Source organism: Callorhinchus milii, unplaced genomic scaffold, assembly GCF_018977255.1.
Source record: "Callorhinchus milii isolate IMCB2004 unplaced genomic scaffold, IMCB_Cmil_1.0 Scaffold1, whole genome shotgun sequence".
Classification (NCBI taxonomy): Eukaryota; Metazoa; Chordata; class Chondrichthyes; order Chimaeriformes; family Callorhinchidae; genus Callorhinchus; species Callorhinchus milii.
This window is the reverse complement of record NW_024704742.1, coordinates 35,666,375-36,243,090: the sequence shown is the minus strand read 5'-3', so window position 1 is coordinate 36,243,090 and position 576,716 is coordinate 35,666,375. Positions and strand designations below refer to the sequence as shown.

Below are 576,716 nucleotides of genomic sequence, written 5' to 3'. Positions count from 1 at the left end.
TTTGCATGGTATCTTCTCTACCTTAAATTTCCTCTGGAAGTGCTCTGGATCACTGCCCGGCCCAAGTTGTTGTTGTTGTAGCTACCGGGGACTTGGGATGTGCGGGAATGGCTCGGGGTGAAGCTCCTACTAATATTCTTCTCCCCTCTCCTTCTGCATAAGGAAATCGACTCTGCTCTAATGCTCTTCACATATTATTCTGCTACACCCTGCTGCCCTCACCTCAAGCTTTATTGGTCAGCACTGAACTTTTCTCCGCCTCCTCAGCTGGACACACAGCTCCATGGGCAGAGAACGTAAAATTGTGTCAATCTGTTTCAGTACACCATCTGTGCAAAATTATTTTAACAAGCTTTGTCAATAAGAGATTAAGCAAAGGACCAGATGTCTGACTAGTTGTATGAAATTGAACAAAAATCCTGAGCAGTGACTGTTTTTTAGCCTGCCTAGCTGCAGCATTATTTCAGATGCAGGTGCACTTTTATTGTGCTGATGTGTAACATCTGGCAAAATACTCCTGTGCTTCTTCCACTCTGCCAGATTGGATTTTTCTTTCCCGGAATCATTCCTACTGCACTCCCTTTAGTGGTGCCCTCAGCAAAACCAAATCTCTTTGTTCTTAATACCTTGACCTGTGGTGCAAACCACTTTTCCTTTTAAGGAAAGGTGTTAAAAGGCCCAGTGTACACAATTATCATATAATAGAAATAAACAAAAAACTTAACCAAACGTCAGACACTAGCTAACTCGCTATAGATTTGCAGCAATTCATTTTTTTCTTTGAGTATCTCAGCATGCCGGCCTTTTGTTTGAACTAATGTTTATTATATCTGAAAGGCAAAATACTGCAGATGCTGGAAATCTGAAATAAAAACAGAAGTCACTGGGAACACGCAGTAGGTCAGGCAGCATCTATGGAGAGAGAGGAAAGTGAGTTAACGTTTCACGTCGATGACCCTTCGGCAGAACTTTATTATTTCTGAGCAGAGACTATGTAGCACTCAGTGCAGCAACATATGTACAGTAGAAGGTTTGGAAGACTGAATCATTGAGCACATTCAAAGGTGAAAAATCTTTTGACCTTAAGCTGCCCTTGCTCATATATCACACACGTCCCAGCAGCTAGGTGCTTGTTAATATAAAAAGGGATGATTTTACAAAGGTTAGCAGACTTGTGGACTTCGATGGATGGGAAGAATTTATTCCCTACTTGTGTGAGTTTATAAATTCACACCACTGTGGTCTATAAATTTACCGGCCCTCGGAGAATCACACTTCACCAGAATCTTAAGTCAAAAGAATTTTTTTTATTTTCGGTCCGTGTTTTGCATCCTTTTTGTATTCCTGGGAAATCCTAGTTGTCATTTATCAAGACATTTTGTTTTGATCTGGTGTTTATTTCTTTTAGAAGCTGAATTTCAGTGCATGCTTCCATTCAGATTTTATTCGCTGAAATGCCTGTGGGTCTGTTTCGGATTTATTTAACCTCTCCCAGAGTCTCATATTACTGTTTTTTTTTAAAAAGTCAACGCAGGGGAATTTTTGATCTTTAAGAACATGCCTGGCCGACATGCTATTTTGCAACTTTAAGACAATTTTACATGAGTTGAGGAGAGCCATTTCACAGTGAGGGACTGTCACTCGGAACTCTGGAGTGTACTGATGCACAACAAAGAGACAATCTGGTGATTCCTTGTCTCTTTCCTGGTTATTCCTGTAGAGTCCTCTCAGCTGGAATACAGGTAGATGGTTTTAGACTAGACATTGGGAAATTGATGTTATTCTGGATCCCTCTTCATATGAGCAGGGGGGTGGGGGGAGGGGGGGAATGTAGCACATAATAGTATTACCAGTGATAAATAGAACGTAGACCTAAAATGAGTCAAAACTTTTCAGAGGTGTACAGCCCCTCTTCCCTGAGATCAGTGAAAATAATTGACAGCTTTTTACTGAATCTTTCGTTGATATAATTAACACTGGTGATAATGTCACAATTCATATTGCTCCTTCCAAAAGATTAAAAGGAAAGCAAAGTGCAGCATAAGCATTTCTTGTTCAAAGTTCTCCCCTTGGACATAGAGGAACAAAATATATTTATTATCTATATTTAACTTAAGGAGGCAATGGAGATAAATTCAATACTTTGAATAAATAAGCTTCCATAAAAACTTTTCCGACTTCTGAAGATTTTTACATAACATAACAGTAGGAGCAGGAGTAGACCATTCGGCCCTTCGAGCCTGCCCCGTCATTCAATCATGGCTGATCTTCTAATCTAACTCCAGCTAATACCATAAACCTGCCTTATCCCCATATCCCTTAATCCCTTTTGCAATAAGAAATCTATCTATCTCAGTCTTGAATATGTTCAAGGACTGAGCGTCAACAGCCATTTGTGGTAGCGAGTTCCATACATTCACTACCCTTTGAGTGAAGAAGTTCTTCCTCAACTCAGTGCGAAAGGGCTGGCCTCTGATTTTAAGGTTGTGACCCCTGGTTTCAGTTTCTCCAACCAGGGGAAACAATCTCCCACTATCTACTCTATCATGCCCTTTGATGATCTTATAGGTTTCTATAAGATCCCCTCTAATTCTTCTATATTCTAGAAAATATAGGCCCAAACTGGTCAGCCTATCCTCGTAACTCATTCCCTTCATCCCTGGTACTAACCTCGTAAATTAGTCCTGAGCTCAGTGGTTAGAGCACTCGCTTTGCAAGCGAGAGACATGAGTTCAATTCCAGGCAGGGCGAAACCTTGGGCAAGTTACCTTATTCCACACGCCTGCTAATAATCCCTCCAACACCAAAAAAGCAATAATAAAATTGGTGATTTTCAATCTACGACTGTTTGTGGGACATTGCTTTGCGTAATTGGCTGCCGCGTCCGCCCACAAATATACAGTCAATTCACTTAACAGTGTGTTCCGCGAAGCGCTTTGGGACGTCTTCCCGACGTGAAAAGCGCTATATCAAATGCAAGGATTATTATTATTATATAAATCTACGCTGCACCCCCTCCAAGGCAAGTATATCCTTCCTTAAATAAGGAGACCAAAACTGCACACAGTGTGGTCTCACCAGGGCCCTATACAGTTCCAGCAAGACTTCCCTACTCTTATACTCTAATCCTTTCATAATGAATGCTAACATACCGTTCGCCTTCCTAATTGCTGCTGCACCTGCAGACCTTCTGTGATTGGTGTACAAGGACACCCAAGTCCCTCTGGACGCTAACACATTCCAGTCTCCCCTTCTAAAAAATAACCCGCTCTACTGTTTTTGCTAACTAGGTGGATGACTTCGCACTTCCCTACATTATACATCATCTGCCATCTACCAATCACCTAACCTATCTATGTCGTGCTGCATTTTTTTAATGTCATCCTCTGTGGTGACACTTCCTCCTAGTTTTGTATCATCCGTGAATTTAGATATATTAACTTCAATGTCCTCATCTAGATCGTTGATGTAGATGGTAAATAGCTGAGGTCCAAAGACTGATCCTTATGGCACTCCACTAGTCATATCCCCCAATCTGAAAGGACCCGTTTATCCCTACTCTTTGTTTCCTACCCGTTAACCATTCCCCAATCCACGTTAATATGCTCCCCCCAATTCCATGGGCCCCTATCTTTTGGACTAACTTTTTATGCGGCACCTTATCGAATGCCTTCTGGAAGTCCAAATAGACCGCATCCACTGATTCACCCTTATCTAATTTACTCGAAATATCGTCAAAAAGTTCTATGAGATTTGTCAAACGTGACTTTCCTTTTGTAAAACCATGTTGACTTGGCCTAATTATATTGTGCTCCCCTAAATACTGCACTATCACATCCTTAATCAACGATTCTAAAATTTTTCCTCTCACTGATGTTAGACTGTTCCAGAATCCAAGGAATTTTGGAAGATCATCTCATAAGCTACCTCTTTTAAAACCCTGGGATGCAAGCCATCCGGACCAGGGGATTTATCACTTTTTAGTGCTAACAGTTTCCCTAGCACCAATTCTCTACTAATTAAAATCTCCCTAAGTTGCTCCCTGTCCTTAGCCCCTTGGAGCATCTCTATTGTTGGCAGACTTCTAGGGTGAAGACAGATGCAAATTACCCATTTAGGGACTCTGCCATGTCCTTATCCCCCATTACAAGTTCTCTCTTCTCTGACTGAAGTGGACCTACATTTACCCTCACTAGCCTATTCCTCTTAATGTATTTATAAAAACTTTTACAATCTGACTTAATGTTCCTAGCTAGCTTACCCTCATAATCCTTTTTCTCGCTCTTAATGAGTTCTTTTAGTTTTTTTTTGCTGGTTTCTAAAACTCTCCCAATCTTCAGATTTGCTGTTTTTATTGATAGTTTTATAAGCTTTTTCTTTTAATTTGATGCTTTCCCTAACTGCTCTAGTTAGCCATGGATGACTTGCTTTCCCTGTGGTACTCTTATTCCGCAAGGGAATATGCGACCGCTGAGAATTATGCACTACATCCTTAAACATTTGCCACTGTTGGTCTACATTTTTACCTCTTAATCCTATTCTCCAGTCTATTTTACCTAAATCTTTTCTCATACCTACAAAATTAGCCTTATTTAAATTCAGAATACTTGCCTCGGATTTAACTATATCCCTGTCTAGCTTAATGCAGAATTCAATCATATTGTGATCACTCTGCCCGAGAGGAGTCTTAACACCTACACTGCCGACTAGCCCTGTTTTGTTACACAAAACAAGGTCTAGGATGGCCTGTCCCCTAGTTGGTTCCCCGGCATGCTGCTCCAGAAAGTTATCTCTCATACACTCGATGAACTCTTCTTCTGACTTACTTTTGCTGATTTGGTTTTCCCAATCACTATTATCGCTTTACCTTTCCTACATGCTCCACTGATTTCCTGATTAATACCTTGTGCTATACTGTGATCACTGTTTGGGGGTCTATAAACCACTCCCATTAATATTTTCTACCCCTTATTATTTTTTATTTCCACCCATATTGTCTCTACCTCCTGGTCATCAGATTTCAGATCCTTCTTCTCCACTGCTTTTATTTCATCCCTAATTAACAGGACTACCCCCCCCCCACCTCGTTTCCCACAGTGCCTATCTTTCCTGTAAACTGAGAACCCTGGAATATTTAACTCCCACCCTAGATGTCCTTTTAACCATGTTTCAGTGATGGCTACTAGATCATACCCATATGTGTCTATCTGTGCTTTTAATTCATCAGTTTTATTCCGAATGCTTCGTACATTCAGATATAACATTTTTAATTTCCTACCATTTCCTCTGCTCTCTGATTCCTTATCTGATTGTCAAGCTTCTTGACATATTCCTATTATCTGGCATGCTATTCTGCACTGTCATCTTTACTTTTTCTTTATTTTTGTTTCTGGAAAATCAGAAAAGTGCAAGAATAATAATCTCAAAAATAAAACTTCAATAGCAAGAAACAGATTGTACCAACTTATGTCTCTCCAAGATTTTTGAAGCAAATGTTTATTTGATATCAGTATTTACAATTTTACATGTTTTATTTCTGTCCAAATTGGATAAAGCCAAGAATCTTTTTTTGTTTGGTCAGCCATATGTCTGACACATGCAGGAATCAATCTCCATGTTTAAGAGTATCCAAACCAGACTGAGAGTTCCACATATTTATGCCACATACACGTGGAAATTTCCCTGAATCTGGAATGCAAAGTGCACTCCCCCTTGAAGGAATGCATCCTGTTTACCTAATTCCAGAGAGTATTAGGTACAGGTTGACAAGAACCAAGGCTTGGGTACTCTAAAGTTGAGAAACCCCAGAGTGTGTTGGGTGACATTACTGGAATTCAACCAGCTAAAACTGCATAGCCTACCACTGAGAACACAGTCTGGCAAGCTTCCTGCTGCTTGTCAAGTGAGCACCACCCTTTTTATTAGAGTTTTGGCTTGCAAGGTTAACAGGAGCTGAGTGGGAAGAATCTATGTGCCCAGGAACTGCTTTGCCCCTCCAAGTTCTGCCGATGAGCCAGGCTGACTACCCTGTCATCAGCAGTGCCTTGAAATACTGTGGAACTGACTGGCTCAGGAACCTCCCCAGAGGGTTGACTCGATTTTGATATCGAGTTCCAAGCACATCACCTTGGAGCCAGCTTAACTCCAAGAAGATCTTGCTTAGCTCTCTCCACCACCATCCCCCTTTCCCCAGGATGATAACCACTGGTTTGTCATTTGAGCCAAGAATAATAAGCTTGAAATGAGAGTCAAAGAGTTTAAGGCAGTGTGAAGGCATGTTGTGGACATAGCACTTGCACTCTTTTAAGAACATAAGAAATAGGAGCAGGAGTAGGCCATTTGGCCCCTCGAGCCTGCCCCGCCATTTAATAAGATCATGGCTGATCTTCTAACCTATTTCCATTTACCTGCTCTATCCCCATATCCCTTTATCCCTCTATCCTTTAGAAAACTATCAACCTCAGTATTGAATATGTTCAATGACTGAGCGTCCACAGCCTTCTGGGGTAGAGAATTCCATAAATTCACTACCCTCTGAGTGAAGAAATGTTTTCTCAACTCAGTTCTAAAGGGCTGACCTTTAATCCTGAGACGATGACCCCTAGTTTTAGATTCTCCAACCAGGGGAAACAGTCTCACACTATCTACCCTGTCAAGACCCTTAAGAGTCTTATAGGTTTCTATAAGATCACCTCTAATTCTTCTATATTCTAGAGAATATAGGCCTAGTCTACTCAACCTCTCCTCGTAGGTCAACCCCCTCATCCCAGGAACCAACCTAGTGAACTTACGTTGCAACCCCTCTAAGGCGAGTAAATCCTTTCTTAGATAAGGAGACCAAAACTGCACACAATATTCCAGGTGCGGTCTCACCAAGGCCCTCTACAATTGCAGTAAGGCTTCCCTACTCTTGTACTCTAACCCCTTTGCAATAAACGCTAACATGCTATTAGCCTTCCTAATTGCTTGCTGTACCTGCATATTAACTTTCTGTGATTGGTGTACAAGTACACCTGAATCCCTCTGAATACTAACACTATCTAGGCTCTCCCCCTCTAGAAAATAATCTGCTTTTTTAATTTTGTTACCTTGGTGAATAACTTCACACTTCCCCACATTATACTCCATCTGCCACCTTCTTGCCTACTCACTTAACCTGTCTATATCCCTTTGCATCCTCCTTGTGTCCTCCTCACAGCTTACTTTCCCATCTAGCTTTGTGTCATCCGTGAATTTAGATACATTAAGCTCTATTTCCTCATCTAAGTCATTGATATAGACCTTAAACAGTTGAGGCCATGATCCTTGTGACACTCCACTGGTCACAACCTGCCAAACTGAGAAGGTCCCGTTTATCCCTACCTCTGTTTTCTGCCTACTAACCACTCTTTGATCCATGCTAATATAATACCCTTAATTCCATGAACCCAAATCTTATGTAACACCCTTTTATGTGGCACCTTGTTGAATGCCTTCTGAAAATCTAAGTACACTATATCCACTGGATTCCCCCTAACCTGCTAGTTACATTTTCAAAAAACTCTTAAAAGTTTTGTTAAACACGATTTCTCTTTCATAAAACTGTGCTGACTGCCTAATCATATTATGATTTTCTAAGTTCCCCACGACGATGTCCCTAATTAAGGACTCTAGAATTTTCCCTACCACCGATGACAGGCTAATTGGTCTATAGTTCAGCATTTTTTCTCACCCACCCTTCTTAAATAGCAGTGTTACGCTTGCGATCTTCCAATCAACGGGAACTGTTCCAGAATCCAGGGAATTCTGGAAGATCAAAAACAATGCATCCACTATTTCTACAGCCACCTCTTTTAAAACCCTAGGATGCAGGCCATCAGGTCCAGGGGATTTATCAGCTTTTAGTCCCATCAATTTCTCTAGTACTATTACTTTATTGATATTAATTTTCTGTAAGTTCCTCACTAACGTTAGTCTCTTAGTTCCCCACTATTTCTGGTAAGTTTTTAGTTCTTCCAACATGAAGACAGAAGCAAAGTATTTGTTTAGTGACTCTGCCATTTCTTTATTCTGCATTATAATTTCTACATTTACTTTTGTTAATCTCTTCCTCTTTATATACTTGTGAAAGCCCTTACAATCTGTCTTTATATCTCTAGCTAGTTTACTCTCATATTCCATTTTCTCCTTCTTAATCAGTTTCTTGGTTATCCTTTGCTGATCACTAAAGCCCTCCCAATACTCAGGTTTAAAGCTCTTTTGGGCAATATTATAGGCCGCGCCTTTTAATTTTCTACTTTCCTTAACTTCTCTATTTAGCCATGGTTGAACCACTTTTCCCGTGGAATTTTTATTTCTCAAGGGTTCATGCGTTTGCTGGGAATTATCTAATATATCTTTGAATGTTTGCCATTGCGGGTTTACCATCATATCATTTAATCTACTTTCTCAGTCTATTTTATCCAAATTGTCCCTCACCTGCAAAGTTGGCTTTATTTAAGTTTAAGACCCTTGTTTCAGACTTAACTACAACACTCTCACACTTAATATTAAATTCCATCATATTATGGTCACTCTGCCCTAGAGGAGCCTTAACTTCAAGATTACTGATTAGCCCTGCTTTGTTACACAATACAAGATCTAGGATAGCCTGTTCCCTGGTTGGTTCCTCAGCATACTGTTCTAGAAAACTATCTCTAATGCATTCCATAAACTCATCTGCTAATTTACTTTTGCCAATTTGGTTTTCCCAGTCTATATGAAGATTAAAATTACTCACTATTATTGCATTACCCTTGTTACATGCTCCTCAAATTTCCTGATTAGTACTTTGCCCAATACTGTAATTGCTGTTCGGGAGTTTATAAACTACTCCCACCAGTGTTTTCTGCCCCTTGTTGTATCTTAGCTCCACCCATACCAATTCTACCTCCTGATTTTTCGGACTTTCGGACTTTTAAAACAATTCCCATGACATTGCCTACCTGTTAAAAGAGTTTCTTGTTTTTATAGTATGCTTCTTGCTAAGCGATACTTTACACTTTGTATCAAAGTGACTCTCGGCTCCCCATCTGCACCAATCCAGTGTTGAAGGCATTAAGGATGACCATATGGGTCCTGGAACAGCTCTACTGAGTTTCTGGGAGCTCGTGCTTTGGATCCTTTGGGATGTTCCAAAGGCATCTGAACAGTGGAAATACCATAACATCTAAGTAGTGTTTAATATCTTTGAGAAGTGATGTTTTTCCTTCACACTTTTGAAGGGTTTCCTGCTGTTGGCCTGTCCCTTTGTGTGTGCTTTTTAATTTGCCGTTTTTATCACCACCAGTACAGCACATTTCCTTTTCATTCCTCCCAATTGAAGATGTGCCGTTGTCTGTTCAGCTCCAGGAAAAGACTGACCTAAGTTGGAGGCTGGAAAGTGATGTTCTGTACATGTACTGGCTTCCTTCATTTCAATCATTGTGAGTCAGTGTGAGTGGCCAGTGTAACCATAGCTCCGCCTTCACATTCCTGCTGAAATGTTATCATCACTCAGTGAATCAATAATTACAGATTACAGCACTTCGTGTGACATTTCTGTGCACATACTGACTACCACGTTCGCCCACAGAACACACAGTCACTGCCTTTACAGTATATCCTGTGAAGCACTTTGGATTGTCCCCCCGATGTGAAAGGTGCTACAGTATCCCAAATGTAAGGATTATTATTATTTATTATTCAGAGAGTAAAAATCTGGTTAATGGTCAGAGGTATTAGCAGCGAGCCAGTGCATTGTACTCCCAAATTGTTTGAAGTGAATACTAAACTTTTAATTTCAGAAATTGTGCGGAAGCTGGAGGGGTGTTTGGAACACCCATAAGTGCTCTTGATCACAGAGAACAATAGTTTTGAGGATCTGAAACAAAGATACTGGCTTTGTGCATCCGATATCTTGAAAAGCAGCACCTGACTTTTTGTCTGTTACAGCGGCTGAACAAATATTTATTATATTGAAACTGTTATGAAATGTCAAGTTTTTCTATTCTTAGATAAATACCAGCATCATTGGGAGTGAGTCTAAATCCAGCTTCCTACTCCCAATCACTCCCACCATTGAAAGATGTTACATTATTTCTAGTAGTAACAACAATAAACAATAAAAAATAATAAAAATCCTCGCATTTTTATAGCGCCTTAACACATTGCATTAGGGTTAGGATTGGATTAGACTAACATAAAGTATGAGACAATGGAGAAAATAAAGTTAAATATATCTTAGGTTTGTATGTGTTTGTTCAATATCTCAGTTATGCATCGGGGATAGTATATGGATCCTGCTGCTGAAGCTGGAATTACCGTGGACAGGCCAGTTACATTGGCCACACATGATAGGACCTGCAAATTTATCCACCACAGCAGGCATACGAACAAGCACTTGCATATGCCCGGAATAAAATACACTGATAGTTCAGGAAAACTGCTTTGCCTAATTGGTAAAACTTTCCATTAATTCTCTTAAATAATTCATACCAGAAATCTTTTAGTTGCAACAGTCACAACATATAATACTCATTGCAACTAGTCGCTAATAATTGCCCATGGTTATGTGATGAAAGATGATCTAATGCTTGCATTATATATCAGTGATTAGAGGATCCACTGACTGATTTACATTTTGTTCTTGTCTGCAGTTCAGTGCACTCAGCAACTGCTCTTTCAAAATCTAGGATGAATATAAAATGAACCTTTTTTTATTTTACTGGTTGTGCAAGAGGCTAAAAGAGAGTATTTAAGTAATGGACATTATCTGCCATCATAATTTTTTTTAGGTAAACAAGCAAAATAAAACAGATGGGACCCAAAAATGAATGGAGCTGCGAATAGAGTTGGAGACTGAGTGGAGTTGGGAATGGGGCTGGAGACTAAACAGATCTGGAACTGAAGACTGGTCAATATAACTCAATATATTAATGCGTGTGGGTTACACTGATTTTATTTACCTGAAAACATTGCTTGGATGGGCTCTGCATGAGATTATTGTCTTCACATAAAAGTCCTGCATTGAAGTTACTGGGGTGAGGGAATGTGTTCATTAAAATGATGCTGTTATTTGGTTTGAATCAGTGTTCAAACACTGTTCCTCAGTAGAAAATTTTAGTGGTGTCCACTCCTTGCTCACTAAGACAGAACATAATGTCAATATTGAATCTTCAGCACTTCTCAGCAAAACCATTCTCCCAAAGTCTTGTGATGGAGGGAGGAATTTTCAGTCCCAAATCTGACAAAGAGATGTCTTAACAATCATATTACACACTTTCCCACACATTTTTATCCTAAAATTGCTCATTGTTGCATTTGAAAAAGTACAACTTGCTGAGACGTGGGCTTGCAGTTATACTATAACTTGCACAAGTAGAGACCAGGATGGAATTAGCCATTTGTGCTGGATTCATTTGCACCAAAGACAAGGAATTCAGAGCCAGAGTCAGCCCTGAATGTATGGCCTGAAGGGGAGATTCTTGACAGGTTATTTCAGAGTACAAAGCACCAAACTTAGATCTGTTCACTGAGCTTTGGTCAGTCTTTAGTTTGGGGATCAGGAGAGGTTCTGGATGCTCCCTCTCATGGGAGATGGCAACCTGAAGTTGTGCTACCAAGAAAACATTCCTCTTGTCATTCATTGATGGATTCATTTCGATCTGCACTAGTTCTACAGCATAAAATATGTTTTAAAAAAATGTTTATTGTTCGAATACAGTTGTCATGGATTAATATCAGGACATGATCCAGATCTATGATTTTTATTCAGTCTATTTATTTGCCCAGTATTTCACTCCTGTATGTCTTACTGTAGCTTATTGTGAAGAGCATTCCATGCTTAAGTAACTTCATGGCTGATGAATTGTCTGGTGTAGTGTGAATATATAAGTGCAGTCTTTGCCTCATTGCCAGGAGAGCAGCACAAATAATGGTTGTAGCCCTTTGGTGTTTGTGTGTGGGGATGTACTGCACTCACCTAGGCAGAAACTACATGGAACCTGAATTAATCTCTGGAATGGGCCACATAAACAGCATAGCTCTAGACTCTGAGTCGAGGCAATCAAAACACCTAGAGAAGCAGACTGTAATAATAATAATAATCCTTGCATTTGATACAATTCTTTAAAGGTCGTTTAGACGTCTCAAAAAGCTTCAAAGAATATATTGTAAAGTGGATTGATTGCATATTTTGTGGGCGAAACGTGGCAGCCAATTGCGTACAGCAATGTCCCACAAACAGTCGTGGATTGAGTGACCAAATTACTTATTGATTTATTGGAGGAATTATTAACCCTGAAGTGATCCACCAATTGACTAACAACCAGATTTCTACTTACTGCTAGATAAACCGAAGCATGTGGAGTAAGGAAACTTGCCTAAGCCCTGTCTGGGAATCAAACCCGGGTCCTCTCGTGTGCGAGTCGAGTGCTCTAACTAATACGCAACAGAACTCCTCTCTGGGAAACTCAGAGTGACCTATTATTGTCCTGCACATTGTAATAAAACTCAAAGAGAACCAATTACAGCAGTAACTTTGTTGCTTTAGCCTGTCGAGGCAGCACTGCTGCGTCTGAGGTTTCCACAGGGAAAGGAAATGTGTCTGAATTTATTTCTGCAGTTAGTATGATTACTATAGGACTAGACTGCATGTGCTCATGTGGGACACCATGCATTAGGAAAGCAGCCATGAAAGAATAATTAGCTCATCATTAGAGTGCACTAATGATAAACGTTTTGATGCTGACTTGTAATGCCTTTACACCACTTGTGTAATAAAATATAAATAACAGGTTTAATTGTTTACTGGTAGATGTTGTGGGTGACTGAAAGCTGCAGCGTACAAAATAAGCCATAATGTTCTATTATATTTTACTGTATTACACGACATTTGAAGGCAGAAATTCTTCCAATGTCTTCAAAGTTGTCAATTGTGCAGAATTTTAAAAATTCCTTAAATTCAGACTTAATTCAGAAACTTATTTTCTGCAGTTCTTTTTAAGATCTGCATAATCTTCAATTTCATCACACTTAAATGCAGTATTTGAGGAGCACTACATTGTTGAGGGTGCTGTCCTTAAGATGAGTCATTAAACCGAGGTACTGTCTGCCTGTTCAAGTGGACGTTAATCCCATGCACAACCCAAAAGGAGAAGAGAGTTTCTTCCGACATCAACAGACCCCAGATAAAATTGGACGTTCAGTGACACATACACCAACATAATGCAGTTAATCCTCTGAAGCTCTTTGAGATGTCTCGACAACATGATAAAGCACTATAATAATTGCAAGGATTATTACTTATTATTAATTTAATAGAATGGGATCAAAGTTGTGGTATTCCTAAATAATACACAAATTATGGTTAAAGCACAAGCTCTTTTTGTCATTGAAAATCAGTTTGACTTTGGGAGATTGTTTTCTCCTTCAAGCTTCTCACTTTCAACTTTTCCTCCGTTTCTAATTTTTTCATAGCAAGAGCTGATTTTTGGATTCTCAGTCACAAAAACAGCTTGTTAAATTTAAAATGATTTTTAGGCCAGGATCTGGCAAAGGAGAGCGAAAATGCATTGCTCTGTGGCCCAATTAAAGACTTCCTGATCTGCTTCTGGAGAATAGAGTGGAGGAGACCAGCGAAGAGAGCTTTGGAAAAGTCTATCCTTGTGATGTTTTTGGCTGTTCAATTTATTTAAAATCACAGTGATTGAGCTGGCACTGGGGTTATAATAGTATTAGATTATTTTATTCAGGGAGTCAGATGTGTAGGTACAAAATGCTGTTTGTAAGAAAATAAATTACTGCAGGTTTCACACATTATGATCTGCAATGATGTCAGCTGTTGGTTGCTGAAATTCAGACACTTCAGCAGAGGGAAACAAAGCAAGGGAACAATTTATGAAGCAGAAATGTCATGTCATCCCCTGTGTGTTTGAAAAAATCCTGTTTGCCTTGTTGCAATCGTCGTTATTTGGTTGAGCATAATGGGAATGAAGTTCAGGCACAGAGGGACAGGATAGAACCTGACATACAACCTTTGATTATCAATGGGAATTGTGCACAAGTGGACTTGATCATGTCCAGTGGTACAACTGGAGTTTGTGCAAAACGGAGCAGGTTTGTGCTGGTGAAAGGGTTAAAATGAAACTCTTTTGTAGTGTGGTACAAGCTACATAAGACTTTATATGAGAATTTACTACTGATGTTATTTTACTATTGAGCAGCCTCAGAAGAACTAAAGACAAGTGAGGGACGCAAATTGTTTTGTCTACACATCAGTAGCATCAGTAGTAAATAGTATTACATCTGTGGCACAAATGAGTAATAATAATCCTTAAATTTGATATAAAGTACCATGTATGTCAGGAGAACAATTCAAAATGTTTCACGGGTAATACTGTGATATAAGATGTATTTTGTAGGTGACCTCCCAGCCAATTTGCACACAACAAAGTCCCACAAACAGCCATGAAATAAATAACATAACATAATAACATAACAACCAATATTATTTGGGAATAGTTGATCAAGACACCAGAAGAAACTCTCTTCATTTATCATTTACTGAACAGCGAGCTGGGACCTCAGTTAATGTCTGATCCAAAGAACTACACCTCCAACAATGTAGCACACCTCTGCACTACATTGGAGTGTCAACCTAGACTGAGTTCAAAGTGCCGACTGAAAGAAAATGCAGTCACTACACAACAGTATACCCTGTGAAACACTTTGAAACATCCTCCTGACATGAAAGGCACTATATTAAATGCAAGGATTATTACTAATTTGAATTTGGAGGTAAATTTAAATGAGGAGGGAAGAGCATAGAAACCACTGTATCTCAAGCTGCATGTCTCAATACTGAAATATCCAGTTTTGCTTCAAGCTAATATTTAATCCTATCTGAAGTAGTTAATCAACACATCATCAGCTGCTTTTGGTGGGAATCTGTTCACCGCAGTCACTATTCTACGGGAAAAATATCTTCTAATCATCAGTCTTGCTTGATACCTATTTAACTTTAAATCTACACCCTGAGGTTCTGCTCTGACTGTTGAAGTCAAATAAATGTGCTTGGTCTGCACAAGTAATTTGCCTATAGCTACAATTCCTGTGAGCCAGCAGTTCAAGCCCGTTTTTTTTTCTGTTGTAATAGGAAATATGAGGTCAAGTTGCAGGCGACAAATGTGCTGTTTTACGGTTCATCTCTTAGTGGCGAGGCACCTTGAGAAAAATTGGCATGGAGAAATTCAGCAGTGAGGCAAATACAGTGAACTGCTGATAATTTGTCGCTCCAAGGGAAAAGGGCTTAGTGACCAGTTAATGGTGACATAGTTAGGCATATGTCTAAATACATAAATAAATACAACTGGGGTATTGACGGAATGATGAATTAAGTTAAGCCAGGCTCAAGTTATCAGGAGTTTACTGTATACTTCTTAAGTGTCCAGGTGGAAATTCTATATTGTGCTCCCCGTTAAGCTTTACCAGTGAAAATCTAACTTCCTTTTGGCGGCCCACAGGCTTTGGCCTAATGCTGCTGACAAAGTTACTTTGAAGCCACGCAGTGAATCTGATACACTGCCAATCCAATTAGTTATGGAATAAAATGAAACTTGGAACTCATTCACTCTTAATCAGGCCTAAGTGTTTTTAATAGTGTTTGTACAGGGAAACCTTGTTATGGAGCACTCAGCTGGATCCAATGTCTCACCATCTGCGTTATTAGCAAGACACACAAAAAAAGTTCTTTAGGTTGCTGCTGTAACTTCCTGTGCATTACTCGCATATGAGCTGTGTGCAAAAAGCATTGCGACATCAGTTCCTTCAAGAAGTGACATTAGCAGCGTTTCCTTTACAGAGCGCTTATGGTGTAACATGCAGAAAGTGATGTCAGTGGAGACTTAATGATCCAGAAGTCAGCCATTTTTAGTGCAGGAAACCATCTCTTTGGATGTTAGATCTCTGCTATAAACAAGGCACCGCTGTACTGAAAGATGCTATAAATCCTGTAGTAACACTTGCTTTTGTCTTGATTGTGGGATGATGTTTTAGCACCTTGGGTCGTCCTCCTGATGTGAAAGGTGCTATATAAGTGCAATTTGTTGTTGAAGTAAGAGCTTCTGAATATTTTTGTTATATTTTTATCTCTGATAGCTGTGGTGTAAATGCGGAGTCACCAAATCAAAACACCTTTTGATTCTGTGATCTCTATTGAGAACCACCTGAGGTAATTGGTTGATTGGACCAGTAACCTGGAAAATATTAGGAAGGATGGGGACAGGACAGTGGAGTCATTTAATGAGCAGTTTGATAATATATTGAAATGAACAACAGTTATTGTTGTGAAAATTTTAGATCAAAGGGAACAAAAGGTCATCTTCATCGAAGCTCTTGTGAGCTCATGGAATACTGTGTCTGAAGCCAATATACTACCTCACAAGCCATTGTGTAACACCCACATCATAGGCGCTTTTCTATCTGCTGAATGGTTTAAGTGGATCCTGTATCAGTTAGTATTCGATCTGTACAACACAAGATTCTTCACATGTTGATGGTATGAAAGAGCCTGAGGGCCCATTTGTGCTTGACCAGTATAAGTTGGCCACTGCTACTGAGACATCATTGTTCAATCTGTCTCATACTTCTGTGCGTTAAATATAATGAAGGCATATGTTTTATGCACCACATGAAGTCGTTCTTCTTTGTATTACATTCTGATGTTTAGTGGGCAGCTTTAAACTGTGCGTAGTGCCACTGAATAAATGGATTTGTGGTATTATACTGTTCAAATTGCCCTTTGCATCACTGTCAGTACTGATTCAAACTGTGAATAGCATTTGGTAATTTGGCAATGTAATTGGGCATTCTGTGTGGTTAAAATATCATGCAGCAATAGCTCTCTTGTTAGTTTTGTCATTATTGTTTTGTGTAATGGTTGCTTTAAATTCCTAAATATCCTGCCTTGAGGACACTTCATAGAGAATGTGAAAATCTGACAAATAAAAATAATTTTCAGGACATAAGCTTTTTTTTAACTCGAGTTTACAGATGTACTTCAAGTTTCGCAGATTTGGAAGGAAATATCAGTCAGACAAGTTTTCCTGTTCCTGAGGCCCAAACACCTCATGGGCTTAACCATATCTTAATATTTAAGATTGTACAGGATTCTTAAATTCAAAAACCTGTTTCTGCAGTTGTTAAAATAAACTCTGTAAAACCAAATTCTAAACAAAGGTTGAATTTTACTGTTTTCCAAAATTCTGCATGATTGTTAAATTTTAAGATAATGATGCCAAGGCTAAAACCATGAGAAATTTCAGGCCTCACAGTCTGATTCAATGACCTTTGCTGGAAATGAATCACAGCTTATTTCAGAGCCGCTCAGGTCTGCATATGTTTTCGCTGACTGGGAAAGTGCTACATCTGCAATATGGAGAACAAGCTGAGTGTTGTGTGTTGGGGAATAGCTACTTGTGGAGACCGCCTATCTCAGAAAAATGAATTATTTAAAATATTCATTATATAGTCCGAGTAGTTAAAACAATAGTGACTTTAAGAAAAATCCTATATCAAAATTATAATTCCAGAATGAGGGCATTCAGTAGTTTATGGAATAGTTTAGGAAATCAATAGTTTATCTGCCTCACCCATTGATTTTATTCTCTGAACTACTCAGAATAACGCAGTTTAGTTGTTATAACAATACAATACAATTTCCATTTATATAATGGCTTTCATGTCGGGAAGATTTTTAAAATGCCTTGCACTGTTAGCTGGGCACCTGGCCAGGACTATAACTAGTATAATTATTCACTTGCCTAAACATTTACCTTAAATGCCGACAAATGAATGACGTTCATCACGACAACAACAACTAAACTTGAATTTATATTGCGCCATCAAAAAGAGTAATGTCTCAACGCACTTGACAGAAATGGTGTCAGACACAAAACAGGGAGGGTGGAGGAGAGAGTTCACTGTAGACATAGTTGAAGAGATAGGTTTTCAAGAGGCTTTTAAAGATAGAGAAGGGGAAAGGGTAAGGCCATAATGGTTGAAGGTTCAGCAACTGATGATAGGGCATAGGGGTCTGGGAGGAGAATAAGGTTGGAGAAAGCAGAGGGGTCTGGGAGGAGAATAAGGTTGGAGAAAGTGACAAGAGCACAAGATCGGTTCAGATGAAGAAGGCCCTTCAGCCCATTTGATTTAATCCTCCAGAATACACACCCTACCGTCCTCCCATCACAGCATCAAGTTGCGTTTTGAATGAGTACAGCATCTTGACCTCAACCATCCTTCTTAGAAACCTGTTCCAATTGTTGATTATCTGCGGGGTAAAAGCACATTTCTAGTATCTGTCCTTAGTTTACCCTTGGCAACCTTAAAAATGTGTGCTCTTGTTTTGCAGTCTTGGAACATCAAAAAGTATTGTTCTGGATTACCTTCTCAATCTCATCTAAAATCTTGTATGCCTCGAAAGGCCTGCCTCACATACCTCCTTTGAAAACTCACAGTAGTAGAAAGTGTTGAGGGTGTGAAGAAATTTGTACTTGAGGCTGAAGTTGATCCCTGGGTGACAGGAACCAGTGAAGTCTGGCCTATATGGTGATGATGGACATTTAAAGTCTAGTGCAGGTAAGAATGTGAGATATTGAATGTTGGATTAGTTGGAGCTTCTGGGTGATAGGGGTGGGAGACCTTAAGGAAGGCATTGGAGGACAAATCTGGAGGTCAATGAGTAGGTAAGGGTTTGGGCTAGCTAACATCATTTAGCTCTAAAGTGGTTTGTGATGTTTGAAGTTTACATATGAAATGCAAAGATTATTATTGTTATAATGAGTTGAAGCCAGTAATGATAGCATGGTGATAAAAATATCACGTTTGGAAAAAATATTTTATTTTAACTGTAACTTTAAGATCCTTTAGCCAGAGATTTCCTGGCCAGTCATGCAATGCGGTATTTTGATGGTTGAGTGAGCTGATATTAACATGGGTTTGATATATAGCATGTTGACAGAAGTCATCAAGGATTCTGTGTAAATGTAACACATGCTTAATATGGTGATGTATGGCCATTGAACTGTCAATCAAATGCGACATATGGCTGAATGATTTAATGGGCCAAACGTTTCCCAAACACCATTGGAAGGCAGTCATTGCCTTATAAATGCACTTCTCATCTATTTGCAATACAATCTTCTCGGCTAACTGAAGTAAGTAGATGAGCTTGCAAAGAGTTGCAATAAAGCCATATTTTATAATAGAACAAATGAAACCACCACATTTTGACAGAGACCTTTCATGCCAGCGCTTACAATATATAACCTCATTGGTTACATTTCATTGGTCACACATAATCAGGCTATTTGCATGCAATCATTATACAATCCTGTACCCCAGCGTTCATCGTACTTGACAAAGCAACCCTGCAGTATAATTTGAGAGGTGTGTGGATAATTCACCAACTCAGTGCCGTTCTTTGACACATTCAATGACTCTTTCAATTTATACCCTGACAGTTGACAAAGGAGCATTTTGACATTTTCTTTCTGTCAAAGTCTCCACAGGGGGCGCTGTCTGAAATTGCTTAATATGCACAGCGAATTCTTCGATACACTTGAGCAGACCTTGTCAGCATCGTAATGAGGCTTTTCACATCAGAATGTGTTTACTGATGAGGACAATGCTGTGATATCTAGCTGCTTATGACATTGTCAAAAAAAGCTGGTGTGTGGAAGCTGACCTTACAGCAGAACAGTGGTGGAACACAAATTATAAATAATTGAATCGCAGAATATTATTCCACTGTAGCAATCATGAAATAATAATAATCTCGTGCTTCGGATGAGATGTTCAACCAATGTCTCGTCTGCCTGTTCAGGTAGATGTCAAAGATCCCACGGCAATATTTCGAAAAGAGAAGATTGTTTCTCCCGGTGTCCTGGCCAACAATCGCCCAAATAATATTTATGCGACACTGCTCTGCGCATATTGGCAAACATGTTAATCTATAAATTACAAAGTCACTACACTTTACAGTAAATTCTGTGAAGTGCTTTGAGATATCGTCCTGACATGAAAAGTGCTATATCAAATGTATTATTATTATAATCCTTGCATTTAATATAATGCCTTTCACATCAGGAGGACATTTCAAAATGCTTCACAAGACTTACTTCAAAGTGTAGTTACTGTGTATTTTGTTACCTGTGAACACTTGTTATCAAAGATGAGTGTCATCAAAAACTCACTCAGATGTACAATGATCCAAGCTAGAGTGAATTCACTTGCAATTGTGTCTAATGAGCACAATTTGACATATGCATTGAGTTTTGATCATGCAGTTGAATGTTTGTGACTATGAAGTCACGCACACAAGTATTTTAAAAAGGTATTGTTGCGTATTTTGCGTGCATTGTTCAAAAGCATCCAAATGTGATCTGGTTTAGGGTCCCCCGATTCCTTAATCTGATCCTGCTCAACAATAACGGAATTCAATAACTGCTTTGTTTTATGACACTAAGTCTGGCAATGCAGCAATGTAGTTATCACAAGCAAAGGTAATTTATTACTATAATCATATTCAGGCAGACAATTCACCGCAGGAGTAAAGATGGTCATAACAATAATTGAACTATATCTAGGCAGCTCAAAATAGACAATGTTATTTCAGTTTACTTTTCCTGAGGAAGCTTATTTGCAGAGAGATATTAAAGTGTGATAATGATATCAATCAAGAAAATAGTCTTTCTATAATTTATTCTATCAGAATCATTCATAATTTTGAAACCCACTATTAAATCTTTCCCTAATCTTCTCCGTTCCATTGAAAAAGCTCCAACGTTAAAATCACTCCACATAATGATAACTTCTGTGCATGTGTTGTTCTTTCTAAAATAAGCTCCCCGAAGCATAAGAACTTAACAAATACTCCTGGACACTGCAGAACATGAGGACAGCAAAGGGCAACAATTTAAAGAGCCTAAATAATCAGTGCTATCTATTTGAGAACAGTATGGGATAACACTGTGTAGGGTTAGGGGAAAGTGTATGTGGAGGGAAGGAATAGCAGGTTTGACCAGTAGAGATGCGGGCTGCATAAATATTGTGGAGTTTGTGCTTGGTTGCACTTGGATTTTAAGGAGTGTCAAAGTGGGACTTTCCACAGAAGCTGCAATGGGTGGGATGAAGCCAATGATAGGGCTGGTTTTGCAGTCTAGTGGAAAAAGTAGGCTTGATGAGCCAAATTACTTTTCATCATTCTGTGATTCTTGTAATCTAAAGAAATTGTAGAATAAATACCATGGGAGATCTCAGACTAATATCTGAACTGATATGTCTCCATTGTCGGTCATCCTGCCACACAATGGAGGAAATTCTATCTCTAACCATGTTATCAATGGGAAGAACAAAGAAGATTTGGAGGAGGATGGGATTGACAGGAAGAAATTTTGTTATCTCCTCTGATAAATTGTTTCCAGTCACCACCAGTTACACAGAGAAATAAAAAATCTACGGTACAAAGGAGGCCATTCGGCCCATTTAGTCTGTGTTGGTTTACAAAGTAAGCAGATCAATTTAATCCCACTGTCCTGCCTTATGCCCATTCCCCCTTCAAGACACTCTTTTCCATATGCCTGTCTACTTCCCTCTTGAAAGCTACAATGGATTCTACATCCACCTCCCTACTCAGCAGGGCATTTCACATCCCAACTAGTTTCTGACTGAAAAAATCCTCCTAAGTTCTCCTTTCATTGTTCTTGTGCTTATTTTGCAACTATGTCCCCTCCTTCCTGGCTCTCCTATCAATGGAAATAACTTTTTCCGCTCCAATAAGACCCAGTTTTTCCAATCTCTCCTCATAACTGTAGCCTTACATCCTTGGAATAATTCTTCTAAAAATCCTCCGCATCTCTTCTGAGGATTGGGAAATAATCCTTATCATTTATTAATCTATTCGATTACGTGTATGTTTTGCTGCATATTCTTAACTTTCTGTAATTGTTGATAACATACAACAAATATCACTATTGTATAGAGAAACTAAGTTCACTTGCAAATAATCCTTATCAGTATGTCCTTTATTATCCACTTCCTTGGCTGAATACATTATACAAATCAATTCTGATCATTGTTTACTGACCTGACAATCATTTTGTGGAAAAAGTAAATCTGCCTCTCCTGCTTATGCAGCTATTTCTGGACTACGTTGCTGTTTTCTGAGTTTGAATGCTTCACGTTTTGGGATTTGAATACTGATGCATCACCAAAGCAAACATTCTGTCAGACAGCTTTGGTTTCCCCACTAAAATGTCCAGGCTTTGTAAAATCAAAAATATGACCAGCTTAACAATTGCAGTTTGATTAGAGAAATGTGTATAAGCACAGATCAACTCCCAGAAAATTGTTTTTTCATCAGGTCATCTGGGTCAAATTTTTATCCACTAACAGGCTTCTCAGATAGGAAGTGTTCTGTACCTACCAGTGACAGCTCAGGTTGATGCAGATAATATCATCCAGTTGGCTGAGCCACTCCAGTAGCTCACCATTCAGGCACTTGATGTGGGGTGAGGGATGTCTGTTCCACACATGTCTGACTTTTTCCTTTAACTTACAAGAGAACGTTGGGCAAGTTTACTTACTCCAAACACCTTTGTTTACCTAGCAGTAAGTAGGAACCCGATTGTTAGTCGATTGGCAGATCCCTTTTCAGGGGTTAATAATTCCTTAAAAAAATAATGAATTGGTTACTCAATCCACGGCTGTTTGTGGAACACTGCTGTGCACAATTGGCTAATGCGTTTCGCTCACAAAATATACAGTGAATTCACTTCATAGTATATTCTGTAAAGCACTTTGACACGTCTTGAGGACGTGATAAGGATCTATATCAAATGCAAGGATAATTATTAATAGAATAATAATAAAAGTATAATAATAATGATCCTTGCATTTTATATAACGCTTTTCACGTTTTCTAGATGTCTCAAAGCGCTTCACAGAATATACTGTCAAGTGAATTGACTGTATATTTGTGGGCAAAACACGGCAGCCAATTGTGCACAGCAGTGTCTCGCAAACAGTCGTGGTTTGAATTGACCAATGTATAATTGTGTTTTTTTCTTGAGGGATTATTATCAGGCGTGTGGAGTAAGGAAACCTGCCCAAGGTTTTGCCCTGCCGGGAATCAAACCCAGGTTTCTCGCTTGTGAGTCGAGTGCTCTAACCAGTGAGCTGCAGGACTCCACCCTACAAATGGAAATTGTTAGACACTGGGAGATTCCTATTTGGTAACCAAGTTGGTGCCACATTAAAAGGCTTCATAAAGCAGTAACAAGACTTAAAAGAAACATGTGCTAAAGATGACTCCCAAACTGTAGAGTGCTTATCCCTGCATTTTAAGGCAGAATAGAACTAGTACTACTCTTCTCTACTCCTGGATTCAAGATATTTTACATCCACTCGGTGACTTGTTACTCCCCACAGGCACTAGCTGAATTATTAGTTGGCTGATAGTTTTTGTGATATAAGAAGCTTGTCTCCTCAGATTAGCTGAGTCTGGGAGACTGTCAGAAAGAGAGCGACACTTTTCACTTTACAAGTCCTTTCATTTCAGAGCAGTTATTTATTCAGCACAGTCAGAGAGAGTGCTGAATCCAAAGAACTGCTGGTCCTACAGGTATATAAGCTCCTCATTTTCTGAGCCACAGAGAAGATGTTCTTAGGCCAGGAAATTGGAGTTTTACTCTCACTGCTTTGTATCAGGACGGAGTGAACATTTACAAAGGATATCAACTCCAGGGGTATGGAACCCACCACACACCTGGCACATGAAGAGGATTGACTTACAATTTGTCTATCAGTAACTAATCTTGAAAGAACTGCCTACAGCAAAAATCTAGGAAAAGCTGGCAATCTTTTCTGCCCAACACCTTGCAAGTGTGCAGGATGTCTCAAAAACTGCCCTCAGTGGGAGCAGTAACCAGGTCCATAAGAGAATCTCTGTCTCTAAATAACTCAAGAGAATAGTGTATGGATTTTATAACATCTTTAATTAGTTTAACTGTGAAGATCTCTGTCGTCCATCAGTTGTTTAATTTTGTGCAAGATTAATTATTTGGACATCACTTTGGGCTCACAGGAACTATGGTTAGAATTTTTAACATTTAGATCACTTAATCCTCTGAGATAATGCCATATAATTAATTGTCTTCTCTTAAACAATACCTTAGAAAAAAATTAGCTCAAGACCACAGATACCATTAATTTGTACATGGTTGTAAGTTTAATCACTGTTATCTCACTCTTTCACAATATCTGACAGTATTCATTACTACTACTACTAATAATAATAATCCTTGCATTTGATATAGCGCTTTTCACGTCGGGAGGATGTCCCAAAGCACTTCACAGAATACACTGTAAAGTGAATTGACTGTATATTTGTGGGTGAATGCGGCAGCCAATTGTGCACAGCAGTGTCCCACAAACAGTCGTAGATTGAAAATGATCAATTTATTATTGTTTTGGTTTGGGAGGGATTATTATTAGGTGTGTGGAGTAAGGAAACTTACCCAAGGTTTCTCTCTGCCTGGAATTGAACTCAGGTCTCTCGCTTGCAAAGCGAGTGCTGTAACCACTGAGCTACAGGACTCCATAAAATATTGCCCGGTCCACACCAACACTGACCATGACAGAAAAGCAGTTAGTACAATTTTACGTGTAAAATGACCACTGACAATTAATAGAGTAAATCGAGATACAATGGACTTTCTATCTTCCCATGTGCTAAGTATGGCTTTGTAGTGTCTTGCCCCTATTAATCGACTTTGGCACAATGAATAGGTCCTTAAATACCATCTTGCTTGTTGGTAGTTGCCTTTGATTTGGACTCAGGAGTCAGAATTTGACTGCTGTTTCACAAAGTGCAGATGAAATGAATATCCTACTTTTAGCTGTGATCAATTGTTGGCTGTGTGATCGGGAATAAGGGAAAGTCTGGATGCAACCATTATGTTAAAGCTGTGTGTGTGTGCCAGACTCCGCCACTGCCTCACCCCTCAGGCTGCCTTAAACCTTCTCCCACCAATTCGTCACATCAAGGCTCGATTATGGAAATTCCCTCCTCGTCGGCCTTCCCAACTCTTCCCTTCACAAGCTGCAGATCATCCAAAACTCTGCAGCTCGTGTACTCTCGTGCACCAGGCTATGTGACCCCATCACTTCCACCCTCGCCCGATTCCACTGGCTCTCCATTCCCCAGAGGATCAAATTCAAGATCCTCGTCCTCACTTTCAAGGCCATCCATGGCCTTGCCTCCTCCTATCTCTCTGACCTGCTGACTCCCTACCAACCTGCCTGCTCCCTCCGTTCAGCGGGCTCCGGCCTCCTCCATATCTCCCGCCCGACCCGCCTACCATCGGTGGCCGGGCTTTCAGCCGCTCTGCCCCCACACTCTGGAACTCCATCCCACAGTCCCTTCGCCTCGCTTCCTCTCTTGACTCCTTCAAGACCGGGCTCAAGACCCTCATCTACGGTCGTGCCTTCGGTCGCTCTCCCACCTCCCTGCCTTCCCTCACACCTCCCCCACCCCTCCCCCATGCTTGGGTCCTGACCTCTGACTGTCCAGCGCCTTAGGATGTCCTCCCGCTGTGAAAGATGCTCTATATATGTAATTTTGTTGCTCTTGTTGTGTATGGGGAGGGGGGGAAATCATGCAAGATTTCAGGCACCCAGGTCTGAAAGTTAAACAGTCAAACAAGATCCTCCCATTTCCACATGATATTTAAATTTTGTGCTCTGTATCATTGCAGCAACAAGATGAAAAAGCCAATAAGGTTTAAATATTTTCGTGTATTTTGAAATGAATGCGGAATAAGTAACACGTCCACAAAGTACCCCATACAGTTTAGTATCTTCCATGGGCCAAAGGTGGGTCATGGAATTGTAATGCCCGACTCACAATTATAAAATATTAATTCATGAACAGAACACTCCTTATACCACGACTTATAAAAATATATCAGAATGCATGAATAGCGTTGAAATAGCGTTTGAGAAACTGTACCATTTAACACAGTTATTTATTGATACAAATAAAATGGCTATTACATGTTGTATTCAATTGGATTGGATACCTTGGTGTGATTTTATTTGTGTTACGTGTGTTAAGTATGGCAGAGTTTATTGTACAATACATTGAATTTGAGGATAATGGGCCATAGTTTAGTGGGTCTAATCAGCAGATAACTGTTCGTAATCTGCCAGAAAAATTATTCCGACATTGATAAAGTCAGAATCCTGTTGAATGCTAATACTGGACTATGATAATTCTTTATTTCTATGACAAACCTCTGATTCCAGGGCAGAGAGAGAAAAGATCAATTATATGTTGAGACCATGTAAATACCCTAAACCAGACTACAAGTTATACTTTTGCCCATATTTTTATGTCCTCTATAGAAAAGGAAATCAATTGCTGGTGTAAGTATGGTTATTATAGAATGATTTGTATATAACTGAATTACACTCTGGATTTTCTTTTGGTAATGTTGACGATTAACTAAACTAGGCCTCAAAGGGTTAAAAGGCAATGCTTGCCCTGTTGCTTTGAAATCCTTTAAAGGGAGATTATCTTTGACCTATTTCTATTGAATTGTATTGGCAATCATGAAATACTGAAAATGTCAATATATGCCCTCACTATGAATAGGATGACTGATGGATGATCTGTCTTTGATATTCAATGCTAGTATGCATCATTGTCAGAATGAAGTAGACAGATGCAAGACATACATGTGTGCTTTGCCTATTTACAGAAGGATCAACATTTAAAGTAGTTTGTTGCGCAAGAGAAAGCAGTCCCTAAAGGAAGATAGCTATCCCATAATAAATTTTTTATAATTCCGTGTTAAATCCTCAAAAATGTAATTACTTATTTATTTCTTCCTCCAATTTTCTCCCCCTACTTTCCTGAGGTACTGTCATCCTCTGGGTCTATTTGCAGTGGATCCAGGCCAGTCTTCAGTACAGGACAACAAGGTCCAGTATCTCAGAGGCCAGCCATGTTATAATGTTATAATGAAGCACACAAAAATACACAACTTCTAGGTTATCCATCATCATTGATGTTAATTCCTGTGGTGTACGCATGCTATCCAGGAAGTATCATTGATGTGAGTTCCTGTGCACTTCCTTTGCAAAATGATGTCAGGACTTACCAAAACGCTCGACAATCAAGGATGTGCGCCCAAGCTGGTGGTTGGTATCAGGAGGGTGGAGGACATGGAGGGTAGGGATAAGAGTGTGACCGAAGGCATAGTCGAAAAGGAAGGGCTTGAAATGGGCCTTGAAAGAGGCAAGGAAGGGGGTAAGGCAAATAAGCTGGGATTGAGTTCCAATGGGTAGGGGCAGAAAGGCTGAAGGCCCAACCGTCAATGGTGGGGTGGGGGGGCAAGGCGGGGGAGGCTGGAGCCCACTGTGGAGGGAGCGGGCAGGATGGTAGGGGGTTAGGAGGTCACAGAGGTAGGGGGGAAACAAAACCATGGGAAGCCAGTGGAGTCGGGCAAGGATGGGGGTGATAGGGTCATGGAGCCTGGTGCGGGAGAGGACACGGGCTGCAGAGTTCTGGATGATCTGCAGCCTATGGAGGGAGGAGTTGGGGAGGCCGACAAGCAGTGAGTTTGCATAGTCAAGCCTCGATGTTACGAATGCATGTTATAAGGGTTTTGGTGGCCTGCGGTGTGAGGCAGTGGTGGAGCCGGGCAACGTTGCAGAGGTGGGGGAAGGCAGAACGGGTGATGGGTTAAATGTGGGGTGGAAAGGATGGTTGAGGGTCAAACAAGATGCCAAAGTTCCAGACTGGCTTAGTAAGGTGGAGTGTGATCCATGGATGGTGATGCTCTCAGCGCCTGAGGTGTGGAAGCGCTGATGGGAGCCATCAGGAGGGCGTCAATCTTGTTGACGTTCAACTGAAGAAAGTTCGCTCTTATCCAGGACTTGATGTCTGACAGACATTCTGTCAGCACAGCAGTGGTCCTGGAGTTGAGGGTGGAGGCAGAGAGGTGGAGTTGGGTGTCATCCGCATACATTGGAATTTGACCCCATGTCTGCGGAAGATGCCACCAAGAGGGAGCATATAGATATTGAAGCGGAGGGGACCAAGAACAGAGCCCTGAGGAATGCAGCACAAGATGATGTGGGGGCTAGAGGAGAAACCGTTTGTGGAGATGAAGTGAAGGAAGTGTGAGCAAGGCCATGAAAGCAAAGACAAGGATTTTGAACTCGATCCTCTGGAGATGGGAAGCCATTGGAGCCGGGTGAGGATGAGGGTGATGGGTTCACAGAGCCTGATGCGGGAGAGAACACGAGCCGGAAAGTTCTGAATAATCTGCAGCTTGAGGAGGGAAAAGTTGGGAAGACCGACAAGCAGAAGTTACCGTAATCGAGCCTGGATGTGATGAATGCCTTATCATGTCTTCGAGACATCTCAAAGCATTTTGCAGACTATACTGTAAAGTGAATTGACTGTATATGTTGTGGGTGAAACGCGGCAGCCAATTGCGCACAGCAGTGTCCTACAAACAGTCATGATTTGAAGTGACCAATTTATTATTTTTTTTGAAGGAATTATTATTATTATCCCTGGAAAAGTGATCCACCAATCGACTAACAACCGGGTTCCCACTTACTGCTAAGTAAGCAGAGATATGTGGAATAAAGAAACTTGCCCAACATTTCGCCCTGCCAGGAATCAAACCCAGGTCTCCCGCTTGGGAGGCGAGTGCTCTAACCACTGTCTACAGGACTCCTAAATGTAGATTAGCAGCAAAATTCATCTCAATAGCACCAACCAGCCCCCCGCAATTTCCCCGCAAAATTCAGAGAAGCCTCCGCAATTTCCTGCAAGATTTTTAAAGCGTGCCACAATTTTTTGCAAATATTTCCACAGTTTTCTACCAGCTCAGATTATGGCCCACGTCTTAATAATAATAATCCTTGCATTTGATATAGCGCTTTTCACGTCGGGAGGACGTCCCAAAGCGCTTCACAGAATATACTGTAAAGTGAATTGACTGTATATTTGTGGGAGAACGCGGCAGCCAATTGCGCACAGCAATGTCCCACAAACAGTCGTGGATTGAAAATGACCAATTTATTATTGTTTTTGGTTTTGGAGGGATTATTATTAGGCGTGTGGAGTAAGGAAACTTGCCCAAGGTTTCGCCCTGCCTGGAAATGAACTCAGGTCTCTCGCTTGCAAAGCGAGTGCTCTAACCACTGAGCTACAGGACTCCACATGCAATGTATTGTATAATAAATTCCACCAAACACTCCCTGAACAGAACAACGTTTTTAACATCTTTAACACATGTAACACAAATGACACCTAAGGAGGATATCCAATCTATTGAATATAACATTTAATACCCGTTTTGCTTTGTATCAAACATGAGTGTTTACCTGAGTGTGTACTGTGCTTACAGTATAGCAAAGATCCACAATAAACCTGTACTCTAAACGAAGCTAAACCTAACCAGGAAGCATTCTAAAGCCCTACATTTAATTGTGGTTAATCTTTTTATATTGTAGATTGTGTGACTAATGAAGTATTATTTCTGGGCCCAATCTGTTCTTCGCCTGACGTCCACGTGTTCACACAATCTATCAGGTGTAGCCACGCTGACTGCTATTCTCTTGCCTTTGTTTCTTTTAGCGGTATAAGTTGATGGTTTGGATCTTTGGATTGCAACATTTCAATGCCACTTTCCTAAATCCAAACCCTATAAATCAGATTTGAAAGACTGCTGGCCTCGAAAACAGATGCCTTGCTAAGCGTAAATCAAAGGAGTTAGCTGGTAACCGTTTTCAGTCGGCTTTCGTGTTAAGGTTCTTCCGAAGCATGTGTCCGGGGGGGGGGGGGGGGGGTTGGGGGAAGATTGTAAAACACATTTTAATCTTGTTCCTTAATTGTGGAATGGGACGTGATTAGAATTTTAACCCCTGTGCTATTATTGATCACTCTGTGGATATTTTGTGATTGACGTATCACCAGCCAAATTCAAAGAATTTTCACAGAAAATAGTGTTTCACCCACAAATATACAGTCAATTCACTTTACAGTATATTCTGTGAAGCGCTTTGAGAACGTCTAGAAGACGTGAAAAGCGCTATATCAAATGCAAGGACTATTATTATTATTATGCGGTAAAAATAATAATGTTTATCAAACCAACTAGCACTGATTGAATATACATGGACTTCCAGGTTAAACACATTCAAGGTTTGTGAGTTGGTGTGTGTCTGTGTCCATCTTGAACGACAGGACGGATAGGGTCAGGATTGCATGCAATGATCCCTCACAGTCGAATAGCCAACTAGGCAAGCTTGTATGGCTGCTTGGTCAATATACTGGAACTCTGCACAACACACTGAACTGTACAGAGAAAGGAAAGAAAATTGGAGGGAAAAAACGGATGGGGGAAAAAATACGAATCTCTCTAAATCGTTTTTAAAAGAAACCCTTTTCCCTGTCTTGGGGACTGAACGTATTATTGATACTATTTGGGGCTTATTCTCTAGCTTTCATGCTGATTTTATTGTGTAGTCAATTAGATTCTTAAAAAGGTTTAGAATGACTTGTCAGATAATTACTGTAGCAAAAAAAATCAGAGGAGTTGAAAGCTGGAAAGATGTTACTGCTAACACTTAGTCCAATTTACTATTTATAAAGGGGTATGTTTAGGGGGGTTTGTGACTCGCAGTTATTCTGCTTCTCGTTGCAGTCAAGTCACAGCTGATCAGCACAGGGTCTCTGAACAGGCTCACACTTTGCAAGGCTTCTCAAACATTTAACAATTAACTTCTCAGGTCTTATTAGATTCTAAAGTAAGAAGAAATATTGTAAAAGAGTCCAACTGTGTCTCATCGAAACATGCAGATAGAGTTTATTCAGGAGGTCCTGAACGCTAAAGGAGTTTTGAATAGGAATCCTAAGTTTGAGTTCTGCTATTTTTGGGGCTGGCAAACCCATAATGAAAAGAATGAGGTTTTCCCTGTGTCAAAATAGCAAAATAACTTGGGCTCTTTTCAGCGAGTTGTGCTTGTGCGAGTTGCCGCCATTGAATCAATGAAAATGCAAGCCACTAAATACAAGAGAATATAGTGACGTGTTTTGCCAACATGATCATTTGATTAGCAAGCTTTAAGCCCGTGCCAGTTTTTAATTGACAGAACTGCAGGGAGGAGTGCAGAAGATACTGTCCTCAGCATTTTTAAATGGAGGCTGAATCATGCATGGACAACAAAGAAAAAATGAAATCAACACCAAACAGAATGTTAGAATCCGGAAGTCAAAGTGAGTGTGACATACTCTGGGGCAACGCAAGCGTATTGTGCCCAGGGTCAAAGCAAGCGTAATGTACCCAGGGTCAAAATGAACTTAATATACCCAAGGTCAAAGTGCAAGAAAGATGTACTGGTATCCATTCTTCTGTGCTCCCTACATATTGAATAATATGCAAAGAAAAAAGCCATACACAACGGTCAGCACTTGTGTGGGGGGGGGGGGGGGGGCTATAATAAACAATCATCAGGAAAACAGCAATGGAAATGGTGCAATGGGATGTAAAGGGATGGACGTCACAATGATTCATGTGAACACAGCTCCAACCTGAGATCGTAGAGCTACGTTTTCAGAGCTACATGAGTTTACCTGGAGAAGATGCACGTAATGTCTCAAAAGGCACTTTTTTTGGTACAACGCACTATTTACACTGCTGTTTTCCTGATGTTTGTTTTTCAACAGCCATATGTTACTGGGAAGTGTACTACGAACACAGAAGTGGCTCCTCCGAGGTTCATTCGTTCAAAGTTTGGATGAATTAAATAATAATAATAATCCTTGCATTTGATGTAGCGCCTTCTCACATCGTTGAGACATCTCAAAGTGCTCACAGAATATATTGTAAAGTGGATTGACTGTATTTTGTAGACGAAACACAAACCTGCATTGTGGGGATGAACAATACATTCAGAGAAATCATTGATGAAATGTATTTCTAATTTTTTTGGGGGGTAGATTTTGTCTACAAATGTCAAACATGAAATTGAAAACCTCTTCATGCTTATTGATTTACTAGGAATTTTAGTTTTCACCTGGGATCTTGAACAAATGATCTATATGCCTTGGCCGATTAGTTACCTTTATATTGTAAAACTGTCTACACCAATATTTATGAGTCTGTCATTGCAATGTATATTCAAAGAGTAGACAATTTTGATAGTTTTATGTGTGATTCCATCTATGCGTTGTATAAATGTATTATGACAGTGAGGAATTGCCATGGTAAAGATTAAGACTTTCAGTGCGTTCAAAGCCTTTTATGGTCAATTCACAAGTACTGTGAAAAAGAATTATTGTGGTTAGTTGCTTCAGTGGAGGTGGAGTAGTGTCTGGCACAGTATAGTGACTGTCCTGTGTGTGGCAGCACAAGTACTCTTCTGGCCTTAAAGTTAAAACATAATAATAATCCTTGATTTAGTATAGCCAGCCTGGCTCTCAAAATCAAGCTAAGCAGTTCTAGTTGGTTAAACTTCAACTATCCCCAAACTCCCATTTTGGGGTCCCCAAGCTTTGGCTCTTGACAACCTGGAATTAGGTAAAGCAGGACGTATGCCTCCAGGGAGAGAGTGCACATTCTATTCTAGACTCAGGGAAATTTCTATGTGGAAGGGGCATACGTATATGGAATTCTCAGTCTGCTTTGGATACTCATAACCATAGTGTAATTTCTACATGTGTCAGACAACCGGTTGATCGAAGACAGGAAGTAAAGGGAAAAATACAAGAAAAATCTATCCAAATCAAAGAAAGGTTGAAGTCCCTTTTTGTGTAGGTTATGGTGACTGTTCCTTGTTATAATATTTGCAGCAGTTTGGAATGACGTCGCTTCTCTATGCAAGTAGTACAAATGTGTGTGTGTGTGTGTTGGGAAGCAGGTGGGGGGTGGGGGATTAGGTACCGTTGATAAATTGATAGTTAGCCACTGATTCATGTCAGCAAAATTGTGGAGTAATTTATCAGGATAACCTCAATTACCTCTGCTGATCTGTCAGCCTCTCACTCTCAGTTACTTGCTGCTACCTACTATGCTGGTGTTAATGAATTATGTTTGCTGCAATGTGTCTTCTTGATTGAATAAGAGATACTATAAATTAAATGAGGGAACCCTTACTTATTGAATTAACTATGAACACATGGTATTGATTTTCATGATTTGGATAAAAATACAGAACAATAATGAACATAATTGTCATAATTTACTCCACGAACACTGCTGCTCTGACAGAATGCGTATCATGCATCATGTCCTGGATGAGCATTAACATTTCCAACTCAACGTTGACAGTACTGAGGTGATCCTGCTTGGCTCCTGTCAGCTATTCTCAGATCCTGAATGTATCATATCAGTCTCCACTCCAACACGTGAAGCCTGTGCTGAACATTGGTATTTGTTCAATCTTCTGTTCTCCTTTGAGCTTTCCATCCAGTTTTTGACCAAGTCCACTTTCTTTGATCTCTGCAACATCACCTGCCACTGCCACTCCTTCACCTCCAATGCAACCAAAAACCCTCATCCACCTCCAGACTTGATTTTTTCAATACCTTGTTCACTGGCCTCCCAACTCCACTCTCCGCAAGCTCCAGGCCATCCAGAACTCTGTAGCCCATATCATTAGTCTCCCCAAGCCCATCACCCCCACTTTCACTCTGCTCCACTGGCTCCCTATCACTTAGCAAATCAACGTTAAGAAACTCGTCTTTACTTCTAAATATCACTACGGCTTTACCCGACCCTACTTTTAAGCTCTCCTGTGACCCCACATGCTGGCCACTTCTTCAGTTCTGCCACTTCTGGCTCGCTTAAAGCTCCTGCCCGCTCCGCCCCACAATTTGGCTGGGGAGCTTTCAGCCACATTGCCATCATCCACTGGAATACTCTTTCAAAAATCCCTTTGCCTCCTCCCCCTTCTTTCAAAACCCTAAAAAACCCTTTGACTGCACCTTCAGTCGCTTTCCCCCCCCCCTCACCCCCAACCCCTCCAACCCTTTTTCCCTCCCGCCATCAGTCTTTGTAAAGTGCTTTGAGTTGGTGTCTCTTTTTGAAAGATGCTAGGCAAGTGCAAATTGTTGTCGGTATTGTTTGCTTTCTGAAGTAGGAAATAATAATAATAATAATGAATAGGAAAGAGCATTGATGAACAGAAATGAAACGCTGCGAATGGCATTTCCCTTTTAACACATTCTGAACCGTAAAGGAATTAAAACGCTTCTGAAGCCAACAACCCCTGCAAGTAGAGACGTTGAATGCTAAAGGTGCCGTCCGTCATACACCCCCTTTGGAGGGTTCTTCACTTTACTATAGAAAGAGTGACATTCAGCAGGAAAGGCTGCAAGCAGACATCAAAGCAAGGGGACCGTGCTGGTGATTTATTCCATTTTACTAGATATCCAGCCAGTGCTTTAGCTGTTCAGAACATGAGCAATTCAATTGTATTTTTTTAACAGGCATGTAGACCGGATTACAAAGAACAAGGAATTATTATAGAGAATTCCAATAAGGAAAGAGCCCAGTGTGTGTTAGCAGTGTGAGGTTCATAGACTAGCATTCACTCTCAATAAGGAAGCAATACCACTGTTTGTATATGGCAAAGTTTCTTGCAGAGCTGCTGGGCTGCACGTTGCCAGAAAAGGCCACCTCTCCTATGTTTGAGGTAGGTGCATTTTGGGGTTTTGAGGACGTTGGGATGGGTAATGTGGAAACTAAATGGTGTGCATTTTACCTTCAGTGGGTTTTGTAAAAATGCTGCAGTTTTGATTACCGACAGCTCATCTTTCTTTGAAATGTGTCAGGCAAGGTTTGAAGTGAATTGCGGATTGTTAATCTCTCTATCCTTACAGTGACAGACTCAGCGGTTCTTCAATGCTACGAAGGCATCCTAGCTAAAGGCAAATGCTAGCCGGTTGCGTGGATCCACTACTAAATTGATGTGTTTACCTAATCCGTTCATACACACACATCTCTGGTAGCCTTTGTCTGAGGCGCAGAGGGGAACTGTTGAGTTCAACCAGTGCTTCATGTGGGAAGTGAGGATACGTAGACGTCCAAGTGTTTTGAATTCATGTATTATGATCAATTTCTCAATGTCAAGCAATTTAATTCCTCTTCTCTCAAAAAAACTTTTTACCTCACATTTCCTAACATACTAATGTCATGTATGACACCTTTTCTCAATGTTTTTTATTCACATGTTGAGCATAATTCAGTTTTGGGATATGTTTTGCCAGCCTGCCATAATAATAATAATCCTTGCATTTGATATAGTGACTTACTCATGTCATTGAGACGTTTCAACGCGCTTCACAGAATATATTTAGCCCGCAAAATATACAATCAATTCACTTTACGGTATATTCTGTGAGACATCTCAAAGATGTGATAAGGCGCTATATCAAATGCAAGGATTATTATTATTAGATTGTAAAGTGTGTATTGACTGTTTAGATGCGGCAGCCAATTGTACACAGCAGTTTCCCACAAACAGTTGTGGATTGAGTGGCCCAATTTATTTTTGAGGGATTATTATCCCCAGAAAGTGATCCGCCAATCGACTAACAACCGGGTTCCTACTTACTGCTAGGTAAACAGAGGTGTGTGGAGTAAGGAAACTTGCTTAAGGTTTCACCCTGCCTGGGAATCGAACCCAGGTCTTCTCGCTTGCGAGGCGAGTGCTTTTACAACTATGCTACGGGACTCCAAATCCATGAGACCCCCGCCTTGCATGACACATAAAACTAATGGCAGTAAAATAAAGAAAAAAAAGTACTGTACCACACTGATATTTTGGGTCAATTGAATATTAATAAAATATTTGTTTGTTAGAAAGAAGATTGTGTAGAGATATTGGGGTGTAAATTCGGCAATTTCAGATGGGATCCATGTGGGAACTCCTTCTGGTAACTGGAAGCGCTCTGGGATGCTACCTTGCATGAGAGGTGCTATATAAATGCAAGTTGTTGTTGTTGTTGGAAGTACGTCATGTCAACTCGCGGAAGCTCGGGCCCAAAGATAGGTCACAGTAGAGGGCATCGCCATCAGCCAGTGTGGTTTGTACTTCCAGGTTCCTTAACTAAACAATCCTGTTTGAAGTTGACGTGAAAATGGCAGATTGTCCTCCGTGTCAGCAATAAGTAGTCCTATTAGGGTTTGGAATTGCTTTGGAACTGTGTGCCACTAAAGTAGGGCAGCAGATCATTGTAGGTTCACGTGTACTTTTGAACCTAGTTTGGTGGCAGTTCTGCAAAGCCTGACAGCAGAGGAAGTAACGCTGTCACTTGCATCAGGGTGTACCTGCACAACAATTGGCACGTTTTTAAGTTTGAATTTCAGGGCTGCTGCTGCCCTCCTGTCGGAGCAAGATAGATAGAAACACAAATTGAGCCCCAGTTAACAGTTGGAGTGTTGTGTGTGGGCCCCGACACCTGATTGTTCAGCACTTTGGGACGTCCTCCGGACGTGAAAGGCGCTCTATAAATGTAATTTTGTTGTTGTTGTTGCTTATGGGTCTGAATCCAGGGAAGGGCATCATTCCAGCTGTGCAGTTATTAGATGAGGTAAGTTCTGCCAGTTCTTACTCAATGTCTAGTGACTGTGATCATATTACCTTGTTTTGGTTGTGAGAACGATGAAGAAACCCAGAGACACAGCATGTTTAGTTTACCTGCTCTCTATGCTGTACCATTACAATAAAGTACAAGACCGAGAGAATGAGAAAAACAACTAAGCTAAAACAGAAGGAAACTCTGGAATGAAAATTAAGCACTTGTGTTTTGATATGTCCCATATGTCAGACTTTCATAATGGATAACAATATTTTCAGGCTTTTGACAATCTTTCGCTTTTAACGTCCCTGCTGTGTTTTTGCACGATCAACTTTAAATACATAGACAGGTTCCACAGAGGAACCTCCAAAATATGATTAATATGGTCAGCCTTTTTGCTAAACAAAATGCATCCAGAGTTTTTTTTGGTTAGCTGGGTGTCTGACACATGGAGAAGCCTATCACCATGCTAGGAGTATCCAAACCAAGCTGAGATTTCTATGCAACCCATCTACACATGGAAATCCCAAAGATAGATTGTTGGAATGGGATGCGCAATCACTCCCTGGAGGGACGCATCCTGCTTACCCAATTCTGGAAAGTATTAGGCGCAGGTTGGCAAAACCCGAGGTGTGGAGAACCCCAGAGTGTGCGTTGGGGTAACTGCTGGTGTCTAACCAGCTAAAACTGCACAGCTTGCCATTGATATTGCTGTCGGACAAGCTTTCCCGCTGCTTGTTCAACTAGGACCACCCTACCCATTAGGTCTTTGGCTTGTAGAGTTAACAAGAGTTGAGTGGGATGACTCCCTGCCGCCAGTGACTGGTCTGCCCATACGGGTCCTGCCAATGAGCCAGGCTGGCGGTGCCATCATCAGCAGTGCCCTGGAATACTGAGGACCAGCCTGGCTCAGGAACCAGACTACCGAGACCACCACAGGGGGCTGGCTCAATTCTGACATTCCATTGCCAGGCATGTCACCTTGGAGCCAGTTCAGCTCCAAGGAGACCCTTCTTACCTCCCCCTCAAGGAGGATACCATCCAGAGATAAGGATTTAACATTCACTGTATTTGTTGATAGCCTTTCTATCTCTGATAAAGGAAACCAGACAGTTGGTTGAATGAAATCTGCAAAGACTGTCATTGAATCTGGCCATGTTGCTTTTGTAGATATGGGTAAGTGTGGAGATCTTAAAAGTACTGAGGCTGAATATATAGCACACCATTGTTAATACTGTATTATTGTGGCCCCACAGACAAATCACCTTCACATTTCACAGTCTGATGTGCATGTTGAAATCTCTTATACAAGCTGCTAACAGAAGACGATTTGTCACAACACACCTTAAGACCAAAATTCCATCTAATCTTATCTTTTAAGACTATTCCATCTTAAATTTAAAAACATGCAGAATTATGAAAAATCATAAATTCACTCTTAAAATGGAAGCTGGTTGTGTTTAAGAACTGTGGAAAAACAGAGTTCAAATTTAGACTGAATTTAAGAATTTTCCTTTATTTCGTGCAATTTTAAGTTCAAATGGTCTGAAAGGCTGAGACAAGGTGGATTTTCAAGCCTTTTGTTTGATTTTAGTTCAGTCAAAACTCATTCTTCAAAAAACACTTGGGATTATGGCAGTCTGACAATCGAGCCACTCTCTTGGCATGTGCTAGTGTCTTCTGGTAAGGATCATCCTCACATCCCGACTGAAATGGAGACTGTGGATATGAAGCAAGGAAGCAAAATAGGAAATTAATATAAATTGTGGTGTTAGTCCAGCTCAATTGATGGTGCTCCTGAATCAGGGTCATTAAATCAGGGTCTCGTCTGCCTTTTCAGGTGGTTGTTAAAGATCCCGAGTTTCTCTTGATGTCCAGGCCAACAATCCCTCAGATGAAATTAGTCATCAACTTCATAGCTGTTTGTGGAACTTTGTGCAAAATTGGCTGCTGCATTTATCTAAAAATATACAATCGTTAGACTTTTCAGTGAAACTCCTATGAAACGCTTTGATAAGTTTTGCTGACGGAAGCTGTATGAGACTTAAGCAGGGAGTTGAGGGAAAAGGGGATTGAAGTTGAGTGGCAACAATGATATTGAATAGGATGAATAGGTTACAGATGAGACAGTAATTGTAGATTTTGGAAGGTTTGATGGTATGCTGTTTGGAAAAAAGATGATGACAGCAGTTTTGAAGGGAGGCAGACAGTGCAGGAAGAGAGGGATAGGTTGACTATATCCACCTGGGTGGTGTAGGGGTGGTAAGCAGCTGGATGGGGAGGAAGCAAATAGAAGGTTCTGTGTGGATGGAGAGGATGGAGAGGGACAAGGGAGAAATGGGGTGTAATGTGTGCCCAGTAGGGGCATTGGAAGAAGGCATCGGGGAGAGGGAGAGTAGAGTGGAGGGAAGGGATAAGAAGGAAGATACAGTTGGGTGGCTTTTATTGCTTTTGCTTGCAAAGAAGTCCATGATCTCCTCGCATGCGGTATCAGAAGTAAGACTGGAGGGGGGTTGGGAGGGGATTTGATTAGATTGAGACAGAGGAGGTGATTAGAGATGGAGAACAAAGGAACAGGAGTTGGCCCTTCAGCCCTTCAAGGAGGTTGAATAAGAGGTTGGTGTTTTCTTTGGCCTTCAGGCTTTGGAGAGGGAGAGTTGGTAATTTCAAAGGTGGTTGAGCCAGATTTGGTGGTAGACACTGAGGTCAGATTGCCTGTTAAATGCTGCAAAATCTTAAAAATGTTAAGAGGTTGGATCAGGATTCTTTGTGAAATGCAGATAAAAATAAACAATTTGCAACTCTCTTCACAGACCATTTGGTTAACCATTCAATACTTGTATCTAAACAAAGACAAACAAACATACAGCATTGATTAGACTTCTAATAGGTGCTGTCTCCACAGGGCTTCTTCAAAGCTATTTGCAGACATCAGTGTATGTGCTTTTTATAGCAAGGAATATACATTTCAGGATCTGAGGCAGATAATTCACTATTATGTTGACATATCTTGATGTTTCCTTAATATATACTTTTACATGTTGACTGTGAAATCTGTCCTAGTGCAAAAAGACTGCCCATATTGGGAAAAAAAATCAATGGCAATATATAAACACTAATAATAATTTCCAAACCAATATTTTTTACTGAAACACCTTTCTAATTGTATGTGTGGAGTGGAAAGCAGAATGAGAAATTGAATTTAACCCAATAGCCCCCAAACTTGCCTTTTCTCCTGGAGATTATGGATGATCTTATTCTTGCTTGCTCTTTGAATGCAGACGTACACATCAGAGAATGAGCTAGTTGTATCTATGCACATATTACACACATTACATGATGTGACCTTGCCAATCTGGAGACATTGGTAATTAGTTGAATCAGAGGGCATTTTTTAACAAGTCAATTGACATTTTTTTCCATAAGGCTTTTCTCCTACAGAAGCAGAAAAATAAAGGTCAAACAAAGTACAAATGGTATTTCAACAAGCTTCTGCAATATAGACCCAGCAAACAAGCCATAGGTTTTCAGAAATGTCACTGGAGAATTATGGCACCTGTTGTGCTCACATTGGTTGCACCATTTGCCAACAAGTTCACAGTCACTACGCGTGATAGCAATTACTTGTCAGGCACTTTGAGATGTTATAGATGCTATACATTGATGGTATCTTAGAGTATGTTAGCAGTGCTCGGCACTCTTTCAAGACAGCTGTTATGCTGTACCTTATACATGAATGAGATTGCTAATACACTGTTAATGCTCTGCTGTATTTAATTATATATTTGATCATTCATAAAGACGTGTACTACCACCAATGTAGTTCACTGCATTCACTGCTCACGATGTGGTCTCCTCTACACTGGGGATACCGAACACAGATTGGGTGACCGATTTACCAGATATCTCCGTTCTGTCCGCAAGCACAATCTTGAGCTTCCGTTGTTTTGCCACTTCAACTCTCCCTCCCACTCCCACTCTGACCTCTCCAAACATGATCTCCTACGCTGTTCCAATGAGGACAGCGCAAACTCGAGGAACAGCACCTCATTTATCTGCTAGGGACCTTACAGCCCTCTGGCCTCAATATTGATTTCAACAATTTCAGACCTTAACAACTCATCTTCTCCTTCCTCCTCTTCTGTGACCATTATCACATCATCTGAGTCCCAGACACATCTTTTCTCTCTCTGGTCTGCCTGTTTTGTTCAATTTCCTCCCTTTTGTTTTGCATTATTAACACCTCTTTAACCCATCATCCCCTGTTCTCTACCCAATTTTCTCCTTTGTCTTCCTTGCCCTGCCGCCCAGCTCTCTGACAGTCCTTGAAAACCTCTCACTTCCAACATGCCCCAGTTCTGAGGAAGGGTTGTGGACCCGAAACGTTCATAAAACAACACTTAGAGATCAGCACCTTGGGAGGTCCTCCCGATGTGAAAGACGCTCTATAAATGTAATTTTATATATGTTGTTGTTGACTCACTTTCCTTTCTCCATAGATGCTGCCTGATCTGCTGACTGTTCCCAGCGACTTCTGTTTTTGTTTAGGATCTCTCATGCCTTGGTTTCTCTCAAACCACATTTGTATTCTTTAGGTATAGGCAAGTAAATGTGTGCACATGTGTGGTGTATGTGTGTGGTCTCTTCGGAAGAGATTGCACAGTCCTGAACTAGGAAAAGGAACTGCTTCTGGAAGTTCTCAAGGATTTGGGGTCGGAGACTCTTAATCCGAGCCAGGGGTCTCCCTGCATGTCAGGCTCCTGAATGATCAAAGAACTAGTTTACTCTGTCACAGTCTCAATTTTTTCCAGGTCATCTTGGTGTCTGGTCTTGTCGCAGTATATAATTCAGCTAAAATCAACCAGATACACAATGCCAATGAGCTGCTTCTGCCTGACCTGCAAGAAAAGGAATAGGATTAGATGCATAACTACATTTCCTATGCAGTGAGCCATAGGACAGTACAGTGAGAGAATCATAAAACAACACTTAGAGATCAGCGTTGGGGCAGAGAGCAGCACTGTGAAAGAGGCACTAAGCAATGCAGTTAGAGAGCTGTGGAGCAACACTGTTAGACAGCTTCGCTGGGAAAGAGAGTCATGGAATAGCACAACTGCAAAAATGTAATTTTGCAAAACCAGGCAAAAATCACCAGCTCACCTGTTCCTGTGTGTCTGCTAATTGGTGAAGATGAGTGATAGAAAATGTGGTACATAGCAAATGAGAATGACAATTAAAGTGCAAGCATGTGAAATCACAGACATCTTTTTCTAGTCGGATTTCAGTAAGCTGCAATGGTGTGTTTGTGTGTGTGAAGTGACTAGTGTATTGGCTTGAGAAATACAATTGTTAGTTGTGTTTTTACAATCTTGTGTCTACTTTGAGGTGTAAAACACTGGAGTCAAACATAAAACACTGGAGTCTTTTATGTTTGATAGTTTAGGTGACAGGGTGGAGCAATTTATGGTGATGAATTAACATCCCAGCTTAAGTGAGTTTGTTTCTGTAGCATATCAGTGCAAAGACACTAAATAAACCCAGTGACCTTACTGAAAATAAAAAACTAGAAAAAAATCACAAAATACCGCAGATGCTGGAAATCTGAAAACATGAACAGAAGTCACTGGGAACACTCAGCAGGTCAGGCAGCATCTATGGAGAAAGGAAAGTGAGTCAACATTTCAGGTCCACGACCCTTCGTCAGGACTTCTGTTTTTGTTACCTAGAAAAAAATGTTTGTTTCTGATTTTCTTCAAACTTTACAGTAGGATAGTAACCAGTAGACCATCAATCCATCCAGAAATTACAATTTCTATTTGTTTTAAATGTGTAACAGTGCTTTAAAATATACCTTAATACTGGGTACACTACAGTATTGTAAATTGGAAAAGGCTTCACCGCACACAGGAATTTCATTTTTGGTGTGATTCGCTTGAAATAAAATCTATTAATTGCATTAAACAAGTGCTGTTGTCGCCCTCCAACAGTTAGATAGACAATTTCAGGCTGATTTCCCGGTGGAGAGAGAGGGGCAGAGAGACAGTGAAGCAAAAAGAAATACATATCGCTATAGTAGGAATGTTACACTGCAATGATCTCCACTTTTCCTGGGGATTACACACAGTTTGGGAGGATTGCTTCCTGGTGAGGTTAAGCTGCAATTTAGTTCCTGTGATACTCTACAGAAAGGTGGAGGGCAGGAGAGATGTTTCTCCTTTTTCATAGCCTGACATAGACCTGAGGTCTTTGTGATATTAAGAAGACTTGTTTCCACCGTCGAAGCCACATTATCTCAGTGACACTGTCCTTTATTCAAATAGAATGTGAAAGTAAATGGCTTTTACAAAGCAAAACTTGCTTATCTCTTTAGCCTTTCTTGTGTGTGTGTGCAGATTTTCCTGCCGTATCAGTCTGCACTGCATTTTTTTCCCCCCGGGATGATTCACAATATTAAACACTCGTGAACACAGAAGCATCTCTTAGACTTGTGCTTCTCTTTAGTAGCTACCGGCTGAAGATATACCTTATTGAAGGGGTTCTAGCACATCTTCCAGCTGCTAGTTTGTCAAACAGTCCTTCCTTATCAAGACAAGGAATCTTAACACTTTCATCGATTATCCATAACTTATTATGCATTCACAATGATCATAGAATGTAGCATCACATTTGGCCCATCAAATCTCTGCTGATATTTTTCTCCATGTGAGCCACCCAATTCTTACCTCAATTGGTCCCTATAGCCTTCAATATTCTTTTTTAAGTACCTATCCAATTCCCTTTTAAAATAATTATGGACTCTGCCTTAACTACAACAACAACAAGATTGCATTTATAGAGCGCCTTTCATGTCGGGAGGACGTCCCAAGGCGCTGGACAGTTGGGTCAGGACCCGAGCAGGGGAGAATGGTCAGGGTGAGGGGAGGGAAGGGAGGGAGCGAGGAGGGGGTAGAGAGTCGAGAGGGGAGGTGAAGGCACGGTTGAAGAGAAGTTCAGATAAACATTAAGCAGTATGTTTGCATCCAGCCAGGTTTTTCTTGGACAGTTCTATTATGAGCAGTCCAACATACTACAAATTTACAAATTATTGGTTTGGGACTGAGGATGTATTGTAGATGTAAAGATGAATGCTTCATTTGCAATTTAAGCTTGTGTTCTTATAATCAGTGGGCGTTATGTTGGAATATTGCAGTGTTGCGGAGAAGTGGTACAAAAACAACAACTTGCATTTATATATGGCCCTCCACGCAGGGTAGTGTCTCAGAATGCTTGACAGTGGCAGAGCATAACTCCGAGCCGGGTGGCAGAAGGATTGAGGGAGAGTGTTTCACAGTTTTGAGGCATGGTAGCTGAAAGCACGACCTCTGATGGTGGGGCGGAGGGGGTGAGGGACGAGCAGGAGGCCAGTGCTAGTCAAGCGGAAGTGCCGGATAGTGGATTGGGGAATGAGGAGGTTGGAGAGGTAGGGAGGTACCAGGGAGTGAATGGATTTGAACATGAGCGTGAGGATCTTGAAGTCGATCCATTCAGTGATGGGGAGCCAGTGGAGCCTGGCCAGAACTGGTGAGGTGTGGGTACAGAGTTTGGTCTGGGTCAGCATGCGGGTAGCAGAGTTCTGAATGAGGTGGATTTTTTGAATAGTGGAGCTGGGGATTTTTTGAGGTGGGGAGAGAAGGGGTGTTGAGTGACCAGCAGCTGCGTGGGGAGAGTTCAAGGCAGCCAGTGGTGAACTTTACCCGGGTGATTGTGGTTGAGAGGAGGAGGGAGAAATGGGGGCAAAGGAGTGTAAGGAAGGGGGAGTGGCAGGAGCCGTGGCGGAGGGAGAAGGCGGTGTGGATGGTCTGGGTGGGGTGGAAGGGGACATGGGGGAGAGAACGATGCAGCCAAGCAGATGTTTTCAATTTGAGGCAAAGAAGTCTAGGACCTCTTTGCACTTGGCGTTTGATGTGAGGATAGTGGGGGTTAGAGGGGGTGCATGGAGGAAGTGATGGACAGTGGAAAACAGAGTCTTTGGGTTGTTTTTGGCCTGCAGGATGACTTTGGAGTAAAATGCCAGTTTTGGTCTGTGAAAGGGGGAGGGAGGCTTGAATCGTGAGACCGGCTTCTGGGTACAAGCTCCACTTTGGGACTTGGAGTCACATAGTCTAAGCTGGCACTCCAATGTGGTGTTGGGGGTGTGTTTCATTGTCTGGCCATCAATCCCCCAAATTAAAATGTAGTCACTGATTCTGTTTATTTGTAGGGCATTGATGTGTGCAAACTGGCTGCTACTTTTTGCCCACAAAATAGACATTCCAATCCACTTCACAGTATATCCTGTGAAGCCCTTTGAGACGTTTCAACGATGTGATAAGGCGCTATATCAAATGCAAGGATTATTAATATTATTATAGATCTTTAGCTATGTTTTGAGAATGGCAAATCTTATTGGTTAGATTAGGTTATGGAGAAGGCTTTCATTGATGCTTTCCTTCACTTAATGCTTCCTTTCTTCCTCACCTCAACTGTTCCTTTTTGCCTGTTAATATGACGGCCAGCTCATTTGGTAGCACTCTCGCTTTGAGTTGTGTGTTCCAGTTCCGAATCCAGACATGAGTTCATAGACTAGGCTGACACTACTTAAGAAACTGGATTGATGGAGTGGAGTTACTGCTGTTTCAAACTGTTACATCTGACCTCAGAAGTGGGGAAAATACAATGCTGTTTTTTCTCTCGCAATGTGAACCTCTCCTACAAAATTCTGCCTGATGTTTAATTGTGGAAGTTCAAATACTATATTGTGGCTGGCAGAGTTCATTCCCACATCTGCTGTTTTTTTACTTCAATCTGGGAGCTAGGAAAAGCAGTAAAAAGAGAACAAAAACAATGGGTATTCACTGATAACAACAATAATAAAATTACATTCGTATAGCACCTAAGGCATGTTTTTTCAAATATTAGGGACTCAATCTAGTTTGATAGTATCCAGTCTGTTAAAAATCAATAGTAATGGAATAAAGCCAAGATATCACAGTAACAGAAGTGCAGAAAAGAACAGAAACTACTTAAACAAGATCACGGTATTGCATATCTCTTTGTGCTTTGTTTAAGGAATTATCTTATGTTTATAACACTGTGATTCTAAAAACAATGTTCAATGTGCCTGAGAATCCCAGATGTTGTGTTTTATTGATCCTGGTGCAATACTTTGGCCCAGGACTGACAGGAGGGCACAGATCTTCAATTGGAAAATAACTGTGAAAACACATTGAATGTGGTGGAAAATGTGATCTTTGTGGTAAAGATGTAGTCAACATCCAACATTGTTATATGAGCCATTGGCAAGATGACTTTCCTAACAGAACAGCGTTATATGCCAAGTCTTGGCTGACCTCATTCTGGATGAGCTATCAACCAGAATCAATTGAAATTGGGGCGACCTGGATTAATTCGGACAAAAAATCTCATTGTCAGGCAGTTCCGATGGTTCTGATTTAGCTGGCATGACTCGTGTACAATGGGAAACATTTGTTTTTCTGTTCATTTGATGGGAAATGCCAAACAGGCAACAGTAGGGATCTAATACGAGTGCTTTGAGTGATTGTATTGTTGGAAGTGATGTAAAATCATTTCAGCATTAAAAGAGCCAAAACTTCTCAATCATTGGCTGGTTTTGCAGCTGCATTGTAAGATGGAGCACCCCCTTCTGGTGGAAGAAAGATCTACGTGTTGACAAAAGTGCCTCTTGCTGCTCACAAGGCTCTGGAGAGGCCACTGGTCTTATCTCTCAGGAAGAGGGAAATAGTGTGGAGGCTGCAGCAGCTCAAAGTGGACCAAAAAAAACTGAGACAAAATAAAGCACAGGAACATCGCCTTTATAAAAACAAATATTTCCTTTTTTGAAATATTTTTGAAATCCAAAAGGAAACATTTTCCATTTGGATCAGCGAGGGAGAAAAGTTAGAAGACTAGAATGCCATTTTCATCATAATGGCATTGCATGCAAGCGACAGAATATTTCACACAAATGCTAAAAAAGTTTGATAACTATTTTCAATGAAAACAATAAAAAGTCAAATAAATTCTTTCCTTTTGTACTCCATAACGCCAACAACAACAAAATTATATTTGTAAAGCGCCTTTCACGTTGGGAGGACGTCCCAAGGCCCTGAACAGTCAGGGATCAGGACCCGAGTGTGGGGGGATAGGGTTGGGATGAGGGAGGGCAGAGGGGTAGGAGGGTGGCTGAAGGCACGGTCAAAAAGGAGAGTCTTGAGTCGTGCCTTGAAGGAGGCAAGTGAGGGTGCAAGGTGAAGGGATTGTGGGATGGAGTTCCAAAGAGTGGGGTCAGAGAGGCTGAAAGCCCGACCACCGATGGTAGAGTGGGTCGGGCGGGAGACCTGGAGCAGGCCAGAGCCTGCTGAGTGGAGGGAGCGGACAAATTGATAGGGAGTCAGCAGGTCGGAGATGTAGGAGGAGGTAAGGCCGTGGAAGGGCCTTGAAAGTGGGGATGATGATTTTGAACTCTATGAGGGATCGGGAGCCAATAGCGCTGGGCGAGGGTGGGGTGATGGTGTCACAGAGCCTGGTGCAGGAGAGGACAGGAGCTGCAGTGTTCTGGATGATCTGCAGGTTGTGGAGGGAAGAGTTGGGGAGGCCGACAAGGAGGGAGGTTCTGTAGTGGAGCCTTGAGGTGATGAGTGCCTGTATGAGTGTTTTGGCAGCCTGAGGGCTGAGGCAGTGGCAGAGTCGGGCAATGTCGCAAAGGTGGAGGAAGGCAGAGCAAGTCATGGCACGGATATGGGGGAGAAAGGACAGTTGAGGGTCAAACAAGATTCCCAAGTTCCTAACTGGCTGGAGTCCTGTAGCTCAGTAGTTAGAGCACTCGCTTTGCAAGCGAGAGACCTGAGTTCAATTCCAGGCAGGGCGAAACCTTGGGCAAGTTTCCTTACTCCACACGCCTAATAATAATCCCTCCAAAACAAAAACAATAATAAATTGGTCATTTTCAATCCCTGACTGTTTGTGGGACATTGCTGTGCGCAATTGGCTGCCGCGTTCGCCCACAAATATACAGTCAATTCACTTTACAGTCTATTCTGTGAAGCGCTTTGGGACGTCCTCCCGACGTGAAAAGCGCTATATCAAATGCAAGGATTATTATTATTATTATTATTGGTAAGGTGGAGGTGGATAAAGATAATTATTGAACTTGCAGCTTGATGTTCATAATCTGTGGCTTGTTGATCATGAAGTTGAATATTTTCAGCATGTTGCAGGTGAGAACTGGAATATCTTACATTTATAATGCAGTAATAATAATAATAATAATAATAATTATCCTTGCATTTGATATAGCGCTTTTCACGTCGGGAGGACGTCCCAAAGCGCTTCACAGAACACATTGTAAAGTGAATTGACTGTATATTTGTGGGCGAACGCGGCAGCCAATTGCGCACAGCAATGTCCCACAAACAGTAATAGATTGAAAATGACCAATTTATTATTGTTTTGGGGGGATTTTTGGAGGGATTATTATTAGGCGTGTGGAGTAAGGAAACTTGCCCAAGGTTTCGCCCTGCCTGGAATTGAACTCAGGTCTCTCGCTTGCAAAGTGTCAGGCAGTTGTGCTTCTTACAGCACAGTAAAATGGGAGCTGAACAGATGTCCCAGCTTTTCAACTGATAGCAATTGCGTTTACTATTTCTGCCAAAACTAATTGGAAAAAAATCCCTTTTTGTTTGTAGATGAATATAATTGGAATTATTCATAAAGGTGTAATTGTTTTTTCCTCCCCTAACATCTAATGAAAAATGGAAAGGAGGGAAACATTTCCTTGCTATGAAATTGTCGTGGCTTACAGGATTAGGAGGAGTCTAACGAGCTTGCTTTGTGGTGGTAGAGATTACTGTGTTGGCGGGAGGGGGGACTTGGCTCAGAGTTGGAATGGAGCCAACGAAAGACCTTGCTGCAGGTACAGAATCAGCAAGTGACATTAATTAGGTTTTACTGATGCTGCCTAGGTTTATGATGCTCGAAATGAAAATCTTACAATTTGATTCTGCCGAGGAGAAGAACTCCGATTTTTTTCTTCTGAGGTTCCATGAATCTCTCTATCTGAACAGTAACATTGTGAAATTGCAATGACTTATGGCCTTGTCAGCTGGCCAATAAGGGATAAGATCTTGAATGCTATCTGACTGTCCCCGACCTTCATATAGAATGCATTCAAGATTGCATTCAAGTTGTACGAGGAGCAGTGTTTACACTGTCCTCTGCCCTCAATTCACTTCACATCCTGGGCGCTATAAATTACTAGGCTGAGCACATGTGCTGTGCTCTTCCTTGGGGACAGAAATGAGAGGAGATTTGCTGCTAACACAATCCTGATATGAATACCCAGAGGTGCAGTAGACTTTAAATCTGGTATTCGAAGGATAATAATTTTATTCCAAGTCAAGGGTCCTTTTTAAAAAAAATCCTTTTTAATATGAATACTTTTTTTCAGTATTTGAAATTGTGCGATGCCAGGAGAAATCTAAGATTTTGCTGTTTTAACACATGGACCGAGATAAGTTCTCTGCACATTTGTAGGATGTAATTGTGTGCTTTTCTATGGAAAACTGCAACAGAATTCAAAATTGCCTGATTCAGCTAAAAATTGATGATTTGTGAGCAATTCAAAAAAATTCTATTTGAGTCAATTTAGGTTTGATTTGTCCATCATTCCTCTGGGAGACCTGCTTGAAACAACAGGAAGCAAAGTGCTGCATTTTCATTGCATTTGCATTTTTGAAGTCCCCCTGGCACCAGGGAATCAGAGTACAAAATTTACACTGCAGTGGATGAAGAAATCTTGTGGGTAAAGTAAATATAATAAACAGCACTGAAGCTTAATCACATTCAGAACTATCCCCCAATGGATGAAAAGATAATCTCCTGTTTGGGATGTGCTCTTGAATTCATGTTATACAAGAGTTTTGATCCATTTTAAAAATAGTAGCTCGACAGAAACATGTGCAGGGGACAATGTTACAGCTGCTTTGTTTGAGTGAAAGCATTTAAGCTTTATTTTTTTCTGCAATTTTCTTCACCTTTTCAATGTTAAAATTTAACACAACTCTGGAGATCCCACACACACCATTTCCATAGTAGTTTTATGAGTGGAGAAAAGCAAAGTATAAAAAGAACCGGACAGTTCCTTTGACCGCTCCAAGACATCTGGTGGTAGCTCAGTTGGTTGAGCACTGAAATTGGTACCATCAGTTTCTGGATAAATCCAAGTCGATCCATCATCAGCTTTTACCCCTTTAAACATTGTTAAAATGAGTACCTTGTCTTTGGGTGGAACTAGCTGTGAAGACACGTTTTGCATTTATATATTGTCCTTTACGTAGGATAATGTTTAATGGTACTTCACAAAGATGAGGTCAGACATTGAGCAAGGGAGAGAGGGAAGAAGGTGACTATGGGCACAGTCAAAGGGGTAGGTTTTTAGTTGGGATTTTAAAGAAGAGAGAGGGTGAGTTGAAGGAGTAGAGAGAGGGAGTTCCAGAGATGAGGGGAGTAGTTGCTGAAGGCTTGGCCCCGATGGTGGCACAGAGTGGGTGGGGAACACGCAGCAGGCTGCACGGTGGGGGTGGGGGGGTGGGGGGTGGTGGCAGCAGAAGAGTGAGGTAGGAGCAGATCACAGAAATATGGAGGTGCTATGGCTTGAAGGGGTTTATAGGTGAGGGTGAGGACCTTGAAGTAGATCTGTTGGGATATATACATCAATGAAATATAGGGGTATACACATTATGCAGGATCACAAAACCTTATTGTGAGGAGATGCTAGCTGGACAAAAGTTATAAAGTGTATCAGTTGTGTGCTACCATTATTCCTGGCACATCATATATCAAACTAATCAACTTACTGAAACTTGGAAGACAGAGCAATTGTGGAATCCCATAGCGCAGTGGTTTGAGCGCTCGCCTCGTAAGTGAGGACCCGGGTTCGATTCCTGGGCACGTACACCTCTGTTTACCTAGCAGGAAGTAGGTGGTAGTGTAGGTTAGGGTTAACAACCCAGATCGCTTTCCAGGAGTAATAATCCCTCCAAAAACAATAATCTTTTCAAAACAAAAGGTCATAATGAATTGAGATGGGTGAATGATTGTCAAACCACCCACCACAGAAATCTGATACTCGACAAAATCGTGGGAACATCTCTCGGATGTAGAAATAAATTGCTAATCTGTGAGTGGAAATTGCCATGTTGAGTAGAGCAGGGAACTGTGAACAATAATTAATCCTGTCACTGAATATCACAGATACGTTGACTTGTTTATTCAGTTACTATAGCAGCAATGGCACTGTGCAAGAGAAGAATTGCAAGTATCTTAACATTTACACACCACCTTCCAATGTTAACATGGGTGATTAAACCAATGAATATGGTAACTGATATTTGAAAAGACTACCATGTTCTGCTTATGATTGTTTATCGTTAACTTTAGACACTTGTTTAATAAAAATAGGGATAACATCAGAAATTGAAAAGAGCATTCAACAATTCCATGTCAATTTTTGCTCTAAAGTGATTGTTGAAATGGGGAGTGGGGGCTGGGGGGAAGGAATCATTGGCTACTTTTAAAAATGTGCGTAGAATTTAGATTGACATACTGTGGGGTAACAGGCAGTCTGGTGTGAGTGTGAGCGGAAGTGTCCCAAGTACTTTTAAAAGGCTCCCAACCTTTAAGAAAATGTGTTTTGACAAATATTTCCTTCCTTTGGTGTGATGAGAAATTTCTTTGAACTGTGTTGCTTAACTTCAATGTGAAGTTGTCATGACAAAAATAGCACGTAAGTTTTTTTCATAACATCGAAAAGATTTCCCCAAGTGCGTCGTCTTCATGAGAGTGCTCTTTTAATACCGCTAGTTTTAAAATAAATATTTTTTCTTCATTTACTCAAACATATTCAACAACAACAGCAAATTATATTTGTATAGTGCCTTTCATGTCGGGAGACTGTCCCAAGGCAGTGTAATACCTTGCATTTGATATTGCGCCTTATCACGTCATTGAGACATCTCAAAGCGCTTTTTACAGAATATATTGTAAAGTTGATTGACTGTGGATTTTGTGGGTAAAACGGAGCAGCCAATTGCACACAGCAGTATCCCACAAACGATTGTGAACTGAGTGACCAAATTATTATCATTTTGAAGGGATAATTACCCCTGGAAAGTTATCTGCTAATTGTCTAACAGTCAGGTTCCTATTTACTGCTAGCTAAACAGAAGTATGTAGAGTAAGGAAATACGCCTAAGGTTTTGCTCTACCCGGGAATACTCACACTTGTTTAAAATATTCTATCACTGAAGAAATAGCTAATTTCGAATTATTCATACAATCCATAGAGATTAAAATACGTAAGGGGTAAAATTCCACTTGGGTCTAGATTAAGGCTACTTAAATAGCATTTATGTAGTCTACGTATGTAGTATTTACTCTATTTATGTAACATTTTAGAGCATGCAGAATTTGGCAAATTCTTAAATGCAACTTTAATTTTGAAGTCAGGTTTCTGTTAATTCTTTTAGGAATTACAAAAAACTGTCTTTAAAGTTAAGACTGAATTACCAAATTCTGGGCTCTCTGGAATTGTGTCTGACACATGCTGAAATCCATGCTTATGAGTATCCAAGCTAAACTCAGAATTCCATATATCCCACCTACACATGGAAATCCCAGAGATGGATCGTTGGAATGGAATGCACACTCTCTTTGGAGGGACACATCCTGCTTAACTAGTTCCAGAAAGTATTAGGCGCAGGTTGGCAAGAGTGTGTGTTGGGGTACTGCTGGAGTCTAACCAGCTAAAACCGCATAGAAAACTCCATTGATATTACTGTCTGGCAAGTTTTCCCGCTGCTTATCCAGCTAGGACCACCCTACCTGTTAGGGCTTTGTCTTACAGGATTAACAGAGTAAATCTAGACCCACATGAAACTTCAGACTCATCAGACTCTCATTAGGCTATCTGAAACCCTGAAAAATAGGCAGACTGACCTAGATGCCAAGTCACACCAGTTTCCTCTGGTCACAGGCAAAGTCTGGTCCCCTTTACGATGGGTTTTATAATTCAGAATTACAGAAATTCTGTTTTGGGAAGTCCCTCAACAGCTGGAACTGGAGATCTGAAAGCAAATTACCATTTTAGATCATTATTTGGTCAATCTCTCCAAGCTCCGTTGATAATCCGGTCAGGCTGGTCAATCATCAACAGTGGAGTCATGTCCTCGCCTATGATTACACTATTGTGTTTCTCTACTTTTCAACGAATGAAGAATTCATACAAATTCCATACAACCTCAGAAATGCTGCGAACTAAACTGCGAGAGACTTATTGTGGATCGCCGAAGAATGCAAAACACATGGATATAAAATGTCACAATGTCATAAATGTGGTTAACCACCTCATAGAAAACCCCACTGTAGGTCAAAGGTCAGATGTAATCACGGGCAGCCGAGTGTTAAAATGCGGGTCAGGGTCTGTGATTGATTTGCCGTCCTCAGTGTTTAAATGGAAATCCTGGCTGTAGATTGTCCAAATGGCTTATAAACCAAATAATTCTCAGCATACTTTGTTATTTTTGGTACATACAACAAGCGCAAGTGTGCTCTACTTTACTTGCTTCATATCAGTTTCACGTCCAGATAAGAAGAGTCCTTGAACTGGTCAGGTCCTGTAAGGCTTCTGGATGCGTCTGTTACTGAAATTGACAACGGCTATAAATTCTCACCTAAGTGGGTTAAGTTCGGAACTTGTATGAATTCTCCATTCTTTGAAAAGTAGGCAAACACATCAGTGTAACCAGTCACATTGACACGACTCCAGGATAGTCGCTGTTGACGATTGACTGACCTGCCTGGCTTATCACTGGAGCTTGTAGAGATTGTCAAAATATTGATTTAAAATGAGAATTTGCCTTGCTTGCAAATCTCTAGTTCCAGCTGCTGAGAACTGCCACAAACAGGAGTTCAGGAGTCCACAAGCTAGAGAGACCCCACTTTGCCTGTAGCCAGAGAAAACTGCTGCTAGGACAGCCTCCCTATTCTGATGTTGACTTTCAAGGTATCAGGAGCTGAGTGGGAAGAATTGCATTCCCCTCTACCAGTGACCTGCCAGTGCCAGTTTCATTGGTAAATCAAAAAGGCTGATCAATCATCAACAACGGTCCGGAGTACTCAAGGCCTACCTGGACCAGATATTGGGACATCAAGTCCATCAAAGCTTTGATTCAGCTCCATTGTCCAGTCCCTGTGGAATGAGTCTGCTCATCCCCAAATATACCTTCCTTATTTCCTCCCCAAAAGGATAGCCATAAATTGGCCGTCAGACAGTTGCGTTCTCACTAGATGGATACCTGTTACCAGAAATTTGTCCCAAGCAATCTGAACACACTTCACGCACGGTGTCTTTGCCATTAACCTCCAGGACACACACTGCATGAAAGACTTGAAAGAAAACAGTACCTTGAATTTTTATGGGAGTTTATCACGTGGAATCGTGAATATTTATCTGAAGAACAGTCAGGAGGGAGCTTGGTTTAATATTTTATCTGAAGAACAGCACCTCTGACAAACCAAACCTCTTCCAGTAGCGCAAGTCCGTGGTAAGTACAAGTAGGGCTTGAACCCGAAGGCAGAGTGCTCCCAACTGAGCTAAACAGGACACATGTGCTGACCAGCCTGAGTGAAAATGTTAAAGGTATTTGCTAAAGAGGTTATCTTACTCAAAAATCATTCTTCTAGCTATCTTAGCCTATAGTTTTCAATGCATTCAATTCTGATACATCTATACTTTCGGGTAAAAGGCCAATATTCTTGTTTCAGATCAAGCAGATAGGAGCTGCTTTAGTGAAGTTGAGGTTAGAAATGGAAATTTACTCTGTGTGTTCTTCGCAGTCTTGAGAGCTGTGCTGACAGAACAATCAAGGAGAAGAAAGCTTCACGTGGGGCTGCTCAGTAGACATGGATGATGATCAGAGATGATGCTTTTCTTTCGTTTGCACTAACAGCAGCTGTTTTCTGCAGTGAAATTCAGTCAGTCATGTCGCACTGTGACTGTCCTAATTGAGACATCCATCCGCAAATGTAGGTCACGCTCATATTTACGTCATCTCCCCCCTTCTCAGCTTGAAATAATGGTATGTTATCTTGTGTGTCTGAATCGTGCTGTTTCACATAGCTTCTGTGATGTGGGAGTTCACACGAACATTGCAGAGTTAACTGTAAAGCAACTATGGTAATGAGATTGTTTGAACTTAGCATTTGCTGGATTCATAATACTGGAAGCAAAGCGACTGTTTTACCAGTAATAGTGTTGTGGAATGGAAATCTTCACTTATATTTCCTGCCTCGTTTATTGTTTTGCATTGGTTGGTGTCAAAGTGACTGTGCTTCCAGCAGTAGAGTGATAAGGAGCGGGAAGCCTGAATTAAACTTTCTGCTGCTTATATCACACTGGTGGCTTGTAAACAGGAAGGCTGGATTTTGGATCTCTGCTCATGTACAGCCAAGCCAATCTGTAGCTCTGAAATAATTAATAAATAAATTAGCTTCCACTGTTGCCTACTGCACTTTGTAGTAAAATCCTGTGAAGTACTTTGAGACATCTTGCAATGTGATAAAATTCTATATAAATTCCAAGGATTATTATTATTTTATTATCAATACAGGAGTAAAAAATTAATTGGCTCACTCATCCTTACTTGGCAGCCTACAAATAATTTTAAAATTCTTAAAAACAACCAGCAAGAAAAAGAAAAACAACCTTAATTTAAGTGAAGCCAAGTGTCATTCCAGGCTAACCATAGGTTGCACTTATGTGAAATTTTGGAAAACAGACTTGTTTTATCCTGGAATTGGAAGCTGATTTTCTGGAGTTTCTTCAAAATTTCATGTTACAATACAAATACTGTATAAATTTACATTTATATTGCACGTTTCCTTTTGCGAGGATGTCCCAAGGTGCTTAAAAGTCCTGTCTTGGCAACTGAGCTGGGGGTGGGAGCCAAGGAGTTGGGGAGAGGGGAAAGATGGCTAAAGGCATTTTAAGACAATAGTATTATGACTAACACCATGAGTAATTTCAGATCCCACAGGATGGTTTACGTGCCCTCGTATTGGCCATTAGGAAAGTTTGTAACTAATGCAAGAACCATTACAGCACAAACATTGCAGATTTGTGAATTGTTACCTGAATGCTTCAAAAAAGAGTCTTGCTAAATGACACAGAGCCATGGTGGATAATGTAATTGGAAGAGAGAGGGGTCACTGCGCATTGTTGCTTATCATTGGCCCTTTAAATATGTAACATGTATAAATTGATGATTGCTGTGGCTTTACTTCTAAATTCACTCGTTACAACAACAGCATATTACAGTTGTATAGCGCCTTTCATGTCAGGAGGACATACCAAGGCGCCACCCGGCGTGGAGGGCGCTATATAAATGCAAGTTGTTGTTATTGAGAAAAGAGGTTACCTCTTGCAAATGCAAGTGGCACAAGTCTTTTTTTTAAATTGCTTGTTTGCCTTAGATTTTTGTTTTTGAATAACTTCAGTTAGTATTCCCTCCAGATTACATATGAATTTATTGCAAATATATATGGAACGTGAAAATCAAAGAAAACTAGACAAATGGTGTATCACCCAACAGCTTGCTTGCTGATCTACTTCCTATAGTATGCAACTTTGATCCAGACTGCAATGATAATCCACGGGAATAATGATCCTTAATCCTATATCTATTCTCTGGATGTAAAAAAATTCCTTTCAGAAAATAGGTCAGAAGAAATTGCTGTGGAATCCTTCATTCAGAACCCTGTTATTCTTCACTTTGGATAAGAAAAATCCTGTTTTAATCCACTTGTCCCTTCCCAAAATTGAATGACATTTAACAGGATTTGGCTGGATTTTAATTCTGTGCACTGATTCCTTGAAAGCAAAAGAGAATAAAAATCTGTGGTGAAAAGATTTATTATGTAAATATTTTCAAATGAGTCCACTGAAGGAAATTGATTTTGATTGAATTTTTCTCAAGAAAAGTCCAGTAAAATCTTTTAAGGGGATAAAATTCCTCTTATTCTGGTTTAGTATTGGGCTTTGCACTAAAACTAACAGTTTTGTTGTTATAATAATAATATAATAATCTTGCATTTGATATAGCGTTTTTCATGTCCCAAAGCGCTTCACAGAATATACTGTAAAGTGAATTGACTGTATATTTGTGGGCGAACGCGGCAGCCAATTGCGCACAGCAATGTCCCACAAACAGTCGTGGATCGAAAATGACCAATTTATTATTGTTGTTTTTTTTTGGAGGGATTATTATTAGTGGAGTAAGGAAACTTGCCCAAGGTTTCGCCCTGCCTGGAATTGAACTCAGGTCTCTCACTTGCAAAGCGAGTGCTCTAACCACTGAGCTACAGGACTCCACCCTTGTTCATACAAGGATTTACTATTTTAGACAATTGACACAAATATCCCTGTTTTTTAGCAATATGTGCATGAATAGACTCAAATGCGTTCTTTATAATGAGAAAAGAAACAAATATCGCAAAGTCACTACAGTTAGCAACAAGAAATGTTTCCCACGCTTTCATTTCTCGAAGGGAATGGACTATCTTTCTCTTTGTTTGTAAATTTACGCAACCTTAGTGGATTTTTCCATTAAAAGGACTGGCAAAGCATGTAATTAAGGGGTATTAGTTACAAGGTATTTTTCTTCCTTATTATTTTAGAATTGTAGGAGCCCCCCCCCCCCCCATTTTCTGGTAGACAACATTTGTGAAAAGATGACAAATGCCATTATTAAACTAGAGTTTGCACAGTAGTAACTTTGAGTCAATTTTCTGATGATTTTGTCCCTGTCCTTCCCTGTGGAGGAGCATCTGAAATATAGAAAATGTCACCTTCTCTATAAAATATAACACAGCTTGTTTTCTACATGCAAATCTTTTCCTAAGAAACAAATATGAAATTCTACATCTCTGAAAATAAGGCGTGATTATTTAATATGATTTCTAACCAGTTACACCTAGAGGAGACATTTCACAATGTATTGCAATTATCATAATGAATATATTATGAAATCTCACTCATTTCACCCATTGTCCTTGATGCTTCTCTCTGCAGTGTGGTTATACTGTACTTGCAGTCTATTACACTGGAGTCTATATTTAGGAAATCATTTCACAGAGCACAGAAAGCATATTACATTCAGCTTTTTATTTCGAAACATTTTTTTGGAGATACGTGAATCCATTTCATGGCAACAGTCAGAGTTACCCTTGAGGTAGTCTGAGTTCCAATATGAAGCTGGAGACGGAGGGAATTGAATGATGCACAGTTGCATGCCTGATAAATACAGGGTGATTGATGTAGCTGAAAGGGCAAGACTGAAGCCAAACCCTCTCTCCATTACAGACTCCATGTTCATTTATGTCATTTAAGCATTAGCTATTAATCAGAAAAGGTAACAAAGGGCTTTTGTAAAGCTCCAAAACAAAACTACTGGGTTTCAGTGCATCATTGTATATTTGTCCAAATGGAGGTCATTCTTACCAAGAGCTTTGTTTGTATATTAAATGCAAATTCTAAGGGTCTCAGGGCTGCCACTCATCTGGATTTAGACTGAATGGGGCAGCACATTATGAGTGGGTTGCCTCAATATTTTTAAAATGAACACCAGGTATCAAGAAGTCTGCTTTTTAAAAAAAAGTCAAATGTTTTCTTTACTGTGAGTCTTATGATGTGGTGGCATTAATAATTAAGGTTATTGAAGTTTTCAATGAATTGTAATCATCGGGAAAGCAAACCTCAGAACTCTAGCCATTATCCCACATACTGCTTTACCTGCCTCGTTCTTGGAATTGGCAAAAGGAAGGCAACCCTACTGGGGAAGTAGAAATCAACACTTTCAGCGACAATTTCACATAACCTTGAGGCTGTTTCCAATGGAGCAAAGCTCATGCCAATAGAATTATTCTTGCTTCAAAGCTAAGCACTCACCATAATATCTGGCATGTAGGTTGCATGTGGAGAGTATTGGAACAAAAAGACACATCTGCATCAAATGGCTACTAAAATGCCTGGATAAGCATTCTCTTTGAAATGAATGAATTGCCCAAAGCGAGCAGGACACAGAGCACTAGAGGACTCAGAGCACTAAAGGAGAACAGAGAGGACATTGTCAAACCATCTCAAAGCACTTCACAGTATTTTTATTGTATAGTATCTGAGTATGTACTTTGTAGGCACATTTGGCAGGCAATTTGCTCACAGCAATGTCCCACAAACAGCCATGAAATCAGTGAACAATTTTATTTCTGGGGTTGGCACCTACGCTTCCATTTTTGTTTCAAATAGTGCTGTGGGATCTTTAACGACCACCTGAACAGGTAGATAAAGCCTTGGTTTAATGTCTCATCTGAAGAATGACATCTATCCCCCAGCACTGTGTCTCAAAGTCCTTACTTGGGGAATGAAGCCATAAGCTTCTAACAAACAACAACAAAATTAAATTTGTTTTGCCTTTCACGTCGGGAGGAAGTCCCAAGGTGCTGAACAGTCAGGGATTAGGACCCAAACGGAGGGTGGGTGGGGGGGGTTGGGATCAGGGAGGCTGAAGGGCAGGGAGGGTGGGGATAGGAGATGAGAGTGCTACCAACCAAGCCAGGCTGAACTGACACCTGTACATTAGCAATACTCTGTGAGTAAAACTTATATCAAAGCTGTTTCCTCTTATTTGTGAGTCCAGGTCTTCTTGCTTAACACCAGAAAGCTGGTTTATAATTTAGGGAAACTGCAACGTGTATGTGTGCCCTGTATTCTGAAAAAATGCATCATGCCTTTATCTGATCCCCATTTCCTTCAGATATTAGTCATACCAGATATTTCACCCAAATAGGATATAAATTGATTCCCATCAATGTCATATTTGTTACCATTTTTTGGAAAACTACATAATGTTGTAATCTTTGTAGCGGGGGTTTATAAAATTCATATTTTGCTTAAAATTCCTATTATTTCTCTGTGATTGCACCATAATCAATCAGTTCTATTGTTACTATAAATAACATCACTAATGTTTAGTGGAAGAAGTACAGCAGATTTGTGACTAAATATGTTTACAAGAGAAGGGAGGTATTAAACTCCACTTCAGATCTTACTTGATTGCACATGTGTTTAGCACTCAATAAAGCAAATTTGCAAAATTGGTGCCGAATTTAATTTCTTCTGCCCTTTCATTATTGGTTTAATTGGTGATTTTCTACTTGGGCAGTAATGCTTCATGTCTCCAATTAGTTTAGTGCAATATTCTGCTCAGCCTTCATAATGGAAAAGTAGTTTTAATGTACACAGCCTTATTTCTGTTGACTATTAATGATGTGAAGACCCTGCTGGAGACAGCTTAATTCCTACCCTTGGTTATTTAGTTATTTTATGTAACTAAATAACCTGATTATTTGTCAATAATTGATGGGCATGGGATCATCATACACTATATGGATATTATGACCCAATTGTTGACACTGGGGTGAAGCTTGTGATGTGTATTAATTCTCACATCATTTATAAAACCAGACAGTTGCCAACCAAAGATTGGGTGTGGGTGTGAATCCCCTCTGACTGTCACAGTGGTTGAGTTCAAGGTTGACCGGGTCCATGGATCACAATATTGGGGTTGCTGTGGTTTGTGGGACATGTGTTTAACTCAACACAAATTATGAGTTAAAGCCCAGTATTCTGTAGGCTCAAAGTGCAATAGCCGCGCGGGTGGTTTCGTTGTGATGAGTCAGTCGGGAAGGGGGGGAAGGTTCACAAATGTGGCTAATCTTTAGTTATCGACTGTCTCAACCACATTCATCAACAATGTGATAATTATCACCAACACCTCATCTGTTTCAATTTTCACTCCATCATCACAGATAAAGGACACAGAAGGGCCCGCTCATGGTGTTCAGGCTTTGTTTTGATTAAGAGGACCCCAAACGTAATTAAAACACCTCTACAGGATATACTTTTCAAATAGATGATAATCTGCAGTGATTTCAAGACTAATCCCATTTTATGAGATTCAGATGATGATTATAAACCGCTTTTGGCTTTGCTGTCCTGATTTATGATGTTTTCCAAGCTCTCTCTGAGGAGATTACTGCCTTCTAATCAATCCTAGATATCTCGTATCTTTATTTTACCTATTTCTCCAAAATGTTGCAAATTTTGATTGGTGGACTATTTAGAGCCACAGAGCATGAAATCATTCCTTGTCAATTGCAACACAGCTGATTTCATTACTGGCTGTTATTCCCCACCTCCCACTATTCTAAGATAAAGGATGAGCATAACCCTCTGATGCTGGGTTTAGGTACAGAATAGTGTAGGGGTGAAGTTGCTATGTTTCCTAGCAGCAAAACAGTCTGATGTGACAAATCTGATTGTACCTCCCTTTCTAAGTCATTTTAAATTCAGATTAAAAAAACATATCCGCTTTAAGGGTTCCTTGTGCCTGTGTTCAGCACCTGGGAAGTCTTCCCGACTTGAAAGGCGCTATACAAATGTAATCTTGTTGCTGTTGTTGTAGAACACGGAAATTAGATGTTTTTTTCTAGCTTCAAAAAAGGCTCTTTAATGATGTTAAAAACAGTTCGTTGAATGTACCCACAAGAGGATGTGAGTTTCATAGTATCACTGGCTCCAGGTAGTGTCGTGAGCACCAATTTACACTGCATGTTTGGTGCCTAATCACTGTCAAAATTGTGCCAATTCACCACCAAATGTGCTGCATAATGGAATCGGTGGGGGAACAAACCACAAAGTATTCTCATGAGTTTCCTCCCATTCAATTAATTATTTGGTTATTGGAGAAATATTATATTTTGTTTTCCACACAAAGAAATATCATTGCTGAGTAGCCCACCATCAGTGGATGAGCATTGAGCCATTCTGTCCACATTCTCTGAAATTCCATCCCAGAGTCCCTCCACCCTAAGCCCTCCCTTTTTATTTAGATCACATTTTGGTCACCTTTCCCCACTCCACTACACCCTCCCTCCCCCACCGAAGCACTTTGAGATGACTTCTCAACATGAAAGTCGCTATATAAACATGTACAAAACAAATTGCATTTATATAGCACCTTTCACATCACTTCAACAAAATGTTACATCAGAAACATCATATTACTGTACATACTTTGCAATGTACAAAGCCAAGTAGTATAGTAATCCACAACAACAACAACTTACATAGAGCGCTTCATACAGGATTTTTTTTAGTGCTCTTCAGGCAGAGTAGTGGTTTGGAGAGTTGAAGGAGTTGTAGTTTTCCAATTTCTCCCTCCTATCCTGAGAACAATGATCCACACTGGAGTATGTTTGGATTGGGTACACTGCATGTATCAGACTGGACAGTTTGTATCAGTAGGTTATTCCACTGGCCTCACCCAATGTCCACATAGGTGCAGCAGAGGGATATAGGACGCTGATCAGGAATTTGATTTTTATCAACAAGAAATGGTATTTCTTTTTTTACCACTTCATGGCCCAGGGTTATTAACACTTACTGATGTCTCAACTGAGATGGTATCTCAACACACTAGGGATTGTAATCTTATTTAAGAAACAGCTTGATGCTTCATTGTGAAGAATATAGGGTGGGTTTTCTGAAAAGTTGGTATCAAATGGCCCAAACCGCTCGTGTGATCTGTGAGCATCCTGGTCTGTACAGCTCAGTACGATGGTGTGCAAGGAATTTTGTTACTGAGTCAAAGGGAATAGGAATTGGGTTCTTGCATTTTGGAGATGAAGCATTCAAAGTTCAAAGTTGTATATTAGGCTCTTCTGACTGAATGAGAACAAAGAGCCAAAGGAAACAAGACAGAGAAGGAAAAAAGATAGTGTGGAAAAAATGGCTTGTCTTTCTTAGCTATGTTGTAGTTGTTATGTTTTAAGCTTTTACATATGGAGCTGTCAATCAGCTGCAACAGTTACAACAAGGTTTACAATACTTTTTGATGTATTGACACTGAATCCTGGTGCCAAGAGATTGATAGGCAAGGAAGTTTTTTGTTATTAATAATAACTTGCATTTACATAGAGCCCTACACACAGGATAATGCTCCGAAGCGCTGGAGACATTATCAGAGTTGGTAGATTCTGTTGTGAAGAAGTCAGGTTTGAAGCCCTTGAATTTAAATGCCAACAAACAAGAGGCACAAGTGAAATTGGTGTAATAGGAAAAAAGAAAGCTACAGTTCTTTCAGTATGCCAGAATAATTTAGACAGAATAAATGTAGCAAAAGTTAAATAGCAAGTCAGATAGGTTCAGAAAATGTGAGATTTCAAAAGATTAGTACAAATGAAAGCAGAGATGGTATTTATTGGGTGTAATATGAGTGAAAGGAAGTAAGGAAGTCTCTGTATTCATAATACCGTGCAAATGAAATCGCTGTAGAAAAAAGCATGGTTGATAGCATTTAGACTAGTTGAAGTCAAGTTCTTACATGTGATTTAATGCTGTAAACTGTAATACGTGCATTTCTAAATCATAGCAGCTATACAAAGATGGGCTTTTGAGAGCGGTTTATTCATAGTTCTCAGATTTTTGAAATAGTAACAATTTCATTGAGGCCTTGTAGCAAAAAATTGAGCTGATATTAAACTGGGGAAGATTTTGTTTACAATATTTCAGGCTCCTCACAAAGCTTTACTTTTTTTTAGCTTTACTGTAAAGTGTTAATAAGAAGGCTTTCTCTGCTCATACCCCACTTCTTTGCTCATCCCTTTCGTTCATCTAACACAGGGCCACTGTGCATCCCTGACCCCTCCTCCCACCATCGATGGCTGGGGAGTTGACCACTATGCCTCAAACCTCTGGAACTTCCGGCCTTAATCGCTCCACCTCACCCCCTCTATCTATCTTTAAATCCCACCTGAAGATCTAACTCTTCGATCACGTCTATGGTCACTTCCCCCTTCTTCCATGCTCAGCTCCAACCCTACCACTTTCCAATGCTCCAAGATACTATCCTGAGTGAAGGGCACTATATGATTGCAAATTGTTGTATATTTTTTCTCTGTTGCCTATCTTTTGCATCATTGTTTCCTAGATCACTGGCACATCGGTGGGATCAGGTGGCCAAGACACAAGATGTGATTATCACTCTCCCAATATTCGGTCTGCTTATACCAGACAGCACTGAGGAAATAGGCAAAGTATTCTGATCTGCATACAACGGGGCATGGAAATCCATTTTGTCAAAACAAAGATGGATTTTTAAAATATGTGGGCCCAATTCTTATATCTATAGCCTACTCATTGTTTCTGAAAGAAAAACAAGTGGCTCTAAGGCTCTCAGTTAAACAGAGCATCACAACGACAGACGGACGCATGACTTACATCTTTCTTATCAAGAATTTCATGTTTCTTCATTTCCCTTGTCAATAGTTAGGGCTACAGAGTTACTTCTGACTGTTTACCTAATTGTTGTATTCTGTATTTTTTATTTGGTCTGCCAAACGTTTGACACGTGCAGAAACTATCACCATGCTTAAGAGTATCTAAATCAGACAGAGAGTTCCATGTAAATGTCTATGTCTGGAATGGAATGTACACTCTCCCCAGGGGGATGCACCCTGCTTACTTAATTCCGTAGAATATTAGGCTTTGTGTGTGTTGGCATACTGCTGGAGTTTAACCAGCTAAAACTGCATAACTTGCCATTGAGCTTCTTGCTGTTTGTCCAGCTAGGACAATCTATCCTGTACATAATTGTATTTTGGTTCAATTGCAAAATGTCTGAGACAGTCCCATCTACTGTAAGGCACTGGGAGTGTAGCAAGGGCCTAGACACAACTTATTATATATAAAGGAGTGTTTGCTAAGTCGAGGAGGCACCCTATTGAAGAAGTGAGAAAGTGTATTTCTAGGTCACAGAATGTCACTTTATGTGAATTCAACACATTCCTTAATATGAGGCAAGTTCTGAGACCTTTTGATTTGTGCTAATACATATTCTCTCAGTGGTACAATCTAAAAGGCTTAAATACATTTTAGAATCGACTGCTGATTCCAGTATTGCCTGCTAATTAAATATTGCACCTAACTTTGCAGTCAGCAGTATCAGGCAAACTGATGAATATTGTGCCGACAAGCAATACTTCAAATGCATTTAGATACATTATGCTGGAACGGTTTGATTAGTGTGCTTATCATTTTTATTCAGTAATAAGTGCACTGTTCACAACTATTTAGCACCAATGATTCCCATACAAAACTATTAATCTTATTCGAGCAAAAGTAAAATTGGAATTTTAATCTACCAATCTATTAAATTGCACAATATGTTTTGACAGCAAAAAAAAAGCAGCAGAATGTGCATGCCTGTGCATGCTGATTACGAAAGCAAAAATAGCAGTAAGTTATCACTAGGATATTCATGTCTTGTTTCACTGTGCATAAAAGTGGGGCTGAGAAATGTGACTCAGGAGCAAATTGCATTGGAGTCCAGCTGCTGAGCCACTTAAAGAAGTAACCCTTTGATGTTTCACATATAAACAGAGTGGTTACAACTGGATTCTGACCTTGCCCCCAAATAATCCCTTGAAAGTCATTGTGTGGTCTAAATAAGTTGAGGATCCTATTTCGATAGTGATCTTGCTTAAGTAGTTCATAGACATTGGAAGGAAATGGTGGTTGGATGTACAGATGCTTTGGGGAGAAAAAAAATCATTCCTTTCAACACGATATTCTACGTTTGATCAATTTTAATAGAGCTAAACTCATAACTATAAAGCATCCAACTTAGCTTGTAATACAGCCCAGCCTTAGAAACACTGTAATTTATTTATTTTAAAAATGGGTTTCAGTGCATCAAAGTAATTTTTCTGCCACTTTAAATAAAATGCCACTTTACATTTCTCAGCTGCAACTAGGGTTTTGACGGGAAAAAGGAATGGTTTATTTAAGAGGGCAAATAGTAGATTATGTTCACTAAATTGCCACCAAGAGAGCATTAATTCAAAATAGTTACTGGAAACCTAAGGGAGGAGGTTATGAGAATCCAAATTTAGACAAAGGTATATTATAATTGCAACATGATAATTCATTGTCTGTTGAAAATGAGTTCAATAAATAAGAAATAATCTTTACACTTGCTATAATGCCTTTTACATTGGGAGGATGTCTTAAAGAGTGTGACAGGATTTACTGTAGTGTGTAATTTCTGTGTTTTGTAGATCCTGTTAACCCCGTGAGCCAAAGCTAACGGGTAGGATTTTCCTAGTTGGACAAGCAGTGGGAAAGCTTGGCAGACAGCGATATCAATGACAAGCTGTGCGGAATTAGCTGGTTAGACTCCAGAGGTACCCAAACGAACACTTTGGGGAACCCAAGCCTTGGCTCTTGCCAACCTAAGCCTAATACTTTCCAGAATTAGGTAATCAGGATGCGTTCCTCCAGGGAGAGAGTGCGGATTCTATTCCAACAATCTATCTCTGGATTTTCCATGTGTAGGTGGGATGCATGGAATTCTCAGTTTGATTTGGATACTCTTAAATATGGCAATTGGTTTCCGCATGTATCAAATACCTGGCTGACAAAAAAAAATTGGGATGCGAAAGTGTAAGACAATTTGTGCACAGCAATACCTCACAAACAGCCAAAACTTGAATAATAATAATAATAAGTATCCTTGCATTTGATATAACGCTTTTGCTTTCACACCATTCTTTCAGTGAATGTAGTATACTCTATGATGCCAGGGTCCTTAGAGTGCAAGTGCAGTAAATGTACTACATGTTTCCAGACTGCTAGGACCATGCTAAATTTGGAGATGACAACAGTTAAGGAGCAGTAATGTGGAATCAAACGAGGCAACCTCATGGACCCTTGCAACATCCCATTCAATCCTTCTTAATAATAATAATAATAATAATCCTTGCATTTGATAGAGCACCTTATCATGTCTTTGAGACTGTGCATTTGCAATCTTTTCTGTGTTTATAACATCTTAATTATAATTCTCCATCTTCTGTAATCCATTTACAGTGAATTCAGTGCTCCGAGATATAATAATAATTCTTGCATTTGATATAGTGCCTTATCACATTGTTGAGAGGTCGCAAAGCACTTCACAGAATATATTGTAAAGTGAATTGACTGTATATTTTGTGGGCGAGACCCAGCAGCCAATTGAGCACAGCAGTGTCTCACAAACAGTCATGGATTGAGTGACCAAATTATTATTGTTTTTTTTCAGGGATTATTATCCCCGGAAAAGAGATCCGCTAATCGACTAACAACCAACTTCCTACTTACTGCTAGGTAAACAGAAGCGTGTGGAGTAAGGAAACTTGCCCAACATTTCGCCCTGCCCAGGAATCAAAGCCAAATCTCTTGCTTGTGAGGCGAGTGCTCTAACCATTGAGCTACAGGACTCCACAATGACCAATTGAATGGATTGACCAATGAGTTAATGTGACACTTAAAAGAGAATTGGATGAACAAATAAAAGATTTATAATATAAAGTGGCAAAGCAGCCAGAAACTGGAATTAAAGTTTCTAGCTCAAGTGAGGAGCTGGCATGGGACAGTCACAATGGCCTAACTGCTCCCATATGTGTGCTGAAATTTCTCTGCTATCTATCTACCTGTCTGTCTGTAACCACTAAGCTACAGGACTCCAAGCCATGTTTTCTTTCATGCATTAGAAAGCAGAGATTTATGAGCATACTCAAACTCATGACATTAACTCATTGGTCATTCACCTCATGGCTTTTTGTGGGACATTGCTTTGCGCAAATTGGCTGCCACACTTGCCTAATATTACACATTATAATAAGAGGCTGTAAGAATGTCTAATTCCAATAAAATAGTAAAGGCGTAACAGGATAATTATATCATCACAAATTGCAATTCAGTGAAATGATGATTATGCCCTTTCTCCTTAGCATGATGAAACTACCATTGGGGTTGCCAGCCAGTGGTGCCAACAATTCAAACCATCTCAACTCAAATAGTTTGTGGCTTAAGCCAGTATCCAAAGACCAACGTTAATATTAGTCGTTCTGACGAATGGTTGTGGACCCGAAACTTTCATCCCCTGTCCTCTACCCCACTTTCTCCTTTGTTTTCCTTGCTCTGCCTCCCCCCTCTCTGTTAGTCCTTAAAAGCCTCTGCCTCCCAACATGACCTAGTTCTGACGAAGGGTCATGGACCCGAAACGTTGACTCACTTTCCTTTCTCCATAGATGTTGCCTGACCTGCTGAGTGTTCCCAGCGATTTCTGGTTTTGTTTCAGATTTCCAGCATCTGCAGTATTTTGCATTTTGTTTTCCAGTGTCAATATTGGTGGTTTCAGGCCTCACCATTATCTTATTGGTAAGACTTTTAAAAGAGGATTAGATAAACGTATGAAGGTTAAAGATAAAGGTGTGTAAATTAGGATTAAATGTTCTAGTTCAAGTGAGGAACAGGCATGGGACAACCACAATGGGTAGCCTGGTGGAGGCCATGAAGGAGGGTTGAAGGAAGAAGGTCCAATGCAATTTCAACAATATAGCAGCACATCACACCTTGCACTTTACAGCCCCAAACGGCTGGAGACATTGATGAAATCCAAGCGAGCATCAGCTGAAATGTCCAACAGAAAGGAAGAAGGTGTCTGATAGAGAGTTAGGATGAGGATTGTGAGAGCACTGTGTAAATGTCTCCCTCCCAGCACGCTCACTTCAGGAGCAGATGGTGTGTGGTACAGCAGGACAACAAACACCATGTTTCTTTTTGCTGATGCTAAGTTTCCTCTTGAAGTTTGCACTTGCTTATAATTTGGCAGAATGGTATTCTTAATTATAGTAATTCCATTGAAAGCTTAATTTCTCCGCGTCTGTTTTGAATGCTCTTTATTTTCATGGACTGCCACACGGAGGAGAAGGTTTGTTGATCGCATTGCTGTTTGCCTTCCTTGTGCAAACTTAAACATTATAGCCAAATTTGGGTATTTTGTTGCAGGTTTTATACCGGAGAAGGGGAAATTTTTGAAAAAAATCTTTTCTCTGAACTGATGGACACTCTTGTGGTTCAAGTAAAAAAAATGAACTGATCTCCTGCCTGTTGAAGGGAGCTACAAAGTAAATTGGAACCAGAGTTGTAGATAATGTGCATTTTTTTGTGATGAGACTTGACTGAATTTCTAGTCTTACATGTCCTGAGCACTCGGTGGACAAGAAGACAAAATGTCAAAAACCTTCTCACTCCATGCCTGAGATTTTAAAATATTCTGTGTCAACATCCATCATTATTTTGAAAGTATAAACATATAGTTTGAAAGAATCAGTTATTCCAGTGCCGGGGAAAGAGGGAATGTTTGTTATTTATCTACAAACGTTGGTCATATGCTCATAGCACAGCAGGACTACCAGGCACAATGAGAAGAGAGAGAGCCTGTTTGAGTTAGAAGGTTGTCAAGTTCCAAGTCAGGACTTTGAACTCACAGTCTGGAATTAATAGTCCAATGAAGTCCCGAGGGAGCAATGTATTTTCAGTGGTGCCTCTCTTCCGATGAGGTGTTATAATAGCAGTGTCCCACAAACAATTGTGGATTGAGTGACCAAATTATTATTATTAATAACCACGAGCGCTCTAACCACAAAGCTTCAGAGGGCTCCTTGAGACCATTTAAATGAAAATTGTGTGGAATTTCAAAAAACTGGAAAACTGGCTTAAAAACTGTTAAACTGAGGTCCGTTCTGCCTGCTCAGATGGATGTTAAAGGTCTTATGGCATGATCTGAAAAGAGAAGGGAGTTTTTCCCGGTGTTCTGGCCAACAATCCCCCAAATAAAATAAAATAAAATAAAGATAAACTTCATGGTTGTTTGTGGGATATTGCTGTATGCAAATTGGCTGCCGCAATTGCCCACAAATATACAGTCACTGCACTTCACAGTAACATTCTTTATGGTTTTAACCTTTGAGACCATTATGTTAAAATTTAAGATTATGAGGCATTTTGGAAAATTCTTCAATTAAGTCTTAATTGGGAAACCAGTTTTCCAGTTTTTTTAAGTGTTCTTTTCAATTACTGTAGGAAATGGGCTGCCAAATTAAGACTGAATTGATGAATTTTTAAAAATTCCACACAATATTAAATTTTAATGGTCTCAAGGCTAAGACCAAGAGAAGTTTCGGAGCCCTGGAACAACCTGCAGTCACTATGGTTAACAAACCAACAATCCACAAACAAACAGAAGGAAATGAAAACGCCACTCTGGGATTCTCAGCATTATGCTGCTATATGATCTTTCATTCATACGTATAACCTAATGGGTCAGTGCAGAGTTTAGTGTGGATTCCTAGTCACGTTGTTTGGAATATCCCAGATTTGGTGATGCAATGAAATTTGTCTCAGTAAACAACAACAAAATTATGTTTGTATAGTGCCTTTCACGTCGGGAGGAAGTCCACTGATACATAAAATACAAAGACAATAAGAGATGTGACACTAGTGATTCGTCTTTCTGTTCCTCCATTTTTTGGTGGGATATTGTACAGAACAAAATCTGCTGGCATCATTTATCTCCAATCAACATATCACGGCAATGCTTTTGAGGTGACGGCCCATTAAACCCTGTTGCTGAGACATCTTCTAACTTCACGTATTCCTTCATACTCATTTGCCATCATTTGGGATCCCCAGTGTGTCAGAAATCTCTGGTACTAGTGTAGTGAAGTAATGACTGCATTCCCCTCAGCTTGTCTGGAAGCTGACCTCTAACCTCCCTCTGTGTCAGTGATGGTTTAAAATAAATTAGGAAGTGTTTGCTGTCAAATTATTGTCAGCAATTCCAAGTCACTGAAAAACACATCTGAGTAGATTGTTTATTTGCTTTCAACTCCGTGAAAGAGCCTATACCAGGCAATACAGTAGAGTCCATTTATTGCAAATAAATACTGTACATTAATTTTAGTAATTGATAGATCTGATAATCATCGTGTGAAGTGCTTTGAAGCACATGAATGTCAAAACACCATGTGTAAGTTTGAGATGTTGTACAGTAGAACGATAATTAACTGCTCACTGCCGATCTGCATGTTCGCTTGTCAGCATTGGGGCTCAGATACAATCGTGAAGTTGGTCATTCGATGTCAGCGCAAATCTTTAGTTGAACAGATGTGTGCATGGTTACCAGGTAGTGGATTTTTCCCCAAAGGAGGTATCTGATACAGGTAAGTGCAGGAATAGACAGGGAGAGAAAGACACAGAGATAATGTAAAGGCAGAGGGACAGAGAGAGAGAGGGAAACAGACATACACATGCACACAGATTTGATGTCACCACTGATTTCATACCCACAATAGTGCAGTCCCGAATATTGTGGATATCGGGCTCTTACCGATATCTATGCCTATTGCACCTAAATACCTACCTTCATAAGGTGCTGATATCCACATTTCTGGGGTACTTTCTTTAAATGGAAGCTATCAATGTTTGGGAATTTTTGCTGTTGTTTTTCCTCCTCTAAGTCCCTCTTTCTCACTTCTCCCATAGATGCTGATGCATACTAGGTTATGGTTTCACAGGCAACTGTTGGCTTCTGGTATCTCACACAAAGGTGTGTGCTTTAAGTATGAGCCTAAGCAATGAGTGTGATCCAGTTATTTGACTGTGAATTATCACAGCTTATTCCTTTTCCACATCAAAGCCTGTAGATTCTGTCCTCAGTGGTCACGCACAGGACACTTTCCAGCAAGGTCACTGGTAAATATCAGGAGCGGGTTGGTCTGGTTCTTTGCCCCTCCTCCCTAGTCCAAAGGCAGGGAGGCTAATTGAAGAGCCTGACTGCTGCCTTGGCTAAGATATTCGGCTGCAGCACCGTTTTATCTTAAAGTTTAAGATTGCAAGGATTTGAACGTACATCTTAAATTCAATCTATTTGGATGTCGGGTGTTTTTAAGAAACTGTGGAAAAATGACTTGCAATTCCCGGGACCTTTGTGGTTCTGTATGCCTCACAGTGCTTTTACTTAATATCTTCCTTCAAATGTGTGAATGTTTAATACAATAATATGACACACTTGTGCCCTCCAGCAGGAACCAGCAGCACAATCACAGCAGCACAAACATGAGTTACCGAGGACAACACTACAAAAACAAAGTTCTGCAGCCTAAGATTCAAACACTCGCACAAAGCCCCCGAGTTTAAAATAATAACGTTAAATTGGTACCACTGTATAAAATGTTAATTCCACCCAATACTATTTACATAACACATAGTTCCCTGGGGATTCATATAAATGGTGCCCTAGAGGCAGAGGCTGATGTGTTTTGTGGCTGCTTTGGGATTGAACTGCTCAGTGACTTGCCTCCCTCCCCCCACCCCCACCCCTCCATCTAAAACCCACTCATATATACGCATATGCAAATAATAATAATCCTTGTCTTTGGTATAGCACCTTATCCTGTCGGACTGTGTAATTGTAGGCAAATGCGGCAGCACAATTGTGCACAGGAATGTTACACAAATAGCCATGAAATGAATGACTAATTTTATTTGGGGGATTGTTGGATCTTGGTTTAATGTCTCTTCTGAAGGACGGCACCTCCAACAACACGCTCCCAGCACTGCACTGTGAGTTCAAGGCCCGAAATTGTAGACTTTTACTTTCTGGCTTGTCTGCACATAGTGGGCGTGAACAGCAATAACAAAACTACATTTGTATAGCGCCTTTCACGTCAGGAGGACCAAGATGCTAATATTTAACTCCCCTAATATTTAGTGGTGCCCTCAGCTTGTATTAATCCTATTACATTTCATTGGATACTTTAATACAGGCCCAAGGAGCAACCATAACCATTGTGTATGGAATACAATGAAGTTGAGTCCATCCGTCTGCCCAGGAATGAAAGCAGCTTTTGACTGGCTACTCAATATGCATGGGATCAGTAAGACTACCCTTTGCTCTATCTGGTGGGTCCTATCTTAGATCCCAAAATGTCACCTATTCATAGCCTATTCACAGTATTTTAAAAATGTTTAAAAATGAAAAAGTCTTAAAATTTAAAGTTCACGCAGAAATGTAGAAAATTCTCAAACGCAGTCTTAATTTGGAAGCCATTTCCTGCAATTTCTTAAAAAGTCCCAGTTTCCAAATTAAGTCTGAATTTAAGAATTGGGTTCAAATCCTCGCGGTCTTAAACTGCTATAGGCTAACACTAGATAAAATTTGGGGTCTTTCCTGCTCCACTTTGTGCCTGAGCCAGAAGCGAGAGGAACAGCAGAATTGGGAGAGCAAAGACAGCCTGGCTACATTTTCCCTTTTAAATTATTCATAGAATATTGCAGCGTTAATGTCCTAAGATTCTCTACTTTATTGGGTGCCTCACTGTGCCCTAAAAATAATGTCTGCGCCTGCACACGCCAAAAAAATGCATGTATTTTGAAAGCTGTAAAGCAGATTTATCACTTGAAGGTTTTTTTTTCGCAGCCTAATGGCCTCATTTAGATTCAGTTTAATGCTCTCGCACCTCTTTGCTGTCCCCACCCCCACCCCAGAAGTTAAGTGGAGAGAATATATTTGAATCAATCTGAGTTAAATCAATGTCCACTGTCTCAGCAGCACTTCCCTGCCACACACTTACTGTGCTCCAGACATTAGGCCATACCCTGCTGTTTGCCAGTCTATTGCAAGACTGATTTGCTGAAGGTTGGCACATTTAGAAACATCTTATTTTCCTCTGGTCTGCAAATTTGAGAAACTGATGCGAAAATCCCTTTAATTTTACAATTATTGAAGAAGTAGCTTCATGACATGGCTGAGGTTTTGATTTTTTTGCCCTCCACCCAGTAATATTTTGCCATTCTTTCGTTCCCCCTTCCCCCCCTGATGCTGGCCTTACCCCATGACCACACACTTTGCAGTATTTTTGTTCGAACTTTTCCTGGCAAGTTTGTGAAAACAAATCTTTAGTGGGAGGTAAAAGACTCAAATTAAAAATCTTCCATTTTGTGGACGTTAGAGATCCCATGACACTATTCAAAATGGGAGGGAGTTTTCCTCAATCATAAATTATTAAAGATACTGTATATCCCCCAGTAAATTGGTGTTTTTTTTAACCTCATGATTGTTTGTAAGACCTTGAAGTACACAGTCACTACACTTGATAGCAATTCCCCGTGAAGCGTTTTGAGGCATTTTGATGTTTTATCGCCCACTCTGGAAGGCCTGCCTCCCCCACCTACGAAAGCTAACGGCCCTCTCCCTCATCCACATCGTTCCTAGCTCTCCCTCATCATATTCGATAGTCATTACCCCCCATAATCTACAACCTCCAAACCCCTTCCATTGCGCCCTCCCTATTCGCATATAAAGCATTCTAAGATGCTACCTCACATGAAGGGCGATGTTGCAAGTTGTTGTTCTTTATAGGCACTATATCAGATGCAAGGATTATTATTAAATGTATTATTAATAGCCTGCTGACAATCACTGCCTAAGCTCACATGTGCAGGATGACAACAGTCAGTCAAAGGAGGGAAATAAATTGCTAAATGTTCCAGAATTGACACAGTATCACCATTTCTATTAAATGGACAACGTTTGGGAAGCAAAACTATCTATGGCCTGAGGGGTGAATAATTCCACTTGCCCACGTGGTGCTGAGTATTAGAGCAGGTGCTAAAATTAGAATTAGACAGGCATTGTAGTGGAAAAGACGGAAGTGCTGAGATCAAAGATAAAGAAAGTGAGTAGGAATACAAGGTGGAGATAAACAAGGAGGAAAAGACAGCAGGAGAGATTCATGGACAGAATGAGAAGAAGGGAAATGGAAGGAGACATTCAAGGGCAGAGACTTAAGGAGGAATCGAGAGATCGATAGTGATGGAATTCATCAGGCAGAGGTAGGCAAGGTCAGTTAAAGAGATAGTGGGGAGGAGAAAAACAAAGGAAGCTCCGATCTGAATGAAAGTACTAGAGAGAAATCTAGGCAGAGTGTAAAGAGCTCAATTTAACCAGCTACTGTCAGACTTTCTCAAGTATTTTGGGAACTGGGAAGAAGGAAGAAGGCTATTCTTGGTCTGTTCCTGATCATGTTGACAATTCTAAGGTTCTAAAACGCGGTTTGGGCTAACAGCGTGTGGGCTAACTGAGTTCAAACACGCACACATACCCTCAATTATGCAATTAACAAGCACCCACCGAAAAGTCCAACCCGCAATTTAGGCAATATAGAAAGCTTGTAATTGGGGGAAAAGAGGACATGGAAATTCAGAAACAAGATTATGACATGGAGATACATGGGTCTAAAACAATGATTTCAAGTTTCACAGGACTCAAGTCACAAATGTGTATTCCTTCTGGTAACTGGGATAACGTCAGTGGGAGCAGTGGGAACACAGATCCAATGCAATTTACTTCAGGGGGGACTTTCCATAGTTAACAACAACAACTTGCATTTATATAGCACCCTTCACGTCGGACGGTGTCTCGGAGCGCTAGGTTAATGGGAGGTACATCCAGTCACCAGAAGATATCACCGTTTGTAACTCAAGAGTTGACTCAACTGGGACTAAGAAATCCTTTTTAAATTGCTGGGTGGTGAGATTACTGTGTTTTAGACCCCGACTCTTGTGACATTTTATTTCTCTCACGTGAGACTCCTTGATGTTTTTACCTTTAACTAAAATACAAAAACAACAACATGCAGTGGTTGTTGCTGTTGAAGGGAACACCCACAGAGTTGTCCACTGATGGTAGAATAGGTGCCTGAAGTTGCCGGCCTCCCTCTCAGCTGGACGTTTGTGACAACAGGGCAAAATAAAGAGTTTTCAGCAGAGAAGGAGCCCATCATCGGTGAAATGCCAAGAGTTAAAACGAAACAAAGAAAGTAGGGTTGGAAACCTCAATTAAGCATAATTTTTACTCCACAGCTCAATGTATAGGGGCTGTTGCTTCAAGTAGTGGGAGTAGCTGTTAACAACAGTGCCTGGGGCCTAGTGTGTTTAATTAGCTGACAGTGCGATGCCGGCGAGGATGTGGTTATCAGCGGAAGGGAAAGGCAACCTGCTGCCTCAGCACAGGTCAGGCAGGAGCATTGATAGCCAAGCCGCTGAGTACCTCAATCATCTGTTCCTCACAGCCGAGCAAGAACCCTCTAGCGATGCAGCTCTGGAAAGGGGAAGGACAAAGATGGGAGAAACACGATCGTAGAATCATTAAAATGATCCTGTTCATTAAAAANTCATGCTCTTGCTCTTTCTAGGAATTTGGAATTTGATTGACATTTAATAACAACAGCATTGCTCCTATTGCTACAAGACGGCGTGTGTTTTTCCCCAGGCTTTAACCTTCTCCCCTCACCTCCCGAAAGTGCTAGCATATGAGAAAGAAAGAATTATTACAGCACCTTAATGTTGAACTATCTGAAAGCACCTTTTTAACCATAATAACTATCACAGACACTAACTTTTTTTTGTAGGCTAACACGGCAGCTATTTTGTGCACATCTCACAGTCCTACAAATATCCATCCAATTGTTGCCAAGACACCAGGAAGAACTCCCTTCTCTTCTCAAAATGTGTCCTGTGATCATAAACACCCATCTGAAGACAGGACCTTGGTTTAACATCTCATCCAAAAAAAGGCACCTCCAACAATGCAGCACTGGGGTATCAGCCTAGGCTGTGAGCTCAATAGTCTGCCGCTGGGCTTGATCCCACAACCTTCTGACCTAGAGGCCAGAGTGTTACCAAATGAGCTAATCTAGCTAATTTTTCCCTAAATTTCACGGTGGGGTAATTTAGAGACACATTAATGTATGTTTTATCAAGTGTACTTGATTTGTGTGTATTGAGAACACCCAGTGTTTTTTAACAGTGAACCATTTGACTGCCAGTTGAAGGAATACCGACTCTTAGCTTCACGATGTTTCAGTCAGTCGTTTTAGCGTCAATAGATACTTCTAAGAATATAATTCATGTTTCAAAAATCTTTACTCTGAAAAATATATCTTCTTACTTAACTCCCAAGTGGAAATCCTAAACTTATACCCTATTGTTTTGGATTTACCAACTAGCAGGAATGATCTTTCACTATTTCTCCTTTCATAACCATTTTCATCCTCTCAAACCTTTCAGAATTTTAATGGCCTTCATTGGATTCCCTCTTAACGTTTGTTTCAGTGAAAACGGAACCAAATTTTCAAGCATGTCTTCTTAACTATAATGCCCGTTTTCTTTCAAGAAGGAAAATGCTGAAAGGTCCCTAATGTTGATCCCTAATGCCTCTCAAATGGATTGCAATCCAAACTCATGCTTTGCTAACTAACATAGGAATGAACTTGCATCAGAAGTTTAAGAGAACACAAAATGTCTCAGTTGTGTTGAGCATTTTTTTGCCTATTTATTCATAACAGATTTGAAACTGAGTGCAAGAGGTGTGAAATCTATCACAATAGTAGACCCATAACTGCTGGGGGATTATCACACAATATGGGAAGAGCAATGTAACTGTGTCCATCCCTGAGCTAATCTGAGATTTCTAAAATGGATGATGTGGAAGAATATTTAATAATAATAATTCCTACATTTGATATAGCTCCTTATCACAGCTCAAAGTGCTTCACTGAATATATTGTAAAGTGGAGTGACTGTATTATGTGGGCGAAACGTGGCAGCCGATCTCGCACAGCAATGTCCCACCAAGAGTCATGGGTTGAGTAACCACATTTTTTTTAAGGGATTATTACCCAGAGGATGGAGAGGATGTGGTTGGGAGGATGGGAAGGTGCAGAAAACAACAACAACTTGCAATTTTTTAGCACCTTTTGTGTCGGGGGAATGTCCCAGGGTACTGGACGGTCGGGGATTTGGACCTGAGCAGGGATGGAGAGCAAAGATCAAGTTGCAAGGCTATGAGGAAAAAGTGGAAGAATGGGATTGGATAGCTTTTTCAAAGGACTGGCACAGGCGCGATGGGCCGAATAGCCTCCTGTGCTGTACGATTCAATGATTCTATGATTCAATGTTTTAGTACTTTATAACATTAAAATGTCTCAAAGCGCTTCACAAGTAATTACTGTCAAATGCAGTGATTGTTTGCTGCAGGCAAGTAATAAAATAATCATAATCCTTAAATTAGATATGAAGCCTTCTGTATCAGGAGGAGTCTTAAAGCACTTAACAGGATTTATTGTAAAACATAGTGCCCGTGAATTTATTACACAAACAAAAGGTACAGCTCCGCATTAAAAAAAAATCTGTATGGCATTTGAATACTTTCAATAAGTTTCAATGAATAAATGAAAATAAATGTTGCCTGAAGCTCCCGAGTCTGGCTGATGGTCTCCTGTCACTTTTAAATGGTAAAACATTCAGGCACTATCGAGTGTGTTTGTGGGACATTGCAACTTCCGAGCCTAAAGTGCTAAATGTTCTTGCCAAAACAAGATCACCACGAAGGCTGCAAGTGCCAGAAGTGAAATGTTTCTGTTGTGCTTGATAATATGTTTTCCTGAAGCTGACAGCCTTCTGGGCTGATGCTACTGGGCTGCTCTCTGGGGGTCAGACTGTTAGTGCAGCTGGTGCCAAACTATTGCTTTCTTTCTGTTTGAGGACTCCTGAAGATGATGGGATTGTCACAGCACGGGATGCTCGTGGCAACAAGGAGGCAGCGCTTGTCACACATCTGCAAGGTGTTATATGCCCCCATGTGAAGACTAGCACGAAAAGGGTTATTCATAGGTTAAAGAGCAAGGGTGACGAAAGCTCCCTCTATGTAGCCTTGTTTCAGATTTCCGCTTGCACAGTGTGAAAATGATCCTTACAGTTGATATAGTGCCTTTCACGTCAGGAAAACGTCTCAAAGTGCTTCTCAGGACAGACCATAAAGAGCAGTGATTTATTAAATCTTAATAATCTTTGGATTTGATATAGCACCTTATATTTTCAAGACATTTCAAAGCGATTCACAGAATTTTGCTGTAAAGTGTAGTGACTTCATATTTGTAGGCAAATGCAGCAGCCAATTTACACAGCAATGTCCTACAAACAGCCTTGAAGGGAATAACCAATTATTCATGTGGGAATGAAGCTGCAATATCATCAAATATCATAGTAATGATGATTCTCACAAATTAGGACTAGTTTTATTACTAAAGTTCTACTAGTAAAATTTGAGTCTTAATCTAAACTATTTTATCTTAAAATGGAAAATTGTGAATTGTGGAGATTTGGAGTCTTAATTTGGAAAGAATTTGAAAAAAATAGTTTAAGAGTTTAAGAATGTTCCACTTTACCTGCACACTGCTACTCATGTGAAGAGCAAATCATTGTAATTAAAAACTCAACTGGTTTCAAATAAAAAAATTGAAATAAAAAAAGGGTCATTCATACCTTTTTCCTAAAATTATATTATTAATTGTTGTGCCTTACATGGGAGTAGGTTAGCAGTAGAGTGAACTAGCACCAAATAGAGTGAACCAGTTCAACTCTGTGGATTAGGTTAGTTACTGAGCTACTAGGACTTTATAAATGCCATAGCATGCAAGCAGGCTGACGAGTATAGGATGTATGCGGTGGGATGGAAGACTACATAGGAATATAGAAAAGTAGGAACATTCAGAACTAGGATAAAGACCATTGTAGTTCATCCAGTCACAATGGTAAAACATTATTTAAAAAATAAATAAAATAATTATGTTCAATTGGTGACTTGGAGGTTTACTTGGTTTATCTTTTGGAGTGTCAATTCTAAAGTGTTTCCTGGTAGACTAAGTGGTGTGATGGAGACCACAACAGGCTAGGTTTTGCAGGGAAGGAACAGGCTTGATGGCCTTTTCCTCATGCCATATTTGTCTAGATAGTGACTTTCTAATCTCTTCATTGGCATCATGGAAAAATGCAGAGTAAAAGCTAGACACTTCCTCACAAGAAGGAAGAGATATTGGTAGGAAAGCCTTGTGTTACGAGGCCTATCTCAGCAACTTCCTGTTCTTTGTCTACAAAGCAGTATTACAACTTGACTTTATAAATCACATTTTATGTGAAGTGTCTTAAGTGGTTTAACAAAAGGAACGGCAAATTGCTCACTGGTCCACTCAGTGATGTGCGTGGGGAGCCTCGTAAGGAAAACCGGGGAATACAAGCAATGACCTGGGGGGCAGAGAATGAATATCAACTTACATTTATTCCAGACAGAGCATCCTTCATGTTAGATAATATCTTGGATGGATGGGGTTGGAGCTGAGCCGGGGAGGGAGGGGGAGAGGGGAGATGACCATTGGCACAGTTAATGAGATAATTTTTTAGGTGAGATTTAAAGACTGATAGGGAGGAGGCGAGATGGATGGGTAGAGGGAGGGAGCACCAGCGGTTAGAAATATAGTAGCTAAAGGTTTGCCCTTTGCCAGTAACACTTCTGTGAAGTAAAGTGTCTGGATGTGCAGTTTGTTAGCACAAACAAATGATACAATACCATGAAATTTACATTTGCAGCATACTACCACTTTTCACATTGGGTGGATGTCTCAAAGGCAATAACAATGCTGAATGGGCACCTGATTCTGGGGTGGGAGCTGAGGGAGGTGGGGGAAGATATGACGGAAAATGCAGTCAAAGAGGTACGTTTTTAGATGTGACTTGAATGGGGAGAGGGAGGGAGGGATTTGGAGGGACTCTCGGATGGAGTTCTAGAAGGGGGGGGGGTACTGCCATAAAATTGAGCCCTTTTTGGACCCCCCTCTGCTATTCCAGATGTTCCTGATTTCAGACATTGGTATATGCTTATGAAAGTATCAACTGTTCCTTGACAAATCAGTGAATCATTCACTTTTTAATATGAAAAATATAATTGCTACATTGCAAACTACTCTCAGATGCTGTGATGAACAGAAAGAAAGCTTGGCTGAGACATGCTATAATAACATATAGTGAGTTATTGTACCACCTAGGAAGAAACACTAGCATTTCTATAAATAATGAAAACTGGAATGAGAAGGCATTCACATTTGTAGAGCAGTAAAATCTTTTCCAGATTCAGTTGTACTTGAAAAATTCTTTTGTGTTTTGACATTTGAGTGGCTCGTTCAGTTCCTATGAGAGAAAACCTACAGTTGGACCACAATAGAATGCAACGGTTGAGAGGAGGGGATGCATAAAATCAGACCACACATTATAATGGGTTGCACGATACAAATGTCCAGCAGTCAGTGCTTCCAGATGACTGCTGACACCACTGAACCGTGCTGCATATGTGAATAGTGCACAGGAAGCTGGCAACCACTCTCGTGTTTCCATCAGTTCCTGGGACACTGCCAGATGCCAGGAGGCTTTCTACACCTGCACATTATGTGCAGGAAGCTGGCCAGTCAGTGACAGAAGCCGGAAGTGTACTCCAATTCCGATCCATATTATGGCCGTGCTATAAATAGACTTGCGCTGTAAAGGGTCCAAGTTTATCTTTACCAGAAGGCAATCATGTTTGTGGTAGGATGTACCTGTAGTGCTGAGGGAAAGATCTTTGCAATGTATGTTGAGGGGTTATTTATGGTAAATAGGAGTATATCACATCAAGCTATTGAAAATTCACTCTGATATGAATTGATAAGAGAACAATGTTTCCACAGGGAGATGGGAATTTGAACCTTATTATTTCATTTTAAAACTATTGTGAAATAGACCCCATTTAAAACTATAATGAAGTAGATCATTGGAATCTCTGAATTTCCAAAATTAGCTGACTGCTGAATATTTATTAGGCTTCATCTTTTTGTTACACGGTATAGAGTGCAGATAAATCAGCAGTGTTTACTAATCAGGAAAAATCATCTATCTCTTGGGACAGCACCACTTAGAGGGAATCTAATGTTAATAAAGCTGTTGATGGGTCTGGTGATTGAAAACAATACAATATCTTTAAATACACACAAACATACAGCCATTCCCTATGCAACACCAGCACATTTTGTAATTTTAAGTCATTTCTTTGGTTTCTTCGGCTGTAGTTTGATTAAATTAGTAGCACTTTAGTCACTTGAATGCTCATACCTCTTACTGCCTTAACACTTGTGAATAAGTAACTGCATGATTTTGTTGCAAAATGCATTGACCCACCAAAGTATTGTTTATCTGCTTCCTTTGCTGTCAGGATCTGTTTCTAATCTTATGCTGCCTAAATGTCTCATCCCCATCTCCCTGGTGGCTCAGTTTGGAGCCACTGTCTAATGGGAAACTGAGTCTTACGGACCGGAAGAGATCCAAAGCTCACACTCTTGTCTGTCTTGAGTAAGAGTACTACTGCTTCTGAGCTGGGGAGGTAAATAGTCCAGGGTTCCGGCTTTCATCAGTATGCAGTGACTTGTCTGGGAAGGGTATGTGTGTGGAAAAGAACCCGGGTTCAATTCCAGGGTGGGAGAAACCTTAGGCAAGTTTCCTTACTCCACACGCCTTTGTTGACCCAGCAGTAAGTAGGAGCCTGGTTGTTAGCTGATTGTCGGATTGCTGTTCTGGGTGTAATAATCCCTTAAAAAATCTATTAATTTGGTTACTCAATCGACGACTGTTTGTGGCACCCTGCTGTGCGCAATTGGCTGCCTCGTTTCACCCACAAAATATAGTCATTTCACTTTACTCTGTAAATCACTTTGAGACGTCTCACCGACCTGATAAAGTGCTATGTCAAATGTAAGGGTTATTATCCTTGCATTTGATATAGCATATCCAGTTCTGATGAAGGTCGTGGACCCAAAACATTGACTCACTTTCCTTTCTCCATAGATGCTGCCTGACCTGCTGAGTGTTCCCAGCGACTTCTGTTTTTGTTTCAGATTTCCAGCTTCTGCAGTATTTTGCGTTTTGCAAGGATTATTATTATTATTGCAATACAACACAAAATTTGTATAGCGCCTTTCATGTCGGGAGGACCTCCCAAGGCGCTGAATAGATTAGACGTCAGGAATAAATTGTAGTTGGACTAGCCTGCTGACATACACTGTCAGTCTCATGAATCAAGAATGGTCACTTCAGGGAGATGGAGCAAGCACCAATGGAGCCACAGAGTAAACAGCTTGAAACTGGACAAGGCCTGTGCCAATTGAAAAGATGCAAGGTTATTAGATTTAGACATAGATACATATAAGGAATTGTGGGGAATTGGCAGTGTAAGTTAGATAGACTGATGTCCTACTCCTAATTGAAACGTTTACCGTGAAGGCTTGTGGCTGATCTAAGGTCCATTGGTCAGTGAGTGGAGCTGTTGTTGCTTGCTGCACTGGAGTAAATAATCTGTCTAAATTCCACTAAAAGACACAGCTGGTTGAATGCAGAATGAATGCCTTGTAATGATTTGATCCGAGTCATTTCACAGTGCATAGTACTACACTTACTAACAATGGATTGACATAAGTGACAGATGATGCTGGTGAGTTGGAGTCTATCCAGCGTCTCTTGTGTTGGTTCCAGTTACTGGTATCAGGTTAAATTTCCTCGACAAGGCGGGTAACTGAGTGTAAGTAGAGAGCTTTCAAAGGTGAGCTGAGAGAAGCAGGGGATGGAGTCATAACAGGTTTTCTGTACAAAGTATTTCTCTTGATGTCATGGCGTGAACGCTGTTCATGTTGGAGTGGATCCTGATGCGATGATAAGTGGAAGCTTGGTCACTTTAATAATGAGAGCTAATCTCAGCATGCACATTTGGTAGCCAAAATTTGCTATGGAAAGGTGTCTGGCGGTCTTACAGGATTCCAGTGTGATCATCAAAAATCCCGAGCGGTCTTAATAGGAATCCAGAATCATCTCTGTTGCATTTAGTGTATAAACCGTGCACATATATCCAGATGCTATTTTGTTTTGGTCTACAGATGTTCTGCTGGCACTTACACCAACACAGATATTGGAACGAAGAAAATTATCTTTCTTTGTATACACACACGGTAGAAATAACGCTCAACTCAGCAGCCATATCTACCACTAATCATGGTGTGCTGGTATACATGTGTCCACTTGTATGCCTTTTGTGGCAGATAGCCCTCAGTTGAATAGTGGAGATGCAGAGATGGGTGGATGGATATTTTGGAGTCAACTTTATTACCTTTGTGAATCAGAGAATAGCTATACAGAATATGTTCCCAGGAGATGGAGTGGGTGGATAAAGTGCACGATAGGAGTAGCTTTGCCCCTGTTTTGTGTCCTGGCTGAGAATAGGAGCTAGATCCTAAGTAGAAATTCCATTTTGGTCTAGACTTACATTATTTTCTCAGCAAATCCGCACAAAGTGGCAAATTCTTAAATGAAATCTTACAATGAAACTGTTTTTCTATAGTTCTGAAAAAATCCTGCAGAAAGCCAGCTTTAAATATTTGCAAGATTCTGGCCCTCTGAAATAATAACATAGCATAATTCTAGACCAAGCTGGAAATTCTCCCAAAGTTTCTCTCAGGCTTTTACCAGTGATGCTCCATTGAAGTACTGAGAAGTGCACGAATATAGTCAGGGGTAACTGGCTCAACTCTCTTTCCTTTGCTTTGGAGAAATTCACGATGTCCTTTTTGTGCTTCACATTATAAACTGATTGAGGTCTGTTAATTTACTGACTTGAAAGAATCAGTTTCACTGTTTCAGAAACAATTCGGACTTTCAGCTCAACAGCCAGATGGGACCCCAGTTCACCATCACATATGAAGGACAGCAGCATCTCTGACAATGCAGAGCTCTTGAGCATTAGCCTTGGCTATAAGTTTAAAGGGCAAATCATGGGTTTTAATCTGGTCAAACTCCAGCCACACCTCCACCACACACTTAGGGATCCCCAAGCCCTGGCTCTTTCCAAACAGCACCCATTGCTCTCCAGAATTAGGTAAGTGAGATGTGTTCTTCCAGGGAAAGAATGTGAATTCCATTCCAGACGCAGAGAAAATTTAATGTGTAGGAGAAATACGCATATGGTTTGGATACACTGAAAGCATGATGATTGGTTTCCGTATGTGTCGCTTACCAGCTAACCATCCCCCCAAAACATGGGGCTTAAACCCATTATCTGCTGACTCAAGCGTTGAGAGTGCTACCAACAGAGCTGAGTTAACTCTGCGGCTCCATGGGTGCACCGACAGGCTGAAACACGATTGCAGTTTTAACCACCAAGATACTAAAAGGTGTAGTCTGGATAAAAAAAGTATTCACTGACCAAGAGTAAGAAGCAAAATGATTTAGATAATAGGATCAAATACAGTGCCATTTCTGCTGGAAAATGTTTTTGTATCTTCAATTTCTGTAGAAGAATGTCGGCAAGATGGAAGCCATACTCTTTGGCTCCTATCAACGTCTTCACTCCTCTGGGTCTGAATCCTTCAACCTCCCCGGGCTCTCCCTCAGACTCACCGTGTACAACTTAGGCGTCAAGTTCGATCCCTAGCTTTCGTTTCTACCCCACATCCGTTTCCTGAGCAGGAATGCTTTTTTCCGTCACATTACTCATCTCCATCCGTATCTCACAACCAAAGCAGCGGAAAACCCTCGTCACGCCTTTGTCACTTCCTGGTTGGACTATTCTAATGCCCTCCTCGCTGGTCTCCCCAGCTCCACCATACACAAAATTCAACTTATTCAAAACTCTGTTGTCCGGATACTCCAATGCACCAAACTGCCTACTCCCATCACACCACTTTCAAATCCTGCCTAAAGTCCTTTTTGATCGTGCTTATAATCACCTCCCCCTCCTGGCTCAGGGTAAGACTCCATGTGAAAGCGCTATATAAATCCAAGTTGTTGTTATTGTTGGTGTATTTAACACTAAGACGTTTGCTGGATATTGAAATCATCAGGACAATATTTTGTACTTTGAAGGTGTTCGCTTCAGGAATGTTGGTTATGCTAATTTCTAATCCTTTTCTCAAAAAATGTAAAATGTATCTTCCATTACTGTTGAAATATTTGTTGTAATATGATATAATAATAATCCTTGGCTCTCTAAGAAGGCTTTGAGAAGACAGTGGTTCTTTGAGACTGTGTTGTCCAGCACCAAGCCCCATTAATGCTCCACCCACAGGACCTCTATGTACAGGGCCATTACACTGTCTTGCCCCTTAGAACCATTCACCCTGCATTATTTGGGAAGCCACACAAACCAAGAGTCTAAAAAACTCACCTGTTGACATGTAACGCTTCTGCGTTTAGAAATAAGGTTATCAGTCAATACTGTACACCCTGAAGCTTCAAGAACATAAGGGAGAAGAAACAGAAAGGTATGGGAAGGAGGGTAAAGAGAAGAAAATTAAAGTGGTAAATATTGCAGAAATTTTTCAGGAATACTGTTCCTCAGATACAGGCAGTAAAGCTCTTGTATCTGAACATGCACTTGTTCCAATCATGAAGATTAAGGTTCCTGCTGTTAGTTGCAAGTAATACAGTCAGAGGGATGTTCAAAAAGAGATAATCTATATGCCACATTCTCGATTTATGAAATCTTTTTCATTGTCATTGCCTCTTAAGCACCACAAGAATGTTGCATCAAGGTTGAATTGAGGCTGAAAATATGGCATTTGTGAACCAGAGACTGCTGAGAAACGGCACGAGAAAATCAGACATCAAAACGCTGGCCCTAAACTGGCTTTGTCCAGCCTTTGAAATTTTTTTAAAGTCAGTGTAATATCAAATCCGGTTGTGAATTATGCAATTTCATCCACAAACTGAAATTAGTGCACCGATATCCACATTTGCAAATGCTGCATTTTCAAGCTCAATGTGGATATCATTAATGTTTCCATTGTAAAGTGACTGCATAAAACCACTTACAGTTTGACCAGTTAGAAGTGGTTTATTCAAACACTTTACAATGGGTTCAAGCAGTCTGCGACCAGTATTTTTAGCTGATCGTGAGTATTGTATTCAATATTGTATTGCTTAAAAGGGATGGGCATGGCTTGTTTTCCTTTTAATTAGGAATGGTTGAGCTGAATATGTGACTGAAACAGTAATATAGTGATTTCATTAATAACCAAATAAGCCACAGTGATATGTGGCCTGTAAAAATTTGATGTGAGGAAAACAAGTGTCATTTGTAGGGCACAGTAATGCAAATGTTAGATTCATATGCAAAATCTGAATAATATGATGCCCATTTTGAGTATTCACTGCGACACAAGCTCATCCTTCAGTTCTCTCAATCTTGATCCTAACTTGGCGAGACACATTAGATACATGCATCCATTATTGTTTAATTTCAAGAGTAGCTCTGAATTTAATGCACATTTTAAGCTGAACTTGAGAGAAAAGCATATTGATTAAAGTGGTTGACAACAGTAAAACTGCAATAATTCCATCAGGAACACCTCATCTAATTTAATAAAATGTTGGTGATTAACCATTTTGTTTGGTTAATATATTAAAAAATGATAACACAGGTTTTGTTTCAATCCTGTGGTAATTTTCTTCCGGGCTCTACTGAAGGTTTAACCCCTCCAGATGTTACTTTCCACACCTGGATCTGGGAGGCAGGTGAGCTCAACCAGGAGGATGTCTTCAAAACGCTTTACAGGGTATACTGTAAAATGTAGTCATTGTGTATTTTGTAGGCGAGCATGCCAGACAAATTGTGCACAGCGATGTCCTACAAACAGCCATGAAATGAATGATCAATGATATTTGGTCAGGACACCAGGAGAAACTTCCACCTGAACAGGCAGACAGGACCTCGGTTTAGTGTCTGTTTTGAAGGACGCACTCCAACAATGCAACTTACCCCCTAGTAGTGCATTGGAGTGTCAGCCTAGATTATACGATTTCAAACTCCCAACGTGGGGCCTGAACCCACAACCTTCTGACTCGGAGCATAAGTGCTAGCAGAAGCCAGACTAACACATAAATTGAGCTTCTGCCAAGATATCGAAAAACTCAAATGGTAGAATAGAGTAATTGGGACAATTGATAGAACCCCCCCCCCTCTGTTATGTTACTTTTCATTTTGAATATGGATTGAAAAATCTGTATTCCCACTAGTGAACAACCCACGACCATCTTACAGCATTTGGAAATAAAATGAACCAATGAAAGCAGCTCTTATCTGTACATCTGCATTTAATATGTGATGTTTCATTTCATTGTAATGCCAACTTTTGATTTTGTGTTATCTTAAACCTGCCAAATCCACTCGCAAAAACAAAGACCCACTGTCAGTCAAAATCACGTTGTGGGAATAATTATGGACAGGTCAGTGATGGACCAGACTTTCTCACTGCTCGTACAATCAGAAGGCATTAAGGAAAGAAGATAAAGATTTGGACCAAGTCAGGGAGCAGTCTGGAATAAGAATTCTGATCTGTATTTAGAAATAGGCTGTAGATAAGCATATGGATAGTAAGATTACTGTGACCAGGTTGTTCATTGTATGATGCACTTGTGCGTGAAACAGGATTTTGTCACAAATATTCTCTGGATGTGCAACAGAGATGTAAATGAGGCTTGAGATTCCACCAGTGTGGATTTGTTTTTCAAACCTCCAGAACTACAATTTAAAAGCAACATTAGAGAACCGTATTGAAAGGTTTACAGCGTTACTTACTGAGGAAGTCAGCAAAGTTATTCCTGTACAGTTATATCAATCAAGTAGTTTACCCAACTTGCATTGAACACTCTGGTGATTCTTGCTAGGAAGTGTATGGTGGGTTTGGACAAAACTGCACTCATCTTTTTGGTTTGTTCTGATTTTTTGCCTTGTCAGGAAACCAGAACTAATAGGGATATGTAGGTGAGAATTGTGGGGAAAGGTGCAGTGGGAGATTCTCCTGACAGTGGACTTGATGATTATCTGGACCTTGTTTTGTTCTCTTGTGTCTATCTATCCAGGTGTCTATGTGATGATCTCATGGTAGAGTAGCCAGCTAACATTCACTGTAAAAGCTGAAGATTGGTCATTTGTGTTAGTTGCCAGAGGCCTGCTGACCCTGGCATTGAGCCCAAGTTTCAGTCATTGTTGCAGAGGAGGAGGGTTAAGGGAAGAGAAATCCACTGGAAAATTTCCATTTAAATATTGTGATTGAAAGAGCTGGGATACACTTTAATCCAGCACAAATGCAAAATGATTCATATGTGCCTGATTCCAGGGAATCTAGGTCAATTTGAATTTCTCTCATTCAGGTTTTGGATTCATTTGTGAAAAAAAAGATACTGATCATATTAATGAATGGAAAAATTAATGTTTCCGAACAGATTCAACAAAATAATTCATCCATTTTATATAACTCTTATTCACAAGGTATTACTGTCAAATCTAGTGTGGATATTTAGCCAAATGCAGTAGTTATGAAGTGAATGGTCAATTTATCTGGAGGATTGTTGAACAGGTCACCAGGAGAAATGCTTCCCTTTCTAAGTAGTGTCATGGGATCTTTTACATCAACCGAATAGGCATGCGGACCTCAGTTTAACATCTCATTTGAAATGATGGCCCTCTGACAATGCTCCTCCTTATTTCCCTATAGTGTCAGCTTAGAACTCAACTTCCAATATGGGCTTGGCACCTATAACCATCGGACTCAGAGGCAAAACTGAGTCACACTGCCGCATATGATAATTATCATATCAATTTGTTATAAAACATCATACCTTTCAACCCAATATGTGCATTTTGTTGCAAACCTAAACACTATGCATTCAAAACTAAAGTTCCTGAATGAAAGAAAAAAAATATTTGGGTTATCTGATTTGGAAATGAATCACTCATCCCCACACATCTCTCGAGCTATAATTCATGGCTGACCATTTTGCTGTTTAGGAGAATTCATTGCCGTGTTTTTTTTCTAAGTTGTTTGATTTTACTTCTTTGGTAAGTGTAAAAAGTGTGTGTTGCATTCAGCTGGTTCACAAAGGTTAAAGTCTGAATCATCTGTATCAAATGATAAAGGCTGTATATAGTCGCAGTCTGAGAACTTGTAAATCCTTTTTTCCCCATCATCTGTAATCAAAGGTGACCATAATAGTCTTGTTAATGGCCTTTAGGCTTTGTCTAGCTTAGACTTTGCCTAAATGGATCCTACATTAATCACAGAAACACAGGAGCTCATTTAGAATTCCTCTTGCACGCAACTATCATTTTGCTCTGTGCACTATCCAATTAAATTGAAGAGATGACAGCTTTACCATTGCAAGCATTTCATTAGTGCGGAGGCAAAGCTAGGAACTATGCGATATGTTCATAAAGCTGCTTTATTTATAGTCAACACAGAGCGACACTGAGTCCTGGATAGTTTTATTTTTAATTACAGAGTTTTGTTAACCCTGCCTGTCCTTTTTGCAGCAAGTTTTTTTCGTAGCTTGGTCAAGCTGTCGTTGCGGGAATGCTTGCTGCTTATTCGCAGTGACAGGTCTTGCTGGAATATTGTGTCCGCTTTTTTCTTCAGCCTGTGCCAGGATTGGCTAACTCTTACACTTTCTATCCCACAGTCCAGAAGTCAGCCCCACATTGGCCTGAGGCAAACGTCCAAGCAGCGGGTAGGTCCCAGCTTCAATTTCTTCACTTTGTGTCTTCTCTCTATCATTCGAAGTTTCAGCTGTCGTGAGAATGAAGAATCGCAGACATTTCCTTTTGCAGGTTTATCGAGTGAAAGCAGCTGTTTTACTGCTTAGAGAGGCAAACCCAGAGGGTCAGTGAGTGCAGGCTGCTCTCTCACAAGTTTTAGCATCCAGTGCCAGGATCACTGAAATAACAACACAGGAGAAGGCCATTTGTTTAATTGAGCCTATGCTAGAGCCAACTCCTCTGCTGGAGCTACAGTATGAGCCCATTGTAGCAGCTTCAGTATAACAGGGTTCAAGTGTAACGTAACAAGGTGGTCCAATAGTACACTCATTGTCTATTTTTGGTGACCCTGGAAATATTGGCCTACTGGAATTGCCCCCACTGGTCGGCTTGCAATGCACAGCAGGCAGGTGGAGCTGGGCTTGGTGATGTCACTGGAAGTGATCTCGAATGGCTGTACTATAATGGAGTCCCTGTTGTAACACAGATTCTTTTTAAGGACATCCCCCTCCCCCATTATAGTAGGGCATCTCTGTACAATTCCCTGCTCTTTCCAATTTTAGATAATTTAGCATATTTGCAAACCAGTTCTGATGCGTTAATTGCACTTTCCATTTTGTTCAAATGTTCAAATGTTATTTCCAAAAACTAGTGTATGAGCAACAAGATAAAAAAACACAATTTTTTGCTCCCTGACCTTTTATCCCCATTTTGCTGATTTAACCAATTTGCAATTAAACAACTTTTGATATTCGCAAACCTCAATTTGCAGATAGCGTATGAAATCTGAATGTCACAACTTACCCCACGCTGGTAACAATGGGGGACAAAGTGGATGACCAATTTTTTTTAGGGGGTGGGGTGGAGCTTGACCAGGACACAGGGAGAAACTCCCTTCTCTTTTGAAGTATGGTATCTTTAACATCCACCTAAACAGGCAGACAGAATCTCAGTTTAACAGTTCATCTGAAGAATGGCATATTCAACAATTCAGTATGTTCACAGCATTGCATTGGAGTGTTAAAGTCCTGAAATGCTGAGCATGGAGAATTGTTCTTTATCAACAGGGGCAGATTGATGGGTTTTAGCCCAAGTTGTCAATATTGTCACTTTAGAGACATGGGACTTTTCTTTGCCAGTCACTGGCCCGAGGTTATCCACCCACCTACAATTGCTTGTTTGGTCAAGACATCAGTGAGAGAGAAGAAAACGTAAATTCAGTTAGGAGAAAGGATAATTCTATAAAATGTTAAAAAAACATAGTGGAGGAAATAAACATTACTGTTTGTTATGATTAACTACCCCTCTTAAGTGGTTTGCTAAATTGAAATATTAATGCTGTAGTCATTTTGTTCTAAATTTGCATAGTGCCATGGGCTTTATCATGCTTGTAGAATATTGGCAATGGCAATAAATGCTGGAGTTACAACCAGAGGCAAAAATCTGATTCAGCACACATTAATCCTGCCTGTAAATTCTTCATGGTTTGAGCTCTAATCCACCTTCCATTCCTTAGACACATCACCGTAAAATAAGCAGCATGTTTTGTCAGCATGCTCTGCCCCAGAGAGCTCTAAATACAGAATCTATAGGGACGTTTAAAAGGGAAATGGGTACTTGGGAAAGGAAGGTTGTTAAGGGATATGGAGAAAAGGAAGGGAATGGGATTTAAATGCAGATTCTGTCATGGTCTATTCAAATGGCAGCACATGCTCAATGGGCTGAATGACCTCATTCTGTTCCTGAGAAAAAAAACTACGAATGTTATCGTACTTGACTCATCATCACCAATTTGTACTGCATGTCTCTCGCTCTATCCTAGGATCCCTCCTTTTCCTCACCTACATGTTTTCTCTTGGTGACAACATGGATTTTATTTCTACATGATAATAATAATAATAATCCTTGCATTTGATATAGCATCTTATTACATCGTTGAGACGTCTCACAGAATATACTGTAAAGTGAATTGACTGTATATTTTGTGGGCGAAACACGGCAGCCAATTACGCACAGCAGTGTCCCACAAACAGTTGTGGATTGGCTTAGTGACCAATTTATTATTATTGGTTTTTTTAAGGAATTATTACCCCCAGAAAAGCGATCCACCAATCGACTAACAACCCAATGCATGTATTTTATTACATGTAATACATGTATTCTAATAACTCCCTGCTTCTAAGCCTGTCAGGACTTTAACCTCACATAGTCTTGGCTGATATTGCATGGCAGTGCTGGTGGTGCACCTCATTGTTGGGAGGTGTTGTCCTTCGGATAACATTAATCCGAGGTCTCGTCTATTAATCCGAGGTCTCTGTTCAGGTAGAAGTTAAAGATCCCATGGCACTACTTGCAAAGGGAAGGGAGTTTCTCCCAGTGGCCTGGCTAACAATCCCTCAAATAAAATTGGTTCATTTACTTCATGGCTGTTTGTGGGTTATTGGTGTGTGGAAAATTGGCTGCTGTGTTTGCCTCCAAATTGCACCTCCCCAACTTTGTGATCTTGTTGAGGCTCACTTTTCTGTCCACCCCTTCCATCAGTGAACTTGGGTCTACTGCACGTCTCCCACCGCCCTCTGCCTCACCATCAGAGGCTGAGGTTTTAACCACTATGTCCCATCCCCAGAACTCTTTCACTTACTCTCTTCATCACACCTCCTCTCTATCTGTCTACAAAAGGTACCTACAAATTGTCCATGCCTAAGATCACCTCCCTCCTTCTGTGAAAGCTGGCAGCTTATTTCACAATGAGAAGATAATCATAGCTGATCCATGTTTGTCCTCATCCAACGTCCACATGTACTCATCTTTCAACAAGGGGTATAGTATCAGCAAGATAGTCAAACTCTCCTCACCTTGTGTCAGTGTACATATTGTCCATCAGGAGTCAGTAGATAGTGATCAAGAGCAGAATTTTCCCCTCCATAGCTCAATCACATTATTAGTACTCCCATTACGTCACTGCTTTAGGAACGCATAGTTTATAAAAGAGGGTTTGAAAACCAAGAGAGAGTGACATCAAATACACAGTGGAACAAATAAATATTACTGATTGTGGTAATTACATTTTCCTCATAAGTGGTTTGCTAAATTGAAACATTAATACTGGACCATATGTTAAATCCTGTAGGGCTATTTTGAAATGACATAATGCCGCAGATCTAATGGTGTGGTTCACTCAGAACTACACCACAGAGTGGCTTCAGCCACTTTAAACCATTCAAAGAGCGGGGCATCCCTGATGGTGCAGTGGATAGAGCTGCTGTCTGCGAACGAGGCACTCATTGGTTTGAATCCTGCTTTATGCTGAGATTGCTGGGGCTGCAAGGATAGGCTCACATTGGCTTTCCTAGGGTTAGTGAGGGAAAAATCAGACAGTTTCTACTCCTGGTCTTTCCACAGCACTTTGTACTGGTTGTGCATGTGTGGCAACTGGGTGAAGAGAGATCAGGCTTGGTCTGAGATGCCCTCGACAGTCACATAGCCTGCTGGTCCTCACTGCCATGGCTCATTCATGGCCAGTGTCCTGGAACCACATTCCAGGAAGAGCAGGCCAGACCAGTGTACGCCAATGGGAGAAAATTAGAAAAATATTTGGACGGGAAAATTTTTCCCTTGGTGGGCCAAGGAATGGTCTGTAGCGGGCTGGGCTCAATATATCAAATGGCCTTTTCCTGTTCCTGTGTTCCTATCTACTGAGTTTTTTTTTACAGCTCTTGGGATACTGATTGCAGATGGAGCGTTGCATTGGTCCTGCAGTTTTGTAGTTTGTCATCCAGCAGGGATTACTTTTCTTTCCAAATAGCTCTTGGAAGACAACAACCACAAACCACGAACCTCCAACCAGATACCAAACTTGCATATTTCTCAAACTACTTAACGTTTTTTAGATATTTAGGATTATTTTGGTGACCTTTCATTCCAAGCTTCATTTAGTACTTGCCAATTTTGGCAGACAATAATATCTTTTGAGTTGTTGTGCCTGTAAGTGATGTTTAAAGTAATGGTAGCTGCATAAAATTTTGTGTGTATGGACCACCAATGTTAGTTACCTTGATAAACAATAGCATTTATTTTGGGTCAGTATACTTATGAAATGGACCACAATATCCTATGGCTTTTTGAAAAGAATAACTGGGTAAAAGTCTAGTGTTCTGTTGTTACATGATATTTGGGAAGTAAGATTTTTGAAAGTTGGCAAAATATGAAAGCCTGATTCAGTACAGGAACTCTCTTACCTCTGATTCAGTAGCACTCGTGGCTCTGCTATATCCTTCTTATCGTGTGGCGATCAGAATTGTGGAGTCCTGTAGTTCAGTGGTTAGAGCACTCGCTTTGCAAGCGAGAGACCTGAGTTCAATTCCAGGCAGGGCGAAACCTTGGGCAAGTTTCCTTACTCCACACGCCTAATAATAATCCCTCCAAAACCAAAAACAATAATAAATTGGTCATTTTCAATCTATGACTGTTTGTGGGACATTGCTGTGCGCAATTGGCTGCCGTGTTCGCCCACAAATACACAGTCAATTCACTTTACAGTGTGTTCTGTGAAGCACTTTGGGACGTCCGCCCGACGTGAAAAGCACTATATCAAATGCAAGGATTATTATTACTATATATTATTAATTGGACTCAGGTCTCCAAATGTGGTCTAACCGAGGTTTTGTACAAATTCAACAACACCTCCTCACTTTTATATTCTATCCCTCTGGATATAAAGCCTCAAACACTATTTTTATTATAGCCCTATAGCCGTATCTACTTATGTAGCTACTTCTGGAGTCTAGTGGATCTGAATCCACAGATCTCTGCTTCCTCTTGTGTTCCTACCACCTGTGGACATCTTCTTTATTTTTCCTGCCAAAGTGAATTGCTTTATATTTTCCTATATTAAACTTGATTTGCCATCTGAAACAAAAACAAAGAGAGCTGGGAAAACTCAGCAGGTCAGGCAGCATCTATAGAGAAAGGAAAGTGAGTCAACGTTTCGGGTCCACAACCCTTCATCTGATGGTCATGGGCCTGAAACGTTGACTCACTTTCCTTTCTCCATAGATGCTGCCTGACTTGCTGAATGTTTCCAGCTCTCTCTGTTTTTGTTTCAGGTTCCAGCATCTGCAGTATTTTGTGTTTTGATTTGCCATCTGTCTGCCATTCTGCTAGTCTGTTTATGTCTTCCTGTATTCATCTGTAATTCATCATCACTGTTTACCATGCCCCCACCTCAGTTGGGTGTCATCTGCAAATTTTGACACCGTAGCTCCTTAACTCCAAACTTTATTTTCAGTTTCCTAACCATTCTTTAATCCATTCATTAATGCTGAAAATCAATACTGAAGTTTTCCAAGTTAAATAGCAAACCTTTTTGCTAGCATTTGCGCACACTTTTCTTGAATGATTTGATTTAATTTCTGCTTTTGCCTTTTAGCTAATGTGACATGCTTTATTCTTTCTTTTTGCTGTTGTGCTCTGCTGGGCTTCTCATCGATTAGTGATTGTCGCAGGGTTGGCTGGTGCGCTTTGTCAGGTGCCAATAACATTTCTGGAGGTTAATTGAAAAATCCACTCCCATTAAGTGATAAACGTTAACAGCGTGGAGGAACGCTTAGATTTTGCCGACCAGCTGCGATTTCTGATCATTATCAGATTAAAAGGACTATAACTTTGGTTGATTGCCAGAGAGAGATGCAAAATCTTCCCACCCCATCTTATGGACATTCTAGTGGCACTCACTGCACTGACCCCTACACCCACATACACTAATTGTGATCTGAATTACAGGAGCTATATAAGAATGTATAACTAATAAATCCAGGACATACTGTGGCCAGCATTTTGGAACTCTACGCAGATACCAAGTCTAGTTAAATAAAGAAGTGATGATAATCAAGTGCTTTGGAACGCTATCCTGTTGTTGTAATAATAATCATCTTTGTATTTGTTAAAGCACTTTTCATGTCATGATGTTAAGTGTAGAAACCATGTATTTTGTAGGTGAATGTACAGTCAATTTATGCATAGCAACATCCCTCAAACAGCCATGAAGTGAATGACGAATTGCTATCTGGAAAATTGTTGGCCGCAACATCAGGAGAAACTCCCTTCTCTTTTTGAATAGTGCCATGGGATCATTTATGTTCTGCCTGAATGGGACCTTGATTTAAATGTCTTATCCAAAGGACAATGCACTGTGAGCTCAAAGGTCTGAGGTGGATAATCCAGATCCACAACCATTCCCCTCCAGTATGTATTGGAAGCATGTTTACTGGTGTGGGTGGATTTCATAACATAACATAACATAGCATAACATAACATAACATGTAGGAGCAGGAATAGGCCATTCGGCCCTTCGAGCCATTCAATCATGACTGATCTTCTAATCTAACTCCAGCTAATACCATAACCCTGCCTTATCCCCATATCCCTTAATCCCTTTTGCAATAAGAAATATATCTATCTCAGTCTTGAATATGTTCAAGGACTGAGCGTCAACAGCCCTTTGGGGTAGTGAGTTCCATACATTCACCACCCTTTGAGTGAAGAAGTTCTTCCTCAACTCAGTGCGAAAGGGCTGTCCTCTGATTTTAAGGTTGTGACCACTGGTTTTAGTTTCTCCAACCAAGGGAAACAATCTCCCACTATCTACTCTATCATGCCCTTTGATGATCTTATAGGTTTCTATAAGATCCCCTCTAATTCTTCTATATTCTAGAAAATATAGGCCCAAACTGGTCAGCCTATCCTCGTAACTCATCCCCTTCATCCCTGGTACTAATCTAGTAAATCTACGCTGCACCCCCTCCAAGGCAAGTACATCCTTCCTTAAATAAGGAGACCAAAACTGCACACAGTATTCCAGGTGTGGTCTCACCAGGGCCCTATACAGTTGCAGAAGACTTCCCTACTCTTATACTCTAATCCTTTCATAATGAATGTTAACATACCGTTCGCCTTCCTAATTGCTGCTGCACCTGCAGACCTTCTGTGATTGGTGTACAAGGACACCCAAGTCCCTCTGGACGCGAACACATTCCAGTCTCTCCCCTTCTAAAAAATAACCCGCTCTACTGTTTTTGCTATCTTGGTGGATGGCTTCGCACTTCCCTACATTATACTTCATCTGCCATCTACCTGTCCAATCACCTAACCTATCTATGTTGCGCTGCATTTTTTTAATGTCATCCTCTGTGTTGACACTTCCTCCTAGTTTTGTGTCATTTCCTTCCATCCTCGACCTCTAGAGATTCAACACCTCGGATCTCCAGGGACATAGCCCACAAATCCAGACTGTCAAGGTTGGAGAGAAACACAGGAGTAGCCCACGAAGGGCATCCGAATAGTTCTCGGGGCAGTACTGTGCCATAAGTAAGAATAAGAACCTAAGTGCAGTGTTAACTATCTTCTGGAGGGACAGAGCGTTTTCCTATCTGCATTGCCCACTCACAGATTGAATAAATTGTGCTCAACTCTGAAACAATGCCCAAAGGTTAATGCTGCCTTATTTTACCACAACAATGTTACATTATGCAGCACCTTTCATATAAGGAGAATGTCTCAAAATGTATCATAGAGCCAATTGGGAGCCTGAGCTGTGGTGGTGGTGGTGATCAATTTTTTTTAAGTCAGGCTTTAAACGGAGGGCAAGGTGGAGAGACTCTAGGATGGAGTTCCAGAGATTAGGGGCAAAATGTCTGAAAGCTTATCCACCAAAGGTGGATTGAGTGGGGGCATGAAGTAGAGTGGAAAGTGCGGCTGGGGTAGTAGGGTTGCAGGAGATCCCAGATATAGGGTGTGGTGAGGTCATGGAAGGATTTGAGTGCACCTAGCCTGGAAGGAATAAATTGGAGGAAAATTTTTTTTCACTGCACCATAAAATGTTTCCATGCATTCAGTGAACCAGCCAATTAGTTTTGTATTTCTGCACTGATCACAGCAGTGAATAAACACAGAACTTTAAATGTTTGGGTGAATTAACATTAATGCGTTGACCCTTACAAAGCAAGGAGAGTTTTAAAATGAAATTTGGGTACTGTTTTATTGGCGTATGCTTCAAGATTTAGTCCTGGAAGAATGCTTCCAGTGAAGCCAAGGATAAACAGATAGAGATGAAAATAGTGCCTGAGCTGCTAAGTTTTGAGAGGAATCGACCGGCTATGGGAAGCAGTTCAATTTGTGCTAGGAACTTGTGGCTTAATCTTTGTTTTCTAAACTATTCATTAGCTCTGTGGTTTGAAAATCAATAAAGGAAGGGACCTGTGTACAGATCAATTGGAGAAGCATCATCTGTCCATTTTCTAAATGAGAAGCCCATTCTTTTTTAGGGAACCTGCAGGAAGCAATTTATGGTTTAGTGAGAAGCTGGAGAAATGCCTGAAAGTCTTTATTAACCTCCCTAAAATCAGTTCGTACATTGCCAACTAAATCCACAGTCTGCCATTACCTCTGTAACTTGAATGTGTTGTACTGGGAAAGGATACGTGAAAGTTGAAATCCATGTGTTTCTAATCAATAAAATACGTACAACCATTAGCAAAGGAACATAGGGCTGAATTTTATTTCTTGTTTTTAATGGCCAGCTCCCAAAATGGTTTTCTTTATGTTGAACCATCAATTTCCCAATATTATTCCCCACATTGTTGCCACTAAATAACAATTTAGACCATTTTACGATCATTTTAATGTGTTTTATCCAGTTTGCCGGAATTCTTTTGAGATGTTAGTATGAAAAAAGGCTCACATGGCGCATTAAATAATCCTTCGAATACGATATTAAACTGGGGCCCCCGTCTGCCTGTAAAAGACATTAACAATCCTCTGACACTATTTGAAAAGAGAAGGGAGTTTCTCCCAGTGTCCTGGCCAGTAATCCCCAAAATTAAATTTGTGATTCACTTTATGCCTGTTTGTGGGATATTGCTGTGCTTAAATTGAATGTAGAATTTTAGGTGGGATTATAAAGTGGGGAGGGAGGGGGCAAGGCGAAGGAAACCCCTTAAGGAAAGAACTTGATGAGTACCTAGATTGGGAATAGCATCAGAGATTATTACCACTTCTGTCCTGAGAGAATGTCTGTCAGACCTCAAGTCCTGGATGAGAGCTAACTTTCTTCGGTTGAATGTCAATAAAACCAAGGCTCTCCTGATTGGCTCCCGTCAGTGCCTCGACACCTAAGGCGCTGACAGCATCACCATCCATGGATGCACACTCCTTACTAAGCCAGTCCGGAACCTTGGTGTCTTGTTTGACCCTCAGTTATCCTTTCTACCCCACATTCGAGCCATGACCCGCTCTGCCTTCCCCCACCTCTACAACATCGCCCGGTTCTGTCACTGTCTCACACCGCAGACCCCCAAAACCCTCATACATGCATTCATAACATCCAGGCTTGACTATGCGAAATCCTTGCTTGTCGGCCTCCCCAACGCCTCCCTCCATAGGCTGCAGATCATCTAGAAATCTGCAGCCTATATCAACTCCTGCACCAGGCTCTGTGACCCTATCACCCCCATCGTCGCCCGACTCCACTGGCTTCCCATCACACAGAGGACACAGTTCAAGATCCTGGTCCTCACCTTCAAAGCCCTCCATGGTCTTGCTCCCCCCTACCTCTGCGACCTCCTAACCCCCTACCATCCTGCTCGCTCCCTCCGCTCAGTAGCCTGCGGCCTGCTTCACGTCACCCGACTCGCCCGCCCCACCATTAAGGGTGGGCCTTCTACTACTCTGTCCCCACCTCTGAAACTCCATCCCGCAGTCCCTCCGCCTCGCCCCCTCCCTTGCCTCCTTCTAGGCCCTCTTCAACTGTGCTTTCGATCACTCTGCTTCCCCCCCCGTCCTCCACCCTCCTCAATCCCGACCCCCAGCTCGGGTCTGAAACACTGATTGTCCAGCGCCTTGGGAAGTCCTTCCAATGTGAAAGGCGCTATGCAAATGTAATTTTGTTGTTGTAGTACGATGGGTGCAGGCTGAGATTATGATGATTATAATGACTTGCATTCGATATGCGCCTTATCATCAAAATGTCTCAAAGCCCTTTGCAGGATTTGTTTAAGTGCTCTGAGACACAAGCCCTGAATGAAGGGTGCTACATAAATATAATTGTTGTTGTTGTAGAGTGTAGTGACTATGTATTTTGTAGGTGAACACAGCAGCCAATTGGCACACAACAATATCCCACAAACAGCCTTGTATTGAATGCTCAACTTTTATCTATAGAATTGCTGGTCAGGACACCCAAACTTCACTTATGTTATTATAGGCAAATCTGGAAACAGGTTGTGAACAAAGACCTATTTTATCAGGGGTTTTGTTGACCAGGACATAAGAAGAAATACCATTCGCTCTATGAATGGGGCCATGGGATCTTTAACATCTATCTGAACAGGCAGACAGGACCTCTGTCTCATCTGGAAGATGGCACCTCCAACATTGCAGTGCATTGTGACTATGTGAGTTCAGAATACCAATGTCGGACTTGAATCCACAACTTCTGACTCAGAGCCAAAAGTGCTACCAATTGAGCCAGGCTTCACTTAACCAAATACTCCAAGGGATATCTTGACTTCTGTGGAAATGTGGGGATGTAGCCTTTTCTTAGATTATATTTGGCAATTGGAAAGCATTTATTTAGAACTTTGCTTCAGGAGATGGGTTGGATGGAGTTCAAGGTAGAGTAGCCTTGTTTGCACGTGGTAGGGGCAGGCTCCAATGACCTTCTCTCTTTCTGGCTTTCTTTCTTTCATTAAAAGGATGATTTTTAGAGAGAAAGTGTTTGACCAACTGATTGTATTTGTTTGTAAAGGGAGAAAAGCTAGAAGAGTCGCATGCCACATTATGCAAAAAAAAGCAATTTGTGTTATGATATTGACATGTGACACAATATTAAGATTTGAAAACAACAACAAAAACAAATTGCCTTTGTATAGTGCCTTTCAGGTAGGCAGATGTCCCAAGACGCTGGATTTGGACCCAAGCTTGAGGTTTCGATCAGGAAGGGTGGAGGGCAGGGAGGGTAGGGGTAGGAGGATCTCTGCCGAGCTCTCACTCGTCAATATGATATTACAGCCAATTCATTGCTTTTCCTGGCTCATACATAGGAACAAAGGAACAGAAGGAGGCCATTTAGCCCTTCGAGCCTGTTCCGCCATTTAATTAGATCATGGCTGATCTCTACCTCAACTAATCCTTTCAATTCCAATTTCTCGCTTTCTCCCCATATCCCTTAATACCCTGACCTACCAAAAATCTATCAACCTCACTCTTCAAGGTCTTTCAACATAATGTATCTTCATCCATCTTGTGTATATCAGCAAACGAAAGAAGGTTTGGCAGTTCAACAAACAGCACTTTTTGATGACAGTTACCTCTTTTACAAATGAAATTGATGATTTATAAGAAGCATGGGAATGTTTTCCACGGAATGAGGCTGGTTAATATTGAATAAGGAGGTTTCAATGTTCGGCTGATATCTTGGTGTGTTCATCAGTTTATAATGTGCCAAATCCAGGCTATTTCCTGCACAGGTCAAGGGCCATGCTAACAGCACAACATGACCTTGTGCTAGTTGTCATCTGCATTTGGCTGCTGCAATAACATTTATGCAGTGCCATTTATTTATTTTTATGAAGCAATGACTCCTATAACGATATGCTTTGTTCATTACAACAGCAATAACATTTATATAGTATCCTTCATGTAAGACATCATCTTGGAGTACTTTACAATAATAATAATCCTTGCATTTATCACATCATTGAGGCGACTCAAAGAGTTTCATAAGAGTTTCACCTGCTCCCTAGACCCCATCCCCATCCCTCTCCTTAATTCCCAGCTCCACCTCCTTGCCCCACTACTCGCCGACATCATCAACCTCTCCCTGTCATCTGGCACTGTTCCTTCCCCCCTCAAAACAGCCACTATCACCCCCACCTTGAAGAAACCTTCCCTTGACCCAACACAGCTATCTAGCTACCGGCCCATCTCCAACCTCCCTTTTCTGTCCAAGGTCCTTGAGAGAGCCATTGCCTCCCAGCTTCGCTCTTTCCTCTCCTCCCACTCCCTCCATGATCCCCTCCAATTGGGTTTCCGTGCTGCCAGGTCAAGGTCACAAATGACATCCTGACCATGTGTGACCAGGGGTCCCTCTGCCTCCTCTTGCTTCTCAACCTCTCTGCCGCTTTTGACACGGTGGACCATTCAATCCTCCTCCACCGCCTCTCCTGCCACCTCAACCTCCAAGGTTCTGTCCTTGACTGGTTCAGGTCCTACCTTTCACAGCGCCTCCACTTCATCTCAGCAAACGGCTTCTCCTCCAGCCCCCGCACCGTCTTGTGCGGTGTTCCTCAGGGCTCTGTCCTTGATCCCCTCCTCTTCACCCTCTACATGCTCCCCCTTGGTGACATCATCCGCAGACATCAGTAAATTTCCACATGTATGCGGTTGATACCGAACTCTATCTCTCTGCCTCCACCCTCAACTCCAGGATTACTGGTGTCCTGACCGACTGCCTGTCCAACATCAAGTCCTGGATGAGTGACAACTTTCTCCAGCTGAAAGTCAGCAAGACCGAGGCCCTCCTGATTGGCTCGTGCCAGTGCCTCCGCATCTCGAGCGCTGGCAGCATCAGTCTCCACGGCTGCACACTCAACCTCACTAAGCCAGTCAGGAACCTGGGTATCTTGTTTGACGCTGAACTTTTCTTTCTCCCCCACATCTGCCCCATGACCGGCACTGCCTACCACCACCTCTGCAACATTGCCAGACTCCGCATTGCCTCACCCCTCAGGCTGCTGAAAACCTTACCCACGCATTCGTCGCATCAAGGCTCGATTATGGAAACTCCCTCCTCATTGGCCTTCCCAACTCTTCCCTTCACAAGTTGCAGATCATCCAAAACTCTGCACCCTCGCTCGACTCCACTGACTCCCCATCCCTCAGAGGATTGAATTCAAGATCCTCATCCTCACTTTCAAGGCCATCCATGGCCTTGCCCCCTCCCACCTCTCTGCCTTCCTCACCTCTACCCCACCCCTCCCCCATGCTCGTGTTCTGACCCCTGACTGTCCAGTGCCTTGGGACGTCCTCCCGACGTGAAAGGCACTCTATAAATGTAATTTTGTTGTTGTTGTTACTTTGAAGTGTAGTGACTATCTATAGGTGAACAAATCAGCCAGTTTGTGCACCGCAGTGTCCCACAGACAACCTTGAAGTGAATGTCTAATTTCTTATCTGGAGGAGTGTTGGCCAGGACACCGGGAGAAACTCCCTTCTCTTTTTGGATAATGCCTTGGTTATCTTTAATGTCCACCAGAACGTGTAGATAGGATTTTAGTTTAAAATCTCATCTGAAAGACGCCACCTACAGGAATGTAGGTCTCCCCCCAGCACTGTGCTGGAGTTTCAGCCTTGACTATATGAGCTTGAAGTTCCGAAGTCATGCTTGCATCCAAAATCTTCTGACTCAGAGGCTAGATTGCTGCTAGTTGAACCAGGTTAACACCTATTAGACTGAAATTTTTGTTATTCCACCAAATCATATTGTCGGACATCTTTTGTTTGCAAACCTGCTAAAAAAAATTGATAGATACGCGAGGGAGAAGGGAATAGAAGATTACAGGTTAGGGGACTATGAGGGGTGGGGACTTGTGTGGAATATTATAATTCTAATGTTATTAAGTTCTTATTTTCTCATGTTCTTTTCAGCGCCTTGGGACGTCCTCCTGACATGAAAGGTGCTATACAAATGTAACCTTGTTGTTGTTGTTGTTTCAATATAACCACTGGCTCAGACTATTTCAGCCAAATGGTCTGTTTCCATGCTGCATCACTCTGTAATTCTATGTAAAATGCAACACCATTCCTTCTGCCAGGATTCTTCTTTAATATCATGGCATAAACCTGAAGTCCATAGAATAAGACCTACTTATTTTATAGGCTTGGTAATACGATTTTGATCTTGACATTAGCTTTAGCGTTATGCTGTCAACATTTTTGACCTCTATGCTCTGTTGAGTCCAAATACATTTGTACCTGATCCATCAGAGAAATCCATTGCTTGTTTGTTCCTGTTTTCTGCCTATGTAAAACTGCTGATCTATGCTTCCTCCTCATCTAAGTGAAACACTCCTTGGCAAACGGTAGGTACCTATAAAGATTCTACCATATTGTGTCTGCTAATTGCAATTGATTTTGAAATGAATGTGAGTCACTTTGTCAGAGAGAAAACATTCTTTGAACAAGTGTTTCAGGTGTCCAGGAGAAGGGGTGAGTGATTTGCTTTGCTTTCCAGGAAGCTCGCTGCACTCACAGCAACAACGTATGCTTTTATAGTTCATTTTGCTTAGCAAAATGTCTGAAAATACTTCTCAAAGGTGGAGTGGGATCCCGAACCTGAAGATTAGGATGAGGTGGTCATAGGTGCATTAAGGAGGTGGTTTTTAGAAGGATTTTGAAAACAGAGAAAGAAGGTGCAAGTTGGAGGGATTTATTAAGAGATTTCCAGAGAACAGAAGCAAAGAGCCATTATCTGAAAGCTTGCCCACTGATAGCGGGGCAGGTGTGTGGAGCAGGCTTCAGTTAGCAAAGTGGAAGAAATGGGTGGGTAAAGAATGTTTGTGAAATGGAATTCGGAAGGAAAAGATGCAATTTCAAAGCACCTGTAGTGAATGTAATTATAATAATATAATAATCCTTGCAATTGATACAGCCCCTTATCACGCCATTGAGACGCCTCAAAGCGCCGCACAGAATATATTGTAAAGTGAATTGACTGTGTATTTTGTGAGCGAAACCCGGCAGCCAATTGCGCACATCAGTGTCCCACAAACAGTCGTGGATTGAATAATCACACTTTTTTTTAAAAGTACTCATTGAAAGGGAACAAAAAACTAGGAAGGCTTCCAGACAAAGATGTCCAAATAAATAAATTTTCTATTAGATTTGTTCTGTTTTAAATATACATACTCTTAGTGGATAGTTTCCAAACTGCATACAGTATGTAAGTAGTCCCTTTTCAACTTTATACTGACACATATGCTTAGATTTTGTACTGAGATAACTTAGCTGATTGAAATCACAGGAAAACAGCTGTGCCGTGTCCCTGTGACCTTGTATCTCTCGTCTTCAGTAATAGGCTCTGATCTCATCTCAATGGGACAAGGGGAATTGAGACCTTGAGGATCTCTGCAGTTCCACGGTGAGCTGTTAGTCAAAGCTTAGTTTCTGAGTCACAGCACATAAAGTGGAGGTGCACGATTACAAGATTGGGCCGGATGAAGAAGGCCCTTTAGCCCATCTGATTTAATTACATAGAATAGGATTACATAGAACGTTGCAGGGCAGAAACAGGCTACTTGGCCCAACTAGTGTGGACTGGTGTTTATCTTCTTCTTCTTCTATCTATCTTCGATATATATATCTTCTATACTAATAAAACGACAATATCTGTCTTTGCTTCATGAAGAATCTCAATATCTGATTGATGTAGAGACATGATTTATACCTCATCGGCAAGTTCTTGTGTCTGGGAGTGACACGGGCATATTTGTTTTTGGGTATCTCCTATCTTTATTTTCAGTTTTCCTTTTTTTGCTGCAGTTACACCGGTGGTCGCCAAGTCGAAGTGGCGCTGTGGCATCGTGCGTCACAGAGCACCTATGTACGTTTGCACACAAGCAGTTACACCTGGTGGTCGTGCCAGCTGACTGTGGTGCTGTGGCATTGTGTATCACAGAGCACGTACGTAGGCAAGCAGCGGGAACAAAATGAAGAACACAGACGAAGCTAAGCCCCGGCACCATCAACAAAATTACATTTTTAAAGTGTTGAATCCTCCCACTGAGTCCTCCCACAGGAGTCCTCCCAGATGTGTATAGGTAAAGATTAAATGTCTGTCTGTGTGTCAATCTACATTCCATAGTGGATTCTTTGGTTGCAAATGTGGTTACAATGGGTACAGCTAGTACTCCATAAATCCACCAAACTACCTAAACCCCTTTCCTAAAGCCTCTATTCCCTTCTGCCTCATGATTACTACAAGGAACAAGGGGGAATTTTTCGCCCTGAGGGTACTCTCATTGTCTGTGTGAGGAACACTCGTCATTTCATAATTTCTGTATCAGTAGTGTAAACATATTCAGACTCTGTCTAGAAATGCTCTATAAAACCCCTAAATAAGTATGATCTTCAGAAACTAGATTCTCAGATGCAGATAGACTGTTATTTAATTACAATTGTAGGGATGTGTCTTGATGTGATAATCCACGACTGTTTGTGGGACACTTCTGTGCACAATTGGCTGCCGCGTGTCGCCCACAAATATACGGTCAATTCACTTTACAGTATATTCTGTGAGGCGCTTTGAGATGTCGAGAAGACGTGAAAAGCGCTATATCAAATGCAAGGATTATCATTATTATTATAATCATCACCAGTGATAATTATCATAACGCGTGTCATACATTTCAACCCATGGATTCCAATTTATTTAATTTCTATGTTAAGTTGGTTGCTACATCCTATCACCCCCATCCTTGCCCAACTCCACTGGCTTCCTGTTACACAAAGAATACAGTTCAAGATCCTGGTCCTCACCTCCAAAGCCCTCCATGGCCTCTCTCCACCCTAACTCTGCAACCTCCTAACCCCCTACCAACCTACCCGCTCCCTCCGCTCAGCAGGCTCCAGCCTGTTTCATGTCCCTCGCCTCGCTCACCCCACCATTGACGAGGGGGCCTTCAGCCACTCTACCCCTACCCTCTGGAACTCCATCCTGCAGTCCTTCCACCTCGCCCCCTCCCTTGCCTCCTTCAAGACCCATCTCAAGACCCTCCTCTTCAACCGGGCTTTCTATCACGCTGCTTCCTCCCCTGCCCTCCACCCTCCCCGATCCCGACCCCCAGCTTGGGTCCAAAACACTAACTGTCCAGCACCTTGGGACGTCCTCCCGACGTGAAAGGCCTATACAAATGTAATTTTGTTGTTGTTGTACGTTGCTTGTATTTGTATTTCATAACTTTTTTATATTACAAAAAAGATTCTTCTGTTTAATTTTTGGATGAGCAAATGGTCAGTGTTCTGTGCTCGAACAACACAGATGCAATAATTCTACCGACTTACCCCGCTGGCAAGTATGTCCCCAGTGGTTTGGTCATTGTTCATAACCTGATTCAAGCCTGTCCGCCCTGTCTACAAATCCTCCAGATACAAATTGGTCATTCATTTCATATCTGTTTGTGGGCATTGCTATGCGCAAATTGGCTGCCACATTCACCTACAAATACATAGGCACTACATTTCACAGAAGCCCCTGTGAGGTGCTTGAACTTCTCGATGGTGTGCTATATCAAAACCAAGGTTTATTATATTATTGTATCACAGGAAGCAGTTATCGATGGTTTCTGTGCCAACTTGTGAAAAGAGGTGCAGAAGGATGGTTGCACAATGCTTAGAGTCTTCCTTACACAGGATTGACATTGTGTCTACCAAATTTCGGAACCATTTTTTGGGTAGACTTGGGTCCTGGAACAGGCTGGACTGTAGAGCCCACGAACTTTGCTGAGGAAAGGTTCGCGTTGCAGCAGATAAGTCTGCAAATATGGAACCACTCTGTCTGCTGTAGTGCAAACTTTTCCACAGCCCTTTTCACCGAATCTTGCACAGCTGGGGATTGGTGGATGTGAAGTGGATGTACGGGAAGGCATCTCTCACATGATCAAAGATGTCTATCTTTGATGGGTTGTCTATCTTTATGTTTTACCCCAAGGCTTATAATATGTCATGTTTTACAACATATTTGCTTTTGAACATCTTTCATGCATTCCTTAGTTGATCAATGTTAAAGACGGCTTTTTAAAATTATATTTTTACTTCATTTTAAAACCCTTTTCCCCTTCCCCTCAATTCATACACTGTACTGAGGCAGAGAGAGCAGCAATCTATCAGGGTTAATGATTTGGATGATGGTATGATTAGCAAAACCTCGTGGATGATGCTAAAATAAATGGTAAAGTAAATAATGAGGAGCCATACAGTCAGAATCAGTGGAATTAGATCTTTAGATGGATGCAACAGTCAATGGCAGATACGGACAATGTAGATAAATGCAAATTAATCACATAAGAAAAATAAACCAAATTAGGGAACATGTGTTAAAAGGAATAGTTGTATTGTGATCAGGAAAGAAGACTATTTTAGATGAATATGAAGTGCTTGGCAGTAGTAAGCTGAATACTGCTTGGAACTACCTCTTGACAAGCTGAGTAAAGTACTGGGTTAACATGGGAGTGGGATAGAGCTTAGACCTGGAAGAGGTTAATTTGTTACTATATAAGGTGCAAGTCAGAACTTATCTGAAAATCCATGTACGGTTCTGGACATCTAAGCAGAGGAAAGACAATAATGCCCTTGAACATTTACCATATCCAGCAACAGAAATAATTTTGGGTCCTGGATCATGAATTTAATAATTATAATAATAATAATCCTTGCATTTGATATAGCACCTTATTACGTCGTTGAGACGTCTCAAAGGGCTTAACAGGATATATTGTAAAGTGGAGTGACTGTGTATTTTGTGGGTGAAACATGACAGCCAATTGCACACAGCAGTGTCCCACAAACAGTCGTGGATTTAAGCTGTGAGGAAAGATTTAGAGTGGCTTGTTTTCTGTAGAGAAGAGGAGACTTCAAGGTGACCTCGTTGAAGCTTTCGAGAGTTTAAAGGGTAGTGACAAAGTTTATCCAGGGTAATTGTGATCTATGGTAAAACATCCAAATATCAAGGACAAACTGAAACTGAGCAAGTTAGGAGTAAGAAGGGAAATTAGGCAAGCTTTTTTACCTGTAGAATAATTGACCTGTGGCGTAAGTTACTAGGGAGGACCAATGAAGCAGAGAGAATAAATTGGTTCAAGAGGGAATTAGTAGATACATTCTTAGAGAGAGAGATGGTTTGTGGTGTGAAGGCAATAGGTGGGATTGTTGGATTAAAAGGATTGAGCCCAATGACCTTTTCCTGCTCCGAACAATTCTTATATTCCCTGAGTAGAAATTGGGTTTTGGGTTATGTAATATATTCAGGCTTGGATACTATTTGGACTTACTAATATCCATTATTTAGTATTATTTCCATAAAGATGCTGATTAGACACTGCAAGATCTCTATGAAAGAACTTTTGTTGATGTGAAGGGAAAAGGCGTGTATTACTGAAAAATAACAGCAGTTCTCCAATTCAGTCTCCCAGCTGTGGATAATCTACAGCTGAGAAATAGGCAGGATGTGCTGCATAACAAGTTACTCAGAACCAGGAGAACTGGGGCCAGTGGGAGTTCCAGGTTTGATGCTTCAAGAGTATAAGCGAGGGGGAGGGGAATGCAACTTGAGATACCAAACTTATGTCTTGGTTCTAAGCTGTGACTCAGGAAGCAATACTGAAGTGCTGCACTATGCAGCATTTCAATGGTGGCGCATTCCAGGTTTGCTAATCATAAAGATTGTCGCATTTAATATAGCATCTTTTCACGTCTTTGAGTCGTCTCAAAGCGCTTCACAGAATATACTGTAAAGTGAATTGACTGAATATTTTGTGGGCGAAATGCGGCAGCCAATTGCACACAGCAGTGTCCCACAAACAGTCGTGGATTGAGTGACTAAATTAGTATTATTACTTTTGTTTGATTGTTTGAAATAGTAAAGACGATAGAGGCTGAAATCTTTGTTCTGCACTAGGCTTAGCCATTGGGCATAGTTGGAGGTGGGGGTTGGAGGAAGAGAGCAGTCACAGCAGTTGATAACTCTAGGCTGCTTTTGATCACATTTTTGGTTTATATGATAATTATCACAAGTCACACTTCCTTGTATGTAATTGAGGATGTAGAGAAGGCCATTTGACCAAAACAAATTTCCGCTGCATTCCATTTGAATGCACATTTACTACAAACTCCCCAAACTTATTTCCCTGCCTTTTTGTCATATCCCTCAGTATTTCTACTTCTCATCTCTTTCTTGAATTTCTCAGGGCTCTGGGTGGTTCTCAGATATTTAACGTTTGTCCTCAGTTTCCCTAGACTAGGGAGGTATCAGTCAACGAAAGTCCCTACTCCTGAGTACTGTCCAGTGAACCAACCCCCAACAGGATTCCTCCTTATCACTATCCCACTATCCAGAGACACTGTTGGACGGTGAGGATGTGGATGTGGATTGAGCTTGGCTATGATGACCCTCTGTCTTCTAATACTCACGGGCAAGGCTCAAATATGAATGATAGCCATTTGGGTGATATGGTGGCAGGTAACAGGTTGGCCACTACCCTAGCTAAACAAAAAAGGAGCAAATACCTTCAAGAGGAGAAAATTAGAGGAAAAGGAAAGAAATATTCAGTATCATAAAGTTTATATGAAAGTCTTTTATTTTATTGAATTAAATGAGCTATAGCTTTCTCTTGCTGTTATTCTCTCGTCTGCATTAGTAATCCAATGATGTCAATGATGTACGGAATGTAAATGCAAGCTGTTTAATCGCTCTTTTCATAAATGCATCAGTAAAATGGGTTTACTCCAAAATTATCATTTTCATTTCAAGATGATCCATTTTTGGATAAAGTCACCACAAGATGGAGACTTCCTTGTTCATTAAAGAGCCTTTTGTCTGAGTGTTCCTTGCAGGCCTCAAATTCCTCTGCAAAAGGTATTGCTGTGTGTGCTCTGAAATGCTATCCAGTGAGAAGGACGCTCTATAAATGCAAACTGTTCTTGTTTCAGTGGAAAATAAAAAGAGATACATGGCAAACCTGTTATAACTCCAAACAATTAGCCACTGCTTCATAATGGGTCTATGGAAAAAAATGAGCATCAGTTCAGCTTCTGAGTTGTCAGGTGGCCGTTGACATCATAGACATTGGGGCTGGCATCACTTCCTTAATGAAGTGACGTCAGCGGCTTTTAATGTGGGAAGCTGGCCAGTCGGCATGTGAAGCTGTCTTTACATCTCTTCTGGTATAATGTGGTATAATAGTTCACTAATAAACAAAGCTGCTTTCAACCAGGTTTTATTTCATGGGGCTGCAGTTGACATAAAGTGTGTGAATGTTTTTTTTTACTGTTTGTTTCTTCTTCATGAGAAATTAACCACCCAGTCTTCAGCGCTCATTCCTCCCACAATGGCTTTAGTGAAAACATGTCAATTGACTTGGGCCAGTGAGCACAAGCATTTGTGTTACCACCCAAATATTACTAATAATTACCGACTAATGGTTATCAAAATTCTCTAGTTTACGGTACATTCGGACTCGATTTTACCATTAACTGTGTAGCTCACTACTTGGTTGTGTGGTAAAGCACAGTTCATTCCTTTCATAGCTTCATCTTTTGGTTTAATTAGATTCAAAATGCCCAAACTCTTTATCACCTGAACTGGAGACAAGTGACATCCATTAGCCTGAAGTGCAGAGTTTTTGTGGCAACGTAATTACTTTTCTTGACTAATTTCCTTTACATGGGTATCACTCGTATGTTCGGAAACACAGAATGTTAAATGGTCCTATCTTGCGCTCTCTCTATGCAGTACACAGTTACAGTATTTAACTGTTGTGTGTAGACATGCCCTTTTTAGAAAGATGAAGAATTGGCATTGTGAACATCCAGGCTTCAGGTTTTATAATAGTTAACCCAAGATCATGTGGTGCGGTGCTTTGAGGAGCACTTTTTTTACTTCTACATTTAGAAGGATGGTATCTGATAGCCCTGATGCAAGTATATAATGTTAGGATTGATTGATTCTATTTGCCTGTTGCTTCTCAAGGAACTGAAAGTTCTCATAGACTTATGATCTTTCTCTTAAAATTTAATGTAGAAACTGATTTTTCACAATGTCAAAAAAGAACAGCAGAAAATCGGCTTCCAAATTAATTTAATACTGTAATCTAACGTTATACATAATGTTCAATTTAAAACAATGGCTTTAAGACTAAGAATAAGAGAACAAATTTAATCCTTTGCACAAGGCAGTTTTAAAATCTAATTATAGTTATGATTTTGTGTAAGAAGAGGGATATTAATGGCCAACCTTCTGACAGACCAACCACAACTTCCAAAGCTACCCACTGAAAGCTGTACACGACTGTGACTGCCCTCCTCACACTTAGCAAGTCTTTGTGCAGCATCACAGTTTTCCTCTGTTTACTTGGTGGTGAACTATTTATATTTAAATGATATGGTAATAGGCTGTGGGTCACATATGGCCATTTTCAGTCATGCCTACAGGAGAAAGGGAAATTAATAAACATAGCTCATTATGGTAATGTTATGGTCAAAAGACCTGGTTTTATTTGAAACTAATTTGAAAAATGTGTTAACTCTCATGCTAAACTCTTAAGAAATCATGGAATGAGACAAGGCCATCTTGCTCTCACACTCCACAGAACATGAAAAACCTATATTAGAACCCTATCAAGTATTCCAGCCCATCTCTCAATCTCCTGGGGAAAATTCTGTTCTGATATTCCCTGAAGCCCAGAGGTGAGGAAGATAAAAGTCCAGAATATTTTTCCATTTTCAAACTCCGCTGTTCAGCGCTGGCTGCTTCTCTTCACTCACACTTCTCCTAGTACAGCAGATATTTTGTGTCTCTTGGAGTATTCGTTCAATCTGCACTTTTCCCTCCAGTATTGTTTTCAAGCAGATAGTTATCAAGTTGTTTTTCAAAGAAGCTAATCAACACTGTATCTAAAACTGTATCTAGCTATTGTTAGCTGTCTGTCCGTTCCACTACTCCATGAAGGAAATAAATTCCATTAAATCTTTGGTCTTGTTTGAGGCTTGTTAATGTGAAACCAATATCCTTGAGTTATGCAGTCATGGCTTAAGTTAAAGAGTACATCTATTTCAACTAACAATCTCAATGATTCAAAGACCTAGACCCATGTTTTCCCCTTAACTTCTAAAGAGGCATTTGTCTGTGCAGATAAACTCAATTCAAGTTATGTTTGGATTGCACTTGTATCCATCCATGTCCTTGCTTTGAAACCAGTAAATTATTGGAATGAATTGCGTAGACAGTGTCCAGGAAGGTTCTCATTGCTTTCTGATAAGGCAAACAAAGCTTCCTCGTATCTAGCTTAAAAGGGGAAGACTAATACGACTCAGAACCATATGACTAGCAAGAGAAAAGAGATTTTCTTCCATTGTCCTACATGACAGGGATAAGAGTGGTGGCTCCTGTCATTGTTCCATGGTAATTTGCAGCCATGCTTTTCTGGCTTGTCTACATGGCTATTTGTAAATTATCAATATCTTGAAAGTCTTAGAGTGTTCCCTGAGAGACATGCTAATCATGCTATTTATTGTAGCTTGTCAGTAAAGTTGCTAATCTTGGTAGTGCCTTGGGACGTCCTCCCGATGTGAAAAGCACTATACAAATGTAATCTTGTTATTGTTGTTGTTGTGGGCACTTACAATAGTCAAAACTTCTAAATCCTTCTGGCATAACTTAATGTACTTGTTTTTCCCTCCAGTGTCAGTAATAGGAACAAACCATGATATTGTTGCTTCCAGCACTAATGAAAATCTGTTGTTTTTTTGGTTTCAGCCCACAATCTTTGGCACATTGACCAATGAAAAACCTTTGTCGGACTACAAAAGGGTAAGTCACATCTTAATGTTTGGAGTTTAGATCTCATAGTAGCTAGTTATCTATGTTATATTCACTTTACTGTGAGAAAGCTCATTTCTAAATCTTGCAGTTCCATTCAATGAAGCCCTGGAATAGCTGGCTATAAAAATTGCAGTGTGTGAGAATAATTATAGTTTATTCGTGGGCCATACATTGCTTTGGTGAAAATGAGTTCCTAGCGAGGTAAAATCAAGAAACTAGTTTTTATTCTTTATTGTTTCTGGCATTGCGTGTGGACTTGAGAAGCTATAGCTCATTAATCAATGTCATCAATTATAATTGGAATATTTGCATGGGTATATTATTATCCATTGTGCCCGTAATTCCTTTTTGAAACGGGATTATCAATCTTTTTTTAGAATAAGGTTTAATGTGTTGCCACAAGGAGGGTATAGACCTTCTATAGAGTATTTTTGTTTAGACAAGGTTCCACTGCCAATAAATTTGCACAAGGAAATAATAAGGTTGCACACCTTTTTTAAAAGTATTGAAGTTGTTAAGTTTTGGGAAAATATCTTTGTTTGCAATGTTTTTCACTTGAATTCTTTACTAAGAACTCTTTCAGTTTGGAATCAAATAACCTGATTATTTTTTCTCTATATCCCCCCGGTCTGGTTAATGACATGTGCGAAGCATGTTTTTTCCCTTTGAAAACAGTCACTACATTTGCTTGTAATCACTTGTGAAGTACTTTGCAATATTTCAATGTGAGGGTTACCAAACAAATTGAAGTTCTTTCTTTCTTAGTTTTAAAATTTCAGAAATAGCATTCCTAATTTAAAGAAATAGCATTCATTTAAATTTCAGAAATAGCTTTCTTAATTTAGTTTTACCTTTATAATTAATACCTTTCCACTTCAATAATAATAATATCCTTGCAATTAGTATCATGCCATGTCAGGAGGATGTTTCAAAGTGCTTTACAGGATTTACTGTGAAGTGTAGTGACTAGTTGTGTCACCAAATATGGCAGCCAATTTGTGCACAGCAATATTCCACAAACAGCATGAAGTGAATGGCCAATTTTATGTAGGCCGTATTGACCTGAACATTGGAAGAAACTGTTTTCTCTTTTTGAATAGTGCCATGAAATATTTAACGTCCACCCGAACAGACAGAATGGACTTTGGTTTAACATCTCAAACGAAGAACAGCATCTCCAATAATGCAGTGCTCTCCCAGCACTGTGTTAGAGTATCAGCCTAGAATAAATGGGTTTGACGTTCCGATGTGGAAACCCACAAGTCCTACTAACTGAGCCAGGCATTTCTTAGTTATCTACTGCCCTTGTTATATTTAGTGTCCAATACGAGATAACTTCTTCCAGCTGTTAAGTTTCCTTTTAGTAAAAGCAGCAGTTTGGGCTGGCATTTGAGTGCAATTTTAGGGAAAAACAGGTACAATCCTTCTGATGAGATGATAACCTGAGGTCTCATCTATCTGTTCAGTTAGACATTAAAGAATTATGACATTATATGTAAAGAGAATTTGTCTCAGTGTCCTGACCAACAAAACAAAATAAATTGGTTATTCACCCCCTGTTTGCTTGTGGGGCATTGCTGTGCACAAATTGTCTGTGGTGTATCTGTGTATGGGAGAGGGAGGGGGAAAGGGTTATATGTGTGTGCTATGTGTATGGGATATATAAGTGTATGAGGGTGTATATATTTGGGAGGGTCTAAATGTGTGGTGTGTGAGTGAGGTGTATTTGGCTAGTATGTGTATGCGGTGAATATGGAGTAAATCTTGTGAAGTGCTTTGAGGCATTTCAACAAAGTAACAAGCTGTGTCAAATGCAAGGATTGTTATTCAATGGCATCTTCTCAGACTGCTCATTTTTATGTTTGAAACTTCCTGAACATTCAATGTTCTGTAGAGTGACGTGACGCCCATTATCTTATTCACATGGATGTGGAAACACTGAAACATTCTTCTACCCAGAATCTGTTGCTGTAACGCTGGTTTCTTGTTTTTTTATTATTATAGCCACACTAACTACCCACGTAAAGTAATAAAGGAGCTATTTTGTGGCCTTGTTTGTAACAGGACACAGGGACGTTACTGAGCTTTCTGCATAAAAACTTACTGTACGTAAAATGCAACACACACAACAATTACACAGCTTGAATGAAAAGGCATTTAGCTGTGGTCTGGCAAGGAGCTGAGTAACCTCAATTGCTGGCAGTGCTGAAGCTTGCTCTGCACAATGAAAAGCCATTCTAAGAACATGTATGGATTCTTTGGGGCCAGTTTTTAAAACGATTGCAGCTCATTGTTGCAGTTCACATGCTTATTATTCTCACTGGTATTGGCGCTGGCCCAATCAACAACAACAAATGACTTTGGATAGCGTCTTTAACATCAGGAGGACATCCCAAGGCGCTGGGTAGTTAAGAATTTGGACCCAAGCTGGGGGGTCAGATCAGGAGGGGTGGAGGACAAGGAGGGTAAGGGTAGGAGGGTGACCGAAGGAGCGGTCAAAGAGGAGTCTGGGGATGGGCTTGAAGGAGGCAAGGGAGGGAGCGAGGTAAAGGGACTGTGGAATGCAATTCCAAAGATTGGGGGCACATTAATCGTGTGCCACGTTAATATTTAATATGCGACAATGCACATGGCGTCATTCCCACAACCACAGAAGAATTTCAAACTAAGGTTCAAAAGTTTCAGAATCTAGCCAAACAAATGTGGAAGCTGCAATCCTCTGATACAGGTCCTGAGGCTATTGATGTGCTGGGTGATGGGATGTTAGCTTGGGCACAAATCCTGATGTAGAGATTTCAATAGCAACTCAGATGAAAACATTTTGTGTACAAAATACAGTCATTATACTTTACACTGAATCCTGTGAAGTGCTTGGAAACATACTGCGGAGATGAAAGGGACTATATCAAATGCAATGATTATTAAGATTATTTAAAATTTCAGCAGGTAGTGAAGACACAAGCAGCTTCTACCTTTCATTTTCTTGTGTCTGTTATGAAAAGAGTATAAAGCTGAGTGAAGGTGCAGTAAACAGTATTGTCATCCACTATGTGCCTTGCTGGTACCTCTTCTTGTCACTGGGGAAAAGTCGATAGGGTTATTGCCAAGACAGACGCTTTCCCAGTTGCTCCTGAATGCACCGGAACATTTTCTTTCCGCTAATCACAGGCCATTTAGCAGCCGTCAGGCTATGTGTATAGCCCGAGCCTCTCTGACTGCACGAGTCCACAGTGATTCAGATCCAGCAGTACCAGACGCTGAACACACAATGTGGCTCCACACAATAATGACCGTTCCTTCTGCTTCTGTAACAGCGCTGTTGTTTTCTCGATTCCAAAGATAATTAGGGATCCGAGTCCAGTTTAAATGTCGGCAGGTGAAAAAAACGGAATCCTAGCAGAATCCTCACAGTGTGTCCAATACTTCTTCCCTCCGACACGTGGTGCACTGCACTGATGTTCACCTGAGACCCATTTAACCTTTGGGATTCAAGTCCCTACCAGAGATCACCACAGTGCAGTGAACATCGAATAGTTCTCTTCCCAGAGGAGACGTTAATCTTTCACTTGATTTCCTTGACAAATTTGAAAGCACTTTGAAAATGGATGTTCAGAGCTAGATTATTTTGGGCACATTCTCCCAACTCCCCCTTTTTCGTCCATTGGTCCATAGGGTTGAAACTGGCCTGGGAAAACGTTTTGCTGGTGAGTGGTTCTCACACTATATCTGTCTCCAACCTATAATTCTTCAGTATGGTCTGTAACTAGTGCTCTTCCTTTTATAAATAGCTACAGAGTAATCAGGCTTTCTTAGACCTGGTACTTTTTTTATATAACAGTGAATTACTTTTAAAATTTGCCCTTCTGTTTACAGTGAAAATAATCACTGTCAAATCACAGGTACTTTACTTGACATTTTCTTTCAAATTTTTCGTTAACAAAAATCCACCTTAAAAACAATGATGTGGAACAAGTTATGTACAATTCAGAGAGCTGCACATGTGTAGAACTATGTCTGGTGTGTAGCGAGAACCTGGATTATTTGTCTAGAAGGTGAAGAGTGAGGCAGCAGAGATGTAGGTATGATGTGGCGTCAGTTGAGACAAGGTTAAGAGCATTATTTGTTTATATTTACTTTCAAGACACATTTTGTCTATTTTTGGAGAGAAGGATGTTAGTGCAGGATTTTCATGTTTAGTTACCTGGGTGTCTTGACACATGCAAAAACTCATCACCATGCTTAAGAGTATCCAAACCAAACTGCGAGTTCCACATGTACAAACCAACTTCGCCTGGAAATTTCCCAGATTAAACTAGTCATTCAGTTTATTGCAAATTTATGGAAATTTTCTGTTCGTGAAAGTACAAGTACCCTGTCACTGCACTTTACAGGAAATCCTATGAAGCACTTTGAGATGCCTCGATGAAGTGTTAATGTACTATATCAAATACAAGGATTATTGTTATTAATAAGGTAAATGATAGTGGACCAGCTTATCCAGCGCTCTGAGGAATTATCCTACATGAAGGTCACTATATAAAGGTAAGTTTTTGTTGTCTTATTCCCTTTTGAGAGGAATCAACCTTTATACTGATTTGGGAGTTGTAACTTACATCCTAAAAATGGATCAGTTTGGAAATGAATTACCCACTGTCCGTATCAAATACTTCTGGGCCAGTTATAGCATAGGTTAGATGCAGAATAAATCTCTGAAGGAATTTCCCATTCAAAGCACACACTGCTAAGGTTAGTACGGGTAGTAACAAGCAGAGAATATCCTCCAGTGTGTACATTGTGTTATTTTGATCATACAAGGAGTCACCAAATATGGGAATGTAAGATTGTGTTGAGTGTCGTGAAGGAAGTTAGAAAGGTTGGAGGGATAGAGAGTTGTAGTGGCTAAAGGAGCAAGTTGTTGTGTCTGTTTTGTGTGTTTGGTGACCTGGTTTATGATTTGGAACAACTACTGCAATGTAATTCCAGATTAAAGAGGTATTTGATAGCCTCTCATTGAAAATGTTTATGTTCATACATACCAGTGTTTATATATTAGTTGCAATAAGATGATGCTTTTTTCAGTGCAGTGTTTTCTGTTTTTCACTTGGTGGTTCGTCCCGATTGTCTATTTCACAAACAGACATAGCAGAAAATAATAGGAACAATTGGCAGATCCAACCTACAGCAACCCTCACAGCAACAGCCTGGACAAAACAGATGGCTTGCAGCAGCACAAGAAAATGTGAAATGTTTGGCCTTTAATTCAGAGTCTAATTAGTTGCAGACAGCGGAATTATTTCATATGCATTTTCAGCCTCATGCATCTATTCTATGTTTTACTGGAGCTGTAAGAGCCAAAATTATTTTTAAATGATGGTATGATCTCACTGCAGTTTAGCTGAGGTGATGGACTTAAGGTCCATCGTATCACTTTCATCACAGTCCTGTGGACAGCCTTTCAGGTATGGTGGGGGGCAACGTACAAGATGGTGGGAGCTGATTGTCGCTGTCTTCTCAGTCCAACTTCACATAAGATGCTGTCCCTCGTATAGCAGGAAGAAGAGCACTGCTCTGCCTGGATTTTAATTTCAACCCTACATATTTCATTGGCAGATGGTTAAGAGCAGAATTACTTTATTAGTGATTCACACACCACAGAAAGCATTTAACAACATCGATCAAGGAATAATCAAGGAAACCGTGCCTTCTGTCACCTCCCTTCTCTTTCCAGCTCGGCATCAAACCATACTGCTGTTAAGTTCTCTGACACTACCAGTGTGTAGGGCGTTTTAAGTTGTAAGTTGTTGTTGAATACTTCTTCTTTCAGTGATGATTAAGTGTTGTAACTTGGGGTTGCTGGTCAATGTAGCAAATCTAAAACATTTTGGAATAGAGTTTCTCGCAGTGTCCTGACCTACAATTCCCCAAATAAAATTGGTCATTCACTTCATGGCTGTTTGTGGGAAATTGCTATGTGCAGATGGGCTGTTGCATTAATAATAATAATAAATAATAATAATCCTTACATTTGGTAGAGCTTTTCACATCAGGAGGACATTCCAAAGCATTTCATCTACAAACACACTCACTACATTTTACAGTATATCCTGTGAAGTGCTTTGAGACATCCTCCTGACATGAAATAATCTATACCAAATGCAAGTGTTATTATTTATCATTTTATTATACATGCCTCTAGTTCACAAGAAAGGCTTAAAACATTAACATAGACAAATAGAGCTGTTTTGAGTCTAAATACTTTATGAAGTATGAAATACAGTGTTTTAAAAAATAACAAAAATTAAAATTTAGAAACGAACTAATTTTAAACACAAGTGATTCATTTATTATATCAATAAAATTATTAAATTAATAACATGTTTTATTACAATTAAAACGTAAGTGCCACCCTGCCTCTGTAACCTCCTGGAACACTACCGACCTGGCTGATCCCTCCGCTCAGTGAATGATTCATGTCCCATGCCCAAACTACTCCACCATCTGTGGTTGAGCTTTCAAACATTCTTCCTGCTGCCCTCTGGAACCCCATCTTTCTGCCTCAACCCTCCTTCCCCACTTAAAATGTATCTCTTCCACCCCTACCACCCTCCTCAGTGCCCCCACCCCCTCCCAGTTTGGCAAATATAAATGTAAGCTGTATTGTTATTATATGGCAAGTACAGAAGATTTTTTTTTACAAGAAAGCAACAAAGTGACTTGGAATTTGAAATTGTGATTCATCTCTTGTTAGTTGCTGAAGCCCATCAAACTTTAGCCAAGTAACAGAGAAAAAGGGTTTAACCTGTGAATCGTTGAATCCCGGCCTGAATACGTGCTATTTTGTGCATTTTACACGAAACGTTTGTTCGTATGCTACACACTGATCAAAAAAAATAACCAATGGGCCCATCATATTAATTACCCCCATTGGGAAAAGCAGCTGTTACCAGACAGTGGAGTCTGGTGACCTCTTGGTGGCTCTTTCAATTACTCAGCTTCAGCCGACAGTGAACTGTAACAATTGTTATTCAGTGGATAATAAGTTGTTCATTTATCAACAAGCAATAATTGAAGGTTCCTCATCCCTCCATTGTCCCGTACAAAGTATTTCCATCACTGTTGTGATTCATTGACATGGTGCTTCAATTGTAATAAGCTATCTGATAATTTGGATGTTGCTTGCCAATACTTGCACTTATTAGTGGGAATAACAAAGCTGGACAAAAGCCAACAGTTAATGTTACCAAAATTAGTTCATTTGGGGAAACAAAAGCAGCTTGCCCATCTGTCAGTCACTTAAGCCAGGTAAAGTCACTTAAGCCAGGTAAAAAGAAGATTGATTTCTTTACTGAGAGATTCAGTATTTTGCTTTTCTTTACTATTATGTCACAGTCCTCTACTGACCATCCCTTGGAGAATAAGAATGAATATAAACCATGGCAACCAGGCATTCTAATGCACACCGACTTGTGAAATGACGATTAATTAACATATTCACTGCAAGGATAAATGCCTTGGTTTTGTACTCAGCTTTTGTTACTGGACAGAATGGCCAGTAGGTTTTCTTTTTAACCAAATCTATCAATATCTCGGACTATACACTTGTGCATCACCGATATAGCTGCACAATAGAACACAATCGTAAATAGATGGACAATAGAGTGTGGGCGGATTGAGAGTAAGAGAATTCTTGTGGGTTATTCAATAAACTGTCAGGGGTCAACTGGAATAATGAAGATAGCCATTCTTATAGTATTTGTTACATTTTGTCTGGGGTTTATCTGTGTAGCTTGTGCAATGCTGGACCCAAAGTGATAAGAGTAATAATAATCCTTGCATTTGGCATAGTGTCTTTCATGTTGGGAAGTCGACCTAAAGCACTTCACAGGATTTACCGGGAAGTGGAGTGACTGTGTATTTGTAGGCAAATGGGACAGCCCAATTGCGTACAGCAGTATCCTACAAACAGCCATGAAACAAATGACTAATTTTATTTAGGGGATTGTTGGCCACTTTGCTTCGCCTGTTCATAGCTAGGATGTGTGGGTAAATCTTCTTCCTAATTACCTTGCGGACATGCGCTCAACTAGATATTTTTTCAGGCATCAAACTCAAAACTCAACTTCATTTCCACATTGGAACATAATGCAGATGAATGGACCCGTGGATAGTTGGTGTTTGCATATCCAGAGTTCGATAGTGTGTGACCACAGTCGTCATATCAGCCAACACTGATCCAGGCTTTGCCCTAATACCACACACAAGTGCTTTGCAGGAAGTGTAGATTGGAAACAGAAACCCAGACTGATAATTTTTCTTTTTCCTATACCAAAGGCTGATTTGTAGTTCTTTCCGGTTACTCTGGCTGAAATCAGCCAACTCAGCATGGCTTGGGTTCAAACCTGAGAACCTGAATAAAGGAAATCTGACTGTGGTTATTCCTCCCAATAACGGTAAATGCATTATGTAGACCTGAAGTAACTCGATTCCCTCATTGAGGGTACTGTTGAACATCACCGAATGTTCTTGAGTAGTTCATGTATTTAAGTTGATTTTATTAAGGCCAACACACAATGCTTTGTACCAATTTTACTATAAGAAAACAATTGATGTTCTGCCTGTGAAGTGTACCAGCACTGCCACAACTGTGCTGGGATTGCTACGTTTGTCTTTCTCCAATCTTCCAGTTCATCCTCTTCGAAAACAAAATTCTATTTAAATGCAGAGCTTGATTTAATAATGATTTAGCTACTAAATTAGACAGAGCTCGTGGAGATCCCAAGTTTGTTTGCTTCAGAATTTTTTAAATTGTTGCATAAATGTATGAAATTTCCAAATCCAAATGATTTGCATAAAATCACCATGACATAATCCCTTATTATATCCCTGGATGGGGCACAAAATAATGATGGAAATAGGATCACGGGATACTCTAGAGAATTTCACGTTGATTGGCCACTAATCAAAGACCATTTGGACTTGTTTTAAAATCTGTTCCTTGCCCCAGTCTCAGGCTGTCATAATTGTCCTCCTGAGAAATGTTTCCTTATTATGTGGAAAGCTACAGCATCAAATTAGGGAAATCATAGACTGCTGCTGCCCTAGGCTCCCAGATGGACCAATTCTAAGGTTTTCAACTCATGACCCCGTGGTGATAAAACTTCTTTAATATCAGCAGTAACTTCATGATTAGCTATTGGATAGAATTATACAGCACAGAAGGAGGCCTTTCGGCCCATTATGTCTGTGCTGATTCTTTGAAAAGAGCTATCCAATTCAATCCCACTCCCCCTCTCTCTCCCCATAGCCCTGCAAACTTGTCCTCCCCAAATAATTATCTATTTCTCTTTTAAAAGTTGTTATCGAATCGGCTTCCACCAGCCTTTCAGGCAATGCATTCCAGATCCAACCAACTTGTTGTGTGAAAAAAATTCTCCTCACCTCCCCTCTTTTTCTTTTAACAACTATTTTAAATCGGTGTCCTCGGGTTACCGACCCACCCGCCAGTGGAAATAGTTTCTCCTTATTCATCCTATCGAATCCCCTCCTAATTTTGAAAACTTCTATTAAGTTTCCTCTTAACCTTCTCTGCTCCAAGGAGAATAATCCTAGCTTCTCCCGATAACTGAAGTCCCTCATTTCTGGTACCATCCTGGTAAATCTCCTTTGCACCCTCTCCAATGCCTTGACATCCTTCCTAAAGTGTGGTGCCCAGAACTGAACACAGTACTCTCGCTGAGGCTTAACCAGTGTTTTATAAAGGTTCATCATAACTTCCTGACTTTTGTATTCTATGCCCCTATTTATAAAGCCTAGTATCCCGTATGCTTTTTTAACAGCTTTATCTACCTGTCCTACCTTCAAAGATTTACTTATATGAACCCACAGATCTCTCTGTTCCTTCATCCCCTTTAAGATTGTGCCATCAGCTTATATTGCCTCTCCTCATTCTTCCTCACAAAATGCATCACTTCACATTTCTCCACATTAAACTTCATCTACCACATGTCTCCCGTTTTCCCAGTCTGTCTATGTCAAAAACAGATAGGTCTTACAATGTGATATACTAATTAACACCTGCTCATCAATTTAGCAATATTTAACACACTGACTGATTGACTGGGTGTGCAGGAGGAAGACCTTCCCCTGACAACCTTCTCAATAGTACGTCCAGTAATCCTGCCATATCGCACATTGGACTTATGTCTTATGTCTGCTGGTAAATGGGATGTGTAGGCTATAGTCTGTCCCCACTCTTTGGAATTCCTTATTGCAGTTCCTGCCTCACATGTCGCCTCACCTTGTTCGAATCCCGTCTCAAACAGTAGTTCTTTGCCTGTGCTTTTCCCTACTCCACCCCACTTCAGGTGCCCATCCAACAATTTTAAGCACTTCAACAGTCCTCCCAATGTAAAAGGTGCTATGTAAATGTAAATTGCATTGTATGAAAACAACATGCAATTTTGGTTCAGGACAGTATAAGATGAGATCCAGATATGATTTATTCACTGAAAAACTCACTGATGTGAAGAAACATTGTTTTTGAGCTTAGGACTATTTTGGAACCTACAAATTATCAAATAAGACATTTTTAACCTCACCTCCCCCCAAGGAACCCTATTCAGTCAGAGATATTGTTTAGCTTTCCCTTTATTGGATCCATTTACCATTCAGTTGATTTTATTCTCTTATACTGGCTCCTGTGTCATTTTTGCCTGTGTTAGTGTAACTGTCACTCTTCATTAATTTTATTGTGCAAAAGGAAACTGCAGTAAAACTTGATGGAAGTGCATTGGACATGGATTGGGTTCATAGTTGTAGATATGTATAAATACTTTATTCAGCATTAAAGGAGGACGTTTGGCTCATTGTGCACATCCTGCACCATGCTACCTTTCTTACTCATGCTATCTGCATGAATCTGCATTTCCTTTCAATAAAAAATATAGAAGACAATGTTATGTCTATGTCTGTTTATCTTGGCAGTAAAGGTACAAATGGCAGGTTGTCTGTCAAATTTGCCAACTTACTCCTTTCTTGAGGGTGTTTCACTTGATTTCCTTCTATTGGGCATAGTCATCATCCAGTACCTCGCCCAAATGGGCATTATTCATGTGTTAGCCTGGACAGTGAGTCTGGTCAGGTTATTGAACTATGGGAGTCAATATCACAAAATACAATTGATCTTTCAGATAAAATATGATTTAATCCAACCAGAAATATAAGCAGGAGCATGAATCAGAAGTTATTTTACCCAGTCACCAAATTGATGGTTTTTTTTTATTTATACTGACATTGTCTTCATTAAGGCAGAAACAATGGTCATTGATGCAAATCTTGACTATATTTGTCAATAGAAGAAAGGGGGAGGGAAATGGTGAGAGGTATGCCAGACAACAGAATCTTGGAATCGAGTAACTTCTGTGACAGTCTTGGTAGTCCGATTCCTGAGCCAAGCAGGTCCCAATACTCCAGGGCATTGCTGATGACAGTCCAGCTAGCTTGGCTTGTCTGTAGGACTTGGAAGGGAAGACCAATCACAGGAATGTTTCCCTCTCAGCTGCTGTTAGCCCCGTAAGCCAAAGCCCTAATGGGTATGGAAGTCCTAGCTGGGCAAACAGCAGGAAGCTTGCCAGACAGCGCTTTCATTGGTTTGGGCTATTTAAACTCCAGCAGTACCCCAGTGCACATTCTTTGGTGCCCAAATGTTAGCTCTTGCCATCTTAAGCTTAACATTTTTTGGTAGGTAGGTAGGTAGGGTGTGGCCCTCCACAGAGAGTGTGTATTCCATTCCAAACTCAATTTTTCGTGAGTAGATCGCATACATTTGTGGAACTCTCACTCTGTCTTATACACACTTCAACATGGTGATGGTTTTCCACATGTGTCAAGACACCTGGCTGACCAAAATAGAAATGAAAATATTAGTATAGTAAACATGATTAAGGATATTGAGGACTGTATATTGTGATGACTGATATAATATCCCACAAACATGCATGGAGTGAGTGACCAATTTTATTTGGGGGATTGTTGGGCAGGACAACAGGAGAAACTCCTTTCTCTTTCCAAATAGTGTCATGGGAATTTTAACATTGTCCTGAACTGTCGGATGGGGCCTTGGTTTGACGTCTCAGCTGAAGGATGACACCTCCAACAATGCTTGGTGGATGCACAGTGCAAATGTCATTTCTTTGAAATGAAATGTACTGAGACCTTGGTTGTGACTGAAAAGGACCATGATATGCATTCCCTTTATCTCTACTTCATCTCTACTGATAAATTATAATCAATCATATTTCTGAAAATAATCCCTGGCATTCTGTGCACGTGTATCACCAGACCACAGATATACTCACTACAACATCAATGGAATACACATTTTGCTGAATAACTAGATCAATTGGCCATTGTCCTTCACTGAATCTGCATTGTATATTGTCATGAATATTCAATGCAGGATTTGATTCAGGAAGGAGACCTGCATGAAATTTTTGGTGCGCAGTGGATTTATTGATTATATATCCCGACTGTCCTATTTTCCTGAAATCAACTAAATAAAATTCATTATTCACTTCATGGCTGTCTGTGGGACATTGCTGTGTCCAAATTGGCTCCCCCATTTGGTTACAAAATACAGTCACTACACTTTACAGTATATTCTGTGAAACGCTTTGATACTTCCTCCTCAAGTGAAAAACACTATATCAAATGCAAGGATTGTTATTGTTATAATAACTACACTCCATTGCTCTGATGAACTAGCGGACATTTAAAAGCAATCATTACTTCTTCAGAGTTGGTGCTATATTGCATCAATAGATTGAAGTACTTGAGACATCAGAATGCACACTGAGTGAACGTGGATTTACAAAGTGGATGACAGAAATACCCAACAAACAGTCATGAGGTAAATGACCAGTTCGTTTTATTTGGGGATTGTCCCAAATAATGCCATTTGATCTTGAATATCCCCCTGAACAGACAGACAGGACCTCAGTTTAATGTGTCATCCAAAGGACAGCACCTCTGAAACCACATTGTATAACCTATGTTCATAGCTATTGCTGTTGACTAAAATGCAGACAATTGAACCTGGTCAATTTTTGAAGCAACAATATTATCAAAGATTGGAACACACACAGTATATTTGAGTAGGTATATTTGCTTCCCTTTTATTGAAGGAAAAAAATGAATTATGTTTGCTGTGGGTTTAACAATATTTGAGCTACAAGGCTGGCCCAGTGGGCTGTGAGGATGTTTATCTTCTGGCACACGTGGATTTCAGCTTGGATTTATTACTGAACAAATAAGTAGTGTGCATCTGTCTCTTTCACACGGCCAATTGGCAAAGGTACCTCTGCGCTCAGCAACTTGGGAAATCAATCTAGCTGATTGAAGAAATTTGCCAACTAATCCAGGGAAATTGCAACCTGGAAGAGAAGGTTTGACACCGACGGTCATTTGCTAACCATGGTTTAATGAGAACATGTACCTACAGCAGGGATCTTGTTAACGCTTAGCTATGGAGGCATAGTGAACCAGAAAGACAAGGGAGGAGGATTGGCAGGGCCACAGGGAGTTCAGTCATGGGGCAGTGGGAATGGGGGGGAAATATAACATCCAAGCTGTCAGCAGCAAGGCTTTCACTTATTAGGAAACATTATTAACATCTAACTATTTTGACGTGCACAGCTCTGGTGCAGTGAAGTGAGAAGGAGGTTAGTGCACTTGAATTCCCATTCCCCCAAATATTCAATAGCTTTAATAAAAGCATACTAAGGGTTGGATCTGAAAGTGTATACACTTGGAGAATTAATTCTAATTTGTTGCAATATTGCTTACGAAGCTACACAGTCACTACACTTTACAGAAAATCCTGGGAAGTGTTTTGAGACACACTGCCAACATGAAAAGTCCTATGCAATTATTATTATTACTGGAATGTAATAATAATAGCGTTGCAATAACCCAATGGTCTGCAAACATTCTCCTCCTGCTTTTGGCACCTCAGAGACAGTAGAGATTAGGAGAGAACCTGGAGAAGTACAGTTGAGCTTGGGGGCTGAGGATAAGTGACATAAGGGAAAAACAATACTTTACATGTTTGATAGTGGAATCACTCTGGAGTTAAAGTATTGAATTGCACAGATTGGACTAGGATCTGGAAATATTGGTCTGTGTTGAGGTGCAGTTTTAGTGCATTATACAATCCTGGATGATTCACTGTGGCACAATGACATGCCAAGTCAATGTTTTCAAGTTATATACAGTGCTTAGACAGGAGGTTGTGTTTGCTTGCAGCTGTGAAGCTTGTAATACTCTAGTGAACCAGCACTAACTGCCAGTTACAATGCGCTATTTATTCCCACTTTCTATTTTCAAAATGTTACTGGAAAAGAAAACACAGTTTGGAGAAATCAATGACTGGGGAACAATAAAGAGACTGTGGTAGCAATCTCTTTGTCATATAAAAATAATTTTTTGTATCTGACACGAGTTTAACCGCCATGCAAACAAAATTCAAAGGCTGCATTGGTAAAAAAAAACTCAGCCTGGTTAGTGTCTTGGTCTGGGCATTATTTCTCTGACAACAATTTTTCCTAGTAATGTTGTTCAAAACAGGGCCAGAAGGCAAAAGTATCACATTTTCATCAGCGCAGAACCTATTTAGCCTAGTTTAACGGAACATGTTGAGTTTTGATTATAATCCTGTTAGATCACATGCAAAAATTCCAGGCTGGAATGATGTACTTTTGTTCCCCCAAAAGAGTTCCCCATTCGTGGGACTCTGATTCTTTATTCCAAAATCCTGCTAGTAAATCTGACAAATTAGACTCCCATTTTAAAAAAAAATAAACTTCCACTGTTGTTTTGCTCCAGATAACTCCCTTAAGTATGATTTTTATTGAATTGTTTCTTCACTGTAAAGAGCAGGTGAGGAGCGAGTTAAAGATTATTTTAAAAAAAGTTCAAAGACGAGATGGGTGAGAGGAAAAGAGCGAGAGAGCAAGGTCAGAGAGAAGTACAAGCCAAGGTTCCATTCAATGATCCAAGCTACACACAAAGATTCCACTTCAATATAATCTGTTCAAAAAACACTGAAAAATGAAATGATATGAAAAACAATGGAACAGAAAATTGATTTTCCTTCTCACAATTGTTTGCAAAACACTTGGAGTAAGGTGCACAGACGTGTTTCATTAATACATCTCCTCAACGTTCTCTGGTGTGGTTGTATTTTAATTAGTTTTCCAGCAGATCTCAGCAGCCAGCAGGAACCTGAAGTCGTCTTAATGGAAAGTCATGTTTTAATTAAGATTCACTTTATTGAGAATGGCAGCACTTGTGATAGGGTTTTTTCCTCCTTTTTTAAAACAAATAATTAAAGTAAGAACCACAATTCACCATCTCTTCCATTCGCTGATGAGGAGATTCTTGTTGTTGTCATACCTTCGGTGTCCACCACTAATGCACTCAGCTAGAAACTGAGCAGCAACTAAAGATTGTCAGTAATGAAAGCAGAAAGTGCAGGAAAGGCACAGTAGGTCAATTGGCACGTGAAGAGGAAAAATAGGTGGATGGTTCAGAGGTGACCCTTCATTACAACTGATGTTTCTCAGTAAAGACTCTCAACTGGATTCATCACACTCTGAAACAAAAACAGACTCCTGACGAAGGGTCGTGGACCCGTAACGTTGACTCACTTTCCTTTCTCCATTGATGCTGCTTAAGCTGCTGAGTGTTCCCAGTGACTTCTGTTTTTGTTTCAGATTTCCAGCATCTGCAGTATTTTGTGTTTCATCACACCCTCACTATGGCTGACTTAATAGCCTCACCCCACACCTTCCAGTTACTGACATGTATTCAGTGTGGGTAGGACACCTGCTTTATATCCTCTGGAAGTATGTTAGAGTTGTGTAATCACTTACACAATTCATTAAAGTATTCAAAAACATTTGAGTCTAAAACATAGTGATTTCAAAACTTTATCCTTCATTAATTCTTAATGGAGAAATCTAAGTGGGATCTCATCAAAGTAACAGAAGTACATCATGCGAATTGCAAGAAGACCAATCGGAAAACAGATTGTGTTGGAGGGAGTTACCGCGAGTCGATGTGACATGCTTCCAGTTTTACTAATTAATAAATATTAGTTTCACCCAAGTGTAGTGTGTAAGACTATTTAGGAAGACTGTTGTATCTTAAATGTTATGGTGACGCAGAATTGTGGAAAATTCGGTCTTAATTTGGAAGCTGCCCTTCTGCTTTTCTCAAAAAGAACTGGCTTCCTAATGTTTCACAACCTTATGTGATCTTAAATAATAAGACAAAATGGTCCCGAAAGCTGAGACTTGGTGAAATTTCTGGCTTCCATTTGAAATTGTATACCAGCTGATTATAGGGCACTTGTCAGATAGATCTTTGGAGGGACGGTCTCTACATTTCTGTTTAAAGAAATGTATTTCTTCTTTACTGAGGTCTGTTTTCATGTTATACCATTTTACTCATTGCCTAACCAAAGTGGTGTTTAGTGCTTTGCTTGTGGTTGTCCTGCCTCTGAAGAGGCATTTGGAGCAAGTTGAGCCAGAACAACAAGAATCCAATTAAGTAGATCAGTACAATGCATTGGATTGACTCAAGATGCTTTTATTGGCAATTTGGGAGCTGGCAGCTCAAACAGACATGTGATGCTGTTACTCATTTAGCCATGTGGCACACTTAGATGCTTTGTGAAGCCTCTGTTGCACACTGAGTAACAGAAGACTATTATTTGAATTTACCCTCGGGTTGACCTATTGGGAAATTCCTGCAATATTCTCAGAATAACCAGTAACAAAAAAAACATTTGTGTCTAAAATACAAGTGGTTCAGTTTTAGTTGCACAGAAAAGAACTCTATAACAACCACATTATATTGAGAAATAAAATACTACAGATGCTGGAAATCTGAAACAAAAACAGAAGTTGCTGGGAACACTCAGCAGGTCAGGCAGCATCTATGGAGAAAGGAAAGTGAGTCAACGTTTCAGGTCCACGACCCTTCGTCAGAACTAGGTCATGTTGGGAGGGAGAGGCTTTTAAGGACTAACAAAGAGGGGGGAGGCAGGACAAGGAAGACAAAGGAAAAAGTGGGGTAGAGGACAGGGGATGATGGGCTAAAGAGGTGTTAAGGCTGCAAAACAAAGGGCGGAATTGCAACAAAACAGGCAGCCCAGGGAAAGAAAAGGTGTGTCTGGGACCCAGATGATGTAGTGATAGTCACAGAAGAGGGGGAGGGGGTAGGTGAGTTGTATGGTTTGAAGTTATTGAAGTAAATCATACATCATATTGAGAATGGATGTTTTACATATTTTATGGATTAGACCAGGGATGACCAATTTGCATCCCACGGGCCACATGCATTACTTGCACACTTAAAATAGTCATGTGGCCTGCAAGATGGCCATCCCTGGATTACATGATGAAACTGAAAACTTTTTATCAGAATTTATATTACAAAAATGTATTTGACATAGCGCCTTATCACATCTTCACAACGGCTCAAAGCGCTTCACAGAATGTACTATAAAGTGAATTGACTGTATATTTTGTGAGTGAAATTTTAAGAATTACACAGGATTTGTGCAGTCAACCTCAAGAAAGAGACAAAAAATGCATGTGAACTCCAGAAAGAACAACAAGAACTTGCATTTACAACTTGCACTTCTTCCCTATGAATCATTTCACTTTTGCCTAGCTGATGAATGCAGGTCATGCATGGCAATAACATACTGCAGTACAGCTCTGCTCCATGCAGAAGAATTCAAGAGTGAAATTTGCAACATTTTGTTAATTTGGGATAATCGTCACTTACAAAATTTCACTCCTGTTTTTTTTAACTCGAGATTTCAGGAGAAGGAATCTTCATTTCTCCTGAGGAAGTTTATCGACTATTTTTAAACCTTCTACTGTGGGTACCTCCACGGGCAATAGCCAGGCTTTTAATTCTCTACTGAGCAGGCCGCAAATATTGTTGATATAAGAATTAGCGCTGGTGACAATTGCATTGTATAATGTGCCATGTGATGTAATAACTATTGTTTAGTTATTACATCATATGGCGCATTTTGAAATGCTAGATGTTTTATATTTTTTAAAATTGTTAAATAGGAGGATGTGCACCCAGGTTATTGGGTCTATTCAGTCTCCTTTTCACCATTACAAGACATTAGGTTTAATTTTTTTAAGTTATGGTATTGAAGATTTATGCTGCATGGAGACAAGAGTGGTGGACATCTAGAACCAGAGGAGCCTTGGTCTATGGTGGATTGGAAGTTGCAGCAGGAGAGGATGACAAGAACTATTTAAGAAATGAATCCCAGGCCATTAGAGTACATTCCTTTCCTAGATTTCTGGCTTAATATCCCTAGGACTGAGCCTCTTACTTGGTTATGCTGTGGTGGTGGTCTGAGTTGATGTATTGTGCCTGTTTCCCTGAATCTCCGTGATGTAGAATGTCTCCGGGTAAAGTATATAAACATGTGGGACATAAACTCAAGTGTCGTAACTAATGGGTTCAGTCACTGGGCACAGGAGAGATTTCTTATGTCTGGTGTTGAATGTTGTCATCACATGTTAGTCATGCTGGTGACCCAGTTCATAGTTCTGACTTCTCTTTTGTTTGAAGTCAGGCTACCCTGAGAGATTTAGGCAGCCTCAAGGTTGAAGACTTGCAAACTGAGTGCCGGAACTGTGTGTCAGGGGTTGAATTTCCCATCCATCATCAGACTTTTGATGCACATGATGAAATGATGTGTCAGCAGTGTTCAGGAAGACCTACGCAATGCATCAATGAGAGCAGTGATCCTTAGAAATCTATAAGCATGTGCCTTAAGGCTTGAGACACTACACTGCATCTACTGTCAAAACCTAATATGATTATTTTAAATTTGCCAGCATAAGACTCTGTCACAAGCACAGATTAACCTTGTGTTACTACTGTTTTCCTGCTGAGCTTGTATGAGCCATAAGAGTGGGTGGATGAGCAGGAGGAACAAGAGGGTCAATTTTTAAATATCACATTGAATCTATTGTGAAATGTGGAAATAAAATGTGTTTTAGTGGAGGGCTTTCATTAAAGGGAACTTTAAAAGTTTAACTGTTCAGTCATCTCTTTGAAATCCCACATCTTTTTAATAACATGAACCCAGTTCAGTAATATTTCACAATCTATTTAACCCAAACTTGTAAATAAATAAGACATTTTTTGGAAGAAGTCATCTACAACAACAACAACAAGATTCCATTTATAAAGCGCCTTTCACGTCAGGAGGACGTCCCACTGGGTGGTGTACCAGGGGGAGGAGCGGGAGTAGGAGACAGTGCGGGAAGTGATGGGGGCAAGAGTATCGAGTGTGGAGGAGAGGGTATTGTGGAGGAGGGAGAGAGGAGAAGAGGGGTCGGTGAGGGTTGAAGGCCAGAGGGAAAGGAGTTCAGAGGACTCCAAGGCATCGTTAGGGATTGTGGGGGTAACTTCTTCCAAGGGAGGTAGAAGATGGTGGTGGGTCTGGTGGAGGTGGGGAGGGGGGTGGAGGTGGTGAAGGAGATGAAGTGGTGGTCAGAGATGGCCTTGTCGGTAATAGTGACATCCGAGACACTGAGGCCCCGGGTGATCACCAAATCGAGTGGGTGGCCGTGACTGTGAGTGGGGGAGTTTATGTGTAAGGAGAGGTTGAGTGAGGAGAGCAGGGAAGAGAAGTCTGAGGAGATGGAGCAGGAGGGGGTGAAGTGCAGGTTAAAGTCGCCCAGGATGATGAGGCGATCAGAGCAGAGGCAAAGAGATGTGAGGAGTGTTGAAATATCAGAGATGAAGGTGGGAGAGGTTTTAGGGGGCCGGTAGAGGAGGAGGATTTTAAGGGAGAGGAATGAGGGGTGGGAGAGGGTGAGGTGCTCAAAGGAGGGGAAAGAGCCAGTGGAGTAAGGGGATAGGGCAAGTGGTGTCCTTGAGATAAGGGCAACACCACCGCCACGGCGGTTGGGGCGGGGGATGTGGTGGGAGGTGTAGCCGGGTGGCGTGGCCTCCGTGAGGGGGAAGGTGTCGCCTGGGGTGAGCCAGGTTTCTGTTAAGGCCATGATGTCAACGTTCTCATCAAGGATGAGATCGTTGATGACCAGGGCCTTGTTGCAGAGGGAGCGGACATTTTGCAGTCCGATGTGGAGGGAGCGGTTGACAGAAGGGTGTGTGGGAGGGGGGTCCAGGTTGTGAGGCAGGGGTGGGGGGAATGGGGATAAGGGAGGAGAGGTTGGCTCCCCGGGTCTGTGTCCGGGGTGGCTGGCGAGAGTGGTGGGGAATGGGGCAGTCGGTGTGGCTGCTGCTGGACAGCCAACGCCGAGTGCCACGGTGAGCCCGGCGGAGGATTCCCAGGCTGGAACAGAGGGAGGTTGTGGGAGGGTCAAGTGGGGATAGAAGACGAGAGGGACGGAGAGAGAGGAGGACAGAGCGGGAGAGATGCAGAGGGGGGAGGGTTTGGGGGGAGAGAGGAGGGGGGGGAGGGAGGGGGTGAGGGGGCTCGGGTCAAAGCGGCAGCCATAGTGCGCACGCGGGGACCGGGAGCGAGCGGTCAGGTGGATGGCATTATCCCGTAGATTGGGGCAGCCAACCCAACAGGACCATAGTGGGCTCTGATGTGAGCCCTGGGGGTGGGGGGGGGCGCAGAGTTTTTTTTTTATTATTGCGCGCGCACCTGAAAACTAATCTATGACGTCAGCGGTTCCCCCGCTCCGCCCCCACACCGCCCCGCCCGACACTTCCCCCCCCTCCCCCCCGAGCTGATCTCGCTCCGGCGTCGAGTTTAAATACCTGGGTAGGTAGGCCCAGGCTCCTCCCCTGCCCTGTCCTACTATAATTAGGTAATTAGATTTACGTTCTGGTGATCTAAAGGCAGCTTTCGGGCCTCTAACAGGTAAACTTAATGTTACAATCTATCCCGAAAGAAACCCTAACGTTTAATTTGACAGGTCCATTGAACATCCAACCCACAAATCAACCAGGAATGTTTCTAAACCGCACATGTATGCTACCGCAGCAGTGCTTTTGATTGTTTCTACAACACATTGATTTATATTAGAGAAATACATAGCCTACATCTTGTTGTTTGATGGAACCTTTACCCATTGACTAAACTTAACTGAGGTTTGAGAAGCTGTCGAGGTTGCACCTACAAGTCATTGAATGCGTGCAAAGCATTGACTAATGTCAACAGAGGTGATGAGGATTAATTGCTTCCTCCTAAGTATGCATAAATGGTGTTGTGGATTGTCAGAAACTGATTAATTTTATCCAGAGGCACTCTCATTCCCAGATTAGAAATTGCACATTTTAAAGAACATCAAGAGAAATTGAGAAAACAATATTTGCTTCACCAAGGTATTTCAAATCCCTTAGCTTTTGGAGCAAGCCCTCCGTGCCCTTCAAAACAAAACTTAAATCTTGTCACTGTTTTTCCACCTCAGATCCCACATGACAATTTCAACATACTGTTGAGTGTTTGTAACTGAGAAAGCCGCAAGACAGCAGCTCTGTCAAATCGCTTTGTTTTTCTGCACCTTTGAATTTTCCACAATATTGTTGTGGTTGTCACTTCTACTTGTTATTTCTTTTCTTCTAAATCCCATGTTATCCAGAGGAATCAGGGCGCTTTTAGCAGCAAGCTGCTTGGAAAGTCCCTTGGCTGCTTGCTTTGTTATTTCCGAAGAGTTGTTTGTGACACTAAAACCAAGTTGCTTGCTGAAGCATTAAATAACAATTTTATTTCCAATTCCTGCTGGATTTCAAGGTTAATGTGCATGAAACTCTCCCAGTCTTGCTGTCATTTTCACGCCGATGACTATAATATGGATATCGACTGTGGCACCAGAAGATGTGATAGTTTGATTTTTGACTGCAGAACCTGATTTTGTTTTTTCTGCTCTGACATGATCGCTTTATGCACAGAGGTGATAAAGCCCATTTTCTATTGATGGAAGCGTGTATAATTTAACAGTGCTTTTTCACATGGAGGTTTTCAGATGTTTGAATGGTTCCATAAGGGAAAATGAAGAAAGACCATTTTCAAGAATATAAGCAACCGAGCATACAATCAGCATTATTACAAGAAAAAGAGAGGTTAGAATTTTTCATTAATCTCTAGGGTTAACAGCGTATGCAATTCCTTATCACAATGGCTTTTAAATCTGAGCAAATAATATCATTTAAAAAAAATTGGATTCATTTAAGAAATTGGATAAATACTTGAGGAAAACCAGCATTCAGAACTGTAGGGAAAAAATGAATGGGATTAGAGTAGACAGCTACAAAGCTAGGACTAGCACAGACATGACGTGCTGAACAGCTTCCTGGGCAATAAACATTCAATGATTCTATAGAACAATGTGTTTTTCCTCAGTCAGTTTGGAAAGAGTATATTTGAAAAGATTTGGGAGAGATTTCTAGTCAACACTAAATATTTTATAGATGTGTATAGCCACTGCAAATATGTCTTTGTGGTGCCATAAGGTTATAATCAGTTACGGAATGACAGACAAATTTCAACAAAAGACATTTCAGGGCCAAAAAGTAATTCTTGCAGCCAGTTTTCTATAAATCCTGGAAGTGAGAGAGAGGGAGATTCTGGAGAAATCAAACCATTTCTTCCAGGGGCTTCTGATAATGAGGACAGGACTGGCTGGGATCAGGCTAGGACAGTCAATAACTTGGCAACACTCAAAACCTATGTTCGCAAATAAAGAATGAGCACTTGGGTGAAGGCAGCTGAGTGTGGGTAATGGCTGTGCCTATGTTCGGCATCAGTTTAGGTCTCCTTCCCTTCACCCCCCACCCCACCCACCCACCCAACATTGATTGTGTGGGGGGAGGCTGGCGAGGAAGTTGGGAGCCTGAAATGATTCCAAGTCAAGGGTTCGACCCAGTTTCACCAATTACGGTTTTAAAATTAAGATTAAAAGGTAAAATGAAAAACATTGCATAGTTATAACACAACACAATTTACATTTATACAGCACCTTTCACGTCAGGGGGATGTTTCAAACATTTAACCTGGCTGTTGCCTGAATCTCTGCCTAAGTTGCAAACCTCGCCAACTAAAAACAAACATTGAGGTATTTTGAGGGGGAGGGAGTTCTGTTCCCAACCTAAAGTTAGGTTTAAAAGACACATTTTATCTTATTTTCTGAACTTGTGCTAACTATCACCAGTAAAGTTATCACTTCACATACTTCCTCCCACCCCTCCCAAAGTACCATTTCCCTTTGTTGACCTTCACTCAAAGGTACTGGAAAAAAAACAAAATAATAATTATACTTGTTCAATTAGGTTTCTTTGCTCCTTTCACACATAATGGAGGTGATGCCAGGAATATTGGTACTTTATCACAACATGTGCGTTTAACCATTCATACCATTAAAGTGTACTAAAGTGTGTCTCCCCACTGGAACTACACCGATGCCTGTCACCTCCACTTTTATCTTGCCAGCACAACCACGTTACAGTGAGGTTGCTAAATTAAGAAACCTAAATTAAGATATCTTAATTAAAGCTTCAAAACAAGTCATTTGTGCTTTCAATCCTTTGTATATTTGGTAGGCGAGCTCAGTCAGACTTTATTTAAAAAAAATCTTAAATGGGTGAAATGAAGTCTAGAGTGAGTATTCTTTTCAAAGTTCAATACTATCACTGGAAACAGACAAAAGCACATTGTTTTCCACCCACGATTTTCTCTATAGTGAGGCAGTCTTGCCTTAACACAAAGCATGGGACACATTTCCTTTCACTCTGCTGATGCATCCTGAGGTAATGAACCAGAACTGTTCCATTAGGTCCAATAGACGATTTGGACCACCTTGGAGCTCATCTCAACCCCAGGAACGTTCAGCATTGTCTGTGCATTCCAGTGCCTTGGGATTTCCTCCCGATGTGAAAGGTGCTATACAAATGTAATTTTGTTGTTGTTGTATAATCCAATGCTAAATGTCCTGGGATAAGGGGATCCAGATCTTAATAATAATAATAATAATAATCCTTATTTGATATAGCGCTTTTCACATCTTCCAGGCGTCTCAAAGCGCTTCACAGAATAGACTGTAAAGTGAATTGACTGTATATCTGTGGGTGAAATGCGGCAGCCAATTGCACACAGCAGTATCCCACAAACAGTCGTGGATCGAAGTGACCAATTTATTATTGCTTTTTTTGAGGGATAATTATCAGGCTTGTGGCGTAAGGAAACTTGCCCAAGGTTTCATCCTACTGGGAATCGAACCCAGGTCTCTCGCTTGCAAAGCAAGTGCTCTAACCACTGATCTACAGGACTGCTTGCCAGCCTGTCTCCTTCTTCTTGCCAGCCTGTCCAAAGAGCCTTTTAAATTTAAATCAACATTGAAGCTAAGACTGAAATATGATTCAAAAGGAAACTGGATAAATATTTTAGGAGAAATAATACAGTAATCTAAAAGGATATGGGAAAAGAGCCGGGAATTGGGATTAGATGAGACCAGTGGATGGATTGGTTCGATGGGCCAAATGGCCTTCTAATGTCCTGTGCATTTCTATAAACAGAGCCACTTTGGTTTGTGGCTGTCTCCTCCTCATAACATATGTGATTAAGAGCAGCCTGGTGCTTACAAGAAGGGCAGTCTTTCACGCTGATGGACCATCAAAACGCACAAAGAGAAGCAACGTTGGTGCAGAGATTCTAGTCACTGTTTTACTCTGTCTACTGCAAAATAGGAAGGTTTTTTTCGTGATGAAGGGAATGAACTACTGAAAGGGATTTGTTGTTTGTGCCACCTGATGACAGATAGGACTCTATTTTAAATTTTGACAGATGTGCCATCATAACCTCGGAGCTGGTTGCTTTGAGATTGCACCCGTGCCAGCTATCTGTATTATATCAGTTTTTGCACAGTGCCTGCAGTATTTATCAATCATCTTCCAATATGGCTTGTGTTGGAAACAGATGGTGAAGTCATCAGTTTGTCAGGTTTACTGGAGTCCATCGTGCATAGATTGAGCAAAACAAGTTATTTATGGAAATGGGAAGAGGCTAAAAAAGTAAATGAAAATGAAGCGTTTCAGAAAACACCTTGAATGGCCTGTAGGTTAATGGTGTGTTAGGTCTCGAGGTAGTTCAGCAGCCATTGATGGACGAGCAGTAATATGACCCCTAAATAATCTATAAATGAACGACTGATAATTTGACACTACGAATAAGTGAATCCCCATGAGGAGTACTTAATTGCTCGAGGAAAAGCTGATTTTAGCAACAAAGCCATAATGGCTTTAATTAGTGTGGTTACAGACAGCTACCAAAGTCTTCATGGATGGCAGTGGGAGCCTGCAAAGTGAAAAGATCTGGCAAGAAGTGACAGATTTAGTTAACGTAGAGGAGCCAATATGTCATACCTGGTAAGAGGGCAGGAAGAGGCTGCACGAGTACTTTGGTTTGTGTACTCCGTTGTGTTTCATGATACTAAAGTGAAATGACAAGCTACATTCAGTGTTTTTATATTAAAGAAGATCTGTCTAATTCATTCAAGATGAATAAAATCTATTGAAAGTAATTTATGATGAAGCTTTGAAATAGAGGAAAACTGTTATGTGGTGAGTTCAAGGCCCATGAAGCAGCTTCCAACATGCGGCACCCAGCTTTGGGTCAAACTATTGTGCTGAAGTCAAAGATGGGGGAGGAAGGGTTCACACCTGAAACCAGTTGGAAATTGAAGATTGGTTTGGATCACAATAATCCACAATGTGAGAATTATCAGTACAATACAATTTACATCTATGCAGTGCCTTTCATGTTGGAAGGACATTCTAAAAGCACTTTCTACAGCTGGCTCAGCCCACGAGCCAGGTGGGTGGGGGCTGGGGAGAAGATGACCGAAAGAACAGTCAAAGAACTAAGTTTTAAGGTGAGCGGTGTTTGCTGAGTAGAGGGAGCGATTGTTCATTAGGGTTGCAGGAGATTGCAGTGGTGGAACAATGGAGAAAGACAGGTTGGGAGGAGGGGAACTTTCTGAATTGATGGTCGCTAGCTCACTGTGAGAAACTCATGATTAAATTTATGGATTGCAGTGAGTTACTCCAATTTACAGTTCACTGTAAAACCTGTGAAGCACTTTGAGACGTCCTCCCAATGTGAAAGGTGCTATATCAAATGCAAGGGTTATTATAGCATTATTGATCTTTGCTACGATCACAGTGATTTTCCTCTCTCTCCCAGTGGCAAATAAGAGAAAAAAATAACAGCTGACTATAAGGAGCTTTGCTAAAACAGAAGATAGAAATCTCTCCACTATCAGAACATTAAAAATGGCATGTAACCAAGGGCAGATGTTTTGTATTTACTATGTTGAATGATTTCCATATGATTTGTCACCAGAGCCAACCACCACAGGAGTGGCTCCAGAGCCTTTGGGGAGCTGAGCTGAAGGAGGGAGAGTTAGCAACAACAAAAAATTACACTGCAAAGCGTCCATCATGTCGGAAAGAGGTCCCAGGGCGCTAGTCAATCAGGTGTTTTGGACCCACAGCAGGAACTTAAGGACTACAATGAAGGCCCAGGTAGCAAGTTACAGCGTAACAAGCAGCTATAAGCACCAAGGATAGTGAGTGTGGAGGTGGGGAAGGAGATGAATGGATTTGGATGGGGCGGGTGGTGAGAGGAATAGGATACAGTTCCCTTTGCTGTCCCAGATTCCATTGAGATACCCAGATGGCTGACTGATTCCTTGGCCTGACAATTCAAGAGGAATTTTTTGATCAGGCTCAGCGAATCAGAGCAATTAATAATAATAATAATCCTTGATATAGCGCCTTATTACTCTTCGAGATGTCTCAAAGCACTTCGCAGAATATACTGTAAAGTGAATTGACTGTATATTTGTGGACGAAACTCGGCAGCCAATTGCACACAGCAGTGTCCCGCAAGCAGTCGTGGACAAGTTTCCTTACTCCACGTGCCTCTGTTTACCTAGCAGTATACCTGGTTGTTGGTTGATAGTAGATTGGCGGATCGCTTTTCCGGAGGTAATAATTCCTTTAAAAAGTAAAAAATTATAATATTTTAGTCACTCAATCCACGACTGCTTGTGGGACACTGCTGTGTGCAATTGAGTTTCACCCACAAAATATAGTCAATTCACTTTACAGTATATTCTGTGAAGAGCTTTGAGCGTCTTGAAGACGTGATAAGGCGCTATATCAAATGCAAGGATTGTTATCCCGCTGTAATAAAACTCCTCATTCCAAATATCATGTTGTGGAGAATATAATTTATACAGCTTTCATTGGAGTAAACAATATTATGTGCTACATTTTGGAGTACAGAATCGAAAACTAAATCTGGCTTCAAGCAATGCCACAATTAGGAGCTGCTCAATATTAGTAGCTTGTAATACTTTAACTGCACATTGGGGACTGGATTTCAGAACCACTCCCATGGCACACTCACATATCCTGGACATAAGATTAGTTAATTAAGTACACATCTCTCTCAGTAGTGTGGTTTCACAAGTGAAATAAATTTTATCCAAAAATTTGTGAAGTTGAATAGAAAGCAATTAAATAGGAACTTTTCACTCAAAACATATTATATATTATATATAGACTAACATTATAGGTCTCTTTCAGCCCTATTCTCCTGCTTGTACCTCTGCTCCTCCAATTCTGATCTACTACTCATTCCTCACTCCTTCTGCTCCACATGAGTGGCTAAGCTGTCAGCCACCATGCCCTTGTCCACTGGAATTCTCCACCTTCAAAATCATATATCTTCAAATATGCTTTGATCAACTTCCCTAAATTTGTCTTTTTGCTACTTGGTGCTCTCTGTTATTATAATTATTTATATTATATCTGTTACATGCATCAAGATATCAGTCTTATTTAGGGGCAGGGGTTCTTCCCCTTCAGCTCCTGTTAACTCTGCAAACCAAAGCCCAAAACGGTGTGATTGTCCTAGTTGAGCAAGCAGTAAGAAGTACTCTCAATGGCAAGCTATGCAGTTTTAGCTGGTTAAACTTCAGGAATATCCCAAAATATACTCTGGGATCCCCAACCCTCGACCCTTCCCAACCTGCTAATATTGATCCTCACCGGAATGAGTTCACCAGGAGGTGTCCCTCCAGGGACAGTTCGCGTTCCATTCCAGACACAGGGAAGTTTCTGTGTATAGATGGTAATACACATGTGGAACCTTTAGTCTGGTTTGGATATTCTTTTTGGTCAGTTGGGTGTCTTAACAAATGTGGAAACCCATCACCGTGCTTGAGAGTATCCAAACCATATTGAGCGGCTTAAGCATCCTGGCTGACCAAAACAGTTGAAAGGTGCTTTGCAAATGTGAGTTGTTGTTTTTATTGTATCCAGTTCCAAGCATTTGCCAACTGTCCCTGGTGAAGTAGAAATGTTTACCTTAAATGTCTCCAGTGCTTGCCAGTACTATGAATATAATTTTAAAAATTATAACATGAACACTCTGCAAGTTCCTCCAAATAAAAATGAGTCTGAGAAGCTGTTGGCAACAAAATCTTTTCGGTTACTCAATCCACCACTGTTTGTGGGACATTGCTGTGCGCAATTGGGTGCCATGTTTCGCCCATAAAATATACAGTCAATTCACTTTACAGTGTATTCTATGAAGCGCTTCGAGACATCTCAAAGATTTGATAAGGCACTGTATCCAATGCAAGAATTATTACTATTACTCTTATTATTTTAGTAAGTTCAGGTTCTGCACTTCCCCCCTCTTCTATCCCTTACTCTTTAAGCTGCAGTTGACACATGAATGGGCAAAAAAATCACAGGTGGTGAAAATTGCAACGTGAGATGTGTTATTTAACACTATTGAAAAGTCGATCCTCTTGATAGCTAAAGATAATGACTGGCGTGTGGGTTTGACTGACTTTCCCCCATCCCAGCCCATCCCCAACTGTGTCACAGTGATTGGCCTGAAGCAATGCATTGGAATCCAGTCCACCGAGTGCTAGTTAGCGAGATACCAGTTTTACTCTGATTTTTTTTGAGTTGAGAATCCAATGTGTGTTGCAGTCGGCTTCAGGCCCAGCCATTGTAACATTGTGTGTGTGTGTGTGGGGGGGGGGAGCTTCACCCCCGTGGACCAGTTGATACGTTAAGGCATCGACTGGCTCCCTTTTTTCAACGGTATGTTAATTAACCCCAGTGTTAATTAACACATCACAGGTTGCATTTTTTTACCCCAGGGAATTTATCCTAGCATTTATAAAATAAAGGTGGTCCATCTTTAATAGTCTGCCACAGTCCTGCTGTAACCTGGACACGAGCAATTCATTAGTTTGTGGCATGTTAATGGAAAACGTAATTAGCTTTTCTATTTTGGGATTAATGAGAGTGAGCCTTGTTGCCTTGCACAGTCAGAACTCCAAGAGCTCGACTCATTTGATTATTTTAAAATCAATACCCTCTATTTTATTCAGTGACTCACTCGTGTCAACACATCTTCAAGTTAAAACATCTATTACAGAGAGTGGAGTGTGTGCATCAGTCAAGTAGGAGTTTGGGATCTTAGTTGTTTCTGTGTTAAAATTCATTTTGAATAACAGTATCCAGAAATGTAATTGGCCACGTCGTATCACATACTGTGTACACACCCCTGTAGCTCAGAATCATTTCTCCCAGTATTTGCTACAACTCGGAGCTTCTTTGAGTGTTTTCATTAATATTATCCATTAGTAAGCAGTCTTCGTATAAGGAGTTTATACCTTCTGGTCTTCATTATACACTCAGCCACAGGAGTACTAACTATTGTCCCACGTGTCTGAGAGCGAATATGAAATAGAAAAAACTCTGTCATAAATAATACACTTCTTCTGAGCTTAGTGAGGGTTTTACAGCTTGAATATTAAGTACAATGATGAAAGTACTCATGCACCCTTCAGGTTCTTGTTCTGCTGTCTCAGGGCAGTGTTGCTTAATTTATATTATCGAGGCTGCAATCCCAACCAATGCCTTGCTCCACAGAGGGTGACTCCCTGCATTGAGTTCTTGTTCCTATCATGTCAAATTGTGGATAACAATAATAATAATCCTTGCATCCAATATAATATTTGTAAACAGGAAGCGACCCAGAGTGCTTCACAATGAATAGCTGTCAAGTGTAGTAACTGTACCTATAGGCAGACGAAGCAGCCAATTTGCACACAGAAATGTTCTACAAACTTGAAGTGACTCACCAATAATATCTGGATATGGTTGAATGCTGCTTCACAGGATGCCAGTTCAGTCATGGCAATTTCATAAATTCAGTTGCAGAAATTTTCAGTTCACCACAATTGGGAGCACGGAAATTTTCCCCTATATCATTGTGCCAAAGAGTAGTTGTAGCCGTCCACTGACGGTTAGAGGGGTCACAGCTTTTTAATAAATAAAATACCAACTGATAGCAGATGTGTGTGATCAACCAGCAGGAAGACTAATGCTGTGAGCCCCGCTTCACCTTGGAAAACAGTTTTGTGATGGATTGGGGAAGGCTTTGTGTCACGCATTCTTTGTGCTGTAAATCGAATGGGCCACAAAATTGACTCCAATAGATTCTCCCATAGATCATATGCTTTTGATGGAAGCACAGAAAAAAATCTTGAAGAATTGTACTCGGATACCATCAGTCTGGGGTGATGGTTAACTCTGTGTTTGAATTTATGTACGTGGAAGGCAGAGGTTCACCCAGTTGTAGTTGTGCTGCTGGGGAAAGAATTCTAAGCAGGAAAGTGTGTGAGTCCTCACTGCTCACATTCTGTGTAGGCCAGTTTTTGAACAACTACTGATGTTTTTCTGCCTTGATTTTATAGCATAAAAACATTCGTAATTTTAAAAACCCCTTCGGCCCATCAAAGCTCAACAACAACAAAATACCACAACAACAAAGTTACATTTATAGAGCGCCTTTCACATCGGGAGGACATCCCAAAGCTCGTTCCTTTAGTGCATTGCATTTCCCATCGTAGCATCCAATGGGATGAATGTTATGGGATTTGTTTCGTAAAAAAATCCAGAACGCCATTGTTGTTAACTCTTGGGAACACCACTGCAACTCAGACTGATTTTCAGAACAGTGTTCTCTCAAGCACATGTGCAATCTACTTCTGATAACTATAGCACATCCCAATTTATATTTTTTCATCACGTCTGCAGAATAAATGGGGATTGGGCATGTCCCCCATCCTGTTCAGCCCTGGATCAGTGGTCAAGCTTCCAAGCACTCTGCCCTGCTATCAATCCTGGAGTCCCTCTGACTCGCTCGCTCCCTCCCTCCCCTCATTCAAGATCTATCTCAAGACGTACCTTTCAGACCATACTTTCGGTCATCCCACCCCTCCACTATCCCCTGTCTTCTTGACTCCTATCCCAACTCGGGAGCCCAGTAGTATGTCAAGTACTTTAAGACGGCATGAAAGACGCTATATAACTGTAAATTGTACAATTTAAAGATGAAGAATCGAGGTATGGGGTTCTTCCTTGCAATAAATATCCTTGTGACTTTTCATTTATTGGTAAATGTACACCTTTCATAACAACCCCAACGGCAGCCCACATCCCAACAGCTTGTGTCTGGATTCATTTGGAGTAACTGTGACATTGGGACATGTCTGGGATTTGCTTTTTAGGATAGCTTTGGCAAAACTTACAAATGAGTCCCCTCTCATCTGTGTTTCTTAATTAAGAAATTAGATTAAGAAGTACCACAAAATTGACGATGATGTACAGTGGAACCTTGTTATAATGTGCTGATTTTAATGTGCTGTGCTGTTATGTGCTTCTTATTTTGTGCTGGCATTCATAAAATCCCAACCCTCGCTCTAGTGAGGTCGAATAGCCGATTTCACTGGACCGTAGCTGAGTCATCAAGTCAAGTTTATGTCACTTCTTGACAAAAAGCAGAATACTGCAGATGCTGGAAATCTGAAATAAAAACAGAAGTTGTTGTCAATATTCAGCAGGTCAGGCAGCATCTATGGTGAGAGGAAAGTGAGTTAATATTAGGATTTCAGGTCGATGACCTTTCGTCACGTCATCGATGAAAGATGATCGCCCTGAAACATTAACTCACTTTCCTCTCTTCATGGATGCTGCCTGACCTGCTGAGTGTTCCCAGAGACTTCTGTTTTTATTTTATATCGCTTCCTGTTTGCTGTCCGTACACAGGCAATGACATCAATGGCAACCTGCTGATCCCTAAGTTGGCCATTTTAGTTTGAAAGCCAGCTGGCTAGCTGTGCACATGCATAGTGTTTGGGGCCACAATGCAACCATGTAACAACCAAATTTGTGCTTAAAGAAGCACATTATAACAGGTCTGCTCTGTATTTCCCATAAATCCTTTTGGTTCTATTAGCTTGTTTGGTAGGTTAGTGCAAAATATTTATCATTCTTTGAGGTGAAAACATTTTTCCTGACAAGTGCGGCAGTACAGCCTCATAACAGCTCCTGTTGCCTTCACTCCACCGGGTCTGGCCTCCTCCTTGACCCCTGAATCCCCCAAATCCTCCGCTCCACCATCGTCGGTCGTGCCTTCAGCCACTATGCCCCGAGGCTCTGGAACTCCCTTCCTCACTCCCTTTGCCTCATCCCCTCTCTTCCTATTTTCATGTCTCAGCTGAAGACCTTTCTTTTCGACTGCACCTTTGGTCAGCTTCCTCCCCCTCCCCCTGGCTCGGCCCCGGGATCCGTTACTGTGAAGCGCTCTGAGATGCCGTCCGGTGTGGAGGGCGCTATATAAATCCAAGTTGTTGTTGTTACAGCTGGAGTCATCTTCTAAAAGTGAATTGCAACCCGATACAAGGAAACAAACCAAATGCTTTTAGGAGGGAAATAGCGCACATAATTCCCACTGCCTCCCCAATTTGAATGTTAACTGAGTGATATCTTCAAAAAGCCCCATATGCAGGAAAATGGTCAAGGGGCTTACTTAATTTTGTAATTGCTTCATAGCCTTTTGTTTTGTTGCTGTCTGACATGATTCCCTTCAGTTCATTGCTCAGTGGAATTCAGCTGCACATTCTGTGTTGTCACCTTCAAGACGGTATAGCCAAAGGTCATAATTTTAAGACTTAAACTCGGTTTGTGGTTAGATTGAACGCCTATGTGAAAGGAAGCCAGCAGGTGATGTTACATTATCCTGAGTATCTATACAAATTGGCTTGGTGTGATATCACTTTTTACTGAAGCAAACCGACTCAGCAAAAACACTTTATGAGACTAGCACTGCAACAGTAATCTTTGTGCTAGTTAGACATGACTCAACCCCAGGAACCTCTGCAGATTTTGCAATCACAGGTGGATCACAATTTAATGGATTAATTCAGAGTGAAGTAAAACAAGAAATGAGTTTCAGCTCGGAAATACGATATTAAAAGGTTGTAGTAAAAGGCAGAGCAGGTTTAATGCTAGGATGAAAGATGGAAAACTGTTCAAAACATGAGGTGAGACATGAATGCAGTGATTAACTCACGGTCCATTATTCCAGGTGGACTTAAAGGGCTTAGAATGTATTTTTAAATTTTTAATTTTTATTCCGATTTCATATATTAACTTTAAAAGAATCGCAAATCAATTCAAAGAGCCATTACTAGGAATTAAAGGCTATTGATTGATGGAGAAAGTGTGCATTCCATTCCATGTGTCGGTGGGATACATGGAATGCTCAGTTTGGTTTGGATACTCTTAAGCATGGTGATGGTTTTCCGCATGTGTCAGACACCTGGTTGCCCACTAAAAAAATGGCCAGTCAAACATGCCACTTTTACAGTGCGACTTCAGAAGCTCCAAGCACAGTGAGAAATTGAAGGCACTGCTACACTTCAACAACAATATAACGTCCCTCATGCAAGGTAGCATCCCAGAGAGCTTGAAGCCTCTACTGCTTTACAAAACCCACACTTGACCCCACCAAACTCTTCATTTGCCACCCCATCTCCAACCCACCTGTCCTCTCCAAGATTTGGAATGGGACAGTTTCCCAGCTTTGCTCCTTCCTCTCCCATCACTACCTGTATCAGTCCCTTCAGTCTGGCTTTGAAACCACAGTACTGGTATAGATCATTAACAATGTCTTCTGTGTGTGACCATGACTCCATGACTCCTTGCTTCCTTGATCTCTCTGCTGCTTTTGAGATTGTTAGCTGTTCCATCCTCCTCTATCATCTCTCCTCTCTGGTGCATCTGTGTGTCAACCTGGTTGAGTTGGAATCACTCTCACTCTGATTCAGAAAGTTGTGAGTTCCAGGTTGAACTCATGGCCTAAATTGAGCTCATTGCTTAACAACGACAACAACAACTTACATTTATATAGCGCCCTTCATGCCGGATGGTGTCTCGGAATGCTTTAAGATTCCAGATTAAGTTGAGACCAGAGTGTTGCATTGTTGGAGACGTTGTCCTTCAGATTAATTCAGAGCCCTTCCAAAATGCCTTTTCAAAACACCTTTCTAGACATCTGTATTTGCATAAAGAATTTTAAGATAAAACCTAATGAAAAATGTTTGAAGGTAAACCACCTTAGTTAATCTATAAGATAATTAAGACATCATTGAATCATAGTCATTGGTGTTGGCAAGAAAAGTTAAATAACAATAATTAGTTTAAGAGTGCATATCTGTTGTATGTATTCATTCATCCTTTATTCCTATCTGGCCTATTGTTTACCATCACTCAGAGTATAGTCCTGACAATCATATCTTCCGCTTGAGGAAGGGAAAAGTTACACAAACAGCGATTCTTAGCTTCAGGAATGGAAGGAGGCCTGGAATTTCATCATAGGTTCACTAATTTTCTGATGGAAGCAGACTCATGATGTTGTCATATTTACTGACCACTCAGAAACAAAGATCTTAAAGTCTCATTACTCCAAACTGATCGGAATCTTTCAACCACAAGTTCATGAGGTCCAGCAAATGAGTTCCTCTTATTACTGCTTCATCTTAACATGGTTTCAGATCTCAACCAAATAGGATCAGGGAGAAAATATTGTTACAATGAAAGGTTTGTGTTAACAGCTTGTTCTTATGAGGTTTTTGGCTGTAACTGTTTTCTTGGTTTCAAGGTTTGAACTCACTTTTCTCGGTTAATGAGGCTTTAGATGTGACAAAGTGAAAGTTTCCATTTTTAGCCTCGCTCCATTCCTGAACCTATGGATTGCTGTTTGAGTATCTTGACTGTGTCTCATGCGGAACACGTACTCTGAATGATGGTTAGGTTAGTGCCTTTAACATGTTGGTTTATAATGGGAAATTCCATTTTCTTTGTCCATTGCTGTCAAACTTCACAAAACGTACCGCCACAAGGAACAACTCCTCCCAAGATTTTCAGTTGTGAAGACGTCAAAGCTGAGCCTAACCTTGCCCTCACATAACATGAATACATATTTCCCAGCAGGGATCATAAATGGTAATACTGATTAATTTTCCTAGCCTGTGTATACTCAGGCCAGTCACAGTGACCCACTCCCAGATGCAAATACTCAGCACAGACCAGAGACTTGAAATTCGTACAGTCTTAGCCTTAAGACCGTTGCCTTAAAATTTAAGATTGTGCAGAATTTTGGAATATTCTTTAATCTAATATTTGTTTGAATTCTTTTTTACAGTTCTTTTTAAGAGCTTTAGAAGCTTTAGACCAGTGGTGTAGCCCCCACCCCTCAATATTAGTATTCATCTAGGTAAGTGGGCAGTGGGTTTTCAGTTTTTTCTTGATTGAATAATAAATTAATCTTGTCAGCCAACCGTGAAGGTTGTCTGTAACGTGAGGTTGGCCACTTCTGGTTAGGACAATGAGGAGTACTGAGCCCTTTAGGTTTAATACTCCTCATTGTTCAATCCTGGATCTTTCCTGGCTCGTGCAATCTGCTCAGCAGCACACTGTGATTCATTTACCCACTGAGCCATCCGCAGAACCTGGTGAAGGTTCACTGTAATAAGGTGGTTAGCATTCCAGGCTTTGTAAGCCTAATAAGTGTAATTTATGAATCAATTGCAGCAGCACATAGTGAAGGCACTACCGTGTCCAAGTGCTGTTGTGATTTTATTAAATAGCCTTTTGTGATGAAGATGTCCTTATTTATCACTGAACTCTACTATTTAACATATCCACACATTATTTTGCACAAGCTTTGTCCAGTTGTAATTCACTCTCACTGTCTAATTGCGGAAGTGTGAAGGAACAGAAAAGCTTGACCAGGGGAGCATGAGCTATGCCTGCACACAAAGCACATTGTTGTATTGAATAGGATATGAAAGTTGAAACCAAAGGCTAAAATGGCCGCCACTTCAACTTACAAACCAAATTCCGTTCATCATAATGGAGTTTGATATAGATGGCACATAAGAAATAAACAGGATACTTTGTAAAAATGGTAGCCATGTCTATACCCTGTAGCAGAATTAAGGAGTGTCTTGCTTAGTTCCTCATCAGTCCCCAGAGTTTCATTATGCCTCACACCCCTATAATTTGTTTGCACCTCACAATGACACAGAACCATGAATAATATGATGAAACAATAGTAGATATCTGGGAGCAATTATGAGACAGTAATTGATTTATGGGTATTAGATTATGTCCGTGAGAAAATGCAGGTTGTTTATAACTGTTATCTGAACCCTGAGATAAATTAATGCTTTGAAACTCCTCCCAAGGAGCAGTGGATTGTAATGCAGGCAATGGTGTTATAATGTGGTTGTTTGTGTCCAATATCTCAGAGGCCATAAAATGAAGAGCAAGAAAATGGATGACTTCTGGTTCATCAAGTTGTCGCTGACATCACTTTCCTAGCTGAATGGAATGGGGAGGGGAAAGATGCCCGAAGCTGTGGTTAAAGAGGATTGTCTTGAGATGCACCTTGAAAGAGGTGAGGGCAGGAGTGAGTGAGAGGGACTTTGGGATGGAGTTCCAGAGAGTGGGGGCAGATGGGCTGAAAGCTTGATCGTCAAAGGTAGCGTGAGAGACATGAAGCAGACTGGTACTCACTGAGTGAAGCAGGGAGTGGTCGGGTTGGAAGGGAGTGGCCGGGTCAGTTCATAAGCAAGTGTTTCTTTAACAGGATTCGTTAAAAAGGAAACTGTGTGGGAACTTATTCTATAAATAAGTCGTACACAGTATCGTGACTCTGGAAGCTCCATCCAGACAGACAGCATCAGAGAAGACTTCTAGTGAGTCAGCGTGATATACTTCCAGATTCCTTATTATCCTTATGGACAACACTGCATTTCAGACATGACAAAAACAATAATAAAATTGGTCATTTTCAATCTACGACTGTTTGTGGGACATTGCTCTGCGCTATTGGCTGCTCTGCGTTCGCCCACAAATATACAGTCAAATTCACTTTACAGTATATTCTGTGAAGTGCTTTGGGACGTCTAGAAGACGTGAAAAGCGCTAAATCAAATTCAAGGATTATTAATATGCATATCTGATTTTACAGGACATTTTGGGCTGTGTTGCTGTGCTGAAAGTGGATGTCATTGCAATCGTCTAAAGTTGATCTGCTCATATTATTGTGGGCTGATGATGTCATATCACTTTTAAAGCTCTCCACAGTATTGTTCCTCACTACTTCTGTGATCTCCTAAATGGTTACCAACCTGCCCGCTTCCTCCGGTCATCAGATACTGGCCTGCCCCATATCCCCCGACCTGCCTGCTTCACCATTGATGGTCTGGCATTTAGCCTTTCTGCTCCAGCCTCTGGAACTCCATCCTGGAGCCCATCTGCCTGACCACCCCCTTGCCTCCTTCAAGGTCATCCTTCCACCTCCACCTCACTTGCCCTCCACCCTATTGATTCTAACCCCCAGCTCGGGGGGAAACCCTTCATGATCCAGAGCCTTGGGATGTCCGCCCGATGTGAAAGGTGCTATATGAATGCAGTTTGTTGTTGTATATTTGTGGCTGCAAGTTTATCAAGAAATCATGCTCGTTCAGTGGTTCATTGGGAAAGTGCACAACATTGTGAGGTACTGAGATATACAGACCAGGAAGGTCCCAGGTTCAATCCGTGGTTTTCTCTGAGTAAACCAATCTCAACTGGAGCATTGGTTTGAGTGTGACAGTTGGTCTCAGTGTTCCTGGGATGGTGAAGAGAAAAATCACAGTGTTCCTGCTCCTGATCACCAGCCAGTATCTGGTGCATTAGATGAAGGGTGAGGAGACAGCCAGGCTCTGTTGTGATTCACTCTAGTGTTGAATAGCCTGCCAAGTTTCACTGTCCAAGTTCAAGTATGAAGAATAACCACTTGGAAGAGATACCAGATGGTGTTGAATGCTGGAGTGTGTCTATGGATCTGCACTGATGTGAGTAGGTGCCGAATGGGAGACAGGAGTAAAGAAATTCAGTCTAAATCAAGGTGCTTGTGCAGAATGGCCTCATTGTAGGTTTTATTTGCCTTTCAGAAGAGTCCTCTAGCTCAGAGGTTAAAGCACATGCCTCAGATTTAGCACAGGTAAATACAGACTTAGCACAGACTTCAAGGGCTGGTCATTATAATAATAACTACCATATGAATGCCTTAGATGCGTGTGCTACTGTAGTGGTTTCAGTGCCTTGAGACATCTTCCCCACGTGAAAGGTGCTATATCCAATGCAAGGATTATTATTATATTATATATAGGTGTGGAGTCCTGCAGCTCAGTGGTCAGAGCACTCGCCTCGCAAGCAAGAGACCAGGGTTTGATTCCTGGCAGGGGAAACGTTGGGAAAGTTTCCACGTCTCTGTTTACCTAGCAGTAAGTAGGAACTCGGTTGTTAGTTGATTGGAGGATCGCTTTTCGGGGGTAATAATTCCTTCAAAAAAAAATAATAATAATTGGTCACTTCAATCCACGACTGTTTGTGGGACACTGCTGTCCCAATCCACTCGCTGTGCATACACTTCTCCACAGCAACCTCTCCACCACACTCGACGCCCTTGACCCCCTCACTTTCTGAACTGTCTCCTATTCCTGATCCTCACCCTGGTTCACCAGCCACCTCCGCTCGCTTAAGGGCCAGGTGTGGGCTGCCGAACGCACTTGGCTCAAATCCAGCCTAATGGTCCACCGCCACATCTGGCTGGACCTCATCAAAACCTACCGCTCCACTCTCGCCTCGACCAAATCGTCCTTCTATTTCAGGTTAATCCTGGAGGCGAAGGGCAACCCCAGGCTCCTGTTCTCCACCACCAACCGGCTCCTCTGCCCTCCCCGCCACGTCTCGCAGATTCTTTCTTCTGATTCCCACTGTGAGAAAATACTGGACTTCCTTGAGTCCAAAATCGAAGGAATCCATTCAGCTGCCACTGCCCTCCCAACTTCCACCCCCTCGCTACCCCCACCCCACACTCCGACAATTACCCATCCCTCCTTCCACACCTTTGAACCTGTCACCCCCTTCTCTATTTTCACCACCATATTCTTTATGAAGCCCATCACCTGCTCCCTGGATCCCATCCCTACACCTATCCTTAAATCCCAGCTCCACCTCCTTGCCCCACTACTCGCCACCATCATCAACCTCTCCCTATCATCTGGTACTGTTCTTTTCCCTCTCAAAACAGCCACTATCACCCCCACCTTGAAGAAACCTTCCCTTGACCCATTACAGCTATCCAGCTACCGGCCCATCTCCAACCTCCCTTTCCTATCCAAGGTCCTTGAGAGAGCCGTTGCCTCCCAGCTTCGCTCTTTCCTCTCCTCCCACTCCCTCCATGAACCTCTCCAAGCAGGTTTCCGTGCTGCTCACAGCACGGAAACTTCCCTGGTCAAGGTCACAAACGACATCCTGACCATGTGCGACTAGGGTTCCCTCTGCCTCCTCATCCTCCTCAACCTCTCTGCTGCCTTTGACACTGTGGACCATTCAATCCTCCTCCACTGCCTCACCTCCCCACCACAACCTTCAAGGTTCTGTCCTACCTTTCACAGCGCCTCCACTTCGTCGCAGGAAACGGTTTCTCCTCCAGCCCCCGCACTGTCTCATGCAGTGTTCCTCGGGGCTCTGTCCTCGGTCCCCTCCCCCTCATCCTCTACATGCTCCCCCTTGGTGACATCATTTGCAGACATGGGATAACTTTCCACATAAATGCGGATAAGAGCCAACTCTATCTCTCTGCCTCCACCCTCAACTCCAGGACTACTGCTGTCCTGACCGATTGCCTGTCCGACATCAAGTCCTGGACGAGTAATAACTTTCTCCAACACAACATCAGCAAGACCGAGGCCCTCCTACCTTTCTGACTTGCTGACTCCCAACCAACCTGCCCGCTCCCTCCGTTCAGCGGGCTCCGGCCTGCTCCATGTCTCTTGCCCGACCCACCCTACCATGGGTGGCCGGGCTTTCAGTCTCTCTGCCCCCACACTCAGGAACTCCATCCCACGATCCCTTCGGTCTCAAGACCCTTCTTTTCATCGTGCCTTTGGTCGTCCTCCCACCTCTCTGCTTTCCCTCACCCCTACACCACCCCTCCCCCATGCTCAGGTCCCGACACCTGACTGTTCAGAGCTTTGGGACGTGAAAGGCGCTCTATAAATGTAATTTTGTTGTTGTTGCTGTGCGCAATTGGCTGCCGTGTTTCATGCAAAAAATATAGTCAATTCACTTTGCAGTATATTCTGTGAAGTGCTTTGAGACGTCTCGAAGGTGCTATATCAAACGCAAGGATTATTATTATAAGAGGTAAACAAAAATAAGTGGAAAGTATTCATTCATCTGAGCATTAGGATATTCTACTGAAACGTGAAATAATTGTAAAGAAATAATTGTAATGTATTCCTTAAAAGACATGCCTTGTGGAGCAGTGCCCTGTGTACACTAACTTTCTGTTGCCTACTGGTGCGAGAAGCCTTCTTTACCAAAGCTGCAATTACAGAGATGGGAGTTATGAAATTCAGCCTCAATCAAGGTGATTGACAACACTGCAACCTACACATGGGTTGTGTGTAAAAACATTCTATGAACAGCAGTTCTTCATTGATACACAACAAACAAATAGTGTAGAATAATATTATTAGATTATTATTATTATTAGTATAGAACCTCGATTTTTTTTCTCCAGTCACGTCTGCCAAGGAAAAAAAATACTTACTGTAAATAGAACATTCTGCTGACAGCAGCACATCCCGAACCCTTGCATGATCAAAGCTCAGCATATAAATAAATGAGGAGACGGTAAACAGCAAGTGATAACAAAAATAATTCAAGAGATGGGAGTAATGAAATTCAGCCTATATCAAGGTGATTGACAACACTGCAACCTATGCATGGGTCGTGTGTAGAAACATTCTATAAACAGCAGTTCTTTGTGTGAGTTTATTGACTTGGCAAGTGCACATTTGCCTGAAGGTACACACATATCCAAAAAGCATGAATCCCGGCTGTCAATCACAGCAAATATTGCTGGGGATCTTCTGCTGACATTTATCTGAGTGCTCTTCTGTTCACTTACTTTCAACATAAGATTGCAAGAGGCTGGTATCATCACCCACAGTAGAAATATTGAGTTACACCTCATTGGTTGCAAATTTGTGTGAGTTTTATGCATTTATAGTCATTAAGAACACTTCTCTGGAATTGTACCTGAATGATCTAATAGTGTCTTGTATAATTTCTAGTACCAGTGGTAATACATCGGGTTTTATCACCCAGAAACACATCATAGCATCTGACAGAAACTCTCCAGCATAATCTACTGTACTTTCAGAGCGGAGTTCCAGGGAACCCGTTTGCTGTGCAAGAGATACTGCTGGTTATCAGAAGGAATTTCCACTCAGATTCCTCACTTAAAGGCTTTTCATTCCTGTTTCCTTCAACAGGATTAAGGTTCCTGGTGTTTTATTTCATTTGAAATCTCACAGTTAGTCGCAGTGTCTGGTACTTTCCTTCAAATAAGACACTAAACTGGTGTCCAGGTGCTCTTTAAAAACCCTGTAGCTTATTGGCAAAAAATATGAGGCAAAATTCTAGCACTTTACAACATAATCAGGAAAACAAATATAGAAATAATTTGCATGCAAATGTTCTTCATTACAAAAGAAATTTAAAGCATTTAAAAGCTACAGAGAACAGTAGTAGTCCAAGCTGTGTTTAAATGGCCCTAATTGTCTGGAACAATATCCAGAATTTCTGTTGTTTGCAAATAATTATTTCTTGTTAATTGGGTGGAACAAGCAAAACCAGATGAATGAAAGATGTAAAAACAGATGTATCTGGCTATTGGATGGAAGGAGAAAATAAAGTTATTAGTGCCTAACATGCAGTAGATCTTAATAGAACTCTTCAATAAAGAAATTGAGTCACACAAAAGGCAACTTCTTCCATGAACCGGAAGCTGAAGAATGGCAACTGGGTTCTGTGGCAGCTGGAGTTCCCATGGGTCAACACATATTCTAACTTATTTATTAGCAAATCCCCTTAAAAATTATGGCAAATCAGGACCATCTCTTTTCCTTGATGTGTTTGAGATGAGAAGTTAGACCAACATCCTGTACAGGTGGATGTTAAAGATCCAATGGCTCTATTCGAAAAGAGAAAGAAGTTGCTCCCTGTGCCCAACTCATCTTCTCAAATGCCTTCTTCTCTGGTCGTCCCAGCTCCACCATGCACAGGATCCAGCTGATCCAAAACTCCACCGCCCGCACAGTCACCCGCACTAAACTCTGTACCCCCATCACAACAACAACAACAACAACAACAACAAGATTCCATTTATAGAGCGCCTTTCACGTCAGGAGGACGTCCCAAGGCGCTGCACAGTTGGGTCATGACCCGAGCAGGGGGGAAATGGTCAGGGTGAGGGGAGGGAAGGGAGGGAGAGAGGAGGGGGAAATGGTCAGGGTGAGGGGAGGGAAGGGAGGGAGCGAGGAGGAGGAAGAGAGTCGAGAGGGGAGCTGAAGGCACGGTCAAAGAGAAAGGTTTTGAGACCGGCCTTGAAGGAGGAAAGGGAGGAAGCAAGGCGAAGGCACTGGGGGATGGAGTTCCAGAGCCTCGGGGCTGAGAGGCTGAAGGCCCGACCACCGATAGTAGGGCGGTTGGGGCGGGGGACGTGGAGCAGACCGGAGCCAGAGGAACGGAGGGTACGGGCAGGTAGGTAGGGGGATAGTAGGTTGGAGAGGTAGGAGGGAGCAAGGCCGTGAATGGCCTTGTAGGTGAGGATGAGGATCTTGAAATCAATCCTCTGGGGGATGGGGAGCCAGTGGAGGCGAGCGAGGGTGGGAGTGATGTGGTCCCGAAGCCTGGTGCGGGACAGTACACGAGCTGCAGAGTTCTGAATGACCTGCAGCTTGTGGAGGGAGGTGGCGGGAAGGCCGGCGAGGAGAGAGTTCCCATAGTCCAGCCTTGAGGTGACAAAGGCGTGAACCAGGGTTTCAGCAGCGTGAGGGGTGAGGTAGTGCCGTAATCTGGCGATATTCCGGAGGTGATGGAAGGCGGTGCCAGTTGTGGTGCGGATGTGAGGGAGAAAGGACAGCTCAGGGTCGAACAAAACGCCGAGGTTCCTGACTGGCTTTGAGAGGTGGAGAGTGCAGCCTTGGATGCTGATGGTGTCAGCGCCTGAGGTGCGGAGGCGCTGACGTGAGCCAATCAGGAGGGCCTCGGTTTTTTGCACGTTGAGCTGAAGAAAGTTGTCTCTCGTCCAGGACTCGATGTCGGACAGGCAGGCTGTCAGGACATCGGTGGTCGTGGAGTTGAGAGTAGAGGAGGAAAGGTAGAGTTGGGTGTCATCCGCATACATGTGGAAGTTAACCCCATGTTTGCGGATGATGTCACCAAGGGGGAGCATATAGAGGGTGAAGAGGAGGGGACCGAGGACAGAGCCCTGAGGGACACCACATGAGACAGTACGGGGGGTGGAGGAGAAGCCATTCGTTGAGACGAAGTGAAGACGGTGAGAAAGGTACGACCTAAACCATTCAAGGACAGTGCCTTGAAGGTTGAGGTGGGAGGACAAGCGGTGGAGTAGGATAGCGTGGTCGACCGTATCGAATGCTGCCGATAGGTCGAGGAGGACGAGGAGACAGAGGGAGCCCTGGTCACAGATGGTCAGGATATCATTGGTGACCTTGACCAGGGCAGTTTCTGTGCTATGAGCAGCACGGAAACCTGACTGAAGGGGTTCAAAAAGAGAATGGGTGGAGAGGAAAGAGCGCAGTTGGGAGGCGACAACTCTTTCCAAGACCTTGGAGAGAAAGGGGAGGTTGGAGATGGGCCGGTAGCTTGATAGCTGCGACGCATCAAGGGAGGGTTTTTTCAGGGTGGGCGTGATGATGGCAGTTTTTAATGGAATGGGGACAGAGCCAGAGGAGAGGGACAGGTTTATGATGTCAGTGATGTGTGGGGCAAGAAAATGGAGCTGGGAGATAAGGAGTGGAGTGGGGATGGGGTCAAGGGAGCAGGTGGTTGGTTTTAGGGATAGGATGAGTTCAGTGACAGAGGGTGGGGAAACGGGTACGAAGGTGTGTAGGGGAGGATGGGTAGGAGTCGGAGTGTGGGAGGGAAGGGGTGGGTGGTGGGTGGAAGTTGGAGGGGAAGTGACCGCGGAGCGGATTCCCTTGATCTTGGATTCAAGGAAATCCAGCATCTCCTCGCAGTGAAGGTTGGAGGAGATGACCTGCGCGGGGTGGCGGGGGGGACGGAGGAGTCGGGATGTGGTGGAAAACAGTAGCCTGGGGTTGTTCTTCGCCTCCAGGATTATCCTGGAGTAGAAGGACGACTTGGCCGAGGCTAGAGTGGAGCGGTAAATTTTGAGGAGGTCCAGCCAGATTTGTCGGTGGACCGTTAAGCCGGATTTGACAAAGGTGCGCTCAGCAGCCCGCACCTGGCATTTCAGTGAGCGGAGGTGGGTGGTGTACCAGGGGGAGGAGCGGGAGTAGGAGACAGTGCGGGAAGTGATGGGGGCAAGAGTATCGAGTGTGGAGGAGAGGATATTGTGGAGGAGGGAGAGAGGAGAAGAGGGGTCGGTGAGGGTTGAAGGCCAGAGGGAGAGGAGTTCAGAGGACTCCAAGGCATCGGTTAGGGATTGTGGGGGTAACTTCTTCCAAGGGCGGTAGAAGATGGTGGTGGGTCTGGTGGAGGTGGGGAGGGGGGTGGAGGTGGTGAAGGAGATGAAGTAGTGGTCGGAGATGGCCTTGTCGGTAATAGTGACATCCGAGACACTGAGGCCCCGGGTGATCACCAAATCGAGTGGGTGGCCGTGACTGTGAGTGGGGGAGTTTATGTGTAGGGAAAGGTTGAGTGAGGAGAGCAGGGAAGAGAAGTCTGTGGAGATGGAGCAGGAGGGGGTGAAGTGTAGGTTAAAGTCGCCCAGGATGATGAGGCGATCGGAGCAGAGGCAAAGAGATGTGAGGAGTGTTGAAATGTCAGAGATGAAGGTGGGAGAGGTTTTAGGGGGCCGGTAGAGGAGGAGGATTTTAAGGGAGAGGAATGAGGGGTGGGAGAGGGTGAGGTGCTCGAAGGAGGGGAAAGAGCCAGTGGAGTAGGGGGATAGGGCAAGTGGTGTCCTTGAGATAAGGGCAACACCACCGCCACGGCGGTTGGGGCGGGGGATGTGGTGGGAGGTGTAGCCGGGTGGCGTGGCCTCCGTGAGGGGGAAGGTGTCGCCTGGGGTGAGCCACGTTTCTGTCAAGGCCATGATATCAACGTTCTCATCAAGGATGAGATCGTTGATGACCAGGGCCTTGTTGCAGAGGGAGCGGACATTTTGCAGTCCGATGTGGAGGGAGCGGTTGACAGAAGGGTGTGTGGGAGGGGAGGGGGGTCCAGGTTGTGAGGCAGGGGTGGGGGAGATGGGGATGAGGGAGGAGAGGTTGACTCCCCGGGTCTGTGTCCGGGGTGGCTGGCGAGAGTGGTGGGGAATGGGGCAGTCGGTGTGGCTGCTGCTGGACAGCCAACGCCGAGTGCCACGGTGAGCCCGGCGGAGGATTCCCAGACTGGAACAGAGGGAGGTTGTGGGAGGGTCAAGTGGGGATAGAAGACGAGAGGGACGGAGAGAGAGGAGGAGAGAGCGGGAGAGATGCAGAGGGGGGAGGGTTTGGGGGGAGAGAGGAGGGGGGAGGGAGGGAGGGGGTGAGGGGGCTCGGGTCAAAGCGGCAGCCATAGTGCGCACGCGGGGACCGGGAGCGAGCGGTCAGGTGGATGGCATTATCCCGCAGATTGGGGCATCGAACCCAACAGGACCATAGTGGGCTCTGATGTGAGCCCGGGGGGGGGGGGGGGGGGGGGGTTTTTTTTTTTTTTTTTTTTTTTTTGTGCGCGCGCACTCACCTGAAAACTAATCTATGACGTCGCAGTTCCCCCGCTCCGCCCCCACACCTCCCTCCCCTCCCCTGCCTAGCTGAACTCGCTCCGGCGTCGAGTTTAAGTACCTGGGTCAGTAGGCCCAGGCTCCTCCCCGCGCTGTCCTGCTGCCGCTCCCCGACTGGCTGAACTCGCTCCGGCGTCGAGTTTAAGTACCTGGGTCAGTAGGCCCAGGCTCCTCCCCGCGCTGTCCTGCTGCCGCTCCCCGACTGCTGCCGCTCCCCGCTCCCCTGGCTAGAACACCAGTTCTAGCCAGGCTCCACTGGCTCCCTATCACCGAATGGATCAATTTCAAGATCCTCACACTCGTTTTCAAATCCCTTCATGCCCTGGCACCTCCCTATCTCTCTGACCTGCTTACACCCCAAACCACCGCTCGACAGGTCGAACCGGGTTCTGGCCTTCTGCGTGTCTCTCATGCCCTCTGTTCAACCATCGGCTTTCAGCCACTACACTGGAACTCTGGAACACTCTTAAACTATCCCTCCACCTTGCCCCTTCTTTCCCAATCTTTAGGTCGTGCCTGAAGACCTTCCTGTTTGACCGTACCTACGGTCACCTCCCCCCGGCGTCATGCTCTGCCACTGTTGAGCCCTCCAGGACTCTACGCTGTGTGAGTGGCACTGTATAAATGCATGATGTTGTGGTGGTGGTTGTTGTTCTCCTGGCCAAAAATCTCCCAAATAAAATTGGTCACTCACTTCATGGCTGTTTTGTGACATTGCTGTGAGCAAATTGACCGGCCCAAAGTACACAGTCACTACACCTAAATTCTAAGATGCATTTTGAGATGTCCTCCTGCACAAAAGGTGTTATGTCAAATAGAAGGATTATTATTACGTGCTCTTTCTCTTCTTTCTCACTTGCTGCTGGATTTTGTCTCCCCTTTCTCTTGTTCACTTTTCTGTTTTGTCTTTCTCATTTGTTTCCTCTTTCCGCTCTACTGCATTTCTCTCCTCTCCCTCACCCTGTCTAACAGGCATTAATCATTCAGTGACTGACACAACTGTGACTTGACATAATTGTGCTACCAGTCATATTGTACATTTTTGTTGATACTCATAACCAAATGGCACGTCATCCACTTAACCAAGACCACAATGTCCCTTCAACTGAGTGATAATTACATCACCATAGAAACTAGCTTGTAGAGAGTCAAATATACTAAAGCTACAGTACATTTCATTTCAGCTGTCTGCCCCTGTTAGCCTCAGAAATCCTTCCATCCCAATTTCTCAAAGATTTCATCAACTGTATTTACACTGAAAAAGGATATTAAATGTATTCATAATTCACGTTTAAAGGCTTTGATTTCAAAAAAGGACTACTGATGGTGAAACTCTGACGGCGATTCATTGAGAATCCAGACTGAGGTTAATATAAGAACAACTCCTGACAATTGCAAGATAATCATTGAAGAATCTATTTTTAAACAGTGACTATAGTAGAATCCCACATTAAGGTGATAGCTGAGGTCCATAAAATTCCAACGCATCTTATAATGAAGTGGGATTAAGAGCAGCCAACAGGCAGAAAACCACCCCACTTTCTGTGCACGTGTGCAGAGGGTACAGGAAGTGATATCGGCGATGAACTGATGATGAGAGGCTATTTTTAGCGTACAGGAAGCTGGACGGTACCATGGAATCTGGCTAATTTGTGTAGCTAAGTCAACAGTGGAGCACCACCTTATATGCAAACCAAATCCAAGGATTATTATTATTATTATAATGCGATGCCTTACAAAAAGAATCTACTGTAAATATTGGAGTCTAATTTATTTCAACAACAACAATAATAATACTCCTTGCATTTGATATAGCGCCTTATCACGTTTGCGATGCGTCTCAAAACGCTTCACAGAATATACTGTAAGATTAATTGACGATATATTTTGTGGGCGAAACCCGGCAGCCAATTGCGCTTAGCAGTTTCCCATAAACAGTTGTGGATTGAAGTGACAAATTTATTATTTTTATTTTGAAGGAATTATTACCCCCGGAAAAGCGATCCGCCAATCGACTAATAACCGGGTTCCTACTTACTGCTAAGTAAACAGAGGTGTGTGGAGTAAGAAAACTTGCCCAACATTTTGTCCTGTTAGGTCTCTTGCTTGCGAGATGAGCGCTCTAACCACTGAGCTACAGGACTCCACTCCAACAATGACAACTTGTACTTACTGTGCCTGTCAAGGAATTTCGTAATGGAATCACTCAATGCAAATCTTGTTGGGAACTCCAGTCCAATACAATCTATTTCCATGATTTGGTGTGCTGCACTGGTTACTGAAGGAGTCTTCATTTGCCTTTATTCCCTATTAAGGAAACCCATTAAGCAACACCTCAAATTAGACCCTAGTGTGTACTTAGATTTCCATCAGTAAGATTGCACCGTGAGCATAAATAAAAAGTCTCTGAAACAAGGCCAATAAAATTCTGAATTCAGTGTTACTTCACATCTGCCAAATCATTGTGCAGCAGAGGAGTTAGATGGTACCAATTAGTCTTGCAAATGTAACACATGTTTTCTTGTTTTCTACAGAAGGTTTTACACATGTGGGCAGATTTCATTTTCTTGTTCTTCTGACTGGTTCTTTTTTTGTGTGTGTTGTTCTGAAGCCAGTACACCTACACGATATATATGTGCACAAAATAACATCTGCCGCAGCCCTGGCAGCTAAAGACTAACCCAGGAAGGATTTACGAGCCATGAAAATTGTCTTTCAAAGCAACTGAGCTTTCTTTTTCTGTAGGAAACATGTAAGAAATATCCAATACAATTGGCTTTTGTGGCAAACCTATTTTGCTGAATACTCGTTTTGTTCCAAGATTTTTTTTTGTAATCAGGGTTAACGCTGTGATGCAAATCATCAAACACCAAATGTTACAAGAAAGCAGTTCTGGAGGACTGAAATGATCCAGTTGCAGACGTGTTCTTACCATTGATGTTAGCTGATACTAAAAGCATTGCTTTGTCTAAGAGTTGATTCTTTATGTACACCAGTGCTGCAGCTCCAACAACAACATCAGCCATTTGCACTTATAAAGTGCCTTTCACCATAGAGAGAACATCTCAAAGCACATTATAAAGATGAAGTGGGAGCCTGAGCCGGCAGAAAAGGGGGAGAGAGTAGGGGGAGATGTCCAAAGGTGCAGTCAAAGAGATAGATCTTTAGATGAGAGCAAGGGGACAATGTGGAGGGATGTTGGGAGAGAGTTCCAGAGGGCAGGTCACCTGGAGTGGCTCCCATTTTTGCTTTTTCTGAAACATCTCTACCAAAGAAAATTGGGGTGTTCATCATTAGGTACCCATAGTTAGTTGAATTGTATATGGTAAGGTACACTTTCTAATATTGAACTATAAATAAAGATAATGTGAAAACTGCACTTCAAACATATTCATTAGCACTGTTGCTTATTATCAGATTGTCCCCTCTGCTCCACCATTGATGCTTTACTTTCAGCCACTCTGCCCCAAGATTCTGGAAGTCTCTGCCTCAATCCCTCTGCTTTGCCCTCTATTTGCACGTTTTCAGATCACACCTGAAGACCTTTCTCTTTGACCTTGCCTACAGCCACCTCACCTCTCTCCTTGGCTTGGCATCAACAGCAAAAGAGTTCAGGTGACTGTTGAGGGCTCTAATTCGCGAGCCCACATGAAGGGCAAGATGTAAATGCAAGTTGTTATTGTCCTGTTGTTAACTAAAGACATCAACTGGCCCATGAGTAAACTGTTCTCCCCACCCCAGACTCCATCGCAATGGATAGGCACAAAGTCGCATGCAAAGTGCATTGGATTGTCAGTTAATGGGACGCTGGATTTAGTCAGATTTTATATTTGAGTTAAACTGATATCCTTGGGTCAAAATGTCCCAATATGCATGGCAGGGTGCTTTGGACCTGACCATCATTACAAAGTTGTGGGTGGGGGGAGGTGAATCACACTCATGCAACATACAATATCTTTAGTTATTGACAGGGTAGAATTTCCAAAATGGTATAACACATTACATGTTGCAATTTTCACCTTGAATTTCAGCCATATTTGTCTTTTGCTAAGAGCGTATGTATACAAGTAATAATCCTTGCATTTAATAAAGCGCCTGTCATGTCAGGAGGATGTCTCAAAGCGACTCACAGGATTTACTGTAAAGTGTAGTGCCTGTACAGGTGAATGCGGCAGCCGATTTTTACACAGTAATGTCCCATAAACAGCCATGAAGTGAATGACTAGTTTTATCTGGGGCATTGTTGTCCAGGAGATGAGGAGAAACTCCCTTCTCACCTTCAAATTAGTACCACAGGATTTTAAACATGCAGCTGAACAGGCAGTTGAGACCTTGGCTTCAAGTCTCATCTGAAGGACGGCACCTACAATGCAACACTCCCCCCAGCACTGCAGTGGTTTTCAGCCTCAAATGGGAGCTCAAAGTCTTAATGTGGGGCTTGATCCCACAAACCTTTTGACTCAGAGGGAAGAGTGCCACCAACTGGGCGAGGCTGACACCCAATAAAACATTTACAGTGTAAAACAGTATTTTGAGTGGTGTGTCAAGCCAATCAATCATTTATTGGAGTGTGAGACTTTGAACTAAGAAGATCACAAGCTGGGAGGTGCCTGTTACCTGCTTCAGTTTTATGTAAGTTTTTTAAGTTGTTTGCTGGACACCAGGGAGCTTTGCACAGATCTGTTACATGTCAGCCCAGGGATGGGAAGTAATATTTCACGACTTAACCATTCCATTTCAAATTGTCCCACAGAAGTCAGGAAAGGTGAGCATCCTTACATTGTGACTGAAGGGATTGCAAGGGGAAAGCAAAAAAAATCAGACAACATTCTCGAAATATCATGGCAGCTACATGTTGAGCTATTTTTCCATGTTGGTGCAGCACTATCAAAGTTTTTAAAATAATGTGTTTTTACCTGACATGATTTATAGGACTGGACCTACTTTTCTTGCACGGTTGTTTTCACAAAACAGCTTGTCTTACAGGATTTATTTTTACAACCCAGCTGTTATAAGTAACTTGGTGGATTACAGCAATGTAAAAGGATTTAGCCATTCTATGGAGAACTGATCTGTGAGGTTGATGAATGGGGAGGGGGGAGGTGGTCTCCTGAGAAATCCCTTCTTTTCATCCACATGTCTTACTTTGGAGTATTGCCTTTGTATTTGTACTTTTGAACCTTTACCCCTGCACTCTGCACTTTAATAATCTATGAGATACATATTAGTCAAGCACAATTTGTGCAAATCATTCCAATGCACAGGACTGAAGGCAGGTTTTAGGATATTCTTAACATGCCACTTACTCCATTTTTGCTTGAACTAATAATTTTTTCTACATAGCTGATTCCTAGGCATTGGGACATTCTTTTAACCTTTAGATAAAGAGATAATGTGATACTAGAGCTAGTTGCAGGGCTATGGGGAGTGAGCGAGGGAGTGAGATTGATTTGGATAGCTCTTTACAAAGAGCCGGCACAAACACGATGGACTGAATGGCCTCCTTCTGTGCTCTATAATTCTATGATAGTATTCACCACATATGATGCGGATTAAGAAATTCAATTTTTGACTTCCTGGAGGCCAAATAAGTAAATCTGGGCCAATACAATATACATACAACACTGTTTATCTGTATTACGACAAACATTTGATCCTGAGTCCATCTTATAATTTGTCTTCATGTGTAGGTACATATCTATGAATTTGGCACTAAGGATACCATGTTGCCGTTGTTGAACTGAGGTGCATTAGTCCACCTTTTTGTTGTCATTCTGGTAAGAAATAGAACAGGTGAAGGGGTTTGGACACTGAATAAGATTTAATTTTGCATTTAAGCAGGGCTCATGAACTCCAACACAAATTAGTTTCCAATGCGAGGGGTAAGCGGGCACTCAACATTAATCAGTGATTAATAATTATGTCAGGATTGGATTGGTGATGTGTGTACCAGATATGTATGTTTATGCTCTGTGATTCATGGGTCCTGTCTATTGGCAGTATCCTGCCACTTGACAGCACATGGACCAATTAACTTATCCCCTGTATTTGAAAGCCATGCATTGTGTGACTCATGATCTTTGTGTGCCTTGCTCACTTTAAACATGGATTCTGTAGCTCACATTTACACCTATGCACGTGCATTGAATACACGCACATGAACATTTGTACACAGTCTTACTCAACAAACCTCAAAAAGAATTTTCACTCAAATATTCACCATCTTCTCTTCAAAGATTTGTTACACCTCTGCCACTATTTCAGAATACATTGCTATTGTGGTATTATGACACACAATATGAACCCTTCTCCAGGTATAATTCTACTTAGAAAGACAAAGCCTATGCCTGTGTCAAGCGTGGGAAAACATTTATTGGGTCATAGTTGCGGTAGCATATTACCAAATTTATTTTGCTTCTTACATATCATCATAAATGTCCTGAGTCAATTTAGCGATCTGTTCACTATTCAGCTCATGAATAAATAATACTTGCATTTCGACCTGGATGTATCCTCCAAACCAACCCTGGAAGGCTGCAATCTGTGAGCTGGAAGTCCAATGCATGGGGAAAGTGGGAAGAGTACAAAATACTTAGTTCATTCAGTGCACTCAATAATAAATAAGCCCCTAACTTAAACCTGTTGGTTATTATATCTGTGTTACCTTAACTAAACTCATATTGCATAGGGTTAACGTGGAGAAGCATACTTTGGGTTAAGGCAAACTATTTTGGGGGTAAGAAGAGGGATTTAGGTACTTTTCCTATTATTCTATAAAGTAAGTTAAGTTACAAGTCAAGTTGCAAGGTCAAAAACATGTTTACTACGAATAGCAGGACAAACACTACAGCTGATTGTGTGCTGGATTCCTAGGGATAATAAATAGGAAAGTAAAAAATTATGAATGACTAAAATGAAAGTTAGTATGCCAAATGTGGTGATTGTCAAGAGATAAAGAAAACAGCTGAGCTTGTAGAGATGTTTTATTTCCTGTCTGAATACAGCTGCCATACACAAAGAAGGAAATATGCAGGGAGTTCTGTGGCCACTTTAAATGGTGATTGGTGAAAATCCATTGTCCGGTTTTTTTCACAGGAAGAATCAATCTAGAGGTGTCTGGAAATGCTGGTATTAACAGGGAAGCAAATCTTCATTATGTAAATAGTAACAGTCATTGATTTCTTGTGGATTTCAGTTATGTCAATATTTTCTATTTGCTTAAAATACTCCTTGAAACAGTGCCATTTGGAAATTAACCAGAAAACTGAGAGTACTGATATAGTATAGTACAGTACTCAATACAAACCTCTGAAAATTCTAAGCTGCAATGCTGAACACATGATCCCTAATGACAACTTCTCCAATGTACTTAAAAGCTGAAAAAGCCTAACCTCTAAAAGCATTTTGTGCTAATCTGCTGCCAAGATATTTAAATTCTACAGTCAAGATTGAATTAAATAATATATTGTTTTCATGCACATGTGATTGAACCTTTCTCTTGCTCCTAGCTTCTGGGCTCTGCATAGTAGAGGCCAGTGACACGAAGGCCCAATTTGTAGTACGGTATTTCATAATGAGATTGCTTAATAAGGAATCCGAGTTGTGCAAATTGGGGACTCCTTTCGGTAAGTAGAAGACCCACGGCAGCTCCACTTTGATGCGGTTTACTTCTGGAGTAGAATTCCTGCAGGCAGACAGGAATTCTAGAGGGATTCCTTGACTGCATTATGTTAAGAAATACAGTCTGAGCTCATTACAACATGACTCGGTCTAACCTAAGTCTGTTTATAGCACAGCTATTTTGTGGGCCCACATTTCCTGCTTCTGATGCTGACTGGTTGGTTTGCTGCACATGCGCACAGCAGACAGGAAGCAGCCAGCTAACCGCGACTCTTCTCGCAAACATTTCCAGTGCTAAAAACACTTGCAAGTGTCTTGTGCTGTGTCCATGCGTCGGAAGTTAGTCAGTTAGTGCCAGAAGCTGGAAGTGAAGTTGCAGCGATCTGACGTAATGAACTTAAACAAAGTAACAAATCAATAATGCTCTTTTGGGCTAATTATTTTGGTTTTCCATCTACCTTTTTAAACCCTATCTCCAAGCCCATCTGCCTTGCATCCTCCTTCTCCATTTTCTAAACCTACAACTTTAACTGTGCCTTCGGCCATGTCTCGACTACCCTGCCCTATCTCCTACTGTGCTCAGGTTCCCATTCCACCCCTGTAAACGCTTTGAAGCATTTAACTGCATGGAAGGTGTTATATAAGTGTAAGTTGTTGACATCCAAACACCTAGATGTGACTTACAATGGTGACATGCCTCAGCATCACACTGATATGCCTCTTCTTAATACCTGGATTACTATCAACCCATTAACGCTTGATCCGGTAACTCTCTGCGGTCCGAGAGGATTAATTTTAATTAATTTCGATTAAGCAAAGCCATCCTGAGATCAAAGGGCCTCACATCCATATTGGCAAATGATTAGTTCACAGATCTAGTCTTTCTTACTCTACAGCCTACAGATTTAAAAAATTCATTACTGATAATCCATAGCGCTAAATTTTAAAATAAATTATATTTATAATGTTGTTGTTATCTCTGGTGCCAAAGCCTTAAACCTGATTTGATATCATAAGACCATTGGAATCCTAGTTTCCTTTTTTACCATGTGATCCCCGAAGAACGCTTTGAGACTTGACCACTGGTGTTTTGCTCTTAACATATTGGTCCATGTGGCCTTGACCTGGACAAGCAGAGAGAATTTAACTTGCTGTCTGCTGCAATCAGGGTTGGCTGGTTTGAAATATGAACTTTAGTGAGATTAAAGGGCACAGTGAACCGTAAACCAACCTGACCTCTGTGAGTTTAAGAGTTAAGATCCCCTGTACTATTTTCTAAACCAGTGGTAACCAACGCATGGCCCGTGTGTCAGAACAACAACCATAGCTTGCATTTATATAGTGCCCTTCACACAGGATGGCGTCTCGGAGTGCAGAAGTGACCTATGGGGACGTCAAGAAGTGTCCCGCCAAACATTCATACTCGTCTGGGAAGTCTCTTTTAAATCGATCTTTTGTTTCCAGCTTTTTCTTGGATGAATATTTCTTGATTAATGGCATAAAGCGAGAAATATTCAGTCAAGAAAATTTATTTTGTTGGCCGATTAAAAAGGTTGACCACCACTGTTCTAAACAATACCTCCTTTATTGTCCTATAACATGACTCATATACATTGTGTTGTAACAGTGTCTCCTGTACACTGTGCTGTCATATTAACTCAGAAACTTGTGGCTTCAAGTGATTGTAGCACACTGCTGTAGACTTCTGTTCAAATGGGATGCAGTTGACATCATTGGCAGCCCAGATGAATGTCTGCTACAATAAAATGCAGCATAACATGTATTAATCAGCAAATAGAGCACTTGGAGAAGTAGGTCATTGAGGAATGTGGTGCTGACCAAGCAGTGACCTAATTCAGCTAAAAGGGTGATGGAATATATTCAACACCCAAAGGAATAACATAGCAGATTCACTGAGGTCATTGCACTGACTGCTGCTTCGAACCATCTTACTCTGTCCAGGGCTATGATGAATAAATAAATATTAGTAGACAAATAGGAAATGGTTATTTTTGAGTTCTCAGACCTGTTTGTTTCCTCCATATTTTAACACTCGCTGCTAAAACCACACATTGGAACTAATGCTGATCTTACAGTCACTCTGGTGCCATGCACTGAGAGTCCAGAGCTGCTTTTCTGTGCTCACCCCTTTTACAATCTTGAATTTTGCCTCCGTAATTCTGAAAGAGCTGGGTAGTTGCAGCATGTTGTAAGGTTATAATAATCCTTGCATTTGATATAGCGTTTTCATGTCTTCTAGACGTCTCAAAGCGCTTCACAGAATATGCTGTAAAGTGAATTGACTGTATATTTGTGGGCGAAACGCTGCAGCAAATTGCGCACAGCAGTGTCCCACAAACAGTCGTGGATTGAAAATCACCAATTTATTATTGTTTGTTTTTTGGAGGGATTATTATTAGGTATTGGAGTAAGGAAACTTGCCCAAGGTTTCGCCCTGCCTGGAATTCAACCCAGGTGTCTCGCTTGCAAGGTGAGTGCTCTAACCACTGAGATACAGGACTCCACCCTAAGGTTAGGGTTAAATTGGACTAGGTTAGGCTTAATAATAATAATATTTCTCACATTTGATACAGTGCCTTTCACATCCAGAAGATGTCTCAAAGCGCTTCACAGGATATTTTGCAAAGTGGAGTGATTGTGTCCATTGTGGGCAAACACAGCAGATGTTTTGTCCCACAAGTAGCCATAAAGTGATGTGACTGGTTAAGGTTAGATTAGGACTAGGTTAGGTAGGTTAGGGAGAAGAACATGTGACATCATTACTTCAGTGATTTGACGACATCAAATGGACAGCGCACAGGCAAAAACTGTGGAAATCTATTTTGGGGATTGATAAAATGGAAATAATGGCAGTGAGATGGCCTGAAAATCAGACCACTTTGCTCTTGAAAGTCCCTTTTCTCATTACCCTTATTTGGGAAACGAATATTGGAAAACGTAGGCAATTGGCATCATGTGTTTGTTTGTGTCCTTGTGTAGAACGGCACTGAAACTTCTCGATCCAGGACTGGGACTTTTCATCCAAGAGATACAGGGAGCCTCAGTACAGAGGCATGTAACTCCTCAATTGATGTGGGATAATGCAGTGTTGGGAAATCAGTTGCTTTACATTACAGGTTGCAAAGTAACCTCTACAGGCAAAGTAACAATGTGGAAAATGTGACGTATGAATCAGCATTATTGCGATTTAAATCACATAGTAACTGTTTTCATTCGCTTAACAGATTTGCCGGATCACTGTACCCAATTTTATTTTGCTATCTCCATTATCACTGGGTACATACTGCACTTTTTCTCGTCCTTCCGATTTCTCCTCTCCTCCGCTCCCGAAGGCTAATCTTTGCTGACTTAGGGTTTTGCGACTAACCATCACATTACAGGACTTTATCCGTGTGGCTATTCTTCATACAGGAAGACCCCAGAAAAACTATCTACAATATAAATGGCGTTTCTCTATTAAAACCCTCTGACCTCCTCAGATAAGATTGATCATTCACTTCCTTCATGGCTTTTTGTGAGACGTGGCTGTGCGCAAACTGGATGCCATGTTTGACTACAAATACACACTCACTACACTTAACAGTAACATCCTGTGAACCACTTTGATAAAATCTCAATGATGTGTTAAAACGCTTTAAGTGATTTTTACTGTTGACCGTTTAGATCACAGGGGTTTTTGCTGATGATCACGCAGCATTGATGCATGTGGAGGGCTCTTGTCGACATAGGGTCATAAAGGGAAACATAGTTACATCTAAAAGCAAACAATTCAAAAATGATAGCCATATTTCTATGGTTTGAAATGACATCCACAATATGTTGCAAATTGGTTGAGTGAGGGAACCCTTGACGTAAGCACAGCAAGTAACTACTGTAAATATTCAAGTGTGTTACTGTTTCTTTGGCAAGTCTTGCAAGAGCCTGTACTCTTGGCTGGTGTTGAACAGGGTTTATATCTTTGCTGTGGATGAGCGTAGGTGATTAAATTCGGTGGCATCGTCCTGTTTTGCAACAGGCTGAAACTAATGGAAGAGACAAGTGAATTACACAATGAAGTGGCTGCTGATTTCCCTGCAGGCTTTGGAATCTCTTTGAATGTCCTGCCTGTGGCCTTCTGTGAAAGTTTCAAGTTACCGAAGCTTACATTGAAATGCTTGCATAAATCAGTGATGAATCCAGTCCGTCTGAAGTGCTTGGCATTGTACCTATGTTGAAGGAGATCAGCAAGGTGCAAGGGCAACCTCCGACCTCTCGGCCTGTAACATAAGAAAGGACGTCCTTCAAGTCCAGCTTGGGACCTCACGGGGTTGGTGAGAGAAGGATGGGGGGAAGGGTGTGTTTGGGTAATGGGATACAGACAACTGAGATACTGAAACATGAAAGAAAATTGAAGCAACGCCATCATAAATTACATTGAAGCTGACCTAAATTAAATACTTAGTAAACTGAAATCAGGGCTCTTAGGGGATTATGTTGCAGTAATATGTCTTCCCTGAAAACTCATAGTCATTCTGTTGCTTTATGCTGCATTTTACACGATATATCCAGGACACATTTCAAAGGATTTTACAAGGTTTCTTTACTTCCTTAGAATCCTAATGGATGAATGGCACACAATTATTATTAGGGAAAGGCCATTTTTAAATTGGTGGCTGATGAGGGCATTTAGGAGCTTGCAACATGCAAAAAGCCATCTGCTTAAAACTGTCCCTTCTCCCCCACTGCACACACACACACACACACGTTTTCCTTAAAACTTTGAAACCCTCACAACTTTCTCTAAAACCCTTCAGACCACCCTCCTCCCTTTTCTGCCCTCCAACATCAAAATTGTAACCTCCAGCCGCCAAGTTAATAGTGATCGGCTGGTTCCTTATGTCTCAAATAGGACAATACAAAAAAATCCCAAATCCTATGCAATTTATTTGTGAGAGAACAGTGCTTTAAAATCCCGTATTTGCATTTCTTTTGTTAAAACCGTGCTACGACCCCGCGTTCCCAGCTGTTTATCTGAAAGGGGATTATTTATGGCTTGGAATAGTTTTCAGTCTCGTTACAGTCAGTAAAATTAATTTCCGGAGACTTCAGAAATGATTGGTTTTAGGAGGGGAAAATACATTAGTCCGGTCTACTAGTGGAGTATAATTTATGAACTGAATGTTTTAGAGGTTTATCAAGAGAAGTTACTATTGAACTTTGGAACGAGCATGTGTATGTGGCGGCTTAATGTCTTAATGCTTATTTAAGTGTTGTGAAGCACTGGCAGATGCCAGAATAAATGGGAGTCTGTCAATAGCCAAATTATTCCTTTTCACAGGGTGATTTTCAGTCTGTCAGGTGGCATTTGTACGCATGTCACGCAGATTGCCTAACAAAAGAGGGAACTGAGACAAATAGAAACTCTGGCACACAAAAAACTTTGTAGTAACAGCGCATTTCTAGTGCCTGGATATAGTGACCACTTGGGGAGTTTCACTTAAAATGTGCTGTTAATTGCAGCATTTCAAATTCATGTCTGGCACATTGGCAAAGTTTACTCACTCACAAGTGAAGTATCACTGTCATAGTATGGAATCTGAGCTGTGGGGGTCATGTTACATGTGCAAATGCTGGGATAGTTCTGGTTACAGAGAATTTTTTCAGCCTCCTCTTCTCAATCCACACTCAATTACAGATATCGGCCATTACAATAGGTACTGGACGTCTGGTCTGAAATGGATGTTTGTTTACAGCTCTATAAGTGTTCTGCGCAAGTTTTCAAAATGCTGGGAATGTTGTATTTCTGCAACCCATTGTATAAGGTGTCAGGCTGGGCTCAGTTGGTAGCACTCTCACCTCTGACTGAGGGGTTGTGGGCTCAATCCCTACGACAAGAATTGCATCCTGCAGTTATGTAGCACCCTTCACCCGGGCAGCGTCACAGAGCTCTGAAAAGTGGCGGAACTGGGGGAAAGGGATGAGTTGGCCGTAAACACAGTCGAAAGGGAAGGTCCTCAGTCTTGATCTAAAAGAAGAATACTTTGAACTTATAGTCTAGGTTAACACTTCAGTGCAGTGCTGTGGGTGTGCTGCATTGTAGAAGATGCCTTCCTTCGACGAGACGTTAACCAAGGTCCCGTCCTCTTGTTCAGGTGGACATTAAAGAATCCCATGGCACTATTCAAAAAGAGAAGGGAATTTCTACTGGTGTCCTGACCATTAATCCCCCCAAATAAAATTGAACATGGCTGTTTTGCCAGACATTCCTGTGGACAAATTTGCTGCTGCATTTGCTTACAAAATAGTCACTACACTTCACAGTACAATCCTTTGATATGCTTGGAGATGAGAGCTCAAGCAGGATGGGAAATGGTGGAGGGGGGAAGAGGGTTGATTACCGAATATAGTTTTGAACTCTTGGTGTTTTCCCTGTTATCCATGTGCTACAGAGCAATATAATACAAAATACAATACAAAATTATGTTGGTATAGTGCCTTTCACGTCGGGAGGACGTCCTAAGGTGCTCAACAGTCAGGGATTTGGACCAGAGCCGTGGGGGATTTGGGATCAGGGAAGGTGGAGGGCAGGGAGGGTGGCCAAAGGCACGGTCGAAGAGAAGGGGCTTGAGACGTGCCGTGAAGGAGGCAAGGGAGGGAGCAAGGTGAAGGGAATGTGGGGTGGAGTTCCAAAGAGTGGGGGCAGCGAGGCTGAAGGAGAATGTGGAGTGGGCCGGAGCATGCTAAGCGGAGGGAGCAGTTGAAGGTTTTGGCGGCCTGAGGGGTGAGGCAGTGGCAGAGCCTGCCGTTGTTGCAGAAGTGGGGGAACCCAGAGCAGGTCACGGTACAGATGTGGATTAGAAAGGACAGTTGAGGATCAAATAAGATGCCAAGGTTCTGGATGGGCTCATTGAGCAGCATTGTTCACCTTCCCGCTTCTGAGTTTGACTTGTGTGTGTCCTTCCGCTTTGAAGTGGAATTGCGAACCTGAAGGGAATCTAATTTTACGCAATAAATCAAAGTTAGATTTTTTTTCATCATACGCATCTCACATTAGTTTTTGTCATTTCAGCAATGGGGTGACATTTCTGGCATTTGGGGTGCTGATTTTCACACTGAATGCATTACAAAATACTTTTCTCAGCCATGCTTTTGGTCACCTTTTGCCCTCCCAACCTCCTCAGCTTCCCCCCTTCTTCCCCTCAGTTCAGGGTCCCAGTCAGCTTTGTGAAGCATTTTGAGACGTCACGTTTAAGTTCTAACTTAATGTAAATTGTTGTTGTTGTAACATCTTAAATGTCACCCCCAAATTATTTCTGGTTAGAATTGAGCCTAGCTGGCTAGCAGCACGGGAGATAGCTCTAGTACACAAAACCTTGCCCAAAGTGTGCCAGGACTAAGCCTGGACATCTTGCTGAGGTTATGATGAAAATTCCTGATTTAAATTGCTGTTCTAGCTCTTCCCAAGCACAGAGCTGGCAGCATCAGCGTGGCAATGCTAGAAGAGAATTTAGCTTAAAAAATTCAGAGATAATTTTAGGCGCTCTGAGACCTTACCCCACATGAAATGCGCTATATGACTGCGACTTGTTGTTGTTGTTCTTGTTGTTGTATCTGTGGTGTACGAAGTAGCGAAACCGACAAATCGCAACATGTGATAAAAACGACACGCGGTGACCGTGAACATATTTTACTGGTTAAATTCACTTTTAACGAAACCCAAGAGGAATGCACAGCACTGCTTTGTTGTTGTTGTTGTTGTTGTTGTTGTACGTTTTAAAAAAAAGTTTATTTGGGGGAGGGATTGGGCCACTGCAGTCCTCAAAGGATTACAGCTGTGTAAAATATAATTGCTTTGTGCGTCTGGGTGTGTGGGGGGTGGGTCACTGGCAGCTAGAGCTGTTGTGCTCCTTCTTTGCATAAACACTTTGGAGGCTGGTCTCAGCATCCTCCAGGATCACCCACTCACTCACTCACTCACTCAATCGCTCGCTCACTGGAATGCTTGTGTTCCATTGAAGTGGGTGGAAGCCAGGAGCAAGCACATGTGCACTGAGCCAAAAAAAGAGAGAAACACACACAACAGGAGCCGCAGTCTGCTGTGCTCAGTGGAGGGAGGCTTGTTTTTGTGGACCTTAATAGAGAAAGCTGCGCTGTGTGAGCTGCTGCTCAAGATTCACTGGGAGGCAGTGAGGAAGGAAATGGTGGGAGGCATTCGGTAGTGGATGAGGCTCAGACTGAAGCTGCCTTGACAGGGCTTCACTTGCAGCATTGGAATCCGCTCAGTGTGACAACTGTGGCTTTGGGGGTCGGAAGCTGTACATTTGCACCGAGGTAATGTAATGCCTGCTCTCTCTTTCTGCTAGCTCCCTTTCCTCTCCCTCTCCCACTCTCTGGTGTCAGGCGTGTGCGTGGAGCCAGTGAGACGGGGTGGGCACAAGCCTTGCTCTTTGCTCTGCAGATGCCCATCTGCAGGTATGTGTGTGACAGTCAAGAGGGTGAACTGGAGGTTGGTGAGGAGGGCAAAGAGGCTTGTGATTCGCAGTCTCATTTTAGTGGGGATTGAGGAAGGGTAACTAACTGAGAGCAGGAAAGTGTGTGAGACTGACCAGCAGCTTGGCTTAGCTTCTTATTCAATGTAGTCAGGATGCCCCTGCATTATAATTGTGGTAGATCTGATACAACGACTTCTCCAGCAACAGTTGTAGATGTTTATACACAGGCTAAAGAGATGCAGTTGCACATTTTCTGTTTTGCTTTTCTGTCGGAGTGAAATAGCTGTTTTGGCTTTTGAGACCAAAGTTTCAGCACTTTCAGAGTGAATGTTTGGGGACCTCATCCCGACGTGAAAGGCTCTATAGATACATGCAGTAAAATGCAATTTGTTGTTGTTTCGTGCGAACTCATTTATTATTAGGATTTGAATTAAAGTGCAGAGTAATAATAATAATAATCCTTGCATTTGATATAGCACCTTATCACGTCTTCGAGACGTCTCAAAGCGCTTGACTGAATATACTGTAAAGTGAATTGACGATATATTTTGCGGACGAAACGTAAGTGGAAAAAGACCTAATCTTATCTGTTAAAAGCAGATTGCTGTGTTTTTAAAAAAAACTTGCCTGAATTGATTTTGCCGCTATGACAAATGCTATAACTCGCTTTAATTGCAGAAAAAATGTGTGGCTTGTTGGATACTGTAAGTGTATTTAACTGTTCACCTGAATGAATGAGATGTTTATTCTGTTGAAGTGGAACAATTACCAAAACAAGCATTTTAAGGGGAAATACAATAATATGTATTGAAAGGAGAATGCAGACATTGATAAAATATTGTGAAAGAAAATCTTCCACTATTGTTTATACAGTAGGACAACTGAGAGCAATGTTATGCTTTGTGTACAGTATTATTTTTCAGTTAAACCCACCCCTTCGTATCACATGATGAACAAAGACAATGTAAGGTACAGTGATAGAAAGAAAGAACTTGCACTTATAGACATGTTGAAATGTCTCGAGGCACTTCACAGTAAGTGTTGTCAAGTGTGGTGACTGTTTTGTAGGCATACATGGCAGCAGTTTCCACCAGTAAGGTTCCATAAACAGCAATGAGGTTAATGACCAATTAATTAATCTGGGGGATTATTGGGCAGGACCCTTCTCTTTTTGAATAGTGTAAAGGGATCTTTAACATCCACTTGAACAGTCAGATGGAACCCCAGTTTAATGGCTCATTGGAAAGACAGTACTTCTGACAGCGTAGCATAGGAATAAACCTGGAGTACATTAAATCATAACGCATAGTGCAGAATAGTGGAAAAAATATTCCGGAACTTTCTGACTGCAATGGACTGATGATCTGAAACATTGACGTGAGATACAAACTAGAACAACCAAATTGTCAGCGGTGATGAAAAATGTAACTCAAACTGCAAATGTGGATTTCCAGGATCATGAGTGAAAGAAAAAAGGAACTCTGTGTATAACATCTACAATAAAAGGTAGGAGTGTGTCAGGGCTGCAGCTCACTCATCTTTTGTCTCACAAACGATGCACAAGCTTTGTGTCTGCACTTTATGGCATCATCAGAAGACCTCAAATGGAGTTGTAGCCTTATTAAACACATCCACTCAGCTTTCACTCTGTTTTATCACCATCATTGGGAACTATCATATTTAGGGATTGAGCAGTAGCAGTATTTAGACAATGCAATACAATACAAATTAACATTTATAATAATAATAATCATAATCCTTGCATTTGATATAGCGCCTTATCACATCTTCAAAATGTCCCAAAGCGCTTCACAGAATATACTGTAAACTGAATGAACTTTATATTTTGTGGGCGAAATGCGGCAGCCAATTGCGCACAACAGTGTCCCACAAACAGTCGTGGATTGAATGATCAATTTATTATTTTTTTTGAAGGAATTATTACCCCCATAAAAGTAATCCTCCAATCGACTAACAAACCAAGTTCCTACTTACTGCAGGTAAACAGAGGCGTGTGGTGTATGGAAACTTTCCCAACTTTTCGCCCTGCCAGGAATTGAACCCTGATCTCTTGCTTGTGAGGCGAGCGCTCTAACCACTGGGCTGCAGGACTCCACGCCTATATAGAGCCTTTCACGTGGAGAAGATATCTCAAGGCACTGAAACCATTACAATACAGTAGCACACGCATCTAAGACATTCAGGTGACAGTTACTATTGCAATCACCAGCCCTTGAAGTCTAGGTAGGTTATCTGTGCTAAATCTCCACTCAGCTAATTTATCACAATTTTCTATACTGTGTACTTTCTAGATCAATATAAATGTGTTTGGTATTTGTGAAAGTTTGAAAATGTTTCCTGATTTAATGGTCTCAGACTCCCAAGTTAATAAATTGCTATTTGTGCCTTCTGCGCTATGTGCTGTCAGTGAACATACTACTAGTAATAATCCTTACTTTTGATTGAGTGCCTTTCACATCGGGAGGACGTCTCATAGCACTTCACAGAATTTACTGTCGAGTACAATGACTGTGTATTTTACAGGTAAATGAACCAGCCAATTTGCGCTAGCCAATGACTTTGTATTTGATTATATTATATGTAACATAAGAAAAGGCATCCTACTCAATCACATAACCGGTAAATGAGTATCAAAAGACGTTTTTTGAGGGTTACAAAGGTTATGATATCTCGATACACTTTTGTCCCTTTTCTTGATTGAATTAGGGGTACTTCCCAATTTTTATAGTGTATTTTTTCTTTGTTTAATGCACCATTCCTTAAATGAGACTGAAGGCAGACAAGAGTGGAAAAGTGAGTTAAAAGTCTAAGGAGCTGCTACGGTCTAATGAAATGGAAGAGTCAGCTTCATGGACTAGATGGCCTCCTCCTATTTCAATGACACCTTCTTAAACCATTGTCACTGATGTGGAGTTGGTGCTTAGGCTGCGGTTTTGATCATCTGTATGAGTGGAAGCAAACATATCTTCTGGTGATAGCATGCCCACCCACAACAGGTGCTGCCTTACAGTACAGTGGTATCAACTTTCTTGCACAGCTGTTGGTTTGAGCCTGCCAGATTTGGGGAGGTTACCTGATCTGTTGCATTTTACCTGCTATTTGTACTCTCTGGCATTATCAATGCTGTGGTGCAGTCTTTAGCCGTGAAGTATGCTGATGCAGATATGAGTGCCAGAAAACGACAAGTCAGCCTTAAAATCAAATCAAGAAAGTGCCTGTACCTAGAGAGAGAGAGAGAGAGAGAACATTTTTCAATCAGCTTATTATGTGGAAAGGTCCCAAAGATTCACAAGTAATTAGTGTCAAGTATTTTGACTTTTAATAGGAAAACATGGCAAGCATTTGTGCCAGCAAGAGCCCACAACCATCCATGAGGTGAATGACCAGTTAATGTGAAGGATTTTTGTCAAGGACATGGAGGAAAAACTCCTTTCTCTTTTCAAATGATATCATTGGATCTATAACATGCACTTGAGGACAGTTTAAAAAAAAATGTCTCATTGTACTACACTGAACTACTTGACCTTAGTTGGGGCTTGAACTCGCCCCTATCTGACCTTAGGTGAGAGTTAGAGGCCATGTGGTAAGAAAACTGAACACTGAAGACATCAAGAGTTTTTAACATTGTTCAGACATCAGTGTCTGCCTCACAGCTTAAACACTGTGCAAACAGTGAGAGAGAGGCTTTTTTTTCATGACTATTTCTAGGTTCAGGATAAACCCAAACAAAATTAAAAATCCAGCCTGATTTAATAGAAACTGAAGAATTTTTTGACAAAGAAATTCTTTGAGAGGTTTATTAGAAAAAAATATTTTTTTCATTCCAATTTCCCGAATCTCTCTACTTTGCCTCCTCTCTCTGCCTTCAAAACCCATTGAAAAACAACATTTTGTTTACTGATCATTTTGAGAATATCCTTAAATTTTCCTACACCATGCTCCCTTTCATATCACTATGACTTTGAGAATTTAATGTGTGTTAAAGTTGCTATATAAGTGCAAGTTGGTATTCCAGAATACCATTTTCTGGAAACGGCCACATTTTGTTTGAAATGAAGCAATATTATTTGATATCTTTGTTACTGACCATTGAGCCACTGAGAAGTTTTTTTTCTTTCTTGTAGCCTATCATAATGTATAAGCACATATGTTTGCCACACACTTGGTCAGGATGAATATTCAGTGAAGTGAGACATATAGAAATACCCAGGTAACATTACACCCTAGTAACAGGTTCAGCAGATAACCACTTTTAGAGACATAAGTTAGTTATTTACCTGCACTCAAGCAATAAGTATAGCATAGCACCAAAGTGAAATGGCTTAAATGGCTTAAATAAGAAGAACACCTATTATCAAAATAAAGTATTACTCCAACTCCATCAGTATTTCATAAAATCATATTCTTGGCCTTTGCATCTCTGATACTTTTTAAAGCCTTCTAATGATGTGTCCGTGCGTTTATATGTGTGTGTTTATAGGTGTTTGTAAGTGTGTGCTTGTTTGAGTCTTTGGTTTGCTGCTCCCTAATGGCATCTGTAAGGTTGGCATGAATGATTGTGTTCAAATTGATCATGTCCATGAATACAGATGTGAAAGTTAATTCTCTATTGGATTTCTTTTGTTTTCCAAGAAGAGTGTTAATTAGCTATATGCAGTGATGTACCACTCCAAATAGATTAGACATTGTTAATTAAATAAGACTTGCTTGTCTGTTCACGAATCCTGGAATACAATTGGAGACAATTGGGAAGTACCGCTTAAGGTAGTGAATATTCTTCACAGATTTGGCTGAACAGATTAGTGCTGCACAGTCTCATTTATTCTTGAGATTTCCAATCTGGGGTAAACCTGCGATTTTAAAGTATATAGCAGTGATGCTGCCTGTTTACAAAACAGACACAATAATCGTCCCTGGTAGTTGTGTATTCAGAAACCGTTTTACTGCTGACAGTGCACTGGCACACTATATCATCATTATTATAATTTCCTCCAGCTCTCAATATTCCTGTGGAAGGTAATCATAGCATTTGAGTTTGTCTATTGATGTCTGCCCAAAATATGTGCTTGCATATTGATCCTTTCATTCTTTTCTTGAGCAGACATTCTTTGTAAATGATACGGATCCCATTGTACAAAGCTTATTTCCAGAGTAAGTTGCACAACAATACTAGTTCCTCCAGCTTCCAGAGTAAATCAGCTTGAAATAGTTGGAGCAACACATTCACATTCTTGTCTCGTATCTGTCGAGTGTGTTTTTTCCGAGGTTTTTATTTATGGTGTGGAAATCCTTATCAGCAACGGAACTGTTGGGTTTAGGGAGGCTAGGTCACCTCTTATTTCCTTGCCTGTATTTCCCTGTTCATTCCTCACATTCTTTGTCCCACTATTGGTGGCTGAGCCTTCAGTCGCTATCTCCGAACTGTTTGGAACTCTTCAAAAATCCCTTTGCCCTACTCCTCTGATCATGTGTTTGTGCCTTATAAATTCTCCTTTCTCTCCTTCCTACTTGGTGCTCCCTGTTGCTTCTGTGAAGCACTTAGAGACATTCATTCTAGGTGAAAGGCACTATATAAATGCAAGTCGTGTTTCTGTAATTGCCTTTTGACAGATATATGCCAAATAGCTGTTGATTTATAGAACAGCATTTTCCTTTCTTGAATCTATTAAGCATTCTCCTCTGTAGAACAATGGGGTCACAGGTGCAGGACCCATGGAAACAGGATAAAGGGAAGGAAACAATTTGAGTAAAAATTATTTTGATGTATTGACCTGGAAGTAATATGTCAACGAAAACCATCTTGAAGAGACTCAGGAGACCAAAAGATGTGGCTTTCATTCTTAAGGTTTGAGTATAATGTCAAGCAGGTTGAGCAGTTTGCTGTGCTATCACCAGAGATATACAGCATCTCCAGATCTTCTGGTTAATTAAATGAGCAGTAAAGTTATCTCATGGGCCAATTTTGTCCAAAACAAACAGTCACTACATGCAACAGTAATTGCTGTGAAACACTTTGAAATGTTTCGACATCATAGGTGCTATAAAATTGCAAGTACTTACTTGCCTTATGGCGCTCTTCTGAATTATCAAAAGCTATCTCCAAAAGGTTTGCAATCGAAAACAGCTACAAAGGATCTAGGGAATGTGTTGTCGGAATCAGTAAAGCTGCAATAACAACCTGTTTTTCAACAGTTATTGATTCAATTCATTTAAAATGGGCATTTAGTGAATTTAATAATCTACCAGTTTATGTGCAAATGTGTTCTTAACTGTATGATTAGATTGATCTGGGATACATTATGCTTAATTAGGAAATATTTGTACAGCTTTTAACCCATACTTGTAAGCAGATTTTTCCTTTTTGACATACCTGACATTTTTTCAACTGAATTATATTTGGAAGAAGTATTATTTTTCTTAATAGTAGAGCGACTGTTTGATTTTCATCCCATCGACTTTTGCATAAAACTGATCCAATATCTTGGGAAGCTCTTGTTCGTGGCTAAGAAAAATTGAAATGGTGAATAGTGATACCTTTGATGTTGGCAATACCAATGCATGTCATTCAACTTGTGTTTATTAAAATGTAATCTGTGCAAGTTAGTGAGATAGTGACAGTGTTGATGAATTCAACCAATAGCAATAAACCAATATGGACATTGTCATAGAGTCTAACCAACTTCGTGGAAATTGAGAGTGCCTGTTATGGTGAATTCCTATTTGTATGTAGTGGTCTCTTTTTGATCCATTTTGGATACAACATTTATTTCAAGTGCAGTATCAGTTGCTTAATGAAATACAGCAATGATAATTTGTTTGCTTGATTTTAGTTATGCTTTTCTAATCACTGTGTCTTCAAACCTTTGTTTTTGCACCGTCAATCTGTTTGGATACTGTATGATGTCAGGCTCAATTGTTATTTACTGTTGTTGGACACTGGGTCTGTTTACTACAAAGAGCTCTGCAGATGGTAGAGTAACGTGACTTTATGTGGACAGGCACATCTGTATTTTGATTTTAAAAAACCCACAAAATACTGCAGATGCTGGAAATACTGGAATCTGAAAACAAAAACAGAAGTCGCTGGGAACACTCAGCGGGTCAGGCAGCATCTATGGAGAAAGGAAAGTGAGTCAACGTTTCAGATCCACAACCCTTCATCAGAACAGGGTCTTTTGTATTTTGACTTAGTCTGGCTCAGTTTGTAGAATTTTCACCACTGCATCAGAAGATGGTGGGTTCAAACTCTATGCTGGGCATTGAGTTAGTGGTCTATTTAGGCTGACATTTCAGTGTAATATTGAAGCATTGCGTTATCAAAGGTGCTGCTTTTTGATAAGATTTTCACCACAGTCCCATCTACTGTTTTTAAAGATGAACGTTAAAGATCCCATGACTGTTTATAAAGTGAAGGGAGTTTGTGATAAGCAGTCCTCTAGCGCCTTGGGACGTTCTCCCGACGTGAAAGGCACTTTACAAATTTAATTTTGCTGCTGTTATTGGTCATTCACCTCATGGCTATTTGTGGGATCTTGCTGATGTATATAGCAACCTTATTTTGCCTACAAAATACATTCACTACAATTTGAAGTAATAAGGTAATAGAAAAATGCAAACTTTTTCCTTCTCTAAATCTGATTAAACTACTAAAGGCAACTAATTGGGGTTTATAGAAGACTTAAACCTCTAATTTCTCTTTCTGGCTCTCAGTAAGGCTGTAATCTATTATTGTTGGTTACTTCTATACACCTCTGTCTTATGCTTTCATGAATGGAACCATTGTTCACACAGTCTGCAAGAAGCACAAGACAGTACAATCTCCCAAAGAAACTATCTGATATTTTATATATTCAATGCAAACTAAAAAAGCCTATTGAACAACTAGTTGAAGTGAAGACTTATTATTGGTGATATTGGTACCAAAACAAGTGTTGTCATTAACATAATGTGGTTCAACAGAGGGCCAGTAAAAAGATTAATATTTAAGGAACTTTTGCAAAAACATAGCTTCAGGTAAAACAAGCAGTGCATTTATTCAAGTTGACCAACAAGCAAATAATAATATAGGACCTGAAATCCTGGCTCTGATGAAGTATCACATCCCTGCTGAAATCTAATGACTATGTGCCTCAGGGGATTGCTAGAAGGAAATGCTGTTTCATTTGCTGAACGATAAGACAGAGGTGTTTGTGGTAAAGCAATTTTCTATACACAGTAAGCTTCTTTTTCAAACTTTGCAATTAAAATTAAGGGGACAGTATTCAACCGTTCTGATTGTAGCAACCCTTACCATTTTGCATGCCAGCTTTTTTCTTGGATTTTGCCATCTCGGAATTTGCGAATCGCTCTTTTGAGAAGCACACACAAACCTCACAATCCAATATTCACAAACCGCAAGTTGAAATTGACTAAATTCCAGGATGGTCCAACCTTTTGGCTGTTGAGGGCCGGATATGGGATTCGAGAAACATCCGTAGGCTACATAAGCAATATTGCAAAATATATAACAATACCTTTTTAAGATACTCCTGCTCCCCCTTTTCCTGTCACTCTCTGCACTGCCTCTTATGAGGTTGTACGAGGCATGAGGCAGATTAGAGAATGATGGAAAAGAAGGGCCAAGCAGGAGGTACCAGTCAAACCTCCCACTCCACCCTACTTCCCGTCACTCTCCTCGCTCAGGTGAGGCAGTGCAGAGGCCGACTGGAAGAGAGGCCCAATTGGGAGGTAAAACAATTAAGTTAAGTTAAGTCAGAAATGGTTCGTGGGCTGGATGAAATTATCCCTTGTGCCGGAAGTGGCCACGGGCTGCCAATTGGACCATCCTAGACTAAACAAACCTGTTTTGTGAATATTGCATTTTAGATCCCGATATGTCATGGCAAAGGAGAAAATACCAATCACTGAACTTCTCCCGACTCCTGAATAACGATAGTAGAATCGGTAGAAAAAGCCAAGAGTGAAGCTGCTTGATAATCATACCCAGCTCCATTACTGATATTGAGGTAGAAGTTGATTGGGTAAAGACTCTACCAAGTTTTGACTCGTGGGTGAAGTATGGGTCATAGGTGATGTCAGGGAGTATGTAGCACCATAGCCACAGGCTCTGTGCATGCATGGAACCACATTAACATGTCAGCGACTCCAGTTCTCTTTGTGCATCATGAGACAAGGACTGAACCCACTAGAAACAATCACTTCAGGGGTATAAGCTGTTTTGTAGATTTAAATGGGAAACAGGCCTTATTTTGTTGAGAGAAACATGACCAACTGATATCACTATTCAGGAATATCCAGTTGTGAGCGTCTTACAAACCCACCAAGTGTGTAAATTTACACAGATTAGATGAAAATAGGCTGAATTCTCATTTTTATTCCAAAGCAAATACATTTCCAGTGCTAACGATCCAATTTTTTTTACAATGTCGGAAGGCTGAGAATTGATGAACAAAAATGAATTAAAATACGTCTGGAGCCTTAGAAATGAGTGTGAGTAGGGTGAAGGTGAGTACTGAGTAGGTGAACCCTAAATATGCACCCCTATGGTGAGAATGACTCACCAACTTGAGGCTGAAACATGCTTTTACTGTGGCAGCAGAAGAGGTCCAGGTGACTGTGGCAATTGTCAATTTATCTGTTTTGTGTCCTTAAATTGTGAGAATTGTCTTTAAATAAAAATGATTAAATATAAAACAAAAACTGTTGGTATTGATCAGATGAAAATCGGAAAAGTATACCCGTTGATTTTTATGCTTACAATCCCTACATATGTATCGTGTTTTATTTTAAACAGGAAAGCATGCCACAAACAAGAACCTTTGCAACTATGTTCAACAGTCGAGGTTACAATCGGCACCTGTACTTATTGAAAGAGGACAACTGCGGGGGCCTGTTTTACCATGAGAACAACCTTGTTTCGGGATCATTGGAGGCGCTAATCCAACACCTTGTGCCCACAATTGATTACTACCCAGATGTAGGTTTGATTCAGTTGAGTCTCCATGTTTTGTATCAGACACAGTTCTTACATAGATTTTACATAGACTGTACTGCACGGAAACAGCAGTACCAACTTGGTACTTGGACCAACTAGTCCATGTACTTCATATGATCCTCCATCCTACTCCCTCCCATACCCTTCTGTTCCCTTCTCCTTCATGTGCATATCTAGGTTATTTCCTACTTTAACAAACAAAAGGCTATCAGAAAATTAAACAACAAAATAATTTTGGCCCACATTTCACCAACGACCCAAAAATAATGTGGCTCTTGACACTGATATAAGCAGAAGACACAAGCTACCCCACCATGTGGAGAACGCAGTGCTCAGAGCATGATGCAAGCAACATTGGGCATTTGCATGGAAGGAAGGGAAGTCTGGTAAAATGGGATAATGAATGGGCGATGGATCTGATGTGGGGAAGGAGCAACCTGGGAGGGAGAGCAGAGTTTCAATGAGGAAGACCTGAGTTGTTGGTGAAAGAGTCAGAAGATGATCCATCAACCGCAGCACAGACTGAGTAACTGAAGAGGAAAGTTTAAACCAGGAGTGTAATTTGGGCAGACGCCCATAGAATGGTAATTTGTTTACAAAGCATGGTTCTATAGTCTGAGGAGAAGCTCAAGGCACAACAAATAGTAGAACTAAAGTGTTCAAGAATAGAGTTCCAAAGCTGTGTTATTCTGTATTGGGATGATTATCAGCAGAGCTACCTGGTGAAAAACATACTTGGTGGGGATTGTAGATTATACCAGAATTTTAAAAGATTTTGGATCATTTAAGATCATTTAAGATCATTTGACATTGCATCGTGGAATTTTACAGTGCAGAAACAGACCACTTGTCCATCAATCCTGCACTGGTGTTGTTTTTCTATATGAGCACTGTAATTTAATACAGGTTCACTTACTATACCTCTCATATTCCATTTTTTCAAAAGAGTTGATTATGTTCAAAAGGTGTAGAACAAGAAAAAAGCAGGTGCAGGTAGGACCTGGGAAAAGTACAATTTATGCTTTTTTGTTCACTTAATTCCATACGTGGGTTTCAGGCATTGCTTGATCTTACAGTTTTTGGTGTACCCATGTAAAGAGGGGCAAGATTGTGTTCCAGTACACTAGTTGGATACAGTGGGGTCCTGGCAGTGGATTAGCTACACACACTGCCACTGGGAATAGTGCAAAGTATGTGGAGAAGGAAAGAGAAATGGGATAATTTTTTTGAGGCTTCATTGCATATTCCTGGTGTCAATTAGCATGTTTCATAATGCGTTTCTGGTCTTATGAAACACTGCAAACTTTATCCACAATATATTTTAAATAAGACTTGCACACATAAAAGACAAAAAATGGTATATTCTGAAAAAATACGGTAATTTCATTTATAATTTATATATTATTGAGCATAATCCTCTCTGAATCATTCGAGTTTAATTTATGTTGAATGCTAAAAATAGCAAACAGCCAACTATTTTTAGTGATCAGTATAAGACAACCCTTTAAATTAAATTTAAATTCCCTTTAAAGCAGAGTAACTAGCCATTGATGATACTTAAAAGCACCTCAGAGTGTAATTCCTTGTGTTTGCTAACATCTCTGTGTTTCTCCTCCAGAGGACATATATATTTACCTTTCTGCTCAGCTCCCGTCTCTTCATTCGGCCTTATGAGCTCTTGGCGAAGATTTGCCTCATGTGTATTGAACAACAGAGACTGAATGAAGCAGTTTTAGATAAGGTGAGATTATCGAGGGAGGCCTTCTCTTTGCTGGAGATTGCTGACTCTGCAAATAACAAAAAAAAATTAGGATTTATTTCTCATAATTAATGCAACGAGCATTCCATTTATATGCTAAAGTGTTTTTTTTTGTTGCTTAATTTTTAATGAAAGAAGTGTGTCAAGACTAACAATTACGCTGTGCCAATGTTGTCCTTGAGATTAAATAAATGTTGTTACATCCTGCATTTCGATCTATCATCACCGTAAGTACTATAATTAGGTACAATCTGATGTCTGTTTGCAGGGCAAAATAAGAAAATTTACACCAAAAATAGTGCAGCTGTTGATCGAATGGACTGAAACATTCCCCTATGATTTTCGGGATGAGAGGATGATGAGAAATCTGAAGGACATGACCCACAAAATAGCGACTCTGGATGAGGTTAGTTTATTTTGCAAACCTTGTATGAATGATAAAGAGTTAGCTTGTGGTGATTTTACATTGTTTTTTTCAAGAGGAGAAGGAGGGGAGAAATGGGGGGAAAAAACTCCAGCTCAAGCAAATGAACAGAATATGGAAAAGGGAAGAATGTATAGCAGATGTGCTCATACTCAGTTTGTTTCTGATTTCTTCAAGAAAAATAATGCTTATTATTATTTTTCAAATGAAACTTACATTTTGTGTTCTGCAAAAGAGATTGAAAGGGAACAACTGTTTTTTAAAGCCTGATGCAAGGATCAGTAACCAATGTTCTGCAATGACAGACATAGATTGATGCAAAGACATTCCTCTGAAGCTGCAGAAACTTGTAAGTGCTCCCACGGCCCGTCTGAGTCCTTCATTTCTATTCTATCTGATCTGCATGGATTCATGTACCCTTTGGTGATTTTACAATGTGATACAAATTTACATTTATATAGTGCCTTTCACATCAGGAGGACATCCCAAGGCACTTGACAGTACTAGCTAGGCACCTGGGCTCGAGATGAGAGCAGAGGGGGTGGGGAGGAGACAGATAACTGAAAGCATGGTTAAATAGCTAGGTCTTGAGATGGAACTTGAATGAGATGAGGGGCAGAGTGAATCAGAGGAACGCCAGGATAGATTTCCAGAGAGTGGGGGCAGAAAGGCTGAAAGCCTGTCCGTAGATGGCAAGGCAGGAAGAGTGGGGACCTGAAGCAAGCCTGTGCTCATGAGCAAAAGAAGTGGCTGGGACAGTAGGGTTTGAGAAGATCACAGAGATATCACCTTTATATATATATATATATATATGCTGTATGTCTTTATATTTATATTGGTATCTGATCTCCCCACAACACAATAGAAACTGTGTCCACAAATGCCGGAGGCTCCAGTCATCTCATAATGGAACACAGCAAAACTAATTTCATCTGATAATTATCATTCCCAGACACACGTTTTAACCTTGATGTTAATAATAGACTAGGCTCAGGTTGGCACTGTTTCTTCTTATTAATTATTAAGATAAACACTGATCAGTTAAGTGTATGTCCACATCCGTTATTTCTGGGGAATTCAGTGCTACTGGGTTAAACAGAGAAATCATTTTCAGAAAAGAAGACACAGTTCATGTATTTTGCTGGTACAAAAGCTTTTGGAAAATGAGGGTTCTGGAGATTAGAAGTGAGGACTGTTCAGGTGAATTCGGGTCTACAGTCAGATCCATTTATATTTTGAATTTCAGATTCCTTCACCATCTTTCAATCAGTTTCACTGCCAGTATTCCAAAATACATTAAAGCTGCACATGCCCTCACAGTCACCGGCTTGTGACTTCCAAAGGTGAAATTAAGTGGAACAAATTTGGACAAATTCAGATATTAAATTAATTTTAAAGTTCATTCCTGTAGGCCCATTCCCCTTAAGACATGCAAAATAATGCTCCACTTCTTAAATTATTTCAGTTCACTTGTGTTTGCTTACAAAATCACAATCACTGCACTCTGCAGTAAATCTCGTGAACCGATTTTACACGTCTTCCCTCAATGCAACGCTTTTTATTCAAATTATTGTAAGTGTAATTCATACAGTTCAATAAAATATCAAGAAAACAAGTCACGATATCTAGCATCTTTCACTTTCTAATCCTATCCAAGGTATGACCCCTTGAGAAAAACGTATTTGAATCCAAGTTTTCCATCCATTCTCCGAAATAGCTCAGTCAAGTTCCCCCTTTTGGTGTTCTTAATTCAAGAAAGAAGTCTCAGGCTTGGTATCTTTATCACCATCCAAGGATGCACGCTCCACCTCACTGAACCAGTCCAGAACCTTGGCGTCTTGTTTGACCCTCAATTGCCTTTCTATCTCACATTGGTGCCGTGACCCCGCTCTGCCTTCCCCCACCTCCCGCAACATCACTCGACTCTGCCACTGCCTCTCCCCTCAGGCCGACAAAACCCTCATCTATGCATTTGTTACATCCAGGCTCAACTACGCCAACTCTCTGCTTGTCGGCTTTCCCAAATCTTCTCTCCACAAGCTGCAGTGTCCTCTCCCGCACCAGGTTCCAATCACCCCCGCCCTCGCCCGGCTCCACTGGCTTCCCATCACTCAGAGGATAGAGTTCAAGATCCTCATCCTTGCCTTCAAAGCCCTCCACGGCTTTGCTCCTTCCTAACTCTGTGACCTGCTAACACCATATCAACCTGTCCATTCCCTCTACTCTGCTGGCCTGCTCCATGTCCCCCCACCAGCCCACCCCACAATTGGCAGTCGTGCCTTCAGCCTCTCTGCCCCCATTCTTTGGAACTCCATCCCACAGTCCCTTCACCTTGCTCCCTCCCTTGCCTCCTTCAAGGCACAACTCAAGACCCTCCTCTTCGTCCGCACCTTCAGTCACACTCCTACCCCTACCCTTCCTGCCCTCCATCCCGCCTGATCCCAACCCCCTGCTCGGGTCCAAATCCCTGACTGTCCAGCACCTTGGGACATCCTCCCGACATGAAAGGTGCTATACAAATGTAATTTGTTGTTGTTGTTTCTCCCATAGCTTTATCTCTTGAGTTCGTTAATAGTATAATTCAGCACTCAATTGAATATCCTCTTTAATTTAGGGAGACCGAAAATACAAACAGTACTCCAGACACAATTGTTTAATATTAACATTGATCTGCTGACCAAAAATTATGATCTTACTACAAGATTGAGTCAGGTTGCATTGCCAGAATCAATGGCCACATGGCCCGCTGACACACACTGTCAAGGCCAATGATACTCTTGATAGTACCTCGGGGCACTTGCAGCCTACCTCCCCTTCACCTGAGCTTTCGTTCATGATCTGCTGGAATTCAGTGCTATTCTCTTGTCTTTCTCAGAGTCCTGTAGCTCAGTAGTTAGAGCACTCGCTTTGCAAGTGAGAGACCCTAGTTCAATTCCAGGCAGGGCGAAACCTTGGGCAAGTTTCCTTACTCCTCACGCCTAATAATAATCCCTCCAAAACCCCCAAAAATAATAAATTGGTCATTTTCAATCTACAACTGTTTGTGGGACATTGCTGTGCGCAATTGGCTGCTGTGTTCGCCCACAAATATACAGTCAATTCACTTTACAGTGTGTTCTGTGAGCGCTTTGGGACGTCCTCCCGACGTGAAAAGCGCTATATCAAAAGCAAGGATTATTATTATTATTATTACCTGAGAGTGAGCAAGGGAATGGATTGAAGAGGCAGGTTTATCTCAGCATCCGTAGCTCAAGTGAAAGTCTTCCATTAAATCTACAGATTCTATAAGTTTAATAATAATAATAATCCTTGCATTTGATATAGCGCTTTTCACGTCTTCTTGACATCTCAAAGCGCTTCACAGAATAGATTGTAAAGTGAATTGACCGTATATTTGTGGGCGAAACGCGGCAGCCAATTGTGCACAGCAGTGTCCCACAAACAGTCATGGATTGAAAATGACCAATTTATTATTTTTTTTGGAGGGATTATTATCAGGCATATGGAGTAAGGAAACTTGCCCAAGGTTTCTTCCTGACTGGAATTGAACCCAGTTCTCTCGCTTGCAAAGCCAGTGCTCTAACCACTGAACTACAGGACTCCACATATAGCTCAGTCCTTGTTTTGCTTCTTCCTTTGGGAAATGCCTAGCCTCTTGGTGGAACAATTGAATCATTTGTGGGATGTCTTGCATACATACAGTCTCATCACTCTATGTGGTAGCATTCCTGACAATAACCCCAAACAAGTCACTTTTAGTATTGCTAGTCCAGGCTTATACATGAAGAATTGCCCCTTGAGCCAGGCACAGAAAATCTGTAGTGCCTCTGGAACTATATACCAGGATGGGAAATTAACTTCAGCAGAAATGTGAAGAAAATAGAGACGACGACAGCAACAGAGTCATATTATGATTATGAATGTAATTATGTAATTATGAATGTAATTATGAATTATTACAGAAATGACCTAAAAATAGGTCAATAACGTGTCTGTAATTAGTTGTTTATTCTGAACAAATTTGTAGTTCTGGACTATTTTCATAAATAATACTGAGATGAATAGAGCACAATAAAATCTGTTCCAATATTGAAGGCTATTTATAACATTTCAGTACTTGAGACCTAAGGGCTGTGTTGCTGATTATCAACATTGATCTACCAACTAACAACATTATGAGCTTACCACAAGTTTGGGTCAGGTTTGGTTTTTATCTTGTCATTTTATCCAGTGTTTTAACTGAATTATATTATCCTCCAAGTGGTTCCTTTCACGCTGAACAGAGCAGCATTGAATGGTGAAAGCCAACTGGATCCTGACCCTTTTATTTATCTGTCAACAATAGTAACTTGCATTTGCTGCTTTCCGTACAGTGGGCACGTTGTGAACAATGGCCTTTGTTTCTCTAGGAGCTTAATCTTATTATAATTGATGTAGCACAGACTTTATCTGTGTTGACCTCTTTCAGCTGCAAATGGTGAGACTTGGAAAATAAACCAGAAATAGAAGCACACATCTGTTTACCCAGTTAGTAGTTTTACACAGTTGTTTGCAACCCTGTTATTTTATCCCACTGTTATTATGAAAGTGACGCACTGAAGCTGAGGCTTGCTATTAAGGCAAAGCAAACAAATCTGTGATTCCTTTTGAAAGCAGCTGGTTCCTGCAGGCAGTCAGTCACATGTTGCATTGTCTATACCCATCACTGTCAAGAGTTACATGTCCCAAAAGTCTTGGTTGAGTGAGAAAATTCTTGTTACATTATTATACTGTAGCTCAGTGGTTAGAGCATTTGGCTCACAAGCAAGAGACCCGGGGGTTCAATTCCCAGGCAGGGTGAAACATTGGGCAAGTTTCCTTACTCCACACGCCTCTGTTTACCTAGCAGTAAATAGTGACCCAGTTGTTAGTGTACTGGTGATTGCTTTCCAGGGCTCATAATTCCTTCTAAAAAAATAATAATAAATTGGTTGCTCAATCCATGACTGTTTGTGGGACACTGCTCCCACTTTCCTCCACACAAAATATACAGTCAGTTCACTTTAGAGTATTTACTGTGAAGCGCTTTGAGACGTCTAGAAGACATAGACACTATATCAAATGCAAGGATTATTATTATTACATTGGCTTTTGCGCGTGTGCAGTCAATTGTGATTCAGTTTGATTTTAAAAAAGAATTGGGCTGGATGGTTCCATTTGTAGTATAAGCCAAGTAATAGAGACTTACTGAAGTGAACTAGCATAGCATTACAGTGGCAGATCACGTGCTGTTGTAAAGATTTGGTCCCTGGTGGAGATGATTATTCTAACCCGCTCTCCGTAGGGTGCGAAGAGCTTTATTACTTCTTAGCTGGCCCACTGGTGCAAGCAGATGGCTGGGCATTCACAATGCAGGATTAGATTGGCTCACAGAAAGGAAAGGAATCCAAAAATAACAGAGTAGCATTTCAAACAGATTTTAACAATACTCTCAGGTGATAACAAATTCTTACACGTTAATAACCATGACCTTTATCATGTTTGAGTTGATGCCGAGAAATGGGAAACTGCTGCTCGTTTGTTTGAAACTCTTAACTTCTTAATATCAGACAAATTTATACTGCTCTCTGAAATTTTGCTGTGAGAAGGGCTTCGACGCTTGACACAGCAAAATTTCCGAGCTATATCCTCCCAACATGAAAAGTGCAATATAAATTGTATTCAACAACACAATGTATTTTGTAAGCACAAGCTGTCTACGTACATTCTTTTTAGCTCTAGAGTGGAGCATTGAAAACTTGGGGGTAGTCCAATTTTATGAGTACTCAACAACAACAAACAACAACAAATTATATTTGTATAGTGCCTTTCACGTCAGGAGGACGTCCTAAGGTGCTGAAACTGCAATGCCTTGGGATGTCTTCCAATGGCTAAAATGTGGGACAAACATCCACATTACAATTTCTGCTGATAATTGCGACTCTGCTCCTGAAGCAGATTGGATTAAAGTAGAGCCCCTGGAGGTTAGCAGGGTGTTCATCCAGGGTGTATCCCATCTTGTGTACCTGTGCTACATCGTTGCCAGTGCCAGGAAGCTTGAATTTATCAATATGTTTCATGTAGCTGGATCCAATAACCTGATCTCCTGCAGTTATAAAGTATTGGTCACTTTAGTATATACATGGCACGTTCACTCAGTGATTCTATTTATCATGAGATGTTTTTATCAATATACTTCTTTTCTTTCAGTTGCATCGGAAAACTATGCATCAAATGACGCAGAGTCTGATTCGGAAGCTCACCACCCTTAACCAGTACGAAGACGTTCTGTCAAAATTAAACGCATCTGTCACCGATAGATTGACCGTCCTAAAGACCAAACCCCAGTCCATTCAGAGGGATGTAGTCACCATCTGCAGTGATCCTTATACTTTAGCCCAGCAGCTAACTCATATAGAACTAGTGAGTGTTTTATGCATTATTACTATAATATCTTACAATGTACCAGAGTGCATCGAGGTGCTTTTTTTTTCTTTTTGTTGTTTTTCTTTGGTTATGGTTGTGTTTTTCACCTTTTTTTAAGTGAAAACCTCTATTCCCTATTCTTATGTGGTTTGTGTTGAGGGATGATTTTATGGCATCTCCTAAGCCTTTGTAGGAAGCAATTATAAATATTTTGTCATGCTTAAAAATGACTGTTTAATGTTTTAGGGTGAATGTATCTGAGTCAGAAGGTCGGAGGTTCGAACACCACATCGGGACTTTGAACTCACTGTCTTGGCTAACGTTCTTTGGGGAACGCTGCATTGTCAGAGGTGCTGCCCTTCAGATGAGACTTTAAATTGAGATACTGCCTGTTCAGGTGGATGTTAAAGGTCCCGTGGCACTACTCTAAAAGAGAAGGATGTTTGTCATGGTGTCATTGACTTAACAAACTCCCAGATAACATCAGTCATTCACTTCATGTCTGTTTGTGGAACATTGTTATGTGCAAATTGGTGGCCGTTTTAACCTACACCTTATGCAGTCACTATACTTTACAGTAAATCCTGTGAAGCACTTGAGATATTTCACCTGGAGGAAACACCTATAACAATGCAGCACTCCTCCAGCATTGTGCTAACATAGGACTTAAACACACAACCTTCTGTCTCAGAGGTGAGAATGCTGCCAGCTGAACCAGATTGACACCTTTTATAAGGATACATCAAGAACTTGTTTTAGTAATTGGTTGGACGAGTTCCTGCAAGCAGTATATTTTCTCAATCGGAAAGAATTTAATTGCAGCGTTAAGGCAGGAAGGGCCACATTGACTATCTCCTTTGGCCTCTGTAATGCCAGGATTGTAGAACGGCGGAGCTCTCTTATAATAATAATAATAATAATCCTTGCATTTGATACAGCTCCTTACCACATCTTTGAAATATCTCTTTGTTAAGGTAGAGGCATTTTGTAAATCTGCAACTAGGAATACAAAGATTCTTGATTCAGTATCATTTCCTAAACCCAATGCAGATGTCCCCCAGTAGACTGCTGTCTCAGCTGCCTACTTATCCTGTGAGTTCAATTTGATTATATATTTGCCCTGCAGCAGTGCTGAAGGAATGCACTAGCATTACTATTCATAACTTACACAATGCTTTATGGCCTATTATCACATTATTACTGTGCTTCTTATCGAGTTCTATTGCCTTGCTTGGTATACGCACGATTCATTTCAATGGAAATTGTTTTTAAAATAACTATAGCAGGAATAGAGAGTTATTACATGGAGAAGAGGTAATCGGGAACAGCTGTTTGGTTCCATCTTCTCCCTTAGGTCTGGGAAGATTGTTGTCGAATGAGACAGACCAAGGGTTTGGGCAAGCAAACAAAAGTCCATCACAGCCACCAGTTGAAGGTGGAATGACAGTGTAACTGTGTGCTATGGATTAGTGTGAAGATGCTTTTGAAGACCTGCTGTTTTTAGTGGAAATCTTTCTTGGCCTGCTGTTGCTGGTTTCACCTGCTGTTTTTGGTGCATTGACCCGTGAAACAGCACAAGCTATCACCTGGGGTACAGATGTGACAATAATCCTTGACATGGACCAGATCCAAAGCAGCTCACTTTTGTCACAATCTTTATGTGGACAGGAAAAGCATAATTTCTGTTGTTTCAGAGTTCAGACATAATTCAGAGTCTTCCAAAACACAGGATTTTTCTACAGAAAAATAGTAGCTTCCCTCACCACATCTTATTTTTGATTTTTTTTATTCTCCTGCTTTTACTTTTCTCCCTGACATTTATCTTATTAGTGATTATAATTTGTTGCTTATCTGATATATCTGTACTTCCTCGCTCTTTCCTTTCCATTCTCTCTCTGTTACCTCACTCAAGGTCTTTTTTGTGTTTTGGCTCCACAGCTGGATGTCTATCAAGCTTCTTTTGAACATTGAGTCTAATCCGTTCAAACTTACTGAGTCTGTTTCTCCGAATGATTTAATTATCGATCTAACCCTGGGAAGTTGTGTTAAATATACTGCAGCGAATGGAGCGGAGTGGGGATTCTTGTAGAGGTTGTGTTGATGTAAAGGAATAGAGTTGCGTATAAGAAACACAATCAGTAGCAATGGACTGTGCTACTTTTCCCATTTCCAGGTCAATAAGTGTGAAAATTGTACAGTTTGAGGATCAGCAAACTGTCTCCTTGCAGATCAGGTTCCGACTGTAACACAGGGACACTAATTTATCCCACTGAACCCCCACAATATTACATTTTTCATCCTATTCTTATTAATATTTCATCAACACCTCAAGATTAGACTTCTCCCATGCTCTCTTTACTGGTCTCCCTAGCATTCTTGCGAGGCTCCATCAGCTTACAGTACTTCAGGAGATCAGCTTTAAGGTCCTTGTTCTTGACCTTTAAATCTTTCACTGTCTTACCCAGCCCTACCTCTGCACTCTCCTCCAACCAGGTTCTCCTGTCTGTACCTTCCACTCTAGTTATCCTTATCTTTCCTGGCCATGGGTCGCATTCCAGTGTACTCCTGCCTAGCTCGGTGTCTCTTTACTAGGACTGTGGGTGTGTGTGTGTCACATGGCAGTTTTTATTCCTTTAATTTATTCTACTTAATTCATCTATTCATTACATGATCAATACTAATGATTCTTATACTATAATCCCTATTTACTATTGTAACTATTTACAACACCTCCAATTCTGGGTTGTTGCTCGTTCTTCACTCCCTATGCCCCACAATGTCTCATGTCCTCTGGTACTTCTTCTAAAACCTCACTTCCTTTCTGCATTGTGTGCTGCATTAGAGGTGCCACTCTTAGGATGAGATGATACACCGAGGTCCCATCTGCCGGTTTAGGTGGACGTGAAAGATCCCATTGCTGTATTCAAAAAGAGAAGGGAGCTTTTCCTGGTATCCTGGCCAATAATCCCGCAGATAAAATTGGTCACTCAATTCATTGCTGTTTGTGGGACACTATTATGCACAAATTGGCTGCCAGATTTGTGTACCGATTAAACAGTCACTGCACTGTAAAATTCCGAGAGCTTTGATTAGTCCCGACGGCATGATACGACGCTCTATAAAATGCAAGTATTATTTATTATTTTTGTGTGAAAGTGAAAACTCTTGTTGATGCACCTTCTAGTGCTGACTTTTTGTGGGTTTTAATATTATATGGATACCATGGAGCTGTGTATGTGGGCACGGTTGTGGCATTTCCTGCACATATAAACTAAGGACGTATTGTTGACACTTTGCTTATTCCTCCAGGAACGGCTCAGTCATATTGGACCTGAGGAATTTGTGCAGGCATTCGCACACAAAGACCCTTTGGACAACAACAAGGTACTGTCTGTCTGAACAACGGTATCTTCAGTCGCTTAGATCCCCACTGTTCTCATTTCTCTGGTTACTTTCTAGTGATCCATGGAGCCTGGGGCGTGAATAATTTGTTTTGCATCCCAGCTTTTCTGCACTGCGGGCCTCATCCATTTTTAAAAAAAAAGATCTTTGGAACAATTGTGCCATTTTCCAATATGGATATTTTTAGTGCATTTTTGATGGGTTTTCAAATGCTGCACGCATGAGGAATTATTTAATGCGAACATAACTTGTAGATAAAGTAAATGAGAGAAAGATGTGGTATCCTCGTGTACAGGGAGGATAGAATTCCTCAATTATATAAATTTTATAAAATGGATTCTACAGCTTGGACAGCAGTGGTGAAGTGAATAGTCTGATTTGACCATCCTTCCCTGCTTTTCATGTGTGAATTCATCATCCAGGTGATACGATGATGTAAGACTCACTGCAAACGCACAAAGCCTTTATCAATTTAATTTGTTTCCCAATTGCCTCTTCTGAAATAAAACCAGCGGAGGCCACGGGATTCCTGGATTCGATCAGCCTTCTCTCCCTTTGCCACTATCTTTATTTCGGTAGCACTGAACAGGAAAATAAAACTTGTAAAGTTTTTATGTATTCGGAATGGGTCTCATATCATCGCACCATTTGTGCACATACGTGAAACATCGTAATGTCCTATTCATGATGTCCTCTTGGACCGGCCTTTTTCATTATGAGACTGTGGTGATGGGTGATCCAACTCCTAGTGGGGATGCTTGGCACTGTGATATTGGATCTCTTTTCATTACAGTTTGCCAGGGGAGGCATGTCTGCCTCTGTAGAAGAAGTTGCAATTCAACCACCTGTAAACTGAATGAATTGTGAAATTCAAAACCCTTCTGTGTTTTGCCACCTTTCAAGTGTTGTAAACAGACCACAGAATCAAACCTGCTGATTTTGCAGAAACACTGGTTGTGTCTTCCAGTGGCCCTGGGGAGCCCACCTTACTCTGAAAATTGCCTTTGGTTTATTTTTGATTTTAGTAATAATCATTACTAAATGACTATTTAGTAGTCATGATTACTATGGCCGACCATGATGTTTTCAGTCTCTCTATTGCTTGAGGAAAGCACATGGAATAAGATCAAATACAACCGGCGCTGAGTACAACTCACAATGAAAACACTAATCTCACATGACATGTAGATGGCACCATTTGATAATTGTGTGCTCTTAGTTACATGTACATACAAACCAGGCAAAATCCCCAGAAAGGCAGATCAGAATGATCTTCTGTTAATGTAGGCATATTTACATTCAATGTATTGTGCATCAGCAACTATTGGTTCTCTCATTTTCACATTGTGCGAATATCGACAGCAAAACGGGTGGAAAGAATAATTTTTTCTTCCCGTGACCCAAGAGAAGAAGTCAGTGAAAGAAAACGGTTGTTTTGTTATTTTGAAACAAGTTTCTGCACGTAGTATGTGCAAAAAAACCAAGGCGTGGATAATTTTGTGAGTTCTCTTATTGTCTCACACTGAGCTGTTTCATTGGCACCTTCTTATTGAATTTTAGCAGCTGGTTGTGATTTGGAAGGATCAGGCTTTGCCTAGCAGTGTGTGCTCGCAAACCGCTATGTTCATTTCTAATTGTGGTCAACGGCAGAGAATTATAGAATACGTAGTGTGGTCTGCAGATACCTCTCATGTGCTGTGCCAAAGGCTCTTTACTGCATTGCTCTCTGGCTATGATTAAAGAGGAGCAGAAATCCATCCAAAATAGCATCAGTTGCGGAGTACTGCAAAAGAAATTGCAGGACTGGATAGTCACAAAATCCTCAATTTGAGTGATGAACGGTGGAAGCTAAATGCAGGGCAGTGAGTGCTTCTGCCAGTGCTATGTGATTGAAGCAAAAGAAGAGAGGAACTCTAAACTGGAGTCCTGTAGCGCAGTGGTTAGAGCACTCGCCTCGCAAGCGAGGGGACCTGATTTTGAATTCCCAGGCAGGCCAAAACGTTGGGCAAATTTCCTTACTCCTCACCCTCTGGTTACCTAGCAGTAAGTAGGAACCCGTTTGTTAGTCGATTGGCGGATCGCTTTTATTTATCCCTTGAAATAAATAAATACAAAAATCTAACAATAATAATTTGGTCACTCAATCCACTAGTCTTAGTCTAACTGTACAGTGCGCAATTGGCTGTTGTGTTTTGGGCACAAAATATAGAGTCATTTCACTTTACAGTATATTCTGTGAAGTGTTTGAGATGTTTCGAAGACGTGATAAGGTGCTATATCAAATGCAAGGATTATTATTATTATAAACTGGATCTGTTCAATGAGAGTGAGATCAGAACAACAGATCTCTGTGAGCCGTATTTATAAATTGTGAAAACCTTTTAACTGAGAGTTGTGCTGTACGTGAACAGATTCCCAACTAAGGCAATCCATACTCCGTTGATTACCTCCTTCAATAAAGAGCTGGACAAGTATCTGCTTGGGAATAATATTGGAGGATTTAGCAATAAGTGCGGATAGAGATGAACAAACACTCCAATGTCCTGAGCTAGGTTGGTCAACTTGTCTCTAGTGAGAAGGCCATGTTTTGATCTTGGAGGCGTAGGAATGGGTGACTATTATCTTTTGGGGATTATTGAGTATATATGCAGAAATTTTCCCAGCAGGTGGAGTGACTGGGGTGAAATCTATGAAAAAATCATTCAGCCCATCAAGCCCTGCTCGTTCCACAGTCACGCAAAACCTGCCCCAAACAGGATTTCACCCTGCCCACTCTTATCTCCCGGGGAAATAATAATAATAATCCTTGCATTTAATATAGCACCTTATCACGTCATTTGTGATGTCTCAAAGTGCTTCACATGAGAGATATGTTGTGAATCCTAAAGCTGTTGGAACAAAGCCTCCAGAATAGTAATCCATCCCCACATCGGCAGTGTTTAGCCCTGACCTCTTACTGTTGACGATGATATCCCTCCACAGTGGATTACCCTGGTTGACTTTTCTCTTACCTAACTTAGAGGGGGTGCTGAGAAATATACCATGCAACAGGCTTCTTTCCTTTGAAAAAGAAAATGACAATGCCTCCCCAGCCAAATAAAAATCTAATTTTGGAAATTGCGTGTGTAGCAGGCTTTGACTGGAACCTATTGAGGTTTGGCTGCTTTATGCCACAGTTGATCAGAAGTGGTAATGTGGGAAGTTTATGTTGACAAATATTCCAGTCATTGCCAGGCCTCTCCTGTAGGATCAAGTGGCTCCTTTAATTGCCCACATCAATTAGGAGTGGGTGTAGAAATGTATTTACATGATGGTTTTGTCCATCTGCAAAGACTAGTAAATTCAACCCCTAAAAGTCTCTCACAGATTTCTGCTGTTATAGGGATTCTCGTGGCCCCATCGCCTGAACCTTGAGGGCCAGAGCCTGGCATCCACTTTTCTATCTGAGTCTGGATGGGGTCCTGAACATGGTTGAGTGAAACGAAAGTAGTTTTATTGAGGCAGAGAATTAGATTAGTGGGCAGTAAGGGAACCCATATGCCATACTGTAACCAGAGTAAGCAACAGATACAGGAAGCACTGTTGTAATTAGCTCCTGTCTACATACACCCGAGCAAGCCCATGGAAATCAAATAAGTGCTTTGAGTTGAAGTCAGTGACATCTTAATTTACAAGTTAGCAAGAAACCTATTCATTATAGCATTGCACATCATTGAACTGGTTAGCAATGCATTTGATTTTGCCATTGGGTACAGCTGGAGAGCCAGAAAGAAAAAGAGCGAGAGAGAGAGAACTGAGCTTGAGTCAGAAGCAATGCAGAAAGGTATATTTGAAACTGTACCAACAAAACAAAGGTTTGGTTTCATTCATCTGGCTGTGCTGGACAATGTTGATCAGATGAAGTCAAGATGACCCCTAATTTGCTTTTGCAACACAACACACTTCAATAGGTCATTGCTCAATTTCAGGATCATTGTACCACAAAGAAATTGAAAAAGGGCAGCTACTTTGAGCATATAGCTTGAGTTGGGTTCCAATGTGCTTGAAGTCTGTCAGATGAGTCATTAACCGAGGTCCTGTCTACCTGTTCAGATGGGCAATAAAGAACCCATGGCACTATTCGAAAAGAAAAGGAAGTTTCTCCCAGTGTTCTGGTCAACAATCCCCAAGTAAAATTGGTCACTCGTTTCATGACTGTTTGTGGGCCATTGCTATGTGCAACTGTACTGCCACGTTTGCCTGCAGATATACAGTCACTTCATCTCACCATAAATCCTGCGAAGAGCTTTGAGACACTTTTCTGACATGATAAGGCGCTATACCAAATTTAAGGATTTTTATGATTATTAGTTGTCAAGTTGTTCAACCACCTTGTCATCACAGCTAAGTCTTAACCAAACTATGTTCTCTTCTGATACTTACACAAGTGCACTTATCACCAATGGCTAACAGAATAGCTATCTTTTCTCTAACATAAACAAAGGCTGTTGAGGCAAATGCCCTTGGCTGAGATCAGCTAAGTCAGAACTGGCGTGGGATGAAACAGGGGACATTTTCAATTTGTGTAGCTCAGTTTCAAAGACATTCATCTTTTTTCAAGATGAAAAATAATTACAAGGGTTAGAAACAGAGCTCACCAGAGCCAACTCTCTACTTAGATGACCATAAACCATTTGTGAATTGTCAGCCTCAGTACCGCACTTATTACAGGTCATGTCTGCCAGTGACAAATCCTCTTTTCTCTCAGCACAGTGTCCACGGGGATCATTTCTGCTCGGTTTCCTGACATTTCTAATTTCTGCGATGGAAGATCCCGCTATACCAAATTTAAGGATTTAAATCTATTTTTCATGCGGAATCAAGATTCTCCCCTTTTTTTTTACCTTTACAGACCTGCTTCAGTGACTTGAAAAAGACAAGCAACCTGGAAGCATATGTGGAGTGGTTTAACAGACTCAGTTATTTAGTGGCAACAGAGATCTGTATGGTGAGTCAGCTTTTTATCTCTTCCTCATGCTAGAATGGGCTCTCTGTGGATGAAATAATAATTGTGCCTCATTATTATGCATTTCAGTTGTCAGTTCCCTTTAGTGAAAGGTAGTGTTTCACCTAAAGTCCAATTTTCTCATCTGTCACTCACAGCCCGTGAAGAAGAAGCACAGAGCGCGAGTAATAGAATATTTCATAGATGTGGCTCGGGAGTGCTTTAACATCGGCAACTTCAATTCCCTGATGGCAATTATATGTGAGTATTCCTCATAAATTGAGATTTAATACTTACAGTACAGATCAATCACCGTGGTAGACTCTCATTAAAACTGTGCAGCATCATTTGTTAAACTTGTCTGAGCTACGTAAGCTCGCTACGTTTTTATCCCGTCAGCTGCATTTGTATCCAGACAGATGTCAGGCACCCGGAAGGCCTGGAGACAGGTCAGCTAATGCTCTCGTGTGGCATTCATTTGCTGTTGGTATTTTAGTAAAGAGAAAAAAATTCAATCTGTAAGAATTTATCACACAAACTTCCTTAAATTACCAATACTTGTGACACTGAGGACTTGTAGCAGATTGCTTCTGTACAATATTTGTCTATTCAGCTAAATTGGTTAGTGCAATGTTATCAATGAAGAATGGGAAGCATCCCAATGATATAAAGCAGTAACTGAGAACAGATCGTTTCTACTTTTTGTAGATCACTCGATTACAGTCGGAATATTGGGGTAAATATGAAGGATTATAATTAAAAGAAGTCAATAGTTATCATTGGCCTCTGGGTTGGTTCCCTCTTCGCCTGAAGGCAATTGTGACTTGACAGCAGTTGATCTAATTTTGGTCGGTGTGATTATCATCAACAACGATAATATCACATGATACATTTTTCCTCAATTGTGTCTGCAAAATCTCTACACAATAAAAAGTAAATTTACATTCATAGCATCTTTCACATCGGGAGGATGTCCCATGGTGCTGAGGCTTTCCTTGGAGGTCGGGAGGGGGCAGGTAAATAAGGTCTCATTGAAGTTGGAGACTTGCTTGGCATCTGAATGTCTGAATTGAATCAACCCTCTGTGGCAGTCTTGGTAGTCCAGTTCCTGAGCCAGCAGGTCCGCAATACTGCAGGGCATTGCTGATTCCCGGCTTGTTGGCAGGACTTGGAGGTCAGACTGGTCGGTCACTCGAGGCAAGGATTCTTCTCACTGGTATACAGTTAACCCTGTAATCCAAGGATACACACTCCACCGCACTGAGCCTCATTGGAACCTTGGGGTCTTGTTTGACCCTCAACTGTCCCTTCAACCCCACATCCGTGCCATGTCCCGCTCTGCCTTCCCCCACCTCTGCAACATCGCCCTGCTCCATCACTGCCTCTCCCCTCAGGCTGCCGAAACTCTCATCCACACATTCATCACATCTAGGCTCCACTATGCCAACTCCCTGCTGGTCAGCCTTCCCAACTCTTCACGGCACAAGTTGCAGATCATCCAGAACTCTGCAGCTCATGTCCTCTCCCACCCAGGCTCTGTGAACGCATCACACCCACCCTCGCCTGGCTCTACTGGCTCCCCATCCCTCAGAGGACAGAGTTCAAAATCCTCACCTTCAAAGCCCTCCATGGCCTTGCTCCTTCCTACCTCTGTGACCTGCTACTGCATGTCAACCTGTCCACTCCCTCCGCTCAGCAGGCTCCATCCTATTCCACGTCCCTTGCCCGGCCTGTTCCATCATCAGCTGTTGGGCTTTCAGCCTCTGCCCACACCCTTTGGAACTCCGTCCCACAGTCCCTTCGCCTTGCTCACTTTCTTGCCTCCTTCAAGGTATGTCTCATGTCTCATCTTTGATCACGCCTTCGGTCACCCCCCTACCCTTCCTGCCCTCCACCACTCCTGATCCCAACCTCCTGCTCGGGTCCAAATCTCTCACTGTTCAGCGCCTTGGGACGTGCTCCCAATGTGAAAGCCGCTATATGTAAGTTGTTGCTGTTGTTGTTGTTGTAAGCCAAAGCCCTATGGGTAGGGTGGTCCTGCCTGGACAAGCAGCAGGAAGCTTGCCAGACAGTGGTCTGACTTTAAACTCCAACAATACTCTAATGCACACTGTGGGATTCCCAACCTTCGGCTCTTGCCAACCTGCGGCTAATAATCTGGAATTAAATAAGCAGGTTGCATTCTTCCAGGGAGAGAGTGTGCATTGCATTTCAGACACAGAGAAGTTTCTATATGTAGATGGCATACACATGTGAAACTCTTAAGTCTGGATTGGATACTCTTGAAAATGCTGATGTTTTTGTATGTATCAGACACCTGGCTCACCAAAACAAAATACTAAAAATAATCAGTTGGGGGAATCCCATTATAAAGAGATAACCCAAAGATCCCTGTTTTCGTCAATCACTATATGATAAATCATTGAATACAGTTTTGGGTCCCCTGTCATCATTTGTTGTCCAGGGTTCAGAGGAGCGTGATGGGAACGATTCTGGGTGATCCTGAATAATGACAAGAGATTTTACAACAACAACCACAACAAGATTCCATTTATAAAGCACCTTTCACGTCAGGAGGACGTCCCAAGGCGCTGCACAGTTGGGTCATGACCCGAGCAGGGGGGAAATGGTCAGGGTGAGGGGAGGGAAGGGAGGGAGCGAGGAGGGGGAAGAGAGTCGAGAGGGGAGCTGAAGGCACGGTCAAAGAGAAAGGTTTTGAGACCGGCCTTGAAGGAGGAGAGGGAGAAAGCAAGGCGAAGGCACTGGGGGATAGAGTTCCAGAGCCTAGGGGTTGAGAGGCTGAAGGCCTGACCACCGATGGTAGGGCGATTGGGGCGGGGGATGTGGAGCAGACCGGAGCCGGAGGAATTTTAGATATAAAAGTTGGGGCTAAACTGTGAACAGCACTCAGCGCCTTCACTTCAGTCTGATATATATAGTGTGCAGCCAGAGACCTAGTGTAAGAGGTATTAAAGCATTCATTCAACAACAGGGAACTGCTTTTGCACATATTAATATCACTTAATTCTGTGTATATCGCCTATCAACTGTGTTCAAGATAATAAGGGTCATTTATAATACAGTTGCCGTGCGCTGAAGTGACTCGTGGTGCTTGATGCCATTAATGTGTCTGCATAATTGCCTGGCATTGTGCTGCATTATTCTGTCAAAAGATACATAGGAACCTATAATTAACATTCAATTAAATGAAGAATTTGAGAATAAAGAAGTGGAACCAATTGTCTTTTCAGTATATCAGATATTACAATGTACTGGTTAAAACCAGGAGACCAGAGACTATCAGGTCAATATACCTCAGTGTTTCTTAGAGGTGGTTTGGTTTATATACGAAGGTACCTCAAATATGATCGAGCTCCGAGATATCCTGGGGTCACTGATCCTAGATTCCTCCTCCGTCTATTAAGGCAAAAATCCAAAGCACAGACTTTGAATGTAAGTGCACAGGGAGAACTCCCACAGGTGCATTTGTTTCAATTTGCAACAGGCCCGTGGCCTGAATTTCCACTTAGTCTTGACCCTCAAGATCATTTTGCCTCAAGATCATGCAGAACTGCAAACAAATCTTAATTTTGAAGCTGATTCTTTTTAAGCTAAGTGGAAAGCCAGCTACCAAATTGTGAATGAATTTGGTAATCAAATATTGTGTGATTTTAAATTTTATGACAAAATGGTCTGACAGGCAAAACAACGGGACCTGGTGTGCAATATCCACATTGGTGGCCTGTAGGGGGCAGGGTGAACCCAGGCCTAGCACATGACAGATAATATGAATAATATACGGCAATATACCCGCTTATATTACTGTTGTCTCGAGAAGGTGAAATGGACCCTCCCCTGGGAGTTAATTGCAGCCACCTCCAGAGAAAGCAGATTTAAACTGCATCAGAATTATACTATTGTAAAGCAGATTTATACTATATCATTAAAGGCAAAACTATTCTAAAAAATGGGTTAAGAACCTGTCTATTTATGTGAAGCTTATGGAATGCTGCATTGAAATTGCTTATCTTCCTGCAATGCATTAACTGAACTGAGCAATTTCAATGTGTCTCTTTTCCCTTTTTCAGCTGGAATGAACATGAGCCCTGTCTCCAGACTCAAGAAAACATGGGCAAAAATCAAAACTGCCAAGTTTGATATTCTGGAGGTAGGCAGGCACTTGTGCTTCAATATGTTGTGTCATCATCACAAACACTTCTCATTTGTATTATGAGCCAGCTATGTTTTAAGAGGATGTAAGCTTTTAAGAGGTTTAAGCTCATTGTGCACATTTGGGAATTGTAATAACAATTAACAATAGTCAATTAAAAAAAGAATATATTAGGTATAAACCATTAATGTGTCAGCCAGCTTCAATTGGTAGCACTCTTGCCCTTGAGTCAGAAGATTGTGGGTTCAAGCCCCATATTGAAACCCATAATGTCTAAGCTGACACTCCAATGCTGTGCTGGTGTGTGCTGCAATGTTGGAGGTGCAATCTTTCGGATGAGATGCTGAACCAAGGTCCTATCTGTGTGCTTTAAACTTGCCTTTAGCCAACTCCTGCCTATTCTCCATTTCCCACCTTGCTCCCATGGCATTATTGCAAAAGAGAAAAGAGGCCTGGCAAACAATCCTCCAGATAAAGAAGGTCATTCACTTCATGGCTGTTTATGGGATAATTGGCTGCCATGTTCACCTACAAAACACAAGGCCACTAAAACTTTGTAAAGCATTTTGAGGCGTTCTTAATGGTTTAGTTGCAAAATTAAATGCAAATGGAATTATTATTAAGATTATTTGCTACATTACTTTTTTTAGCATCAAATGGATCCTTCTAGCAACTTTTACAACTACAGGACAGCTCTACGAGGAGCAGCACAGAGGTCTCTGACAGCTCACAGTAACAGGGAAAAGGTAAGTGGGAGATAACCATAGCTGACAGCTTATAAATGTACCTTCAGCATTAGGATACATAGTTTCTGATAAGACCCGACTCTAAAAGAGTTAAACGATGTACTATGGAGTTCTGTATGCATTATATATCAGGAATGTCTAAAGTGTGATATTTGTGCAGGGTGAGTGAATAAATTCTCACTTCTTAAATCATTTATTTTCTGGAGGCATTGTGACAGCAAGTGCTGAGTAAAGAACTTTCTTTTTCCCCTCTGACCCAACCTACTTCCCAGTCTCGAGTGTATGACTACATGAATACATATTTCCTCAGCTTTCTTTTGACAATTTATTCACCTTGATCCAGTAGGAACATAACCTCTCTTTTTTGTGACTTTTAAGGTGTTTGCAAAAAAAATGATTATATCAACAGTAAGTCTGGAGAAATGTTCCATTTTTCCAAGTCTCCAAGATAACATTTGATCAGATGCAATTATAGACAAGCCTGCCAAATTAAAAAAGTCTCTTTTACCATTCCATTCATTTACTTTTACTACCTTTCTCTCCTGAAGACATTTGCCTTTCTTTTCTTCTACTGGGATTCAGAATGCAGTCTTTACAATATTTAGTCTACAGTAAATCCAGTGAAGCATTTTGAGATGTTCTCCAGACATGAAAAGCTCTATATAAATTTGCAAGAATTATTATTTTTAATAGTCAATACATTAAACATTTCAAAATGTAAAGCATGTCAGATCCCAATATTTATATGATGCATTGATTCCTCCCATTGATGTTTCTGAATACTGTCAATTTACATCTCAGGGTTACCAAAGCTTGAATGATTATAGAATGGAATTTGTAACCCTGGTTCACAATAGCTCCTCAACCTAAATTAATTGAAAAGGTATCTGCTAAATGTGGGTTAGGTTTGGTTACCAGCACTGCTTATCACATGTCCAAAACAAAGCTTTGAAGCTTAGAAGGAGATTAAACGGTGGTGACACAGTATTAAAAAACAAAGAAGAATAAGCTTGAAAAATGTGTTTGAACGTTTCTTAAAAGAAGTACAAGGAATGACCCATATCAATAACCTATTAGTTTTAGCATGCTGATTTTTAAAAGCTTTGGGAGTGCTGTCTGAATCCGTGTATATGAAGCAGATGTACAGTAATTGTAATAATAATAATCCTTGCATTTGATATAGCGCTTTTCACATCTTCTAGACGTCTCAAAGCACGTCACAAAATATGCTGTAAAGTGAATTGACTGTATATTTGTGGGCGAAACACAGCAGCCAATTGCGCACAGCAATGTCCCACAAACAATCATGGATTGAAAATGACCAATTTATTATTGTTTTTTGTTTTGGAGGGATTATTATTAGGCGTGTGGAGTAAGAAAACTTGCCCAAGGTTTTACCCTGCCTGGAATTGACCTAGCTGTCTTGCTTGCAAGGCGAGTGCTCTAACCACTGAGCTACATGAGTTGAGTATAATCCTGCAGGAATTTAGACACTAAATACTTTTTTCAAAAATTAATTCAAATATTGAATGCTGGCAGATACACTCTGTCACATTGTATGTGTTTTCATACACTGGAGTAATCCATTATTAGCCATTCACTTTGACCTGCCGCACCATCAGAGACACAATCACTGATGTACAATTAACTGAGGCGACCTGGGTTGAAAAGTTGCTTGAATGGTGAAAAAAACACAATATTATATCTACAAGAGTGGCAGAAAAGTGTCATGTTGGATAAAGTGAGTCATGACAGTGAACCCTATGTATCTCATGCCCGAACAAAAAGAGCTTTACTTCGAAACCATTTTGGGTCAGAGCCAAAGTTTTGGGGTTTCCTCCTTAAGACTCATGCTATTTGTACGAGCTTTCAGCTATTTGCCCTGCTTTCTGGATTTCTATCCCAGAGTCCATCAGACCCTGCCTATTTTTAAAGCTGGTCTTAAGACCAATGGACTGCTTTGACTGCACTTTTGGTCGTGCTATGAAAGTGTTTTGAGAGGTCCTCCCAACATGAAAGGTGCTATGTAAATTGTATTATATTGTATAATTCCACCTCAATTGTTCCAATCCCCTCCTTGTGAGTCTCCCCATCATCCACAAAATTCCAACTAATTCAGAACTCCGCTACCCATATATTCATCCGATCTAAACTCCATCCCAAAAACTCTGTCCCCAAACACAAACGCCATGGCTACCTGCTACAGAACAGATTGACTTCAACATCCTCATGCTCGTCTAAAAATCCCATCATTCTCTGGAACCTCGCTACTCTTTGACTTGCTTACTCCACACTCCACCACGTGCCACCTTTGCCCGACTACCTCTGGCCTCCTGCTCGTCCCTCATTGCCTCCACTCCCCCAAAGGGGATCTGTGCTTTTAGCCACTTCATCCCGAAACTTTGGAACTCTTTCCCTCAGTCCCTCCGCCTTGGCCCCTCCTTCCCCTTTCTCAGATCACACCTGAAGTCCTCTTCGACAATGCTCACGGCCATCTCCTCCCTCCCTCCCTCCCTCCCTCCCTACCTCTGGCTCGGTGTCAGACTCCACTACTGTTAAGCGCTGTGAGACTCTGCCCCGGGTGAAGGGCATTGTATAAATGCAAATTGTCATGTATTTTCAGAGCAGTTTTCTTGTTTGGATGCTTTACAACCTTCTTACTTCTTACCAAAAGCTCACAACTAACTGGCTTTCACTTCAATGTGTTTGTGTTTTTTTGTTTGGACAGATTGTCATTCCATTCTTCAGCCTGTTGATCAAGGACATTTACTTTTTAAACGAGGGCTGTGCAAACCGCCTTATGAATGGGCACATCAATTTTGAGGTGAGCAAAATTAATCTTTGTAAGCAAATGTTGTTGAACAGAGCTCAGAGGCAAAACATCATAAAATATGGAAGAATTCAACTTTTCTAGGGAATAAAGATAAATGGAATTTAATTTAGTTAAGAAACATTGAACTGGTCCATAAGTTATAGAATGTGTCAAGTAGCCTATAAAGACCGTAGTACAGGATCATAATGGTATTTAATATTAGAACATTAGATTGCATTTTTAAGCATTCTCAATAATTAAAATGCTGCGCAAAAGCCATTTTTAGACTTTTAACCTCATTTCAACATTATGTGTCAGTGTGAAATGAAAAGTGGCAAAGGAATTGTAGATGAGGTAAAGCTGAAAAAGCAATAAAATGATCTGATCTTTGGGTGCTGCACGGAGAGACAGAGGTACACTAATAGGTTGGGTGCACCTCAGCTTTTCATCAAATCAATGCAAAGTTGACAGTGGAATTCTTAATATGCATTTAAATAACAGATCTGAGATTGCTTCGTTTCAATGTAAAGGATATGAGACCAGCTCAAAAAAATAGTAGTTTTCAATAAAAACTTCCATTTATGTGGTGCCTCTAATTTAGGAGAACGTCTTAAAACATTTTACAAAAATGGAGTGGGAGTCCAAGCATGGTTTGTGGGGGGAGAGCAGTATCCATGTTCCTACTGTTTTAAGCTTTCAATTTAAGACTCCTGGACCACCATAATGTGTTAAATGAGGAGCCATCAGTCTTATTGCTTGACATTAGGAGAGTAATGAGTGTACATGTTACCAGGTAAGTGGCTTCCCTGGTATAATTGTGGTGCTGTCAGTGTTAAAAGCTAGGCACCACGAGCTGTAGTGCTTCTTGGGAAATAGTTTCGCTTTTCATTTCCAATAATCCTTATAAATTCCTGTTGACGTATGAGAACACCGCTCACCGATGGTCGTAGGTTGCTTGAGAGCTATGTTCTCACAGGGAGACATAATGTCGCAGATCGTGAATTCAGTTGAGTAGAGAAGGGAACTTGAGGTATACCACTCTGTGACTCCACATCTTGTTTTTCCACTGCAGAGAACACATTTGAAGCTCAGTGTAAAGTACATGCTTGTAGTGTTCAGTGCTGCCTCTCTAACCAATGCAGTATGTTCCCTTGGCCAGTGTCAATGCACTATTGTTTCCACCTACTGCCCAGATTGCAGAGTTCAGTGTTAAATGATACCAAGAAAAAATTCTGCTCGCCCTAAAATTGATATGAAAATCTGAAGCATGAGGTAATGTTTGATTCCTGACATATATTTCCTACAGAAATTCTGGGAACTGGCAAAGCAAGTGAGTGAGTTTATGACCTGGAGACAAGTTGAGTGCCCCTTTGAGCGTGATCGTAAAATCCTTCAGTACCTCCTCACAGCTCCGGTCTTCTCTGAAGATGGTAAGTCACCAAATGCAATGGGGGAAATGGATAGCAGTCTCAAGGTGGTGCAAAGCATCCATTCTAATGAAAAAATAGGAAGGCAGCAATTCCTCAATCAATCTTCCCAAATTTCTTTCAGCATGAGGTGTTAAGTACAATTTTTTTTGTAATGTTTTAAAAATGTATCCATTGCTTATAATAATAATAATCCTTGCATTTGATATTACGCTTTTCACGTCTTCTAGACGTCTCAAAGCGCTTTACAGAATATGCTGTAAAGTGAATTGACCGTATATTCGTGGGTGAAAAGCGGCAGCCAATTGCGCACAGCAATGTCCCACAAACAGTTGTGGATTGAAAATGACCAATTTATTATTGTTTTTTGTTTTTGGAGGGATTATTATCAGGCGTGTGGAGTAAGGAAACTTGCCCAAGGTTTCGCTCTACTTACACCAGTACCGCAATCTGTACATTTAAATGATAGACAAAAGATAGAATCAGTTCAATATTATATTCATATGTCAATTATATTCATATATCTTATAGCAGTAGCATTTGAATAAATTGATGATTTCAGTTACAATTTCAGTAATGCATGCCTCTTAGTATATCTGAGAACCCTAATGCACACCAGAATAGCTTACAATGCTTTATCGGGTTTTAGGAGAATTTTGTAAGTGTCTTCCTCTTATTAAATCTAAAATGGGCCTCCAGGGCTTATCAGTGTCTAGTAATTCTGCTCCATCTTCTCAGAAACTCAAATATTCCCTTGGAAAGTTACCAGGTTTGTTAAAGTGACTTTCCCTCATTAGCCTCTGTGTTTCTTTTGATATTAAGTGCGCCCGAACAATCTGTGGATCTGTAACGACAAGAGGTCTTCTGACCCTAATTTACTGGGTTTCCTCTTGTTAGAATATTAAAAGGCTACACTGGAAACTGGGCTGAAATTCCAGTGTTTCATTACACCTCCCTTCATAGAAAGAAGAATACCTTCTGTTTTTATGAAACGCCACACGTTTCGCTCTATAATCTTTCAGAATAACAGAAATTGACAAATGGTAACCCACAAAATGTATTATTTGTAACGTCAAATTTGATCAAGAAAATCTTATCACAATTAGATAGAGGATTGCTTTTTATAGCAACATGAGCTTCCAAATGTAGCCCTTTTAAAAGAGCAGACCACAAGGCAATTATTTCCCTATGAAATACTTAAGTGTTATTTTCGATGATGGGATTGGTCTGTTTGTGGTTTACAAACCAATTGGAGATTTTTCTTTTTTATTTCCCAACAAGTGCTATTGCCGTCTTTCTTTCAGAGCCCGAGCTTAGTACTGCAGAAAATCTACTCCTTTAAAATGGATGTTCCTCATTGGAGCAATTGTTAAAAATACATCAATGCAGGTGAAACTAATTGCGTAGGATTTATTGTTTGGACAAAGTGCAATTTATATCTTGTATCTTCAAAAAAAACTTTAATTCCTCTTTAAATAAAACTATTGGAATAAAAATTCAAAATAAATTGGATCAGATGAAATAGAAGCATTTACCTATCATATATAATAATAATAATAATAATAATCCTTGCATTTGATATAGCGCTTTTCACGTCGGGAGGACGTCCCAAAGCGCTTCACAGAATATACTGTAAAGTGAGTTGACTGTATATTTGTGGGCGAACGCGGCAGCCAATTGCGCACAGCAATGTCCCACAAACAGTCATAGATTGAAAATGACCAATTTAATTATTGGTTTTGGAGGGATTATTATTAGGCGTGTGGAGTAAGGAAACTTGCCCAAGGTTTCGCCCTGCCTGGAATTGAACTCAGGTCTCTCGCTTGCAAAGCGAGTGCTCTAACCACTGAGCTACAGGACTCCACATATATATTCTTATCTGCTGAATATATGAAGAAAATACTTAAGTTATGGTTTCATTTCTGAGACGGTGAATTGACTTACCTCTGTGCCCTGACAATCACTAGCATTTACATGTATGCTCACAGAACAGGCTGATTGTTGTCTAAGTAATTAAACATTCACTATATCCTTTAGTTCTGAGAAAATCGTTTCCAACCCTTCTTGTCCAATTTATGTCCTTTTTGTAATGTCTATTGTAGCGCCCATTGGCTACCCAAGCTGAGATCTCCTAACTCAGCACAGAACAGGGTTCAAATCTCTGACTTTGATGACAGTACATCACAATTGATAATTGAGCCTTGACAGTGTGGCGTCTCAGATATCTGCTAAATATGTCAGCCTGGCACTCTTGCTTCTGAGTCTGAAGATTCACTTCAGACTCAGATTCACTTCAGACGAAGTATCAGCTTAAACTACATGTGTCTGGAGCTCATGTAGTTTAAGCTGATACTCCAATGCATTGCTGGGAGTGTGCTGCATTGTTGGAGGTACTGTCCTTCAGATAAGATATTAAACTGAAGCCCTGTCTGCCTGTTCAGGTGGACATTAAAGATTCCATGGCACTGTTCAAAAAGAGAAGGGACTTTCTCCTGGTGTCCTGGCCGATGAACCCCCAAATAAAATTGACTCTTTGTGGGATATTGCTGTGTGCAAATTGGCTGCTGTATTGGCTCACAAAACACACAGATGCTGCACTTTACAGTTCACCTTGTGAAGTGCTTTGGGACTCCTGACATGAAAGGCGCTATGCCAAATGTAAGGATTATTATTATTATTATTAACTCAGCACAGACCATGATTCAAATCTATGAGTTTCCAGTTTATATTGGTCTAATGTTACATGCCTTTACCCATAAGCAGTTAACCTTTATGTTCCCAAACTGTTTTTATTTAGTTACTGTAGTTCTCCAGAAATAAGCTGAGAAGTATTCATAAATGTATCTTTAAGTCTATTTTGCAATAAAAGATTTTAGTTTCATACAAATTATTTACATATTTGGGTTCCCAACATCAATTACTTTTAATGAGCAATATATTTCATTGCGTCATGAAATGCTTTCCTGATCTTCAAATGTTAAAACCTAACTTCCGTTTGCAATAAATAAAAAACTATAAAGAACTAAATTACACTGAATATGAATCGATTGGATGAAGAGGGACAGTAACACTGTTTTAACATTGCTTTAAATCTATCCATATTTTCCTGGGGTTAATTTGGGGTGATTATTGATAGGAGAACTTTATTAAAATAGTTGAATTGTACATTTAATGCACAATGCTGTTACAGATATATGTCTTTACACTGCTTCTCCTCAGCACTTTACTTGGCTTCCTATGAGAGCGAAGGACCTGAGAACCATATTGAAAAGGAGAGATGGAAGACTCTAAGGTAGCTGAATATACAAAAAGCATATCTTTGAAAATTATAAAACTTGCTGATAATATGTGACTCATTGATTAATCTACACCAATAGTGGCCATCCTTTGTGGTCTACCAACAAAACAAATTTGAATTGATTGAATATTTCTTGATTTATGCCAATTCCAGCCTGTGAGCCATGGGCTGGCCACCACTGGTCTAGAGAAGTAAACAGCCTGTAAAAAGACATTGTCACTCTATATGGGCAGAATTGGTTAGAGATGGGACTGGGTAGCTACTGACAATCTAAGGCTCAATCATAGCAACAGGTGCCTCACTAAAATCTGAGTTTGGAAAAAGGCCTCTCAGGGCTCAGGACCATTAAATCACTTTTTTATTGACAAAACAGAAACTCAAGAATTTTCAAGAATTGCTCTTGGGGGAGGTGTCCGGGTCTATTTTGTCGGTGAAATTCAGAAGGAAGCTGACTTTTACCCTAATAGCCTCCCTATCCCCAGTAAATTTGGGAATTTGTTTTGGAACATCTGCTTAACTCGTACCTTGGTGCATTGGGGACCTAATTGCATTTGAGGTCTTTGAATACACTTGAAAGCTGGTTCCAGCCTACCTGGTTGTGAAGCCTGTAACAGGAATACATTCTAAAGCCACTTCCAGTATTGAGGAAACATTACATTATATTAGTTTCAGGATGAGTTTGCACAATCATAGAGACAGCAATTTGGGAGGGGGGCAAACTTGTATTTCATAATTTAAATTTGGGGTGAAAATTATTTTATCGCTTTTCTTTCACTGAAAATAGCTGTATTAATGGGTGAAAAACATTTTTTTTTAAAAATGAAATAATGGTCCTTATTCATGGGATACTATCATAATCCAGATTGAATTAGGCCAGAATCCTCTGAATGTGCTCAGAAAGGCTGTGCTCAGCCCTCGAAAATGGACCCTGTTAAACTGGAATAAAAGATGTTGGCATCCAAGCTTTTCAGCCATGGTTGGTCTATGTCATTATTTAGAAGTCAGTGGGGGCTGGGGAGAGAGAGAGGATAGAGTATTTTATTGTTCATTTTAATGACTTTAAAACATGACATTTAAAAATATAAAAAACTGGTCAACTCTCCGAACCTACCTTATTTTACTAATTATTTTATAGTGATGCGTCACCTAAGAGGTTTGGAACAATTTCCTGGTTACTCACTTAATTTGCGAGCCATTAATTTTTGTCACAGGTCTTAAAATTGCTTGTACTTTCTTTGTTCTCGTATGCCTGTTGTTGACTGTTGCATTGCACACTCAACAGTACATGTATTTAATTTTTTCTCCCAGGTCAACACTCCTAAGTAGGGTTTAGCGTGGATGTGTACCACTGTGAAAATGGCTCCAGATGTGACATGTTTTGCACTAACTGGCCTTTGAGAAATGGGATAGTGCAGCAGGTTCGGACTCCCATGTTAAGCACCAAAGAAGATGGATCTCAGTGAGAGCAAAACAGACATTGGAGGACCATGTTTCATCGACTCCAGAGCAAATTGAAGTGTGTACTTTATATTGTCCAGCTTGATCTTAGCTAATTTGAATCTAAGAATATGGTTCTCCATCTTGGTGTTAGCTATCAAGTTGGCGGATTGAACCCTAGGGTTTGCAGTTGACTATTTGCTGCTGTTTCAGACGACACCTCAGAACTATCTGTTGAGCATGCACCTGGCCTGCTCTTTCTTTTTTAAAATAAAACGTGAACCCTGAGTTTGCTGCTGGTTAGCCAACTCATTGCTATTGTAATGAAGTTGACGACAATGGTCACACATAAGTAGTGTTGGAATGCAAATAGATTTGTTTAAATGTGGGTAGATAGCCAAAAACCCATGACCAAACTGTTTACATAGAAACACGTTGTAAATAGCCCTTGATTCAGTGTTAGTCTCTTCTGTTCAAGTCTTTGTTGAGTTTTAGATAACAAAAATGGTAGAATGCATTTTATTTGTGTATTGGGGGGTGGGGGGGCGGGGCGTGTGTGTGTAGGATTTAAAAGAGCATTTTTGGCGACTTTCACACATTATCACAGAGGCAAAAATAGAGCTACTTTGCAAGCAGCAGCAATGTTTGTAGTGGCTCTGCAGGATCCGCACAGGATCAATTTGACAAGACTGTAAATAATAAGTCAAGCGCCCAACAATTTTTTAATCATCAGTGAGTCACATCAAAATTCTGACTTATGCAAAACCTTATTTTCTTAGATGTCTCTTGACTTGTCTTCAGTAGCTCTGAGCACTTAAACAAAAATGTTTTAAGATGGGTCACATAGAAATCACAAAACTATAAAAGGTAATGAGCATGGTGCAGAAAGTCTGCAATGACAGTGATTCACTGGCTAAGTGCTGCATATGCTTTTGTCAGACCGAGACTTTGATGGGTGGCTGGTTAGTTCTGCCATTATCTTTTTGTACCATTTCTTTAAATAAGACCAGTCATTGTATTGTGGTTAACTTATCTTATGTATATAATTTATACTTTTATGTGCACATTGTAATGCATTTTATCAGTCGAGATTGATTAGAAGTGTATTTTTTAATTTATGTGGTTTTCAAATGAGGACTTTGTAAATACTGAAGACTTGCTCCTTATGTCACCAAGTGTATAAATTAAGTTACTGTATTTTATACTGAAGTTGTGGCATAACTTAATCTACAGATTACTAAAGCAATAGAGGATGATAATTGGCAGCCCTTTAGTCTTGCATTGGCTGTTTTATCCATTTGATGCAGCAAAGCAAAGTGATATTTTGCACCCCAACATTTCTCAAATGCAATTCTGGATTGAAGGGATCAAGGGCACCACAATTTTACACACACACACACACACACACAAAGTTCTGAGGCTTTTTTTGGACACCAGCCTCAATCAGGTTGGTAAGTTTGTTTAAAAAAAAATGTGCTGCAAGCAAACAGTGTGCAGCTCTGTGGAGCATTGTACCACTCATGATAATAATAATAATAATAATCCTTGCATTTGATATAGTGCTTTTCACGTAGGGAGGACGTCCCAAAGCACTTCACAGAACACACTGTAAAGTGAATTGACTGTATATTTGTGGGCAACGCGGCAGCCAATTGCGCACAGCAATGTCCCACAAACAGTCGTAGATTGAAAATGACCAATTTATTATTGTTTTCGGTTTTGGGGGGATTATTATTAGGTGTGTGGAGTGAGGAAACTTGCCCAAGGTTTCGCCCTGCCTGGAATTGAACTCAGGTCTCTCGCTTGCAAAGCGAGTGCTCTAACCACTGAGCTACAGGACTCCCAATGATGCCCATTTATGATGGGCATAAATTAAAAGAGATATTAGTGCCACATTAATGTGGCCACTGACACACACTGACTCAGTACAAAGCAAGTGTTTTGCAGCAAATGGGGTTGCGGGGGGTGGGTGGTCGCTAGATTTTTACATGTTAAAATCTGAACACAGTTATAAGCAAATGCATTTTTTGCGACAATCCACACTAAGCAGCGTTAAAGCCAATAAATGCTAAAACAATTGCTAAAATAATTGCTTATCCAATTGACACCAGGCAATAAACTATTTCCAACAACTGTACACCGGTACTTAAGTTAAGATGTTTGTATTTGATTTCATTCTCACTTTGTTCATTGCCTGCATCAGATGTCTTCATATTGCAGATTTTGTGATAATCTGGCAAACGTACATCACAGAAAATGTTGAAGATTTACATAATATAATCGTTTTGTATAAAATACGATAATGTGAGTTTGAGGATTTTTCATTGAGATCACATTCTAATTGCTGGAACCATTTTTCCCTTAAAAATGTGCTGGATCATACATTGATCAGCTTCCACACTGCTGAATGAACTTAGATTCTAGACAATACACTGTGAGACCCATAATATTATTAACTCTTTTCCTAAGTGACTTTAACTTTCTGATTGCTGGAACGTTAAAAAAAGACATATCTTTCAGGCCTGCAAATGTGTTTCATATCCCAATTAATCAGCTCTCATGAGTATTACAGTGTCTTCAGCCCGAATTCAAACACACCAATGTTTTGCCTGGGTGTCCCGCTGGGCCAAAGTAACTTGCTGCAGATCCAAACACTGAATTCCTGTGATCGATCGAGTTTCTGGAAATCTATCATATTCATATAATAGAATTTCATATATGCTCTAGATATCTTCCGACTACAGCAGAACAGCAAGTTAGATATTTCCCAAATCACCCCTCACCACAATCATGCGGGTGAGGCTTGGCAGGAATGAGCTGCTACAGCGAAGGCAAAGATCTAAGATCAAATGTTGCAACTTGAAAGTAAAATGGAATTGGAGGTTACATTTGTCAAATATAGTATTAATAATCCTTGCATTTGATGTAGCGCCTTCTCACATTTTTGAGACGTCTCAAAGCGCTTCACAGGATATATTGTAAAATGAATTGACTATATTTTGTGAGCAAAACTTGGTGCTCAAGTGAAAAGGCACTCTCTATCCTCTAAAATCAAAGGACGCATTATTTCCATCAGCATTGTGTACAACACCAGATATTTCAAGCGTTCTGAGATGCTACCCCTCACGATGGACACTATTATCAATGCAAGCTGTTGTTTCTACAAAGTCAATACCACTTGCCTTTGGGGTGGGAATGTGATTGTATTCGATAAGGTGCAGAGGAGGGGGAGCAATGAGTAATAGGCACAATGTAGACGGGTATAATGTCTAATCCAAGCTGCTTAGTGGAGTGGAAATATGTCAAATGTTCCCTAAACAACTCGCCGAGATGTGTCAACAAGTAGATCCTGTTATAAATGTTTTGCTCCACAAATACCAAAATATAAATAGCTAAATGCTGACAAAACTAGCTCCTTAACACTCAAACCCCCAAAATCCATACCCTTAGTGTTGGGTTACGATAGAGTTTAAAGGGTTTAAAGTGATGCTTTGAATGAGCTTTTCTATTTAATCTCTGACTGATTTCTCACTGACAATTGACTGTAGCAGCTGGTATCTTGCTCTCCTCAAAATGACCCGTGACCAGGTGATGTGGTTCTGCAAAACAAAACATGGGTTTGGTGACAGAGAGGCCACAATTGGGGTGTGACGTATGCACAGGGCAGCACCTGGCAGAACCTACAAAGGGTGAGAAATCCTTTTAGTTTCTGAACGTTCAGACCCCAAAGTTGGAAAAGGAAACTAATTTAGTGGTTTACCTCTGAGAATTTCAGTATTGTCATTTCCATCCCAGCTGTTGACTAGACTTGATCTCACATTGACATTTCTTTCATATTGCTTCATTATCTGCTGCACTTTTGCTTTCAGAGTTCCTCAGCACATCTAGGAGCTTTCAGTAAAAGTGAATCACTTTAGCCTATATCTTGTATAACTGTTCTGACTATGCAGACGTTTCTACTGTTACAAAAATGCCCATGGTCTGCTCACAGAAATGTTGAATATGGAGAGATCAGTAGATGTGTCTAAATGACACCTTGTGCAAAAACATATGAATTAAAAATGTCAGTAGACTTTTACTCAATCATTATATGCTTCATGTCTTTTCTTCCAACAAAACACTATGACAGATATTGTGGGAAAAATAAGATAACAGTTCGATCACAGAACCGCAGTAATTTACCGCACAGAAGCAGGTCATCATGTCAGTGTTGGCTCTTTGAAAGAGCAAATTGTTTAATCCCATTTACCTGTTTTTTTCGCCTTATCACTTTAGATTTTTCCTTTTTAGATATCTATCTCATTCACTCTTTAAAGCTAAAATATATCCTGCCTTGACACCACGCCCTGCGGTCCATTCCACATTCTAACACCTCTGTGTAAAATAAATCCTAATCTCCCCTCTGCTACCTTGCTAACTGTCTTAATTTTGATCCCCACAAGTCACTGACTCATGAACCGGTGCAACTACCTACAATTTCTCATTGGGAATAGCCAGTGAACTGACTATAAACTGGTGGATAGTTCTGATTCCCGATCACGCCATTGACACTGACCTCTGTGAGTAGCAATGAACTCGTTCCACATATTCTTTCTAGTGCGTTTATGTGACTGAACGTTCATTGAGAAGGTTTCCATCCATAAGAGGGATTATTAAATCACTTACAATACATGTTGTACGGCCCACCCATGTCAGGTTCTTGTACTAACAGAGAGCTGCGTCAAAGTGATTTACATTTTCCCAGGTTGCTCTGCTTTTTCTCTCCTTCCCTGAATGTCATGACTCGAGAATACACTTCTGCAAGCACTAGCCAACCTTCAGCTGGCTCACCCAGGTGAATATTCTTCATATGATTCCAAATGGTGAGCCCCTGTTGGCAACACAGCTGGTGATTGGAGAGAAGGAGGCTTTACAGCCAATTCCCAGTCCTGTCCTCACTCAACATCAACACAGTGTGTCCTTTTTGAGCAGACTGGTGGGGGTAGGGAATCATTGGGTAGGAGTGAGAATGCTAACCTATTTTTTTCCTCTCAAATCTAATAATAGAGGCACGTTACAATGTGACACAGGCACATATGGAAGCACACACTTCAAATACAGAGTTTCGACAAAGGCAAAGTCACCACATGTTTTGCTTTCACAGTTCTCATCAGATTATACGGAGGAGCCTGAATATTCATGGATCCAGCTGCTTCCTGAAGGATATCAGTGTGACAGTAATGTGTGCAGTCATTGGGTGACAGGCAGCTCTAAAACACTGCCTTCTGCTTCTACTGGCATCTGACCTGCTGCTGCTTCTGGCCTCTTGGAAACTAGTATAATTACTTGCTCTCTTAACAATAGCAGCAGTCACCTGAGACATCCAGTGGAACCGGGATACTTGGTTGACACCAGATATGCCTCCCAGTTATCTGAAATAAGCCTCAGGCAAAAAGAAGTGAGAGCTGCTGTGACCTTTGTGCGCAGAGACAGAGTAGGAGTTGTGGCAGAGCTGCAGCCAAGATCCATTCTGGCTTATTACTGAAGCTAATCACAAAGTCATCTGGAGTTCTGTTAGATCCGGGAAATATAAACCAACAAGAAGGGTACCTCCTCTGGGTCTCTGCGGTGTCTCTTACCTTGTGCTCCCACCTGCATTAAACCCGCATCGTAGAACCGCTCTCCTCTCCGAAAATCACCTGAGAATTTAATGAATAAGTTTTACATCGAATTCTCTTCACACAAACGCTGACATGATGTGTTGATTTAATTCCAAATGGATACACTAGATTCAGCCAACGGGCTTCACGAGTGCTCCAACTCCACTCAGATGTGGAGGGAATATATTTGCATGGAATATTATATGTCCAACATGTCACTATTCTTGGGGGAGCTAAGGGGTCTTTTTGGAGCTGAATTGGCTCCAAGGTGACATGTATGGCAATTAAATGTTGGAATTGAGTCAACTCTCATCGACGGTCTCAGTCGTCCCAATTCCTGAGCCAGGCGGGTTCGCAGTACTCCAGTGCTCTGCCATTGACAGACTGCTAGCCTAACTTGTCGGTAGGTCTTGGAGGGTCAGACCAGTTACTGGGAGCATTTCTAGTGTAAACTTATGCCAATTAGTTCTAAATTATTGGCAGTATCAGTATCCTGCCCAATTGGTTATTCTTTTTACATTAGAGCCTGGGCAATGAGAGCCTGAAGGGCATCACAGCTGGAATCCAGTCTTCTCCCAATACTCACACATACACTTTCCAGCAAGGAATGCTGAGTAGTGATCAATCGCAGAAACTTTGGCTGACTTTCTCCTTCCTCGCCTGAGGTTAAAGTAAGTATCCCTCAAAACTATTATTTTAATCAGTATTTACAAAGTAAATTTTAGAGGATATTCTTAAAGGTTATTTAGTGCAAGGGTTAGTGCGAGACACCTGACACCAAAAGAAAATCAACTTATAGGTGTGTTTTTTCTTGTCTGGATAACAGCAGTGACCTGGAAGCCCTAATATGGCTCAAAACATTTTAAATGGAAATGGGAAATCCCTTCCTATTGCACAATGGGAAGGGATGTGTGTCCCAGCTGTGGATAGGAAGATGGTCCTCGATGGACAAGGCTGGGGGGAAATTAACAGACAGTGCCGTCAATGGCAAGCTATGCATTTGTTTTAGCTGTTTAGACTCCAGCAGTACCCCAACGCACACTCTGAGGTCCTCAAGCCTTGGCTCTTGCCAAGATGCACCTAATACTTTCCAGAATTAGGTGAGCAGGATAATAATAATAATAATCCTTGCATTTGATATAGCGCCTTATCACATCTCAGAGGTGTCTTCAAAGCGTCTCTAAGTGTCTCTTGTGGAATCCTGTAGCTCAGGTGTTAGACACTCGCCTCGCAAGCAAGAGACTTGGGTTCTATTCCCAGCAGGGCAAAATGTGGGGCAAGATTCCTTACGCCACACGCCTCTGTTTACCTGGCAGTAAATAGGAACCCGGTTGTTAGTCAATTGGCAGATCGCTTTTCTGGGGATAATAATCCCTCAACAAAAAATAATAATAATAATTTGGTCATTCAATTTGTTCACGACTGTTTGTGGGTCACTGCTGTGAGCAATTGCCTTCCGCGATTCAGGATTCCACTGAGCTACAAGATGTGGTCCCTCCAGGGAGAGAATGTACTGTCCATTCCAATAAACATCTTTGGAATTTCCACGTGGAAGTGGGATGTATGGAACGTTCAGTCTGGTTTGGGTACTCTTAAGCTTGGTGATAGTTTTCTACATGTGTCAGACACACAGCTAACCAAAAAGAAAGGGATTTGGCGTCTTTAAATGCAGTAGGAGTGGACAGAAAGGCACAATCATGTTACTAATAGTCCTTACACCTTCACCTTAACCAAATGATTTATAAGGTGATTCCTTGACATTTACAAATTGTTGCTCACAGTGGGTTGTTTACATGACATGGTTCAATCCACATGACAGTCAAGATCATTCATTATTGATGCTTGTGCATTTAGGGGTCAGACACAGAAGTAATGCTGCAATCACAAATATGTTCTACTACCATGTTTCAACTGGAGAAATGCTTCATCTATTCAAATCTGAACAATAAATCTGGAGACATTTTTGATCTATTAATCTTTACCATTAACAGGGGGCAAAACATCTAATCGGAGGACAAGAAAAGACGTTAAAGAATCCTCATAATAATAATACTTGCATTTGACATAACTTCTTTCAACTCATGAGGCCATCTCCAAGCGCTTCACAGGATTTACTGTGAAGGATAGTGACTGTGTATGTTGTAGCAAATGCAGCAATCAATTTGCACACAGCAATGTCCCACAAACAGCCATGAAATTAATGAGCAAACCAAGTTCATTGGGAGAATCTGCCTTCTTTTGTCAAATAGTGTAATGGGATATTTTACATCCACCTGAACAGGCAGACGGAACTTTGATGTAACTTTTCATTTGAAGGATGACACCTCCAGCAATGCAGTACTCCCCGGCACTGTTTTCAAGTGTCAGTCTGGATCACACAGTTCAAAGGCCATATGAAGCCACAACCTTCCAACTTAGAAGTGAAAGTGCTGCCAGGCTGACACCTACATGATAAAACCAAAAGAGTCCAAACCATTTGCAGAATAAGTTTGTAGCAAGAAAAGTAAATCCTGTAGCGGTCTGCAACAAATAATTACAATGAAAAAATGGTCCTTGTTGGTACAGAGGAATCAATATGTATGCACATTGCTATAGCATGTTCTCTTGTGCCACCAAGTGGTTTATACCTGAGTAGCATGCCAAAGAAGTTTTAAGCCTTGGTTCTTGCCAAGAACTCATTGTGAGGGATTTCCGCAGGTGTCAGACACCCAGCTGACCCAAAAAAAGTTATTTTAATAAACCGGTTGCATTGCTTTCCCCTTTTTAATATGGGGTGCTAAAAGTTGAACAAAATCAAACTCTCTTGGGTGCGGTTGCCCATCAAAGCTATTTAAATATAATAAACATTTTAGTTAACTAGAATTCTTTGAAATTATTTGAAAGGGATTCCTGTCCAGGTTACTATAATAGTAATAATAATCCTTACATTTAGTGTAGCCCTTTCATGTTGGGAGAACATCCTAAAGCGCTTCACAGGATATACTGTAAAGTGCAATGACGATGTGTTATGTGGTTGAACACTCTCCAAAGGTGCAATTCCAAAAAATTTAAGTGCAATGTGACATTTAAGCAGGATATTTGTTTCATACCAATTCTGATTCCTCCAGTCTTGACCTCACATTTAACCCATCCTTGCCACAGACATAATCTTACCCATATTACTGTATAACAGAAGAACATAACGTCAGATCAATTTACGTACATGTTTAGATTACATTAAACAGTGCACTCTTGCTAATATCAATAATGCCCTAGAAGGTGTTTAACACAAACCTGAGGCGCTGTTAGCTTTCAAGAAATTTGCATTTGATTTCGCTTTTGCTATCACTTCTCCATTCTTATATCCAACATCCAACATGCGGCGAGTCGCATGCAGAAAATCCTATTGTCAGGGCAGCTCTATTAATGGAGATCTTCTCATCAAATTGAGGCCTGAATGTACCACATTCAAGGTGGAAAGAGAAGCAGTTGGAAATTGTAGATGGTCATTTTACTTAGTATGTTCCATTAAGCTAAATCTGTTTTGAACTGGTATGTTCAGCAAATTTATCCATGTACATCTATAAATAAATGCTATGTATTTTTTAAATTATAATTTAAATTTACATGTATAGTGCCACTTTAAAATGGTGTTGCATTTATTTTTAAGAGCAAAAGGCCACATTTATAGAAGTGACTAGAGAATACTGTAGCACTTCACCCACATCAACAAATTTGTTGGCTTCAATTATTCAAAAAGTAACATTAATATTTATTGAGATGCTTGACCTAGCAAATTTAAGGAACATCAAATATGTTCGACTTTCACCAGATGCTGCACGTCCTAAGCCTGCGAATTAACATAAAAATCGTGTTGATAAATGAATAAATGATTTTCTTTGAAGTTTCTGTTGTTGAATTGAAAATCACATTGTAATCAGCAGAGGGCGCCACCAGCTGTGGGGTATTTTGCATTTTTCGATTCAGGACAATTTTTTTTAGTAATAATTCTTGATTTCTTTTGTGTGGAAATATTGACTTGTGTCTATTTTGCTTCAGTCTATGAAAGTGTAGCAAATTGTGCTGCTAATTTAGATGTGACTACGGCCTGTTCGTCAACATTTGATTTTCACACACTGAAACCTTAGCTTTATCTGACAAACACAGTAGCAACATCATCTGATTCGAAATTCATCAGATTTGCAAAGGATTGAACAGGAGTCTAATTTAGTCCTTTAAAATTCTGAGAGTCTATTGCCAAGGGAAGTGTGTCTGTGGAGGGGGCAGATTGAGAATGGCCTTTTGTGGTTCCATGCTTTCTTATGTTCTTATGACTAAGAATATATTAACTCAAGTGGTTATTCTTCCTCTTTTGTATGTGGTATAGTATAAGTGCATTGGCCAAATAACATTGAACTGATGACTGCAGTCCTGGCTATACAGAGGCAGAAGTTAGTTTCTTAAAACATTTCCTTTGTGCTCATTTTCAAAATGAAAGGGCAACACATACAGCTAAGATCTGGCTAAGGCATACACTTACCTGCACATAGAAATTACTCAAAGCCAGCAAAGGGAAATTCAATGTGTAACATAACAGTAATAATTATCCTTGCATTTGATATAGCTTCTTATCACGTCTTCAACGTCTCAAAGTGCTTCACAGAACATACTGTAAAGTGAATTGACTGTATATTTTGTGGGCGGAACTGGCTGCCAATTGCGCACAGCAATGTCCCACAGATAGTGATGGATTGATATATATGGCTGATCAACCCCTTTTTATTTAAAATAAAATTATCTCTCCTTTGTACAGGATATTCTGCGAAGCGCTTTGAGATGCCTCGAAGACAGGAAAAGCACTATATCAAATGCAAGGATTATTATTATTATTTTAAAGGGAAATTACAAAGTTTGGGTTGGCATAATTTGAATTATAGCACTATGTATTCCAAAAATATGCAGAAGGCACATTTGTTACCCATCCTAGGCTTCTGATGTATTTAGTAGATGAAAATGAGTTGACTTGTCCCTTTGTGTATAAGGTACTTTCCAAATTGAGCAAGACTATAGCTTGTAGGGAGGGAATATGAGATGTATGGCAGCAGCTGGGGAAAGAGAGAAGGATTTGATTCAAGCATTCTTAAATATTGAGAACAATACAGCTTTTTAATACTCCACTTGAAAAATAAAATATTCTATCAACATAATAAGCTTCAAAGGATTTCAAAGATTACGTTACTTAGAGCGTAATGTGATCACTCAATCCATGGCTGTGTGTGGGACCACTGCTGTGTGCAATTGGCTGCTGTATTTCTCCCACAAAACACAGAGTCACTACACTTTACAGTATATTCTGTGAAGAGCTTTGAAACGTCTCGATGGCATGATAGGGCGTTATATTAAATGCAAGGATTATTATCATTATTTGATATAGCGCCTCATGATGTCATTGAGACGACAACAACAACATTGCATTTATATAGCGTCTCTCACGTCGGGAGGACATCGCAAGGCGCTAGACAGTCAGTGTTTCAGACCTGAGCTGGGGGTCGGGGTTGGGGAGGGTGGAGGGCAGGGGAAGCAAGGTAATCAGAAGCAGAGGAGGCTCTTGAGATGGGTCTTGAAGGAGGAAAAGGAGGGGGCGAGGCAAAGGGACTGCGAGATGGAGTTCCAGAGAGTGGGGGCAGAGTGGCAGAAGGCCCGCTCACCAATGATGGGACGGGAGAGGCGTGGTACGTGAAGCAGGTCGGAGCCCACTGAGCGGAGTGAGCAGGCAGGATGGTAGGGGGTTAGGAGGTTGCAGAGGTAGAGGGGAACGAGGCAATGGAGGGCTTTGAAGGTGGTGACCAGGATCTTGAACTGTATCCTCTGTGTGATGGGAAGTCAGTGGAGTCCGGTGAGGATGGGGTGATAGGGTCACGGAACCTGGAGCGGGAGAGGACATGGGCTGCAGAGTTCTGGATGATCTGCAGTCTATCGAGGGAGGAGTTGGGGAGGCCGACAAGCAAGGAGTTGCAAAGTCAAGCCTGGATGTTATGAGGGTTTTGGCCGCCTGCGGTGTGATACAGTGATGGAGCCGGGCAATGTTGCGGAGGTGGGGGAAGACAGAGCGGGTCATGGCATGGATGTGAGGCAGAAAGGAAGATGCCAAGGTTCTGAACTTGCTTAGTAAAGTGAGGTGTGGATCCATGGATGGTGATGCTGTTAGCGCCTGAGGTGAGGAGGGGCTGACGGGAACCAATCAGTAGAGCCTCGGTCTTGTTGACGTTTAACTGAAGAAAGTTAGCTCTCATCCAGGACTTGATGTCTAACAGACATTCTGTCAGGACAGCAATGGTCCTGGAGTCAAGGGTAGAGGCAGAGAGGTACAGTTGGGTGTCATCCGCATAAATGTGGAAGTGGAAGTCTGTGGCTGATGTCACCAAAAGGGAGCATCTAGATATTGAAGAGGAGACGGACCAAGGACAGAGCTCTGAGGAACACTGCACGAGACAGTGCGGGGGCTAGAGGAGAAACCGTTTGTGGAGACGAAGTGGAGGCGGTATGAGAGATACGATCTGAAGCAGTCAAGGACAGAGCCGTGAAGGTTGAGTTGAGAGGAGATGTGGTGGATGAGGATAGAGTAATCAACAGTGTCGAAGGCAGCAGAGAGGTCAAGGCGAGGAGGCAGAAGGAGCCCTGGTTGCAGATGGACAGAATGTCATTTGTCACTTTGACCAGGCTGTTTCTGTGCTGTGGGTGGCACGGAAACCCGATTGGAGGGGCTTCGTGAAGGGAATGGCGGGAGAGGAAGGAGCGAACTGAAGCAACGATTTGTTCCAGGACCTTGGAGAAGAAAGGAGTTTGGAGATGGGGCGGTACTTTGAGAGCAGTGATGGGTCCAAGGAGAACCTTTTAAGGATAGGAGTGATAACGTCCGTTTTTAATGGGGTGGACACAGTGCCAGTGAACAGGCAGAGGTTTATTATGTCTGTGAGTAGGCAAGGACGTGGAGCTGGGAGATAAGGAGAGGGGTAGGGATGGGGTCGAGGGAGCAGGTGGCCGGTTTCATGCGGGTTATAATGGTGGTGAGAGGAGTGGGAGACAGGTTTGAGGGTGTGGAGGGAAGGATAGGTAGGGCATGGGGTGAGAGGGAGAGATGGAGTGAGGGTAGTAGACGGATGGGCAGAGGCAACAGAGCAGATCCCCTCAACTTTAGATTCAAGGAAGTCTAGCATGTTTCAAAGAGGTTCACAGAATATAGTATAGAGTGAATTGACTGTATATTTTGTGGGCAAAACGCAGCGAATATGGATTGAGTGTCCATATTTTTTATTTTATTAGAAGGATTATTACCCTTGGAAAGCGTTCCACCAATTGACTAACAACTGGGTTCCTAGTTACTGCTAGGTAAACAGAAATGTGCGGAGGAAGGAAAAGTGCCTGAGGTTTAACGATGCCCGAGAATTGAACCCGGGTCCTCTCTTGCAAGCGCTCTAACCATTACTCTACAGGACTCCACTGAATATTAAGCTTTGACTTACGTTCCTCTGATGTTCAGAACTTGGCACTTGTGATGCCTTATGTCATTGTGATGCCGACTGACTCCCTTCAGTTCCTGACAACTAACTTAATCCAACCACCTATGACTCTAGAGCTACAACTGAGTTATCATGACTCATATCACGACAGGAGTCAAGGCAACATATTGGTTACACAGAACAAGTCATACTATGAGAGTAAATTATTTAAACATAAATTATGATTCATCACATCACTGCACATTAATAATGCAGCAAGTCAATTGACAGAATTGCATCTGATATCTGATATTCTCTTAGGGTACTCATCTCTATCACTTTCACAATGCTTCCAGCTGCTACAATTAAAATGCAAACAACGACCACTTCAACAACAACTTGCATTTATATAGCACCCTTCACCGGGGTAGATTCCAGGAGCACTTGTCCAGAACGCTATAACTTGCACACACTTATAATTCGTTTAAAATGGGATTGGAACTATTTATTTGATATATATCAATTATGTTTTTACATTAATCTGAGAGCAATGTCCTCTCGTTTCAGAGACCTTTTTTCTCTGCCCTTTCTTTTTCACCAGCAAAATCATCCCTAGGAACAAGGCTAAGAAGTTGGGCAGACTGATCGACCACTCTATGGTGAGTTACAAAGTTGTGTATGAGGAGGATATTCCCTACCTGTACTTGGTACCTACGATGTGCCAGGACCTCACTTGGGCAAAAGTTGCAAGTTCATCCGATTTGAAAAGTATTTCTTTTTAAGCAAGTTTGCTCCCAGCAATAACAACTGGTTCATTGGTAAAGGTCGAGTAGCTCTTTTTCACTTTTAACCAGAATCATTTAAATGATTTCACATTGCATTCAGTTGGATGGTTTATTACCAACAGTATAACATTTCTGAAAGGAAATACTCGTTGGCACTCATTATTTTAGTTTACAATCGAATTTCTTTCCTCTCCAGTCCTGGAAGTCTTCAGATTACCACCACAACAACATTTGAATAAATTTGTTGCACCTTTCACATCGGAAGCACGTCCCAAGGCGCTGGACAGTCAAAGATTTGCACCCGAGCTGGGGGTTGGGATCAGGAGGGGTGGAGAGCAGAGAGGGTGGAGACATAAAAGACATTCTCATATACTTTGTCACATTGTTGTCATACTTAGTTCCAAGACACTATTATACGGTAATGAGCAGAGTTATCAGATTGACTTTGATGAGAAACTTATCATTAATGTTCTTTTGAGATTTTAAGTGGTATGAGTGAGCTGCTTTATTCAGCATGGTGCTCTTCAAACAATGTATTGTAATCAGTTCCTAGGCTGATAACTTTGGTAGATTAATTTCTGTTTATGAAAGCTTCATAACTTTACAAACAGAATTACATTTAAGATTGGGAAATCTTGGTGGATTCATTCACTACCTTTATGGCAGGTATAAAACCCTGATGATCTTTGATCAAAAGTATCCATTGAAAACTCTTCCCCAGCAAAACGTTTTATAACATTTGGACCTTGTTGATAGATTTATTTCAATATCGATGGAGTCCTGGTCAAATGATGCCAACATTTGCTTGGACGTTGTTCATTGGGAGAGTACAGAGAGGAGGCAAAGGGCACTTTGGTTTATATCACTTCTCCTCAACTAAAGTAATGTACTAATGCAGCTTACACTTGTAGTGTTTTAAACAGGAGCTCAGATTATGCTCCATTGTGTATTTCAAGGTGTGCAGCCAAAGGATTTCCTGCAGCCCATGTCTAAAATCTACTGTCAGGTGGATTTGAGGTACAAAGGGTTAGTGTGGGAGGGAAGAACCTCTGTTTTCCTCGCAGAGGCAAATAGAGTGCAGCCCTCCTCAGGGATTGCACACTGCAAAACTGACAAACAGTAACTGCTGTTCTCAGTATCTGGACCTGGAATCAACAAGGGAATTCTCTGTATAGCAGACTTCTGACAGCAAAAGAAGACATTAATCTTTCTCCCCATCTTCTGGCTAAGGTTCCAAGGACAACAAAAACAACAAATTACACTTGAGTAGTCCCTTCATGTCAGAAAGATGTCCCAGGGTGCTGGACAGTCAGTGATTTTTGGACCTGAGCTTGGACTTGGGGTCAGGAGGGGTGGAGGGCGGGGGTGGGGTGGGGGGGGGGGGTGGGGGTGGGAGGGTGGCCAAAGGCACGGTTGTAGAGGAAGGTCTTTAGATGTGACTTGAAGGAAGCAAGAGAGGGGGTCAGACAGAGGGATTGTGGGATAGACTTCCAGAGTGTGGGGCCAGAGATGCTGAATACTCGACCGCCATTGGTGGGGTGGGAAGTACAGGGGACCTGAAGCCGGACGGTGTCTGCCGAGTGGACAGAGCAGACCGATTGATATGGGGTTAGGAAGTCGGAGAGGTAGCGGGGAGCAAGACTGGGCTTTGAAGGTGAGAACAAGGGTTTTGTATTCAATTGTCTGAGGAATGGGGAGTTAATGAAGCTGGGCAAGAACGGGGGTCATAGGTTTCTGGAGCCTGGTGTGGGAGAGGACACAAGCTGCAGAGTTCTGAATAATCTGCAGTTTGTGGAAAGAAACGATGGGAAGTCCAGCGAGCAGCCCATTGGCGTAGTCAAGCCAGATTCCCTACATTACCTTGCACCAGCAACCATTATTTATGTATAGATCTTGATAATAAGTGTCAGCAGGCTATTTGACTTCAAAATACATCACATCTGAGAGTATCCTGTTCACATGCATCCATGTGCATCCAAAAGGAGAAGTGAGGATCTTGTCTGAGTTCTTTCTTCCATAAGCTGCTGGTGCTGCCCACTTTTTGTCCGCCAACTCACTGTAGACTCTGGATTGAACCTTCCTGATCCGTGTGACTCCACCATAACCCAATTGAACTCATTGAACCAGCAGGGAAGCCTGACTGAACTCTGAAACACATCATAAAATGATCAACATTCATTTAAAACAAACATATACTTAATATATTTGCTGAATACGAGAAAAAAAGGAACTTGAGCAATAAGTAGCAAGGAGTCAAACACTCAGCTGATCTAAGTTCAGAAAAAAGCAAATCAGTAGTAAACAATCATTAACAAATATGGATGTGTTGGAAAGAAGTGTTGAAGTCCGACACATAACACAAACCGAATCTCAGATGGGAGTCCAATATATGAGCAGTGGAAAGATATAAGTTGGACAGCAGAAGGAGAAGGGCACCCCTGGAGAATCGAGTCAGAAACTAAGGGGAGACAACTGAGGTCTGATGTTATCCCAATCAACGGTAAACCGACTAGTTGGAGTATCCATAAGGAAGGCGAGACACCAGACCTGAAGTTTGTGTTTGGAGCAGTCTGAGGCAGGAGCCCAAGGAGACAACAACAACTTGCATTTATATAGCACCCTTCACTCGGGGTAGTGTCCTGGAGTGCTTAAGACAAGGTTTGACGTGAGAGTCAGAAGGGAGGCAAAGTGACAGCCTGAGAAGTGGTCAAGCTTGTATTTGCAGAAATCAGCAATTGTCACTTTGTCCGATATAAAGACCTCCTTAGGCACAAATACTAGATCCCTCATTGACAGGACGTGCACAGCACCCACCCTGGGTGCCCCTCACCCTGAACAGCACCCACCCTGGGTGCCGCCTCACCCTAAGCAGCACCCACCCTCCCTGGTTGCCCCTCACCCTGAACAGCACCCACCCTCCCTGGGTGCCCCTCACCCTGAACAGCACCCACCCTGGGTGCCCCCTCACCCTGAACAGCACCCACCCTGGGTGCCCCTCACCCTGAACAGCACCCACCCTCCCTGGTTGCCCCTCACCCTGAACAGCACCCACCCTCCTTGGTTGCCCCTCACCCTGAACAGCACCCTTGTTGCCCCTCACCCTGAACAGCACCCTGGGTGCCCCTCACCCTGAACAGCACCCACCCTTGGTGCCCCCTCACCCTGAACAGCACCCACCCTGGGTGCCCCCTCACCCTGAACAGCACCCACCCTGGGTGCCCCTCACCCTGAACAGCACCCACCCTGGGTGCCCCTCACCCTGAACAGCACCCTTGTTGCCCCTCACCCTGAACAGCACCCTGGGTGCCCCTCACCCTGAACAGCACCCTTGTTGCCCCTCACCCTGAGCAGCACCCACCCTCCCTGACTCTCAGAGAGCAATCACCCCCCACCCCCCCCCCCCCCCCCACCCACCCCACACCCTCTCCCTCTCAGCCGCTGACGCAGGGACAGACAGGTGCTGATTTGCTGTCACCTCCTGAGCCTGAAACGAAACCTGGAGCCATCAGTGCCACGTCCCGAGGGATTACTCGGGGCCCCACAGCGCTGAACAGCAGAGACGCAGGACTTGGCTTCGAGACAAGTGTCTGTTGGAGGGTTTCAGAGAGAGAAAGAGACAGAGACAGAGAGAGAGAGAGAGAGGGAGAGAAAGAGTAACGGGAACAGCTGTGCCCGGAGTTGGGAGTTGCTCCTGAATTTCTCAGGAGTGAGGCTGTGGGACCTGGTGGTGGTGGTGGTGGTGGTGGTCTTCACAGAAGGGTGTGTGTGTGTGTGTGTGTGTGTGTGTGACAGTGCAGGGGACTGGCACTGGGGAGGGGAGGGGTGGTGGGAGGGTGTGTGTGTGTGTGTGGGGAGAGTGGGGGGTGGAGGTGATCGCTCCTCTTCACAAGTGCTCCCCAAGGCTTTTTTTTTGGGGGGGGGTGGGGGTGTGGGTGTGGGGTGGGTGGGGGGGTGCAGAGCAGCTGCTCCTGGTCCCTCCGGCACAGCCACCAGCCTCTGGGCAGCGAGTCGGAGTCCGTGCGCTGTGCGCTGTTGGGGCTGTGTGGGGTGTGTGTGGGGGTGTGTGTGGGGGTGTGTGTGTGGGGGGGTGTGTGGGTGGGTGTGGGGGCTGTGTGGGGGTTGTGTGGGGGGTGTGTGGGGTGTGTGTGGGGGGTGGGTGTGGGGGCTGTGTGGGTGTGTGGGGTGTGTGGGGGGTGTGGGGGGTGTGTGGGGGCTGTGTGTGTGTGTGGGGTGTGTGTGTGTGTGGGGGGGTGGGGTGTGTGTGTGGGGGGTGTGGGGTGTGTGTGGGGGGTGGGGTGTGTGTGTGGGGTGTGGGGGGTGTGTGGGGGTGTGGGGGGTGTGGTGGGGGTGTGGGGGGTGTGTGGGGGTGTGGGGTGTGTGTGTGGGGGGGGTGTGGGGGGTGTGTGGGGGGTGTGTGGGGGTGAGGAGCACCGTCCAAAACAGACATCGACTGCTGGTTACCCCGACGGGGAAGACTGAATTGGTGAGTGTCTCTCTTCTGAACAGGGTAAGGAGAGGGGGAGAGAGGGGAGAGGGGAGAGGGGGAGAGGGGGAGAGGGGGGAGAGGGGGAGGGGGAGAGGGGGAGAGAGGGAGAGGGGGAGAGGGGGGAGAGGGAGAGGGAGAGGGAGAGGGGGAGAGAGGGAGGGGGAGAGGGGAGAGGGAGAGGGAGAGGGGGAGAGGGAGAGGGAGAGGGGGAGAGGGGAGAGAGGAGAGGGGTGAGGGGAGGGGGAGAGGGAGAGGAGAGGGGGAGAAGGAGAGGGGAGAGGGGAGAGGGGAGAGGGAGAGGGGAGGGGGGGGGAGGGGGGAGAGGGGAGAGGGAGAGGGAGGGGGAGAGGGGGAGAGGGAGGGGGAGAGGGGAGAGGGAGGGGGAGAGGGAGAGGGGGAGAGGGAGAGGGAGGGGGACAGGGAGGGGAGAGGGAGGGGGAGAGGGAGGGTGGGGGGTGGGGGTGGGGGTTGAGGTGCTGAATTGTAATCTGAACTGAGTAAAGCCAAACTCCTCTGTGGGCTACACCTCACTGTCAAACGCTGCTCGTCTGAGACTCTCTCAGCTCCTGGTGTGAGTGTACGAGATGTCGTGCACCACAGTACTCCGGGTGGGCGACAGAGATCTCTCGACTATAAGATGCATTAGGGATGTGGCTATGTCTGTTGCATGTATTGGATTTGGGGTATGAGGTCTTCTTCTCTTTTGTTGTCGCAAGGAGTGAGTTGTTGTGTGTTTTTTTCCCCACCCCATACATAGCAAAGGAGGTTTAGAGAGTGAATGAAATATTGTGCAACTTTGGTTTTGCAGCTGAATCCTGAGCTTGAGTATCATCAAAGTTGCCTTCTCCCACCTCTGCGTACACCCTTCACTGCTGAAACCCCAACTGATGTTTTGGAAACTTGAGAACTGATTTTCCAACCCCCACCTCCCCCCCCCACCCACCCACCCCCCACCCCCCCCCACCCCACGCCCCGCCTCGCCTCCCCGGCCACCCAACTTTTACTTTTCCGCAGTTTAAATGATCATACAATTCTACTGGCACGGACACTAGGGGTGGAATAACTTCCTTCTGAGCTGTACACAGAAAGATTTTAAATGGGATCGAGGGCAGGTGGGTCACACCGTTGACGGGAGAGCCTTCAGCCACTCCGGCCCCAACCTCTGGAATTCCAGCCCCAGTCACTCCGCCTCGCCCCCTCCTTAGCCTCCTTCAAGTCCCGCCTCAAAACCCTCCTCTTGGACCATGCCATCCATCACCCCTTCCCCTCCCCCTCCCTTCTCACCCCTGACCCCAGCTCGGGTCTGAAATGCTGTACACTGTCCAACGCCTTGGGACGTCCTCCCGACGTGAAAGGCGCTATATCAAATGCAAGGATTATTATTATACAAATGTAATCTTGTTGTTGTATAATTCTATGATTCTACAGTTTGAGTTCTTTCCTGCACAAGCCCCTCATCACCAGCCTCACAAACCTCTAATGGCTCCCGTATATGGGGGGACAGGGTAGAGGATCCTAACCCTAATCTTCCATTTTCTCCACCCAACTCACCTCGCTGTTCCTATATAATTTTCTTTCCTGTAATTTTCTCCGCTCTATATTGAATGATCTACACTCCCGTCACTTCACGATCAATGACCCAGCCATCAGTGTCATGCCCCCGACCTCTGCTACTCTTTCCAAACCCACAAGGGTCTTGGTGTGACAAGGCCACAAGAAAGCTTTGAATGGCCCATTTCATCTAATCTCTCCAGAATATTCACCCTACCAACATAGCATCACGTTGCTTTTATATAAATAGTTCAGCATCCTGGAAACTTCTTGCATTCATTAATCTCCCTCTGGGTAAATAAACATTTCCTGGTATTTGTCCTGCAATTAATAATTGCCCTTTGAAACCTAGAATCTGTGTTCTCTTATTTACTATCTTGGTATACCTGAAAAGATTGTTCTAGTTTACTTTCTCACTCCCATTTAAAATCTGTATACCACTAAAATTCCCTCTGAGATGTCACCTGTCAAGACTGAAGAGTCCTAGTTTGTCTAATTGTTGCTCATAGCTAAGTCTTGCGTCCTCAGTCCCTGCCATCAAAATCTTCCTAAAATCATATTTTTTTGAGTATGCCTTTGGCCAAAATCTTTAAACCTCACAATTCTCTGCTTATGTCGACCAGAAAATTGAGAAGTGCTTGGAGACCCTTTTTTTAGGTGCAAGTCGCTATATAGATGCAAGTTGTAGTGTAATCCTAAAGTACACAATGACTTGTAACAACTAAATCTTACCAAATGGAATAAATCACTTTATTACATTTGGAGTTAACTACCTAGAGTGCAATTAGAAATTATATTGCACAAGTTTTTTGTTGTGTGATCACAAGAAAAATTAAAAAGTGAAAGAAAGAAAAATTATGGAGATTCGAATTTATCTGCACACAGTGGATATTGTCATTAATGTATTCTCTTATTGTGCAGTCAACTGATTTATTGTCATTGACAAGGACAAGGCTTTAAAATCAATAAAAAGCAGTTTCTGTCCCAGTAGTGTAGTAATGTTTCAAGCACTGAGATTGTACTGATTTCAGAGCTCATGTAATGTATTTGTTTTAGGTTTTGAAATACAATGGGGAATGGCTTGGTGAAACCCAAACATTTCAGGCAGCCAAGAAGTCATATCGTGAGGTTTTCCATCAATGGTAACAAGTCAGTGCGTTTGAAAGACTCTGAGACCGGGATAAATTTTAAAGCCACAGCAGAAGTACTAAGAAGCAGATTACAAGAACTTGAATTGGAGAATAAAAGACAAGACGAACAACTGCGTGAGAAGGAGTGCACAATACAGGGACTTGAAGAGCAGCTTTGCAGGCAGACCAGTTCAATGGCTGAACTCACTCAGGAATTACAGGCAAAATGCGTTCAACTCAACAAACTGCAGGATGTCATTAAAACTCAGAGTGAAGTTCCTTTGGATCCACCGCCGCCGTTATCGTCATTGCCATCTCCCTTCAAATCTGCGAACAGAATTGTGAATCAGTGCACTGGTTTGCTCAGAGACTTTACCAACAGAAGACAAGGAGCTAAGGAAGGTGTGTCAGCGGAACCCACCTCAAGAACATATGATGCCAGGAAGTTGCCAGAGTTCTCTTTAGAAAAAGCCCGTGTGCGAAAAGACTCATGGTAAATGACTATTGATTTTACAGATTCTTGTTGCTTTGCAATGTTTTTCATTCCAGAATCCAGCACATTTCCATGCATAATTGGAATGCATCATGTGAAACTCTCAGTTCGGTTTGAATACAATACTCTTAAACATAGTATGCTGCACATACTCCACATGTGAATATTAAAACCAGACTGAGAGTTCCATATATACATACAGCCATAAGCCATGAAGTGAATGGTCAGTTTTATCTGGGCGATTTTTGGTTAGAGAAACTCTAACCAGGAGAAACTCCCTTCTCTTTTCAAATAATGTCATGGGATCTTTAACATCCATCTGCGAGGAGACGAGACCTCGGTTTAACGTCTCGTCCAAAGGATAGTTCCTCTGACAATGCAGCACACCCCCAGCACTGTGCTGGAGTGTCATCTTAGACGATGAGTTCAACAATGGGGCTCAACATAGGGCATGAACCCACAACCTTCTGACTCATAGCGGAGAGTGCTACCAACTGAGCCAGGCTGACACCTATGTTTAGTAGATTATCAGCTAAGATGAAAATGAGTTCTTCTAAGGGCAGCTCTGATGGTATGGTTGATAGGGATGCAGCTTATTGGAATAGGGGTGCACTGGTTTGAATCCTAAGCTACGTTTGCTGGTATCAGTTGAGGAGGTTAACTTATCGGATGTTTAGGGAGGGGATAGTCAGGCTGGTTTCTGATCCTGGTCCCTCTTTAGCATTCTCTACTTGTGCATGGGTATAGCTATAGCAACTGGCAGAGGAGAGGTCAGGCTGCCAAGGTTCACTCATGAATTATGGTGAATTTAGGGGAGAGGGTCTGGGAAGATAATCAGTGTCCACAGAACCACATCTTGGCTTGAAAAGTCTGGACGTCTAGGAACAGAGGTGTGTGCAAATGGAAAGAAAATTGGAAAAATAATAAATATAAAAATAGTTTAAAAAATTACCACTAAATTTGGAAAAAGAGTTATACTATGTTGAGAGCCATCAAAAGCATCGGGCAGTTTATTTCAATGCGTTACTTTATTTTTTAGTTTTGTTGTGTGTTTAACACAGTGACGTATTTTATGGCATTTGGTAAAAGGGTAATACTGAAAGGATGGATAATACAAAACCAAAGAGCAAACTAGACTCAACAGCTGGCAATCTTAAATGTGACATGAGACACAGACAAAAAGAATAGAGCTCATAGATTGATAGTGTACTTGGAACCTTTCAATGTTCTGTGTTAGAGGTGTTATTTTGAATTTAACCACAGGAGATTACAAACTGAAAATAAACTCAAACATTTTATTACAAAGTAAACAAAAACACACCCACTCATAAACAGTGTCAGGAACATGTGCTTAATGCCTGTTAACATTACCTGGATCTGGATTAGAACTCAACTTCACCCTGGACAGAAATAGTTACTACTGTGTAGACATTCACCAACAAATACACAGTCACTACACTTTACATGAACTCCTGTGAAGCACTTTGAAACATTTGAAAAATGGGATAAGGCACCATTTTAGATGCAAGGATTATTATTCTTATTCTTATAATCTCACAGTATACACTTCTCATTCAGAGTAAATCTGAACAATCAAACTAAATTCCAGTTAAGGATATGTTTATAGGTACACACAGTTCAGCAATGGATGAGTAATCTGAATTCCTTTTTTAATGCAAATCAGTAGATCATTTATCCTACGGAGTCTCTTTTAAAGGTCAAGGGATCATTTTAAAGACAGGAAGCCAACAGAAGTAAATCATTGAAATGGTATTCATGAAGATCATGTTCATTATATAATCATAATAATTTTTGAACAATTTGGAAAATTTGATTCCATGGATTGGATTTCAGAAATTGTTCCAAAATATTGTGAAAAGTACAGTGCTCTCTATGACAACCCATTGAATTCATCCAGTAAAATTTATGATTTCTATCAAGCAGGACTATTTGGCGGTCTAGCCCACTGGATAAACAGTTGACTGGCCAGTAGCTGCCAGCGTTTAACATTAGACTTGTTCTGTACTAGACAAGCCTGTTGGAAAATAGCTCTGAGCTATTGGAATGTCTGTCTCCTGTTGAGGGAACTATTGATTATACTGTGGAATAGTTTTGCCAACAGCAGAGCAAGCCACGTGGTGACAATGACAAGAAGCGTAGCTTTAGGGTTTATGAATCTCATGAGACAGTTAGCTCAGGGTACAGACCCTTGAGCACTTGTCACCCACTCACATACTGTAGTTATGGTGGCCTTCCTCATTTTACCACTTCGTTTTCAGTGTGCGTGTGTGAGTCTTCAAATGACTCGTGTTTCCTGACAGCAACTTTATGTAGCTTTTTAACTTTCAACAATGCAACAACCTCTGCTGGCAATTAAAGAAGGTTTGTTAGGTTTCCAGAGGCCTGAAATTCTATGCAGCCTTAACCTTTAAGACCATTGATTCTTATCATATAAGATTGTGGAAAATTGTGGAAAATTCTTTTATCTCATTTTGAAAGTTTTTTTTAAGAAGTGTGGAAAACCAACTTCCAAATTAGGACTGAATTTAGGAATTTTCAATGATTCTGTGCTATCTTAAATTTTAAGACAAAATGTGTTAAAGGCTAAAACTAGATTTCTTTTGGTCAGCTGAGGTCTGACACATGCAGGAACCCATCATCATTCTGAAATATATCCAAACCAAACTGAGAGCTCCATGCATGCCATCTTTACATGGAAATTCTTGTGTACGGAATGGAATGCACTCTCTCTCTCTCGCTTTAAGAGGGACGCATCTTGCTTACCTAATTCTGGTGAGAATTAGGCACAAGTTGCAAGAGACGAGGCTTGGAAACTGCAAAGTGTGCGATGGGGAACTGCTGGAGTTTAACCAGCTAAAACATGACGTGAAAGACGCTATATAAATGTAATCTTGGTGCTGTTTAGTTTTAAAACTGCGTAGCTTGCCATTGCTGTTGCCGTCTGTCAAACTTTCTCGCTGCTTGTTCACAGATTCCGTCATGACCCTTGAACCTAAGACAAGGTGGAATCTCTAGCCTTTGGTCTCATATCTTATACTATATTTGTTCTTTTTATGGCACCTTGAACATTGTATAGGTCACAAGGCTAGAGTTCAACAGAGGGATGTGAGGATGAATGAAAAGTCTAGAGTTTTTGTTTGATTATCTTTGAGAGAAACAATTCACAACTTTCCTGGAGGAGACTGAATGGCTGGGGTAAAGCCCACAACAGGACTTTGTTTTTATGCATTGCAATGATACTAGTATTACATACAGTATGACATCAGGTATTGGAAAACTGATTTCTCAAACATCTAATTCATTTTGTGGCTATTGTTTTCACCAAGGACACAGATATGTTCTGTTTATTCTGAATTGCCATTAGGTTGAGCTATAGTCTCCACTAATTTAATAATCTTGATCTCTGTAGCCATGTCTCCTGAGACACTTGTGATTACTATCAACGTGAGTTATATTTGTCTAAGTCACAGACGCCAGTGAAGAACCAGTACCTTTTAGTGTTCATTTCCCCTGTTGGGACTTAGAATCTAGCACTTGAGTGCTTTGAAGGAGGGGAACACTAGTCAATCTGATCATGTGGTTGATGTGCAGTTGGTAGTTAATCCCGTGTGATACATAAACCCCTATTTATGGGGCACAAGTGTATTTTTATAGGCAGAATAATCTGTGAATTGAAGAAGAATATTATTTCTATAAGTTTCTTCAATTAATTGTTTCTTTGTCTCTGTGCGTGTGTACCTGCATGCATGTGTCTAAATGTGTACATATGTAGGTATGTACGTGTGTGTGTGTGTGTGTGTGTGAATGTTACTGTGTTTATGTGTGTGTGAGTTTGAGTATTTTTTGGGGGAAGGGGGTTTATTTGATCTGGCTGTCAGAAGAAAGTTTGGCAAACTGAAACTACCCGATGGTCCAGGTTGTACCTCATTTTCCACCTGAAATGGAGTAGACTGGAAGGAGGATTATTTTGTACCTGTGAGTGGTTTGAAGCTCACTTCATGTCCCATTTCCCAGTACTATCTTGACGAGTATACAATTCACCAGAAAAGCGACTAAGGATACAAAAGATCTTGGTGGTCTGAACTAAGCCTTGCACCTTTGAGAATCTTGGTTCTAACTTATATATACAAGAGGAATGGGAGATCTCACTATATAAATGCAAGATGTGCTGTCAACCTGGCTTAGTTGGTAACACGTTCACCCCTGAGTCAGAAGGTTGTGAATTAGCCCCATTCAGGACTTTGAATTTACATAATCTAGTCTGATACAGTGTTGCGGGTGTGATATATTTGTTGGAGGTGCTGTCCTTCAGAAGAGATGTTAAGCTGAGATCTCGTCTGTCTGCTCAGGTAGAGGCTAAAGATCCCATGGCACTATTCAAAATGAAAATGGAGTTTCTCCCAGTATCTTGGCTAACAATCCTCAGATAAAATGGGTCATTCACTTCATGAGGGACATTGTTCAGCGCCTTGGAATGTCCTCCCGATGTGAAAGTCGCTATTCAAATGTAATTTTATTGTTGTTGTTGTTGCACCAACTTTGCTGCCTTGTTTGCTTACAAAATACAGTCACTACACTTCGCATTATATCCAGTGAAGTGGCTTGAGGTGATCTCATGACATGAAAGGTGCTATACCAAATGCAAGGATTATTATAATGAGATCTGTCATTAAATGTTTCTGTTCCTTTGAGAAAGGCAAAACTGTTTTTTGAAAGTATATTTAATATATACTTAAATATAAGCAGGAAGCTTGTTACTGAGAGGCCTAATGATTTCTTGGCAGCCTAAAGAAGCTTATCACAGACGCCCTGAATAAGAACGACTTTCTCAAGCGGTTGGAGATGCAGCACATCCGAAGCATAGTGGAATGCATGTATGAGAAGAACTACCAAGAGGACGAGTATGTCATCAAGCAAGGAGAGCCGGGCAACCATCTCTTTGTGCTGGCAGGTACTTTGCATGCTGGAATATTCTGCAGAAGTCTTGAAGCTGCATTTTGACGACCTGCAAGATCCAGTTTTCTTAAAAAAAACATATAACAAAATTGCACAAACTTGGGGATATTAAGGGGTGAAGGAATAATATACTCCTTCTGTGGACAATCCTGTGTGCAATCCAGATATGGAATGTTCAGTCGTCCCAACATTTACACAGCTATTACCCGATGAAAATTACTTCCACTTGCTGGATTAGATTGAAAATATTTAGTGATATAATAGCTGTTTCTTCAGAAATAATCTTTAAATTCAGTGGGAGTATAAGACATTGGTTAAACCATATCCTGAAATTGTGTACAGTATTAAGTGCCACATTATAAAAAGGATTTGTAGAGAGGGTAATGAAAGAATATAGCTATACCTTAAGACTTATCTTTTTGATTACCATTTTTGGTTGCCTTTCCTCCTTTCCCCTCTCCACACCCTTCTCATCTTTCCCCGATTCCAGCTTAGGTTCTCAGTCAGCTGTGTGAAGTGCTTTGAGATGTCCACGTGATGTGAAAGGCGATATATGAATGTTAATTCTTGTTGTAATTTAGAAGTATTACAGTCAGCAGCGAATAATGCGCAAGAGTGCAATATAACTTGTGTCTACAAAGTTTTGGTCGAGCTTTTTATTTCCGATATCAACGAGTTTAATTTCAGTGAATTATAGAGGGGAAAGTATTCATAAAATATGTAATGAAACATCACATTTTCATCCCATAGTGTAAACAAGTCTGTGATCCTCTGAACACTTTTGAGGTAGCAAAAATGAACTCAGTTGGATTGGACTTAGACTTGAGCAGTGTGGGTTGTTTTAAATATTTCTGAAAACCTGAAAAATAAATTTTCACAAACTGTAGCATCTTTGGAAGAAAGTGATCATAGACAAAATATTGCCAAGAGTAAAGCTGGTCCATTGGAATGATTTTTGTTTGTATTTCTCCAGGATGTCTTCAGTTCTGTTCTAAACGACACATCGTCTTTCTCTCTCTCTCTCTCTCTTTTAACAGAGGGCAAACTGGAAGTCTACCAAAATAGTAAATTTCTAACAACTATCAGCATCTGGACAACCTTTGGTGAACTCGCTATCTTATATAACTGCACAAGGACAGCCTCTGTGAAAGGTATAGTTCCTTCATTATTCCCAGAAAAAAAAATCTTTCATTTTTAAATAATTTATATTATGTCTCAGCATTTTATGTAAGATCAATATTGAGGCGTGTTTCATACAGCATTATATTTATCATGCAAACTACCTCCTTTGTTTAGGATATTTGGATTAAAATGTCTTGAAGGGTAGACTGAGTGTTAGCAATTTAATTTAATACTTAGAACAGCAAGTGGAACTTGATTTTAAAACCATATTAGAGGTGACATTGAAAGAATCCCATTGTAATAATAGTAATGACAATCCTTACATTGGTTATAGCGCCTTTCATGTCGGGAAGATGTCCCAAAGAGCTTAATAATAATAATAAAAATCCTTACATTTGACATAGCTTCTTATCATGTCAGTGAGACTTGTCAACGTGCTACACAGGATATACTGTAAAGTGGAGTGATTGTGTATTTTATGGGAGAAATATGGCAGCCAGTTTGTGTGTAGGAACGCCCCTCAAACAACCATGGAGTGAATGACCAATTTTATTTGGGGGATTTGTTGACTGGGAGAAACTCCCTTCATAGTGCCATCGAATCTTTAATGTCTACCAGAACAGGCAGATGGGACCTCCAAAGGATGGCATTTCTCACAATCAACACCCCCACAAAACTGCATTGGACATGGGCTTGAGCCCACAACCTTCTGACTCGGAGGTGAGAGTCCCCTGGCTATCACTGTGCCAGGCTGATGCATTGTAAAGTGCAGTGAATGTGTGTTTTGTGGCAGAACCTTCTCTAAAGGTATTAGGAACTATTCAAAAGAATTCAGAGTCCAACATTACCTTTAAGCAGGATTATTGTTCCAAATAAATTCTGATTCCTTCAGTCTTGACCTCACAACTATCCCACCTCTGCCACAGCCATGATCTTACCCATGTTGCTTTCCTCACTGCAATCTCGGTTCACTTAGCTCAAATCATCCTTCCTCTGCCAGAAATGTAAAACCCCACCAGGAAGGCTTTCAGTTCAGATTGGGAGACTAGATTTCAAAGCTTTGCTGTACCAAGCTTTGAAAACATTGTTACTAGATGAATAGTGTTAAGGCCCCATTAATAATAATAATAATAATAATAATAATAATCCTTGCATTTGATATAGCGCTTTTCACGTCGAGAGGACTTTCCAAAGCGCTTCACAGAACACACTGTAAAGTGAATTGACTGTATACCTGTGGGCGAATGTGGCAGCCAATTGCGCACAGCAATGTCCCACAAACAGTCGTAGATTGAAAATGACCAATTTATTATTGTTTTTGGTTTTGGAGGGATTATTATTAGGCGTGTGGAGTAAGGAAATTTGCCCAAGGTTTCGCTCTGCCATTAGTTGAATGGGCAAAATGATGGCAGATGCTGTTCAATATTGTGAAGTGTAAAGTAGTTCACTTTGGCTGTAAGAACACTTCCTATATAATAATCCTTACATTTTATACAGTGCCTTATCACATCGTTGAGACATTTCAAAACACTTCACAGGATAAATTGTCAAGTGAATTGACTGTATTTTGTGGACAAAACACAACAGCCAATCGCGCACAGTAATTGTCTGTCCCACAAACAGTTGTGGATTGAGTTCCCAAAATTTATTTATTTACTTGTTTCTTTGAGGAACTAGTCCCCCCAAAAAGTGATCCGTGAATCAATTAACAGCTGGGTTCCTACTTACTGCTGGGTAAACAGAGTTGTGTGGAGTAAAGAAACTTGCCTAAGGTTTCGCCTGGGAATCGAACCTGGGTCCTCTGGCTTGCGAAACGAGTGCGCTAACCACTATGCTACAGGACTCATTCCAGGAATTCTCGTTAGAGAAAGAAAGAAATCAACTAGGATTTCCCTTCCTGATTGCTGTCCTCTCCTGGGAAGTGCATATCTACTGATGTTGCATGTGGATGATTTAACCTGCTGTGGTGTCCTCATAGTTGAAAGGCCTGTCAACATTCACTGCCAAGCCCTGCAGACATATGGAGGAAAATAATTTTGGTGAGGTATCAGGGGTAGCTGCTACCAATGGAGATCGCCCCCAAAACAGACTGTGCTGTTAGGAGAGCGAAAATTAAGAAACCAGGAAAAACAATAAAAGCTGCATCAATAAAAAGGACACTAAAGAGTTCAGATGAAATTTTGGAAATTTTAGACCATTAATTATTCACAGCATCAGTCAGGCACAGTGCAGTTGTCAGTGCAAGTAGTTCAATGGTTCAGAAGGTTGGATTTATCCAATGGGTGGACCTGAGTAAATAACTACTACCCATGCATTATGATGTTGGGTTTGTCTTTTGGACAGAAATTATATTGACATTGTTACGGAACTGCTGTTTGTTTTCACTGGAAACAAAAACGGAAATGAATCTAAGTAATATATATTCTGCTTCTAGAGGAGGTCAGTAAATAGTAATAAACATCAGATACACTACCCATCCATTGCAAGTGATTAGTCACACAGTGAATTCTAATGACATTGGAGATGAGAGATTGTTAAAAAGCAATAAAAACAAATTGATTTTGTTGTGTGATGGTTGGGATTGCAATAAAAAGCTTTAATTGTTAAGTTAGCTGCCCCTTTTATTAGTTTAAACATGGTTTCTGGGAAATAGAAATCCGCGCAGGGATCCCTTCCAGTTCCTAGTATACTTAAATAACCTGGATGTGCAGACTTATTGTAACATACTGTAACAACAATAACAACAAATTACATTTGTATAGTGCCTTTAATGTGGAGAGGACGTCCCAAGACACTGGACAGTCAGGGATTTGGACCCAAGCTGAGAGTTGGGATCAGGAGTGTAGGGCAGAAGGTTGACTGAAGGCCCGGTCAAAGAGGAGGGCCTTGAGATGGTCTTTGAAGGAGGTAAGGGAAGGAGTGAAGTGAATAAATCATAAAAAATAAATACTGTAGTTATGTTTTCAGATGACACTATACGCGGGAGAACTGTGGAATTAGGAAACAGATAATATCTTAAACAGAGAGCTTGACAGGTTATGGACTTGGGTTGATCATTGACGAATAAAGTCCAATATGGAAAATGCAAAGTAATGGACATAGGATGTAAAATTAGAAGTGGACAGGACAAGAAGTTGCCAAGTGAGATGGTGAAAAAGACTTAGGGGTGTTGGGTTGACTCTTTGCTCAACATGTTTAGTGTGAGGTGACAATAAACAAGGCAAACAGGATGTGGAGCTGTATTCTCAAATAACTTGAGTGCAGATCCCCAGAAGCCACTCCTGAATTACTGTCTACCTTTCTAGTGCCTATGACATAAAGCCATAGAGATACTGAGACGAGAAGACTGAGGCTGATCCCAGTATTCGGAAGATGAACTATGAGGAATGATTAGCTAAGCTAGAGCTCTTTAGTTGTGAAAAGGGACCTTGTAATGGTACATTTGATGCTCAATGAAATTGAGAAATGAAACCAAGAATAATAATTTCTGTCAGGGTAGCAGGAGAAAAGGGCACAGGTTCAGGGTTGTAAAGGGCAATGATTGGATAGACAACAGAAAATAATTTTAAACAGAGGACATTTAATGCTGACTCAGTTGGCAGATATCAGCATGGTTCAATTGGTAGCACTTTGTTCTCTGAATCATTTTGAGACTTTGAACTCACAGTCAAAGCTGATACTCCATTCCAGTGCTGAAGGTTTGTCTCATTGTTGGAAGTGCCATTCTTCGGATGAAACATTAACAATGAGGTGCCCTCTGTCTGTTCAAGTGGGTATTAAACATCCCAATGGCGCCATTTGAAAAAAGAAGGGAGTTTCTCCTCGTGTGTTGCCCAACAGTCTCCACAAATAAAATTGGTTACTCAATTAATGGCAATTTGTGGAACATTGCTGTGCGCAAATTAGCTGCCGCATTCGTCTATCCATACACAGTCACTGCACTGCACACTAAAATCCTGTGAAGCGCTTTGAGGTGTTTTGACAACATGATAAACTACTGTAAACTCCAGATAACTCATCACCCCAAGGAAAAAAGGGCAGCGACAAGTTATCCTTATTGCCACATTAAGCATAGGTCCTCCTGGGCCACAAGGGTTGGGATGATTGATGCAGGCACTCGGCTGAGGTGGGGCTCGAGTGCTTAGATGCATCTCAGCGGCATCCAATCTATTGCAGAGCAAAGGCTGTGGCCTCCAGCCCTATCCTGTCACAGTATACAGTACAAAGCAGAGTCCCTTATTAAAATTTGCATAAGAAGCAGCCAGGACATTGACAGCATGGAGACTTAAATGGTAGTTACAAGTTAATGCAGCGTTGAGTAATCAGAAGTTTACTGTATATTAAATTACAAGGATTATTATTATGTTTATTTCCAGAATTTCCTGTTTTTAATCCTGATGATCAGAATTAATTATTTTTTTCGTTTTTATCTCTTACTGTAGTACTTTGGATAAATGTGTTTTTGTATTATTTTTATTCTTCAAGCTGTAACCAGTGTAAAGACCTGGGCTTTGGACCGGGAAGTCTTTCAGAATATCATGAGAGGTACAGCTGAGGCCAGGCGTGAGCAGTACCGAAAATTCCTCAGAAGGTAACACTTAGTTTTAGTTTTGGTTTTATGTAATTAGTTTTGTCCACAAAATACCCAGTCAGTCCACTTTACAGTATATCATGTGAAGCGCTTTGAGGCATCTCAATGACATGATAAGGCACTATATCAAACGCAAGGATTATTATTTATTAGTTTTGGCATTGAATGCATGAAAGCAAGTAGATATACTGTTGGGGAAAGATCCCACTTGGGTCTAGATTTCCTCTATTTATGTAATTTTGGAGTGTCCAGAATTGGACAATTTCTTAAACACAGCCATAATTTTGAAGTTTGTTTTCTCCGAGTTCTTAAAATAACTCCAGAATGCCGACTTCAAGGCTATGGCTGGAGACAATCATTTGTCAAATTCTGGATGCTCGAAAATGCTACATAAATAGAATAAATCTAGACCCAGATGCAATTTCTCCCTTTTATAATAATAATAACAACCCTTGCATTAGATATAACGCCTTATCACATCTTCAAGATAATTATTTTATTTTAAATTATTTTATTTGGTATTTGCACTCTGAATTAGATAAGTAAGATGCCTCATGATAAACAAACAATTGGTTAAAAATTCTAACCATTATTTTATTGATGCCAATGATCTCACCAGGAATTTTTATTTTTTTAATAACTTTCCGCTTAATATCCCAGTTAACGTTTCTCCATTCTATGAAGTATAGCAGCATGTTCCCTAACTCTATCTTGCCACAGCATTATACAATATAATTATGACCCATTTATAATAATAATAATAATAATCCTTGCATTTGATATAGCGCTTTTCACGTCAGGAGGACGTCCCAAAGCGCTTCACAGAACACACTGTAAAGTGAATTGACTGTATATTTGTGGGCGAACGCGGCAGCCAATTGCGCACAGCAATGTCCCACAAACAGTCGTAGATTGAAAATGACCAATTTAATTATTGTTTTTGGTTTTGGATGGATTATTATTAGGCGTGTGGAGTAAGGAAACTTGCCCAAGGTTTCGCCCTGCCTGGAATTGAACTCAGGTCTCTCACTTGCAAAGTGAGTGCTCTAACCACTGAGCTACAGGACTCCACATTTGGGCTTTCAAAAAATACACTACCATTCCTCCCACATACTCGAACACACATTGTATTAACTGAGTTTCTAATTTACTAGTAAAATGTTTGTACATATACAGGTTACAAGGAATCATTTTCAATGTAACGTAATCCAGAAGTCTCCAAATTATAAAATGTTTCATCACAATGGTTTATAGGTATAGGATTAAGGATTTGGTAGGGTGAATATTAATAGGCTGTGTGCACTTGTTGGTGAATCCATAACTAGAGGACATAAATGTAAGCTAGCTAATGGTAAACTATTAGGGACTTAGCAGGAACTTCTTCATGCATAGTGTGATGAGAACATAGAACTCATTGTTGGAAACTGTGGTTGAAGCAAATAGCATCAACAACACCAACAACAACAACAACAAGATTACATTTGTATAGTGCCTTTCATGTCGGGAGGACTTCCCAAGGTGCTGGACACTGTACAGCATTTCAAACCCAATTATATATCAATATATTTAAGAGAAAACTTGGTGCATACATGAGAAAGAAGGGAAATAAGGGGTGTAGTAGAGGGTGGCACAGACACAATGGGCCAAATGGCCTTCTTCGATACTGTAACCTTCTATGGTTCTGTTGGAAAAGGAAGGGCGGGAGCTTGTGTAGAGCATGAACCGGTAAGGACTAGTTGGGCCGAATGGCCTGACTTTTTGCCACACCACTCTATGTAACACAATGCAACTACAGAGTAACTATGTTGGTAGCAAGTATAATCTTTCAATAATTTGCATTTAACATATTTTTCCTAGCGTTTCTCTGCTTAAGAAGTTGCCGGAAGATAAACTTGCTAAAATAGTGGATTGTTTGGAAGTGGTAAGTTATTTGTTTTATAAAAATAAGGAATTATTTGGCCATCCATAAATAAAATTCCTTCACTCATATTTATAACAAAATAATGAGTAAGATATTGAGCATTACCTATCCTTTCGGTTGGTTGATTTATTCAATAACGTTTGCATTGAAATTTGAGCATGAGGTTATTTCAAGTTAGTAATGACACTTTTTCAAAATAAATATAATATGTTATTAACATTTAAAACTAGTGACTATTTTCAGGGGGAGGGAAGGGAGTAAGGGAATAGGTGGATGTGTTGGCTCCAGGGTGATAGGCCTAGCAATCCTCATAGAGTAGTCCGAACTAGACAAGCAATGTAAAGCTTGCCAGTTAGTGTTTGCAATTGCTGGCTGCGTGCTTTTAATTGGTTAAACTCTAGCAGTATCCCAATAAACATTCTGGGATCCTGAAGCCTGGACTCTTGCCAATCTGCGCCTAATACTTTTTTGGATTAGATGAGCAAAGCAGCGCTCTGAGACGCTAAAAGACTGTGATTGCTGGATCCATTCACATTTTCAAAATGGGGGCAGATAAATATTTGTTAGGTCAGGGTATTAAAGATATGGGGCAAGGGCGAGTAACTGGACTTGAGGTACAGATCAGCCATGATCTTATAAAATGTCGGTACAGGCTTGAGGGGCTGAATAGCCTACTCTTGTTTCTATGTCTATGTATCTGTGATATCAACAACAGTTTGCATTTATTTTGCACCCTTCATGTGAGTAGTGTCTTGGAGTGCTTAATACCGGCGGAGCTTGGCACCAAGCAGGGAAAAGAGGGGAAGTGATGATAGACATGGTCAAAGAGGAAGATCTATCCTGTGTGAAGGGCCTATATAAATCCAAGTTGTTGTGGTTGTTATTGTTCCTTTGAAGAGAGAGAGCACACTCCATTCCACACGCAGGAACATTTCCATGTGTAGGTGTCAGGTATATATGGAACTTTCAGTAGTTTAGTTTGGATGCTCAAGCATGGTGATGGGTTTCTTTATCAGACAGATACTTGGTTATCAAAAAACGTTATATTCTTAATGGTTAATGTTATTTAATGCGCTATACAAAGGACTGATAATTTGCCTATTATATATCACAACAACAAAATATGTTTGCCCTCAAAACACAGTCACTTTATAGTAAAATTCTCTGAAACGCTTTGAGATGTCTTCTTGATGTGAAAAGCGCTATATCAAATGCAATGTTTACAACCAAACCAAAGTTGTTGCTAAAGAATGTGCTTCTTTCTCTGGTAACTACTGGCAGGAATATTATGATCAAGGAGACTACATTATCCGTGAAGGTGAGGAAGGAAGTACCTTCTTCATTTTGGCAAAAGGAAAGGTAAGCTGTGGTTTGGTTATCCACTGTCACCACAATTAGAGATACTAAATTAGAAAATCTATCCTTTTTTAAAAAAATTAAGCCAGTTTCTCTGCTGGTAACCTACTAATATTCTCAGAATACGTGCATGCAAATACCAGGAGATTTACTAATCATTGAAATAATTGTTTAAAAGAATGGATTATTCAAAATCGTGAAGGAAAAAAGTTTTAAGTAGTCGCAGGCAAAATTACCCTAAATTTCACTGGACAGAATGGAAACTCCCAAATTATTAATCCACTAATCTTTAGGGCAAAGAATAATAGCATTACACTGTAAAGAGTTCATTATTTGCACAAATTGGGATCGGACCCTTTGTGGATAAGCAGATAGTGTGGATAACTGGACATCAAACAAAATACAAATTGGCTGCATGTCAACCAAAAATGTTCTATCAGTTGTTATACTGTCGCTGTAGTAACCACATTGTGTCAGCCCTTCTCACCCTCACTCTGCCTTTTTCTCTGTCTGAGTCTCACTCTCTACAAGAGTCTCCCCCTAAAACTCTCCAAACCCATATGCAGCCTAGGCATCAGGTTCGACCCCCAATTATCCTTCCTCCTCCACATCCGGTCCCTCACCAGCACCACTTTCTTCCACCTCCGACACATCGCCCGTCTCTGCCAAAACCTCACTCCAAAAGCCGCTGAAACCCTGGTCCATGCCTCTGTCACCTCTCGGCTGAACTATTCAAACGCCCTCCTCGCCGGTCTCCCCTCCACTACCATTCACAAATCCAGGTCATCCAAAACTCTGCCGCCCGCATTCTTACCCGCACCAAACTCCACTCCCCGATCACCCCAGTCCTTGCCAGACTGCACTGGCTGCCTGTCCCAGAGAGGATCGATTTCAAGATCCTCACCCTTGTCTTCAAATCCCTCCACTCCTCTGCACCCCCCTACCTCTCTGACCTCCTCTCTCCTCACAGCAGTGCCCGTTGCCTTTGCTCCACTGGGTCTGGCTTCCTCCTTGTCCCCCCGAGTCCTCCGCTCCACCATCGGTGGCCGTGCTTTCAGCCACTATGCCCTGAGGCTCTGGAACTCCCTTCCTCACTCCCTTCGCCTCAATCTCTCTCTTCCTATTTTCAGGTCTTGGCTGAAGACCTTTCTTTTCGATCACGCCTTTGGTCACCTTCCCACCCTCCCCCTGGCTCGGTCCCGGGATCCGTTACTGTGAAGCGCTCTGAGACGCCGTCCAGCGTGGAGGGCGCTATATAAATCCAAGTTGTTGTTGTCGTTTAGCAGATTTATTTATTTTATAAGGATAAGTGGAAAACACCAGCGTTCAGCACATTTAAATTATTTTCAACGATACAACTGTGCTTGGTCATTTGCATTTTAGTATGCAGTTTACCCTTTTCAAAATTAATAAATGCAAGAGGTATGAGAAAGATAACAGCATGCGGTTCCGTGTAATACAGAATTTCAAAAAGGTTAAGCCAGAGAGAGGAAAACATTTGTAATTTAAACCTGTATGAGTCAAGTGTGAGTCCTGTAAGAGAGGTCTTTAAAGATTTAAGGAATTCAGCAGAGAGACACCTGTTATTTTAATCAAATTTATTGATATTTAAGGGACTATCAATAATTGTGCTGACTTTCAAAAGAGCAGAAAAGTGATCTAGGTAAAATGTTAATGATCCATAATCAAATTTGCTTTACACATATAAAAGCAAATATACATGACCATTTTTTATAGTATAGTTTCAGAAGGGGTTGAGGTAAACAAAGTTTAGTGGTCATTATTATAGTAAATTTGAAGAATAGATCGATATTACAGTTATTAGGCTCTTCAAGCATTTTACTGCAATACTAATACTACAGTGAGGAATGACCCTTCCCATTAAAGGGATGCAGGTTCACCCGTACCAGAGGACATCAAATGCCGCAATGGGACTATAATGAAGTCTTGTAGCTCAGTGATTAGAGCACTTACCTTGCAAGTAAGAGACCTGAGTTTGATTCCCGGCAGGGCAAAATGTTGGGCGAGTTTCCTTACTTCACACGCCTCTGTTTATCTAGGAGTAAGTAGGAACCCGGTTGTTAGTTGATTGGTGGATCTCTTTTCCAGGGGTAACAACAACAACAAAATTACATTTGTAAAACGCCTTTCAAATCGGGAGGAAAAGCCGGCACAGACACGATGGGCCGAATGGCCTCCTTCTGTGCTGTATAATTCTATGATTCTATAAATCCCAAATACTTTATGTGAAAAAATTGTAAATCTTTTCATTTGAGTAAAGAAAGCAGTTTTCAACAAAAAGATGCCTGACACTGACTTCACTATTGCCCTCTCTTTCTCATGACATCATCATCCAATTCATCCAAGATATCAACCAAAGCACCAGCACTGAATGTTATACCTTGAAAATGTCCAAGTCCAACTTTGTTGATGTTGAAGAATTATATTATTTATCTCATGATAAAATGGATGTAGATATTATTGTAATATATCACGTGAAAATATCACAAAATGATTCACGTAGTGGTGTCTAATATAATTTTAATCCTATAATAATCCTTACATTTGATATAGCGCCTTTCATGGCAGGAGGACCTCTCAAAGTGCTTCACAGGGTATATTGTAAAGTGTAGTGACTGTGTACTATTTTTTAGTGATCTGAGTACCTCATTTTTAGGGAATTGCTATCCGTGTGCAAACATGTACAGAAGGAATCATAATTGCCCCAATTATGTTATTAACAAGGAATGAGGAAGATTCCAGCATAATTTGAAATCTTTTCCTAGGTTGTCTATTACATAAATACACCTGTAATTCTCTGTATACACATACACATCCAACCAATTTAAACCCAAATGTGTTGCTTTGAAGTGTTATCATATAGACAACATGACAGCCAATCAGTACTAACAATACCCCAAATACAGCAATAAGATGAATAACCAAATTGAAAGTTTAAAGAGACCATTCCCTATCTTATTAGTATAGGGGCTGTAGATTCTAGATGGGAATCCACTGCTTGCAAAATGAATCTTTTAACCTTAAACTTCACTCGAACGCCGTGTTACCCCCAGTCACAGAAAGCTCTGAACCTAGCTTATTTGGTAATTAAGTAGGTTTATCATATCATCTCCCAACCTGAGAGTTTTTGAACAAGGCTACACTGGCCATACATCATATGACGATCATCTGGGGATGAATCTCTTGGCCTTGTCATCAATGGCAACAGCTGTTATTGCTTTTGAAATATGGATAAAATTGAGTAGATTTGACATCTTCTTTGGTCATATAAATAGTACTGCATAACAGAAGGTAGCTGTTTAAAGGGGCTAATACAAATACAGTTCTTTGTAGCATCAACATATATGATTTTAACTATACAAACTGTCAGTATGAAGCTACACAAACTATTTTGTTAGCTTCACTTGAAACAGAAAACATATTGAAATATTCAGCACAGAAAATGTTTTTTTGATCTACCATTGTCTGTGTCACTGCTATCTGTCTTTCTAGGTTACCTTTTGTTGTTAATCCCACTTTCTAGCTCTCTTCACATGTTGTTAATGTTTTTACTAGTCCAATGTTTACCCAGTTCCACTTGAAGATATTCCTTCTAACTTCTCCCTTCCTTTTTCTGCAAACAATCCTGAGTCACCTTGTCTCCTTGTCACCTATTCAACTGAAGGAATTGGATTTTTCCACCTATTTACTTAGTTATTCTTCTTCAGAATCTTAAACAGCTCTACCATATTTCCTCTCGATCAACTCTCCTCCAATGAAACAAGCCACAAATTAGTCAGCCTCTCTTCATATGTATCTTATCTCATAACTTGATAGAATAAAACCAGGGTAGACAACAGAAAAAGATGCTGTCTCTTTAAGAAACAAATTCATTTATAAATTTTGACATCAAAGAAAACAGTCTTTATATTAATTAATGTGGAAATTTAGTATGCGACTTACAATGGTGAAATCAACAATGGTGTTTGAGGAGTCACTGGGGGGGTTTTGAAAGAATGATCTAAAAGACGTATAAATATTTAGATTGTGAAAATCAGGCTTGAATACACATTGATCCTGATCTGTGTCATCATTGACTTTAGGTGCAAGTGACTCAGAGCACTGAGGCTCATGTAGACCCACAGCTGATAAAAGTACTGCAAAAAGGAGACTACTTTGGAGAAAAGGCTCTTGTCAGGTTAGTCTGTCGAAAGTAAATGATCTCGGCTTACATTGGCCAGGATGAGTGAGCATGCAGCAGCAGCTCACTATTTATAGTTGTTCGGGCAAGCTCATTGAAATAATAATAATAATAATGCTTGCATTTGATATGACACCTAATGACATCATTTGAGATGTCTCAAGATGCTTCACAGAATATACTGTAAAGTGAATTGAATATATTTTGTGGGCAAAACACGGCAACCAATTGTGCACAGCAGTGTCCCACAAACAGTCATGGATTGAGTGACCAAATGATTTTTTTAAAAAAAACATTTTTTNGAAGGGACTCCCAGAAAATGTTTAACTAACAATAGCGTTCCTACTGACTGCTAGGCAAACAGGTGTTTGGAGTACGTTAACTTGCCTAACGTTTCGCCCTATCCAGGAATCAAACTTGGATCCTCTCGCTGGCGAGGCGAGTGCTGTAACCACTACGTAACATGACCCCACTATTGAGAATCTCAAAATCATGCTAAATTCAAAACTTGCCTCATGTTCCTGAAACTTTTTTATTTCATCTGATTTTTTCTGGGATTTTCCCATTTTCTTTCTCAGAATTGCCCTTTTCCAGGTTATTTGCCTCAGTTTTTAATAATCTTTATTGTTGAGATAAGATTCAACTTGCAGGTCAGAAAAGCTGTAAGTCAGCGGGAAGAATTAGCTTCAGTTTCTGTCTTTCACTGGACGAAGTGAGGAGGGTCTGATTGTTAAGTTTTTTAAATTCATTTTGAGAGATTTTCATAACCCTTTTTTCATTGTGGTGTCATTTCTGCATCATTTCAGCTTCCATTGAATTAGATGGCTTGCTTACCACTTGCCAGGGATAGAGTATTCTAGTAACAAGTTCAAAATATGGATGCCAATTTTGAGTGTAAATTGGGTTGCTTTAGTGATTAATCAAAAGTTGCTATCCACTGCTGAGCAGATAATTAATCCAGGTCCCTGTGACAAAAGTTACACATCGTTAAATACCGGTGAATCAAGATCAATTGCTAGGTGTCCAATATTGAGCTGCATTACTTCTGGAGGAGAAATTACACTTCATCCCTACAAAATAAGTTTAATATATAATAAACTAACTTGCATGTTTGATGTTGTCTTCATTGAAAAATAATTGGAGACAGATAAAGAGAGAAGTTGCATTCACTATTTTCACTGTAATGAAATTTCCCTCAATTTTTTTTGGGGGGATTAGCCAGGTGTTTGAGACATGCACGATTGGAAACCCATCCTTAAGCATATCCAAACTGGCTTGAAAGTCTCACCTGTGAATGGAAATTTTTCTTTGTATGTATTGGACTCTCTCCCTACTCACCTAATTCTGGAAAGTATTAAGCACAGGTTGATGAGACCCAAGGCAAGCGGACCCCAGAGTGCGCGTTGCAGTACTGCTACAGTTTTAACCAACAGTTTGCTGCTGCTATTCTGGCTAGGACCATCTTACCTGTTAGGGCTTTGGTTTACATTTTTAACAGGAGCTGAGTGGCAAGAATCCCTGCTCCCAGTGATTGGTCTCCCCACCCCCCAAAGTTCTGCTGACAAGCCAGGCTGGTTGGTCTGTCATCAAAATTGCTCTCAAATGATTCAGTGATGCATTTCGATATAACTCATGTCATCTTCAACTGTCTTTTCATGATAACATTGTCCCTTTAATGTTTGTGCAATCTTTAATGGATTGGGCTCGTGTTACATGATCTTACTGCAGCTAATACCCATTTCCTATGAAATCATACAATGCTTTGTACTTTGTATGAACAGCTGGCCTGAGGTGTTTATAAGACTCTGAAAATATGATTGATTAACAAGCCAATGAGCCGGATCGGGTAAGCAGTGTCTGTTGGTGTGAGAGTGCATATATTATTCTGTTTGAAGGCAAAGGAGTTCATTTGTCAGACTGCCAGATCTTAGTTCATTTCAAAGCAGTGTGTGATGTATTTCTGAAATATTTCTTATCTTTTATCCTCCACAGTGATGATGTCAGGTCAGCTAACATAATCGCTGATGAAAACGATGTGGAGTGCCTTGTTATAGACAGAGAGTAAGTCATACTGGTAAACATTGGTCATTTCAGTTGAGTGATCACACCTTTGGAAGTCTAATCATTTGCACATTACAGATTAAAGAAATGTTGCTTTCCCTCACTGAGTTCAATTTGTTTGTCTACGGCAGATGGTGTGAGGGTAGATTAATGTAATAGAGATCTTGTACACAAAGGCAGTTTTCAGCATTTGCACACATTGTGCACACACAGATAATATTACAATGGAAATATTGATTTACTCTAAGTACGATGGTGTTTAAGTCTTTTCATTTCTAAAAGACCTAAGTGTACAGTTTGGGGTGTTCCTAAACACATTATTGTGTCAAAATCCAGGTGTATTTTCTCTGAAAGGGTTACCATAAAAGGGTGAACATTGGCTGACTCCCTCCATGTCTCCCCTGGACTTTGGAAGGAGCCTGTGGATAGATGTCAACTGTTAATATGAGGTCCACTGATAGGACTGTCCTGACCCCACTTCAAGGTATCAAAGCTGGTGTTATGAAGTCTGCCAACCCCTCACATCATCCTGTGTCAGATGAAATCGAGGTGGCAGACCACGAATGAACTCCAATGTGTCAGCCTGGATCAGTTGGTAGCACTCTCGCCTCTCAGCCTGAAGGTTGTGGGTTCAAGCCTCATGTCTGTACTTGTAACCCATATATTCTATACTGACACTCCCAATAGAAGAGAGGTTAAACCGAGCTCCTGTCTGCCTGTCCAGATGGACCTTAAAGATCCCATGGCACTATTCAAAAAGCGAGGGGAGTTTTTCCCGGTATTGTGGCAACAAATTATCCCAATTAAAATTGGTCACTCACTCAATTGCTGCTGCATTCACCCACCAAATACACACAGCCACATCACTTTACAGTATATTCTGTAAAGTGTTTTACCCCCAAAAATATGGAATTTTGTATGTGTTTGTATGAGTTACATCTGAAAGTTTTCCCCTAAATTCCATTGCTTTTAAATTATTTAATTTGATAGAGAACTGCATTGGATTTCTAATCATGTTCGTTAATTACCACTAGATTAAAGTTTAGCAATCGTTCTAAAGTTTATGACAAAGCTAACATTGTTTTAACCGGTAAAAAGGTGCTGTAGTCGAAATACCAAAAGTGTCCTTCTTTATGCACTTTTTGTGCATGTGTAAATAAGACATTCTACCATTTTGATATATGGTTTATTGTATCTTATTTCTGTGTGTTTTTTATTATATGCAGCAAAAAACCTCCCCCTGCCAAGTGCTCTGATCTGAAATTTAAGCACCAGCACCTTTGTTACTTCTCTTTGAAGTGACCACACATTATTGAGACAGGGTTGAAGAAAGATTTGTAGGAACACATTGAACACACTACAAATGTAACTAACCAGAATGCAAGGTGGAATATACAGCAAAATTCAATGCACAGTTGTGATATATTGTACACCTTCGTACCTAATTCATAATGTGAATCTATTCAAGTGTATCAAAGACCATACTCTATAATGATAAAAAAAATCATGGACTTGAATCTATTACATCCTCCCTGCATTTGACATAGCGTCTTATCGTGTCTTCCAAACGTCTCAAAGAACTTTATAGGATTTAATGTAGAGTATCGTGACCGCATATTTTGTAAGTGAACCAGCAGCCAATATGCACCCAACAGTGTCCCACAAACAGCAATGAAGTGAATGACCATTTTCTTCTAGGGGAACGTTGGCCAGAACACCTGGAAAAATTCCCTTCTCTCTTTGACGACCACCTGAAGGCATATCAGCCCTTGGTTTAACATCTCTTCCGAAGGACAGGTTCTTTTAAAGGAACCTTCAAAGTTAATTCAGTGATTTGCTAAATGGAGAATCAACCCAGATGTAACCCCCCCACCACACACACATCTCTCTAGGCAACCCGATACATTCCTATTTTGGAGGAGATGAGCAATGATATCTTTGTATACAAGTTCGACATTATCATGCTGAAGCAATTCTTGATTAAGAGGGTAATTAATGACTGAATCAGATAGACTGGAAGGATAGTTGAGGCTCAGGATTCTGGACTCATTTTTAAAAAACAGCTTGATACTGTGATTGGAGGACCGTGGGGTGGATGTTCTGGGAAGGGGGGTGAGATCGGATGGGATGTCTGTGTCCAAACCAATCTTGTGATGATTTTAATAACCATCCCTACATTTTGTATAGCACCTTTCACATCGGGAGGACATCCCAAAGTGCTTCACAAGATATACTGTAAAGTGTGTTGCACACAGCCAATTTGCACACAGCATCCCACAAACAAGTGTGGAGTGAGTGATCAGTTTTTTGGGGGGGTGCTTGGGGATTGTTTGCCAGGATACTGGGAGAGAAAAACTCCCTTGTCCCATTGGAATATTGTCATTGGATCTTTAACATCCATCTGAACAGGCAAAAGGGGCCTTGGATTAACACCTCACCTCCAACAAAGAAGCAAACCCCCAGCACTGCACTGAAGTATCAGTTTAGATTATATCGACATGCATCTTCAATTCACAACCTTGTGAATCAGAAGAGAGAGTGCTACTAACTGAGCCAGGCCTTCTCTTCTTCTTGTTTTCCCATGTTCCTATTCATAGACTTTCTAAAGTGAAACAATTGGAATAGTTTAGAAACTGCATCTGTTCCCACAAAAAAATATTTTAAGATTACAGTCACGATCTGCGATGCTCAGTTTTATTTTGTTGTATGCTGCAGAACATTTAACCAAACGGTTGGTACATTTGAGGAGCTGCAGAAGTACCTTCAGGACTATGTAGCAGAGCTGGCCAGAGATGATGAGAAAAGGCATGCAAAGTAAGTCATATTTATAGTAATACTTGCATTTGATATAGCGCTTTATCATATCGTTGAAAGGTCTCAAAGTGCTTCACAGAATATATTGTAAAGTGGATTGATTGTGTCTTTTATTCACAACAATGGAGTCCAATTTGCAATAAGGGATTAAAAGGTGCTCAATAGGAAAATCACAGTTTAGGTATTTTTACATAAACATTGGGCATTCAGGTTGGAAAATTCCAAACAAGTGTTTTTTTTTAGTACCTTTATTGACATCTGATTAAATGTTGAATTTTGGCACCATCCAGTCTTAGGAAGGATATAGTATCCTTGGATGCTGTCCAGTGATTGTGTACTAAATTAACTAAATAGTTTACTAAAGAGGAGGTGGAATGACCTCTTCTTCCTGTTTTCCTGTGTTTCTATTTGTAGTCTTCATAAAGTAAAATAATTGGGATATTTTAGAAACTGCATATGCTCCGCTCCCACCAAGAAAAGTATTAAGGGCAACATTTTTGTCATTTAGAGAAATATTTGATGTAGGATTCAGACGTTAAAGTCTTATACAAATCTTAAATTAAATATGAATTCTCCACATTTATTATTTTAATATTTCTGCCATTCTAGGAGATCAACATGTGCACGAGGAGGAACAGTCTCTTTAGAGATGATCCAGTTGAAGGAGAAAGTTGCCAAGTTTCCTGCAACAATACCATTCCAGAACCTGGAAATCATTACCACCTTAGGGGTGGGTGGATTTGGAAGAGTTGAACTGGTAAGAACAGAACTGGCAGTTGTCAGCTTTGCTCAATTAGTAACTCTCTCACCTCTGAGTTAGAAGTCTGTGATATTAAGCCCTGTGTCAAGATCTGAGTTTATAGTCTAGGTAGCATTGGAGAAATGCTGCATTTTAGGAGGGGGCAAGGCCATGGAGGGCCTTGAAAGTGAGGACGAGCATTTTGAATTATATCCTCTGAGGGATAGGGAGCCAGTGGAGCCGGGCGAAGGTGGGGTGATGGTGTCACAGAGTCTGGTGCGGGAGAGGACATAAGCTGCAGAGTTCTGGATGATCTGCGGCTTGTGGAGGGAAAAGTTGGGGAGGCCGACAAGGTGGGAGTTTCCGTACTTGAGTCTTGAGGTGACGAATGCGTGTATGAGGGTTTTGGCAGCCTGAGGGCTGAAGCAGTGGCAGAGTCAAGCAATGTTGTGGAAGTGGGGGAAGGCAGAGCGGGTCATGACATGGATATGGGGGAGAAAGGACAGTTGAGGGTCGAACAAGACACCCAGGTTCCTGACTGGCTTGGTGAGGTGGAGAGTGCATACTTGGATGCTGATGCTGTCAGTGCCTGAGGTGCAGAGGCACTGGCACAAATTAATCGGGAGGGCCTTAGTCTTGCTGACGTTCAGCTGGAGAAAGTTGGCTCTCATCCTGGACTTGATGTCAGACAGACAGTCTGTCAGGATGTCAGTCGTCCTGGAATCAAGGTGGAGGCAGAAAGATAGAGTTGGGTGTCATCCGTGTACATGTGGTACTTGACTCCATGTTTGCGGATGATGTCACCAAGGGGGAGTATGTAGAGGTTGAAGAGATGGGGACCGAGGACAGAGCCCTGAAGAACACCTCATGAGACTTTGAGGGGGCTGGAAGAGAAACTGTTGGCAGAGACAAATTGGAGGCGGTGTGAGAGATAAAACCGGAACCATTCAAGAACAGAACCTTGAAGTTGAGGTGAGAGGAGAGGCTGTGGAGGAGGATGGAGTGGTCCACGGTATCGAAGGCAGCAGAGCGGTCGAGGAGGATGAGGAGGCAGAGGGAGCCCTGGTCTCACCCTTCAGGCCGCTGAAACTCTTGTTCATTCCTTCATCACCTCCAGGCTCGACTATCCAAACGCCCTGGTTGTTGGCCTTCCCAACTCCTCCCCCCACAGGCTGCAGACAATCTAGAAATCTGCAGCCCGTGTCCTCTCCCGCACCAAACTCCGTTCTCGCCTGACTCCATTGGCTCCCTATCCTTCAGAGGATCCAGTTCAAGATCCTGGTCCTCACCTACAAAGCCCTCCATGGCCTCGCCCCACCCTACCTCTGCGACCTCCTAACCCCCTACCAACCCGCCCGCTCCTTCCACTCAGCCGGCTCTGGCCTGCTCCACGTCCCCCGCCCCACCATTGGCGGGAGAGCCTTCAGTCATTCTGCCCCCAACCTCTGGAATTCCATCCCCCAGTCACTCTGCCTCACCCCCTCCTTAGCCTCCTTCAAGTCCCGCCTCAAGACCCTCCTCTTCGACCATGCCATCGGCCACCCCCCTTCCCCTCCCCTCCCTTCTCCCCCCCGATTCCAGCTCAGGTCTAAAATGCTGTACACTGTCCAGCACATTGAGACGTCCTCCCGATGTGAAAAGCGCTATACAAATGCAATCTTGTTGTTGTTGTTGGTGGTGATCACAGATGGGCAGGATGTCATTTGTGATCTAGACCAGAGCAGTTTCTATGCTGTGAGCAGCATGGAAACCCAATTGGAGGGGCTTGTGAAGGGACTGGTAGGACAAGAAGGAGTGACGCTAAGACATTACAACTCTTTCAAGCTACTGTTCAGGAATTGAAAATTGATTCCCACTAAGTGGTTCAAGCGTAAACCTTATTTGAATGTCAGGTGAAGGTGGGAACTTCAAAATATATCTTAATGCAATTCCATAAATAAATTAAATTGTACCAAATAAGCAATTGATGATGTTCACAAATGTAACATTTTTGGCCCCAAAAGATTTAAATTTGTAGAGAAAAACTAATTTCTGCAAATCTGCCTTTTTCTACATTCTAGAATTGCAACAAGAAATTACTGTGTCTCTTTCTATAAAGGTTAAAATCAAAAATGAAAATGTAGCGTTTGCTATGAAGTGTATAAAGAAACAACATGTTGTTCGCACAAGACAACAGGAGCACATTCACTCAGAAAAGAAGATTCTAGAAGAAGTGTGCTCTCCATTTGTTGTAAAGTAAGTATTATAAAGCAAACTATTCACGTTATATTGGTAACTCAAACAAGTCAAGTTTCTGCACTTTTTCTCACGTTGGATAACTACAAATATACAACATTTGGTTTCATTATACCTTACTGAGATTTAATTTGTTGACTTTCTATAAGTTATTATTCTCTGGAGCCGTTGAGGATCCATTCAGCCATTTTGCTCACTCCCTGGAACAGTCTCTCTAAACCTTTCTATCACTCACCTTCTTTCTCCGCTTTCAAAATCCTTCTAGGAACCTACCTTTCTGACTGCACCTTTGGTTATGATCTCGCATCTGCACCTTAAGAGGCTTTCCTATCTGAAATGTGCAATATAAGTGCCACTTGAATGGTTTCCAAGATTCCCGCCAACCCCCACCCCACACAGCGCCCACCCCACCACATGCCATGTTATTGCCAGCGGGATGCTTAGGGTTAAGACACAATTCTCTAAAGATATCTTTTTCGGTTAGACGGTAGAGGACGTGTGTTTCCACTAGCATTTGTGATGAACCAAAAGGGCCATTTGGGCTTTAAAAGCTACCTTCTTTAATAATTCACATGCAGGAGAGCTGATGGCTGTGAGTCGAACATAAAGTGAATTATGGCCTGTGATCCGAAAGGTCAAGGGTTCATGGAATAAAAATGAGGAGATGGTGGTTGAATGTAGGAAATGGATTCATTTATATTTAATCACCGGCACAACATTTGACTCTCTAATGTCAGGGGAGCAATAAAAAGGTTTTCCTTAAGAAATAGATGGGAATGACAACTGGCATCTGATACCCATTTTTAGTCTCCGCATTATAGAGGTGTCCACTGCTAGCTGTGCTCTATCTAGCAATGTGTCGGAGAATTTGTGGCACCCAATCAGCCTATGAAATATGAGGACTGTATTGTCATCCAAGAATTTCAGCTTTCGTGAATGCATGGGGTCTGAGCAGAGCAGCTGCCCTGCACATTGGAGCACCAACAGTTGGCAGTGAATGTTGGAATTGAGTCAGCCCTCTATGTGATCTCAGTGATCCAGTTTCTGAGCCAGTCAGGTCTACTGTATTCCAAGCCATAGTGAGAGCCCAAGACATGGAATCAGCAGAGGTGTTTCACTATCAACACCAGCAACTTGGATTTATATAGGGCATTTCATGCAGGTCAGAGACTTGGAGTGCTGTACAGTAGCAGGCTGCTGGTCAGCGTGACGTCTCTTCTATTGGAAAGAGATCCTATTTGCACAACTACATGTCACTCCAAGGGAAGAGCTCAATGACAAGTTATTAGGAGTGGGAAGTTAGGCATATATATAAATCCATAAATAAATGTGGCTGGGATATTGACAGCATGATGAGGCTTAAGTGGTAGTGACACGTTAAGCCACATTGGAGTTATCAGGAGTTTACTGTAATTGTTTATTAAAGAAATCTCAATAAAACACAATGCAAATTAGATACCGATCCAAAACCTCATACGCACGTTACCTTTGTAACAGGCTATGGCTGCATTGATAATTAAAACTTACAAAGTCTGTTGAGTAAGTATTAAGTGCTTTATTACAGTATGTTTGCATTTCATTTGCACTTGCACTGGTTTAATGCCTGATTTCTTTCTCTTTTTTATCTCTTCTCGGTGCTGTTGCAGACTGTATCGCAGTTTCAAAGACAACAAGTTTGTCTACATGTTGTTGGAGGCCTGCCTTGGAGGAGAGATCTGGAGCATCCTCAGGGATAGGTGAGGCAATCTAGTACAATGTAAAAGGGATTGACCGATTAAGCCATGAGGTCAACCTAAAAGTCTTGCACATTACCTGAGTGGAGTGGAGCTTGGATGGTATAAAGCTGTAAAATGATTTGCCGTTTCCCACTTCCCCTCATCAGTTTCTTAGTGACTATCCTCCTTGCTGGGAGGTAAGCAGGGTCTCCTTGGAGTTTAACTTGTGATGTGTTTGGCAAAGAAATGTTGGAATCGAGCCAACCCTCTGTGACAGTCTCGGTAGTCTAGTTCCTGAGGCAAGCTGGTCCACAGTATTCCAAGGTACCACTGATAACAGCACACGCAGGCTGCCTCATCAGCAGAAGGGCAGATCTGTCACTAGGGGCAGGGATTCATCCCACTCAGCTCCTGATAACCCTGCAGCCATAGCCCTGAAGGGTAATGTGATCCTCGCTGGATAAACAGCGGAAAGGTTTGTCAGGCAGTGCCCTCAATGACAAGCGATCTAATTTTAGCTGGTTAGACTCCATCAGTACCCCAATGCACACATTGGGATCCCCAAGCCTTGGCTCTTGCCACCCTGTGCCTAATCCTTCCCGGAATTAGGTAAGCAGGATGTGCCCCTCCAGGAACAGAGTGTGCAATCCATTCCAACAAATATTTCTGGGATTTCTATGTACAGGTGGGATTCATGGAACTTTCTGTTTGGTTTGGATACTCTTAAGCATGGTGATGGGTTTCCGCATGTGTCAAACACCGGGCTGACCAATCTTTTGCTCTGAGACTGGATGAAATCAAGGTTAACAAAAGAAACCTTAAACCTGGGTGCATGGCCAGATTGGAGCTGTTGTGGAGAACTTGTCAAAGCTGTCGTGCATGGAGATTGAGAAACCATGAGAGTCTGAGTATCTGACCGTGTGCACTGTCACAGGACACTGACTATCAACCGAGGTGCCTGTAGGATCTGTTTCTAGTAGGGATAATGGAGATAGCTGAGGTTCCCTCCCCCTGTATTAATAAATCATGATTTGTGAACAAATTCTGTATCTATGTGAGTTCAGTATCTATCTGGCTTGTGTGGGCTACTGGATAGTTACAATATCTAGAACTGATCAGAAGCTGTGCAGATCAGAAGACAAATCCAGATTAATCTACATGTGGCAATGACAACATGTCTTAATACAACCTTCTTATTTTAGAGGCTGTTTTGAAGAGCCTGCTGCAAAGTTTTGCATTGCTTGTGTGACAGAAGCATTTGATTATCTGCATAGCATTGGAGTCATATACAGAGATCTGAAACCAGAGAACCTGTTGCTGGATGCTGAAGGATATATAAAGTTGGTGAGTTTTTAAGCTGGCTTCCGAATGCATAGCTCGATTTAGTAATTGATGCATGTTTCAACTTAGTAACTATCCACATGGATGGGATTGATTTTAAAGATTGCAAGAGAGGAACAGATGAAGAGGGTCCTTCTACCCTTTTACATTAGAATACATTAGAATACATTAGAATATACAATACAGAAACAGGCCATTCGGCCCAATTGGTCTATGCCGGTGTTTATGCTCCACATGAGCCTCCTCCTGTCCTTCCTCAACTAAAGCCTCCAAGCATAACCTTCTATTCCTTTCTCCCTCATGTACCTATCCAGCTTTCCCATAAATACATCTATGCTATTTGCCTCAACAACTCCTTGTGGTAGTATGTTCCACATTCCCACTACTCTGTGTGAAGAAATTTCTTCTAACTTCCCTATTGATCTGTTTGTGATTATTTGATATTTATGGCCCCTGGTTTTGACAAATGAAAACATCTTCCCTAAGTCTACCCTATCAAAACCTTTCATCATTTTAAAGACCTCCATCAGGTCACCCCTTACCCTCATCTTTTCAAGAGAAAAGTGTCCAAGCATGTTAAGCCTTTCCTGATTAGGTATAACATCTCAGTTCTGGGATCATCCTTGTGAATCTCCTGTGCACCCTCTCCAGTGTATCCACATCCCTTCTATAATGTGGGGACCAGAACTACACACAATATTCTCAGTGTGGTCTAACCAAGGTTCTATAGAAGTTTACCATAACTTCTCTACTTTTCATTTCTATCCCACTAGAAATGAACCCAATGCTTGGTTTGCTTTTTTTATGGCCTTATTAACCTGCATTGCTACTTTTAGTGAATTGTGCATGTGTACCCCTAGATCCATTTGCTCCTCTACCCCATTTAGGTTTTTATTTTCCAGGATGTCTGTGACTTCCTTTTTCCTTCTACCAAAATGTACCACCTCACACTTTTCTACATTGAAATGCATTTGCCATTTAAATGCACATTCCATCTCATCCTTTAACAAAATGAACCATATCATCTTCCCATTTGTGTCAGCCTGGCTCAGTTAGCAGCTGTCTTGCTTCTGAGTCAGAAGGTTATGGCTTCAAGCCCCACATCGGGACTTTGAGCTCACAGTCTACACTGATACTCCAATATAGTATAGGGGATGCGCTGCAATTAGAAGGTACCGCCTTCAAATGAAACAAATTGCTGCATTTCGCCCACAAAATACACAGTCAATTCAGTTTACAATCCTATCCGTCATAGGTAGGGCAAAGTCAGTAATTCATTCTCTACTGGTTGGTAATCTTGTGTGGCGTGAGCTACAATAGAAAAGCTTCTACTACCAAGAACAGTAAATCTACTGACGGAAAAATCATCCCCAATATTTTACATCTTTAATGGGAGCAACAACGATTAACAAGTATTTGTTTTGCAGATGGATTGCACATAGTATAAATTAATAATCCTTGCATTTGATTTATCACATCATCGAGATATCTCAAAGCGCCTCACAGGATATACTTTAAAGTGGATTGACTGTGTACTTTGTGGGCGAAACACGCCAGCCAGTTTCCGCACAGCAATATCCCACCAACAGCCATGGAGTGAGTGACCATTTTTTCAATTGGGAGATTGTTGGCCAGGACACAGGGAGAAACTCCCTTCTCTTTTCAAATAGTGTCATCGGATCTTTAACATCCACCTGCGCAGGCAGTTTAACTTCTCATTCGAAGTTGAGAGTTTAGGGCTTCAAACTTCATCATCCCATTCTTTACACATGATGGTATTGGGACAAAACCACAGATGATTTCATTCCGAAGCAAAGATTGTCAAAAAAACATATTTGTGTAAAACGGCTTTTTAGTGGGAAGTGGCTACAGATGTAAAGCCTTTAATAATAATTCAGGAATCAGAATAGAAAAATACATCTTGATGGTTTTGTAATTTTAGGTTGACTTTGGTTTTGCTAAGAAGATTGGCAGAGGGCATAAGACATGGACATTTTGTGGAACTCCTGAATATGTTGCCCCAGAAATCATTCTGAACAATGGCCATGACTTCAGTGTGGATTTCTGGTCACTCGGGATACTTGTCTTTGAGCTCCTCATTGGAAGGTTAGTGTTCCTTTGTATGCCTCATAATATCTATTCTATTTGAACATCAAAAAGACATGAAGGAAACCAGTTGTCATTGCCAATTTCTCCCCTGCTTCAGAAACATTTTCTTGGTGTGTTTTGCAAAACCAACCATCAATTTCCACTACTTAACTCGATAGCTCAACTCTTAATCCATTTTCTATTAATGTGCTGGTTCGACTAACTCAGAGAACTGAAACAGCCTCCAAAAGAATACATTTCAGAGAGAAAGAGTTTGCCCACTTCTGCCATTATCTCACAGCAAATGCCACTAAAACCCCCAAAACCCCAAACGCTGGTCTCCACAGTTCTACCATCTACAAAGTCCAGTAAATACAAAATTCATCCTTTTGTATCTTCACTCATACCAAATCCACACCAATCACTTAGCTTCTAATCTCTGGAGCTCTCTTCCTGTAACTCTCTGCCTCACTCCCTCTTTATCTTTAAGACCTACCTCTTTAACTGCGCTTAAGGTCACTTCTCCCTCTCTTTGCGTCCAATCTGAAGCACTCTGAGACGTTATCCTAAGGATGCTATATAAATGCATAATCAGCTTCAAAAGTAATAGACAATGAAGGATACAACTTAAAACTCAACAGAACATGATTGGTATGGTATACCTCACATTTCCATTTCATTTGTTTAACAGCCCACCATTTTCTGGCTATGATCAGATGATGACTTACAACATGATTCTCAAAGGTATAGAGAAGGTGGATTTTACCAAGAAAATACCAAAGCGTCCAGAAGACTTGATTCGTAAGCTATGCAAGTAAGAACCAAAAACTGCTTTGAAATGATGGGATGTACGCCCTTATTGAACTTGCTTTGCTGCAGCCATCTTTTGTATTTCATAATAGGAAGTGGGGATAGCCAAATAATTCATAAAGCTTACTATTTATCAATCACCTCTTAACACGAATAGTCTTCCAGAGCTCATAGCATTGAAGTACTGGTTAGTGGAATACCGATAAAAGGTGGTGTCTATGAGTGGGCAAGTCCAAATGGCGATGCAGCTAGTTTCGAGCCCAACCATTTTGAGTCATGGAATATTTCCTTCAGTGATGTGTTAACCAACTTGGATGTTAACAGTGGCAGTTTTTACTTCAGAAATTCTTCCGGAGGCATTTGCATTTTGCAGGCGTTGGCAACAGTTGTAAAGAGCAGACCACTTACTCAGGCTGTTGCTAACTTGAAATAATAAGACATACATCAAAAAAACAGTGATGCTTGATGTTAAAGGTGCCAGTACCTAGGGAGTGATCTCACTGAATGAATGTACTTCATCATTATCTGACCTTGAGTCATAGGAACAACTACTTTGTGGTGACTAAACTTGTCACTGAGCTTTTATACTCGGCCAACTGAGATACAATTTTAGCAGCTCATCAACCTGTTAAAGTAACTCCCGTCAAAAGAAAGGGGGTTGATAATTGCAGTTTCTATTCTCCACATGACTTATAGGCTTGGATTTTTCAAGACAGACATTCTTGTTCCAGTTAAATAATGCAATCAAGTAGCCTTCTGTCATCAGCAGAACATATGAGATTATAAAGGTTCCTGATGTTGGTGAGAATTCCATACAAAATGCACCCAAGTTTCTTTAACAGTATTTACAGATTAATTATTGTAATGAGTTTACAATAGCAGCTAACCCCTAAAAATAGACAAAGCTCTGTTGATCCACCTAACATCCTGTGCCTGGTTAAAGCTGTGCTCAGTAAAAGTTATAAATCCATTCTTTAGATGAGATGTTAAACTAAGTCTTGTCTGCCTGTTCTGAAACTGCCTGTCCAGCACTTGGGACATCCTCCCGACGTGAAAGGTGCTATACAAATGAAATTTTGTTGTTGTTGTTGATGTTCAGATGGATGTTAAACATCCCATGGAATGGTTCAAAAAGAGAAGGGATGGTGTCCTGATGTGCTGGCCAACATTGCCTCAGCTAAAATTGGTCATGGCTCTTTGTAAGATATTGCTGTGGGCAAATTGACTGTGTTTGTTTAGAAATACACAGTCACTAATACAACTAATACCTGTGAAGCTCTGTGAGATGTTTGAATGTTAAGGTGCTATATCAAATGCCAAGATTATTATTTATATTCCAAATTTATGGGGAAAAAAATTGAGCTTCTGATTTATTTGACTTTTAAGCAGGAAAATATTTTCATGAAATATTGTATAATGGAGATATAGCACTGAGTCAGGAAATTCAGGAAGATCCCAGGTTTTTGATCCCTGTATTTTGCAGCTGATCTAAACTAATGTCCCTAGGAGGTGCTCCATGTCGTCACATAAAGGAGTAGCCAGGATTCCTGCACAATGACTTGTCAGTGATCCATGCTGATAGGTTTGTGTGCATGGACAGGCTCAGGTAAGAATGAGCCTCAATAGTCTTGACCAACATAGCCGAATAGCAAGTTGACACACTGCCTTGGCTCACATATAAACAATGATCTAAATAGGTGAGCTATTGAAGAGCTGCTGGTACCCATGCAAACGTACCCCCAGAGTTAGTCACTGCCTTCAGGAGGAGAGAGAACATTGTAAACATTATTATTATTATTATTATTATTCATTATTCCTCAATATCTTTTGCTGCAGACAAAACCCAAATGAACGTCTAGGAAATCTGAAAAATGGAATAACTGACATAAAGAAACACAGGTAATGTCTATCAAGTAACTAAATGGGATTTATTTTAGGAGGTGTTAGATACTCGGACTCCAGGTAAAACCTTCCAGTAACTGTCGCCCCAAGCTTTAGAGTTTTCCTCATTTTGATTGGCTTGCAGAGAGGCAAGCAGCTGCTGCTTAAACTCCGCACCTCTAACTGGTGGAACCATCGCTCAATGGGAAGGGACGCGTGTCTAAGCTGTGGACGGGAAGATGGTGGCAATGCTCTCACGTATTTCATGCTGAGATATGTTGCTCTTTAGGAAGCTCGCAGGGAGTTCCTGGTACCTGCTCTCCACTTAGTGAGGCTCAAACCTGTGTTTGTCAGATGTCAAATGACCAACTCGTGACTATCTTCCTTGAGGTGAGGGCAATCGGGGTCTCCTTGGAGCTGAACTGGCTCCAAGCTGACATGTGTGGAAACAGAACGTCGGAATGAGCCAGCCCCCTCTGTGGCAGTCTCGATTGTCCATTTTCTGAGTCAGTTGGGTCCGCAGGACTCCAGGGCACTGCTGATGACAGCACAGCCAATCTGGCTCATCAGCAGGACCTGGTAGGACAGACCAGTCACCCGTTGCAGGGAGTCATCCCAATCAGCTCCTGTTAGCTCTGCAAGCCAAAGCCCTCATGGCTTGGGTGGTCCTAGATGGACATGCAGCGGGAAAGTTTGCAAGACATTGCTATCAATCACAAACTATGCAGTTTTAGCTGGTTAGACACTGAGCAGTTACCCCAACACACCCTCTGAGGTCTCCAAGCCTTGCTTCTTGCCAACCTGCACCTAATACTTTCTGGAATTAGGTCAGCAGGATGTGTCCCTCCAGGAAGAGAGTGCGCATTCCATTCCAATAATCTATCTCTGGGATTTCCATGTGTAGTTGGGATGCACGAAATTCTCAGTTTGGTTTGGATACTCTTAAGCCTGGTGATGAGTGAGACACACGGCTGACCAAAAAATATATATTTTAGGAGGAGGTGCAACTTTTCTGAATTAATCTATATTTTTGTCAGCTGGAAAAGGCTCCCTCCTCAGAATGTAAATAAACCAAACGCAAGTTCAAACAGACCAAAATGTCACAGGTCTGGTGAGGCTAATTGTCGTGTGTTGCCCCAGGTAATTCACAGAATTAATGGTTAAATAGCTCATTGGATTAACATCAAGGAAACTGAACCTGACAATTCCTGTCTTTCATACCCAAACATTTTGCTTGCATCTTGACATCACCAACTCATGTGAAAAACAGAACAAAATTACATCATGTATTCAAATCTCTTCTATTGCAGATGGTTCAATGGTTTCAACTGGGAGGGTTTGAAAGCCAGGACATTATTATCACCTTTAAAACGAGAGGTACTTGTTTCTTGTTATTATTTTTAAAGTGGTCAGATTTTCTGCCCTTTAATCATATTCTGCCATAAAATAATTTGATGGGTAGATGCCGTGTAATATGATGTTTTATGGGACATTTGTGCTGCTGATTTCGTACAGCTTCAGCAATATAAACAATCTGTATATTGGTGAGAAAACTGAATAATACACATTATGATTTATTTTAAAGCTACGAGGCCCTACGGATTATAGATACTTTGACAGCTATCCCCCTGACAAGGATATACCATCAGATGAACTATCAGGCTGGGACAAGGATTTCTAGGTCAATGAAACATCCTGCATTGGAGTGGGAGAAATGGGGGAAAAATGCAACTGTTATTGCTGGATCGTTAGGAAGCAGAGTGACCTCAAGTGCGGTATATTTGATTTTCAATATACCAACAGCTTTCCAATCTAGTTGGTAACTAATCATTTTGGTACATGTTACTAGCTACATCCTGCAGTGTAGTAAGGTTTGTATCTTAATTTTCTGAAAGCTGCATTTCACACATTCTTGCTATGTTACTATTAGCAAGCATTCTGTATATGTACAAAATAGTATGGTTTCTTATGTACTGGAATCTCAGTAAGTCAGATTTCATTGCTTGTTTAATAATAAATAATAATAATCCTTGCATTTAATATAACGTCTTCGAGATGTCTCAAAGCGCTTCACAGAATATAATGTGAAGTGATTTGACTGTATATTTTGTGGGGTGTTTAATCTAACTTTGTTACTGGTGAGTGCTTCAAAGAACACTTGTTGAATGAACACTGAATATTATAAGGGAGATATAGCCATTTTGAAAGCCTCAAACATAAATACAAAATCTTTCTTAACTTGTCATTTTCTTATCTGGAATGTGGTTTGTTTATTTCCAATCTTGCCATTATTATAAATGGGGAAGAATGCTACAGAAGTCTTCAAAGGGCCATGTAAAATTTTGCTTGTGTGTACGATGAGGTAACTATTATTAAAGGAAGACTATAGACAATGCTGTAGAAGCTGGAACCTGGCGGTTTTGAAGTCAAACATAAAACAAACACAATTACATTTCTTATTTTATTCTTTAATCCAGCAATGGCCATTCTGTTAGAAAATCAGGAAAATTGCTCCAGTTAAAATAATTGATACAGTAAAATGTACTGAAAAATGGCAGTACTTGAAAAGAGTTTTGCATACATGATGCGCAAATATCACAACATTGAGGTTCTTATGACCAAATAAGATGTGGTTTCACTTTTTGGTCATGTGCAAATTGTATAAATGAAGTATGCTGCTCGCTTGTGAGATGAGTGGTTAGAGCACTCACCTCACAAGCGAGACACCTGGGTTCAATTCCCGGCAGGACGATACCTTGGGTTTCCTTACTCCACACGCCTGATAATAATTCCTCAAGAAGAAGAAAAAATAAATTAGTCACTTCAATCCACGACTGTTTGTGGGACACTGCTGTGCGCAATTGGCTGCTGCGTTTTGCCCACAAATATACAGTCAATTCACTTTAGTCTATTCTGTGAAGCGCTTTGAGACGTCTAGAAGATGTGAAAAGTGCCATATTGAATGCAAGGATTATTATTATTATATTATAAAGTTCAAGTTCCCATCTTCATTGCAACTGCTAGCTAGTATTGCAATTGTAGCTACCATGTTGTTCATGTATAAGCCGCAATGCCATTACATTCTACTGTGTTTATAAACTTGATGTTCATTGGCCAAAATTGTAGATCATGTAGCATGACTCTTACTTGCTGATCCACACATGTCTCGTTGAACTATAAACCATAGTGTTTACTTTTGATTTGCTATAATGGAACAAAGCACAGCTGGAAAATGGGCTCATAAATATTTGTCCATTGAGGAGACAATTGAAAGTTCTATTATGAGAGAAAAAAGTAGTGCAATACTGTCACTCCAACTCATGTTGATGTGCATGGATTATACTGTAATAAGATGCAAATTTAGTTACTGCATTTTGCTTATCAGAGTTGATACAAAATGTTTTTGTACTAGAAGTTTTCTTTATTTTTTAATAAACAATAGACGCACAAATTATATCAGTCATTTTTTAAAAAAAATCACAATATATACTGCGTGCCTTTCATGTTTTGAAATGCAATACCAAAATTACCTCTCATCAAATCTTCCAATCAAGACTGCACTGTAAAAGCAGGGCATGACAATAATCCTTGCATTTGACCTTATTATGTTGTCAATATTTCTCATAGCGCTTCACAGGATTTACGATAAAATGCATGCTTGTAGATGAACACAGCAGCTAATTTGCGCCCGGCAATTCCCACAACAGCCATGAACTGAATGATTCATTTTATCAGGAGGAGTGTTGGCCATAACACCGGGAAAAAAATTCTTCTCTTTTCAAATAGAAGATTGTACGGTCATGCATGCGACTGCCGGGAAGGTGGAAGGCGAACTCGATGGACCTTGGTCTTTTTTCATCTAGCATTTCTTATGTTCTTATGTTCAAATAGTGCATGAAATCTTTAATGTCCAGCTAAACAGCAGACAGGATCTTGTTTTTTTAATATCTCAATTGAAGGACAGTGTCTATGACAATGCAGCATTTCCCCAGTACTGCAATGTAGTTTTAAACTATGAAGTCTTAAGTTCTAATTTTTAATCCACAGTTTGAATTCCCAAACGTCTGACTGACAGTGAAAAGTAGTATGAACTGAGACAGACTGACAGTATTATGGAGCATGGATGGCCCACATGCATGACTATTTTACACATGCGTAATGTGACTCATGGGCCACAAGTTGACCTCCCTGCTACAGAATATGGATGGTATTAATGATTCATTCATCAAGGGCAAACAGATATAGCTAATCATGATTTCTACTTTGTGACCTATTTATTTGGTCCATATTGAACATTAGACATCTTTCTTTTATCACTCTCCTGATCTCATAGCTTGGCACCATCAGCACATTTTTAAATAATCAAAGAACTTGCATGCAGATCAATAATGCAAAATCACACAGACTGTTCTGAACCAAACTGTTAAATTAGCCCAACTAGTCCATGCCATTTGGTTATACTCTGCATGATCTACGACCCTTCCTAATTCCTTCTCCCTATACCTCCTCCCAGCCCCCTCTGTTTCCCTTCTCCTCATGTAGTCAAGTTAACTTTTATATCCTAGACCCCTCGTGTTAATTTCACAAGAATTGTTAATTTCATACATCTCTGGCACAACTATAATTATACAATTCCTTGCATTTGATGGAGCGCCTTAGCACATAATTGAGACGTCTCAAAGCGCTTCACAGAATATACTGTAAAGTAAATTAACTATATTTTGTGGGCAAAACGCAATTATCTACTGCAGTGTCATTTAACATGGAACAGATTGTTGCCTAAAAGTGCACGCTGAACCCCATTTTCTATGTCTTTCAAAATATAGGTACACTGCTTCATCCGGAAAAAAAACAAACCTCGAGCAAACTGGAGCAGTGAACAACAACCTATCATTTCATAACTGGATCTCATGGCAATTTATCATTGATTTTAAAATTACAAACACAATCGATTATCAGTATGTAATGCACAGAATTTATCACAATTTAAGTACTACAATGTATCAGCTGTGTTAGAAAAGCAACTTTTTTTCAGGTTCATAAACAATGTGTTCTGAGTGCCATCTAGTGGAAATAGATGGCACTCAAAACATCCCATCTCATTCCAGTTATCAGCTGACTAATATTGCACACTGAATTACTGTATGGTATTCCTGGATATGGGTAAATGTTCTCTCAAGTGAAATAGTATTACTTTACAGATAATATCATCGAGTGTCAAAGGTATTTATGTGTAGTCCCTTGTTTATTTACTTTGCCCACAAAAACAGTCATTTCCATGTTGACATTTGTAGTTTAGTGCTTCGAGTTGTTTGGACGTGGTCCTAATCCTACTCCCTCCATATTGTTTGGATCCACTAACTCGCATTCTCCATCTCAATTTATAAAATCAGCGTTAGCATTTACCTCTTTCACTGCTCTCTCGACCATCTTTCCTCCCTTTCCCTTTCCCGCCTCCTGCCTCCATGTCCAGGCACCTGTAAAGTTCTTTAAATAAGTCATCTTCTAAACCTAAAGGGTGCTAAATAGATGTAAATCATATTGTATTGTAAATATGATTCCTTCTTTGAAAATACAATTTCTTCTTTGCTTGATCTACCCATTAAACCTTCAGAACCCTGAAATTCACAACACGTAAAGGCAAATTGACCCTCTCACTACAGTGTTAAACTACAGTTTAACATACAGAATTAGAACAGCCACTACAACAACAATTGAGTTCAAAGTCCTGACGTGGGCTTGAACGCACAACCGACTGAGTCAGAGGTGCGAGTCCTACCAACTGAGCCAGGCTGACACCTCATACTACTAAGTGCAGGAAATGTAATGATGCATTCACAGGTCTGTGTAGTTTCAGCAATGTACATCAACAAATCCACCTCACCTACTGACGAAGAATTTCTCGCCGTTTATCTTCAATCGAATAGAAATGTGAATGGAGGCCTCAATGTGCTGGAATACAATATATCACAAACTAACTTAAGGCAGAATTTTTTGAATTTGAAATCTAGGGGGATAATTAACAGCATTCCTTAATTAGCCATCATAGTTAAAGACTAACATACATTTTGCTCCATAGGGCTAGAAAATGTGGTATGCTATGTGATAATTATCACCAGTAAAATGCATCAAGTCACCTGCATCATTTTTGTACATCTAGGCTTGACTGAGCCAACTCCCTGCTTGTCAGCCTTCCCAGCTCTTCCCTCCACAAGCTGCAGATCATTCAGAACTATGCAGCTCATGTCCTCTCCCACACCACGCTCCATGACCCTATCACCCCCACCCTTACCCAGCTCCACTGGCTTCCCATCCCCCAGAGAATAGAGTTCAAAATTACCCACCATTATCAACCTGTCCGCTCCCTCTGTTCAGCAGGTTCTGGCCTGCTCCATGTCCTCAGCCCAGGCCACCCCACCATTGGCAGTCGGGCCTTCAGCTTCTCTGCCTCAACCTTTGGAACTCCAGCCCACGTTCCCTTCACCTTGCTCTCTCGCTTGCCTCCATCAAGGCACATCTCAAGACCTTCCTCTTCGACCAATTCTTCAGTGATCCTCCTACCCCTGCCACCCCTCCTGATCCCAATTCCCTACTGAGGTCCAAATCCCTGACTGTCCAGTGCCTTGGGATGTCCTCACAACGTGAAAGGTGCTATACAAGTGTAATTTGTTGTGGTTGTTGATGATAAGTTAGAATAGTAGGAAACCATATTAAGGCCAATGTGTGGAAGTACTGCTGAGGCTTAGTGGTACCCAATATTAGAGTTATATAAGAGAAATATTATTAAATCACATCCAAAAGGCTTCTCTTGATGTATGATCCCAAATAGCGAGAACTGGTAGATTATTCAATAATAATAATAATCCTTGCCTTTGATATGGCACCTTATCACATCATTGAGATGTCTCAAAGCTCTTCACACAATATATGGTAAAGTGGATTGACTGTATATTTTGTGGTAGAAGCGGCCACAAACCATGAGTCCATCAAGTGAAACCAAATCCTGATCACACCTGTTAAACCAAACCTGCAGAAATCCATAGACAACCCAGATAAGGTACCCTGGCTACCTTTTGCCTTTCCATCATTCAGTCACTGAGAACAATTATAGTGCCATCATGTCTGGGTGTTTATTATAACTGGAAGTGTTGCATGAAAAGTCACAATTCAAGTTTCTTTTAGAATTTGAAAATTTCACTCTATTTAGAGAAAAAACAAATCAATAATGTGCTGATCTATGGGAAAGTGGATGATTTCCAGTCAGATTGTTTTCCAATTTAAACACGTGTTATCGAAATGGAATTCACAAAATCGTTGTGTAATCCAGTTCAATGACTTACCTTTGTGTAGAAAACAACTTTGGTGTCAATAAGCACTGCCTTTGCTCGTAAATGATTGCTATAACAAGGGTTTGTGCCATTCTTTTGGTGTTAATAATATCTTTTTTTTAAACTTAACCCAAGCATTCCCAGCTTCTTTTCCATAGATGACCAGATGATCCATATTATAGATAACTAACAAATTCTGGATCTAATTATGTTAGCTCAGGAATCAGTAAAGCACGTTTTGAAGAAGCTCAAGGAGCTAAATATATGCAGGCAACTTGGACCCGATGCAACACTCCCAGAATCCGGACAAATAGAAAGAGGGATTAGGTGAAGCCCTCAGTTATATTAACAGGAGCTCTTTAAATATAGATTCCGTACCTGTAGACTGAAGGAATAGATAGTGTTGTTTCATTGTTCAAACAATGAGTGAAGCAAGAAGTGGAGAACATGCTCAAGAGCATTTAATGAATAGTTGTAAGTCAATCCTCTGTGGTGGACTTCGTCCGATTCCTGTACCAGGCAGGTCCGCAGTACTCCGAGACACTGTTGACAATGGACTAGCCAGTATGACTCATTAGTAAAGGGATAGACCAGTCACTGAGGATGGGATTCTTCCTACTGGGATTCTATTAACCCTGCAGGCCAATGGGTAAGAAGGTGGTCCTACCTGGACAAGGAGCAGGAAGCTATCCAGTGTTTGCAATGGCAAAGTGCATAGTTGTAACCGATTGAACTCCAGCAGTACATCAATGCATACTCTGGCATCCCCAAATCTTTGCACCTAAACACTCTACCAGAGTGCTTCCCTCCAGCAGAGAGTGCACACTCGACAACAGGTAAACAGAAGCTATACATATGTGGAATCCTCAGTAGTTTGGTTTGGAGAGGACTAAGCTTGGTGATAGGTATCCATGTTGTCAGACAGACAGCTGACCATAATAAAAGGATGTTATGTGTAAGTTAAATAAGCATTGTTGAAAACTAATGAGTGAATCAGTTAAAATATTAATACATAAGAAAAACAGATTGAGTTTACAGGAAAAACATAAGGAGAGAGCACTGGTAAAGAGTTATTTCAAAGGAGACCTATCTAAACATATATATTTACCCACCAAACACACAGTCATTACACTTTAAAGTATACCTTATGAAGCACTTGGAGGCATCCTTTTGATGTGGAAGCTGCTATACCAAATGTATGAATTATTATAAAGAGCGAAATGAAATTGATGAAGTAAATCCAGAAAAAACACTTTCAGATACATACATAGAAAATAAAACAAGAGAGGAAAGGTTCAGGGGTGCAAAGGGCAATTTTAGGGAAGACACCAGGAAGTATTTCATTAGCCAGAAGGTATTCTGAAAGGATGAGATCAAATGAGCTGAAGGGCCTTGTTTATGACATTCTGTCCATCTATGACCAGGGCTCCCTTTGCCTCTTCATCCTCCTTGACCTCTCTGCTGCCTTCCACACCCGTCGACCACTCTATCCTCATCCACCTCTTCTCTCACCTCAACCTTCATGGCTCTGTCCTTGATTGGTTCAGATTGTACCTTTCACACCGCCTCCACTTCATCTCCACAAACGGCCTTTCCTCTAGCCTCTGCACCATCTTGTGCGGCTTTCCTCAGGGCTCCGTTCTTGGTCCCCTCTTCTTCAACATCTATATGCTCCCACTTGGTGACATCATCCGCAGACATGGGGTCAACTTCCACATGTATGCGGATGACACCCAACTGTATCTCTCTGTCTCCACCCTTGATTCCAGGACCACTGCTGTCCTGACAGAATGTCTGTCAGACATCAAGTCCTGGATGAGAGTGAACTTTCTTCAGTTGAACATCAACAAAATCGAGGCTCTCCTGATTGGCTCCTGTCAGCGCCTCCTCACTTCAGGCGCTGACAGCATCACCATCCATGGTTGAACACTCCACCTTGCTAAACCAGTCTGGAACATTGGATTCTTGTTTGACCCTCAACTATCCTTTCTACCCCACATCTGCACCATGACCCGCTCTGCCTTTCCTCACCTCCGCAACATCGCCCGGCTCCGCCACTGTCTCACACCGCAGACCGCCAAAACCTTCATATATGCTTTCATTACATCCAGGCTTGACTATGCAAACTCACTGCTTGTTGGCCTCCCCAACTCCTTCCTCCACAGGCTGCATATCATCCAGAACTCTGCGACAGTGTCCTCTCCTGCACCAGGCTCCATGACCCTATCACCCCCATCCTTGTCTGAGTCCACTGGCTTCCCATCTCACAGAGAATACAATTCAAGATCCTAGTCCTCACCTTCAAAGCCCTTCATGGTCTTACTCCCACCCACCTCTGCGACTTCCTAAACCTGCTCGCTCCCTCCGCTCGGCGGGTTCCGGCCTGCTTCACGTCGCTCGCCCCACTATTAGCGGGTGGGCCTTCTGCCACTCTGCCCCCACTCTCTGGAATTCCATCCTGCAGTCCTTCTGCCTCACCCCCTCCCTTACCACCTTCAAGTCCCATCTCAAGACCCTCCTCTTCGACAGTGCTTTCAATCTCCCTGCCCCCCTCCCTGCCCTCCACCCTCCCCGACCCCCAGCTCAGGTCCGAAACTCTGTCTGTTCAGCGCCTTGGTATATCCTCCCGATGTGAAAGGCGCTTTACAAATGAAATTTTGTTGTTGTTGTCCATCTGAACCAATCTAGTGATTTTGTATGTGTATGAAGAAATAGTAAAAGTAGAAGTCCAAAAAGAATTTCACAGATAACTATCACTTTAGACACTGTTAAAAACGTTCTTCTACAATAGTATTATAAACATCAAAGATTACTCAAACAACTGCAAAATTACTCTAATTTTCAGAAGTAACTTGACAAGGTCTTACTCCCTGAATTATGCTTTACGTTCTTTTCTGAACTCTTCGTAATATATCAATGCTCTGTTGATGCCAGGTAATCAGAACTGTACGTAACGCAACCCTACCAAAGAATTACACAGGGCTTCTAATCAAACACCCTTGAGATGCAGCACCATATGGGATTAGCTTCAGTGATGCCATCACTGTGGCTAGATGCTTTCAAGGGTCCAATTCTGCCTTTTACCTTTGCCATTTTTTGAATCTTTGCTTCCGGCATAGTTTCAATTACCATTGCGTGATACACTTTTTCCCATGAAAATGAATCTCTCGCCCTGTAGGACGTCTCACTTCATTTGCTTAGACTTTGTGAATGCTATCAGTGTTTCTAGCACAAGTCATCTGCCCAAGTAACTTTGTGGTTGGTGACTTGTCAAGCAATGTGAATTTGGATAGTCCCACACTGCAACTTGTACCTCATATTTTAACAGCTTTATTACTGTCATTAGTATTATCATCTTCATCAAATAATTAAATAGACCATACAACATGGAAACTAGTTCAGTGTTTATACTGTGTATGAGTCTCCACCCTCCATATTCCCTCTTTCATACCCCTCTATTCTCTTTGAGTTTTCTCTTAAATAGCTTAATGCTTTCTGCTTCAACCACAGCTTCCTCAAATGAGTTCAACATTCACAACATGTTCTGTGTAAACTCCCCCTTAGATCTGCTACAAGCTATCTTATATTGATTCCTCTTGTTTTGGACTCACCATCAAGTAGAATTCGCCTAATTGAACTCTCTTATAATTTTAAACACCTCTATCTTCTCATCTCTAGAATTGAGTGAGATAAAAATTGGCAGAACAGCTTGGCTTAGGGAGACTGAAGTTCCTCTAGAGCTACTGGCAGTCTCTGGGTTAACCTGAAGAGATCTGCATTAAGAATTAAGGAAAAAACTATATTAATCAATATGGCACACTTTACAAATTGCTACAAAACATCAATGTGGCTGTAACACACAGTACAACATTATATGGGCAAACAAGCTAGCTTTGAAAATCATAGGATTTCAGGATTTACTGCTGATAAAACATGGCAAGGAAATTATTGTGATTTTATTAGTTGCATAACTAAATTTATTCACTTTCAAAGATTGTGATGAAGGTTGCCATTAATGCAATAAACCATCGTAAAACAAGGAAGCTTAGACATCAGTAGTGACAAGTGCCCTTCACAGTTTCAGTTCAGATGCTTTGAAGTGTTCAGGTTTTGAAGCTCTTTTTGTTGTCCTCTGACAGTCTTAATACACATTTCTGCAACCAAAAATTGAAACTGTGCAACAAAAAACCCAAACTGCCACCAATATAAAATAAATTAAAAAAAAATCAACAGGGTTTCTTTCCATATACAAATATGTACTATTTTAAAACATATTGTACAATATTACATATCAACTCAATGTTTACAGAAAATTCTTTACAAATGAATGAAATTTTGATTTCTTAAATCTGCTACAGTCAAATACAAGATAACGCACAAACCGAAAGACACTGCAATAAAGTATCATTTTGATAAATGTTAATAGACATACAAATGACTTTAAACATTACACAGCCAATATAATTTCATTCATCCTTAAATATTGTCTTTTTATGGTCAGAGTTAACAATGGAAACAATTGTATTATTTTATGCAACATTTGAATAAAGAATAATTACGCTTTTTTAAAATTGAATTAGTTGGCAATTTGGTTGTTATTTACCCTTTCAAAAAAATGGATGATACACAGACAAACTGCTATACAGTTGTCTCTGTAATAAAATATATTTTCAAAACAAGCATTTTTTATATGAAAACATGCAATTTTATTAATGCTAGATTTAATTTATTATAAACTGGCCAATTCTGATGGGAATAAGGTTGAAAAATAGGACACATTCATTTAATAATCTTTCAATTGGCAATTTTTTGGCAATTAACTGTCCATGTTTATATTTGTAGCAACTCGAATATAGAACTATATACACAACCCAGCATTACAAATATTCAGCGTATGCACCTGCTAAAATGTGAAAATACATTTGAATTAAAAATATTGTTGAAAAATTACATAGGTGGTTACTTTTTTATAAATGATTATAAAATATCTTCCTCTGCCAGAATGACTGATAATTGCATGCTTATACAGAGGAACAAAAGAGATGCAAAAGAAACTAGTGGAAACTATTGATATTGTTGGATCTGGGACAGAACTGTGGAATCAATGGGAAAGTAAAACCCAGGTAACTTATACTGCGCATTGGAAGAAACAATATGGAAGATGATGCATTACCCAAGTGGATAAGAGTATAGCATGCTTTACTATGTCTGCTGATTAAAATATAATACTCTAAGGCATTCTCAAAGGTCAGTGTTAACATCTCTGACTCCACTTGGCTCCAGATTCACATAGAGGACTTGATCAGATGTAGCCCCACATTCATTGTGCCTGGAGTCTTACCCAGTCAATCTCATTCAAAACAGCCAAGTATAGAACAAGGCCTATAACTTGGTCCACTTGCTTCCATTATCAATTATTTCTAGTCTTGGTCTGTAGTTGAGATTTGGGCTGACAAGCAGATTGCAACAATAAGTGTCAGCAAAGCCTGATTCTGATAGACCATCCTTTGAGTTAATTACTTTTATGAATATATTTAATCACTTCAGAGATGTCTGCTATAGGACAGTGGTTTCAATACAAAGCTGGAACTCACATTAGAGACCATCCCAGTTTAAAAAAAAGTGACGAAAGTATCGCTGAAGATGGAAAGTTCACACCATGCCCATTTTATGTCTTTCATCCTTCAGGATTACACATAGAGAATGGAGGTGTAAAGCAGGGCTGTAAGCTGCTCTTTCCAAAGAGTGGGACTTAGGTATAATCACTAGGGTCACCTGCAGGTACTGAAAATGTTCATCTACGCCTTATCCATTGGAAGGTTACACAGCAATTTTGCACTAGAAGCTAAACTTCACCATGATTCCGCTATGCAGCAACATTAAACTTGTCTTAACAAAGTAATTCAGAAGACACTTTGGATGTAAAAATATTCCTGGTGAGATAGTTATAAATGACTTCCAATTCATCAATCAGAAGTATTCATGCAGAACTGAAGATTTTGAGCATAATGAAAGGCACAACATTTGGATGTGCTGCCTGTTTGAGCTTACTTCTGTCTGTTTAGTCTGAATAAGGAATAAAAAACACCATCCAAGGTATTTTTCTGGCTATTTTAGTCTATCAGACATGGCCATTATTAGATATGGAATGCTTGTACTTTGATGTAACACCTTTCATGTCAGGAGGATGTCACAAAGAGCATCCCAAGATTCACTGAAAAATATATAGTGAAAACCCCACATAGGGATGCAGCAATTTAGAGCCATTGTGAATCTATGGTGATAATTTATTTATTCTCACTTTGTGTTTGCCACCTAAAACCATATGAAACATTTAGGTTGTTGGGAACAAATAGCACAATCAATGCTGCCAAGCATGTACTTCATAATAATAATCCTTGCATTCGATATAGCACTTCTCACGTCTTCTAGGCATCTCAAAGCGCTTCACAGAATATACTGTAAAGTGAATTGACTGTATATTTGTGGGCGAAATGCGGCAGCCAGTTGTGCACAGCAGTGTCCCACAAACAGTTGTGGATTGAAGTGAGCAATTTTTAAAAAATTTTCCTGAGGGATTATTATCAAGCTTGTGGAATAAGGAAACGTGCCCAAGGTTTCGGCCTGCCGGAAATGGAACCCAGGTCTCTTGCGTGCGAGTGCTCTAACCACTGATCTATAGGACTCCACAATTTCAACAGGTGATACTTACATTATCATCAGTCGAAATTACTTTGGAGATTGTGTTACATTTATTGCATTACTGCACATTTTTTCATATGAGCAAGACTATACTTTATTAGAGTGAATGCGATGGATACTTTTTGCAGATCTGATAGTGTTGTGTAAGTAGGTATCATGCCTCAGAGTTATCTTTGCTGCTTTTCTGACTTGTGGTAAAGAGTACAACATGAGCCAGTTAAATGGCGTCACTTCAACAGCAACAACTTGCACTTATATAGCGCCCTGCACACAGGGGAGGGTCTCAGAGCGCTTAACAATGGCGTAGCCTGACTCCGAGCCGAGGCGAGGTGGCCATAAGTACAGTTGAGGAGGAAAGTTTTCAGGCATGCATTGAAAGAGGGGAGAGAGGGGGCAAGGCGGAGGGATTGAGGGAGAGTGTTCCAGGGTTTGGGGAAATAGTGGCTGAAAGCGCGACCTCTGATGGTAAGGCGGAGGGTGCGAGGGACGAGCAGGAGGTGCTGGGTAGTGGATTGGGGAGTGAGGGGGTCGGAGAGGTAGGGAGGTGAATGGATTTGAATTCAATTCAGGGTGAAGAGGTGTGTGACACAAGTGACTGACTCACCATCAATTCCATTATTGCTGGATTGGCTCCCAGACCTTTCCTGAAGACAGCGCTGGCACCATTGGATATGGTTTGCCTGTTTGAACCTGGCTGCAATGAATATTTCTGAATCAATGCCTGTTGAGTATGAACTTCTTCATCAGTTTGAAATGTTGCATGAGGTTGACCACAAATGTTATAACATTAAACAACATATCAGATATAGAACATTTCTGTGTTCATGTAATTCAACAAATAAAATGAAAAATCTTTTACTAGAAATAGTTTTGCATTTGGTTCAAAAGCTACTTTATATTTCAAAGGCTGAGTTTGTAAGTTTACCTAAGTTTGTACTGCAATGAAGAGTGACCCATTATGATAAATGCTCATTGCACAATTTTTTTTGGTGGGAATAAGAGAATCAAACTGCATAATAGCCCGTAAAACACAATATCTGTTGAAGTGCTATGTTATTTTGTATTTACCAGTCATTAAGGACTGAAAAGATGTCGATCTCAGAATCCTGAGTATTTGCTAGTGTCCATTCAAAGAACTGCATTTTTTTAACACAGGTGATAAAGTTCCATAAAGAGCAGGATAAATTATTTCTTTAATTCCTTTCATAGAAGGGCACCATTCAGTTTTCATTTGATGGAAGACTTAATCAAAATGTCCTTTTCTCATTCAAAATGAAAAAAACAAACAAAAGAAACACAAATTCCAGCAGTGCAACTCCAGACTCAGTCCTCACACTGTGGCAGTTATCTACAGGCACACGACTCCACCTTCATGTTCGGGTAGGATTTGAGAATCACATCTTCATTCTCGTCCATAAACAGGATGACGATTGGTGACATTTCTTCGGGCACGCAGCACGGCTCGGGAATCCCTGGGACAACACCAACTGCTCTCACTATACTCTGAATCGTAGCATGGTTTGAAGGTCTTAAAGACTGATGATCGAGAGAGATAGAGAGAGAGACAGATAGAGGGAAAAAATTATTGCCATTTGTTTTCTGAACATTATTTTACATTTTCATCTTTTCAACTTCCTTTCAAACCCCGATCAATAAAATAGGACTGACAAACTGTGAGGCCACTCTTGACAACTGGTGTAAATCAGGGTAAATCATAAATCCACACATAACACACAGGACCTTTTAATTATTAATTAATTATATTATAATTATTAATTATTAATTCGTAGAGAGTGTGCAGCAGCTATTATAAGAGGTGTCTGTCTGTCATCGGGTTCGTGAAAGTTTTTGTCACCAAGTTGGTATGTGTAAACATTTACATGTCATGCAGTTTGAACATCTCATACAGACCGATGAGTAACAACAACAGTTAATCAAAACTTTTGCAGTTAAGAAGAGAAGGCTTGTTCATCTTCAGTTCAAACCTGACACCTGAATTTCTCCCACGTAATCGACTGTAAAACTATTGCTCTTAAAATTTAAGATTGGGGAGTATTGTGGAAAATTCTTAAATATGGTCCTAATTTAGAAGCTTTTTCTGTTTAAGAACTGCAGCAAACCAGCTTTTAAATTAAGACTGAATTTCAGAATTTTCCACAATTCTGTGTAATCTAAAATTTTAGGATGAAAGAAGCTAAGAATAAGAGTAGATTGAATTCTGGGCCTCAAGTGTCCATGAGGACAATAAAGCTGATAAGTTAAGCGTTGGAGGTGAATATTAAGACCAAAAATGGACACACGATTTTTGTGACGGAGATCATGGATGGAGTAATCTGTCAGGCATATGCAAGTGAAGGGGAGAGGAAAGTCCAGAAGTATAGAGAGAATTTTGGAGGTTCGCAACACTGTCCCAGTCATTCTACCACACGAGAGAGTTTTAGTGATATGCCAGTGTAGCAGTGCCTAAGCAGGTTCAGCAGGTTGTGACGAAAGTGTGCCAGCTGGATCTATGAAATTCTGACGGGACATATCTCCCTTCTCCATTAGAACTGTATTCCCATTGCTCATAACTGTTCTGTCAGTGGAAGTCTTCAAAATACCCACTGTAATAATAATAATCCTTGCATTTGATATAGCACCTTATCACGTTTTTGAGACGTCTCAAAGCGCTTCACATAATATACCGTAAAGTGAATTGACTGTATATTTTGTGGGTGAAACTCAGCAGCCAATTGTGCACAACAGCGTCCCACAAACAGTCGTGATTTATTATTGTTTTAAGGAATTATTATTCCCGGAAAAGTGATCTGTCAATCGACTAACAACCGGGTTCCTACTTACTGCTCGGTAAACAAAGGTGTGTGGACTAAGGAAACTTGCCCAACATTTCGCCTTGCTGGAAAACGAACACAGGTCTCTCGCTTGCGAGGCAAGTGTTCTAACCACTGAGTTACATGACTCCACTGTACATTTCGGATTTTGCTTGTGTGCTGTGTGGTACTGTGAATCACTGTGACAAAGGGCTAACCTGTTCGAAGAAACCCTGTTCGACTAAGAATTCTGCTAAATTCACCAAAGCAGGAACCATCAGCTGCAGAGATTGATTCCCAAAGATAAAGGGTGCAATCTGACTGTATTCATGTAGCCCCATCACTAACCCAATGGCATACATTAATCAGGATTATCAGGGAAATTCCCATTGTAAACTCACACAGCCAAGGTCAGTCCATTTAATAGGGAATCACCCTGCTGTCTTTTCCAACTACAGTCTTTAAAAAAAGTATGAACAGTTTTAGAGTTGTTCAGCAAAGTAGGACACTGATACATTGATGTAGTGTGCTGTGGCTTAGCAGGTGCAGGTGTGAGCTTGAGTTCCAAGAAACTGTGGAGGCAGTGAGCAGAACCAAAGTTGTACCTAACACTGATGAACGGAGAGAAATAAATACAATTAGGACTCTTGGGCACTATCTAGCTCACTCCAGTGCATCTCTTATTCTCTGGTTGCAAAGCAGCCTTAACAGATGCTGGGAATGCATTGCCTGCTGACCTACGCACGAAGGCTGCACACTACAGGGAACTAAAGAAGGAGTGGAAGAAAGCTTAGACAATAAAACCCACCTGTGGCATTGGGAACTGGCAAGCACCTGCACAGTAGTAGGCATCAAATGACTTGGGAGAGATTATCCATTCATTCCAGCCAATGTCTGCAAAATCCACTATCAGATCACGTCGGGTACAGTTTCTAGGCTCAATCCACTGTCTCCGCCTGGCCTTCCTCAATGTCTGCTCATCAAACTGAAGAGTCTGCGGTTTCTGTCTGCTCCCCTTCCGCTGTCTTCCTTTCCTCTGTCTGTCTGCTGGCCGACGATGTATCTTTTTGTATGGCCTCCGAGCTGCCGATGTAGCATCCTCATTGTACTGATATTCTGCACCAGGCAATTCATTGTTGTGCAATGGCATGAGTAGGTGCGTCGATCGTTTCTTTCTGGTTTCAGGTATCCTGTCAGTCACTGACATTCCTAAATTTGCCAAAATGGCGACAAAGGAGCCCTGTTGTTTTTGCAGTGTGCCCACCACAGTGTCCAGTTCGGAAATTGCATTGTCATTTGCATACACCAAGATGTAAGGGGATCGGTTTGAAAGGAGTTGTTTCCAAGATCTCGGAACAGTTGAAGTGATCTCAATTCCAATCAAAAGGTCATCGTTTAATTTTGCATTGTTGACCACTTGTGTGATGTCCTTCCATTGCCAAGAGAGAAAGTCTCTGTAGAGAGTGGACGTATTGATCATGTAGTGACCCAGAGTTCTGGTTTCATTGCCAGCAGAGGCAAAACCCCAGATTGAAAGATGAACGTTGACTTGTTTTCGGTGTAAATAACGACTGCAGCCTTTAGCATAAGGGCAAATGCCACTACTATTAACGAGATCACCTACAAAATAATGCAATGTGGCGGACAAGACATCTTCAGATTTTGTCAGGGAGGTCAGATTAAAGATGTACAGTGCTTTATCTCCAATATTTCCTACAATAAAAACAAAACATTAGAAGATTAGAAATATTGAAACTACCAAAATGTCAAAGTACACAAGAAAACTGAAGAACTAAATAATTCTAACTCCACTAGAATGCCCTCTAAAACACTTGGTCTCTTTTATAAATAAAAGGCAATACATTTACTTTATAACCCAAAAGCTTCATCAGAATGTTTTAATTGTAATAATAGAATAACAACCATGAATTTATAACGTACACTTCAAGTAAAAAGAAAATAATTGTTAGTTGATATAATTATATTTACAGATTATATAATATAATAATAATAATCCTTGTATTTGATATAGCGCTTTTCACGTCGGGAGGACGTCCCAAAGCGCTTCACAGAACACACTGTAAAGTGAATTGACTGTATATTTGTGGGCGAACGCGGCAGCCAATTGCGCACAGCAATGTCCCACAAACAGTCGTAGATTGAAAATGACCAATTTATTATTGTTTTTGGAGGGATTATTATTAGGTGTGTGGAGTAAGGAAACTTGCCCAAGGTTTCGCCCTCTGCCTGGAATTGAACTCAGGTCTCCCACTTGCAAAGCAAGTGCTCTAACCACTGAGCTACAGGACTCCATAAAATCATAATTGATAAGAAATGAAGTGAATTTTATTATGTAGGCAGCTAATCCACACCATCAAAATCCCATAAAGAACAATCAGGTGGGTAAACAATGTTAATTGAAACTGGGGAGTAAATGTGGATTAGGAGGGGAATGTAAACTAGATCAACTAAGAGAAAGAATCCATGCTTCTTTGAAACAGGAATGGCAGGGAAGTCCCTTCAAATTCATCAGAGTATTTATTACACCTTTATTTTAGGAATTCTCACCCATCTGCTGGTGATTGCAGTCTATTTTATTTGTTGAATACTACTATCTTCAGTCTGTAGCAATCTATTTGTCCATCGATTAGGCAGAAATATTGAAAATTATTTTCAACATACAATGGCTTATTGTTGTTTCCAAGATATTGGAACAGTTGAAATAATCTCTATTCCCATCAAAAGGTCAGCATTTAATTTTGCATTGTTGACCACTTGTGTGGAACATATATTATACAATCTTGACTGCAATGCTGGTGATAGCATTATTAGCCCAAAAGTTACAGAAATGACCACAAATGACATTACCACATTTGAATTTGATGGGATTATATCACATTGAGGATTATTTCTATAAATCAATGGGGCAAAAAAAAAGCACTGTATGTTTTAAAAACTGTTTTATTATAAGGTCGTGCATAGATTCATTTCTAAAATTCAGCCTTGTCATGTTTTACGTTTTAGATTCACAACAGATACTGTTTTATTGCTCAGTGACATACTGACAGAAATTTACTGCACTCAGCAAATGATTAACCAGCAAGAATGAAAACTAGTTTCAGTGCTTCAGCCACTCACAACAGTGTTTTCAGTCCATGTTAGTACCTGTATGTATACATGTCAAAGCTCTAAAGACTCCCATATTATTATGAACATGAACTTTGACAAAGAATGTAAAATAATGAAATCCAGTACAACACCTTCTTTGAGAATTTGATTGCAGTTTCCAATTTGCATTGTGTACATTAGAGTCTGAACTCTTATATCATCTTAAACTTTGAAATCGTCTTCAGTTACACTAACCCTATAATTTAGTCCAATTCAGTCAGCTCTTTGGAGTAGAAACATGCATGGTTTTGTTCATTGCAGGCAAACAGGGTAAACATTGTCTTGGTATCACGGGCTATATTAAACCATAGCTGCTCTAAAAAGCGTTTGGTTCTATTCACATTACGTAAGCCATGGTTGGATCTTGTATTAACTATGAAACATCCATGTGAAACCCCACAGTAAGGTAGAAACTGCACGTACACTGACAAACTAACAAGCTATTAATAAGTTCCTGTGATTTTTAATGTTTCACATTTCCACAGTAGCAGTGTAGATTAAATGCATAGAATATTTAACAGAAGTTTTTAGAGCATCGTGAAACAGCACAATATTTGCCTTAAAAGCTAAAATTTCATTACAGCCAACAAAAAAAAATTGTGAAAAGTCAGTGAGTTAAAGTTAAAGAGGCACTATCTTGATGAAAAATGTTATGGCATGTTCTGTGTAGTCTACAGTTTATTACCTAAAAGGGACACTATCTTCATCCTCCTGACGTGAAAGGCGCTTTATAAATGGAATCTTGTTGTTGTTGTTGTTCATGTTCCCTCACCTCCATAACATCGCCCAACTCTGCCACTACCTTACCGCTCAGGCCCCTGAAACTCTTGTTCATGTCTTCATCACCTCCAGGCTCGACTATGCAAACGCCCTGCTTGTCGGCCTTCCCAACTCCTCCCTCCACAGATTGCAGCCCGTGTCCTCTCCCGCACCAAACTCCGCGACCCCACCTACCCCATTCTCGCCCGACTCCATTGACTCCCTATCCTTCAGAGGATCCAGTTCAAGATCCTGGTCCTCAAATACAAAGTCCTCCATGGCCTCGCCCCACTGTACCTCTGCGACCTCCTAACCCCCTACCAACCTGCCCGCTCCCTCCACTCAGTCGGCTCCAGCCTGCTCCACGTCCCCCGATCCACCATTGGCGGGAGAGCTTTTAGCCATTCTGCCCCCAACCTCTGGAATTCGATCCCCCAATCACTCCGCCTCGCCCCCTCCTTAGCCTCCTTCAAGTCCTACCTCAAAACCCTCCTTTTCGACCATGCCATCGGTCACCCCCCCTTCCCCTCCCTTCTCCCCGCTTGACCCCAGCTCGGGTCTGAAACTCTGTACACTGTTCAGCGCCTTGGGACGTCCTCCCGACGTGAAAGCCGCTATACAAATGTAATCTTGTTGTTGTTATTGTTAAAGTGTTTGACAAACCTTTAATTTGTCTGCAAACAGCTGATATGATGACATAAATCATGCTCAAACACATTATCAGAGATGTCTACATATCATTTGAGTGTGGCATTGTAACAAAACTGACGTATGGCTCTTCTATTTTTTCTCACTCTTGCAGGGCCACCCCGCCACACACACAAAAAGGTGCCCATGTAAACAATCCTCCTTTAACTTATGCTGTAGATTATGGCAATGCTAGGGTGTTTTTGTTTGGTTAACCAGATGTATGACATATGCGGAAACTCATCACCATGCTTTAGAGTATCCAAACCAGAGAGCTCCATATTTACCAACCTTGGTGGCTGCACGTCTGATTCTCTGTTGGTAATTAACTTATTCTACTCTACTTATTATATAATTGTTTATCACGTATTGCGTACAGTTTGCTTGACCGTGGGGAAACCAAAAAAGAAAAGAAAATGTAATCCTCGGAGGCATGAAACAGGGTGCAGCCTGAAACAGCAAATGTCACAAAAGTACAATAACAATATTGGACACTTGTGGTGGGTTACCCTAAGAAAAGCCAGAGTTTTTCGATAGTTATTGCAAGCTCGAACTGTCTTTGACAACAATAGCTAACTCTATACATTTGAATCTGCACATAGGGAGACGCTCCCTAGGAGAAAGCTCCACAGAAGAGGGTGTGCAGTGTGAAGCTTCACCACTGCTATTCGCTGCAGGCATTTGGTATTGATGCAGAATGTTGATGGGCAGCTGCAGCAGCTCTTGTGTTCCTGGCATAGGCATAGAGGTCTCTCTTACACGCTAACAACTTTGTTGATGCCACTCAGGGTCATAATCTTGTAGAGGACAGATAGCCCAGCTGTAATACTGTATTATAGCATACGTTATAATAATAATAATAACCCTTGCATTTGATATAGCGCTTTTCACGTCTTCTAGACGTCCCAAAGCACTTCACAGAATATAAAGTGAATTGACTGCATATTTATGGGCGAACGCGGCAGCCAATTGCGCAAAGCAATGTCCCACAAACAGTCGTAGATTGAAAATGACCAATTTATTATTGTTTTTGGAGGGATTATTATTAGGCGTGTGGAGTAAGGAAACTTGCCCAAGGTTTCGCCCTCTGCCTAGAATTGAACTCAGGTCTCTCACTTGCAAAGCGAGTGCTCTAACCACTGAGCTGCAGGACTCCACGATTATGTTATGCGATTCACATACCACTTAGGTCCTATTGTCACTGCCAGTTTTGTTACCCTTTCACCTAGTTACACCAGGTCTAGCATTGCATCTGTCCCACACATTACATAACAGTTAAAATGCCGATCTAAAATAAACAAGCTATCTGTTACACAAAAATAAAGAATGACAAACATCTAGTGGTGAATTCAATGCATTAAGTGAATGTACTGTAATAACTATCAGCTGACGTCTATAAACCACTTGAGTTTTGTTGTCTGGTTTATGACATCATTCGATCAAATCTATTGAATTGATTTCACATAAGTGACTGCATGACATTTATTACCACTTACACTTTAAATTCACAACATATAATTCAATATATTTACACTTTATATCAATTCACAAGTGTGGAAAAAACAAGTAAGTGCTGTTTGTCACAACCAATTTGTACAGTAAAAGGTGCCTTCACCCTTGTGGTGAAGACACACTATGAAAGCGTAACTGTAACCTCACTGGTTTAGATGTATTTCTGTTGTATGTGAATCCATATCCCTGTCCTGATTCAGTTACTTTACTGTCAAGCTTCTTATATGCAGATATGTCTGTCTGACTTGATCTGTGGCAGATTTCAAATAAAAGCTTGGTGTGAAACTTGCTGATTCACAGAGACCCATTGCTGATGACAGGGGGAGCTCTTTCGCCATCAAATGCAACTTACAATCTCAAATGTACATGATATTGCAATGACCCACAGCAGCAATATGTACAGAGATATAATATCTGAATTGGTGGGGGGAAAGCAGGAAGAATTCAGCTCTGAACATTTTTGACTTCAAAATGAAACGTAGCATGAGTAACAAGGGCATTCAACAATGATACATCCAGCATAGAAGAGATGTGAGTCATTAGATTCCATATTTATAAAGGGAGTTAGTTGCACATACCTATGTAGAAAAGGTGTGATTTTCAAGTGAAATTATGAGGTTGCACAACATGTGACTATGTAGTGGCACTGGGAGTATGCCGTGACAATCAAAGTTCACTTTGAAAGGCTGGTTACAACTGAACCAAGATCAAAATGAAATTAAGTAAGATGGTTAATAGACAAGACTGTGATGTACGATGTATCAAACTGGACTTTGGTCACTTTTTCTCTTCCCCCCCCTACCCTCCTCAGCTCCCCCACTCCCGGGCTCCCAGTGAAGAGCTTTGTCATGTCTTCCTGATGTGAAAAGCGCTAAATAAATGTAAAGTTGTCATCACTGTTGTGTAACATTACTGTCTAAAAAGAAGTTCAAATGACATAACTCTGAACAGTTTGACGATTTCAAAAGGCTGGCAAATGAATTCTCAATGTGATGGAAGACAAAAAAAAATTGAGTGCAAGACGACTGAGGAGTGCATTGACTACAAGATGGCACAGCACGTGAACGTTGTAAAGGCACATATAGGTGTTGTCACGCTCAATGCTTGGGATGTGGAAGAGCAATGAACTTCTCAATTGCTTGAATGTTTCAAAAAAGAAAAAACAATTCTGAAGAAGTATTAGGGGTGAATTTTCAATTTTTTTTCCTCGATTTCTTTTAAGAATTTGCACATCATCTCCTGTTTTAGAAAGGAAGTAGGAGACCTGAGCCCGTTCCCAATGAGACAGTAATAATAATAATAATCCTTGCATTTGATATAGCGCCTCATCACAGCATCAAGACATCTCAAAGCGCTTCACAGAATATACTGTAAGGTGTAGTGACTGTTTATATTGTGGGTGAAATGCGGCAACCAATTGCGCACAGCAATGCCCCACAAGCAGTCGTGGATTGAGTGACCAAGTTATTATTACTTTTGTTTTGAAGGGATTATTACCCCCGGAAAAGCGATGAGAACATATACAAGTGGTATGTTTGATTGGAATTGGAGATTCCAATACATTTTCATTTGGAAACTCACCTCATCCGCCCACTCAACAACAAACAGCACAATAGTGTATCTTTAATGAAATTTTGATATGTTTTATTAGTCAAGAAAACTAAAACAAATTTTGGGAAGGTAATTTGTGGGTTCAGTGCTCAGGTACTTCACCTTATATGAATATCAAACTTATTGAGCAAATCTAAAAGTCAATATAAAAAGAATGCATTGATTTCAAGATGTGTCAACTGATACCCATTTCAGTGCCAATCTCTTGATACCTCAGGTTACATTAGAGAATGGTGGAAATGTCCTTAAATCCAGGGTAAAGTTTTGGGGAAAACATTTCAGCAAAATCTATGCATTCCTAAAATGAGTGCAAGTTTATATTCAAAGGCAGAATACTACAGTGAAGTATCCTATAATGTTTACAAGTTGTTTCATATCTTGATAAATTCAGTAACAAACAGAAACAAAGGTTTAATAACGCTTTATAACCAACACGTAGTATTAATAATATTATAAAATGAGAATGCACATCAGATCAATTAACATCTGAAAAAAAAATGAGTTGAGCTTTAGTTTCTTCACATTTGATGCAAGACGACTAAAGTATTGACACACTCCTAACTATCGCCCTGCTTTTCTCTTTCAGATGCTGATCGACTGGTGAATTTCCAACAATTTCTGATTTGATTTCAGATTTCCAGCAGTTATTTCCTTTTTGGGTTCTACTTCCTGGTACAAAGCACCTGGTCGTGAATATTCAGATGAATTAGGTGTGTGGTACCTCCTGACCTCACTGATATAAAACATCCAGAAATGAAATTGTCATCTTCATAAACACAACGGTAAATATTTAAAAAGCGAATGAGATATCTGATCATGACGCCAACCAAGGTCGTAACGTAATCGTGGATTCCAGGTATTTATAAATTGCTTGACCTTTGCTCTCATGCTTTATGACTTAATCTGAAACCTTCAATTGCATGCAGCCTTATAAATCTCACCCAAGTATATTTTACTCTCAATTTAACTGCATCGCATACTGTGGGAAGTGAAGCTTGAATGTCTCGTTAATCTAATTTGAACCCTTTAATTAGATTTCAGGCTTAAAATTACCACTTGATTATTTTGTAGTAACATACGTACCCATTCTTTCTTCCAGCGTACAACAATTGCAATAACATAGCTCCCCTGATGGTTTAGTGACTACATGCAATGCGCGTTGTAAGTAGCGACAGAGATTAATAAGAAAGCTCCAGGTTCAATCCGCTGGTCTGTGGTGAATTACCTAATCTCAAGCAAATCGGATGTGGGGACATCACAATTGGCCTCAGTGTTTCTCTGCTAAGGCTGGAAAAAGGTTTGGCCAAGGTTTCCATTCATAACCGCTATCCAGTGACTCCTATTGGAAGTGTGGGGGTGGGGGTGGGGGGGGACAGGTTTGAGTTTGGGCTGTGACTCTCTCATACTGCAAAAGTCCACCAACACCACCACCACCACCAACAAGATTCCATTTATAGGGCGCCTTTCACATTGGGAGGACATCCCAAGGCGCTGGACAGTTGGGTCAGGACCCGAGCAGGGAAATGGTCAGGGTGAGGGGAGGAAAGGGAGGGAGAGAGGAGGGGGTAGAGAGTCGAGAGGGGGAAATGAGGGAACCAACTGACCACGAAGGGCAGCAATTTCAGCACAACACTGGAGAGTTGCTGCCCACCTTTGAAGCTGTTCCTTCTCACCAATGACTTACTTGCTCTCCTTGAAAACTTGAGCACAAGGGGAGAAAACCGTGGGGAGGGAAATACGATTCCAATCAGAGCTGAGCCGCGACAGATCCACTCCGCTGTGGATCGGTCACGTAATTGAGCCCCGAAGGTACTCTCCAGCATTATCTTCGGAGATTATTAACTTGAGTTTATAAAAAAAATCATTGCCCCAGGAACACAACATGTCCTAATTCATTCTAGGAAATTGCAACTCAAAACCAGATGATCTGACTTTAATTGCAGCAGAATACCCCCCCCCCCCCAAAAAAAAATGGATTGTTTTCCAAACCAGAGCATCAACTGATTGAGATAAAAAAAATATCTATAAATCCTTGCACTTGATGTTGCACCTCACCACGTCATCAAAATGCCTCAGAGCTGGATTTACCGTGAAGTGTAGTGACTGTGTATGTGTGGGCAAATAATGGGAAACCATGGAAAAGCCAACGCAACCGGTGCTGTTAAAAGGGAACCAAATCCAATGCAACTGACTGGTTGACAGTGGCATGTCATCTCTTTCAAATGTAATATAATAATAATAATAATAATCCTTGCATTTGATATAGCGCTTTTCACGTCGGGAGGACGTCCCAAAGCGCTTCACAGAACACACTGTAAAGTGAATTGACTGTATATTTGTGGGCGAACGTGGCAGCCAATTGCGCACAGCAATGTCCCACAAACAGTCGTAGATTGAAAATGACCAATTTAATTATTGTTTTTGGTTTTGGAGGGATTATTATTAGGCTCTGTGTGGAGTAAGGAAACTTGCCCAAGGTTTCGCCCTCTGCCTGGAATTGAACTCAGGTCTCTCACTTGCAAAGCGAGTGCTCTAACCACTGAGCTACAGGACTCCACAAATGTAGTGCAACGAACTGATGAGAAAACCCCAGGACGCAGAATTAAAATGCAATCCGCATCGAGAGAGGTCCCCAGTTACATTCGCTGAGAGCCACAGTATGGAGAGATCCCCAGTACTTTTTGCATCAGAAAAAAAATTCTCCTAATTTTGTGTTTACAAAGTCTTTGGGGGGGGAACTCGGGAGAGTTAACCACAGCCTCAGGACAACTGGGCTTCGGGTCGGACAGTCGCCACTGAATGCTCCAAAAAAAAAGACATTGTAGGCACAAGTTTTCTTGCAAAATCCAACTCACCTGTAGTGCAAACACACCGAGACCCCCCCCCCCCCAACAGTGACATACCCCCACACACACACACACCCCCCACTCTTCTCATTCGGGGTAACATGACCCCCATCTTCTGCGCTGTGTACTCACCCAAATGTGCTTTGTAACTGCGGACCGTGTTTCCATCCTTCAGCTGATAGCCCGAGTCCTTGTACTTGGTGTAGAGCATCAACATGTGCTCCGACACCGTGTCCCGGAGCAGACCCGAAGCTTTGGGGCTGGGGGGCTTCCTGGGGGTGACGGGGTCCCCCCTCCCGCCGCCCGGACCGGACATCCCACTCAGTCCGCGGAGACCCTCCCTCAGCGCCTCCGAGAAGCCCAGACCGCAGCAGCTCCACCCGACACACACGAACACCAGGGTCCGCAAACTGCCCATCCCCTCCGCACACACACAGCGCAGCGGCGGCTGCACTCCGGCTGATGAGTTGGGGATCTAAACGTTGTTGTTGTTGTTGTTGTGGTGGCGGTGGGGGTGGGGGGAGGGGTGGGGGGGGAGGTGGGGGGGGAAGGGGGGAAAGTTCCTCGCGTAAGTTGCAGAGGTCGGGGTCGCCTGCGGATAGTTTGCTGCCTGTGCGATGGATGCGAGAGGCAGAGCCTTGTCCTGTGGCTGTCCCGGGGTCTGGTGGTGTGGGGCAGAGGGGCAGAGGGAGGCACTGACCGACTGACTGACTGAGTGGCTGCTCTGTGTGTGTGTGTGTGAGTGACTGAGTGAGTGTGACTCTCGGGCTCTCGGCTGCTCTGTGTGTGTGTGAGTGAGTGACTGAGTGAGTGTGGCTCTCGGCTGCTCTGTGTGTGTGTGAGTGACTGAGTGAGTGTGGCTCTCGGCTGCTCTGTGTGTGTGAGTGAGTGAGTGTGGCTCTCGGCTGCTCTGTGTGTGTGAGTGAGTGAGTGTGACTCTCGGCTGCTCTGTGTGAGTGAGTGAGTGAGTGTGGCTCTCGGCTGCTCTGTGTGAGTGAGTGAGTGAGTGAGTGAGTGTGGCTCTCGGCTGCTCTGTGTGAGTGAGTGAGTGAGTGTGGCTCTCGGCTGCTCTGTGTGAGTGAGTGAGTGAGTGAGTGAGTGTGGCTCTCGGGCTCTCGGCTGCTCTGTTCCTATCGGGGCTGCAAAACGCACTGTTATGTGACCCAACTCAGGGCTGAGCCCAACTCTGACCAATCAAACCGCTGCTCTCTCTTAAATCAAATCAGAACTTAACCCCCACACACCCCACTACCCCCTCCACCCCCCATACACCCCCCCACACACACCCACTACCCCCACCCCCCATACACCCCCCCCCCCACCCCACACACCCCACTACCCCCCCACCCCCCATACACTCCCCCCACACACCCCACTACCCCCCCACCCCCATACACCCCCCCCACACACCCACTACCCACCACCCCCCATACACCCCCCACACACCCCACTACCCCCCTCCACCCCCTATACACCCCCCCCACACACCCCACTACCCCCCCACCCCCATACACTCCCCCCACACACCCCACTACCCCCCCCACCCCATACACCCCCCCACACACCCCCACTACCCCACCACCCCCATACACCCCCCCACACACCCCACTACCCCCTCCACCCATACACCCCCCATACACACCCCCACCCCCATACACCCCTCCCCACCCCCCATACACACCCCCCCACACACCCCACTACCCCCCTCCACCCCCCATACACCCCCCACACACACCCCACTACCCCATACACCCCCCCACCCCCATACACACCCCCCCCACACACCCCACTACCCCCTCCACCCCCATACACCCCCCATACACACACCCCACCCCCATACACCCCCCCCACCCCCCATACACACCCCCCCACACACCCCACTACCCCCCTCCACCCCCCATACACCCCCCCCACACACCCCACTGCCCCCCCCCCCCCATACACACCCCCCCACACACCCCACTACCCCCCCCCCCCCCATACACACCCCCCCACACACCCCACTACCCCCCTCCACCCCCCATACACACCCCACTACCCCCCCACCCCCCATACACCCCCCCCCCCCCATACACCCCACCACACACACCCCACTACCCCCCCCACCCCCCCACACACACCCCACTACCCCCCCCACCCCCCATACACCCCCCCACCCCCCATACACCCCCACACACACCCCACTACCCCCCCCCAACCCCCATACACCCCCCCCACCCCCCATACACACACCCCACCCCCACTACCCCCCCCACCCCTCATACACTCCCCCCCACACACACACCCCACTAACCCTCCCCACCCCCCATACACCCACACACACACCCACACACCCACACCACCCACCACATCTCAGACGTCGGGAGATGACAGATCAGTGCTCACTCTCCAACTGGGGGCTGCAACGCTACTTTGTAAATGGTTTTACACGGATCTAATGGATTGCCGGGAGTGGGGAGGGGGGGGGGGGGGGGAGAGATCGTGTTTCGTGTATTTCCCCCCCCCACCCCCCCCCCCACCCCCTCCCCTCTTTTCATGAGGTTGCAATTTTGTAAAACCCCCGAATTGCATCCTCGCGAAGTGCAACATCGCGAGTAACGCTGAAAAGTGCTTCGACGAAGCGATTGAGAGCTCTGGTCTTGACTTCTGCAAAAAAAAAACCCAGAGGGAGTGTTCCGGGCAAACTCTTCTTTCGCTGCAGAGAATCAATCCAATCCCCTCCGCCCCGTCCCAACCGCTGGGATTCTTTCCCGACGACGGGAGATGTCAGTGCAAAAAAAGCAAAAAAAAAAAAAAAAAATAAATGCAAAAATAAAATAAAATAAAAAAAAATAAATAAATGCAAAAATAAAAAAAAAATAAAAAAATAAAATAAAAATAAAAAGCCCCTCTTGTAAAGGAAGGATCGGTTGACTCCATCCAAACCCCACCCACGAGAGAGAGGGGGTGAGGGCCGCAGGTGGAGGGCGTTCCTTAAATCGGTCCAACTTCAACGTCGGTATTTCTGAATCCAGGAGCTGATCCCGATCGTAAACGTGTAACTTGTTGTTGTTGTTGTTGTTGTTTGGTGGTGGGAGGAGGGGAGGAGGGGGGTGGGAGGGGAGGAGGAGGAGGAGGAGGAGGGGGGAGGAGGGGGGAGGGGAGGAGGAGGAGGAGGAGGGGAGGGAGGAGGGGAGGAGGGGGGGAGGGGGGTCCTCGCTGTTTCATGAGGGTATTGATTTGCATTCGATCACCGTTTTGGTCGCGTTGCAAAGAAACACTGCGTCTCAAACGGACAACCGACCCAAAAAAAAAAAGAGCATCTCCACTGAGAACCGGATTTCAGATCGGGTCCTACTTTCGCCCCTAAAAAAAAATTGCACAGTGTTATGGCCAGTTAGTTAAACCCTAAACCCCCCCCCTCCAACCCCCTGCAAACCCCCCTGCAACCCCCCCCCCCCACAGCTCTGACTCATCCCTATACACGAGATGATATCGTAGATTGACGCAATGCAATTCATTGGGATCCGATTCTGGAGTTTGGGGAGGAATGAAGTGGCTTATTCCGGGCTTTACATGTGAGCTGCCCCTTGTTTCACAGTGAATGGCGTTAAGCGGACTCTTCCTGTTGGGAGTTCCTGGTCAGGACACAGCATTGCATGTGCTACACTGACAAATAAAGATCGGGACAAGGCTCTAAATACCCTCTTTCACGAGCGCCCGAGAGTTACTAATGATTTCCCGTAAACATCTATTAGGATGAACTCTGTAGGGTTGTGTTTCACGAGGGGTTGGGGAGGGGGGGTTGGGGAGGGGGGAGAGGGGTTGGGATGAAACATGTCGGGAGTGTTTCCCCAAAGGGAGCGTTCAAGTGCACAGGGACCACGCACTGACCTGCGGGGGTCCCGATGGCAGTGTTGACCAGAGATCGGGAGGATCTTTCCCACTGGTGCCCGTCCCGTGTGCCATGTGCACGTACCCAAGTGCACGCACTTTCGGTGTGTGAACCTCACCCAATGCGCGCGGACACCCGCATATGTGTACACACATAGTGCAGCTGTACACACAAAGGCAAACGCGTGTGCGTGTGTGTGTGTGCATTTGAGATACACTCACACGACAACGGGAAAGAGAATGAGCAAAGGGAATTACAGTCATAAATACAGTGACCAGTCAGGTGTGATGCCCAGTCGGTGAGCTAACCGTGGAAATAACTGTGATACAATATGCACAGATGGGCACAATACACCGTGTTAATTGTTTGCTGTGTTTACCAGTCTAACTGAGGTGCCAACTTTTCACATTTCACAAATCTCCACAAGGACCAACATCAATGGAGACTCGCACTTGGCTTCACTTTACCTCCACCCCACTTACCTGCCTGACATTAGCAGGTGTGCATCACCTGTTACTTGATCTACCAAATCGATCCTCTGCTGAACTGATTTTGCTGGAGTTGACTGATGAAGCTGCTGTCAGACCTGAGCGACTTTTTGCAGTCTCAGTTACACCCAGATTGTGACATTTGTTGGATTGTCTTCCCTTCAGCCTTCAGTAACTTGCAAATCCCCAGCAAGACTGCATGTCCTCGCATTAAATTACACCGTATCATTAAACAGCCGATTCCTCGCTTCGGGCTTACTTTCCTTGGACAACGCTTTTACTTTACTTCCGAAAATGAATTTCCAAGATTCAACAATTTCAGCAGTTCTAGTGTGAATATTTCACTAATAACACGTTCACTCTGTGCCCCAAACAACAACAACAACAAGATTACATTTGTATAGCGCCTTTCACCTCGGGAGGATGTCCCAAAAGCAATGGGAGGGAACAGAGATGGAGATGTTAACTAGTAATTGTCTAGCTGAATGCTTCCATGATTTGTTTGCTTTAATCCTAAAACAACAACAAGAGCAACAAATTATATTTGTACAGCGCCTTTCGTGTCGGTAGGATGTCCCAAAGTGCTGGATAATCAAGGATTTGCACCTGATCTGGGGATTGGGATCAGGAACTTGTTGACTCTTCAATACAATGTGTAAAACCAGATTACCCTTTATTTTAACACTGATCCAATTTCTAAGCAGAATCAATCATTAAAATACTTGTTGAAACAGAAGCCGAGCCAATATAATAATAATGCCTACAAGAACAAGAACAACAAACTACATTTGTATAGCGCTTTTCTCACGTTGGGAGGATGTGAATTACATTTGATATGGTGCCATCTGATGTTGAAATGTCTGAGAGCATTTTCAACAAAGTCTAGCAACTGTGTATTTGTAGGCAAATGAGGCAGACAATTTGTTTACAGTCCATAAATAGTCAGGAAATGAATGATCAATTTATCTGGAGGACTGCTGGCTGGGACTTGGGGAGAAATTCCCTTTTTGCTTTGTTTAACAGAGGATTTTCTGAAATACCTGCAGCATTAAATCGGGATAAATGGAAATCTTCATGGGAACTTTAATGTCCACCTGAATGAACAGTCTTTGGGTTAATATATTCGCTGACGATTGTCACCTCCAATACTAGAGGGCTTCCCCGAGCACTACATTGGAGTACTAGCCTAGTCTATGAGCTCAAAGTCGCTACATGGGGCTTGAACCCACAACCTTCTCACTCAGAGCTGAGGCTATCAACTGGGCAAGTTATCCTGATTTAATGCTGCAGGTATTTCAAAAAATCCTCTCTGCTAAATGATCAATACGAATTGGTGCAGTTCTGAACAAGTGCCCATCAACCTTGGACAAGCTTCAAGATTTGTACAGGCTATTTTTGAACCTAAGGGGACTTCACAGAACATACTGTAAAGTGAATTGACTGCATATTTGTGGGCGAACGCGGCAGCCAATTGCGCACAGTAATGTCCAACAAACAGTCGTAGATTGAAAATGACCAATTTATTATTGTTTTTGGTTTTGGAGGGATTATTATTAGGCTCTGTGTGGAGTAAGGAAACTTGCCCAAGGTTTCGCCCTCTGCCTGGAATTCAACTCAGGTCTCTCGCTTGCAAAGCGAGTGCTCTATCCACTGAGCTACAGGACTCTTCAATACAATGTGCATTTTAAACTTGGATTGTTGTGAAAGACACTTCCATTTCCGAAGCAAAACGTGGAACAAAATCACTTTCAGTCACGCAACCCAGTTTCTAGTAAATAGCTTAACCTCAGAGCTCTTAATCAAGCATGCTTTTTATTCATAACATTATCTGAGGAAATACCAAAAATACCATATCCCTGATCTCTGTGTCCAATGACATAGTAGATATTCATCTTCAAATACACAGCCACTCCACTTCATGGTAAAAGTCCTGTGACTTAGTTTGAGACTTGATGACAATGATATATCAACTACAAAGAATATTATTACAGCATTTTGAACATAAAGCATGAAGGGAACGAGGGAGGAGACATCATCTTGTAAAATGTAAAAATCACTTGGGGACTTACTAAAACACTTGGGATATTATGTCGAGCTGAAATTCAAATCATGTCTTACCGAACAGATCTCAATTTAGTAATTTTAGCAATTCCAATAATGAAAAGAGCTTTCATCTTAAATAAAATATGTGCATATTTCCTTTCGCATATAACCTGCAAAACCTATTGTCTGATGATAAGCTAAAAGGAATGCGTTGAGAGCACAGGGCACTGTAATTTCTCCTTGACTTGGAACACATACTTGATACTTGTGGATCAGACTTATTGCTCCAGTTGCCAAATAGCTAAACTGTTGAGGAAATAAACAACTCTTAGGAATCATTTCCTTTATGCTACTTGCTATAAACACTACTGTAAGCACTTCACTATTTGCAAATACTTTTCTTTTATATTCATGGAGACTGCAGCACACTAACTGGCATCAAGGAGATTGAAGAAGCATTTTTAAGGCATAGAGAAAACAATCAGTGGGATTGAACTGCGGGAAGTTGGAAGGCAAATAAGGTCTAAACGTGTTTTTAAAATCAGTTTTAAAAAAATCCAATATAAAAAGCTTTTGATAAAAAAAAGGTAAAGTGTTGCCACTGCCCTCTACTGGAGAAGAGAAATTCCCTTGGGTGAGAACTGCAATTATTTGACTTATTATCTCCACTTGCCAGATGGACCTTTGCAGCAGATAAGAAAGAAATATGACCAATATTTCAAAGGGTCACCCAGCAATATTGATATTCAGTTGGGTGCCTTGCACGGAAAGAGAGAGAAAGGTAACATCTATGGATAATGTTAATGGGACCTAGATTTAATGTCTCGTACGAAGAACGGCACAAGCTTCTCTAACACAGCACTGGAGTATCTTCTAAACACTGACATGTTTTAACTTTTGCTTCACTTGAAAACTGTTTTTGATATTTACAGATAATTGCTGCCATGCTTACTAAAATGTAACAGTAAACAGTTCATAAAATGAATTGAAGTGTATTACAGAATCATGTTTCAAGTGTGAAAATGAATGCAAACAAAGAGGACAAACATTGCAAGAAGTCAAACTTCGTACAGTATTTAGTACCAGATCTCCTATCAATTAAAGTACAGTCAAACCTGTTTTCAGCAACCACTCAGGGGACCGGACCAGAGTGGTCTTTATGTAAGGGCTTTTGAGTAAGAATTTGTTGGTTTGTGGACATTTTTTTAAAAATTCTGCGGGCCCATATGTAGACTTCCGCTAGACTCCTCGTGCATTTATCAACACCCTCTCATCAGTGAGGCAGGTATCTTGTAGGCATCACGTAGGTTGCTAAGTGGGTGTTGGTAGATGTACTAGGAGTCTAGCATAAGTCTGCACACAGCCCTATGTAAATTGGTAATGGATTACCAATAAGTACAGTTAAATTCACTTAAAACTAGCCTCTGAAGTTTTTCTTAGATCAACAGTGCTAAAAAAAAGAGTGGCCACTGGATGTGGTTGCTGGATAGAGTTGGTTTAATAGGGAAAATTGGTCTTGACTCCTCTTGCCAACCTGCGCCTAATACTTTCCGGAATTAGATAAGCAGGATTTGTCCCTCCAGGGAAAGTGCACTTTCCATTCCAACAATCTATCTCTGGAATTTCCATGTGTTGGTGGAATGCATGGAATTTTTTGTTTGGTTTGGATATTCTTAAGCATGGCGATGGGTTTCTGCATGTGTCAGATACCCGGCTGAACAAAAAAAAATCCTGCTTTTCTGCTTAGCTAATTCTGGAATATTTGGCCCAAGTTAGCAAGAGCAAAGGATTGCGGTACAGCTAAAACTGCATAGCTTGTAATTGATATCACCATCTGCCAGGCTTTCCCACTGCTTGACCAGCTAGGACCAACCTACCTGTTAGCCCTTGCAGGGTTAACGGGAGCTGAGTGGGAAGAGGGTCTGTCCTTTCACTTCCAGCCGATGAGCCATGCTGGCTGGCCTTTAAGTAGTGCCCTGGGAGTACTGCGGACTCACCTGGCTCAGGAAGAGATCCACCGAGACAGCCATAGAGGGTGGGCTCAATTCTGACATTCTGTTGCAAACATTTCAGTTCAGCTCCAAGGAGACTCCACTTATCTTCCTCCAAGGAGGATAGTTTTTTTAATTTGAAATCCCAGCAAGGTAATAATCATGACACAAGACCAGAAACAATGAATAGAAAGTCACACTTTGATAAAGAAGGGTCCCTTTACAAAATAAAGGGCTATCCATTAACAGAGGCGGAAGGCAAAAGATTTGGGGGAGATTGATCATTTGCTGAAGGTTTCCAGTTAATGTAAAGTGACTGTCAACAAAACAAGTCAAATACTACATTGCATGTCAAGTGTATTCACCATAAATCAAACTAAGTTATTCTAACCTTGTATATGTATTGATTAATGGTGAAGCCACATTTAAAATATTGTAGATAGTTTTAGGCACATTTGTACATTTTGTTATGTGTTAATTATAATAAGTTTGATATAGCACCTTTCAAGTCGGGAGGACATCTCAAAGCCGTTTACAGGATATAATGTAAAATATAATGACTGTGTATTTTGCAGGTGAACTCAGCATCTAATTTGGGCATGTCAATATCCCATAAACATCCATGAAGTGAATGACTTATTTTAACTGGAAGATTGTTGGCCAGGACACCAGGAGAAACTCCCTTCGCTTTTCGAATAGTGCCATGGAATCTTTAATGTCCACCTGAACAGGCAGATGGTACCTCAGTTTAACCTCTCATTCTCTCATTCCTATTTGCATATTACAGCATTGACTGCTGGTGAGCGAGATGTCATCTGAACTAAACAAGATTAAAGCTAAGCGAAACTAAAGCTTCTCAGGCACAGTCATTGAGAATGGTGTTGGGGGGGTTTACCGGAGAGCATGCATGGGGATCGGTCTATCTGTTTCATATCATAAGGTTGCTACGATCGACTCAAGTAAATGTGCTGATTAGCCCATAGGTGTTAACACATTACATGATTATAAAAGTTCAAATTTAATAGAAACTTGAATTATTCAATTAGTGAACGAGGATGATTCCAGGACTGAAGAGTTTTACTTTATGAGGAGTTTTGTCCTTACTGGAAAAAAATCGAGGAGCTCAAGGATGTTTTAAATAATAATCCTTGCATTTGATAATAGCACCTATAGTGTTGAAATGCCTCAAAGTACGTTACAAATAATTATTGTCAAGTGTTTTTGTAGGTAAATGTTGCAGTCAGTATGTGCACAGCCAGGTCCCATAAGGTGAATGATGAATTTATCAGGAAGATTCTTGGCCAGGATACTTTACAACTAGTGCCATGGGATCTCTAAATTCCACCTGTCAACCTAAACTAGTTGGCTTTAATAACTGCAGAAAAATAGGTTCCAAGTTGTGACTAAATTTCAGAATTTTCCACATTATATGCAATCTTATATTATAAGACAAAACGGTCTTAAAGTTTAAGCTAAAGTGAAATTTCGGCCTTAGAAGTCCATAAATTGTATAGCTGTTAGGAACTTTATTGATTCTCAGAAAATTCCTCAAAAAAAGATGGACCAAAATCAGTAATGGAAAATACAAAAGAAACCACAGGTAACCAAAATGATCAAAATTAATATCTAACAGTATTGACATCAGTCAAAACAAATACTTTCTCCCTTTTTTTCATTACTTCAAAAGATGTTTTTTACAGGTCAAATGGAACTGAAAGCCTGGTGGGTGGGTTCTAGATGTAATGAGCTTCAGAAAAGCCCACACGCCCTTAATTTGTTTATAGAAACATAACAAACATTTCAAAGTTAAGCACTGCACATTTCTGATCTCCGAGCAGGTTACTGCTTCCTAAATACTCCTTCTGGGAATAAAAATAAATACTGTCTGTCATGGACCGGGAATACAAACAATCATCAGTCTATGTAGTGGAGTTTTTAGGGAATGTTCAGCCTAAGAGTGAAGATTCTTACAGCCATATCAATGCTATGAAAAATGAAACTAAGGCATCAAAAGATTGTGAACCAGTAGTCACGCACATCTCCTGTGAATTACTGACGGCTGCCGTGTTTTGCCCACGAAATAGACAGTCAGTCCACTTTACAGTATATTCTGTGAAGCACTTTGAGACGTCTCCATGATATTACAAGGCGCTATATCAAATGCAAGGAATATTATTAATGTAACTTGCCTAACTTTCCGGCTAATGCCTGACTCCAATTAGAGGCAGATGCTTTTTCTTTTCTGTTGATCAATGGAAAATATCATCTTAAAAAAAGGAGTTTATTTTCACAATAGATGAGTAAACGCACCACACGTTGGTTATTGAGTCTTACAGATGTATGAGACTATTTGCTCTTGTGTACTGCTGCGGCAAATTTCTGCTGCATTCGCCTACAAAACACACAATCACTCCACTTTATAGTATATCCTGTGAAGAAAGACGTCCTCCCAACATAAAAAGCGCCATACCAAATGTACGAATTATTACGTGACGTGGTGACACCATGATCAAACTTAGTTCCCCAATGAGGGAGAATGCTGCCCAGGGTCTCTAAACCTGATCACTATCTCATGACTTCTGTTGAAAAGTGCACAAGTGTACGTGTGATTGCCAGGTAAAGATAGTACTGAGTTCTGTAGCAAAATCTCCAGAATCGAGTATCCTACCGGTACTTACTATTTAGAGTGATACATGAAAAAAAGACCCCTTGAACAATACACTTGAGGGTAATTTTCACAGGAACTATACTGCAGCCGAAGTCGGTGCTTTTAGAATAGAAGTGGTAAGTTACACTTGGTGGAATGCCTGAAAATAATATAATTATGTGTGTAATTGCATCAAATTACGCTCCTGAAACAAGAAGCACATGCTGAAAAATACAGATTTTTGTATTTGACAACATCTAAAATATATAGCAGCCACGAGAATAAAGAATGTGTCTCAAGTTAGGTATATATTATACACAGATTTAATTAAAAGCAACGGACTGCTTAAGATAAATGTTTTGAGTTACATATCATTCTTTACAGCCTCTGATGTGACTTACACCCCATTTATCATTTATCATATGCTTCCAGTTTCTGATGTGCTCTGGTTCATGGAAGACAATAGAGACTGAACAGACTGACATGAGTGGCTTCTCGCTGTGCTGTGATTATTGACAGTTTGCCAAATCTGCTTCAGGTGGATTCAGGATAAAATCAGAATTGTCCTGGATCTACCTAGACTGGAAGGCAGTAAAAAAAGAGAAAGTTACTTAAATGGGCCACGTCTTCATGAAGTTGTTTAGCAGCTCTGTCTTGATTTGAGTAAGGAAAGCAGCAAATCTTCCAGCGACACCAAACACTGTGTGTGAAGAAATGGGAAATGGTCTGCCTAACACTTGCTAATGGAGAAAGCAGGCCTTTTATGTTTGGCTTGATTATTTTCACCACCCTCACATAGGAAATAATGGAAACAATAGGCACAACCAAGGAGTTCAGATGCAATCAGAATCCTATAGCAATTTTCTATCTAGGTAAGCACTCGATGTGTAAGAAGAGGCTGCAGTTTTGAAATTACTTCAATCATCTGAGGATCCAGTGGAGCAGATGCAAGGTTATTCCATTTCTAGCATTTCTTTGTGTCAGGGAGTGAATCCCCAGAACGTGCTATACAGTAAACTTCGGCTAACCAACCTAGCCTGACCAGGCCCAAAACTCAAACATTTTTTTAAAATTCGGCTTATTCGCTTTATTCTGCTTGAAAAATGCCACTAAATGCTGGTCCTCTCATTGTAATTACACTTAGCCAGAAATTCTGGTTCACCGGACCTGATCTCACCACCCCATCCCCCAATAGTCTGGCTAGCCAGACTCTTGATCTTTTGGCCAACATTGCTCCAGATAAACGGATGTTTGTGGGACCTTGAGGTGCACAAATTGATTGATGTGAAATACTCTGACTTAATTGACAACATTAGCTGTGAAATGCTTGACACCTTACATTAAAGCCAATATAATAATAAACTTTGCATTTGATATAGTGCCTAAAACATCGAAATGTCTCAAAACACTTCACAGGTAAGTGCTTTGAAGTGACTATTTGTAGGCAAACACAGCAGCCGATTTACACATAACAATGTTGCATGAACAGCCATGAAGTGAATTGGCCAATTTATCTGGAACACTGCTGTGTGCAATTGGCTGCCGCATTTCGCCCATAAACTATACAGTCAATTCACTTTACAGTATATTCTGTGAAGCACTTTGGGACGTCTGAAAGACATGATAAGGTGCTCTAACAAATGCAAGGATTATTATTACTATTATTATTATCTGGTGCATTGTGGCAGATGAGACTTCAGTTTATCGTCTGATCTGAAGGATAGCAGCTTCAGCAATACAGCGCTCCCACAGCACCCCCTGACTGAGTGTTAGCCCAGACTCACAACTGAGCCAAGCTGACATCTAATTTGATATATCAAATACTGTACAAGATGATAATATTGTGTAGAACGATGTTTATGGTGAGAGACTACAAATGCAGTCACTATACCTTGCAGTGAAACACTGTGAAACATTTTGAAATGTTTTGACCTGATGAGGTGCTCTATTAAATGCAAAGATTATTTATTTAAAATAGCTGCTTGCTTGTTTGAATATAATAAAATGGCTGTTTCCTACTAAATACACGCATTCATAACATTGAAGCTTGACTATGCAAACTCAGTGCTTGTCGGCCTTTCCAACTCCTCTCTATAGGCTGTAGATCATCCAGAAATTTGCAGCTCGTGTCCTCTCCCGCACCAGGCTCCATGATCCTTTCACCTCCATCCTTGTCTGACTCCACTGGCTTCCCATCACTCAGAGGACACAATTCAAGATCCTGGTCCTCACCTTCAAAGCCCTCCACGGTCTTGCTCCCCCTACCTCTGCGACCTACTAACCCCCTACCATCCTGCCCGCTCCCTGCTTCACGTCACCCACCTCATTCACCCCACCATAGGCAGGCAGGCCTTCTGCCACTCTGCCCTACCATCTGGAACTCTATCCCCCAGTCCCTCTGCCTCACCCCCTCTCTTGTCTTCTTCAAGACCCATCACAAGACGCTCCTCTTCAACCGTGCTTTCGATCAACCTACTTCCCCCCCTGCCCAACACCTTCCCAATCCCGAGCCCCAGCTCGCGTCCAAAACTCTGTCTGTCACGCGCCTTGGAAGGTCCTCCTGACGTGAAAGGCGCTATACAAATGCAATGTTCTTGTTGTTGTAAATATCTTTTGCCAAGTGGACAAGATCTAAGATTGTCGGATTTATGACTTTATGCAAGTAATAAACATGGATAAATTATCACGATTATCGACCTAGTGTTGTGTCATCAAGTTGTGAAAATTGTTGATAAAAGTCTATAAAAATTGAAAAAAAATATTGTCTGAAAAATGAAAACAATTAAAATCAATTTCATCAACCACAAGTATATATTTTGTTCATGGAGTCCAAGCAACTTTATGCAAGCTCACTAGTCATTTTTTACTGGTTCTGTTTAAATCCCCCCAAAATGTATAAATGAGCACTGAAGATATTGTTTAATCCCTCGTTATGGTGATAGGACTGGAGCAGATGAAGTGGGCAGATCACAGCTCATATGCCAAGAAATCATGTGAGTGTTTATATTGTACTGCTTCCGAAGTGGTTCTGACATGAAATGTATGCTTGAGTAGGGCTTGTATTGTGACTAATTCAAAGCAAAAATTGATCACATTGACATTAGTACACAGAAATCTGAATTAGGCAGATTTAACTCTGCTTCAATGACGGCCAATGTAAATAGAACATAACAGTACATTGAAAGCTAATAATTCTGAGTGAGGTAAGATCTGTTCATTTGACACCCCAGCATTCAAACTTACTGGCATTATTTCAATTAATAATTTGTGCAGAAGCTTAGCCAATTTATATCTATCAGCCAAAAGGGAAAGGGGAAATGATTACAGGAAACCATACAAATTATGGAACCAGACTGGATTGCATTTGATCTTAGTAAAAGTATATTTTGAATATTTCCTTTGTGAAAACATGCTGCATTTCTGCAGTGATTATGTGGAAGAGTTTGAATGTCATAACTTGTCTGAGACCTCTTTATTCAAAGGCTTCTATTTTGATATTAAACAGAAGTTAACAATAGTTTTCATTTATCACAAGAAATCAAAACCACAATCACCGTCAAAGGTCACTGTACTTTGTGCATACTCAACAGACAATTGTGAGGTATTTGGCTTTAATTCATTTTGTAAGTGCTTGACAATGAAACATCTGGAATACATCAAATGGTCTAAAGATCTTTTAAGGTATCTAATTTTCATAGTGTACATTATTATAATGAAATGAAATTGTCTCAATATAATAATAAAACCAAGATTTTAAATACAGTGGATGTGGTTCTAAGTATATAAGTAACTGTTTTTAACTAATGACTAATAATGTTGCCTAGGCATTACTCACTTGGACCTGTTAACCGAAGCTTCGTTATAGAGTTCATACAAACTATTCCAGGTTACTGTTTTTATTTTTTTAGCAGTTACACAAAGCCAGTCAAGCTAATTCATCAGCCAATTTCTTGATGTAAAAATTGTTGACCCGATCTTCCTTAGTTCCTTTATGCCAAAGTCTTTCTTCGTATCAAGTGATCAAAAATGACAGCTTGGGCATAAAGATCGGTCTTAACCACAGTCCGTTTGACTGTATCAGAAGGAAGGTTCTGAAAATGAAAAAGGAACATAAATTGATAGCTGAAGACATGGCATGGTGATATATTGAAGTATGTTATTTTATTTTAAAGATTGTTATTTTTTTCTTTGGCTTATGAGGAATGTATACTGCTGTGTTGAAGATGCAGTGAGTTGGAACACAATTGTTTTACCCTCTAGGACCCGGGTTCGATTTCGGTCTACATTGAAAGGATAAAGGTGTTCTGTTTTTGTGGGCTGTATGGATCTTATGTAAAGTGAATTTGGATTGGTTTAAATATGTTAACAGTAGATACAAGGGTATACATCTAAATTATCAGGGTGTAATTGTTACTATCCATTTTCCAACAGGGGTTTTTCTCAACTGTGACCAATAAGAGCTGTGTTTTACAGTAGTAAGGACTTATAGTGCCTGTGGCAAAGTTGCATCAATATGGGGAGATCAGTGGTAGGGTGTGGCAGAATTGGTGCAATCTTTCATTTTTAGTGTTTTCAATTCAGCAGGTTTGCTCCATTCTGTTAGGCCTGTAAACTTTCACCACTATCATAGCTGTTAAAATGTCAGAATTTTTTGCTGGCACAAAATTAAAAAGACATCACCAGCAGCAGGAGAAAAACATTTCATTGATGATTAATTTCCTCTGATGGTACATCCTTTTAGACAACTGGGGTCTAAAACATGGCAATATTGAACTTCTCTCCAGAACTACATTGCATTGTAGTGGAGATCCTGTGAGTTGGTGTGACTTCTCTCCAGTTAGTTTCTTTATTAAGTATTCTTGGTAGACATCACTGCATTTCAGACCGTATTCAATGCAAACAGCTGCTTGACACAACTCAGCACCAAAGCCAGTATTACTCAGAGGCAGTCACTAGTACTGATTGAAGGGATGGGGAAACAGACTGAAAGGGATGTTGAGGCTGGGGTTGCTCTTTTGATATTGGAATTAAAATACATTGTTGGGGTAAAAAGGAAGAAGCTTTACTATGTATCTGACTAACAAGTAATTAACGTTGATATTGAAACTTACCATCACTCCAGTTATCTCCAAAAATAAAAGAAACAATGTTAAATGCAAAACGAGAAATACACACTCGGATCTGATATTTGTTTGAAGGCTATATCCCCCGCAAATGAGACTTGACTCTACAGCCATTTATGAAATAACATAAACTTGTGAAAAAAAATCAGTCTTATATTCCAGTGTTGCTCCTCATCAAAAAACCCAGGGAATAGAAGAAGACTGCAAGATAGGGAACAGGTGACTATTTCTGACAGGCACTTTGCGGTAAGTCAGTGATACCTGAGCCTTAATGGTAAATATTGCAGGCTATTGGACTTTGGAAGACATCTCAGTGAAGCTTGATCCTGTCCTCTCCTGAGGCGCCAAACTCCATGATATTTTGGCTGCTCATATAAAGTAATTACAGTGAAGGAATTAAAAGAGTTATAGTACATAGACAGAGCAGGTCTTTTTTTTACTTCTCTTGTAATGTGGGCGACACTGACAGGACCAGCATTTATTTTTGGTTAATGTTATCCATGGGGAATAATGGACATGAAATCAATGCTATGTGAAATATAAATATAGCTAATTGAGAAATTAATACAGCTCTGTAACTATGTTCACGCTTACACTGCAGCCAAGGAGTGATTTACTGACTTGTCGATCAAGGATAAGTGACATTAGTGCTTAATCTTTTTGCCACGGACTCATTTTCAAACCTCTGTGGAAGACGTCGGGGGNTGTGGAAGGATTTATGTTGCACACTTTGTAATTCCACAGGTTACAAAAGCCTTATACAGGAAGAGTCCAAAGTATAGTCTGTTCACTCTTGGCCCATATGTACAAGTAGCACAGCAGAGGAGCTTTTATGGACATGGACTACATGCAGTGGTAACCAATGTTTCTAACAGAAATATCCTAATCTACATTAACAGGAAAGGGTTTCACAGTGTTAATGTGTAGGTAATAGGGGACAGTCAAGGCAGAATCTTACATCTCAACTGCCGTTATCCTGGCTTATTGCATGATGTGTTCATTTTATGGACTTCAAGCATCCTAGCTTGGATCCAAATAAGTTGAAGGTTTGGCTCATCGGGGACAATGACTATGATCTTACTCCCTGGCTAAGGAAGTCATTAATGAACCCTCAAACATCAGAAATCAGATACTATACTACCTTTACGAGAGCCAAAAATTTAAACGAAAGCTCTCCGCGCTCGGATTACTCAGGGGTACCATGACAGTAAGTACCCACAAAAACTGCAAGGAGTGAAGGAAGGGATATTTCCATTGGAGGGTATCTAGTGGATAGACACTGACAATAGCTCGGAGGAAAATGGGGATGAAGATGGTTAGGAAGAACATGGCACTGGTAGAGCTGTTCATCAATGTTTGTTACAAAATGTTTTTGTTGGTTAAAAGTACTATGATCTGCAACTGCAACTAAGAAGAGGTGGGACCCACTTGGGGTTTTGTTATTCATGTACCTGTCCTGCAAGAGATAAACAATTAAATGTCAAACATTAATATAATGCAATTTAAACCAAACCTTTACTTATTTATGTATTTACAATCTTTACATTGTGTATTTACAATCTTTACATTGTGTGTTTACAATATTTACATTGTGTATTTACAATATTTACATCATGTATTTACAAGACTTACAACATGTATTTACAATATTTGCAGACTGAACATATTTACAGCTCAAGCAATGTGCCTGTCCATCAGTGTGCTTTGCTGCATGTTGTCTCTTCCTAATACCCGCACACGGGCTTTGTCTATGTATCTACACACAACCTTTGCTAGGTTGTGTGGAGGTTATGGCCTGTAGACGGGGTGGTTGCCTCTTGAAGACAGGAAGGGGTTCATGCTAGCTGCTGTCCATGTAGCCTGAGAATGACCTCAAGACGCTTTTTTTTAAGGACAGAACATGGTGAAAGAATTCTGCTTCTTGTTCGCCTAAAAGTGTTGCGCTGTTGAAGGTGGACTTATCCTCAATGATGGGGTGCATCACTGGAGGGATAGATACGTGTTCAGAGTGCCCAGCCTATATCAAAATACTGTACTGATTTGAGCTGGTCCTGTAGGGGGAGATACACGAATGCAGCCCTACTGAATGCTCTCATTGGGATACCAATGCGGTAACAAAGGGGGCTGTCACCTCATCTAAAGAGTTGGTCAGCGTTTGCTGCAAACATGTTTGTATTGGATGTAGAGCCTGCTCCACCGAATCCTCATCAGACAGTTGCTCACCAACTACAACTGACACCTCTGCCATTTCCACCCTCTATCATAACACACTTTGATTCATTTGATTAGCAGTCTGTCATGGGATTTAAACCTCTCTTGATGTGCACCCCAGCATTATGAATGCCTGACCATCCAAGATGGTAATCTGAGGCAACAGACACGTCCACTAAGTTTCTCCATTGCTCTGTTGTTGAGACCCTCAAGGTCTCTTTTGAGTTGGAGCACACAGGTCCAGAGTCTCCATTGTACCATGTTTGGCTACAGAGCCTGTTCCTCCTTATAGGACATGTGATCCAGCTGCTTCAGATCAGCTGCAAGGTGGTACCTCTGCTCTCTCTATCCCCACTGTTACTGTGCTCTCCACCACTGGTGTTGTGTAACTTACCATTGTTGTGTAACTTGCCATACCATAACTTAAGTGTTCCAGGACGCTACTCTGCATGAATGGTACTATATAAATGCAAGTTGTTGTTGTTGGTGTACCATATACCCAGCCATACCTCGGGATTCACTGATGTGCTTGGCTTTGCGGTGGACTGTGACATAATGTTCATTATGGGCGAGGTGGAATTAGCATAATAAGACATGTCATCCATGGATGAGTCAAAGCTTTTGATTTCATCTTCATCTTCCTCCTCTGTGGTTTCCTCAGCTTGGGTTGTTGGCAGCTCTGCTTCAGTCATTGGTTCTTTAAATGCAGTAGCACAGTAATTATTGTCCATAGCTTCCTCAAAGTTCATTCAAAAAGTCATATACTATTTGCATCAAATAACTGCAAAGTGGATAGCTCTATGGATACTGCAACTTGGAGGAAGCATAGGATGTCACCTACCTTGGGTGACATGTCCCTCACCTATCAGTGGCATCACAACCTCTGATAATTCATTGTCAATGAGATGTGCAATTATTTCTTCTGCTGGCTTTAGTTTTGCCAGCACTGAATATCCACCCGGCTTCTTTATTTTTTGTTTTCTTGACAATGTCTTTTCCTGTTTAGGGAATGTAAACCAGGGGTAGAATAACTTTGAGAACAAAATAAGGCATACATACAGTAAAGAGTTAAATTTACAAGTGGACAATAATTCATGCTGTATTTAGAGTGAGCTAACATTAATAGATTCAAACTATGTGTGGTATAATACAATAAATGTCTGTGAGGAGTGTGAATTTTGCCATTCTTTGGAAGATTGAGCCTGGAAAATAACTTTTAAACCAAAGAATAATTTTTAAACCAAAAATAATATTTACCACACTTTCTAAGAGCCCAAATTACAAATATTTAAAAAAAATTATCTCACCTCAAAAGGAAAACACTGATAATAATCCTTGCATTTGATATAGCGCTTTTCACGCCAGGAGGACGTCCCAAAGCGCTTCACAGAACACACTGTAAGTGAATTGACTGTATATTTGTGGGCGAACACGGCAGTCAATTGCGCACAGCAAATGGTTGATCTTTGAAAGTCAGAGCAAAGGGAGGGTAAATGGGGAAATATTATCATTTAGTGCTGCCTAATTATTACACCATGTTTAGTTTGAATCAAGTGGTGTTAGTACACACTAAACATAGCAAATTGTGATGATAACTAACACCAGTGTTAATTATGCCAACTTTAAATTGTGAAACATCCACAAACATTACTCCTACATTGCAAACACTTAAATCATTCAGCAATATCATGCACAAGGCACCCTTACCTTGCTTTCCAAATCTCTTCTTGAACTACGAGGCAGTTCGAAAGGTGTTTTTGCTCATGTTGACTCTGTCCAGCTGTTATATCCTTCCATCCTAGTCTTTGCTGCAGTCATACAGCCATGAACACCAAACAAACTTTCTTGATGACTGGCCACAGTATCTTCAAATGCCATCTGAGTATTTGCACTGTGACGTCTTTCTGTGGCATCCCCACACTCTGATTTCCATTCTATTTCCTTTGGATATACTTATGATACCATTAAGTTTGATAAAGACTTAGTTGAATTGATCTACATTGTTGTGCTTGTTGCCATGATGATTAATGGTTGTTCTCATCGTGGCCTTCCATTGGTTGCATCAAACTTTTGGAGATGCACAGCATCATACCACACATACTTACTTAGTGGAATTATACTATTTATGCTAAGTTGTGTAAGGAATGCTTTGATTTCCACATAAGGACACACTATACATGAATCATATAGATTCACATAATTTGGACTGAAAAGTACCTGAGGTTATTCTATGGACTTTGTAAATTGAATGTGAACCACACTAAGTGGCTTAATTACTCTTAGCAAGAAATAGTGGGTTGCCAATTCTCCAGGTTTGTGTTGTGATTTTCATGGCGAAGGGGAATATTTTGAGCAATGTACAATTTTGTTAGTTTGTGCAGCTAGTGTTTAGTTCATCGAACGTGAGGTACGGACAAGACCCAATGGAACCAGTTGCAGTGGCCTTAAGATATGATTCCCCTGTCTATTTAGAAGGCACTGTTAATCATTTTAATAAGCAGATGGAATAGAAGGCATTTTAGGCAGTAAAATGGTAAATCTACAGATGACATGGGATTGAGGAAATGTGAAAAGTCTTTATAAACTCGTTAGCAAAAAAAATGTAAATGTTACAGTTACACTGCTCACTTAGCAAAACACTTTATGTAAATTGGGCAGATCACAATGTGCCAAATCACAATATGCTGCATTAAACTTGGGGTCCTTAGAACTTGTCCTTTGCCTATGTCACGTAACACATCATACTAGTCTTGAAAAACTAGAAACTAGTATTAAGGAGAAGACCTACTAATTCTGTTAAAGTTTTGACAATTTTTGTCCCAGCATACACTACCTAACCTTCAACGATGAAACGTGTCCCATCTGTATTATAAGCCCATAGAGGGTTCACACAGAGAAATCATGCCCAAAGCCTTGATCGTGATTGAGAACCGATGCTGCTTTTTCACTTTCCAAACACAGGAGCATTGAGGCCAATTGTAGTGGCCAACTGCTGTTCTCGTTGAGATCAGCAAGTTAACTCACCACAGGCTGGAGTTCGAACTTTTAACTTACTGTTCTGTGTGGCCCAGCACTGTTTTGCTAATTTTCACCATCTCACTCCATAGAGGAAGGGGGAAGATTGAAATCCATTAATGTTGCTATGCGTCTACATTGGCATGGATTGTCAAAGTTAAAACATTTAACTAGATCTTTGTGAAATTATGAAAATGTAATATTTAAGAGCAAAGTTTCTAAATTCAATCCGCGTTTCTGAGTTTTTACCAATATTATTTGTACTTAAAGATATGGGAGAAATTGTAGAGGAAGAGATAAAAAGTCATTTACCTTTGGATCGACACTTAACATGTTTCTGTCTCTCTTGGACTTGAAAACGAGTCCAGAGACATTCTTTGCAGTGACCTCATAATGTAGGCTGGCGTTGGTTGCACTCAAGTGTGAATCCCAGTTATAGAAGCTGTAGAAAGTGAACGTAGAAGAATAGATTGTACAATTGAAATGATTATCAAAGTGTGTTTTCTTTTGCCGTGCAAAATTTGGAGATAGGATAAACGTCTTTCCCCCACAAAATACAGTTAATTCACTTTACAGTATATTCTTTGAAGCACTTTGAGACGTCTCAATGACGTGGTAAGACGCTATATAAAATGTAATTATTATTATTATTACTTTGCTTAAGTTCCTTGCTCATGTGCTGTGACTTGAAGTTTTCGTGCTGAAGCTATTCTTTATTTAGAGGGTAATTTATGACTCTCCCCTTTTTCAAGTTCTGCCTGAAAACCTTCCTCTTCGACTGTGCTTACAGCTACTAACACCCACCCACCGCAGCTCAGATTAATTCACGGTTGAATTCTGATGGGTATTATTAATTTGCCAAGAAATTATATGCTTGAATCAGGACTTTTATTAACTCCAGATAAAACAACTGGTTTACAAACCCTTTTACCACAACCTTATTTCACCCTACATTCAATGAAAAATGAAAGCGCTTAACAAAAGTTTTTGTCACATCAATAATCAGATGAGTACTGCTGCTTCTTGTTTGCAGGTAGCAGCACATTGACTGAAGGAAGTGTGTTGTGCATTAAAGGCTGGATAATTACAGTACAGTTTATGCTTGGGTCAGGCTATATTGGAGTGTTATGCTTGGATCAAAAAGTCTGTACAATAGCACTGAGTAGGAAGTGGTTTAGTGTATTGGAATTCCACACTTGGGTCAGGTATGTATGCATTTATCCAGAGAACATTTCTTCTGTAATAGTACTCACTGAAACAATAGTGCAAGATGCTGACATTCCTACATTTTTCATTGGTGCTATAATTTTACCAATGATTCACAGAGCATTGAATTCTTTAACCCTTGTGTATGGACAGTGTAGAATTCAAACCATTCATGAAGAGCCTAGCTCAAAGCTCTGATTGTAGAAAATTACACTATTGTCATCTGATTTCGAAACAGGTCCATCTGTAGTTTAAAGTAATTAAAATTGTCAGCACAAATTCCTGGTAACCATTTGCAGATGTTTGGGTATCAACCTGCAAAACCGGAACACTAGGTAAATTGTGAAAAAAAAGTTTGCATTGTATGGGTTAAAGTTACATGGGGGCCATTTATTGGTTTTATTTGGCCTATGAACCCCAGCAATAAAATAACCTGTAGGCATGTCTTTTAAAAGAAAACACCTGCCCATTGAATGCTTACCTAAACGAAAAATGAGCAGTACGTGCAAATGTGGGACACAGCACTTTATTAAACCATGAAAACTTGGATCAAAGCAGACCATCTTCAGCATTCTCTGCTGAAAAACAGCCCATGGCTTTGATGTGTTACATGTGCAGAAAATTGTGAAACATCTTGGGCCGCAATAGCAACATAGCAACATGTGTTTGCCACTGGCAGTTGTTCGCATGAAAGATCTACTTATGGGCAAATTTTGAAACCATTAACGCTGCGTTTTGACAGAACTGGAATGTGGTCTGAAGAGGTTTGGGGGTTTAGACTGTCAAGTTCTTGAAATGATATTGCACATGTTGTCTCCAGGTTTTAGCTGCTTTTAAAATAGTGGTGAGATTTACTTCACACAGGAGTTTTGGTGTTACTTTTATTTTTCTCCAACTACTAACTCCTCTGAGTATTTCTAGAGTTTAAATATCACTTTGAACATTCTGTTTATTTGTGTCAACTATATATATGTACGTCACTGCAAAGAGCTGTAGTCACCTGAAACCATGTTTTCATGTTCTTGATGTGCAGCAATTTGTTTTGACATGTATCCTACCACATGAACAATATTTGAAAGATCTGAAAGTACATTCAAACACTGACCTTAAGAGGTTAACCATTTTACACTGATGAATTTCAGGAATTTCCATTATTTTCAATGGAAACAAGCCAGCCGTTTTTGGCCCAATTAGTTGGATAAGGGTTGATAACTGTTACATCAAGAAATATTTTAGACCTGTACATAAGATACATTTAAAAAAACAATACTGAAGCTTTATTTTAACAAGTTCGCTTGACTCCAGATAAATGGCTAATCTCAATCCAAGCATAATTCCCATCCAACTACAGAATTCCAATCCGCCAAATCACTTCCCATTTACTTCCATTCTAGGAAACTCCTGATCTAAGCATAATAGTTATTCATGTCAGCATATACTGAATCTTGTTATCTTGTTAACTCATTACCGCTTTACCCAGAAGTCAGCTTTGGAAGACGAAACTTACACTCAGTAACACCTTCTTGAAAATCTGTTATTCTTTGTTAATACCTTAAAGGGACATGACCTTTAGCTGCATTGAGAGAAACACATGCAATGGTGTGTAAGCTCCCATCAAACTCATCACTGCTTCATTTGTAGCTGCTCCTGTTGTGAGAAAAAATGTCTGGTGGATGGTCTCTTCTACCTTCATGACTAACAGGCACTTGTGCTTGAAAAATGGGCCCCTTTGAGGACCAGTGGTACAAGCAGATTTTGGGCAAGCTGAAAATCCTGACAGTAAACATCTGCAATCACAATATTGCTGGATTACACAGTCACCACAACCGTTTTAAAGAGATTTCAAACCATGTTAGCTTCAAGGAATGCTTGCATTTGAAGGTTAAGCTCTTCAAAGATTTTAACCTTACCACTGGCCAAAAAGAATCATAAGGTCTTTCACTTTGCTACAATTGAGCATCTGGAACAGGCTCCCCAGGGAGACGGTTGAAGCAAGAAATGTTGATTCTTTCAAACGCATATTACATAGTTTTCTCTAAGGAAATAATGTTGTAGGATATAGTACATAGGTAGTTTGGAACATATGTGCATGCGACTATCCGAAAGATGGAAGGCAAACTAGATGGCCCTTGGTCTCATTTTTCGTCTAGCATTTCTTAAGTTCTTATGTGGATATTCCCACTATTTCATTCCAGTAAGGATTCACCTCTTCCGCATTTGTAGGTTCACATGATCAGGGTTTGCAAACTTAACAAGAAACAGAGGATGGATACTCACTGCACTAAATTTACTGCCTTATGGAGAATAAACCCTTCCTAGAGTTAATGTAGGTAAAACATTAAAAGACATAATCAACCTTTCATCTGTGTTTGCAGATTATACATTTGCTGTACTGAATGCTGGTTTTATCTGCTAATTACACGTGTTTAGAGAACCTGTTATGAAATGTTGTATTTTCCATCTCATTTTTTTTAAAATTGCCCAAATTCTAATTGCGTTCCAATAATGAATATGCATTGGCCCTGCCTGGTTGTAGACCTACTACATGTTGTTGCATTTACCAAGTGAGAGAGAGCACTCTGTGACAAGCACTCCCCAGAGGAAACACGGTTGTACATGTACAGTATCAGTTTACAAAACCCTGCTTTAAACACCTTCAAAGTACAAATAGCCTCAACCCCAAATTGTTTTTAAGTTCTGTTTACATTGCTAATCGCAAATCAGATCAAAGTAGATCTCAAATGTGCCATAAACTAACTTCCAATATAACACATTGGTCTCCACTTCCAGCACACCCTCATCTGAGGGTAAGAAGATAATTTTTACATTGAGACTAATTGGAGGCTTAGAACAGTATCAGTTTTTACTGGGTATTCGTTGCTGTGTCAGTCCTACACTGTATATAATTAAACAAACCAAAAAAATCTTTGGATCCTTTACAGTGGTAGTTGACATTCACATGCATAAGTCTTCAGCAGATCAATATGGAGAGAACCAGCAATAGAAACAAGGCAGCTCGACAATGTATCCTTAAAGTCTCTGATTATGGCACTGGACTCCGCATAAATACTTGAAAACTCCCTGCCAATCATGGCAGATCTTCGTCATACTGCATCACAAAAGGCCAATGGCTTTGATGTGTGCTTTCAATTATGAGCATTTGTGGTTAAAGGGAACTCCTTTTTATCACCTTCAATTTAATATATGTAACAAGCGTCCATCCAACACATCCTCAAACTACAAGCAAAGATAAAGCCGCATAATTGGATTTGTGTTGACACATCCCGGGTAGATTCTTGCAAAAAATGTGCCCCGGGTTAAAATTCCAAACAGTGAATCCAACAAACCACTTGGGTTAAGATGTTTAATGCCTACATTTGCACTTTGTGTTGGCTATTCCCCTTTTTTATATAAAAAAAACTATCAGAGTTCCCCCCAAGGCTCAGTTGGTAAGCCATTGGCTAAACAGAAGTGATTAGGTTGAATTCTAGATTTGTACTAAATTATCTGATTTCAGCCAAGGCAGCAATGTTCTAGAGTTGACCTTAGTCTGAAGAGGGAATAAATCAAACAGTGTTCCCATTCCCTATTGCTATCTGAAAATTGCTTAAATTTGGATGCTGAGCGAGAACAGGATTAGACCTGCATGGTAGAATAGCTATCATACACATGAAGAATGATTACTGGTGAGATACATTTTACTTTATTGTGCAAACAATGTTTCAGACTATACTGAAATGTAAGGGGAACTGCATGCACAGTTTTAACAGCTGATGTGTGACGGACTGTCTCAGGATACAAAAGCAAATCCAGACTTAAAATAGACCAACCTAATGAAATTACCAAGTATGCATCCTTAGCTGGACAAAGTCGCTGTTAGATAGTCAAAGACTTCTGTACCTGGGTTTCTATACCTGGGTGCCATATGCAGGAAGCCAACCAGTCAGGATACAAAGCTGGACTAACCAGTGACTATCCTCCTTGGTGATGAGGTAAGCAGAAGTCCTAATAGGTAGTCAAAGACTCCTTCTTCCATTGCAACATTAATTTCAATTTACAGACATAATAAGATTGTAAAATTGCTAAGTGTAACACTAAACATTGCAAATGACTTCACTGGTAAATATAGATTTACCAGAGTACTGCTCTGAAGGGCAGGATAGGATGCTTCCATAATTCTCAACAGGAGTTTCCGATTTCAACTGTGCCACTGGGAAGGGCTGGCAATCTCCCCACACACAGAGGAAAGGGAGGAGGGTGATCACCGAGTGGGTTTCTCTTCCACACCTCCTAGTGGTAGAGTGGGAAAGATGTGCATCAAATTAAGTGCACATCATCACATAGAAAGCAGTGTTATTTCTTATGACTCATTGAAGATAAAAATCTAGGCATCTTACTGTGGTTACACTTGTAATCTTTCAAGGACAACATCATTACACATCAACTGAATTGAGTATTCCAGCCAATGATTTGCTGCTGAAAAAAAATTCTTTCCACATAGCATCAACAGATCAGACTTATTTTTATGGTTCAAAACAACTTTGTTGTATGCACTGCAAAAACAACTATTGGGAGCAGACTAGCTGATACAGTGGATTAGCAATGTTGTCTTTTCACCTTGTGGGCCCAGGCCTTGAAGGCAACTCAGACTGATAGAATAAAAATCTCCTGTTTGTCAGCTGTAAAGGTCCATTTTGGAATCAGTTTGGGCAGTCTCTTTAGTAGATATTGCCCTATTTTGTCACTGATTATTGGCCTGACTCATAAAGCTTGGCTGATAGGGGAATTGGAAATGTCCCACTTATAATGTACTTGCGTTCTTCTGAGGTTAAAGTTTAAAGGTTATGCAGTATTGTTGAGTGAGAGCAGAAGCAGCTTTCTTCTGCTTTTTATTTGTGCTAATCCTGAGCTGAAAGGGTTTGATGCTGCCACCTGAAGTGGGAAAGTATTCCATTTTCTAGTGCAAACAAACCCTAACCTTAATGATTGCAATGTCATAAAACATACAGAATTGAAAATAGAAAAGGTATCCGACAGGAAATAACATGAAAATATTCTTGTTGAGCGATTCAGAAACCAATTTCTTGATCTCTCTTGTGGCTTATAATTAGATTAGTTATTTTAAATTGGTAAAAATCAGTAATCATTGGGTTTCTTCCAAATCCAGGAATAAATCCCCATCGTTAAATAGTTTTTAAAAAAATATTTTTAATACTGTTTTGAACTACAAAATAACAACAACAAGATGCATCTATATAGCGCTGATCATGCAGGATAGTTTACCAGAGTGCTTGACAGTGGCGGAACACGACGTCGAGCCGGGGAGAGAGGGGAAGGCGCGATCTTAAGATAGGGAAGGAAGGGGCAAGGCAGAGGGATAGAGGAAGAGTGTTCCGGTATTTTGGGGCGTAGTGGCTGAAAGCGCGGCCACCACTGGTGAAGCAGAGGGCACAAGGGAGATGCAGGAGGCCGGAGCCAGTTGAGCGGAGGGTAAGCAGGTCGGAGAGGTAGGGAGGTGCCAGGCATGAAGGGATTTCAAAACAAGTGTGAGGATCTTGAAATCGATCTGTTTGGCGACAGGGAGCCAATGGAGCCTGGCTAGAACTAAATAGCCGACTTCTAGGTCATAAGATTGTCAAGGTTGTCACTTCCTGCAACCCTGCATGTGTACACTATGCCTCATGTTCAGGAAGTGAAGGTTGTCTCTGTCTCGGTCGTCTGGTTCATGAGCCAGTTAGTCCAAGACACTGTTGATGATAGAATAGCCAACCTGGTTCATGAACATGAGTTGGAGGAGCAGACCCGGTCACTGGGAGCAGCAATTCTTCCCACTCACTGTTAACCTGGCTAGCCAAAGCTCTATTGGGTATGATGGCCCTCACTGGACAAGCAGCAGGAAACTAGCTCGACAGTGCTCAAAGGCAAGCTATGCAGTTTTAGTTGGTTAGGCTCCAGCGGTACCTCAACGTATGTTAATTTGTACCTAATACTTTGGATTTAGGTGAGCAGGATATGTTCGTCCAGGGAGAGAGTGCATGTTCCACTTCAGACATAGAAAAATGTCCATGTGTAGATGGCATACATTTATGTAACTCTCAGTCTGGTTTGGTTACTCTTAAACATGATGATGGATTTCCACCATGTGGACTAAACAAAGTGAAGCAACACCCACTTACAACTCAGGCTCCCAGTTAATTTTGTGAAGTGCTTTGAGACGTTCTCCTGACGTGAAAGACACTATACAGAAGTAAGTTGTTACTGGCGTATAATGCTCATGTGGAGTGCACAGAAAGTGATGTTCAAGACAACCTTACAACAACAATTTACATTTATATGCCCGTATTTCCTTTCATGTCGGGAGGACATTTCAAAGCGCTTATCACCATTTGTCAGCGAAAAAGATTGCGAAAATTTGATAAACCCTGACAAAAAGGTAAAACAGAATTTCATTTTATCTGTCGAAAATTAAAAATAATAAAAGGTCGAAAAAGCAGTAACCCAATTATTATGCAATTATAACGTGATTTTTTTGTAAGTGCTCCCACCGACTTGTTTGTCTGTGTATATATCGCTGATTCCCTTCAATTTTCTCAACAAGTTTAGTGAAGTAAATTTTAAAACATTTAGTTCTAATGTTGCAAGTTAATTTTTATGGGCCTATAAAATATTATTATGGCTGATTTTCATCACTGTCTTGGGAAAGCTCACTTGGTGAACCTTAAAATTAATGGCAAGGTGAAATAAATAATAAAAAAAAAGTTTCTCCCAGACCACAAAATGCATTGGAAGGTCTCAAAGGATGGAGGGAAAATGTGAGATCCATTGAGTTTGAATTCGATCACAGCTACTCGTATTCAGAGTTTCTTGCCTTAGCTCTATTTAAAATAAGTATTTATCGAGTTTACTGTCTTTAGTTTGCCATTCGCCTTTTAACAGGTGATTTTTGGTGTGTATTGAGCTTACTTTCTGCAAAATAATTTCTAACCTCCCACTAAAGAAGCAGCACGAAAGTTAACTTGAAATGGTATTGAAAGAGGGTGAATTTCTGAAGACCGCTAAATTTATGGACCTTGTCAAGTGGGAAAATCCTATTCTCTGCTGAACCATACATATATGAGCCATAACATTGTGCCTTTACACTGGAAAATTCAGTTATAAGTCCACACCATAAGTTGGAAAAATAATGGTCTTGCTGCAAACACCATATATTACTAACTTTTAGAGAATCACCTCTATTATTTCTTGAAATAAATATGTGGGTCAAACGTGCAGTATTTCTTAACAGATAAGTATTTCTCAACTCTCCGTGACATTATTCTACATGAAGAATTCTGTATAAATGCAAAATGTTGTTAAAAGCAATCCGAGTCATGCAAATGGGGACTTCTGATAGCCCAAAATATGTCAGGCTGACCTGTGGGAAGAGCACTCCAGTGATTTACTTCCAGAGCAGAGTTCCCATGGGTCAACAGAATTTCTAACACTGCAAATTACATCTCACCAAAATGGCTAAGTCTCATCTCCAGCAAAATCGGACTTTGCCTTGAGTCAAATCTGTCCACTCACTTTCACTGAAAGGAACTAGGTTTAATTTAAAGGATTTTTCAACAGCAGTGTATTTTTATAAACTGCATTGTACCGCCCAATAGGAAACAGGAAATAGCCTGGGGTGTGAGGCCATATGGTTGCTGAGCAAAACGTAAAGCTGTTTGGACTGCAATTCAAATCACATGGTTCAATAGCATTTCAATTCAAAGCCCAAGTTACAAAAAAACACAGAAGGTAATTAATGACAGGAACACATTGCCTAGAAGGGTGGCTGAAGCTAGGACACTGGACTTACTTTAAAAAAAGCATAATACTGTAATGGGAGGATGGAAGGCTGGATATTCTGGAGAGAGATCAGATGGGTCGAAGGGCATTCTTTATCTGAACTAATCTTGTGATCTTGTGATTAACAACATTTCAGGTGACTGTCCATTTCTGCGATGGCACTTACTTCCATTGTAGAATAAAATAGTCAAAAATGTGAGAATATAATTTCATCAAATCCATTTGCCAACTTTCACAGTGTGTTTAAAGGACATGATGAACTTCAGTCTTGCAATGACAATAAACAGTGTGAGGCAGCAATTACCAAGGCAAGCAAGATGCTGAACTGTATTGCCAAATTAAAACTACATGGAAGTCATGCTTAAACTGTACAGTAATATAGTTAGAATTACACCTGAGATGCTGTGTTCAATTTTGGTTGCCACAACATAAGGGTTTGTCCAGATAGAGCATTCAACAAGGATGATCCTCAGTGTGAGAGGGCTAAGCTGTGAGAAACTACTAGATAAGCTACAGTTCTTCAACCTTGAACAGAGGCATCTCAGAGGGGACCCCTGGAAGCTCTAAATTGCGAAGTAGTTTTTAAAAAATTAAATCCACAACAATGTTTTCAAACACATCAATGCAACAAGTCAGGAGATTATAGGTTCAGGATTGTGAATTTAAGGAAAGTATTTTTCTACAGAATAATTAACAGCTGGAACATATTAACAGGAAGGATGTTAATGGCCAAGATGCAGGACTCATTTAAGAGACAGCTTGATGCTATAATGAGAAGAAAGTGGCTATTCTGGACGGTTGAGCTCAAATTAGTCGAAGGGCTTTCTTCATCTGTACCTCTTTTGTGATCTTACAAACTGTAAGAGCAATATCATCTGATGATCTATGCTACAACACACCCCACACCCCAGTCCATCTGTCATTGGTATGCATCAAGAAGATCATTGGATTATGAGATGAATGGCAGAGGATTGTATATTTGTTAAAAAAGCTGGAAAATCAGTATGCATTTGTTGCCAAATTCTGAAAATTAGTTGTTAAACAAGTCATTTGTATTCAGTGACAGAAAATGACTGCTTATCTCAACAAACCATGTTAACCAGATGTTCAACTAATCGACAGATGTTATTTGTGGCAGACTTGACTTTAGTATTGCTGGAGTAATATATATGTCATAAGTGGGTGCATACACTTGAGAAATAAATATTATTCCGAGAACTGTCAACACATTTCTTAAAACTACAATTGGCACGAAACTGGGCAACAAATGCCTGCTGCATATGAACAGGCGAGAATAAATCATCCTCGTTTGTTGATTGATTGAATCTAGTTGTCAACAAAATTAATATTGCGCATGCAGTGCTAACAGCAGCAATCTTCTCAGTATTTGGTTAGAATGGGAAATCCCATAATAAACATAAAACCAAAAATTCCCTACTATTAGGGATGTCTGTGGTAGACTCCATCATCAACTACATTTATATAAAGAAATTGACGTCCCAGTTATTGAAAATTGCTTCAGTTAGGTTGCTCCAGATAATACAAAACAATTTCCATAATATATAGTGCCTTTTACATCAGGAGGACATCTCAAAGTTGACGTCTCACGGTGTTGGGGGTGGAAGCTGAAGGAGGCATGGAGAGCACATCATATTAGTAAAGAATTGTAGAATTTACACCATTATGGAATTTACAGCAATGCAGCTTTGATAGCACTCTGAAGTCCAACAAGTTGTGAACATGTACACCAAATAATATAAAGTGCACTCATGCCAGAAATTAACTGAAATTAGAACCCAGTTTATACTCTCATTTGGAAAGTAAATTGCCCACAATATCCCATGTACTCAGAAAAAAGGTTCACAGAAATTCATGGATGCATATTTTGTTGGTCATGTCAGAACCACAATGACCATCAATGATCATTTGTTGTCAGGCTGGCTCAGTTGGTAGCACTCACCTCTGAGTCAGAAGGTGGTGGGTTCAAGCCTTATGTTGGGACTTGGAACTCATATAGTCTAAGCTGATGCTCCAATGTAGTGCTGGAAGTGTGCTGTATTGTTGGAGGTGCAACATTACCAGAAGCCCATCTGCCTGTTCAGGTTGGACATTAAAGCACTAATCAAGGCAGTTTCTCCTAGTGTCCTGGACAACAATCCTCCAAAATAAAAAAATGGCTATTTGTGGGTCACTGGCATTGCTGTGTGTAGATTGACTGCTGTGTTCATCCATAAAACACAGTCACTTCACTTTACAAATATATCCCACGAAGTGCATTGGCATGTCATCCTGATGTGAAAGGCACAATACCAAATCCACGGATTATTAATATTATTAATGCTTCACAAACCTTCTCCCTTGTTCAAATACCCAGGAGATATAGATAATCCATTCCACTGGTTTTCAGCTCCTTCAGCCGAATTGGAACCTGCTTCTCTAATGCTATAATCCTAGAGTTCCCAAAACATGTGTTGAGTATTGGACAATTGACTAATCCTCACTTTTGGCCATTTTGTAGAGAGTTAAAGTCGGGTAATCAGTGCTCAAAGTCGGGTGTATGATGCTTCTGATTAACAATGGATCAGCATGAGATCTGTGTTGAAGCAAGGACATTCTCTATCAAAGGGTACTATAAGAGGATTCTCCATATTCCAAAAGACAAGTTTTGATTTTACACATTAAAAAGAATATCCTTGGCATTATAAAGAACATTACATTGTTCAGTGAAGCTAGAAACAATGTGGTCTTAAGTGTAACATTCGAAAAACAATATGGAAATAGTGATTGTTGGATAGGTCATGGCCGACTCTCTAGCAATTTGCTCGGACAGTGATCTCAGTTTCGACATGTGTGGAGTTGCAGTTCAAGCGGAATTCCAGAGGATCGTAGCTGATACATCCAAGATTCATTATTTCCAATCCTTTTGAGAATCTCGCAATTTAGACCCCAATGCTGTTGAAAGGTCAGCCAGGTTTCAGTAATGGTGGTTTAACAAGTCGGAAACAATAACAAATTGCTAATGGTTTGACGAGGACTTTGTCCTGGTCTTTTTACACACACACATATATATATATATTTCAATTGAAGCTTTCCATATGTTTGGGATAGTTTTTCCATGTTCTAAATAAATATAGAAGAATCTGCACATATTTGACTGCAATTAATCATGGTTGTAACCTTCACTGACTTATTTGGATTATTTCTCAATAAAGCTTCCTAACATAAGGTTCGTCAGAACAAATAGTTTTCAAGTAGTTTCCATGTCATAATGTTGTAAATATTCCATGGAGATAGAAAACACACATAACAACACATTCGAGCTGGTTTACTAAATACAGCTAGAAACAATGTGTTGGGTGTTTATTCTTCTCTTGATGTAAAATATAACCCTCTTTTCTCTATTTGGTACAGACTCAACAATATCATTCACATTGTGTTCACACTGTTTATTAATGAATTATAAAGGCAACAAAATGACTGTGGTAGGAAATTGCAATGTTACACTGGTGCAATTTGGGCTGCTCAAGTAATTAAGGAGCCTTATCTGATGTTGAAACTAGAAAATCCATTCTGCTTTGCACAAAGTGTAGTGACTTCACAAATTTCTCTTATCAATGCACTAAGATTCCCACTATAAATGCCTATCGCCAACTTGATATACTAACAGGAAGGAAAATACCATCTGCTATGTACCCAACTGTGTGCTATTGCAAACTGATGATACTTCTTATATCAACAAAATACACATTTGGCTCCCAAATTGGATGGGATTCAATTAAATTTATTAGAGCAACAACTTGCATTTATGTAGCACCCTTCACAAGGGGCAGCGTCCCGGAGTGCTTCACAGTGGCAGAGTCTGACAGCGAGCAAAGGGGAAAGGAGTGAGCAGGTGACCATAACCACAATCAAAAAGGAAGGTCTTTAGACGGGATTTGAAGGTAGGGAGGGAGGGGGCAAGGCAGAGGGATTGAGCGAGAAAGTTCCAGATTTTTAGGGCCAAGTGAAGGCCTGGCCGCCAATGGTTGAATGGAAGGCACGAGGGACAAATAGAAGGCTGGAGCCAGCCGAGCAGAGGCAGCAGGTGGTGGAGTGGGGGGTAAGCAAGTCGGATAGGTAGGGAAGTGCAAGGGAATGAAGTGATTTGAAAATGAGTGAGAGGATCTTAAAGTAAATTTGTTCGGTGATTCAGAGCCAGTGGAGTCTGGCAAGAACTGGTGTGATGGGGGTACGGAGTTTTATGCTGTTGAGTATGCGGGCAGCGGAGTTTTTAATTAATTGGATTTTGTATTCATTGGAGACCAGCGAGGAGGGCATTGGAACAGTCCAGCTGGGAAGTGACGAAGGCATGGACGAGGGTTTCGGCTGCATTGGTTGTGAGATACGGATGGAGGCGGGCAAATTGATGGAGGTGGAAAAAAGCGATCCTGGTCAAGGAATGGATGTGTGGTAGAAAGGAAAGCTGGGGATCGAACCTGACACCTAAGTTGCGCATGGGTTCTGAGAGTCTGAGGGAGAGCCAGGGAGGTTGTGGAGTTCAGACCTGTAGGAGAGAAGACTTTGATGGGAGCCAAAGAATATGGCTTCCATCTTGCCGACATTCAGCTGCAGGAAATGAAATACATAGAAATGAAGTCATTTTGTGAAACTCTTTGAAACACTGTTTTACATGAAAGGTGAAATATAAAAATGAGATTTGCTTCTTCTCTGGTTGACGTGGCCGGTAGCATCTCATTGGGAGTGTTAGTGGAGGAGGCCCACATCCCGGAACAACCAGAGATAATCTCCCCATAAAGCTTCGCTCAATGTCACGACATTGCAAGCACTAGCAAGTCACGCCAGCAACAAACTCTGCTTCCTTTTAGTCATAAAAAAACAAGCAGTAATAGATTGGCTGGCATTCAGTGTCTTCAATCACATTCTACACACTGTTATGATAAGGTGGCATAATTTATAACACATTTTATTTCCTATTGCAGCAACTAACATTGCAGTTCATTTTACAATTCTACGAGCTTGACTTTGCAGCTAGAAGCAAGCATAATGAAGCCAATGCGATTTATTCTCTGATAAAATAAGGTGCACAATACCTCCTAATTGGAAAATAGATTGGAGGTTATCAGAATGAGAACGATCAAATAGTCAAATAGAACAAAATAGGTCTGAAAACACTTTTTTCAGATAAGCAGTACGTCAAGTATCTACAATCAGAGCTGAGGCTTCATGAGCTGACATGAATGTATGGGGTTCCCTGCTAGAGATGCAGTTTACGCCACAATGCACTATTTCCAGTTTCAGGCACCACTAACAACACCTCGGTTTTCCTTAGAACATTGAATGCATTGCTTACATGCTTGATGGGTTAGATTCTGCACAGTCTATGGAAATAGTAGTTTTGATGGGCTGATTGTTTATGGACGTTTCTTATGTTCTCGGGTATTTACGAATGACTAAGTTCGGGAACATTTAATGTAAACATTCATAGGCTAATCATAGCACAGCTGACTGGCACAACAATGTAAAAGAAATGAAGCAGCCATAACGATTTGATGAGGTAAGTTATAAAATATGATGTTTATGCATTGTTAATTCAAGACTCAGATACCAATCCATTCTTGAAGTGTAACATTGTCCAAAACATATAACTCCTGTAAACACTCCTGTAGAAATGTAAATACACTTTATTTCATAATTTTCTGTACCGGGAACAAAATTCATAAATCATGTGTGTTCCATTGCTTTACTGTATTATTTGAATCCAGCTGCTGCCTCCTTTCTTATTGTTGGCAATAGAGAACATATTTGGCTTCCATAATTGTTAAATATGACAATAGGATTGTTTCCCCCACTGAATATTTGGAAAATTAAATAAGTTAATAAATTAAATAAGCTTACTGCCTGTTAATAGCTTTATCATCTTTGCGATTACAATAACCTAAAAATACTCCAGTTTTTTCTTTCAGTGCCTCTTAGTTTACTTTTATGTTTTGGCTACAACTTAGGCAGGGAGAGAACTCCAGTTTTTATATTCAAATAAACATATATGTGTTTTTAAATGTATTCGTCAATACTTCAAAAAAGGATTGAGAAAGAAAATGTGTGCTGTTGATGCATTGGCCTCAGTGATGATGAACGAAGATGATATTTGGCGACAATTGACAACAATGAAAAATGATGGTACCAACTATACAGATTCCAGGCATCCCCAGCTTCTGATTTCCAAGCAAAGGTAAGTGGGAGAGACAGAGAGAGGTTTCACTGTGATCCAGGTCCCTAAGAGCCTCAGAGAAAGTGAAGCATCACCCTGACACAAGTGACTGAAGGCCTCAGACTGAAAGAGGCTTCCCTCTGATCCAAGTCACTGAAGGTCTCAGAGAGCGCAAGGCTTTACTATGACCCAAGGCATTGAAGGCTTTAGAGAGACTGAAGCCTCAAGCTGATCCAAGTCACTGAAGACTTCAGAGAGCGTGAGGTTTCACCCTAACCCGTCTCTAAAGGTCTCAGAGAGAGTGAGGTGACAATGTGTTGACAAATCTGTTATACATTACAATTTCCCATGTATTCTTAAAGATGGAGAAATTGAGAAGCTGGTATGAGTCCCCAACCTCCTGACGTTTATCCAGTGAATCCAGGCTGATTCAAAGACTTTCAAAGCTTCATATCATATCTTTCTTTGCTTTATATTATTTAGCTTTTTCACTACAAAATCAACAACAACAACAAGATTACATTTGTATAGCACCTTTCACGTAGGGAGGATGTCCCAAGGTGCTGGACAGAGTACAGCATTTCAGACCTGAGCTGGGGTCAGGGTGGGAGAAGGGAGGGGAGGGGAAGGGGTGTGGCCGATGGCATGGTCGCAGAGGAAGGTTTTGAGGCGGGACTTGAAGGAGGCTAAGGAGAGGACGAGGCGGAGTGATTGGGGGATTGAATTCCAGAGGTTGGCAGCAGAGTGACTGAAGGCTCTCCCACCAATGGTGGAGCGGGTGGGTCGGGGGACGTGGAGCAGGCCAGAGCCGGCTGAGTGGAGGGAGCGAGGGTTAGGAGGTCACAGAGGTAGGGTGGAGAGAGGCCATGGACGGCTTTGTAAGTGAGGACCAGGATCTTGAACTGGATCCTCTGAAGGATAGGGAGCCAATGGAGTCGGGTGAGAATGGGGTCACAGAGTTTGGTGCGGGAGAGGACACGGGTTCCAGAGTTCTGGATTATCTGCAACCTGTGGAGGGAGGAGTTGGGAAGGCCGACAACCAGGGCGTTTGCATAGTCGAGCCTGGAGGTGATGAAGGCATGAACAAGAGTTTCAGTGGCCTGAAGAGTGAGGTAGTGGCTGAGTCGGGCGATGTTACGGAGGTGAGGGAAGGCAGAGCGGGTCATGGCTTGGATGTGGGGAAGAAAAGACAGTTGAGGGTCGAACAAGACACCCAGGTTCCTGACTGGCTGGTGAGTTGTAGTGTGCAACCATGGAGGTTGATGCTGCCAGAGCCTGAGTTGCTGAGGCGCTGGCGCGAACCAATCAGGAGGGCCTCAGTCTTGTTCACATTCAACTGTAGGAAATTTGCCCTCATCCAGGACTTGATGTCCGACAGCCAGTCTGTCGGTCCTGGAGTTGAGGGTGGAGGCAGAAAGATAGAGTTGGGTGTCGTCCCCAAACATATGGAAGTTGACCCCATGTCTGCAGATGATGTCACCAAGGGGGAGCATATACAGTTTGAAGAGGAGAGGACCAAGGACAGAACCCTGGGGGACGCCAGATGTGACAGTGCGGGGGCTGGAGGAGAAACCGTTAGAGGCAACAAAGTGGAGACAGTGAGAGAGATAGGATTCGATCCAGGCAAGGGCAGGTCCACGAAGAGTAAGTAAAGAGGAGAGGCGGTGTATGAGGATGGAGTGGTCGACAGTGTCGAAGGCGGCAGAGAGGTCGAGGAGGACAAGGAGGCAGAAGGAGCCCTGATCACAGATGTTCAGAATGTCATTAGTGACTTTGACCAGGACTGTTTCCGTGCTGTGGGCAGTGAGGAAGCCGGATTGGAGGGGTTCAAAGAGGGAATGGTGAGAGAGAAAGGAGCGGAGCTGGGACGCAATGACTCGTTCCAGGACCTTGGAGAGGAATGGGAGGTTAGAGATGGGGCAGTAGCTGGAGAGGAGGGATGGATACAGGGAAGGTTTTTTTCAAGATGGGGGTGATGACGTCTGTTTTTAGGGGGGTGGGAACTGAACCATGGACAAGTAGAGGTTGATGACGTCGGACAGGAGAGGGGCCAGAAAGTGGAGCTGGGAGATGAGGAGAGAAGTGGGGATGGAATTGAGGGAGCAGGTGGTGGGTTTGAGTTTGCGAGCAATCGCGGTGAGGGAGGAGGGAGAGATAGGGTCGAAGGAGTATAGTGGGGGATGGGTGGGGGGTGATCAATTTATCATGGCTGATGAAAGTTGTGTGCAACAGCAACTACATGCATGCCGAGGGATCTCCTAAATCCGGGATGCTACCACATGAAGAGCGCTATATTAATTGCAAGTTGTTATTATTGTTGTAGTCCTGAACATCAGTTAGTTGTTTAACATTACTGTACTATGACTGGCTGTTTAAAAACATTAAAAATGATCCTTTAAATAGTGGTGGGCAGCCCAAAAGATCATTTCAAGAATTTTAAGGCCTCTTTTCAAACAAGAAGCAAATTGATTGCACCGTCTTCATTACATTTTGCCGTCAGCGAACACTGTCACTCTATTTTATAGTATCCTGTGAAACACTTTGAAATGTCCTCCGGGTGTGAAAGGTAAAAAATATAATGGGTTAAATGTAAAATGTTAAATGTTAAATGTAAGGATTATTTATTATATTGCAGTCTTTCAAAGGAATTTTCTGAGAAAATACCTTTAGGTGGTTTTGGAAGGTACACTCCAACATGAATCCCATTTGGATTATAAAACTGTACTGCCTTAGTTTTCGCGGTGACTCAATGAATGTTCACATCAATTCACCGCAAACAGCACAGTATAAATAGAACATGAACCCACTAAAATGCTTATCCACAAGTGCTATTCAAGCTAAGGCCATAACATCTGAAAAGGAAATTGGACAAGTCTGTGATGAGAAACAATATAAAAGAGGAAAGAGCAGGGAACTGGGATTAGGGCATTTAGCTCTAATATAGAAGCTAGCACCAGGCTGGACTCAATGGTTTGCTTCTGTGCTAAAATCTTAGATGATTCTATTCTATGTGAATTCTCTGAAGAAGATGCAAAGACACACAGAAGCAGTAAGAGTTGCTGCCTAAAAATTGTAACATGCTCCATGCTCCTTAATTAGGTAGAATGGCTGACTGCCCGCAAAGAATTAAAAAAACAGTAATTTGGTTAAACTATACTGAATCCTAAGTACAGTAATAAGTTGACCAATGGAAACTACGATGTGGAAGAAAAGAACCCTCAGAAAAAGTGGCAAAGCTAAATTACCAGTGAAGAAACAAAAATAAACAGCTCCCACCGCAACACAGCATTGCTAGTAATACAAGGAGAAGGAAAATCAGCACTGCACTGAAATGGAACTAATGAGACAATCAGCCAGTTTGCAATCCAAACAAATTGAATGAATTTGCTTGGAATACCATGACTTGTAAAACAGCCATTGCGTTGAAATTAATAAAGATAAATCATAAGGAAACGGTCATCAAATTAAAGCGAATCAAATTGTCAGCAATGATAAACCACATAAACCACAAATGAAACAAGCTGAATCAAATTACAACATAATAGTCACTAGCAAAACATTTTTTTATCTGAATGATAACTTGCCATGTTTCCATAGAAGTAAATGGAAAGAAACAAGAAAACAACAGTAATAAAACTGGAAAAATATAGGGTTCAAAATTGCAGTATTCCTACACACATCTTGTTCCTTAATTAAGGAACAAAGTACATTTGAAATACCCCTTCTTGGTATCTGAATAGCAGTAGTGCCCAAAATGTTGCACCAGCCAGCACTTTGCAAGACTGATGTTTTCAAAACCGAGATAACCTTTCAAGTGCTGTTTCCAGGATAACAATTTAGTTTAGTTGTTATCCTTTAAAATAACACTGAAACAATCCAGGTTCCCAAACTGCAAATGACAAGGCTAAAAATCTCAAAGAATGAGCCTGTTTCATGTTTGCAGACCATTGGTGGTATCAATTTTGTAGGCCAAGTGTAGCTGAGTTAGCACTTTGTTTTCAGGCCCAGATACTCTGAACACTCGGTAGAACATTTCCAAACTAGCCAAAGATTTAAGTCTTGTGCAGTATTAAATTTTTAATCCATGTTTGATTCCCAGGGCTAATGTCCAAACCTGGGAATGAAGTCAATCCCTAGTCAATTCAATGGTAACAGCAAAGATGAACCCATTGAATGTGTTATCTGAGAAGTACTTTTTTTCAGATGAGTCTCATGAGTCAAATGAGTCATCATTGGGTCTCCATGACTCATGAAACAGAGACTGTATCTCTGAGGGAGGAGACATTCACTGTAAATCTTTTCAGTCGTCTGGTGGAAGGTCTTTATATTCCAATTCCATCCCTCCTCCACATAAAGCATTGTTTGCCTTTAAAGGATTTCTGTTGTAACAATGTTCTGTAAACTAAAATCTTCTTGTATCTAAAATCAAATGGAGGGCCTTTTGTTTACGAGGGCCATTTTTATTTAAAAATATTTATCTTTTTGTATACATGTTAGAAGTGTATTCCAGAGCAACAATTTTTTTAAGTCATCACTGTAGTAGATTTTTGTCACTAGAATCAAATAGAATTGAACCTCAGTTGTTCAGGATTAATTACTCAATTTTATCATTAGACATCTTGATTCAAAAATTATGCTTTCACATTTTGAATAATGGTGCTTGAAAAAAAGGAAAACGATTATATTGTAATATTGTACAATAATAATGCTTGCATTTGGTATAGCATCTTATCATGTTGTCGAGACAGCGCTTCACAGGATGTACTATAAAGTGGTTTGACTGTGTGTTTTGTGGGCAAATATGGTAGCCAGCCACCCACAAATAGCCATGGAATGAGTGACCAATTTTATTTGGGGGATTGTTGGCCAGAAACTCCCTTTTCTTTTCGAATAGTACATTGGAACTTTAAACAGGCAGACAGGACATCAATTTAATGACTCATCCAAGGGATGGCACCTCCAGCAATGCAACACCCGCCCAGCACTGTACTGAAGTGTCATCTTAGACTATGTGATTCCAAGTCCCGATGTGCGGCTTGAACCCACAATCTTGTCACTCAGAGGTGAGAGTGCTAACACTGAGCCAGGCTGACACATAAATATTCTCAACATGCAGATAGGAAAATTTAAATCTGAAATCAAACTTGCTACATGCATGATTAAGACATCACTTGTTTTAAGATCCATTTAAGGCATTCCATTTAAAGTCCATTTGTTCCCTCGCTCCAGGAGTTAAATAGTAACTAGTCTGGTACCTGACTGCCAGAGGATGATTCATTTCCTCTCTGTCAACTAGTCTCTTCAAACCAACCCAAGTCCAATAAACCAAGAGCCAGAATTGAATTTTTGGAGCGCAGACAGAGGACAAATGTACTGATAAAGGAGTGGCCTCAGTACCAATTGAGGAGATGCCTGTGGTCTAGGGCACTCTGCCCTCCCAGCTAAAGCAAGACATATGGAGGCAAGTAGCAAGTGGCATAAACAAGAAAAGAGGTCAACAGGAAAAGGATTCATTTGCACTTAAAGGGGCACTGCTTCTCTGAAAAGGTTATGGAGGTAGAAAAGTGCCTTATTATTTTTATTATTATTATTAAATAAGAACACAGCACTGAAAAAACATTGTGATCTTCTACATTTTTGATTTAAAGGATGATGGCTGGGACAGACACACCAAGTCCACCCCCCTCAGTGGAATTCAATAGATTATTGATGAATAGATCGAATAAGGTGGGTGACAGTGGACAGCCTTACTTACCCTCATTTCAAGAATAGTTCCAGGCCCATTGTGACAGAATCAAGGACCAGTCAATGTAGTTTTTACACAAACAATCTGCATCTAAGTATTCACTGACCAGCAACATTACAGCATTAGTCATGCAATAAGTGCCAGAGCCTCTTAGTACTATGTTTAATGTTTTGGAATATAATCCAGCTTCTTAAAAGGTTGAGTGGCTTCAATGATGCAATCCAATTAAACTATCACATTTAGACCACAAACTCAGAATTGAAGGATATAAAATTACCACGACAGAAAAGGAAAAATTTGTGTCTCCCACAGAGTGAATGGAGTGGATGTAAGTATCGCAAATAAATTTTCAGTTTAAAAAGATTCCCCCCCTTTGGCTGTGCGTTAAAACTCAATGTTTGTTCCCACGCGAAAGTGGAGTCCTGTAGCGTATTGGTATGAACACTCGCCTCGCAAAGTGGAGGACCAGGGCAAGACCTTAGGCAAGTTTCCTTCCACCACATGCCTCTGTTTACCTATCAGTAAGTTGGAACCCAATTGTTAATCGATTACCAGATTGCTTTCTGGGGGTAATAATCCCTTTGAAAAAATAAAAAATAATAATTTAGTCACTCAATCCACGACTGTTTGTGGGACACTGCTGAGTGCAATTGGCTGCCACGTTTCAACCATAAAATTTAAACTTTACAATATATTCTGTGAAATGCTTTGAGACGTTTCAACAATGTGATAAGACAAATACAAGGATTATTATTACTATTCATGTATTATTATTATTCACAAACATATCAAAGCCAATCAATGCTTTTGTTTAATTTCTGCAAAAAATGTATATCTGGTTGAGAAGGATATTGAAATCATAGAGATTTGAGCAAATATTCCATGGGAGTAATAATGATCTTGTAATTAAAATAATAATCTTTGCAATTGATATGGCGCCTCTCATGTTAGGTGGCTATCTCAAAGCCCTTTATTGGAAAGTGCAGTGACTGTGTATTTTGTAGGTGACCTAGTGGTTTCTGCACTGCTGTGGAATGTTGTCTTTACTCAGAGTGGTGAGAAAGTGAAACTCGGTGCCAGAAGCTGTAATTGAAGCAAAAGCATCAATCAATTTAAGAAGAAACTTAATACATGGATGAGGGAGGAGGGAATAAAGAGATACGGAACAGGGGATTAGGAGGGGTGGAATCTCATGTGGAGTTTAAACACCAGCATGCATTAGTTGGGCCAAATGGCTATTTTTTGTGCTGGAAATGTTAAATACTTCTGTTTCCTGTAACACTGTACAATGGACTTTCATGTTCTTGATGTGGTATAATAGATGGAACTGAATAATGTTAGAATCCAGACAACTTTGATACCAATGTAAATCCAACATTCCAGGACCAGCCAAATCCACACTGGTAACCAGGTTGATAGGTGTACACCAGAAAGTAGCTTTGTGCACACTCAATGCTCCAGTGTCCAGAGCTCAAAGTGTCCCAGGTGCAACAGGTCAGGTAAAGGAGAATGTTTGCTTACAGATAAACAGTCACTTTACATAAAATTCTGTGAAGAGCTTCAAGCTGTTTCGGCATAATACTAATAATCCTTGGATTTGAAATAACGTCTTATCACGTTGTTGAGATGTCTCAAAGCCTTCACGGAATGTACTGCAAAGTGAATTGACTGTATATTTTGTGGGTGAAACACATAAGACACTATAATCAAATGCAAGGCTTTTTATTATTATGCCATCTCACAGCATGATTATACTGCTCCTGCTCAGTAACAACAGCATTCAGTCACTTCTTTACACTAACTAAAAGCAGGAGTACTTCATAGTGAAAGTTCTGTCCTGCACTTCTGTTCCTCTTTAAAAATATAAATCCCTGTTGCCTTGTGGCTGCAAGCACGCTTCAGCAACTGAAAAAATTGTTCAGTTGCTGCTGATATCAGGTGGTGTTTTAACAATTTCCCAGCTGTTCACTGGCTTTCAGAGAATGGAGTAACTACATATGGATCTTCTGATCAATGCCAAAAAGCATTCATCACTGACTATCATGCAGCAAAATGTACAAAATGTAAAGTTTGTATGAAGCATTGTGTATTATCCTGACGTGACTCAAGGCCGTCTCTATTTTGCTGAGGCTTCACAATCTTAGAGTGTCTGTGACAATGAGAACAACTGTCATTAATGGAACAGAACCACTCATCCCACAAGGACTTGAAAAATGTCGGGATTACGACAGCTGTGTGTTCTTCCTCGGAGAGGGTAACATTCAAGAGTGCCGACCTCCGATGATCATAGACTTAAATCACTGCATTGCATGGCAGTCAATGTAAGAGCTACAGAGAGCTAAAGAAGGCTGCAAAGTAAAGTTAAAACTATCTGCTTACAAATTGAACTCAAATCCACTTTGGCTTCCATTGGCTGCTCTGATGACAGTAATCTTACATTTACTGGTGCCTTTTGTTGATGCAAGAAAAACACTTCTGTTTGGGAAAAATGAATTGGACGAAATGGGTCTAGATTGTGTGCAGGGCGGGGGGAGGGACGGGTAGAGAAGAGGGGGTGAAAATAATTGTCATGAACAATCTAAGTTTACTTTTCTTATGAACCTATTCAGTCACCTTTACACAACTCTACAAAAGCAGATGAATCAAACTTTAAAAAAAAACATATTTCATAAATACTGTTTTGAGGCGAAACATACTTATCCATCTCTATTACATTTATTATCAATTTGTTTAAAAAAATCATTTGAAATTGTTAATCAAATACAAATAATATGCTCAAGGAAAATATGTATATATGTATATATACAAAATCGCAAGATTGGTCTGGATGAAAGAGGCCCTTCAACCCATCTAATCTCATCTCTCCAGAACACCCAGCCTACCGTCCCCCCATCACTACATCAAGCAGCTTATTAAATGAGTCTAGTGTGTGACGTCTGGGGATCTGAACTCATCCGATTTAGCAAAACAGCCCAGCATCCTGTTTGCCTTAATTATTGCTAATTATGCAAGAATAATTTGAGCAGCGCCTCTATGCTCCCTTAGAGGAAAAGTCAACTTCCCAGAAAGTTGCAGTTTAAATTGTGAATGGTTTGCAGTAGAGCCCTGCTCCAACACTGTAGTTGGGGTCCATAAAATCCCAAACAGGATCACAATAAGACACAATTGTCAATCTGTGCTTCCACATTCACTGTAACACTTATTAAAAAATGACCATCTTCCAGAATATCAGTCGCCACCAATATCACTTGTAACATTATAGAATACATTAACCTTTCCAACCATTAGAATCCGAATGGAGGTACAATGACCCTTCACTGAATAAAATATTTTCAAGTGCACACTTTGACTGACCATTACTGCATGACATAAACACCTCTATTTCTCTCCACACATCTGGCTGCATGACAGTGTGACTTGTCACTACCATCAACGGCAGAGCCAGACTTTCCAATTGGGTGGTGGTGAGGTGGGTGGTCGATGGGCCATTAGTGGCGCCACATTCCATTCACTCTCCACACTGCCTCATACCTCTGACTCCAACTCCTGTGCTATCTCATATCTCTCATATCTCATGCTGCCTCATTTCCCATCACTCTCCACACTGCCTCTCACGAGGTTGTACGAGGCACGAAGCAGCACAGTGAGAAATGGGAAGAGAGGCAGGGTCCTGGATTACAGCACTGAATAACCAGTTTCCTGCACTGAAAATGTCTGACTTCTGGGTCATCGGGTCTCAATGATGTCACTTCCTGCGTATTGCACGTTTGTACACTATGCACAGGGGATGCCACTACCATCACATCTTGCACGATGTGCAGGAAGTGCCTCTGATCGCACTTCACAATGCCCATAACATGCATGCGCAGAAAGAGATGTCAGCAGCAATCTAATGACTCGGAAGTCGGCTATGGTTTCATGGCTCGTTGAGACATTGAACCCAGTTTACTGCACTTGTATACTTTAGTAATCAATCTTAGAAGTTAGAATGGTGAGCAATCACTAATATCAACTTTGAAAGAGTTCACTGTGTATGAATACAATGACGGGGGAAACGTTTGTAAGGGAGGGAGGGGGAAAGATTTAGAAATCCTCTAGCGTTGTGTTATCTATTGAATATGTGTTCAGAAATCCAGACTCCAGACTCTTGATCCAAGCCTCAGAATTTGCTCATTAGATATTCGTCAGACATCTGCCTTCAGTGTGGTAGAAGGACCTATGTAGGATACCTTGTGATGTGCCAACTTTGATGTTCTATGGTCCAAGTCTAGTTTCCTTATGGAGTTGACATGCACATGTGGAACTCTCAGTTTGTTTACTCTTAAGCATAGCAATGGGTTTTTGTAGGTGTTAGACACCCGGCTCATCAAAATAAATCTTTTGATTCTGAATTAGCAGAAGCTTAAAGCACACTGAGTGAGTGCATTGTGAAAGATATAAAAGGCCCTACCCAACCAGCCAATAATAATAATAATAATAATAATCCTTGCATTTGATATAGCGCTTTTCACGTCGGGAGGACGTCCCAAAGCGCTTCACAGAATATACTGTAAAGTGAATTGACTGTATATTTGAGGGCGAACGCGGCAGCCAATTGCGCACAGCAATGTCCCACAAACAGTCGTAGATTGAAAATGAACAATTTATTATTGTTTTGGGTTTTGGAGGGATTATTATTAGGCGTGTGGAGTAAGGAAACTTGCCCAAGGTTTCGCCCTGACCTGCCTGGAATGATTTCCAAGTAGTACTGTGGAGTGGAGATGAGGAAGAAAATGGAAAATGTTGTGAAAATGTTCACATTAGATGTTGCTATCTCTTTCCCATTGACTCTTAAAAAAGTAAAACATTTTAGTTTACTTAAAACTGAAACCGGAGCTCTACTTCAAGAAAATAAAAAGTCTTTAGAAAATTAGAAATATTAACAGCAATTTACATTTATATAGTGCTCTTCACACAGGTTAGCATCTCAAAGCGCAATCAGACAGTGCTGTGCATCAAATATGCAGAGCTCCTGGGCTCTAATTTGCGATAATTTTGATGAGATTCCTTGAAAAGAAATCTGAGATGTTCAAATGAAGATTCCAGGACCAAATATTACGTTATGCAGACCCACAGGAATTCTGGTATAATTAAATCTGCTTCCAAAGTGAAGTTCCCGCAAGTCAATATTCTGTTGAAAAATACTGTTTTTAGATCTTTTAAGAAATTCTTCAAATACAACATCTTTAAACTGATGGATTATGTAAGAATCCTAGTGTAATATAATAATAATTATTATTATTAGTGTAATATTGATTGGGTAAGGTAGAAAGATAAACATATTAGCTCACCTTCCCTCATTTCTAGGTTTTGACCAGTGGGTATCAAATAGAATACATGCATTTGACACTAAAGTGAAAGAAAATAAGTTTCTAAATGTATGTACATCTTAATGAAAAATTAGTTTGTCAAACTATGAGCATTTTTATACAAAGGTGACAACTGACAGCATTAATCATAAACCATTTAAGAAGTTAGTGAATATCTGATTCACTTCAGCTTTGTACATTAATAACTAAGTGTTAAGTCATCACTTTCATCTAATAAAATAAATTGGACCTTTCTTTGGTTAACACAAAAGGCTATTCATGAAAGCTGTTGGAAACAAAATCTTAGAAACGGCCAGCACAATGGGCAAAATAAAATCCTATGAAATTATAAACTCCATATAATGTTTTCCTTTTTTAATTTTTTAAACAGACAAAGTATCAATCATTAAGTACAAAGCAATCAAATATATCATTGCTGTTTCCTGTCATTCAAACCGTGGCTGTCTGATCTTTGACATTAAAGGGAGTAGTTTCCTTTAATTAATCATAAATCATTCAGAAGATTACCATCAAAGAGAAGCAATAAAGCTATTTGCTTTATTCCTGCAATTCGATACAGACATAATTACAATTACCTGGTATTTTATTACCACAACATCCATTTTTTTTCAGACTTGTCAAAAGTAACAGAGAACATTTCTATATCACAGTCCTAAGGCAAAAGGCAGTTATTAATATCAGGGAAAAATAATTGTCAGAATATTTTACCTTTGTTTCTTATTCAGTTTTGTGACAGAACGATTTGTTAGATTTTTGACAGCGTTCTAATTCAAAGTACATTGTTCAATGAAAATGGATACTATCATTCTCGATCTGAATAATGATACATGACCTTAAATAAGCTATACATCATACATATCATCTAAAAGAGAAGTATTAACTGAAGGAATCCGTAGGATAATTAGTCTCAGCTTTTTATGCTATAAAAAGCCAAGAAGAATCTATTAATAGATTAATTTTCAAAATTGCTCATTTACATCCTTGCAATATCAAGCGGGGTCAACTCATCTAAGTCAAAGTCTTTTTTTTCATAAGCCTGTTAGGTGGACATAAAAGATCCCATGGCACTATATGAAAAGAAATGGGAGTTTCTCCCGGTAGACTGACCAACGATTCCCTAGATACAAAGTTGGTTTAACACTCATGACTGTTTGCGGGGCATTTATGTGCACAAATTGGCGGCTGCGTTTGTCTACAGGAAATATAATAATATAATAATAATCCTTGCATTTGATATAGCGCTTTTCACGTCTTCTAGAGGTCTCAAAGCGCTTCACAGAATATGCTGTAAAGTTAATTGACGGTATATTTGTGGGCGAAACGCGGCAGCCAATTGCGCACAGCAATGTCCCATAAACAGTCGTGGATTGAAAATGATCCATTTTTTTTGTTTTGGAGGGATTATTATTCAGTGTGTGGAGAGGAAGGAAACTTGCCCAAGGTTTCGCCCTGCCTGGAATTGAACCCAGGTGTCTTGCTTGCAAGGTGATTGCTCTAACCACTGAGCTACAGGACTCCACAATATTATAGAAATATATATATATATATATATATATATGACCACAGAGAATAACAGCTGGTGGGATTGCACTTCAAAAGGAAACACGTTTTAGGATTGAGCTGAAGGTCTACTTTTTAGCTTCCATTATGTGAAGTCATCTTTATTCCTCAAAGTGTCAGCCTTATGCACTCCAAGTTCTCTTCTCTTAGTTTTTATGTAAAGTTACAACAATCTTTATTGATGGTGCCCCAAATTCTTGGCAGAATTTTGTGGGTTTAAATGATAATTTGAACTCACGGAAAGCAAATTGTTTATTCAACTTGTTATTTTTTGCTGTCCCAGCCACCGATTCTGCTATAAATAAAATGTCTATTTAAGAGATTTATCTTTTTTATATCTATTCAATTTTTTTTAGAAGGATAAAAATAAAGTGATCATCTACACTGTTTAATGTGTTGAGTTTTGATATTTTAAGACAATTCTACACCACCCTTAGTTATTCCTAAGCCTCTGAAATGTCCAGTGCCTTGGGATGTCCTCCCGATATGAAAGGCGCTATACAAATGTAATTTTGTGGTTGTTATAAAGTTTAACATTTATATGACCATAGCTGGATTGATGAGATTCATTAGCTAAGGATCCATTTTACAGATACTTAAGTTCATAGAATCATAGAGTTGAACAGCATAGAAGGAGGCCATTCGGCCCATTGTGTCTTTTAAAATAGCTATACAAATCAATCCCACTCCCAGAGTGTGGAATTGTGGAACATCTACAGGGAAAATGCATCACATGTTCCACAAAACATAGTGTATAAATTCACTTTTCATGTCCTCTAACTGTGGATACATGGACTAAAAATGCTGTGCTCTTGAAAGTACTCTTATTAACATAAGTCATATTTTCCACAACCAAATCATTTTCCCTTATCTGATCTATTCATTGTTCTTTCCAGCCACAACAAGCCTCTTCCCCATCTTCCCCGACAGAACTCAATATACATGACATGAAAGTTTTTTTTATAGAGGCAAACTATTATTAATAAACAAACGTGTTCATAATTGAGAGGAAAAAATCGCATAACATTTAATGTGTTTTAGCAGGAAAAAAAGTGAAAATACTGAATGAATTTCTGCAAACATTTTTTTAAACATCAACAAAAATTGAAAATCACTCAAAATTCTGTTAGAGCAGTTATCAATACAAACTCGAATTAGAGATCAACATTCCTAATACCTAATCAACCAGCAATTAGACTCATTTTTGCAGCACGGTGCTGAATGATTTAATACATCGCTACACAAAATAAAAATGAAGCAATTAACATTTAGAAATCAACTCAGGAAATGCGAGCAATAAGATGCAATTCAATTCAACTCTTTGAAGGGCTTTGAGAACTGACATGAAACATGCTATATCAAATATAAGGATTGTTATTATTAACTGAAATTTGTAAATTAGAATATTTATCTGTTGCAGAATAGTACCAGTGAAGGCACTTTTGAAAAGAAAGCCAGTTGTCATTGTTACTGAAATTGTAAATGTACTAAAAATGGAAATTCACCACCTAGCAATTTTTTTTACTATGCCATCAAAAAATATTGATAGATTAAAAACTGTCCTGTGACACATAATGTTTATAATTTGTCAATGGGGCGAAACATGAGGCATATAATTATCAGCCTCCAGTTATTTATTCCTTCTCACTTGTAAACTGAAAGGATGAATTCTTGCCAGCCAAGCTTAAAAATTTTTTTTGACATAATGCTGAAACTTTGTGTTGCACATAATTAAATAGTTGAAAAATGTTTGGAAGTACTATTTGTATTTGCTCTATGTGGTCAGATGGATCTAGTCTGGATGAAACAAACTGCTTTGGGCACTAAAAAGCTGGGCTGATAAAACAATACATGTAATTGGCTGGAAATCATAATTTCAATATAATAATCCTTGCAATTGATATAGTGCCTTATCACGTTGTTGAGACTTCTCAAAGTGCTTCATAGGATATATTGTAAAGTGGATTGACTGTATATTTTATAGGCGAAATACGGCAGCCAATTGAGCACAGCAGTGTCCCACAAACAGTCATCAATTGAGTGGCCATTTCATTAATATTTTTTTGAAGGAATTGTTACCCCCGGAAAAGCCATCTGCCAATCGACTAATAGCTTCCTCAAGAGAATCGAATTTCTCCTAATATCTTGGTTAGCAATCCTCAGATGAAAATGGGTTAGTTACTTCATGACTGTTTGTGGGATTTTGCTATGCGTAAATTGGCTGTTGCATTTGCCTATAAACACACAATCATTGCAATTTACAGCAAGCCCCTGTGAAGCGCTTTGAGATATTTTGATGTTATAGGCACTATATCAAATTCAAGGATTCTTATATTTTATTGTAAAATAGGGAATATTCACATATTGAATGTTTGAGGGATTAACCGGTTCACCATTTGCCAGATGCTCAAAACGTACTTTGAATAAGATAGTAATGCCTTCCTGCAAGCGCTTTGAGATGTCTCGAGGATGTGATAAGGCGCTATATCAAATAGAAGGGTTATTATTATTATTATATATACACTTAGCAATTGAAAAACAATCATTGTTGCCTGTAGTAGAAGAACATTTTTAATCGTGCTTTATTGTGTCAAAATACCTCAAAGCACTTCACAGGAATTTACTATCAAGTGTGGTGACTATAGAACAATAGAATTTAACATCATAGAAGAAGGCCACCATGTCTGTGCTACTCTTTGAAAGAGCAACCAGTCAGTCCCATTTACGTATACTTCTGCAAATTATTCCTTTTTAGATATCAATTTAGTTCCTTCTTGAACACTAAAATGGATCCTGCCTCAACCAACTCACCTGGCAGGGAATTCCTAACAACACTCTGAGTAAAAAAAAATCCTCTTAATCTCTCCCTTTCCTCACTTTCCAGTTTAAATTGATCCCCTCTAATCACTGATTCATCAATGGAAATAATTTCACTCTAACGACTGTATAAAAACTTCTCAGAATACAAAAGATCTTTATCAGTTCTTCCCTCAACATTTTCTGTTCTCAAGGATATTTTTTCAATAGGATACTCATCTGCTCCCTTGACCCCATCCCTACCCCCTTCCTTACCTCACAGCTCCACCTCCTTGCCCCTCTACTTACTGACATTGTTAATCTCTCCCTGTCCTCTGGTACTGTTCCCAACCCTTTAAAAACTGGTGTCATCATGCCTATCCTTAAAAAACCCTCCCTGGACCATTCTCTGCTCCCTAACTACCGCCCCATCTCCAACCTCCCCTTCTTCTCCAAGGTGCTGGAACGAATTGTTGCTTCTCAGCTTTGCTCCTTCCTCTCCCGCCACTCCCTTCTCGAACCCCTCCAATCGGGCTTCCGTGCCACCCACAGCACAGAAACCGCCCTGGTCAAAGTGACAAATGACATTCTGTCCATCTGTGACCAGGGCTCCCTCTGCCTCCTCATCCTTTTTGACTTCTTTGCTGCTTTCAACACCGTCAACCACTCTATCCTCATCCACTGCCTGTCCTCTCACCTCAACCTCCACAGCGCTGTCCTTGATTGGTTTAGATTTTACCTCTCACACCGCCTGCACTTCATCTCCTCAAACGGCTTCTCCTCTAGCCCCCAGACCATCTCTTGCAGCGCTCCTCAGGGCTCTGTCCTTGGTCCCCTCCTCTTCAACATCTATATGCTCTCTCTTGGTGACATCATCCGCAGACATGGGGTCAACTTCCACATGTATAAAGATGACACCCAACTGTACCTCTCTGCCTCCATCCTTGACTCCAGGACCACTGCTGTGCTGACAGAATGTCTGTCAGACATCAAGTCCTGGATGAGAGCAAACTTTCTTCAGTTGAACGTCAACAAGACCGAGGCTCTCCTGATGGCTCCCGTCAGCACCATGACCCGCTCTGCCTTCCGCCACCTCTGCAACGTCGCCCAGCTCCACCACTGTCTCTCACCGCAGGCCGCCGAAACCCTCATACACGCATTCATAACATCGAGGCTCGACGATGTAAACTCACAGCTTGTTGGCCTCCCCAATTCCTCCCTCCACAGGCTGCAGATCATCCAGGACTCTGCAGCCCGTGTCCTCTCCTGCACCAGGCTACGCGACCCTATCAACCCCATCCTTGCCCAACTCCACTGACTTCCCATCACACAGAGGATACAGCTCAAGATCTTGATCCTCACTGTCAAAGCCCTCCACAGTCTTGCTACCCCCTACCTCTCCGACTTCCTAACCCCCCACAATCCTGTTCGCTCCCTCACTTAGTGGGCTCCGGTCTACTTCACGTCCCCCGCCTTGCTCACCTCACTATCGACAGGTGGTCCTTCCGGCACTCTGCACCCACCCTCTGGAACTCTCCTCTTCGACCATGCTTTCGATCTCCCTGCTTCCCCCCCTGCCCTCCACCCTCCCCACCCCGACCCTCAGCTCGAGTCCATAACTCTGTCTGTCCAGCGCCTGGGGATGTCCTCCCGACGTGAAAGGCGCTATAGAAATGTAATTTGTTGTTGTTATATACCTTAAAAGGGCAAATGGCTGAATAGATCCATTGGATTGTAAATTCAGAATCTTCTCATTCCAAGTAAATTGACTGAGCTACCCAGAGTATTGTGGTTAATATGAAATAGTGGGAACACTATTTCAATCAGTGAGTGGTAAATCTATGGAACAAGTCCCCAAAGGAGACAGAGGAAGCAGAAAGCGTTGATTGATTCAAATTAGATAGATTTCTTTTTAAAAAAATATTTTGGGATACAGTATATGAGTAATTTGAGACATGACATATAGTAAGTGTAGTATGCTTGGAAGAACCAGGCTACTTTGGATATAAGGTTCCCAAAGCTTTCAGCTCTGTTGTAGACTAATCCATACAGAATTAATTGCTATCAACAATCATTCTAGCATGCGACAACATGGTAGAATGCGAAATAGATGGATAATTGGTCTTTTTTCATCCAGCAATTCCTATGTTTCTAAGTATGGCTATATATGCTCCTTCTCTGTGGAACAGAAGAGCGGTTTGTTTGAATAATGCAAGATTTGCATACAAAACGCTTTCAATTTTCAATTTAATTCTTTATATATTGTTCCTTTTAAGTAAAAGGTAAAATGAATAATATCAAGAATAAACTCCCACCAAAAATATTTGCAGGAAATAAAAAATAAGTTTTTTTTCAACACAGTATACCTCAACGCACCTCTTTGTTATTTTGAGCAGTGGAACAGATGGCACATTACCATCTGTGTTCCATATTTGTGCATTCAACATCAGCTGCATAATTATTTACAGTCTATGTAATTTTTTGTATATGAAAATGTCACATCTACAATATGGTGTGCATTATGTGACTAAACATAAAATATTTGTTTCAAGGCTTGTAATAACATAAAACACATTCCATAAAATCTTATTTAAAAAAATATTGTTAGCTCTATATCTATTTTTATTGAAAATGAGAACATTTGGGGGTCATTTGGTTCGCTGGACAGATATTAACAGATGCTATATAAAAAACTGCTGCTTTACTGTTTTAGTCCAGTTACGAACTGTGAAACAATCTCAGTGTATTACTATAAATCTGAATTTATTATTTCAATTTTTAGCCAAGTAGGAAACAATGAGAAACCTATCTATCTTTAAGTTATTGGGCATCTCACCGGATCACCTGTGAGTAAAGACACAATCCATTGCAGTATTGAGCCCTACAGGTTGCAGGTTCAAATACAAGTATGTGCTGAGCTGGTTGTTCTCAACTGAGACCCCATTTGGACACGACACAAGGTAAGCTAAATAGCCTGGGTTACTGCTTCTACAGGTAATGATAGATTGGGTGAGATTGGGTTCAACTGTAATGTTCTCCATGGTCAAATAGCTTGTTAACATTCACTATCAAGGCCCACATATGGATTGTCCTCTTATTGGTAAGATACTGGGGAGCTACTGGTGCCCATAGTATTGTATCCTCACAGAATAAAAATCACAATGTTTTCAGAAGCAGAAGAAGGGAGGGACAAAAATTGGCAAAAAAATCATTACAATTCTTTCATCAGGGCAAAAACTTCAAAGAAAATGGGCATTAATATACTGCTTTGGAAAACATCACTTCCAGTGTAGAGAAAGTGTCGTATGAGAAAAGATATTTGGCCACTAAAACTGATCTATCCATTGGATCATGTATAACTTGCCCTGTTGTGGATATCTCCACAGCTTTATTATTCTGCTGCAGGAGGTACAGTTAGTCCAGGTGGCTAATTCTGACCTCAGTGTAAAGTTTACTCTCTGGGGAGAAAAAAGAAGGGCAATAGGGAATATTTCTGCAATTTATTCCTTATTCTTTCTGGAGGTGTTGCATTATTTTGTTTTTTAACTAGTGAATCTCTGGTAAAAACAATACCAGATAAACGCATTAAGGTGATGAAGTCATTCAGGATCAAGTGTGGACTGGCCCATGTGTCATACTGTATTTTTTCCTATATGTTATGTCTTTAAAATCTGAAGTTAATGTACTCCAGCTATTGAGGTGGCATTTTTGAGTTGGCTGACTGTACGCTGGAACAGCAATGAACCAGACTGGACAAACGTTCTGAATAGGTGTAAGTCATTGGGTTCTCGTGTGATCTGGTGATGCAGAACCATAAACTATGTGCATGGGACGCTAATTAATTAAAGATTATTTCACATGGAATTGTGTGCTGGAACTAGATAAGCTACTTACAGTCCATTTAAAGCAATTGTCCCAACAACAACAACAAAATTACATTTATAGAGCGTCCCAGAGAAACCAATAAGAAAGAGGATCTAATAAGGGGCTCAAGGATCAAGTTAATGATTTAAGCATGTTTGTCTCACTAAATTCTTTGTCAAAACAGTTGTCTTTTGCAGATTATCTGAAGCACTGGGATGCCAATAAAGAAGCAGGCATTTTACGATGTCATCTTCACTGGCCTCATTGATCCAATGGTGACATGGAGACCTGTCTCCTGTGCTCTTTGTATGTAGTGCATTTCAGTGCAAATCAGGCTTGATTGAGGGGCTAGCAGAAGATGTGGGATACGATGAGTTTAACACGCCAGGCCTGGGAGGAAGTCTGGAACATGATAAACCTTAATAATCCTTGCACTTATAGTGCCTTATCACAGAATAAAGTGCTTCACAGAATAAACTGAAAAGTGAATTGACTGTGTATTTTGTGGATGAAACACGGCAGCCAATTGCGCACAGAATGATTCTTGATGTGAAAAAGCACCAGAGAAAGCCTCAACATACAATAATTTGGAGGTTGGAATCTACAATAATTCCAAATGAAAAAAAAGTTTTATAGCATTTTTATAGCACCTGTCAAGTTAAAACATCTCAAAGCACTTCAAAAGAATTGCTATCATGTGTAGTGAGTGTTTTCAAGGCAAACACAGCAACTAATTGTACCATTTGGCTTTTTTAAACAATCACAAGGTGAATGATCAATTGATCAATAGCTTCTCCATTATTAATCATATGTACCTCTTTGCTATTCTATGATTTTTAGTTCATGCAAAAAAAGATAGTAGTAAGCAAGACATTGCATGTATCTTGACTCTACATGCTTCTCTATTTTGTTTGGTAGTTTACGAGTGAGTCCATTTATTTTCCCTAGAGTTTAAGGGAAAGAGGATCAATTTACAGTCATAGTGAAGTACGTGTCCATTTTGCTGTATAATACTGACAAGCTGATCAGTGTAGATGAGAATATCTGATCCCTGGCAGAGTATTGAATGTGGGGCTGCTTTCAACAACAACAAATTGCATTTATATAGCGCCTTTCAGATTGGGATGACATCCCGAGGCACTGAACAGTCAAGGGTTTGCACCCGAGCTGGAGGTTGAATCAAGAGGGATGGTGGCCAAGAGTGATAGGGGTGGGAGGATAACTGAAGGCATAGTCAGAGAGAAAGGTCTTGAGACAGGCCTTGAATACATGCTTGTAATACATGCCTTCATTACATCGAAGCTCGACTATGCAAACTCACAGCTTGTCGGCCTCCCCAACTCCTCCCTCCACAGGCTGCAGATCATCCAGAACTCTACAGCCTGTGTCCTCTCCTGCACCAGGCTCCGCGACCCTATCAACCCCATCCTTGCCAAACTCCACTGACTTCCCATCACACAGAGGATACAGCTCAAGATCTTGGTCCTCACCGTCAAAGCCCTCCACAGTCTTGCTTCCCCCTACCTCTCCGACCTCCTAACCCCCCACAATCCTGTTCGCTCCCTCGTTCAGTGGGTTCCGGCCTGCTTCACAACCCCGCTTCGCTTGCTCCACTATCGGCAGGCGGTCCTTGCGCGACTCTGCACCCACCCTCTGGAACTCCATCCCGCAATCCCTCTGTCTCACCCCCTCCCTTGCCACCTTCAAGACCCACCTCAAGACCCTCCTCTTTGACCATGCTTTTGATCTCCCTGCCCTCCCCCATCCCGACGCTCAGCTCGGATACGTAACTCTCTCTGTCCAACGCCTTGGGACATCCTCCCGATGTGAAAGGCACTATACAAATGTAATTTTGTTGTTGCTGTTGTTGAAGGAGACAAGGGAGGGGACAAAGCAAAGGGGTTTCAGGATGGCGTTCCAGAGGGTTGGGGCAGAAAGGCTGAAGACCCGACACCGATAATGGGGACATGGAGGAGTCCAGTGCCTGCCGAGCGAAGGGAGCTGGAAGTTTGGTAAAATGTTAGTAGGTTGCAGAGGTAGGTAGGAGCAAGACTGTGGAGGGCTTTGAAAATGAAGATCTTAAACTTGATCCTCTGGAAGTTGAGAAGCCACTGAAGCCAGGCTAGGATGGGGGTGATTGGCTTATGGATCTTAGTTTTCTCTTGTAATGGGTAATGAGGAAGAAGAGAAGTACATATGCACAACCTGGCAGACTAAGACTCACATAGCAGCTAACAAGAATCAAATATTTGACTTCAGAACACTTGAAACCAAATCTACATACTTGTCCCAAATAAAATGCTGCTTCTTTAAAATCACCTTGCGTGATTTAACACAATGGTATTTCTTTGCTTTGTGACATCTGCTCACAAAATATTAGTTTGATCTGTAATCTATTATGATAATGCAGGAGATACTGGCAAAAAAACTTTTTCTTTTAGCTCACATCAATATTAATCTTATCCTGAAGACAAAACATTCCCAATATAGATCCAATATATGTCAGACTCTGTATATACATGCATGAATCACCTTTGCAAAACTTGCTAACCTACCAACACTTCCAACAAAAAAGCAAATCATGCAACTTGAATTTATTACAAATTAATAAACTCCCAAACAACTACTTGCTTGCATACAACACTGTTTAGCTTCTCTAGATTCCATATACTGTATGTGACCTTGACAGTTTATTTTGCTCCCTTTTCTAAATGTAAGAAATTCAGTGATGTGCAACGAGCTATTCTGCTCCAATGTTACAAAGTTTCACTTCCTGTTGTCTAGAAACTGAAAAAAATTGTTTCCTGTTATTCAGGCATGTGCTATTCTGGTTTGTTGATGGGAAGGGGAGGGGTGAGGGAATGTGATATCTGTCAAAACTCAAAATGTGTTATTGTGATAATAATAACTGGACTCACATCAATATTAATCTTGTTCTGAAGCAATGCTTTCCCAGTATTGATGCCGATAGGAAAAAAAACACGATTTGGGCCTTGGGAAGCATGGACTTCAGCAACTGTATCCTAAATCTAATTTTTAAAAGCAAAAATGTGAAATTTTGAAAGCCTTTCTAGTGTCTAGGATTCAGAAATTCAAAACTTGTCTTTTAGTTAAATACAAGACATGGCACCAATTCAACCCTTGAACCGCTGGGGGAGAAACCATTCTCTAGAAGTCAGGGTGAAGAGTTCAGCTCTGAACCTGTTGTTAAGAATGGGTCACAGACATTTGCAAATTCTTTTCTTTTGATTATCACATCATATACCACACTTTTCACCCCAGTTTTACTGTATGAATTTTGACAACATAATAATAATATCCTTGCATTTGATATAGCGCTTTTCACGTTGGGAGGACGTCCCAAAGCGCTTCACAGAACACACTGTAAAGTGAATTGACTGTATATTTGTGGGCGAACGCGGCAGCCAATTGCGCACAGCAATGTCCCACAAAAAGTCGTAGATTGAAAATGACCAATTTATTATTGTTTTTGGTTTTGAGGGATTATTATTAGGTGTGTGGAGTAAGGAAACTTGCCCAAGGTTTCGCCCTCTGCCTGGAATTGAACTCAGGTCTCTCACTTGCAAAGCGAGTGCTCTAACCACTGAGCTACAGCACTCCAGTAAGAGTTTCACTGCCTTGGAACAACAACAACAACCACTTCGAGAGAAATAAAGTCTCACTGGTTCATTACAGAAAAACAATGAAAAGCAACCAGAAAGGATAAAGTTTTAAAATACTTTAACTAAAATTAGGAAAAGGTGACAACAGAGTGAATAGAAGGTTTAAAGCACCAAAGGGAGAAAGGTCTATTCAGTATTTGCTTTAAGACAGTGTTACAGTCATTCACAACTTGGCTGCATTTTCTGATACAAGGCATCCTATTATCTTAAATTACCACTCCTTGTAATTTATGACACTAAATCAAGAGGTTCAACACTGCGCTTTAATAAGTAATGAAAATCAACATCCATATTTCTGTATAACTTTAAACTTTATGAGAATAGTCTTATCATGAGTTATTCTGGGTCTTGGTTGTTAGTTGAAATTATTCAAAATTTCCATCCTAATAGGCGGCAGCCAGTATTTGACCTATTCTGATGAATGTCACATTGTGTCAGTGGCAGAGTGGAAAATGCAAACCCAAGCAAAATGTTACCATGTTTCTCTGAATCTGAATTATTTATTCTTGCCACATAATTCACCAATTCATAAAGATAAATATACACCAGGTGACTAAAACTTGGGGAGGTTCTAGTTTCAAATGCTAATGAGTCCACTCACCCTATTGAAGTTAAATGAGGACCACGTTTTATATATATTTGAAGGAAGGACGAGCTAAGCAGCATTTTGATGAGGCTGAAATAGCTCTGAGGAAATATGCCAAATATGCCTAGCTAGTTCCAGTCTGTTTAGCTCATTAACAATCATTAGATGCATAAACATTTTCTCAACCTGTGAGCTTAAAACACCCTGATGGTTGGGGTAGCCATAGATGGAGAAGTATTTTGCTGTGTAGTTATAATTTAATATTAATATTTAATATTAATTTATTAAAGATGCTCTTTTGGTATCAACTCCACACTAATGACAACAGAAGGGCTTAGGAAATGTTGGATTATGATAGGACAAAAAGCCAACAATGTTTTTAAAATTCCCCAGAAATGCATCAATAACCTTAAAGGGGAATCAGAACTTCTGAATCATCTACAGTTCCCATAATCTAAAAATCGATATATGCTCATAGGCTAGCATTGTTCAAAACTTGATTGTGACTGGAAACCTTTAGAGAATAAACACATTATTTCATACTCCCATTATAAAGTGCTAGTTGCGGATCCATAAAATTCCAGACTGAATTATAACGGGGCACGATTAACAGTCAGTATTTTCGCACGGTGACATCACTATACATACATGCAGAAGGCGCTGGCTTCTCGAGTTAAAATATGGTCAACTTCCAGGTTAGCAGGTCACTGGTCTGAGACGCTGCATGAGGGCTGCTATATGACTAGATGACGAGAAAGTTGGTCTTTTTTTTAGCATTGACAGTGTTGCTGTTTCAACAGTGTCAGCGTGCTGAAAACTTCAATTGTTCTAAAAGCGGATATTAACATGTTAAGAGCATGGTTCCACTGTATTTTGCTGCTTTACTTTCTCATGTCATAAACCTTTAAAAATATGAAAAGCAATGGTTTAAAATTTTGAACATTTACTTAAAGTGTGGAATGGAAAAAAACATACTACACACTTTGGAATTAAATAGAGATTCTACATTTGAAAAATGAGAAAATGATGACGGCATGAATCTATTTTTTGCAGTGTAGTCTAAAACCAAAGTCAAGATGCTGCCTTTTTTATATGTATATGTATTTCAGCAAAATGACAAAAATGTTGATGAGGCACAGATATTTCCATGTACTTTGTCTTTGAACTCAATGCCATCAGAATTCTATAGTCAAACCACAATGAAAGGCTACATTTCATTCATTAAAGAACACCATTACAAGAAAGGTTGCTGGTTGCTGTAATCTCAACCAATGTCCTAAATAACCTAACGCATTGGAAACGGAGGCTCATAGAACTTGCTTATTTATTTATCATCCGACGTTTGATCGGGGTGGGGTGGAGTTGGCAGGGCACCAGTAACTGCATTGATCCACCCGTGATGCTAACATTCTTCCACTGTATGTTGTGTGCAAGTTAAACAATGAGTTTAACTTGAGTTAAACAATGAGTTTAACTTGAGTTAAACAATGAGTTTAACTTGGGTTTAAACAATGAGTTTAACAATGAGTTTAACTTGGGTTTCTTTACTTCAAAGAATTTATAGAACAAAGTAGATATGGGTATTTGTACAGTTGCTTTGTGCATTTGCAGTTTCGGAAACTATTTTGGACTATATGCACACGTCCTTTTTAAACTAATTGAACCATGATATTCTAAAGGAATTGGCACAGGCGCATGGTCCCCAAGGACCAAGCAATTCAGCCAATTGTAGGAGTTAAAGTACATTAACTGTTGATATTCTATAGGTTCCTTTATCAAATGAAAACTCATCTGATAAAAAAACCAACCTGCTCCTAAAAGCTTATGTTTTTTAACACTTATATCAGTCTAGAAAGGTATATCAAAGTGTATCGGTAGAAAAGAATGCCATTTTAAAGTTAGAATGGGATTAAGTCTTATCTTTAGTTTCGTAGCAAAACTAATATCTCATAGTGACAAAATCAAACCTAGTTGCAAGTAGGGTGAACCGATTCGCATAAATTACTGTGAAGGTCTGTTAAGAGATCCCAGTAATAGACAGCTTGGTGTCTAAAGAACAGCAATATTCTCCCTTCAATAACAACAAAATTACATTTGTATAGCACCTTTCACGTCGGGAGGACGTTCCGAGGAACTGGCCTGTCAGAGTTTTGGACATGAGCTGGGGGTCGGGATCAGGGAGGGTGGAGGGCAGAGGGGGAAGCAGGGTGATCGAAAGCACGGTCGAAAAGGAGGGTCTTGAGATGGGTCTTGAAGGAAGCGAAGGAGGGGGTTAGGTAGAGGGACTACGGTATGGAGTTCCAGAGGGTGGGTGCAGAAAGCAGAAGGCCCACCAATAGTAGGCACTTGGCTCAAATCCAGCCTAACTGTCCACTGCCATATCTGGCTTGACCCCATCAAGAACTGTCGCTCCGCTCTCGCCTCAGCCAAATCATCCTTCTATTCCAGGTTAATCCTGGAGGTGAAAGGTAATCCCAAGCTCCTGTTCTCCACCACTAACCGGCTCCTCCGCCCTCCCCGACACGCCTCGCAGATACTTTCCTTCGACTCTCACTGTGAGAAAATGCTGGACTTCCTTGAGTCCAAAATCGAGGGAATCCACACAGCTGCCACTGCCCTCCCAACTTCCAACCACTCCCTACCCTCACCCCATACAATTATCCATCCGACAATTACCCATCCCTCCTTCCACACCTTTAAGCCTGTCACCCCTCCTCTGTCTTCAACACGGTAACCTCCATGAAGTCCACCACCTGGTCCCTCGACCCCATCCCCACCCCTCTCCTTAAATCCCAGCTCCACCTCCTTGCCCCACTACTCGCCGACATCATTAACCTCTCTATGTCATCTGGCACTGTTCCTTCCCCCCTCAAAACAGCCATTATCACCCCCACCTTGAAAAAACCTTCCCTCGATCCATCACAGCTATTTAGCTACTGGCCCATCTCAAATCTCCCTTTCCTATCCAAGGTCCTTGAGAGAGCCATTGCCTCCCAGCTTCGCTCTTTCCTCTCCTCCCACTCCTTCCATGAACCCCTCCAATCGGGTTTCCGTGCTGCCCACAGCACAGAAACTGCTCTGGTCAAAGTCACAAACGACATCCTGACCATGTGTGACCAGGGCTCCCTCTGCCTCCTCGTCCTCCTCGACCTCTCCGTCGCCTTTGACACCGTGGACTACTCAATCCTCCTCCACCGCCTCTCCTCCCACCTTAACCTTCAAGATTCTGTCCTTGACTGGTTCAGGTCCTACCTTTCACACCGCCTCCACTTCGTCACAGCAAACCGTTTCTCCTCCAGCCCCCGCACTGTCTTGTGTGGTGTTCCTCAGGGCTCTGTCCTCGGGCCCCTCCTCTTCACCCTCTACATGCTCCCCCTTGGTGACATCATCCGCAGACATAAGATAAATTTCCACATGTATGCAGATGACACCCAACTCTATCTCTCTGCTTCCACCCTGAACTCCAGGACTACTGGGGTGCTGATCGACTGCCTGTCTGACATCAAGTCCTGGACGAGGGCCAACTTTCTCCAACTCAACGTCAGCAAGACCGAGGCCCTCCTGATTGGCTCGCTCCAATGCCTCCGCACCTCAGGCGCTGGCAGCATCAGCCTCTACGGCTGCACACTCAACCTCACTAAGCCAGTCAGGAACCTGGGTGTCTTGTTTGACTCTGAACTGTTCTTTCTCCACCACCTCCGCAACATTGCCAGACTCCGCCAGTGCCTCACCCCTCAGGCTGCCGAAACCTTCACCCACGCATTCGTCACCTCAAGGCTCGATTACGGGAACTCCCTCCTCATCGGCCTTCCCAACTCTTCCCTTCACAAGCTGCAGATCATCCAAAACTCTGCAGCTCATGTACTCTTACGACCAGGCTCCGTGTCCCCATCACTCCCACCCTCGCCCGACTCCACTGGCTCCCCATCCCCCTGAGGATCGAATTCAAGATCCTCGTCCTCACCTTTAAGGCCATCCATGGCCTTGCCCCCTCCTACCTCTCTGACCTGCTGACTCCTTACCAACCTGCCCGCTCCCTCCGCTCATCAGGTTCCGGTCTGCTCCATGTCTCCCGCCTGACCCGCCCTACCATCAGTGGCCGGGCTTTCAGCCTCTCTGCCCCCACACTCTGGAACTCCATCCCACAGTCCCTTCACATCGCTTCCTCCCTCGCATCCTTCAAGGCCGGTCTCAAGACCCTTCTCTTCGACCGTGCCTTTGGTCTCCCTCCCAACTCTCTGCCTTCCCTCACCCCTACAACACCCCTCCCCCATGCTCGGGCCCCGATAGCTGACTGTTCAGCGCTTTGGGATGTCCTCCCGATGTGAAAGGCGCTCTATAAATGTAATTTTGTTGTTGTAGGGCGAGCGAGGTGGGGGACATGAAGAAGGCCGGAGCCCATTGAGTGGAGGAAGCGAGCAGGATGGTAGGGTGTTAGGAGGTTGCAGAGATAAGTGGAAGCAAGACTGTGACTGCTTCTTACAGTGTGAGTGTTTACTATTGCCTGGATTTGAATTTTATCATCCAAATACTGCCAGAAAATCCAACAAACCCCACTAAACCACAATATTGGTGCATGAAACCACAAATTAGGGAAGATTGGGAAGTTTATTGTTCATGTAGAACAATAACTTCCAATTGGAATTCACAGCTGGCGAATGTAAGCAGATAAAGGAGGAAGAAAACTCAGTAAAAAATGGTACAGTACTCATTAACCATACCTTAGGTCAGTTATCCTTGGCAACAGCCTCTTCTTTCCACTGAAGTAAATTTCAAAGTCTTCTGTCTTGAGTCTGTGTGCGAAATCAATATACCCAGAAATCTCTTGCCCACGAGAGTTGTAGTCACGGATAAAAATGACGGACTAAAAATGAAACAACAGATATCTTGCATTAGAACATAAAATTTAAAATAAGCAAACCAATTCTCTAAATTCTCTTTGTTTTGTATTTCAGGGAGTTCCAGCCTTCTATGTTTTCAATATATTTACAATGTTTTGAACTTTTGTAAATTTGTGCTTAAGACTTTAGCAAATTTTATGTAATTGTTTTATTGTTTTTTTAACGATATATGTGATAAAGGGAAATTAGTTAATGCTATGATAACAGCTTTTAAAAAGAATTGAATGAATATCCAGGTAGGTTAAAGTTTCTAAGATTAGCAACATAGCTTCTTTAGTTGCTGGGACTATAATAATGTTCTGTTCAGACAGGCAAAGAATGTATTTTATGGGCAAATGCAACAGCCAATTTGCACACAGCACTGTCCCACTAACAGCGGATGTCTTATGCTTTTTGGCACCCCCCTACCATTCACTACCCCACAAATCGCTGCCCCTCATTTTCCATGACAATCTCGAGCTCTATTGGGGAACCAGTCCACAAAAGACACTGTGCATAACGAACACTGCCAGGCTTTAATAATAATAATAAAAATAATAATATTATTTATTATAGGCTTTAAATAAACTTTATTGGCTTTATATTATTGGCTTTAAAATATTATAGGCTTTATAATAGGCTTTAAATAAACATGTGATGTGCAAGTGAAGTGCACTCTGCACATTGCATTCTGATGTCAAATTCTTGACAATATGGACAAAATAATTTAATCTTTTAAAGATTCAGAGTGGAATCATAGGAGTATTTTCCAAACACGTTCTGTTCTTCAATTATTGTCAAATGGAATAGTACAGAAAATGCAATAAAAATGTGTCCTTCAATTAGCCCACCTCCCAACAACAGGTTTTGAATTGAACATCCTCCGTTTAGACTGTTCTTGTTTTTAATTTGTTTTTGATCAGCTGGATGTCTGACACGTGCGGAAATAGGCTTTTTGGTTTCTCAATTTAAGATTTTCCTATTATAATGTGCCATCATTAGCAAGTTTATATATGTGCTGCTAACACTCAACCCTCACTCCCAGACACCACACTCAAATTGGGCTGTTACTGTTCTGATTACCTGTCTGCCTGTCTGTCTGAAAGAAGTCTTGTTTGAGCCATAAAGCCATCAGCGCCTTGGGACCTCCTCCCGATGTGAAAGGCGTTATACAAATGTAATCTTGTTGTTGTTGTTGTAAAGTCCTTATAATAATAATAAACCTTGCATTTGATATAGCACCTTATCACATCTTCGAGATGTCTCAAAGCGCTTCACAGAATATACTGTAAAGTGAATTGACTGTATATTTTGTGGGCCAAACGTGGCAGCAAATTGCGCGCATCAGTGTCCCACAAACAATCGTGGACTGAGTGACTAAATTATTATTTTTTAAATGATTATTATTCGTGGAAAGGTGATCCACCAGTCGACTAACAATTGGGTTCCTACGTACTGCTAGGTAAACAGAGGCGTGTGTGTGGAGTAAGGGAAATATTTAGATAAAAGTCAACACGATTTTGTTTGGTTCTCAGCAGTATATATATATCTCTGGTTCTGATTCCATCATTCCTAGCTCACTGAGGTTGAATAAGGTAACGCCCATCCTTGGTATTCTGCTGGGTTCTGAATTGTTTCAAATCCCACAAATGGCCAACTTAAAAAAAAACTTATCCTCCAAATTCTCACCCTCAAATACACAGTCAATAAACTTACAATATATTCTGTGAAGCACTTTGAAATGACCCCTTACTCCTGCTGGAACCCTTATCCTTGCCTTTGTAACCTCAGATGGTTACTTTCAGTTCTCTCTTTGCTTGCCTCCATAACCCCACTCTCTGAAAGCTTCAAGTAACCCAGAACTCTGTAGTCCAATTTCTTACCCACATTAGGCTCACACAATCACCACCCCCATCCTTGTCAAGCTCCACTGACTCCCAATAACTCAAAAGATCTATATATGACACCTTTTTAATCTGAGCACCGTGACTATCAACAGCAGATAACCTGTGTTTTTTTTATACAGAAAGCAGAAATAGAATAAAATCCCACTTCAGAGTAACCAGATTTCTCTTAGGCCATCTTACTTTCAGTGTGTAATCAGATTTAACTGTAAGTAAATATTTCAATCTCTTTTGCTGTAGAGTGTTCAATTTGTAGTGGACTAGTTATCAAGATAAAGTACTTATGAAGCTAAACCCAAGGCTCATCTGCCAAACAGTTCCTATCAAGTTCAGATTTGGCCACTGTCTCAAAGCGCTTCACAAGGTATATTGTAAAGTGGAATGATCGTATATTTTGTAGGTGAATGTCGTAGCCAATTTGAGCACAGCAATGTCCCACAAACAGCCATGATGTGAAAGACAAATTTTTATTTGGAGGGATATTGTCCAGGACACTGGGAGAATTCCCTTCTCTTTTCAAACAGGTTTAAGATCTCATTTGAAGAACAGCACCACCAAGAAGTATCAGCATAGACTGTATGAGTTCCAACATGGTGAAACAATTTATGTCACGATATGTACAAATGAAGCAGCGTAGTTAATGTTTTATTGTTCACATTGCAGAGCAACAGCCTAATCACTGGGAGATTATGTGACTTCAGAGCTGGGTGTAGGGGAGATATGCGAAGAGAAAGCATTCTATTTCAGTTCAACTAAGATAGTGATAATGAAAGAAAAAGGCTGTGAATAAATTATTTAAAAAATAATTTTACATGTATATAAAATATTTTTCCAGACACAGCAGAATTTGCACTCTCTTTTAAAAATTTAAACTGGAATATCATAAAGAGCAGTATGATTCATCTTGTCATCATGTTGTTTATTGCACTCTCATATAAAAGTGCACCAAGAATGCAAAAGCTTTTAAAATTTATATAGTATTTTGCAACAGCACGGGATTATTTTACAATATATAGTAAATAGGTAAAAGCAGGAAGAGGAGATGAGGATGTGTAAACTAAAGTTTAAAGCAAATAAAATCTTCTGTCTAATTCATATAACAAAGTGACTGATTTTGAAATAAATGGCTGAATTTAAACAATATTTCTTGAACAATTAACAGACTAGACTTATAAACAGACATTGTATCAAAATAGGAATTGGAATAGGAGGATCTATTGATGATAATTGCAAACGGGATTTAAGATGCTAATTTGCAACCCCATTTGCATTTTATCTAATTTATGTTTGTTAAATACTATTTCCAAAAGCTTGCAGGAAAAAGAGGCTGAAAAGCGGCATATTTCATTTAATTTCATTTGTTAGTATTTCAAGAATAAAACTTCTTAACTATCAGGCTATCTTTATTACTGTCGTACTTACCTTTAACCCACAAAATAAATAGATTCAGATTAAACCACCAAAACTACAATGATTATATTATATTTGGTATCAATTCAACATTGTGCAGTGTAGACAATAAGGCAATGTTGGTAGGAACATTTTTGACATGCATGTTTTAAGAGGACGTTGCAGTTCCTACTGCAGTTTCCTCGCTGAGGCCCTTCCACACTGTTGGACCCATGTATAGGCAATATAATACTAGACTTTAATGCCATTTAAGCTCATTGAAATGCATAGAAAAAGGCAGCATCATTGCTTCTGACTTCAGAATGGCTAACGAATCCTACATATTCAGTACAATACTCTGGTAATTCATTGCTACATTTATTCAGCAACCAAATTCATAAATTTACTCTCATTTTATTAAATAGCACATAATGGGACGCAGTAATTTTCAGATCTTTTGTAACTTGAGGAGCAAAATGCACAACATGTAACTGAGTAAATGAGTACACCTCTGTTCCCTTCATTTCTGTATCAGTCAAATACTTTCAAGGGTGGAGATCGTGGAACGTTGTGTGAAACAAGAGCTATGATTCATCCTTGGTATCTGTCAAATTAGTTTTGTCTAATTGGCCCCAAATTGCCCTTTGTTTCCTGAACAAATCATAATTTGCCTTCATTGATTGATAGCAATTGAACTTAATAATGATCTTAGCATTTCATCTAACACCTTTTATATCGGGAGGATGTCTCAAAGCAAGTAAAGTGACTACGTATTCTATAGAAAAATACAGCAGTCAATTTGCACCCAGCATTGTCCCATGAATAGTCATGAACAATGACCAATAAACAGAATGACCAATTTATCTGGGGGGGATTTGGCCAGGACACTTTTTGTAAAGTGTCATGGGATCTGTGAACATCTACATAAACTTTTCATCTGAGGGATGGCACTTTCAAAAATGTAGAGTACCACCAGGAATGTATTGCACTAGCAGCCTAGATTTTGAGCTTAAAATCCCCATGTGGGACTTGAACCCACAACCTTCTGATTTAGAGGTGAATGCTACCAACTGAGCGAGACTAACATCTAAACAGTAACGGCTCCTTTTCTATGGGTCCTGGCAATGATAGGGTTAAGCCTCCTCCAGTTAGCCCCTTGAGCAAGGGGCCACTAAGTGGTCAGAACATTAATCTGCAAACTAGGATTGCAGCTTCATGAGTGATTCTGTGATAACAGAGGAAGTGTATAAAGGGGTCTTTCACATGTTATTTTTTCCTCTCACTTGCTCCGCACCATCAGATGGCCTGGCAGCCTTTCAGAACTCTATAATATATTCAGTAGTGCCCTGTCAGATAACTTCAGGCTTCCAAGAAAGTTGAACTGATCCAGGGGGATAGCAACCTGCTTCCTTTTGGACAAACAATAACGTACTGTAAATGATTCTGCAGGTGTCTGGGGTCTCAGCTGGCTGCTGTTTATTAAGGTGTGCTGTGTGCGGGGAGGCAGATGAGGTTGCCACTGACAGCTTTGTGTAAATGTGGTGGGGATATGGAAATATTACCCTTAAAGCAGGAACATTGGAGAACTGTGCTTTTGGCATGTGTGACCTGATTCTGCTACTTAAAAATTGCTACTTGTTTCAGTGGGAAAAGACTTCCACACAGCGGAGTCTGTTAGAGACGGTGTAATAGGGAAACCAGACATGTACACAGGTGTGGGTTTTCCATGCCATCTACAGAAAACTGCACTTCCTAGACGTCTTTCATATAACTGCCTGTTTCAGATCATTACATTCACTCAATAAATATTAATTGTTCCAGCAGAGAGAGAGAGAGAGAGAAAAAATAAATCTTTTTCCTTCAATGGGAGGGGAGCAGGAGTAAAATAATGGTGGGGAGAGGGGGTGAAAGTTTATAAACATTGTTTGTGGAGTTATGATTACGTTGGGTCTTGTGGGGGAAAAATACATGCTGAGAAGCCAGGCTAGCAGTGAGCCCACTCTAAAATTAGTAGATTTGAAACATGACAGCTGTTATGGTAGCTGAAATAACACTTCCGATATCCTGCCCACTTTTCAATAACACAGTGCACAGGCCAAGCCAATTTGCGTGTCTCCAGTTATCTGAACATAGTATACACCTTATTCTGTTTAATATTAACATAATTCACTTCAAAAAGATTAACCCAGAAGTTGTCTGTTCTACTTTCTTGTAAATTCTGTGAATCTACCATTCTTTGATGCTAGTGGTCCAACATCAGTAGACAGGCTTTCAAGTAATCTGCCCGCACTCTCTGGATTTCCATCCCGGAGTCCCTCCAACTCGCTCCCTCCCTCACCTTGTTCAAGATCCATCTCAAGACATTCCTCTTTGGCTTTCAGTCATCGTTCTAACACTTTAATCAACATCATGTTCCACCCTCACCATAAAAGGGAGATTTTCAACTACTTAGAATAAAAAAAATGTTGTTTTTTTTCAATCCAGGATTTCCCAGTGCTATTCTTTGTCTCAGAATCTTCCTCCTCTATATGAAATCACCTCCTCCGAATACAAATCAACCGTACCTCCTTTGTTGCTGATTTCACTCTAGAATAATCACCTTCCTTCTCGTCTCATCACCTCAATGCATACAACCTTCACTCTTGTTGGTGGAATCCTTCAACTTTGATTTCCTTCATAATAATATTCCTTGCATTTATCTGTCATCAAAATGTTTTAAAGTACTTTACAGAATTTACTATAAAGTGTAATTACTGTGTATTTTGCAGGCAAACACGGGCATGGTAATTGCCATATTATATATATACACATACATTGTCTAACTGTATGCATTTTGAAATATAATCTGCTTCTTGATGTAGTGCTTCACAAGGGAGGTCCTCTAATCCAAGTTTCCGAGGTTCAAGCAAGAAGGGAAGCCATCTACAGACCTTACAGATTATACAGCTTTACAGACTCCACAGCCTGGAGAGACTTTATAAATTCTACAGATTCCACAGACTGGAGAATTCAACGCTTGTTATCTACCCTCTCAAACCAAGAGAATCTTTGACTGCTGCCAATGAACTTTGATATTGTCACCTCTGTGACGTATTCTAAGTTAAGCATAATAATGCCTATTGTACTAACTTGAAAATATATATGTCTGACTCACTAAGCAAAATACTGTATATTATCAGTCTCTGACTCAGTAGTAAATGAGTTGTTAAGGATAGAATACAAATAGTTTTGGTTCCTCTGTTCTCGAATTCCCAACTCTGTACTTTGACTTACCAGAATAAGCAGCTGGTTCTATTCTGGCCAACTCCTAGGCTTTACAGACTGGTTAGTTCCATTCTTGCCGCTCCTTTATTTCTAACATTATTCATTATTATTAATCCAAATGTTGTGGTCAAATATTTAATTCATTTTCAAGCAGCAGTTTTTGTAAATATTAGAACTACTATGAAACCACTGAGCCAAAGATTTAAATTGGCTCCATTACCAATTGTAAAATTATGTATTTTGGGTCAAATGTTTTCACCTATAAGGTTTGTTAAGCGACTTTCGACATTGTGGCCAGACAGCTTTGTAGCTGGGATTGAAATAGTACTTCTTACAAATTTATTGCACAGAGGCCCATAGAAAAGCTTTTTTTTCCCAATAGCTTTTGCAGCCATAGGTAGCATAAATTATTTAAAATGATTTAACTGAAGGAAAAATATCATAAAAATGACTTTGATGCTTTTGTGGTTTAATACCAAAACAGTTTTTCATTGGTAAATGCTTACTTAATACTCTGTGGTACTGGGGACAGACCAAAGACCAGGAAGATCTTAGCTGGGTTTGAACGGTCTGCAGTCTGATGAGCTGGTTGACCTCAATCAGGACTACGCTAAGATTAACTTCAGCATCAAACTGGGAAGCAAAAAGCCAACAAGGTGCTACTCCCATTTACTCTCCAGTAACTCCTACTACATCATATGTGTATGTGAATGTTGAAAAAGGGATGGATTCTGTTTGGCTATGATGACTCCATTTGTTGAAAATCCTATTATTACCTCTTGTCCAAATTCAAACAGACTAGAGGTGTGTGGTGTCTTTTCAACTATACCTCAGCATAATGGAGCAAATTAAAACGAAGGAGGCAAAAATGTCATCTCAGGACCACGATTATTAATTTTAAGCCTTTACTTTAGTGATACTGTTCCAATATTGAAATAATTTATTTTAGGATTTAATTTAAAAGAATCTTTGTATCTCCTAACAATACAATAAAATCTGGTGTACATTCTGAGTGCTCTTGTTTGATTACATAACGTCTGAACCTAGATTCCTATTATCAGACTGCCATTCCCACAAGACTAAGCAGAGTTTATAACTAATTCAAGAATGGTGGTGGGTCTGTCTAATAACTTTTTGTTGCCATGACAGAACTTGGCTGTAAAAACTTAAGTTAGGAAATAAATTACCTCTCCCTAGACATTAATTTTCCTTGCAAAAACCATCACAAACAACTGGCAATAAATTAACTATTCTTCATGGCAGTCTCTAATGGTGAAACTGGGAGATACAGATGTCTGGTATCTCAATCAGTACCGAACCACTTAGCTTGTTCAACATTTTATAACGTACTTGGTAAAGCGTGATCTGCTATTTGACCCGAGGTAAAATAAATGGTTCCTCAACAATGTGACCTGCAAATTAGTTTAATGCTAAATTACAAACAAATTTATTTCACCCAGAACTTTTATTCATCCTTCATCAAAGTCCCTGATGCACGCTAGAAATTGTGAGTGGGTTTGTTTGGAATCTAAGTCAAACGATGAGGGTAAAACTCCTGACATGTATATCAAGGCCGGGAAAGAACTGGGAGGTCTGTCTAATAACATTGTGTTGCTAAGGTAATAGAGACTAAGATTCAAAGATGCCCCCCATTTTCATACATAGAAAACAAGTGCTTATCCCATATATTTTAGTCAAGTAAAACATTTTTTCTCTCTGTTTCTCTCCCTCTGTCTCAGTCTGTCTCAAATTGTAGATTTCTAGATCAGGTGAAGTTTCTAAAAAGCAGCACCAGGAAAGCTGGTGAAGGGAGCATTGGAATAAGCTATCCTTGAGATGACAAAAACATGCTAAATAGTTTCATCAGCAGCAATGGACATACAATACAGTACAAATTACAATTTATAGAGTGCCTTTCACATTGGGAGGATGACCCAAGGCACTGTGCAGTCTAAAGTTTGCACCAAGCTGGGGATGGGGACCAGGGGAAGGGAGAGGTGAGAGAGTAAGATGGCTGAAAGGATGTCAAAGAGGAAGATCATGAGACAGACTTTTAAGAAGGCAAGGGAAGGGGCAAGTTGAAGAGACTCTGGGATAGAATTTGAAACATCTGGGGCAGATGTGTTGAAAGCCTGAGTGCCAATTGTGGGGTGGGTGGGGTGGGAAACTTGAAGCAGAGCAGTGTCCATTGAATGAAGTGAGCAGCTGGGTTTGTAGGATTTAAGGAGGTTGCAGAGGTGGGGTGCGGCAAGTCAATGGTGAGATTTAAAGGTTGGAATGAGGATTTGAACTTGATTTTCTGGGGAGGGGAGCCAATGGAACTGGGAAAGGATGGGGGTGATAGGTTTGTGGAGCTTAGTGCAGGAAAGGACAAGAGTTCTGGATATTCTGTAGCTTGTGTAAGCAAGAGGAAAGTAGTCTGGCAGGCAGACAGTTGGCATTATCTTGCCTGGACGTGATGAACGAGATGCGCTCTGGGACGCTACCCTGCGTGAGGGGCACTATATAAGTACAAGTTGTTGTTGAGACATGGATAAAAGCAGGCAGTATTCAGAAGAAGACAATCGTGGAGGCAATCTGGATGTAAGGTTTGAAACTTAGCTTTTTTTTAAACAAACCCTTCTTTGATGACCTCGTAAAGTCTGTCCACTCTGTGCTGGTAAGCATTCAGGGTTACTACCATAGCTTCCTGGCAAAGGCATAGAGAGCTTTAGCCACAAGGAATGCAAAGCCTTAATTAACTACTACAGTCTGAAAAACACTAAGAAGATCAGAGAGAAATCAGCAAAAACCTCAGGGCCCCACAAACCAAGGCCAATGACCAAACATGAAAGATATCATCATTTTAAGCACCAAGAATACATTCTGCTGATTTATAGGAACTGAAAAGCAAGGGTTCTTTACATTGAAGCCTTAACTGTTTTTCAGCAAAAGAAATGATTATAGCACTTGTAAGCAGAAGACTGTGGAGATGGTTTTCCTAATGCAAAAGGCTAATTCGAGTATATAGTTGACTCTATGGTGTGTACCATCAAAAACAATTAGATGAAAATATCCCCAGGCACTTTGTAATAATTTTGTCAGTTACAGAGGTCTTAGGTTCATGACATGTGTCAGCTTTAATACCAAGGTTTCCAGTGCCAAACATACACCATTATTAAGTTGCTGATGACTTTCACAACTTTCTTTTATCTTTGCTCTTAAATCCCACTGCCAATGAAGTTACATCTGTCTAAATATGCAGCGTACAAAGGTACATTGGGATCAGCAGATTCCACGCATGCAACAAGATATGCCCGTTTTTGGGACAGTAGGACAAAAGATGAGTTTGTGTTTGTGTGGCAGGCTTGATCTGACAGAGAAAAATAAAAATTCCTTGGGAGATTGAAAAATTAACGATTAAACTGTTAAGATACTGTCAAAAATATGGACCTTCATGTTAGAGTACTAATCTTGGTTGTGTTGCAATCTAGAAAGGCATCTTGGCAAATGCCTCTAATAATGACTGATGGGTTGAAGGGTCTGACCTTTTATAGTGCTTTGATATTCTAATGCAGTGATACTGACATGGAAAATATCACCTAGAGTTAGAATGTATTGTAAAGTGGATTGACTGTGTATTGGGGGTGAAATGTGAAGTAATATCTGAATTAGGAATTAAGGTTCGCTGGTTACCATTTTAAAAAAATATTTGCAAGTCCTATTTTAACAATTATTGCAGAATTGTGACAAAATGATGGAAAACTACAGTACTAAGATTGTTGCCAAGTTAGTAATGCTAAGCAGTAAATCCTCACCTGGTATGATGTGCTCTTATCCTGTCAACTACAGTTTATAACACTGTAAATCAAAGATTTACAAACTATAAATGTCATTTTTTGAGTTATAATGCCTTCCTTTTTTGTGAAATAATCCTTGCATTTAATATTACGTTTTATCATGTCAAAACATCTTAAAGTGCTTTACAGGTTATTACTGTCAAACATAGTGTCCATTTTTATATGGAAACAAGGCAACCAGTTTGTCGACAGCAGATTACCACAAACAACCATGATGTGAATGGCCAATTAATGTGGAGGATTGTTGACCAGCAACAGACGAGGAAGATGAAGCCTTGGTTTAATGTCTCCTCCAAAGAACTACACCTCCTACTAGTTAAGATTAAAAAAAGTAGAATGACATGAGAAGCTTAACTCGCACCATCCCACTCCAGTTTCAAAACTCTTTCAGAACAGCAACAAAAAATTAGATTTGGCTTTCACGTCGGGAGGGCATCCCCAAATTTGTCTCTGTGCCTTCAGCCATCTACCTGCCACTTCTTCCCTCGCCCCCACCCACCATTCACCCACCTGCCACCCTGCTTATGCTCTAACTCTATCTCTGTGAAGCCCTTTGAGACGTTTTCCTAGGTAAACAACAACAACTTGCATTTACATTGTGCCCTTCATATGGAGTAGCGTTGTGGAGTGTTTGACAGTGGCAGAGTCTGATGCCAAGCCAGGGGGAGAGGGAGGGAAGAGGTGATCGTAAGCACAATCAAAAAGGAAGCTCTTTGGGCGGGATTTGAAAGTGGGGAGGGAGGGAGGGAGGGGCAAGGCGGAGGGATTGAGGGTGAGAGTACCAGAGTTTTGGGGTGTAGTGCTGAAGACACGGTCACTGATAGTGGAGCGGAGGGGATGAGGGACAAACAGGAGGCCGGAGCCAGCCGAGCGGAGGCAGCAGGTGGTGGAGTGTAAAAGGTGGTAAATAAGTACAAGTCGTACCAAACGAGCAATAATGCCTTCAGGTATGCCAAACTGAAGAGGCACAGGATCAAGATTGTGAAGGACAATTTTGGGGTGGTTGAGGTCAGGACTCTGCACTCAGTTAACAATAGCTTGAAATAGATAGTGCAAGAAGGCAATACAAAACTGTGGTCTGTCATTGATTAACAAAGGTTAGATTTCTACATATTTGTAGTCAATTTATTCAAGGAGGGTCTAAGTGTTGCAAAGTGAGAAATGCTTTGAATATTTTTTGACTGAGCGGCATAATTTGACAAATAGATCATGTCTGAAAAAGGATCTGTGTGGCCTTGGTGAAGCTTTCACATATGATCTTTTAAGTTTGTCTACATAGATCAACAGCAATAGGCTTCACTCTATAATGTAAGGCCTAAGGTTTACTCCCACAAGCATAATTTACACTCTTATCTATACTTTCAGTCAAGGAAGCCAGAGCTGCAGCCTTTCGATTGTGTTTTGAATTTATTGAAGTGGTAAATTGCTGGGAAATCATTTTGAATGAATGTTTCAAAGAATGTTTAAATCAGACAAAGCTGTTGAGTCCATCTATTCTTTCTCTGTCATTCACATCCAGCATCTGCACTTGGACTCTGAAATCAACCACGGCCTTTATAACCATTAGTGAAGAACTGTATCTTGATCCAGAATTCTTAACACCAGGTAGACAGATTCTGCAAAGTTAAATTACTTAAAACCCTGGAAGTGTGCCTGGAAATCTTCAGCAGATGATACATATTTTCATTGGTACTGGTTGCGTGATACAATAGTGGGATATAATCACAATCATATTAATTAATTAAGTACAGGACTGGTAGTATTAGTATATGAGACAATAGTTTGAGTATTGCGGGTGGTGGGTAACTGGATAAATTTGATCTTAGCTTTGGATAGTGTTATGTTTCCATTCTTAAAATCTGGATGCAATGTTAAGACTGCAGCACACAAGAAAAATGTTTTTACCTGAACTCCAAGAGTGTGTATAAGATGTTTATTTTGAATTCAAAACTATAATGTACATAGCTTTGAATCCAAGGTTACATGCTTTGAATGTGGAAAACTGTTTCACTTATGCAAAGGCAGAACTTGGGTAGTAATTTGTTTTCTCTTCACCATCCACTAGATTGAGGATCTCATCAACTAATTTCTCACCAGGACTAAAGGGTCAAAATTCCAATGTTACTCAGATAGAATACGGACCTTTAATGTGGGGAGAGTTTGTGATTACTCGCTCACTTTAACTCAGGAAATTAGACCTGCTAAATTCTGGCGCAAAACAAATGATTTCAGTGTTTAAATCTTTAAATGGATCACAAGCAATAAGTACCATTAAGGTCAAATATAATTAAAACACAGTGCTCTGAGACCTTATTCTGCATAAAGGGTACAGTATACATGGAAGTTATTGTTGCTAGAAAAGATAAAAGAATAAAACGATAGAAAAAGTAAAGAGCAAATGAATAATAATGGAACATTCAGACACCATATTTTCAATGGTTTGTTTACAGTCTTAAATCACTTTGAGACATAGCTTTCCTTAAAACAAGATCTTCACTTCTTTAAGGAACCAAAAATAATGCCAAACATTCATTTGCCCTTGAAGGTGCTTACCTCGCTAATACACTGACGACAACAACAAAATTACATTTGTATGGCGCCTCTCACGTCGGGAGGACGTTCCCAAGGTGCTGAAGAGAAAAGTAATTGGTACAAAGAGCCAAACTCTTTGCAAAAAATCTTAACATCCCTTCATCTTTAAAATTCGAAGGAGAGACAGCAAAGGAAAGACAATGTAAAGTAAATGTTAAGCTAGAAATTATTGAAGTGGATAGGTTTATGTCTTCCTGAAATTATTCTGAAGAACGCTAGGTCCTGTGATTCATATGGAACATTTTCTGAATGACATCTGATAACATCTGTGTGATCTGATCTGATCCAATATATTGCTGTGCTGGTGGTATTACCATGCCCAGACATTTGCTCGGCTTGTGGCACTAATTGCAATACTCAACTATCAAAATCCTGACCCCTAAATGTATTCCCTTATCACCATACAAAGAGTCAGACTGATGTACAACAACTCTAATGTCACTTGTCAGTGCTTGTTAGACTACCAGGGATCATACGGAAGTATACTGACAAGGCCAAAACTCGCAATTTTATTACTGTGGCACAAGCAGTCAAAAGCAGCTCACCTGACAACGAACACAACAAGAGATGGGAAGATACTGTGGGGCTCAGAACAGGTGCATAATAGAGCAATGAAAAAACAATAACGCATTGTTAACCAGTTTGGTGATTTATTAGTGGAAACTAATCCAATTAATAAGTGACTCTGAATATTGTGAAATTTTCAAACACCTATAATTCAAAGTTGAGCTAGGGGTTTATTACCGCTAACAAACTAAAGGCAATCCATCTCGTGATTTTTATACATCTGAGAGAATTTCACATTTTAAAAACAATTACAACAACAAAATTATATTTATAGAGCGCCTTTCATGTCGGGAGGACGTCCCAAAGCGCTGAACAGTCAGATGTCGGAACCCGAGCATGGGGGACGGGTGTTGTAGGGGTGAGGGAAGGCAGAGAGGTGGGACGGAGACCAAAGGCACGGTTGAAGAGAAGGATCTTGAGACCGGCCTTGAAGGAGGTGAGGGAGGAAGTGAGGTGAAGGGACCATGGGATGGAGTTCCAGAGTGTGGGGGCAGAGAGGCTGAAAGCCCGGCCACCGATGGTAGGGCGGGTCAGGAAGGAGACATGGAGCAGACCGGAACCTGATGAGCGGAGGGAGCGGGCAGGTTGGTAAGGAGTCAGCAGGTCAGAGAGGTAGGAGGGGGCAAGGCCATGGATGGCCTTAAAGGTGAGGACAAGGATTTGAACTCGAACCTCTGGGGGATCGGGAGCCAGTGGAGTGGGCAAGGGTGGAGTGATGGGGACACGGAGCCTGGTGCGTGAGAGTACACGAGCTGCAGAGTTTTGGATGATCTGCAGCTTGTGAAGGGAAGAGTTGGGAAGGCCAATGAAGAATTAGATTCCGCCATTTGAGGAATTAGATGCTGCCATTTGAGAAAAAGAACGTCTCCAAATAAAATAAATATTTAAGTGTTAATGATGGATTATGGTGAATCTGAAAGCAAAAACACAAGTATATTTTTAACCAGCTTTGCTGTTCAGTGCAAAATTCTCCACTCAAAACCATTTGGATTGCAGAGAATCACTCCAGTGTTCTGAATGGAGATTCAAGTAAAGTTTCAAGCAGAAATTTGTGAGACAAAAAAATTATACGTTTCAAGCAGCAAATAGCAAGTCAGGTTCTGCTCTAATGAAACCAAATACCCAGCACTGAAAGCAATAACCAGAGGATAAAAGATTACCATAAAACACAAAAATTCCAGAAACTGTCAGAGCTGTACCAAGCAGAGTGAAATGGGCTGGAGGATTCTGTTTTGGTTCTCCCCTCCCTTTCCTGAGGCCAGGATTCACTCTGGAGTATGCTTCCATGAGTGTCAGCCATCCTCTGGTACTTCATCCAGGTGTTAGACTACAACGTTGTCAGATTATCATAGAATCCTCTTTGAAAGCTATCCAGTCAGTACCACTCCCATGCTCTTTCCGCAGAGCTTTGGAATTTTTTTCTTTTCACGTATATATCCAATTCCATTTTTAAAGTTATTATTGAAGCTGCTTCCACCACTCTTTCAGGCAGTGCATTCCAGATTGTAACAACTAGCTCTCTTCGATTTGATTCCCGGCAAGGCAAAACGTTGAGCAAGTTTCCTTACTCCACACGCCTCAGTTTACCTAGCAGTAAGTACGAACTCGGTTGTTAGTAGATTGGCAGATCGCTTTACCGGGGGTAATAATTCCTTCAAAAAAAAATAATATTGTCAAATCACTTTACAGTATATTCTGTGAAGTGCTTTGAGACATCTCAAAGACATAATAAGGCGCTATATGAAATGCAAGGATTATAATTATTATTATTATTTTGTATAGTGGCTTTACAAAGTAAGACAGGATAAGAGTTGGGATGCCAAATTTTTTCTTTAAATATGAAAAGGGAATTTTGGTGTTCTGTAGAGCACCCTGAACAAATAAATTATTAAATCAAATCAAGCAAAATGTTCTAAAGGGGTAAATAGAGAGAGATTATTTCCACTGAATAGCATGTCATTATCAAGGAAGTATAAATTGACAGTTATCATCAAAAGACAAAAAGTCGGAAAACATTTCTTCACTTAAAGGGTGTTGGAATATTTTATCACATCTGTGAGGAAGCAGAGTTCATAAGAGCAATCAAAGGGGAATTAAAAAAAACTTCAGGAAAAAAATATTAAAGGACATAGAGAAGAGCCAAATCAGATTAGGGATTTGAGCAGAGCGGGAATAAGCACCAACACAGACATGATAGTTCAAATGGTATCCTTCTGTGTTATACACTTTCTATAGTTTTGATTTTAATGGCATAACTCAAAAAGAATCTAAGTTTTCTACACTTAGATTTAAAAGTACGCTTTCTTCTATACCAAACTTCATGGTTAAATTGTTGCCCCTTCGTGAAACTTTAATTCTTCAGTATAGATTTTGGGGAGTGATTCTCTAATTATCAGTCCAATAAATGTACAGACATTAGTGAATGAAAATGTTTTATTCTCTGCCGGTTTGTAAATTTACGGACCTTGGCGGTGTAAGTTTAAAATGGGATTTCCCGTTATAATTCACACCGCCAAAATCCATAAATTTTACAGACCAGCGGAGACGAGGATATGCTTGCCTGTCAAGGTCCCTAAATTTACCGGCCTTTAGAGAATGAGCCCCTCTTGTATCCAGTCTTCAGGAAGATAGGAATATCCCAAATTTTGCCAAGGATTTTAAGGGATGTGGAAGTTTTCATGGGCCTATAACAAAACTATTAGTTCAAGTTCAAAGGAATAAAATAAATGAATTTTTTCCTTTTCTTTCTAGGAGAATTCATCCATGCTAAATTATCTCTTGCTTCCCTTAGTTCAAAAATGCTTTGTTCTGCTCCTACAGAAATAATAATCTTTCCATTTGATATAGTGCCCTTCACATCAGGAGGATGAACCAAAGCGCTTCACAGGATTTACTGCAAAGTGTAATGACTGTGTATTTTGAGGGCATGTTTCGAAATAAAATACATCTCCACTCAACTGTGTGTCAGCCTGTGTTCAGTGGTTTAAATTGGCCATACTGAGCTGTTACGTTTGTTATTGCAAGTTGAAAATATTTGTACTCATCGCCCATATGGCAGTATTTACAGTACTTATAAACGGGAGGATTTTCTACATTTCATGAAACATTTAAATGAAATATCTACTGTACAAGGACTGATTCATGCCTAAAAAGGGTACAGAAAAAGCATCCTTTTTCACACATTTTAAATGAAGAATGAATGAGGCAACTAATCTGTTATTGGAATGAGTTACAAGAGCAATCCAAAACATAATTATACCTTTTCAGTTTATTCAAGATCTTAAAAATACACAATCCATAATTTTCTAAATGTGATTTTATAGCAATTGCCAAAATAGCTGAAACTTCAAAGTATCAGCCATGACTTCTGTTTAATTACTCCAATTTAGTAATTAAAAGCTTCTTGCATTTGTTTACCTTTTGAGCTGTCACTCAACCATTGGAGTATGACAAGAGTAATTATTTCCAGTCTAATAGCAGCCTGTTGTCAGTCACCCACACAGTTGACTAATAGTTCCAAAAGTAAACATTTGTATTACTTTATCACTGTAATTCTGTTGAATTGACCATTGATATTTTAAAATTCATGTCTGTGTTCATTTAAAAAGCACTTTACACAATCAAAATCTGGCCAGAAGAATGGAAAATCTCCCTTCTGTTTCTAAATAACGTTACAGGAACATTATCATCCACCAATATAAGCAATCAGGACCTCTTTGCTATCTTTGATACCATTGAACACTCTATTCTCATCCACCGCCTCACCTCTCATCTCAACTTTCATGCTTCTGCACTTGAATGGTTCAGATCATACCTTTCACACCGTCTCCACTTCATCTCCACAAACGGCCTCTCCTCTAGTCCCCGGACTGTCTCGTGCGGCGATCCTCAGAGCTCTGTCCTTGGTCTGCCTCCTCTTCAATATCAATATGCTCTCTCTTGGTGATATCATCCGCAGACGTGGGGTCAACTTCCACATGTATACAGATGACACCCAATTCTACCACTCTGCCTCCACCCTTGACTCGAGGACCACTGTTGTCCTGACAGAATGTGTCAGACATCAAGTCCTGAATGAGAGCGAACTTTCTTCATTTGAATGTCAACTAGACCGAGGCTCTCCTGATCGGGTCCCGTCAGGGTCTCCACACCTCAGACACTAACAGCATCACCATCCACGGTTGCACACTCCACCTTACTAAGCCAGTCCAGAACCTTGGCGTCCTGCTTGATCCTCAACAACACTTTCTATCCCACATCCTTGCCATGACCCGCTCTGCCTTTCCCCACCTCCGCAACATCAACCGCTCCACCACTGTTTCACACCACAGTCCACCGAAACCCTCATACACGCATTCATAACATCCAGGCTCGACTATGCAAACTCACTGCTTGTTGGCCTCCCCAACACCTGCCTCCATAGGCTGCAGATCATCCAGAACTCCGCAGCCCATGTCATCTCCCGAACCAGGCTCCATGACCCTATCACCCCCATCCTCGCCCGACTCCACTATCTTCCCATCACACAGAGGATACAGATCAAGATCCTGGTCCTCACCTTCAAAGCCCTCAATGGCCTCGCTCCCCACTAGATCTGTGACCAACACACACAACATAAGTAGTTTGTGGGATACTCATGGTTCAGCATCATAGAATCATGTTACTGTCAGAATTTGTTGTTCAGAATCGGTCTTAAAAAANTCCTGTTAAAAATCACTGCAAATCGGATCCCGTTGGCCAGGGGAAGTTACTACTATTGTCCTGTACATATACAATACAATGAAGTACAGAAATATGTTGTATTATTGTTGGGTGCAAACAAAAAGGTCCACATTCCAGTGCAGCCACTTGTTGCGTGGTTGAGTGCCAGAAGTTCCAGCAACAATTATTAATTTCTAGTAAAGAAAACAATGCAGGTAAAAAAACACATGTATATTATAATATCCTTTGTATATTGAGAAATAATTTAATTTGCATGAGCCATGTTTATTTGAGAGGATGTGATTTAGGTACATTTCAAATGTGATATTAGCCTTGTTCAGTTTCTAGATGTATGACAAAAATAAAATCATGACAGTGGTTGTGAAGTCAATGTTGTAATACGATCACATACGTAATTTTAAATGAGTCATTGCGTTGGTATTATAAACAAATTAATTCAATTTGGGGCAGGCACTATATTTCCTCACCCAATATTGCCACAAAAACTTTATAGTTAGATCGTTTTAAAAGTTACAGAAACAAAAGTTGCAACAAAAAAAATCTTCAACAAGGAAATTCTATTAGCTCTGAAATAACGCTTTGGAATGAAAGACAGGCTGTGTTTAGCTGATAAATGTTGCTTGGCAGAGGTGATTACATTTCATAAAGTCTCTAAATCAGAGGACATTAAATCTTCAGAGGGCTTCACTTTGCTCCTCTTTTAAAGTGCTGATCCTGAAGTGTAAATATTTGACTAACTATTGGCACACTGCATACTTTCTCTTCTTTACCGGTTAGCAGCCCAATTAGTTTGACATGTAAGCTGACAGGATATCTCGACCACTAATATTGTATCACACAGTTAATTGACCTTAAATTGACATATGGATCAGGAAAGCAAGATAAAGGTGTTCCCTACAGGAACATTCTGCTGTTTTTCATGATCCGCTTCTGGCATTGTGAAATGATGAGATCAGAAAAAGTGGTTACTTTGGTGCCGAGAAACTCAAGAAAAAAAACATTCAATTCTGCGGAATCAATGCTTCGGATCATTGCTTTTTGCTAGCACAGACCTGGCAGGGCATGTGCTACAGTAGCAAGCTGACTGCTAAAAAGATGTTTTTCTGTTAGATGAAGGGCCCGCACTTAACTTTTATCAAACAAGGATAAAACAAGGTAGAACAGCCAGCATAACAAGGCTTTCAAACGAAAGAATCTTGGCACAAGAAAACACAGCTCAAGTAATTACCAGTCTGAAGAAAAATGCTCAGCATTTGGGGATACATTTGGCCCCCAAATACTCACAAATAGATATTTTTCTCTAATTCCAAAGCACTGAATAATTTAAAAGGACTAAAGGAAGACAGTTCTTGAATGCTAAACATATCAGCGTCCACTGGCTGTGTGTGTTAACAGCTAGAGAATGTGCAAAAGGTAGCAGTGTTTTACAACTGATATCCAACTGTGTGACTTGACATTCAATGTTATGAGTTGGGTCACATCACTGGCAAATAAGCAACGGGAATTTTACTGAGCTGATATGCCTGTTAGTTTTATGAGAAAATGTTGTGAGGTAAAACTGGCAAAAATCAAATCCTACCTTTACATTTTGAAAAGTGTTTCATATTTTGAAATCCACAATTTTATCCAGATTTGGCAGTGCTACACTGATCTAAAAATCTTATGGCAAACTGATATGCATCCATATTTTATAATGCAAATTTGAATTCAGTTAACAGACGTTATGACACAAGTGCATACATAAATGCTGGACACGGAGTGGGGGGTATAGTGGTCACATCAGAGCAATAGCTAAATTTCCCACTATAATTAGCAGCTCTTTTACTGAACAACACTGAGTCTTAACATGTTTTTCTTAAACTCTCTCAATTAGTCTCATTCATGCTGCTGCCAGCATTGCCAGGTGGTCTAGCACCAGGGAAGCAAAACAGGGAAGTATTGATAGTGATCCGATTTGAGTGTTCATGGGATTAAGTTCCAACTGTGATGTGTGAAGCAATTGAAAGAAGCCAGCCATTGTCCTGTCAAGCACAAAGTAAAAACTATAGTACTTATCTTTGTTTTCAATCGAATATGTTGTGTTGTATGAATTTTTGCCTTCTTTGATCCAACTCACAAAGTTATCTGAACGGTGATATGTTAGTTTAAATGTACAGGTGCTGATTGCATCAAAGTGTTGAGGTGTTAAAAGTGTAACACACAGACCGTCTCTTTGGTTTATGAAAGTGGGGGTGGTTGTGCTTTGTGTCCTTTGAAACTCTGCATGAGATAATACTTCTTAACTCAAGGACTGTACTAACTTCTCTGGGGATTTCTTTTGTGCATAATACAGGAAACTCTTTGTCAATCTAAAACTGACCCTCAAAGTCAATGGCCAGTCCCAAATTGCTTAAAGACCCATGGTAACAATAATACTTGCATTTGATACAGTGCCTTATCACATCAAAACATTTCACACCACTCTTGCATTGCAGACACTTATAGCATCTAATCTGCACCAGCAAAGCCTCACAAAGAGCAATGAGATAAATGAAAATCCAACTAAATTATGTTTTAGTAAATTTGGTTAAAAGAATATTAGCCAAGAAAACTCTCTTCCTCTTATAGAACTAGTGCATGATATCTTCAATTTAATTGCTCCAAGATGCTAACCCACGACGGGCGCTATATAAATGTAAGTTGTTGTTGTTAATGTCTGTTGGATGATACCTTGTGTCATCTGAAGGATGGCACCTGAAAAAATTGTGCTGTATTTGAGTCTCAATTAAAATTATGGGCTGAAGTTCTATTGTGGAGTTTGACTCCACACCTTTTTGGCCGAGAATTAAGAGTCAACCATAGTGGAAACCATGTGTGACTGACATGATAGTAAATAAATTTACTGAATTTACAGGTTCATAGTGTCACAGAATCATGGAATATTTCAGCACAGAAATGCTGGCTGTTTGGAAGAGCTACTCAATCAGTCCCTCTCTTTCCCCATATCATCGCGAATGTTTCACTTTAAATACCCATCCAATTCCCTTTTGGCCTGTACCTCAGTGGTTAGAGCACTCACTTTGCAAGCGAGAGACCAGGGTTTGATTCCCTGCAGGGTGAAACCTTGGGCAAGTTTCCTTACTCCACACGCCTGATAATAATTTCTCAAAAAAAAACAATAATAAATCCATGACTGTTTGTGGGACACTGCTGTGCGCAATTGGCTGCTGCATTTCGCCCACAAATATACAGTCAATTCATTTTACAATCTATTCTGTGAAGCGCTTGGAGACGTCTAGAAGACGTGAAAGCGTTATATCAAATGCAAGGATTATTATTATTATTTTGAAAGTTGTTATTGAATCATGATCACAAAACTAGTTTGGATGAAGAAGGCCCTTTGGTCCAGCTGATCTCATTCTTCCAGAACACCCATGTTAATATTCCCCATCACTGCTTCAAGCTACTTTTTAAACAAGTCCAGTGTCCTGGCCTCAACCACCTTTCCTATCAACCAGTTCCAGTCATTGATTACCCTCTTGGTAAAGAAAAACTTTCTGGTATCTGTCTTGAAATTGACCTTTACAATTCTAAACCTATTTCCTCATTCTACTGTCTCGGTGCATCCTAAGAAACATAATCATATTCCTAGGGGAAGATGTGCAGGTAGCAGGAATGACCTTCCATAATTTGTGATCTGCTGGTGTGCGGTGTTATTCTGTGGGATTAGTGGGTTTTATAACCATGAATCTTATTGTTCTATCCTACTATCTGTTGTTAGTTGTAAATCATAATATGGATTCTGATAAGTTTTAAGAATTTTTGAGAACTTTGTGAATGGACAACTTAAATAACAAACTGAACACAATGTTCTCAAAACAAAGAAAGCTGAGCGTCTTGTCTATACAGCATATTGAAATACATACATGAAGCCTTGCTCAAAAGCTTTTGACAGCCAATCAAAAAGAAATACTGGATAGGCAATGGAAATTAAAGGCAGTGCAGCATTAAGCAATGTCTACTTAGTTTGGAATTGTCTGTTAGCGAAAATTAGTTTGATGTGTTGATGTCCCCTAAGGAAGAATTCGAAGAAAACTCTGAGCTGAGAGATTTATTAAAGACTATTTGACTTCAGTGACCTTAATGAAGGGGAAGATGCCAAAGTATTACCACACCAGTGATCAAAGTGATCGGTCCAGACTTTTCTGACTGAGAGGTAGGTACTTGGAAAAGTCAGATGTTTGCTGTTAGAATCATGTTCCAGTGATTTCTAAATTCTATCTGATACCAGACAACTTTTACACAGCACATAGGACAACACACATAATATAACTTCAAAACTATATTCAGGAAGTTTTTTTTATTGATTATTATTTTGTATATGTTAAAATTCTTCATTTACTATCATGTTAATCTTCAAATGATATGCCTGATAATTGTTATTGCAATACATCCTCATTGTTTACAGAATCATTTATATATTTTTAATATAGTTTTAAAGTTTAATAATCCAAATGCATATACAGCAGCATATGTGATCATATTAAATTAATCAAATTCGTACTTTTTCATATTTCAAAACTGATCAATATAAAATTTAAAACATTTAAGAGGCAACAAATACATTTTTCGTAACTACATGCTACGATTAGCACGATTACTACACAATCTGTTCACAAGATCAATTCTAATGGAGACGGTCCTTTGGCCCATTTAATCTCATCCTTCCAGAATACCCATCCTATCCATCTTCTCATCTGAGCATCAAGCTTTTTTTAAAAAAAAAGGTTTCTGGTTACCTGTTCCAGTCATTAATTACCCTCTGAGTAAAGAAGCACTTACTGTTTTAAAATTGCCCTTTGCAGCTCTATACCTGTGTATAGAGTAATAATAATAATCCTTGCATTTGATACAGCGCCTTATCACGTTGTTGAGATGTCTCAAAGCGCTTCACGGAATATGCAAATATCTCACTCCACCTGCAATATTTACTTTCTCAATCCCATTTAATTTTTATATACCTCTATAATATACCCTCTGAGACATCTACTTCAATGACGGAAGAACCCCCCCCACCCCCCAACCCCCATTCTCCCGCTTGTCCAATAATCGCTCATAGATCAAACCTCTAATACTGAGGTATGTTCTCCACTGCTCTGCCTCAGGGGCCTGAGCCCCCTTATGTTGCAGTGACCAGAACTATATGCAGTACTCTTGGTATGTCCTGATGAGGGCACTACAAAGCTTGACTGACTTCTGCTCATCTGAACTGCATACATTTGGCAATATAGCCCAGAATCCTATTTGCCTTGTTTATTGCTGCCTCACACTGTTTTGACATTGTGAGTACAGAGTCAACTAACACTAACACCCCTGGCTCCATTTCAGCTTCCTCCCTGGCAATTTCTATCCATCTATGGAGTATTTGTGTTTCCAATTGTGCTTTGTTTACCGTCTAAGATGAACAAATCTGCTTTGGCTTAGTGTTTTAAGGATTTTATAAATTGAGTACTACATGATGGATCGGGTGGAGGTTAAAGATTGTAGTGGACAATTTTGAAGAAGAGCAGGTTGTTTTGCCTTCTGGCCAGTAATTGTCCATCATCTAAATTCAACTCGTTGCTGCTTGAACAGGCATTGATACTTAATATAATTAATATTTTAATTAATAATAATAATCCTTGCATCTGATATAGCACCTTAACATGTCTTTGAGACATCTCAAAGCATGTCACAGAATATACTGTAACAAAAACAGAAGTCCCTGGGAACACTCCCTGGGTCAGGCAGCAACTATGGAGAAAGGAAAGTGAGTCAAAGTTTCGGGTCCACGACCTTTCGTCGGAACTGGGGCATTTTGGGAGGGAGAGACTTTTAAGGGCTAACAGAGAGGGAGGAGGTAGGGCAAGGAAGACAAAGGAGAAAATGGGGTAGAGGACAGGGGATAATGGGTTAAAGAGGTGTTAATGATGCATTTGGTGGGCGAAACTTGGTAGACAATTGTGTACAGCAGTGTCCCACAAACATTTGTGGATTGAGTGACCAATGTATCAATATTGTATACAAGCAACTCATTGAATGAAGGTTATTGAGATGTTTAGACGTGATAAAAGCCCAAAATGAAATATTATTACAAGTAACAATATCTCAGTTTTGTAAAAAAAACCTTGATTACAATCAATGACCACATGTAGGGGTAAGTATGCATAGCATTACGGCAGAGAAACAGGCAATTTATACACTACTTGAGCATCCACCCCTCCGAATCACCTCTTGTATATTCCTTTTCCTTTCTACTCATGGATGCATCAAGCTTCCTCTAGATTACGTTGATGTTTTCTGCTTCAGTCACAAATTGCAACACTGAGTTCCACTGTGATATTTATTCAACACGATACTTTAATATGAAACTGAATGTTATGAAAAAAATCACATATTTCATTGCATAATGTATGAATGAGGTTCATTGTATCTTGACTTTTTTTGGTGTGTTGTTACTTGTGTGCAGACTCAAAAAGATATAGGGAAAGCAATAAGATATAGTTGGCAATTATATAATCTACAAGAACATGGGAATGGAAGCACTCTACTCATTCTAAACCTCCTACGCTATATTACATTATCAAACTAGGACCAAAATTCTATCTAGCTTATCACAGATTGTAAGCAATTGTGGAAAAGAAATTGGCATTCAAACTGAGACTATATTTAAGAATTTTCCACACTTCTGAGCAAACCTAAATTTTAAGACGAATAGCCTTACATGGTTAGAATTGATGGAATTTCAGCCCCGTGCCTCATTTTGGTTTTTCTTGCCCTCTTTGTTGACACGCACTCGGATCTGTTTTTCTGGCTGTTCCTATACAGATGCATCTCAGAGGGTGTGTCAACAGGTGCAGCATCACAAAGGTTGCTTTATGTTTAGGTTTCTAGTCATTGTGACTCCTGATGTTTGCAGAAATACAAAGATATACCTGTGTGTTCTAAGAGTGCCAGGTAGTGCTCAGCGAAGCAAATTTCATTTGTCACAGGAATTCAAAACATAACTTACAACATGAGGTTTTTCTTGCCAATGGAGACATGTCCCATTGCTGTGGTTGAAAATGGAAGCTTTAGCAATTTAGTGTCCTGAAATTTGAACACTTATGTGTAAAGCATTATGGGGGCCTCAGAAATAACTAGATGCAGGTGCAAAAAGCAAAGTTGGGTGTGCATCCTTTTTTGTGGTTGGCCTTAAATTGAAAGCAATGTAAAGCAGTAGACATAGCCTCTTGCTCCACATCTCAATGCTGCAGAGGGTTCATTTAGCAACAGGGGTTGATGGAAGTAACACTGCTATAGTACAGCTGTGAACACATTCAAACAACAACTGAATTTTGTAACTACACTCAGGAAACCTCTTCTGCAGATCGTTCTTTTATTCTTTTGAACAAAGTATCTCAAACATATGCTTTTATGTGCTTAAGGTACAGTAATTATTACGTTGGCAGACCATCAGTTCTCACTGCGGGCCATTGACTTTTGTCGGTTACTGATCCTGCTGTCCAAAGGTTCTGCATTTTTAATTTGAGAACTTTGCACGCAAGCTATAATCCTTGAATTTGATATTATCCAAACCATACAAATTATTGTCAGAATGTTTCGGCATTAACTAAAATAACACATGAATATTGAAGAAAAATAAGAGTCAAGGCTAATTTAAAAGTATTTGGTAATGTTCATTTGTTAGCTAAATTAAAAGGACATGATGTTATTCGTAAATAACCATCAGGTCTTTTATCCTTAGCTTGTGTAAAGTACATTGATAGACCATGGTCCAGTCACAATCCACATGTGGCTTGTGCTTAAAAGGATTTTCGACAGCATAAAACATACAACATTTGATATTCCCCAATTGTGTTGCCAATCCAGCATTTTGTGAAATGCAACCAGTACAGACGCAATATTACCTTGTTATGGCTCCATAGAGAAAGATGCAACACACGCACAGATACAGGGCCACTGAAAGCCACACTAAAAAGAGAAATAGAGTACAAATTGGATTGCTTTTTGTGATTTACTAGTGGTAAAAACTGTAGATCGTAAACATTGATCGGCTTTTATTAAAATTACTGGTAGATATGTCTCCAAACTATCTCATAATTTGAAGCTTGCTGTTAGATTTCTTAGATTACAATTTTATATTAACCATCATGTCGGGAATTTGGATGGTGCTATGAATTAATCTTTAGAAGGTATGCAACCAGTTAAGAAATTAGATAAAAATCTATTGTCTCCTTCAGCTATTGATATATGGTCAAACAACCATATAATAGTACGGACTATATAAAATAAGCTAGCAATAAAAACCTGAACATCAGTAGGCACGTGCCAGACTACTTAAGAGATGAATTGAAAATCTACTCTTTTCTTCAGCTATTGATACACCACATGTGGATGGTGAAGAAGCAGTATGTATGGTCAAACAACCACTTCACTGTATGGCCTACATAAAATAAGTTAGCAGCAGTAACCTAACCATCAGTAGGCATCTGCAAGAGTGCAAAACCTAATTTAGCACAAATCAGCCTTAAAGTGTCATAACAATTATTGGTGTAGGAATTGGGAATATTCGCAATGGAATTGGGAATATTCACATTTAGCCTTAATCCTTCAACTGTTATCAGATGCCCAAAACATTGTGCCTCTATGCTTTATGTTAGTTTTCAGCTCATACACTGTGGGCAAGTTTCCTTACTCCAAACACCTAATAATAATCCCTCCAAAAACAAAAAACAATAATAAATTGGTCATTTTCAATCTACGACTGTTTGTGGGACATTGCTGTGCGCAATTGGCTGCCGAGTTCGCCCACAAATATACAGTCAATTCACTTTACAGTGTGTTCTGTGAAGCGCTTTGGGACGTCCTCCCGACGTGAAAAGCGCTATATCAAATGCAAGGATTATTAAACAAACATATGGTATTACAGTAATAAACATGTCAAATGGCATTATTACTGCTTACATTAAACACATTTATCCAAAAATATGCTGTAATTCTATTCACCCTATTGATCCTTTCTTGCTGAATGTCAAAATTACCAGTCAGCCTGAAGAGACTCAAGTTTCCAGAGGCTAAAGATTAATCTAGCAGACAAATTCCATCTGTCAAAATGTTTACAACTTTTGAAACTTTTGCATATTTTGCTTTTCTTCCTTTCTTTCAGTGTCTTTTTGAAAATAGAAGCAACTTTAAAAAAGGGTTTTTAATGACAGCCAAATTGTTCTGTTAGTCAATCAAAAGATCACAATGTAAAGCTTGGTCTGATATGTGGGACTGGTCAACATTTGACTTGTAAAAATGTCGTAAACATAGCATAAGTTCTGTCAGACAGGATATAACACATGACAGCAGATATGTGTTTGTGGCGTTGAAACAGTTAAAGTGTATTGGGACACAGTGAAAAGAACTGTTGACCCCTACTATAACAAGTTGCATTTGTATACCATTCTTCATGCGAGTAGCATCTTCGATCGGTTAAAATTGACTGCCATACATGTGCAGGAAGAGCACGATACCAACACTCGATGGTAAAAGTAATAATAATTAATGCTTGCATTTTGGATAACGGCTTTCATGTCAGAATGTCCCAAAGTGCTTCACAGTATTTATGTGGAGTTACTGTGTATTTGTAAGTGAACACAGCAGCCCAATTGTATACAGCAATGTCTCAGCCTTGAAACAAATTACCAATTTTATTTGGGGGATTGCTGGTTATAACACTGGAGAAACTCCCTTGTTTTTTCAATGTAGTGCCAAAGGCCATCTTCAATGTCAACCTGAAGAGGCAGACGGGAACTTGGTTTAATGTTTCATCCAAAGGATGGTACCTCCAACAAGGCAACACAACCCCAGCACTGCATTGGAGTGTCAATTTAGACTGTATGACTATATGTGTTCTATTCTCCAACACTCATCCCGATGAGCACAAAATATAATGAATTCTAAGTTTCTGACTAAGATGACATATTGGAAAAAAAACAATTACAATGAATATCTGCCTTTCATTTATACAATTAGTATTTGGGTATATTTCATAAGATAAATATGTTCTCATACTCAAGTCAGCATGATAACATATTTCATTATAAATCAAAACATTTGTCTTTAAAGTTGCATAGCTTACTGATAAAGTCACTCTTGTGCTTCTGAGAAGAGGAATAAATGATCATGGGAAATCATTTTCGAGGATGTTAGAGACACACATTCACTGCAAATGATTTAATGTGAATAATAATAATAATCCTTGCATTTGATATAGCGCTTTTCACGTCGGGAGGACGTCCCAAAGCGCTTCACAGAAGACACTGTAAAGTGAATTGACTGCATATTTGTGGGCGAACGCGGCAGCCAATTGAATAATATCTACATATTTCAAAGATGAGACGTATGGATAATGCTGTTGTGAGATCCAATAAATAAATGACAAGAAGGACATCCTGGTATGGCCCCTCTTGTTGGGGTGCAGTTCCCCAGTTGCTGGTTGCCTCAGTTACTCTGTCCTTGGTTATTGTTCACAATCAACTGCAGTAGTGTGACAGAAGAGTCTGATGTCTCCCCACTAGACTGCCAAAGAGGCGCTCAACCAGTAGAGGGTGCTGAAGAGGGATAAGGAGCAGAACCCCGAGCTCTATTTTGCCTCCTTAACCCTGGGGAGGTTGGGCCACTTTAGCCTCACCTTATAACATATCTGCTGGGACCAGCAAATTCAACACAGACTGCGATTTGAACTCCTGATCTGTAAGCTGCAATTCTACCTCCTACAACATCGGGGCAGTCCTCCCACCAGTTAATGATATGTTAATAATGTCCTTAAAATTAATGGAATAAATCTGTTTAAAATGACATGGAAAAATGTAGGAATAAAGGCAGACATACAGGGTCAAATTCTCTGAATCGTGCAATAGCTCATATGCTACTGAGACCATGCACACTTTATTGGTGAAATGTAACCAATCAGAGTTCAATAATGTGAGTTGTTTGAATAATGTGGGTTATGGAGTTTAAATAATGTGCTTGCGGAGTTTAAATAATGTGGTTGCTTGTTTCTCAGGGGTTGAATAGAGTCCAAGATAGATTAGTTTGTTAATGGGTGGTGGAGAGAACAAATTTGACGGGCTGAATTTCTCATTATTGAAGACTCTTGGTTAGAAATTCCACCTGGGTCTAGATTTACTCTATGTAGTATTTTAGTGCATCCAGAATTTGGCAAATTCTTAAATACAGCATTAAATTTGAATCCAGTTTTCACATTCTTTCAAGTGCTATGAAAAAAATGACTTAATTCAACAATTTGCCAAAAAAATAGATGTTCTGAAATGCTATGTTAACAAAGTAAATCTAGACCCAGATGGAATTTACCTCAACTTTGTTCTCAACCCAGCATTGTTTGTTCTGTATCTTTACTATTAGATATATAGGGTGACATTTTGTTTTTTTGCTGGATATGATTCAGATCCAAAGAATGGATTTAACAGAGTAATGTATTAAACATCATGAAAGTATTACAATGTTGTATTCCACTTGTTGGATAAATATTAAGGGCTGGCTCATGATTCAAAGCATGGTATAAATGGCAATGAGTTTCACTTCAGATTGTGTGCTTATGAAGGCTGCACCAAAACTAAGCCAAACCAATTTACAGGTATTCACAAAGTCCTGTTACCCCATGTATATTTCTTACAATTATTTTTTATTTTCTGCTGCAGATGTGTTGAGCGTAACAATGTCTGATAACTTCCTCATCACTCCATCCATGTTATGGAAGATGTTGCACCGAACATGGCAACGGATTATTATCTACCATGAAAGCCCTCACATCGATTCTCTGGAAGTCTAAATAGCGTTAAACACTTGTACTAAATACAAGTATCTTCATTCTTCCACATGTTTCAGTTGTTGGTAAGTGCACTGTAGAAAAAAAACATGGGGGCAACAGGACTTTGTGAACACTCTGTAGGTTAGAAATATTAGTTCAACTTGTGTAAGACAAAATCAATAATTTTCTCATTCGAATGGTATTTAATTTTAGTGCATTTTACCTTAAAACTGATTATATAATATAAATATGTAATTATATTTAATTATTTCCAGGTTGATTCCTTTAACTGAACAGAAAATTCTCTTGATTCATATTACTGCCTCGGTTATTAATTAAAGTGCCAGACTAATGTAAACCCAACAAGAATATTACAGTATAATCTGGGAGTTTAGTTTGTTTAACTCTGAAAAAGGGTTTTCTTTTTAAGATTGAAAATAGTGACCTTGTCAGATCCACTTTGCAGTCAAGACTGGCACCAATGTAATAATGTGTAGTTGGAGAGCCATAAATTCAACTTTGGGATAGGGTAGGTAAAAGCGTTTCTGTGCAGTTTATTTTGATGAACCCATAAATTGGGAAAGGGGTGGTGGGGAGGTGGGTGGAAGAGCTGGCAGTGAAACAAATGCAGCGGATGTTTTTGCTGGCAACAGGCAAAAAATGGCAAATGGTCAAGTTATTGTTAAGAAGCAACAGCTGAACATTTAAGTATTCAACTCCCTTCTTCAGTGGAGAATAAGAGGCATCCAATATCCTCTGATTAATTGGATTATGTTGGCTTTCCACTTCCCACCCGGATTGTTTGTTATTCACATATCAACCTCAAGGGGTAGGAGTTTAAAAGCAATAACCTTCCTAACAATTCTTTTGCCTTCAGTAATCTGAACTGATCAGATCTTGGAATTACTGCTAAACCAATCCTTAAATCTTAAATCTTATGCAAACTTCACCGCTAGCAAGGGTATTTTAAAAGATTTTTGCCAGGGTCAGAGTCATTCACAAAGCTGTAAAATGTTGTTATTGACATGAATAGACATGCTAAAGGTTACATTTAGGTAGATTTTAAACTGAGACATTCAAAATCCACATATTAAATAGCAGATTAATGATCATTGAAAACCAGTCAATTCAGCACATCAGAAGAAACGGGTGTTTCTGAGTGCATCCCCAAATGTAAGTTTAAAAGATATCATAGCACAAGTACCTTGATTACATCTTATTTCTCCTTTATATAAATGACCATTTATAGATACAGTATATTGGTTCATAGATACAGTATATTCCCCAACGTGGATACTTACAAAAACTAAGCAGTAATACAATGCTTCTAATGAATGAGACTGCAGTAGGATACTTTGCTGCAGTAGGATACTCGCAAGTGAGAGGACCTGAGTTCGATTTCCGGGCAGGGCAAAACGTTAGACAAGTTACTCCACACGCCTCTGTTTACCTAGCAGTAAGTAGGAACCAGGCTGTTAGTCGATTGGCGGATCGCTTTACGGGGGTAATAATCCCTCCAAAAAAATAATAATTTGGTCACTCAATCCATGGCCTTTTCTGCGACACGGCTGTGCATAATTGGCTGCCAGGTTTTGCCCACAAATATACAGTTAATTAACTTTACAGTATATTTTGTGAAGCACTTTGAGACATCTCGAAGACGTGATAAGGCGCTATATCAAATGCAAGGATTATTATTATTATTATATATCGCTCAAGTAGATTAGGCCAGTAGTTACTTTCCTTATCATAAATTTTTAAGCTTTACAGGAAAATCCTGTCTGCCTTTACAGGTGGGCATTAAAGATCCCATGACACTATTCGAAAAGAGAAAATGGGGTTTCTCCCAGTGCCTGGCCAGCAATCTCTCAAATAAAATTGATCGTTCATAACATAGCTGCTTGTGGTATATTGAGGTGTGCAAACTTACCTGCATTTTGCCTCCAAAATAGTCTCTACACTTTACATTAAAATCCTGTGAAGTACTTTAAGATGTCCTTTGAATGTGGAAGGCGTTCTATCAAGGATTATTATTATTATTAACAATGTTACTGGGTTTGGGGAGGGTGGTCAGTTGGGTGTCTGACACTCGCAGAAACCCATCACCATGTTAAGAATATCCAAACCAAACAGAGTTCCGTGAATGCCACCTACACATCGACATTTTACCAGTCTTGTCTGCTCATTGTCACAACTAGTTTTCCTGGTCCGTTTCAGATAATAGCAAAATGAATTGTAAAGATGTGAATCCTGCAGCTACCCAGAAGTTTCCTAGGGCTTGTGCACTGATCTCAGTTTTGACTTCCAGGAAGCTAGAAGGTGGATGAAGGAAGCTCCTGAAATCTAGCTCCTGGAATGAATGAGATAGATTCAGAAGTCAAGGGTATGATGTTCAGTACTGAAGTTGTTATCTCAGATGAAAACTAATGATATGGACCATGTTCAGCTAAAGCCTTTAGGAGGGAAACGAAGAGGAAGTGCTATGAAAGAGAAGGTAGTGCAACAATAAAGGATCAGATGCAATGCTTGAAAGTGAATGGATGACAAGGAAGGAGATAATGATCCAGACAGGAGGAGATACAAAACTATGTTTCTGGGTTAGCTGTTGGATTCTGTGGAATCTCTTTTGAGGAAGAGGAAATGTGTTGTTTAAAAATCCTTTTGCCTAATATAGAAAATGAGAGCTAATATCTTGGTCTCACTACACGTCCTTTTTTGTTGCTGCCCTCTTCTCAGCCTATGTTTTGGAGACCAGTTCCACTTGTGGATGTTCCTCACAGCCTGTGCCTTAATTTCTTTTCCTCTTATCACTGCTCAGTGAAATCAAACAATCTTCTAAGATTTCCATTACTGATCTGTTGAAGAGGTCATAAGGTTTCTGACCAAGTTCATTTGACTGAAAAAACATTACTTTCTTGCCCGGAACTCTCAGACTCTGAAATTAGATTGAGTTGAAGCATTTCTCCAGCACAGTATCACGGACTTCCAAATTTCATAATTAGTAATATCAGGGCTTTTAAGCGATAAGAAATGCAGGAAATAAACCAATACATAGACTGTGTCCTAGGATAAATTAACATACAAAAAAAATGTTCTGTTTGAGACAAATAAAGTCATGTGGCATTCAGTTGGCCAGATGAAATTTATAGTCAAGCATTATAATTTTCTCTATCAAGGAGCCAGCACATCTGGGAGTCTGCTCGGTCTGGTAAGTGTTAGATACGTTATTTTTCAAATTGACTCATAAATAAAAAGAAATGTCACTGGACTGTTCATAAATTCTTACATAATATTTTTGCCAATAATACCGAGCAAAGTCTACCAAAATTGCATCTGGAATGTCTTGTGTCCATATTTATTTCCTGTTCATGAAGTAAATAAATGAATTTTTATTTCTGTATCTCTTTGCAAAAACATCTGTTACTCATGTGGAGTCCGTACTCAATTAATGAAACATTTCAAATCCGTCTCCAAGCATCATTCATCTCCATCTGTTCCCCAGAATCAAAATCCGAAAGCATGAGGGCAAGAAAACAGGCATAAGAGAAAAGATGCCAAAGCTTAAGTGTGGAGGCCCTGAAGACATGGAATCCAGAGACCATTCTTCACAGTTTGCCCCCGAGCAACAGGAGGAGGTTCCAGATCTCTTGCTGAATTCTCTCAGAGGACCTGCTCTAGATCCTCATCAAGTGACAACAGTCAAGAGAGCACTTGACTGTCCTTGCCAGACTGCACTGGCTGCCTATCCCTGAGAGGATTGACTTCAAAATCTTCACCCTCGTATTCACATACCTGCACTCCTCTGCACTCCCCTACTTCTCTGACCTCCGCTCTCCTCAAAACAGCACCCATTGCCTTTATTCCTTCGAGTCTGGCCTCCTCCTTGTTCCCCGAGTCCTCCGCTCCAGCCTCGGCGGCCGTGCCTTCAGCTACTATGCTCCAAGGCTCTGGAATTGCCTTCCTCACTCCCTTCGTCTTGCTCCCTCCCTTCCTATTTTCAGGTCTCTGCTGAAGACCTTTCTTTTCGACCGCGCCTTTGGTCACCCTCCCCGCCCTCCCCCTGGCTCGGTTCCGGGACCCGAAACTGTAAAGCGCTCTGAGACGCCGTCCGGCATGGAGGGCGCTATATAAATCCAAGTTGTTGCTGTAGCACTTAATTACTAATTTTCAAAGCAATGAGAATAATCCTTCATCATCTATTCTTTTAAAATATTTAAGAACCATTCAGAATTTTGAAGATCCCTCTTAAACTTGTTTGATCCAGTACAGACAGAGCTCATTTGTCTGGACTATCCTGACAGAAACAATGTCATGCCATTCCAGTCTCCATTGACTCCTTGTCGCAGAATGATTGATTGATTTCAAGATGCTTACACTCACCTAACAAATTGCTTCATGCCCTAGCAACTCCTCTACCTCTTCAAGCTGCTCACTCCCCACTCCTCTATCCACCTCATTTGCTCGGCCAGCTTAGGCCTTCTCCCCTGACCCTCTGCTCCACCATCGGCAGGTGTGCTTTCACCTCAAGCCTGTGGAATCTACACTTTGTCCCTCTTTACCCGACTTCAAATTTCACCTGAAGATTTTTCTCTTTGACCATACCTAGGGTCACCCCCTCTTTCTTCCTAGCTCAGCGTCAAAATCCACCATTGTTCAGCACTCTGAGACACTCCCCCATGTGAAGGGCGCTATATAAATGCAAGTTGTTGTTACTGTTGTAGCTAGATGTCCAGAATGGCCACCAGCTACACAAGGCAGATCCTGGTCTATTGACATTCTCTCCACACTTCCATATTATACAGGAAGAAAGCCTTGAATCTGCCCTCTGGACTAGGGAAGTATCTGGGAACCTTAAACCAAGGGTGAGGACAGCGGAGACAACAGGTACGACGAATAAGTGGTTAGATGTGATCAAGGACATTTGTTCCATCAGCAACTTATTCCAAAACAAATCCCAGAGCAAAACACATAAAATGTGCAGCTGCAGTGATTTTTTATGGCACCAACCCACGATCTAACATGTGCTACACAACCAAGCAATGATTGCTGGGAAAAAGCATAGTATAAAGGAATGCAAAGCATACCACAAGTGGTCTGGAAACTGCAGAGTTCTTTGTATGTTTACACTTCTGATATCAAGTTTTGGACATTGGAAAGAAAAATAGCTGCAAAAATAATGCTCACCTATCCTAGTCATATACTCTAAAAAAATGGTTTCCAAGTTGCACTTAATTAAGTTATATTTCTGGGGAGGAGTGGGTTGTTGGGTGCATTTTATGTTTATTGCGGCAAGGGTTATTATTGCTGGGAAATTCAACCATTTCCTGTTTTTGAGACCCAAAGCTTTATTTTCTGTTTGACACCTTTGGTGATGTGTGTTTATAATTATAATCTGTTAAAAGCGCACACGGTCAAATTGTTAAATTTAGTGACAAGCAGAACAGGCTCATCTGACACCATCCATCCCAAGATAGACCTCAGGACAGTTGCCTCTACTCTGCCTCAGTAATATACCTCAACCCCATCTTCAGAAGCAGATGCCTTACTGCTTTAGTGCACCATTTTTTATGAACATTAACATCCTGTCCATCGTCCATCACCAGTTTGATAGTTAATTTCGGGGCAGTTTTGTCATGTGTACCCAAACCCATTGGTATTTGGACCGAGACTTCCTAAACAATTTAACTTTGGAGCCTTATAGCCAACAACATAAGCAACTTTCATTTCTCCAGTCTAGGCCAGACGTTGAGTGTAAGTTGAAAATGATTTAACTTAATAAAGTCACATTTAATTTAAATTATTCCAGAGGTGAAAATCCTTTCTACAACCTTACTACACCACTCAGCCCACTTGCTTTCTTGTGGCTTGTAGACAAAACCTGATGGTGTGATATACTGTACACTCATTTATAGATCTTTCTTCATTCTGAAAGCTTCTAAGTGACCACCAAACATACTTTTTTATTGCAATTTATTTAAGTAAGTTGTATTGATTAAACAAACGTCTTATCTGTTTTCGCTTCCAGACCTTATTTTGCAATTATATATGGCGGTAAATTATGCAGCTAGAGTACATATTAAAAGTAATGTGGCTTTTCCTTTCATGGATAGATCATGGCCCACATCTATCATGTTTACAAGCAGACTGGAAAATCAGTGCATAAACTGTTGATTTTCTCAAGAGCTGCACGCACGTAAACAAAAAGAGTCTGGTTTTTCCTATTAGCTGAAAGTAAAACAGATTCAAAACTCTGCACGTGTTAAAGGAGTGGTCACATGTCGTGGGACCAACTGAATGCTGTTTTGCACATCTGCTCAAAAATATTACGTGCAAATATTGGAACTTCATGGAACATTTCTTTTGAAGCTGGAATACTTAGAAGTTAAAGTATTCATCCGAATTTGCAGTGCTCAATTAAAGAGATACAATTTTTACCCTAATTTACTGGAATTGGAAAACTACCAAGATGAGGTGAATACAGATTTCATATAAATAATTTGGTATTGTTTTCATTTGTTTCCTGTATTCATTGTACTCATAACCTGCTCAATTACATATATAATGCCACTCACATATAATTTGTTCAAAAGCACTGTCATAAGGTTATGTAAGCAGGCACAATATCAGCTTCCTTCACAAATATTATCTATAGAAAGAATGTGGCTTCTTTGGAGCTTGCATGAACATCTTTCTCATAGATCAAATCTTCAGTTAGCTTGAATATGTCCTCTGGGCTGGAATGGAATAACCCAACTGTGTTGAGACACTGAGTAAACTGCCTTCTCCCCAAGAAATGAAGAGTATGGACAAAGTAAATAGGAAATGGCTCTTCACTCTGGTTGGGAAATACAGGATAAGAGGTCATAATGATGACATTTTCTTAAAAGTAGAAATTAAGCTGATGAAAGGAGAGTGTAGATGAGGGTTTTAAACAACAGTTCAAGCCAGACAATGAGTAATTATTGACAAGAATAGGATACCAGAAAGAGTGGTTGAGGCAGGGAACCTGGACCTAATACACAGTTTGATGTTGTTATGGGAGGATGGTAGAGTGGGTATTTTGGAAGAATGAGATCAATTGGGCTGAGGGCCTTCTTCATCCAAACTCTTGTTTGACCAGACCAAACCGTACCAGAAGGTTGCGTGTTGATTTCCTGGTCTATGCTGAGTTAGTTATTTCAGCTTTAGAAGTATTTGGGATGCTACGGTTCCATAGCTCTTCGGGTAAAAGGGGAAAAGTACCGATGTTCTGGCTCCTGATCATCATAAAACACCTCTGTTGGAAGGAGTGTGTTTGTGTGAATATTGGGTGAGAACAGGATCAGACTGGGCTGTGAACTTGAGGATCGAATGGCCTGCACATACTTAACTCCTTAAGCTCATAATTCAAGAATGACCACAGTCTGGGCGACTGTGGAATCCTAAACCAGCAGAGGTCAGCGACTTCATAAAAGGAGAACAGAGAAGAGAAAAGGGAGAATTTTGGCAAAAATTCATTCACTTATCCTAAATCATATTTTGAACATTATCTCCAGCTGAGATTTAAAAATAATTTCTCTGTGTGAGGCTGAAATCTTCCACACCCTATCTCAAATTTATACCGACATTTGTTTTTGTAACATCAAATGTAACTTCTCTCTACCTGCTTGGAAATAATTTTACCAGTGTTCAATAAATATTCCTTATACCTTTGCCTCTTTAAGAAATCAGCACATTACATTCCAACATTATTAATTGTAATGTTTGAAGAATATTAGTTTCTTCTTTGATTTAAGTCATTCCACATAATATGCATTTTATGATAAGCAAAGGAATGTGGTATTGGGGTTTGGACACAATTTAAATGCAGTTTACAATAGCACTAGTGTTTCTTTAAATTTAAGTCCAGGGTATTAATTTAGGTTTCAGTAAAAAACTCCCTACAGGATAAAATTATAGACTTGAAAGGATCATTGCCCAACCCTGGTAATAATGGGTTTCAGAAACTATAATATAATTTTACAAATTATGGTAATGTTAAAAAATGTTGCTTCTCTCTAAATTTAAAATAGTTATTGAAGCTCAAATAAAACTTAAGACTTTTCATGCGTGTGTTTTTCAGCAAGCCTCATTTCTTACAACAAGCAATTTTCAGAGATTCTTTCAAAATCTCAAATAGATTTTAGTGCAGTTCTATTCAGACATCACATTGACTTCAGGTAACTAGGGTTCAGCTTGAGCTAAGAAAAATAACATAAGAACATAAGAAATGCTAGACGAAAAAAGACCAAGGTCCATCTCATTCGCCTTTCACCTTACTGGCAGTTGCATGCACATATGTCCCAAAGTACCTATGTACTATATCCCATAATGTTATTTCCTGAAAGAAAACTATCTAATCTGTGTTTGAAAGAAACAACACTTCCTGCTTCAACCGTCTCCCTGGGGAGCCTGTTCTACATTATAACAAAATATAATTTTTGCAAGTAAGAGACCTGAGTTCAATTCCAGGCAGGGCGAAACCTTGGGCAAGTTTCCTTACTCCACATGGAGCCTAATAATAATCCCTCCAAAAACCAAAAACAATAATTAAATTGGTCATTTTCAATCTACGACTGTTTGTGGGACATTGCTGTGCGCAATTGGCAGCCGCGTTCGCCCACAAATATACAGTCAATTCACTTTACAGTGTGTTCTGTGAAGCGCTTTGGGACGTCCTCCCGACGTGAAAAGCGCTATATCAAATGCAAGGATTATTATTATTATAATAATCCTGTTTTGCTACTTTGAAACAGCTTTTTCAATCTTTAATTCAGTATTAAAATCCTAAAGTGCTAACATATAACTTTCTTAGAATTATATGTGTGAAACGTACCTCTAAAAAATCTAATTTCAAACCAATATCTGTATTCGATAATTTTTCCCTGGTGTGGACTTATGCAGGAAAGAAGCCAGTTTGAATAATTAGAAATAACCTTCAATCATTGTCTGCGTTTTTCTATTGCTTTATGGAAGGCAGAGTCCATGAATTACTTAAAAAGGCAAATTGAAAGATAGCTGAAAAGAAAGATATTGAGAACTGGGGAGCAACTAGGAGAGTGGGTGACTCACGTGAAAAAAGACATCACCAAATGTGATGGACTGCTGCAGTAGAGATATGAGGAATGGCATTTGGGTTAAGAGAGAAATTGTGTAGAACTTTCCCTTGGGAGACTAATAACTATTTGTTCAAAATTGGATGGATTGTGCATGGTCAGTGAAAATAGCAGGATTGATGGCATAAATGAATGTCTCATTTTATGTGGTTTTATAATTTCTATATATTTAGCATGAGTCAGAGTAAATTTATACATTTATCTCACAAGGAGTCCAAACTAGTTTACAAGTATATAATAAGTCCACTTCAAGAATATTAGGTGTCAGCTTGGCTTAATTGTTAGCACCCTCGCCTCGGAGTCAGAAAGTTGAGATTTCTGAGACAATTTTTCTACCAAATGTGCCTGCAGAAACTGTAGTGCTCCTGAAGACATCTACGTGATTTGCAAGAATGTCTATATTACCACAGTGGCCAAATCAGTTTGAGGGGAATGGCTACATCGATGTTGGTCTACTGGTATTTTTGTTTCAGGTTTCTATCACTCAACCAGTAATGGCTTAAGATTCAGTCTTCCAGATGCAAGTTGTGAAGTTAAAGTCCGACAAAAGATGAGGTCCTATTCCCCCCTCAACTAACATCAATAAGCTTCACTTTCTTTAATACTATTTCCCAGAAATCTCACTTCCTGCTCCAATGTTCTTTACTTGTGCAAATGCCAAGATGGTACCATGCTACGTCTTGGAAGATAATAAAGCTGACAGTATTCCTGACAGGCTCTCAGTTATTCCAACAATAACAGGTCTTGCAGGACACACGTCATTGGTATCACTGGTATCTAATGAAGTTGGAAAACACCCTAAAATTAGCTCTTTTGTAACTCTCTGAACTTTGCTGCAGGTCACAAATGTTTTCCCTATGGTTGCTGCTTGTCTGATCCAGACAAAATATGTATACAAACTACAACTGCTTCCTGTACAGTCGCAAACCAGGTCTACTTATCCTAAGTCATATAATCCGAACTGATTCAGTTAGCAATTAAGCAACTACTAAATGATTCTTCTCTTAGAAACTCCACTGTTTTAACTCAGCTACTTCAAAAAGTGAACTAAAAACTCCAAAAAATTACTTTAGCACAATTCATGACCTTTCTAGAAGGGCAAATGGTTTTTCTTCTCTCCCCCTCCTGGTGACCTGCAGGGTACCCCAAGGCTCCATTGTTACCCCCTTCTTTTCCTCATCTTTTTGCTTCCTCTTGGGGATGTCATCCGCATACACGGGGTTAACTTCTACATGTATGTGGATGATACTCAACTCTACTCCTCCTCCTCCAGCTGCAACCCCAAGTCCTCTGATGTTGTCATCTTGTCTGACAGACATCAAGCCCTGGATGAGTGCAAACCTCACCCGTCAATACCTCACTCCACAAGCTGCCAAACTCTTGTCCACGTCTTCATCACCTCTCAACTGGACTACTCTAATGGCCTCCTCGCCGGCCTCCCTTCCTCCTCTAATCACAAAATTCAACTCATGCAAAACTCCGCCGCCCGCATTCTCACCCGCACTAAACTTCGCACCCCGATTACCCCAGTCCTTGCCAAACTCCACTGACTCCCTGTCACAGAGCGGATTAACTTCAAGATCCTCACTCTAGTGTTTAAATCCCTCCACGCCTTGACTTTATCTCTCCAAACTCCTCTCTCCTCACAGCACTACCTGCTGCCTTCGTTCTACTGGCTCCAGGCTCCTCCTTGTCGCTCGAATCCTCCGCTCCACCATCGGCAGCCATGCCTTAAGTCACTATGCCCCGAAGCATTGGAACTCCCTCCCTCAATCCCTTCCCCTTGTCTCTTCTTTCCCCATTTTCAGGTTGTGCCTGAAGACCTTCCTCTTCAACTGTGCCTATGGTCACCTTCCCCCTCCCCTGGCTCAGCATCGGGCTTCACCATTACCAAGCACTCTGGAACGCTGCCCGGTGTGGAGGGCGCTAGACAAATGCAAGTTGTTGTTGTTATTGCATGTTAACAACAATATTGAAAGGAAACCTGAACTAATAAAAACATAAACATTTTGTAGCTATCATGTAATGGCACTCTGGAGAAGTGATGTACCCAAGTTCCTTGTTGATTTACTGGGGTTCACTCTGGTCTGATTGTGTTCAGCTCAAGAAGAAAATCAAAGAATACAAAGCCTATCTGATATTACTAATAACTGTTTGAACTATTCCTCTTAGTAACCAGAAGCAATTCACTTTGAAAATTGCAATAACTGTAAATTGAAGTACATTCAATATGATTATGCGAGGAGTTGGGTGGGACTCCTCTCTATCAACAAAACTATTACAACAACAACTTGTATTTATATAGTGTCATTCACACAGGATAGCATCTTGGTGCATACTGGGATAAGTAGGACTTTGGTTTGCATTCACTGATCACCAAAATATGAGAACATAGCATTTCAATGTTTCAATGCATTGCATAATGTACTGCATTATGACGTGGATTGAATTCGAACATTGATTAACAATTCCCTCAGTCCTTCTGCCTTGCCCCATTTTTCCCCATCTTTAGGTTGCACCAGAAGACCTTTCTCTACAGTCACCTCGGCATTGTGCTCCGCCACTGTCAAGCATCTGGGATGCTACCTTTCGTGAGGGGCACTCTACAAATGAGAATTGTTGTTGTAGTGACCTTCATACAGGATAGCATTTCATAGCGATTGCTGTAACAACCTTAATAGGGTTGGCTAAATATGCAGCTAATTGAAATAGCTAGAAAACAATTCTGACAGAGGCCATCACCACAATTCATAAAAAAGTAGATAGTTTTATGATCTAGTTTAAGTTTTTTTCTCATTTTTAGAACCAGTGAACCACAGAGGATGTGAACACAAACTTGCAAATATTGTGGGAAGTAATAATTTGAGCCTCCCTAGTTGAGAGACCAGATTGGAACCAGTTATTTCCCAAAGATGCTAAAGTTCAAATAAGGGTTTTCTTAAATTTCCTATGAATTTTGACTTGAACACCACATTGTTTGTTTCTGCCTTTCATTACACCTGAATGTAGTTTAACAACCATGGCATTTTAATTGATAAAACAACTGGTGAAAATTGTCAGAAAATTCAATAGGAAATTATTGGTTTCTCTTCTCAGCATCTCCCCATTAAAACTTCCAGCTGCCAAAACAGTGGAGCCATATACTGCTCCAAGTTGAGATCGCTTTTTCCGCAAAGAGGCCTAATGCTGTTATATCAGCAGGTGGAATTTCATCCTATGTGTCCAAAAATATGAGTGAGTTGTACAAAATCACAGGCAGCAGCAACTTTAGCAGAGTTGTCACATTCAAAGGATAAAGATGTGTGATCTAAGAATTCACTCATATATTAAGCAAGGTGGAGTTGTTTCTTAAGAATAAGTGAGATTTATTCAAACATATGCTTTGCAAAACATTGAAATGCTATGTTCTTCTATATCCGACTGTTTTGTATTATTGTCAATAATTTGCAACCACGGATACCACCTGTTTGACTCAAGAAGCGGTTCACAAATGCTCAGCAATTCGGGTTTAATTTATTGTATGCCAGCAGTAGGGTTTCCAGCTGGTTATACTGTTAATCTAACACATAACTAGATATTGACAAACTTTTAAAACATTTTATTTTATCACTTTTATGCTCCCATTTCACCCCACCTCCTGTTTACTTCTGAAGGTACAATGAGGAAACATGATGAGTTATCTAGAAATCCTAACTACCTGCATACGGAGTTGTTTAGCACTCAAAGTTGCTTCAATGTATTCTTAACAATTGTGAAATACTGTACAATCTGCAACAGAATGAAATGTCGAATCAGTAACAAAAATGTTATGGGTACCAAAGTTGATCTTTTCAAGATACAATTCCAATCCAATACAGTCAGTGCAGTGCAGTAATTCAGCCTGAGTTCTAAAGGGAGATTGCAAAAGACAGACGATTTATATTATGGATATACAGTACATGGTTGTAAGGAAGGGTCAAATATAAGGTATCTGTGAGGAATGGCAAAATTCCAGGAGACTTTGTTTTCAGTTAGTGCTAGGAATTAAAGTGCAACAATATGATGTACAAATGTGAGACATACAGTGATTTTGAGAACAATGTGAAAGATTGTTTCAATATGAGGACAGCCAGAGGCATGTCAGGAAGTATCAATCGCTTTTCAAACATTATTGAGCTGAACAATGTTTCAATTAGAAAAAACGTTGTAGGGCAAATTATGAATGGATTGGAATTCAGTAACAAACAACACCAAAACATTGCCATTCTGAAGTAATTAGAATACTTTAGGATTTTACAATAAGAATATAATAATAATAATCCTTACATTTGATATAGCGCCATATCACGTCGTTGAGACGTCTCAAAGCGCTTCACAGAATACACTGTAAAGTGTAGTCACTGTGTGTTTTGTGGACGAAACATGGCAGCCAATTGCGCACAGCAGTGTCCCATAAACATGGACTGAGTGACCACATTATTATTATTATTATTTTGGCGAGATTATTACCACTAAAAAGCTATCCTACAAAATAAGTAGGCAAATGAATTCATTTTTGCTGAAACTGAACCAAATGCATTCAGGCTCCCAATGCAATAGGTTGAAGGTAAACTTGACTAAGCACTATAAGAAGCTACCCGAGCGAAGAGTACTATTTAAAGGCAATTTGCTGTTGTTGTATTAGAATCTATAAATCGAAAGCAAGTCTATCTATACATGATCCTCTTAACCCTGCAAGCCAAAGCACTAATGGGTAGGGTGGTCATGTTGGACAAGCAACAGGAAACTTGCCAGACAGTGCTTTCAATGGTAAACTGTGCAGTGCTCATTAAACTCTAGCAGTACTCTGACATACAATTTGGGGTCCCCAAGCCTTGGCACTTGCCAAATTGCTTCTAATACTTTCTAGAGTTAGGTGAGTGTGGTGTGCCGCCCGAGGGAGACAGAGTACATTCCATTCCAGACATGGGAATGTCTGTTTGTAAGTGAGATCTATGGAAGTCTCAGTCTGGCTTGGATACTCTTAGGAATGGTGATGGGTTTCCACATGTCAGATATACAGCTGAACAAAACAATATGTGCAACTGCGTTTTTAGGAATTGAGATTTTTTAAGAAAGTTGACGTGCATTTACGTCATATGCTGACGTAAATGCACACCCTTTTTTGATTTACGTGATCTTCATGGCATTTTTGGGCATGGGTGTGGAAACATTACATTCTGCCATTAAGTGTCACAAACTTTCCTCCCCCACACTCCCCCATTTTACTAATTTGTTGGCTTAGTAAACTTTTGTTGTTTTAAGAAAAATTGTATGACATAATTAGGGCTTCTGATTTTCGGGGTTTATTCATTTAATTTTCAGGGCTTTATTTTTAGCAATTTTTTCTTAGGAATTTTAAAGTGTTTATAAATCAGGATTTTTCGGGGCTTTGGTTAGTGTACTGAGAAGACACAGCTGTGCACGTGGAGGGGAGAGAGGCACTCTCCCATATGTGCAGTGCCTCCTTCCTCTCAAACATTTCACCAGATGTGCCTGTGCACACGAAGGAGCTGGAGAGACAAAGAGTACAGTTGGCACATCAGAAGGCCGACAAGAGCGAGCGAGAGAGGAAACTTCATCTCAGAGTTACGACAGGACAGGTATTTGGGGTATTTTTCTGGTGTTTATTGGATAAGAGCACTTGCCTCGCAACTGTGAGAACCAGGCAGGGCGAAACGCTAGGCAAGTTTCCCTGCTCCACACGCTTCTGTTTACCGAGCAGTAAGTAGTATCCTGATTATTAGTCGATTGGCTTTTCCAGGGGGTAATAATCGCTTCAAAAAAAAATTTGGCACTCAATCCGTGACTGTTCGTGGGTCGCTGCTGTGTGCAACTGGCTGCTGCGTTTCGGCCAAAAATATACAGTCAATTTATTTTACAGTATATTCTGTAAATATAGCGTTTTGAGGCATCTCGAAGACGTGATAAAGCACTATATCAAATGCAAGGATTATTATTATTTAAGCGCTCCGAGACACTGCCCAGCATAAAGGGTGCTATATAAATGCAAGTTGTTGTTGTTATAAACACTGATTTAATTTTTTGGGGTCGGGTGTGTTTAATCATGGTTTATCGGTTAAAACTGAAAATCAGAAGCCCTAGACTTAATATGTGAAATTCCACATAAAGTAAGGCAACACGGGGAAGTCAAAGTACAACACATTGGTGATAGGTTAAAACGTAATGACCTCCTCCACCAGCTGTATTTACTAGAAGTACAAAGCACAAAGCCACACATCCTTAAACGTTATCTTTAAATGTAACTGGAATGAAATGACAAGAATATTCATCGGTGCTTCTGATAGTAACCATTTGCAGAGCTTATCATTTCTGGCAAAATGCCTCCAAGGTTAAGCCTCAATTTTCAGTCAGTTAGAATTTCCATGGATTAGTACTGTATTAGTGTTAACCCTGTACCTTGCCATAGTTGTAGTAAATGAAATGCCTACAATCAGTTGAGGATCTTAACAGGTGAGAAAGACACATATCAGTTACACTCCTGCTACTGCCAAATACCGCCTGTGCACTTCTTTACATCTGAAGACTGTATTTAAAGCCATATTTAAATAAATTCCTGGAAGTTGTCATTTCTATACCTTCCCACCATCTACCATTAGGATCAACAGCACTTTTCAGTTATAAATGCATTTTATCAGCAGTGGTTGAATAGGAGATTTGTGGGGTGTAGGCAGCTTTCAGGTACAGTGGCTGTCAGGCACATTTAATGTTCTGTGCATTTGCTACAGAATCCTACAGAATTGTCCACTGTGTTTTCATTAGCATAAATTGGCACAGTACATGGAATTGATGATCTATGTCAGTGTTGGGCAACTGTGGAAAAGAGAGTGTTTGTAATTTGAAATCAATCCTTTTGGTTTCATCGCCTTCATTTTAAGCACATTTTTGACTCTGGTAACTATTAGAAATTCGAGTAACATATTGTGATAAATATTGAATCAAAGAACAATGCCATTTCAATATTATTATGGAGGTACCGTAACAACATTGGTGCTTGAACTGATTAGACAGTACTGGAAACTTGACATTCAATAACTAAGTTGTAATTTATTTCCAAGTAATGAACTATCAGGTAATAAATTTGTCATAAGTGTTAATTCCTCAGTGGGTATGCCATCGCGGATTAGTGATATGGAGCATTCTGGCTGGTGTCCATATTCACAGCCACTGCTCATAAATGAAGTCAAAACAGAATAAAGCCACTACTATAAACTTCAAAGCATTTATTATACAAAAGTAATGGCTACTCTTGGACTAATTTTAAAGCTGTGATCTTGTCTCAGGATGCCATCGTTCTCATGGTTTATGGCATCATTTGAACCTCTCAATGAGATTAAGGCCTTGTAAAACACTCCCAGCTTTTCATTATTCTTGTAGGTTGCTCACTCGCATCATGTACTATTGTTGAGAGTCTATATAGCAATTGGTTCTTGTATTTTAGATCATTGTACCCCATAGTATGGGTGATTACATTTGGTGTAAAAACACAATAGTTGCATATCAAATTGACAATGCAAACCTACTAATCATACTCATTTTGTTTAAGAATGAAAGAATCACGTTTTTTGTATCGTGTTATTATATTTCAATTACAGTTCCATACATTTCAACTCATTTGTGATCTGTTGCACTCAATTTAGTCTTAAAACTCATTCCCTGTTTTTCTCTGATGTTGATACTCTAAAATTCTGGGCTAACTGGATGTGTTAACCAGCTTACTGCTTTAACTGCTTTCAACCACTAGACCCCAAATCTCTGGAACGCCTTGCCTCAATCCCTCTGATTTGCCCCCTCTTTACATGTCTTCAGATTACACATGAATACGTTCATCTTCGGTCATGCCTTCAGTGACCTCTACTCTCTTTCCAGCTCGGTGTCAAATCACATCGCTGTTAAGCACTTCGAGACACTACTTTTGTGAAGAGTGCTACAAAAATGCAAGTTGTTGTTGTTGATTACCAAGAAGTAAGAATGATAAATTAACTGCAGGTTTTTGATCAAGGCATAATAAGCAAATTGTTAGCAATTTGAAAGCAATTTTTGTTTATATATAAAGCAAGAATAGTTGCTGGAACTTAATATTGCATTCTATGAATGTCAAATTTTCAAATTTACCCCAAGCTTAATATACAATTTGAATTTCTCCCAAGGATTAAAGTACAATTGTATTCAATTTGTGAATACAGGAACAGGAGGCAGCCATTCAGCCCATCAAGCCCATTTACGACATGTGTGAAAAATGATGATCTGTGTTTTGAAGACTCTCATGTACACGTGATTGGGGTAAAATCGGTCACTATTTTTATTGACAAATTGGATCTTTGCAAATAAACATAGGGAAGTGAGACATCTGCCTGGTCAGCAATAGACTATTCAAATACACGTGAATATTAAACTGTAATGACAGTTGCATTCAAACCTGCATGTTGTAAAATTATTAATGACTATAACACTTCGACAGAAACCAGAAGTCCTGATTATGATAACTCATCATTGTAAATTTCACCTGACATCTTTTTACTAACTGTTTTCAATTTATGGTGCTTTTAGAGCCGGCTGCTGGTATCCCATCTTTTTATGTAGCAAATTGATTCTACTCTCCTGGAGTCCTGTAGCTTAGTGGTTAGAGCATGCACATGGCAAGTGAGAGGACATGGGTTTGATACCTGGGCAGGGCAAACCGTTGGCCACGTTTCCTTACTCCACACACCTCTGTTCACTTAGCAGTAAGTAAGAACCCCTTGTTAGTCAATTGGCGGATCGCTTTTCTGGGGGTAATAATCCCTTAAAAAAAATCGGTGACTTAATCCACGACTGTTTGTGGGACACTGCTGTGCACAATTGGTTGCCGTGTTTCACCCACAAAATATACAGTGATATACTTTACAGTATATCCTGTGATGCACTTTGTGATGTCTCGAAGACATGATAAGGCGCTATGTCAAATGCAAGGATTAGTATTATTGTTGCTAAATTAATTCTCCAGCTTGCTTTTACCCTGCAGGCATACAAAGAACGGAAGCATCTACTATTCTGCCTTCATCCAGGTGCCCATCTATCCCACTTGCTGGGTGGGTTGTTTCTTTGACCAGCTTGACCGAGATAATTCTCCAAGTAAAACAGTGTCCTCCCCAAACTCCACACACATATCACCATCACATGCTCAAGCTGTCTTCCCAGCTGCAAGGCCGTGCTCTTGTGTAATGGTGGGTGTTATGAAAATCTCCAGGAAATTGAAAAAGCCCACTGTTTCCACATAAAATAGAAAAACAGATATGCCACCCACAACCACATGTCAGATGTATACTTTTCCTGGCCCCAGACTTTGCTCAAGGTTTGACAAAAATATTTTCCACTTGTTATCAGCTATTACTACTGAAATACTGTATTAGTAAAAGCTAATGGAGTCCTGTAGCTCAGTGGTTAGAGCACTCGCTTTGCAAGTGAGAGACCTGAGTTCAATTCCAGGCAGGGCGAAACCTTGGGCAAGTTTCCTTACTCCACACGCCTAATAATAATCCCTCCAAAACTAAAAACAATAATTAAATTGGTCATTTTCAATCTACGACTGTTTGTGGGACATTGCTGTGCGCAATTGGCTGCCGCGTTCGCCCACAAATATACAGTCAATTCACTTTACAGTGTGTTCTGTGAAGCGCTTTGGGACGTCCTCCCTACGTGAAAAGCGCTATATCAAATGCAAGGATTATTATTATTATTATTATTATAATGATGACATTTCCCTTGAAAAATAGAGTTCAAAGTGACTGATGCTTGACAATCTTGCAAACAACTCATACAATTAGTTAATAATACTAATTATTCTTTGCACAGCCTTATTCTGAGTTTTAACTTTCTCCGACACAACACTGACAAGCTGGAGGCACATGTATGTTGGTGAAAATGAGGGGTTGAAACAGATTTTTAAAAGGGATCTTAATATAGCACTGAGTTGCTGATTCCTGTGATTTCAAACCTACAAAAGCTCTGTGGATGTTTAAAATATTTCTCTATCTCCAGACTTGCTAACTTCAAGCTCTGTTTCTGCACCCTTGCTTCTGTAGGATTTGATTTCTCTGTTGGCTCTATATTCATGCAGAGTTTGTATGTCAGAGCATTAATATGTGACATCCCAGAATAATGGGTTTCCAGTGCCTTGGGTCATCCTTCTGACGTGAAAGGCGCCATATAAATGCAATTTGTTGTTGTTGCAATGTCTAATTCCTTGCACCAATGACTTCCAAATCTGAGGGAAGCTGCTATAGAAAACTGCCAAGCTGCCCTGTAATAATAATAATAATCCTTGAATTTGATATAGCGCTTTTCACGTCGGGAGGACGTCCCAAAGCGCTTCACAGAATAACTGTAAAGTGAATTGACTGTATATTTGTGGGCAAACGCGGCAGCCAATTGCGCACAGCAATGTCCCACAAACAGTCGTAGATTGAAAATGACCAATTTATTATTGTTTTGCTTTTTGGAGGGATTATTATTAGGCTCTGTGTGGAGTAAGGAAACTTGCCCAAGGTTTCGCCCTGATCTGCCGGGAATTGAACTCAGGTATCTCGCTTGCAAAGCGAGTGCTCTAATCACTGAGCTACAGGACTCCACACAATTTGTAATTTTTAATGCAGGTTTGTGGCTGAGGACGTGGGAGGAGAGCAGTAAGGGAAGAAGGAAATATATGTTGTCAATTGTTTTCAGGTTTATGTGGATAAGACAGTGACAATTTGCGATATCCTCAAAATGTGGGATGTGCCAATTGCAATTTCCGAATGCCCCAGGTGGAAAAAATGTATTAGAAAGTGAAACACCATCTCCCACAGATAACTCTCCAGTCTCTGTCCAGCTTTTTGAAGTAAGGCAGCTTTCAGAAATTGACCGAAATCCAACAACTCAGAACAACTGGAGACTTGAATTAATGCTTCCCACCACATCACATTGCAAATTAGACCTCAATGTTCAGAGAGATTTTGTCTAGTGTGGATATGGAGAAGGAGCTTTTGTTGGACATCTACTAAAGAATCAACCCCCTTTCCAGCTTAGTAACTGTTCTAAAAATACTTGGAGTCAGGTAATGTCCTCTCTTTCTGCAGTATTTTCTTTTTATTTATTTAAATACTGTGAGTTTAGTAACTTTGTAGTTCCCGACTTTTAAATGATTGACTACTTATTCTTAACCTCCCTAAATGCTCACTCCAGCTCAGGGCCGAAGTGTAACATTTTGTTTCACCCTTAATTCATTTTTAAACCTTTCAATCAGTCCATCACCAAGTCTAAATTTACTAAACTCACAGCTGATTAGACTCCAGCAGTACCCCAAAGCATACTCTGGTCTCTAAGCCTTGGCTCTTGCCAACCTGCGCCTAATACTTTCCGAATTAGGTAAGCAGGATACGACCCTCCAAGAAGAGTGTGCATTGCATTCTAACAATCTGTCTCTGTCATTTCCATGTATTGGTGGGATGCATGGAATTCTCAGTTGGGTTTAGATACCCTTAAGCATAATGATGACTTTCTGCTTGTGTCAGATACCCAGCTGACCAAACAAATAAAGAAACAAAATATTGCTGCTACTTCTACTGAACACTTTACATTATTGCTGCCAAGATTGTTTGATTATTACCCTATATTGACTGAGGTAACATTTTATTCTACTACTCAGGTCACAAACACAATACAGTATTAAGGATTATACAGGCAAATGCAAATAATGCAGCTGAAATGTGGTGCTGCCAAATTTTGGAAACAGGCAATTAGAAGAGGTAAGGTTAATCAGCACTGCAACAGGAAACACACAAGGAATTGTCCAGCACATGCAACAACAACAACAAAATTACATTTGTATAGCGCCTTTCACACATGCACCTTCTGACCATTTTGCCAAAATTGTGCTTTAGTCTCTCTTGCCTTTGATACACTTGGCTCCATACCTCCCAAACTCATACAGCTTCTCATGTCAATCCCTATCTCTAGTATATGAAAAACTTCAAAGTGAAGATTTCAGTCAACTCAGGGAAAAAATTAAAATTAGAAAACGTGAAATAGTAAAAGGCCATCATACCTCCTTCCACAAAACACAGCAAATCTACCTTAGTCAAGTCATATTAAATAAAAATAATAATCATCCTTAAATTTAAAATATAGCCTTTTACGTCCCAAAGCACTTTACAGGATATAAATTACTGTAAAATGCAAGAACTTCCAGAAGTTCAAGGCATAGTGGTTGAAAGCACGGTTACTGATGGTGGAGCAAAAGGGACCGAGGAATGGACAGAAGCCCCGAGCCAGCCGAGTAAAAGGATGAGTAGAGGAGTGGACTCTGGTTGGAGAGATAGGGAGTGAAGTGGGGCATGAAGTGATCTCTAATTTGTGATTAATAATTTAATAATTATTTATCAATTTGTTTCAGGGCTGGTAGGATGAGACTTAGAAAATAATCACAAGTAGAGAAACAAAATGAGACATTTATTAAAAAGGAATACACAATGAGAAAAGCACAAATTGTGAAGAAGTTTTAAAGAGCAGGCTGTATAATAAATTGTTCTACATAATATGAGTCAGTCCTGCAAAATATTCTCCCTAAAGACAAATTCCTTTCCTATTGGGATTAAAAGGTCAGCCGATGCTTTTCTGGAGCTCAAGCTTAAAGTACACATCACTTAATTTATTAGTTGCCAGATTTTCTTAAAGAGCAAATCACTTGGATTTTTGCTTGCCACTCCGCTCTACTTTGTGATGGAAACATAGGTGAGGGAAGCTTTACAAGATAAACATTCACTAAACAATATTCTGGCCTGACTTAATATGTTCATTGACCGTCTGCATAATGGCAAGGCACTGTGTAACAAGTTGTAGTTCAATGACCTTTTCAGCCTGTTTCATGCAGGTGTCTGGTAAAATATGATGTACTCATTCTTGCCACAACATTTTTAAATTCCAATCTAGCAATATGACACTACTGTTAAACTAAGGAGATGGTGGGAGTAGGCCTGGAACCATAAATAACTGGCAGTGAGATTAAAATAAAAGGGCCAGTTTTAAATATAAAAACACATTATGGAATAAATGCCACTCTGTGAGCTTCTCTGAACCCTTGGCTAAACTTTCATTTGTCACCACATCTGTTAATGTTAGCAGCAGTAAGGTCAAAGTGAAAAGCAGCCCTTAGTCCTGATTTATAGGTGCACTTGAAGGAGGTAAAGTAGTGTTGACAACATAAATAAATCTCGGACTGGATTTTTCTGGGATAACAATGTAACAGTGTAAAGCCGCTGTAAATAACATAAAATCTGGTTAACAACATGTTTGAGAGAAATTTGCCTGTAATTCTCTATCTGTTAATCTTAGACACATAAAAACATACAAGGTCCCAAAGCGTTCTTTAAATTAAAGGGTTATGGTGCAATGAATCTCTGCTTCAACGTTGTTATTTTACTGCATCAGCACTTTCCTTCCAAACAGATTTGATTCCAGGATAATGCTCATTTCCACCTCGCAATAGATCTCTTATCACCTGTTTCATTAAAAATACGCCTGCCCAAGACCTCTTTGCCAATGCCATTTAGTAAATGAAAGCAATGAGAAGATATAAAATTGTTTGGGAGGCAAAAGGCAGGAATTGGGATAAAAGGAACACTCTTGGACTGGCAGGCAGTGGCAAGTCATGCCCCTCTTCCCTGGATTGGAGGGCCAGTTTTTCACCCTATAAACATAGGTATAGGAATACAGCCAGTAGTTCTAAGGTTACTCATTTAGCCACACAATGCAGTAAACTGCGCCAAAGAGAGTAGACAATTGCAGAGGGACACAGATTAAGTGAATGGAAAGAAGTATGGAAGATGTAGTTCAATGAAACAAAGTATGTGAAAGTACAGTTTGGACGCAAGAATAGCAGACAAGAATAAATTCAAAATGGAGAAGCCCGAGGGTGAATAGATCAACTAAGGAATTTAGGGTTCCAAGTATATAAACCATTAAAATCTAGCTTGCAAGTGCAGAAAACAATCCAAAAGACTAATGGGATATTGAGCTTTATACCAACAGGATTGGAATATAAAGCAATATACAGTTGCAGAGAATGTTGGTGAAACTCATTTGAGTATTGTATTCAGTTTAAGCACCCAATCATAGAAAGAATATATGGTGCTGGAGGATGTGCAGATTAATTAACTTGATTAATAATGGGTTTGAAGGGGTTTAGTGAAGATGAGAACCTGGGTAAACTTGGGTTATATTCCCTGGAGCAATGCTGGTTAACCCATGGCCTGCTGGGCCATTACGAAGCCCACCCAAGTTGAAGGGTGATCTTGAATGAAGTGTTTAAAATAATGGGGAGAAATTACAGTATATGATGCGATATTATAGTCAGTGTTGATTATTACAAACAGAGAAGATGCAGTTATTTTGTGGGCTGTATAACCTATCTTTAACAACCAGTTTGGGATTGAACAATCCCCTCTCCCGTTTCTGGAAAATGTTTTTCCCTTTTTGAATTGAATTATTCTTTCTGACGCTTTCTGTTTCACAATCACCAGAATTGATTTTTAAATTAAAGTCGCTATTTTAAAAATATGGCTAATCCTTTGAAATAGTATTATACACTTTAAAGGAAGTAAGCGCTAACACTGAAGAAGAATAGAGCAGATTTTATACTATTATGTAGAGATTGATCTCTGTAAAGTAGAGTTCCTGGGGATCAGTGTGACTTCTGGTTACTAATAGGATCAATGTTTATGAATATTGTGTGAATCCAGGTTATAAACTCCACAATTTTAAACACAATGTGAGTTTAGTCTGAAATGTTCTGCTCACCAACCCGAGGGATGTCACTATTTTGGATTCAAACTGACTGTTTATATTGAGGGTGAGAGTTTCGAGGGATCCTATTATCCTTTGGTGACACACTTTGGTCAATAATCCTTTCACAGTTTCATAGCAGTTTAAGCAGTTTAGTGAGGGTACATTTGTACATTTAATGAAAGGTTAACTTCTACCGTTGTTTTATCAAGTTAGAAAGGGAGAGAGCTGTTGAATCAATCTGTTCCACTAGTCAACCTTACTTTGTTAAACTGACAAGGGTAAATGTACAGTGAAGCAAGCAAGTGTAAAGCAATAATTTCTGGAAAACAGTTTATGCAAAACAATTTAAGACCTCAGAAGTTTTAAGCCCACCAGCACTGCTTAGTGAAAGTCCATTAACCACATTCAATACAGGACAGGCAGGATGAAATTGAATAAACAAACCGCAAAGCTCATTAAAGTACTTTCTTGCAGTTCAATATATTATTAATCAAAGGTTTAAAACTGCCGGTGATCTTGCATTTCAGAATATCTAGGACACAATCCACATTCTTCTGGAAATGAGGGAATGCAAATGTAATTCACATTCCAGGAAGCTAATAACAAAAAGTCCTCTCAATCTATTAGGAAGCAAATCAGAGCTTTTTATACAATAAGAGAGTTGTAACTCTTTCATATGTCAAGCGGTCTGAGATGCTACCCTGCGTGGAGGGCGCTATATAAATACAAGTTGTTGTTGTTATATGTTTCTTGCAGCAAAGCAAGAAATCAAGCAGGAAAGCCTATATTATAGAAAATGGGAAGCAATTACTTTTATACTTTATTTTCCACTTTCTGTCAGGAAAATCCTTCCATGTCCTATTTTTGATAAAATAGTACAAGTATCAATAATGCTTGCATTTCATGTACTACCTTATCATGTGAAAACATCTGGGATCTATTTAATGGTACAATTGATATTTATCAAATCAATGTGTCAGAGGCAAATCTCTACATGGTGTTATCAATTGTGCCATATGTGAAGGTGGGCATGCACCTCAAAATCGTTATTGAGAAAAAGGGGGATATACCTTCCAAAACATTCTATGCAATAAGTACCCAACGTACTGCTACATTCACTCCAATAAATTCCTTTGTAGTGACTTTTTACACAGGAAAATACGGCACCCAACAATATCTCTCAAACACCCCTTTGCTATATGGAACAGCTTAACCCTTTTTTTCATGTTTATTTTATCTTTACATTCCATTCCATTACTGTTGTTGCTATTTCTCAAATGAGCCCACTTAGTCCTTACCACCCACTTCTTGCCCACTTCTTTACCTGGGCTTGAGGGTGTACCAGTGTGTTCTAATGTGAACTTTAGGGCCAAGTCAGGAGTCATGTTCCAATTCAGTCATAAGTTCACCGGCAGCTGTAATGATCACCACCACACTCTTTCTGCACATGTGGCAGCTTTCAGACATCAATAGAAAGACCATCAGGTGTGTTCCTGGTATACAATAACAAATTAAATTTGTATAGCGCCTTTTACGTCAGGAAGTCCTGAAGAGTCAGGGATCCACACGCAAGCTGGTGGTTGGGATCAGGAGGGTTGTAGGCTGGGGTGGTAGGGGTAGGAGTGTGACATGTTCAAAGTGGAGGATCTTGAGACGGGGCTTGAAGGAGGCAAGGGAAGGGGCGAGGCAGAGGGAATGTGGGATGGAGTTTCAGAGGTTGGGGGCAGAGAGCTGAAGGCCCACCCAACAATGACAGACACACCCTCATAAAGTAACTAATACCTTGTTTCACATTGCTTTCTGATTAACCCAGAAACTAGAGACGCCAACGCTTTCCTCAAATTGCTGATTGCCTGAACTTGTGTGTGTTTGTATGTGTTTGTTAGTGTGTAGGGGGGGGGGTGTTGATTAACTGCATCGATGTAAAGATTAACATTCCCTCTGCAATCTATTCTCATTTTATAAATGAAAGGGATTTCATTCCATCAACATTCAAAGAATTGCTGACAACAACATGGAAATCCTACAGATAAATGACTTGTTCATAGGTCAAAATCATCAGCTGCTCCTAAAAGGCAATTGACAATTAATTTGTAATCAAACCCTAACCCACTGTCTTCTGAAAGAGCTAGAGGGGAGTCAGGTATAGAGAAAGCTACAGCAGCATAGCCTAACTGAATAACTTAGGTCTTCTTTTCAGTTGTTAAGCAACAAACAAAAGGATGAAGGAAAATACTTGAGAAGCTACATTATGTAGAAGAATTCAGGTTTGGGCAAGTTACTTATGGAAACCATTGCGTGTACAGCAACACTGCCAGGATTCCTCAGAAGTTTTAATGCTAAATGCTGCACTTATTGTTACTTTTAGTTTTAAGAACTTAAACATTCCCATGATCCAAACATACAGGTAATTCCATTCCACTGCCCTTGAATTTGGATCTTGATTCTGTTTTTTCTTCAGACTTTCCAAAATTGAATAACTGGAGCATTAGTTCACTTCTTGTTTAGCTCTTGTTCCATCTTCTAAGGGAACCATTTAAATTAAAAACATTTCTTTGCTTCTACAAAGATCCTTGAGCTGACACGTCAAACACTAACAGGCAGGATTTATCACTACATTTGGAGTTGTGTTATGCACATTCATTACACACGTTCTTAGTCCATTCCAGCCATTCAAGATTTTTAAAAGATCTGTTTAAACAGTATATCATTATCCATCTGTTACCAGATTTGACTGTATGGTTGTTTTGTGAATACTTGATGTTAAAGAAAACAATTTTTTATATGGAGAACGTTTGGGGCACCTCATGGTATTTGGGCATTTGCTTCCAAAACACACAATCACTGCCCTTTACAATATATCCTGTTAAGTGCTTTGGGATGTCCTCCCAGTGTGAAAGGTGCTGTACTAAATGCGATGATAATTATCAATTATTATTATACATTATTATTATTATATATTCACCACTCGAACCCTATAACTGGACATTTATAGGTACTTCTGGGAATGTTCCTAGTGTTTGCCTATACCAGAGGTTGGAAGGCCATATTTGCATACTGGAAATTACACCACGTTCTCTCTGATCACAATGCTGCAGTGCAGTGAGGACTGTCTTACTCTGAAATAAACAGTCATAATTAAACCAATATTAAATATTCATCATTTACCATTACCCAAATGATCCATAATACATAATACAAATTATCCACTGTATTGCAAACTGAATATAGTATATCATTTTTAATGTTATCAGTTGCTACTAACTGAGCCTGGGTAAATTGGCAGTAAATTGGCAGTAGGTGATAGCTTGGCTTAGTTGGTAGCACTCTTGACTCTGAGTCAAAGGTCTGAGACTCACCTCTAAATTGTGTGTTCAAGCCCCAAATTGGGATTTTGAACTCAGAGTCTAGGCTGACACTACAATGCAATGCTAGGGGTACCCTGAATTGTCAGAGGTGCCGTCCTGTTCTGGTGAACATTGAAGAACCTCTTGCACTATTTGAAAAGAGAAGGAAATTGCATCTTTGTCCTGCCCAATGATTCTCTAGATAAAATTAGTTATTCATTCATAGTTATTTGTGGGGCACTGTTATGCATAAATTGGCTGCCTCATTCGCCTACAAATTACTAGTCACTGCACTTTATAGTAAAATCCTGTGAAGTGTTTCTATTTCGTGATAAGGTGCTATATAGAGTCCTGTAACTCAGTGGTTAGAGCACTCGTTTCACAAGCGAAAGACCTGGGTTCGATTCCCATCAGGGCAAAACCTTGGGCAAGTTTCATCGTTACTCCACACAGCTGTTAATAATTCCTTAAGAACAAAAAACAATAATAAATTGGTCACTTCAATACATGACCATGACTGTTTGTGGGACACTGCCGAGCGAAACTGGCTGCCACGTTTCGCTCACAAATATACAGTCAATTCACTTTGCAGCATATTCTGTGAAGCACTTTGAGAAGTCTAGAAGACATGAAAAGCGCTATATCAAATGCAGGATTATTATATTTAAAATTAAAGGATTATTATTGTTTATTATAAATAATGCAGGAATGTCTTTTTGGATAATAAACTACATTCTGTTCAATAGTTTAAAGCTTTGTTGAATTAATAAATCATGCAGTAGCTATATTTTTACAGATTAATAAATCTGTGACACACAGATGCAGCTACAGATGTCAACAAGTAAAAGGCTGTGGTTTCCAAGTCCCACATCGCAACTTGATTTGATAGCCTAGCTGACACTGGAGTACAAGTCTAAGGAAGTAATGCATTATCAGGGGTGCTATCATTTGGATGAGATGTTAAACCTAATTTTGTGTGACTGTTCTTCAGGTAGTTGAAGATCCCATGACACTATTCAAAAAGTTTCTTCCAGACAATTTTTCTTCAGATAAATTAGCCATTCACCTCATTGCTCTTTGTGAGGCATTTGTTGTATGCAAATTGGCCGCTAAATTTGCCTACAGAAACAGTCATGCCACAACAATAATTACTAAAAAGAGGTTTGAGAAGTTTTGATTTGATAAATTGTTAAACAAATAAAAGTTCTTTCTTTCTAGGTTTAACAATTTGATAAACAGATAGTCCGGAAGAGCACAAAAGAAAAGACTTGTACAACTACGTTGATCCAGGCAGATCAGTGGAGAGAGAATGGAAAAACACATTGCAACAATGTGAAATGAATCAAAATCTGGGCAAGCGATTTCCTTATATAATACCGAAGAAACCAGGCCTTCAGGATGTCTAAAAAGGAAGTCTGAAGATGATTTTTAAAAACGCTTTTAAAACTGATTGTGTTTTCAGGTTTATGCTATTATCAGTTTCTCTCCCGAAGTATCAATAACATGCATTCATTTTTTGGCAAACATTCCTTTCCCCCACTCCAGACCCCAAGGCTGGCAATCCAGCTGTACACCTGTTATTATGCATTACAATGCGATTAAAATATTTGGAGAATTTGGCAAGTATCAGACTTGAAACTATGCTGGAAGTTGTAATAGTGAGTAGGAGTAGGAATACTGGCTCCCCCTCCCTCCTAATGACTGCTGTATACAGACCCACTGGTGGCCAGCAGCTGGACTCTCAAGACTGGAATCAAACACATGCATTCCTTGATATCCGGTCAGATGGCATGGGTGCCTAGACATTGTTATTTTGTTAGGGAAAAGAGCAAAGTACAGAAGGATGACTTGCAGGACAGCTGTACTGACTGAGAGGGGTGAAAAGCGGTCCAGTATTTATTCAGGTGCAAAAATACAAATTTGCAGTACTGTGGATTGCAGTGATAAAACAGAAGATTTCAGAGAATGCATCACATGTACTCTGGAGTAAATATGTTTTCAATATCAGGTGACATCTAAAGATAAAACAAATCACCATGTGGTCCAAGAAGACTATGAGAGCTTCACGTTCTCAATGCTCAGCTGAATTTTTTGGCAATATATGCAGAAGCGAACATTATTTACAGCCTTCAAAGATTCTAAGTGTTGCTGCCAAAGTTGATTAAATAAGACTTTATTGAAAAGAAGTAACTTAGTGTAATTTCATCAGCTATTATGAATCAGAACTATGTTTTTTTTTCATTTGTCTATTTTTTCTTCCAGGAATCACAGAATCAATTTAACTACCCTTGTCTGGAGAGCAGAGATGTAGTCTAGTGTGGCAAAGAAATGCATTAGATACCCCAGAGTGTGAGTTATGGTACTGTTGTAATTGAATCTATTAAAGTTACTCAGCATACCAATACACGGGAGTGGTAGTCTTACTACTGATTGACCATCTAGGGCCACCGTATTCATCAAAGAGTTGACTTACTCTAAGGAATCCTGTTCTCTTGTGACCTGTCTTTCTCTCCGAGTCCCATTAATGAGACAGACAAGTCAATCATCAACAGTGGCTCAGAGTTCAGTACTGTGGACTTTTGGTCTCAGGGATTCAATACTGACTAAAAGAGTTTACTCAACTTTACTCTCCCTTCTCTGGGTATATCACCTTGGAGGCAGCTTAAATTGAGAGGCCTTGCCATCCACAGGTTTGATCTTTTGCTAGATAGTACTGCGATTTCCTCCTGAACAGTACAGCCAACAATATTGCGAGTGCATTGACATCATCCTCTAGACCAAAGCCACAATGACACTATAAATTGGAGATATACCAGGCAGGACAGCCGGCTGTAACAACTTGCAGTGCCATTATTCTGAATGTCACCTTTTTCATCAGCATTTTGGTGACTATCTGCCTTGGCATTGTGGAAAGCCATTTACAGAGTGGTTCTCCAAGTGGAATGGAACTGCAGGTTTATGCACCAAATTCTGGTAAAAACTACTCATAACAAAAGATATACTTGGCTGCTGATTGGTGGCCAGTTTGTGACTATCCTCCTGAGATGCCTCCAAGGTGACATGCTGGGTGAAAGTACAGCAGAGCTGAGTCAATACGGGACCCACAGGAGTGAAGAACATTGAAGGGAGCCTAGGAGCATGGCTTCCATCTTGCCGACATTCACTTGCACAAATTTTCACTCATCCAGGCTTTGATGTCCGTCAAACAAGCTGACAGGAAGGACATCAACAGACTGGGAGTCACAGCTGGAGGAGGAGAAGTAGATTTGGATGTCATCCACATACACGTGGAAGCATGTCTGCTAGAAAATAATATCTTGGGATAGTTTGGGACACTACATGTCAAGCGACTGCCAGGATGGGGGAAAGTGAACTAGATGGATCTTGGTCTTCTTCCGCCTAACAAATTCTTATTTCCTAATACAATCCACGTTTTTTCATCCTTTCATCATAATTTAGGCTCTTGGCATAATGAATCATTCTAGCAAATAAACATACTGTGCCTAGATCGGTATTAAGCATTACTGATAGGAGTTTGGCTACATTTAAACTGTTCATCTGTGACATGAAGTAACAAAGAATTGGTGAGGTGCGGGTAGTAAGAGACAACACTGGACACAGGATCCAGAAATTGGAGTATTTCAGGTGTTCCATGACTAATACTGTTTGTTCTTTCTAATGTTTACAAATTTTCATTAGACAAAAGGGCATTTTTTTTTATATAACACCCAAACAATACCATCCTTGATAACTGCAAATTGATACCAAGCGTTCCTCTAATATATCTTTCCTTTGACAACCATATTATCTGAGCCATGGTAGTCCATAAAGCTTTTTGGGGCTCTTTTCTGGTCAACAGTATTTATTTCAAGACCTATTTCTTCTCATTTGACAGGGAGAAGAAATGCCATTGACCACATGCTCTTTTGCAGACATACACGTCTTTATGGAATGAAATTTAAGAAGACAGGTGGAATCATTGACCCAGAGCCTCTAAAGTATATTGTTTTACAACAATAATATGGTTTTACCACCATATTTCATCAGTTCCATTATCATTTATATTCCAAACAAAGCTGTCAATTGCAACATGGAGTCGTGTAGCTCAGTGGTTAGAGCACTCGCCTTGCAAGCGAGACACCTGGGTTCAATTCCAGGCAGGGAATTCCTTGGGCAAGTTTCCTTACTCCACAACCCTGATAATAATCCCTCCAAAACAAAACAATATTAAATTGGTCATTTTCAATCCATGACTGTTTGTGGGACACTGCTGTGCGCAATTGGCTGCCACGTTTCGCCCACAAATATACGGTCAATTAATTTTACAGTCTATTCTGTGAGGCGCTTTGAGATATCAAAAAGATGTGAAAAGCGCTATATCAAATGCAAGGATTATTATTATATTATTATAACTGCAAGAAAAGTTGGTATTTTCGCTGACCAGAAATGGATTTATTCTCAAACACCTGCTCTTCCCCATCTAACCATATGCACAATAGGTAGCACAGCCTGTTGTCCACAGCTACTTTTATGTGATGAAAGGACAAAGAACTCACAATGGTTAGTTATGTTTTCTTACAAACTCCCTCCTTCATTTATGTTGTTTTAGACAGTAAAGTGGAGTTTATTCCTCTGCAGTCAACTATCCAATTCTGCTCTAGGAGGTGTCATTCTGCTAGACAAGATTTATCATCCTCTGATCTTAAATATTACTATACTTGTGCAGCATCCCCACTTGTCTTTGTGGTGAAGGACTCATAAAATTCATTAACATCAATGAGTGGCACATTACAGAATTCCTATTGAGGAAACCTTTTGATCAAGACCCACGGTATATTTCAAATAAAATCAAACAAAAATCAAACAAAAATGCAAATACTGCACAATTGTAGCTTTTACAGGTAAAAGTTCACCTTTGTATTTAAATCAGCTATTTGAAATGTCAACAATTGCAATACTTTTTTGTTTTGTCCACCTTATAAGCTACATGTCTCAGTCATGGAGACTGCCAATCCTGGTTGCCATTCTAATACAATGCTGGAGGAGTGCTGCTTTGTTGGAGGTGTCATCCTTTGGATGACATGTTAAACTGAGGTCCTGTATTTCTGCTCCGGTGAATATTAAAAATCCATAGCACTATTCAAAAAAAGATGGGAGTTTTCTCAGTGTTCTAGCTAATAATCTCTCAATAACTTCATTCACTTCATGGTTCTTTGTAGGATACTGCTGTGCACACATTAGCTTCTGCGTTCGCCTATAAAATACACAGTCACTACACTCAACCCTAAATCCTGCAAAGTGCTTTAAGATATGACACTTGACATGAAAGTCACCTTATCTAATTGATTAATTAATTTAATTGTGAACATCTGTATGAACCTAAAACTTTTAAAGAATAGTACAAAATAACTTACTTAATGCATCATATTTGTTAATCTCTGTTGCATGCAACCTGACATCTGTTTATAATGTTAAATGCCGCATGTTAAACCTTGGCTTCTATTCCTAAAATGAATACCAAGTCCATTGAAAAACAATTTTGAATTATGTTGATTTCACCAGGTTCATTTTTGCTAATCTTACTGTCACTTCTTGCATGCTGCAAGTGCCACTGGCAAGACTTTCTTCATGAATTGGAGACAGTGGTACATAATGCACAGGAAGTGGACATTAAAGGTGCACATCACACAAGAAGAAGAGAATCTTTACAGTACTAAAGGAGACTCTTTGAACGGTGCTAGTTCCCCCAATGGAGTCATCTTCTCTAACCCCATTCCCAATTGTTTTCCCATTCTCTTTAATACTGTTACAAATGCTTTTAGGTGCCATAATTAATCAAGCAATTATGCAATTTTCTTTGGATAATAATAATCCTTGCATTTGATATAGTGCCTTATCACATCTTCAAGACATCTCAAAGTGCTTCGCAGAATATACTGTAAAGTGAACTGACTGTATATTTTGTGGGCAAAACACAGCAGCCAATGGCACAAAGCAGTCCCACAAACAGTTGTGGATTCAGTGCCAAAATAATACTTTTTAATGTTGTTATGTGCTCAGCTTCAACAACCGTTTGTGGTCAAGCAATTCAATATTCTAATGATCTTAGGTGTAAAATAATAAAATACTTTTTTGTTATTGATTGGTCACTATTACTTCCAATTTCATTTTTTACTGTCTCATCACTATTTCTTTGACAAGCAGTGTGGGAGAATGATACCATTAAATTCTGAATAATTCCTCAGCGGTCACACTGACATAGAATCTGATCAATCAGCACAGGGAGAGTTCTGCTAATATGTAGCCCAAAGTGCTGGCCAACACCTACTGCATGGGAGCCAGGAAGCATAAGAGGATGTACGTTAAATGGAACTATATTGCTGCAAAAAAGAGATGTAAGAGTTATTGGGAATAAATCTATGAAAGTGTTAGCTCAGTGCTTGAAGCAAAAAAAATACCTTTGCAATATTTCTTGCCAATATTTATTTATACTAGTTACAACAGCTTTCAGTACAGTTTCTATAGGCCATATTCCTTGTTGACACAGCAAAATAGAGGGTAATCTTTTAACGCTTATATAACCAGATCAATTTGACTCAGTTGATAGCACTCTTGCCTTTGGGTTAGAAGATTGTGGGTTCAAGACTCCATTTTGTACAATGCTGCGCTGGGTGTATGTGTGGTACCGTCATTAGAGGTGCCATACTTCGGATGAGACGTTAAAATGAGGTCCAGTCTACCCGACGAGGTGGAAGTTATAGATCCCATGCACTATTTGAAAAGAAAAGAAAGTTTCTCCCAGTGTCCTAGCCAACAATACCCCAGATACAATTAGGCATTTACTGATTATAGGATATTGCTCTGGACAAATTGGTTTGCCTACAAAATTGGCAGTTACTACACTTTACCTAAATCCTGTTAAGCACTTGGAGACATCCTTAATCAAATGTAAGGATTATTATTATTATAATTGCAGTCTAAGGAGAACATTACAAATCTATTATTGCTGACTAAATTTGTCCAGTTCAGTGTCTGAGGGGTTGAGTTCGTTGACACTATCATCTGCCACTTTTGAGCACGACAGTCAGAAAACAACATCCAGACAACTCGTGGTCGTAAAGTGTCAATCTGAAAGAGTTTGTTTATATAACCAGGTCAATTTGACTCAGTTGATAGCACTCGTGCGTTTGGGTCAGAAGGCTGTGGGTTCAAGGCTCCATTTTGTACAATGCTATACTGGGTGTATGTGTGGTGCCGTCGTTAGAGGTGCCATCTTTCGGATGAGACGTTAAAATGAGGTCCAATGACTAAAATGCTAAGAAAAAACAGTGTAAAATAGATTTGGTTAAGTGTATCCTTTTTCATCTCTGCTGAACATAAATGTTGCTGCACAAATTCGCGCAGCTGTTCATTAGGGGGTGGAGTAGAGGAAATCATTAAAAAGGCACTTCCAGCCACTTGACTTCCATGCTGAAATAGATCAAACAAGTGGTGTGGATCTCAAACCATTTGCATACCGTATGAACTTGCCAGGCTTTTTAAATCTAAGTGAGTGTCTGTGTGTAAAGTAAGTTGACAACTTTCCAGCCTGTTCTCTTGAGCCCCAGTGTTTACAATTCCAGTAGCTGGAATTTACATAATTGTAATTTCACATCGAGAATAATTTTAGATGACTTTCTTGCCTAATGTGTCTAGCATAGCAGCTGTTGCCCCGGATGAAGTCTGTGATAATTATTTCAAACATTTATAAAGAAAAAATGCAAACCAAATTTAATCCTGCTATTTGCAGAATTTCACATGGTTCCGGAAGAGCAGTAAAATAATATTTTTTGGTCTTTGATATTTTGTTTAAACCTTTAGAAGTTGTGCAAGCCATTTTGGCACAGAATAAAGCTACATTGTTTGTACACTTGGCTTGAATTAGGTGCTCAAAGGAGCTGAGGAGAATAATTTAGTGTGTTACTTATTTTGGTTAAATTGTGGGGACAATTTAAATGTTTTGTACTCAAAACCAACATTTAATAAGGATTCACTTATCTATACAAAGTGTTTGCTGTGTAAAGAAGGAGCAGAAAGAATTAATAATGGGATAACATAATGGACAATGATGAGAAAAGGGTTTGACAATGCTGCATTCTGCCACCGATTGTTTAACACAAATACAACAAAAACAACAACTTGCATTTATATTGTGCCCTCCACGCCAGGCGGCGTCTCAGAGGGCTTAACAATGGCAGAGCCCGAGGCTGAGCTAAGGGGACGGGGAAAGTGACCGTAGGTGCGGTTGAAGAGGAAGGTCTTCAGGGGGCGAGGAGAAGGGGTTGAGGGAGGACGTTCCAAAGTTTCAGGGTGTAGTGGCTGAAGGCACGGCCGTCGATGGTGGAGCGGAGGATTCGGGGGGCATGGAGGAGGCCGGACTCAGTAGAACGGAGATAGCGGGTACTGCTGTGGGGAGAGAGGAGGTTAGAGAGATAGGGGGGTGCCACGGAATGGAGGGATTTAAACACTAGAGTGAGGATCTTAAAGTCGATCTGCTCTGTGACAGGGAGCCAGTGGGGTTTGGCAAGGACTGGAGTAATCGGGGTACGAAGTTTGGTGCGGGTGAGAATGCGGGCAGCGGAGTTTTGAATGAGCTGAATTTTGTGAATAGTGGAGGAGGGGAGACTGGCGAGGAGGGCGTTATAGTTCAGCCGAGAGGTGACAAAGGCATGGACAAGGGTTTTGGCAGCTTTTGGGATGAGGTATTGTCAGAGACGAGCAATGTGGCGGAGGTGGAAGAAAGCGGTGCTGGTCAGGGACCGGTTGTGGGGAAGGATAACTGCGGATCGAACCTGATGGCTAAGTTGCGCACGGGTTCGGAGAGTTTTAAGGACAGGTGCTGTGGTGTGTGGTGCTGTCAAGCTATATACTAGTTTGTAATGAAAGGTCATCGCCCTGAAACGTTAACTCACTTTCCTCTCTCCATAGATGCCGCCTGACCTGCTGAGTGTTCCTAGTGACTTCTGTTTTTTATACTAGTTTGTGAGATAGTTTGGCTGACATAGAAGCTGCCAATTGGAAAACTGATTAAAAAAAGTCTAAAGAAAACAAGTTGATGTATGGAAATGCTACAATAATAATCACTATCCTTGCATATGATGTAACAGCTTATTACTTCATCAAATCACCTTATTACTTTATCAAAGCGCTTCATAGGATTTATTGTAAAATGTAGTGACTGTGTATCTGGACACAGCAACAAATTTGCACACAGTAAAGGTGAGGGTCTCAGCATTCTTGAGCAAAAGCTAATGTGGTGGAGGCTGGCGATGTTGCAGAGGTGACGGAGGGCAGCGCAAGTGAAACAAATGTAAGGTTTGAAGGATAGTTCAGGATCGAATAAGTCAAAGAGATTCCACACCAGCTGTGTGCAAGTTGATGCAATCAGTACCTAAAATGAGAAGTCATGCAGGAGAATCTCAGTTTTAAAACTATAAGGCTGTTTGGGCACCATTTTGACAGACAGAATTGTAAAACAAAATGTTTATAATGTCATAGCCATTATGCATTTGCTGCAGGTATTACTGCCAGACCAAAGAAATAGCTAGCTCAACAAAAGTGAGCTGTCATCACAGAGATTAGAAATTGACAATGCCTGGGAGAGGTGCTGTTCTTGTGCTAGTTATTGCTAAGATTTTATTAGATCATTCTATCTGCTATTACAATGAATATATAATAAAAAAGAGTTTTATTTGAAAAGAAATTCTAAATAAGTCTGTTTTTACCTCACTGGTTCATTCAATTATTGTGGAGATTTTAGAATATATTTATTTACAGCATTTGCACTGCTTATTCACAAAGTGTAGCACACTATAGCTATATATATTGTACCCCAGATTCATACAGATAATGTGGACACAAGGGACCAATTGTGTCTTGAGGCATCTCGATGTATATACAATGCCTCATATATTTCTGTTTCTGTGTACATGAAATTATTTTGCCTGTGGTCTATGTGTTGGAGTTACTGTACCTGGTTGCTTGGGTACAGCATCTAATATGCAGAGGATTGACTTGTTTCCGACAAGCATGTCGCTTCAGAGCCAGCTCAGCTCCAAGGAGATTCTGCTTACCCTTTCCCCTCTATAAAGGATATAGCTCAGCAGCAGGAATGGAGGGTAAGGGCTCAGAGTGGTAAGGTGCAAATTTTAATAAAGACATCAGGACATACTTATTTACATAAAATGCAATGAATAACAGGATTGATTGCCAGGAAGTGTAGTTGAAGCCAGGACACTGACAACGAATTTAAAAATAAACAACCTGATATTGAAGTGGGTTGGTACTCTGGAACAAAGAGATCAAATGGGCACATGCCTTCTTCGTCCGAGCTTCACTTATGATTTTCTGATCACCCACAAAGAAACACGCTTCACTAAGTATAGCACTCCAGTAACAACCTAAATTAAGTGTACTTCCTGACTTCAATGCTGACCAACTAGCTCATTTCCATACATTTGATCATATGGAAACTCATGACCAGCTGTGGAACTGATAGCTCCTTTTTATTGCTTCCTGAAGTTCCACTCAACTGACTTCCAGCCCTACTGCTGTTTAAACCACTCCATTTATATTACAAGATGTTTTACTTATATTCTCCCCTTCTGTCCCGAAGACAGTGACTCATGCTGGGCTGTAGTTCTGATGTTGTTGGCTGTTTTTCTCAGATCAGCTAACTCACACATGCATGGGATTCAGCCTCGGTCTTTAAGGCTCAGTTGATGATTTTATAACTTGAATTATCGGGAATGGTAATAGCAGAAGCTACAGCAAAGAATGGGACAAATAAGGACTTCCAATAGACTACCTTTCCACTCTGCCTTTGTCAACTGCTTTGCTTTTGAGACCGTATTCTGTGTGAAAGGCATTATGCTAGTGCAAGTATTGTTACACACAGTAAGTCCTCCGGCTCTATTCTGTATTGGGAATGAAGTACATTTGCTCTCACTCACCTATACTACAATTTCAGAACCACTTCAAAAATAATTATTGTGAAATTAAAAAGGGCAGAAATTTACGAAATCATAAAACAGCTAATTTCTTTACATGGACCAATTAATGTGCAAGAAAGGCTGAAGAACAAAACAGCCCAGTTTGTTCTTTTGTGAATATCACAAGTTGTAGATATTCTAATTTGGAGAGGCTGTCTATTTAGCTAGGCTTCAGATATTCACAAATAGAGTTAACAATTTGAATCCCGTTTGAAAATCACACAAATTAAACCACATCATATAGAAAATATTTCCATATTACTGTGCATTCACATTGCTGCTTGCTTGCAAACAAGGCAGCCAATTTGAGCAGAGCAATTATCCAAGTGATAACAACAGCAACAACAACAACTTGCATTTACATAACGCCCTTCATGTAGGGTAGCGTCCCAGAGCGCTTGACAGTGGCGGAGCATGAAGCCGAGCCAAGGGAGATGCCAAGCTGGGGGGGAGAAATGAATGATGAATGATGTTTGCCAGTGATGAACTGAAAGACTAGTTTTATCTGGAAGATTATTGTTCAAACTCACTTCATTTTACAAATAGTACATGGGAGGTTTTACATCCTCTTGTTGCAGGGACCTCAGTTTAATTTCATCTGAAATTAAGCGCTATCAACTGAACCAGGCTGACATTTCAACACATAAAGCTGGACTTCACCTCTTATATCTCTTTGAACTAAATAACAAAAAAATTGGCTGATTGATGAGCCACAATAACCCTCACTTGTAGGATACAATAATTCAAAACAATGCATAAGGTTCAAAAAAGTTTTGATTCTTGGGACATCCCTGTGCTTGCTTCCTTATCATATTTCACTTTTCAGCAATCGTGCTTCTTTAAAGAAAATCTCTGCATGATACACTCTTAGATGCCAGTAGAAAAAGGCTACCTATTAACCCATTGATTGCTGAATGTCAGATCTAAGGAAATAACTGTCAAACACTACAATGACTCCAAAAAAGCAGGATCTCTATTTCACTCGACCATCAATCATAAAAATAAATGCGGTAAACAATTTAAACCAAAAAACACATTTTAAAGATATTATCTATGCTCACTCTTTCAGCTTGCTTTTCCCCTTTTGATTCTCCGTCCTTTTCTAATTTATTTTTGTTCATCTAAGCATCTATTATTCCTGTCAATTTCCCCTGGTTCAGCTTTTCAGGTCTGCAAATGCAGCCCCAAAAAGTGGCTTTCAGGCACTAAAGGGCACCTTGCAAAATGGAACTGACATGGTTTGTGTCTGACCTTATTTCATTTGTGACAAACCGTTTCCTTGCAATAACACAAAATCTGCCATAAATTCCATGTCTCGTAGGACCAAGGCCAGGTTCGACTATTCTCCCCCCAGCTATACATTGGTAAAGTTGTCTCTCAGTTATCTGTGTTAGAAGTTGGGATTATTATTATCAACTGCAAGGATTATTATTATTATTATTGATCCAACCATCCTTCTGGTCTCTGTGGAGTCCTACAATTGGAGTAATTGTTAAGTTTCCAGGTGGTAACCAATATTATCATCTCTAGTGATCACACTATCACAACAACAACGCTGGCAACAACAATTTATATTTATATAGTGTCTTTCACGAAATAAGAGATGAAATAAGTCAGACAGAGTCCATGACAGGATAAGTCATTTCAAAGGGTTGCAGAAGAATGAACTGAAAAACTGAACGGCACTCATCTTGTTCCCCACTTTTTTATTTTGACATGAAATGTTCAGTTGAATTAATTTGTGGTATGAACAGATAAGCGAGAAGCATGCTGGACTTGATACGGAGCAGCACCAATGAATCATTCCAATGAGAAAAGTATATACCTTTGAATGGTGTAATCTTCGTTTGCATATCTCCATTGGTCAGTAAAGTTTACTGACCGATGGAATTTAACCCACAAATAATGAATCTATTCTAATAAAAAAATAACCCTTGCATTTCATGTTGGGAAAATGTTTCAAAGCGCTTTACAGGATTCACTGTGAATTGTGGAAACTGTTATTCCTACATATTTCGTGTAGAGCAAAGTGAGAAGCAATTCTCCATTCATATGAGGGTTTTGAGGTTGTAGTGAGGAGTGAGGCGAAGGGATTTGGGGAGAGTTCCAGAGAGCGGCGACATAGTGAGTGAAGGCTTGGCCAACAATAGAGAAGGGCCTCTCTGAATAGTGGGCTAGAGGTAGATGAGTGTTGTGTAGGAGAACAGACTGGAGGAGATTGTGAAGGTTTATCACAGACACAAAGCAAAAGGCAACAGAAGAACGCACCAGCTCAGAATCGCCAATGGGCAGATGGACAGAGCAAGGGTGCGGGCGGGAGAATAGTCCTGGAGGAGAAGGCAGAAGCTGGTATACAACAACAATAACTTGCATTACTTGTGGAGTCCTGTAGTGTTAGTGCGTTCACCTCGCAAGCGAGAGGACTCGGGTTCAGTGTCTCCACTTCCTTTTCAAATGTCATTTTGGAGTCCTGTAGCTCAGTGGTTAGAGCACTCGCTTTGCAAGTGAGAGACCTGAGTTCAATTCCAGGCAGAGGGCGAAACCTTGGGCAAGTTTCCTTACTCCACACAGAGCCTAATAATAATCCCTCCAAAACCAAAACAATAATAAATTGGTCATTTTCAATCTACGACTGTTTGTGGGACATTGCTGTGCGCAATTGGCTGCCGCGTTCGCCCACAAATATACAGTCAACTCACTTTACAGTGTGTTCTGTGAAGCGCTTTGGGACGTCCTCCCGACGTGAAAAGCGCTGTATCAAATGCAAGGATTATTATTATTATTATTATTATTATTATATTATTCTAACTTTATTACTAGCTCAGAATAACAAATTCGGTGGATTCTTAGATCTACCCTGCTTTGGAACAGGACAAACCTGCTCAGTCACGTAATAGGAAGAGACATAATTGTCACCTGTTCTTCAATTTTTCTGAAGTTCAATCCTATTTTTAAGAGTCAGAAAAACTTTGAGACAAGATAGTAGAACTGAAAGGGAATCAAGAGTTATGTATTTAGGGATGATAAGGATGATAAAGGTGGTGGTATGTTTGTCAACAAGGCTCTCAGCCAATAGCATTCTCTCCTCTGGGTTACAAGGTTGTCAGTTCAAGATCCATGTCAGGTCTGAATTCATAATCTAGGTAGGATAATACTCCATGGTAGTGAGGAGCACAGTTTTGCTGATGGTGTGATCTTTCAGATTAAAGGTCCACTCTGCTTGTTTTTAGGTGGGCATTAAAGATCTCATGATACTATCCCAAAAGAAAAGGAAGTTTCTCCCAATATCCTTGCCAACAATCATCCAGATAAATTGATCAATTATTTCATCCGTTTATCAGATCTTGCAATACACAAAAGACCTGTCATATTTGCCTACAAAAATAGTCACTATAATTGACACTTAAAAATGGTTTGAGATGTTTCAATAAACAAGGTAATATGAAAATGGAAGTTATTTTCTAGAATGCTGATAAATATAATAAGTCACAAGGGCACGGATTCTTCTCATTCAGCTCCCGTTAACCCTGTAAGCCCAAACCTTAGTGGGTAGGATTGTCCTAGCTGCATAATCAACAGGAAAGCTTGCCAGGCAGTGTTTTCACTCCCAAAACATATAGTCACAACAACAACAATTATTTGCATTTATACAGCGCCCTTCACAGCATCTCAGAGCTTCTCACCTTCATGAAAAGTGTTGAAGCACTTTGAGATGCCCTTTTGACTTGAAAGGTGTTAAACAAATGCAAGGATTATTTTTATTATTATTATATGCAGTTTTAACTGGTTAAACTCCAGCAGTACCCAATACACACTCTAGGGTCCTTAATCCTTGGCTCTTGCTTGCTTGCACCTAACTCTTTCCAGAATTAGTAAGCAGGATACGTCCCTACTCCGAGAGAGTATGCATTCCATTCAATACATGGAAATTTCTATGTGAAGGTGGGATGCATGGAACTCTCAGTATAACTCTTAAGCATGCTGATGGGTTTCCGCACCTGTCTCTGGCTGACCAAAAATAAAACAATAAATAAGCATGACATTGACTTTGATTAAGAAAAACTCACATTTGAACATGTTAGATGTCAGCTTAGTTCAGTTTGATAGCACTCTAACCTGAGTCAGAAGGTTGTGGGTTCTTGTCCCCATGTAGGATTTTGAAATCACGATCAAGGTTGACCCCAATACAGGGCTGGAAGAATGCTGCCTTGTTGAAGTTGCCATGCAGGTGAAATGTTAAACCAATCCTCACTTTCAGATATCTTCCCAACGTGAAAGGCACCATATAAAATGCAAGGATTATTACTTTATTATTATGTGTGTTCCTATTTCATCATTGTGAATATTTTCTACAAGAGGAATGATATCTTCATTGTTTAAAAATTGGTTGCCATTGAAACACTGAAAAACATTCTGAAACCTGCTGGATGAAATAACCATCATTAGTTTCTGTCAAAAAATACCGCATTTCAGCTTGGGTCAACTAGTCATTGAAATAAAGATGGATTTACTCCTTGTTTACAGAGATAAGCAGCTACCACTGCAACACATTTGGTGAAAATCATGGGAGCTGCTGCCAAACCAAAGGGCAGGAACTTGTATTGGAAACATCTGCTCTTCACTGGAAAGTGCAGACATCCATAATGTTGAAAAATGGGAACAAGCAAATAATCATATTTTCAGACATTTAAAAACAAACTAGGTTTAAAATCTGCAGCCTGAGTAACAGTGGCTAACAGATCTGGTCTACAGCACTTGCATCGGTTGCCTATTTTAAAATACTTTGTTTTAAAATACTTTGTTTGGCTAGTCATATGAGAAATGGAATTTGTCAAATAAGATCAACTAAGTGGCACCATATTAATATGACTACCCGCTGTTTATACAGATTTATTAAACTGGAAATTTTTACATACCAAATAAAAATATAAATATTTCACAGCATGCCGTCTATTATTCCAAGGGGCAGATAGTACCAATTGATATCATACAAATATGTGGAAAATTTACAGCCAGCCAAGAAAGAAATCTTTCTTCATACATCCCTTTGTAAAGCAATTCCAATACCCTGGATTTAGATATTCTGAGAAGACCATGACTGGTATCACAGTATGGTGAGACAATAAATGTCATAAGCTTTTGTCCTCTCAACGTAAAAGGCACTATATCAAAATGCAAGGATTATTTATTTATAATTCGCACAAAGGTCGATATAATTGGTGAAATTATTGGTCCTGAATTTCCTGGGATCATATGATTCGTGGAGTCCTGTAGCTCAGTGGTTAGAGCACTCGCTTTGCAAGCGAGAGACCTGAATTCAATTCCAGGCAGAGGGCGAAACCTTGGGCAAGTTTCCTTACTCCACACACCTAATAATAATCCCTCCAAAACCAAAAACAATAATAAATTGGTCATTTTCAATCTACGACTGTTTGTGGGACATTGCTGTGCGCAATTGGCTGCCGCGTTCGCCCACAAATATACAGTCAATTCACTTTACAGTGTGTTCTGTGAAGCGCTTTGGGACGTCCTCCCGATGTGAAAAGCGCTATATCAATTGCAAGGATTATTATTATTATTATTCTCAATAAACCAAAGGTATCTACCATTCTTTTCATATTGAATTGAAATTTAAAGAATCTGACAATAAATCGATCCTCTGGTATAACTTTCTAATCCTGTTGTCAAGTCTTCTCTAAAAATAACTTCAAAGGTTTACAAGGAAAGATCATAGTCTAAATCTGTTGGCTAAAATTGCAGACACAATAAAATAATAATTCTTGCATTTGATACAGCAACTTATATTGTCAAAGCATTTCAAAGCATCTTTACAAGATTTACTGTAGCACGCAGGGTCTTTCTATGCATTTTTGTAGGCAAATTTCTACAGAATGCAGATGTTTTGCATTCTTTGATAAAAAGCTTGTTTTTGGGTGCAAGGATACCATATCGTCCAAGTCCCAAGAACTGAGGCTGGAGGATAATTGATAGACAGCCATGAAGCCATACCAATGCAGAATTGACCAATGTAAGCTGTTCAATCAATAAGAAAGACTGTGAGAAATCCAGCATTGGACATGTGCCAGTGGCTGAGCCTCAAAAAAACCACTGAGGAAAATGCCAAGTCTCAGAAAAGCAGGTGTCAAGTAGTTAGACCTCAGTGATATCCGATAGGATCAGTGGTAGGATACTGTAGAAAGATCATGTCATCTAAGTATTCTCTACCTGCAGCAATATTCTCTCAAAATAAAGTACTGAGGAGTGAAAAAAATAAAGATTTCAGGTTTTGGAGCTGGAAGAAATGTCATTCAGTGATGTGTAAAATATATGAAAATCTATATAGGTCTTTGCCATAACATTCTCTATTAATTGATTGTTTTGGCATATTACAAATTGCACTGATAAAGATTCTGTAATACATATTTATACTTTTGAACTTATCTTTAAAAACATATTTCTATCGCACACTAAAGGAGAAATCCCACAAAAGTCGAGATTACTTTCTTGACTTAGCATTTCATAGTGTCCAGAACTTGGCAAATTGTTGAATTCAGTTTTAAATTTGAAGTGTGTTTTCCTAAATTCTTAATGCTCTGTATTTCATATGTTTTCTTTATTGTTAACCACAAGTACAGAAAAAAATGGATATAGCCTTCACATTTGACAGTTCCACAAAACAGTCATCGATACTTAGCCAAAACTAGCGAGAATGTAGTGCAGGTAACCATTGGTCATGCAATATAAATCTGTCAAAAACATTTTTGGAATATATATCATCAAATCTTTTGTTATTTTGATTCTCCATTTTTTTAAAAGTTGAAATATGATACTTCTACAAAGTATTGTACAATACAACAAACAACTACAACAAACTGCATTTATATAGCACCTTTCACATAGGAAGGATGTCCCAAGGGCCTGATACAATCCACCACAAACCACATATTTAAAACAGATGTTTTAAGTATGTTTTAAATATGTAATACAGACCACATATTGAAAACATGTTTACAAAAATATATTGTGCAAACTTTAAACAAAAAACTCTCACAGGATAAAGATGAGAAGAAAGAAAAATTAAAAAGAAAATAAATCAATATATTTGTTTTCAGACATCAGCATTGATGTGGATAATGTTCAAGTAGTACTTTTACATATGGCTTTCTTATATTTATTTCTTATGTGCAGTAGGCTGTTAATGCTGTAAATTATTTCTAGATGGTATAAAAATGTCAGGAAGGAACAAGCTTGATCAATATAATAGGATGTGACCGGCAGTAAGAAATTGCAAGACGACAGCTAAACCACAGATAAGACGCACAATCACAGAGCCAATCATTTCCAAAAGCAATTACATATCTGAACGGAGATACAGGCTCAACAAGACTCTTAATAGACTGTTCCGTTGCTGATGATTTCCAGTTTAGGTAGTATTAATAACAGGAACTGAATAGATCTTCCTTTCAAAAAACACTTTCAAGGTTTCTGTACTTTTGGAATGGCGGTAATGTTACTTAAGTCATTTTAATTGATAACTTTACAGGCTCTATTTTTCTATCCGAGAAAATAAAACTTCCCTTTTTGAATATTAAAGGAAAGGAGTTTCTCGGTTTCTTACTGTACGTGCAAACACACAGACACACACAAACAGAAATAAAGAGCTTGAATTTTTATCTATGATTAATGCCTCAAAACACGAATAGTTTCAACGAAGTGTCATAGCGACTGTCTCTGAAGGCAAATGTGGCAATCATTTGCACACAGTCAAGATTCGACAAAAAATAAGATTTGACAAACAGCCATTAGGTGAATGACCGATTATGTGAAGTTGGCCAGGAGATCAGGAAAAACTCACCTTATCGAATATTGTCTTGGGATTGTTAAATTCCATCTGAAGTGGCAGAAGGTACTTTGAATCAACTAACCATGGCTATTATACACATTGCTCCATTAACATCTGGGAAACCATCTGCAAGTTATCAAAGAACAAATAGAACCTACATCATTGATGGGTACTGCAGGCATTAGTCTCCATCAACAATGAACATTCATGAGATCACAAGGGGTACAGACGAACATGGTTCTGCATTATCTTGTCCTCTACTACCCCTCCTAATAACAAATTCCAGCTGTTCATTGCCCTCGGCATTAAAGAAATATTTTCTGGTGTCTGTCCTAAACTTGCCCTTCATAATGTTGAACATGTGGCATTTTTTCCCTTTGACATATCCGAAAGTATTAGTCTGGGTTTATTTTCTCTATCCATAAGTGCCTTACATTTTCACGCAATAACGTCCGTTTGTCTGATTAATCTGTGGAGGTTGTATCTGAAAATGAGATCAAGCCATCTCAATCTGCTATTTTCCATCAATTTCCACAAAACTGTCCATAATTCCTCAATGATTGACACTAAATTCTTCTTCCCTACACAACAACTCTTACTTCTTTATGACACCTAAGTCTACTTTAGACTTGAATACTGGTCACATATTTGGCTTGGCTCCTGCTTTTTTTTTAATAATCTGTGTGTCTCTCACATGTGGAAACACAGCATTATGCTGAAGAGTATCCAAATGGAACTGAGAGTTTCATGTATGCCACCAACACATGGAAATGCCCAAGATATTTATTAGAAGGAAATGTGCACTCTCTCGCTGGAGGAACACACCCTCCATACCTAATTCCTAGGAGTATTATGCACAGGGTGGCAAGAGCCTGGACTTGGGGGCCCCAGATTGTGTGATGGGGTATTGCTGGAGTCTAACCAGCTAAAACCGCATAGCTTGTGATTGTAAGCGTCATCTGTCACGATTTTTCACTGCTCTTCTAGCTAGGATCACCTAACCCGTTGAGGCTTTGGCTTGTAGAATTAACAGGAGCTGAATGGGAAGAATCCCTGCCTCCAGTGACTCGTCTATCCTTCCAAGTCGTGCCGATGAGCCAGGCTGGCTGGGCTGTCATCAGCAGTGCGCAGGAATACTGCCGGCTCACCTGACTCAGGAACTGGACTACCAAGATCGCCACAAGGCTTGGTTCAATTCTGACATTCTGTTTCCAAATATGTCCCTTGGAACCAGGTCCAAGGAGCCTGTACTTACCTCCCGCCAAAGGAGGATAGTCACAAGTTGGTCATTTGACATGGAACAACCATGGGTTGGTACCCTCACTAGGTGGAAGGAAGCATGTCCTTGCAAGCTTCTCCTGGCGTCTTCTGTATATTCTGTGAAGCGCTTGGGACATCTCAAAGACGTGATAAAGCACTATATCGAATGCAAGAATTATTATTATTATCTCTTACACTGACATTATACTTCAAAAGCCTTAACCTCTCATGGATTCATTCTTCAAATTTAGCCTCCAACCTTCAACTTCTCTTCATTCACTCCACCAAAACTTTTGTTGCTTTTGTTCCCTCAGTTGTAAAAGCTACTATTGCTCCTATGAGATTTTCTCTCTTGTTCCTCCCAGTTTCCTGCATCCTAATGTTGAAATAAAACTTACAAGACTGTTTCTACCTTCATCTTTCCTTTTTAAACCCAGGTTTAGTGTCAGCCAATCACAACCATTTGATTCTGTCTGTGCCCTCTCTTTGCTGTTTTAATCAGGACTGTCCTGGACCTTATCTATGGGCATTGTTAAGGAAGCTTCAGTACATAATTCACCTGTAGTTTACTTCTAAACATTGTGAAAAATGTGAACCTATTCCATTCTCTTGTACTGATTCTATTTACCTGGAACAGAGGGAGTGAGGAATGACCACATTTTGGATAATAATAGTAATAATTTAATGTAGCGCCTTATCAAGCCTTCGAGACATGTCAATGCGCTTCACAGAATATACTGTAAAGTGAATTGACTGTATATTTTGTGGGCGAAATGCAGCTGCAGCGGTGTTCCACAAACAGTCATAGATTGAGTGGGCAAATTATTATTATTTTCAATTTTTTTAAGGGATTATTACCCCTGAAAAAGAGATCCGTCAATCGACGAACAACTGGGTTCCTACTTACTGCATGGTAAACAGAGGTGCGTGGAGGAAGGAAACTTGCCTAACGTTTCACCCTACGGGGAATCAAACCCAAGTCTATTCGCTTGCGGGGCACGTGCTCTAACCATTACCCTTTCGGATAGTTGGGGTACAGGCAAGACAATGGAACTGGAGGAGATGGTAAAATTAGAGAGGAGCAAAATTATGAAGTGATTTTAGTGTCATGAACATTTGTCCTGTGATTGGCTGCTGAGCATCCCCCCGAATCAGCGCCTCTATTTTACCTCAATCCCAAGCCCTTTTGGGGAGCCAGTCCCTTACTCATAAAAAGAGAACATAAAAATGGGGGTCCAGAAATCATTTTGCCTCCAGGTCCACAAAATATTACTCCAGCCCTGTGTTTACATATACATAACAGTTATTATATTTGACAGTAATTACTTGTGAAGCATTTGAGATATTTTGAGTATCTCAAATGCTATACATTGCAAGTTGCTTCTTTAAATCTACGTTCTGCTGTCATGAAAACTGAAAATTAGGCGAATTTTAAATTGAACCAGGTTACTCAAATAACAAATTGGTAAAATATTGGAAATAAAAATCATCATATTTTTAAAGCTTCCTCCACTGCTCTATTCACATTTCCTGGAATTTGTTCATGTCGACGTGTCTAATTATCAGTACTGATAATCCTTGGATGAAAATTCCACAAGTTACAAGTTGACATAAACCACCCAACATACTATTGCATACACAGAAAACAGCTGTGTTTGCCACTTGACTTTGTGAACTATGGAGAGTGCATTCCATTCCCTTGCTTTTGAAGTAGTTTCTGATGGCTAAACATCCAAGACATGTGGCAGCATGGACACATGGTTCTTACCACAAATTGAATGTCATAAAGACTGTAGTTAAATGCCAGCATCAAAACACATGCATCAAATTAATATGCATGCTTCTCCAAAGGAACTAAAATCTATTTCATAGACTGATTTCCTTAATTTAGCCAGATACAGAAAACTGTGAAGCCCTTTGATAATTTGCTTTACATTTTCTCTTTTTTACCCAGTTTTCTCAGTTAGTTCCTCACTGTTGCAATCTGGCACCATTCTTCTTTTTTCAACTCAAGAGGATGTGATGGCCTGGGCCATGAAGTATTCCACAGCTGCTGATAATGTTGTGCCAGGATCACCCAGCAGGCGAATTAAGTAGTGAGGGAGCAACCAAGACAATCCTCTTTGTCATTTTCGAGGTTTGTATGGGTTGAATTATCCTGGTCAAACCCACTTCTTCTTATACCCATCTGTACTGTTCAGCAGCAGCCTTCAGATCCATCCAACCTAGCAAAGTACCACTGCATGTCAACAATATATGTCAACAGAAAAACTCGGAACAATTCTAATGGCTCATTGATACTTGCCTATTGATTTTAAATCAGCATAATTTGGGGTGTGGTGAAATTTGAACTGTCCCAAATTAGTCTGCTCTGCTCACATATATTGATGACAATTCATTGTTAATGTAGAGTTGAATGTTGCAAACATCAGAAACATTACAAAAACTTGCATTTATATAGCGCAATTCATATCGGACAACATCTCGAGTGCTTTACCTTTAAATCAATGTTCTGCTGTCATGAAAACTGAAAATAACAGAATTGGGTGAATTTTAAATTGAACTGTTGATTAAATAACAAATTGGTAAAAATCATCATATTTTTAAAGCTGCTGGAATCAGTTGCCAAGCAAAGGAGAAGAGGGAAGGAGGATCTTTCCAGCAATTGCAGTTACACAACTTTTTGATTCAGAAGTGAGAATGCTACTAAAGGAGCCAGGCTGACATTGATTTTACATCACATAACAAAAAGCTGCAAATGCACGCAAAGAGTTCAACCATCTCTGGCTGCTTCAAGCCATTTGGTAGTTTGAAACTAAAGCTGAAGGTTTTGAATGTATATGTAACACGGACTTTGTTCGTGGTACTAATTCCAACATTGATTCAATTACACTGATTCAATGTTTATTAATTATGTCTTGTTAAAGAGCAGGTTTCAAAAACTTCTAATGCTTTTACTAATCTATACTGTGGGATTTTATTCCATGCTCAAAATGTGAGCAGTCAAAGGCAGCTGGTAATGAATTTTATATTCACATTTGAGTGTAAGGATTGGCATTTAGGAGTGGGATGGATGCCAGGTTCCAATCAGATCAATGGCAGATGACTGGAGACAGATTGCTGGATATGTCAATCAAGTGGAAGGGATAATCCATTCATTCTGAGCAAAATTTTAGCATGTTATGTTGAGAAATATATTTAATTTTATCCACAAATTCCTAGTAGTTAAAAATGTTTTGATTTGTCCAATTATTTTGTGATCAAAGATCACCAGTACTGATATAACTAGCCTGGAAATAGAACAAAAATGCCACTCCAGTACAGACTTTAGAAACAATGAATGCATGCAGAATGATTTCAAGGGGCTAATTTAATTTCATACTTCAGATGACATTTATAAACATCTTCAGAGCCTTCAATGAATCATACAATCCTAGAGAATGTACAGATAGAAGCCTATTTGACCTATCACGGCTGTGCTACTTGTAGCTCCCCCACTTTAAGTATGTGCTCTAATCCCATTTGCCTGTTCTTTTCCCATATTCTCAAATATCTATCGTCAAACATTTATCCAATTCCCTTTTATGGACTCAGTTTCAGCAGTTATTTGTGACAAGTCATTTCTAAATTCCAACAACTCTGTAAATTAAAATTCTTCAAAACTCCACTTTGTTTATTTTGGTGATAATCCTCATTGTATGCTCCAGTTACAAACTTCACAATTAAAACCATTCAAAATTAGTATTTTCTCAGTTGACTTCATAAGGATTCTTGTATTTTAGTTCAATGAATATTACAGCAAATATGCTGTAATAATGCAATTTTCTTTAAATTTAAGGTTACAGGCTTTATGATCTTTTTATGCACAAGAGAAGTCATGTCTGCTTTGCAGACAGTTGATAATAGCTTTCTTTGCATTTCATAGGAGATTGGCTTAATGTTTCAAATGCATTCTGAAATACCTTGTGGATCAGTAATGAAGTGATTGTTATTAATAACAATGTTTATTTGTTTCCATTTGCACAACTATGGTTTCTTAATAATACACATTCATTTTATATTTTCTTACTTTTTTTCAGAAACATGCCCAGGCCAGAAGAATGCTGGTAATAAAAGCTTGTAATGCCACCTTAACCTAACATCCCCCAAAATGTGCATATTCTACCTAGAGGCACAGTATAACAGTGGATGTCTGACAAAAGAGGTTCTTTCAGACAAAACTTAAAAGAATACAGATTTTAATGATGGCTGTACAAGTTTACTTCATAAATTTAGATGGGGCTTCTTTTATTGAAAAAAAATTATCCCTGGTACCAAAGAAAGCCTTAAACGGAAGTGATTGGGTGTAGTTCTTCACCTTGTCTTTTGTGTATGTATCGCATTGCATCCGACGGGCATCCTATGTGTACATCATAAATTTTTGGTAGACTCATAAGACAAAGAATTATTGCAGAGGGCCTGGGTATGCTGCGGTTGATAGTCACATGTGTGTGAGAGATCGCTTTAAGTGGCCTATCAAACAGATTTAGTTGTGAAGTAAACTGAGGTTATAGTGTTTAGAGCTGACAAGTTAACAGATCATTTGATTGAGGTATTTAAAATAACGAAAGGAATTAACAGGTAAACGGTGGACAACATTTCCTTTGGTAAAGGGATCCATTAGAAAATCTTAAAATCAGAACTGTTAGAATGAAGGAAAACAGGAACAGAAGAAGGCCATTCCGCCCAACAAGCCTTTTCCAATAGTTTATTAAATCACGACAAATCTTTTAATGCCAATGATGTACTAGGTAGAAACACCTGTCTATCTCACTTTTAAACATCACTGCAGCAAGAAATCTGCATTTTCTTAAACTACTACATGAAGAAATGCTTCAGTTCTATTTGTCTTAGGCTATGCCTCGAGATGCTGTATGCAAGGGAAGCAATAATATGTGCTTGCTTGCAAGTAAACTTCAGCTACTAATGGTTTGTGGTTATGTTTAAAAAATTATCATTGGAGACCATAAACATATTTAGTACTGCTTCTATACTTGTTTAGGTGCCAGTGATGCTCAGATTTCAAGATAACTAGTTAATAAACCCTTTATTTTGTGTGTATCTGTTGGTTGATTTTGGCATTTTGACATGTCTTCTTGTGGCTAACTTTCAATATATATTCATGTATTGTTTATGAGGTTTATGATGTTGTATGTGGCCCTGGATTTGGTTTACAAAATAATGGTCACCTTAATGTATGGGGCTCTGAGAGTGTAAGGGGCCCCCTAACTGTGCGTGGCCAGGACATTATAATGTGGGCATTCTCAAGTCTGTTCAATGCCTCAGCTCACCAGCCTCTGTTGTTACTCCACAACCGCATTCTTTTCTAAACCAGTAACTTTAGGATATAACTGGACAGGGAAAGCTTATCCACTGACATTGACGTGACTTAATCACTTAAACTTTGGATTTGATGTCAATTAAGTGAAAGACTACAACAATAATATGACCTAGTCAGTCCTTTAAAATAAGAATATAATAGCTTTTATAGTCTTAACACAAAATTCTCCACTTCTCACTTTTAATTTAAGCATGGGATCTTGACTATGAACTGTGCTGCTGCATGCAATCTATGATGACTAACTGAATTGTGTGATCTCTAATTCTCTAATATGATATGGCTTCCCAAAACTACAGACTGCCAATCTTGTTAGAGTATCTGATAGGCCTGTCATGTTATCTGTGTGTCAGCAGATCAAGAGGTCTCCCACCAGCCAAGGCTTGCTAATCAACTGGGTGTTTTCATTATTCTACTGCCCATGACAAGGACAGAGGGTTGGGCAACATATCAGCCTTTACAGGGGCTGAAATGCAATAGTGCTGGGAATGCTACTTTAATTTTAACTCTAAACTTGATCTTTGTGTTGCATCATTGACTGCCTTATTACCTATACAGTCCTAGTCATCTCCATAGAGAATATGCTAGGTCCACAGACCAAAGACAAACACGGCTATTGTGTGCTATAACAGTTCCTGTCAGGCCAACACACATATATATCTGACAGCCATAACTATCTCCACTACATATAGTTTTATGAAAGACGGTAGTTGGCTATCAGTTCCACTTTCTGTACTACACGTTTACTCCCAACCTAGAAAAATAGTTATTATGTTAACATAAAAGTACTCCGTGCAGTCATGGGAAGCTGATGTTCATGTGATAGAGTACATATCTGCTTTTTACTGGATCGCTATTTATTTTCAAGGTTTTTCTCCAAATAGCGTTTATAACTGAATCTTGTTAAATAATAATGGGTTTTCCATAACGTATTCAATTTGTTTTGCAGCAGCTATCAAGACTACAGTTTAAAATATTGCCATGTGTATTTTACATCAACATTTCTAACATTCTTATACTGTTACTTTTATTTTCATTTAATATACTTTAGTGGAAAGTCATTTCCCCCCCATAGCACTCATGATAAGACACAATGAAAATGTGATTATGGCAACATCATACATAAGACAACAGGCACACCTGTGAATTACAATATCCACCAAACAGATTAAAACCTAAATGTATTCAACTAACAGGAATTTTCAGAACAGTCACAAGAAAATTGGGTTGATTTTCTTTAAACAGAAAATCAACCCTATTATAATCCCGTATTATAATCTCTGCAAAAATAAATTTGATAATGATTTAATCTGCTTCTGAAATACCATGAGATCTTTCTCCTGTTAGATCACAAATGTATGCACGCATAGTATCTGCGGATCATACTGTAAGTAGCTTTGCTCTGCTACTTCCGGCAAAGTTATTGAGTTGAACCAGTGTCACAAGAATGATGCTTGTGGAATTTTTCCACACGTGTCATGTCTCAATTTCAGAGGAAAATTTAGAAATGTCTTTATCACAAATGCTTTTTTTTAGTATATCAAGATAGCTGTGTAAATGAAATGATGCAAATTGAAACTACTTATGCATTCTTTCAACTTTTAAAAATATTATACTTACAATTTTAAACAAACAACAAATTACATCAGACAATAATGTTGAATGGAAATTATTAGTGAGGATGCAGAATGAATCTTAACAGGAGAAAACACAATTTTTGAAAGAGGGACATAAATATTTATTTGTCGGTTTGTTTTACATATATTCTGTTTAAATGATCAGGAATTAATTCAGCATAAACCTAACATGGTTTTATCCTATGAAAAAGGAATGGCTACCATAAAGTATACGTACCCTTCAGCTAATCTTTTCAGAAACGGCAGCAAATACCTTAGAAATGTTTAATGTTTTCGAGGGATGATGAGGAGGATGACTTTCGGCAATGAGTGAATTAAGTGTTGGACCTTTGTGGATTTGAATATGTGGATCAGAGTTTACTGAGAAAGATTTGGATCAAACAGAAAACATTTTTTGTTTTGAAGTTGTTTGAAAGAGGAGTGTCCAATGTTCTTTCTGACGTTCCCAGTGGTCACCCTTGACTGATACCCTCATTGTTCTGCTGATGTTTTAGCAAGGTGCACATTACAGAATGGATGCTCAGTTTTCAAAGCAAGCAAAGGATTGGAGTATAACACATAAAAAACACTTTGTTAAGTCGCTGATATTATATACTTCTCGCATAGAATAATACAGGATTTAGAAATAAATGAGAAATCAAAACCAATCCTTCATATCTCTCTTCGTTCTTAACACAGACCGGCTTGTGGTAGCAATCTTATCAAAGCATTGTTTTTGAGGTTCTTTTCATTGTCAGATATGACCTGGATTTGGTAAAACATTAACGTTCCCCAGTGTAAATAAGGTGAAAAAGGTCCAGGTGTACCTGCTTATTGGTGTGGAATACTTGGCAGTGGCTCCTGTATTAGCATTGGACCATGAAAAAAGGTGTGTACTGTAGGGAAAATTTTGAAGGGTGTTGTGTTTTAAGAAAGTGATAAATAAGGCAAAGTGACTCTGAATAGCTGTAATTTAGCCTGAAGACTGGGATGTTCAAACAGAGATGGAGTTGCTTGGATATTATTTTGCGCCTAATTGTTAAGGCATGTGCCCTCTGCCCCGACTGAGTTTCCATACAGACAAGCTTACTTCTTGTCACTCTAGCCATAAGGTTGACAAACAGGAAGACAATTTCAGTAAACACACAGGAAAAAGCGGATGTTCATTACAATCACTGTGTGACATTAGCCTCCGTAATTTCTTTTATGAAATGGTAGCAAGATGGAGTAAAGAGACTACATACTATTGACAGGTGTAATTTTACCCCTACTTGAAAAGGTTGCAGCCTGAGGAACAAGATGAAAGCTCCGAAACAGCAGTAGAAATAGCACTGTTCTGTGTGATATACAACAATTCAGGAAAGAGCAGTCCTCAGTAAACAGCCCGTAAAAGTACTAGAGGGCTCCAAATTTTGTACAGTCAAAGAATCGGAAACCTTTTCATCGATGCTCACGGAAATATTTTATAAATGGGTTATTAAATTACACTTCTATGGGATTATATAAATGTAATTCAAATATAAGACAACATCCAGTTAAGACGATTACTGCATCCAGCAAGTTTATATGTTTATATTCGAATTCAAGATCCTCATCCTCACCTACAAGGCCATTCACGGCCTTGCTCCCTCCTACCTCTCCGACCTACTAACCCCCTATTTACCTGCCCATACCCTCCTTTCCTCTGGCTCCGGTCTGCTCCACATCCCCCGCCCCAACCGCCCTACCATCGGTGGCCGGGCCTTCAGCCTCTCAGCCCCTAGGCTCTGGAACTCCATTACCCAGTGCCTTCGCCGCCTCCTCCCTTTCCTCCTTCAAGGCCGACCTCAAGACCTTTCTCTTCGACCGTGCCTTCAGCTCCCTTCTCGACTCTCTAACCCCCTCCTCGCTCCCTCCCTTCCCTCCCCTCACCCTGACCATTTCCCCACTGCTCGGGTCCCGACCCAACTGTCCAGCGCCTTGGGACATCCTCCCGACATGAAAGGCGCTCTATAAATGAAATCTTGTTGTTGTTGTTGTTATATTTGTCTGGCCTATTCTTCACAAGAAAAAGGTATATTTTACATTCTGCTTGGCTTCAGTGTAGTCCTTGAAAAGTCAATCCTTGAGTGGAATTGATAGAATACAAACATGTCACTGAACTTGATTGAGAAAATGGATGAAGAATTTGGAAGGTATGGAGAGGAAGGGAAAATAAGGACAAATATACCCCAAAATTGTTTGAAAACAATGACGCAGATTGGGATGAAAAATGTGGTAAGTAATGTTATAATCACTCCACATACGGTATTTTTCAAACTTAGAACAAAGCTAAAATTGTTTAGTACCTCAGTTTTAATTTTGTCATTGCACTTTATTGGCTAACATAGGTTACGTTGCCATCTGTGATTCAGTACAGTCCTGGAATTTATGATACACACAGGATAGCAGAACACATTTGATAGATATTCTGGTGGGAGGAGAGAAGGGAATGTGGTCATTATTTCTTTATAGTATTCTAAACTTTGAAAGAAGCAATTTTAAAGAATAGCAGCATACAGAAAACACCAGCTCACATTGCCATGAATACAGGTATATTAATATCTTTGTAATAGGAAAACACAACAAAAGGTACTTTTGAAGAAATAGAGCACAGGTACATTTTTTTAAACAAAAGGCATTTACTCTCTAAGATTTCTTAATTTCTCCCCAATTCTCACTCTCCTCTGTCCTCCCTGGAGCACCCACCACCTGCAGTGTACAAATCAGGCGACTGGGATACCTCCTCCAAGGCAGTTGCCAATGCTAACGTACCAGTTGCCAGGAGGTGCATGAGAGGGGCTGAGAGATGACTCTCCAACTTATTTTCCTTCCTTTTTTTTGCCAACACCAATATTTTTTTTGTAGCAGCTGTTAAAAAGCAAACTTTTTTTTATTACACTGAGTTTCTTTTTCAGTAATTCTAAAAAACGGGGAAATTTTGTGCTTTCCAACGTGTGGGCCAGTGCTTGGGAACAAAATACTTTTCTTCTTTTGGCACACAGTGTCAGCCTCAAGTACTTGTACATAGGGTATAGTAGGAGTTTGAGATAGAATAAACCTTCTGCACTGCTTCAACAGTATGCCTCAAGTCTAACCTCAGTGAACCAGCCCCAATGTATGTGGGTGAACTTTTCCACTTCCTACACAAACCATATTTGGGGCCTTTCAGAGCCAATTAGTGCCAAATCATGGGCAGGTTTGTATGTACTAAGTTTATCTAAATCTATTTAACTTGGATCTTTACACGCAGCTGAGAGAAGACTTTTCCAACCCTGTCCCTTTATGTTTTTGCTTTAAATGCTAGATTATACATGTGTGATAATTGAAACAACTCAATCAGGAAAATGATGAATCTAATGGACATCTCCTTTAGGGAGCAGGGTAGAGTACCGGAGTGCTTGATAGTGGCAGAGCCTGACAACGAGCCAGGGAGAGGGGAAGGTTACCATAAGATAGGCAAAAAATGAAGGTCTTTAGACTGGATTTGAAGGTAGGGAGGGAGGGGGCAAGACGGAGAGATTGAGGAGAGAGTTTCAGAGTTTTGGGGCGTAGTGGCTGAAGGCACGGCCACTGATGGAACGGAGGAGATGAGGGACAAACAGGGAGCCAGATGCAGTGGAGCCTAGGCAGGGGGTGGGGATAAGCAAGCCGGATTAGGTAGGGAGGTGTGAGGGCATGAAGGGATTTGAAACGAGTGAGAGGATCTTGAAATCGATCCGTTCGGTAATTGGGAGCCAGTGGAACCTGGCAAGGACTGGTGTGATGGGGTTACAGAGTTTTGTACGGGTGAGTATCTGCAACATGGTTATATACTTTAGCGACGTGCAAAATAACAAAATCAAAGAGTGCCTTATTAACCATAAACTACTGTCATTCAAGTTTGAATTAATTGAACTTTGTGTAAGGTGGAGTTGGGGAAACCAGCAAGGAGGGCATTGGAAAAGTCCATCTGGGAAGTGACGGTAGGGAAACCGTTGGCTGAGATGTATTGTTTGAGGTTTGTTAAGTAGGACTCGAACCATGCGAGTGCGATCCCACTAAGGTGGATGAGGGAGGAGAGGAGGTGGAGGAGGATGGCATGATCAACTGTATCAAATGAGGCGGAGAGGTCCAGGAGAACGAGGAGTCAGAGGGAGCCCTGGCCCTGGTCACAGAGAGCGGGATGTCTCTTGTTACTTTGACGAGGGCCGTTTCTGTGCTGTGGGCAGGGTGAAAACCGGACGGGAGGGGAATGAGTAGGGAGTGAAGGGAGAGGTGTAAGTGAAGTTGATTTGCAACGACGAGTTCCAAAATTTTGGCCAGGAAGAGGCAGGTAATAATATTATAATCACCAATTTCAGACAGGAGAAAACTATTGGTCTATATATTCTACTCATCCAATTTCCCACAGGTCTCACAGTCAATGTACTGTCACTATCCCTAAAAATCATGAATCCTCTTTAGTTGGCAGGAACGTTTTTAAGTTTCTTATTGAAATCCTATGTCATTTCAACAGTAGATCAGAAAAGGTGTTATCGACATGGGGGAGTCATAAAACATCATGGTGCAAAGAGTTTTACTACCTGGCAGCGTGAGTGTAATGGTATTGACAGATAATGGACATTTCACAGATCATTTATTTACCATATGTGGTAGCAGGATCAGGTCCCTATGAATTCAAACTTCCCACAAAATGTACAGGGTCTCCTCACAGATCTGTTATCCTCATGTTTTTTATACACAGGAAACTGACCAACAACTGAAACATGTGGAAGAATGATGATAATTGTTTTTAGAAGTACTTAATTGTATTCAGTACAAGAGCGTAACTGTATTTAGATGTCCAGACGATTGGTGTGACAAAATGCATCTCTTAAAAAAAATGTCAGTCAGCCTTTATTTAAGCTTAGTAGGCAAGCATTGGGAATCTAACCATCCAGTCTGAATAGATGGACGATGGGACCGCGATTGCAGAGTAAATCAATATTTCCACTAAAATGCAGTAGCAAATGAATCAACACTGCTCACAGTAACAGTTATCCCTCAAACGACCGATACCAACGTCTTCCATACTGTTTTATTTCTGAGGGGACATTTGGAAAAGAAATGTACATGAGTCTGTGACTGGTATTCTGCTGTGTAAAATTTGTTAATGAAGGACGAAATTGAACCACTGTATTGCCAGACATCCAATGAGATGCACCTGTTCTGTAATCAATATTCTTCCTTTAATACCATACCTCGTATTGTTGTGTGTAATATGTTTCGCCTATTTTCATATTTATGATGTTGCCCGCTAAACTTGGCTAAAGTATATATTTCTGTCAGTACAGCTTTGTTGTACACATTGTTTACACCTTCCAATGTTCTCAACACTGCATACATATCTAGTGGTATTACTGTCTAAATGAATATTAACCCTGTATATTGGCACTTCTGTTCAAGCCATGCACAGGTTATGGAACCTTCCAGGCAATCTTCTGAATGGGAGGCAACCTTAACTCTTGCCATGCCTGTCATCTCTTCTGCATGCTGTGAGACTTCCCTCACCACAAGGTCCTGCTTTAGGACTAATTGCATTGGCACATCAGCTTTTATGACAATCATTCTTACAGTAACTGATAATTTCATAGAGATCATGATACCACGGGAAATTTATATGCACACGTGGAACTTTCAGTCTGATCTGAATAGTTTTAAGCATGGCGATGGGTGTCCATATGTCTGATCCTCTGCTGACCAAATAGAATTCCAGAAGTGGATTGATGTACTTTTCACGTATATAATTTTAAATCAGATTGTTATGGAACTCTAGCAGTGTGAAATATTGTTCGTTGAAAGCAGATTCTCTTTGTGATGCTGCTGTTAACGCAATCCCATTTCTGAATGTGGGGTGCTCATGATATCACAAGCAAATGATCTGATTTTTGTACCACAAGGGGCTATTTATTAATCTAAATCACACAAAACACAATCAAATGTGATTCAGGTGACTAGAGTATTTCCAACTTTTTCCCCCAAATTTTCTCCCTTTTCGAAAGGCACCAATTCATGCTGCAGTTCACTTCATGGATTCTAAGTACCCCAGTGGTCATATATCGCGTGTAAATCTTGATAATGTATAAAAATCTGAATTAAAAAGAGACAAATGATGCCCAATTCTCCCAGCTAATGTGTGCTATCTGCCAAATAGCATTAAATGAAAGCCATAGGAAGAATAGGTCCATTGGCTTGAAATATTCATTTGTCAATCAATGAGCCTGCTGAGTATGGCTCTAGCACGGCTCCAGATAAATAGTGTAGGAACTTGTTGACAACAGCAGATATTTGGAGATGTAAAAGTACATGTGATTATGGAAGCTATGGTGTCTGTACTGCATTCAACTACTTATACATGCTGAAGCAATTGCTGCTGCAAAGCTTTATTCCAAACTGATCAGGTGAAGTCAAATGTCAGCTGGGAATGTCAATAAAAGAGTATTTACATGGCTCTTAGATAAAAATAACACCATCAAAGAAAAATCACTGATGTAAACTCACTGTCATAAGTGTATATGAGAGAAAGAGCAGGGAACAAAAATAATAAACCTGCCAGTCCTCCTAATTAAATAGTATGTAAAATGCAAACTGTTGTGCTTTGGGATGCAATTTTGCAACTGCTTTGATCTTTTGCCAAATTTAATAATTTGTTCCATAATTTTGATGTGCCAAACTTCAGCAAGCCACAAATTACGTTTTATATAGGCTGAGACTCAAGACTGTTTTCAACTTTAGAAGCTTCCCTGGCAAAATCTTCAAATCTTCAAGCTTCCATACCTTCCTTGTTCTCGTTTTTTTTAATACAGTTTCCTACCAAATGAAGTTTCAAAACTCTCCAAAGTTAAATATATGTATCGGTAGAACAAGATATCTGTTGATCTTGGACCTTGTCCAAATTACCAATAGTTTCCAGTGACATCAGAATAAAACTTCAATAGGTTAAATTTTACCTTTGATACTGAAGTCGCCAAAAAAAGCTTTTTCAAGGAACGAAGTGTGTCTCAGTGCTTGGAGCTGTTTCTGCACACAACCTGAACTGAGCAGTCATATTGCTCTCTATTCATTTATTTAATTTTTTTTACACAGCATTTTGGGTGAAGCACAGACCTTTAAAACGGTGTTGAATTCCAAAAGTATGAATAAAATGAAACATTATAGTGGTTGGAAAATATGTTTTTGCTTTTATACTGGAGCCTTTTACATTGTTTAGGGGTTACATATTAAATTCATGTAATTCATAAATGACCCAATAACTGTGAAAAATATTTTAAGTACTAAATTTGTTATAAACTATATGCATTGCCAGTTTTCAGACTACAACTACTTTTAATATTGCACGTATATCTGAAGGCACACATTCCACCTTGATCTAAAACAACAACAACACCACTCACACAGGGTAGCGTCCCAGAGCACTTGACAGTGGCGGAGCACGATGCCTAGCCGGGGGGAGGGGAGGTGACCGTGGGTACGATCGAATAGGAAAGTCTTCAGGCGCGATCTGGAGATTGGGAAAGAAGGGGCAAGGCAGAGGGATAGAGGAAGAGTGTTCCAGAGTTTCGAGGCATAGTGGCTGAAAGCGCGGCCACCAATGGTGGAACAGAGGGCAAGAGGATCATGCAGAAGGCCGGAGCCAGTCGAGCGGAGGCAGAGGCTAGTAGATTTGGTGGGTAAGCAGGTTGGCGAGGTAGTGAGATGCCAAGGTATGATGGGATTTGAAAACGAGTGTGAGGATCTTGAAACCTACACTATCCTTCTTGGAATGGGAGAAAAGTGTGGTCTCTTTGGAGTGAACAAGATGTCAAGGCTCCATTGTGGCAGAATGGTAGTCTGGTTCCTTCACCAGACAGGTACACAGTATTCAAAAAGATGTGGAATCCCATAGCATAGTGGTTAGCGTCCTCGCCTGACAAGGGATTCCTGGGCGATGCGAAACCTTAGGCAAGTTTCCTTACTCCATATGCCTCTGTGCACCTAGCAGTAAGTAGGCACCCAGTTGTTAGTCAATTGGTGGATTGCTTTCTGGGGTAATAATCCCTTCAACAAATAATTACATAAATTTGGTCACTCAGCAATTGGCTGCCGCGTTTTACCCAAAAAATAAAGCCAATTCACTTTACAATATTATATTCAGTGAAGGTTTTGAGACTTCTTAACAATGTGATAAGGCACTATATCAAATGCAAGATTATATAAAGATACTGTTGATGATTTCCAGTTAGTTATGTGAGTGAGTATTCATTTGCACACTTCAGTATCCTTGACTATGAAGTTAAAAATGCCTTGCCAAGAGAGTCATTGGTGATTTTGTTTCCATCTCTGTGAGATCACACTGTGCCTCTGATCTCAGATTTTCTTATGATGGGCAGGTAACGGCTGGTTAGAGTTATTGCTCTAAATGGCAATCAAATTAGGATCAACATTACCAATCCCTGAAAGCATGTTTCAATCAAATAGTTTTCAAAATTGACAATGTTTTGGTTGAGCTTTGAGTTAATTCCAGCTGTGGAGTATCAGACTGTCACAGGAAATGCCATAGAAGCAAGTTGTGATTCTCCATAATGCTTCTTGTGGAGCAAGTAATGACCAGGCCAGCTAATATCTTAGAGGGAAGGCAAAGAAAGAACCTCACAATTGCTGGAAAAGGGGAGCATGACAGGAGGTCATGTAAATGTATGTGTAGAGACCCGTATCAACCACTTCCATCAATGAATCCTCCCACCCCCACCGGAAAAAATCTGCACGACTTTTACAAAGAAATAGCATGGTACTGGTAGTGATTACATGATCAATTGCTTTTAAAGAGAAATACAACAACAATAAAACAGGTTAAGCTCATAATTCAGAACATGCACTAACACCAGGTGGTACTTGATGGTGTTTCTCCTCCACACCCACCCCTGCATTCACGGATTACATGTTATTGACTCACTCCCATTTTGTGCATGATTATATGACTCTTTACGAGGCTTAGTTATCGTATAACAGGAAGAAGCAGAGGGAGGTGGAACTCACCCCCATCCCCAAGCTCGAAACACTTACACCCGCAGAGGAGGCAATCATAGATATAATTGGTATGGAATCTGTGGAGTGAGTGCTGGCAGATGATTTGAAACAGAATCCACCCATGATAAGATCCCACTGTATTCAACCACTGCACGATTTACAGGGTGTTGAAACACATGCGAAAAATGTTTGGTGCATAAGGACATAATCTAGCATAGTTTACCCGACATTTGATTTTTGCAAAGGCAATTTACATAGCTATGCCTACAAAATATACATATATTTTCTGATCTACTGAAAATGTACCATGTGAGTTAAAGAGAATCTAGTAGACTCGTCATGTCAGATCCCAGGGCAGCACTGACCTGAGTGTTCACCATCATGAACTGTAGCTAGAAGCGTCAGTGCAAAAAGAGCCAGGTGATTCAGATGAAGGTGAGGATGTACTGGGCACTGTATGTGACACAAGTAAAACCTTGGTTGGACGATTAATAGGCTTGAATGGGGCAAGTCCAGGACTCATGATGTGGATACCCTAACCAGATCACAACTACTCTTTTTCTAAATAAATACCCAGTAACAAACCCTAGCTGAGCAACAAATTAATATTACACTGAACTCACCTGATGTAAGTAAATTAAGACAAGGTTAATGTGATCAAATTAAGTGCTATATCAATGTGGATTATTTTATATCAATTTAAATGGAAGTGGATTAATCTGATTTTGGATTGTAAATTCAGTTTGAAAAAATAGATCCAATGACTTGCTGTAATTAGCATACCAAACTGGTTCACTATGTGCACACCACAGAATAACTTTAATATACAGTAAATTTGCGTCAAGTTAAGGTAATGACAGCATACCATTACCAATGAACGATTTGACAATGCACAGTCAGAGACTATTTCAGTCATGCAGAGTACAGTTATACTGGCATTGATAATTGCTGTCAAATCAAAAGCTGACCCAAACCAGAATAATGTTCTCACATAAACTGAAACAGTATCTCCCATAAACAGATACCAGGAAGTGATTTCAAGGCTGTAATCTAATCTCGGCACTCAGATGATACCTACAAATAAATTGATGATGCCAAAAGAATCCAATTAGATTATTGTCTTGCATTCATTGCAATGAGAATGCCAGATCACCCAACGCTTGACTAAATTGACACATTTATGAGTTAAAAGATACGATGAGCATTCAGCAATTAGCAGAGTCTGTTTCACAATTTATCCTTTTACATAAAAATGAAAATAACTACAATTAGCTTTCGTAATGTTTACATATTTTAGCAGAAGAATCAAACATTATTTCAAATATCTGTTTCTGCCATTAAAAGTGAGGAAATTAAGTTTCCAAACTGTAAAGATATGCACAAAATAGCATATTCAAATATTACCATGTCAGCTTGGCTTAGCTGGTAGCACTCTCACCTCTGCGTCAAAAGATTGTCCCCGCATCAGGACTTGAATTCACATAGTCTACGCTGACATTCAATTTAGCGCTGAAGGGTGTAATGCATTGTCAAATATGCTGTCTTTCGGATGAGATGATAAATTGAGATCCTGTCTACCTGTTAAACATCCCTGGCACTACTTGAAAAGAGAGGGAGTTTTTCCTCAGTGTCCTGGCCAACAATTCCCCAAATACATTTGGTCACTAACTTCATGACTGTTTGTGGGACATTGCTGTATGCAAACGGGCTGCCACATTTGCCTGCAAATACAGTCGGTTCACAATAAAATCCTGTGAAGGTCTTTGAGATGTCTTACCAACATGAAAGGCGCTACACCAAATAATACGATTATTGTTACTATATTACGTGCAAGCTCTCTCTTTATTGTTGATGCCAAAAGGTTTTCTAAGTAAGTTCAGTATATCTTATTTAGTTAGCTGGTTTTAAGAATCTTTGTGAAAAAATGATTTATAACTCCTCTTTATGATCTGAAACATAGCATAGCTTCCAACATAGATGTGTTGTTTAGGTCTGCTGATAGACTGAAACAATGGATGCTTCAACAACTGCCATGCAATGTGCACAACTGCACACTGTTGTTTATTCATTTCAGGGAAGGGATAGGGTGTCGGTATGTCAAGAGTCGGGCATGATTTTGAACCCTTCGGCTGAATTTTTAATCTCCTTCATGCAATCAGAAGGAGTTGCTGTGCAAAGGCTATGCAATCCCCTACAGAGAGAGAGGAAAAAACAGGATGAATCATTCAAAACCACTCTGGCCATTGATGACAGAAGCCTGGGAGCAGGTTGACTGTTTGCACACTCAGATAGGAAACTCTATAGTGCCTAAGAGGGGGGGGATAAAAAAATAATTTAGTAAATGGTATGAAAACCTTTAATTCTATAAAATCAAATGCACCCATACCCCATATTGGGAGGCTATGTTTACTATTTTCTATGGTCAACCATTTGAGTTTCTGTGAAACACGTTTCAATCAAATATTTTGATCTGAAAAATAATATTCCATATGAACGCAATGGTGATCATTACACAACAAAATGAGAACATAAAAAACACAGTACAAACAGCATACTTCTGTAATGTGAGTCAAAAAATATGGAAAATCCTGATCATGCATTTTATATATGAATGTGGTTTGGAACTGGTTACATTTTATGTAAAATACACTGCCCTTAAAAGATGGATTTGTCAACATAACAGGAAACATTTCTGGTACTTTGAAGTGGTTTTATTTTATTAAACAAGGTCTGTTAATTCGATTTCCAAATTTTGGTTAACAACGTGCGCTCACCAAAGGGAAGGACATCAGAACCAAATAAATGGATCACTTTTCCATTCTGCACTATGCAACACATACTGCTGGTCAGGTGCAGTACAAACTCTTTCTAATCTGCCCCACCTCAGAAGAGATTTGCAGGGAAAGGTCAGTGTACTAAGCCACTGTACCAACAGCACCCCAATAAAGACTGCCTAATGGATTCTTCATAGCCTGGTTTATGCTCTTAGAAAGTATCACACAGATACAGTAGCTCTCCACACAGCTGTAAAAATGCTCATCTTCAGAATGTTAATTCAAACAGTCAAGGAACTAAGAACATAAGAACATAAGAATTTGCTAGGCAAAAGAAGACCAAGGTTCGCCTTCTACCATCCTGGTAGTCACTTGACATGTTGCGTCCCAAACTATATACTGTATCCCGAGATATTATTTTCTAGCAGAAATTTTATCTAATTTGTTCTTGAAAACAAACATTTTCTGCTTCCACTGTCTCCCTGGGGAGCCTGTTTCATAAGTTTACTACTCACACATTTATCCTTTAACATTATTGTCATGAACACTCTTCATGAAAGGGACAAAGTATAAAATGTGGAACACACAGCTGTTTAGATGCTGGCTTCAAGTATCACAGCTCTAGGTCCCAGGATTGGGCCTCATTTCAAAATGCCAGTCACTTCTATTATGAGTCTTTAAGTTCTTGTTTGCGCCAGTAACCAGGATGCCTCACAGCAGTGGATTATATTCCCTTAGAAAAAGAATAAACTGGCACAGGCTATGTAAACTGGTCCCATAGCCATTGTGCCTCTGGCAGCTGAGCACAGATCGGATTTATTGTAGTAAAAATGCCAGATGCGATGTGAGTATGGCCCCTTTCAGAAGAAGTTTGATGTGGTTGGGGCAGATCATAGGGTAAGAAACAAGAATAATCTCAAACACATAAGGAGTAGGATACTACTGAGAACCTAATAGATCTGATATTTACTCAACAGAAGATTTGGCTGATGAGTGCACACTACAACAAAGTTACAAGAGTGTTTGAACTTGAGTGATCATTCGACAAAGACATACATAATTTTTATGACAGATTCTATTCATACTATGGTAGTAAATTGGAGCACTTCAAGATATTCTTCCCATAGGAGAGGTGCTATAAGCATAAACATAAAGAACAAAATTGCTATGTTACTTTTTAGGTTTCAAGTGTTTAGCAGTTTTAATTTTTAAGATTTATTTTTCATTCCGTTTTTTCAGATTCATAGAGGGAACAGCTCAAAAACAGGCCATTTGTCACATTCAGTTTATACTCCATAGAATTGCCTAACTAGATCTTATTACTAGCTCCATTTCTCATCTCTTTCTCAATATCCATCAACTTTATTCTCTCTCAACCATGTGTCCAGTTTTTTATTAAATGTGTACATGGCTGCTGTACCCTATAACTCTCTATGGGAGAGAATTCCACTCCTACCACTCATTGTCTGAAAAAAAGGTTTTCATAATCTCTGTTCTGTATCTCCTAGTGCTGATTCTAAAACTATGCCCTCTTGTACGAGTAGACCCCTGACCAATGGAAATATTCTTTCACTGTCCACCTTGTCTAAGCCTTCCATCACCTAATATACCTCTATCGTATGCCCTCTTAGCCTTCTGAGCTCCAAAGAAACCAAGCCCAAGTTTATCAAGCCTCTCCCTATAATTAAATTTCCTCATTCCATGGAACATCCTGTAATCTTTGCTGTACCTTTTCCAGTGCCTTAACATTTTTCCATTTGTTTGCCCATTTAGCCACCTATCAATATCAATCTATCAATCTGTATCATTTTAATCCTTCTGGTATTTACTATTCGCCCTATCTTTGTATCATCTGCAAACTTGAAATTGCTCCCTCTATTTCTAGGTCCAAATCATTTATATACAGGGTGAAAAGTAGTGGACCCAAAACAGATTGCTGAGGAACATCGTTCACCACATCTATCCAATTTGAATAATTTTTGTAACTTTTGTCTCCTTATGGCTACAACATCCTGGCCTTCACCAATGTTCTTCTTTGATCAGCCACTAAGGGTAGCGTGAGAGTGGATTGGATCACTTCCAATCTCCCACCCCCCCTCATTCCCATTGTTGAGAAACATCTGAGGCCTATTCTTAGAATAGATAATGCCACTATGATGGGCCTTTAGGCATGCAGAAGAATATGATTAGTTCCCCTAACACATATGGCAAAAAGTAGCAAAGACTGCTGAATTTTTAAAATTCATCAGTGAAGATCAAATAATAATAATCATTGCATTTGGTATAGCACCTATCACATCGGGAGGATGTCCCAAAGCACTTCACAGATTTTACTGTTTTATTGTGAAGTGAGCTGACTGTATTTGAAGGCAAACGCAGCAGCCGAATTGCGCATAGCAATATCTGACAAATAGCCATAAAACAAATGACCAATTTTACTTAGGGGATTGTTCGCTAGGACACTGAGAGAAACACACTTCTCTTATCAAAAAGTGCCTGAACAGGCAGATGGATCTTCAGTTTAATGTCTTATCCAAAGGATGGAACCTCCAACAATACAACATACTCCACTAGAGTGTCAAGTTAGACTATGTGAGTTCAGGTCCCAATTTGGGGCTTGAACAACCTTTTGACTCAGAGATGAAAGTGCCAGGCTGACATTATGAGATGAATGTCCCTCAAATAGCTCTCCCCAGGAACCAAAATGGCTCAGTTCCTTGAAAACAAAACAGACATGAGTAAATGCCAAGATGTAAGCTTCATGACAGTCTCCAGTGTCATTAACTATTATCTACAGGATCTTCCTGCTAAGATGTCACACAATTTCATGTATGCAACCCCTTCCTATTAATCATAGATTCATAGAATTATACAGCACAGAAGGAGGCCATTTGGCCCATTGTGTCTGTACCGGCTCTTTGAAAAGAGCTATCCAATTCAATCCCACTCTCCCGCTCTCTCCCCATAGCCCTGTAAACTTGTCCTCCCAAATAATTATCTACTTTTCTCTTAAAAGTTGTTATTGAATCGGTTTCCACCACCCTTTCAGGCAACGCATTCCAGATCTGAACAACTCGCTATATGAAAACATTTCTCCTCACCTCCCCCTTGTTTCTTTTAACAACTATTTTAAATCGGTGTCCCTGGATTACCAACCCACCCGCCAGTGGAAATAGTTTCTCCTTGTTCACCCTATCAAATCCCCTCATAATTTTGAAAACTTCTATTAAGTCTCCTCTTAACCTTCTCTGCTCCAAGGAGAATAATCTTAGTTAATGTACACTATAGTCCTAGTAGGATTACTAGGAATAATCCTAGTTAATGTACACTATGGTCTTAGGAATCTTCTGGGCTTCCTATTGCCATGGAGTACAAAAACTTCTGAGGTTCCTTAAGTATAACTTGACTATTAGCATCTTCTACAGCGACAGAAACACACAAATAATTGTTGTTCCACATTACCTAGTGTTGTGCATGTTTCTTCTCTCAGTTGAGGGAATATGCACTCCCAGTATGCCGCCAAGTAAAAACCCTCCATATTGATGCCAAAGGAACTAAAGGGAAGAGAACCAGCATATCCAATATAAAAGTTAGTGGTAATTGATTGTTTAATACTCTTTCACTGGGGCAGAAAAAAATGGTGCAAGGACTCCAGGGAGAAAAGGGAATATTTTCACACCATGGTGCAAACAATGCTGCTTATTCTCCATGCTCATTTACACCTAACTCCATATGGCACTAGTGTTATAATGGGGCCACAATAGGCTCACTCCTTGCTGCAGTCCTACAAAAAGGTTCAAATCTTTCAATGTAAATGGTGTCTCAATGTCTCAACACCAGAAAAGGCTCTTTGGGACATACAGTGCATCTCCTGCAGGGATCCAACAACAACAACAAGATTACACTTGTATAGTGCCTTTCACGTCATGGACAGTGTACAGCATTTCAGACGGGAAGCCAGTGATATGATGATGACCCTATATCTAATGTCACAATGACCCACTAAAAAAGCTCCATTGAGTTCTTGGAGCCAAGCACTCAGGTGTTAAAGACCTAATATACCCCAATTTCACAGAGAGTATGTTAGGTCTTTAGGCACCTTTTCCAGGGTTGAGGCACCATTTATTTTGCCGTTTTCCAACAAGCACTTTTTTAACTCTAATGTGTAAGTAATGTGAACATCATTATTACCAATGATATTAACTCAGTAATTCAGACATCATAGAATTATACATCACAGAAGGAGGCCATTCGGCCCATCGTGTCTGTACCGGCTCTTTGAAAAGAGCTATCCAATTCAATCCCACTCCCCCGCTCTCTCCCCATAGCCCTGCAAACTTGTCCTCCCCAAATAATTATCTACTTCTTTCTTAAAAGTTGTTATCGAATCGGCTGTAACCACCCTTTCAGGCAGTGCATTCCAGATCTGAACAACTAGCTGTGTGAAAAAACATATAGCAACTTATAAAAATGTGAATGGAGAATAGATCTCTTGTGCTTAGGTAACTCCAACAAGAGTTTTGTAGCAATTTGATGATTTTGCAAATATAAACAAAGATAAATAAAGTTCCTTGAAGATACACCAAGGTAAGTAGTGTAATCTCATACAACCTTATATGGGAGTCAATTCGTAACAAAATTCAGCACAGAATGAAGAAAAAATATTAGAACCAAGTAGTGCCACTCTTTCAATTCCAACACAGATAATTGTTGATAGGACCCATGTACTCTCTGAGTCAGAAGGTTACAGGTTCAAGCCTATGTTGGAACTTGGAACCCATGTACTCTAGGCTGACTCTCCAATGCAGTGGTGGGCTATGCCGCAAGGTTGGGTGTCCCGTCCTTCAAATGAGACATTAAATTAAAGCCCGTCTGCTTGTTGAGATGAATACTAAAGATACCATGACACTATTTGAAAAGAGAAGGAAATTTCTCCCAATGTCTGGCCAACAATCCCCTAAATTAAATCAGTCATTCACTTCATCTATTTGTTGGACATTGCTGTCCACAAATTGGTTGCTGTGCTTACATACAACATACAGTCATTCCATTTTTCAGTATATCTGTGGAGCACTTTCAGTCGTCCTTCTGATGTGAAAGCCTGAATATCAATACAAAGATTATTATGTAGAAAAATGTCTATACCCCAGGGCTTCCCACTTAAATGACACACCAAAGATAGATTTTCCAGTAGCTCAGGAGAGGGGAAAAGATATCTTCAGTTTTGTTCACTTTTCCAAGATAGCAGTAAAATTGTTCATTGTAATTTAATTTTACATTGAGATCAGAGTACATATTTGGTTATTTAACTCATCTTTCAGTACGTTGCATCCTGACAATATTTCTTTCTGCAGATTCATATTTAAAGTGAAAGAAAAACACCATTTTGTCTTCCATGTGATGACAAACACAAAGACTTTTTTTAATGTGAATTATTACTTTAGAAGAAAGCAGAAGAGAGTCTTGGAATGAAGACTTTCAATGGCAACAGTCCAAGTAAAGCAGTTTCTCTGTCACCAGATTGTCTCAGTTACAGAAATTAACAAATGGGCTGTTAAGTGAGGCACGCGTGGAAACCATCTGTGAAGATGGTTCTTTAATGCATTAAAGGCAGCATTTAGAAGGATCATTAAGGAAAAATACAGCTGGTTTGAAATGAATAGTATGACATACTTTGATGCTAGGTACAATGAAACCATATTTACAGCTAGATTTCAGCATACCTCCTTTCTCTATTGTGGAAAATTAATTGCTGCTACCAATGAGCATTTTAATAATTTTGACCTTCAGTCCCCCAATTTCTCAAAGCTGCAGTCTAAGGAGTAATAAAGACTAGCCAACATATAGGGCTCGCTTAACTATTCAGAGACAAAGACACATTCAAAACGTCCACCCGGAGAACAAGTGGATAAGTTTAGTGTTGACATCAGTCATTTTTTTTTATGATTAATGTCATAAAAAAGCTACAGGATTCTACATGCACCTGTCTTATGAATCTGCTATATACACTTATACATAGCAGATTCCTGTAGATGTGGAGATCTGTAAAGTTGTTAGGGTACTTGCCTCACATGACCTGGATTTGAGTCCCAGGCAGGACAAAACGTTGGGCAAGCTTTCTTACTCCACACTCCTCTGTTAACCTAGCAGTACGTAGGAACCCGGTTGTTAGTCGATTGGCGGATCGCTTTTCCAGGTGGTAAATAATCCCCTTAAAAAAATTGGTAACTCAATCCATGACTGTTTGTGGGACACTGCCGTGTGCAATTGGCTGCCACGTTTCGCCCACAAAATTTAAAGTCAATTCACTTTACAACATATTCTGTGAAGCGCTTTGAGACGTCTCGTGATAACAACAACAACAAAATTACATTTGTATAGTGCCTTTCACATCGGGAGGACGTCCCAAGGCGCTGGACAATGAGTACTTTTAATAAAACTATGTTTTTAATATGGTGATAAGGCGCTATATCAAATGCAGGGATTATTATTATTCTGTCTGCCATTTACTCAAACTGTTCAAATCTCCTTATGCTCTATATTAGAACTGTACAATTTCCAGGCTCTATTGTTAAATATGTATTACCACTACACTCTCAGGCTCCCCCAGCAAGTCAATGCCTGAAACAGCAAGGAACAGGCTTAAATATGCCATGTTGGTTCATGTTTGTGCGTCAATGTGGTTACTTTTTGCAACTGTTTTTAATTTATAGTATTCTTTTTCTCACTTCAATGTTCTCCTTTCTGCTGTTTTAGGCAGAGTATGATGCTGGCTCTCGTAATTGATTCCGGTTCCCACAACTGAAACCACTCCAATCCTATGTTCAAACACAGGGCTTGCTAAGTAATAATCAGGTGCAAAAAACCCTGCCCTGTTAGCTTCAGTTGATTCATGACCTATGGTGCTATTTTCTCCTTTCTTCTGGTCTTCCTGTGATGCATACATTGCTTGGAAGGGAATGCCATCTGTTCTCCATGTATATACTGTTCTGCACCAAGACTACTAGAAAGAAAGAATTTGTACTCAAAAGCATCTATAACATTGAAGCGTCTCAAAGTACTTTGTAGTTAATTACTGCCAAATATGTAGTGATTGATTTTGCTAGCAGATATTTTGCACATAACATGAGGTGAATGACCAATATTATCTGGAGAATTGTTGGCTAGGAGAAACTAGTTCTCTTTTCAAATAGTATCATGGGATATTTAATGGCTACATAAACGGGCAGAAGGGATTTTATTTAGCAACTCATCTGAGGAATGGCACGTCGAGCAATGCAGCACTTCCCCATTATTGCACTGGAATGTCAGCGGAGCCTGTGAGCTCAAGTTCCGACATGCAACTTAAACCCACAATCTTCTGACCACAGGAAAGAGAGCTGTGGACTGAGCCAAGCAGATATTTGTGTTGAGTTGCCATCTGATCTTCCGTTTCTCCTGTTGACCCAGAAAAGAATCTCCCTCCTCATGCTTAACATCTTGTAAGATGAGAAACTCTTGCACAAATTCAGCACTCGCTATTACTTGCATGATATGTTCCACCACAATCTATACTCCCATTATGAGATACCAGCATTTTATACCACTAGGATACCCATTAACATTGGAAGGTGGTATTTCCTCTTCCCTTCTTTTAGTATCACTATCCAGGTATCCTTTTGCATTCCCTTCTTCAATCAATGAAAAGGAGGGTTTATATCATACTAATTTATCTGCATGTTTTTTTGACAATTAAAATACTAATGGAACCAAAATAGAAGCTATAAAGTTCCACTGAGTCACAAACTAAATACTTGAATTGGAAAGCTTAAAGAAAACCAAAAATTAAGCAAACATGGAAAATAAAGTTCCCTTGGGTTCTGGTAGTGAAGTGGTTAAAGACAGCCCACCACCTCGCTGCCTGTGTAAATAAGATTTGATATACTTTGTGGAGTTTGCACAAAATGAGAATTGTCAAACATTTAAATGAGATTACCTGTATGACTCATACTTTTTCCAGTAGTGGGTTTATTAAATGGGGGCAAATTTGGGTTAATTGAAAATGAAATAAACATTCCTACAATCAGCCTTTTTTCATCAAAGGAAACACTTCAGAAGACTTGGAAAATAGTTAAGGAAAAAAGGAGGCTGTCAGCACAATATTGTTAGTCATATACTGTGCTATATTTTCTTCCGCAGGTTTTAAACACAGGAAGAGGTACATTAGAAGTTGCTTAATTCACTGTTTTCTATGTCAGCTACAGTGGTTTCTTTGAATAGCCTTGAAAAGGAACAAGTTGTAACCAGTTCTTTTATACCAACTTCAATAACATAAGTCTAAAAGTTAGAATGGCTTATGCATGAATCTGTTTACATAGTCAACATTCAGTGGGAAAATATGTGTCCACAAGTTCCAGTATCCCTTCTCTGGGCCATATTTGATCTTGTAATTATAAATCCCTCAGGTCCAGGTATAGGAAGGCCATCACTTTTTTTGTTGTTTGTTTTTCCAATCAAAATCCATTTTTTTTAAGCACAGTTCTAATTCAAACTCTTTTAGCATCAGTGTTCCTACACAATATGCAGCGCGCAGACTTCTCAATCCATCAATTTCATGTCTGAAATTAAAAGGATTTGATTTACAGAATTATGACTGCAGTTATTGTACTATATCAAGCAACTGGAGTAGCTACTAGTAGGTGGGTGGTATTCTCTGCAACTCTAACAGTGAAAAAAATGAAATGAAGGAACTTAAAAATAACACATACAAAAAAATCATTCCTTTATTAACATTGGGTGTATTACGAACGCTAAAGGAAAAATACATTTTGTATGAAGTAATGGTTCCAAAAGTATATGTGTGAAAAGTCTTTTGATTAAAATTTAAGTACATGTGAGGATAAACTTTTGTTTTCACTTACAGAATACTTTGAACATGTAGGGAAATATTATAGAGTTTTTTTAATGTAAAAATGCTGTTATAAATCCTTCAAGGGTTAATAGTGCTCACTGAACATACCTGAACCATCCTGCACATCGTTGTGAAATGGTCTAAACTATGATAGCTCTTAAAGACAATTACATGACATATGATATACTTTTCAACTGTAGAAAGCACTGTTTTGGTCTCCAAGGGAAACTCCAATATTCACACACAACTCCCTGACTGACTGCCACTGTTGGGAGTATAAATCAATCCTTGTACATTTTCCACCAATAAAAATCTACAAGCAGGTTATATACTTGGTTATGCACTCACAGTCATTTTCCCGACACGGTTGGGTTCCTCTCTCTGTGCCAGTTCTATCAGGAAATTATCCTTCAGCTCTTTTCCTGCACTTGCCAATATTCTGCAAAAGAAAAATAACATAAATTGCTGTTTTGTTTTAAACTTGCTTCAGAGAATCCGATCAAATCCTTTATATGAAGCTAATTAAAGTAATCTGCTGTGAACAAGGGGACAGTTATGAACATTGAATACTATTTTGTGAAGAAACCAACTCTAATTTTGTCAAATTCCATGTCCTTTCCAAAAAAGGCTACTTGTGTAGAACAGCATCCAAATTGAGAGGAGCTAAGGACTTGGACTCCTTATGTGTTTCTTTGTGAGAATTATGCAAATATTTTAACACACCGATTAACATGGGCATATAGCTGAACATTTTGAGAAATTGTCAGACTTCAAACTGAACATTTTGTGTGTAAACAACTAAATATAGGATTCTAATTCCAGTTGCTTGACAGTTAGCGATGCACCTGGCGTTATATTTGGTTACTAAAGAAAGCCAGAACACTTTAAGCCTGATCTGTGCATTAGAACCTACACTATCCAAAGCTGCCTTGTGAATTTGATAATATCCGAGCTACTCTAAAAACACATTTACTGAACTACAGAAACAAAGCTATCAAATGTTTTTTATTGCTTGCAAACTGGGAAGATTCAATCAACACAGAACAGATTGGCCAATACAGAAGAATTTGAATAGATAGGGAGGTGGGCTGACAAGCAGCAAATGTCATTAGATGTGGATAAATTACAGAGTGATGAATTTGGGAGTGTAGAACAAACACTGACAATACTAGATAAGTAGTGCTAATCTAGAGGGCACAACACAGAGAGGGAATTGGGAGGGGAAATACTGGTAATTGCTGAAACAATCATTCAGTGCACTGCAGCACTAAAGAGAGTAAACAGACTCTTGAATATCTAGCTAAGGAAATAGAGCATAAGTCACAGAAAGTAGAATACATCACCAACCTAATGTGAAGCACAATCTACAATTCAGTACAGTCATTGTGCTGCAGCAGATATCCTGGCAATGTGAGTGTATAGTGAAGGACAACTAAACCGATAGCTGTAATTATAAGAGATTGCAGAAGAGGAGGCCAAGGGAATATCTTATCTTTTATCCTAAAACGTATTGATAAGCTTTAAATAGATTTGCAGTCCATGTGACATGTATTACATTGAATGGACTGGGGATGGAATCCTTCTCCTCACCTTGTTCCCTAAGTCTACAAAGGCTAGAAAAATACAATTATCAGTTTCACATTGCTTCAGCAATGGATGTGAAACCAGGAAGAAACCGTAAGCCCAGTTTTATATTGTTATTGCCACATTGACAAAACAGTATTGTTATACTTTCACTTTTTGACAAAATTGCCTTATAACATATACTTATAGTTTGATGAATGTAAAAATATTAATCAGACTACCATAAAATATGTTATATATGCACCTCTTATAAAATTAGGTAAAAATAAATAAAAAAAGTAAACATCACTTGTAGAACTCAAAGCACTTCCTAATAGAAAAATCTACATTCAATCAATGGAAATTAAATTATTTCAGTAAATTTGCTATCATCACCTTAAATTAAATTTCAAAACTTGGAATTATTAATGTCTTTTACTTTAATGATACTAGGGATGTCTTTTGTTTGAACTCCACATCCAAAATCACAACATCCTAGAGTAGAGTGGCTTAAATCTGTTATTATAATCTGCGTTAAATAAAATGAAAATAACAGCAAAAGGTTAAGGTACAAATCTTTATCTTGTTTAAAATCATTTGCTTGAGTTGGTAAATATTCAGCTTTTCTAAACACAACAAAAATGTTTTTGGTACAATTTAACTGAATATTTTGTTGGAAAGAAAATGCTTTACAAAAAGCACAAAATGAAGCAATTGATAACAAATTAATATAATCTACGAAACCAGAAAAATAATGGAAATATGAACAAATTATAATCCAAAGTATAACTATGAACATACTTGAATAATGGAAGCAAAGGTTTGTGTATGTAGCAGCATGTACTCTTGGGCTGGCACTTGAACACTATGGTTACACAGCCTGGACCTACAGTGAGGCACTCACACCTGACAAAACATTGGCACTAATGCTTCAAATAGTTACCAGCAGCCTTCAGTGAACACAGCTCCATTGCCGCTCTAATGTTTAATGGGATCAACCTCTATCAGCTACATGCTATATTTGCATAAACCATTCTAATAAATAAAATATACTGAGAGCATATTTTATACAATGAGCTCTATTGTTTGCAACTAAGAAAATTAGCCTGTTGTTAATAATACGGAACTTAAATGTGCATGTGGGAACATTTTTCAGAAATAAGGAAATCCAGAGAATAAAAATGTATCTGACGGGTTTGGGTAAAAGTGGCTCTAACCTTCTATCATTAATTACATAAAGCCATTGGCCATTATTTTATGACTCTAATTTATTGGGAAAGTGAAGAATAGTTTCTCCCTTGTGTATTTTCAGAATCAGAACATCTTCATATTTTTTATTAACAATCATTGCAATTGATGTTATTCCAGGCCACAGAAGAGTGTTTTAAGTTTTAATTTTAGAATAATAAATAATACTCATTGTAAATAGTGCCCTTTATGCCAGAAGGATGTCCCACAGCACTTCACAGGATACGTTGTATAGTGAAGTGATTGTGTGTGTTGTGGCAGCCATTTTGTGCACAGATATGTCCCACAAACAGCCATGAAGTTAATTGTAATTAATTTTGAAATAATCTTAATTTTAGACCAGTATCTGGTGGAGCAGGGTCAAAATGTTGCACCTGTGGCTAGGAATAATTTTGAGCCCCAAATCCCCCACTTGTAACAAAACAAATACTGTTGATCAAATTCTATATTCCAATCAACTTCTGTTCAAAAAAGTGTTTTCTAACTGGGTCTAAAATTATTTTCTTTTGTGTCCATATAATGTAAGCAGCAGAATTACAAAGACTGCTAATTTTGAGAATCAGAAATAAAAACAAAGAAAAAATGTACTATGAATCAATTCATAACATCAAAACCAGTTTAAAATTTCAGGGTGAGCCTTCATCAAAACTGGGTTTCTTTCTCAAATGTTGATCAATCTGCTGTGCATTTCCAGCATTTTCTTTCTTCATTATTTTCCCCAAAATGTTATGAGTTCAAGATCAAAGGATAATTGTGTCTTGGATATGCTCATAATATTAATATAATGTAATACTAATTCTTGCATTTAACCCGAAAAGAAAGATATGTTAAATGCAAGGATTATTCCCTTTTATGTTAAATGGTATTACTTTCACTCTCAAAGCATTCACAGGACTTACTGTAACGTATAGTGACTGTGTTTTGTAGGCTGACACGGCAGCCAATTTTGCGGATTGCAATGTATCACAAACAGCCATGAAGTGAATGACCAATTAATTTTACCTGGGAGATTGTTGGCCATGATTTAAATCATCTAACTAGTGCCATGCAATTTCATTTTCTCAGGAACTCTTTATCACCAGCTCACTTCTTTATGATTGACATTGCTCAAGAAAATCTTTAGTTTAGTCTTTGATAACTTTTGACAAATAATGTCCTGTAGGAATTCAATCAGAAATTTTAAGTTTACTTTTAAATTTCCATGACACATTTTCAAGAAAGTTTGGGATTTGCACCAGTTTACAATGACCTTTTACAACAATTGTATGAGTAACACTGTACCTATTGGACTTCCCCAAGAGGTAATAAAAAGCTCCAGGATCTCCTAAAATCCATAATGAGGTGTTCTGAAGCATAACTGCTGTTCCTATCTTAGTGATGCTATCTAAAACGCCCTTCCAGAAAGGAAACATTAATGGGTTCCCACAGCTTATGAATGTCTTAATAATCATTTTAACCTCTCAGTCCAGCTGGCTGATAGAGCAAAACTTTCCTTCAAATGTAAATATTGGTAACATGGAATAGGGCAAAACTTGCAGTGTTCCATAATAATTATCATATCAAATAGATTATGAATTGATGCAGATTTCAACTGAAGAAATATGTGGAACGCAGGGTTCTACATTTATTCACCTCTCACCTTCTCTAAGGCCTATCACATCTCCTATAATCAAGAGGGCAGACAGCCCACTTAGAGCATGATTGTGTAATCCTTGATCAGAATATGCAGTCGCAAAGTACACAAATTTTTCTCCATTCCCTCTTCACTACCTGTCAAAGTAAGTTTGGCTGAAATTCTGGAAACTTACATCCCCTGAGAGGAAATGTCAGTCAAGATGTTTCTGATTTGAAGACTAAGTACAGTAATATTTTGTATTCCTGTTTCCAACTAGTTCTAAACCAAGATATGTATAAGTTTATAGACCTGAAATCATATACACTGAATTTGATCCACACTCTAACCCAAGCAACACTCTGATATATATATCTGCCACTTATAAAAGAGGCTTAGCTTCTGTTTTGTGATAGTTTATGAGTAATATTAAAGAAATATAAATAAGAAAACTTTCTCCAATACAAAACAGAAAATAAATAGTAGGGGCTACCTTATTAGTACCCAACCATTTTGCAACATATGTCAAAAAAAAGAAGTAGCATATTTCTCTTCACCCTTCGTCCACCATAGTCCAGTTACAGTAGACAATTGTTTCTGTAATATATTTCCACAGCAACAATGACTGTCTTAGCTAGCTGTCAGTTTGTAGGTTCACTGCAAGACAAAACCCATCAAATTGATCTTGTTTTCATGTTCTCCTCTTTCCTTATTCCTCTTGTTCTCATGTTGTACTCATTGTATTTTTTCTATTCCACTGACTACGAAATGCAGTAGCTTGCACTTGTTTCTGGTCCCTAGAGGTAACTCTGGTTCCCCGAGGCAGGGCAAAGTAGTTTTGATTCACTCTCCAGTTATTCCTCAAAACAGCACAGCCTTGCAACACACAGTTCCTTCCTCAACATGGATCTTTCTCCACAACCCGAAACAATGAGAACAGACATTCAGAATATTATTATAAAATCACATCACCAGAAAGCATATTCATCTCTCTACACTTTCAAAACACATCATAAAGAGGAATGATCAGTGCTTTGGATTGGCACAAGGTCTTGTCACTTCAGGGACTTGGGCTCAAATTCGGTCCAAACTGATTTGAAACATACCTCCTCTCTCTCCAGTTGTAAGAGTCCCATATGAAATGGGCCTAGCCAGTCTCAATTTCATTCCAGTGGATACAGATTCACAGAACAAAATGAAAAATAAACACTGAAAAACTGGTCTGAACTGTGAGTTCTCTCATTACTGAGATGCACAAGGAGAAGTTCCATGTAATATTTTAAATGAAAAGTTACAAGTTTACGTATTTGTAAACCAGAACAACAGTGGTTTACAATGTTTAGAACAGCTTAGAATATGAATAGCATTATGAGCAACTGATATAATTGTACATTCTGGTTGTATTCATTATTCAGTGCTTTAAAAATGAGCTGGATAAATATCTGGTTAAGAATGGAATGAAAGGACACAGAAATAAGCAGACAGCTGATCAGAAACACAAGGGTTCATGTGCTGCTGATACCATAGGAATATAACCTGTTTAGAGCTGAATAATTTAAGTAGTATTAATACACTGCTATTAAATTATCTGGGAGAGCGGAGGGGAAAATACTGGGAAAGAGTTGAGGGAGAAATTTCACAAGAGCTTCATCTCCTCAGAAATGGTTTGTCACCTCCCTAAAAAGAGCCACTAAAAACATGTGTTGGAATGATTCTTTTATTATATTGTTGCATTTCTCTGTATTTAGATAACTCTATTTTATCAGCTGCTTCTTATTCTTCTGTTCAAAGGAGTTCAAACATACTTACAGAGGCCACCTCAGCTGTAGCCAAGAAGAATTATGGGTGAATCCTACTAAATCTAACTGTACATCAAATAGATGGTTATTTAGGGAGGACAAGTTTGCGGGGCTATGGGGAGAGCGCGGGGGAGTGGGATTGAATTGGATAGTTCTTTTCAAAGAGCCGGCACGGACACAATGGGCCGAAAGGCCTCCTTCTGTGCTGTCTAATTCTATGATTCTATGATCTCAGTGGCTTTTCCTCTATAAATCCTGATTGCTCATTTTAATAATGCCAATGTTGTTATGGAAGAAAGGGGCCAACTTTACAAAGGAAATACATTGATTAATCACTCATCAGTGGGTAATTATTCTCCAAATTAAGATGCATTATAGTCTGTATCTCTTGAGCAGATAACTCATTCATGCAGGAAAATCAATAAGGCAGATGTGTCTAAAAGGCCCTTTTTCCAAACAACTTAAATAATCTTTCCTTAAAAAAGATTGTTTAGACCACAAAAAACATCTCAAGCTAAAATCTGGTTTTATTATAATAATAATACTTGCATTTGCTGTACTGCCTTTCACATCAGGTGGATGTCTCAAACTTTTTACTGGATTTTCTGTGAAGTGAAGTGACTATTTTGAGGACAAACTATACATGGGCCATTTCCCTTATAATAAGATCCTTGCGTTTTATATAGTGCCTTATCAGGTCTTCTAGAAGTCTCAAAGCTCTTCACAGAACAAACTGAATTGGCTGTACATTTTGTGGGCAAAACACGGCAGCCAATTGAGCACAGCAGTGTCCCACAAACAGTCGCGGATTGAAGTGACCAATTCATTATTATTTTTTTTGAAGGAATTATTACACCCGGAAAAACAATCCGCCAATTGACTAACAACCGGGATCCTACTTACTGCTAGGTAAACAGAGGCGTGTGGGGTAAGGAAACTTGCCCAACATTTCGCCCTGCCGGGAATCAAACCAGGGTCTTTCGCTTGTGAGGCGAATGTTCTAACCACTGAGCTACAGGACTCCATAACAAATGGAGTACAGAAAAATACCCTCCTTTCTAAGATGGTAACAATCTATAAGGAACATGAGCAATTGTTCGTACCAACAAAAGGGTTCCCCATTGTAAGAAACAGTCAACAAAATACTGTATTAAAAAACATTGAAAAAGAACTACGCTTTAAGCAATATAACAAAGTAGATGAAATAATTAAATGATTAATAATCCAGAGTATAATTCAAGCAAAAGAAAATGTGAACACATTTTACAAAGCTTCTTACAAAATCGAAGGATACAAAAATTAGAAAAAAACACATTGTGCCATATACTTGTTCTCAAGAAGGAAGATGAGAAAGTCAATGTGTGGAGCTAATTTGAAAAGTGGCTGCTTTACCTACAATTGAGTAAATCGACTCTCTTCCTCATCTATATGCTTTGCATTACTAGTAACTGTTGGTAACATTTACTCTCACAAGGAGGCAACACCACTTCACCTTAATTTTACGTCAGTATTTGCTGATGAAGCAGAAGTGAAACGCTGCTCCTCTGATCGGGAATAAAGGTGACTCTGCTCTTCACCAGCTAAATGAAACTGTGATGCCAATATTCAATCATCAGTGAGACTGCGCAAAACCATTCTGTCCAGGGAGGGGCTGTTTACTCACAAACTTATTAAAGACAGGGTTTTAAGGACACATTTTTAATATTTTCTGTTCAGTGATACTTACTACGTCACCCTTATAACAAAACGGTGTTTATCTGCACACCATTTATCCGCATGGACGTGCAAAGTGGAAATTGGATGTGAGATACTGGCAGAACAACAGCAATTTCCATCAAATTTCACAGCGCTTAACAGTAGTCAAAAGTGACGCAGTTCTGTGCATATGCAAAGTTCTGTCTAAGGTTTTTAAAAGAACTCCAATGCTGGCTATCAGAGTCAATTCACTTTACAGTATATTCAGCGAAGCACTTTGAAACGTCTCAAAGACGTGATAAGGCACTATATCAAATGCTTCCTGAACATGCTTACAACTTCACACATATGCACCAACATATTTTTTGCTGCTGGCAAAGGTAAGTCCTTAGATTTTTACAGTCTACGGTTTAGTATTAGCAATAGAAAGAGAGAGGTAGAAAAAGAGAACAAAAAAAGTCAGAGAAGATTGCAGAGAGTGAGGCTGGCACAAGTGTAATACAGTAATTCTGAAGGAACAATTTGTATTTTGCACAATGTCCAATAATCCACACACTTTGCTTACTGCACAGGGGTAGGCCCAATAGTGAGGATAATTTGCTCCATGGATTTGCTTTGTGGTGAAGCAAAATGATACAGTGTAATAGTGTAAAAATAGAAATGAAAACAAAGTACAAAAGTGTTAGAGGAAGATTTATTGGCCTCATCTTTTAAAGTAAAGAAATGCAAAACAATTAAAATACTTTGATAAAGAGGCATTACAAAATAAAATCTTAAACTATTTACATATCTGAAAAAGAGCAAAGAGGTTCTCCAATGCTCTAATGAGTGAAGACATCGGCAGTTCAAACAAGTCCATAAGGCCAGAAGCAGCTGGAGAACCACAACAAGTGTAACATCTCAGTCAGGGTTCCCAAGTTTGCTTGCCATGCAGAAACCGCCTTACTTCCAAAAGGAGTGTTGGCTGTTTTTTGGTCCCCCATGGTCAAATAGCCTGCCGATGCTCATTGTCCATACACGGACGATGTACCAGACCCCTACTGTGGAACAACAACAAAATTACATTTGTATATCACCTTTCACGTTGGGAGGACCTCCCAAGGCGCTGGACAGTCAGTGTTTCAGGCCCGAGCTGGGGGTTGGGATTGGGAAAGGTGGAGGGCAGGGGGGGAAGGTGGGTGAGCAAAAGCACAACCAAAGACGAGGCAAGTCTTGAAGGAGGCAAGGGAGGGGGTGAGGCGGAGGGACTGCGGGATGGAGTTCCAGAGGGTGGGGACAGAATGGCAGAAGGCCCACCCGCCAATGGTGGGGCATGTGAGTAGGGGGACGTGAAGCAGGCCGCAGCCTGCTGAGCGGAGGGAGCAGGCAGGTTGGTAGGGGGTTAGGAGGTCGCAGAGGTAGATGGGAGCAAGGCCATGGAGGGCTTTGAAGGTGAGGACCAGGATCTTGAACTGTATCCTCTGTGTGATGGGAAGCCAGTGGAGTCGTGCGAGGATGGGGGTGATAGGGTCGTGAAGCCTAGTGCGGGAGATGACATGGGCTGCAGAGTTCTAGATGATCTGCAGCCTATGGAGGGAGGAGTTTTGGAGGCTAACAAGCAGCGAGTTTGCATAGTCGAGCCTGGATGTTATGAATGCGTGTATAAGGGTCTCAGCAGCCTATGGTGTAAGACAGTGGTGAATCTGGGCGATGTTGCGGAGGTGGGGGAAGGCAGAGCAGGTTATGGCGCCGATGTGGGGTAGAAAGGATAGCTGAGGGTCAAACAAGACGCCTTACTCCAATAGAAGAATAAAGAAGCGAAAAACCTTCAGGAAAGGAAGGAGTTCAAAGAGAAAATTAGGAGTGGGAAAGAAGCGAAAATCAAGTGTGTGGAAATTGATAATCTTCCCGCCACTCATATCAAGGGATATGGAGCAAGGGCACGGATCTGCCATGATCTTAGAAAGTGATGGACAGGCTTGATGGGCCGAATCGCATTCTCGTGTTCCTCCCACCCCCCACCTCAGCCAAGTAAGACGTGCATTTGTGCTGAGATTTTAAAAAATCCTTCTTTTTTGTACAAAAATAATCCTGATTATATATTCCTCAAATTGTACCTCAGTTGGAACAATATAGCACATAGATATAATAGATTATGCAACATTCCACCGAAGACCAACAGACTCCACCTGGGGCAAAGAAGTAAACACCTGTGTAGATCTAAGACAAATCCAATGTGTTAATCAGCTTTGCTGCTTTAAATTTATTAGAACTTCACAGAGTGGAAAAGCATTAACAACAGTGCACAAATACAATTCTCTGATCTTTTCACATGGTCGATCGACCATTGAGAGCTTCAATTACCTGGCTGCCATTATGCAAATTAATTTCAAGCCAGAAGTCATGCACCTGTGCCTGCTTCTGGATTCAATATTACTAATGAATCCCTAAGCCCCATTCTGTCTCAGACAAGCGTGCAGGATTGCTCAACTCAGGTTACACTGGAGCAGGTGAAGGGCTTTGAAAACGCCACAATGCTCTCAAAGAATTTTAATATGACACAGCCTCAAACACAAATGTGGCCCATGAGGCAATGGTTAATGAAAGGAACATAAGAAAGGAGCTAAAATGCAGAATCAAAAACAGATAGAAATATTGTTCTTCTGCATCAAATATCAGATGCCGGATAGATAACATTCTTCGAAAGTACTGACCTTATTTATTTCACTAGTATTTCTGTACTTGCTAATTTGACCAAAACATAGATTTTATAAAAAAAAGTGTCAAGTGATTAACACGGGAAGGGATGAATTCTCCCGTATCAACTCTATACTGAGTATTTCTACCGTCAGAATCCAGAGTTAAGACCTGAACCACAAACATGCTTTTCAAAGGTCATTAAGGAGGAACATTTGTAACATTACACAGCTGAAAAGACACATTATAAAATGAGTATTTAACTCCAACAGCAGAAAGAACACTTACATAGCACATTTCACATAGGAACATGTCTCAAAGTGCTTTAAGTGGAGAGGAGGGATCACAGGCAAGTTAAAAGCAAGGTAAGATGAAGGCATGACACTAGCACCACCTTCTTCCACCTCCGACGCATCGCCCGTCTCCGCCAATACCTCTCTCCGAAAGCCGCTGAAACCCTGGTCCATGCCTTTGTCACCTCTCGGCTGGACTACTCCAACGCCCTCCTCGCCGGTCTCCCATCCACTGCCATCCATAAAATCCAACTCATTCAGAACTCTGCCGCCCGCATTCTCATCCGCACGAAACTGCGCTCCCCGATTACCCCAGTCCTTACCAGACTGCACTGGCTGCCTGTCTCAGAGAGGATCGACTTCAAGATCCTCACCCTTGTATTCAAGTCCCTGCACTCCTCTGCACCCCACTATCTTCTCTGACCTCCTCTATCCTCAACATAGTTGCCTTTGTTCCTCTGGGTCTGGCATCCTCCTTGTCCCCCAAGTCCTCCGCTCCACTCTCTGTGGCCGTGCCTTCAGCCACTATACTCCGAGGCGCTGAAACTCCCTTCCTCACTCCCTTTGCCTCGCTCCCTCCCTTCCTATTTTCAAGTCTCTACTGAAGACCTTTCTTTTCGACCGCGCCCTTGGTCACCTTCCTCCCCATCCCCCCTGGCTCGGTGCCGGGATCCATTATTGTGAAGCGCTCTAAGACACCGTCCGGTGTGGAGGGCGCATTATAAATCCAAGTTGTTGTTGTTGTTTGACCTTTGAAGAAAGGGAGCAGGAGCGAGACAGAGAGATTTTTGAAGGGAGTTTCAGGGATTAGAACCACAGTGGCTGAAAGCTTGGCTGCCAATGGTGAAACAGAAGCGTTAAGAGAAATAGAAGGCCCAAGGTGTTTGCAAAATGAGGGAAGTGAGCAGCACAAAAAGTCTGGAGAAATAGGTCAGAATTGGAGTTAATGAACTTAATGACTGTGGGGCATGAATCCACAACCTTGCTAAAAATGCTCCAAAACTAAAGCCAGCAATTAAAGTATTAAAAATAGTTGAAAGATAAAAAGACTTCAAAATAATAAATACTTGTAATGTAGTTTTTTTATTCTTCATTGTTCACTTCTCATTCTGCTGCTTTTTTAAGCAGATTGCAACATATCATTTGATCTTGCAGTAAAGCTTTTTTCTAGAATGAGAGAGGTAGGTAGTTTGGATTTTGAACTCATGATATAAAATGTTCCCACGAGAAAAACTGGAATGCAATAAAATTTGTTTGTAAAATGGGCTGCGTAAAGGGTGTAACTGGATTGCGCCTCTGACAGTGACCTCCACACTCAGTGTGTTTCCCACAAATTTTATACTAAGAAACACATAAGTGCAAACATATTTTTAACAAAATCAGAATTCGGCCTCAGTCTATAATTTTGCACTTGTTTATATGTCAGAATGGATGTTTATGTTTAGTTTCTTGTGGATTAGAGACAAATGTCTGAAAATGTAATCGAAATCAATGCAACTTGTTGGAAAGCAAGTAACCTAACCCTTTGAGTGCCATGAGGATTCAGGTTTCAAAACATATATATCTTTAGTGCTTTTATCATTTTCAAATAAAAGGCTCCAATATTTAACATCATTACAAAATCCCAGAAACGTTCACAATGGAGCAATGCTTCACTCCTAATATCGTTGAAATATTATTTGATTTTGATTTACATAAGTAGGGTCCTCAAACTGGTTACATAATAACAAGGGGATTGCTGCAGGGACACATTAAACTAACCCTCTTCTATGCAGGAAACCACAATAGGAAACTGGTCATTATTATTTCTTCTGTGTGAAACCTATTAAAATCATGATCCTTGTGTTACCATGAGCATTTGTGCTTTTAAACATATATTGTTCTTCATATAAAAGGATCAGAGCAATTTATCCATTAAGATTTTTTTTGCTGTTATACATTTTGGACAAATAATTGAATTCTATGCAAGTATTCGTGAATCACTGCTAGAATCCTCTAAATGATCATAAAAAAACTGCAGACATGTGATCTACACCTAAACATGTGTGAGTCACCGACTCATAAGGAAATCCCCATTGAAATAAAAATCATGGCATCATGTTTGGTGACAGACACCACATTAACTGTAATTTTACAGCCATATGTTCCTTTGCAAGCAACTTCACTTCAAGCAGCAGTTAAGGAATATGGAGTGGGAACTGTGCTTTACACTTCCTGCTCCTCAACATATATTGAGAATTCCAAAAACTGGATGTTAGCTCCATAAGAGCTAACATCTTACTTCTGCAACCTTCCCCAACTCACTCCCTTTCCTCTGCCCCATCAATATCATCTAAGCTTTAAGTCACTATGCCTCCACTCTCTCCACTGGAAGGGATAGGTAGTCATATAATAAAATGAAAGATAACAGAAATTGATGTACCTTTAGAAATTGAGAGATTATTCAGATGAACAAAGAGTTGCCCCAAATGTTAACATTCTGTGCCAATTGTATGTGGTTTGATAAAGAATTTTACCCTCTGTGAATCACTAAACTTGGAATGAATATTTTGCAACATTCTTCATAAATTGTGGTTGCTTCAATTTCAGCACCAGTTTGAACCAGGTTTATTGAGTTGGCATCAATGAATGCTCATTTGGTGCCCACTAGTTCCCTATCTCTATTAGCATATCACAGTCACCTGGGCTGACTCCAAGATGAAAATAAACATTAACAGATTATGTGTAGGAGCCAAGATGATTGCTGACAAAATGACTAATTTGGCTCCATTTAAGTTGTCGAGGGTAAAGGCACTGCCAACCATGTGTAGAACAAAGTCAAATGTTCAGAAAGTCGCAGGTTCAATTCCCAGTCTACGGAATTTAACTGACATCAGCTGGGACGACTTTTGTGTTGCCGAACTTACTTTCGCACCTGAAGGTCCATATGTTGTGGTAGGGAGCCAGTTGAGTGAAGGCACGGGTGGCGGAGTGGGGTATAAGGAGGTCAGAGAGGTAGGGAGGTGTTAGGGCATGAAGTGACTCGTGTACAAATCACTTCATGCCTTGGCAGCTCCCTGCCTCTGGCCTCCTGAACATCCCTCGTCTCCTCTGCTCCACCATCAGTGGCCCTGTTTTCAACTATTATGCCCCGAAACTATGTAACTCTCTGCATCAATCCCTCCACCCTGCCTCCTCCTTGTCCATCTTCAAATCACACCTGAAGACCATCCTCTACGGTCACTTCTCCCCGGCTTAGCATCAAGTTCCACCATTAAGCATTTCAAGAATCTCCCACGTTTAAAGATATACAAATGAAAGTTGTTATGTGTGAAGAGAGGGTAATGTGAGCTCCCCTGCCCTGCCTCTCACAATTGAGCTCAAAGCCGTTGTGGTATCCATTGGACTTCACAGCATTGCAGTGGCAATTTTGTATTGAGTTAGCCAATATTCCTACAACCCACACACCAAAGGAGTGCAGTACCTGCTTGGAATCAGCTTTGAATTAAGCAGCCATTTTCCCTGTTTATATATATATATAATGAAATGAAAATAACTTCATGGAGTGACACTGACTTCTCCTGGTTGACCAGGTCTGTGTTAACAATCGTTGTGGGCAGAGATCAAATTGGTTCCTGAAATAGTGACCCTCAGGGTGCTGCCCTGCACTGCTAACTTGTACTGGTCAGTATCTATATCTCTATTCATGATAACACCCAAGGATGCTTCTGGAATCCCCTATACCCCAGTCCACTGTTGTGATCACTTTTTCACAAAATCCCTGACTCCTAATATCAGTGATTTGATGGTTTCACAAGTTTACTGTAAAATATGTAAGGCTTCATTGTAGCAAGAACATTCATTTTAAGGGTTTGTACATATGTTAAAAGTAAGATCACAGCTTTGGGAGAGGAGGAGCGATTCTAAGCAAAGAATGAGGAAGAGGTGAAGCGACTTCAAGGTGCAAAAAATACGATTAGACATTAAATTGGATTTACCCCTGCCTTGCTTGTCTGATTTGTGCTGTTAACTCAGGTTTTTGAAGATCTGTCCATCTCATACAAGATCTTAAGAAAGGTATGATATATCTGAGTCCCCATCAAACAGCTATATGAACAACTTAACAAAGCATACAGCAAGCATCTGTGCAACTACTGAAACACAATGTAGATTACTGAACTGATGAGGAATTTTGGATCAAGAGCCACAACAAACTACAGGGACGAAACAGAAATTTTAAAGACAAAAGGTTCCAGCTCTTCAAAGGGCTTTGAACCTCATTTTCAGCTGTTTTTGATACTGTGTAGAAGGGCTGGGATTTTACATGTCAATCATCTAACGTAGAGGCACAGGTGAACATACTGCTTTATATGTGGGTTGTAAAAATTAATTCATTTTCTATAAATACCCCTCACAAGATTTGACAGAATCCAAAACAGAGCAACCTACATCAATAACACCTGTTCCTTGTGGCAAACTTCATAAATTTTCCATTCCTAAAGGTCAGATTTGATAGACAGCTAAAATCTGGTAAAAATATTAATCTGGCAAACGTATAAAATGATCCGTATGTTTTATTTGCATTATTAGCAGCAAAATTCATAACATGTGAATTGAAATTTTACTTGTTAGTCTGTTAATTTAAAAATTATATAAATTGTGTTATAAACAGTGGGGTCAATTTGTAACATACATTAACAGATTTCTTAACAAGAAATGTGGAATAACGACATTTTGTAAACAATCAAATGCTGCTAAAATTCGGTTAATAAATATCACAAAATAGCCCCCGGTGAAAGCATTCCTTTCACCAAAACACCAACTTAAATGTGACCTAGCTAAACAGACTGAACCTCTTTATTTTGCCTACTTGCTGCCTTATGGTTTTGCATGGGTAGAAAATGGTAGAAAAGGGTTGCGCAAAAATTCTGGACCCTTTCACAAAATTCTTTAATTATTAACTTACAAAACTTAGCATAGACACAAAAGAAACTTTTATAAATACACCAGTGGCCCATGAGGCAATGCTTAATAAAAGTCACAATCACAATGTACACAGGTGCGCCAATGTGGAAGCAGTGCCAGAATGCTGGTCAAATGATGCATCTTTGTTACGGAGCCATTGACGAACAGCATTCTTTAGGGCATCATCATTTTCAAAATGTTGTCTATGTAAGCCTTGCTTCAGAGGACCAAAGAGAATGAAAGTCTGAGGACGCCAAATCTGGGCCATATGGAGGGTGAGGAAGCACAGTCCATCTGATTCGTCCAATGGCTTCTGATATTCGGAGGCCTGTGTGGGATCTGGCATTGGCAAAAGCACTTCTATCATGTTAGTGTTTGGACAGGTTCTCCTTATATGGGCTTTTAGCTTCTTCTTCATTAACAGTTGTTGACAACCACCCCTGCAAGACCTATCTTGAAGTTCAGTCTCTCCACTTTTCCCAGTGTACTCAAATCAACACATAACTGTCCCTACACTTTAATCATGAGATGTTGACTCTCAATCGGTGAAGGCCCCCCAGCTGTGAGAACCGCTCTCTGCTTAACACCCGTATCAATGCTTTGTACCATTTTGAACTGCTGTCATGTGCCTCCATCTAGTTAGAAGTGAACAAAACTTTCACAGCAGGGGCGGGATAGATACAAGTATCTTGTATATATTTTTCATCACTGTACCACTTACCATTCTTAATAAAATAAATAGGAGGCATTACTTTTGGGGTGTACCTCATATATATCTATCTTTCAGCCACAATATTAAAGTTAATAGAAGCAATAAGACTTCCCGTGATACAGTCCAAGTATGTTTTGCCACCATTTCCTCTCCGACAGGCAATCACCCCATCCTTGCTTGGCTCCATTGTCTTCCCATCTTCCAATGGATTGTATTCAACATCCTCCTCCTCACCTTTAATTCCCTCCAGAGCCTCACCCCACTCTAACACTGTGATCCTAAACCCCACAAGCCACTCCCTCTTCTTAGCAAACATGACTCGCCCCCACCCTATCTGCCCTTCCATTGTTTACCTAGCAGTAAAGAAATAAACACGAACAATAAATAATAAATAAATAGGAACCCAGTTGTTAGTCAATTTGTGGTTTGCTTTTCTGGGGGTGATAATCCCTTAAATAAATAATTTGGTCACTCAATCCACGACTGTGGGACACTGCTGTGCGCAATTGGCTGTTGCGTTTCGCCCACAAAATACACAGTTGATTCATTTTACAGTATATTATGTGAAGGGCTTTGAGACGTCTCGAAGATGTGGTAAGGTGCTATATCAAATGCAAGGATTATTATTATATTATTATTATTTCAGAGTTTCTCCCTGCCTTCAGATCTGCCTATTTGACCAAGCTTTTCACCATCTTCCCCCATAACAGCTCAGGCTCACAGTCAGCCGTGTTAAGCGCTTCCAGGCATCTTTCTGATGTAAAAAGTGCTACATTAACGTAAATTGTTGTAATATCAGACAGTCGGTAACATCAATAATGAGAATAATCATTCCACAGACTCAAACTCAAATTACTGTATTTCTCATTAAGTCTTCAAGTTTATTGAAGTAGCATATCTTTACAACTTACAATCATGAGATATGAATTTATTCAAATGATTCAGACAACTCCAGACAATAGTTTGAGACAAGAAGGACAACTATCAATGAAAAGCAATACCATAGTTGCCAGACGGAGTAAGTGAGATTACATTCAAAGGAAATGAGAATTGAATCCTAGTGTAGCTTTTGCTCCTATAAAGATATCCAGGGCCTCTCTTTCCCATAGGCATGTTTGCAGCTGTTTCAGGATCTCTTTGTTGGCATAGCTGTTCCCAGGGTTTGATTTTCCACACATATGTGGAAGGTTGAGATACCTGCTCTGTGTACCACAATGCACCAAGGGTTTTATTTCGTTAAGGGTTTCAAGTGGAGGCAGCCAAGGTATTCTTTGGCCTGATGATCTTTGTTCTCAGAACTCCTTAACCCATGAAAAAATCATCACGCACAGTGCCAAACAGGATGGATGTGCTTCTGCAGCTGGAGGGTCTGATACACACTCCCCCCACCTCAGTGAATGGCTTTCAGTTGACAGCTTGGCTAAGAGTAGTATAGATTATTAACATAGGACTGGCTACCTTCAGCAGAAGTTATTGTAGCCTGTAAAAAGTTTTCAATGTGAAAAGGATTTGTTTGCAGAAACACTCTTTCAGCTGGAGAGCTATTGTAGCTTAGTGGTTAGAACACTCGCCTTGCAAGCGAGAGGACCTGGGTTTGATTCCTGGGCAGGACGAAACCTTAAGCAAGTTTCCTCATTCCACACGCCTCTGTTTATTCAGCAGTAAGTAGGAACCTGGTTGTTAGTCAATTGGTGGATCACTTTTCCCTGGGTAATAATCCCTTCAAAAAATATATATAAAAACAATAATTTGGTCTCTCAATCCATGACTGTTTGTCAGACACTGCTGTGCACAATTGGCTGCCGCGTTTCGCACACAAACTATACAGTCAATTCACTTTACAGTATATTCTGTGAAGTGCTTTGAGACGTCTCAAGACGTGATAAGGCGCTATATCAAATGCAAGGATTATTATTATTATTTGCACCATATTCTACATTAATCTATTGTATGCAAACTCTCGTAATCCACTTCCTCAAAGCATCACCTTTGCAATTCTTTCAGAAACATTTATGTTATTAACCAAGTTACCCAATGACTCCTTATATGCATCCACCTCAGGGTAGCCAGTCAACTTTACCAAGCACTGAATTTGCCCTGATACAATTTCTTGACAGGATCTTTTCATTCTTCAGCTCTTTTATTCTGCAGTATCTGCAGGGCAAACTTCTTCAAGTTTCAAACATTTTCAGATATTCTATAAATCATTTCAAACCTGAGTCAGTTAACACTGGATATGCTTTTGTTTAAAACTGGTTCAAATGGCAGTTTGCAAACGTAGTGACACCTATCACCTCAGACTTCCTTGAGGACATTTTGGTTGTTCTCTGTCAAACAGGTGCAAATTTAAAGTCCTTTCTTTCTATTGTCATCTTCAATTCATTTCAATCTACACTAATCCTGGGCCAACTTCAACATGCCTCTAACTGTCTTTAATATTGCATGTAAATGCTCCAGAACATTGGTGATCACTGATACAGGTATTTACACTAAAATCCCTGCAGAAGTCACAATAGATTGGTGCCATCCAAAATTCTTTCATTATTATGAGAATAACCAATTGATAACCCCAGACAAAGCTTTTTTTAAAAAAAACTTATCTTCCACTTGTAAGCAATCCCAGAATTCTGAGTTGTCTTAAGTTGACCAAAGAAAATCGTAAAGACTCATGGATTTGTATACTTCATAAAAGCAGACTATATGATGCAAATGCATGAATGCCAAGGACAATGTAAAGCAAGTGAAAAAATGTTTACAGAACAGTTTTCCTCAACATCAGCATTGATAGGGTTCTCCATGGGTAGATGTTAAAAATCACTGTTAAATCTGTTCTACTAAGACTTGTTTGAAACCAACTGTTTTGATAAAGGCGAAAAGATATTGACAACTACGGATATCAGAGACGGTTTGATAAAAAGATGTTTTTAGTTAGCTAAATCCAGATATCTTTACAAGATCGATGTTCTTACAAGGTATAACTGTAAGGATAATTTTCAACGTAAGGAGAAGAAAGAGATTCGGGAATGGACTAACTACCTGCAACACTAGCTATCCATAACCAGTATCTTAAAGAAAGAAGACAAAGATCGAGACAACTGACAACATGATCGACACTCACAAAGCAGCAATCCTGGTACCTGAAATTCTCATCGAAGGAGAAGAACTGAGTTTGGAGGAAAAGCTGAGTTTGGGAAGAAGAAACCAAATGCAATCAATCTCAAGGAAAGAAAGATATACTACAATCAACATGGATCGAACCATGTTAACCAGTCGATTGCTGCATGAAATCCGATCAACACATTGCAGTGAACTTTTTCTAAACCCGTCGTAAGCGTTAATTTGATTTGATGAAGCATATAACTTTGATATCTCAAACCTTGTTAATCTTTATTAAATGTTACTACTTAAAAGGAAATTTTTGTCAGTTCATACTTCATTGCAGGGTTTTTAGAAACCATTAGACATTTCTGCTTAGTACCGTCAATCCCTCTGGCATCTTTTGATGCTAATTATAGTCATCCTCAAATGATTTTGCATGACTTCAAGTACTCATAACTTTCTTTCCTTCTAAATAATTCTGTTTAAAACCCACATAAGGACTTTAAGCTCATAATCAAGGATGTCAGTGCTGGAGGAGTGCTATATTGTCGGGGATGCTGTCTGATTAACCCGAGGCCCCAACTGCCTGTTCAGGCAATCGTTAAAGATCTTTTAACACCATTTGAAGTCAGTGAATAGCGACCATTGTTATACATTTAGAAGAAGAGCAAAAGGAGAGCTTCGGTGAAATGTTTTCACTCAGAGTTGTTGGTTTATGGAATGCCCTGCCATGTAAGATGGCAGAGGGTTTCAAGAGAGAAATAGACAGGTACATGAAGGATAAAGACAGGGCTGTTGGATTGAACAAACACCCTGTGCTGATTGCCGGGGCAGACGCAATGAGCCAAATGGCCTCCTTCTGTGCTGTACTTTTCTATGATTCTATGATTAATTTCATGGTTGTTTGTGGGAGCCAAAGTAGTTTCCAGCAATATTCTGCAGCCAGATACTTATTAAGATATCTAAAATTTTACGAGAGTACACAGTGGACTATTTTCCCAACTGATGGATTGATATGCAACACTGCTATTTTTAAATCAGTACAATCCACTGTTCATATTAGCACATTTTGAAAATTGTAGATTCAAATAATATTTTCTATATAATGGGGAATTAAATTTCTTTACTGCAGTATTTCTACAAAGATAAGAGTTCTATTTGATATGAATACATTATAGCTAGCTTTAAAAGGGAAGGGCTCACTATAAGATATTGTTCCTATGAGTCTAAGAAAATTTAAGGAGATCATCCTTGGTTTAGATTTAGAAATAACTAGAAATTATATACTGCAGAAGTACGCTTAATATTTTACTCATAATTTGACCTCAGTTTAATATCTGACATACATAGCAGTATATAACATAAATATTTACAGACATTGACGGCTGAACTGGTAAAATATTGACTCGAGGGCTTTCGAAGTTACCACACAAGTGTGTCATAATGTCCAAACCCAATGACCGAAAGCATTACTGTACACTCGAGATCACGTTTGTAACTTGAGAAGCAAAGTTATGCCAGTTTTATCCTGGAAACTGGTCAGTAATGGTTTTAATTTTACCCTTAAGATTAATTTATTTTACAAACAAGAAATATTTTTATTGATTTTGAACAGACTACAGCCTGCATTTTGTGATCTCAGTGTTCATTAATCTCTGTTCTAATTTTTTTGGATGTCAATCACTGTGGCCATCTGGCACCAATTAGCAGGCAATAATGGAATAGCTTTCCATTTGTTCGGCATCTTCAATCAACTATATTTAATGTCAATGAAAGGAATGGAAAAAGAGAGAAAAGGACAAAGGGAGTAAAAATAAAATGGAGCAACAAGCAATCTAACTGAAGTGTTGAATGAAACTAAAGCTGTCGATAACTATCAGCCAAATTAATAAATATTAATGTTTTGCTGCATAAGACCTTTCTAGAAGTATTTGTATATTTCAATACATATGGACTACTAATCTATATTATGAACTGGTGGGTGCTGCTAATTGTTATATTATTTCAACTATATCATAGGTGAGTCCTGAGTAACATAGCAGGTTAATATGCGATTTTTTCGTAGGTTTAAATGCAACACAAATTGACTGACTGAAAATCACCCTGATATTAGTAACTATCACGACTGGTGAACCTCAAATAATATATGATCCTTAGAAGCAAAGTTTGATGAATGTTGAAATTTTTCCTTGTTCTGTGTTTATCTCAATTCCTAGTAATCATGAACTCATAACAGCCTAAACAGTAAGAACAAATTAGCAATCACATTCAGGCACCTGTGTGGACAAATAGAACAATTCCTACCGGTGCCATTAATTTTCTTCTGAGCTTGGAGTACAGCATAGAATTGCAGAAACAACAACCTAGGAAGAGATCATTTAGCTCATCCACTGGTGGCTCATCTACTGGAGACAGGAAAGGGCAATTTCAAGACAGATATTAGGCGGTTTTCTTTTACTTGTCAAAATAACAAATGACATCCTCTTTCTCTGTGACCAGGGCTCCCCTCTCCTGGACCTCTCCATCGCATTTGACATAGTCGACCACACCATCCTCCTCCACCTTAATCAGACCGCACTCGCATGGTTTGAGTCCTACTTAATCAACTGCCAACAATATATCTCAGCAAATGTTTTTTCCTCCTGCCCTCGCCCGGTCACATGTGGGGTAGCCCAAGGCTCCATCCTTGGCCCCCTTCTTTCACTTATCTACATGCTCCCTCTTGGCGATGTCACCTGCAGACATGTGGTCAACTTCCACATGCATGCAAATCTACTTCTCCTCCCACTCAGCTGATGTCTTGTCAGCTTGTTTAACGTACCTCAAGGCCTGGATAAATTTTCTGCAGCTGAATGGCAGCAAGACGGAAACCATATTTTTTGGCTCCCATCAATGTCTTCTCTCCTGCAGGACTGAACTACTCAGCCTCCCTGCACTGTCCCTCGGACTCACCGAACCCGTGCACAACTTAGGCATCAGGTTCAATCCCCAGCTTTCCTTTCTACCCCACATCTGTTCCCTGATCAGGACCACTTTTTTCCATTTCCGTCACATTACCCACCTCACAACCACCACAGCCAATACCCTCGTCCACACCTTTGTTACTTCCTGGCTGGACTAATCAAATGCCCTCCTCGCTGGTCTTTCCAGCTCCACCGTACACAAAATAAATGAATCCAATACTCCACCACCCGGATTCTCACCCATAAAATCTCCATACTCCCATCACACTAGTCCTTGCCAGGATCCATTGGCTCCCAAATACCGAACGGATCGATTTCAAGATCCTCACATTCATTTTCAAATACCTTCATGCTCCCTCCCCATCTTCAAGTCTCGCCTAAATTGCTCCAAGTGCTCCAAGACTCCACCCAGCGTGAAGGGTACTATATAAGGGCAAGTTTTTGAAGCTGTTGTTACAGACCTTCCTTTCTGATCGTGCTTATGGTCATCTCCCCCTCCCTCTTCCCATGTTTCGGCACCAGACTCCGCTCCTGACAAGAACTTCAGGACGCCACCCCACGTGAAGGCGCTATATAAATGCAAGTTGTTGTTGTAGTTGTTGTTACTCAGAGGGTAATCAATCACTGGAACAGGTTGCCAGGAAAGGTAGTCAAGGTCAGGGCACTAAACTCATTGAAACAAGCATCTTATGGGATGGTAGGATGGGTGTTCTGGAGGGATGAGTTCTGAAAAGCCTTCTTCATCCAGACCAATCTTGTGATCTTATAAAATCCCAATTTCTTGCTTTTCCCTGTACCCTTTTATATTCTTCCACTTCAAATATTCATCTGATTCTCATTTAACAACAACAAATTACATTTGTATAGCACCTTTCATATTGGAAGGATGTTGCAAGGCGCTGGACAGTTAAGGGTTTGCACCCGAGCTGGCCGCTGGAATCAAGAAGGGTGGAGAGTGGTCGGGGTAGGAGGGAGGCTGAAGGCACAGTCAAAGAGGAAGGTCTTGAGGGGACCTGAAGGAGGGAGTGGGTGAGGTGGAGGAATTCCGGGATGGAGTTCCAGAAGGTAGGGGCAGAAAAGCTGAAGGCCCAACCACCAATGGTGGGGCGAGCAGGGCCATAGAGCAGGCCACCAAACAGAGGAAGCAGACAGGTTGGCATGTAAGGTGTTAATTGGTCACAGAGGTAGGGATGAGCACAACCCTTTATATGTTGAAATAATATGAACCCATAAAAACCAAAGCATTCCATATACAGTGCTGAATCGTGGAAGCTTTACTTTGCATTTGCTCATTCTATACTTGAATATGCTTGATGCAGATACTGTGTGGCCAAAATGGAAAAATATCCAATTTCTTAGCATGGTCATACTTCACCTTGATGTCCACATATTTATATAAAAAAACATGGAAAATTACGTAAGAGACAAAATAATCCACTTCTGTGACTAATAATCATCAACACAAATGAACATTTATATCAGATGTAGGATCTATTAGACGACTAGTAAGAACTACAAGACAAAATCCTGCATGATGGGCGCTATAACGATGCAAGTTATTGTTGTTGTAGTTGTTTTTGAATCAATCCATGTAAATACCATTACAGAGTTATCTCCAAGTAAAGACAAGAAAATTTCTCTCTTCCAATTTTACGTATTCAAAAGAATAATTGATTTAGATTATATTTGTTTTACAGGTTAATTTAAGATCAGAAATTGTATAGCTGTAATAGTTAAGGGAAACTTTAGGAAAACACAATGATATTTAATATAAACTGCTACTAATAATGTCACAAACATGATAAAATGAATTATAGGCTTATAGAAATGATCCTCGAATAAAAATATCTAATTGAAAAGTAAATGATAAAATGTGGTCACACTGTACATCTGCTATTACAATACACCAGTAAATAAAATATTAGGGCACAGAAATAGATCTATAAAACACAAGTGCACAGACGTGTTACTGACATTTTTAAAGCCCTAGTAAAATGTACCTATAGTATTACATCTTGGGAGTGAAAATTACAATGTAAAATTACGCCCACCAGTGATAATCATCACATTGTTGACAACTGAAGTCGGATCAGTCATTAAATAAGGCTGTGGGTGAATTGTAAACACCTCTATTATGTCCCCTCTTAAACATCTCTTTTCTAGTGAATAAAAAGCCTAACTGATCCAGTCTACCCTGATCGCGGTAATTTCCCACCCTGTTATCATCCTAGTAAACCTACACTGCACTCTTTCTATTGCTGCTCTATCCTTGTAGTGTGGCGACCAGAATTGGACACAGTATGCCAAATGTGGTCTAAGGTTTTATACAAATTCAACCTCACCTCCTCACTTTTATATTCTGCCCTCTGGTTAAAAAGCCCAGGACATGATCATATTTTTTATGGCTTTAATAATAATCCTTGCATTTGATGTAGAACACGTCATCGAGATGTCTCAAATCATTTCACAGGATATACTGTAAAGTGCATTGACTGTGTATTTTTTGGACGAAACACGGCAGCCAATTGCGCACAACAGTGTCCCACGCACAGCCACGGAGTGAGTGACCAATTTTATTTGGGGGATTGTCAGCCAGGACACCGGGAGAGAGAAACTTCCTCGTCTTTTCAAATAGTGCCGTGGGATCTTAACGTCCACCTCAACAGTCAGCCAGGACTTTGGTTACCATCATTATTATATTATCTCATCCGAAGGACGGCACCTCTGACAATGCAACACATCCCCTGCACTGCATTGTTTTATCTACCTGTGCTGCTAATTTTAGAGATTTGTAGATTTGAATGCCCCAAGATCTCTTTGGTTCTCTACTCTACCAGCTAATTGGTAATTTGTACAACATGCAACTGCAATACCAAAACTCAGACATCTGAATTAGTCATGTAATTAGTCAAGCCACTCAGCAAGACTCATTCCAGACCAACAATATACTATAATTTGACACTATCATATAAGCTGTGTGTCTTGAGAACAATGTATGATTGTTTGAGAAAGTAGCCTTACAGTGTGTCATAATTCAAGCAAAATTCTAATTAAAAATAAAATCTCTATAATAAGATTCCTTACATTAGGTACTGAATAGTGCTTCACAGGTGGTGCTGTAGAGTGCAATGACTGTGTGTTTTATGCGTGAAAAAGAACAATCATTCAACAATCTCAAAAACACTGAAAAACATTCAACTTGTATTTGGGACATAAAAACGCAGGAACACAGTCATGACAAGTTCAAACTTATGGCTTAAAGGAACTGGGTGATGCAGTGGTGCACACACCATCTTTTCACCTCAGAGACCAGTTTAAATCCAATCCATACTTATGTAATGAAAGTCTCTCTTTCTGCCAGCTCTTAAGAGTCTTAAGTGAAATGAATTTGGGAATTCTCAACCAAGGTGTCCCTATGGACACATATTTACAACACAGTGCTGCCAATTAGTGCTGAATTATGGGAAATCTCACTGAAAGAGGCCACAAGGATGGTTGTTCTGGGAAATGGAAAAATTCACACCAGTAAAGGAGAAAGTTTTATTTCAAGGTTAGGTTTAAGGTGTGTTGAGAATTGAGGGAGCTTTACTTTGCATCTGGCCATGTATTAATTGACCTGGTAGTGTATGTTGCTGACCATGAGCACCAAAAGGTGGAAGTATTTCATTTCCCAACACTGACATCCCTAACCTTGATTATGACAGAAACGCTCTGCAAAGTAGAAGTAATTTCAGGACAGATGAGAATTGTCAAAAGAATTAGAACTGGTATATGTTATTAAACAGCATTGTGCAGGTCCTACAGTTTCTGTAATAAGTAAGTCTTAAATTTTATACTGCTTTATACTATGTGAAGGATTCCAAAGAAAAAAATCAGTTTACCTTTGTCTATTGCATAGTATAATTATTTAATAGAATATATTTGCAATATTATAATAAGATAGCAAAGTGTCCAAAAATGTTTTTTGATGTCGTTGAGGCATCTCAAAATGCTTCACAGGATATACTATAAAGTGAATTGACTATTTTGTGGGCAACATATGGTGATGGCTTTCCGCTTGCGTCAAGACACCTGGCTGACAAAAAGTTGCTTTTAGAGATTACAGTCAATTCTCTCATCATAAAGAATCATTGTAAAACCACCTTGTAATAAAGAGAATTAAGTCCTTGTTATTTCGAATGCTACTTTGGACCTCAATTTCACACGTAAGTACAGAGGATTGTATATGGCCTGTCAAAATGGAGATTGTGTGGTTATGCAAGTGTTTTCATGCTCTGACAGTCACAGAAAAGAGTGGGAAGCTGCCAGAGTGTTCAGGTTCTTATTAGTTGGGGTAGAGTCTTAACAGTGAAGGAGCTTGAGAGAGAGGTGGGAGGTCTCCTTTGGCACGGTCGAAGAGGAAGGCTTCAGGTGTGATCTGAAGACAAGCAAAGAGGGGGCAAAGCAGAGGGATTGAGTCAAAAAGTTTCGTAATTTTGGGGCATAGTGGCTGAAGGCACAACCGCCGATGGTGGAGCAGAGGAAGCAAATGAAGTACAGGAGGCCAGTACCAGCAGCGTTAAGGGACGGGTACAGGAGTGCTGTGTAAGCAGGTCAGAGAGGTAGAGAGGTGCCAGAGAGTGACATGACTTTTATGAGCGTGAGGATCATGAAATTGATCCATTTTGCAATAAAGGGAGCCAGTGGAATCTGGCAAGTACTGGAGCGATGGGGGTGCAGAGTTAAGCTATTCACTTATCGACTGGAACACAAGCTTTGTTCAATGGTTAGGATAACCCACCCACTCCCTCTGGTATAACAGCCACCTCCGCTCCCTTAAATCCCAAACTCAGACACTTAAGCACAGATGGCACAAAACTGGCCTCACACTTCACCGCCAGATGTGGCTCGCAATTAGTTTTTCCTCCCGCCCCACTAGGTCACCTGCAGCGTACCCCAAGGCTGCATCCTTGGCACCTTTCTTTTCCTTATTTAAATGCTCCCTCTAGGCGATGACATCCACAGACATGGGGTCAACTTCCACATGTATGAGGTTGACATCTAAATCTACATCTCCTCCTCCAGCTGCAACTGCAGGTCTATTGATGTTCCGTCAGTTTGCTTGTCAGTCATCAAGTCCTGGATGGGCGCACATTTTCTGCAGTTGAATGTTGACAAAATGGAAGCCATGCTCCTTGGCTCCTGTCAACGTCTTCTCTCCTGCAGCTCTCTCCTGAACTCCTCAACATCCCCGGCATTTCCCTCAGACTTAACAAACCTATGCATAACCTTGGCAACAGGTTTGATTCCCAACTGTCTTTCCTATTCAATATCCAGTCCTTATCCTCCACGTTAGTCACATTGCCTGCATCCAACCATACCTTACACCCGATGCAGCAAGAACCTTCGTCTACCCTTCTGTCACCTCCCACCTCGCTTATTCCAAGGCCCTCCTTGCTTGTCTTCCCTCGCTCTACTATCTACAAAATCCAACCAATTAAAAACTCTACCACCCGTATACTCACCCGCACCAAACTCCATATCCCCATCACTCTAGTCCATGCCAGGCCTCACAGATCAACTTCAAGATCCTATAATAATAATAATCCTTGCATTTGATATAGCGCTTTTCACGTCGGAAGGACGTCCCAAAGCGCTTCACAGAACACACTGTAAAGTGAATTGACTGTATATTTGTGGGCGAACGCGGCAGCCAATTGCGCACAGCAATGTCCCACAAACAGTCGTAGATTGAAAATGACCGATTTATTATTGTTTTTGGTTTTGGAGGGATTATTATTAGGCTCTGTGTGGAGTAAGGAAACTTGCCCAAGGTTTCGCCCTCTGCCTGGAATTGAACTCAGGTCTCTCACTTGCAAAGCGAGTGCTCTAACCACTGAGCTACAGGACTCCACATCCTCACACTCATCAACAAATCCCTTCATACCCTGGCGCCTCCCTATTTTTCTGACCTGCTTGCCCCCCCCCCCCATTCAACACCAATACCTCCACTCAGCGAGCTCCGGCCTCTTGCTTGCCTCTTGTCCCCTCCGCTCCACCATTGGTGGCCGTGCTTCCAGCCACTATGCCATGAAACCTTGGAATTATCTCCCTCAGTCCTTCTGCCTTGTCTCCCCCTTCCCCATTTTCAGATGACGCCTGAAGACCTTCCTCTTTGACCATGTCTACCGTCGCCTCCTCCTCCCTCGGCTCGGCATCACTCATTAAGCACTCCAAGATTATACCCTGCACAAAGGGCGCTATATAAATGCAAGTGGCTGTCGCTATGTACAAATTGGCTGCTGTGTCCGACTACAAAATTATATCGTGACTACACTTCACAGTAAATCCTGTGAAGCACTTTAACATGTCTGCCTGACATTAAATGTGCTATATTAAATGCAAGTATATTGCATTACTGTACAGATAGGTCCATTTACAAGACTGGTCATTAAGATTTTCCACTTTTATTTTCTAAAGGCTCTGTAGAGTATTAGCTAATTGTCATTGGAGATTTGAAAAAAAAACACAGTAAAACTCCACCAATGACTATTTTCTACAAGACTTGGCAAACAGAGTTCCCTTATGGGAGTGGGTGGACATGATTATGATTATCAGCAGAGCTTGAAGTTTGATAGTAACCCAAGCAGACCATTCTATTTCAAACTTCTCCAAGAAAATGAACAATCTCAAACTCTCTGCAGTAATAATTCTTGCCACAATTGTTAAAAAATATTTTGCATTTGGATCCTGAACTAATGCTCCTGTCAAAGCAGATTGGCTTATGCTTTCATGTGCACGTGTCTACCCAACAGTGTTTTCTTGATGCATGGCAACGGGGTCTGTTAGTGTTGCACAGACACCAAGCTGTGTTGGGGAAAGCAAAAGCGATTGCAGCTGTTATTGCAGGCTGCATTTTTAATCAAGAGGAATGATTTCTTTGGAATTCTAGGAGGATAGAGTAGTGGGTACTTTGCTGTAAATCTCATATTCACTCAATCAAAAAATAAAGCATTTTTTTTATTTCAAGTGTATTAACACAATGACACAACCAGCACAAAATACTGGATAGAGCCTCGTCTGTACAGGAAGAATTTGGGGAGTGGGGTACATGGTTTATTTTTATCTTGGCATTCAATCAAACTATTAAATATTTGATACCATTTCCCAATACTAATTAAAATCAGATATTATTACAAATTTAGAGGACTCAATTAGGAAAAGAGAGGAGAAATATTTTCACAGAATATCAAAATAGTGTGAAGTGAGACTGGAATCATCAAACAAGTACAAGTTTTCAAACTGTAAACTACTGGGGAAATAGAAATCCACAACAGTAAATTGAAGAAAAATTGAATTATAGAATGGAGCCTGTGTGTGGTACTCAGAGAGGGATGAGTCACGTGATAAACTGCTGGCCTTAATTTTGTGACCAAAATTCAAAACAGATTTTCCTCTACTTCATTTATTATAGCCTTCAAATAAAAAAGCAGTTCCTAATTAAAAAAAAGTTGCTTATAAACGGTTGGACTATCTTCACCATTTCAACTTCAATATGTTAAATTTATGTATTTTGGTAGTTGCATAAAAGGCATTTTCCAACCCAGTTAGTCGATGATTTTAATACTCAGCCAACGACAAGTGTATATGCTACACATGAGGTTTCAGCCATCTTGCGCCCAATCTATTGGAAGAAAGTGGATGCTGTGCTGAATTAATAAATTGTTCAGATTGTTAGGGTCTATTAAATTTCATTGTGAAACATAAATGCATATCAACGAACAAAAACAAGTTGGCTATAAATATGGGACAAGAAAGAACTAATGGGAAAAAAAACAAAGAACAAGAGTGTTAACCTGAGCAAAAAGTGTAGTTTTGCAATAGTATTAAAGCGGGAAAATTAATGACATTCAATTGGTGGTAGGAAAAAAACTACTGAATACAACTGACTCATTTGAAAATGTTAAATTTAGTTGCAGGACGTAATCAGCAATAGAGAATTTAAGTCCTGAAAAAACTCAGTTTCACCAGAACAGATAAATTGTTTGTTATTTGTAATGCTCTTTGTAAATCAATGTGCTAATTTAAGGACAGTTTTGTGAGGTAGGTGGAATGTCTTGGAAACTGAGCTAAGATTACCCAAGATCATCTCACATAGAACTATTTCAGTCAGCTACATCTAGTATTCTGGACTAGAGTTTGAATGTAGATCTCTGAGATTAAATATTTTTCTAGTTCCCTGAGTTATAATAATCTTTTAATTTGCTCAAAAACAAGATAAATAAAATAATAATAATTCTTGGATTTGATAAAAACGCCTTATCACATTGTTGAGAAAATAGTATCTTTAAATAATAGAGGAATTACTAGTACATATCAGGCAAGTGAGGTGACTTTTACTCCTTCAATTGTGACATTTTAGACAAATCCAAGACACTTGATGTACATGCTTTGCTCAGACCATACTTAGATCATTGTATATAGTTCTTGATCGTCATGCCATTAGGGAGTTGCCCATACTCTAGAAGAAATGCAGAGGAGAGGACAAACCCCAGTGTTAGAAGAATGAGCGATGAGCAACGATTAGAAAAGCTAGGGTTCTTCAATCTTGAAAAGGGACAGCTCAGGGTGGGTAGGTTAACAACAATAACTTGAATTTATATAGTGCCCCTTACGCAGGGTACTATCCCAGAGCACATGGTATATACAATTTTAGCAGAAAAGAGAAAGCAAACAGAACAATAGTTTAGAATGCACAGAAGCAGCAGAACAAGAGGATAATAATAATAATCATCCTTGCACTTGATACAGCGCCTTATTATGTCTTTGAGACATCTGAAAGCGCTTCAGAGAATACACTGGAAAGTGGAGTGACTATATATTTTGTAGGCAAAATGCGGCAGCTAATTGTGCATAGCAGTGTCCCACAAACATTATTCTTTTAATATAATTTTTTGGAGAGATTATTACCCCCAGAATAATCTTTTTTTATGATTGCAAAGGGCAATTTCAGGATGGAAACTAGGAAATATTTCTTTACCCAGAGGCTTAATAAAAACTGGAACAGGATACCAGGAAGGGTGGTTAAGGCCAGGATGTTGGACTCATCTAAAACAAAGTTTGATGCTTTGGTGGGAGGACATTAACTCTATTCAGGAATGATGAAATCAAATGAGCCAATGGGACTTCTTCATCCAAACCTCTCTCATGATCAGCAAGGTCACTTGTATTCTTTCCAGCTGCTAATGAAACAGCATAAAGACAGTCTGGGTGTAATTGTTCAAATGCCAGTGTAATTCACACTTAGGGTGTGGTATGTGGAGACTTCAAAGGAAAAAAAACAGAGAAAATAAGAAAACATAAAAATATTTGTCGATTTTTTAAATGAATCACTCTGGGAGTCTGCCTGCTGTAGACTATTGATGACATAAGAAACCAACACCCAATTTGTGAAATCTAAACAAGTTATTAGTTAACTTGAACTGTGAACGCAGAACTGAAGAACACAAGAGCTCTTTAATAAATGTTTAACAAGCCTTGAAACACTTCCCAAAGAAAGCAATTGATATATGAGCGGATATTACTATTAAAAATAATACTGTACTGATGCTGCATTTGTCAAAAATCTGCATAACTATGTGGTGAGAAAAGGGATTTCATCTTTTAGGAAGAACCACAGATAGGGTTGCTCATAGATTCTTTTGAAAATGGTTACTGTAACACTGGGACCATAGGCATGCCTGCTCTGGAAATCACCTGATAAGTTTGTATATTGAATGTAAAATGACAGAAATATTCCTTCTGAAAATTTGCTTAAATCTTTTTCAAGTCAGACATTTTTCTTTCCTTCAGGAGATTAAATAAACTTGATAAGGCAGTTAGCACATGGAATGTAGAAAATCAGCTTTCACGTGCAAAGTGGTATTTTCTTTTTCAATGTTTTATGTTCTTACGTACAACTATGTTTTTTCTGTGATATTCATAGATGGGACCGAATCGCTATGTGGGACCTCAGTTTGTGGGAAAATAAAAATGTTACTTCAATCTTTTAAGACCGTTGTCTGTGTAGTATTCAGTATATTTCTAGAGTACATTCATTGCATATTTTACTTCATAGTAATCACACAGCACAGTACGTGTTCAGTTAGGACCACCGTATTTGTAAAACCTTTGCAGGGTTGAGAATACGTCTACTTCTCCAAATCTCATTGACATTCTGTCTGAACAAGATCCTTGAGGAGGATATGTATGGTAATCAATTTTCATCCTCAAAAATATGAATGGTTGATAAGACACACTGGGATCTGAACCCAGAACTTTCTAGTACCAAGTCTGGTCCTCAACCAACTGAACTATTCATTTAATTCCTGGGTGCCTGACATGTTTTACTTGGGTTGTCTCCATGATATATTCAACGCATTTATATAGCGCCCTTCACGTGGGTCGAGTATCAGAGTGCATTCACTGCATAGTATTGCAGCCTGTTTTACTTCATTCGCCTTTTATCGTTTTTGTTTTCTATGTGAGTAATTGAAAATTAAATGCTTGTTTATTGCATACCCTTCTACATGTGTTTCCCACTCTCAAATGAAAAGGAAAGGATACATAACAGCTCATACATCATTTTGAAATTTGGAATACTAAAAATTTGACATTGTTCTGGGAAAGGAACAAACGAGCCAAAGACCTAACGAAAGTGCTATGGCAATTTTCCAATGTAAGCTATAGTGTCCTGCTGTCAGGAGTTTTATTATACAAGTTTAGCCTTTGTCATAAATCTCATTATTTGAGTTCTCAGTTTCCTAATTTTTTACAGCAGTGCAGCAAGGCAGTTTACGACTAATATTATGCGGATTTACAGATTGAAATCAAGTGGATACATTTTTAGAGCATCAGGTAACCAAACATTTACAACAGTTCATGTTTTTTGACCCACAAAAACATTTACAAGTTTGCAGATGCTGCAAGCTTTGCAGACATTATCCGAGTAAATACAGAGTGATATTTAGTTGAGGATTTAAACTTATCATCTATGAAAGTTTGGATTTATTTTTTTTCTCCTTAGAAGCCATAACATTTGTCTGGTCAAAGCTAACATTGAACTTTCAATCCCAGCAGCCAGAGCAAAATTCTCCTCGGACCACCGGGACATTGAATGGCCTACATTGATACTGTCAGTAATTGAATACTCTTTACCACCACACAGAATGGCAAGGTTGTTTTGGTCAGTATTAACAATAATAATAATAATTGATGCCAATTTGCAAATTTAAGTTTAACGCAGCAGTAAATGTTTTATACCAACTGTGCCAATTACTGAGGGCGGATCCAATTAACCTAGGTCATGCTATTCAGATTAGCCACATTCATAATCTATCAGTGTTGTAAAACAAACTTGAACTAGGCATTAAAAACTGATGAATTAAAGGAAATGCAATTTAAGTTATTCTTTTTAACATCTGATGCTATTGTTATGTATGGCATATTAATGTTTGCAAAGGCATCACGCATTAATACAAATATTTTTTTCCCCATATTTGCATGTGCAAATTGAATTAAATTCCATATACATTAAACTGCTCCTGGATTACCCTGGCACAGTTGGTAGCAAAAAGAGAAAATAGTTTTTTTTGTGTTTGTCCTGACCAATAATCCCACAGTTAAAATTGGTCATTCACTTTATAGCTGTTGGTGGGATATTGCTGTGTGCAAATTGGCTGCCACATTCACCTAGAAAGTACACAATCAGTACACTTGACAGTGAATCTCTGTGCATCCTTCCAACGTGAAAGGCACTGTATCAAATGCAAGGATTATGATCTCACTATTATTTATTTGACTGCTAGACAATTTCCTCTTCTGCAAATAGGAAAATTACAAATACTTAAAAGATTAAAATGTCATAAGTGAACCTTCATTTTGCTTTCAAACTATAACCTGATGTATAAAAATAGCAAATATAAAAACTTGGAACCAGGAGAACAATTATCTATTTCAGTGCAACATTTACAAATGCCACAGCAATTTGTAAATGTCTACTCTGTTCTCATAAATGTGTATTCAGTACGAAAACAAGATTCCTCTAATATTGTAACATTACACGTTTATATAACTTACCACTTGTTTTTACTGTTCTCAGCTTCTCCTTGCTGCTGGCATTCCCTGTGCCTTTCCACTCACTTCTGTATTTTAAAACCCTTTTCTGCTTCTCGGATTTTCTTCTCTGGACTTTTGCATCCTCCTCATCTCAATTCTGTCTGTCTTTTAGCTTTCTAAAACAAGTGCTACTTATAATGTGTGACGCAAACCATGTTTGAGTTCGCCCATCAATGCTGAGTTTCCTTATTTTCAATCAACAGCAATGGTTGCGAGGCTCAAATTTAGAATATATTAATAATAATCCTTGCATTTGATATAGTGCCTTATCATGTTATCACAACATCTCAAAGTGCTTCACAGAATATATTGTAAAGTGAATTGAATTTCTCATGATCTTAGCAATAAGACATGTTGTAAAATTAAAGATACGCAGAATTTTAAAAAATCCTTAAATTCAACCTGAATTCATAAGTTCTGTTTGCTGTTATTTTAAAGCAGATTGGATTACAAACTAAGACTGCATTTAAAGATTTAACAACATTTCAGACAGTCTTTTAAGATTTGTAAGAAAACGTTCTTAAGGCTAAGATCACGAGAACTCTCTACTACAATTGTCACAAGTCTTGGTGGGCTATCCATGTTCCAAGGTACAACGCTACTTTGTTACAGCAAAAATAATGCAGTTCAAAAGCATAGTATTAGGATGCAAAAATAGTACAATGGAGCCTTATTGGAATGTGGTTTGATAACCGTCTTTAACTACACGAGTGCGCAGCAGCCAGCTTGCTCACTGCTCCAATTGGTTGCTGCACTAAGAAAAATGACCGACTTTCTGGTAATAAGGTCACTGCTGGTATCAACTCCTATGTGCAGCCGGAAGTCAGACATTTTATTTAGTGTGGGAAGCTAAAATGTCCAAGTTCCGGATCAACAAGTCTCTTCTCAAATGACTACACGTGCACACTGCAACTGCATTTATAAATGAATTCATGCTGTAAAGAAACACATTATAATTGTGCTGCACAGTGCTTACTAATGGCCAAGAAGCGGACAAAAGTGCAAGACCCATCCATGTGCAGCAATGAGAAACCTATCATCCAAACATACAACAACAAAATTATATTTATAGAGCGCCTTTCATGTCGGGAGGACGTCCCGAGGCGCTGGACAGTCAGGGGTAAGGACCCGAGCATGGGAGAGGGGTGAGGGAAGGCAGAGAGGTGGGAAGGCGACCGAAGGCACCATCGAAGAGGAGGGTCTTTAGACCGGCCTTGAAGGAGTCAAGGGAGGAAGTGAGCTAAAGGGACTGTGGGATGGAGTTCCAGAGTGGGGGGCAGAGAGGCTGAAAGCCCGGCCACCGATGGTAGGGCGGGTCAGAGAGGTAGGAGGAGGCAAGCCCATGGATGGCCTTGAAAGTCAGGATGAGGATCTTGAATTTGATCCTCTGGGGGATGCGGAGCCAGTGGAGTCGGGCGAGGGTGGAAGTGATGGGGTCACGGAGCCTGGTGTGCGAGAGTACACAAGCTGCAGAGTTTTGGATGATCTGCAGCTTGTGAAGGGAAGAGTTGGGAAAGCCGATGAGGAGGGAATTTCCATAATCGAGCCTTGATGTGACGAATGCGTGGGTGAGGGTTTCGGCAGCCTGAGGGGTGAGGCAATGCGGAGTCTGGCAATGTTGCGGAGGTGGTGGTAGGCAGTGCCGGTCATGGCGCGGATGTGGGGGAAAAAGAACAGTTCAGGGCCAAACAAGACACCCAGGTTCCTGACTGGCTTAGTGAGGTTGAGTGTGCAGCCGTGGAGGTTGCTGCTGCCAGCGCCCAAGGTGCGGAGGAGCTGGCACGAGCCAATCAGGAGGGCCTCGGTTTTGCTAACGTTCAGTTGGAGAAAGTTGGCCCTCGTCCAGGACTAGATGTCAGACAGGCAGTCGGTCAAAATGTCAGTAGTCTTGGAGTTCAGGTTGGAGGCAGAGAGATAGTTGGGTGTCATCCACATACATGTGGAAAATTTACCCCATGTCTGCGAATGATGTCACCAAAGGGGAGCATGTAAAGGGTGAAGAGGAGGGTACCGAGGACAGAGCCCTGAGGAACACCGCACGAGACAGTGCGGGGGCTGGAGGAGAAGCCGTTTGCAGAGACGAAGAGGAGGCGGTGTGAAAGGTAGGACCTGAACCAGTCAAGGACAGAACCTTGAAGATTGAGGTGGGAGGTGAGGCGGTGGAGGAGGATTGAGTGGTCCACAGTATCAAAGGCGGTGGAGAGGTCGAGGAGGACGAGGAGGCAGAGGGAGCCCTGGTCACACATGGTCAGAATGTCATTTGTGACCTTGACCAGACCTGATTGGAGAGGATCATGAGGGAGTGGGGGGAGAGGAAAGAGCGAAGCTGGAAGGCAACAGCTGTCTCAAGGACCTTAGACAGAAAAGGGAGGTGGGAGATGGGCCGGTAGCTGGATAGGTGTAATGGGTCAAGGGAAGGTTTCTTCAAGATGGGGGTGATAGTGACTGTCTTGAGGAGGGTAGGAACAGTGCCAGATGATAGGGAGAGGTTGATGATGTCAGCGAGTAGTGGGGCAAGGAGGTGGAGCTGGGATTTAAGGAGAGGTGTGGGGATGGGGTCCAGGGAGCAGGTGGTAAGCTTAATGGAGAATATGGTGTTGATGACAGAGGAGGGGGTGACAGGTTCAAAGGTGTGGAAGGAGGGACGGGTAGTGGTCGGAGTGTGGGGGTGGGGGTAGGGTGGGGGTGGAAGTTGGGAGGGCAGTGGCAGCTGAACGGATTCTCTCGATTTTGGACTCGAGGAAGTCTAGCACTTCCTCGCAGTGGGAGTTGGAGGAAAGAATCGGCGAAGGGTGGCGGGGAGGATGGAGAAGCCGGTTGGTGGTGGAGAACAGGAGCCTAAGCCATTAGGCCGGATTTGAGCCAAGTACGTTCGGCAGCCCACTCCTGGCCCTTGAGCGAGCGGAGGTGGCTGGTGAACCAGGGTGAGGATCGGGAATAGGAGGCTTCAAATCCTTCAAATTTTTTGAAGAATTTATTACCCCTGAAAAAGTGATCCGCAAATCAACTAACAACCGCGCTTCTATTTACTGCTAGGTAAACAGAGGGGTGTGGAGTAAGGAAATTTGCCCAATGTTTCGCCCTGCTGGGAATCAAACCCAGGTTTCTCGCTTGTGATGCAACTGCTCTAATTAGAGGTCCACATTTTCAACTACGTTCCCATTGTAACAACAATCAAACATGATCTACATGATGCATCTATTATCTAGTACTGACCTTTTGTTCTGTACTGCCATTTCCTTGATCCAAATCCACTCATGGATGATTGTTAGCATCTTTGTTCTTTCATCTATTTGATTCCAGACTGGCAACCCTAGCACAATACACTAGCCAATATGAGCTCACTGAGCCAATTTCCAATATAAATTTCTTTTGATACAACAAATTTTATTTTAGCGGTGAAACGTAGAAATTTACAGTACTGTGTTGTAAAAGTGATATATAGGGAGTACACTTTATTTGGTACACACAAAGAAATATATTGAAAGAAAATTGTCACTCTGAGAAAAGTGTTAACAAGCTACGTAACAAGAATTCCAATATACCAAAGAGTACTGAATAAAATCCAAGAATTCTTAATTTTACTATGGCCTAAGGTATTGTGCGCCCCATCTGGATTATATCATTCTCACACTTCAGTATTTGGGAGCTATAAATAAGGTCTCAAACCCACAAACCCAATATGACAGTGTTGGCTATCTTCTGCACATAACTAGATCACAAGCATTAACAAAGTACTAACCTAACTGCCAACTTGAAATGAATTCAAAGCTTTTGTTTTTTAAAACGCACACTGATAGAGTACAATGAAAATTCTTTCAGAATGCTTTATATTTTGATCTGTGTTGAGGGCGAGACTTAAAAAAACAGCCATTTTATTTGCACTCATTTTATTTTTCCCCTGGGCATGTAACAATTCTGGGGCACACCAAACAAACATTAATGCTGTTTTAAGCAGAAGGCAGTGAATGTAAAAATTATTTTAAATTAAGCAACATGTATTGATCCAAACCAATCCAAACATTTAGTTTAAGCTACAAAAATACAGAAGTGAGCCACAATCAAAATCATTTGATTTTTGAGGCATAAAATGGTCAGCAAGGATCAAAAACAAGGACATGCATATCCAAATATGTGGAAACCCAGCACCATGCTCAAGATAAGGCATGGTGACAAGGTGCTATGCCAAATGCGAGGATTACTGTGCGCAATTAGCTACTGCATTTTGCTCACAAAATTAGAATAGTATATTCTGTGAAGCACTTTGAGACTCTTAGAAGGCGTGATAAGGCACTATATCAAATGCAAGGATTATTATTACTATTATTAATAGTAAGAGTATACAAACTTATAGGTTCCACTTAAGCATGCCACTTACAAACGAGAAATTTCATTACTGTAAATTAATCTGGAAAATAACATTTTGTAGTCCCAGCTTTGTAACAATTTTTGCAAACAGTAATTTGAGAGTAATTTTCACAAAGAGTAATAGTGAAGGTGTCCAATTAACCAGTTACAATGGAGGGACCAAAGCAAAGTGAAATTGATGGATTTTGTGCAAAGGTTAATTGTATGTGCATCAGCATAAAATGAATGGCATTTTCCCCTTATTTATAGTATAAATGTATAATTTTAGAACTTTAACTCAATATTTGTTTCTGGAGACATAAGTAAAGGATATGAAGAAAAGTATGGAAAGTTTCAATGTTTCCACTTTTTTTTGTATGTGTCCTGATTTATATGTAGAAACGGAAATTCACAGGAAAACCAACCCAAATTACAGAGGAAGAAATGTGTGGTGTACAGGAAAGGTCTGATTATGATAAAGGAGTACTGATTGAATAAAGATTGCACAAGTACAAATAGGATGTAAACCCTACTGCAAATAACCTGCAAAACAGTTTTATTCTCTTCTCAAGTTTCCAGAGGATCAGCATGAAATCACTGAATAGTACTGAAGGTGCAAAGAAGCACTATTCTTGTATTTAAACTTCTTTTAATTTAAGTATGGATCTACATGCAAATGTTGACTATCATATCTTCATGAACCAAAACAGTTCAGTTATAATTTTAACTTTATAACAACATCTCCACCCTTTATTCTGAAGATAATTGAACATTCGTGAATATCATTCAGCTGCATTTCAGAAAAGTTTTTTGTATATAAGTGTTTCAGTGCTTTGCGACTGGTCAGAAGATTCTGATGAGACATAAAAGAGCCATTGAGCTTGAAGCTCAGGCCCAATGTTGATGAACTCATTTTTAATACTAATATTATTTTCTAACCATTACTTATTGATTTTTTTCATCTTCATGCTTATTGTTTCCAATTTGGTTGTGTATTCTGTTTTGTAATGCTTAGTGGACTATGGCATTTCAACAAGATTACACAATACAAATAACCTATAAATGTTGACAAACTCATATTTTTATTCGTCTGTAACCATAACTTCTTGAATCATTTCTTCTTTTCCTCTATTATGTTTAATTCAGGTATCAGCATGGTTCAGTTGGTAGCGCTCTCGCCAGAAGGCCAAACCACGTCAGACCTTTGAACACACAGTCTAGGCTGACACTCCAATACAGTGTTGGGGGAATGCTGTATTGTCAGAGGTATTGTGCTTCGGATGAAACGTTAAACCAAGATCCCTTCTACCTGTTCAGGTGAGCACTGAAGATCCTATAACACTGTTCAAATTGTCACCATTTCATTGCTATTTATAGAAAATCGATGTTCTCGTCAGCGCCTCCTCACCTCAGGCGCTGACAGCATCACCATCCATGGTTGTACACGCAACCTAAGCCAGTCCGGAACTTTGGGGTCTTGTTCAACCCTCAACTATCCTTTCTACCCCACATTCACGCCGTGACCCGCTCTGCCTTCCCCCACGTCGCCCGGCTCCGACACTGTCTCACACCGCAGGCCACCGAAACCCTCAAACACGCCTTCATTACATCGAGGCTCGACTATGCAAACTCATTGCTTGTCGGTCTTCCCAACTCTTCCCTCCACAGGCTGCAGATCATCCAGAACTCTGCAGCCCGTGCCCTCGCCCGCACCAAACTCCGTGACCTTATCACTTCCATCCTCGCCTGACTCCACTGGCTTCCCATCACACAGAGGATACAGCTCAAGATCCTGGTCCTCATCTTCAAAGACCTCCATGGTCTTGCTCCCACCTACATCTCCGACCTCCTAACTGCCTACTATCCTGTTTGATCCCACCGCTCAGCGGGCTCAAACCTGCTTCACGTCTCCCGCCTCGCTCGCCCCACTATCGGCGGCCGGGCCCTCCGCCACTCTGCGCCACCCTCTGGAACTCCTGTCCCTCAATCTCGCCCCCTCCCTCGCCACCTTCAAGACCCACCTCAAGTCCCTCCTCTTTGACCGTGGTTTCGATCTCCCTGCTTCCCCCCTCCCTGAGCTCCCCCACCCTGACCCTCAGCTCGGGTCCGTAAATCTGTCTGTCCAGCGCCTTGGGACTTCCTCCCGACGTGAAAGGCCCTATATAAATGTAATTTTGTTGTTGTTGTTCACAAATTGGCCACCTTGTTTAACTACAAATAAACAGTCACTACACATTATAATATATCCCGTGAAGTACTTTGAGATGTTTCAACAACATGATAAGACACTGTGTCAAACCAAGTCTATTACATTATATGTTGGTGTCCAGGACGTTGCCCTTTCACTTAGCTTCCTTGATTTAAATATAATTTTGACAATAAATCTACTGGATTATATTTTGGATGGTGAGACAAATATTGCAAACCATTCCTTAATCCACTTGCTGTTTTATAATGCTTAGTGGATCGATCAGAATGGATCGATTCCAAGATCCTCATGCTCACACACAAATCACTTCACTCTCTGGCACCTGCCTACCTCTCCGACCTGCTTACACCCCACTCCTCTACCTTCCTCCTTTTCTCAGATGGCTCCACTTCCTGTATATCCCTCATCCCCTTTACTCCACCATTGTTGGCCATGCATTCAGCCACCGTGCCCCGAAACTATCGAACTCTTGGCGTTAAACACCACCTCTGTTAAGCGCTCCAGGACACTACCCTAGGTGATGGGCTCTATATAAATGCAAGTTGTTGTTGACATAGATAACCCAATGCTGCTGATCTGATTCTTTTGAAACCCAGGGCATCAAAACACATCTCAAATTCAAATAGATAAACTATTTATTTGCTTGAAATGACATATCTTCCCTTGGGTAGTCATCAAGGAGTCTAGACTGACAGGAAGCAAATATCGGAAAGAGAAAACAAAATTTGGCAGAGCACTATCTGAAATAATCAGATTAATTCTACTCCTTCTGCCTGATGCTTATCAACATTAATGATACTTCACGAAAGTTGAGGAAAGCTGAGTAGGAGCATCCAACTGGAGACAAGTTGGTTTCGGACATTATGACGCTATGAATCAAAACATATTCAACCAAGAAAAAATTTAAAACACAATACCAATTGAACACGGACTTACTTAGACTTGTGCAAATCACTCATAAGATGGGTTATTTCTGAAAATGCATCTGCAAGTTTTATATATTATTTCCAAGATGTGTGTATTCTTTGTTTCACATGTGCAACTGGTATTGATAATATATAATTTATTCTTTGAGCTTTTTGGTGTTACATGAGTAGGCACAAAAGGTTTGTTCCTACAATGAGACATTGAAATAAAAGAATGTTCAGTTATAAATGGTGAATGGATGGGCAGCTTGAGTTGATAATTTGGGGAAAATTGTTGCCAACTTTATTTCCACATCAAAACCAATGGGAATCAATCTGAAGAGAAGTTGCAATAATATTATTGTAATGGTGATAATACCTAGCTATCCTTTTCACTACTTCCTGACAGACCATCTGTTGGGCATTCGTCCTGATACTTGTATGTCACCATGTGAAAATACCAATGTCAAATATTCTCAGCATGCTAATTCAGCCAAAGTGTGAATATCTGTTTACGCAAAACATTCCAGTAAAAATCCAAAGTTTCAGAAGTTTGTTTTTAAATAATGCAATTTAAAACTTCACTGTAGTGTTCTCTTCTAATGGTACTGTGTCAGTAGACTTCAAAATGCTGTTCTGTAATCCTGAGTTGTCAGATCTAGAAACATCACTTCCACACTTTGAAGGTTAATCAGCTTGGGTGGTTCTCAAGACAACATTTTTGGCAAGAATTATGTGCAGTGAGAATTCAGAGCTCAACAGCTATATGTTGTATTCAGCGGTTCAAATATGTAGTTCTACATGATAAAGTTGATTTTCTATCAATCATAGGAAAAGGCATAAAAAAAATCTTAAATGTGTGTTGCAGAGGTATACATTTTATGTATATGTTTTATATTTAAAGAAATGAATCAGTATATTATGGATCTCATATTGGATCTGTTGATATGAAACCGCCCAATATTTATGCCTTATGAACAAATTACATCAACAGCAAATGAAAAACGTCAGCTATATGGTTCGGTTTAAAACAAAAGCTGAAGAAGCAACTCTGTGCCCAAAACACATATACTAGAAAATGCAAGAGTAACGAAGGTTAGCTATTGTTGGTGAAAAAAATATATAAATCATGCTCCATTATACTGGTCAACATTCTACATTAGACTGCTACTTTGGTTATTATAATGAGAAACAACATTATGTCGTGCTTTTAGGTGTCAACCTGGCTCCATTGGTAGCACTCTCACCTCTGAGAAAAAAGGTTGTGAGTTCAAGCCCTATATTGGGAACTTGAACTTACATAGTCTAGTCTAACACTCTAATGCAATGCTGGTAGTTAATTAAAACCATGCAAAAGATTCCACATTTTCATAAAATAGTGATGGGCATTATTGTTATAGATTACCTTTATGTCTACCTGAATCATAAGGCAGATGGAATCTAAACTAATAAAATAAAGTGATGATATGGAAATAAAAAAGAAACATATTTGAAAAAAAAAGTTCTAACGCGGCTAAATATGACAGGCAATATGCATCGACTACATCCCACAAACAACAATGGGTCAAATAATTTGGAATTTCGGGGGATTACTTTGGTACATTCAAACTAACAAGGGACAGCTTGAAAATTGAAGAAAAAGAAAGAGGTGAAGAAGAAAAGAAAAATAAGACAGTATAAATCGTGAAAAATAAAATGGAACATAGAGAGGTGGGCAGCTCAGGTCCACAGCAAAAGCCAAAACACACAAACAAATAGGGTTGTTTGTTTTTAACCTGGAGGGAGGGCAGGCGAGGTGAAAATATGGGGGTGGGGCAAGGCTACAACATGCAACACAAGGAGACTGGGAGAGAACATGAACCCTTTTTGTTGGTGGGGGTAGGCCAGTGGACATTTTGTTTGCATCTCGGAGGTGGCAATACTTTAGAGGCCTGGATCAGACACCGCCTTCACAGTTCTATTTAATAATTCTGAGTTGGCCATGGGCAATGCAGAATATCGGATGTTCAAACAACAGTTAGTTTTTTGAAAATAATGTCGGTTTTCAGCAGATTTTACTTTGAGCACAACCCCAGCACTGCACTGGAGTATCAGCTTAGAGTATATGAGTTCCATGTCCCAACATGGAGCTTGAACCCACAACCTTCTGACTCAGAGGTAAGAATGCTACCAACTGAGCCAGGCTGACACATCAATTAAATTCTTCTGTTAGTTTCTAAAGATGTTATGGTAAAGCAAGTAAAACACACTATGCAGTAGTCCTTATTGTTTGATGAAGCTATCTTCTACACACATCTCAATAAAATAATAATAATTTGATCACTCAATCCACGACTATTTGAGGGACACTGCTGTACGCAATTGGCTGCCGAGTTTCACCACAAAATATATAGTCAATTTACTTTATAGTATATTCTGTGAAGCACTTTGAGACATCTTGAAAACATGATAAGGCGCTATATGAAATGTAAGGATTATTATTATTGTTGGGTCAAAAGGTTATGGGTTCAAGCCCTACACTGGCACATGAACACACAAATCAGTGCAGTACTCAGGATGCACTTCATTGTCAAAGGTGGTGTCCTTTAGATAAAAGTGAGATCCTGAAAAGATCCCATGAGATTATTAAAAAAAAGGAAGTTTCTCCACATAAAGTGATCATTCACTTCATGGCATTTCATTGTGGACTTGGCTGTGGACAAAAATAAGATGCTAGTTTGCCTCTGAATATACAGTCACTTCACTGGACATCAATTCCCTGTGAAATACTTTTAAACGTTTTGGCAATGTAGACACTTTTATACAATTACAATAAATATGATTATTAAACCAATAGAAGAGATCTCAAGGGCTGATATCATTTGACCAAAAATGTTTTCAGCATAGAAGGCCATTCAGCCCATCATGTCTCTGTTGGTGCTAACTTCCCCACTGGATTCACTCTTTAAATTTATTGTTATGCTTCATGTGATTTTCCTTTCACATCATAAATGTAACTCAGTTACCATTTCCATTCATATGAACTATAAGTGATAACAGAGACTAAGAGTAGTAAGTAGTCTCGCCTCCATGTATATGTTTAACAAATGGTTTCAATGCAACAGTCAAGATCAGTAACTTGCCATGTGAGGAATTACAGGAGTAAACCCATATTCTTCTACTTTGTGGCAAAGGAGCTTAATTTCCTCTCCCCATTTCATCCCCGCCCACAGCAATATGTTATGAAATCACTTTCAGGAAAGATTTCGTTTTTGCTTAATTAAGCAAGTGAAATAGAAGCTTCAGCATTTCACAATATGAAGGCATTAATTAAAATTAATAATAATCTTTGCATTGGACATAGTGCCTTATCATGGCCTTTGAGACATCTCGAAGCACTTCACAAGATTTTATTGTAGTGTAGTGCTGCAACATTCTGCAAATCAATGCACTGGTAACATTAACAATACAGTTTTTTAATGTTTACTTTTATGATTTATTGTCTCTTAAGGACTATTTGTATGTTTTAAAACTATTTACTTCACTATTTAAACATGAGTTCTTAATTCCCTACTTCCAATTTCTTCCCCTGCTCTATTTTGCCTAACAGTGCTTCCAGTCTCCCACAGATAAGTCTCTGAACTTTCTTCAATCTCAGATCTCTTCCACATTTTCCTGGTTCCAGTTCTCTACTCTCACCACATACATTGGAAAACCATATGTTCATCTTATCCGCTCTAGCAATAATGTTTCTAGTACCTTTATCCAGATTAAAGTTTTACTGTCAGTACTTTGCCATTATTAATAACTTTTTGAAAATGAAAAGTTATACTTGAATGTGTGGCAACCATCTGAATTTAGCATTTGATTGGGTTTGATTCTTCAGTTTGAGTTTATAACATACGCTATGACTGTTCAGCACCTGAGGTCTAAAGTTCTCGTGATTAATCTCTCATTGTAACCATGTGTAATGATTCATATTTTATAACAGAACTTAGTAAGAAACTAAACATTGCAAGATTCCCATTACACAAGGTAAGAAACGTTAAACAGTCACAAGATTGCAGCACTTTGTCCAAGTTTTTTTTTAAACACATTTCATTCTTGCTGTAAATTGTAGCCCATAGAGCGGGTTCTAACTATATCGTTTGTTAAACTGTTGTCTTCTGAGTTGGATCTGCCAAAAAGTCAGTTTATGACCTGAATATTTCTCCACACCAGGACCCCCACCCAGTGAAATTGAGTTTGAGAGTTGAGAGTTAATTGAATACTCGTTAAGAGTATGTGCAGAGCAATGTCCCACCAACAGTCATGGAGTGAATGATTTTGTTCGGGGGATTGTTGGCAAGACAGTGGACCTCAGATTAACGACCACAGTTCACCCCCAGTATTGCATTGGAGTGTCATTTTAGACAATATAGCTACAGGTCCCAACGTGGGATTTGAATCCACAATCTTCTAACTCAGAGAGGAGAGTGCTACCAACTGAGTTAGTCTGAAACACCAACTAGCTAGCTGATTGAATCCATGTGCCTTACTTCTATACCAAGGGTCTTTGCTGCTCAGCTTTGTAGTGTTGCAATGTTTAATTCTATTTTGGAATGAACAGATGTAGAGATTTTTAAGGAAATATGCAATCACATAATTTCTGAAGGTTTATTCAGTGCAATATGCAGCATTTTGGAACAGTCTTTTGCATACAATTCGTGTAATATAATGTCTACGCTGCTTGATGTGTATGCTATTGAGGTCATAATAATGGACGTCACTGTGGAACATTTAGAAAAGATGGAACTGATCAGGGATAGCAGCATGGCTTTGAAAAGGGAAGATTGTACCTGATCAATTTGATTGAATTATTTGAAGTGACAACCAGATGCAGGTAAGGGAGATTAAGTAGATGTTGCTTTTAGTAGATTTAGTTTTTAGGAAGGCTTTTGATAAAGTGATGTATAAATAATTTATGGCCAATATTATTTCACATGGAAAGTTAGTAATATGGATAGAGGAACGGTTGAAGGACAGGTGGCAGAGAGTGGGAATTAAGGGATGTTTTTCCAAATTAAGAAAATAAGTTAATGGAAAGAATGGAAAGGACCCAGAGATGTTTGCGTGCCTCTGGTAAAGAACCTGCAGGATGCTAGTCTGCTTCTGGTAAAGTTCCCAGAGGATGGATAATGCTGTGGATTTATGTTATATCTCTCTCTCTTTCTCTCTGCGTGCAATTTATATATATTTACATATATATATATATACACACGTATATATGAGAGACAGAAAAATCAATTATCTGGATGCAGAATTGAAGGAAGTAATATTCAAATATGCAGACTATACTAAATTAGGAGGTATTGGCAAAGAGTGCAGGAAGCTGTAAGCAGATACGTAGCAGTGGAATAGGTAGAGCAGTAGAAAATGGTAAACAGGATTCTGGGTTTTATATGTATGTCATCCGAAGAAAAGCAGTGGTTTAAACTAAAGTTTTAAAGGAATTGAAGCAAAGACTTTAATCTCCTGGCCTACAATTCCCCAAATAAAATGGCTGTTTGTAAGACACTGCTGTGCGCAAATGGCTGCAGAGTTCGCCCACAAAACATACAGTCACTACATTTTACAGTATAACCTGGGAAGCTCTTTGAGCCGTCCTCCCAACGTAAAAGACACTATACTAAATATAAGGATAATTATAATTATTAGTAGAAACAATCCTGAGAACCATCTGTTAGAGATAATGAAGGGCCTTATTTATTTAAAGGACAAATATAAATATATTTTTCCATTATTGTAAAACACAATTTGTATTTGTCTGACACAAGTGGAAACCCAGCACTATCCTTAAGAGGATCCAAACCAAACTGAGAGTTCCATGCATCCCATCAATACATGGAAATTCCATAGATGTTTACTGGAATGCGCACTCTCTCCCTATATATAGGGGCACATCCTGCTTACCTAATTCGGGAAAGTATTAGGTGCAGATTGGCAAGAGGGGGCTTGGTATCCCAGAGTGTGCGTTGTGGTACTGCTGGACTCTAACTAGCTAAAACCTCATAGTTTGCCATTGAGAGCCACCCCTGACCAGCTTTCTCACTGCTTGTCCAGCAAGGACCACACTGCCCGTTTGGGCTTTGGCTTGCAGGGATAGCGGGAACTGAGTGGGAAGAATCCCTGCCCCCAGTGACTGGTCTGCCCTTCCAAGTCCTGCCGATGAGCCTGTCTGGCTGTGCAGTCATCAACATTGTCCTTTATGGGATTTATAATGTCATCTGAAGAAAACCCAGTGACTTATACTAAAGTTTTAAAGGAATTGAAGCAAGAACTCGAATCTCCTTAGAATAAGTGGGACTCGACCCTCGACCTGTTGTTTACCTGGGGCCTCACCATCTCGGACATCACCATCACTGATAAAGCCATCTCAGACCACCACTTACTTCATCTCCCTTAGCACCTCTGTACGCCTTCCCCCTACTCAACCCATTTCTATCACCTCCTGCCCTGGAAAAAAATATTCCCCCACTTCCTCTCCGTTGCCCTGGAGTCATCCAAACTCCTGCCCCTCTGCTCACAATGACCTACCCTCCTCGATCCCTCTTCTCCACAACTCCCTCTCCTCTGTCTTTGATTCCCTTGCCCCCCTCACCTACCAAACTGCCTCAAATTACCGGAAATCTCCTGGTACACCAGCCATCACCGATCCCTCAAGGCACAAGTGTACACTGCCAAATGTACCTGAATCAAATCAAACCTAACCATCCATTGGCAGATCTGGTCTGACCACACTAAGACTTACCACTCCGCCCTCGTCTCCGCCAAATTACCTTTTTATTTCAAGATAATCTTGGAGGCCAAGGACAATCCCAGGCTCCTCCTCACCACTAACCGCCTTATCCGTCCCCATTCTCAAAAAACTTTCCCCAGACCCATTCCGACTCTCCAGCCCCAGCTCCAATCTCCCATTCCTCTCCAAGGCCCTGGAACAAGTTGTTGCATCCCAGCTTCGCTCTTTCCTTTCCCACCATTCTCTCCCTGAACCACTCCAATTGTGTTTCTGTGCTGCTCACAGCACGGAAATAGCCCTAACAACATTCTGAACATCTGCGGCCAGGGCTCTCTCTGCCTCCTTGTCCTCCTCGACCTCTCTGCTGCCTTTGTCACTATCGACCACTCTATTCTCCTACACCACCTTTCCGCTCAGCTCAATCTTTGCAGACCTGCCCTTGCCTGGTTCAAATCCTACTTCTCCAACCTTCCCCACTTTGTCGCCACTAAGGGCTTCTCCTCCAGCCTCCACACCATCACGTGTGGCGTCCCTCAGAGCTCTGTCCATGGCCCACTCCTTTTCAATAATTATATGCTCCCCCTTGATAAATACCATCTGCAGACATAGGGTCAACTTCCACATATATGCGGATGACACCCAACTTTACCTCTCTACCTCCACCCTTGATTCCAGCACCACTGGTGTCCTCACAGAGAAGAAGAGCCTGGGATTGTCCTTGGCCTCCAAGATTATCTTGAAATAAATAGGTAATTTGGCGGAGGCGAGGGTGGCGTGCCTGTCGGACATCAAGTCCTGGATGAGCGCTAACATCTTCCAGTTGAATGTGAACATGACCGATGCTCTCCTGATGGATCCCATCAGCGCCTCCATACCTTGAGCGCTGACAGCAACTCGCTCCATGGATGCACTTTACATTACAGAGCCAATATGGAACCTCGGGGTCCTGTTTGACCCTCAACTGTCAACCCCTCATCCGTGCCATGACCCGCTCCGCCTTTCCCCACCTCCGCAACATCGTTCGACTCCACCACTGTCTTACATTGCAGGCCGCCGAGACCTACATACACGCATTCATAACATCCAGGCTCGACTACCAAACGCCCTGCTTGTCACCTCCCCAACTCCTCCCTCCATAGGTTGAAGATCATCCAGAACTCTGCAGCCCATGTCCTCTCCCGCACCAGGCTCCACGACCCTGTCATCCCCATCCTCGCCCGACTCCACTGGCTTCCCATCACAGAGGATACCATTCAACATCCTGGTCTTCACTTTCAAAACCTCACTCTGCCCCCACCCTCTGGAACTCCATCCCGCAGTCCTCTCAGCCTCGCCCCCTCCCTTGCCTCCTTCAAAACCTGTCTCAAGAAACCTCCTCTTCGACCGTGCTTTCGGTCACTCGCCATCCCCCCCCCCCCCCCCCCCCCCCGGCCTTCACTCTCCTTGATCCCCAGCTCGGGTTCGAAACCTAGCGCCTTGACGTCCCCCGATGTGAAAGGCGTTATACAAATGTAATGGTGTTGTTGTTGTTGAATACAACATTTTATTCATAATCAAGTCCTGCACTCAAGCCAATGGCACTTGGAATTTATTTGGTCCACATAGTAAATGAATACAATGCAAAACTCAATGCCTTATCCTTAGGTATCTATCCATCTGGGCTCTAAACATAATATAAAACATGCTTATACAAACACTATTTGCTGTATTACATTGTATATAATTGTTTGCACCTTAATCATGCGGTTGATACTTGGGTTTTCTAACCATATTTGTGGTCACAATACCCAGAGCTATGTGCTGCTTAAAACAACCGCAAAACGGCAGAAAGATTCATATCTTCAAAGACTTGGTTTTACCATCAAAGACTGATCTCCCTCTGCAACCCTCACACGCATAAGGTACGCACACCCTTCAACTCATTCAAGTTTCCTTTCTTCTAGACACCAATTATCTCCAAAACCATTTGCCACACACCATAAAATCCTCCCACTCAACTTCAGAGCAAAAAACATTCTTAGCACGTGTAGCTTCTTGCAGCAGATCACACCATATGAACAACAAATGGTTAGAAGATTTTAGGTAAATGAAAAGCTAAATGCCATATGGAAAATGTTAACATAAAACACCGCTGGAAATAATTCATGAAAGATTGATTGTAACCGTAACAGTACTGCTCTTTTGTAGAACCAACATGACTGAGTGGTTTACACCACTGGATTAGCGCTTCATGAATTGACGGGATGTGGGTTTCAATCTCAGTACTCCCTTGGAAAGGAGACTGGATAAGTTTTCAAGAGAAACAAGAGAGAGAATCAGAATTAGACTCCGGTCCATTCAGCCCAAACTCTTGCAGACTCTGGCATCAATATGGGCCTCTGCCTATTTTATGAATTTCAATGGGGTTCTATAGATTTGGGATCATTCTTAATACATTCTTTGTGTTAATTATTGCCAGTGTGTATGAAAGTATGAAATTCACTATTAAAAGTTGATGTTACTTTGTGTTAAATTAGTCACCATGGCATCAGTGCAACTCCAGAGGTCTCTGCTCTCACACAACCAGATCCTGGTTAACAACAAACTGAAAGGAGGAAACTGCTTATAGTATGCAATTTTAAATGAAAAAATGGACTTTAAATTCATGCTCTCTCTCTCGGACTCTACTGTTGTACTGAGGCCACGAATTCCCCCTCTGTGTAGAAGCAGAGGCCCCAAAAGCTGCATTGATTACACAGGTGCATGATTAACGCTGGCATATAAACTAATGTCAACTTTTAACTGCAACTTTCAAACCATTGCATATTTTACCGCGGTGCTAATTAACACAATGGTTAAGGGCATTTCTAAATTTTACCCCTATGATTCCATTTTTCTTGGGTCAGCCAGGTGTCTGACACATGCAGAAACTCATCACCATACTTAAGAGTAACCAAACCAGACACATGCACATATGCATAACATTTACACATGGAAATTTCTATGTGTCAAGAATGGAATGTGCATTCCCTGCCAGTAGGGACGCACCCTGCTTACCCAATTCCGGAAAGCATTAGGCTCAATTTGGTGAGAAGGCTTGGGGACCTCAGAGTATATGTTTTGGGGTACTATTGATGTTTAACCAGCTAAGGCACAGCTTGGCATAATGAATACTATTTGGCAAGATTCCTATAGTCTAGCTAAGACTACCCTACCATTACGACTTTGGCTTAAAAAAAATCCAGCTCATTCAGAACTCTGCTGCCTGCATACTTACCGGGACCAAACTCTGTACCCCCATCTCACCAGTTCTGGCCAGGCACCACTGGCTCCCCATCACCAAATGGATCGACTTCCAAGATCCTCACACTCACGTTCAAATCCATTCACTCCCTGGGACCTCCCTACAACCTCTCCGACCTCCTCACTCCCTATCCACCACCTGGCACCTCCGCTTGACTGGCAGCGGCCTCCTGCTTGTCCCTAGCATCTCCCGCTCCATCATTGGAGGTCGCGCTTTCAGCCACTCTGCCCCAAAGCTCTGTAACACTCTCCCTCAATCCCACCACCATGCCCCCTCTCCTCCCTTTTTCAAGACCCTCCTGAAAACCTTCCTTTTCGACCATGCTTATTGTCACCTCCCCCCCGGGGCCCTCCAGCTACGAGTCAGGCTCCACCACTGTTAAGCACTCTGAGACACTACCCTTCATGGAGGGTACCATGTAAGTGCAAGTTGTTTTTGTTGGTTTGCACGTTAACAGTAGCAAGAGTGTAAAGAATCCCTGCCCCTCCAAGTCCTGCCTACAAACCCGTCTAGCTGGTCTGTCATCAGCAGTGGCATATTCACTGGCTTAGAAAACGGACTACCAAGATTGCCACAGAGGATCGACATTCCTTTGGCGTGTCACCTTGCAGCCATCTCAGCTTCGATGCCACAAACTCTCCTGCAAGGAGCATAATCACTAGTTGGTCATCTAATTATTTTAGGTAGCTCCCAATATCATTAGTTTAATGTTGCATTACTCATCCCAAGTTGGAATTTTATGTATTTTCAAAGAACAATTTGCACTGTTACATACGGAAACCCTTTACAATGCTGAGCTATAATAAATTCAAGGATTATTATTATTAATATTAAGAGTATCTAAACGAGACCAAGAGTTCCACATACATATTTTCTATGCCTGGAATGTATTGTGCATGCTCTCCTGAAGGGATGCACCCTGCTTACAAAAAGTATTAAGTACATGTTGGCAAGAGCTTGGTGAATCCAGAATGTGTGCTGAAGGGCCTATAGACTCAAAGAAGAATGGTGCACGTGGCGTGGCTCGCCAGGACCCGTTGCCAGTGGTAGTCGGAGTGTGCTCAGTTGACCCCATCTGGGAGAAAATGCTCTTTAGAGGATCTACTCCCTGGTTTGAGGATCAGTCTACATTCCTCAGCAGTTGCACGGAGCAGAGCGCCGGGTATCCTTAGGCGTGTAACCTTGCTAGATGGTCTCACACAACATTTTACTGACTATTCATTGCTCCTTATAGGAGACTGGAACATGTCAAAACCGGAACTTCAAGGGTGGAGCAAGATCCTTCAATAGTGGTGCTCTCTGCTACCATTCCGAGGTTCGCCAATTACATGGTGTTGGCACAGAGTGCAGAATGGAACAGCAATTGATCACATGGTGGTGAGTGGTTTGGCACATCCTATGCTGTCCAATCGTGCTGTTTGATGTCACTGAGAAACCTCTGACCACTGGCCAGTCACCTGTTTGTGTCAAGAGGGCATCCCTTGAACTTTTAGGGCCGAGTGCTGACTCTGTGACATGGAGCGGCTGTCAATTTGGAGCCGTTGGCATGTTTTGTGCTACAAGGTGATTGTGCCAAGGTACTCCGTCACTCAAGGGGTAATGCTGACCATGAAGCCTAGGACCAATTCTATACGAGGACTGATTGACGACGCAGCCAAGAACTTTCTTGCTTCTGTAGCTGAGGTTATAAGGAAAGTGAAGCTACAGCCTGCAAAGCACTTAACCCTGAAGCAGGACCCTGTCAGGGTAACCACAAAGGGAAGGAGAGCTATTAGGCAAAAGCAGTGGGTCTTTAAAGTAGTTTGGAATCTTCCTCGGAGCAGGCTAAAACTGCAGGAAAGACAACTAATGACCAAGCACGGCACAAAGCCATAAAAGTTATTAGAGAACCAAAGTGCGATGAATGGGTTGCTTCACTCCAAAAGGGGGCGCAATTGCACAAGAACAATCCCAAATCTTTTTTCCGCGGCTAAAGTCTGTCGTCAGTCATGGCCAGAGGGACGCTTGGAAACATTTGGCGTTCAATAAAAAAAAACTTGAGGATATCCTTGGGTTCTAGAGGGAATATTATGCGGAATTGTCATCTGACCCAACAGGTTGTAGCAGAAATCCATCTCCATGGAGGTTGGAAGAGCTGGCGGGAGGCAAGGAACAGACTGAAGGCCTTAACAACACAATCCATTGGGAGGAGGACTCTACACTGCGACGCCTTGCTAATGGCAAGGCAGTAGTTGTGGACAGCACTAATGCTGAGTTCCTAAAAGCTGCTCAGGTTAGATAGAGAAACGGTTTCCTCTGGTAACCAGAGGACACAGATTTAAGATAATTGGCAAAAGAACCAGAGAGAAGACTATGAGAGTTTTTTTTAAAAAAAACTCATCGAGTTGTTACGATCTGAAATGTACTGCCTGAAAGGATGGTGGAAGCAGATTCAACAGTAGCTTTCAATAGGGAATTGGAGCTTGAAAAGGAAAAACTTGCAGTGCTATGGGGTGAGAGTGGAGGAAGTGGGACTAGTTGGATAGCTCTTTCCAAGAGCCTGCACAGGCACGATGGGCTAAATGGCCTCCTTCTATGCTGTAAGATTCTATGAATCTAAGCAGTTAATTTTTGGTCAGCTCGGTATCCGTCACAAAGTCCAAACACATCACCTTGATTTGGAATCCGCACTGGCAATCTATACAGTTTTATCTGTTTAAACTCCCAACAACACAAAATCAAAAATTTCAAACTGGTGTTAAAAAAAATCTATAAATAATGTCAACCTATAGTTTGGATTAAAATTTAGACATTCAAAATATACAAGACGCATTCCTAAATGCAACTTCATGCTTTTTTAGTACAAATTAATTCACATAAAATTCTCCTTAGACAACAATGTTAGGCTACCATATCTATGCCATCCTGTGAGGCAGTCTAAGCTTTCGGCATAGACACCCTTAGTTAATGTCACTCTTTGATCCGAGGATAGCAAGGCAAAGTTGACTTAACCTTTCTTTTTCTTCCAGTTTTCATGCAATCTTGACTCCTTTTCCATTGTATGTTGAAATTACCAATTGCAGCATTGGCATATGGTATCTGACGTAAACTGAGCAGGAAGGAACAACTTCAATTATAATTTGCATTCAACAAAAAGCCTTGTTTTTCTTCTCCAATGAATCAATAGAAATTGTTTACATCTTATCACCAACCAGGAGAAGCTAAAGTGGAGACAAGATTCATTTTTCTCAGTAATATTTGTCAGTAACCAACCTCTGGTAGTGTGCACTTATATGTATTTATAGACAAGCAGTTGAAGGCAACTAAATGTATCAGCAAGGGGAGAATTCCCCTCACCTTATGTTAAAATATAGGAAATTAATGTTACAATCATGTAACATTAATGCAAAAATCCAATAATTAAATGTTACATCACTAAGAGATCATGATGACAAGAAAAAAAGTTTGAATTCTATAAAAGGTTATTAAAACACCAGCACATTAATCGGGAATATTGATTGACAAATGAACATATTCTGTGATATCAATATATGAGTATCTATCCTTTAAAGCAATGCACACTATAGGGTCACAAGGCCTTGGTTCTCACCAATCTGTGCCCAATACATTCCAAAATGAGGTAAACGGGTTGCATCCTTTCAGAGAGAGTAAGCTTTGTATTCCAGACAAAGGGAAATCACCAGGCGTAAATGGCATACATGAGTGAAATTCTCAGTCTCATTTGGATACACTTTAAACATGGCAATGGGTTTCCACAAGTGTCAGACCCCAAATGAGCAATAAATAAATGGCTTGTTATTCTCAAGCAGTACTGTGTGCAGAATGGCTGACTCAGCATTTACAACCTTTTTTCTGTGCAGTTTTCATGTGCTTGTGAATGCCTCTCCACAATTTGTTGAAATTACTGCCAATTACTCTTTTGGCACAAGATATCAGTCAGGATTGTTTGTTTGCCTTCCTTTCAAGCTTAGAAATTGTTTTAAATCATTAAGTTAATTTGCTTACATTACAATATTTGCTGTTACCCACATTGGCAAGGCCCCAGAGTGAGTATAGGGCCTTCATACTGCAGCTTGGACATGATCAACAAAACACACTAAAACCTCACAGTAACCAATGCGGAAAATGGACTTCCATTTATATACTCCATGTGGTTAACCATCATATGAAAGGAATCTTAAATGGAAGTGCTCAGCAGTTCTTATATTAATCTCAGTTATGTCAAGGTTTGTTTAGAGTTGTGTTTTGCTTCAAAACAGATGTTTGACCACATCAAGAAATGTGCAACTGGTTAGTAGCATTGGTTGGCGAAATTTTATCTATTTTTAAGCAATGGCACAAATATTGCCATTTTCTGTGACAATATTGGGGTTTTACACTCAGCTGTTCTGGAGAGATCAGGAATGTGAAAATAACATAAATGGAAGCCTAGCAAGTGCTGCTGTAGATATTTAAGTTGTAAAAATAGCCATCAAAAAGATTTCAGCTAATGGTGCGCATAAGATTATTTCTGCTGGTCCAATAAAAGACACTGTGCTGACTTTACTGTTTCTTATTAAATGGTCATGAACTTGTACATTTTGTTACCTATAAAATATATATATTTAGTAATATAAAATCCCATAGGAAAGATATTCCTCCCTATTACAAAAGCTCCAAAAAATGAGTTTGAAAACTCAACTGCAAATGTTATCATAGTAACATGATTAATGTGGCATAACAGCATATGAAATAACACCTTTTTGTTCAGGCTTGAAATTCGTGTTGCTCCATCGCAGATTATTACACAGAATATAAAATTTACTTCAATGGTTGCATTCTTTAAAGCCACTGGTTAGAAGATATCATTGCATCCTTAAGCGCTCTGAGACGCTGTCCGGCGTGGAGGGCGCTATATAAATCCAAGTTGTTGTTGTAACAGTATAGTAAATTCCAAATTCTCAACCACTGAATTATTATTATTATATCATGGATACAGATGGCAACCAAACGCATGTGCTCATTCAGATGAAGCCACAGTGACAAAAGCGAAATTAAAGTGAGTAAAACATATCTTACCGACCAGCTCATGGGAGGTGCGTGATTACTGTTGCTTCTGAACAAAGGTTTTCCAGTAATAAGGATAGGTCTACAACTCAACTAGAACTAGAATAAATTTACAGTGGAATCCACTTTAGCCGGATGCTGGTTAACTCCAGACACCAGGTAAAGCCCACCTGCTGCCTCGACCCCCTCCCCACCTAACTTCTGGTCACTCAACTTCCCCTCCTCTGCCCACTGCTGGCTGACACAATCAACCAGTTCCTCTCCTCAGGCTCTGTCTCGCTCTCCCTCAAAACTACTGCCATCATTCCTTTCCTTAAAAAAATCTACGCTTGATCCCTCCAACCTCACAAACTTCAGACCCATCTCAAACCTACCTTTCCTGGCCAAAGTTTTGAAACTCATTGGAAATCAACTCCAGTCCGGTTTTCACCCTGCCCACAGCACAGAGACAGTTCTCATCAAATTAACAAATGATGTCCACTCTTTCTGTGAGCAGGGCTCCCTCTGCTCACAGATCCTCCTTCATCACTTCTCCTCCCTCATCCACCTTAGTGGGTCCGCACACGCTTGGTTTGAGTCTTAGTTAACAAACCACCAACAATACATCTCGGCGAATGTTTTTTCCTCCTACCCCTGCCCGGGAACTTGCAGGGTACTCCAAGGCTTCATCCTTGGCCCCCTTCTTTTCCTTATCTACACGCTACCAAATGCTCCCACAGACATGGAGACAACTTCCACATGTATGCGGATGACACCCAAATCTATCTTTCCTCCTCCAGATGTGACCCCCAATTTGCTGATGTCCTGTCAGTTTGTTTGATGGACATCAAGGCCTGGATGAGCGCAAATTTCCTGCAGCTGAATATTGGCAAAAGGACAGCCATACTCTTTGGCTCCCATCAACATTTTCTCCCGTGCGGGTCTGAACTCCTCAACCTCCCCAGGCTCTCCCTCAGACTCACCAAATCCGTGTGCAACCTAGGCATCAGGTTCGATCCCCAGCTTTCATTTCGACCCCACATCCATTCCCTAACCAGGACCGCTTTTTTCCACCTCCGTCACATTGCCCACCTCCGTCTGTACTTCACAACCAATGCAGCCAAAACCCTCGTCCACACCTTTGTCATTTCCCAGCTGGACTATTCCAATGCCGTCCTTGCTGGTCTCCCCAGCTCCACCGTGCACAATATTCAATTAATTCAAAACTTCACCACCCAGATACTCACCCACACAAAACTCTGTACCCCCATCACACCAGTCCTTGCCCGGCTCCACTGGTTCCCAATTACTGAACGGATCGATTTCAAGATCCTTTCACTCATTTTCAAAAGCCTTCATGCTCTTGCACCTCCATACCTATACGATCTGCTTACCCCCACACTCCACCACCTGCTGCCTCCGCTCGTCTGGTTCCAGCCTCCTGTTTGCCCGCCTGCCGATAGTGGGGCGAGCAAGGCGGGGGATGTGAAGCAGCCAGAGCCTGCTGAGTGGATGGAGCAAACGGGATGGTAGGGGGGAAGTGGGTGATCAAAAGCATGGTCGAAGAGGAGGATCATGAGATGGGTCTTGAAGGCGAGACGGAGGGACTGCGGGATGGAGTTCCAGAGGATGGGGGCAGAGTGGCAGAAGACCTGCCCGCCAATGGTGGGGCGGGTGAGGTGGGGGACGTGAACATGCCGGAGCCCACTGAGCAGAGGGAGCGAGCAGGATGTTAGGGGGTTAGGAGGTCACAGATGTAGGGAGGAGCAAGACAATGGAGGGCTTTGAAGGTGACGACCAAGATCTTGAACTATATCCTCTGTGTGATGGGAAGCCAGTGAACTCAAAATGGCAATTTAAAAAAACAACGTATTCTTGGGATGTGGCCAATACAAGTAGGGCCAGCATTTATTCCCCATGCTTTCTTAAGGTCCTTGTACAGGTGAACATATCAGAATATAGCCTACCAAGCATGAACCTTCTACAGACCACTTACAACCTAAACTAGCAGTGACTATCTCACCTATTTAATCTCCTGAACAATGTTTTTCAAAAATATTCGAATACTCTGTGGCAAGCAGTCTAAAATATCTATCCAGCTCTACATCACTACACATTTATGGCTTGCTCGAATTCAAAATCCTCATTCTCACTTACAAATCCCTCCATGGTCTTGCCCCATTCGCACCTTGTGATCTCCTTCAACCCTATCAACCTGGCCACTCCCTTCACTCAGCAAACATTAGCTTGCTTTATGTCCCCCGTACTATCCACCTCACAATCAGTGAGTAGGTTTTCAGCCATTCTGCTCCCACTCTGGAACTCCATCCCAGAGTCCCTACGATTTGCTCCTTCCCTCACATTGTTCAGATCTGTCTCAAGATCATAATATTGGTCATCTTTTCCCTCCCCACCCACTTCGGCTCCCACTCCCAGCATTTTGAGATCCTCCTGATGTGAAAGGCACTATATCAATGTAGATTATATTATATTGCTTTTGTACACAGAAAAGGCATGGAGGTTCCTGTTGAAGTTAGTAACTGACCTTATTTCTAAATAATACAACTGAATTACAAAAATTAGGACTTTTCAGCTTTGAAAATAGACACCTCAGAGAGGATTTTGAAGAGTTAAATAGGTTGCTAAATGGGACAGTGAAAGTAAAACTAATATTTTCCAGATATGCCAATGTAGGAGGACAAGAGGCATGAGGTTCAAGTTGTGCAATTCGAGGAAACATTTCAGGAAGTATTTACCTACACTACAGGATTTGGAGTCCTTTAGCATATTGGTTAGAGCACTCTCCACCAAGTGTGGGGACCCAAGTTCGATTCTCGGACAGGGCAAAACCTTAGGGAAGTTTCCTTTCTTCACGTTCCTCTGTTTAATTAGCAGTAAGTTGGAACCCGGTTTTAGTCGATTGGAAGATCACTTTCCGGGGGTAATAATCCCTTCAGTAAAAAAATAATAATTTTGTCCCTCAATCCACTACTGTTCGTAGGACACTGCTATGCCCAATTGCCTAACGCGTTTTGCCCACAAAATACAGTCAATTCAATTTACAGTATATTCTGCGAAGGGCTTTGAGACGTCTCAAGACGTGATAAGATGTTATATCAAATGCAAGGATTATTATTACAGAAGATTTCAACTTGATGGAATGTTACCAGGAAGAGAGGTGGAAGCAATGAAGCTCGATCCATTCAGCAACAGCTTGATCATAGGTAGAGTGAATATTCTGGAAGGATAGGATCAAATGAGCTAATGGGAATTCATCTGAATCTCTTGTGATTACTTGATCTTGTGAACTTTAAACAGCTTTGCACTGACTAGTTGCTTCCACTAACTGACACGCACAAAAANCACACATTCTGGCAAATGTCACTGGATGAGGATCAAGAATGGAAGCCTTGGCTTGTTTTCTTTCCCTTCATTAACCTCAGAAGACTGGGGTCAATTGTACAGATTTTTAGCATATTCTGGGATGAAACTCCAATGCTCTGCTGTGGGAGCACTGCATTGTCGGAGATGCCATCCTTCATTAAACCAAGGTCCTTTCTACCTGATCAAATGAATGTTAAAGATCTCATGGCAGTATTTGAAAAGAGGAGGGAGTTTCCCATTGTCCTAGCCAATAATTCCTCAGATATAAAATGGTTATTTACTTCACGGCTGTTTGTAGGACATTGATGATCACAAATTGACTGCTGTATTCACATAAAAACACAATTAGTGGACTTTACAGAAACTATGTGGAGCACTTTGATATGTTCTCGATTTTATAGACACTTTATCAAATGTAAGGATTGGCTGTCACCCAACTAATATTGGCTGCCAACAAAAATAGTCATCAAACCCACAACCTCCTGATCCACGTGGCTTAGTACTACACCAGGTGCATGTACCCACTGAATGATATTAACTTCCACTGGTTTAAATAATACAGAAATATCACATTTCATATTCATTATACCCTTATGCGTACTGCTTCAGGAAAATTATTTTCTGAGTGAAACTTTCATGTTCTGTCAGTTAACCCAATTAAAATCCTGGTCTAGAATTGGATCTCTATTCTATTGATGTGTACAAAGCAGCTTGGCCAAATAGTCATGATAGATGTGTGAATTACACTGGTTAATGGGACGGAAAGTATATTTTAACAAGTTATTATCATATAGAAAACAATAGATGGAAGGGGGTTACAAGCCCTTAATATGATCTCGATGTTCAGATAACTATAACCAGCTCATGGTTTAGGATGTCATTCAAACACAAACAAGTATGTTACACCTAGTCATTGTTTATTCTCATCATAGCAGAGATCCAACCATCTGTTATCCTCTCTGTAAAGTTCAAATTCCTGCACAATTAGATAAAGAAAAATAGGAAAATCTGTTACTGTTTAAAGTTGGCAGAATGGTGAAATGGTAATATGCAAGTTGTGGAGAGGGTTAAGCAAAGATCCTGCAGTCTATGGACATAAAACCACAGAAATTTACAGAACAGAAGAAGGCCATTTAGCCCATCATGTCTGTGCTGTTTTTTTTAAGAGTAATTGGTTCAATCCCATTTACTTGCACTTTCCCCATACCCCTGTAGTTTACATGCACTGCTAAACTGTACGGGGTACTTCAAATTAATAATACACACATTGGAGTAGATTTATTCATATTAGCAAGTGAGAATTCAAAGTCATACAAATGTTCTCTTAACATGATCAGGTATTACCATGATTAGGTACTGTAATGCTTTCAGGCATTACAGTACTGGCTCTTTGAGGGTTGTCTTACACATTTACCAGGCTACAAACATTAAATGCGGATTATTGGTCAGGACACCAGGAGAAACTCTCTTCACTTTTCAAAAAGCGTCATGCGATCTTTAACGTCCACCTAAACAGGCAGCAGGACCTTGGTTTAATGTCTCACCTGTAGAACGGCAGCTCTGACAATGCACCATACTCCCAATGCTGTACATAGAGTTCAAGTCCCTACGTGAGATTTGAACCCACAACCTTCTAACTCAGAGGCGAGAGTGATAACATTGAGCCAAGCTGACATATATTTTGCAAAATCAATATGAAACATTTCTTTTGGTAAAATTTCCACCTCTGGGTAACTCATTTCTATTTTGTGAATCTGCAGTTAAATATTTTAAGTTCAGATTTTCTTGCACATTGCATGTCCTACAAACACTTCCTTATGTTTCACTGACTGAAATCATATGACCTGCAGCCAGGGAAACTTTTCTCTCAATGTATGCCAAGAAACAATCCCTTCAAAAAAAATAATTAATTGGTCATTCAATCCACGACTGTTTGTAGGACAACTGTGCGAAATCGTCCACCGCGTTTCACCCACAAAATATGGTCAATTCACTTTACAGTATATTCTGTGAAGTTCTTTGAGATGTCTCAAAGACATAATAAGGTGCTATATCAAATGCAAGGATTATTATTGTTCTGTGAAGTGCTTTGAGAGTCTCGAAGACATGATAAGGAGTTAGATCAAATGCAAAGATTAATATTATTATTAAGTTTAGCTGCAGGTTTGCACTGATGATCTGTGACCATTGATTCAAACTGCTCAAATTCATTCCACATAGGACCCTCACTACCAGCAGAAAAGGAAAGTTTTCATCTGAGTCTGAGGCACACTGAAATTGAAACTTGAGTCCGAAAACTTTACGGACTGTGCTGTAATCCATTGCAGAAGCCAGACCTTATATTCATTTTAATGTTCAGAGGCTCAAAATTCCCCATGATCATAGACTATTACCTTAAAATTAAGTAGGTGTAGAAGATTGAAAATTCTTAAATTTAGTCTTGTGAAGCTGGTTTTCCGTCTTTTGAAGCTGGTTTTCCATCTTCTTCAAATGAAGAAATTATGATTGACTTTAAAAGTTTCCAATATTTTGCATGATATTAATTTTTAAGTCAATGGCCTAAGCATTATGACCATGAGGCCTCTCAAGCTTCTGATTTTTTAAAAAACAAATGGGTAATAATGACACAGTAATATGTGACTTTAATTATTAGTTGTAACTAACATTTACATGCAGACTAATAACTAAGTGTCACAATACTTTTGCTATGATTCCTTTTAAAACTGTATATCAAAGACACCAGCATGAAATTAAAAGGTACAGTATGGTAACATTCTTCCTTTTCCCCAAATAGCTGGTTCAAAATGATATTCTTAAAAGGTAAAATGCATAAATTCAGATCAAATCAGAGGAACGTCATGCAGTATGTTTAAAACCATATCCATGGCCTGCTGGTTTTGAAAAGTATGTTAGCAAGATACACAACAAATTTGACTTTGATGGTTATTTTCATTTCATTTGCACATAAGCGGACCACAGATCAAACATGAAATGAAAATGGAAATCTGCTGCACAAAAAGCAAACAGAATGCTGATACTTTTTATCCTCCAGGTCATCTATCACAGATCAAGCAGCTATCTATTTGATCTTTTTTCATCTTTTTGGGTAGTTTGAAAATAAAGTGCACTTAGGACATTTTTATTCAAATATTTTTGTTCAATTACTAATACTAAAATACATATCAAATTTGGAATAAATATATTTAAGAGTAAATGGCAACTTCGATTATTTTGATTAAGTGGATTTCGGGCCACTAGTCCAACAAGATGTTTGTTAACAAAATATATTGTTGAATCCCACTTGCTGCTGACTGCAATTTGCTTTTATATTGACCTCTTATTTCCTGTAATAATCTTTTAGTTAGCCTTAAAGTAAAAGATGAAATTATAGTCGAATTCTTGATCTGCTCGCTTTACCTCAGAAATCTTTTAACACAAGTTGTATTTGATTATAGCACTTATAATATGAATAATCTAAAGCCACTTTAGAACAGGTAACGTCCTTCACTGTTCCTATCAAGGTAATTCCTATCAAATGCCTGTATATTTGTAAACAAGTGTGTGCTAAATTAGGCACAGCAAGGGCCATGAAGTGAATGAGTAAATTATCCGAAAGGCTGTTAGTCAGTATAGCAGGAGAAATTTCTTCTTTGCAAAAAAGATCATGGATACTTTAATATCCACCAAAACAGGCAGGTGGACCGAGATTTAATGTCTCATTCTACCGATGCATGCTCTCCAAGTACTGTGTTATGAGTTCCAGCCTCAATCTGTTGTTCGAATCCACAAACTTCTGCTGCAAAGGCAAGGCTACACCACAAAAGAAGCCAGATTGATACCTCAGATAGCAGTACAGTATGTTTTATGAAGACTTACAAAGAATTAAATGTCTGCAAGGCAACCAGACAAGACAGAATACATCTGAAGATCCTCAAGCAGAATACCAAAGGGAATACATTTTGCTCTTCTTAGGCACCAGTTTGGTTTTAGTCCCATTGTGATTCTCCTTTTCCTCAAAGGAATGTATTTTCTTTCCAGTTCCCTTGAAATGTTCTTAAAAGAATTCCATTTTCCTAAGCTGTTTTACTTTCCAGTTCTGCCTTTATTCCTTTCCAACAAGAGTTCTCGTTCCAATTTTTTTCACTTGTTACATGCTGTGTTTTTACTGCTGGGAGCAATGCCACTTCACTCCCAGCAGCATATGGATATGGAGCAGAAAGCCTGAGCTATACTTGCCACTTCACATCATGTAAAAACTGGGATGTTAAAAGTAGACTTGATTTTGCAGTTCACCCAATGTTATTAAAGAGCCTAATGTACTGAAACAGGACTCCCTCCAACTCCACACCCCCTTCAAAGGACCACACAAGGGAAGCAAGCCCACTGTGATTTGCACCCACAAAGTTTTTACTGAAGCAAATGTGAATCTCACCGCCTCTCCTCTCACCTCAACCTTCATGGTTCCGTCCTTGAATGGTTCAGATCCTATCTCTCACACCATGTCCACTTCATCTCCACAAACGGCTTCTCCTCTTGCCCCCACACCATCTTGTGCGGAGTTCCTCAGGGCTCTGTTTTTGGTCCCCTCCTTTTCAATATCTATATGTTCCCTCTTGGCGACATCATCCACAGACATGGGGTCATGGACATGGACCACTGCTGTCCTGACAGAATATCTGTCAGACATCAAGTCGTGGATAAGAGCTAACTTTCTTCAGTTGAACGTCAACAAGACCAAGGCCCTCCTGATTGGTTCCAGTCAGTGCCTCCACACCTCAGGCACTGACAGCATCACCATCCAATGATCCACACTCCACCTTACTAAGCCAGTCCACAAACTTGGTGTCTTGTTTGACCCTCAACTAACTTTTCTAGCCCATATCCGTGCCATGTCCCACTCTGCATTCCCCCACCACAGCAACATCACCCGGCTCCACCAATGTCTCACACCACAGGCCACAGAGATGCTCATACACTCATTCATAACATCCAGGCTCGATTATGCAAATTCCCTGCTTGTCGGCCTCCCCAACTCCTCCCTCCATAGGCTGCAGATCATCCTGAACTCTACAGCCCTGTCCTCTCTCGCACCAGGCTCTGCAAACCTATCACCCTGATCCTCACCCAATCCACTGACTTCCTATCACAGAGGATACAATTCGAGATCCTGGCCCTCACCTTCAAAGTCCTCCATGGCCTCTCTGCGACCTCCTAACCCCCACCAACCTGCCCGTTCCCTCCGGTCAGCGGGCTCCGGCCTGCTTCATCTACGCCACCTCGCCCGCCCCACCATCGGCAGGTGGACCTTCTGCCACTCTGCTCCCACCCTCTGGAACTCCATCCCACAGTCCCTCCACCTCGCCCCCCCCTCCCTTTCCTCCTTCAAGATGAGTCTCAAGACCATTGTGCCTTCGGTCAACCTTCTTCCCCACCCCTATCCTCCACCCTCCCCGATCCCGACCCCCAGCTTGGGTCCGAAACACTGATTGTCCAGTGCCTCGGGACGTCCTTCCAACGTGAAAGGGCTATACAAATGTAATTTTGTTGTTGTTGTTCACTGCTCTTGCTACCACTTCCTCTAGGCAGTACCTTGGAGTAAGCCTTTAATGCAATTCACACTAATTCAACCTCCACCATGTTTGTGATGATTCACAACCAATAAGTGCAAGCGTAACATAAATATGTATAATCCCTGGTTCCTCCAAGTACGTAGTGTATGAGGAAAACTTCCCTTTATTCACAAATTCTTTAAAAAGTAAATACCATGAACTAATTTCTGCTAGGTTCATATAAGGTAATAAGAATATAAAACCGACCTGCTAACTCCTCAAAATTTCACTGTTTGCATTTCAAAAGTAAACTGTCCTATTTCCTAATGTTTTTCTTTATAAAATCTTATGATGTGTGCTGTTAACTGATATTCTCTATTCTACTTTCAAACCATTCCAAAAGGAGTTATCACTCTAACAGTTTGGCTTGTTTAATATGTGAGATTTTTGTGTTCCTCTAAACTAGTACAGTGACAGCCTGTTACCTGGAACAGTTCCGTGTGAGCAAAGCATCAGTTCATCCAATAGTTCCACTTAACTACACAAAGACTATATCATTATGAGCTAATCCCTAACCACAGATTTCCGTGAGATAATAAAAATGAAAACTGCCCCAGTGAGGTCTTTAACTGTCTTTATCGCATTACAATAATTGGGACTCGTGCTAAAGCTACTCAAACAATTAGAGTTCTTACTAATAATATGTTCAGAATTATTTATCTATATTGGTCCTACAAACTATCAATTTCAGTATTTGAATACATACCCCCCTCCCCTCCCTCACACGCCAGCTCTGGTGCCTATTCTAGTGCATTGTTAAGATATCCTCCCAATGTGTAAGGCACTATATAAATGTAATTTGTATACGAGCAACAAATTGATAAGTACAAAGGCTCATTTTATAGGACCGTTCGCATTGTAATACTTTTCAGGGATGTCACTTGATCTTTAATAAGACTTGTTGGCAGTGCACTGCAGCTGTATACATCATTTTCAATTCTGTGGTTTTAATAATAATAATCCTTGCATTTGATATAGCGCTTTTCACGTCGGAAGGACGTCCCAAAGCGCTTCACAGAACACACTGTAAAGTGAATTGACTGTAAATTTGTGGGCGAACGCGGCAGCCAATTGCGCACAGCAATGTCCCACAAACAGTCGTAGATTGAAAATGCCAATTTTATTATTGTTTTTGGATTATTGTTTTATTTAGTGTGAGGTGTGAATTAGCAAAAAAGATGTATAAAAGATTTGAGTATTGCAGCACAATATTTGAAGTAAAAATAATGGAGTTTAACATTACGAAGTATGAGGGAGTGGAATAGTATTTTGAAGCATTTCCTAAATGGGGAAGAACTTGTAGGTTTGGATGAGCAAAGAGATAGATCTACTGGCCCAAGTTCATAGATTATTAAAACCTACTTCATAGTTTGAGAAAGCAGTCAATAAAGTAAGTGGAATGCTGGCATTTATTACAGGAGGTCTAAAATACGTCCTATAAGAGGTGCTTCTTCGGTTATATAATCTATGAATTTGGGCCATACTGGTCATTTTATATTAGTTATTCAATATAAAATGTTTAACTATATTATCATTTTATATAGTATATTTTATATTTCAAATCATGCCTTGTTCCCTCTCTTGCCGCCTTCAAGGCCAATCTCAAGACCCTTCTCTTTGTCACCCTCCTACCCTCCACCCCTCCTAATCCCAACTCCCAACCCCCCCAAATCCCTGACTGTCCAGGCCCTCCCTATCTGAAAGTCGCTATGCAAATGTAATTTTTTGTTGTTGTTGCTGGTCAGACCTCATCTGGAAAACTGCTCAGTTTTGGGCACTCGATTTTGGAAGAATATACTAGTGTTCAGCAACTGTTGACTAAATACCTGGGCTATGATGACAGTATTGATAGACTGGAGTTATAGTCCTTGGAGTACAGTAAGTTAAAAGGTGATTTGATTCTAGTTAAAATAACGAAAGGTGCATATATTTTCCTATTGGAATTTGTCACAAAGGGTTATAGTCTAAAATCAGAGACAAGACACAAAGAACTGAAGTCAGGAAGTATTTCTTCACACAGAGGGCTGTGAAGATGTGGATGGCACTGCCGCAGAACGCTGTGAAAATAGATTTAATGGAGGTGTTTAAAAGAGTGATAGACAGAGACTTTGGTAGTAGACATATAAAGGGCAAAAGGGCAGGTCATTGGGATTAAGATTTGATAAAATCTAATAAACTGGTGAAACAGACTAATTGGGTATCCTCCTGTTCCTGCATCTGATATTGAGCCTTTCGCATCAAGAAGACAACTCAAAGCACTTCACAGGGTTTACTATAAAGTGTAGTGACTGTGTATTTCTCAGGTGAACGTGGTAGCTAATTTGCCCACAAACAACTACGAAGTGAATGAGGTCTTCTCTTTTGGGTCTGGACACCAAAGACTTTTTTGAGTTGTACAATGGGATCTTGAACAGGCAAAACGGGAAATCTGTTTAACATCTCTTCTGAAGCTGTTAATTCTCCTCATTTATTGTGGAAAATGGCAATTGGGCTTTAGACAGATTTGATTTCCTTATCCCACTTTAAGTAGGATGCAGAGAGTTTTGATTATAAGTTACATACTTTCACAGTAAATAATAAATGTCAAAACAATGTTTTAACCACAGGTTTCATTTAATTATTTCACAGAAGCTAAGACCAAACTTGAAACTCATTTGCCATTCTAAAACAAGTCAACAACAATGCCAACACCTTGCATTTATATAACGCCCTTCATACAGGGTAGAGTCCCAGAGCACTTCAATTCATATTGTCCAATTTACATTGTCTGCAGATGTGAGACAAAAATGAAATGCTAAGCATAATGCTCATCAACATTTTATATTTAAAATACCTCATTCTGATTAGTTCAGTATGTGGAATTGCTACAGCTTTTAATGATTTTCTCCTGGCTCAACAGATGAGCAATTTCATAAATCAGCTCTTCCTCCATACTACCTGCAGGAGACTCGTAGAAATTTGAGTAGCAAGGTAACCGCAAGCAAACATTATTATCATTAACGTTTCCACAGAACTTCCTCTTGAATGCCCACATGCATTTCACCTTGAAGCCATCAAACAAAACATAGACCCAGTTACTGCGAACAAGCAATTAAAAGCGAGAGTCTGTTTTGTTTTGCGTGAGAGGCTACAATCATTTCTTTCTCTCCCTCTGCTCAATTGGTAACAGTTTTTTTCCAAGTAACCTATCAATAATGGTGTGCTTTACCAGTACAATCATGTAACAATGCATCATCTGACTAAGATTCAGTGAAGGAGCACTGTGAGCTTGGTGTTTATTACCACAGGTGCACAGCACAAAATGATCAGATGCATGCTATGTCTGAGGTCAGTGCTAATTGAGAACAGCTTTATTTATACACCTGCATGTACTAAAGAGGATGAATGCTAGTGGTATGTGAAAGCCAATGTAGGGCAAGTAAACTGCAATGTGCTGACCAAGGGTAGTGCTATAATAAATGCATAACCTTGAGGGGTAGGGGACAAATTCTTAAAGAACTGTAAAGCCACCTCAACCACAGAATCACTTCCTTAAATGCAGGTGCTAGTAAGGTATTTGTAGGCTATTTCACACTGGACCTCCATTGAAGTCAAAGAGAAACTTCACTGGTTTCTCATTTCCGACAACCACACTAAACAAACTATTAAAAAGCAGGTGTAACAAGGAACAACACTTTGTTGATACTTTTTTTTTAAAAAGTCATTTGTTGATACTATTTTTTTTTAAAAGTCACTTTTGTTTCCATTAGTAAAATCAAATCAAAGGGAGTCTCCAACATTTCTTATGAGTGATTATGTTTTGGAGGAAATGCTGCAACTTTCTTCTTGCTAATTATTGGTTGTACAATACTGCCATCTTTAAGGAGATTTCAGTGTTTTACGGAAGCCCTGTCAAAAAGTAGATGCAGTCAAAAAGTTTAAGAATTATTCATCTAAGAGATTTTCAATCATTATTCATGGGAACTACTTAAACGCCTGCCTGGATGATACACAAAATATGCAGTGTTTATTGGTTGCATGCTGTGGTGCACTGCACGTTTTATATGAGGGTCTTGGCAGCCATTTTTATATGAAAGGGCAGCAGAAAGCCAAGAACAAACAGAAAAATAGCAAAGAGAAAATAGAACCACATAAGTGACAAGAGCAATAGTTAGTAAAGTAGTGAAATGAAGCAAAGAAACTGAAAGCAAATGTAAAAAAATAGTAAGTGTTGATTTATGTACAATATATTAGTTTTATTATATACTGACTGGATGAAGATGAAATATGTCAATGTTGCTGGGATTCAATGTTCTTTCTCCTCATTCATGAACAAGAAAGTGAGAAAGTCAAAGGGTAGGGAGGTGCAAGGGCATGAAGCAATCAAAAATGAGTGAAAGGTTCTTGAAGTCGATCCGTTCAGAAATTGGCAGCCAGTGCAGCCTGGCTAGAACTGATATGATGGGCGGCCAGAGTTTTGTGCAGGTTAGTATCCGGGCAGCGGAGTTCTGAATTAACTGTACTTAGCATGAATGAAAATATATTACTATTAAGATTTGAAAAAGCTAAAACACATCACAGAAGGAAAAAGCATGGCATAGATCAACATGGTAAAGATGCTTTTTCTAAAAAGACAGTAAAATAGTAGAACAACATTAAATAAAATGTTTCTCCCTACAATCTGTTTATTCTTTCATAAGTGACAGACAGAACTGAAGGCCTACCCCAGACGTCTTCCAAGGCCTATTGTTTGCCACCAGGAAGTGTCCACATGTAGCTAAAGATGGGCTGGCAGTCTTTGGAAAGACTGATCTTTGTGGGAAAGGTTGGCTTCCACTGAAAATAGTCAAACAGTGTGAAGCAAATCATTTGAATTCAAATCACTAGAAGTCATGCTAAATCTGGGTAGCGCAATGTCAGACCACAATGCTAGTTGTATCATCAAGTTATAAAGGGGGCTTCCAGACGCTGCAGGCAGTGAAGAGGAGAGGAAAGCTAGCGTTAGAGGAATGACATAGGAGGTCATAAATATCAGAATCCTTCATCCTAGAAATAGATAGGAGACGAAAATATACAGAGGAATATAAAGTCCAATTGATTCAGAACTTCCCCGTCCTTATCCTCACCCATATTAAAGTCGGCATCCCCATTACTCCCATCCTTGCCATGCTCCACTGGCACAAGTTTGCTGTTGTAGAATGGATATGAAGGTCCTCACTCACTTAAAATCCCTTCATGCTACAGCATCTCCCTACCTCTCAGACCTGCATACACCCCACTTCTCTACCCAACCCTGTCACTCAACTGCTTCTGGCCGTCTGCACATTCCTCGTGTCCTCTGCTCTCTTATCAGCAGCCATGGTTTAAGCCACTTCCCCCCTCAAAAGTCTGGAATTCCTCGTCTTAATCCCTTCACTTTATACCCTCCTTGTTTCAAACCTGAAGACCTTCCTCTCCGACCTTGCCCTGACTTCTTCGGCTGGGGGTCAAGCTTTGCCACTGTTAAGTACTCTTAGACACTGCCCAATGTGATGAGCGCTATATAAATGCAAATTCTGGTTGTTGTTTAAATATAACTGAACAGAGCAAATAAAACTCTTTTAGACACTACAAGTATCAAATCACTTCATGCCCTCGCATCTCCCGACCTTTCTGACTTACTCACGCCCCGCTCCACCATCCGCTGCCTCCGCTCGGCCTGTTCCGGCCTCCTGTTCGTGTCTTGCCCCCTCCACTCCACCATTGGCGGCTGTGCTTTCAGTCACTATGCCCCGAAGCTCTGGAACTCTTCCCCCAATCTCTCTGCCTTGCCCGCTTCCTACCCACTTTCAAATCCCACCTAAAGACCTTCCTTTTTGATTGTGCTTAGAGTCACCTACCCCCTTCCCTCTCTCCCAGCTCGGGGTAAGACTCCGCCACTGTTAAGCACTCTGGAACCCTAACAGGCATGAAGGGCGCTATATAAATGCAAGTTGTTGTTGCTGCAAGGCAGCAGGACAAGAATCATAAATTCAGATGAAGGGAGATACCAAGACATGCCAAGAATGAGTTACCAGTAAACTTATTAAGAAAACGTTGACGCTGTTATGGGAGAATCGTACAACTGGTATTCTGGAGAGATGAAATCAAAAGTACCAATTGCTTTTCTTCAACCATATCTATTTTGATTTGATTACTGCGGAAATAGAAGAGACTTTAAACTCATCAAGTTAAACCATCTTAAAAATATTTCTACCAATATACTCATCTTTTATATATTTTATTAATAGAGAGCTATCACAATATCATTTCACACATGCAGTAATTTTCATATTTTATGACTGAGAAATATGAATTCATCTTTTCAACAAATAAGCATGACAGAAAGCTATGAAACAATAAAGTCAATACAAATAAAACATGTAAAAATAACACTGGGTGGCATAAGCACTTTCTCATTTGACAATGCTGATTGGAAATTTCAAATTGATTTAAGATGGCTTTAAAACGTGTTCAGTTACATAGAATTACATAGACTGTCATCAGCACGGAAACAGGCCATTCGGCCTAAGTAGTCCATTCCATTGTTTGTACTACACATTCACTTCCACTCCTCCTAACCCCTTATCCCACACCCCTCCAATCCTGTCTCTCTTGTGGTTGTATCAAGTTCGTCTTAAATACCATGATGCCTTCCCTTTCAACCACATCCCCCATAGTGAGCTCAACATCCCTTGTGCAAAGCTCAACTTAAACTCCCTTCTAGATCTGCCAGTGGCTATTGTATATATTTATAACCTTCTGTTTTGCACTCACCAACAAGTGGAAACAGACGATTAATGTCCAAAGTTCTAAGTCTGCAATCTGCCCACACTGCAAAAAAAAACTTATGTGGACAAAAATGTACTGTATTAATACCAATGAAGTAGCTGAGGAAATCTGTCTAAAATTCAGCCACAGGATGTTCTAAGAAAATGTAAAAACCTGTTCAATATGTTGTAAGAAGTAAGGCATCTGGACCAGCTGGACTGGATCCAAGAGTACTTAAATAAGTGATGTTAGAAGTAGGGGAGCTTCGACAGAAATTTTTCGCAGCTCATTAGATACAGGGGTGGTACCAGAAGATTGGAAAATAGCTAGTGTTATTCCAGTCTTTAAAATAGGTCAGAAGTATGATCTTGGGAATCACTGGTATGTTAGCTTGACATCCATAGTAGGAAAAGTACTGGCATCGATTATAAAAGGAAGCAATTCAAGCAGATTTAACAAGCATAAAAGCAATAGTTCCAAGCCAACACGAGTTTATGAAAGGCAGATCGTGCTTAACAAATTTGTTGGATTTTTTTGTGGATTTGATAGATGATGGTAGTACGGTTGATATTATATTTCTGGACTTAAAGGAAAATTGGATCTATTATGTGCCAAGTGTAAACTATGTATAAGCCATGTGCAAACACAGTTGCATTGAATGTTTTGTGCAAACACATGTGTACATAGGAAATTACAGGCACCCTTAATTATGTAATTACAACCAAAACAAGTTGCACTATATATAGTGCCTTTCATGTAGGAAAACAGCTCAAAGAATTTCACGGAGACCAAGTGGCAACTATTGACACTGCAGAATTAGTAACCAATAATAAGGAATTGTTAATCATACATTTAACATCAAATCTTTCTCGTTAGTTGTTACTTACAAAATCAAGGACACCTGTATTTCTCTCTGTATACATCTCCATGCATAAGAGCAGGGAATGCAACTATGGGACCCAACTAGCCATCGAACGGAACTAGGGGATCTCTCATGCATGCTCAATAAAGACAACAGGAAGGAGCGATATTTATTGCAGTTTAAATAATAGTTTATATTTTTATTCCAAGATGCATGCATCTGGCTTCATTTTCAATTGGACTAAATAACTACACAGTTCTATTGCTCCTTCTTCTTGCCTTTTTGATCATGTGTGAAAGGGCCACCTAGCAGCAATTGGTTGGAGACCCCTGCTTAAGAGTATCCAAACCAGACTGAGTTCCACATATATTTGCCATATTCACATTGGAAATCTTCTCTTATCTGGAAGTGGAATGCACATTATTTCCCTATTTACCCAATTTCAGAAAGTATTAGGTGCAGTTTGGTGAAAGCCAACCCTTGAGGCTATTTCAGGACCCCAAGCTGAAATATCCACATTCTAAATGTAAATTCAAGATAAAGTTCTCAAAGTTTGTTATCTTACACTGCAGATCAGCACCAAATAACGTAAATGTTGATTCAGCTGAAGCATTTCAAGAGGAATTGGACTGAGGGAACTGAAAGGTAGATTGGCATTACTGGCCTCTCCCCTCTGAAGCCAGAGTTTGAATTCAGCTCTATTAATAGCATGGAAGCATCTCTCTATGATGACTGCACAGACCCTAGGGTATAAACCTAGTCCCAATGAGTGTGATTCTACAACCTAAACAACTATTCATAATGGTAGCAACATCCAAAGTTACTGGAAAATTAAGCTATTTTCACCTTCATGGCATCCCTCACCTTCATCAGCAATTTACCAAAACATAATAAAACCAGATACATTTGATTCCTGATGAACTTCAAAGTAGAGAGATATGGACATGTATACTTTTCTTTGTATTCTCTTAAAATCATCTTTTGTTTTGTTTTCTAATTTCGGGTTGATTGTAGGTGTTTGATGTTTGCTGACTGGTTCACTGCTCTGGAAGTAGTGTTATTCTTTCTCTTGTTGATCGCTTAATCTACAATTGTTTGTGGGACACTGCTGTGCGCAATTGGCTGCCGCGTTTCGCCCACAAAATATACAGTTGATACATTTTACAGTACATTCTGTGAAGCACTTTGAGACGTCTAGAAGACATGATAAGGCGCAATATCAAATGCAAGGATTACTATTATGAAATAAAAATGAACTATGAACAATGCACAATCCTATAAAGACCTAAAATATCAAGATTCCCCCAATTCATTAATGTAAACATAAGTGTAAAACTGGACGCTACCTAACACCATGTTAGCAACTCTACATGAAGACGCTTCACTCTACAAAACTGTGATGTAATTGTACTTGAACCGCAAGCTCTTTACGGTACAATATTTTAGTGTGTGGAGTGCATATTCTCAATCTAAGCAAAAATACAAAAATTCTTATTGAGTGTGTTGGGAAATTAAGTTTCAGATGCTAAACAGGTTCTGCTAGGCATTATCCAAACTACTAACAGTAAAAAGTAGTAAGGGCGTAGTCACACTGCACCCTGAATGTTTATATCACTGTGAAAACTACCACTCACATTGTAGTTTACTTATTTGTAAACATTATTTCATTTTGCCTCTTCAGTGTCAAGATTTCATATTAAAAAAATCAATATTTTAAGTCTACAAGCCTACACAAACATGCTTGTAAAGATGTCCAACAATCAAAAAGTACAGAAATAAAAAAATCAACATTTTTTTCATTAAACACAGCCAAGCCACAACACTTCTTACCTACTTTACAGATACGGTTGTTGGAAACTAAATGCTGTTCCCAAATGTCTGGCCGTGTTTTAATTAATCATTTTTGTGTCTTCCAGCATTGTACAAAATCATTTTTAATCAGTTAAACTTATTTGCATCAGATTGCAGAGCACCTCAAAAACTGATGAATATCAATTTAAACACATTTTTATCAAATCCAGGCAAGTCTATTTACAGATTAGATTTCATTAATATATATACAGGGGATTTTCCAAGATAAGAAAACACATCCGTAATGGCTAGCAATATTCAGCATCAGCAAATAATACCCACACATATTATTTACCTAAACTATTTTAGGGGAAATGTACATTATTATCAAACAATATAATGCTCAATGCTTTTCCACGTGAAGTTGCCAAAGACCCAACAATCTCCATGTTACATTATAATCTGCACCGTTCAGATGTGAACAGTGTGGACTTTTTGCTGGGTACATTTTAAGTCATTAAAATGAATCAGGAATTACCCGGTCAGTTATACAAACGTTAGACCTCAGCTGCCTTGAAGTACATCTCATTGTTTACTTTAACTAAATTTGCTTAACTGGTGGTCTGTTAAGTACTTTGTTTGCCCTCAAGACACTTAGTCTGAGAGTCCATCACAAACCCTTAACCTGGTGAACTTGACAACCAAATGATTAGACAAATGACTGAAAGATGCAGGTGCCTACAATCGTGGAAGCTAACCACTGTTAATGTGGAGGCAGGAACAATGAAGCTATTTGACAAAGCAAACCTGTTGCTCTTGCAGTTTAAGGAGGGTTGTCACACTGTCAAGAGGCAGCTTTGATCAGCTTTTCTAAATTCCATCAACAGGCACAAAAATGTTGTACTTTTGTATCGGTTTTTGTTTGTTTATTGTAACTGCAAAGTACTAAATGTAACACTTGGAGATGACAGAAACATTCTAAAAAAAAATAGAAATATGATATTATGCAACCAACTGAATTGAAAAAAGCCTGAATCCCCAGCCTCAAATTAGCTCCCTTTCCTTTCCACAGTCCAACTAACATTCCCCAAAGAATAGATTTATGGTTTGCTTCTTTGACCAACATTAAATTACAAAACATCTTCTTTTATCAATAAATTTAAATGTACTCACTTTTTTTGGCTACTCTTAGCAATTCTTGAAGCTTCAGCAGCTGTCTTCCTCATTTCAAACTCTTCTCTTTTCAGCACCTCTCCAGTTCCCCTGTACCCCAGCTCCACCAGCTGCCGAGCCAGCTCCTCATCCTAATGGATTAATGGAGACGATTTATCAAGGCCAAGCTAAAACGCATACATTGATTGTCTGTTTCATGTTAACAGAAATGGTAGAAACTTTGAACTAGTCATGTCAGAAAGTGTATTAAAATAAGGTTTAAAAGAGACATTGGTATCATCCTAGTATCATCAGGCCCTGGTATCATCCTAGTAAACCTACACTGTACCTTTCCAAATACTTGTTTCTCAGTGTGGTGGTCAGAATGGACACAGTACCTCCTCAATTTTATATTCTATCCCCTGGACATAAACCCCAGGATTCAATTGGCACTGTTTTTGGCTTTATCTAAAGATGTTGCTTTCTTAGAGATTTGTGGATCTGAATCTTCATGACTCTTTGCTAATCTACTTCTCTTAGGTTTCCACCATTTAAACTATAGTTGACTTTTTTAGTTTTTCTACCTAAGGCAATTATTTCATATTTTTCGATGTTAAACTTCATTTGCCATCTCTCTGCTAATTCTGGCTGTTTGTTTATATGTTCTTGCATTCTTCTTCATTATTTACCAACCCCACTTTGGTGATGTCTTAAAGCTGCCTCCTCTTCCGGTGATCGTCGATGGACCAGTTGATATTTGCATAAACCAATCTGACCCATGCAGACCAGATTGTCTCATGGATGATCCACGGCCTGTGCAGAATTGGTTCTGCTCAGCCAGACCAGGGTTAGTGGTACAATTGACTTTAGTGACTCTGAGCTCAGGAGGTGGGGGGGGGAAGGAAATCAGTCAGTTCCAATTCCTGATTGCCGTCTGGTGACTCACATTAGAAAGTGCATTTATCAAGCAAAGGGCAGGATAAATCTCTGGTGTGCTGAGAGTTGACACTTGGGGCTCACATATGTGATCAGTGGCCCTTTGGCTGAGTGTACCAGAATACAGCTCATGCCAGAAGAAGTGGAAAGTGGAGGGAGTAAAAAATGTATTAAAGAAAAAGTATTAATTTCAAATAATTACTACTCAATATCGTTGTATTGACAGAATCTGCAAGTTAACTTGAAGATGATCTATATCTCATTGCAAAGAAAAAAATCAAAAAAGTACTTTTTATTGGCATGAGATATGATTCGGTGAATTCAACAGCTACATTTAAATTAAAACCGGATTGAAGGAAATCAATGATCAAAAAAAAACACTGCATGTTATTAAACTTTAACCAAAACCAGAAGAACATTCTGATATGATCACCCTTGAGTATTATACGGGGAGTCTAAGCTGAACCTAACCAGGACTACTAGCTACATGTTCAGAACAGGGCTTTAGTCTCCTTTAGTTGGTTTACACCAGGGGGGCTAGCTAAATCACTGACTGGTATATTGTTTTCAGTCAAATTTATTAGAGCAGCAACTCACTTCAACTGAATATTTTGAAGTTATATTGGAGTAAGAAGCAATGATTACATTTCTCATTAACTCATTATCGGAGTCCCGTAGTGTAGGGGTTAGCGCACGAGCCTTGCAAGCGAGAGGACCTGGGTTTGATTCCCAGGCAGGAGAAAACTTTAGGCAAGATTCCATACTCCAAATTAATGCTTACCCGGCAGTAAGTAGGAACCTGGTTGTTAAATCGATCGGCGGATTGATTTCTGGCGGACATGGTTTGTGTGACCAAAACATTGGTCACTCATTTGTTTGGGACAAGACACGTGCATATACGACTGCCAGCATGGTGGAAGGCGAACTGGATAGACCTTGGTCTTCTTTCACCGAGCAAATTCTTACGTTCGCACTCCATGGCTGTTTATGGAACATTGCTGTGCGCAATTGGCTCCCACGTTTCACCCACAAAACAATCAGTATATCCTGTGAAGTGTTTGAGATGTCTCAACGATGTGATAAGGCGCTATATCATAACAAGGATTACTATTATGAAGATTTGTTTCAAAAGGCTGGCCAGAATAAAGTCATGCTTGTGCTGAAAATAGCTGATACAGTGCCTCAATATGATGTTATGAGCATGCGCTGCCATCTTGTGGCAGCATAGCTAAAAGGTACAACACATTCAACATAGAAGGTACAGTATTCAGCAGTTGGTAACATGCACTGAAAGAATGAAGAAATTAAGGATTTTTATAGTGGCTTAATGTAATGTTGAAATGTCCCAAAGTGCTCATGGGTAATTATTGTCACATATAGTGACTGTAGGACTTCAAAACCTGCTGTAAATCTTGTCCCAAATACATGAGCAGTTCACCCGTACAGGTTCACAAAGAGTCAAATGTGTTCAAATTTGAAAAAATGAACAGTAAATTCACTATAGTTTTAGTTAAGGACTATCCAAACTGTAACAATTTGCCATTGATGCAACCCTAAAAGTTAAAATTGCACACCATTTCTACGATTTATATAAGAACAAACAAGCAGAACTGTGGTCATCAAATGTTGAATCTAATGGGAAAACATATACTGTAGTATAAATCTTTGTCTGACGTGGAAAGAGTGTTTAAGATGATGAATAGTGATGTGGAAAGAGACAAAAAAAGCAGATATTTAATTTGTTACGGTGATGAGAGAAAGTTCTCAGAGGAGCAACGGGAGTGAACATGCACTTTGTGGAAGGACATTCAGAGAGTCAGATCGCTTTATATACAGAACCACCTTTCTCTTGCAGATGCCAATTAACTTGCAGCTGATTACCAGCACTTTTTGCTTTGAATTCAGATTTCCAGCATTTACCATTTTCCTTTTAACCTTTCACACACACAGGACTACAGCACTACCTCACCCCTCACGCTGCTGAAACTCTGGTCCACGCCTTTATCACCTCAAGGCTGGACTATGGGAACTCTCTCCTCGCCGGCCTTCCCGCCACCTCCCTCCACAAGCTGCAGGTCATTCAGAACTCTGCAGCTCGTGTACTGTCCCGCACCAGGCTTCCCGACCACATCACTCCCACCCTCGCTCGCCTCCACTGGCTCCCCATCCCCCAGAGGATCGAATTCAAGATCCTCATCCTCACTTACAAGGCCATTAACAGCCTTGCACCCTCCTACCTCCCCGACCTACTATCCCCCTACCTACCTGCCCGTACCCTCCGTTCCTCTGGCTCCGGTCTGCTCCACATCCCCCGCCCCAACCGCCCTACCATCGGTGCCCGGGCCTTCAGCCTCTCAGCCCCGAGGTTCTGGAACTCCATCCCCCAGTGCCTTCGCCGCCTCCTCCCTTTCCTCCTTCAAGGCCGACCTCAAGACCTTTCTCTTTGACCGTGTCTTCAGCTCCCCTCTCGACTCTCTACCCTCTCCTCGCTCCCTCCCTTCCCTCCCCTCACCCTGACCATTTCCCCCCTCCTCGCTCCCTCCCTTCCCTCACCCTGACCATTTCCCCCCTGCTTGGGTCCTGACCCAACTGTACAGCGCCTTGGGACGTCCTTCCAACGTGAAAGGCGCTCTATAAATGGAATCTTGTTGTTGTTGTTGTCTTTATTGGTATTCTGATAAAAAGGGTCTTGTGGTGTACTCTGCAAACACACAATTTAAATGTGGGCTAATGCAATTTTAATAACATTATTTAACAAGATAAATAATAATACTGCATTTGCATTTTATATAACAATATTTGGGAAGATATCTCAAAATGCTTCACCAGATTTTAATGTAAAGGTGCAGTGATTGTGTATATTGTAGGTCAAAACCAGTATAAAAAAAAGAGTATGTGCCAATGAGTGACTTTATTTTAACAATGATAATTAGTTTGGGGTAGAAAATCTCAAACACATCAAAGTACAGAATTATCTAGATACCTGACTTTAAGAGCTGATCACAACTCTCTTGAAAGAATAACAACAACAAAATTACATTTGTATCGCGCCTTTTATGTCGGGAGGATGTCCCAAGGCGCTGGACAGAGTTACAGAGCTGAGCTGAGGGTCTGGATGTGGGAGGGGGAAGGGCAGGGGGGGAAGCAGGGAGATCGAAAGCAGGGTCGAAGAGGTGGGTTTTGAGGTGTGTCTTGAAGGTGGCGGAGGAGGGGGCGAGACGGAGGGACTGCAGGATGGAGCTCCAGAGGGTGGGTGCAGAGTGGCAGAAGGCCCACCCGCAGATAGTGGGGGGAGCAAGGCGGGGGACACGAAGTGGGCCGGAGCCCGCTGAGCGGAGGGAGCGAACAGGGCGAACAAAACAAGATGATGGAAGAGAAGGTGAGATTAAAGATATTGGCCTTCAGTTGGTCGACTTTAACTTTAGATTTTGTTCAGGAGATGTGTTTATCAATGATTCATAAAATACAGTTTGTTTCAAAATAAGAAGATGGAATCTCATCATACACATGATACTGAGCACTAACCAAATTAGTTTAGTGAAGATCTCTACAAAGAAAAAACACACAGAGCGGAAAAGGTAACATTTCATTGGACTCCCTTTCCATCCTGGAAGTGCATGAAAACAGAGCCTCTTGTTCTACCCCAGGGAGTTGAATAGGAAGGAAACTGAGGAAATTAACATAACTCCCACATTAATCTTTTCAAGAAGTGAACAGAAAGGTTTTGACCAACCTATCAAAACTTTTTTCGCATTGAGAGAAATCATCAAGGCCAGCTAATAACAAGCATCCTGTGTGTTAAGTGTGAATATAGTTTGTCTTTCAAATTGGAATGTGCTCAGCAATGTACTTTTTTGAAGGGCATCAGCAAGTATTATAACCCTTTTCAACAAGGAAATAAACTAATAAAATGCAAGAATAATCCTTTCTTGTCATTATCACTCAAGGCCATAAACCAATGTCACCTGGAGTGTGGGTGGAAGAGTAACTATTTCCAATGCACATTTAATAATAATTAAACAAACAATGACCAAAGAACCTTATAATGTACTGGAAGATTTTCTTGACTGCTATAATCTTTTTGCAGGATTTTTTGCAGGAAAAAGAACTCCTGAAAAATAGGATCTGAATTAAACCTAAATTTAAATTTTGCATGATCTTACATTTTAAGACAATAGTCCTGTATAAGGCTAACCTTCATAATAACCTAAACAACATCAGGCTTCAGTGTGGAATGATTTTTTTATCTCTGAATTTTACAAAAATAATGGACTATTGTCAATTTATGGCCAGTGTTAATCCTGATCAGAAGGTAAACATGCAAAAGATTAATTTAGAAGCAAGTTCAGTGACTAATATGTAAGAAATCCTCTGGATCCAACTCAAAGATGGAAATGAAATCCCAGTGTGAGTTGGGAAATCACTTTGGGAGAGGGGATTGCCATCTAGTGGTCATTTGGTGTTTTAGTGTCACACTTGACATCATAACTACTATTCATAAATACTCTTACCTCTCTGACCTGCTGAATCCCTATCAACCTGCTCCAGGTCTCCCGCCTGACCCACCCTACCATCGGTGGCCGAGCTTTCAGCCCCTCTGCCTTCACGCTCTGGAATTCCATCCCACAGTCCCTTCACCTCGCTTCCTCCCTTGCCTCCTTCAAGGCTGGTCTCAAGACCCTCTACGATCGTGCCTTTGGTCGCCCTCCCATCTCTCTGCCTTCCCTCACCTGTACCCCAACCCTCCCCCATGCTCGGGTCCTGACCACGACTGTCCAGCGCCTTGGGACGTCCTCCTGACGTGAAAGGCGCTCTATAAATTTAATTTTGTTGTTGTTGTTCAATTGTTGACTTCAGCACTAGTTGTCGAAACATTCAAACTTCACACCCATTTGACCTTAAAGACCATATTCCTTATTTGATATAATTTCTAAAAAAATTAGTCTCCTTTTCATCTGAACTGTAGGGTATAATTCAATACAATACCATTTATATTGCACCTCTCAGGTCTGGAGGACATCTCAAAGCGCTTGCCAGTGCTACCTGGGCACCCAAGCTGGGGGGTGAGCCAACAGGCAAAACTGAAAGTGCAATCAAAGTGAGGGGAGAGAGGGAGGGAGACAGAGGAACGCCCGGTTGAAGTTTGAGAGTGAGGGCAGAATGGCTGAGAGGTGACTCACCAATTGTGGGTGGATTGGGGGGGAGGGGGAAAGACGACATGAAGCAGGCAGTGATCACTGCGCAAACGGAACAGCCATACCTGAAGGGTTGAAGGAGGTTGCAGAGATAGGATGGGTCGAGATAGTGCAAGCATTTGAATGTGAGAACAAGCTCCCTACATGGGGCTTGAACACATAACCTTCTGACTCAGTGGTGAGAGTGCTATTAACTGCACCATGTTGACAAATTTACTGTAATAGTAAACAGCTAGGATAAGGATGTTAAGCTCACAGAGCCTGGTGCAGGAGAGGACACAAACTGTGCTCTAGATTCTGCAGCTTGTCTAGGGAAGAGCTGGCAAGGAGAGCATTAACTTAGCCAAATCTGGATGTGATGAAAGCATAGATGAAGGTCTCAGCAGAGTTGGGCAATGTTACAGAGAAAGCTGAGCAAATAAGAGCGTGGATGTGAGGTTGGGAATCAAGCATGACTCTAAGGTTCTATACTGGCTCCATGAGGTAGAGTGCACCACCATGCAGGTTAGCGCATAGGTTGTGAAGGTGTTGACAGGAATCAAGCAGGAAGGCCTTGATCTTGTTTAATTGCCTACAAATTCCCAGTCAATATACTTCACAGTAAAATCCTGTCAAGTGCTTTGAGATGTCTCGACAACATAAGGTGCTATATATTAAATGCAACGATTGTTAAAAGAGAGCCTTGAAAGAAAAAAAGGGGCAATTTACCGAGACCTATATTTGTGATGTGCAGTATATCTATTCCTGTATTTGCATTGAAATATACTGTACTTGCTTTCTTCTAAAGAAACGAGTTAATTGCTGAGTACATTCCAATTTGAAACACAGAGTATATTTAAAATATAATAATAATAATCATTGCATTTGATACAGCGCTTTTCACGTCTTCTAGACATTTCAAAGCGCTTCACAGAATAGACTGTAAAGTGAATTGACTGTATATTTGTGCGCGAAATGCGGCAGCCAATTGCGCACAGCAGTATCCCACAAACAGTCGTGGTTTAAAATTACCAATTTATTATTGTTTTTTTCTTGAGGGATTATTATCAGGCGTGTGGACTAAGGAAACTTGTCCAAAGTCTCACCCTGCCGGGAACCGAACCCAGGTCTCTCGCTTGCAAAGCTCTAACCACTGAGCTACAGGACTCCGCTATATTTGGAGGGTGTTGGCCAGAACGTCCTTCTCTTTTTGAATAGTACCATGGAATTTGTAACATCTATCTTGACAGGCAGACAGATTTTGGTTCAGAATCTTTCCGGGCTCACCTCGGAGAATGCAGCACCCCCTCAGGACTGCATTAGAGTATCAGCATAGACTATATGGGTTTCAGGTCCACAACTTTCTAACTCAGATATGAGAGCGCTACCAGCTAAGCACGGTGATGGGTTTCCGCATAGGTCAGACACCTGGCTGACCCAAAAGAAATACTATGTTGGCTTCAAACTTATTCTAAATCTAACCAAGGCAGTAGAACTAGTCTTCTTACATGTTAGAGATTCTGGTGTTTTACCTTTCTAACACTGAGTAATGGACAAATTCATTTGTTTTTTGCTTCTTCCTTCTTGCCTAGTCTGCATTTTGTGGCACTTTATGTTAGGTTGGGTAATTTTAACACTGACAATCATGGTGTTAATGCTGGCATCTTGCAGCATTACATCAACACTACCTCACTGGCCTACATCAAAGACAGTAAGTTACTGCAAATGTTGCCTGTAGAAAAAAGTACTGTCATCATTTTTGGTCTCTCCAAAGCACAGACAACTGAAAGCACACTGAAATTGTTGAAGAAATGATTGCATCCACTTTTGTCATCCTTTGAATTTAATAATCAACATATTGGTTGATGATGAATTGAGTTATTTTCAAATAATGCTGAAGTTCAGTTCAATAAAAGCACGAATGAAAAAAAACCTCAAAATAGATATTTGAATGGGTATAAATAAAAATCAATCTACAAATATTTTTGGTCATCTGGGTGTTTGACGCATGTGGAATCAATCACCATTCTTAAGAGTATCCAAACTAAGCTGAGATTTGCACCCACCTACACATGGAAATCCCGGAGATAGATTGTTGGAACGGAATACATGCTCTCTCCCGGGAGAGATGTATCCTGCTTACCTAATTCCAGAGAGTATTAGGTGCAGATTGGCAAGAGCCAGGAGTTGGCTCTTGCACTGAGGTACTGCTGGAGTCTAACTAGCTTTGGTTCAAAGCCTTTCTTGATTATGTCTGAATAGTCTCCTCCAAGGTAATGTGATAATAATCTCGTCTGACTCCCATCTATAACTCAGTGGTTAGAGCACTCACCTCGCAAGCGAGAGACCTGGGTTCTATTCACGGCAGGCCGAAATGTTGGGCAAGTTTCCTTACTCCACACGCCTCCGTTTACCTAGCAGTAAGTAGGTACCTGGTTGTTAATCGATTAGCGGATTGCTTTTCCAGAGATAATAATCCCTCAAAAAAAACAATAATAATTTGGTAGCTCAATCCACGGCTGTTGGTCGGAGTGCGCAATTGGCTACCGTGTTTTGCCTACAAATATACAGTTTACTTTACATTATATTCCGTGAGGTGCTTTGAGATATTCATAAGACGTGAAAAGCGCTATATCAAATGCAAAGATTATTATTATTATTATTATCCCCACTCAACTCCATTCCCCAGCACATGAAGTTCAAGATTCTTGTTCTCACTTTGAAATCCCTCCACATTCTTGTCCCACCCTATTTCTGCAACCTCCTTCACCATACCAACCCAACTACTCCTTTCACTCAGTGAACACTGGCCTGTCCCATCATTAGTGTCATCCCTATGGACGGACGGCTTTCAGCCACTCTGGTCCCACTCTCTGGGTTCTCCATTCCGGAGTCCCTCCAACTCGCTCCTTCGTTCCCCTCATTCAAGGCCCTCTTTGTAAGAGAAAGAGAGAGAAAGTCTCATTTCAGTGAGCGAGTAGTAAATGAATGGAAAAGGCTCCCTGGGGAGATGGTGGAAGCAGAAAGTGTCAATTCTTTCTAAAGCAAATTAGATATATTTCTGTGAGAAAATAACATAATATAATATTTATACCTGATAATTTGGTCACTCAATCCACGACTGTTTGTGGGACACTGCTGTGTGCAATTGGCTGCCGCTTTTCATGTACAAAATACAAACTCATTCCACTTTACAGTGTATCTTGTGAAGCGCTTTGACACGTCTCAACAATGTGATAAGGTGCTACATCAAATGCAAGGATTATTATTATTATTATCTTTCCCCTCATCATCCCCTTCAGCTTACACAGCCAGCTCGGGTGCCCAGCCAGCAAAATCACTTTTGATGACGCTCCTGATGTGAAAGGCACCATATAAATGTAAATGTTATTATTGTATTATGTATGAATCCAGAAGTGATTCAAATAGGAAAGCCGCTATCTGCAACATTTTCTCTAGCAATTACTGAATCAACTGCTCAGAAAAGATTAGTATTTCAGGATTTGGCACATCCATTGCAGGAGAAACAGTTAGATCCATTACTTCTTTACCTCTCCAGTTACCTTGGAAAACTAGTGACTTCTATTATCTCCAAATCTGTTGTGTTTTACTATTTTAGAAGGTTTTTAGATTTTTTTTCTATCATCCAACTAAGCTAATTAAATAGGGGGCAGCCTGAAGGCTTTATGTCAGGATAAGGAATATCTACATAAAATCACCTGCGTGAGGGGATAATTAAAAGTTCCAATTAAAAGTTCCTATACTGTACACAATCTATCTTGCATGCTAGCAATGTGTGCAAGAAGAGATGTGTTGAGGTTAGCATCACTCACACTTCACAGACGTGTCCAGTGATCCAAGAATTGCTATTTTGACTAATATCTGAACGAGGATTATCAAAATTGAGTTTAACCCACTTCATTGTGCTTTTGGGTACCCAAAGAAAGCCCATTTGAATTCCAATTTCCTGCACTTTGGTACATCCAAGCCAGTATTTCAGCATCAGATTTCTAATAACACTCTTTCCCATTATGGCAGAAATGACTGCCACATTTACCATCAAAAGTTTGCTGAAATTGCTAACCAAAGTAGTTATTATGTTTGATAAAATTACCTGTAAAGCACTGTGAGATGTTTCAATGTAATGAGGCAGAATACAAATGCAAATTGTTTCCTTCTGAATGTTTACAAATAAACTGAAACCGCTTTTTAAAAAAATGTAAACATACAAAGTACTGCCTGAATTGTGGTAATCTGTCACACAGCAAGGAGTGAATATGTGAGGAGATCTATAAAGGCTGTGAGTAAGGATGCAGATGAGAACAATTTTCAAAAATTAAAACAAATCGAAAAATTACCATGCTATTTCTTTGGATTATAATTTGCAGTATTTAGTAAGTACTCTAACTATGATCTCTTTTATTGAACTAAGTAATATCTGGCAAGTCTGCAAATGCACACAGTAATAATTACCAAACTTAAAAATTTATAAGGGCTGAAGTGGTTAACATTTACTGGCATAAAATTATGTTGTCAGCAGAACTCAATTAAATTAAAAAATATACATATATTTGACATCCATAAAAGCCACCACCACATGGATGCTTGAAGCAACAGTCCACTTAAATTGTAATGATACAATACATGGGCCATAAAGCAATGTGACCCACATCTGACTTAAAAAAAATCAACCAGGATGTGAGTTACAGATTGAATTGCTCTCAAAACAATTATGAAGTTGCAATATTGAATTTATGATAAGAGAATATTTTATAATGCTGAATTAAAAAGTACATCTAAGTTGCAAGAAATACTGCATTAGTACACAAAATGAAATGTAAGATTTTGTAAAATTAATTAAACAGCACTTTGTCATATTCTAGAAATTTTAGACTTTATTTGGTAATTACAGCTCTCTACAAATTTGAAGCATAAAAAAAGGAATTAAATAAGATGCAATACTGCAAAGTAAATTTCCCTTCATATATTAGGTACACCCAACACAGAAAAATTCTGTATCAGCTTGAAATGTTAATTACAATGTTAGTTCAATTACTAGAAAGACGCTGAATGCGATTAATGGAAGCAGGTCAGATCTTGTGCCCATTCATATATTATATACTCCCAGATTTGTGCACAGATTGGAGAAAAAGCTGATATTTACATAGCAGGTCATGTGCCCTGATTTTGGTTTAATTAAAGAAAAATCTGTGAACCTCTGGCCTTTTGTAAGCAAGCCAAAGGAATCATTTTTATTTTAAAATTTCATAAACATACAAAAATGCAGCAGAAACAGCCCCAAAAGTAGCTGACCTTTCAAAAAAGCATTTCTTTTCAATGCAACAAAATATTGGTGTCGGCCTTCCTCAGTTGACAGTACTGTTGACTCTGAGACAGACATTTGTGGGTTCAAGCCCTATGTGAGGACTTTGAACTAACATAGCTTCGCGTGACACTTGATCACAGTGCTGGGGTGCTTGTATTGTTGAAGGCTCCAACCTTCGGATGAGTCTTTAAAGAGGGATGGTGGGTACAGAATATCCAACTACACAGTGAGAGAGACTGTGTTCAGAGTATCTAAACATACAGTGAGAAGGGTTAGATGCAGAGAATCTAACAACTGTGAAAGATGTTACAACAACAACTTGCATTTATATCGCGCTCCTCAAGCAGGGTAGTGTCCCAGAGTGCTTGAAAGTGGGGGAGCATGACGCCGAGCCGTAACCTACAGATCCTATCTCTCACACTATCTCCATTTCATCTCCACAAACGGTGTTTCCTCTCACCCCCACACCATCTTGTGCGGCATTTCTCAGGACTCTGTCCTATGTCCTTTGTCAAGACTTGATTTTGCAGTTCACCGAATGTTATTAAAGAGCCAAATGCACTGAAACAGGACTCCCTCCCACTCCACACTCCCTTCAAAGGACCACACAAGGGAAGCAAGCCCACTGTGATTTGCACCCACTGAAACAAATGTGAATCTCTTACTGAAGCAAATGTGAATCTCACCTCCTCTCCTCTCACCTCAACCTTCACGGTTCTGTCCATTTCATCTCCACAAACGGCTCCTCCTCTAGCCCCCACACCATCTTGTGCGGAGTTCTTCGGGGCTGTCCTTAGTCCCCTCTTTTTCAATATCTATATGCTCCCTCTTGGTGACATCATCCGCAGACATGGGATCAATTTCCACATGTATGTAGATGACACCCAACTGTACTTCTCTGCCTCCACCCTCGATTCCAGGACCACTGCTGTCCTGACAGAATGTCTGTCAGACATCAAGTCCTGGATGAGAGCGAACTTTCTTCAGTTGAACGTCAACAAGGCCGAGGCTCTACTGATTGGCTCCCGTCAGCGCCTCCTCACCCCAGGTGCTGACAGCCTCACCATCCATGGTTGCTCACTCCACCTTACTAAGCCAGTCCGGGACATTGGCGTCCTGTTTGAGTCTCAACTGTCTTTTCTGCTCCACGTCCGCGCCATGACCCGCTCTGCCTTCCCCCACCTCTGTAACATCACCCCGGCTCCGCCACTGCCTCACCCCTCAGGGCACCGGACCCTCATCCACGCATTCATCACATCGAGGCTTCTCTTCTCTCCACAGGCTGCAGTCCATCCAGAACTCTGCAGCTCGTGTCCTCTCCCACACCGGTCTCAGTGGCCCCATCACACCCACCCTCGCCCGGCTCCACTGGCTCCCCATTCCCCAGGGGATGGAGTTCAAAATCCTCGCCCTCGCCTTCAAGGCCCTCCACGGACTTGCTCCTTCCTACCTCCTCGATCTGCTAACCACATATCAACCTGTCCGCTCCCTCTGCTCAGCAGGATGTGGCCTCCTCCACGTTCCCCATCCGGACCGCCCACCCACCATCGGCAGTCGGGACTTTAGCATTTCTTCCCCCACCCTTTGGAACTCCATCCCACATTCTCTTCGCCTCGCTCCCTCCCTTGCCTCCTTTAAGGCACGTCTCAAAACCCTCCTCTTCGACCACACCTTCAGCCACCCTCCCCGATCTCGAACCCTAGCCCGGGTCCAAATCCCTGACCGTCCAGTGCCTTGGGATATCCTCACAACGTGAAAGACGTTACACAAATGTACTTTTGTATTGTATTGTACAGAGTATCTGACTTCAGTAAGAGGTTCGGTTAAGAGAATCTGACCAAATAAGATTACCTGTCTGCCATAGTGAGAGATACAGACTGACCACAGTGACCGTGCCTTCAGCTCCCCTCTCGACTCTCTACCCCCTCCTCGCTCCCTCCCTTCCCTCCCCTCACCCTGACCATTTCCCCCCTGCTCGGGTCCTGACCCAACTGTACAGTGCCTTGGGACGTCCTCCCGACGTGAAAGGCGCTCTATAAATGGAATCTTGTTGTTGTTGTTGTTGTTGTTGACTGACCACAGTGAGAGGTGATGCACAGACTGGCCACAGTGAGAGGTGAGGTAGTGACTGACCACAATGAGAGGTGATGTACAGACTGACCACAGTGAGAGGTACAGACTGACCACAGTGAGAGGTGATGTACAGAATGACCACAGTGAGAGGTGATGTACAGACTGACCACAGTGAGAGGTGATGTAAAGACTGACCACAGTGAGAGGTGACGCACAGACTGACCACAGTGAGAGGTGATGTATAGAATGACCACAGTGAGAGGTGATATACAGACTGACCACAGTGAGAAGTGATGGACAGACTGACCACAGTGAGTGGTGAGATAGTGACTGACCACAGTGAGAGGTATAGACTGACCACAGTGAGCGGTGATGTACAGACTGACCCCAGTGAGAGGTGATGTACAGACTGACCACAGTGAGAGGTATAGACTGACCACAGTGAGAGGTGATGTACAGACTGACCTCAGTGAGAGGTATAGACTGACCACAGTGAGAGGTATAGACTGACCACAGTGAGAGGTATAGACTGACCACAGTGAGAGGTATAGACTGACCACAGTGAGAGGTGATGTACAGACTGACCTCAGTGAGAGGTATAGACTGACCACAGTGAGAGGTATAGACTGACCACAGTGAGAGGTATAGACTGACCACAGTGAGAGGTATAGACTGACCACAGTGAGAGGTATAGACTAACCACAGTGAGATGTACAGACTGACCTCAGTGAGAGGTATAGACTGACCACAGTGAGAGGTATAGACTGACCACAGTGAGAGGTATAGACTGACCACAGTGAGAGGTATAGACTGACCACAGTGAGAGGTATAGACTGACCACAGTGAGAGGTATAGACTGACCACAGTGAGAGGTATAGACTGACCACAGTGAGAGGTATAGACTGACCACAGTGAGAGGTGAGGGACAGTGCCGGTGCTGACCCGCTGTGGGCGGGAGCGGTGCTCGGGTGAGGACCACTGACCTCTAAATAGAACAGATCCTGAGACGTGATCTGCGAGTCCAAGAAATCCTCGTAAGTGTCGAACTCGGTGACAATATTGTCCACCGCCGAACCTGAAGCGTCGCCCAACATATTTAACAGATCCACAAACTTCCCGACTACTGCCTCCTGGCAACTGTGACTTCCGGTCGCCGGCAGTCTGTTTACTATAGCAACCGTGGCGTCTGGCCATTGGCTAGGCTGTTACCATAGCAACCATTACTTCCGGCCACTGTGCACGTTGTTTACCATGTTAAGTGTGATGATGGGTCACCACCCTTGTTACCACAGCAACCGTGGCGCGATGAGTGAGCAGATGTTTACCATAGCAACCGTGACTTCCGGTCAGTGCGTGGCTGTTTGCCGTAGCAACCGCGACTTCCGGTCACTGAGTAGCTGTTTGCCGTAGCAACCGTGACTTCCGGCCACAGCCCTGGTTCACAATGAGAGAACAACCAAATTACATTTGTAAAGTGCCTTTCACATCCCAAGGCGCTGGACCAGAGCCGGGGGTCGGGGTGGGGGAGGGCAGTGGGGGGGAAGCAGGGAGATCAAAAGCACGGTCGAAGAGGAGCGTCTTGAGGTGGGTCTTGAAGGTTGCGAGGGAGGGGGCGAGACGGAGGGACTGGGGGATGGAGTTCCAGAGAGTGGGGGCAGAGTGGCGGAAGGCCCGTCCGCCGATAGTGGGCCGAGCGAGGCGTGAGACGTGAAGCAGGCCGGAGCCCGCTGAGCGGAGGGAGCGAACAGGATGGTAGGGGGTTAGGAGGTCAGAGAGGTAGGGGGGAGCAAGACTGGAGGGCTTTGAAGGTGAGGACCAGGATCTTGAACTGTATTCTCTGTGTGATGGGAAGCCAGTGGAGTCGGGTGAGGATGGGGGTGATGGGATCGCGGAGCCTGGTGTGGGAGAGGACACGGGCTGCAGAGTTCTGGGTGATCTGCAGCCTGTGGAGGGAGGACTTGGGGAAGCCGACAAAGCATTGAGTTTACATAGTCGAGCCTCGATGTAATGAAGGCATGTATGAGGGTTTCGGTGGCCTGCGGTGTGAGACAGTGTCGGAGCCGGACAATGTTGCGGAGGTGGGGGAAGGCAGAGCGGGTCATGGCGCAGATGTGGGGTAGAAAGGATAGTTGAGGGTCAAACAAGACCCCCAAAGTTTCGGACTGGCTTAGTAAGGTGCAGTGTTCAACCACGGATGGTGATGCTGTCAGCGCCTGAGGTGTGGAGGCGCTGACGGGTCCCAATCAGGAGAGCCTCGGTCTTGTTGACGTTCAACTGAGGAAAGTTTGCTCTCATCCACGACTTGATGTCTGACAGACAGTCAGCACAGCAGTGGTCCTGGAGTCAAGTGTGGAGGCAGAGAGGTAGAGTTGGGTGTCATCTGCATACGTTTGGAAGTTGACCCCATGTCTGCGGATGATGTCACCAAGAGGGAGCATATGGATGTTGAAGAGGAGGGGTCCAAGGACAGAGCATTAAGGAACCCCGCACAAGATGGTCCGGGGGCTAGAGGAGAAGCTGTTTGTGGAGATGAAGTGCTGGTGGTGTGAGAGGTACGATCTGAACCAGTCAAGATCAGCGCCATGGAGACAGGTGAGAGGAGAAGCGGTGGATGAGGATAGAGTGGTCGACGGTATCAAAAGCAGCAGAGAAGTCAAGGAGGACCAGGAGGCAGAGGGAGCCCTGGTCGCAGATAGACAGAATGTCATTTGTCACTTTGACCAGGGCTGTGGGCAGCACGGAAACTCGATTGGAGGGGTTCAAGAAGGGAGTGGCGGGAGAGGAAGGAGCAAAGCTGTGAAGCAACAACCCGTTCCAGGACCTTGGAGAGGAAGGGGAGGTTGGAGATGGGACGGTAGTTAGGGAGTAGAGAAGGGGCCACGGAGGATTTTTTAAGGATAGGACTGATGACAGCGTTTTTTAATGGTGTGGGAACAGTACCAGAGGACAGGGAGAGGTTTACGATGTTAGTAAGTAGAGGGGCAAGGAGGTGGAGCTGTGAGGTAAGGAGAGGGGTAGGGATGGTGTCGAGCGAGCAGGTGGTAGGTTTCATATGGGCTATGGTGGTGATGAGAGAGGAGGGGGAGACAGGTTTAAAGATGTGGAGGAAGGGATGGGTAGGGGCCAGGTTGGGAGGAGAGGGAGTTGTGGAGAAGAGGAGGATAGGTCATTGCGGGAGGACGCCCAGAGGGGAAGGAGTTCAGATGACTCCAATGCAGCTGAGGGGGGAGATTTTTTTCCAGGGGTAGTAGGAGATGGAGGTCGGTTGGGTGGCGGTGGGGAGAGGGATTGAGGAATTAAGGGAAATTAAGTGATGGTCCAAAGGGAGAGAAGGGAGGAGTTCTCTTTAGGTCTGAGTTAATAATAACAATAATCCTTGCATTTGTTCCTTGCATCTGGTCTTTTGGATAAGATGTTAAATCGAGGACTCGTAACGTTGACTCACTTTCCTTTCTTCATAGATGCTGCCTGACCTGCTGACTTCTGTTTTGTTTCAGATTTCCAGCATCTGCAGTATTTTGTGTTTTGTTTATAATGTAAAGTGGTTTGCCTTGGTATCTTTAACATCCCCCTGAACAGGTATATTAGTCCTCGGTTTAACCTCTTATCCAAAGGACGGCACCTCTGACAATGAAACACTCCCCCAGCACAGCATTGAAACATCATCTTAGACGATGTGATTCCAATTCCTGACCTGGCGCTTGAACCTACAACCTTCTGACTCAGAAGCGAGAGTGCTATCACTAAGCCACTGGATCCAAGGTGGAAAGACTGGCATTGGAAGATTGTATTACTGTACATTGTATTTAATGTTTCATTACGTTTGCCCAAAATGGGTAAGAGATGGAATCAATGTGTTTTATTTTTATACTGTACCAGATGCTATAGAAAGGTAATAGTGTCATTATTCTTTGACTATGTTACTCAATTTGCTTCTATAGTAATCTTTGAACACAAGTTTTGACAAAACCAGAGCACTTTAAAATTCAACTCAACGAATGTAAAAAAAAGTGTTATGTATTTCTTACTTTCAGGAAATTTTTTGACATGCTTCAGTGAATTTATGTCCATCAAATGTGAGGAATAAAGATAACAAAACAGAAAATTGAACATGGTTTCATGGATGAAGGCAATTTAAATTTTTGTGTGTGACATGGAAATGCTTTATTCTCTGTGATTGAGATTAAGCTGCTGACACAAGTTCAACTGATGAATGTGATAACTGATGAATTTTGTTTATCCTGAAAAGCAAGCAAAATTCTGGTTGTAAATTTGCTGGGGTTTTCAGAACTTGAAGTAACGCAATGGAGCAGGATAAAAAATTCTGTCTTATGACAAATGAATCACCAACATTTGCAGCTCAACTCAATTTCAGTAACTTCAGGAGAGTACATATCTACTTCCCACACCACTACAAAACTATTGTATGAGTCCAGTGATCTGGCCTCACCACACCCCCTCCCCCCCCATTTATCTTACTCCTAAGGGTAGTGCAGCTATCAAAGACAAAGTTGAATTTGTTGTTTTTGCTAGCAGATCCCTGTTTAATGTATGTTATAAATTTTAAAATTTTCATTATCAATATCCACAATTTTATTTCTTTCAGCAGAAGAAACTAAATGAACAAAAATTCAGCAAATTCCTTGATTTTAGCCAGGGAGGTAGGCAATCCTACAATATGTTTCACTCAGAATAAATCAAATGACACCAATAATACGTTTTCTGTCAACAAGTCTATGGCTGGACCAGTCAGTCTACAGATACCATTCAAAATGTCTCCAGCAATAAATATCATTCAATGACTTGTAACAAACTAATAACTCTAATAAATAGCCAAATTATTATTATTCCTACAAATATCAGTTAAATCACTTAACTGAGAGGTTTACTAAAAATCCAGTTGCTTGTTTTTTATGTGTAACTCACCAATAGGAGGAATATGAGAATACATCCTGTTTTCCTTCATTCTGTGTGGACAGGTACCTATCCAACCATTCAGTAGTTCACCCACTGGAGGGCCTTCATTCCCACTTTTGGAGCCCAAATCAACCAAATGGTTTGTGACTATCAGTATCCTTTAACAGACAAGCAATGTGAGATGTCAATACTCCAACTTTTCTCCATTTGGAAAAGTTGTGCTTTTAAGCCACGGGAGAGATTCAAACCAATGACTAAAATTTGGTGTTTTGAATTTAACACTTCTAATGAAATGTTCACAGGAGGTAGGAACAATGTCAATTGTTTTGTCAAATGCCCAAGACCAATTAATTAGACACCTTTTTTTTACAGTTTTTTTTGCTAATATTATTTGTCTCCTTTAATTTGTAGTACATGTCAAATGTTCAACTTTAAAATGGTCACAGAAGGAATTCAACTTCTATGAATAAATCAATATGACAATAGATAATCATTTAGCCGTATTATACGTTGAGTGCCTGTGTTGGACACTCAACAAAGTGTCCAAATAAAGGATTATTTTCCTTCACCGTGGAATGAAGGAAAGCAGGATTTCATTCTCATATTCCTCCTAATGGTGGGTTACACAGTAAAAACAAGCAAATGGATTTTAGTAACCTTCTAAATTAAGTGATTTAACTGATATTTTAGTGTGAATTATACAGTCTTATACAGTTAAAATTCTGATTATTTTTGATGAATGACTATTTGTTACAATCAATTATAACATTTAGCCACATTAAATTAAACATAATCCTTTAGAGTTAATTAATAAATTTTTGACTGACCAACATTTTAGGAGCCCTGTAGCTCAGTGGTTAGAGCACTCACCTCGTAAGGGAGAGACCTGGGTTCTAGTCCCAGCAGGGCAAAATGTTGGGCGAGTTTCCTTACTCCACATGCTTCTCTTTAACTAGCAGTAAGTAGGAACCTGGTTGTTAGTCGATTGGCGGATCACTTTTCTGGGGATTATAATCCCTCAAAAACAAATAATAAATTGGCCACTCAATCCACGACTGTGGGACACTGTTGTGCGCAATTGGTTGCCGCGTTTTGCCCACAAATATACAGTCAATTCACTTTACAGTATATTCTGTGAAGCATCTTGAGACGTCTAGAAGACATGAAAAGCTAAGCTATATCAAATGCAAAGATTATTATTTTATAAACTATCTCCACAAATATTTTCGTAATCACAATGATGCACACAGTAGAGCATTACACTTTACTTGCACTCAGCCTCTGGGCATGAGTAAATTTGTACCTCACAATCTAACTGGTCTTCCAGCATTGATTTCCTCTATTGCAGATACCCATTGAATCATTGTCTTTTCAGCATAACTTTTGCATGTTTATTCTGCCTGCTATTGATAATCCTTACATTCCAAAAATTAGGTCGTTAGAGATAAAAAACTGAATGCTCAAAATGTAGAGCAAATCAATTAGCCTGTAAAGGAGAAAGATATTAGCATGTTGGATTCACTTATTTGAAAAACGTGTCATGTAGAGTTGATACTCTGCTGCTACTGAACTGTATTGCAGCATTTTTAAGGACAGATACCACAAACTACTGTATTTCATGGATTGCCTATGACTCGCCCCTTCCCTCGTCTCCCTCAAGGTCTTACAAGATCTTCCTCTTTGACGACATCTTTGGTCATCTCTTCCCCCATCTTGGGACCCACCCGAGCTTGGGTGCAAATCCAGGACTGTCCAGCACCTTGGACATCTTTCTGATTTGAAAGATGCTGTAGAAATGTAAATATTTTGTGGTTTTTGTATATCTTTAAAGTTTAAAACAACAAACCAGGAAAGATGTTAATGGCTGGAACACTGAGCTCATTTAAGAAACAGATTAATTCTGTAATGGGAGTAAAGTAGGTTGGAATAAGATCAAATAGGCTGAAGAAACTTCATCTACCTCCTCTTTTAAATTTGTTATGTCACACAATGTTGCTTCTTGGCATAACACAGTAAACAAATAAACAGTGGGTAAAATTCTGAATTATTATTTAAACTGGCATTGTACATAACGTTAACTTCAGTTCATATACTTCTGCTCTGAGAAAATATTCAGTGTGAATCAGATTTCCATTGTAAATTCTAAGTCATAGACATTTCAACATAAAATAATAATAATAATAATAATCCTTGCATTTCATTTAACGCTTTATCACGTCTTCAACATGTCTCAAAGTGCTTCACAAAATATACTGTAAAGTGAATTGACTATTTTGTGGTCGAAACGCGGCAGTCAATTGCATTCAGCAGTGAATCAGATAGATCCACAGTACTCCAAGGCATTTTGACAATGGATATTTTGTGTTGATAGACTGCACTGTTTTACTGTTGTGCTATTGTAAACAGTTTAAGGAAATTGGGGTTAAAATGGAAGATCAATTATTTGATCATCTTCCCTTTCTCGTCAGGAATTCAACATTTTGCTTCTAATTTTTTCCATCTTGTGTCCTCAGTGTCCTCAGTGTTCATAATAAATAGAATGATCCTTGCATTTGATATAAGGCCTTAACACATGTTGAACCATCTCACAGCGCTTCACAGGAATTTTTAGTGTAAGGTACAGTGATTTGCAGTTGAATTTGCAGTTGAATACATTTATTTCAACTGTAATAGATACATTAATAATAATAATCTTTGCATTTGATATAGTGCCTAATCACATCTTCGAGGAATCGCAAAGCGCTTCACAGAACATACTGTAAAGTGAATTGACTATATTTTGTGGGCGAAACGCGGCAACCAATCATGCACAGCATTGCCTCACAAACAGTCGTGGATTGAGTGACCAAATTATTTCTCTTTATTTCGACGGAATTATTACCCCCGGAAAAGCCATCGAAAAAGCCAACAGGGTTCCGACTTACTGTTAGGTAAACAGGCATGTGGAGTAAGGAAACTTGCCCAACTTTTCCCCCCGCCAGGAATCAAACCCAGGTTGAATCAAAGCTCTTGCTTGCGAGGCGAGTGCTCTAACCACTAAGCTACAGGGCTCGCTAATATTAAAGCACAGAACTGTATTTTATACATTTTCCAATGGCCATGTTTTATATTTTAATGAATAGTTACACCACTTAGAAAATCTTAATAAGATTTAATTTACTGAAAAGGCCAATTACAATGATAAAAATATACAGCCTGTGTCAGATTGTTCAGCATAAATATTTTAGTATCAAATTATAATGTTTACATATTTTATAAACAGGAGTTAACTTCATGAATAATATTTGTGCCCAACATCTTAACTAAATGTGTACAAGATTACTCATACATATTATATGATAGATCTATGGTTTGATATGTGTTATATATATTTCCATTGTTTAAAACAATCCATTTACATTTTTGTTATGCCTTTAACTCCATCTTAATCCAGTCTCAAATTAGTGTCAGATTCAGTTTCTGGTTAGAACATAGTATTAATATGACAGTGTAGTGAGTCACTGCGTATTACATAAAACATTATACTTCTAAGCAAGAATAATCTATTTTGTTGTGTTTTATGCATCTCCATTATCCTTCAATATATATTTGCTTTCTTGATGGATAAGAAAAGGAAAACATAATTCTCGCTATTAGAAGAAATAGAGAAGTATATGACAGACTTAATTCTACCAGTACATACGACAGTTAATCAACTTTGAGCTCATAGTTGAGTTCATGGCTGATACTCCAATGCAGTGATGCCATTTCAGGGGTGCCATCCTTCAAATGAAACATTTAACTGAGGTTTCCTCTTCCTGTTCAGGTGGACATTAAATATCCCTTTGTATTACTGGAAAAAGTAGGAAGGTTCTCTTGATGTCCTGGCCAACAAGTCCCCATATAAAATTGATCATTCATTTCATGGCTGCTTGATGCACATTGCTGTTACAATGAGCTGTATTTGCCTACAAAGTCTACAGTAACAATACTTCAAGTAAATCCTGTCAAGTGCATCTTGATATGGAATGCACAATATCAAATGTAAGGATTATTATTATAATATTCTATGATTTACTTTTAACAACAACAGTCAAAGAAAACCGAAACAAAAAATGTTATCACAAAAGTTTTGCAAAGATGGGGTAAACTGACAGGGCAAAGTGCCCCAATGATAGGTAAGTTAAATTCTAACATCGGGTGCGTTTTAAATGAGCTCTCGTCTTTTTAAAAGTTCCCTCAATTTAGAAGTTGGTGCTTAAGAATATCTGAAAACTAGCTTCCAAATTTAGATTGAATTTAACAATCTTCCACAATTCTATGTGACCTTACATTTTCAGTCAAAATGACTTGCAAATGGAATATCAGGCCTGTGGTTGATATGGTTGACAAAATTATGCTGTGTAGGTCTCACTGGGTGTTACTCTGAGCTCTGAGGCAAGGGGAAAGAGAGACAGACAGACAGACAGACAGATAGAGAGAGAGAGCAAAGTCATTCTGGCTGTTGCTTTTAGTGAAGTGAAAGTGACGTGGATGTTATGTGGGTGGTGGGTGGTTTTTCTGATGTTCCTCAGGAACACACACTGTTAGTACTGGGGTCATTTGAGGACTCTTTGTTAATGCGGAGTCCTGTAGCTCAGTGGTTAGAGCACTCGCTTTGTAAGTGAGAGACCTGAGTTCAATCCCAGGCAGAGGGCGAAACCTTGGGCAAGTTTCCATACTCCACACAGAGCCTAATAATAATCCCTCCAAAAAACAACAATAATAAATTGGTCATTTTCAATCTACGACTGTTTGTGGGACATTGCTGTGCGCAATTGGCTGCCGCGTTCGCCCACAAATATACAGTCAATTCACTTTACAATGTGTTCTGTGAAGCGCTTTGGGACGTCCTCCTGACGTGAAAAGCGCTATATCAAATGCAAGGATTATTATTATTATTATTATTATTAAGTGTTGAAGGACTGGGCACATAAATTGTTTGCTCTATGGGTATTTTCATCCACAAGGATATTGTTTCTTAGCTATAAGTACTAAACCAGCCATATATGAAAAACAAGTTAAAAACTTTCCAATTGAGAGAATACCAGCTCCATATTGTTCTTGCAGGTTTTATTTTAGTGTCAGCTTAGCTCAGCTCAGTTGGCTCTGGATCAGATGATTGGAGTTCAGGCCCTAGTTCATGTCTTTGAACTAGACTAGACTTATATTCCAGTGCAGTAATGGGGAACACTGCATTATTGGACGTGCAGTCTTTCAGTTGAGACTTTAAACTGTCCCCCTGTTCAGATAGATGTTAAAGGTCCCAACAATCTTTCAGATTAATCCTTCAATCACCTCATGGCTATTTGAGGAGCCTTGCTGTTAGCAATATTGCTGCAGGGTTTGCCTCCAAAAACAGTTTACACTTTATAAATAATCACTGTGACATGCCTTGAGATATATTCAAGTATAATGTGTTATAAAAGCACCGGTTTTGTTCCAGTGCTTTCTGGAAATACAGGAAGTGTTATAAACACATTGTTTCCTGTACATTTTGTTTTCTGTTGGAAGTATACGAATAAAATGCAGAAAACAAATGAATTTTTTTTTACACAATGCACCAGTAGGAAAATGATCTTTTTATTGCAGCCATTATAATCACTTTCAATAATAAATAGTACACATCACTGCATCAAATGAAAATAAAATCCGACTCTTGAGAAATGTATTAACAACAGTTCACTAAAACTCTGGCACATTGTTACCCATTCTTTATACAGCATTAAACCCTTAAGATCAACTAAGACATGAGGCATACACAAGCTTCTGAACATGACATTGGGGACAAGGCAGCAGATAACATTCACAGCGACAACATTGGTAAATTACACAATCTTATAATGGAGTATCAACATTGTGAACATAACACAAATAAATGTGTTACATACGAAAAACATCAGTTAGGGAAGAAAATCCAAATGTTTATTTAAACAAATGCCTGCCTAAACAAATGAATGTCACCTGTGTGTGTTTGTCACGAACTAATACAGCAGACGCCAATTCCCAAACCCTCACAACGTGTCCTTACAGACAACAAGGTATTTGTTTTAATACAATCGCTATCACAGGAATCATTACCTTTGTGACACAAGCCCCTGGAGGGAGTGTTACTAACTGAGCGTATCTGATGACAGTGTGTGATAATGAGCCATGACGTTGATGCCTGCCATATGATACATCTAGAGACAGAAGCAGGCTGTCGAAGCATGTGTGTTTTTTTCCCTGTAAATCAGTTCTATCCCTGCAGATCTGTAAGACGCGGAATGCCAGGATCCTGGCAGGGATATTTTAAACGTTCAAACTCCAAAGTTATAGTTTGATGGACAGTTTGTAATCCATGCTTCCAGCTGTTCCACCAGAAAAAGGCGGGCTCAGTCAGGGGTCGTGCACTGCCAGAGAAGGTTCACTCCAAGTGCTTTCCAAATAGGAATGAATGCAGGTCAATGTATAATCACGATCCCCATCTACATTTTTCTTAAAGAAGGGAAAATGGTACATTTTCTAGAAACCAGCATTTTCTCTTAAAATTAAGTCGGTTTCAAATTCCATTCATTAATGTTGCCACAAATGGTTGCATGCGTCACTTTTTTAAAAAAAATGCACATTTCCCTTAAAGAAGTAGACTAATGAGAGAGAGAAAAAGACCCTAATGAAATTGAATGAATATATCTTTAAGAAGATACAGTACGGTTTTCAACAAAGACACACTTGAGAACAAGCCAACATGGGTTGTCTATAAACAAACAATGTAAAAGTTTGTATTATTCTGTACTTATGCCTTATATATTTTCAATACTGACACAGCACCCACTTAAATAACTCGGAGATGACCAGGTTACCAAAAACACTGCTCACAGGTCATGTGTACGAGGGAATGGGATTGCTCTTTGTTTGACAAAGGGACGACCCTTATGTTTGTCTTTTGTCAGCTCTGTGCACCACAGCTGCTTTCAACAGTCACTTGACCCCCAAATCAATAGAAAAAGTTCCATTTGCCACTATCCAAATCGAAATTTAGGCCTGTATTTAACAGTGTTGGTATTCTTCCTGCTGACCTTGACGGGTGGAGGCAATTTGGGAGGTTTAGGGGGTGTTATCCTCTCTGGAGTTTTTTTTGTGATGGTAAAAGTCTTCTCCTTCTCAGACTGTTTGAATCTGGGAAGGAAATGTGTAGAAATGTGCTGAGGTTTCACCCGAGGGCTATTCCCTTTTTTGGCTTTCCCACGTTTGTTTAAAGCCACATACCATTCTCGACCATTATGATAGTTTTTGTAGGTGGCTGAGGCATAAGTGTTGTAGCTGTTCTCTTGGTATCTCTCCCTGAATTTGCATTCATTTGTAAACTTGGTCTGTAAGATAAGAAAACCAAATCAACATTTGAACAACGCATTCAAAGCAGGCATTTCACTTTGATTTGGTCCAACATGTTAACAATCTAACCCTGACATTTATGTGTATTATTGGCTAGGGAAGAAGTAACTTCATTCAAAGGCCTGTGTTCTGGCATAGTCTTGGGCTCCGAGTTTGGATAGGTTGCGAGGAATGAGAGGGCTTACTGTATTAAAACGATAAGAGACTTTTGTATCACACATACAGATTGGCACCATACCGTGAGTTTAGGTACAGTTATAAATTACGTGGATTAAGATAATTACTGAGTCTATACTCAAATATATTTTCACCAACGATTCCTGTGGTCTAAGAATCCACAGCAGACTCCCTTTTATTTTATTGTTGGATTCATTCCATGTTAACTGTACAGACAAATTAATTTCCCCACGTTTTGTCTCGGAATTTTGTAGAAAATATCCTCACTTCAAGGGAAGATATCTATCTGTCCCAAATGTAAAAGTGGATAAAACAATGATTTTGCATGCTGGATAAATATATTTGCGCATACAATCTTTCTGTTCTTGAAACAAAGTCTAATTCGGGGTGAAGTACCTCATACCAAATAGAAGATATCCAGGCCGCAGAAATTTCTCAATATTTTCCTATAGCTTCTTCAAAACTCATTTACAGAATTAAAATGTAAATATCTTTCAATAATCAGAGAGATTCATTAGATAAATTCCTACAAGCGGTAACTAGTTTCATAAATTCAATACATGGGTATGAAAAACAGTATATTATTTTTAGATTTGTTGTATATTAAAGATTAGTTCTGCACAAAATGTATTTCATTTATGGTTTAGATAAACAAAATATTTTAAAGCTGTTTTTAAAATAACAGTTCACCGTCAAACCTACCGCACTATCCTCACCTCAGCTAAATCCTCCTTTTATTCCAGTGCTTTGGGACATCCTCCCAACGTGAAAGGCGCTATGCAAATGTAATTTCGTTGTTGCTGTTGTTGTTGCATTCCAAAATTATCTTGGAAGCTAAGGACAACCCCAGGTTCCTATTTTCTACCATAAACCAACTCCTCCATCCACTCTCCCATGTCTCTGCCATCCTCTCCTCCAACACCAAATGCGAGGAGATGAAGAATTTCCTCGAGTCCAAAGTCAAGGTATCTGCTCTGCTGCCTCTAGCCCCTCTACCAGGACCCTGTCCCCACCTCCCGCTCCCCTTCCTGCCCCCCCATCCCTTCCTCCACACTTTTGACCCTGTCTCCCCCTCTTCGCTCACCTCCATCATTTCCCGTACAAAACTCACCAATTGCTCCCTTGACCTACCCCTCTTCTCAGCCCCCAGCACCACCTCCTTGCCCCCCTACTAACAGATCTTGTTAACGTCTCCCTGTTCACTGGCACCGTACCCATCCCCCTAAAGACAGCTGTCAGCACTCTTACCCTCAAAAAATCTTCCCTTGACCCATCTCTGCTCTCCAATTACCGCTCCATTTCAAACCTTCCTTTTCTATCAAAGGTCATGGAACGAGTCGTCACTTCCCAGCTTCGATCTCCTCTCCCTGCATTCCCTCCATGAATCCCTCCAATCTGGATCTCGTGCTGCTCACAGCACAGAGACAGCCCTGGTCAAAATGACAAATGACATTCTGTCCACCTGCGACCAGGGCTCTCTCTGTCTCCCCTCCTTCTTGACCTCTCAGCTACTTTCGATACTGTTGACCACTCTATTCTTCTCTACCACCTCTTTTCTCACCTCCACCTCAATGGTTCTGTTCTTGTCCGTTTGCAATCCTACCTTTCCCACCGTCTGCACTTCATGGCCACCAACAGGTTTTCCTCTAGCTCCCGCACTCACATGTGGCATCCCTCAGGGCTCTGTCCTCAGTTCCCTCCTCTTCAATCTGTACATGTTCCTGCTCAGCAATGTTATCCGCAACTCTGTCTCACTGCCTCCACTCTCGACTCCTGGACCATTGATGTCCTGACTAATTGACTGTCTGACATCAAGTCCTGGAGCCAACTTCCTCCAGCTCAATGTTGGCAAGACAGAGGCCCTCCTGTTTGGCTCCAGGCAGTGCCTCCTCACCTCAGCCCCTGGCACTATCATCATTCATGGCTGCACTCTTCACCTCAACGAGTCATTCCAAAACCTCAGTGTCCTTTTCGACCCTCAGCTATCCTTCAAACTTCACATTTGTACTGTGACCCATTCCGCCTTTCCACACCTCCATAACATTGCCCGCCTCTGCCACTGCCTCCTACCGTAGGCCGCAGAGACCCTGATCCACTCTTTCATTCTGTCTCGGCTTGACTACGCCAACTGCCTGCTCATTGGACTTTAACCTCCGCAAGCTGCAGATTATTCAGAACTCTGCAGCTCATGTCCTCTCCCACACCAAGCTCCATCAACCCCGTTCTTGTCCGGCTTCACTGGCTCCCCATTCCTCAGAGAATCAAATACAAAACCCTTGCTCTTATCTTCAAGGTCCTCCACAGTCTTGTTCCCTCCTACATCTCCGACCTCATAACCCCATATCAGCCTGTCTACTCCCTCTGCTTGGCGGACACCGGCCGACTTCAGGTCCCCTGAATTTCCCACCCCACCTTTGACGGTCGGTCATTCAGCATCTCTGTCCCCACACTCTGGAACTCTATCCCGCAAACCCTCCGCCTCACACCCTCTCTTGCCTACTTCAAATCCCATTTGCAGACCTTCCTCTTGGACCATGCCTTCAGACACCCTTCCACACCCATCCTCCCTGGCCTCCTCCTCTTCTGACCCCAACTCCCAGCTCGGGTCCAAAACACCTGATTGTCCAGCGCAGTGGGATGTATTTCCAATGTAAAGGGCCTGTACAAGTGTAATTTGTTGTTGTTTTTATGCCTTTGTTTTGGAGAGTAAGATTCTGAAATCTGAAATAAAAGTTACTTATTGGTTTGAATCTTCTTCTTGAAGTACAGTATACACTTTCTATTGATTAAGCAGCTGATTGGAAATCTACTCTGTACTCACACAACAGTGTACAACAGAGTCAATCACCCAGGGTACTGAGACTCCAAGCTGGATAAGAGACAGGGCTGTGAGCCAATGGATAACCCAGATGCAAGTTAAAATCTTCAATAAGGAAACTAATTATGGTTTCTTTACACATAACTGGTATCTAGTGAAAATTTGGAAAATGAGGGTGAAAAGGCAAATCACAAACATCTTTAGGCATTAAAACTCCAAAATGCAATCATTACTGTGTGATATCCGGAGTTCATTATTTTAAACTCCAATCTTTTTTAAGTGCATTTGATGTAGAGATTGGTCTGAATGCTACCATATGGTTATTTGGTTTTTTATAAATGAGGGAATTGACTTAGAAAACGGGCAGTCTCAGGAGAGACGACACTTTATAGCTTTAGTCTAAAATATGTTTATAGCTATCAGAAACTGAATCTACATAACGTCCTCTTGCACCTCTCTCACAACGCTTTTGAAGTGACCAGAATTTGTAATAAAATTCCGCCAGGCCAGGCAACAATAAAAATGGAAAAGATCCTCTGCAATTTGATTCTGTGGCATCCACTTCCAAAGAATTGAAAATTGCGATGTTTTCGAGAATTTAGATGAAATTTTTTACAGAAACTTGTA

At 40.5% G+C, this 576,716-nt stretch overlaps 5 protein-coding genes and 1 non-coding gene across 6 annotated transcripts in view; 3 read left to right on the top strand and 3 right to left on the bottom strand.

Moving 5' to 3' along the window:
• The first annotated feature begins 175,823 nt into the window (after positions 1-175,823).
• Positions 175,824-217,302, top strand: rasgef1ba (RasGEF domain family, member 1Ba). The gene is made up of 14 exons (XM_007896961.2): positions 175,824-176,132; positions 186,108-186,290; positions 187,927-188,049; positions 188,336-188,473; positions 194,720-194,932; positions 198,245-198,319; positions 203,229-203,324; positions 203,480-203,582; positions 207,410-207,489; positions 208,143-208,238; positions 210,967-211,062; positions 212,357-212,480; positions 215,697-215,769; positions 217,084-217,302. Exons 2-14 carry the CDS (start codon positions 186,114-186,116, stop codon positions 217,106-217,108), a joined length of 1,419 nt encoding a protein of 472 aa, XP_007895152.1. The 5' UTR covers positions 175,824-176,132; positions 186,108-186,113; the 3' UTR covers positions 217,109-217,302.
• An 18,208-nt stretch (positions 217,303-235,510) lies between these two features.
• Positions 235,511-274,403, top strand: prkg2 (protein kinase cGMP-dependent 2). Its single transcript, XM_042341473.1, has 19 exons — positions 235,511-235,597; positions 238,208-238,774; positions 243,580-243,746; positions 244,789-244,902; positions 249,359-249,464; positions 251,322-251,385; positions 252,667-252,744; positions 256,845-256,939; positions 258,935-259,003; positions 261,719-261,817; positions 262,427-262,574; positions 264,655-264,791; positions 266,438-266,527; positions 267,709-267,850; positions 269,790-269,953; positions 270,627-270,749; positions 272,582-272,644; positions 273,937-274,003; positions 274,212-274,403. The coding sequence occupies exons 2-19, from the start codon at positions 238,221-238,223 to the stop codon at positions 274,305-274,307; spliced, it is 2,376 nt and encodes a 791-aa protein (XP_042197407.1). The 5' UTR covers positions 235,511-235,597; positions 238,208-238,220; the 3' UTR covers positions 274,308-274,403.
• A 12,321-nt stretch (positions 274,404-286,724) lies between these two features.
• On the bottom strand, positions 286,725-300,493 carry bmp3 (bone morphogenetic protein 3). The gene is made up of 3 exons (XM_007896965.2): positions 300,182-300,493; positions 290,275-291,179; positions 286,725-288,192 (listed from the first exon to the last, which is right to left on the bottom strand). The coding sequence occupies exons 1-3, from the start codon at positions 300,465-300,467 to the stop codon at positions 288,001-288,003; spliced, it is 1,383 nt and encodes a 460-aa protein (XP_007895156.2). The 5' UTR covers positions 300,468-300,493; the 3' UTR covers positions 286,725-288,000.
• Positions 300,494-314,972: 14,479 nt separating this feature from the next.
• Positions 314,973-561,937, bottom strand: cfap299 (cilia and flagella associated protein 299). Its single transcript, XM_007896966.1, has 6 exons — positions 561,769-561,937; positions 547,298-547,428; positions 470,794-470,884; positions 365,014-365,156; positions 321,754-321,883; positions 314,973-315,183 (listed from the first exon to the last, which is right to left on the bottom strand). The coding sequence occupies exons 1-6, from the start codon at positions 561,877-561,879 to the stop codon at positions 315,082-315,084; spliced, it is 708 nt and encodes a 235-aa protein (XP_007895157.1). The 5' UTR covers positions 561,880-561,937; the 3' UTR covers positions 314,973-315,081.
• Positions 561,938-566,541: 4,604 nt separating this feature from the next.
• trnat-cgu lies at positions 566,542-566,613 on the top strand. The gene has a single exon. It is a non-coding gene; the product is annotated as a tRNA-Thr (tRNA).
• Positions 566,614-572,578: 5,965 nt separating this feature from the next.
• Positions 572,579-576,716, bottom strand: part of fgf5 (fibroblast growth factor 5) — a 7,980-nt gene continuing 3,842 nt past the window's right edge. The window contains exon 4 of the mRNA XM_007897018.1: positions 572,579-573,072. Coding sequence (XP_007895209.1) covers positions 572,722-573,072 — 351 coding nt within the window. The 3' untranslated portion in view covers positions 572,579-572,721. The remainder of the gene's footprint in view (positions 573,073-576,716) is intronic.

What these genes read in the sequence shown, in the direction of transcription:
- bmp3 (XM_007896965.2), bottom strand. Translation starts at nt 300,467, where the DNA reads ATGGGCAGTTTGCGGACCCTGGTGTTCGTGTGTGTCGGGTGGAGCTGC. An exon ending in CAGTTACAAAGCACATTTGG is followed by an intron (nt 291,180 to 300,181) that starts GTGAGTACACAG and finishes TTTTTATTGTAG; the next exon opens with GAAATATTGGAGATAAAGCA. An exon ending in GCCAGTTCCCAATGCCACAG is followed by an intron (nt 288,193 to 290,274) that starts GTGGGTTTTATT and finishes CTCGATCATCAG; the next exon opens with TCTTTAAGACCTTCAAACCA.
- rasgef1ba (XM_007896961.2), top strand. Translation starts at nt 186,114, where the DNA reads ATGCCACAAACAAGAACCTTTGCAACTATGTTCAACAGTCGAGGTTAC. An exon ending in AAATAGCGACTCTGGATGAG is followed by an intron (nt 188,474 to 194,719) that starts GTTAGTTTATTT and finishes CTTTTCTTTCAG; the next exon opens with TTGCATCGGAAAACTATGCA. An exon ending in CTCACAGTAACAGGGAAAAG is followed by an intron (nt 208,239 to 210,966) that starts GTAAGTGGGAGA and finishes TTGTTTGGACAG; the next exon opens with ATTGTCATTCCATTCTTCAG.
- cfap299 (XM_007896966.1), bottom strand. Translation starts at nt 561,879, where the DNA reads ATGTTGGGCGACGCTTCAGGTTCGGCGGTGGACAATATTGTCACCGAG. An exon ending in CCAAGGATAACTGACCTAAG is followed by an intron (nt 321,884 to 365,013) that starts GTATGGTTAATG and finishes CACTTTCTACAG; the next exon opens with CTTCTATAACTGGGATTCAC. An exon ending in TGTTAAGTGTCGATCCAAAG is followed by an intron (nt 315,184 to 321,753) that starts GTAAATGACTTT and finishes TTTCATTTTCAG; the next exon opens with AACCTTCCTTCTGATACAGT.
- prkg2 (XM_042341473.1), top strand. Translation starts at nt 238,221, where the DNA reads ATGGGGAATGGCTTGGTGAAACCCAAACATTTCAGGCAGCCAAGAAGT. An exon ending in AAGGACAGCCTCTGTGAAAG is followed by an intron (nt 244,903 to 249,358) that starts GTATAGTTCCTT and finishes TTATTCTTCAAG; the next exon opens with CTGTAACCAGTGTAAAGACC. An exon ending in TGCTCTCCATTTGTTGTAAA is followed by an intron (nt 264,792 to 266,437) that starts GTAAGTATTATA and finishes GTGCTGTTGCAG; the next exon opens with ACTGTATCGCAGTTTCAAAG.